We start from the raw sequence: 576,716 nt of genomic DNA, 5'->3' as shown, positions 1-576,716 counted from the left end.
CCACTGTAGCTGATTTTAAACTACAGATTTGAAATCTTCAGAAATAGAATTGGGAAGAGAGGCAAAGGAGCTCAACATTACATAGTATTTCCTTCATATAGAAAGGACAGACACAAATCGTTTTCAGAACATAGATGTAGTAAAGGTAGCAAAATTATTAGGAAATGATGAGTTTTGAATATTTATTAATTACCTTTGTTTTAAGGTAATTAATTTGATTGTAAGTTTATATATTTTCTTTTTTAATAATGGCTGTTTAACAACCAGCTCACAAAATTCCTAAAAATTGAAGTCTCTCTCTCTCTCTCTCTCTCTCTCTCTCTCTCTCTACCACTTTCCTCTAAAGTGTTAGCCCTTTGATGACACTTTTTTTGAGTTCCTCTGTCTCTTCTTTCCTCATCAAGGGTCATTTGAGTCCACTGTTTTTGTTGTTATTGTTGCTCTGGGCTTATTTCTTAATTCTTTCACCCTTTAAATGAAACAGCTGGGATTTTAACCATCTTTTCTCTTGTCCTTTTTATTCTGAGCATTCCCTTAGCCTCCTCCAACAATTACTAAACATGATACGGGTCTGGGGTTTGGAAATTATTATTGGATATGGTTTGGCTGAAATTAAGCCTATCAAGCTCCTAATATTGATGAGGAAATAGTGCCAGAAGAATCAGAGATGTCCCAGGCGATGTGTGTGGTCCCCAGCTTCCCCTCATCTCACAAACCAATTAAATTTAAGCTTTCTGAAGTCACGATCTAAGGCTCACATCCACCTCTTCCCTCCTGCACACCTCTTGGCACAGTGCTTGGCCCATCTTGCGCTTTTAACACGTGTTGTTGGTTAACTTTTGCACCAGGAGAGCAATTTTCAGCCTTTCCTATCTAAACCCCCCTGCTGGTTTTGACTGGCTCTGCTGGATCCTTCCTCACTTCCACAGATGTATTTTGGGACCTATTTGAATTGCTTGTCAGACACTTCCTGCCAGATTTCAGTTGCCTAAGCTTGAGGGGATGGTTCCAGACCTCCTGTTTATGATTCCCAACTGTGCTGACTTTGGCCGCTGAGGGTGGAATCTGCGCTGGGCTTGGAAAGTCGATTGGACAGAGCACGCCTCTCCCGTCCTGTCAACTTTGACCTCGAAGAGTGTGTCCTGGCACCACAAATGAAGTTCCATCTGAAAACTCAAATTCAAGACACCCTGCAGTTTCTTTTTTTTTTTTTTTTTCATAGATCTTTACTGGAGTATAATTGCTTCACAATACTGTATTAGTTTCTGTTGTACAACAAAGTGAATCAGCTATATGCATATATATGTCCCCATATCCCCTCCCTCTTGAGCCTCCCTCCCACCCTCCCTATCCCACCCCTCTAGGTCGTCGCAAAGCACCAAGCTGATCTCCCTGTGCTATGCTGCTTCCCACTAGCTAACTATTTTACGTTTGATAGTGTATATATGTAGATGCTACTCTCAATTCGTCCCAGCTTCCCTCCCCCCGGCCCCGTGGAGAATTTAGGGAGTTTATATGCTAAGATCAGGTATTCCAGAACTGTACCTTATAAATCCAGGAAATACAGAGTAACCCGGAGTGCAGCATATTTAACCACAGTTAAGAGGTGACACAGTTTTCTGTGATCCAGGGAGAGGAGCAGTCAGTCCTTCAGACGTGCCATTGAAATGCCCCTGACAAGCTTCATTAGCACATCCTGTCACCCTCACTGATAACACCAGGACGCAGTTCACAAACTTGAAGAGATTTAGTGTTGCTGTTTAAATATCACTGTGCTACCTTGAGATACATTCAAACTGTAATACTAGACAATAATGTTGAAGACCCTGGGTTCCCTTTGCAAAACAGCAAAGGAGATAAAGAAAGAGTACCAGTGACCAGGGTCATGTAGCATGTGTGATCCTTTATAAAGGATCTAGTTTATTCATCATGTCAGGTATAAAAATGTAACTCCTGCTTGAGGAAAAAAACACTATATAATATATATAGTATATAATATAGTGAAATGTGATATACACACAGACACACAACACACACACCTACATTACATACCAACAAACATACGTACATGCAAACTGTATACACAGATCAAACTATTTAGTATTTCCACCCATATAATACAACCTAGCAATGATTAAAATTTATATAACACCCATCAAACAGAGAGTTTGTTTTGCTAGCAAACACTGCAAAACTTATTTTGTAAATATTAAAATACAAATGCTACTTGATATAACGCATAAACATTTTAACCAGGCCTTGGATATTATCATGCATGGATGTTATAAATGTTAGAATGTACAAAATTCTGGACTTCATTATCAGAGAGCCATGAAAAAACATTGGTTGGAACACAAATTGTTTAAGACCTGGGCCACTATAACTAATTTATAAAAATTTGTAGCCTTCTTTTTTCATGTGGAGGACATTATCCAATACAATAGAAAGATGGAAATGAATGATAAAACACTATCCTTGTGCCTTTGAAGTTTCAGGGTCACAAAGATATTTTTCCGGAGGCCCAATTCCTATCAGGCAACTTGGAACCAAGTACATGAACAGCAGAGCTCTGAATCTCTCTGGGCCTGGCACTACGTGCTGTGCCGGGGACAACAGAGAGCCCTTCCTTTGCTGCCTTGGGGATATGGAGGCTCAGCTGTTCCAGAGAACGGGAATTGGTGCAGATAACCAAAGGGTCACCAGCTTCCTGAGCCTTGAGACTTGGCAAGGTTTTAAGCTTTGATTTGTTGGAGATGAAATGTTTCCTCTTCTCTGTGAGCAAAGAGACAGAGGTCTTTGTGCTTTGGCACAGATGTTTGTCAGGGGGGCTCTCTGCATCTTTGGCACCTCTACTGACAAACCTGACAAAGTGAGGCAAGCTGACCTACTCCCTAAAATTCAGAGCTTCTTCAAGATGTCAATGGTTCTTTTGTAGCTTTTAAATCATATATATATTTTTTAAGTCTTATAAACCACCTCCTAAAACTCTTCCTGGAAGCTGAGTGTCCGTATAGCATAAAACACATTGAGAGTTATTCGAATTAGGACTGTTATAAAGAGAAATATACAACCTTAACTACAGAAATAAGCCAGAAAAGAGAAGCTGATCTTCAGTTTATTCAGATGGAGCTCTCCTAGAAAAATAGATCAGAAAATGAGATGGATGGGAAGGAGGGAAGCTCAGCCCAAAAGAATATGTCAATGATCTAACAGATTTAGATATCTTCTCTATTGTGATTACTGTAAGAAAGCCAAGATTGGGCTCATTGGAGAAACTGAAAATACCTGTCTTCCCAAGAAAAGTTCTGCTTCTCAACTCTTTTTTTCCCAATTAATGTGGCTAATAGTTCCCAATTATGTGGTTAAAATTGCATTTTATGTCAGGAAGAGGACATTGCCACCATCATCACCATTGCTTGATCTTTCCCCAGACTTCAACATTTTAGAAGGAATAATACCATCCATTTTGTTTGACCTTGGTTTCAAGTACTATCTCTTTTTAAGGGATAAACCAGAACCAACCAGAAATCACCACCAACAATCAATAAAATGTTGAAATATGGAAGAAAAGAGAATTATGTAACAAATGATGAATGCTGTGCTTTGAGATGATAAATAAGAGCTTACAAATGAATTCGCAGATAGAATATAAAAAATCATGGTTGGGGCTTCCCTGGTGGCGCAGTGGTTGAGAGTCCGCCTGCCGATGCAGGGCACACGGGTTCGTGCCCCGGTCCGGGAAGATCTCACATGCTGCGGAGCGGCTGGGGCCGTGAGCCATGGCCGCTGAGCCTGTGCGTCCGGAGCCTGTGCTCCGCAACGGGAGAGGCCACAACAGTGAGAGGCCCGCATATTGAAAAAAAAAAAAAAAAAAAAAAAATCATGGTTGAAGCATCATTATAAGTTGATCTAACCCCAAGTGTTTATCTAGCTTGGTGAAAGGTATGTTTTCTGTTTGGGTCATTGTTTTGGGATACTATTGGTTGACCAAAAAAGTTCGTTCGGGTTTTCCATACAAGGTTATGAAAAACCCAAACGAAATTTTTTGGCCAACCAATAATATAACTTACACAATTTGGGCTTTATAATTTGCATAGCTGATTTTACATCCCTTTATAAGTTCAATAAGATTTCCTCAGTCACCCTGTTTATCCCTTTTGAAAACTGAGTGGGCTTGGACTTCTCCTTATCCAAGTCTATACTATAACAAGGTCATACTAATGTCTATACTAATAACAAGGTCATGTCAGAAATACAACTCACTGTGGCCTCCCCAGGTCCTTTCTAGAATAAAGTTGCCAGGAGGAATGCATTCATTCATTCCAATATTTCCAGTTTTTAATAATTATATGTGCTGTGTTTGCCTGTTAATTAATGTATAAAAGTTAATTTTAGGGGACCTTTTAAGTACTGAAAATTACTTTGAGAATTTAAAAATTATTTGTAATCATATATTGATAATCATGTGACCATTGGGTTTTTTTCTGTCATTTTTTTTTTGACAATGATTCAGGATTATCCTACACATACACTTCTGTGTCCTGCCTTTTTATATACCATTTTAGCATGACCTTGTCCAATGTTATCACATGATATTTTAAAGTATGAATTTTAATGTTGATATTATATTTCATTATTTGAACTCATCACAATATATGTGATCATTCTTCATTTTTGAAGTAGTTGCTTTCCTCCCATTTTTATTGATAAAAATTGTGATGAACATTTTAAAACATAGTGCCTTGTGTTTTTTACTTCTTGCAGTGGTTATATTCTTGAAAGGAGAAGTATCAGGTCAAAAATTACAAACTATTTCAAGACTCTTGATATATATTTCTAAATTATTTTTTAGAAAAAAACATACCAGTTTATGTTCTCACTAGCCATGTTTGACACATATTTGCCATTGCACCATTACAAAAATTAAACATTTTTTAATCTCTGCTAATTTATTAGTGAACATGCCATATCCCTGTTACTTTTTAATTTGCATTTCTTTAATAATCACTAAGTTGGGCTTTTGTGTTTATATTTACTATTTGTATTTCCACTTTTGTGAATTAGTCATGAGTTTACTCACATTTACATTTATTTTTGGTATCGTTGGTTTTGATGAGGGTTTTTTGTATTTTTCAATGTTTTTCAATGTGCATTTACCCTTTAATCTTAAGAAGTCAACTGATATATTGAGAAGTTTTCCCTCTTAGATCCTCAAGCCCATTAATCACTGTGTTTGTACCCTTCCTTGGGGTTATGTTTAGAAAGACTCTTTCACCCCCAAATCAGATATACCTTCACCTATATTTTCTTCCACTTCTTGTATGGTTTCCCTTTTTTACATTTAACTATTAAGTCCATCACATGCATATTTTAGTTTGGGCTGTGAGGAAGGACAATATCTTGATACTTTTCCAAGAGTAAATCAGTTGCCCCAACAGAGTTAATGAAATAATCTTCCCTCTTTTCTCAGTCATTTGTGGTAGCAGGTTTCCTGTGTATTCTAGCAATATCCACTTATGTATGCATCGAAAGAGGCTGTTTATATACTATAAATTCAATTTCATTTGCATTTTTCCGCCTGTTTGTTCCTGCATTAGTACTCTTTATTTAACTAGGGCAAATTTGCTAGATATTTATATATCTGACATGAGGGCAAATAAAGTCATATTTATTCTTTTTGCCCTTTTAACATGGTGATTTTTATGATATTAAATCTAAAATTAATTTTGGAGAACAAACATCTGGGTACTACTCCTATCCAGTAACATCTACATTATTTCTCCAGGCCCTCTATGTTTCTTGGTAAAGCTATATTGTGTCTCTATTTTTGTACCCAGTTTTTGCTGAAGTTGTGTCAAAGTATCATTTTGTTATTTTTGCTATAAGGAAAGAGATTGTTTTTCCAGTATGCATAATTTTAATTGTTCTCTTAGTTATATCAAGAGGGTTAGTGAGTTATTTGTAACAATTGATAAATTATTATCATGCTTTCCAATATTCATAACCTCATATCTGCTTATGGCATATTGCATTGGCTGGATCTTCCAGAACAAAATTAATTCATAGTATAGTATTGAGAATGGGCATCCTTGCCATGAGAGAAATGAGTCACAAAGCATGTTAATGGGGAAACGGAGGAGGTTAATTGTTAAACTGTATATTTAAGCTTCTCGGCATATCTAGGAAACAGAAAGAGACTCACAGACATAGAGAACAGACTTTTGGTTGCCAAGGGGGAGAGGGAGTGGGGGAGGGAAGGATTGGGAGTTTGGGGTTAGCAGGTGCAAACTGGTATATATAGGATGGATAAACAACAAGACCAGGTCCTACTGTATAGCACAAGGAACTATATTCAATATCCTGTCATAAATCATAATGGAAAAGAATGTATATATGTATAACTGAATCACTTTGCTGTACAGCAGAAATTAGCACAACATTGTAAATCAACTATACTACAGAACAATTTTTTTAAATGTTTAAATAAAAAAATAGCTTCCTGGAAAGTCACATGCATATTAGCACATAAAAGCTTCTGAGATCTGCAAATAAGAAATCTGGTTGTAGTTGTTGCTGTTTCCGGCTTGTTATTTAATATGTTTTAAACAGTATTCCCAAACCTCATTTTTTCAGACCCCTTCCTTTTTTGGTGCTCTTTAACATCCCAAATACTCTCTTTCCTATCATGTTAAAATACGCATCTATTTCTATTTTAAAATATGCTTTTTAAAAAACAGGAATGGGCTTCCCTGGTGGCGCAGTGGTTGAGAGTCCGCCTGCCGATGCAGGGGACATGGGTTCGTGCCCCAGTCCGGGAGGATCCCACGTGCCGCAGAGCGGCTGGGCCCGTGAGCCATGGCCGCTGAGCCTGCGTGTCCAGAGCCTGTGCTCCGCAATGGGAGAGGCCACAACAGTGAGAGGCCCGCGTACCGCAAAAAACAAACAAATAAATAAATAATTAATTTTTAAAAATAAATAAATAATAAAAAACAGGAATGAGTATGAACTTGTTCAAATGTTTATTCTCACTTGACTTATTAATTTAATATATTATTAGTGATAAGTGTCTTTAAAAATATATGAACTCATGGAATAAATCAGTTACCCATAAGTTATTCTTTAATATTTGATACACTGGACTTTCATTTGATATTTTTGCATTTATATTCACATGTTAAATTAACCTTCATATTTAATTACTGGGACTCTGTCAGGTGCTGGTAGCAGAATTTTGCAATGTTTTTTCATGAACTGGGAAACTTTCTTTTACATAATGGAATGGATTACATGCATCAGAATTAACATGTATGTATATGAATGCATAATGGGAACACACACAGGAAAGAATCATCTGGGCATAGATCCTCACATAGTTCATACATTAAATGTGTTCATAATGTTTTCCCTGGTCTAGCGTGGCACTCTCCCTGTTTAAGATGGAAGGCATTTTAACAGACTTTCTCTTTTACGTTTCAACTGACTAGCAGATATTTATCTCCTATTTTTTTAATGATCTACAGAATAAGAATCACCAAGTACTAAGGCTCAGCCCTCTTCCTATAATAAGGACATTTATTCCTGAATATATTTTTTTAAAAAGCAATGTTATCTTTCTGTGGAAGAGGTATACAAAAAAATGGCAACACCTAAAAGAGATTTTATGCGGCCTGTTCTGCCAGCCCCCAACTTTTTATTACTTTACATACAAGGATTGTCATTTCCAACTTCTTCCTGTTCTAACATTTGCAGAATGGGACTCATAGATTACCTGGTGTGTCTGACTGACCGGGAATGTGTTTTATATATCTGTCAGTGTTTGGAAGAAGAATTGCTAAGAGGCACATAGCAAGCTAAGCAAACAAAAAATTAAAAACTCCAGGAAAACCAAAACTGTGTACAAGAAAGGAAATACAATCATAGCATACTACAGGATTTTGTTTGTGAACATTAGCTAATATACCTTATCATAAAAATATAAACACGGAACTCATATTGGGAGAATGGAAAGGGTGGAGGAGGGGAAGGAAATGTATCTGGTTGCGACTGGGGGTATAAGAATGCTGAAATACTCATCTTTAGTGGAAGACAATAGATGATCTCTAAAAATGAAAACATCAAATGTGTTGGTTATATAACAGTGGTAAAAACTATAGAGTTATATGTGGTTGCTCCTGGGAAACATGAATTTGGGGTCTAGATGGGTGAAATAAATACTACAGTTTTTAGACAGAATTATTTGACATTTTGAAAGATGAATGTGTAGCTTTATTTATTATTTTTTTTAAATCAAATGAATCAAGGCAATTTCTAGAGATTGGAAGCTAGGTAATAGCTTCCCTGATTAGACCATCCTGTTACATCAACTTGGCAGACTTTAGAGAAAATCTTTCAATAGAGTGAGAGCCTTCAGTCAGTATTCTCAGCTTCAGGTGCCATTTCTGCACCTCCTGAGGTGCAATCATGCACATTTGAATAGGGTAATAAGAGAGGGCAAGTCCAAGGCCATTAGAGCATGTCATTCTCAAGGCCTTTCTCCAGAAATCTGCAAGGCCGGCGTGTTCCCTAGCCTCCTCCAGGTCTCGACTCAAATGCCTTCTTATCCAACAGGATTTCCATGATGTCACTTTCCAGAAACTATTTCCTGTGCATAGAAGACTTTCCTTCCCTTTTGTTTCACTGAATTGACTCCCATAATTCTCCAGATCCTTCCAGAAACTCCTTTGATTTCTTTGACACTCCTGAAGATTAAGGTGCCCCTTCCATATACCCCTGTGGTACTCTGTGCTCATCCCTCTGATAGTATTTATCCCATCCCTCCTAACTGCCTGCTTACTTGTCTAAATCGCCCATGAAATTGTAAGTGCTTAGAAAGAACAGGTCAATGTTCTATTCTCAGCACTCAACACACAGAAATCTCTCAGAAATATTTATTAAACAAAGGTGGTAAAATAGAAACGTGTGTTTATTCTTAGGCAATGTATGCCCTTGTATTTATGGATCCCCACATTCCCAAGTCATTGGATATAGCCATGTGGTTCCCAAATGTCACAGTGCCATTCTTAGCTTGGGATGTAGACTCCGCGAGTCGGATGCCGTATGAGATATTCTTAGATCTCATCTGATTTTAAAAAAGACAATAAAACAAAACAGCAGTCCTCATTCCCTTAAGCTCAACCTTCTTACACCCTATGCTTTGCCCTTCTTTGTAAACTCAGATATTTTAAAGAAAGCTCCACACAGACTCCCTGCACTTCCCCACAATCCTCCGCTGAGTCCCCCCAGGGCTCTCGGGAAACTTCCTATCTTGAAGCTATTCAGTGGGCATATTACCAAATTCAATGGTCCTTTTTATTAGTCATTCTCCACACTCACTCTTGGTTATTTCATAAGACATGAAGAAAACTCCTGAGACGCTTACCCAAATCAGGGAGCTGGTGGCTTTAAGACTGCCCCTCCGGTGCTTCTGCAAAATCACACCCACAACACCCTGTGGGTTGTGCAGCTGGCATAGATGTTTTAAAACTAGGCAGACCTTCTACAGTGTTTAGTTTTTGGCAGAATTTATGTTTTTGGCTGGCCGCCACTGTGAAATGTGTTTAGTTTTAACTGACAGGCCTGGTCAACACCACAGGTCATAGGTAGACCTGGCTGATCCAGACTAGGGGAAGCCAAATTAAAAGGTAGTCTCCCTCCCATTCCCAGTTTTCTTTTGTTTTCCTTACTGCTTTGGGACAGGTTAACACTGGCAAAACATTTCTATCCTTCTACCTGATTCTCTTCACCAAAGATTTCCTGCTTCATGATGACACTCTTTTTTAGAAACCAGATATCCAGGGATTGGGTGGGCTATTCAGGGATCAGTAAAAGAAGGGATTAGGTTGAACACTGGGAAATAAGAGGCTGTGACATAGTCTGAGGAAGACGGTTACTGTAAACAAGACTGGGAGATGTAATATGGCATTTTTCCTCCTTAAACCTGGACCTGGGCAGTGTCCAGGAGCAATTCACAGGATGCTGAAGAGCCAGTGACAAGAGCACTGCCAACTGGGCATGAGACTTTGATGTTTGCACACCAGTGTCACTGGGACACAGGGAGTTTTTGTTTTACTTTTCCCCTAAGAGGGATTTGCAGTGATCCATCTTGTGACTGCTGGTTTTATTCAGTTCACTGAAAATGACTGTGCTTTTTCCTACTATCTCAACCAAAATCTGTACATATGCCAGGCTCAGAAAGCATATACTCCCAGCATGAAAAGTGTGATCTAACCTTTATGAGCTCCAAAGAGGCTTTGTGGGTCATTGGATGGGTCAGTGAATTGTAGGATGGCATAGGTGTAAGAGACAATGCTGGTTGCTGGGTGATAGGAGAATGACACCCAGGAAACTGTCAAAGTCCAAGGTAACCCATAGAGTTTAAATATTTATGATCTTAAAGCTAAGAGAAGCCATGATGATATGGCCATGATCTAGCAATAATCATTTCAGAATCTTAAGTATTCAGGGTGCCTTCATTTTCAGAATTTTGAAATAAAATAAGTAGAATGTAAATAATATCATGAAAATGTAAGTTCCATGAGGTAAGGAGTTTTGTCTACATATTTTTTATTGTTCACTGCTAAATGGTAGATTTACCCTGACACATAGTAGACACTCAATAAATGCACCTCGAAAAAAGAATAAATTAATTAAAGGTATGTTTTTAGAAGGTACTTAAAATGGGAAAAATTAGCATCCATTACATGTCTAATAAAATCTGAATTGAACTCTACCAAATATATTCCCTGCTGATATGAGAAATTTTACCACATGAATAATATTATTCTATTTCTGGGAGTATAATTTAAACATTTGTATTGTGTTAAGGTGCAACACAAAGAAACAGACTGGATTTAACTGTATTGATTCAAACTGACATTTTGTATATAAATATATATAGAGAGAGAGAGAAACACATACATATGTATATAACACACCTGTATGTTATATGTTTATATTTTTTTCTTTATGTATTAAGTAGAAAGAAATACTATTAAGGGACAGTACTAGACACAAAAATCTCTAAAGCTATCAAACACAGAAGAGCAGGTGAAACTGAGCATTGGATGTAATAAGCTTGGCTCTGGATTTCAGGGGCAAATGAGGCTGTATTTTGAAAAGGAACCATACCTGCATTAGTTTATTTCGCCTTTCTGCTGGCCTTTGCTCCTGCTAACTTCTGCTAACACGTGCTCAACCGAGGAAGTTATTGATCATGAGATACATGCCCCAGATTATGGGGAGTTTGCATCCCACGCTTTAATCATCCTTTGGTTTCTGGAGAGGCAGAGGCAGAATATGGAATTCAGAGGTCCTTTCATAACTAGCCTGTGGTTCAGACATTGCTTGGAAAGGGCCCAGTGCTGGCAGGCACTCTGGGCGAATTTTCCAGCAGCGGTGTGGCTCCATTTGCCTCCTTCAACAGGTCTTCAGTTGGCTCTATTAGTTCATCGGCTTCAGACTTTGAATTGGCACATGTGCATTGTGCAGATGGGGCAGTCACATTGACTGGTCTGGAACTAATTAAAAACTGGAATATTTGAGATCAGGAGGAGGAAATGTGGCCAGATTTGCAGGGATGGTGCAAGTGGGCCGAAAGAGCAAACTGACCCAGCCCTTTGAGAAAAATCTCTGTTGCCTGACCTGAGGTAGCCCCAACTGGGCTTGGGCATGTCCTAGTAGGAGATAGCCCCTGCTAACCCAACAGGTACTGAACCATTTCAATGGGTTAGGAAATATTCTTATTTAAAAAAATCTGCTTATGACACATAGTTTTGTTAGGAAGAACAGGTTTGCCAAGCTTGTTAGCATCAGGGAAAGACACATCCAAGTGAGTGAAGGCCTGTGAAAAGGATATATAATGAGGGAAAATTACTGCTTACTTGAGCGTCAAGGGCTGTGTTCAGTGGACTGGACTTTAGACTGGCTGGGGGCACACCCAGGGACCTCCCACCACAGTGGGAAACCATCCACAAGACTTCACTCTGACCTTCCTTCCAAGGGCTGTCCTAATTCCTTGTGCTTCCCCTCTTTGTCTCCTCCTGCTGGCTCTACATGGGATTCATCCTTGGGATCTAAGATCAGCCCTCACCTTTGCGCAGGTTGACTGTCTTGTCTTGGTAAGAACCTCATCTTGGCCTGCCTCTAACCGCTGTTTCGCTCCGTGTTTGGGGGAACTACTTTGGTCTGTTTCAGCCTTAACAATCTTAGCTCAGAGCTAACTGTTGTGAATTCACACACATTCCTTTGCTGGTTGTTGTTGGTGTTTTGTTTTTGTAATTTATTTTTTAACTACAGTGTATTTGACTTGTACTTAGATACCCCACACTAGGGTATATCATAAAAGACATTATTCCATTTAATCCACTCAGTGAAAAAAAGTAAAAAAATTGATAGTTATTCAGGGTTTTTTAATATTTTAATTTTTTAAGTTGTGGTAAAATATACATAACAAAAGTTACCATCTTAACCATTTTTATGTGTAAGTTTCAGCAGCAGTAAATATAATCACATTGTTGTACAACTGTCAACAGCATCCATCTCCAGAACACTTTTCATCTTGCAAAACTGAAACTCTGTACCCATTAAACAACTTCCCAATCTTCCCTCCCACCAGCCTACTTTCTGTGAACATTTTTTTTTTTTTTTTTTTTTTTTGGCCATGCTGCGTGGCATGTGGGATCTTATTTCCCAGACTAGGGACTAAACCCATGTCCCCTGCAGTAGAAGCATGGAGTCTTAACCACTGGACCGCTAGGGAAGTCCCCAAACATTCTACTTTCTGCCTCTATGAATCTGGCTACTCTGAGTACCTCATATAGGTAAAATCATACAATATTTGTCTTTTTTGTGACTGGCTTATTTCACTTAGCTTGACATCTTCTAAGTTCATCCATGTTGTAACATGTGACAGGATTTCCTTCTTTTAAGGCTGGCTAATATTCCATTTTATGCATGGACCACACTTTGTTTATCCATTCATCTGTTTTTGGGCACTTGGGTTGCTTTTACCTTTTAGATATTGTGAATAATGATGCTATGAACATAGGAGTACAAATATCTATTTGAGATGTTATTCTGTTTCATAGGTGAGGAATCGAAGGTTCAGCATGGAGAGGTTAAATAATTTGCCTTGGGTGACAGGATGGTTATGTAATGAAACCAGGATTTAGATTCAAGTTTTCTCACTCCAGAACACACCCTGTCCATCTCCATCCTCTCCAGCCTGTCCAAAGAACAGATGTCTATCCCACGGTGATGGCTTCTATATTGTGGAGCTGAAGCATGATCTGAGAGAGCACCAAGAAGTTTTCCAATAATTAAATTTTCACCATCCTAATAATGAATTTTCCAAGCTGCATCTTTGATGGTAAATTATACTACATCATTCCAAAAATATCAGGATTAGATAAAAGCAATAATAATGATAATAATAAAAGGAATCAGTTATTTGATGCTTCTTATGTGTAAATCACTGTGCTAGCCACTTAACTATACTGATTCTGATCAAAAGTAATAAAAAGCTTCAGCTCTGTCATTCCACTGTGGACTAACCCCAGTCACTATGATAATATCCACAAGGCACTAGCACTGTTAGGAGGTCTTTTATATATTTTATCCCACAATATACATATTAATGCCCCATTTTACAAGTGAAGCATTCAAAACACAAAATGGAATGTTAGAGTTTAATCTGCCATGTGTCTGGCCCCAATACCCAAGTTCTTTCTGTTACCTCTTATATCCTAGGCATTGCTTGCATTGAGTGATGCAATTGAACTGCAGTGAATCAGATGTAAACAAAATATTTGTACATAAGCTGCTGTGAACTTTAAATAAATGACTTTGGGGAAAATTTAGAATCCCTAGCATGAACATTTGTGAAGGTCTTAGAAGGACAGAGACTTATATAAATTAATGAATGAGTGAGCTATCAAAAAAGACAATCCATATTTAATATCTAGTAAAATTCCATAAATGCCACTACATCCTGTTTCTAACAGCTCAGCTTTCATAGAAGGATATGGTCTGGGGAGCTTGTTCAGCAATCCCCTGCTCAGGCCACCTGGCTCCTTTTCAAAATGTTTCCAATGTTTCAGCCTCCAACTCAACTCTTCATCTTGGAAAAGTCTGTGTCTCATTCCAGCTCAGTACTGTGATTTATTTTTGGCGGGTAAAGGGAAAAATTAGTCATACCTACTCTTCCATTTGAGTTTAATGGGAGCATTGTGGCTGGTGGTAAAGATGGTAGTTTATCAGGCTAGTGACTTGTAGAGTTTACAGCATGGGCCTCCTCACTTCTCTGAATTTCCTTTCCCTTGAGAGTCACTTTACAATAATAATGAAGAGGTGAGGTCCAATGTCTGACAGTGGATCTCCTTGTACTGGGCTTTCGGCATTGCAATAATGTCCATATTGTAAAAGGAAAGATGATGTCACCCCCTTGGCAGTTGAAAACAAAGGGGGGGACCAAATAAAAATGACGAGGGCCACCCAAAGAACTGCCAATCAATACTATTGACAATGAAGGGGAAAGCATTCTTTCTCTCAATCATAAAGTACGACTGAGCTAAGCAGTATTGACCTTGGGGTAAAGTATTTCCTAGCATTTAATGAATGGCCAGAAAGCTGATGGACTTTTAGTCAAACTGGTTATTAATTGCCTGAAAGTGCCTGACCCTGGAAGCCATAATTGCTGCTACAAATACAGAGCACACAAGAAAGCCCAAGTCTGGTATAGACAATGTGCCGTTGTAAGCAAGTCCCAATGCTGGACCATTGGACTGACCCTACAGAGCAGCTGGAGTGCCCTCTGCCACACAACCATTCTTAATGGACATTATTCCATAAAGACCCCCTGCTAGGTATACGTTCAAAAAATGGATGGCATTTTCTAGTTGTGCAAAACAGAATATTATACACTCTAGATATAACAATGTAATTAAAGCTGATAGGTTGAACTGATATCACTACGACTACTAAGGCCAGCTCTGTCCATCAGAAATATAATGTGAACCATGGTTGTGACTTATAATTTTCCACTAGCCACACTGAAAAAATAGGTGGAATGAATTTTAATAATGTATTTTCTTAACCCAATATATACAAAATATTATTTCCACGTGTACTCAATAAATTATTAATGAGATATATGGTCATTTTGTATACAAATTTTAACAGTCCAGTGTGATGCCCTCAGAGTACCTCTCAGTTTGGACCAGCCACATTTCAAGCATTCAAGAGTTCCATGTGGTTAGTGGATGCCATTTTGGATAGTGCAGGTTTTGGAAATTGGTTTGGTTTAAGTAACGTATTAGAATATTTAAATGGGTGAAATGGTCAAAATGATGGGGTGTGTTTTCCCATAATGATCAGAAAAGATCTAACCTAAGGAGAGAGGCTAAATAGGTTTGAATTATATATTTAAGAAGACAGAGAGAAATTCATTATGGTGTTTAAGTTTGAAAAGAGTTTTCACAGACAGTGACTCATTTTTGCCATGTTCTCAGGTGCTGTGCTGATTTAGCTTTTCTTGCAGGAATGTTTCTAGGTTTTAGGGGCAAGAAGACTCTGGAGTTGAATTGCAACTAATATAACAAGTAGAGATATTTTTTGGAAATAACTCGGGTTTGGGGAACAGACAGACCTACCTGCCACTTTCCCACTTGGTGATGTAGGGCAGACTATTTTACTTTCGAGGAGCTGGGTCTTCTAATCTCTGAAGTGTGGATGATAATGCTCGCCTCCATTTTGTGGTTGTGTGGATTGGATGAGACCACGACATCCATGACAAGTCTGGATGTTGGTATCACCATCACCATCTGCAGCAGCAGCAGAAAGTAGTAGAAAAGTCATCCACTAATGTGGCTCCCCAACCAGGTTCAGGGAACACTGGGCTTGCAGGTACATTTTAGGGATAAACTGGGAGGACTGTATTAAGTAGTATAATGGTTGAGTTGCCAGATGGCAAGCCAGCTTAATTCAGTGGGGTTGGAGCTTCTGGAGGAAAGTGGCTGCAGATGGAGACTGATGAATTGAAGAAAAAGGGAACCTGGTGGAGAAGTGATGGGTACAGGATCAAGCAGATTCCTCATCAGGTATAAGCTGGTTGTCAGCAAAGGGTAGGACAGAATATGAAGAATAGGATCACGGAGGAAAAGGGAGTCACTTGAGCAGCAAGTCCTGAAGGAAAACCAGAGAGACAAGGGTCTCTAAAATGAAGAGTTAGTCCATGATCAGAGATTAAAACTTCAAAAGATAAACTGCATATTCCTGAGGAGGAAGACCAAGTTTTATTCCATTTTTTTTCTTTAGCAGTACCTGGTACACAGCAAATATTTGATAAATATTTATTTGTTTTGTGAATGAATGACTGGCTGTCTGCTTCACACGTGGAGGATGTTTGTGTTTAGACCCTGAGCAGCTCCAAGCTCTTCTTCAAATCACCCAGGTTATTAAGGTACAGAACAACACTGGTGGAGAAACCAGTCCCCATCCTCAGCCCCACAAACCACCTAGCACTTCCTGATTCCTGAAACTTTATCAAATTCATTCCATTCTTTTACCCAGAGTCCTGTCTTACGTTGTAGCCTTCTGGAATATATGTAATGCATAAAATGATGTTTCTGTCTAAGAGTACATAAGCTTGAATAATGCGCAGACACCATTTAAAAGAAAGACAGGACTTCCTTGGTGGTGCATTGGTTAAGAATCCGCCTGCCAATGCAGGGGACATGGGTTTGAGCCCTGGTCTGGGAGGATCCCACATGCCACGGAGCAACTAAGCCGGTGAGCCACAACTAATAAGCCTGTGCTCTAGAGCCCGTGAACCACAACTACTGAAGCCCGCACACCTAGAGCCTGTGCTCTGCAACAAAAGAAGCCCCCACTCGCCCAACTAGAGAAAGCCCGCATGCAGCAACAAAGACCCAATGCAGCCAAAAATAAATAAATAAATTTTAAAAGACAAGCATTGATATGTATTCTCAGAATTGATGTACATTATTTTTAGGATAATATATTGTAATAAGTAAAACAAAACAACAAAAACTGGAGAGATTTACAATTAATACACAAAAATATTTCAGAAACCAAGAATAATGCCTGAATCTTAAAGATGATGATTTGCTAAAACTAACTTGCTGATATTGAGTTAACAGTAGAAAAATGCAACCACAAATCTAGTTCAATTTTTTTTTTATTCACTGATTCATTTAGTCAACATATATTTATGATTGGTCATCTACTATGCATCAGTCACTGTTCTGACTACTGGGGACTCAACTTTAAACAAGATAGGCAGAGCCTTCACTTTCACAGACTTTACATTTTTGTACAAGACATATAATACCCAAGCAAAACTAAATAAACAATAAGGTCATATCAGATAGTGAAATTGCTACAAACAAATTCACACTGGGCAATGAAAGAGTTCAGGTCATGGGATGGGAATGTGGCTGGTTGTGTCATGGAGGTGACATGACTTTAAAGTGCCTGGTTAGGAAATGCTTCCTGTGTTGATGAAAAGGATATGATGGGTCCACCTTGAGCAGATCTGGAGATGTGCATTCCAAGCAGATGGAACAGCATGTACACCAATATTTTGATTTTCGTAACTCAGAACGTTCATGCTCTGATAAGGTTGCTATACAAAATATAAATAACTTCAAGACTTCATTTCCTACTTTGGGATGATCCCATCTCAAATTTAACCATAATTCTGCTAGCAAGCAATTCTTTTTTCTTTTTTTTTTTCTATTCTAATGGCTGATAAAGTCTTTTTTTTAAATATTTATTTATTTTCCTTATATTTTTTGGCCGCATCGGGTCTCAGTTGCGGCACACAGGATCTTTGTTGAGGCATGCGGGATCTTTTTGTTAGGGCACACGGTCGGTTCCAGTTTCGCTCTAGCTGTGGCGCGAGGGCTCCAGAGTGCATGGGCTCTGTAGTTTGCAGCTTATGGGCCCTCTCTTTGAGGCGTGCAAGCTTAATAGTTGTGGCGCACAGACTTACTTGCCCCGCTGCATTCCATTGATCTTGGTGGAATCTTAGTTCGCTGACCAGGGATCGAACCCCCCTCCCCTGCAGTGGAAGGAGGATTCTTTACCACTGCACCACCAGGGAAGTCCCTAGCAAGCAATTTTTTTTTAATTTTTCTTTATTTTTTATTTTTTTTCCTTTATAACAAATTTAATCAGTTATACATATACATATGTTCCCATATCCCCTCCCTTTTGCGTCTCCCTCCCACCCTCCCTATCCCACCCCTCCAGGCGGTCACAAAGCACCGAGCTGATCTCCCTGTGCTATGCGGCTGCTTCCCACTAGCTATCTACCTTACGTTTGGTAGTGTATATATGTCCATGCCGCTCTTTCGCTTTGTCACAGCTTACCCTTCCCCCTCCCCATATCCTCAAGTCCATTCTCTAGTAGGTCTGTGTCTTTATTCCTGTTTTACCCCTATGTTCTTCAGGACACTTTTTTTCTTAAATTCCATATATATGTGTCAGCATACAGTATTTGTCTTTCTCTTTCTGACTTACTTCACTCTGTAAGACAGACTCTAGGTCTATCCACCTCATTACAAATAGCTCAATTTTGTCTCTTTGTATGGCTGAGTAATATTCCATTGTATATATGTGCCACATCTTCTTTATCCATTCATCCGATGATGGACACTTAGGTTGTTTCCATCTCCAGGCTATTGTAAATAGGGCTGCTATGAACATTTTGGTACATGACTCTTTTTGAATTATGGTTTTCTCAGGGTATATGCCCAGGAGTGGGATTGCTGGGTCATATGGTAGTTCTATTTGTAGTTTTTTAAGGAACCTCCATACCGTTCTCCATAGTAGCTGTACCAATTCACATTCCCACCAGCAGTTCAAGAGTGTTCCCTTTTTTCCACACCCTCTCCAGCATTTATTGTTTCTAGATTTTTTGATGATGGCCATTCTGACTGGTGTGAGATGATATCTCATTGTAGTTTTGATTTGCATTTCTCTAATGATTAATGATGTTGAGCATCCTTTCATGTGTTTGTTGGCAGTCTGTATATCTTCTGTGGAGAAATGTCTATTTAGGTCTTCTGCCCATTTTTGGATTGGGTTGTTTGTTTTTTTTTGTTATTGAGCTGCATGAGCTGCTTATAAATTTTGGAGATTAATCCTTTGTCAGTTGCTTCATTTGCAAATATTTTCTCCCATTCTGAGGGTTGTCTTTTGGTCTTGTTTATGGTTTCCTTGCTGTGCAAAAGCTTTTAAGTTTCATTAGGTCCCATTTGTTTATTTTTGCCTTTATTTCCATTTCTCTAGGAGGTGGGTCAAAAAGGATCTTGCTGTGATTTATGTCATAGAGTGTTCTGCCTATGTTTTCCTCTAAGAGTTTGATAGTGTCTGGCCTTACATTTAGGTCTTTAATCCATTTTGAGCTTATTTTTGTGTATGGTGTTAGGGAGTGATCTAATCTCATACTTTTACATGTCCCTGTCCAGTTTTCCCAGCACCACTTATTGAAGAGACTGTCCTTTCTCCACTGTACATTCCTGCCTCCTTTATCAAAGATAAGGTGACCATATGTGCATGGGTTTATCTCTGGGCTTTCTATCCTGTTCCATTGATCTATCTTTCTGTTTTTGTGCCAGTACCATACTGTCTTGATTACTGTAGCTTTGTAGTATAGTCTGAAGTCAGGGAGCCTGATTCCTCCAGCTCCATTTTTCGTTCTCAAGATTGCTTTGGCTATTCGGGGTCTTTTGTGTTTCCATACAAATTGTGAAATTTTTTGTTCTAGTTCTGTGAAAAATGCCAGTGGTAGTTTGATAGGGATTGCATTGAATCTGTAGATTGCTTTGGGTAATAGAGTCATTTTCACAATGTTGATTCTTCCAATCCAAGAACATGGTACATCTCTCCATCTATTTGTATCATCTTTAATTTCTTTCATCAGTGTCTTATAATTTTGTGCATACAGGTCTTTTGTCTCCTTAGGTAGGTTTATTCCTAGATATTTTATTCTTTTTGTTGCAATGGTAAATGGGAGTGTTTTCTTGATTTCACTTTCAGATGTTTCATCACTAGTATATAGGAATGCCAGAGATTTCTGTGCATTAATTTTGTATCCTGCTACTTTACCAAATTCATTGATTAGCTCTAGTAGTTTTCTGGTAGCATCTTTAGGATTCTCTATGTATAGTATCATGTCATCTGCAAACAGTGACAGCTTTACTTCTTCTTTTCCGATTTGGATTCCTTTTATTTCCTTTTCTTCTCTGATTGCTGTGGCTAAAACTTCCAAAACTATGTTGAATAAGAGTGATGAGAGTGGGCAACCTTGTCTTGTTCCTGATCTTAGTGGAAATGGTTTCAGTTTTTCACCATTGAGGACGATGCTGGCTGTGGGTTTGTCATATATGGCCTTTATTATGTTGAGGAAAGTTCCCTCTATGCCTACTTTCTGCAGGGTTTTTATCATAAATGGGTGTTGAATTTTGTCGAAAGCTTTCTCTACATCTATTGAAATGATCATATGGTTTTTCTCCTTCAATTTGTTAATATGGTGTATCACGTTGATTGATTTGCGTCTATTGAAGAATCCTTGCATTCCTGGAATAAACCCCACTTGATCATGGTGTGTGATCCTTTTAATGTGCTGTTGGATTCTGTTTGCTAGTATTTTGTTGAGGATTTTTGCATCTATGTTCATCAGTGATATTGGCCTGTAGTTTTCTTTCTTTGTGACATCCTTGTCTGGTTTTGGTATCAAGGTGATGGTGGCCTCGTAGAATGAGTTTGGGAGTGTTCCTCCCTCTGCTATATTTTGGAAGAGTTTGAGAAGCATAGGTGTTAGCTCTTCTCTAAATGAGCAAGCAATTTTTAAATGCCAGTTTTTAAAACTGTGCTGAGATTTCTGTAATGTTGTTATATACCCATGAAATCAGGTTAGCAACCCTCCTCAGAAGAAAACATCTTTAGGATTTAGCAAGACTTGTGCTAATCACACCAGTGGGTTTCTCTCCTGGGCAGTCTCTAGATAAACCCTAAATTCTGGCTCCCTGACTTCCCTTTTCCCATGTTTCAAGCTGACCATCCTTTTTTAATCTCATAGTCTCTCCAAATAGAATCAAAGGCCATTAATTAAGTTCCTGCTCTCCCTCCTATCATAGTCTAGCCCTGTCTTCCTGATATCACAAGCAAGATACATTAATAAGAGTTTGAGAAGTTCCCAGCTCTTCCTCCCCAGTTTTTTTTTTTTTTTTTTTTTTTTTTTGGCTGTGCCGTGTCTTAGTTGCAGCATACAGGATCTTTTTAGTTGCAGCATGCAGGATCTAGTTCCCTGACCAGGGATCGAACCTGGGCCCCCAGCATTGGGAGCATGGGGTCTTAACCACTGCACCACCAGGGAAGTCCCCTTCCTTCCCACTTTGGTATAAAAGTTTACTCACATGTATGGCCCATATGCTCCAGTGAATTTCATAGTTTAGATCTCAGAGCACAGCTTCATTTTCTTATTGTTTCTGCCTTCACATCGCCCCTATGAACCACCAACTTGAGTAAAATGTTGTACTGTGTGATATTGACTGCACTTTGGGTGGGATTGAAGAGCACAAAATAGGGCCATTAACAATTTCCTCATTGTTTCCTCGTTGGAAGCTTACATACTTTTTACATTGTTGCAGATACAGCAACAAAACCTATTGCTATTTCTAACTTTGAGAGATTCAGTAAAATGTTATTCACATTTGAAGTTCTCATCCAAGGCAGGTCGGCTCTCCATTACCCTTTCCGAATTAAGTCAGAAGTCAAAAGGTTTTTGCTTCGAGGTTTCTTCTAAGAACCATTTCTGCCGGCCAGATTTGTTAAACAAGACGCGTTCAGTCTTGTTTCCATGTGCATTTCTCCACTCACTTAGTTCATTAGCACTCTGGGTCAAAGAGCATGAGTTTAAAGCTGGTAAAACAGATTGATTTCCAAGTTCTCCGTTACCAGGAGATCCTGTCCATACACATGTTGTTAAACTCCTAGATAACATCTAAGGATACAGATGAAAAACACAAATTATGGACAGCACTAAATAATGATGACAGTTACCATGTATCAAAAATATTTCTTATGTGTCAGACCCTATGTTAAACCCTTTCCATCTATTACCTCATTTAGGTTTCACAATAATTTTTTTTTTTTGCGGTTCGCAGGCCTCTCACTGCTGTGGCCTCTCTCATTGCAGAGCACAGGCTCCGGACGAGCAGGCTCAGTGGCCATGGCTCATGGGCCCAGCCACTCCACGGCATGTGGGATCTTCCCGGACCAGGGCATGAACCCATGTCGCCTGCATCGGCAGGCGGACTCTCAACCACTGCGCCACCAGGGAAGCCCAGGTTTCACAATAATTTTTTAAGAGAGATAGTATTAGCCCCATTTCACAGGAGGGGACAGATGGTTCAAATAAGTTAAGGGACATTTCAAATTCATACAGTTTATAAGTGGTGGAGTCAGGATTCAAACCCAGGATGGACAAACTCCAGGGTCTATGTTCATACCAACATACAAGAGCCAGGCTATAAACCAGCATTGGCAGCCTAAATAGTTTCTGGAAGAATGCAGAGTCAGATATAGGTAAATAAAAATGAATCTACACCAGCAGAAATAATAGAAAAGTTATAGAATGTTCTTTGTTCCTTTCCTGTTTAACAAAAAATGTTGAAAATAAGGAGAAAATATTGTGAGGAGCAGTGAGAAACAAAGAGGGAAAGTTGGGGTAGAAAGTGGTATGGAGGACGTTGAGACCATCCAGAGAAAAGAAAAAAAAAATGACTCATTGTTCTTATTCTAAATAAGCATGAGGGGACAAGTCTTGCACTTTATCAAATGGTTCCAGCATGCCACAGCTTATGTTACTATCAAAATGATTTAAAAGCAACCTATGCTTAGAAGTCCTCTTGGTGGTAACTTCATAATCTGCTCAGTGTCCAACACACTCTCTTCAGTTCCCAAATAAACAATTTCAAGCTGTAGCTCATAGGGAATTTATTTTAACCTGCTTTTATTTCACGGGTGCTTTCCAAGTTTTGCACGTGAACTACAAAGGGACAAATGTTTCCCATCAGGCCAGGAGGAGAAAAGATGGGGCATAAACATAATCCAGACTAAAAATACAAAAACCATCTCTGGAGAGAAAATATTTATAATTCATGTATTTGAAAAAAAACACACTCCTTTGCCTGGGGAATCATTTCTGATTATTAAGTATGTAAAAAATAAGAAGTCCCTCTTGGGCCTCCTGTGTCATATTTTGCCCACCTTTTTACAGAAGCCATTCATGTAGCAACAGCTCTGTGCAGGTATAAACTCTGGGCAGCTTGGCCCAGGGTTACTTGGCCACCACTGCATGGAGTGGGTGCAGAGACCTATCCAGCCATTCTGACCTATGAACATGGCTGGAAATATGAGGTGTCAACGGACCATTAGGGAATCCTTGACCAAGGAAGGACAAGGACTGGTGGTTGAATATTCCCCTCTTCCGTCCAACTGGAGAGCAATTTTGTAAATACGTTTATTCTATTTGTCTCATCAAAATGTCCCTGCTGGGATCCAACCCCTGCTGTCCTTAGTCACAATCAGCTGATAGCACCCTCTTGGGGAGGCTTTTCTCTTCCCAATTTCCACCTCCTCCTCTTTGAGTTCACTTACCCAAACAAACCACCTGCACCCAAGTGTTTGCCTCAAGCTTTGCTTAGGAGAACCTAAGCTAAGAACAGGTTATTTCCACATTTTTTCATTGAAGCAAACAATTTGTTTAGGTTCTCTTCAAAGTGTTGGATGGTGCATATTTTAAGCAATGTCTAAAAACTTATTTTTATTGGAAATCTGTTCAAAGTACTTGCTACCCCTTACATAAGTTAATTTTCCTTGGGGCATGATAAAATTAGATTTGGCAACCACTAGTCTAGCAAGAAAGTCATAAAATTTTAGTCTGCAGATTGTTTTATATTTCATATGTTCCTATTTTGTGGATGGTAAAATTCCTTAGAAGTGTGTGAAACATATTTACCCCTGCCTAAGGCTTAGTTTACTTCTGGAAGATACCTAGAATATGACATTTTAAAAATTAACCAAATTCATCTAAAATTCTTGATTTGACAGATGGCGTCTCTTGAAACAGAGTAAATGAAAATCTTTCAGAATCTCTTGATACACACATCATGTCATTTCTCTGCAAAACATTCCCAGGAAGATCAAAGATGGTAGACACTTTGATCTCAAGCTTTATTTTTTTATAAGAATCTCATTGAGAATTGACTGGAATTTCAGATTCTCCAACCACATCAAGATGAGTCCAGGAATATGCCTCTTTAGCCAACTTCTCAGGAAATTCTGACACAGGTGATCCTTGGACCACCCTTTAAAAAATAAATGTCATTTATGGAACCTTAGAATTTCAAAGATGGAAGTTCATCTTACAGCTAAACCATTTGTTTCGCAGATTAGTAAGATGATCCCAACAGCACTCTTTTCTTTCTTTGATGTTGACCATGCATGGACCACAACATGCATCCATGTTGACCATTTAAAGCATGATTAAGAAAATAAAAATGACCCTAAGTATTCAAAGCAGAGGGAATTTAATATAGAACATTGGTTTCAGAGACAATGAAGGAGCTCACAAGCCAAATAGGGAGCAATGAGGCAACTGGGGAATAAGCAACATCAAGTCACTACCATCCTGAGGCAGGAGGGTTGAAGAGAGAATGTGGTGTTCCTGTATCCCTGGCACTGATGTCATCCTAAAGAAACGGGTACCACAGTCTTGTACAGCAGGAAAGGGAGCAATGGAGGGAACATCACTGCTAGTGGAGATGCCACCTAAGACAGTAAAAAAGAGAGAAAAACATCCTGGCATCTCCCACCCTCCTCTTGTCAGTGCCTTCCATTGGCTGAACCCATATGGAAGCCAGATGACAGGGGGACCTGGGAGACAAAGCCTGCAGATTCACATCCCTCCAAACACCTATGGTTCCAGGCAAAACAGGGAAAAGGCAAGGGATGTGTGAATCAGGCAGTCCCAGTAGCATCACAGGTACCTATACATTAATCCATATTAATGGATTAATCCATATTAATCCTATACATTAACCCATGCACACTCATGCTAATATTGTAGGTGTCCACCTCTTTTTTTTTTTCACATTACACTGGGTGCCCTTGGAAACTGAATCTTTACAAAACCCATGCAGACTTACCAGACAGTGCTGCTTACTTGACTTAACCCAAATGAACCACACTGCACTTGCTTTATTTGGGTTGTTATGTCATTGTCTGTGATGGTTTCTTTGTTTTATGAACAATGGGTACCATATAGATATTTTGCAGGATATATAACAACTTAATGCTGTAACAAAAGATTGAGCAGAAACTTCCCTTAGAGAAGGTCCCCCAGAGTCTTTCTAATTCCAATATACTGATTCTAAGAAAAACACTAACTCTAAGAATAAAAGAGTGTGAGGGTAAATGAAATTTGAAAACATTAGGTTAAAAAAGTTAAGCAGCCTTCTTTATTACCATTAATATGCTAACATGGGTCATGAATCACCAAAAGGGAGACCCAGTGTGCAGTGTTTTCAAACTTATGTAACTTTACATGCATACATTCACTCAACAAAGATTTATTTATCAACTATTCTGTGCCTGAAACTCTTCGGGGTGCTAGAAATACAATAGTATACAAGTTGACAAAATCTTCATCCTCATGAAGAATAAATTCCAGTGGAAGAAGATAGTGACAAATCAAAACAACAAATAAGTAAATAACTAGTATTTACTTCTTTTTTCACAGTGATTTTCCCAAATTAACATTCAACAATTATACTTTGAGTTACACTATAATGATTTCAATTCTATTGTTACTGCCAGATCTACCAGATACCAGTATCTTCTCCTTCCACCCCAAGTTATCTTTTTTTCTTTGTAATGTAGAAATTATGATAGTGGTTAAATGTAATGGCTCTGGGGTCAGGCCATCCCTTTTCTAAATCTGGCTCTGCTTTTTCCTGAGTATAACCTATGTGCCTCATTCATTCATTCATTCAACATATGTTCATCTTGCCAGTCCCAGTGCTAGAACCTCAGGATCCATCTGTAAAGAGGTGAATAACCTGTCCTCGAGGAACTTACGTTTCAAAGTCTGTTCCTGCACTGGAAAATAGGATATTAATAACATCTGCCTCATCAGCCTGTCATGAGGTTTACATGACTTAATCCATATGAAGGATTTAGAATATTGCCTGGCACATCCTTATTAAATGTTAGCCTTTATTAATCATGTTATCCTCCTGTTTAAAATCCTTCAGTGAGCCACTGCTGCCTTTGGGGTAAATTCCAAACTGCTTAGCACAATAGACAAAGCCTTTCAGGATCTGCCTCCTGATTTTGCATCCTGCTTCATGCCCTACACACTCCTTCCCTTCCAGCCATATAGAACTATTCATGGATTTCACCTTGTGTTGTATTTTCCTACCTTATGACTTGATACATCCTGTCCTCTCTGTCTTGAATCATCTCCCTTGTGACCTAGCACCTTCTTTCTTTTCAAAAGTTAGCTCAAGTTATCCCCTTTGTTAAGATTATTGGGCTGGCTCCACTGTGAATATCCATGGCTCCAGCTGGTCACATTAACCCACTTTCCCAGAAAGCTTTCATACCTGATTCTATTGACACTTCTCACGTGTATTTCAACTGACTCATTGATATCTCATACTGTGCCACAATGGCAGGATAGCCTTGTGAAACCAATGTCTTGGACCCCAGGGACAGAAAGACACACTGAAGGAGATGGAGCTGAAGGAGGAGAGAAACTTCCAATAGATGGTGGCAGAATTGAGCTCATATATTCATTTCCCGATCTTCCCAAATTCCAAAATAAATAATAGTAAAGGTACTTTAAAATATATAATTAAAATGTGTGCTAAAATTTAAATGGGTACCATTAGTGGATCAGAAATTCTGAGCTGTGTCTTCATGGTAGAAAGTAAAAGAGGTTGAGTGAAAATCCAACCAAGGTAGAGAAATCAGCAGCTTGCATACCCACAGGCAAAAGCTGCTGCAGAAAGAAGAGATACTCTTCCCAACAGGGGTCTGAGGGACACTAAGCTGGGCTTAACAAACACAGAGCAGATGTGGGCAGGAAGCAATCATTCAAGTTCAAGGTTAAAGGCCTCTTTCAAGAACAGCTGAGTAAGACAACTCCTTTCCATCACTGACATATATAGAGCTGCTGGCTGCAGTATTTGCTCACTAGGTAGAATGCTATGAACTCTTTTCTAAACAGCTAGAAATATCATGTTGAGAGGACTCTTAGTATAAGTGCTGAGGTCTGAAAGACAAACAGAGAGGAACTTGAGATAACTCAGGACCTTAAAAGGGGATCCAGATGAAGTTAAAATAAGATCTGGACACCCAGGAGAGATATACATTAAATGTTCCCACCAGAGAGTTAATTCTCTTAGGCAATTTTTTGTTCCTGAGTTACCTGTTTACTCCCTGCCCATGCAAAACATAGGGAAGCTTGCCTCTTTAGCAGGTACAGTTGAACTCTGTAAAGATCACTGTTATTTCTCCTGTTCAGGAGAGAGTCCCATTTTGGAGACAGATCCATATGATTGGGGGAGGGAGGAAGCACTCCTTCTAGTGCACTAATCAAATTAGTTCTGAATATACTGAGATAGCCAAAACTTACAGAGCATTTGAGGAAAACCAAGAGTTTGCAAGAAAAGGTTTTAGGTGAATAAAAAGAATAACAGCCCTAAGAAGAAAAATGGAAAAGAACTAAACGTTAAATATAATATAAATATAAACTAAACAAAAATATAATCAGTATTCAGAGAAAAGTTTGAGTCTTTCATAAAACAAGAACAGAGTGTCAAGAAAGGCAGAATTAAAAAAATAAGGAAACGCTATTAAGAGAACATGAAAAAATATAATTAAAAAAATAACAAAATAGGGAAATAATAGACGAGAAATTTCTGAAAACCAAATCAGTGATCCAAAACATAAAGTCCAGGAAATCTATCAAAACAGATTAAAAATTAAAAAACAAACATCAAACATTAGCATGAAAAATGTTAAAAGATATGGAAGATGGATATAGGAAGTATATATGTCTAATAAAATTTCAGAAACACCAGAAAGGTGAGAAAAAGGAAATAATCACAGAAACAATAGAAGATAGTTTCCCAGCGTGGGAGGATTGAGTTCACAGATGAAAAGAATACATTAGAAGTCAAGCAGGACTTCCCTGGTGGCACAGTGGTTAAGAATCTGCCTGCCAATGCAGGGGACATGGGTTCAAGCTCTGGTCCAGGAAGATTCCACATGTCATGGAGCAACTAAGCCCGCATGCCACAGCTACTGAGCCTGTGCTCTAGAGCCTGCGAGCCACAACTACTGAGCCCGCATGGCACAACTACTGAAGCCTGCGCACTTAGAGCCCGTGCAACAAGAGAAGCCACCACAATGAGAAGCCACCACAATGAGAAGCCCATGCACTGCAACAAAGAGTAGCCCCCGCATGCTGCAACTAGGGAAAAGCCCACGCACAATAACAAAGACCCAATGCAGCCAAAAATAAATAAATAAATTAATTAATTAATTAATTTTAAAAAAGGATATCAATTAATAGTGGGCAGAATAGGGAAGAATGTGGGCATTCTTTAGATGAGTGGTGATAGAGTGTGTTTATAAAGAGGTGATATTCAAGTTAACATATAAAAGACATAATGTGTCAGGGTAAGAATATTTCAAGCATGGGTAGGAGCTTCTGCAAAAGCTCAAGGTTAGGAAAGCATTGGGTTAGCCAGAGGAATTCAAAGAGCAGAATGGGTCAAAAAAAAAGGCTGAAGATAAATTATTCATGGCCTTATAGACCATAGTAAAGAATTTAGATGTTATTCCATAAGAACAGGAATCCACTAGAGTATTCAAGGAGTAGAGTAAGATGATTCAATTCACTTCAGTGAAGATCACTTCTGTTTCATGGAGAATGTGTTAGAAATGGACAGAGTGGAAGCAGAGAGTCAAGTTGTAGAATTCCAAATGGGAGCTGATGAGGCCAGATCATCCTGGTGAATGGGAGACTAAAATAAGTAACAGATGTGCTGTATATTCTGGTGGTAGAATCAATAAGATGTACCTGATAAAGAAAGAATAAGAGGGAGAGAAAGGGAGGGATCAAGAGTAACTATTGCGTTTCCAGTTTGGGTAACAGGGTAAGTGGTGGAGTCATTTGCCAAGACAGGGAAGACAGGATGTTAAAATATTTTTTCTGATAAAGGGGAAATAAAGAGTTCTGCTAAGTCTGGTTATGTTTGAGATATTTGAGAAATATTTCAAGGTGGATATGTGCAAGACAGATAAGTGTCTACAGTTCAGAGACGATTCTGAATTTGCAGACATACCTTCAGATTTTTTTTAAAACCACTAATTATAGTACTTAAATCCATGGGAATAGAGGAGATCACCTAGAAGAAAGTATAGCAATGGAAGAGGCCAAGAACCAAATCCTCAGGAATCAGTATTTGAGCTCATGTAGAGATGCAGACACCAACAGTGGGAAAAAACAAGGGAGGGAAAAGAGGAGAGTGCTATCAGGAAGGCCAAGCATGGAGGGGAGAGAGTGTTTCCAGAAGAAAAGAGCAGGTGATTATGTTGTCTGCTCCCAGAGGTAAAGTAAGATGAAAACAGAACAGGGTGTGATGGTTTGGCATCAAAGAGAAAATTGGTAACCATAGCACAAGTGATTTGTGATTATTTAAATCATGTGTTTCCATTTAGTGGCGAGACTAAAAGCCAGAATGTAGCAGATGGAGGTTTGGCTGGGGGTGAGGACACAGAGACTATTTCTAGATGGCTGGCTCTGAAGACAAGAGAAACAATCAAGTGACTGGAGAGTGATAAGTGATCAAGGGAGGATATTTATTTTTTTCCCAAATGGATATTTGTATGCTTATGGACATGATGCAGTAGTGAAGGGGATAAAATTGTAGCCAAGAGGTAGTAGTCCAAGGTGCAACACCAATCTATCTTTTAATTGATCTAATAACAGTTTTCTAAGATTTTGTCTTTATCACAACCCTCAGTGTCAGCCAGTGCTAGCAGACTAAGCACAAATATTAAGGGGTTGGAGCCGGTGAATAACTACTATGATGGAGTCCACATTCCTCATTCTCTGGCTATCAGGCTCAAATCAAGAATATGTTCTAGAAAACTGTTAGATGTCATAAGCTGTGAGCTTTTTAAACCATGCTCTTAAATGAGACTTTGAGGAATATTGAGTGAGCTCCAGTGATTATTAAATTGTATTCCTGACAGATGTGTGCGTGGCTAGTGCTAATAGCCTTAGAACGCAGTGAGAGATGTCTGGCTAACATTGTTCTGGGGAGGCTGAGCCACTTTAAAAGAACATTCCCGGGCTTCCCTGGTGGCGCAGTGGTTGGGAGTCCGCCTGCCGATGCAGGGGACACGGGTTCGTGCCCCGGTCTGGGAGGATCCCACATGCCGCGGAGCGGCTGGGCCCGTGAGCCATGGCCGCTGAGCCTGCGCGTACGGAGCCTGTGCTCTGCAACGGGAGGGGCCACAACAGTGAGAGGCCCGCGTATAGCAAAAAAAAAAAAAAAAAAAAAAAAAAAAGAACATTCCCTCAAGGATGAGTTGTGTAGTCAATGGGGTCAAGATTCTGCAAGGAAAGATTTTAATAGGTATTAACAAGTTCATTCACTATTGGACTCATATTGAAATTGTTGAATTGTTGACTTCATGGTGGAACCATAAATTTTTTAAAGGCAGGAACTGTGGGCTGTTCTTCTCTGTGGCTCCATCATCTAACTCAAGACCTGACAATAGATGGCTCTCAGTAAATATTGATTGAATGATGGAATATATAAATGGATTCAATGACTAAAATCACTAAAATTATAGATGTTATAAACACACACTCATCATTCATTAGGTGAGTATTGTTCATATTACTGCAACAACCATACACCCTGGAAATTCTGAGGCATTCCCAATTTCAAATCTGACGTATTATCACATCATGTGCCCCATTATATAGTTATAGATAGATAGATAGATAACAATAATAATGATGATGGTGATGATGACAACAATGAAGAAGAAGAAAGAAGAAGGGAGGGAGGGAGGGAGGGGAGAGAGAGAGAAAGAAAAATAGAGTTAGCCTATGACAGGGAGCTCTTTCCATTTAGCATCTCACAGAATAATTATAATTATTATAATCTCCATTTTCTCTCCACGGGTGAGAAAATGAGGCTCATAGATTTGTTATAGTTGCTGCAAGATCACAGAACTAGTAAATGATTGACTGGGGGATTGGGAGCCAGATCGAAAATAAGGTCTTAGGCAGAAGAATGTTAATTACACTATATTGCTAGAAATCTACACTCCTAACGCTGCAGTGAACATCGTACTGGCCCCACAGCAGCCCATGTTTGGGGAGCTGGGGTTGGGGTGGAGAGGAGGAGTAGGACCAGGCCAGCAGTTAAACACAGCAAAGCACAGACTCTGGAACCTAGAGAGGAACGTCAGAGGCTTGACAGAAAACAGAGACTATTCTCCAGAAACAAGCTTAACCTATTTCAAAATGGGTCTGTGGCCAGCCCTTTGTCCTTGACTTGCAATGCATGACTAGGGCCCTTACTGGAAAGATAATTTACGATGCTAGAGGGACACGAGCCCTTGCAGAGCTTGCAAGATGGGAATAATGACCTGTACTTTCCTGAATAGTGCTGAGTGTGTTTCCAAAGCTCCAGCTAGTTTCAAACAGCTTTGGGGTTTCTTTACTCTGAACGCTGACTTCACTTCAGAGAAGAATTTCTGTTTTACTAATTTACTATAGGAAATAAGGATGTTAGAGAAATGGTAGTATTCAGTAGGAGAAAAAAAAAAAGGAAACCTGTATAAGATAAGCTAGTCTGGAAGTTTTCAAAAATGTTTTTCAGTTATTAAGAAATTTACTTATTTATAATGTATTCCCTTGACCTTCCCTGCCAGGTATTTCTTCCCCTACCTTCCTCCAACTTAGAGAATTAGCATATGATTTATTTTCCCTCTTAGAGCTCCTCCCCAGTAAATCGCTATGATTGGCAGCAGACTGTGCTCTGAAAACCTGGTAGAAATATTTGAAAAGGCATCAGGGACCGAATATACTTAACACCATGTATGCCACTTCATTTATTTCCACCACACCTTCACTAGATTGGAGAGAAGGAAATTATGCTAAAGTTGCAACTGCGCAGCTCCCCAAAAAACATGCTTCAACCTGCCCCAGTTGGCATTTACCTGTTTAATTATCCCTTCTCTTTTAACTATAAAATCTACTGGAAATGGGGGAAAGGTTTATGCAATCAAATACAGTCCAGGGTGAGAGACTTTTTGAAAAGCAGTATTTCTTGTGTAGATACCAGTGACTTCTCTTCCAATTGCCTGTGGAGGCAGTTGGCGTGCACATAATTGCCTCTTGCATCATCCGCCTGAAAAGCCTGGTTCTTATTGTGAGAGACAAAGGAGTCATGTGCCTTTCCATGAAACATATTGGAGATGGGATAAACTCGGAGGCTCCCTTGAGGTCTGGTGGGAAGTTGACCTGAAAATAGTGATCAAATTTTTTTCTCCATCATTTTAGAATGGGTTAACAGTGAAGGCTGTGTGTAGAATATCCTTGGCTTGTTTTCTTTACTTGATGCTCAGTAGCATGCAGTGTAGACCTTCTCATGGGTATTAATATCCATTACATACACATGAATGAGGACATTGTCATTGTATTAGTAATACTGGTAAAAATGTTTTCAGATGTGAAATTTTAAAATTAATTTTCTTTTGTTCTTTGGTTAATTCTTTCTTTTTCAGCCCAGTAACATAGTGTGTAGGCAGACAGATTTATCTCTGGAATCCCAATCACCAAGTTTCCTCTTTTGGCCACTCCCTCCAACATTCTCCTTTGAAGCAATGGTATTCTCTAGTCCTCTACCACCTTTCTTATCACCCACTTATCCAACAAATATTTGTAATCCACTAGGATGTGCCAGGTACTATGTTAGAATCTGGACAAAGAGATGGCAGAGCGTGTTCCTATACTTGGGGCACTGCTAACTCTCTCAAGAAAAGGTTTGAAAAACCAAACCATACAAATGATAAATAAGCGTGGGCATGTTTCATCACTAGGATTATCTATAAATAAGAGAAAGATAAACTCTATCAATTATTTCACCTAAAATAATCCCACATCCACCCAACTGGATGTGGAGAAAACTCGTAGCCAAGAAACTAATGTAAAAACTGGTTTAAAAAGAATGAATAATTTAAAAGACTCAACCTTAACAGAATCCAAGAACACATTAAAGGATCATACACCATGATCAAGTGGGATTTATCCCAGGGATGCAAGGATTCTTCAATATACACAAAGCAATCAATGTGATACACCGTATTAACAAATTAAAGAATAAAAACAATACGATCATCTCAATAGATGCAGAAAAAGTTTCTGACAAACTTTAATACCCATTTATGATAAAAACTCTCCAGAAAGTGGGCACAGAGGGAAGCTACCTCAACACAATAAAGGCCATATATGACAAACCCACAGCAAACATCATTCTCAACGGTGAAAAACTGAAAGCATTTCCTCTAACATCAGGAACAAGACAAGGATGAAAACCCTCACTACTATTATTCAACATAGCTTTGGAAGTCCTAGGCATGGCAATCAGAGAAGAACAAGAAATAAAAGGAATACAAATTGGAAAAGAAGAAGTAAAACTGTCACTGTTTGCAGATGACATGATATTATACGTAGATAATCCTAAAGACGCCACAAAAAAACTACTAAAGCTAATCAATGAATTTGGTAAAGTTTCAAGATACAATATTAATGCGCAGAAATCTCTTGCATTCCTATACACTAACAATGAAAGATCAGAAAGAGAAATTAAGGAAACAAACCCTTCACCCATTGCAACAATCCCATTTGTCCCATTGCAAACAAAAGAATAAAATACCTAGGAATAAAACCATCTAAGGAGGTAGAAGACCTGTATTCAGAAAAATATAAGACACTGATGAAAGAAATCAAAGATGACACAAACAGATGGAGAGAGATACATTGTTCTTGGGTTGGAAGAATCAATATTGTGAAAATGACTATACTACCCAAAGCAATCTACAGATTCAATGCAGTCCCTATCAAATTACCAATGGCATTTCTTAGAGAACTAGAACAAAAAATCTTAAAATTTGTATGGAGACATAAAAGACCCTGAATAGCCAAAGCAATCTTGAGGGAAAGAAAACAGAGCTGGAGGAATCAGACTCTCCAACTTCAGGCTATACTACAAAGCTTCAGTAATCAAGACAATATGGTACTGGCACAAAAACAGAAATATAGATAAATGGAACAGGTTAGAAAGCCCAGAGATAAACCCATGCACCTATGGTCAACTAATCTATGACAAAGGAGGCAAGGATATACAATGGAGGAAAGACAGTCTCTTCAATAAGTGGTGCTGGGAAAACTGGACAGCTACATGTAAAAGAATGAAATTAGAACACTTTCTAACACCATACACAAAAATAAACTCAAAATGGATTAAAGACCTAAATGTAAGACCAGACACTATAAACCTCTTAGAAGAAAACATAGGAAGAACACTCTTTGACATAAATCACAGCAAGATCTTTTTTGACCCATCTCCTAGAGTAATGGAAATAAAAACAAAAATAAACAAATGGGACCTAATGAAACTTAAAAGCTTTTGCACAGCATAGGAAACCATAAATAAGATGAAAAGACAACGCTCAGAATGGGAGAAAATATTTGCAAATGAATCAGTGGACAAAGGATTAATCTCTAAAATGTATAAACAACTCATGCAGCTCAATATTAAAAAAACAAACAACCCAATCCAAAAATGGGCAGAAAACCTAAATAGACATTTCTCCAAAGAAAACACACAGATGGCCAAGAGGCACATGAAAAGCTGCTCAGCATCACTAATTATTAGAGAAATACAAATCAAAACTACGATGAGGTATCACCTCACACTGGTCAGAATGGGCATCATCAGAAAATCTGCAAACAACAAATGCTGGAGAGGGTGTTTAGAAAAGGGAACCCTCTTGCACTGTTGGTGGGAATGTAAATTGATACAGCCACTGTGGAGAACAGTATGGAGGTTCCTTAAAAAACTAAAAATAGAATTACCAGATGACCCAGCAATCCCAATACTGGGCATATACCCAGAGAAAACCATAATTCAAAAAGACACATGCACCCCAATGTTCATTGCAGCACTATTTACAGTAGCCAGGTCATGGAAGCAGCATAAATGTCCATCAACAGATGAATAGATGAAGAAGATGTGGCACATATATACAATGGTTGCTTTTCACCATAAACAAGAACGAAATTGGGTCATTTGTAGAGACATGGATGGACCTCGAGACTGTCATACAGAGTGAAGTAAGTCAGAAAGAGAAAAAAAATATCATATATTAACGCCTATATGTGGAATCTAGGAAAATGGTGCAGATGAACCAGTTTGCAAGGCAGAAATAGAAACACAGGTGTAGAGAACAAACGTATGGACAGAAAGGGGGAAAGCGGTGGCGGGGGGCATTGGTAGTGGGATGAACTTGGAGATTGGGATTGATATGTATACACTAATATTTTTTAAATAGATAACTAATAAGAACCTGCTGTATAAAAAATAAATAAAGCTCAAAAAATATTTTTTAAAAGACCCTATTAAATAAGTAGATACTAACATTCCAGTGTTACAGATATTTTTCATATTAATTATTTATATTTTTCAAAGATACAGAAAATATTTGGGGTAACTTAAACATTCTGATACAAATAAAACACAAAATAATTCCTAAAAAAAAAGAAAAACCAAAAATAAAAATTAAAAAAAATAAAAAGACGCAACCTTGAAAATAACCCCACCCCACCCCCCAAAAAAACTCTGCTTATTAAAAAGAAAGACAAATATTGGATTATCTGAGACATCAACAGAGGAAGCAGTAAGCAAAACCCAGAAGCAAACTGTATTATGAGAGAAAGTCGACTGGTCCAAACACAGGGCAGTTCACTTCCTGTGGCAACATGAAAGTCACTTAGAAATAAGTATGTTAAAGATATTCAGAGAGATAGAAATGAAGCATATAAACGACACCTGAGAACACATAAATGGAATAGGGGAATAAAATAAAATGCAGATTTGAAAGTGTATCAAATAGACTCTCAGTTAAATATACTAAATATAGCTAAATCTCTATTCTACCCACAATTCCAACTAAACTGACTTTTTAAAAATATATTAACCCTCAAGTACAAAAAGAATAATGACAAGATGACTATGAATAAAGAACCTAAGTGCTAAACAAGAACAACCAAAAGAAGCAACTAATTCACGTCTCAGAGTTCTGGAAGCTCAGGCATTAGAAATGCCATGTATCTCTGAAAGCAGAGGGAGGAATGGATCTGAAAACAGGATCGATTGTGATGTACTGTAAGAGCATCTAGATCCTAGATCCCCCTCATTCTTCCTCTCATTCCCTCAACCATAAAAAATATAAAGATGATTCTCTGGAAAAGATAAACATTTCTAGGCTCTGGACCCCCAGATGCCAGGTACAGGTGAGAGCAGGGGTGTAGTGCCCTTGAAATCACCAAAAGGCAAGTCAAGTAAACAACTATAGAGATGGTCTGTGACTTATCATTGTGGATTTAGTTTTACAACAGTGCAAAAGCAATACACATTCATTACAAACCATACTTAAAATTTTGAATTCCAGGGCTTCCCTGGTGGCACAGTGGTTGAAAGTCCGCCTGCCGATGCAGGGGACACGGGTTCGTGCCCCGGTCGGGGAGGATCCTACATGCCGCAGAGTAGCTGGGCCCATAAGCCATGGCCGCTGAGCCTGCACGCCCGGAGCCTGTGCTCCGCAACGGGAGAGGCCACAGCAGTGAGAGGCCCACGTACCGCAAAAAAAAAAAAAAAAAAAAATTTGAATTCCAATCTTTTCCCAGGCTAGCAATATGCTCTGGGATACTCTCCTGATGCTGTGCAGGAGCAGCGAGCATGGCTCCCAGTCAGCCGCGCAATCACGAGGGTAAACAACCAGCACCCTTAACAACCATCCTGTATCCATATAATCATGCTGTTTTTCACTTTCAGTACAGTATTCAGTACATTACATGAGATATTCAGCACTTTATTATAAAAAAGGCTTTGCGTTAGATGATTTTGCCCAACTGTAGACTAACGTAAATGTTCTGAGCACATTCAAGGTGGACTAGGCTAAGCTAGGATGTTCTGCAGATTAGGTTATTGAATGCATTTTTTTCAGCTTATGATGGATTTATTGGGATGTAAAGAAGACCTGTATATTGAAAAGTAAGACTCCTTTTCCTCCTCTCCCTCTTTATTCCTAGAGTACCAGACTGTAGCCTCAAAACCCTAAGGGAAGGTGCTTAAGGATTCTAATTTGGCTAAATCAAATCATCCAAGAGAAAAGCCATACAGATATTAATATTCAGGCCTCCCAAAAAGAAACTTCTAGATTCATGTTCAATTTCCCTCTAATGAAGTTTGCCAGTTGACAAATCCTTCCATGCACACAGCTTAAACTCAACATTTCAATATCTCCTTATTTAGGAATGAAGCGTAGATCACTTGTTATTTGTGGAAATCCCTGCAATAAATTAAATGGCCAAAAGAAACAGAAGATGAAAGATTGCAGCTGAAACAAAGAAATGTGTAGTATGGGGGGAAAGAATGCACACACACACACACACACACGTCAAGACACTTCATCTTAAAATTTTAGTACTTCAGAGAAAAATAAAATAATCCTAAAAGCTGCCAGAGAGGAAAAAATCAGATTTCATACAACAGGTGAAGAATCAGAATGGTATGCAATTTCTCAAGAGCAATTCTTAAAGCTAGATGTCAGTGAAAATGTGTAACCCTCCACCTAAATATAGCAATTCTGAATGCTACACTACAAAATAAAGTGTCAAATTGTATAAAGCAAAAAAATGATTTATGTGACAAAATCAACACATACACAATCATAGTGAGAGATTTAACACTCCTCTAAGAAAATGGTAAATAAGACAGGCAAAAATAGGGCAAGAAAGCCAAATATTAAGGTCAACACAATTAACAAGCTTTAGCTAAAACAGATAAAAATATTTGTGAATTTTGGAGAGGCATTACTGCATGGTGGCTGAGAACAGAAGATTCGGAGTAAGACATCTCACTAGGCTCAAATTCTTGCTCACTGATTTACTAGCTATCTTACCACAGGTGTATGTTTGTTTCCTCTACTTCAAAATAGCTATAGTAATAGTGTCTACTCCATAAATTTGTTGTGAAGATAAAATTAAATAATGCATGCCAGGATGCTTAGACAAGTGCCCAGCACTGAGTACCAATGTGTGTGTGTGTGTATGTGCATAATTCTGCACTAAAACAAGGTCTAAATTATTTTAAGAAAATGTGGAATATTTAAAAAATTAACCATAAAATAAATATATATACATATGTATAATAAAATTTTGGAAGCATACTAATTTGAGTCAGATTCAAAGTCGGAATCACTCTACTATTCAAAATTGCATTAGATACCCAAACCAACAAAATAAGTGAAGAAAAAAAGTGTAGTTATAAGGGCCAGAAAGAGACAAAACTGACATTATTCCTAGACAAATTATTGTCCAAAGAGAAGGTATGAGTATCTGTAGTCAAACTGATAGAAATAGTTAGGGAATTCAGCTAGCATGCTGAATAAAAAGACAGCTGTAGGAAAATATAGTAGTATTTCTATACTTAAAAAATAATCAGTTAAAAAAGTATTAGGTAAAACAAATATCTCATTCAAATAAGCAACTGAAGCTACTATTAAGAGTAAACCTAAAAGGAAGATATAAAACCTATATAGAAGAATGTAAAAACAAAAGATTTAAATGAACAAATTAGAAGAAATAACATGCCCATGAGTGGAAAAAAAAAACACTAATATTTTCGAGTGCCAAATAATCTCACATAACTGTATAAAATTAATAAAATTTCAATAGGTATTTTTGGTGAATTTAGACTAATTATAAAATTTATATGGGAGTATATAATTCCAATAATAGTGAGATCAATTCTGAAAAAGAACAAGGTAGGGGTAGGGTAGATTGGAGTGAGGTAGGATAAATTGGTCTACCAGATATTATCTCATTATAAATTTATAATAAAAACAATGTAACATCGGCACAGAAAAAGAAAGAGATCAATAGATCATGGTAGAAAGCTCAAAACAGACCCTGAGATGTACGTGTGATCTTAATATGTGATAAAATTATTGTTATTGCTTGATAATAACATCCAAGCACCAGGAGAATGATGAATTATTGTATACATATTATTGGCTATTTTACCATATTAAAATAATCTTTAGTTAATACCAAAAAAGTAAAAGACATGCTACATATATTAAGACCTAAACATAGAAAAATAAAACTTCAAAACAATTAGAGTAAAACATAAGAGAACATAGACTAGAGAAAGTTTTTTTTAATAAGATTCAAAAACACAAATCATAAAGAAAATTATTGAAAATTTACTGCATCTCAATGTATAATTTCCAGTGAATAAAGAATTTTAAACAAAGTTATAAAAAAAAGAAAGAAGAAAAACACTGAGAGAATATAGTTACAGTAAAGTGTAGCAGAAAAGAATCAATATCTAAAACACATAAAAATTACAAATAAGAAAAAGGAGAAAAAACTATTGAAAAATGGTGAAAAGTTTGAACAGGAAATTGTATGTGGAACTCTGTTTAGTTAATTCACAGGAAAACTGTCCAGACACTTGTAATTTAAAAATCACAATGAGAAGCCACTTTTCATCCATCAGTTTGGCAAAATTTAAAAATAATAGCAACTGCTGGCAAGTGGGTGAGGAAAATGAAGAAACAGGAAATTTTACTCATAGGTTGTGGGAGTGCAAATTTTTTTAAGCTCTCTGCAAAACTTGGAAAAATACACTAAGATAAAAACATTTATATCTACTTTCTGTTTCAGCTCTGACATGTGAAAACCATAGAAGTCATCTCAATAGCTTTTCTTGGACCTATCAGATAACTGAGACCATAGGGCAAAGAACCTTACTGAACTCTGGAGAGAAGTTTCCTTCAGAGAGATACAAGAGGTGAGATTGACTTATCTGGAGCAGAAGCTGGGATGCCAGAAGTCAGTAGTAACACTTAACTAGTAATTTTGACAAATTGCTGAAGGTTAAGTGTGGACTAACGACCAGAGTCATAGATACCCTCACACTTTGGGGAGCTTTTCCTTCAGGATCTCACCAGACACCCACAGGAAAGATCTGAGAACAACCCCTCTTCATACCTCACTCCCACCTTAACAAGTATAGGGGAATAGTAGCCATGCTGAAACCCTCCCAGAACTGTCTCCCTCACAAAGGTTCAATCTTCAAGAAGAAGGACTTTGACAAAGGGCAAATACTGACATCTCATTTTAGCTAAGGGAAGGGAACCACAACTTATTCCAGTCCTTCAGCCTTCCTGTCTCATTTAAGGAGAAGTGGAGGGGGTTGGGTTAGATAAGAAGAAAAAAGGCTCCAAGCAAATAGACTGGGAATGCTGCAGCCAAGGAAAAGAGTGGGCAGCAGAGAGGAATAAGGCTCTACCCTAAGAGGGGACTCAGAAACACTTATGAAGGCCACACTCCCAAGACACAGGCCCACTGTGCTCATCAAAGTCTGAGACTTAATCTGAATATTAGAGAATGACCTTCTCCCCCACATCCTACTACCATACCAGTAAGCCTCCAGAATAACAGTGAAATACAGTTGAAAGATAGAGTAAAAAGAGAAGTATCAAAACCAAGATGGGAGACATAAAGCAAGATTACTAGAGGAATTTGAAGCTTCTGGTGCCTATAGATACAACAAATGTTAAGCACAGCCTAACTCCCAGCTAGAATAATATAAATCTTCACATTAAAGATTCTCAGTATCTGTTATCCTGTAAAACATGCCCAGCTTTCAACAAAAAATTAGAATACATACCAAAAGCCAAGAAGAACCAATCTGAAGAGATAAATCAATCATCAGAACCAGATTTAGATCTAACACAGCTGTTGAAATCATCAGACAGGGAATTTAAAACAACTACAATTAATATTTTAAAGATACAGTGGAAAAAGTAGACAACATGCAAGACCAGATAGGTAATATCAGGAAAGAAGTACAAATTCTAAGGAAGAATCAAAAGGAATGCTACAAATAAAATTTTAAAAACAGTAACAGGTATGAAGAGTACCTTTAAGTGAATCAATAGACAGGACATGCAGAGGAAAGAATCCTTTAACTTGAAGACAGGTTAAAAATATGCATTCTGTTTATGCCAGAAGTCAATTCACATGCTTGGAAGATACCTTGAAGAAGCTCTCACAACGGGCACCTAGTGATATATAAGATGTCGATAATTGTCATGTTGTGATTTTACTCATAGTTTTAAAATGATTATCAGTAGAGGAATGGATAACATCACCTGTAGTGTCTCCGTCTATATTACACAATTGTTACACATATGTTGCTCATGTGCTGCATATCTTGGAGACAAATATATGAAGTGAACATGACAAATTATTATTTCATTTACTTGGTTTTTATTTCATTCTGAGTCATGGGTCTATGAATATTTGCTACATTAAGCTCTTTACTCTTTTGTTTTTTCAGGTTTTTAATTTTTAAAAAAATAAGGAAGTTAGATCATTAGTTGTTGAGAGTCTCTGGTCTTGTCCAGGCCCTGGGCACACACCAGCAATTCTCCATGGCATAGTACATTTCCTGGAGCCCTGTGACCTCAGGTGAGGCTGGTACCTTGATCTGGTGTCTCCTTGCTGTGGGTTCTCCCCTCCTCTCCTCCTGGGCACCACCCAAGATTTCTCCCAAAAGATTCTGCTCTCTTCCTCCAAAACCCAAAAAGTTTCTCTTCTTTTCTCCCCAAATATCCCCAGATGTTTCTTCTGGGAGAAACCAATTGTCCTTTGACCACTGCCTATAACATTATCATGTGAAAACTGTGTGCCCCTAATTTGAAGATTAGAAATGCTAGGTCATAGGAGCACAATGTCCGTTTTCCACTTTCTTGGGTGTAAAAGAGTTATTTTTGTTTTTCCCTGGGAGATTGGCCTTATCTTAAGACTAAGGTACATAACTTCTAAATAAGAAAGAAAGAATAGTTGTTTTCTACCAGAAATAGGTTGAGAATTCATATCAGACTGTATAAAATTTATAGGAGCCTAAAAACACTATATACTTTGGAATTGCTAACATGAGGAGTAAGTAATTTTCCTCTCTCATGAAATCCTCAGAAAGTCTGACTATCTTTTAGGTAATCAGGGGGAAGTGCCAGGAACACCAAGGAGATACCCCTAAGATGCATCTTCCCAGGGACTCATGAAAACCCTTATTAACTCAAGGAGGCAAAGAAGGAAGAGAATAAAACCTATGGTACCTAAAGCTTTGTCCTCAGCTCCTGATAGCACAGTAGTCCTCACACTGCATCACAGTTATCTTTTTGTCTATCTCCCCCACAAAGTCTAAGTTCCCAGAAGGCAAAAGCCCTAATAAATCTCTGCGTTCTCAGAATTAAGCATTGGTGCCTGGTCCATAATAGGTTCTCAGTATACCCTTTATGAATGACTGAATTAATGAATCAATCAATGGAAAATGTTAAAGAAGCAAAAGTTAAACAGGAATGAATAAGGGTTATTTGGTAATTAGCATGTTATCTAAGGGTAATAATTCATTTCAGAACTCTTTCTTTTGATAATTATTGATACAACAAGTGGAATGGAAACATCAATTGAAATAGAAATAGGCCTCCTATATTATTGACAGGAAGTAGACTAATTTATTTGGTTCAATCTTTCTCTTGTGCTTAAAGATTATTTTTTAAATCTAGTGAACTAAAACAATGTCTCGTGTTAAAGTAACTCTCATACATACTGAAATATTTATGAGTAGAATATGTCTTAGATTTGCTTCAAATAATATGTGTGTGAAGGGGAAAGTGAGTAGAGGGAGAGATGAAGCTAAATTGGTCATAGGTTGATAACTGTTGAGCTGTGTGATGATTATATGCACATTTATTTGCTACCTATATCTTCTCTTGTATATGTTTGAAATTTTCCATTTAAAAAATGTTAAAAAAATAAAGCAATTCTTTACATGCAACTATTACTTTACATAGACCCAAGAAATCATTTGTTGCAGAAGATGAGAATCTATATATTTGTTTTATGATTAACAAATATCATGACTCATAAACTTAATTAAGAAACAGCCTCATTTCTTCTCTTTAGAAAAGGTTAGCAAAGAAATGGGCATGTGCTTTCCCTTTTTTCCTATATAAGGCACTTGAGCAAAATTGCATCATTTGCAATTTGAGGAATATAAGTGACACGATTTGAAGACAGGGGATTGTGAAGAAACATGTGAAAAGGCACAGCCAAACTTTTGTTTAAGACTCTGAGTGTGAGTGTCTCGGTGACTTCAGAACTAGGAATTTGGCCTCCCACACCAACCAGACAAAAAATAACACCATCCTTTCTAGACTGTGTCTTGGAGAAATGAGTCTCCCAGAACTTCCAACCACCACCGTAAAAACAGGAGAATCACATGAGACATTAGAATCTGCCTTTATCATGTCCTACAGCTTCAGCAAGACCTTAGTTCTTGTGAAAATGCTGTTAAAGCTTGGTTATTAGTTTTGCCTTGTGCTGTTTTGTTTTGATTTATCATTTTAGTGGTTTGTTTGTTCAACAGTTGCGGTCATTTCTCAAGAGATTGCAATGAAGTTTCTCGTGATTATTTCAACATAACGTGTCTGCTTTTACTCTGAGTTTACTTATATAAAGAGGCTATCAATATTATAATTTGCTAAGAGGGATTTGCACAGTCTCCAAGGAGTTTCAAAGAGGTCAGGGCTCAGAAACAGATAACTACGGTCATTTTTGCCTTTGCTTTCCTTGCTGTTATTAAGGGTCAGATAAAGCCCCACATTCTGGACCCTGGCTTCTATCTGAACTGAAATCAATAATGTAAACATACATTCTCCACTTATGTTTCTTCATGCAGTTCCCAGAAGAGAGAGGGACAATCACTTTCAGCAAGTATCATTGATAATTCCAGGTAATATTTACAGCTATTGTTTTGTTTAAGGTAAACATGAATACCTGTCTTGACTTCCATTCAACAACTATCAAACAGTTACTCATGTCAAATTCTGTACTGGGCATAGGGAATAAAACAATAAGTCAGATTTTATTTTTGAGGAACTCATAATTTAAAGAAGGGGATAAACAAGTAAAAACACACTTAGCCTATAATGGGCTCCGTGATATACAAACACGTGCACAAGACACTATGGAAGGAATGATGAGATCGAGAAGCATTTCCACTGACTCTCAAAGGATAAGAAAGTCCTTATCAGGCAGAGAAAGGGGAAAAAGACATGTGATCAAGAACAGCATAGGCAAATGCACAGAAGTAAACAGTGCATGACACACGGTCCAGGTAGGTTGGATAGAGGGTAGGACAAATATGGACAAATATTGGAAATGAGGTTAGACAAGTGGGCAAGGGTCATAGAGAAGTGGCTGTTAGAAAGAGTCCTTCTACACAGTACTCAAAGTACATATTCCTCAAATATCTCTGTATCAAGAACCCGAGACATGACTAGGCGACTTACACATCTAAGCATCTGACAGCAGTCTGTTGGGTGGATCTGCCAGGAGCGCATCCATTCAAGGACTGGGATAGAGAAACATCAAGGGAAATATTTCAAAGTACAGAAGGGACCAGGCATGAAGGGATTGGCTCTGGAGCTGAGTCTTGGTTGCTGGAGGGTATCAGTGATTCTGAACACAAGATGGTTTCTGACAGTCTCATGTGACTTCAGCCTGGCCTCAAGGATCTGTGTTGGGACTTGGAGTAGGAGGGAATGGTGGTAAAGGGATGGGGCAGTTCAAACAGTACAAGCTGGTAACGCTGCTCCATCAATCCCTTTACAATATGAGACATGAACTGTCCTGCTAGAATGCTCTTTAAACACACGGAGAAGCATTCTCTTGTTGCTCTTCCACTTGGCCGTGGAGCACAGGGCATACTGGCATCCAGACTGCTGCATTAATGGTGCTGCCCATAAGGATAGCAGTGACTGTGTCAGAAAGGGTCCCAGAGTCTATCAAAGCAGCGACAGTGTGGGCAGGAGAACACCATGCCCTTGAAGCCTGGCTGCATGTCAGTTGATAAGCCCAGGTGAACCACCTTTTGAGGTAACCAAGAACTCCTCGTTTCTTGGGGTTGCACTGCAATCACCACTGTATTATTTGAGCTGATCCTAGCACCAGGCACTTAGCAGGTGCTCAATAAACATTTATTATATCCAGTTCAATTTACCTTTATATCCACTGCAAAGAAACATCAATTAAATATAAGTCAGCAAAGCCTCAGCTGTCTATACTTCAGACAAAATAGCAATCTGTAAGCTGCTCTCCTTCCAACAAATTGTCACATAACTTCTCCCTTCAAGGACATTCTATGCAATGCTGGGCTTACCTTCTGGGAGCCTATTTGAATTCAGAACCTAGGGGCATTATTTTAATTTTTTATCCCAGCTATGTCACTGACACTCTGCACTACTCCCCAACAGAAACAGAAGTATCCTCCAGACCTCTGCAGGAGAACAGTCACAATGCCCCATTCCTCACTCTGGTTCACTGATATACTCTATGAATTTCAGTCCCAACTTTCCAATAAGTTGTCTAGCTCACTCCAAAGCCCAGCATAGAACAATGAACACTTTTACAACATATTCCTAGGTTTGACCTAATGAAGGTAGAACCCCCTTGATTCAAACCTGTCACTAAGTGGTGAGGGAGACGGAAGGAAGAAGCAGACAGGCCCAGTAATGGTCTTAGACTAAGCTCTCCATATGTGCTATATTATTATTTTTTTTTTGCTCACTTCAGGCTGTCACCAACATTTCAACATTTAATGTTTGATTTCCTGTTTTCTTCTTTCCTGCCATAGAAGTTGAGCTAAAGTCCCCTCTTTGTAGAAAGTATCGTACATATTTTTTTTCTCTGTGCTCTGATCTGTGAGCATCTTAAGTCGGGTTTCTTTTGCAGGTTGCATGTTAATGTCCTGGAGGGGAACCTGACATGTGAGTGCTGTCACACATCAATCATTTCCTAGTATTCCATGCTGTGCGGCGTGCATTGATTATTCATTGCTGTATCTTCTTTCCCTAAACTTTCCTGGTAAAGAGAAAGAGCATTCTTTAAATATGGAGAGTTTAAAGAGGAGCACTTTGCAAAGGGAATCACAAAATCTCACTTTACAATCACTGGTGATTTCATGCACCATTCTGAGGCTGTTGGGTGTCCCCTGCACAAATTCTGCACCATTCTCCGGTGATGTCTTTATCCACTTCACTGATGTCAAACCTCTTCAGGGATTTTCTTCCCAAAATTTCCATCTATCAACAGCACTTCAGGAGAAGAAGGAGGAAATCATTTGCATATCTTGAGAGCTGAATTATGCCAGAATAGAATTGACAGAGCAGGAGTAATTGAGGGGAAAATGCTTTTTAAGAGAAGTCTCCAATTTGACGTTCACGTTTCCAGGCTCTGAAGTTGCAGGGGGTCATTGCATAGAACGGGTAAGCTAAGGAAGTTTTCACTGGCCAGGCTGGCTTCTATTCCCTATTTCTAGAATAACTGCTGCATCGTTTGTCTCTTGTTATCAGAGCTAGAGCTTTACACCAATAAACCTGTCCCCCTGGCATAAACTGTAGATCTTAAACAGCAGAGCATATCTTTGCAGACAGTAAACTATAAGATACTAGTTATAACTTAAAAGTGGCGATAGCAGCTACCATATATTAAGGACCTTCTATAGGACAAATATGATGCTAGAACCATCCACACACATTTGTGTTGATCCTCCTTACAAGCTGAGAGTGATCATCTTCTGCAGTTTAGAAATGTGCAAACACATGATCAGACAGGTTCAGTGACTTGGCCAAAGCCCCAGATTGGAGGGCAGATTCAACCTCGTGCCCACTGGCTCCTTTGGAGCCTCTGGGACCTTTTCCTACCATCATGATAGAGAGAGACAGGAATACCTCTTAAAGTCAGTGAGTGAATTACATTATTTTCCTATAAAACAACACATAAAACGCATGTTATCAGGTTTAATGCTTTTCTAGACCTATAAAGGTAAAGTGTTGATGGGATATTGGTATGGAAAACCTTGGCCATTTTGCCTGTGAACCAGGGCGTTGCAATATAGTGGGAAAAGTCATCAGAAAGGCTTGGTTATCTATTGCTGGAGAACAAATCACCCCAAACTTAGAGATCTAAACATAGAAAAACAGCATTTATTTGCTGACAATTCAGGGATTTGGTTAGGGCTCCAGCCTTTGCTCTTTGTAGCATCCAATGGGACAGTTTGACTCTGGCCAGCAGATCTACTTTCAATCAAACTTGCTCATGCACATGGCTGGCAAGTTGGTGCTGGCTGTCCCCTGGGAGAATGGCCTGGAATTCAGCTTGGGCCTGGAATTTCCTCCATATGGTCTCTCCACATGGCTAGTTGGACTTCCCTCAGAATGACATCTGGGTTCTGAGAGGGAGTGTCCCAAGAGCTAGCAATTCAAAAGGACAGGACCCACTGCACAAACACATACCAAGCCTCAGCTTACTTTATACTGGCATTACACCAAAGCGAGATTCATGGCCAAGCTCAGTCAATGTGGGAGGAAACTACACAAGAGAGTGAATACCAGAAGATCTGGTTCATTGGGGACCACCCAAGTAGCATTTTTTCATCAGAAACATACTGACTTTGATCTGAATAGGGGCTCTGACCAGTCCTTCCTTTGTAAATTTGAGAAAGTTTTTAGCATCTCTTTTCTTTCCCCATCTGTAAGGTTAGGAAAAAAATATACCTCACACTTTTGATTAATTACTATAATTTCCATACTCACATGGGATTAGAGTGTTCATCTCTTTCAGAATCTGGTAATTCTGAATTAATACTAATAAAAGAAATCAGGGCTTAATGACCATGTAACATGAAAACAGGAGTTGGGTAAGGGTGGCCAACTTCAAACTGTTTCTCATGGATCCCTGTTGCATTTTCTTATGAAGAAAAACTAAGAGATTTCAAAACACTTTATGGGATGTTGACATGAAAGAAGACTGACTATGTGAGATCAACACAATTGATTGCAAGTATTACAGTCTTGGGAGCAAACAAAGACTGAAAATAAATCTCACTCATGCTGCTCAGTGAATATGTTTCCCTGGCAACACAAATGTTGATAGCCTCAATTTCTATATTTTAGAAGTGAGATGTTGGAAAACTAAAAAAGATGTTAATTATAAAGTGTCTTTCACACAGCCTTATACCACTGTATATACTCAATAAATGGTACTGGTCTTGCACTTGTTATCACTATTAAATGACTAGTGACAAAAAAAAAATCAAAACCCTAAAAGACACCAAATTGCCCATATTTTCATTTTCTTCAGTCTTTCGGTCAGGATTTCAATACATCTGTTCTAGACTCTGCTTTGCAATCAGTCTCAAGTTCCATCCAGTTCATGTGGTATTCTACGCACTTCTTTCTCCAAACTTAGCTTTCTTTCATAAAATGTGTAAGAAGATGTTTCAGTGATACAGGGAGTCATTTTACATGCTATTTGGTGTTTCATAATTGAATGAGAATTTTTAATACTGTAATTATTATCCAAATAGTATATAGTTCAACTATTGTATCAAAGATTGGAAAATAACAGTGCCTAAATAATTATTTATTCTTCTAGCACCGTACTGGTTTAGGACATACTAGTCAACAGTCCTAGACCCACGTGATGGATCCACAGTGGAGAGGACCCCACCTTCCTTTCCTGTGCTCTGCCAACCTCAACAAGAAGCTTCCATCTCATTGTCTAAGTTGGTGGCTTCAAATTCCACCGTTGTATCTGCATTCCTGTCAGTGGGAAGTGGAGAGAGAAAAGGGAAGTCAGGGTCCAGGAACTGCCTACATTCCCTCTGCACAAATATCATGGGCCAGAATATAAGGATATGTCCCAAGCTTCAAAAGAGGCTAGAAAAACACAGTTTCAGCAGGATGGCTACCTATCCAGCTAAAATTAAAAGTTCCAATTACTAAAGAGAAAAAATGAAATATAAATATTGGGGACAATCAACAGACTGTTCCCCATGACCTATAATTGGATCTCTAGTTGTCTCAATGTTATTTTTTAAATTTTCTTGTGAAGCATCTTCACGTGTCAGAATCCTCCTAAAAATATGCTTTGCTTTAGATACAATGGTTAAAAGGAAGCATAATTCTGCCTTTGGATAAGGGAGCATGTATTTTTTAAATTTCTCAATGAGAAAGTTCCATATTTTAATAACTTGATATAGATTTGTGGGGTGTGGATAAGGGTTGGGGCAGGGAGGTTGCAGGGACTATAGTTTACTTACAGGGGTGGACAAAAAATGTAAGGGCCAAAAAAGTAAATATTTTAAACTTTGAGGGACATTCTGTCTCTGAAGCAACTACTCAGTTCTGCCTTTGTAATATAAAGCAGCCATAGACAATACATAAATGAATAGGCATTATTTTGTTCCAATAAAGCTTTACTTACAAAAATGCGTGGACCACATTTGGTTCATGGGCTGCAGTGTGCCAACTCCTGATTTACTAGCCATAGAGCTTAATGTTTAACAGCAAAAATGTTCTCTCTCACCTTTATTGAAATCCCCTGAGAGTTACTATGTCATTAGAAAAGTTTATCTTTGACCCCATTGACTAATTAGTTTTAATAGGGAGAAAATCTTGTACACAGTGACAATTGTCACTTGGTCATTGACTCCAAATGGATTATAATATGGTAATTCTTGGTCCCTGAGAATAACTGGTTGGATATTTGGAATAAATCACTTTATATAATCACAGAACGTATAGGTAGAAAAGCCAATGTTTCAAATAGTCTCAATCTTGCAACTTGATTACTCAATTATTTACCTATTAAATTGGACATATTCAATTATCAATAAAGTCTCTCCTAGTTCTAGACTTCTAGGATTCATTGTAAAATTTAGTACTGTCAATTCCTCAAGAATTCATTCATTTATTCAGTAAATATGTATTAGACAATTATGATCGCTCAGGCACTGTTCTTGTCTATGAATATAATAGTCATTGAATAAAACTGAATCAATTTTTGGTCTCAAGTATCTTATATTTTAACAGGGGGCAGGAAGGAAGGAAGGAAGGAAGGAAGGAAGGAAGAAAGGAAGGGAGGAAGAAAGGGAGGAAGGTAGGGCATCATAGGCAAGGGGATCAACTAATACAAAGACAGGAGCTGGACATGTTCATAAAACAGAAAATGGTCCTAAGTAAATGTGGCATAGGGGATAGGACAAGAGGGGTGCCAGAGGAGGCTGAAAACATAGATGACAGCTACATGACACAGAGTTTTGTAATTCATCATAGAGTCTATTTTAAATCCAATAGGAATCTATTGGGGAGTTTGAAGCAGAGAAAGTACTGGGTTGAAGGAAGAAAAAATTATTGAGATGATAGAAAAAAAGCCCAATATTTTCAAAATGTTTCACATTTCATTACTGTGCTTGCTACAGTACAGAAATTATTCCAGGAGGGAGAGTCACCATAAGAAAAAAAAAGGTAAGTGATATTGGCATAATGGGCAGGCACTGAGGAACCTGATAGCAGATAGAAGAAAGATGGAGATTCACACTCTGCATCGTGAAACATCTGGTAAAAAGGCCTTCTGAACTGTAGCTCTGGGACAACTGGTTGGCAAAATTTAGAGCATTAGTATGCATTGGTTACTATTGACTGCCTTTAGTGAAGTATTACAAAGAAGAGATGAGCTCAGGTGAGAACTGGCTGTTCGCAAGCAGAGAACAACATGTAAATAGAAAATTAAGAGATTGCGGATTTTCCAGAGTTAGATGAGCCACGTGACTAGAGAGTGGTTGATAGGTACCCCCCCACACACCCCAGATCTGATCAAGAGGTTTGCACAACAGCTAGAGATCCTTGGTTTTTTTTTTTTGCGGTACGCAGGCCTCTCACTGTTGTGGCCTCTCCCGTTGCGGAGCACAGGCTCTGGACGCACAGGCTCAGCGGCCATGGCTCACGGGCCCAGCCGCTCCGCGGCATGTGGGATCCTCCCTGACCAGGGCACGAACCCGCGTCCCCTGCATCAACAGGCGGACGCTCAACCACTGCGCCACCAGGGAAGTCCAAGATCCTGGATTTTGAACTGTGCTTCGTGTAAGAGGAAAAGGAGGAAATGGGTATTTTCTGGCCAAAAGTGTGAAATATGCCACAAACTAAGTAATTTTCTCTTCATTCCTAGACTCTTTTGCAGTTCCGTTTAAAATTTAGCCAGAAAATGTAGTTAAAATTGACCCGTGTCACCTCTAACACTGTCCATAGACATCTTCCGTGCATGGTCCTCATGCTTCTTTTTTCTTCCATCTCCTTAATAAGGATGGGCATGGTGATCTCAGAAACGAAATGTTCAAGATGGTAGAACCATGAGATTTGGAACTCAGAAACCTGAACCACCACCTAGAAATGAGCCACTGCTGATCAGGAGCACCTGATTTTAACTCTAAATGAATGAGAAACACACTTCTATTGTGTTTGAGCCATCATTGGGTTTTTACAGCACTACCTTAACTAAAATGAGAAGCAGTTTTTGGAAAGAGGGAAGCAAAATTGGGAGAGTTTTTTTATTTTTCTTTTTGTTTTGTCATGTTAGGTTTGAGGTGCCTATTAGAGCAGAAGAAAGCCTTGTTAGCACTTGGAATGTATAATTCTGGGATTCCAGGGAGAGGTCAGGGGTGGAAATTTGGAAGTCATTGAAACCTAGATGATACTTAAAGCCATGGGGCCCAGTTTATAGTTGAGGATGAAGGCTGATTCAGAAGTCAGCATTCATAGTCAGAAGAAAAGAAGGAGTCAAAGTGAAGGCCAGGAAGCACCATCCAGTGAGGAAGAAGGAAAACCAGGAAAGAGTGGTGTCTCTCAAGGTAAATCCTGCCTAAATACAATTTCACGTCTGAGGTTTCTAAAATACACATCACCCCAGGGGTCTCTTTGGGAGGCAAAACTTTGCAACCCCTGGGGTAGAATGTCAAAGTTTATTTCTACAGGGATGAACTGTAAAGGAAACCACCAGCTCAGTAGACGGCACACCTGTGTTTTCTGAAGTCTTTCTCTCAAGGGAATAGTGAGTCAGAACATTTGAATTTAACACTCATGTTGCAATCCTTTGAGTATTAATAAGACTACATAAACAACCATTTCCTGTAACCTCAGACCATACATCCACTTCTCACCTCACTCTTGTCACCCACACACGCTGACAGGTTTGCTTCCACTACAAGGTTTGACCCATCCAAAAAAAAAAGCAAGTGAGCAGGAGAAAATAACAAAAATGCCCACCATGAGAATTTCACAGGCAAAGCACTCAATCACATATCTGCAGAGAGAAGACATCAGGAGTGAAATAATCACTCTTATAGTCTTTTCACATTCAGAGGATGCTGCTGAGAAAAGACTACTTCTACAAGGCCAGGCCAGAGCATGGGAACACAGAGGAGATTTGTGGATTATTCCAACCTGGGTTTTGGGTCTTTTTCCATCAAGTGTCTGGTCAATGAAGAAAAAAATGTTTCCGTGAAGGGTAATGAGGCTTTAACTTGTTATTTTACTATTTGAAGAGTCAGCCTAAAGAGCTGTAACAAAGAAACTTCAAATTTCTATGGGTTAAATAAACCAGAAGGTAGTTTTCTCTCTCCCACTCACAAAACAGTCCAGAGGTGAGAGTTCTAGAGCTGAGAGGGTGGTCCTTTTATCCTCAACGTGTGCTTCCATACCAGAATCCAAGGTGACTCTCCATTCCTTCCCCGAAAGAAGAAAGGAAAAAAGAAAGGAAGTGGAGAACTAGCAAACATTCCTTAAAGGAAATGACATCATGTTACACACATCACTTCTCCTCATGTTCCTTTGGCTAGAACTTAAGCACACACCTATCTGCAAGTGAGCGGTGCAATGTGGTATCTGTAGCCAAAAAGCCAAGTCCTTTGATAAAAGTGGCAGGTAGTTTATAGGGTAAGTCTTCCATTCTAAAAGCAAGATCAGGAGAATGGATTCTAGAGGATAATTAGCAACATGGGCCATAATGTTCAAAACAAGATCTGAGGTTCACAGTCACAAATTGGACTGCCCTTTTGGACTTCCAGTCACTCAGCCTCAAGCTCTAGGCTACCATCTTCCAACTTCTTTTCTCCTTTCAGGCTACCTGTGGTATTCTTTTAAAATTGACCTCAATGGTGTAAACCAATTTATGACATCTAATTATTAATATTAACCCCGAACTCCCCTGCATCTCAGGCTTATGGTAGAAATAAAAATAGAGTTTGCTGTATGTGAGAAATTCTATTCAAGGAGTGAGAATTTTGAGGGAATTGATCTGAATAGCAGCACAAAGCCAAACTTTCAGAAAAGAAACAAATAAACCTTATGATTCAGTTTCTTAGTTCCCCCTTCTAAAGCTCTGGTAGAAACTATAACAATGTGGTCACATGGTCATATAATTGTTTGAATATGTCAACATGAGAAAATTTAATTTTAGTTGTTTACAATTATCACATCTCCTTTGTTGGCCAGCTTCCAAGGTGGTTCCCAAATGTCTTAGTCACCTCCAGCTGCTATAACAAAATTCAAAAGACCAAGTGGCTTAAACAACATTTATCTCTCATAGTTCTGGGGTCTGGAAAGCCTAGGATCAAGGTGTCAGCCAGATTCAGTTCCTAGGGAGATCTGACTTGCAGATAGCCACCTTCTCACATGGTGGAAAGAGAGAGAGCTCTGGTCTCTCTTCCCCTTTTGTAAGGACACTAATCCCATCATGGCCCCATTCTTATGACTTCATCCAAACCGAGTCACCTCCCAAAGGCCCAATCTCCTAATACTGTACCATCCCGTGGAGGTTAGAACTTCAACATAACAATTTGGGGAAACACAAACATTGACTCCATAATATCAATGATCCTTATCTCTTGGTATTTATTCCCATGTGCTCTTTTTTATAATGAATAAGAGTCTACCTTTGCAACCACAAATGAATGGGTGTGACTTCTGAGAGCAAGTCATAAAAGACATTGCTGCTTCTACCTTGTACTCTTGGATTGCTCAGCCACAATATAATGACACTCAGGCAGCCCTGTTTAGAGACCCATGTGTAGAGAAACCAATTTTTTGGCACCAAATTGCCCCCCATGTGAATGAGCCAACATGGAAGTTGATTCTCCAGCCCAATTCTTAAATCTTTCAGCTGAAACCTTGACATCATGGAGCAGAGATAAGCCATCACTTCTGTGCCTTGTTTGAATTCTTGACCCACAGAAACCATGACATAATAAATGATAATGTTGTTTCAAGCCACTAAGTTTTGGGGGTGATATGTTTTGCAGCAACAGATAACATCTTTTCATTCTTATTTCTTATCCAGTACATTTCGTCTAGTGTTGGTGGCATTGGAGTAGCCATGGGCATTTGGAGGACCTGGCTAAGGCATATTTGAGTTGAGAATACTTGTAATTTTGGATTATTGGAAAATATTTATGTGCTTTGCAACCAATATTATGTATAGATTAGTTACTTATAGCTATCTCAGCCTAAGAACAGCTCCCAAGTTTTTTATATTACCCACTATAACAGCTCATATAGTGTCAAGACATAAAGCCAGCAGCTATGTCACAATAATAACATATACTCTGGGATCTGGCAGCATACAGACCATGCAGGAGAAACAAAGTATAAACCACACAAAGCCAGAATAGCCAGAATAGTCTGTGGCAAACCCTCTCATTCAAACATGTAAAATTTTATGTGGTAGATTTTTTTCTCATTAATATCCAGTCAAAATTGTGTGGTTCTCTATTATCAGAAATACATATAATAATAAAGTGTATATAATTATAAACATTCACTATACTTCTCTCTTTTATGGCAGTTACACAAAATATGATTTAACAAAAGTCCCCTACTCTGAGTATAATATCTTGTGGTACTAATACAAACAAAGAATATATCTGTGTGGGAAATCACATGTTTTTTACATTCTAATTCGAAGAAATTTAAAGAAAAAATATCAACCATATAGAAAAAAAATTCTTTCAAATACTTTTATTAAAGTAATATAATAAAACCATTGTAATATGAAGAAGCAGTGAAAGAATATGCAGCGAGAAAATTAAGGCAAAATGTTATAGAGAGGTTTGTTAGTTTTTTGTTTCTCTAAATGGACATATTTATCATGATGACACAGAAACTTTCATATACAAAGCACAGCCCTTTCACACCCTAAAATACATACATGCACACATTGTACATACATTTATATTACCAATATAAAATATTTAATTAACATTTCTAAGGATGACAAATACAAACCCAATAAATATCTCAATTCTAAGAAATCTACTTACATTAAGTTCTGGTGAATAAGATGACAATAAGAAAGTGGCAAATACAGACAAGAAAAACAATTATTTAGCTTTAGGTTACAGACAAGTTTGTTTGTGGGGGTGTATCCTTCAGACAAACAGAAATGGAAATACAACATACCAAAATTTATGGGATGTAGCAAAAACAGTTCTAAGAGGGAAGTTCATAGTGATAAATGCCAAACTCTGGAAACAAACAAATTTTAAAAATCAAATAAACAACGTAACTTTATGCCTCAAAGAACTAGAAACAGAAGAACAAATAAAGCCCTAAGTTAGAAGTAATGAAATAACAAAGATGAGAGCAGAAATAAATGAAATAGGAACTAAAAAGAAAATAGAAAAGATCAATGAAAATAAGAGGTATTTTTTGAAAAACTAAACAAAATTGAAAAGCCTTGAACTAGACTCACCAAGAAAAAAAGAAAGAGGACTCAAATAAAAGAAGAAATGAAAGAGGAAACATTAGAACTGATACCACAGAAATACAAAGTATCATAAGAGACTACTATGAACAACTAACTATATACCAACAAATTTGACAACCTAGAAGAAATGGATAAATTCCTAGAAACATACAACCTATCAAAACTGGATCATGAAGAAATAGAAAATCTTGAGAATTCCCTGGCCATCCAGTGGTTAGGACTCCACATTTCCACTGCAGGTGGCACAGGTTGCATGCCTTGTGGAGTAACTAAGATCCCCCAATCTGTGCGGCATGGCCTAAAAAAAAAGAAATAGAAAAACTTAACAGGCCAATTACAAGTAAGGAGACTGAATCAGTAATCAAAAACCTCCCAAAATATAAATGTCCAGGACCAGATGTCTTCACTAGTGAATTCTACCAAACATTCAAAGAAAAAATAGTATCAACCTTTCTCAAACTCTTCCAAAAAACAGAGGAAGAGGGAATGCTTCTAAACTCATTTTACAAGGCCAGCATTACCCTGATACCCAAAACAGACAAGGATGCCACAAGAAAAGAAAATTACAAGACAATATTCCTGATGAACTTAGATGTAAAAATCCTCAACAAAACATTAGCAACCCAAATTCAATAATATATTAAAATGATCATACACCATGATCAAGTGGAATTTATTCCAAGAATGCAAGGATGGTTCAAATATGCATATCAGTGTGATATACCTCATTAACAAAATGAAGGATAAAAATCCTATGGTCATCTCAATAAATGCAGAAAAAGCATCTGACTTATTGTGGTGATCAATTCTCAATGTATACATATATCGAATCATCATGATGTACACCTGAAATTGATATAATGTTATATGTCAGTTATACCTCATTTTTTAAACGTAATATAGTAAAATCATTGTCATATGAAGTAGTGATAAAAGACATGTAGCCAAAAACAAAGGGAAAATGTATTAGAGAAGTTTAGTTGTTAGTTGGCTAATTAATACTATATTATAATTCCAGATTTTGTGATGCTTATGGTGCTTTCCAATTTTTTCTAACATTTCCTCTTCCTAAATAATATTTACTTTTTGGCTTAATTTTGCATTCATGATTTATATTCTTTGTAAGAAAGGTCCCCAAGATTGTATAAGTTTCAGACCCCACAAAACCTAAATCCTCTCCTGCCTAATAATTTTTGCTCTTAGAATTCCCTCAACATGAATGCCTCTCCATTCATGTCTTTATTCATTCATTCATTGATAAATATTCAGCCCCATTCATGCCCTTACTGTGAGGAGCTTTTCAAATTCCATCACTGGGATGAAGTAGTCCTTGCTTTGGACCACAGTAGTCAGCATCTTTTGCCTTTTATATATTGTTGACATGTTTGTCCCTCCCTCCCATTGGCAAGCTCCCTGAGGGCAGGCAGGGACTTTCCTATTTGTTTTTAAATTACACACAGATTCAACAGTGTCTGGTACTGAGTAGATGCTTGTTCTCAAACAATCAACAGTACAGCTCCCACACTGGGATCTGAGATTTCACAGAGTATGTCAAACACTTATTCTGTTTTAATCCACTTCAAGACCTATTCTTCAGTCTTTGCTGAATTTCACTAAGGATTGATATTTTTCCCCAACTGGTTGACTTGAAACTTCAATGTCTACTAATAGGGATGGTAGGAAGAATATTGGCCCCTGAAAGCTGTCCACATGGCTGGATCCTGTGAACATGTTCCCTTACATGACAAAGAGGATTTAATGTTGCAAATGGATATAAGATTCCTAATTAGCTGACCTTAATATAGAGAGATTATCCTGGATTATCCAGGTAAATCCAATATAATCACAAGGGTCCTTAAAAGTGGAAGAAAGAATCAGAAGTAAGAACCAGAGAGATGGCAGTAGGAAAAAGGACTCCGCCCAACATTGCTGGCTTTGAAGATGGAGGAATGAGGCCAGGAGCCAAGGAATGCAGAAAGTTTCTTAAAGCCAGATAAGGCAAAGGAAGGAATTCTCCTCTAGAGTCTCAAAAAGCAACACAACCCTGCTGACACCTTAATTTTAGTCCAGTGAAACCCATTTGGAACTTCTGACCTCCAGAACTGTAAGGTAATAAATTCCTACATTTTTTTTCATTGGGTCTTTGTTGCTGCGTGCGGGCTTTCTCTAGTTACAGCGAGCAGGGGCTACTCTTTGTTGTGGTGCATGCGCTTCTCATTGCCGTGGCTTCTCTTGTTGTGGAGCACGGGCTCTAGGCGTGGGGACTTCAGTAGTAGTGGCTCATGGGCTCTAGAGCGCAGGCTCAGTAGTTGTGGCGCACGGGCTTAGTTGCTCCGCTACATGTGGGATCTTCCCAGACCAGGGCTCGAACTCGTGTCCCCTGCAGTAGCAGGAGGATTCTTAACCACTGTGCCACCAGGGAAGCCCCTACTTGTTTTTTTAAGCCACTAAAATTGTGGTAATTTGTTACATCAGCAATAGAAAACTCATACACTATAGTAAGTCTATGTAGTTTAAGCCTTTGTTTAGCTATAAATCATACCTAGATAGTACCTCAAAGTATGGCATTTATTGAAATCAATTTTGAAAATGTGTTTAGAAATTCGTATAAGGTAAATAAATCATAGCTTACCAGCAAGCATTCCCTTTGGGAAAAGCCTGGCCCTGTTAAAATTAATCCAGCAGGCTTGGAATCCAGCCAGATATCCCCAGGATTTTAGCTAAGATCAATTAAAGGGAAAAGCTCCAATGGGTTTTAATACTCAGCTAAATAACATAAATAACCCAGTGCATGTGTGACATCTTACACTTTGAAAGCTTTCACTTGCTCTTTGAAAGCTTTGAAAGCTTTCAGTATTCATTTATTAATACTCCCTCGGGTTTGGTTATTGAATATTTACATTCCAAAGAAGGCAAAACACCAAGAAAATAAATAAATTCTTCTAAGTTTGACATATTGGCTATTAATGAATGAAATTAGTTGGTGGAAGGCATGCACACTCACAAAACCTTTTCCAAAAGTCAAAAGTCTTATTTAGCAAAGAGTCATTATATCAATATATTCTTGAAAGTTTTCTACTCTTGAGACAAACATTTTTATCTGTCTGTGTCATTCAATCTACCATTGAATTATCTACCATTTGTAGATAAATTAACACAGCTTTTTTTTTTTTTTAAGGAAGTTGTAGCTATTGAAAGGTGAATTCAGGAAGATTTTTCTTACACTTGAGTGAGTTGCCTTTGCTCTTTCTTCCATCTCCTCTAAGGATGTTAACAAAAATAACAAGAAAATGACCTAATAGGACTTTCATTTAAAGGATATCACTTGGAAGTGAGAGGATGTATCAGAAGGGGTGAGACTAAAAGCAAGAAGTTAAAAGATTATTGTAAAAACAGCTCTGATGTCAATCAAGATGGGATATCCATGCACTGGCATACTTTGCCACCTCAGAGAAAACAGAACTATTTGTGGTCACATGGACACCACGTATACTGAGGATTTCATTTTTCATCTTATTAGACTGAAAGCCCTTTAAATATATAAGCCACATTTACCTACATTTCTATCTTATATGCCAAAATCATTGCTAATGTGAGCAATAATAATAATAATAATCTTGGTTTTCTTCTTGGTTAATGTTTCAGACTTGTATCAACTTACATATTTATGGGGATGGTCATTGCAATGTTTTGATTGCTAGTCTGGGTATCCAAATTAAAGTGGCGGCCAGAAAAAGAAAGAACAGGGGTGGGGTAAAAAAAGAAAAAAATATTTTTAAGGTTTTATTCCATTCTTCAGTCTTCCCAAGCCCTTTGGCTTTCCTACCTCTCACTTGGACAGTTAATAGTATTTGACATTTATAGAGCTGCTTTAAAATAAAGACCCAGAAGTCTTAATGCACCATGGTAAGAGGCAGAAGGGAAATCAGCTCACACGCCAGGTGCATGATGCCACCTTTGATGTGGAATTTAACAGCTGGGCCACAGCTGGTGGGTAATGAGCACCGGACAATGGCTCAGAACAGGAAGTGAAAAGGAATCCTGGGTCCAGTTGAAACTTCAAGGGCAGCAGGAGGCAGCAACATGAGCTGACAAAGCTGGAATGTTGCTGGGATATTTTTCTTACAAAACTTTCAGACTCCCTTGTCAAGGGCAGAGGGAGACATTTTCTGGCTTGGCATGGGGCATCCTCGGTGGTCAGGAACTGGGTCCTCCGAATCAGCCTTGACCAGTCAGAAAAATGGCTTGAAGACATGAAAGCACCAGGCCCAGAAATGGCACACACAGGCAACAGAGATGACTCTGCCATGGGGCTTCTGGTGTGTGGGTGGAAACAGAAAAGAGGGACTTTCTGCCCACTGTACATCAGTGGGCAGTTTTCTATCCAAGGATGAGGACAAGAACCATTGCTATGAGGGTTTAAAACAACATGGTCAATTCCAAATATTTTAAAGATCACTTTCCTGGAGAGTTTGTCCCATGCCTGGAGGACTGAAACACTCATTCCAATCTGTTCATTTTTGACATATTTAGTGCATCTCCTCACATTACATCCAGGCAGTAAAATAAATGGGGATGAAGGCTCCAGGGCTTCCCAGGGGTTTGGTTCTGGTTGGTTTTTTTGTTTTTTGTTTTTTGCCCCCTGTTGCTGTTCTTAGACAAAGTTTTGAAGAAGATAAAGGGGGAAAATATACCTCTGGCTCACTTGGACCTGCTGAGTTGTTTTAGCTGATTTGAAGTTAACAGTGATGTAATAAAATCACTATAGACATGACAAAGGTGAAGCCAACAAAAGCCCAGAGTCAGGGCTCTAAAGACGGGAATCTCAGGGCAAGGTGTGTGATGGATCAAACGAAGCCTAAGTTCAGCTCAGGGATCTCCTCTTGGAGAAAGAGCAAATGGGTTTCAGAGTGCTTGCAAATACTAATTAATCAGTGCTATGTCATGAAGCTCCATGTTAAGAAGGATTCTGCAGCCACAGTCAATAGACTCAGCAAGAAACCATGATCTGGGGTGAGAATCACACATACACCATGCCCTTGCAACCTTGTTAAGAATATGAGTGGATGACAGGCACAGTGGAGGGTCATTTTCCTGAAAGATGTTGTAAGCAGTTTTCTGATTTTTTAAAAATTTTATATTGGAGTATAGTTGATTAAAAATGTTGTGTTAGTTTCAGGTGTCCAGCAAAGTGATTCAGTTTTATATATATATATATTATTTTCCCATTTAGGTTATTACAGAATGTTAAGCAGAGTTCCCTGTACTATACAGTAGGTCCTTGTTGGGTACCTATTTTAAATATAACAGTGTGTACATGTCAATCCCAAACTCCCAATCTATCTCTCCCCCATGAGAAAAGCCTTTGTATTAATTACAGTATGTGCAAAATTTTCCTGGCACCTCCACAGTCAGTGTGGTAGGTGAAAATTTTACACGCCTTCCCTGTGCCCCACCACGTTCTCTCTAGCAGTCAGTCTAGGTACATTGGGCATCTGAGGTTCTAGGAGGCAACAGGCCCTGAGCCTGTCAGCAATGCAGGCTCCTGAACTAACTTTCTGAAGCATTTCCTATGTGCCAGGAAATGATCTGGGAATTTTCTAAACATCAGCATTTGTACTCTCTCCACATCATGCCCTAGGACATAGACAATTTTACATTTATTTTATCGACGAGGAATCTGAGACTTCTGAGGTTAACTTCAAGCACACGGCAGAGGGAGATCTTTAATCCAAGTCTGCCTGGCTTCGAATATAACAGCTAATACTTACCTGTGTTGTCATGTAATGCTTGGAACTGTCCTACCATTATCTGCATTTTATGGGTGACAAAAATGGGACCCCATAAGGCTACGTAATTTATCTAAGTTGCTATGGCTGCTGCATAGTAAAGCTAGGGTTCTCACCCAGGCAGGCTCACTTCACAGCTCTGCTGTTAGCAGCCATCATATGCTTTAAAAGCCCAAGAACTTCAACTATCCCATGCCCCCTCTCACTTAAGGGACAATGATCACTTGATGCATGGGAAGGTCTTTTCAATAAACTGACTGATAATTCTTTAGATGTATTTCAACATATACAGAAAGAGGGCCGTTGCAGTCATCTTAGTAAATGGGGGGCAGGATGCTAGAAAATGACTTTGGGAGGGTGCCAGGGAGCATATCATGTAGGATCATGTAGATCATGGGAAGCACAATTGTGGACAGAAATCCCCTTTCCTGGGAAACAGATATGAGGGTTTGAACTGTCTGGGAGAGAATTCCATTTATCCAAAGGCAAAAAGAAGGGGAGGTTTCCTTTATGTGCTCCCATATCCTGGGGCTGTCTCTGTCTACTTAGCTGCATCCAGTGGGCTGGACTATACATGCAGATTGGAGAAGGGATGTGAGAGGGGGATCAAGGAGATTGGATCTAGTACAGAGCTGAGAAGTTCATGAAAAGGCGTTAGACCCTAGAATTCTAGACTCTAGAATTAACAGATCTATAATTTGATTATGCACCCACAAAAACATCCTCACCAACAAGAATAAGAAAAGTTGAAAAGGAAAAAAGTAGGAACTTATAATATGTCAATGGAAATTTGACTAGATAAGCAGACAAATAGGCCAAGTACTTAGGAGAAATGGCATTTCCTTCTTTCTTTAAAGGAAGTAAAGCAGTTTTTTCAAAATGCAGTCCTCAAATCACTTGCATCAGAATCACCTGGAGTGGGGAAAGGCTTTTAAAGAAGCTGTGGTACATATATACAATGGAATATTACGCAGCCATAAAAAAGAATGAAATCATGCCATTTGCATCAACATGGACAGACCTAGAGATTGTCATACTGAGTGAAGTCAGACAAAGACAAATATCATATGATATTGGTTATAAGTGGAATCTAATAAAAATGGTACAAATGAACCTATTTACCAAACAGAAATAGAGTCACAAATGTAGAAAACAAACTTATGGTTACCAACGGGGAAAGGGGAGGGGGATAAATTAGGAGATTGGGATTGACATATACACACTACTATATACAAAATAGATAACTAATAAGAACCTACTGTAATCCACAGGGAACTCTACTCAATATTCTGTAATGACCTATATGGGAATAAAATCTAAAAGAAGACTGGATATATATATATGTATAACTGATTCACTTTGCTGTATAGCAGAAACTAATACAACATTGTAAATCAACTATACTCCAATAAAAATTAATTTTAAAAAATAAAAATAAAATGTAGATTTCTGGGCCTTTGCTTAGTCCCACTGAATCAAAATAACAGAGGCTGGGGCCCCTCAGCATCCCACAGGATTCCTTTGGAACAGCTGTACGCTTGGAACAGCTTTTGTTGAAGGTAGGGGTAATATTTTCAAGCTCTGAGATCAGGATGAACTGAGTTCCAGTCTGTGGTTTCACTACTTACCAAACAACATTGACTATTCTAGTCATCACCAGTAGTTATCACCCTCAGAGTTTCTCCACTTTTCCATGCACATGGTTTGTCATCTTTTCTTTTCCATCTGTTGGTGATCTTCCAGATAGGTGCTGTTATGTCAGCTGGGGCCCAGGAATGAAAGCAACATGGACTAAAACTTCAGCCAAGCTATAATGAGTGAGAAATAATATATAAGATAAATTTCAGGGTGATAAATAGAACTTAGGATAAATTTCAGGGTCATTTGTTATTGCAGCACAACCTAGCCTATCTTGCCTAACGTAGTGTCCAAGAACAATGCCTTTCAAGTAGAAGCCACACATTGACATGAGCAAGAATGAAAAGACATTGAAGTGGGAGAAGCAACAGAAGTCAGTCTCCCAAGGTAGTGATTATGGCACATCTAAGATCCTCAACCCTGATTATACATTCAAATCCCCGGGGAAATATAGAAAAACATTAATCCTAGATAGGCATATTTTTTGAAACTCCCCAAGGCCTTTTCTGGCACATCCAAGGTTGAGAAGTGTTGGTGTAGTCAAATCCCATTATATTTATACTGAAGGCACTAAGTTGCAGAGAGAAGGAACACCGATGCTGGACAGTGGCAAGGTCTTAGCCCATGTCCTGTGGGATCCAAACTTGGTGTTTTTGCCAGAATAAACACTAATTACAATTAGAATAATTCTATCTTGGCTTTAGAATACTGACATAACCTGGGTTCAAATCTGGGCTAGAAACATATGTGGCAAATCATTTAACTTTTCTGGCCTTGTATTTTTTTACCCATATAATGATGATGCAACTGCCTCATTGCATTGTTGAGAGTATTTAATGAGATAATATATATTTGGAGGGATGCTGGAGTAGAGGTTAGGCATAAGGGTTCTGAAGCCAAGCCTCAGGTTTCAACGCCCACACTGAAACTTACTCTATAATGGATTTGCTTTTAATATCGATGTGGCTTATTTCCTTCAACTGTCAAGTGGGTTTAATATAACCACTTCTCTTTTAAGGTTGTTGTGAAGAGTACACGTAGGGCTGATGTGTTGCAAAACCCAAAAGTCACCATCTATTGTCCTCTATGTACATGGTTCCCCCTGCAGTTGTACATGCAGAAGCCTGTACATTGTTTCCTCTACAGAATTTAGAAGTGTGCCTGGCACACGGTAGGTACCTATTAAGTATATGTTATTATTACAGTGTCTAGCACACTGACTGGGACTTGGAAAGTACTCCATATGTATTTGTTGCATGAAAGAAAGAATAAATACAGTACATTATTAATGCAATTAGTAAACCAGTTTTGATCAAGGAAAAGGTACATAGTAAATAAGGAAGGTAGAAATTAGACTACCATGGATCTTGGATGCAAATTAAATACCTTGGATTTTATTATCTAGGTAATAGGGAGCCACTGAATATCTCTCAACAAGGGAGTAACACATTCAAGGCAATTTTAAGGTTGATGAAGACAATGATGGATAGAGTGAGGTAAAAAAGGAGAACGATCATAACACCATGTAAATAATCTAGCCATGAGCTAGATGGCACATGAAGGGCTGGCAGGGAAGGGATTAGCATGAAAGCAGGACAAGGTGTGAGACGGCAGCATCTCTGAGGAAACCAGGATAAGTCACATTCTGCATGTACACCAAGAACTTGGATCTTGGCCCCAGCTCTGCCCTGGATTCATTCTGTGCCCTCAGAATATAAGGGAAACAAGATCCCTCTCGTGGACTTTATTCTTTTACAGCTAAGATGATGTCATTGGTCCTGCTGCTCCCTGAAATGACTCCAGCTCCCGAATCCCATTCATGAAATTCAGAACAAGCTGGGGCAGTCAGGAATTCATCAGGAACCTGGCTGTGGGCTACTCCATGTGCCTGACTAGCTGTGGAGCCCAGTGTAGGACGCTTACTGGGAAGATTATGTCATTATCTTATTTTCTAGGGAACTGTGTCTGTCTGCCTTCCCTTATTTATTTAAGGGCAGTTGGGTGTGTGAGGGAGATAGGAAGTCATCTCCTTCAAGGTCAATTGTTTGAGCTCCACGCTTTCTCGTCTGTCAGTGCAGGGCAAGGTCAAGCACTCTGACTGTTCCGGTGCTCTCTCTTCCCTGCATGCCTCCCACTAATGCAGCTGGAGAGACTCCAGCAAACACACAGACACATGCTGACACACGCACTCACATCCACGCTCATTCAGAAACTCACTCAAAAACACACTCATACACATATTCACACTCATGCAATTCACAGGCACACATATACAAACACATATGTACGTGCAAGCTCACACACTCATAGATACTGATGACTTAAAAAGAATCCACAGCCTGAGAGTTGCGAGTTAAGTTTTATTTGGGGCAAAATGAAGACTGCAGCCCGGGAGACAGTGTTTCAGATAGCTCTGAGAAACTGCTGCTCTGAGGAGGTGAGGGGGGAGCCAGGATATATAGGAGTTTGCAACAAAGGACAGGTAATTGGGAGCATCAAAAGATTATTGTTAATTAAAGAAAATCAGGTATCTCAAGTTAAGGAATTTAGCGCTTTTCTATGTATGGGAAGATGCAAGAGCCTAGGCTCAACGAAATCATTCCTTTGATATGCACCTCAGCTATCTGGGGGCTATATCCTGTGTTTTCACATGCTGAGTTTCCTCAGGGCTCACCGCAGGGAGTGGCTGCAGTCTGAAGACTGCTAGATGGCAGGTATTCTTTTCAGCCCTGAGTTTCCTCAGGGCTCATCAGCTCTCGATGGAGGGCTGCAATCATTGGTGACTGTGACATCCTTTGTTTATTGATATGGCAGGAAATATTCCATTTATAAATATTCCATTCCATTTATAAATATTCCATTTATCAACATAATCACATGCTCACTCTCTCTCTCTCTCTCACACACACACACACACACACACTGACAGATCCCTCACACACACATTCCTCATCATGCACACGCATATTAACATGTACCCACCTTCATGCACTCACACACACCATCACACACACACATGCTCACTCACACACATGTGCAAACACACTCTCAAACACTCACACACACAGGATTCTTTCCTAGGAGGTGGGTGTGAGGAGTATGGAATTTTCCAGCAGAAGACAGTTGAGCACTCCTGTTTTTCTGGCCCAGGGTAGCCACAGACCAAATAATCAGCTCTGCTGAAGCTCACTGGCTCCAGCAGACTTGAAGCAACATCATATTTACGGAAGGAAGATTAAGAGATCTGAAAATAGCTAAGCAAGCCTTGAATCTGGAATTTAACATGGTAGCCAGTACAAGTGGGAGAGACACCCAGACCCTAAGCCCCTTTTCTAATTCCCCACTCCAGTATTCATTTGCACAAGCGCCTGCCCCCCAAGAGGACATCTGGCAGGAAGGTGATTAAAGCCAGCTTTTCTCTAATTGAAGAATAACTGCTCTACCTTTTTTCCCCAAATGTTTGTTAATTTCTTGTAATTAAATTTTACCTCTCAGGGAAACACTGCTGGGTTGTTCTTGAGAGGGAAAATTGATGGCATGTAGCCAGCAACTGCCAGACCATCCTGCTCTGATAAGGCTTGAGCTCCCTGCTGTCCAGGCAGGTGAAGGCACAGCGGTGCTACCATGGTGTCCCCCGTCCTCTGTCACCCCATCCCTCAGGAACCAAAATGTGCCTAGTCCCTGGGGCATCTTCTAGCAGAATCACACCAGAACTGCCAGAATGAGCAGTATGGTGATGTGGAAAATGTGCTGCTTTTGGAATCAGGAGATCTGCCCAGTCCAGGCTCTGCCATTTACATGGTTCTGTTTCTTTGTTTTTTATTATACGCATGCATTTATTCACAGCTGACCTCCAGTTCCCAAGGACTCTGAGGTCTCTCTATATAAACAGGTTACATAGAGAAAACAGAGCAACTAAAAGAAAGGAGAAAGAAACAATGCTAAGCATGTGGGCTAATTACAATAACTGCCCACTAATTGTTGCGCTGGTCTTCCTGGCAGCCTGGGGGAAAAGGGAAGCATGATGAGCTGCATGACCACTTAATCAGACACAGGGACTCTGACTCCCAAGGAAGGAAAGATGCTTTTTTGTGGATTTTTTTCCTGAGCATAAATTCTTAAAAGATCTGACATGAAATATTTTCTAGGGGATATTGATAAACATACTAGACAAAGCCCTGAACACTGATTATAATGCCATCCATTACTGTGCTAGCCCAAATGCTTGATTTTTTCTTTTTTTTTTTTCTTTTGCTCTTTTGTCACACGAGACTTACATGCACCAGACCCAGGTTAGCTATAAATATTAAATGAGATAGTGATACCAAGCAGGACCCCGTGGGGCTCCTGGGCACAAAAGCCCTTCTGTGTCCCCCATTTCTTTATTACAGGACACAGGCTTCATTCAGCCTCCATGACCTCCCCTGAGTTCCAAGGGGCAGGTTCAAATAGTTGCTAATTAGGGAAGGGAGGGAATGGAGAGACAAGAGAGGAATAGTCAAGAAACGATAGTGCAGCCTTAGGGTAGGGTCCTGGTTCTCCCTCAAGGGATACACATAACAATATCTTTGAGCTGTTTTGCAGAGCCTGAATCCCTCACCATGTGGGAGAAGTTAACTGTATGCTGCCCACCAGCACATAGACCCCAAACCTGTTGGAACCAAAACGTTGAAAATGCTCACTCCCACTTACCTCACCACCAACTAACCAGAAGAATGTCCACGAGCTGATCACACCCTCTCTGAACCATTACTATAAAACTCCTCACTGCATCCTCCAGGTTGGGACACACAGTTTTGAGGGCATTAGCCCACTCTGGCCCCCTTTGCCTGGCAAAGCAATAAAGCTATTCTTTTCTACTTTACCCAAAACTCTGTCTCCAAGATATAACTCTGTGTTGGGGTTGATAAATGGAACATTGCCTGCCATATCAGTAAACAAAGGGTGTCACAGTCATCAGCAATTGCAGCCACAGCCCTTGGTGAGCTGGTGAGCCCTGAGGGAACTCAGGAAGGAAAAGAATACCTGCCATCTAGTAGCCATCAGACTGAAGCCACTATCTACGGTAAGCCCTGAGGAAACTCAGGATGTAAAAACACAGGATAGTGGCCCCAGTTAGCTGAGGTGCATATCAAAGGAATGATTTCAGTGAGCCCAGTCTCTTGCCTCTTCCCATACATAGAAAAGCACTAAATTCCTTAACTTGAGATATCTGGATTTCTTTAATTAACAATAATGTTTTGATGTTCAGACTACCTGCCCTTTGTTGCAAAACTCCTATATATCCTGGCTCCCCCCTCAACTCCTCAGAGCAGCTCTCTCAGAGTTACTTGAGATGCTGCCTCCCAGCCTTGAAGTCCTAAAATTTCCCACAACATAAAACATAACTTTTGGGCTTCCCTGGTGGCGCAGTGGTTGAGAGTCCGCCTGCCGATGCAGGGGACACGGGTTCGTGCCCCGGTCTGGGAAGATCCCACATGCCGCGGAGCGGCTGGGCCCATGAGCCATGGCCGCTGAGCCTACGCGTCCGGAGCCTGTGCTCCCCAATGGGAGAGGCCACAACAGTGAGAGGCCCACATACAGCAAAAAACAAAAACAAAAACAAAACATAACTATCAATTTTTAGATTGTGAATATATTTTTTTAGTCCACAGGGCACAGAGGCCATATTCGGCTTCAATAGTACTTGAGATAGCATTTCATCTCCAGTAACTACACAATTACAAGCTTGAAGTGTGAGCATTAATTCCTATTTTAGGAGTGACTTAAATCCAGGGGAGGATCCAGAGCTCAATTGAGCTGCAGATTCCATTCCTCCATCCCCCCAGGGAAAGAAAGCTGACCCCCTGTGTAAATTTGACCTGTAAGATGGTCTCCTAATCAAACAAGAAGCTTTTGCACTATTTTGCAAGCCAGTCAGCCTGCGCATATCCTAGTTTTATGGAATGAACAGCATTATATTTCTAGGGACTGAAAAAAGAGCTAGAGTGACCCCCGAGCACAGCATCTAGGGGCTGACAGCCTCTCTGGTACAAACTCCATCCCCTTCTGTCTTCCCCAACCTGATCCTCAGCCCAGCCATCCACTGTAAGACTTTTACTCACAGCAAACTGCTGGGCTTCCACACCGCACCCTTCGGGGAAGGCTCCAGCCAGGATCTAAATCAAGTTCAGCTGGTAATTTCACTACAAATTGCTGCAAGTGTTGAACCTCCTGACTGAATAGCTCCACCAGCCCTGCCCCTCCCTTCAGAGAGTCAGAATCCACTTGATAGGTAGGCAGCTGGGAGGCTGAGAAGGAGCTAGCCTTTGCGGTGGGTGTTAAAATAAAAAATAGTTCATGCTTGTTATTTGGAAATCCGTGATTCATGCTCATAAATGGGTGTGTGTGTGAGGGAGAGACCAAGGCAATGAATGGCTCTGATTTTACTTGCAGGGCTGGAGGATCCACCACACCCCAAAGAGACCCATGGTGGCCGCCATTTTGAATGGAGTCCAGTGACTCAGTGTCTTTTCCATTGACAAAGCCCTTTCCTAGACACTGTCTAAAGCTTTGCCTGAGGAGCAAAACTTAACCCTGGGACTTCATCTTGGCCTTGAACTTTAAGTAGGAAAACAGATCCATGTAAATGCTAGCTCAGCAAAGCAGCCTCTGGCTCCGAAATAGCAGATCTGTGAGTCTCATAGGCTCTCTGGCCAGGACCCTTGTGTGGGGATCCATGTGGACTGATGAACTGCCATTTACAAAGCTCAGGGATTGCTTCCCAGAAGGAAACAAGTACTCTCCCCGATTTAGGGAATAGCATATTATTCAAATAGTTCCCATGAAGAAGCAGTAGCTACAGCATGGCTTTGGTGTCAGAGTTGTGTATGGAGGCCCTGACTCTGCCGGACTCTGCTACTTTGCTGTGTGGCTTTTGGCCACTTAGCACCCCTCCTCTGAGCCTTAGTTTCCTTCTCTGTAATGTAAGAATTATAGTAACCTCTTCAAAAGGTTCATGAAAATTTTATGTCACTTTCTGTTGTTGCTTTAGAAAGAGTCTGGCTCACATACGCACTCAAAAAGTGGCAGCTACTTATTAAGCATCCATGATGTTTATGTATTTTCCAGACAGCATCTCAAACACCCTCATTTATTTTTTCCAGCAGTTGCTGTCAACTCTGTTCTTCCACATTCTTTTAAAGCCACAAAGCCATATGGGTCACATCCATTTACCTTCAGTTACTGACACAGTGTCATCAGAGTATGTAAAGTTTCGTCTTGTCCTGTTTGAAGCTGCAGGCTCTCACTCTCCTTGCCTGTCTGGTTTGCCTCTCCTTTGGTGAGGAGGAGACACAGGAGGAGTCTGTGATTTCCCTCTGCTTCCCCTCCTCCTTCAGGGTCTAGAAGCTCTGGGAGGGCAGAGACATTTTCCTGAGAACTTCCTCCAAACCTGCTAGCATCAGGGTGAGCCTGCAATTTTCTGTAGCTCAACAAGCACCGGCCAGGGGATACTTAGTTCCGTTTTTTCAAACACCTGAAATCTTAACTCCTCACTGGACTTGGGGTGGAGAGACCCCGCTGCTCCCCATGAAAAGTACACTAGACTCCCCAGTACACACAGAATTTGGACTCCGGAGGTTTCCTGCCCATGGTCTGCTTATACAGACTGTTGTGGGAGAAGGTGGTAGCTGGGGGTTGCAAGCCCAGTGGGCCCTCATCCAGGACTCTGTGGTCCACTGTTGAGGGTTCTCAGAAGCTCCCTCCAGAGCCCTAAAGCAGAGGCTCCCAAACCACAGCATGCGTCCTCAGGGAGGTCTTGTTAAAACACAGATCAGTGAGCCCCACGCCCCCGCAGCCAGTCTGGGGTGGAGTCTGAGAATTTGCCTTTCTAACAGGTTCTCAGAGGAGGGTGGTACTGAGGCTGCCAGAACTCTCTCTGAAGACCACTGTGCCATAGAACGGGAATTTCTTTCTGGAATAATGCCAGAATTGAATTTCAGAGCAGTTCAATTATTTGTCCAAAGTCAAACAACTAATAAGAGGGAAAACGAGGTCTATACCCAGATTTGCCTGACTCAAACCCCTTGGCCTTTCTACTCTTGTGTGTGTTTTCATGGATGAAGAGGTATTCCAGCCAAAAGCAAAACAGAACTCACATTTTCAGGCTGCAGAGGACTCAACAAGGTGAATCAGAATCTTTCCCCAGACCCCTTTCCCTTCCCACAATTGACCTAACAGGGGTGGCACCTGGCCTGAGCTAGGAAACTATTTCTTCCTTGGGAATTTTGTAGATGGTGCTGGAAAGAGAAATCTCTTTTGTGCCTGGACTGGAACATGGAGAATTCAGGACAGCCTTTTCTGTTCTGTGGCTCTATGTGTAGAGGCCTCATCTATAACTAGAGAAGCATAACCTGTTACCACGCAGGCTCCCCCAAGCTCCAGTCCTGGTTCCAGTCCACAGCCCTGGCAGCCTCTCTGCTTTTGGTTTCTGTGAAATGGCCTCACAACCTTCCAATAAGCTCTTTCCCCCACTGGCACCCCCATTGTGCCTTTGCTCTTTCTCCTAAGCTGCCTCAAAGTCGGTCTCATGTTACTTGCAACCAAGACCTTCTATATGATATGTATGGTGCACATATTCTACAAACCTTTATAGCTTGGCATTCTCTTTCAAGGATCCCTAACCTCATAGCAAAATTATAAGGACCACTTTATTGGGCATTTTGGCAGGGAAAATCATTGTGGGCTAACACCTCCATTTTTGTTTATTTTTGGTATCCCCTCCTTGGAAGAAGCAATGAGCATGTGTAAGTGTGTGTGTCAGGGAGGAGGGGCGGAGCTGGCCAGGATTGTGCACACAGACACAGACCACCCTTAGATCTGTGCCCTTGGCAGTGCCTGGCCCTGCTTGCTGCCAGGCCCCCCGAATCCCCATCCGCCAGATGGTGCTCCCCTAGGTGCATCCTAGATGACTAGGCACGTGATGTCCTGCCCTCCAGAACCATCCCTGGGATTGCAAGCACTGAGCACCATGAGGGAAGTCTGCTTCCGTATCCTCCCAAAGTGAGTTTTTCCCTCAAGAAAGGCCAAAATAACACCATCCATCAACCAGGCTTGCTGTTCTTTTATTTAAAAGCTCCTGTCCACAGAGAGGGGATCAGCCCTGGGTGACTGCCCATGCAGAACCACCCACAGAGTGCTCATTAGGCCCCCTGGCTGTTCAGGCAGTCATGACTCAGCTGGGGAAGCCAGCTGAGCGGTGAGGTCTTTTCAGGGTAATTTAGCTGCATGTAGAACGCTGATTTATTCTTTTTCCTCCCCCAAATAATGGACACTGTGCCTGAGTGTTCCTGGACCGGTGACAGGGCTGTAGGCATCCTGAGATTTCTCCAACCTCCCTCCCAGGCTGTGTACCAGAACACCTTTGCACATAGCCTCTGAACGCAGCTGTCAGATGACCCCGTGACCTTGATTCCCCTTCAGGTCCTGCTTGCACAGCCCATGAGGAGAACTAGGAAAACCAGAGCCCAAACAGAAGCAGGTCAAGTCTAGATTGGAGGAAGGGAGTGGGCTGGCATAGCTGCCTGGCAGCAGAGCAGTAGATATGATGTAATGCTCCAGGAGTTGCTCGGTGTTTGTTTGGGGGTGGGGAGGGGTTAAAGTCAAGTGAATGGAGCTGTAGCAGGGCCACCATATGCACATATGGCTATGCAGGCTCTTTCCTGCACAACTCCAGGGAGCACCCTTCACATAGACTAGGACATGAATGGCACCCCCCCACACCAAGTTATACAATGTGCCACTTCTGATCTATCTACTTCAACCAAATTTATTCCTATGTCCCTGAGTTTCCATTTTATGATAAGCCAACAAGGAAGTAAGGCATAGACAGGCCAGCATTACTCAAAGAGTCAATGTTGTGCTGGAACCCAATGATACCAGCTTGCAAGAGCCAATTCTTGTTATCTCTAACCATCTATGTGTTCAGCAATTTCATGCTGGTAGCTTGAAATCAGCCATGTGGATTATTTACAGAAATTAGCAAGCACTATAAGTCAGATCCTCCCCACTACCCACTTAGAAAGCAAGTTGTTTAGTGTTTAACTACACACCACTGGGCATTAGCCACATCCTGCCCTATGTTCTCAATTTCTATCAGGGACTAGGGTAACTTAAAAAGGAATTTATTTTCATATTTGCTCTCCTAGAAGGAATCTTTGCTTAGTACATGCCATAAAAGCTGCCCTTGCTATACTCCAGCCTCACCTGAGACCCAGCCCTATAGCACCTTTGATCCTTACCTGATGAGTGTCCAAGTCATCCTCTTAAATTTCTGTGCCTACATTAAACACATTATCACCGAGAGACATTTGACAGACAGACTTATTCTAGAAGTGTTTTCAGGGGAGTGTCTCTCATAATCCTTTAAGCTTTTATAATTGTCTGAAACTTTGTAAACCTGAAAAAGTTTATCCATAAAGGTTTCAACTTAGCTTGTCTAAAATTTGCCAAGTCTATAAAGATGAAAATATGTCATTTGTGTTGTGGAATAACTGAAGCGTCACTGATTCCAGTAATACCTGATTCACATTAGCTCTAAGAGTGTACCTTGATTTTTTTTAATCTTAAACTAAGATTTCTTTCTATTTAGTATGTAGTAATTCCCCCAGAGGCATCCATAGACGGAGGCTCTTATCCTTGCTACTGGATTTAGAAGTTACGTTTCAATGTTTAATGTCAATGTAGTAAGCCATAATTACATTGGAAATAAGCATTTACAAAGTAAGGAGTTAATTTACACTACCTGCCTTAAGATACTTTAAAAAAAGAAGGAAACAGTTTAAAACTTTTCCTAATACAATACCAAGGATGGGGGGGAAAATGGCATTTCCAATGACCTGTACCAAGTTCACTCATCAGTTGGTCATTAAAGTGCATAGTTCCCAGAATAAAGATTAAAATGTCCAGAGCAACATATTTTGTCAAATTTTTCTCCCCCTCTTACAAATATTTTTAAGTTAGATTATAAAATATTATTTTAAATGGTTAACATGATTCAGACAATGTAGTTAATAGGATGTTGCTCAATGCCAAAATAATCATTTAATTTGTATTTGCCAGGCACTGCTCTACAAATTCACATACATGCCTTCATTTCCTTCCTACAGGAACGTTGAGAGGGCAGCAATGGCCAAGTTCACAGATGCACAGGTTGTCTTAGGGAGGTCAGTTACCACCCAAACATCCCACAGTTGGTAAGCGGCTGTCTTCAGCATTTGTGCTATTTCCATAATGCATGTTTATGCCATTTATATAAATCATATAACCCCATGCAACTGGAAAATTATACATGGTACTAGATCAATATAATCCCTAGGTAGAAGAGTAACAGCAGAAAAATATTCTTCTTGATTTCCAAAGCCAAATGAATTTTGGTCTTCAGGGAGTATTGCATATTTCACTTAAGAAACTAAAAACAAAAATAAAAACAAAAAAAGCTTCTTTCTTAGTTTGGAAACATCTATTGGCTGTCTTTTCTAGCAGTTTTCTTTAAGAATGAGGAAGAAAAAAAGAAGTTGAGCACACAACATCATTCCAACTCTATAGGAGCTCCTTGGCCTATGAGGGCTTACTGAAGGAAAAAGAAACTTTATGGAACAGTCATCGTTGGGGCTCTTAAAGTATATGGAAATATAACACATACTGCAATCAATGAAAATGTGTTTGGATTCAACTGTCAAACTTGCTGAAGATGAAAAAAAAGTTGTATGTCTTCAACAATAACAATATCTGAATCCTACAATGCACATCTGTCAGACATTCTTTCCCAAATGACCCAGCTAATCCAAGAGCATGTCTGCTTACAAGTACAAAGCACAGCCACAGCCAAGTCAAAAACCTATTAGGAGAAGAGAATAATTTCACAGTCACAAAATTTATACTGCTGCAAATCTCTTAGATTCCAGGCACAGAGTAACGAAAGTGAGATTCCACTTCTACTGCTTTTGAAGGGATTATGAAACATGCAGGAACCCCCAGGATTTGATGCTGCAAAAGTTACTTTCAAATGTTAGTGGGTGTTAGAACTCCTAAGGGGTCTTTCTATGACTGTAGCTGCCCCACAGCGGCAGGGATTTAGCATAAAATAGTTTCAGATTCCTTTTCTGGTTTACTTCAGACACCTCAGGCTTTCGTTTCATGGAAAAATTTTATCTGTGTTTGTAAATGTACAGATTTCAGAAATAACAAGCATGGGGAAGAATAGAAATATATAACATGTTAAAGCAAGTGACTTTTTCAGCCAGTCTAGTGTTAGCTCCTCCATCCAAACCTAAGGAGATTGACAGTAAGGTCCAAATATGGTCCCAGGTCACAGAACTCACTGGTAGTAATAACTAGATTCTAGGTGTAGCCGCCATAGAAATCAGCCCCTGTACCTTGTCTCTAACAAAGCAAACCCTGTGTATCAGAAACTGGCAACAATTATAAAAGTGTGTCAAAAAAGAACTTTTGATAGTGTTAACTGCAGAATCCAGCTGATTAAGCAAAGTTGGCAAAGTTGAGGATTTTTTTTTCTTTTTTTTTTTAAATAAATTTATTTATTTATTTTTGGCTGCATTGGGTCTTCATTGCTGTGCGAGGGCTTTCTCTAGTTGCGGTGAGCGAGGGCTACTCTTTGTTGTGGTGCACAGGCTTCTCACTGCAGCGGCTTTTCTTGTTGTTGAGCATGGGCTCTAGGCACGTGGGCTTCAGTAGTTGTGGCATGTGGGCTCAGTAGTGTGGCTCGCGGGCTCTAGAGCGCAGGCTCAGTAGTTGTGGCGCACGGGCTTAGTTGCTCCGTGGTGTATGGGATCTTCCTGGACTAGGGCTAGAACCTGTGTCCCCTGCATTGACAGGCGGATTCTTCTTTTTTTTTTTTTTTTGCGGTACGCGGGCCTCTCACAGTTGGGGCCTCTCCCATTGCGGAGCACAGGCTCCAGACGCACAGGCTCAGCGGCCATGGTTCACGGGCCTAGCTGCTCTGCAGCATGTGGGATCTTCCCGGACCGCGGCATGAACCAGTGTCCCCTGCATCGGCAGGCGGACTCTCAACCACTGCGCCACCAGGGAAGTCCCAATTTTTTTCTTCTTTTTAAACTTTCTCCCATTACCCATAGGATGTGTTTTGCCCATTAACAATAAAGAGAAAGAGGTTAAAATTCAGGGCAATTTACTGATATTTAAGCTATGACACCTCAGGGTATATTCTACAATTCAGTTTTGATTCTCAGAATATGACTAAAAGTCCAGTTGTAACAAACATGAAATCTATTAAAAAGTAAATTCAACTGGAAAATCTATACTATACTAAACATCTTTCAAAGTTATTATACTTCTACATTTAGTGTACCAAATATGATAATTGAAGCAAATTTCACAACTTTTATGTCCTAACTCACAAACTTAACATTTTTGAACATTTTCATCCTGTTTTCATACTTCCCAAGACTGATAATACAGATTTTCTTTGTCCCAGTGACTTGAATATTTCTGTGTTTCATGTCCTTAGTGGAAAGTGTTGAGGAGTATCTTTATAGTGGAAAACAGAGCAGCATGGGTGGTGCACACCTCTAGAGCTAATTTGTCCTGCTACAAATTTAAAGTGAGAGGTTCTATAAAAATGGTCACAAAAGGGGCTCCTGGGTAAAAAAAAAAAATGCATATATATATATGCATATATATATATATATATATATATATATATATATATATATAACATATATAGTGAAGCCAAGGTAGTTATGTAGCTAAAAGAGAATGTCTCCATCCCATGAGCTCAGAAGTAATAAATATAACAGGGCGTTTTCCTCTCCTGTACCTTTTACCAAATGTTCATTGAAGTTTAAGGCTGAATGAGATGGCCATAAATCTGTTCTGTTCTTGCTGTACAATTAATAATGTGTCTGTTTATTTTCAACAAGCTTCCTCATAAAAGTCCAATACAGAGGGATGGAATTATCTTGAGGGCAAATTCCAACAATTCTATATTCTTATCTTCTGTTGCATTAACACAGGTCTTTGAAACAATGAAGTAAGTGTGTTTTTCCTTAAGGTAAGAATCTGGAGCTTACAACCCAGAGAAAACCCCTGAACTCCACGAGCCTCAAAGACGCTGTGTTCCTTCCATATATTCTGAATTTTATTGCTGTCACATTAACTCTTAGGTGTAAAGTTTGTAACGAGAGGCTAGGCATGAATCATTCGGCTTATATGGACAATAGGTCTGTGTCCACATTAGGGGATAATAGTTGGGTTGTGCCCCACCTGACGTCCCAGTTCTGGCGCAAGATGCTGATTACAAGGTGGTGAGCAATCTTACCAGATGTTGGAGCGCCTCCTAAAAGCTTGGAGGTTGGAAGTGAGCCCAACCTTGCACATCTGGCAACTTTTGCCCATGAGATTTGAGAAAATGTAGAACACTCCAAGACCTGCTTTTTAAAGTTATACCAACTTTGCCAATAGAGGGAAGACTGAAAACATTTCCAAATACCCTCAAAACCTTGTTAGAAATGTTCCCTGATGCTCCAGAGTGCAGAACAAGGCACTGTCAAATTGCTTGCCTTTGTATAGCACTTTGGAGTGTGCAGAGCTTTTTAAAATTAGTGGGATGGTTTGGTGTTCCCTATGAGGACCCACACTGTGGAATCCCTCTGAGGTGCTCCTTCCTGCCCCTGCGCCCCACCCTTCGGACCTTAGCCTTAGCTGATCCTCGGTGCTGAGCCACTCGACTTCCGTTTAGCTTGACCCTCTTCCCTGATCTGATTCTCAGTGTCCAACTCAGCATCCTGCCCAAACCTGATGATTGTTTTGGAATATCTTGAGTTTTTACCCTTCGCTCCTCCCTCAAGTGTGGCTCTCCAGTTGGGCAGTGGGAGCTGTCTTAGTATGTTGAAGATCTGCTCTCTCTGCCAGCTCCCCTCGGGTCATCTCCAAGCAATGAATGCCTACGAGAGGGTCCACCATGGGACAAAAGTGGCCAGTCCCTCACACAACCTCTTGCTCCCTCATTGGCTCAGGGCCACCCAAGAAGGGTCTGCCCTTGGCTACACCTCTGCCTTGCTGGGTTACTGGCCAGGTCACTGGTAGGGGACCCCCCCTTGAGAATAGCAAGATGTCAGCTGTGAGATAACCATTCTCCTCGCAACTGGACAGCTTGATCAAGATCTGGAGAGCACATCTTCCTGTCTGCTTCAGCTCCCAGGTTCTTGATACGGGCTCTTCTTTCTGGAGTGTCACTTTTCATCCAGATTTGACAGAATCTTGCAGGTAAACAGGAATACTGAGGTAGGCAGACAGGATTTAGGTAATTGCGTCTTTCAAATAAAAAATTTAAAGATCAACAAAGTGAAGTGACATGGCCTCAAACCCTGTAACTAGTAAGGGACAGAGGCAGGATAAAATAGACAAAGCAGCAGAATGACTACCCACTTTCCTTTAAGAAAACAATATTTGCTGACTTTGATTAAGGCTGTTGACAATGTACTTGGCTCCAGGCTACTACTAGCACTATCTACAACCTGTCATTCAGTCCTCACAATCACAGCCAGATAATGTTGTATTCTTCATTTTACAGATGAGATACTTGAGTGTTAGGGAATTTAAGAGATGTGTCCCAAAGCACAGAGCCAGTAGTGGCAGAAGTAGGATTTGAACCTAAGTGTGACTTCAGTACTTGCACTCTCTACTGTCACGCTGTCCCTCCTCACCATGGCCATAGTCGCACTAGAATCATGCATTTCAAATGTAAGCACCCAGTTCCTCTGATATTATTGCAAAGAGTGTTCTTTCAGCTTCTCTCATATGTAATGTTTTGAGGGACATCAATTCAGGAAACTGTTTATACACTTCGAACACTAAATGAAGGAAAATGGCCATTTTCCGTTGTAAGAAAAATAGCTCAAGTTAAACAGATCTCAAGATTCCTGTGAAGGAACACTTTCACTTTTTTTTTTTAAGAAACCAAAGGAAAATGATGAAAATAAGAAGAATATAAGTTAGAGATTTTTAAAGCACAGAACACTGCTTGTTATGTAGTTATACCAGTTTCCTAAAATACGTTATACTGAAAAAAATTTTTTTAATTGTTATTCTAAATAAATTGGACTTTCCTCAACTTTTGCAACAAAGATTGACTTCTTAAGCTGAAAGCTTGGCATTTCTGAGACCTTAATCAATATGTATTGATTGAACATTAACAATTCCTCAACAGTGTTATTTTAAATGCCAACCAGATGATTCAACAATCATCAAATCTATTAATATCTTTGAATAATAATCTACATAGGGCATTAAGATGAGATGATTAAATGGGGGAGGTATGGAGCCCTTATCTTCCCTTTCATAGCGAGATTTGCATTTTCTTCAATGTGAGTTTCACAGAAAAACAAACAACAAAAAAAAGGAGCATGTCCCAGGCATTTCCAAGCAATCAACTCAAACTGTGGAAAACAGAGTGAACATATCAGGGATTCATTATGTTAGCCCGATCAGAAAATTAAAGACTGGAAAGAAGTAACTATTGTGAGGAAATGCAAATTAAATTATCAAAAAGGAAATCACTGTTATTTTTAAAATAAAGTCTGAAACACAGTTGGTATTATATTTCATAAGACTTATAAAGGATTAAGTTTGTGTTTTTGAGTACAAGAAATAATTCTGACTTAAAAATTTTTTTAATTCTCTTATTTTCTTTTACTAACTTTATAATAAAAAGTACTTATTTCGAAATATAAGAATTCACAAATTCCCTTCAGGGATCATTTTCATCCACACATTTAATTCTCTTTAATTTGGTGGGGTTAGACTATGATGAAAACCCATATTTGCCCAAAAGAAGGCAAAATTCAACAGGAAGACCACACAACAAAACTACAGTAGTGCCCAATAATTTCAAGATGCCAAAGTTACTAAAACGTTGTCTCTCAGATGGATACCTAGATACTCCGTTATCCCTACTCTGGCCTAGGAGGACCCCAGCATGTGTTCCCTTTTAGTTTAGGCAAAATTCTAATAAAGTTATCTGATTCCTACCTCATGGCACACACCCAGCCCCTTCCCCTGTACCAAAGCCTTCGGCCCACCCCTGAACACTTGGCAAAGCAAGCTGTGTTTACCTATCAGTTTGTGCTGTGACCCCACGGAGGCTTGGGTTTATGTGTAATTTATCTCCATATCACTGGCATATAACTACAACTCTTGCATATATAGGTTAGCTAGTGTTCAGTGAATATTTGCTGAGTGGTGAGAGAGTCAGTAGGAAGGGGCTGCAAAAGACTGAGGGAAGCAGAAGATGATGCCATCTATGTGATGAAAAGGGATGAAAGAGGAAGCCATTAAAAGCACACATGGGAACTCCAAAGCGGCATGAGGGAGAGAGCCTGGGGTTGGCAGCTCCAGCACCCACCATCCACATACCTTGAAACAATTCACAAAGCTTTCCTGGGGCTCTTTTTCTCGCCTATAACGTTAGAATGAGAGTGTCTACCTTGCTGGGTTCTTGTAGGATTAGAAATCCCATGAATGGGAGGGAAGGATTGGGAGTTTGGGATTAACAGATGCAAACTATTATATACGGGATGGATAAACAACAAGATCCTACTGTCTAGCACAGAGAACTATATTCAATATCCTATGATAAACCATAATGGAAAAGAATATATATCTATATATATATCAATATAAAACTGAGTCACATTGCTGTACAGCAGAAATTAACACATTAACAATGTTGTAAATCAACCACAATAAAAATTTTTTTAAAAAGAAAGAAATTGGGACTTCCCTGATGACACAGTGGAGTGGTTAAGAATCCGCCTGCCAATGCAGGGGACACAGGTTCGATCCCTGGTCCGGGAAAATCCCACATGTTGCGGAGCAACTAAGCCCTTGCACTACAACTACTGAGCCTGTGCTCTAGAGCCCGCAAGCCACAACTACTGAAGCCCACACACCCAGCACCCATGCTTTGCAACAAGAAAAGCCCCCACTCACTACAACTAGAGAAAGTCCATGTGCAGCAACAAAGGCCTAACACAGCCAAAAATAAAAAAAAAATTTTTTTAAAAGAAAGAAACCCCATGAATAAAACTACCAGTTTCTTTTATGATGCACATGTAAATGGCGGGCTCTCCTTCTTTTTTCCGTAACTTGTTTCTCTTCTTTAAAATGAAATGTGTCCATCTAGAAATTAATAAAACAGGTAAATATAAGCTGACAAATAAACCGTAACTTACTCATAATCCCAACCCATAGAGGTAATTTAGCATTTTGGTATTTATCCTTCTAGTGTCTTATTCTCTGGCTGTCTCTTATCTTTTTATAATCATCCTGACAGGGATATGACATATCTTAACTCATTTTTACCCAGCAGTATATATTGTGAACATCTTTTCACATTATTGCATGATCTTCTATATCACTATTTTTTAAGGATGCATTGCATTACAGTGTTGTGATATAATTTAGCTAACTAACCTCTTGTTTGGCGACACTGTTGTAAGTCATCTGAAATTCTCAATTATTATAAATAAAGCTGAGATAACTACCCTTATAGGTATTATTGTTATTTATTTATTTATTTTTTTGCGGTACGCGGGCCTCTCACTGTTGTGGTCTCTCCCGCTGCGGAGCACAGGCTCCGGACGCGCAGGCTCAGCGGCCATGGCTCACGGGCCCAGCCGCTCCGCGGCATGTGGGATCTTCCCAGACCGGGGTACGAACCCGTGATCCCTGCATCGGCAGGTGGATTCTCAACCACTGCGCCACCAGGGAAGCCCCTATTGTTATTTTTAATCATCACTGATTGAATTCATTTAATAGTATAAGGTAGATAAGCAAAGCCACTGAAGCTATTACTGTTAGATAGTTAGTAGGAAGGTCATGCACATAATAGAACCTGAAGCCAACAACAAAAAATGATTTTGTTTATTTTACTCATCATGGTATCCATGAAAATCACCATGGTAAGAGGTGGTACTGGTGTTAGAAGAAATAACCATCACCAAATGCTATGGAGAGTTAAGATATCCTGACCAAATTGCATCACTCACTAAAATTTAGTTTATACTTTCATTATATATAGTTAATAGCATTATTCAGCCTTTTCACGCCAGACTTCCCAGGATCAAATTATCCTAACTCCCTTCATGTTAAAGTCTGAATTTTATGTTTCCACCACCACCTCATGATTAACACTCTTCACTTTCATCTTTTAGAAATAATTGTATTTATTTGCACATAAATAAGAGTTGAAAGGAGTCTTTCAGGCACTCTACATGTTTTCTTAAAAAAAAAGGGCCTTTTAAAAGGTTCAGCAGAACAAAGAACCTTTTAAAAGGTTCAACAGAACAAAGAACCAATCTGTACTCATCAGACATGCATGTCTTTATTTAGGAATTTGTATATGGCACAATTTGTCCCTAAGTGGAAGCAAGATTTATGGTACCTAGTGTAGATTGTGAGGGTAAAAACAATGGCAGGCATCACATGATTCACTCACTTTGAAACATCTTTCTCCTTTCATCTAATGCTGTAAGGAGCCAGGATTGTATTCCTTTCCAGATCCTCTTACAAGTTATAGGAGTAGCCATGTCCTTGAAAGGAAACTGTGAGCACGTGCAAATCTGCTTCATGTACATTTCTAGAATATTAATGTTTGATACGAACAATGAATGTTTCTTCAAAATCAGATAAAATGCTATGCAAACAGTGCTTCAGTACAAGTCTGAGACTATTCCCCTACCATAACCCCATCAGATTACCATCCCAGAGACTCTTTTATATAGACTGCTGGAACTCTAACTGAAAACCAAAGATGCTAAGAGAACCAAAAAAAGAAACTGTATCTAAACATTTTAATGAAGTACTGTGGATTTTTAAAGTATCATGGGAAGCTTTGCAGGGAATCAAACATGCAGTGGTATGTTGGGAAATGTTTAAACCTGACTTTCAAGGAAAAGGAAATTGAAGCATTTGTAGAATTTGCCAATTTCCATGGTGTAAATTCTCCCACCCTGGCCAATTTCAAAACTAAATATATTTGGGATAGGTGTATTCATAGTACTTTTTCCTAATATATGAACAAAGTAGTTACTCTTTTCTATCTCATATTCTAGAAACAAGTAGCTGTGTTTTCAATTTTTCTTAACCCCACAGTAGGTAGTACTAAAACACTCAAACTGATAATCTCAAGTATCAGTACATATTTGAATCCTTCTGACTTAGCATTTCTGGAAATGACCTAGACCACTTCTCTCAAACTTTATTGTACATGCAAATCACATGGAACTCTGTTAAAATGTAGTTTCTGATTCTGTAGGTTTGGAAGACAGGACTTCCAGAATGGCAGAGTGAGGGGCTCAACAAATTTTCTCTTCCAAAAAGTGATGATAAAACAGGACAAAGTTGGGGACTTCCCCGGTGGTCTAGTGGTAAAGAATCTGCCTTCCATTGCAGGGGACGGGGTTCGACCCTTGGTGGGGGAACTAGGTTCCCATATGCCGCGGGACAGCTAAGCCCGCCCTCAACAACTACTGAGCCCACATGCCCTGGAGCCTGAGTGCCACGACTAGAGAAGAGAAAACCTGCACACCACCATTAGAGAGAAGCCCGCATGAGGCAACTAAGACCCAACACAGCCCAAAAAATTTTTAATTAATTAATTAATTATTAAAAAAAGGACAAAGTTGTTAAAAATTATTAAAGACTCCAGATATTGACCAATGGACATACACAAATTTGAGAAACATTTATTTAAGAATGTCTACTGTGTAATGGTAAGAACAGTGGAAATTTGTGGAATTTTAGTCAAGTCCCATTTCTGCACTCTCAGCCACCAACACTATGGAGCAGAAGTTCTAACCAGGCAGGTGGGACAGATCATAGTAGATAACGGTAGACTAGAATCTCTCCTCCCATCAGAGGGGGACTGGAAGTATTTGGATCAGAGAGTAGAAAACCCTATAGTTGGGACTTCCCTGGTGGTCCAGTGGTTAAGACCGTGCTTCCACTGCAGGGGGCACAGGTTCAATCCCTGGTCAGGAACTAAGATCCCACATGCCACGTGGCAGGGGTTAAGAAAAATTGTTACACAGCAATAGATAACTAATACACTAAAAAAAAGGACAACCCTATAGTTCAAAACAGTAAAGATATCAGTACTAAACAATCAGGGGAGGATAACATGAGCCTGAGGTCTATACTGGTTAGAACAATCAACAAAACAGCACACCAGCCAGAAATGCAACAGGGAGATTCAGGGAAATGAGATAGCCAAAAAGAGCCTTGCTAAGGTTCTACTTACACCTGATCATCTGGAGATCTTTGCACATGTGCAAGGCTGTGCCTGCTTAAGAGAAGCCAGAGAGGTCCTAGTGAGCTACTCATCCCTGGCTGAACATAAGGTCTTACAAATTCAGAAAGTATAAACCAAAGCACACTTGTAAACTTCCTGAACTTTGAAAACATTCCCCAAGATGACCTCAATTATCCCCACGTCCTGGTACTCACACCCTAGTGTAATCTCTTCTTTTAAGTGTGGGCAGGATGTGTGTATTGCTTCTAAGAAATAGAATATGAAAAAGGTGACAGAATGTCACTTCCTTGTTATGTTACATCACATTGTGATGTCTATTTTGCTAGTAAACTCTTTCCCTTGATGGCTTTGATGAAGCAAGCTGCTGTGGTGTGCACTGCCCAGTGTGACAAGGAACAGAGGGCAGCCTCCAGCTCACAGTCAGCAAGAAACTGAGGCCCTCAGTGCAATAACCCACAAATCAGTGAATTCTGCCAATAAGCACATCAAATTCAAAGTGTGTTTTTCCCCAGTTGAGTCTTGAGATGAGGCCACAGCCCTAGCCAACACTTTGATTACATTCTTGTGAGCCCCTGAAGCAGAAATGCTCAAACTCTTGACCCACAGAATCCAAGATAATAAATGTGTGTTGTTTTAAGCTGATTAACTTTATGTTTTAATTGTTACACAGCAGTAGATGACTAATACACCAAGCTACAATCAAATCTAACAGAAAAGGGTGGAAGACTTACTGGCTCCAGGTATTAGAGTACAGCCTCTGTCCAATCACTGAGGACCACTAAAATATGCTGACACAGGTACAACTCCTAAAAAAGCCAGTATTGAAAATAAAAAGTAGAATAAAAGAAATGTTTATCAGAGACTTCAAAGGCCACACACTGAAGATGAACAGATTCCACAGATTAGTCCAGGCAAGTCCTAAAAGAAATAAACAAACAGCAACCATCCCCAGCAAGTTGCAAGGGGGGTAGGGGGAGGGATAAAAATCCAGAGTTGCTACAATTAATTATATAAAATGCCCAGTTTCCAACAAAAGAAATTACAAGATAGGCAAAGAAACAGGCAGCAACTGTGGCTCATCTGAGAGCACCCAAATGTTAGATTTATCAGACAAATATTTCAAGGCAGCTATTATAAATATGTTTAAAGAACTGAAAGGAAATCACTTATAAAGAATTAAAGGAAAGTGAAATGAAAATTACTCATCAAATAGAGAATATCTATAAAGAGATAGAAATTATTTTTAAAAAACCAAAACAACCAAATAAAAATTCTGGAGTTGAAAAGTAAAATAACTGAAATAAAAATTTACTAAAGGATCTCAATAGCAGTCTTGAGATGACAGAAGAAATAATCATCAAAATTGAAGATAGAGCAATAGAGATTACCAACCTGAAAAAGAGAAAGTAAAAAGAAGAGGAAGAAGAAAGAATAATTCCATAATCTAGTGTGAGACTCAAGTCAACATTTCTGGCAAACTCTCAGGTGAGATCGATGCCACTGGTCTGTGGACCACTCTGCGTAGTCAGGCTCTAAATTCAGTGTACTTCTGGACTTTTTACAAGTAAGTAAATAAATAAATATATGATATCTAATTCTTTAGTTTAAACTATTTTCAAGTATTTTAAGAGCATCTATGTCTTTTCTAACAACAATATTGACTCTAATTTTTAAAATAGTTTATTAATATTTAGTGGAATCTCTTTTTGATTAAAGGGACAAATAGATTCCATTCTTCCATAACAATAAATTCCTCTTTCAATACATTTATAATTGACATATTGACTAACTCTGCCTGACTTTCTCATCTTAATCTGAACACCTGATGTCTTATTGTGCTTCTAATTTGATTCATCTTAACATCTTCCTCTCGTAAGGTGAATTAATCAGTCCCACTGAGATAACAGTGATCAAAATTCAATGATACCTGCAAAGGAGCATGTAGCACCAGCCAGAGGATGTCATAAATATAATGGACCATTACCCATAAACAAGAGCTCATTTAGTCACTTTGACCAATACCATGTGCTGCCTTGGACTTGTCTCATGGAGAGGCAGAAGGCAAGCATGAAGGAGGTCACCTGTAAAAATTACTGTCAGCAGTTTTCCTGCCAAGAAATAAACTCACTGAAAATTAACTAGCTCCCTTTCTTTGAATTATTACCTATTCTTCTACTAATGCACAGTGCATGAGCCCCAAGACTCTTGGATCAGTAGTTCAGTTATATAGATTATAAAATATTTTGTGTACTCTTTTGCTAGTTGACATTTTATTTGTAAGATTGAAGTTAGAGTGACTTCGACTTAGAAGAGATTTGGCCTTTAAATCAGAAACATTTGTCCAAAATTGTTGCGCTTAAGATCTGACATATCAAGTATCTATTCAAATGGCTTCCTTTGGGCAGTAGGAGATTGTAAGAAATATATTAACATGGTTTTCTACCTACCCTGAAAAAGCTTTGATGATGAATCTGTGCACAACCCAGAAGGGCCTTGGCCTTTCCTGCTTTAATAATTCATTATGTTAAAATATTTGCAACCAACATTGTGTAGGACCAGAAGGAAAATAGAACAACATGAAAATAGAGGGTGATTTCTGCCCCTTGTCATTAAATCTGGTTGATAGTAGTAGAATGGAAAGAATTGAAATTTCATGTCTGTAACAGTAAAATAAGAAAATTAACATTCCCTAATACTCTAGGTAGACATTTTAACATATTTTTTCTGTATCATCAAAATAATGAGCTACCCAACTTATTTCAGAATTTTGTGGAGGTCAAATGCAATAATAGATAGAAAGGAACTTTGTAAATTCTAACTGTACACATCAGGAATATTATTAGAGCATCATAGAATATAAATAGAGAAACACAAAGAGAGAAACTTAAATCATTCTTGAAAATTCAAGGTTGGTGTATGCAAACCAACCTTAAAAAGAATGGAAAACAGAGGATTTCTGCCCTCTCTTCATTCAAAGTTGCTATTTTTCAATATTTCAATTGATTATGTTAAATTAATTAAATTGAATAGAATTTAAGGTGTACTTGAAACATACATGCAATATACAAGCTAAAGATAAAATTGGTTATATTTCAATGGAATTAATGTGATAAAAATGTTTAGAAAATTGCAGATAGGTACAACTAAGGTGGGCCAAAACTTAGTTCTATGAATTTTCACTACAATAAAAATAAAAAAAATTGTGTGTAATCATTACTATGACTTAGAGAATCATTACTATCTCATTACTATGTCATTATATGACAAAAATAAAATAGAAGCTCAAGAAAAATCTAGTTCTTCTTAGAAATGAGATAAAGAGGCATTTCTTTCATGGATTATTTAAAGAAGATACTATGAGCAATGTCTTCAATATCTTCATAATATATCCAAACAAAGGTTTTTCATAAGACTATTTCTTATCATGTCCATCAAGTACCAAAACACAATACAGTAAAAGCAATTCTTTTTTATTTTTTATTTTTATTTTTGAAGGAGAAGAAGAAGAGGGGTGATGGGAAAGAAATGAAGGGGAAGGGGAGATATCAAAAATACTGTATCCGTAAATCGATCTCTGTTATGGACAAAATTAATCCAAGTATATATAGAAGGTCGAACTCAATGATTCTTGATTGAAATGTATATCAGAACTCCCCAAGAGAGCCAAACACCTAGAACCCAAACCAGAGACTCTGATTTAACAGGTCCAGAGTGGAGGTTTGGTAAAGCTCACCATGAGATTTCAATTCACATACACGGATAAAGCTAGTGATTGGGAAACATAGATGAAATGTCTACCCTTCAAGCAATCTCAAACAATGTTTAGATTAAGTATTTAGCAACAAAAAGTTCAAGATCAGATACAGAAGGATATTTATGTGATGTTCAAGATAGCTTTGTTTTTATCCTGGATAACCCCAACCTGTGATAAGAGATGGGAGGCTGACCTCTATGGTCTGAATCAACGTTGGCTTACCATTTAATTTGCCAGGGGGGAACACTAGCTGGTGACTCGAGGGGGCAAGGAGAATGAAGACTAGGCATTTAGTCACTTGGCTCTCTGCCTTTCATGGGCTTGCTGCAACTTTAGACTGTACAGCTCATCCCCTGAGCCCACTTTGTCTCTCCCCACATCCCATGACTGTATGCCCCACTTGCCACTTCAGGTGTAGAGGTGTACCTGCCCTAGGATGCTGTCCTATCTTTTGATGTTTTCCTACATCTTGCTTGTATCTTCACAAGGCATCACTTTATTAAGCTCTCTGAAAATCACTCAATTTGAATGTGCAATCTGTTTTCTGTGGGGCCTGAGGGAAACTCTGAAAAAGTCACAGACCCTAACCTTTGCCAAATTAATGATATTTATAGAGTTTAGATATACAAGCGCCACAAAAGAACAGGGTGAAAAAAGTGGGGATTATTTTTGTCATGCAAAGAATAGTCTAGAATATGGTGTATAAAATACAGTAAAAGCTTTATGAGATTTAAAGTATTTGTACCTTTAAAATGTTTATTGAACATAAATAAATTATTTAAGTTAACCAAAGGATATATTAGAGACCTGTTATCATTGTCATTAATTGATTGTTTTGAAAATTGAAAGATAACATATTGCATAAAGTTAAATATTTAGCTACATAAACTAATATAAAACTAGTAATTTTCAATCAGAATTTATAAAGTGAATACATTGTCTTAAATATGACAAATGGATCACTCTGCAATTTAAAAAAAAACTTTGTTCATGTACAATTGATGTGGCAGTTTCATCTACAGAAGCTGAAGGAGTAAATGATAGCTTTTGAAAAGTTTTCTCAGCAACATCTGTTTTCTTTTGCTATATCTTTGTTTTGAAACACAAAATTTATGAAATGTTCACATCATAGCCCTAAATTTCCCAGTTCATATTATAGTTAAGAGATTTGGACATCACAGACTAGGAGGTTGGATTCCACCACCATCATGCTTTCTCTGTATAAATGATCCTAATATTTAGATTCCCAGCTAAGTAATCTTCTGTTCCTACAGTGTAACTCCTTTTATGAGTTAAATTTGCATGCTTGAAGAGTCAACTGAGTAATATTTATATTTTAGCCATTTCTATTAAGCATGCAATAAAGACATTGGCCAGAACGAACCAGAACCAATACTAATATATAGCATCAAATGTCAAATCTATTCATTTCTCAGAAGTACAGCTAAGTTCTTTGGGCTGAATCCAGTGAGGACTGCACCTAAACCAAGACTCCTCCCCTAGGAATCTGTGGGAGACATTTTCAATTCAGTTTAATGAGGTCGATTTAGAAGCTCCTAGTCTTGATCACGGGTCTCCTTTCCCTCCAGCATCTTGGGTATTTCTTACTTCTGATACCCTTAAATAGCAAAAAGAAAGACTGAAAATTTCCATCCCAGTGCTGTTACCACTGAATTAATTGAATAAAATTCTTGTTTCCCATTATTTTTATCCTGGGAACACATCTAGGGTCCTTTCAACTAGCCAGGATTTCTTCCTTGAATTTGTTGCTGCTGAATCTTTTGAGTTTGTTTCTGCTGAGTCTTTTGGGCTCCATGATAGCATCCCATTGAGTGTGTTTCACTATATGCAAGGGTTTTATTTAATATATTTGCATGGAATTTGAGGACTTTCAGCCTGATTGCTGCCACTCAGTGTACAGAGAGCACACTCCCCATTTGGTTTGTAACAGTTGGTGTCATAGGATTAGGAATGGCCATAAATACTCCAATAACCATCTCCAGAAAGGAGACAAGATTTTTTTTTCTCAACTACCCATGACACCTTAAAGAGTCCCTTTCCCAATATGGTACTTAGAATAGAGAATCAGGAGATCTTTTATGGTGCCCTGACAATATAACACTCTGACCAGGACAGAAAGAGCCAATTACAACTTTCCAAGAATGCACATCTACACACTGACCACATATGTATTTCAAATAGGAAAAGTATATATTATGTATACACACATATTCAACTCTTCTGCTACTTACAACATCAACTTGGAAACGTGTGATAGGGTCCTCAGGAATGGTAAGACAAGTCAATTCAGCTAATGAGTTTTGAGGGGAGGGGGAAAGTCAAAGGGAGTGGAGGGATGAAATATTGGGGAACAGAGGGAACTTGCAACCTTGGCAGAGTAAACATGCAGTGTCCTTTTTTAATGAATGAATGAATGAATTAATTAATTAATTTTTTGGCTGCTTGGGTCTTTGCGGCTTTGCGTGGGCTTTCTCCAGTTGCGGCGAGAAGGGGTTACTCTTCGTTGCAGTGTGAGGGCTTCTCATTGCGGTGGCTTCTCTTTTTTGCAGAGCACAGGCTCTAGGCACGCAGCTGCAGTAGTTGTGGCATTCAGGCTCAGTAGTAGTGGCTTGCGGGCTCTAGAGCGCAGGCTCAGTAGTTGTGGCACACGGGCTTAGTTGCCCCGTGGCATGTGGGATCTTCCCGGACCAGGGCTTGAACCCATGTCCCCTGCATTGGCAGGCAGATTCTTTAACCACTGTGCCACCAGGGAAGCCCTGGAGTGTCATTTTTACACCTTGGATTAGGCTGTAAAGTTTAAGTCGCTAGGAGGTATTTCCACTAGAGGTGGAGGAAAAAAGAGTGGATAGGTCATAAAGGTTAAGAGGGATAGAGAACTGTGGAGGAGGGAGGTTCTACCCGATACAGAGACTGCTGGTATTAAAGCAGCACCTTGTGGAGGAGTCACCTTCCACTGATGGGGAAGTAGATGCCAAGGGCATGTGCTGTGGATGGAGGCAACTGCCTCCCAACTTGAACCCAGAATTCTAATAGTTCCTCAAGTGCTTCTACGCTTCATGAGCCTTGTAGGGGCTGAGACACTCTGTTAGGTATGGTTGTGTTTAGCCAGGGAGAGTCACCATGGCCATGCTGGACCAAGGCAAGACTGTAATTTGATATTTCAGATGCTGTGTGTATGTGTTTGCGTGTGTGTGTGTGTGTGTGTGTGAGCGCACATGCATATACACACCATACGGAGTGTGAATGGAAAGGGCTGTCACAAAATCACTGTTGATATCAGATTGCCAGCTTGCTGCCTGATGCTGGTGTTCAAGGATAACACTTCTTCCCTTTATTTTCAATTCATTTGTTTGGAAAATGCTTGAGTATCCAACCGGTTGCAGCAGGCACACTGTGGCATGGCTTTGTGCATAAACCCAGAATCTTCTCCCTGGCCACCTGCACCACGGCCCACAGTTTAGAGCCAGGGTGAGGACTAGCATGAGGCTGTGCGGCTCCTAGGTGCACAATTTCAGGAGGTGCTCAGTCTCAGGTATGCAAAGGCTGATGGCTCCCTTGCCACATCCTAGTCCTGCCCTGGTTGATTAGCACTGTCCAGGGGGACAAGAACCCTTCAAGGTGCTCCTAAGAAAAAATGGGTCCTCTCAGCAAATAAATTTTAAAATCTTGCATAATTAATACATTGTTAAGAAACTTACTTGGCACACGAGCCTATTAAAAACCTTAAGTCCAGCAGTGAAAGAAATCTGCCTCACTTTGCCTAAACCAGCATTTTCCAAACTTTTTGCTGACCTTTTTTTGCAAGGAATTTGTGTTGACATTCTGTAAACATGCTCTGGAAGTGCTAGGTTTGGGTTATGTTATTAATGTGGCTCTGAGAACCTTCAAACAGATGCCTCCCTGGAGTCTAACTGTTGTGCTGTTAACCTTGGATAATTTCCCACTTCAACCTCTTATGAAATAATAGAAAAGGAGTCTTTTCCTCCCATAGTCAGAGGTCAGAAGTCCCAACCTTCTGGATGCTTCCATACCACCATGATTAGCATATTTCTTTAACTCTCATTGTAGGCATCTGTACGTAATTAACATTCATTCCCACCTGGTCCCCACAATGCTGAATAACTCCAAATCTACCCTAAACTCATCCTCAAACTTGTTTTGATCAGCAATTTTTGTTTGTTTGTTTGTTTGTTTGTTTCTTTTTGCTGTACGTGGGCCTCTCACTGTTGTGGCCTCTCCCGTTGCGGAGCACAGGCTCTGGACGCACAGGCTCAGCGGCCATGGCTCATGGGCCCAGCTGCTCCGCGGCATGTGGGATCTTCCCGGACCGGGGCTCGAACCCGTGTCCCCTGCATCAGGCGGACTCCCAACCACTGCGCCACCAGGGAAGCCCTTGATCAGCATTTTTATCCACTACAAAATAAAGACGTTGACTTCATGTTGAGCAAACTTGTGAATGACATGGAGTTGGGAGAAATGTAAAAGCTAATTAATTTGAGAGTGTATTACACTCCTATTAGACACAAGCATTGCTGAATCTGATGGATGAAATTTAACCATAATAAACACAAAGTTGTGCAATTGGCTCCAAAAAAATTCCAATAACCTACAAAGCAAACAGGACAAGGTTAGAAGCAATATGTAAAAGATATAGGGAGGCCTCAGTGTGACTCAACATAAGAGAGTATTTCTACGATTGTAGTGAAAAGACATATTAAGGAGCTTGAGAATCCTCCACACTAGAGACATTTGACAAAATATTGTGATCTGGGAGACATAGCGTAATGCAAGTGGTAATAATTGAACTAGATCTTAAAAGGTAAACTGTAGTAAGAGAAGTAATTCCATATAACACATGACCTAGGAATTGGGGTGGGGCTCTGCTTGGCAGAGGATCAGCTTAGTTAGAGACCCTTAATCATCATTATACATGGACAGGTTTTGAGAAAGGAAAAATCAAGAAGAAAAAGTAGCTAATCAAAAAAGTGCTGCAGACAGTGTTCTAGTGGAGGTGGCTTTCCTCAGCTTAATTGCATTATGGATTTCTGTTAGCAGGCATACATGCAGGGGGAACAGGCACAGAGGGAAAGCAGAGCAGAGGTCCCCAACCCCTGGGCCGCGGACCGGTACCAGGACAGCCTGGTAGGAACCGGGCTGCACAGCAGGAGGTGAGCGGCGGCCAGTGGGCGAGCGAAGCTTCCTCTGCCACTCCCATTCTCTCCCCGTGACTCATATTACCGCCTGAACCATCCCACACCCCATCCGTGGAAAAATTGTCTTCCACAAAACCCGGTCCACGGTGCCAAAAAGGTTGGGGACCGCTGCTGTAGAGGACTAATTGTGTGAATCAACTACCAGAGGGGGCTTTTTCTGGAACTGCTCAGGGACTTCTATTGAAGTCCTATGTCCCTTGACTCTGCATCAAATCCAAAGACCCCAGCAGAGAGCCTTGTTTAGTGGTGAATTCCCCTCCCTGACACCAGAAGTGTTGTCAGCCACTGGTGTTTGCACCCAGATGCTGAATACCAGGTGTGGAGCTCACCCAAGCTGGGAAAAAGAAGAATTGGAATTGCACAAAGAGGGAGAAAATGTTCCACTTCATGAGCTCAGTGACTTCTAAGAAAAAAAGGCAAGCCAGTTGTTCTCTATTGCCAGTAGGTGTAGAACAGGATGAAAAAAAAAAAAACTGGGCTTAGGTCACTACAGAAGAGATTGGGTTAAGGTAAAGGAGGATTTCTTCATTACAAAGTCTGTTTGATACTGTCCCTCTTTTCTGGGTGCCTTGGGCATATCACCATGAGATTGTATGGATGAAATGGCAGGCTCTGCCTTAGGGATTCAATTTCTTGGAGATTGCACATTTCTCCCACATTGTTTTGGACCTTCAAGTACTCTAGCTCATGTGTTCTAATAAAGCAGATAACTCTAACATAACCCAGTCTCTTTCAGGGGACTCCTAGAGATGACACGGTGTTCCCTTAAATCACAGGAGACATAGCGTAAACTATTCCTCATCTGAAAGGAGAAGAAAAAGTTCAATCATAACTGTTTGCATTCCTTTCCAAGCAGATGATTCTATAAAATCATGCATAGGAGGTTTTAACCAGGAGGTATGAGGGAGAGAAGCCATAAATCACAAGCGCAATCTATGCACAAGGGTCCTGAATAACTTCAGCTTCATCCTCAGAAATGCCTGGAATTCAATAGCTCTGTGTGTGTGTGCGCACACGTGTGTGTGTGTGTGTGTGTGGTGGAGGGGAGGAAGAGGGATAGTGAGAACTTTTACAACTACATCCCTCAAAAGTCTAATCCACCATCCCACCCTTCTTGGAGAGCAGCAGGCATGAGGAGGGAAGGAAAAGCCTGGACCTCCTAGGTAAGCATCAGTGCACATATTGAGAGATGGGACAATGTCACGACTGAAAGCAAAAAAGACGTACTCTTGAAACTGTGGTCCTATGGAGCATTGTCAGCTACCTGGGAGTTAAGGGCAGCTGATGCATTTGAGACCTAGTGAGAATCTCAGAGGGTCTTGTTGCAACAGGAGTGTCTGCAGGAGACCTGTGTGGCTGCTGTGTTCAAACCCTGAAGGGTCACAATTCCCTGCTTTCCTCAGGAACATCCCACCTATCAGACACGAAAGAAGTGGGGTGTCATTGAGAAACAAGCAAAATGTCCCTCAATGGACTTTGCCAGGGTTAGCCTGGGAGACCCTAAAGTGTATCCATTTTCCAGGCTAACAACAACATCTATTTAAGCTTCCCTTTTGCAAAAGGAGATAGCAGGATGGTTTTACAAAATATATAATTGTAACACTATTCTTGCCAAAAAGAATGAACAATCCTTTGGGAGAGAAAAGTCACGTGTAGACTGAATTGAATTACTACTATATATGAAAAGTAACTCATTTTTTTTTTCCATGGAACATCTGGCTTATGCAAAAACTGTATTTTGAGGCATCTGTGGCCATGTCCTGCCATCATCTGCAATCCTCAACTTTCTTTCTGTTTATTAAACATTCATGAGTCCTAAGAGAGCTAGGAGAGACAGAAAAATAAAAGTGTTCTCTTGTTCAAAAATGGATTTGAAAGGTTAGAAGAGATTCCAAACCTAATGGTCATCGGTATGATTTTGCTTTTTGGTTCAAGAGCCTGAATTATTGCCTGTTCTCGAAATTGTGGCTGAAGTGTTTATTAGTCTGGGCTGGTGCGGGTGCCCTGACTAAGATGTTCCTTGAATGCCAAAGAGTACAGTCGCCTGTGCACCATCCAATCTTCCCTCATTATTCCTAGAAGATCCTTGCAATCACCTCAAGAGCCCTTATTTTCCTTGGCCCAGCAGCTCTGATTTCCTTGTTCTCTCATGAGTCAGATCTCCTGAGTTAAAGTCCATGCCCATGGATGAAATGATGGGGTGGGTACAAACCATGATTCATGTTGATAAAAGTGCATGTCCCTGTTTGAGCAGAACAGATGAAGGCAGTGAAATAGAAAAGCATTCAGTCTGCTGATCTGAAAACCAAGCAGCATGTCAGGGAGGATAAAAGGCAAATGAAGTCCCCAGGATTAATGGCAGAGGTGCTCAGGAGAATAGGGAAACAGAGGAGCCTTCCCACTCAGAGCAGTTATGGTGGTGGCGGTCCCCTAGGGGTCAGCCACGAAAGCCTGAAAACCCAGAATACTGCTAAGACAGAAAAATGGGGGAGATACATGTCCTTGTGAGCAAAAATGACTTTAAAAGGATTAGATGTGAAGACACATGAGAATGAGTTTTTGGTAAGGTGATGGGGAAAGGAGAAATAAAACATAGACACACACTATAGAAATAAAGTTAAGGGTAGCAGTGCTGTGGATATGACAGATGAGGCATACAGGCTCCTAACATTAAATTCCAAAGACAAAATTCTCCAAAGTTTAACAAGCACTTGGCATGGATCAATTTATAGCTTGGTTCACAACCCCAGGTATTAGAATGAGCTTGAATGTGTCCTAATTTCTACTCAGAATCTTACCATCTGAGGCCTATTTGAGGCTAGAACTTTGCTGTGTGTGTGTGTGTGTGTGTGTGTGTGTGTGTTTCATTCATTTAGAAAACACTCTTTAGGAAAAGCACCATTTTGCAAAACCACTTAGCAAATATTTAACTAAGACCACAGCACCTGATTCTGGATTAGAATTCTTGCTTTAGCCCCTGACTCTCATCAACAATAGTGAAGGGACTGGGATTTTATCCTACTTGCAAGTGAGCACGTTAGCCTGCCACAGTTTCATGGATGAGGGCAGAAAACACGAGACTCTCGGGTCAGAGACAAGAGACTTGATTACTCCCAACACAGCAGGCAGCATGAGGTCAGCATATTCATGTCACTTTCCCTTGTTCCCCAAGTCCCAGCGGGCAATGCAAGATGGAACCAGATGGCTATATGCACACACAGTGTGTCGTGCTACAGGAGAGGGACCCTGAGCTGAGGGAATCTGAATCTTTTATAATGGGCAATAAGGATGTCATATTCCTTATACCAGAAGGAGAGACTATCTCTTTCTTCCCAGGCCATTTGCTGAACAAATATCCTTGAAATAGTACAAAATGAAGGTAGTCAACCTGACTTCTCACAAGATGTGCAGAAATGTGAGAGAGCCTTACTCATCTCCTACCAGCTCTAATCCTCTAACTTTACAGAAGTCTCTTCCCCTTTCTAGACCTAATGTTTTCATATTTTTAAATAAAGGGGTTAAACTGGATCAAATCTAAGGTCATTTCATGGCAATGAAACAAAAATAATTGCTTCTTACTTTTTTTTAAGAACTGTTTTATAAAGATTCTACTCTTCAAAGTTTTATAATCTCAGAAGGTCATGCTTACATCCAAATGGTCACTGCTTGTTGGCATTTTATACACACACACACACACAGAGTATCCATACTTCAGCAAGAGTGATGTTTCATTTCTAATTTTTGTGTGAAAGCCCAGTGAAGTGGAAGCTGATATTAGAATGAAAAACAAGCAGTGATTACAGCATAGATCTTATTTCTTTTCCTACCGTCTCAGATTAATTGGTCGGGCACTTTGCAAATACATGTAAATCCAAATACATGTAAAGTAGTCTATTGGTATTTGGTTGATTCCCTCACTTCTTATCTTTTTAATTCATACTCATTGTGAACTTGTTCTGGGAGTGAAATAATCTGTTGAAATAAGAGCTTTGCAAAAGGAGCCCTGCTGATCCCTACAGGAGAAGCCAGGTCGTTAGGCAAAGACCTAATGCATCTGCTGCAAGTCACCTTGGTAACCTGCCAATGTCAACCACTATGTGCTCATGACACTAGCAACTGTGATACCTCCAAGCTGGGTGGACATTCTAACCCACTGACATTGGGCTTGCAAGAGTCACCTTCTATGTCTGGGTTCCCTCCACAAAGCCAAATAGGCCATTGTCCCAGCTTTCCAATTCCAAAAAAGACTTGTCTACTAGGGTTTAAAATCTCCATAGAAATCATCAGTGTCTGCCAGACATTTCCTCAAAGGAAGATTAGCAGAAGGTTCCCTGAAGGCAGGCTCTGGAGCCTCTCAACAGTTAGGACCACTAACACTACTCCATCCTACCCAATTTTTGAGCTGAGCTCAGATGCACCAGCCAGTGAGGCCTGGATTTCATCATTCTGGTCTAGCTCAATACTGCTGTGGTTGGGTTGTACCCTGGACAGTTTTATACTCCCCAACTCCACCCCAAACTGTTGCAACCTTTTCCCTTTTCCACTGTGTTTATTTCACTCATTAGCAAGGCTTCTGCCTCCTTATCAACACAATGGTTACCGTTACTACCCTCTTATTCTGTGTCTGTCAGAGCTAATATAATGTCATACCAATTTTGAACTTCATAACTCAGCAGGGCACCATCAGATAGACGCTTGACCACAGTTGTACAGTAGCCAATCTACACAACCGTACATGGTGGCCTTCCTGGCATTTTCTGATCACTTTACCTGCTGTTGCTCATGAAATCCTCACAACATCCCTGTAAGTTAGGTGCTATTACCTAAATTCTCACAGGAGCACATGAAGCCAAAAGAGGTTAAATTTCCCAAGGATTCATATCTACTGGATGACCAAATTCAGAGACATACCTCAACAATTAGATGTGAGATTTTCACATTTTTAAAGAGCTAAATAAACCTTTGTTCAAGAGAAGCTTGAGCAGAATGAAGTTAGGCAGCCTCTCCTTGACCAGTCCCTTCTCTCCCAGTCCAAATTCCCTGGGGTTCTTAAAGCATCCTTGGTGACTGGCTTTTTCCTAGGCAGGACTGAGGAATCCATTGGAACCCCAGTGAGGTTATCTGTTACAGTGAACATCTGCATGACTCTTGATAACTTCCTCTCTACACAGTCTAGATCTTTCTGCCTTCTCCCTACAATCAGTCCTTCTCATCTGCAAACTGTTGGCCATACCATGATCACCAGGCTCTTACCACATGTTGAGTTTCACTGAAACCAAGACATATCTACTTCTTGGTCCCCAGCATTTGATCACCAGTCAGCCTGAATGAGATTGAATTTTCCAAGCCCCTTGGGACATGGACAGCTGGAATGAGACCTACTTTTTAGCCCTGGACAGGAGCCTTGTAGGATACAGGTCCCTCTAACCCTAGGCATCTTGGAACTTGCCTACATCACTCCTGTGCCATCTCCTCTCACTGAGGTCCAAACATGCTGGAGGCCTCTTTACTAATTTAGAGAACTTAATGGTGAAGGTGGTGTTTTCCTCTGGAGAAGGAAATAAAGCATGGAAACACTTTGCACTTCACCTGGACACCTCCTAACAGCCCCTAGTCTGAATAATCCTCTAGAGTACCACTTCCCTGACTCCCCAAGTTGGGTTGTATACTCCATTGTCGGTCCTTTCCATCTCTTACCAGAGCACTTAACTCTGTCTAATGGTTCTCTGCTTATTTATGCCTCCCAGCTAGATGCTCAGGCCCATGAGAAAAGGGACTTTGTCTGCCTATTCAGTGCCCTACCCAAATCCCCTGCATTGAACCTGACGTACAGTAGATGTCCATTAAAGACTTGTTGAATAAATGAATTTTCATGAATTTTTGATTAACAGCATACTAACTTATACCTTATATCTCTATTGGAAATATTAATAACCACGTATTTAGATGAGGCTTACTATTAATTTTTAAACTTGCATGGAATTTAGGAAGATCACTAATTCTCTCCTTAAAGATGCGGCTAGTATTTGACTCTTCATTATCAAGAATAACGATAAAAACAGGTTTGAGTTCAGTTAGCTCTGAAAAACAAAGAATTCATCACTTATACCTGGCTGTAATCTTGAATTTGTCAACAGACTTTAATGATCTTTTAATAAGTCTTTTTAAATGTGTTTCAAAGAGTATGTTCTATTGGACTTATCATCCTTTTTTTTAAAGGTTACTTAACATTTGATGTAAATGTAAAGTGTCTGCTTCGTTTCACCCAAACCATCAACAATCAACATTTCATTTACTAAAAAGCAAATCTGAAAGCCAGGATCTGTTTTTATTATCATCAAAGAGTTTATTTTTACTTTAAAAATATTGAGCTTGCAACGCCAACATTGAAAATAGCTTTAAAGTTGGCAATGTGTGCCCTTGCCTTGATGCCACATTTTTATTTATGATTTTTGAAATTCCCTGAACTACAACCCTAAGTTGCCATTCCTCTGCATGTGACTGAGGTGTAGAGTTTGAATCTCAGGTTACATGCTTTGTGGTTGCAGAATCTCCACAGGTGATGGAAGGACTTCCTTTGATCCGTCCGCGTCTCAGACACCCAGAGAAAGAAACATTTGAGTACTGGGTCTTGTCCACTTTGGCTTCCCCTTGACAAACTCATTCTCACATTATTTCCAGAGACAAATATTTTGAAAGTGAAGAACACAAGAGGTTGCTAAATATTAGCTTTCAAAGGCTTGGAGTCACATGATATTTGCTTGGGTTACCTCTTCTTCAAGCCCATATAAAGAATGGTGTTTACGCTTGAACACTCTTCAGGGCTCAGGCGCTGCTGGGTGAAGAAATATGCAGAAAAGAATGTAAACATGTTTAAGACTTGCTGGGTTCTGTGGATGCAGAAATCACTGCTTGGTTTAAGCAAACCAGAAAAACTGAGAAGGAGAGAATGAGAAACACATACAATTTTAGAGTCAAAAATGAAGTCTTACACGAAATTCGAGAGTCTAAAATATAACAAACACCTTCCTGAGCCCAGATTTTCTGCAATGTCTGAGATGATTGCTGATTACAACTTAAGAGCATAACATTCTCTAATGGTGTAAAACAACTGAGAATTACCAAATCTACCTTAGTCTACAAGTATGAAATGATAGGTCTAGAAAATCACAGTTTCAGTCTCATTTAAGTAAACTCAAGTATAATTCGTAAACTGTCAGCATTTTAAGTTGACCATTCAGCCCCTCTCCCTGAAAATGTTACTGGAAAAAAGTTAAGCTTTGAGAGTTTTCAGTATTTGAATTACCCTGAATTATTTCAATTAACACTACAAGAATGCTTATGAATTTTTACCTTAAATCTTTCTAAAATGGTATGTGCATTTTGCTGCCTTCTTCATACATAGCATTTGGAACATAAATTTAAGTTTTTGTGATAATTTAAGTCTAAACTGGCATTGTTTTATTGAAGGCAATATAATAATATAATAAGATATTTAACAAGAGTTCATGCTCAGAGACTTATCACCTGTGACAGTCCACAAATTTTTTAACTTCTCTGATCATCTACTTCCTTCTTAGTAAAATGAGAAATATACCTACTTGTCTGACTACATGTTTGTGAGGACAATGAGGTAAAGAACCTGAAAAGAATTTACAAACAAAGTTCTGTAGGAATCAGGGGATATGGGAGATAGCAGGTTGAAAACTTTATTCAAGATAAAATTTTCACAAAATTTTCAGCTATTTTTCAACTTTTATTGCTCTGTTTAGGTTTCGTTTCCTTGATAATGTTATGTTAATTTTGTTTATATTTTCAGAAACATGCGTTTAAATTGTTTGAAAATATTAGAGTTGACCATTATGTTATCACAGCAGTGGCTCAGCTGCTCTGTGTGTCATTATACTTCTTCTCCTTTGTTTGTTTGTTTTTTAATTTATTTATTTTATTTATTTTTGGCTGCTTGGGTCTTCGTTGCTGCATGCAGGCTTTCTCTAGTTGTGGCAAGTAGGGGCTACTCTTTGTTGTGGTGCACAAGCTTCTCATTGCAGTGGCTTCTCTTGTTGTGGAACATGGGCTCTAGGTGCACAGGCTTCAGTAGTTGTGGCTCACGGGCTCTAAAGCACAGGCTCAGTAGCTGCGATGCATGGGTTTAGTTGCTCTGTGGCATGTGGGATCTTCCCGGCCCAAGCCTCGAACCTGTGTCCCCTGCATTGGTGGGCAGATTCTTAACCACCGCACCACCATGGAAGCCCTTCTCCTTTGTTAATAAATGTATTTGAGTTTTCTTGCTATTATTATAATTTTTTTCAAAGAACCATTATCCTAATAAGAATAATAACTTATTTAATCCTCAAAAGATTTCAGTGAGGTAGGTACTATTTTTATCCCCATATTGAAGTGCTTGGGCTGATTACAGAGTTCATTTAGTTTTATTCTATCACAATAATAACAAAAACATCTAAGAATAGGCTTTCCCTCTTGGTATATCCCATTGCTGTTATTTTCTAAATAACATTAATAAAAATTTATTTCAAGTGAATGTTGTATTGAAATCCAGCATACTTACAGGGAACTGCAGGAAGTAAACACCTTAGTGAACTCCTTATTGGTTAGCTGTGTTCTAAAAATAAGTCCCAAACTTCTTGGCTCCTGGTAGTCACACCCTGAGTAATCCTATCCATATTGAATTATTGCTGGACTGTGTAACAGATACAATACTTTGGAAGGGATACTGTGTGACTTCCAAGGCTAGGTTATAAAAGATATTGCCACTTCTGCCTTGGTCTCTTGGGAGAAATCAGAAAAAATCTAAAAGGACACTCAATTTCAGAGTTTTGAGTAGAGTTCCCTGTGCTATACAGTAGGTACTTATTAGTTACCTATTTTATATACAGTAGTGTGTATATGTCAATCCCAATCTCCCAATTTATCCTAAAAAGAGTGAATATATGTATTATATATGTATAACTGATTCACTTTGCTGTACAACTGAAACTAACACAACATTGTAAATCAACTAAACTTCAATAAAAATTTAAGGAAAAACAAAACAAAAAAAGTTATCTAATAAAAATCAATAAAATCTGTGAATGTGAAAATAAAAAAATAAAAAAAGATGTTATATGTGGATATCATATTTTCAACTACTAATATTCAGGAAACACATAGGACTGAAAAACATATTAAACTATACCACAGGATGCACTCAGTAAAATCTAGGCTGTAGAAAAGACCACAGGACAAATGACCCAGTTTCTTCAACAAATAAATTGCAAGGGGGGAGAAAAAAGAGAGTTGAAGATTAAAATAAAGAGGCATTTCAACAAATCACACTGTCTGGACATTATGTGAATACTAAATGAAATGAACTGCAAAAATTATAATATTATAAAATAGTTGGAAATTTGAGCACACACTGAATATTTGATGATATTAAGGCATTACTATTAATTTTATTTGGGGTGTGATAATGCTATAGTTGTTTTTTTTTTCAAAATCCTTATCTTTTAGAGATACATATTGAAAAATTTAAGGATTAAATTATATGATATCTGATGTTTGCTCCAAAATGATATGGGGGATGGTTGGGTGGGAGGTAGAGGTGAAGCAAGATTGGCCATGAGTTGTTAATTGTTGAAGGTAGATTATGTGTATGGGTATTTCTTATACCCTATGCTTATGCACATGTTTAAAATTTTCCATAATAAAAAGTTAAATGAAATAAAACCTACAAAGTGAAAAAAATTTTTTTATAAAAATAAATAAATAAAAGGACACTCAAGTAGCCCTGTGTAGAGGAAACAACTCACTAGCACCAACCTGCCAGCCCTGTGGGTTTATGCCTTGGAGAGAATCTTCCCGCCCCACTCAAGTCATCAGATGACTCTAAGCCTCAGCTTTTAAGCTTTCTAGTTAAGGCTCCAGACGTTATACAGAAACACAGTCTCCTGCTTTGCCCTCTCTGAATCCCTGATCCACAGAAACTATGAGTTAGTAAATTATTATTGTTGTTTTAAACTACTAAGTTTTGGGAAGACTTATTATACTCAATAATTCCTGTAGGTAGGAACATACCCAAAGCAGTTAATTAGCAGCCTGGCAGGAGAAGCTTGGAGAAAACCAGAGATCTAGTACAGAGAGGAAGGGATATTTACCAATGGTACTTGTCTTTTAAAAGTTTTTTTTTTTTCTTGGCAATAAAGAGCACACACACACACACAAATTCCATGTAGTTGTAATCCAAATCAAGATATAGAACATTATGCCCACCAACATCAATCCCCTCTCACGCTCCCTCTTAATCTTACCCACCCATTGCCTTGATTTCTACTATTAGTTAATATGGCCAGCTTTCGAACTCCATTTTTAAAAATCCTAAAGTACATTTTCTTTGTCCCTGGATTTTGTTTTTTATTGAACATTATATTTGTGAGATTCATTCACATTTTTGCAGTTGGATTTGTTTTCATGAATGTATAGTATGCACATATATGTCAGTGTTTATTCTACTGTTGATGGACATTTGAATTATTTCCAGTTTGGGGCTATTATGAATATCAATGCTATGAACTTCTTGGACATGTCTTTTGGTGCACACATACTCTGAGGGGTTACACAACAGGGAAGGCTTTCATAGTAAGAAAGGCTAGACAAGGAGAGAAAGTCATCAACTAAGAAAAAAATGGACATTCATTAGAGGAAAGTAAGTCTCAGGTGATGATGATTTCTCATTGGCTGAGCTGCGGCATTTTCAATTGGCTGGGCTTGTTGCTGAGCGAGAAGGAAGGCTTCCTTTCTCCTGCTGGGATAGTAAAGTAGCTGCACTTACTTTTGGGGAGTGCAACGTACTTCCTGTTGAGGTCGGGAACTGACTTCTTCCCCTTGGGGTAATTGACATCTTCCTGTTTGGCAGTAATTGATGAGTGGTAGGGCATGAGAGCTCCCTCTACAGGCCTTCCTGACTCCAATTTTAGTTGAGGTTTCCTTCTATTAATTTTCACACTAGCATAACAATAAAAGCAAATCCTGAAGAAAAGAAAACCACAGGCCAATCCCACATCCTACAAAAGATAATTGTGGAGAAACTTATAAGAAAACATGCTACACTGAAGTAAAGTTTGTACCAAGATGCAAGGATAGATCCTTAAAAGGAAATCTATTAAAATAATTAATGATATTATAAAGTAAAAAAAAAATCATTAATGTCTCAATAGATGTTAAGAGGGAATTTTAATAAGAGCTGATGTCCATCCATGATTTAAAATAAAATCAATCATTTTTTAAATAGAAATAAGTGAATACTTCCTCAACATGGTGAAAATATTACACATAGTAAACCAAAGGCAGCCTTATGCTCAATTGTGCAAAACCAGAAATATTTCCATTAAGATCAGGCTGTCACCTGTGACTATCAGTAAATGGTGGGATTACAATTTGGACACAGGTTTTCTCTGTCTGTTGGGGACAATGAACTCCAAGAATCCAATCAACATATCAATCTATTTATCAAATTATATTATCGTGTGAAAAAGTGGGTTACAAACCAGTATTATCCATTTTTGGTATAACAAACTATGAATACTTAGATATGCATATTTATCTCCTTTTGAGATGCACTGAAATGCATAAGAAAGACTGTAAAGCATATTCAACCCTGCTACCATGATGGGGGAGGGGAGCATTGTGAGAGGAAATGGATTTTTTATGGCTTATGAAGTGTTCATATAGTATTTGAGGTCCCCCCACTTCTTGCCCCCAAAGGGCATATATTACTTTCAGAATCAGGAAAAATAACAAATAAATTTCCAATAGAAACAAAAAATTGAGTCACCTAGAAATATTGTGGCAAGTATTATTTATGAAAATATTTCTATGGCACAAGTAGAAGGATTATTTCCCTGCCAATGCAGCCCAAAAAAATAGTCTAAGGGAGCAGTTTGAGTACTATTTAAAAATTCAAATAGTCAATACTTCTTTTGGGGATGCTCTTTGAAGAAAATTATTCTTTCATAGACATCTGCATTCTTTTTTGGTGACAAGTGTTCTGCAGATTATTTAAACATGCTTTCCATGGAGGGAAACCCAGAGGGAAATATTGTGGTGGTCCTGACCCCCACCATCCCTTTCTGACCCCTTCTAGCCTCACTCCTGCCCTTCCAAACGCTTCCAGGAACACAGGAGCTAACAGCTGGCAGGCAAAGGTTGCACTGGGCTCAGAATTGTGATTTGTTTATCCTGCTGTAAATGATTTGAATTAGTTGCCAATACTGGAGAACTGGGAGACTTCACATAAAAATGACCAGATCTTCTTGAAAACCTGGAGGCTCTGTTAGAGCTGATCTCACAGTCCTCCAACTCCTGGGGGGTCTTTGGACCATGCGTGAGGCCTCACCCTGGGGAATGGAGTTTGCCACACCCTGTGCCTTACAAATCATTCAAAACCTTACAAAACCTTTAAAACCTGCTTCTAGCGTTCACCTTACATCACTAATGATTGATGAAGATGTATTGTCCTATCTTATGCGTGGAGATATTTCATTTTATGAGAAAGCCAAGCTATAAAAAGTTTCTGCCTACATACCAGGTACTAACTGTCAAATCTTTTACTTGTTTACTGTTTTATCCGAAACAATGTAAATAACACAGTGGATGCTGCCTCTTAAATAATCATCTTTAGCATCATGAGAAGGTAATGCTTACTATTAAATCAAATAGAGATACCAGGCTTTTCAACTGCTGAAACGGTCTAAGCATGATTTTCAGGCTTTGGTAACTCCGAACACCGTGCAATGCTGCCACCTTGAGGCTACATCCCTGATGCGTCCCAACATCATTTCTTGAGGTAACGTTGCCATCTGCTGAGCTATCCCGAGATTTCAGAACACATATAAAAGAGCTCTGAGGCCCAGAATATAAATGAAATATCCATCAAATTGTGCATATGTGACTTCTAACAGTGGCTAACTACCTGTGGATAGTTGTCACATTGCCAGTTCAATACCTGTGACGTCATGGAATCTTGGTGCTAGGAACAAATGCAAATTTTTACCCAAGGAAGTTGAGCACCAGATCCCTTTGAGAATAAGAGAAGACGTTCATGCATCTGAGATGGTTTGGATTAGTGATTCCCAAACGCCTTCCTCCAGATGCTTTAAAATCAACTGGGGAGCTTGTTAGAAATCTGTGTCTTGGGTCCCAACTCAGAAATACTTGGAATCTGTGTTTATGCGAGCCCCCTGGGTGACTTGCTCTGCACCCTGACTCATGAACGAACCCTGGGTGACAAGCCAGCCAGTGGCGCCAGATTGCACTCATGTATTCGTTCCAATGTTATTGTATGTTTGGGTGCAGTGTGCTGAGTGAGGTTTCTTTTCAAAGAGCCCTCCTTGTTTCAGGATGAGTGCTGTTAAATGGTGAATTACATGCATGCAGTTAGAATAAGTAAAGCAATCTAGTTCCTGCGAGAATGTCCAAAATATAGCAGAAAGAAAAAATAGGGATCCCCGTAAGTCTTCTCCAGTGAGAAGAGAGTAGCTTTCCAGGGAAGTGTATACAGATCCAGGCACTTGCCAGCAAACCTGTGGGAATGGAAGCCAAATACCATTCTAGGTAAAGAACATGAATGCACAGAGGTGCAGAGGTTTGCAGACATACATTATTGCTGAGAATGTATAAGGATTCGTTGATTCCTGAGCTGTAATGTTTTTAGTGCGGGGGTAAGAATTAAAAACTGCCCAAGAATTCAAGATCCTGTAGATCCTGCAAACAATAGGCATTTCATCATGTAGATGAGTTACAGGAAGCATCAGGACATTTGCACAGGGAGGGACAGAATCTGACTCATGGAAAGAGTATGTACGATGAGGGTGAAGGTGGATTTAACAAAGCTACTTGAGAGGAAAGAGCACAGGCAAAAACGTTACTAGGAGAACTCAGCCTATGGGTGATGGGGTCCTGACAGTGGGATTGGAAGGAGGGGAAGAAATGGACATTCCCAAGCTGGACAAGCAGAAGCATGAGTAGTTGGATGTGGAACGTTAGGCAGAGGGAAGAAACCAAGATAATTCCCAGAGTGATTTCTCTGCCTACCTCTACCACCTCCCAGCTGAGCACCTGGGTAAATGAGGGTACCATTCCCCCAAAGAATAAAATAAAGGGAGGTGAGCTGATGCTGAATTCAGATAGAAATATGGTTTTGAGACACTCGCGTGCAATGTTGCAGCACCAGTGTAGGACTATCTAGTAATTAGTCTGGGATTTAAAGAGAGGGCTGAGCTAGAGATTTGAATGTAGAAGTTAACCTGGTGTGAGTGGTAGACCCAGCCATGGATATTACGTACAGTGCAAAGAGAAGGCAGGGGAGGAAGCTCCGGGGGAAGATGGACATTTAAGGAGTCGGACAGAGGAGCAGGCAAAGGGGCTGGAGGATGAGGAGTAAAGAAGTAAGAAGCAAAACAGGGGAGATGGGGAGGGAAGAGGGCTTCAGAGAAGTGGGGGTGGTGGATGGTGTCAAATGCTTCCCAGGGGTCCACTAAGATAGAAAAGTGTTTGTTAGACTGCAACAGGGATCCCAAAAGTTTAGCAAGAGCAGGCGTTAGTGGCAGATGAATAAAATGAAGGGAATTAGGTACTGAATGAAGACTTCCATATTACTGAGCCCAACAGTTGATATTTAGATATTAGGCCCTCACCCCCACTTTTGGCACTATTGTCTGTCTACTCCATCCTTCACGGAAAAGAGAAGAAAAGCTCAGAGGGCATGGGAGACTAAAAGAGAAGAGGTGAAGAGGGCAGCTAATGCAGGATGGGTTACTTAAAGGGCATAAAGTGAAAGCATCCATGGATTAAACAAGTTTTTTCTTTGTAATAATCACCAGAAGCACAATTGTCTGCTCAGGGTGGAGGGGGGTGAGAGGTAAAAGTTTGAAGGTGGCTACTGAAGGGACCTGTAAAAGGCTGTGAGTTTTTAGTTATCAATTTACACAGTCATGCTCTGGAACTCAAGAATTTTTCTAGAAGAGATGGACTGTTAACAAAGTGGGTATTGAGCATTGAAAAGAACACTACTCAACAGGATAGCATTGGTCCTCACCCAGGTATTAAGAATCTCCATGAAAAGATGAAAACTCAATGAATTCATCAAATGATGAAAACAAGAAGATACATGCACCCCAATGTTAATTGCAGCACTATTTACAATAGCCAAGACATGGAAGCAACCTAAATGTCCATCGACAGATGAATGGATAAAGATGTGGTATATATATACAATGGAATACTACTCAGCCTTAAAAAAGCATGAAATAATGTCGTTTGCAGCAACATAGATGGACCTAGAGATTATTATCATACTAAGGTTAGTCAGAAAGAGAAGGACAAATATCATATGATATCACTTATACGTGGAATCTAAAAATTGATACAAATAAATCTATATACAAAACAAAAACAGACTCACAGGCATAGAAAACAAAATTATGTTACCAAAGGGGAAAGTGGGGGAGATAAATTAGGAGTATAGGATTAACAGATACAAACTACTATATATAAAATAGATAAGCAATAAGGACTTACTGTATATCACAGGGAACAATATTCAATACCTTGTAAAAACCTGTAATGGAAGAAAGTTTGAAAAATTATACATATGTGACAATCACTTTGCCGTACACCTAAAACTAACACAATATTGTAAATCAACTATACTTCAATTTAAAAAAGAAGAATCTCTATGACTTTGGCCTTCATTTAATCACCTGCAAAGTATAGGTCTGGAACAAAATGCTTTCTTAGCTCCCGGTCAGCTCCAGCAGAGTCTAGACCTATAATTGCTCAAAGTCTCATGGGCAGTCAGTGCCATCCCTGCTGTCTTCCCTCTCCCTGAGATAATAACAACCTATTCCAGATCACCGTACTTAATTCAATAACTCTTTGAGGTGGGTACTATTATAATCCCATCTATAGATGAGGAAACCAAGGCACAGAAAAGTTAAGAAAATTGCCCAAGTACACATAGCTAATAAACGGTAAAGCAAGGTTTTGAACTCAGATAATCTGTACTTCAGAGTACAGATCTTCATTCCTCGGTCCATGTTATTTCCCTCTAAAGATGATGCAAGAAGCCAAAGGAAATAGTCAGAAGATCCTTTAAGAATTTGAGAGTTTCAGCCAGTTTGGAGTTGTTCTTTCACTAAATCCTACCCCTCAAGTCTTGGTCTCAAAGCAGGTCCAAGCTGAGATCTTCACATCTCTGAAAAATTAAGCCAGAGGAATTCAGTGAATGATTTAGTTCTTTCCCCTAATTGACACCAACCTCCTTGGACCTATCATCATATCTGGTGTCCTATAGTTGGAAATATAACAAGGAGCTCATATCTGCTTCTGTCACTAAGTAAAACCTTTCCTGTTATGCCTCCTTTCTAGGTGTAGCTACAGTTTCCTTAATGGATCCGTTGACTATATGGTTCTTAGTTTCTTAGTAGATTCTCCTTCTCTGCTTCACCCCAAACCACATTGCTTTGAGGAGTGACCAAGGAAAAATACAGGCATTCAGAAAGATCCATGACTTCATTCATGATAAAACCATAGCCCTCAAGCCGACGGCTTCCCAGCTCCTCCAGAACACAGGATGTAATTGACTAAACAACCACTTTACCTAACGGTAATATTTTTCTCTGCAAATGGAATTATCAGAACCCAACTGACCCTTCTGTCTGAAATCTTACCCTCTCCATCTTTGCCTGTAGAAAATTGTTGCATCCTTTTCGGTACATCTCAAATGCCAACTTCTACATTAAGTCTAGAGACACTCAGAACCAGTCGAATCTTCCCTGTTGAGTCCCTGTATCACTTACCTGTAAACATCCATTACAATGCTTATCGCTATTTGTGTCTGTGTCTTCTTTCTATTTATGAGCAGGATTTCATTTTCACAGAAGCATGAGGCAGAGCTGGGACATTATCGGTTTTCAGGCTGACTGCCAAGTGCCTCCCAAGTTCACCTCCCACTCCTGCACACTCAGCTAGATCGACACATTCTAGAATCTGGTCATCAGCCTCACAGGCCTGGGAACCCAATTTTCTAAGTATTCCAGACCATACAGTCTTAGGGAGGCTTTCTCAAACTAACTTCATCAAATTTTAAAAAGTACACAGAGGGGAGACCTTCAAGATGGCGGAGGAGTAAGACGTGGAGATCACCTTCCTCCCCACAAACACATCAGAAATACATCTACACGTGGAACAACTCCTACAGAACACCTATTGAACGCTGGCAGAAGACCTCAGACCTCCCAAAAGGCAAGAAACTCCCCACGTACCTGCGTAGGGCAGAAGAAAAAAGAATAAACAGAGACAAAAGAATAGGGACGGGACCTGCACCAGTGGGAGGGAGCCGTGAAGGAGGAAAGGTTTCCACACACTAGAAGCCCCTTCGCGGGCAGAGACTGCATGTGGTGGAGGGGGAAAGCTTCGGAGTAGCGGAGGAGAGTTCAGCCACAGGGGTGCGGAGGGCAAAGCGGAGAGATTCCTGCATACGGGATCGATGCCGACCAGCACTCACCAGCCCGAGAGGCTTGTCTGCTCACCCGCCTGGATGGGTGGGGGCGGGGAGCTGAGGCTTGGATTTCGGAGGTCAGATCCCAGGGAGAGGACTGGGGTTGGCTGCATGAACACAGCCTGAAGGGGGCTAGTGCGCCACAGCTAGCAGGGAGGGCATCCGGGGAAAAGTCTGTACATGCCCAAGAGGCAAGAGACCATTGTTTCAGGGTGTGCGAGGAGAGGGGATTCATAGCACCGCCTAAATGAGCTTCAGAGACGGGCGCGAGCCTTGGCAAGCAGCAGGGACACCAGAGACAGGCATGAAACACTAAAGCTGCTGATTCAGCCACCAAGAAGCCTGTGTGCAAGCACAGGTCACTATCCACACCTCCCCTCCTGGGAGGCTGTGCAGCCCACCACTGTCAGTGTCCTGTGATCCAGGGACAACTTCCCCGAGAGAACACATGGCGCGCCTCAGGCTGGTGCAACGTCATGCTGGCCTCTGCCGCCGCAGGCTCGCCCCACATCCATACCCCTCTCTCCCCCTGGCCTGAGTGAACCAGAGCCTCCTAATCAGCTGCTGCTTTAACCCCGTCCTGTCTGAACGAAGAACAGACGCCCTCAGGCGACCTACATGCAGTGGCGGAGCCAAATCCAAAGCTGAACCCCAGGAGCTGTGCGAACAAAGAAGAGAAAGGGAAATCTCTCCCAGCAGCCTCAGGAGCAGCGGATTAAATCTCCACAATCAACTTCATGTACCTGCATCTGTGGAATACTTGAATAGAAAACGAATCATCCCAAAACTGAGGCAATAGACTTCGGGAGCAACGATGTATAATTTTTTTCCCATTTTCTCTTTTTGTGAGTGTGTATGTGTATGCTTCTTTGTGTGATTTTTGTCTGTATAGTTTTGCTTTCACCATTTGTCCTAGGATTCTTTCTGCCCGTTTTTTTTTTTTTTTTTAATATAGTTTTTAGCACTTGTTTTCATTGGTGGATTTGTTTTTTGGCTTGGTTGCTCTCTTCTTTCTTTCTTTCTTTTTTTCTTTTTTTTAAATTATTATTTTTTTAATTTTTAATATTATTATTTTTTTTTTTTTTTTTCTTTTTGCGGTATGTGGGCCTCTCACTGTTGTGGCCTCTCCCGTTGCGGAGCACAGGCTCCGGATGCGCAGGCCCAGCGGCCATGGCTCACGGGCCCAGCCGCTCCACGGCATATGGGATCCTCCCAGACCGGGGCACGAACCCGTATCCCCTGCATCGGCAGGCGGACTCTCAACCACTGCGCCACCAGGGAGGCCCATAATTTTTAATATTATTTTTTATTTCAATAACTATTTTATTTTATTATTTTTTTTCTTTCTTTCTTTCTTTTATCTCCCTTTTCTTCTGAGCTGTGTGGCTGACAGGGTCTTTGTGTTCCCACCGGGGGTCAGGCCTGTACCTCTGAGGCAGGAGAGCTGAGTTCAGGACATTGGTCCAACAGAGACCTCCTGGCACCACGTAATATCAAACAATAAAAGCTCTCCCAGAGATCTCCATCTCAACGCTAAGACCCAGCTCCACTCAACGACCAGCAAGCTACAGTGCTGGACACCCTATGCCAAACAAATAGCAAAACAGGAACACAACCCCACCCATTAGCAGACAGGCAGCCTAAACTCATAATAAGGTCACAGACACCCCAAAACACACCACCGGATGTGGTCCTGCCCGCCATAAAGACAAGATCCAGCCTCATCCACCAGAACACAGGCACCAGTCCCCTCCACCAGAAAGCCTACACAACCCACTGAACCAACCTTAGCCACTGGGGGCAGGCACCAAAAACAATGGGAACTATGAACCTGCAGCCTGGGAAAAGGAGACCCCAAACACAGTAAGTTAGGAAAAATGAGAAGACAAAGAAACACACAGCAGATGAAGGAGCAAGGTAAAAACTCACCAGACCAAACAAAGAGAAAACAGGCAGTCTACCGGAAGAATAATTCACAGTAATGATAGTAAAGATGATCGAAAATCTTGGAACTAGAATGGAGAAAGTACAAGAAACGTTTAACAAGGACTTGGAAGAACTAAAGAGCAAACAAACAATGATGAACAAGACAATAAATGAAATTAAAAATTCTCTGGAAAAAGGGAACACTCTTGCACTGTTAGTGGGAATGTAAATTGATACAGCCACTATGGAGAACAATATGGAGGTTCCTTAAAAAACTAAAAATAGAACTACCATATGACCCAGCAATCCCACTACTGGGCATATACCCTGAGAAAACCATAATTCAAAAAGAGTCATGTACCAAAATGTTCATTGAAGTTCTATTTACCATAGCCAGGATACGGAAGCAACCTAAGTGTCCATCAACAGATGAATGGATAAAGAAGATGTGGCACATATATACAATGGAATATTACTCAGCCATAAAAAGAAACGAAATTGAGTTATTTATAGTGAGGTGAATGGACCTGTAATCTGTCATACAGAGTGAAGTAAGTCAGAAATAGAAAAAGAAATACCATATGCTAACACATATATATGAAATCTAAGGAAAAAAAAGGTCATGAAGAACCTAGGGGCAAGATGGGAATAAAGACACAGACCTACTACAGAATGGACTTCAGGATATGGAGAGGGGGAAGTGTAAGCTGTGACAAAGTGAGAGAGTGGCATGGACATATATACACTACCAAATGTAAAATAGCTAGTGGGAAGCAGCCACATAGCACAGGGAGATCAGCTCAGTGCTTTGTGACCACCTAGAGTGGTGGGATAGGGAGGGTGGGAGGGAGACGCAAGAGGGAGGAGATATGGAGATATGTGTATATGTATAGCTGATTCACTTTGTTATAAAGCAGAAATTAACACACCATTGTAAAGCAATTATACTCCAATACAGATGTTAAAAAAAATAGTACACAGAATGGCAAGTTATTAATTTACAATATCTAGTATCTGGCATGGTCAGATATTAGTATAGTGAGAAGTCTATGAAAAGTAAGGGGAGGTATGGAAGGTATAAATTATATGACCAAAAATATTTAGTAGCATCAGCCTATGCTATTTAAATTGACCCACCTCCGGGCTTCCCTGGTGGCGCAGTGGTTGAGAGTCCACCTGCCGATGCAGGGGACGCGGGTTCGTGCCCCAGTCCGGGAGGATCCCACATGCCGTGGAGCGGCTGGGCCCGTGAGCCATGGTCGCTGAGCCTGCGTGTCTGGAGGCTGTGCTCCGCAACGGGAGAGGCCACAGCAGTGAGAGGTCCGCGTACCGCAAAAAAAAAAAAAAAAAAAAAAAATTGATCCACCTCCAACAAAAAGTTTTATCTGTCAAAGGCAGAGAAAACACTTCTAATTGCAGAGTTAGGGAATCAGTGTCATGGTACTTCTGTATCTGTGCTGGCCATCTTCCTCCTGTCCAAGCATTCTTTCTCCAGAGGATAATACCATTGATTAGAGCTTCACTCTCTATATTATAATCTTTCCCCTTTACTACCATATGATACTGAGACAATATCAAATTTTCTCAAAGTCATCAGCCTCATGATAATTAACCATATCTTTGTTTTCTTCCATAGCTCGTGTAAATCCCATCCATTGTGTGAGGATTTTACTAGTGTGACTCTCAGCAGGAGCCCTAATTTATGGTATGCACATTGTATGTTTCCCTAAGAGCACACAATATCTGGCTCCGTTTTAGGTTCATACCACAGTGCCTGGCTCAGACTAAGTTCTCAACAAATATTTTGATTTATTTGAATGTGTTCATTCAACTGTTTATTTCACTCATGAGGTAAGCTTGGCAAAAACTGCATGAGTTTGAGGATTGCTTTTGCCACTACTAAGTTGGTGCCATGTTAAATGATAATGAAAAAGAGCAGGACCTTATGGTCCTTTCCCCCCATGTCCTCAGCCTGCCTTTTGTCTGTAGAAAAATTTTAGTCAAAGGGTAAGTTTAATCAGAGAGGTGAGAAAATGCAGAAGCAAAGGAAAACAAATAGGACCAAATAATAATAGTTTAGTCATTAAACAAAGTCAAGGACCTCTCTTTCCTGTTCAAGGGTTATAGGTAATATTCTGAGCCATAACATTTGAGCTGTTTTGAAGATACTTAATCCCCCACCCGGTGGAAGAAGTTAACTACATTATGACCAGACTGTAGCCATGACGTAAGCTGCCACAATTCTGAGACCTGGCCTCAAAGAAATGGAACAAACTGACCCTGGAACTGAAGACTAACTGTACTTATAACAATCAAGATGACATAGATTGGATCACCGCATGACCAATTTCAAAATGATTGTCAGAACTGACTCTGCTGTTTATGCCTGTAGCCCCCTCCTTCCAGCTATAAAAGCTCTTGCCCACTGATTGTCAGTGGGGGGTGGAAGTGGCCTTTGGACATGAGTCTGTCCCCATCCCCCATGCTGGCCCCAGTTGCTGGCCCCTGAAATAAAGCAAATTTTCTTTTCCACCAACCTTGCTTCTTTACTGGCTTCTGAGTGGTGAGCAGCCAGACCCTACCTTTGGTAGCAATAAGTTTAATTTGTCATTTAGTTTGCTATCTCAAAAAAAGAATGACAACTGCTGACAGTTTCAAATGAGGGAAGAAATCACAGTGATTGTGGTGGATAGGTTGCATCATTATTAAATCAGTAATTTTAAGACAGTGGTTCCCAAAATGAGATCTCTAAAAATGTGCAACAGTATCACCTAGGAAGTTGCTAGAGATGTAAACCCTTAAACCCCTCCTCAGATCTATTGAATCAGGAACTCTGGGGGCAGGGCTCAGCAATTTGCTTTTTAACAAGCCCTCCAAGCAATTCGGATGCACACTCACGTTGGAGGGTCACAGCCCTCGTTTGTTCAGGACCTCGCACATGATTTCAATGGCTTTCACCTGCAGACAAACAAGCACCTTAAGTCTCCTGCACACTGAGCCTGATAGCATATCAGATGATAAGTAACCTTCAACACGACAGTCCCTGTGATATGCCAGTCAGTTGACATGTATCTAGTACCATGCTGAATGCAAGGGTTACAGTAAATTAAAACATTTAATTGATATTGTAAATAAAGATAGCCCTGATAATCCCACACTAGGAAGTATCGCCAGCCAAAATAGCATTTGAATGATTAAGTCATTAAGAGCAAGGCTTTTTGTCAGTCATAAATCTTAGTCATTAAGACATCAGAAAAGAGGAGAAAAGGCAAAATACCACCAAAGCTTCATGATGATGTTAATTATACCAGGGATGGAGAAGAGAATCCATCTGTGGTTGTTCCTGCACAGGACAATTAAGAAAACATACTCTTGGCATCAGACTTTGAGAAGCCTTGCTGGATGGCAGCTCATCCAAGCAGCAAGGGGATGGTGGAGAATCTACAAGATGCACCTACAAGGAATGAGAACGAATTGCTCTGCCTCAAATGTGTGCAATGCAGAAAGGGCTAGAGTTGTATAACCTAGCCATGTCCCTGCCGTGCTTCTCAGATGCCCTCTGCTTCCTCTTTGGATGACATTTTACAGCATCTGTGGTTAGAAGTAACAAAAAGAATAACTTCTGGGTCAAATGCAGCCAAGAGAACTTTGCCCTATTTCTGGGGTGAATGGACAATTCCTGTTTGCCCCAAATAATCTTGTTTTAAATGCTGTCCTTATGTAGTTTTGATAGTATCTCTTTTCCTTTCAGAAGTATCCCAGTTTTGACAATAAACTATGTAGCCACTGGAACTATTACTCAAATCTTTTTTCTCCTCCTCTTTCTTCTTCTCCCTCTCCCCCAAATCCTCCTCCTCTTTCTTCTTCTTCTCCTGCTTCTTTCTTCTTCTCCTCCTCCTCCTCCTCCTCCTCCTCCTCCTCCTCCTCCTTCTTCTTCTTCTTCTTCTTCTTCTTCTTCTTCTTCTTCTTCTTCTTTCTTCTCCTCCTCCTCCTCCGCCTCCTCCTCCTCCTCTTTCTTTTTCTCTCTCTCTTCCTTTCTCTTTTCCTCCACTTCCAACTCTCCTTCTCTCTCTGTATTTCCTGCCATCACTTAAGATGTTTAACACCTGTCTTCCCATGTTCTTGACACCTGGCTACTAAGAGACCCTGGAGTAATCCACATTTGATCACAGCACACCTGAGGTGTCATTCTTGTGAACGATGCCATTGGAATTGTACAGGTAACAATCTATACAGATATATGTGGTGCCCTGCTAAAAGGAGTCCCTGGGATGAGATCTTAAACTCCAGCTGGGTCCATCTGTCCAATTCAGTCCATAAATCTCCAGATGACTCGCTTTCTCCAATCTGATAAAGGCTAGGGCTATGTAAAGACCCAGTCTTAGAGCTGAAATTTTATCTGCAAAATGAATCAGGAGCATGCTCCATATCCATTCCTCCATTGCTTCTCACACTTGGCTGGTTTCATTACTCAATTTAGTTTTTTGACTTCTAGCCCTTTGATTGAAGACCTCATTGACCTTTGACATCTCCATCCTCTGAAAGATACAATCTCTGTTTTTCTCCTCCTCACTCCATGTTCCAATCTGCATGTTGTCTGCCCTATGCATATCCAAGTGGTCTCCTAGAAAAGAAATGGAGTACAGAACATCATGAGTCTAAGGAAATAACTAATCTAGATACCATTCTCTGCTCCCAGGAGATCAGATATGCCCATATTTCATGATCCTGGAAAGGTTGATGTAACTCAATGTCTCTAGAACAATCTATAGCTTAAGATCCTTTAGAAAGCCTTGGAACAGACATAGCTACTGTCCAGATAGCAGAACAGAGATAGTCCAAGAACAATCACAGCCTCTGCAACACTTAGAGCACAGGACACCCAAATATCCAAAAATGACTCTATGGAACAACCCTGAAATAGGGGTTATGGAATGTGGAGAGATCAACTAAGGAGGCACCTCTGAAGAGTACAGCTCATTAACACCCAACCCAATAGCCCTGTCTTAGAGTCCCACACTGGGGCACACACCTAGTATACACATTGCACTGTGGACAGGATGAACTTTCCTAGATGCCTTTACTATAGGGAATGTCCCCATTGATTTACTCAAGTCCCACACTGGAACTGCCCCCTCCTTAGCACAAGAGCATTTACCTGCTCCCGCCTGTGTTCAGCTCTATTAGGAGTGCTGGCTTACATCTCTACTATCCTTTTGTTGTCCCAATAAAGCAAGAGTCTAGGATAGGAGCACTGTGCACTCTTAAAAGGGCATGCCCTTCTACTTTCACTCTTCTTAACTTGAACTTGCTAGTCACCCTACAGAATCGACTCATCCTTGCCACTCTCACTAACCTCACTGGAAACCCTTCTGTCCAGATCACCTTCTGATTAGCAAGTCAAAAGACACTTTTCCATTTACACCACACTTTTTTTTTTTTTTTTTGGCTGTGATTGGTCTTCATTGTTGTGCACTGGTTTTCTCTAGTTGCGGCGAGTGGGGGTTACTCTTTGTTGTGGTCCATGGGCTCCTCATTGTGGTGGCGTCTCTTGTGGAACACGGACTCCAGGTGTGCAGGCTTCAGCAGTTGTGGTGCGCAGGCTTCAGTAGTTGTGGCTTGCGGGCTCTAGAGCACAGGTTCATTGTTGTGGTGCACAGGCTTAATTGCTCTGCAGCATGTGGGATCTCCCCAGACCAGGGCTTGAACCTGTGTCCCCTGCATTAGCAGCCGGATTCTTAACCTCACACCACGAAGGAAGTCTCTATACCACACTTATTTTTGTTTTGTTTGCTTTTATTTCTTCAATTTTTAAAAATTACATATGTACTGTATTTACATACATGGAATTGCATGTATTTTTACACATGCATAGATCAGAATGTTATCGGTCTATACTAGAGAGAAGATACAGAACAATTCTAACATCCCAAAGAATTCCCTTGTTTTGCCTGTTGTATTCAGATTCTCTTTCCCACCCCTCAACTACTGGCAGCCATTGACCCATTCTCTGTTCTTATATTTTTCACTTTTCCAGAATGTCATATAAATGGAATCATAAGTAACCTTTTGAGAGTAGGTTATTTCCCTCAGCACAGATGTTCTCAATTAGGAACATTTAGCAATGTCTGAAGACATTTAGCAATGTCTGAAGACAATTTTAGTTGTTATAACTTTGGGAGTTGTCACTGTCATCTAGTGGATAGAGGCCAGGGATGTTGCTAAATTACTACTGTACATAGGACAGCCCCACAACAAATTATCCAGCCCAGCAAAGTCAAAAACCCCACTGTTGAGAAATCTTGACCTAGCACAGTGTACCTGAGATTAACTCACATTGTTCAGATCTTCTTTATTGCTGAAAGGCCTCCCTCCAAAAAATTCATTGTATGGATGTAGCACAGATTGCTTATACTTCTATCCCTTGAAAGATATTTGGGTTGTTTCCAGGAATCAGAAATTATGAATAATGCTGCTACAAACATTCATGCACAGAATTTGAATGAATGTAAGTTTCATTTCTCTAGGATACATACGAAGAAGTGTGATGTCTGGGTTGCATGGTAATTGTATGTTAACTATTTAGACATTGGCAATGGTTTTTCCAGAGTAGTGACACCATTTTGCATTTCTATCAGCAACACTTGTGAGTTCTTCCTCCTCTGTCTTCTCACCAGCACTTTCACCACATCTCATTTTATGCCAGCATTTGACACTGCAGATTCAGAAATATTATCAGTGCCTCAAGTCCCTGCTAGAGTCCTCTTCCTAATACCACCCAGCCCTCAAAGGTAAACACGATCCTGCCTTCTAACAGCAGAAATTCAATTTAAAATTTTTGAACTTTATATAATTGAAATCCCAAAATACTAGCACTTCTGTGTCTGGCTACTATCTCTCAATATTTTGTTTGTAAGACTCATCCCTATTATGGTGTGTAGTTGTGAGCATTTATACTCATTGTTGCCTCTTTGTACCCTTTGGGGGGGGATATACAGTTTTTAAATTTTACTTTCTACTCTTGATGAATGTTTGTCTTTCTTTATATTGAGGTTTAGTTTACAGTCAATGAAATGCACCCATTTTAAGTGTACAGTCCAATAAGTTATGACAAATCTATATATACTTATGTGAACAAACAACAATATCAAGATATAGGACATCAACACTAAAAATATTTCCCCATTTGCCTTTGCCTTTGTTCCTCTCAGACATCCCAGCCCCAGGTGCCCACTGATCCACTTTCTGTCACAATAACTTAGTTTGGTCTTTTCTAGAATATCATGTAAATAGAAACATACAATATGGACACTTTTATGTCTCACTTCTCTGGCTCAGCATAATGTTTTTAAGGTTCATCTATGTTGTTGTATGTGTCGGTACTCTGTGCTCTTTTATTGTTGAACCACATTCCGACATATGAATACATCACAATTTTTAATCTATTCACTTGTTAGACATCTTTGATATTCCAGTTTGGGTTATTTTGAATAAAGCTGCTATGAAAATCTCACACAAGTTTTTATGAGGACATGCACTTTCATTTCCTTGGGTAAATAAATAGGTACGAGATGGCTGGGTCATATGTTTCTGTCTATATTTAGCTTTATAAAAAAAACTGCCAGGGCTTCCCTGGTGGTGCAGTGGTTGAGAGTTCGCCTGCCGATGCAGGGGACACGGGTTCGTTCCCCGGTCCGGGAGGATCCCGCATGCCGCGGAGCAGCTGGGCCTATGGGCCATGGCTGCTGGGCCTGCGTGTCCGGAGCCTGTGCTCTGCGGCAGGAGAGGCCACAACAGTGAGAGGCCCGTGTACCGCAGACAAATAAACAAACAAACAAAAAATGCCAAAGTGATTTCCAAGTTGGTTATACTATCTTTCATTCCCAGAGGTAATAAATAAGAGTGCTAGTTGCTTCAAGGTCCTCACAAACAACTTTTGGTAAGGTTTTGTTTTGTTTTTAATTTTAGCCATTCTAGTTGTTGTATACTGGTATCTCCTTGTAGTTTTAGTTTGATCGTTAGAGTGTTCTATTTATTGCCAAATACTACTCAGCCATAAAAAAAGAATGAAATTTTGCCATTTGCAGCAAAGAGGATGGACTTGGAGAGTATTATGCTAAATAATGAAATAAAATAAATCAGAGAAAAGGCAAAACTGTATGATATCACTTATATGTGGAATCAAAATTACCACAAATTAGTAAATATAACAAAAAAGAAGTAGACTCACAGATATAGAGAACAAACTAGTGGTTACCAGTGGAAGGGGTGGAGGGAAAATACAGAGGTGGGGGATAGGGAGGTACAAACTACTGGGTGTAAGACTGGCTACAAGGATGTATTGTACAACACAGGGGAAATAGCCAATACTTTATAATAACGTAAGTGGAGAGTAACCTTTAAAAATTGTATAAAAATTAAAAAATTTTTAAAAGAGCAAGAAAAAAATTTTCTATATATGTTGAATTATTCTAGTCTTCTGTATCTTCTGTCTGCTTGTTCTATCAATCACTGAGAGGGGGGTGTTAAAATCTCCAACTATAGTTGAGGCATTTTATAATCGTGACTACTTTTCAGCCTCTTGGTGGACCTGCTTCTCTGGGCTGTGATGTTCACAGTCGTTTGTTCAGAAGTCTAGTTTCCTCCTTCCCATTTCACACACACTTGGTGAGACAAAAAGCCAAGAGGGAGTTGGAATAGGAGAAATGATTTTCTCCAACTGAGGTAAGGCAAGACTCCGTAAAGTTTCTTCCCCTGGGAAGCAGGGCTTTGTTAGGGAGCACTTCCTGCACATATTCACAATGATTACTCTTCTCCTTTCCCTGCTAGAGTCACAAAGGGGACTTGCAAGGCTTTTCGCTGTGAAAATCTGGTGGAGTTCCTGGAGGTAAATCTGAGGATTTCCCCCAATCCTGCAGCCCCAAGGAGTTTTTCCCTCACACTAGTGCACACCCAGCCCCCAGACATTCATCCAAATTACCCTTTAAGTGTTCCTACGGCTCCTGTGGTTTCTGCTCCAGGTATGTATATCTCAGCTGTGACTCTTGGGATTTGCCTTTCTCCCCACTGTTGGGGGTGGCAGTTTGTCTTTCAACCTCAGATCTCTGATTAATCCAAGAAAAGTCACTGATATGGGGTTTGTTCAGCTTTTTCTGTTGTAAGGATGCAAGTGACATCTGCCTAGCTCTTTACATGTCAGAGCTGAAACTAGAATTTGCATTTCTGTTTTCGTTCAAATCAAAATACTTTCTAAATTCCCTTTCATTTTTCTTCTGTTCCATGGTTTATGTAGAAGTATGTAGTTTAGTTTCCAAATATGTGGGGCTTTTTCAGATATTTTGTTTGGTAATTGATTTCTAATTAAATTCTATTGTGATCGAATAATGAATTGATACTTTGTATATCTTACCCCTTTTAAATACATTGAGACTTGTTTTAAGGCACAGAATTTTGGTATGTTTTGGTGAATGGTCTATGTGCACATAAAAAAAGTGAATTCTGCTGTTCTTTCATTGGAATGTTTTATAAATTAGGTCAATTAGGTCAGGTTGGTTAACAAGTCTTTTGTACTCTTGGTGATTTTTCTATCTACCTGTCCTATCATATATAGAGAGAGACAAGGAGCGAGAGAGAGAGAGGAAGACACAGACACACACACAGAGGGATTAGATCTCTCTCTCTCTCTTCCCCTCTCTATGTATTTCTCTTTGCAGTTCTATCAGTTTTTGCTTCGTATATTTTGAAGCTCCATTATTAAGTGCAAAAATACTTAGGATTGTTAAACCTTCTTGATGATTTGACCCTTTTATTACTGTAAAATGGTTTTCTTTATCCCTGGTATCTTTGCTCTGAAATCTAGTTTGTCTTGTATTAATATAGCCATTTCAGCATTACCTTGATTAAGGTTGGCATGGAATATCTTTTCCCATCATTTTAACCCATTTGCTTCTTTTTAATTAAAGTGTGTTCCTTATAGGGCTATGTTAGTTAGACACATGTCCCATACGTTTTATCTTTTTTCTTTTTAAAAAAAATCTTTTCTTTCTTTCTCTCAATCTTGATATTTTGTACTGACTTGTCTTCCAGTTTGCTAATCATCTGTTCTGTTGTGTCTAACTGTCTACTAAGACCATAAATTAATGTCTTGCTGTCAGATATAGTATTTTTCAGTTCTAGAATTTTAAAGACTCATTCTCTGGTGAAATTCTCCATCTTTATCTCCATTTTTTAAAACATTGTAATTATGGTTGTCTTAAGTCAATTAGCTGAACTTCTTTTGAGTTTGCTTCTATGGTTGAAAAAGAATTGTTTTGGTTGGTCCTGGGTTTTAATTCTCCTGGTAATTTTTAATGGATCTCTGACAGTGTAGATGACACAGTACAGAGTCTATATATGATGTCCTCTCCTTCTAACAAGGGTTAGGTTTTCTCCTGGGGAGACCATAGGGACTGCAGATCACTGTAGTTTAGTTGATGTTTGATTTTACTGTTTGGGGTGGTTATATTTCAGTTTTGTGATTATCCCTAAGCCATGGCTCCGTCTCCTAAGTTGTGGTCTTTATTCTGAGTTTGTGGCATTTATTCCTAGTTCATGGCTCTTTGGGAATCGCAACTGAAAGCCTGGACTATATTTTAAAGTCCCTGCAAATGTCAGGAATTGAACTCCAAACATAATCCCTCCAACAACAGGGAGTTGCTGGAATCTCTGCTGCTCCATTTGGCCTCCCAGCTGCTTAGTTTGCTGGACTTTTGGACTCATGCTCTGCCATATTCTTTTTTTTCTTGTGGATGTATTACCCAGATGATTTTCTTCTAAAAGTGAATAATAGCTTCTGTATCTCTAACAATTGAAAGCATTGCTACCACCTTATATTTAGATAAAGAAATTTCCTCATGAAATAAGAATACCTTGAAACATCAGTTTGTTCACTAATTTCAGAGCATTCACTGTACATTATTAATCTGTTTATCTGCAACATCCCAATTACTAATTCCCTTAGACAGTCTCTCACATAACTTTATCCATTTCTTCTGACAGTTTAAAACCACAGTTTAAACTCTTCTTAGATTAATTTGAAAACTTTGATCCTGATTTGAAAAATGAAAACTTTGTTGTCAGGTTAATATCATCTTTGCTGAGACTGATTTTGTGCTTACCTTGGAAGCTTTGTGCCTTTTAAAAATATAAATGTGGGGCTTTTCTGGTGGCGCAGTGGTTGAGAGTCCTCCTGCTGATGCAGGCGACACGGGTTCGTGCCCCGGTCCGGGAAGATCCCACATGCCACAGAGTGGCTGGGCCCGTGAGCCGTGGCCGCTGCTGCGTGTCCGGAGCCTGGGCTCCACGACGGGAGAGGCCACAACAGTGAGAGGCCCGTGTACTAAAAAAAAAAAAAAAAAAAAAAAAATATATATATATATATATATATATATATAAATGTGGGTTAGGGAGGGTGGGAGGGAGACACAAGAGGGAGGAGATATGCGGATATATGTATATATATAACTGATTCACTTTGTTATAAAGCAGAAACTAACACACCATTGTAAAGCAATTATATTCCAAAAAGATGTTTAATAAATAAATAAATAAATAATCAAAAATAAAAGTAAAAATATAAATGAAGTAAGCAATTATTTTCATGTTTCATATTACTTGTTCTTTTCTCTTTATGGCATTTCCTAATAACTTATCTCAATAATCTGCATACTGACTTGATTTGGTATTATAATTTGAAAAATGAATTTTTCAAATTAGTTATAAGAAATCACATTATTTACTATTTTTAACCCACTTCCTTTATTCCTAGATACATAGTACGTACTGTTTTTTTTCTTTTCTAATGTTCAGAAAATAAAGACTTTTGAAGGGAGGGATCAATATATAATTAATGCCTAATCCTAACCATATGGCCTGCCATATTTAGCTGAAGAATCAGCCAATGACTTGATAAGAGTTAGAAGTCTGGGGAGTTTCTCTGTACTTCCCCATTCTCCAGGATTTTGCCTTTGAGATCCCAGCTGGTGTGTCAGCTTGGAATCATGACTTCCTGTCTTTACTTTAGTCAGACAGCCATTTTCTGCTTGGCCTCTGTTTTCCTCCACAGAAAATTGGGAAAATGCCTTCATGGAAAAAGCCAGGATAAATGTGGAGCCTCCTGTGTGCACCTCTCTTCCCAGAGATCAAAGTCGTACTAGTCCTGCTTCTGCTAGTCTCTCTTCCTTGAGCTCCAAGAGTTGTTTTGTATGGAGTTGTCAATGAGAGTTTTAGTCCCATTAGAAATCATCCATCTGTCCCAGAACCAGAAATGTGCAATGCTCAGCATGTTTTACCTGGCAACTGGAAGTATCCTGTATTGGAAACTGTTTCTTTAAAATTCTAGTTTGCCATACTTCCTCCCCCAAACCTAAATTTGTAATAAACCATCGTACTCTAAGAGACCTCCTTATAAAAATAAATGTAAAATCATGTTTTCTCCTTAAATTTCTAAGTTCTATTCAATTGCCAGGTGCTTGACTCTCTTGAAGTCACACATGTTTTCATTTAATAACCTATAATTTTTAAAAAGTCACCACTTCCTTCGTGGCCCAGTGGTAAAGAATTCACCTTGCAATGCAAGGGACGCAGGTTTGATCCCTGACCAGGGACCCCACATGCCGTGGGGCAACTAAGCCCACATGCCACAACTACTGAGCTTGTGCACCTCAGCTAGAGCCCTCATGTCACAAACTACAGAGCCCACGCTCTCTGGACCTCGCACACCACAACTACAGAGCCCACGCACCCTGAAACCTGTGTGCCACAACTAGAGAGAGAAAACTCGCATGCCACAACTAGAGAGAAGTCTGCATTCCACAACAAAGAGTCCGTGCACCACACTGAAGATCCCGCATACCTCAACGAAGATCCCTCCTGCGGCAACTAAGACCTGACATGGACAAAATTAAATAAAATAAATAAATAAATAATAAATAATTTTTTTTTAAAGTCAGAATAAGAACAAAATAGTTTCACATGGTTTAGTGAAACATGAGATTAGAGTCAAACAAGATGGATGATGTGACCATTTGCACTTTTCTTAGCTATAGTTTCATCATTTGTAAAATGGGAAGGATAATTATTCTTTTTGTGTTGTTCTTATGGTACATGCACTAAGATGTTTATAGTAGCACCATCTATAGGAGCAAAATTTTAAAAACAGAGTAAATGTCTTTCAGTTAATAAGGCTATGGCTGAATAAATTATGGTATATCCACATGATGAACTAGTATGCTGCCTTTAAAAAGGGTACTTATGCCTCTTGAGTTTAAGGGCTTGTTTTGAGGCATTAAATGGGGATACAGACATGTGAATACAATTTTTAAAATATGTGGATATGTGTACACATATCTGTATATTACATTGAGGAAAGTCATGGAGGGGCATGTGTTTTGTTAGCATGAGTTCCCTGGATAAGGAGATATGGGAAGGGGAGGGGAAGACAGGCTGACATGGGAGAAAGAGAAGAAGGGGGAAGACAAGAGAAAAAGAGTGCAAAAAAAGATTTCTTTGAAGAAATGCATTATGTGATGATCACTGCTTTACCTTTTTTATAAAGTTTTATTGACAATTATACAATTTTATAGGAATTAATTTTTAAGTGTTGACTTTTCAATCTTAGATTTAAAGTAGACATTTAGTACAAATTTATATAATTTCTTTAATAAAGCACCTGAGTTATGAAAGGAAGTTAGAGATGGAGTAAATCCTAAACTTGAAGACGGATTATCTTGCAAAGCCTAATGCTCATGTTACTTACAAAACAAGTCTTTTTTAAAATTTTATTTTATTGAGTATAGTTGACTTACAATGTTGTGTTAGTTTCTGGTGTACAGCAAAGTGATTCAGTTATATGTACATACAATGGTTTGCATCTGCTAATTCCAAACTCCCAATCCATCCCTCCCCCTTGGCAACCACAAGTCTGTTCTCTATGTCTGTGAGTCTGTTTCTGTTTTGTAAATAAGTTCATTTGTGTCATATTTTAGATTCCACATATAAATGATATCATATGGTATTTGTCCTTCTCTTTTTGACTAACCTCACTTAGTATGATAATCTCTAGGTCCATCCGTGTTGCTGTAAATGGCATTATTTCATTCTTTTTGATGGCTGAGTAATATTCCATTGTGTGTGTGTGTGTGTGTGTGTGTGTGTATACCACATCTTCCTTATCCATTCATCTGTTGATGAACATTTATGCTGTTTCCATGTCTTGACTGTTGTAAATAGTGCTGCTATGAACATTGGGGTGTGTGTATCTTTTCAAATTAGAGTTTTGTCAAGTCTTGATCTTTGTGCCAAGATGTCCTACCAAAGCTAGTAGACTTACTGGTCTGACACAATATGCCCTTTAGCTCTAATATTCTGAGTATTCATTTAAGTTCTAATGTTCTTCATATAAATTTTGACAATGGAAAAGCTGATGATCCAGGACAGTTATCTCTTTGCAATGTATTCCCTCTTTGCAATTTATTCTTTCGTTCCAAATGAGTGGTTGGCTTAAGATTTTCAAAAAGTGAATGCTTAGTGTGTGGACATAGGTATAAATTTAGATCAATTGCTAAATTGCACTTCCATGAATTTGTACTGGTATGCCCTTACTTGCTTAAATCTTTCCAGTTCTTCTCCCACCCCTACAATTTTTTATAAGTTTCAAATAGTTGTTTGGATAAATAATATTCACAAAAGAACATACCTGCCACTGAACTTTAGGAATTTCTAGATTGCCAGGCAGTCAGCAGTTTTATATAAAAGACCAGCTGTGACTATGGAGTGATGCTCATGTCCTGGAGGGCAGGCCAGTGGCACTGTCCTGCCAGTCTTATGTGAAGACACCACACATACTACACATCTTATCCATACTACATTTACTTGTACTCCTTATAAATGTTGTTGGGAACCTAAGTCCATGTTGAGATTTGCTAAATGGCATTTGGCCTTTCAACTTGAAATATTTGGTACACTTTGTGCTAAAAAGGTAAACATGTGTGGCAGAATGATATATGAGTTGGTAATAAAACTGATGAATCACAATTGCTAACAGTTACTGAACACTTATTATGCATCAGTTGCTCTTGGTTAAAAGTCTTGTGTATAAAAATGTGCTTAATCTTCAAAAGCATCCTAGGAAGTAGGAACCATTATCATTTTTATTTTACAGATGGGGACACTGAGGCACTGGCAAATTAGATACATTACAAATTAGATAAAGTACCACTTGTAGATAGCAGAGCTAAGATTTGAACTGAGTTACTTGATATCCACATGTTATCCTATCAACTACTCTCTTATGCCTGTTTAAATCTGGAGCATCCCACAGTACGCATTATTTTTTCCTCTGCCCAGAAATTAGGTCCTCAGTTTCTTAATGCAGTAACCAGTACATGGAGAGTCTCAGTTTCTACAGTAGCAAGTCAGGAATTCAGGGGTGAGATTGAGATTTGAAGGTCCACAGGTTTCATAATGGGCTTGCTTTTATCACTCCCTTATGCAAAAGGATCTTTGGGCTGAGGGTGGACATGCAGTGAAGGGAGACAAAGGAAAGGGAAGAAGAAGTAGCATCAGGAAGGTAGGAGACTTGGCAGTTTGCTCTCACCCCCTGGCAGAGCAGGGACAAGAGAGAATGAAGGATGAGCTCTGGAGACCTTAGATGTGTTGACAGTGAGAGGCATAAATGCACTGTATCCCAGACAAAGTTTGAGAGCAGAAGTCTCTGAGACACTAACAGTGCCACTGGGAATAGGGGGAACAATTGAAACGGTAGGTGGGGAATAACATATAAATACCAGCATGGACCCTAGAAGGTTCAGCCCAACACCCCATAGATCTTGTTTAGATCTTTTGGCTCAGAATGTATTCCAAGAATATCTTTCCTTGAAACCTTAATTGCTGGAGGCAAGGGGCTAGCCTGCTTGTGAGTGATGCCTGTGATAAGAACAAAGGGATTCTCTTGTTTCTGCCTTGCTACTGCAATTCCAATTAGGAGTCAGAAAGAAGACAAGGGAGGGAAAGCCTGAGATGGAATTTTAAGCCAGATTATGATGGAATTAATAATCTTGAGTTAACCCCACATTACTACCTGTAATTGAGAAAATTTGGAATATGACAAAAGAAGCTACACAAATCATCAGAGTAACACTAAGTGGAAAATATTGTTCTTATAACATTAATATCTCTTATTTCTCCCCTACCCCTCCTATTGTAAGGCTCCTTAAGTATAGCTCCTGCCTTCTTCCAACGCTTTAAAATCAACTACTGGTCTCAGATACTTTCTGCTATATTTATTACAGATTCGGAAAGAATTCAGTAAGGTCCCTTTCTAGCACTACATTTTTGAAGTTTGGGAGACTTATAAACAATGCATGTGTGTGTTTGAATGTATGTGGGGATGGAGAAAGGGTCATATAATCTATTGCTTCTAGAAATTTCCTCTGACTATATGAAACACATGATGTATTTTCAACCTCAGAGCTAAGAAAAGCGTATTATCATAGAAACTGATAAACTCCTTAATAGGTAATAGCTTAAATCATGTGAAATATTTGATGTTAAAAAGGGGTCCTCAGGACTTCCCTGGTGGTCCAGTGGGTAAGACTCTGCACTCCCAATGCGGGGGGCCCGGGTTTGATCCCTGGTTGGGGAACTAGATCTCACATGCATGCCACAACTAAGAGTTCACAAGCCTCAACTAAGAAGTCCCATGCTACAACTAAAAGATCCCACATGCCACATGTGGTTTACATGTGGTTTACATATGTAAACCACCCGATTTATTGGCCTGTAGTGCAGTGAGCAGACCAAGCTTGGACTCAGTAACATTTAGATGTGTGTTTCATGTTTCCAGGTAAATAGGTTCTTTTGGTTATTCTGTCATCATTTTCTAATTTATTGTTATCAGACATTGGGGGCTGTATGATATTAAAGCTGTATTAATTGCTGAAATGTGTTTTCTGGCCTAATACATGTGCTTAAAAGAAGCACTGTTTCTTTATATCTTCTGCCATTTTTTTTTCTACTAGTCTGTGTACTCCCTTCTTATCAATTTCAACATCCGTTTGTATAGATGGGACATTAACACTCTCTCTGCTATCTGGGTTGCAAACATATTTTTCCAAATCTATTATTTTTCTATTGACTTTGTTGAAATCATCTTTTACCATATAAATGTTTTTACTTAATATTTATAGAGGGAAATTTGCTTAGCTTTTCTTTTAAGGCTTTTAGGATTCTATATTCCCCAGAAGGATTCTAGCACCTTAAATGTACACAGACTCCTGTATGTTCTTTCTTTTTTTTTTTTTTTAATTTATTTTTGGCTGCGCTGAGTCTCTGTTGCTGCTCACGGGCTTTCTCTAGTTGCAGTGAGCAGGGGCTACTCTTCGTTGTAGTGTGCAGGCTTCTCATTGCAGTGCATTCTCTTGTTGCAGAGCATGGGCTCTAGGCACATGGGCTTCAGTAGTTGTGACACGTGGGCTTAGCTGCTCCACAGTGTGTGGGATCTTCCTGGACCAGGGCTCGAACCCATGTCCCCTGCATTGGCAGGTGGATTCTTAACCACTGTGCCACCAGGGAAGTTCCTCCTATATGTTCTTGAAGGATTTTTATACATTTTTGTCAGGGTAAGATCCAGGTTTGAAGAATAAATTTCATATAATTTTAACTGTTAAAAGACTTTTTAAGAAAAATGCAAGCATAAACATGAAATTAGATACAAAGTAAATATTTGTTCAAAACCCAAAAAGAAATCACAACAGAATTAAAATTTTAATATGTTGACAAATTCCTCAAACATTCCCCAAATCCAGAAAGATGACAATAGTAACTGACTGCTTAACATTGCTCTATAGTGTTTTTATTTTCTTACATATTTTCTTATTTTCTTCATATTTTCTGATCACCTCTCAATATAATTGCCATTGTATAATATTTTTTACAGAGAGAATAAAAAGGAAAGTTAGTCTTCCTGTTAGTAGAGTCAATCAAATATTGTTTTATTACTGATAGTTGAGATATGTAAACCACATGAATTCAGACACAAACATCCTCACTATAGGACCACTGCATGGCTGTGGTTTCAGATTTCAGAAAATCTGAAAAACCTCATTTCATTCAATTCTAGCAATGATAAAATAAATACGGTGCCTTTGTAATCATATACACTGTATTCTCCTGTCAACGCTTGAGAAGAGAGAACTATCATTTTGACTATATTTGATATTTCAATGAAAATCCCGTCTTCCACCATCAATTGTATACTGATATTTGATGATTTGAAGAAGTTTCCATACATTGAGTTCTGGCTGGCAAATGGGCAGGCTGGTTGCTGTAGGGGAGAAGAGACAGTGGACTTACTGTTGATGGATAAAAAAACTTTGCTTTATGACCCTACAGGCACAATGGTGGGGTCTTTCCTAGGGAGTTAGAAGCAGCCCGCAAGTGAGGGGCTTACGTTCAAGTTAGGGGCTGAAGCTCAAGTTCCAGTAGCTTCCCAATATGTAAACATTTAAATTTAAATTTAAATCTTGTATCTATCTTTGATTTCTGTCTTTAAGTTGTGACTTTATCTGATATATAATTTCAACTTGCATTTTTTATTTTTTCTTGTCTTCCTCCCCCTGGCTGCTCCTAAGATGGTTTGCAATGCTTCTGTGTCAGCATTCTGTGACTCAGGTACCCCCTTTCAAGTCCCCATGTGGCAAGGGCTCTAGGATTGATGGAAGATGATGCAGTTTCTCGCCACCCTGCCCCACAGGCTAGTAGAGTGGAAGCAGAAGCATTGTCCACCTCCCATTGAGGTGCCTGGAGTAAGCCCCTGTGCCCCTGAGAAGTCCCAGCCTCAGGGAACCTTAGGGCCCACGGTCTCCCTCAGCATCCCCTTAAGACCTTAGTGTCAGGGAGCCCAGACTCTCACTCAGGCCCCATGTCCATGCTGCTCAGGGGACCCCAATTTCCTAATTTCTGCTTTGCTTATCTATGCTGCAGAAATCTCTGAGGCTTATTTCCAGGAAGTCACACAGTTCATGAAAGAGGAAGGACAATTTTGTTTTGGTTTCTAGTTCTGTTATAAATCAAACAGATAACAAGCCTCATCTGCACCTATGTGTGTGTGTGTGTGTGTCTGTCTCTGTGTGCATACATGTCTATTAGATTATGATACTAGACAATCATATGTAAAATACATATGTGTGCATAACTGGATCAATAGGTGATATGATGCTAGACAATAGAATTCATTACCTAAATATATTTATTTACGTAATATTACACTGCCTTCTGCCACAAAGGATTTGCATAACTTGCCTTAATATTAGCTCATACTTAAGAATATTTATCTAATCTAATGCAAACAAAAGATAAATGTTTCTCAAACCAAATGGAACAGCTATCTCCTGCCATCGTCTGTAACACACTTCTGCTTGTTAAGTGCCAGTGGGATGACTGTGGATGCTTCAAGAGACGGCGTCAGTTCTGTCATGGGAAACATACAGGGAAGAGCTCAGTATGGGTCCCCTAGGACTTGTCTTCAGTTGTTTTGTTCAACCACTAGATATTATAAGCTTTGCCAGAGATGTTGAGGTTGGGGTTGTCATTTACACTTGCCATACTCGGGAGAGGCCGAAACATAAACGCAAATGCCAATGTACTCAGTTGCAATGGGTACTGCATTTGGCCGGGTAACCAGCATGGGTCACCCACCACGTCTCGATGGACAATCTGCTCCGAAGACCTCATTAAGAATCAGAATGTTCCAAGAGAGCAAAGAATATCAAAGGACGGATGGGGCATTTCAACTAGCACGGAGCATGGAAATGGCATGAGCATTAAGCCACCATGTCCAGGTTCTAATTTTGGCTCCAGTACTTAGAGTCATGTGGCCTTTAGCAGGGACTTTATTCTCTCCGAGCCTCTTCTATCCTCTTCTGTATAATGGGGATGATAAGTGGGGTTGTTCTGAAGAATAAATGCTCTAACTTGTCCCAAATATTATCTCATTTCATATTCACAACCGTTCTACAATGTCAAGACCATTGGACTGGCTTTACCAATGAGAAGAGAAAGTACCAGACCTCATGATCCCAGTTAGAGGACACCCTGGAATTCAATGCCAGGTCTCTGACTGCCCATCCTTCTTTCAGCTCTTCCCATGACACTCTTGGTCTCTCTATGAAGAACATGGTAGCAGGAGGCCATTAGGTAATGTCATTTTTTACTGCCCACATTGGTGTTTCAGAGAGTATAAGAACATAGTGATTTGCCCCTGTCATAAACATCTACAAAAAAAGCACCATGATCAATTTCCTCCTCCTGACACCCCAGTAGCCTTGATCAGGGCAGTATATTAAACACATTTTCCTGCTGTTTCTATGATTTCATTATCATAGCAGGTGGGAAAAGAGAGTCCCACAAGACCTCAGAGACCTGTTAGATACCCCCTCAAAATTTCATAGAGTACTTAATTAAAATTTTCATAATTTTTAAGCCAGATGAAGGAAAACATTCAGAGAGGTGTAAATAAATTGCTAAATCGGAACACAAATTGGGTGAAAATGAATTCCAGAGTTTATTAAATAATTATCACCATCTCTCCCCACTCACCAACTCATCCTTGCTTATTATAAACCTTTAAGGAACCTTAAAATATTAGCCTTTTTGGCCATCAAAATATGGTATTCCTAGAAATTATATGTTTGTGTGTTCTTTTTATGCATGAAAATTAGGATGTTGTGCCTTATTAGTGACACGTGGGATTTGTCACTGTAAAATCTGGGCTAGGATATAAGCTTCCCTATGTATGATCTCTCTAACTTTGAACAAGTTTCTTCACTCTTTTGGGGTCATTTATAAATGGGCCCAATAGTTTTATCTCACCAGGGTGTTCCAGAGCATAAATAAATTAGCAGATGTTAACATAATTAATTTAATAGTATAAACATGCCTACCGGGGAGGGTGATATGGATGCAGGTGTGGTTTCTGTTTGGAGTGGGAAAGTGGTAAGACAGGACTGTTCAATTAAGGAAAAACACACACACACACACACATACACACACAGGTGTTGATGTCCCATCAAGCTGGATTAAAACCATGACTTTATTACATACTAGCAAGATTCTTAATCTATCTGAGACTCCAATGTATAAAAACAGCTTAATACCTACGTTAAAAAGTTGTGGATATAAAATTGAATGATGGCCAGGACTAGACACAGGTCGACATAGAGAGGCAGGGCTGGGCAGGGGGAGAATTTGACGATCCCCATCCTTCCCCCTTCCGTTCCTCCTCCCAACACAAGCTGCGGGAATGCAATGATGTACCAGGAAGAGAAAGCGTGGGACAGCCACCATGAAAAGCTTTGATTTCTTCCCCTTTCTATTGCTGATTCTCTCTCCTTGGGACTTGTGCTAAGATCCTGAACTGTACAATTTCATATCATTTAAGAAAGAAGAGATATTAGACAGTTCAAGGGGCAGCCACTTGGCAAACATGAGAGCCTGTTCCAAGACATCTTTATAAGCTCCGTCCCCATCGGGGTGCTCCTCAGAGCTGCCCTCCTGGAGAGCTAACGGAGCCTTCAAGACCAGGCTGCTTGTGTCCCGTGGCAGCAATTAGAGAAGCTGCCTTCCAACGCAGAGCTTTATTTTATCCTGTGATTGCTAGGGAAAGCTACAAACAGCATCCAGCAGGTAGTGATAGCATTACCTGCTATCATTGTCAATTTCTATTTCATTTATGTTCGGCTGCCTTAAATCCTGGAAAGCAGTTTTACTTAAAAGGCTGGGCTCTGCACTTCCAGGTTTATCAGAATAAAGCAGAAATCAAGTGGGTTAGTTTTAAGGGCACAGGGAAAAACACAGTTTGGTGGCAAGAGGTTCTGAATTATAGTGGACAAAGATAGCCGAGTTCAGCTTAAGACTTTAAACATCCAAATCGGTGCATTTAAAATAAATGCCCCCATGGACTCCATCTGCACTCTCATGCCTTTTGTTATCAACATAAAGCAAGCTGCTCAGCAGTAGTTCTCATAAATTCCAAGGATTAAACCGCACAGATTGCATTTGGGATTCAATAACACATTCTGAGAATGAACAGTGTTTTTGTCTGGATACTTTTCAATAGTAGCAGGAGAAGGTATTGGTTTTTGAGAATTTAATTTGGAAATGATAATAGTTATTTATTGAGTACTTTAATGTACTAGGTAGAAACCATTCAAGGACTGTATATACTATTTCATTTAATTCTCACAAAACCATATAAGATACATAATATTAAGGATGAAGAAATCGAGACTCAGAGAGATAATTAACTTGCCTCAAATCCAATAACTAGTAAATAGTAGAGATACAGAACTTAAGAAAGAGGAAATATTAGAGATTCAAGGTGACAGTAGATCTTTCACACTCAAAAAACCACATCTTTTCCACCTGGCCTCACCTCTGATATATGCAAACTAAATATTGCCATATTTCTCCAAGTATAAGATGACATCAATTGTAAGATGCACCTTCATGTATCACAAAGGAAAATAAATCCGCCAATTAAACTGACAATTCCAAGATACATTCTGATTTCAGAAATGTAAAAATGAAGGGGAAAGAAGTACCTTTTAAGATTCATGAAAAATAGTCATTTAAAAGCTAGATGGACATATAAAGAACTAAGAACCAATATGATGGCCCACCTTGAGGGCAAGCAGATGGTATACAAGGCATATTCAGGTTATGTCCAAAGCCAAGGATAAAATTCAGGCGGAGAGTCATTGTCACTGTTTCAGCACTTCTGCCCGAAGGTGGCAGCGCAGGCCACTGGATATGGCCTTTGGCCGTCCTGGGGTACGGGTTTCAGAGGAGGATCAGGAACAGATGGGAAACTTGTTTTCACTGCATTAATTTTTATCAGCCACTTCTGTGCTGGTTCAAACCTCAGTATCATTTACGTCCCATTTCCCTCTCTTTTCCTGTTTTCTGGTGTCTTCTTTCTCCCCATTAACTCTTTTTCTGCCCATATTTTCAAAGTCCAAAACAGGTAGACTTGGAATGGAAACAAAAGCATCCTTCTTTTCCTTCAAAAGTCAAATCAGAAGTTTGGGAGTTAGCTAAAGAGAAGGAAGCGGTGCCTTGATCATTCTATTATTCTAGGATGTTCTGGTGTCTTGATTATGTCTATCTGGAGAATATTCTAGATATAATCTCAAAATAGAGATTATTCTATCTGGAATGTATTTCTCAGGTAGGTCTTCCAACCTCTTGATGTAGCTGGTGATCAAATCTATTTGTATAACTTTCTTCCTAGAATCTTCAGATACCTCTCCAAGGCCCATAGAATGAAGTCTGAGCATGTAAACCTGATTCTAGACCACTTCCCCTACTTCCTTACCTACCACTTATGCCAGGCTCTGGCTACCTGAGTACACCTGTGAACACAGTGTCCATTCTCAAACCAGGAATCTCCTTGAAATGTCCTTACCCCCTATTCTCTGCCCGTAGAACATCCTCATTCTTCAAAACTAAGTTCTGGTCCTTAAGCCTTTTCTCACTTAAACCTCATTGCCTCCCACATACAGTCCTTAGCAACTCTCTGTGCATATGTTCATTGATAGCTGGTCGTTTCATTAGGTATCATGGTGGCAGTATTTCTCCCTGCCTTATTTATGTCTGTATCTCAAGCACCTAGCATAGGGCTGGGGTTATAGCGAATATTCAATTGATATTTATTGTATGAATAATTGAATGCCTCTTTTCTAAAATATACCAGAGCTGATATTCCCTGGGGAAGTTATTTTTAACTTTTGCACATTAAAATCACCTGGGAAACTTTTAAAACTCCTGATATTCAGATCATGAAATCAGAAGCTCTGAGGGTGGGGCCCAGGCATCAGTATCTTTTAAGGCTCCCCAGGTGATCCCAAGGTACAATGAACATTGAGAATCACTGTCATGGCAGTGGTTCCCAAATTGTGGTACTATGATCATCAGTCTCAACATTACTCTCATCTTCTTTGAAATGAAAAATCCTGGCACCAACACCAAACTATAGAATCAGAAAGGTGGTGATGAGGGTGATAAATACCTGTGTTTTAACAATCCCTTCAGGTGATGCATACTAAAGTTTGAAAAGCACTGTCCTAGAAGTTTACTTGAAATAAATCTGTACAGCTGAGTAAATGAATCCTTCCCTCTCTTTTTTTCTGATTTGATTCTGGCCTCTATCTCTTCCATACAGCCATGCTCACAGACAAACGACAAACTCATTTTAGTTGATATTTTCTAACTTAATTTGGTCTTGTGATCAACATCACTTTATAGTAAAATAGCTTGAGAAGATAGTATACATGTTTTTTCAATTCTTAAAACAACCAGGGAAGTATTATTCTCCTGGCTGCTTTTCAACTTAAACAACCTAATCTTATACCTAAAGAAACTAGAAAAAGAAGAACAAACAAAACCCAACGGTAGTACAAGGAAAGAAATCATGAAGATCAGAGCAGAAATAAATGAAATAGAGACCTGAAAAACAATAGAAAATATCAATAAAACTAAAAGCTGCTTCCTTGAAAAGATAAAGAAAATTGATGAACTTCTAGCAGATGCATCAAGAAAAAAAAAGGGAGAGGGCCCAAATCAATAAAATCAAAATTAAAAAGAAGTCCCCACCAATACCACAGAAATACAAAGGAGGATAAGAGACTACTATGAACAACTATATGCCAATAAAATGGACAACCTAGAAGAAACAGGTAAATTCTTAGAAAAGTATAATCTCCCAAAACTGAACTGGGAAGAAACACAAAATGTGAACAGACCAATAATCAGTATTGAAATTGAAGCAGTAATTTAAAAAACTGCCAAAAAACAAAAGTCCAGGACCAGATGGCTTCACAGGTGAATTCTACCAAACATTTAGAGAAGAGTTAACACCTATCCTTCTGAAAATAGTCCAAAAAATTGCAGAGGAAGGAACATTTCTGAACTCATTCTATGAGATAAGCATCACTGGATAACAAAACCAGACAAAGATACCAAAAAGAAAGAAATTACAGGCCAATATCACTGAGGAAAATAGATGCAAAAATCCTCAACTAAATACTAGCAAATTGAATGCAACAATACATTAAAAAGATCATACACCATGATCAAGTAGAATTTATCCCAGGGATGCAAGGATTTTTCAATATCCACAAATAAACCAATTCAATACACCACATCAACAACTTGAAGAGTAAAAACCATATGAGCATCTCAACAGATGTGGAAAAAGGTTTTGATAAAGTTCAATATTCATTTATGATAAAAACTCTCCAGAAAGTGGGCACAGAGGGAACATACCTCAATGTAATAAAGGCCATACATGACAAACCCACAGATAACATCATAATCAATGGTGAAAAGCTGAAAGCATTTTCTCTAAGATCAGGAACAAGACAGGGATGTCCACTCTCACCACTTTTATTCAACAGTTTTGGAAGTCCTAGCTATAGCAATCAGAGAAGAAAAACAAATAAAATAAACCCAAACTGGAAAGGAAGACGTAAAACAGTCACTGTTTGCAGATGACATAATACTATACATAGAGAATCCTAAAGATGCCACCAGAAAACTACTAGAGCTCATCAATGAATTCAGTAAAGTTGCAGGATACAAAATTAATACACAGTATTAATACAACAGTAAAGTTGTATTAATACAATTGTTGTATTAATACAATTAATACAACAGTAAAGTTGCAGGATACAAAATTAATACATAGAAATTAACAACACTAGCAGAAAGAGAAATTAAGGAAACAATCCCGTTTACCATTGCATCAAAAAGAATAAAATGCCTAGGAATAAACCTACCTAAGGAGGTAAAAGACCTGTACTTGGAAAACTATAAGACACTGATGAAAGAAATTGAAGACTACACAAACATGGAAAGATATACCATATTCTTGGATTGGAAAAATCAATTATCAAAATGACTATACTACCCAAGGCAATCTACAGATTAATAGAATCCTTATCAAAATACCAATGACACTTTTCAAAGAACTAGAACAAATAATTTTAACATTTGTATAGAAACCCAAAAGACCCCAAATAGCCAAAACAACCTTGAGAAAGAAGAACAAAGCTGGAAGAATCACTCGCTCCCTGACTTCAGTCTATACTACAAAGCTACAGTAATCAAAACAATATGGTATTGGCAAAAAAAAAAGACACATAGATCAATGGAACAGAATAGAGAGTCCAGAAATAAACCCACATATTTATGCTCAATCAATCTACGACAAAGGAAGCAAGAACATACAATGGAGAAAAGACAATCTTTTCAATAAGTGGCGCCAGGAAAACTGGACAATTACATATAAAATAATGAAACTAGAACATTCTTTAACACCATATACAAAAATAAGCTAAAAATGGATTAAATACCTAAATGTAAGACTAGGTACTATAAAACTAGAGATAAACATAGGCAGAACACTCTTTGACATAAATCACAGCAATATCTCTTTGGATCCATCTCCTAAAGTAAAGGAAATAAAAGCAAAACTAAACAAATGGGACCAAATTAAACTTAAAAGCTTTTGCACAGAAAAGGAAACAACTTACTGAATGGGAGAAAATCTTTTCAAATGATTTGATGGTTAAGGGGTTAATATCCAACATATATAAACGGCTCATACAACTCAACATCAAAAAAACCCCAAACAACCCGACAAAAAATGGGCAGAAGAACTGAATGGACGTTTTTCCAAAAAGGGAATGCAGATGGACAACAGGCATGTGAAAAGATGTTCAATATCGCTACTCATCAGGGAAATGCAAATCAAAACCACAATGAGATATTACCTCACACCAGTCAGAATGGCTATCTTAAAAAAACACACAAATAACAAATGTTGGTAGGATGTGGAGAAAAGAGAACCCTCGTACACTGTTGGTGAGAATGTAAATTGGTACAGTCACTGTGGAAAACAGTATGGAGGTTTCTCAAAAAACTAAAAATAGAGCTACCATATGACCCAGGAATTCCACTCCTGGGTATATATCTGAAAGAAACAAAACCACTAATTCGGGAAGATACATACACCACAATGTTTATAGCAGCATTATTTATAATTGCCAAGGTAAGGAAGCAACCTAAGTGTCCATCAACTGATGAATGGATAAAGAAGATGTGATATATATACATATATATATATATCACATATATGTATCACATATATCTGTATGTACATATCACATATATATGTACATACATATACAATGGAATACTACTCAGCCATAAAAAGAATGAAATTTTGCCATTTTGTGCAACATGGGTGGACTTGGAGGTCATTATACTAAGTGAAATAAGTCAGGTAGAGAAAGACAAATACTGTATGATATCACTTATATGTGGAATCTAAAAAATACAACCAACTAGTGAATAAAACAAAAAAAGCAGACTCACAGACATAGAGAACAAACTAGTGGTTACCAGTGGGGAGAGGGAAGGGGGAAGGGGCAATATAGGGTTAGGGGGAAAAAAGAAGGATTATTATGGGACTATATGAAATCATGTGTGAGTCTTTTGAAAATTGTGAAGCACTATAGAACTTAGAGAATCTTTCATTCAATTAAAAATAAACAAATAGAATCAAAAAATAGAAAAAAGAGAAACAGACAAGAAAATAGTTTTATGTTACGTGTTTTTAAACCACAATTTAAACAATAAAAATAAATAAAGGAATGGGAGGCAAGTGGCGGGGAGTTAAATTTTAGCTCTGCTTTTTTTTTAAACATATTAGTTTTAATTGTCAAGATTATTCCAGGGTGAGAGTTCATTTCCAATCACTTCTCTCCAGCTTGTGTTCCTCTATGGCCCAGCCAAGACCATCATTCCAGTTTATTCTCAAGTCTGCTGTCTTCCGACCTCCCCGATGAGGCCAGCGAGAGGGGCACAGCCCTGCTGGATCTGCAGCAGCAAATCATCGTCAAGTCCAACAAACCAGTCGATCGTGGACGTCAACGCCGAACGCACCCATCTTGCTCCGAGCCCCAAGGTGCAGACTGACGTGTGTTCTGAACGATGCACAGACCTCTTCACTCCAGTGTCAGTGTCCTCCAGCCTGCAGCCAGGGTAGACCTGAGGTCACAAGGCTACGCGGATGCAGTGGCTCTTCAGTCTGCAAGGCAGGACCCCTTTGTTCAGCTGGTAAAAGTCAACAAGCTGGATCAGGTCAGAGAATTTGGTGTTCCCGTCGTCAAGGCTGAAGAAGGTCTGCCCATCATCCTCACAAGGTAAGATCTGGAAATTTTTAATTTTCTGATGATGACACAATGTGAGGACAAATGCCTTTGGATTACTCTGGCTGTCACGGAGGAGAAAAAGCCCATCCACGAGCCCCTGCTGCTTAATGATCTGGTGTGACTCCTCCCTGGAGATCCTGCCGTGAAACCAGTACTGCGTCCTGTGAATCACTGTACTTAGGGTGGAAGGGTGGAGGGGGCTTTGGCTCTCGAGGATATTGATCCGCGTGCTTCGCTTCCTCCAGGCGTGGCCTTCTTCCAGAGCTGCACTCTGAGCCTCAGCCGGATTCTCGATCACTCTTCCCGTTTGCCCAGAAAAATCCATGGCCACAAGGGAGTTCTCAGAGACACTGCGCACTGGAGTTGAGAAGGGGGACAGCACGGCCTTCCTCTGCTGAGGGATTCTGTAGTTCTGGTAAAGGAGCATTCCATACTTGAGGAGTCTGAAGGCCGTCATCCAGCACGTCCGGCTCTGCTCGTCCTCGGCACAGAGCCACCGCAGATCCTTGGCCTCGTTCCTGACTCTGTTTGGCTTTATGCCGAAGCCATAGTCCGTGGGGGCACCGTACTGCTTCCTGCTGGCCATCAGGGAGAAGATGCGGCTGTCCTCCAGGTCAGCCAGCAGCTGCAAGTGTCTGGGCTCCTTTGAAGCTCTCTTTGTGGAGCAATAGAGGCCGGATCGCTGCAAACACACGTACAGCTTCTTCCACGACTTCCTTCCCAGCTCCTTCACGTGCAAAACCCCTTGAATCTCAGGACAACTACTGGAGTTTAAAAAATTCTGCAAAATCTGGGTCTGACTGCCGTTTGACTGCTGGCACCAGGTAACCATCTGTTTTGGGAAGAAATTCGTGGGATTTTTTAAAAACTCGTATTTTGCGTAATTCTTCCTGAATAAAAATTTACTTTCACTTGCCATGGTGCTCTCTACCTGGACCACAAGCTCATGGTCTTCCAAGCACCTTTCTAATCCCAGGTGCGGGTGATGCTCCACCAGAGTCCAGCTGTTGTCGTCCACATAGTGACTTCTGTAAACCAGCAACTGGAACAGGTCCCTGGCTGTCGTGTCCGCCAGAATCTCCACCACTTTGCTCGTCCCGTCTTCGCTAAAGACTTTTAACATCCTGCTTCGCAGCAGCCGGGCCAGGAGGTAAGGAGCCCGGCGTGAGCGCAGGGGGGCCTCCCGGGGCCGCAGAGCTCGGGGAAGGGGTTGGGGATGGCCGGCGGAGACGACGTCCTCCTGCTGCAGGCGCCTTGGTGATTCGCCAGCCGGTCGGGCGGCGCTGGGAAGCCGGGTCCTGCCAGATTTCCAGGACGGCGAGGAGATGTCTTCTCCACCTGGTCCTGGTAGTATGGATGGTGCAGAAAGGAATCTGGGCCGCCCGCTAAAGCCATCGGTTCCTTCCTGCCATCTTCAAATCCCGTGGACTGGGCCGCGGCACCTGTCGGGGGTTTTCTGGGGCTCTGGGTGTCTGGTGGCCGCCTGGCTGGACCGAGAGGACCCAGGTGAGAAGCGGCGGCCGGTCACGGGGCCGTCGCCCCCCGCAGCCCCCTCCTCGGGCTCAGCATGGTGCCCAACTCCAAAGCTGCCGCAGCGCCGCTCCCGGCCGCCTCCGCCTGGCCGCCTGCGACCCTCGGCGCGGCCGGGGCGATGCCGGTCCCGCGGGGCGAGGGCGGCGCGCAGGGCTGTCACGGCCCCCGCGCGCCGCCGCCCGGGGGCCGCGCGCAAACTCTGGGCTCCGCGGCCTCCGAGCGCCCAGCCCTCCGCGGCGCGCCGCTCGCGTCCCTCCCTGCCTCCTCCCCTAGCTCTGCTTTTGACAAATGACTTTACCTTTTTTATGTCAGTTTTCTTACTTATTGAGGCAATTGACCTAAATAATCTTTAAGGTCCTCTCCAGTTCTAAAATCCAGCTGCATAGCTATGGGGGCATGTCTTAGCCATTGACTCTGAATAAGACAAAGTCCTCCATAGAACAAAATTTTGACTTCCAGAAAATCCCTCTACTATGCCCAATAGTATCAGAGAGAGAATCAATTCACACTTGATGCTTAGTGATCAGCTTCTCACAAAGTAATTCATGCTGGAACAACATGGTGATAATTTGAAAAAGGATCATGTTTATCTTGAGGTAAATGAGTACCTAATTATTAAATATTCATATTGTGTTCATTGTATTTTTGATCATTAATCTTTATTGTCTGTGGGCAAGAAAATCTAGAGCAAAGGTCATTAAAAGAAAGATAATTATTTTAGAAATTATCCTAATGTCAAATGAAGATGGTCTGAAAGAAGGAAGTGATAGAGAGATGAAAAGGAAGATATAGAGATGAGAAATGTTGAAGGTGAAGCTTGGTGGGCATTAGGAATGTACCAAAGGTGCTTCTGAGACTTCAGTACAAATGGATTAGGGTAACAATGATACAATCAATATTTGTAGAAAGGATGGTAGCTATGTTGAAATACACAAGAGAGAGGTTGGGTCCAGAGATAAAGAGACATCTTGATGAGACAGAATGGTTTTGGATGGAGTTTTGAGACAGAGGAACAGCCAGTCTTGGGCTGAGCCTTGGAGCAGGGCTACAGTTAGCCAAAGACATCACATCTGGAACAGGTGCTTTAGATGAGATACAAGTTAATAAATAAGGGAGTTTGTGAATAAGGAAGAAGAAGCCCTGAGATGTGTGTAAACAGGAAGGATGAGGAAGTGATGAAGACAGAGGAATGAGGCCAAAGACACAGAGGGTGGGCCAGGAGACTGCCCTATACCAGAGGGCAGAGGAAAGCGCCAACAGGAGGTGTTGGTTAGCATCAACACTTGCTAACGTGTATGGGAAGGAGGACACTCAAAGTGAGAAAATTCCAGAAAAGGTAGAAAAGAAAGATTTCTAGGCGTGGATGGGAGAATTAGCCAATTATTCCTACTTGGTATAATAGGAGGGAAAGATGAGAGAATGAATGTTAAAAGAGAGTTTATTAGTGAAATATATTGCTAGAAACCATAGCAGAAGAATTTAGCTAACTCATGCAAACAGCAATGTATTTGGAAGGATTTGGGGCAACTATCAAAATTCATAGGAAGACCAGATAACCAGGCTCAGAAAAGGGCTAAACCAAGGAAGACTGAGTTCAAAAAATACATACAGGCGCTTCCCGGGTGGTGCAGTGGTTGAGAGTCCGCCTGCCGATGCAGGGCACACAGGTTCGTGCCCCGGTCCGGGAAGATCCCACATGCCGCGGAGCGGCTGGGCCCGTGAGCCATGGCCGCTGAGCCTGCGCGTCCAGAGCCTGTGCTCCGCAACGGGAGAGGCCACAACAGTGAGAGGACCGCGTACCGCAAAAAAAAATAAAATAAAATAAAATACATGCAAGTTCAAACCATAGGATGAACTTAGGTGAGACCACTGCTACTGGCACGGCTGCCACTTGGACACGCAAACTGACAGTACAAGTGTCATCCTTCCACAGGTACTGTCAACTCAAAACTCTGAAACCTGCAACTGTTCTGCCAAGATTCAAAAGCCTGGTGGCATGTATCTTATTTGCTAAACCTCGATCACCTGCCCACTCCCTCACTGCCATGACTTTCAAATGTACTTGACCCTTCTGCTTTGGCAGGCAGAGCTGAGGCATACTTGGTGTCCTACCAGGACACCCAGTGTGAAATTCCCTCAAAATGTAAGGTTCTTACAATCATGAGTAGCCAAAACAAGAGAAACATATCCACCACATCCCACCTTACCAATTCCCAAACCTGCACTTCAAAAACAAAAGCAAAACAAAATTCACAGAGGCAAAAGGCTTCTGCCTAACTTAAAAACAACTCACCCTTTTACAAGGAAAAAGATTCTACTCCCCAAACCATGCCAGTAAAATCTCTCCTTCTTAATCAAGCTCCCAAGACCTGTGGCTAACATCTATTCCTGTTTTTGTTTTTTGGTTTTGTAGCAATTTTATTCTGATATGTTGAAAAACCACAAAATACTGTGAGTGAAAAAATGTTGCCTGCCATATCAGTAAACAAAAATGTTGCAGTCATCAAGCCATCACATTACAGTGGCCTGACGGTGCACCCTGAAGGAACTCAGGATAGAAACAGGATGCCTGCCATCAAGCCATCAGCCACTGTAGCCACTCCTTAATGGTGCACCCTGAAGAGACTCAGGATGGGAAAAACACGGGATACTGGCCCCAGATAGCTGAGGTGCATATCAAAGGAATGATTTCAATGAGCCCAGACTATTGTATCTTCCCATGCACAGAAAAGCGCTAAATTCATTAACTTGAAATGTCTGGTTTTCTTTAATTAACAGTAATCTTTTGCTGTTCTGACTACTTGGTTTTTGTTGCAAAAAGTCCTATATATCCTGGCTCCTCCCTTACCTCTTCAGACTGACACAGACTTAAGTCCTCACTTTTGTCCACCAAATAGAACATAATTCTCAACTTCTAGGTTGTGCGTTTTTTTTCAGTTGACATTACAAATGCATATGCAATGTTGGTGGAAACAGACGAAAAATAAGGAAGTTAGTTAAAACATTTACGTGGAACATTGAGGAAGGAAATTCTGGGTAATGACTCTAGTCACTTTCTTTGCAACAGGTCTGGACTATAGGTAATATTGATGGCTTACCACACCACAGCCCACTACTCCATGTCTTCTTTGCTTTCTGCTGCACTTAGGTAACTGCGGGGTGCTTCATCATTGGGGCGACCCAAAATGTCATACATGAGTATTTTAGTGCCTGGTGGTCCTGCATGTGTAGAGTTACAACAGTCTTTCAACTGTCTCTCACTAACTTTCTTGTTCTTTTTTTAAAAATGCTTCAGTTATATTTTGGATAGAAACAGAGATGATATTACTTGATAGTAAATCAACCCTACTGTATAACTATAAAGTGATGCCCTTTACCACATTGTAAGATTTTATTTATCAGCCAGCCTATTCCTGATTTCTTCATGGAGGTTTATGTAACATAAGATAATAAAAAGATGGCTGTATTCCCACTAGGTAATTTAAATCCCCACTCAAATCCTATACAAGTGGCCCCAACTGTTTATTATCAAAATAAATATTTTTAACAAAATAATGTTTAATAACAAATCAAAATAACTCCATAGCCTTAAGCCAAACTTTGGCTTTACCTATGTAAATAATGAATAATATTTGCCTCTCTCTGATTAAACCATTTTCTATTCAAAGTAGAACAAGAAATATTTCACCCTCGAATTCTTATGCCATAGGCAATGGTTATGGACTAAATTGTGCCTCTCATTCTTAAGTTGAAGTCCTAACCCCCAATAACTCAGAATGCGAATGTATTTGGAGGTATGGCCTTTTAAAGAGTGAGTAAGCTAAAATGAAGCAGTTAGGGTGGGCCTAATACAATATGACTGATGTCCTTAAAGAAGAGGAAATTTGAACACACAAAGAAGCACCAAGGACTTGCTGGCACAGTGAGAAGACAGCTACCTGCAAGCCAAGGAGAGGAGCTTTAGAAAAAGTCAAACCTGTTGATAGCTTGGCCTTGGACTTCCAGCCTCCAGAACTATGAAAAAATAAATTTCTATTGTTTAATCCACCCACTCGGTTGTACTTTGTTATGACAGCCCTAGAAAACTCATACAGCAACCGATTTAAAGAAACCAACAAAATCATTAGTAAATAAAAAAATTTGTGAATTACCATCTGCATTCATTGGTGTTTTAAATATTTTTCACATATCATGATTGTATAAATTTTATAATTCTTAGTAAGAAAGCATACTTGAAAAGCCCAATGGCAAATCAGTTTTAAAATGTTCCTGCAGCTTTGGGGCAGGCTGTAAGGATCATCTTCAAAGTCTCCCAACTTACTTGATTAGAAGGCCAAATATTTGCTGTATGTATTATTCTGAACTTAATTTAAGTGATCTGGGTTGTTTTTCTTTCAGCAAAAGCTTTATTTGATTAAGGGCATTAGGCTTGACTTCCAAATTTAATTGGCCATTTACTGAACATATTGATGTGTCTTAGGTCAACCACCCCAAAATATGACTCTATGTCAGCATAGTACAGGAGATTTATGAATAAAGTAATCCCAAGGGAAAACTTGTGGAAAAGTGATGAAAGCAGGAAAAGGAAGGGGAGGAAGCCAAATAAGGACACAGTTTCAGGCAAAGTGTTACAGAGAATCAGTTCAGTTTATCCCAAAGGAGATCTCTGGGGTGCAATTTGCACCTCAGCACTGGCTTGACCCAAGGCAAGGGGCATAGAGCTTTCCAACTCCCAAATCCATCAGTCATTGGTTTAGAGGCAAGGAAATTCCCAGAACCTACCAAGGACAGTCTGTTGCAAAAAGAGCTACAGGTGCTGGTTATTGAGAGCAAAATCTCCTTAAAGCCCTGGCTCCAAACAGTAGAATCAAAGGAACCAAGGAGATCTGGTGGGAATACCAATATTATACATTATAGTAATCATTGGATTATTTTGTTATTTCAATTTCTCTGTAAGGTTCTGGGCCATATCCTGGAAGGTCTTCCTAACTTCTGGAGCTGGCATAGCTTTAAGAACTTCACCATCACTAAGATTTTTATTAAACCTAGACACTCCTATCATTTCTACCATGCCCCCTTCTACTCCAGGAATTCCTTCAGAAAAATTATCAGGCATTCCCCCAAGAAAGCCACCTGGAATGAGATAACTGAGCTGCAATTATAAATGGGATCATTTTCTTAATTTCTCTTTCTGATAGTTTACTGTTAGTATATAGAAATGCAACAGATTTTTGCATATTGATTTTGTATCCTCCACATTTACTGAATTTGTTTATTAGTTCTAATAGTCTTTTGGTAGAGTCTTTAGAGTTTTCTGTATGTGATGTCATCTGCAAATAATGACAGTTTTACTTCTGCCTTTCTGATTTGGATGCCTCTTATTTCTTTTTCTTGCCTAATTTCTCTGGCTAGGACTTCTAATACTGTGTTCAATACTATATCAAATAAAGGTGGTGAAAGGGGGCATCCCTGTCTTGTTCCTATCTTAGAGGAAAAGATTTCAGTTTTTCATCACTGAGTATGATGTTAGCTGTGGGCTTGTCATATATGGTCTCTATTATGTTGAGGTACATAGAATGTAATTTTTATTTTTTCTCCCATTGGGCCCTCTCACATTCTTCTCAAGCCTTCTTTATCCTTTCCTTCCTCCCTTTGATCTTTTTCTCTCATGACATTCTTATACTCTCTGATGTTCTATATTTTTCTGTGCTCTTGGTTGAATTTTTTTCAGCATTGTGCTGGCACCCTCATTGTAATCCAGTTTACAAGCAAGAACAAAATCATGGGCTCCTTTCTCTGTGTCTCAGGAGAATGTGTGCTTTCTCCTGTCACTTTAGGCTATGTTGAATCAGGATTTGTTTTCATCTCTATGACACAGCTTTGGATGGGAGTGTTTAGCTTCTGCAAATTGAAGAAGTCACTTACTCTTTTGGCCTAAACATTGACCAATTGAGAATTTGGCTTAATATGGTATGGCAGAAGTAGGTATATGAGAGATGTGAGTCATATCCTGATACAACTTAACTGTGCCTTCAGTGCCTGCTGAGACCTAACCTTTGTGTAATTCTACATAACGATGTTTTGCTAAATGGAATAGACACACAGATCATAATGAGTAACTCAGGGCCTATGGTCAGCTGGTTTTGTATAACCAGATAAGTTTTTATCAAGGCTCAACAGCAAAACAAAAGCTCTTTCTGTAAAGGAGAATAACTTCTTGCTGAAGAATAACTCTACTAAAACCCCAGTGGTCTGAGATTCTCCTACTGGAGATTGTCATAGTCTCATATAATACGTTGATCTACTTCCAAAATTTTAAGTATCATCCACTGGATCTGCTTAAACTGCAATCTGGAATGTCTAGGGAAACTTCTTTTGTTCTGGGCCCAATTCAGATTGGGACATTGTATTAGTTTCCTACAGCTGTTGTAACAAGTTACCACAGCATTGGTTGCTTGACAATAGGAATTTATTCCCTCCCAGTTCTGGAGGCCAGAGTCAAAAATCAAAGTGTCAGCAGGGTTGGTTCCTCCCGGAGGCTCTGAGGGAGAATCCATTCCATGCTTTTCTCTAGCTTCTGGTGGTCGCAGCCATCCTGGGCATTCCTTGGTTTGTAGATCTATCACTCCAATATCTGCTTCTGTCTTCATGCTACTTTCCTCTCTGTGTCTGCTTATATCTTTCCCTTTTCTCATAAGGACACTGTCCTTGGACTTAGGGCATGCCCTAAATCCAGGATGATCTCATGTCAAGGTCCTTGACTTAATTACATCTGCAAAGACCCTTTTTCCAAATAAGGTCACATTCACAGGTCCTGGGGTTTAGGACATGGGGTTTCAATCCACTACAGAAATCTTTCTGATTATTCAATTATTAGCTTTAAATATCCATCCAAATAAAGTATATGTTCTTAATAGTACACAGTTCAAGTTGAAATAATGTGTCCTTTACTTTGGAAAAAAAAATATTCCAACCTATCTCTGACCATGAAGAAGAAGGCTGTTATATTTTCACAGAATTGATCTCCCACTCCATGACATACATGAGTTTTATTAAGGCCAAAGAACCTGCTTCTCTTCGGATTCTAGGAGCTCATGTCACCAATATATTTGACCTGTGTGATAGCTTATGAGAAGGTAAGATAGTCATGTCTCTGTATATTAAATTGTGGCAAGTGCCAAACAGTTGAAATAATTCTGAGCTAAGATGGTGATGACACAATGCAAGGTATCTAGCTAGGTAAAATAAACTGTATTCCAGTGGCTCAACAGAAGGACTTTTATTGATTTGCTCCTGGAAAAAGATTACATCCAAATAGTAGATGCAATTGATGTCACCACCTGTTAAGCTTAGGATAATTTTCATTCTCTAAGACTAGTCCAAGACCAACTGACTCTGGCCAAATTTGAGAGTTAAGTAAAAATAAAACAGAAATCACTATCCCTGTATCTTTCAAGAATTTTTATAGTAGGAATTTCTCCACAGAAATTGTAATACATTTTTGTTATTATTTTTGTAGCTAGAGAGAGCTTCAGGGGCCTCAACTTGGCTCTTCCTACCTTAATAGCCCTTATATTAAATATAGAAAGCATGTTTATCCAGGATAGAGGATATATGTAGTAACTCTATGCTCATGAACCAGATAATTGATGACAAAAAGGGTTTGTGACCGACTAGAACCATGAGAGGCATTTGTGGATCAAACCTCCATTGACCCCTGTAAGACGATATTCTGACCAGTGGAAAACCATGGTCTACAGAGTTCCCAAGAATTGGTGTAACATATAGCTAGTGTCCAGTGATCCTCAAAAAGTCTGAGTATCTCACTCTCCTAAGGGAAAAATAACCCTGATAAATAGCTTCAGGAAAGTTGGCTAAAAGATCCAATATGTGTACTTTTTACTTTTTTTTTTTCCAAAACTTGTCCTCAAGGGAAACCCAGTCTGGGAATTAGGCAGTGAGTCATGACATTTTGATTCAAATTAGGCTTCTATTCTCTAGACCAGGAGTTATTTTTCAATTATAAAAACCATGGAAAGGGGTATTTCCACTTTGGGAAGATAGACTAGGTGTATTTTTCCCTGTTCCTCTCACTAAGTACAACTAAAACTCCTGGACATCTCTATTAAAGAAGAAATAGGTACACCCACTAGCATAGCTGGAGAGAGTCCATTAATGCTCTGTGGTTGCTTTTTCTCTGTATTCCCTCAATCACTGAAGGTGCTCTCTTGTTTATCCCCCAAAGTTCAGCAGACTCTCTGGGGCTTGCTCTAACATGGAACAATAATATTATAATTAGTTCAAGAATGACAATTCTATTATAACTTCACTTTTATCTCCTGAGATGTCCAGACACCTTGCCAACACTCAGATTGTAGCTTTGTCTGAAGATGGGACTAACTATGAGAGAAAGTGGGAAATCCCTGTACAGAAGTGGAAGTAAGAAAGGAAAATTGTGATCTAGTGCCTGTCTTTGTATGTACGTAATATGTGGGGGGTTACAGAATGCACTTGTAATTTATAAATTTATGCTGACACATATAAGCTTAGCCAAAATATTTTTAAGGGAAAAAAGAGTGATTCTTATCACATTTGGTATATTCTACGTCTCGACTTAATTGTAAATTACAAATAGAACCCACCTAATAGTCCATGTTAACCAACCTTCCTGCTTTGTCTCAGAATGAGGGGTTTCATAGCAATTTCAGTGCTAAACCTGAAACAGTCCTGAGCAAAATGGGATGAGTTGGTCACCTTACCTAATACAAATGCCCATCATATACCAAGGGTTGGCAAACAGCCTGCTGCTTATCTTTTGTAGATAGAGTTTTATTGGAACAAAGCCATAGCCATTCATTTACATATTGTCTGTGGTTGATTTCACATTGCACTGGAAGAGTTGAGTGGTTGTGAGAGAGACCGCATGGCCTACAAACCTGAACACATTTACTATTTTGCCCTTTACAGAAAAAGTATGCCAACTCCGGCTCTACACATAACCTGGAGGAGATCTTGAAGAGGAGCTGTGTGCAAAGATAGCTAAAGGATTCATTGGGGATGACCGAAACCACATCTGAACTAGGTACCATACATACTTCACTATAGATTGACTAGCATAAAGTGGCTTTACAGGCACACCTCAGAGATACTGCAGGTTCCATTCCAAACCATTGCAATAAAATGAATATTGCAATAAAATGAGTCATAATTTTTTTTGTTTCCCAGTGCATGTAAAAGTGGTCTACTGAGCGTGCAATAGCATTATGTCTAAAAAAAGCATATATACCTTAATTTTATTTCTAAAAAATGCTAACTATCAACTGAGACTTCAGCTAGTTGTGATCTTTTTGCAATAGTAACATCAAAGGTCACTGATCACAGATCATCATAACATATAAAAAAAATACTGAAGCGTTTGAAATATTGTGAGAATTACCAAAATGTGAGACAAGGACAGGAAGTGAGCACAAGCTGTCCAAAAAATGGCACCAATAGACTTGCTTGACCCACGGTGGCTACAAAACTTTAATTTGCCAAAAATGCACTATCTGCAAAGCACAATAAAATGTGCCTGCACAGGATGAAGTTTTTTTTTTTTTAACATCTTTATTGGAATATAATTGCTTTACAGTCGTGTGTTAGTTTCTGCTGTATAATAAAGTGAATCAGCTATACATACACATATATCCCTATATCTCCTCCCTCTTGCATCACCTTCCCAAACTCCCTATCCCACCCCTCTAGCTGGACACAAAGCACCGAGCTAATCTCCCTGTGCTATGCAGCTACTTCCCACTAGCTATCTATTTTACATTTGGTAGTGTACATATATCTATGCCACTCTCTCACTTTGTCCCACCTTACCCTTCCCCCTCCCCATGTCCTCAAGTCCATTCTCTACATCTGTGGCTTTATTACTGTCCTGCCCCTAGGTTCTTCAGAACCCTTTTTCCTTTTAGATCCCATATATATGTGTTAGCATACGGTATTTGTTTTTCTCTTTCTGACTTACTTCATTTTGTATGACAGACTCTAGGTCCAACCACCTCACTACAAATAACTCAATTTCATTTCTTTTTATGGCTGAGTAATATTCCGTTGTATATATGTGCCATGTCTTCTTTATCCATTCATCTGTCAGTGGACATTTAGGTTGCTTCCATGACCTGGCTATTGTAAATAGAGCTGCAGTGAATATTGTGGTACATGACTCTTTTTGAATTATGGTTTTCTCAGGGTATATGCCCAGAAGTGGGATTGCTGGGTCATATAGTAGTTCTATTTTTAGTTTTTTAAGGAACCTCCACACTGTTCTCCATAGTGGCTGTATCAATTTACATTCCCACCAACAATGCAAGAGGGTTCCCTTTTCTCCACATCCTCTCCAGCATTTATTGTTTGTAGACTTTTTGGTGATGGCCATTCTGACTGGTGTGAGGTGATACCTCATTGTACTTTTGATTTGCATTTCTATAATGATTAGTGATGTTGAGCATCCTTTCATGTGTTTGTTGGCAAGCTGTATATCTTCTTCAGAGAAATGTCTATTTAGGTCTTCTGCCCATTTTTGGATTGGGTTGTTTGTTTTTTTGATATTGAGCTGCATGAGCTGCTTGTATATTTTGGAGATTAATCCTTTGTCATTTACTCCGTTTGCAAATATTTTCTGCCATTCTGAGGGTTGTCTTTTTGTCTTATTTATGGTTTCCTTTGCTGTGCAAAAGCTTTTAAGTTTCATTAGGTCTCTTTTGTTTATTTTTGTTTTTATTTCCATTCCTGTAGGAGGTGGGTCAAAAAGGATCTTGCTGTGATTTACGTCATAGAGTGTTCTGCCTATGTTTTCCTCTAAGAGTTTTATAGTGTCTGGCCTTACATTTAGGTCTCTAATCCATTTTGAGTTTATTTTTGTGTATGGTGTTAGGAAGTATTCTAATTTCATTCTTGTACATGTAGTTGTCCAGTTTTCCCAGCACCACTTACTGAAGAGGCTGTCTTTTCTCCATTGTATATTCCTGCATCCTTTATCAAAGATAAGGTGACCATATGTGCATGGGTTTATCTCTGGGATTTCTATTCTGTTCCATTGATCTATATTTCTGGTTTTGTGCCAGTACCATACTGTCCTGATGACTCTACTTTGTAGCATAGTCTGAAGTCAGGGAGTCTGATTCCTCCAGCTCCGTTTTTTCCCTCAAGACTGCTTTGGCTATTCGGGGTCTTTTGTGTTTCCATACAAATTGTGAAATTTTTTGTTCTAGTTCTGTGAAAAATGCCAATGGTAGTTTGATAGGGATTGCATCGAATCTGTAGATTGCTTTGGGCAGTATAGTTATTTTCATAATGTTGATTCTTCCAGTTCAAGAATATGGTATATCTCTCCATCTGTTTGTATCATCTTAATTTCTTTCATCAGTGTCTTATAATTTTCTGCATACAGGTCTTTTGTCTCCTTAGGTAAGTTTATTCCTAGGTATTTTATTCCTTTTGTTGCAATGGTAAATGGGAGTGTTTCCTTAAATTCTCTTTCAGATTTTTCATCATTAGTATATAGGAATGCAAGAGATTTCTGTCCATTAATTTTCTATCCTGCTACTTTACCAAATTCATTGATTAGCTCTAGCAGTTTTCTGGTAGCATCTTTAGGTTTCTCTATGTATAGTATCATGTCATCTGCAAACAGTGACAGTTTTACCTCTTCTTTTCTGATTTGGATTCCTTTTATTTGTTTTTCCTCACTGATTGCTGTGGCTAAAACTTCCAAAACTATGTTGAATAAGACTGGTGAGAGTGGGCAACCGTGTCTTGTTCCTGATCTTAGTGGAAATGTTTCAGTTTTTCCCCACTGAGAACAATGTTGGCTGTGGGTTTGTCATGTACGGCCTTTATTATGTTGAGGTAAGTTTCCTGCATGCCTACTTTCTGGAAGGTTTTTATCATAAATGGGTATTGAATTTGGTTGAAAGCTTTTTCTGCATCAATTGAGATGATCATATGGTTTTTCTCCTTCAATTTCTTAATATGGTTTATCACATTGATTGATTTGCATATATTGAAGAATCCTTGCATTCCTGGGATAAACCCCACTTGATCATGGTGTATGATCCTTTTAATGTGCTGTTGGATTCTGTTTGCTAGTATTTTGCTGAGGATTTTGCATCTATGTTCATCAGTGATATTAGCCTGTAATTTTCCTTTTTCACGACATCTTTGTTGGTTTTGGTATCAGGGTGATGGTGGTGGCCTCATAGAATGAGTTTGGCTGTGTTCCTCCCTCTGCTATATATATATATATTTTTTGCAGTACGCGGGCCTCTCACTGCTGTGGCCTCTCCCGTTGCGGAGCACAGGCTCTGGACGTGCAGGCTCAGCGGCCATGGCTCACGGGTCCAACCACTCCGCGGCATGTGGGATCCTCCCGGACCGGGACAGGAACCCGCGTCCCCTGCATCGGCAGGCAGACCCTCAACCACTGTGCCACCAGAGAAGCCCCTTCTGCTACATTGTGGAAGAGTTTGAGAAGGATAGGTGTTAGCTCTTCTCCAAATATTTGATAGAATTCTACTGTGAAGCCATCTGGTCCTGGGCTTTTGTTTTTTGGAAGATTTTTAATCACAGTCTCAATTTCAGTGCTTGTGATTGGTCTGTTTATATTTTCTATTTCTCCTGGTCAGTCTCAGAAGGTTGTGCTTTTCTAAGAATTTGTTCTTCTAGGTTGTCCACTTTATTGGCATATAGTTGCTTATAGTAATCTCTCATGATCCTTTATATTTCTGCAGTGTCAGTTGTTACTTCTCCTTCTTCATTTCTAATTCTATTGATTTGAGTCTTCTCCCTGTTTTTTCTTGGTGAGTCTGGCTAATGGTTTATCATTTTTGTTTACCTTCTCCAAAAAACATCTTTTAGTTTTATTGATCTTTGCTATCATTTCCTTCATTTCTTTTTCATTTATTTCTGATCTGATCTTTATGATTTCTTTCGTTCTGTTAGCTTTGTTATTTTTGTCCTTCCCTCTCTAATTGCTTTAGGTGTAAGGTTAGGTTGTTTATTTGAGATGTTTCTTGTTTCTTGAGGTAGGATTGTATTGCTATAAACTTCCCTCTTAGAGCTGCTTTGCTGCATTCCATAGATTTTGGGTCATCGTGTTTTCATTGTCATTTGTTTCTAGGTATTTTTTGATCTCCTCTTTGATTTCTTCAGTGATCTCTTGGTTATTTAGTAGTGTACTCTTTAGCCTCCATGTTTTTGTATTTTTTACATATTTTTTCCTGTAATGGATATCTAGTCTCATAGAGTTGTGATCAGAAAAGATACTTCATACAGTTTCAAATTCTTAAATTTACCAAGGCTTGATTTGTGGCCCAATATATGATCTGTCCTGGAGAATGTTCCATGCACACTTGAAAAGAAAGTGTATTCTGTTGTTTTTGGATGGAATGTCCTGTAAATAACAATTAAGTCTATCTTGTTTAATGAATCATTTAAAGTTTGTGTTTCATTATTTATTTTCATTTGGATGATCTGTCCATTGGTGAAAGTGGGGTGTTAAAATCCCCTACTATTATTGTGTTACTGTTGATTTCCCCTTTTATGGCTGTTAGCATTTGTCTCATGTATTGAGGTGCTCCTATGTTGGGTGCATAAATATTTACCCTTGTTATATCTTCTTCTTGGATTGATCCCTTGATCATTATGTAGTGTCCTTCTTTGTCTCTTGTAATAGTCCTTTTTGTAAAGTCTATTTTGTCTGTTATGAGAATTGTTATTCCAGCTTTCTTTTGATTTCCATTTGCATGGAATACATTTTTCCATCCCTCACTTTCAGTCTGTATATGTCTCTAGGTCTGAAGTGGGTCTCTTTAGACAGCATATATATTGGTCTTGTTTTTGTATCCATTCAGCCAGCCTATGTCTTTTGTTTGGAGCATTTAATCCATTTACATTTAAGGTAATTATCAATATGTATGCTCCTATTATCATCTTCTTAATTGTTTGGGGTTTGTTATTGTAGATCTTTTCCTTCTCTTTTGTTTCCTGCCTAGAGAAGTTCCTTTAGCATATGTTGTAAAGTTGGTTTGGTGGTGCTGAATTCTCTTAGCTTTTGCTTGTCTGTGAAGGTTTTAATTTCTCTGTCTAATCTCAGTGAGATCCTTGGTGGGTAGAGTAATCTTGTTTGTAAGTTTTTCCATTTCATCACTTAAAATATGTCCTGCCACTCCCTTCTGGCTTGCAGAGTTTCTGCTGAAAGATGAGCTGTTAAACTTATGGGGATTCCATTGTATGTTTTTTGTTGCTATATCCATGCTGCTTTTAATATTTTTTCTTTGTATTTAATTTTTGATAGTTTGATTAATGTGTGTCTTTTTGTGTTTCTCCTTGGATTTATACTGAATGGGACTCTGCGCTTCCTGGACTTGATTAACTATTTCCTTTCCCATATTAGCTAAATTTTAAAATATAATCTCTTCAAATATTTTCTCAGTCCCTTTCTTTTTCTCTTCTTCTTCTGGGACCCCTATAATTTGAATGTTGGTGCGTTTAATGTTGTCCCAGAGGTCTCTGAGACTGTCCTCAATTCATTTCATTCTTTTTTCTTTATTCTGCTCTGTGGTAGTTATTTCCACTCTTTTATCTTCCAGATCACTTATCCATTCTTCTGCCTTAGTTATTCTGCTATTGTTTCCTTGTAGAGAATTTTTAATTTCATTTATTTTGTGGTTCATCATTGTTTGCTTGCTCGTTAGTTCTTTTAGGTCCTTGTTAAATGTTTCTTGCATTTTCTCCATTCTATTTCCAAGATTTTGGATCATCTTACTATCATTACTCTGAATTCTTTTTCAGGTAGACTGCCTATTTCCTCTTCATTTGTTTGGTCTGGTGGGTTTTTACTTTGCTCCTTCATCTGCTCTGTATTTCTCTGTCTTCTCATTTTGCTTAACTTGCTGCGTTTGAGGTCTCCTTTTCCCAGGCTGCAGGTTCGTAGTTCACATTATTTTGGGTGTCTTCCCCCAGTGGCTAAGGTTGGTTCAGTGGGTTGTGTAGGCTTCCTAGTGGAGGGGACTGGTGCCTGTGTTCTGGTGGATGAGGCTGGATCTTGTCTTTCTGGTGCACAGGACTGCGTCCCGTGGTGTGTTTTGGGGTGTCTGTGGGCTTATTATGATTTTAGGCAGCCTCTCTGCCAATGGGTGGGATTGTGTTCCTGTCTTGCTAGTTGCTTGTCATGGGGTATCCAGCACTGTAGCTTGCTGGTCATTGAGTGGAGCTGGATGTTAATGTTGAGATGGAGATTTCTGGGATACCTTTTGCCATTTGATATTTCACCATTTGGTCTCTGGTGGACCAATGTCCTGAACTCAGCTCTCCCACGTTAGAAGCTCAGGCCTGACAGCTGGCCAGAGCACCAAGACCCTATCAGCCACAAGGCTCAGAAGAAAAAGGAGAGAAAAATAAAGAAAGAATAAAATAAATTAAATAAAATAACGTTATTAAAAGAAAATATATATATTATTAAAATTAAAAAAATAAAGAAGTAATAAAAAAAAAAGAAAGAAGAGAGCAACCAAACAAATAAACAAATCCACCAGTGATAACAAGTGCTAAAAACTATAATGAAAAAAAAAACCAGTTAGACAGAACCCAAGATAAATGGTAAAAGCAAAACTATACAGACAAAATCACACAAAGAAGCATACACACACACACACTCACAAAACGGGAAAAAGGAAATATATATATATATATATATACACATATATGAAAAGAAAGAGAGCAACCAAATCAATAAAAAATCTACCAATGATTATAAGTTCTAAATACTAAACTAAGATAAACATAAAACCAGAAACAAATTAGATGAAGAAACAAACCCCAAGTATACAGTTGCTCCCAAAGTCCACCACCTCAATTTTGGGATGATTCATTGTTCATTCAGTTATTCCACAGATGCAGAGTACATCAAGCTGATTGTGGAGTTGATTGTGTTGATTGTGCTGCTCCTGAGGCTGCTGGGAGAAATGTCCCTTTCTCTTCTTTGTTCACACAGCTCCTGGTGTTCAGCTTTGGATCTCATCCTGCCTCTGCATGTAGGTCGCCTGAGAGTGTCTGTTCCCCACCTTTTGGGAAATCTGAGGTCTTCTGCCAGTGTCAGTGGGTGTTCTGTAGGAGTTGTTCCACATGTAGATGTATTTTTGATGTACCTGTGGGGAGGAAGGTGATCTCCACGTCTTACTCCTCTGCCATCTTGAAGGTCCCCCCCATGGTGAAGTTCTGATACAGATATTCATTTCCTCCTTAACAAGAAGGTAATAACTCTTAACCAGAAAGACCAGGAGAAGGGTTGCTATTTTATTCTCCATACAATTCTCTTTTTTGTCTAAATTCTCTTTGCCCTGGAATTTAGCTTCCTCACATCAGGATAATTTGTAGGACTATAGACTCTCCCAATTCTCAAAGTTTTAAATATCAAGTTTTTACCTACTTATTTCTGAGGATGATTCCTTCCCATACCTGTTCTTGCTATGAGGCTAGCTCCTTGCTTTGTTTGTCAAAATGAACTCTAAAATCAGACCTCAGTTGGAAATGTAGCTCTATCACTTACCGCTGTGAGTTCAACCCCTTTGGACTTCAATATCTTCCTCTGTTCAATGCAGATACTAGCAGAGGTAGTAACCTACCTCCTATGTTACTGTAATAAGTTTAAAAAATTAATGTATCCAGAGGACTAAGAGCCAGGATGCATGTTGTAAGCATTCAATGCATTTAACTTGCTGTTGCTGTTATTAGCATCAGCATTATTAATAATTCCTTGAATCATTACTTGGCTGATTATCGATTATTCTGGACTTTCTTTTCCTGCTTAGTGTCTGTATTAGTCAGGGTTCTCCAGAGAAATAGAACCCATAGAGGAATAGATAGATAGATAGATAGATATAATTTATGTACATAGATATATATATGAGTTATTATAAGGAATTGGCTTATGTGATTATGGAGGCTTAAATCTACAAGCTGGAGATCTAAGAAAGCCAGTGGAATAATTTGAAGGCCTGAGAGCTGATGGTATAGATTCCAGTTTGGGCCTGAAGGCCTTAGAAGCAGGAGCTCTGAGGGCAAGAGAAGATCAACATCCCAGCTCAACAGTCAGGCAATGAATGAATTCAAACTTCCTCTGTCTTTTTGTTCCATTTGGAATCTCAGTGGATTGAATGATGCTCTCCTATGTTGGGGAGGGTGATCTGCTTTACTCAGTTCACCAATTCAAATGCTTATCTTTTCTGGAAACACCCTCACAGACATACCCAGAAATAGTGTGTAATCAGATACCTGGGCATCCCATGGCCGGTCAAGTTGATGCATTGAACTAACCATCACAGTGTCCAAACTGAAACAGGTAACCTTGTAGGCAGAAAAATGAACACAGTGATAATTCCTGTCCTCAAGGTCTTTCCAAGTACCACTTAGACATTAGAATCGAACCTCTTGGGACCCACTCTGTGTGCTGCACCCACACGTAGGTCCCATGGAGCACCCCACTTCATCCATCTCAACAACTCGGCAAGACAGGCAGAGCTGGCCCTTCCACCCTGACTTCACCTGAGCATGGGGTCACTCAGGGTGGTAAGTCACCACCTCATGTCACATAGTTCATAAGCCATGTTGTGAACATCCAAACTCTCTCATTTTCTCCAAGTCTAGTGCTTTCTTAGCTGTAATTTATTGCTTCCTGTGTCTTTGGCGATAATCCCCGGTGCAGCCATTAAACAAAAAGCCTTATGCGGTTTTAAATATTGAAATATTTATCAAAATGTCCTTACTAAGGACAAAATAATTTATTCCCCCAAGAAAATGAAATCAGATTTTTTTCCTGTCTGTTGTTTTATAAGTGATGCAATCAAGACCAAACTTGCTGTCTCCTAGAACATTAAGACTCTGGCACTGTTCTCTCAGACCCTCTGAAACCTCATAAAGACTGGAGGACATTTGAAGAAAACACAAGCCTCAGAGCATGGGGATAGAGAGGCCCTTAGGAATCCTGCCTCAGATACTGACTTCAGTAATAGTCCTTTAAGAAGAATATCCAACTGACAAAATAGCCTTTCTTTCTTCAGGTGCCTCTTATGAGACCTATTTTGACCCAGAAAGTTTATTTTGGATGATCAGAGAGTTTTTGAGTGGGAGGAGACTTGAGAGGTAAATTAGAAGAACCCTATTTTGTTGACAGTGGTAAAGCTAGGTGACATGCCCCATGTCACACCAAAAGGAAGTAGAATTTCACTGACGGGACCTAGATCTCTTGATTCTTAGTTCAGTGTCCCCTCTTCTCTGAGCCTTTCGCCATAAGTCCCTGGTTATGTTTTTCATACCAGCTACAGATGACCTTCCCAAAGAGCTATGAGCCCAGGGCATTAAGTACACAACATGCAGAAGTCAGCTCAATTTTAAACCCATCCCTCTGGCCAGCCAAGTCCTAGCCTTGTTTAAGACCTGATTTCTAGATTCCATTCTAACTCCCTTACTTTTCTCCTCTGTTATGTGACTTGATTTCTTTCCCTCTAAGTGGGCTTGATCAAGTTTGCCTTTATCTGCACTCAGGAAATTATTTAATACAATATAAGGTCACTCGTGTGAAAGGGTATGTTACATATGGTAGTGATTACCTAGTGAAGGAACAAAGCCCAGCGAGGGAACACAAAAGTACATTTTCTGCTGCCAATGAGCAGCACCGAGGAAAGCAAATAATCTGTGTGTAATGCTGTCAGTAAGCTCGAGGCACAGGCTAGTGGAAATCCCAGAAGGGAGTCTGTGAGCAATGGAGACAGAGCTAATGAAAGGAAATAAAGAAATGAACTTTGCAGAGTGCCTTGTCGCTTCCTGTGGCATTGTGATTAGGGCTCAGACACCCAGCCAGACGAACCTGGGTTGAAATCCAGTCTCCAAACCTTGTGAATTTTTGATGTTGGTCACATTTTATAACCTCTTTGACCCTTAGTTTATTTGCAACAGAAAAAACAAGGAATCATAATAATATGTACTTTGCTGAGTTATTGTGGAGGTTGTAAACACTGTCTGACCTTGAGCATGAAAGCTTAAAAAATACTAGCTGTTGTTGTTGTTGTTATTATTATTATTATTATTATTATTACATCACTAGCACTTTTATCATCATCATCCCGGCTTAAGGTATCATGGTTTATCCTACCTGGAAAGGACCAGTAGATTATCTCAACTATATATGCAAACTATTTATATTTTGTTGTATATGTGTTTGTGGACATGGTTATACAATCTTTTTATCCAAAATCACAGGTCACATACACTTTGGAATTCAGAATTTGGAATTTGGGGATTTTAGATAAATTATACACACAGTATAGTATATGCTACATAACAATCCCAGCAAATTCTAGAGAAGCACCCCATAATCAATCAGATTCACTTTCATGTCAGGTGTTCCCAAGAACACCTCTAGGACTGGCGATGTGCTAGTAAGATTCACAGAACTCAGCATATAGTTGTGCTCATGGCTATGATTTATTACAACAAAAGGACACAAAGCACAATCAGCAATGATAAAAGGCTCAAGAGGCAAAGTCCAGAGGAAACCAGGCATAAGCCTCCAAGAGTCTTCTCTCAGAAGAGACACACAGGATGTGCTTAATTTCTCCAGCTACACATTGTGACAACACATGTGAAATGTTGTCTGCCACAGAAGCTCATTAGAGATTCAGTGAGCAGAGTTTTTACTGGGGACTCGACACATCAACACCCTCTGCCTAGTACATACCAAAATTCAAGACTCCTGGAAGAAAAAGACAGGTGTTTGGCATACACCACATGGTTTCTGTGAATGGTTTAGCACAGTGAGTCCCTCATATGTGATGGAATGGAAGCAACCCCCTGAATCCAAGTTCCCAGGAAAGGGGGAACCTTGCATTCAGGCCTTTCTAAAGAAAGCAGTCTCAGGCCTGCCATGTTAACTCTTTCCACACAACTTTCTGTGGCAAAATGTATGAATAATTACACTAACAGTGATAAAGGCCATAATTAGCCTCATGTCACTTCAGGTCAGGCTTGGCCACCAAATCAACTCAGATTAGGTCAGATATTGCTGTAAAAGGTATTGTGAAAATCTTCTGGTTTGAAGAGCTTCTTGGGTTTTGTAATTATAGATAAGTGATTACAGTTCTATTTTTTTCTCTCTCCCCACCCCATTCTTCCTTTTTTCCTTTTTCCTTCCCTCCCTCCCTCTCTCCTTCCTCCCTCCCTTCTTCCTTCCTCCCTCCTTCCCTTGCTCCCTCCCTTCTTCCTTCTTACCTTTACCTTTGTTCAGTTTCATTATTAAGTAAAATGTATAAAAATAGCACAAAAGGCAGGAGGCTAGAAATGGAAGTGTGTTATTATAGGTTTTATACTGCATATAAAGTGGTGTGACATCACTTGAAGGTAGACTGTGATAGGTTCAAGACAAACCCTAAAGCGATGACTGAAATAACAAAACAAATAGTACAGCTAATGACCCAAAAGGAGACAAAATGAATCACAATATATTCAATTAATCCCAAAGAAGGTAGAAAAAGAGAGAAAAGGAACAATGAACAGATGGGACAAATAGAAAACCAATAGCAAGATAATAGATTTAAGTCTAATTATATCTATAATCACAGTAAATGTAAATAGCCCAAACATTCCAATTAAAAAGCAAACTGTTAGATTGGATAAAAAAGCAAGATCCACCTATATGCTGTCTAAGAGAAGTGAACTTTATAAAGGATGCAAATAGTTTAGAAATAAAATCATGGAAAAGATAAACTATGCATGCACTAAAAAAAAGTGGAGTGGGTATATTAATATCCCACAAAGTAAATTTCAAAGAATATTAGTAGCAATAAATAAGGTAACTTTGTAATGATAAAAATGTCAATCAAGAGGACAAAAAATATGAAATGTTTATGTATCTAACTAAGCTTTAAAATTCAGAGAATTCCCTGGCGTTCCAGTGGTTAGGACTTTACCCTTTCACTGCTGAGGGCCCGGGTTCAGGGAACTAAGATCCTGAAAACCGCGCAGTGCAACCAAAAAATAAATACATAAATAAAATAAAATTCACGAGGTAAAATCTACTGAAATTGCAGAGAAAGAGACAAATTAAAAAATATAGTCAGATATTTTTATACGCCTTCCTCAATAATTGATAGAATAAGCAGGCATAAAATCAACAAGGATGTAAAAATGTCTAACAAAATTATCGACAAACTTGACTTATTTTACACATGTAGAACAATCCACTTCAAAACATCAGAATACACATTCTTTTTAACCACACATGGAACATTTATAAAGATATAATTTGGGCCAGAAAACAAGTTTCAATGAATTAAAAAAGATTCAAATCATGCAAAGCATGTTCTCTGATAAATTAAGAATTAAATTAGAATTCAAACACAGAAAAATCTCTTGAAAACCCCTAAAATATGGAAACTAAGTAACACACATCTAAGTAATCCATGTGTCAAAGAAGCAATTAAAATGATAATTAGGAAACATTTTAAATGCAAAAAGAAAATGAAAACATAGCATAGTAGAATTTGTTGAATACCATAAAATAACATTAGGGTGATATTTATAGTACTAAACAATTCTGTTAAACAGAACAACTTTCTTAAGTCAATGACCTATGTTTTTTATTTAAGAATCTAGGGAAAAAGGGGGACCACATTAAACTCAAAGTAAGTAGGAAAAAAATAATAAAGATAAAAATAGAACTCAGTAAAATAGAAAATAGAGAAAATAAATGAAACTGAAATTATTTGAGAAGATCAAGAGCATATAATATTGATAAACCAGTCAGACTTGATGTGAAAAAAAGAGAGAAGAGACAAATGGGTCAGATTTTATCACAACTGATTCTACAGACATTAGTGCATATCAAGGAAAATTTATAAATAACTACCCCAATAAATCCAACAATATAGAATAACTAGACAAATTTCTTGAAAGACACAAACCAATAAACCTCATGCAAGAAGAAATATATCATTTGACTATTTGAAAAATTGAAATTTTAGTTAAAAACCTTTCTTCAAAGGAAACTCCAAGCCCAAGTGGCTTCACTGGTGCATTCTAGCAAATATTTAAGGAAGAAATAATGCACAAATAAACACAAACTGTCTGTAGTAGGCAGAATTTCAAGGTGGCCCTATAAATTTCCAGCCCCTGGTGTACACACACCTTCTCTCAGTCATTCAACCAAAAAATAATCCAGGTTATTACTGTGACAGAATGCAATTAACATCCCAGATTAGTTGACTTTAAAGCGGGGAGATTATCTGGGCAGGTCTTTAGAAGTAGAGCTTTTTCTCAGGCAAGTCACAGAGGAGGAAATGAGAAAGACTTGAAACAGAAATTGGATCTGATGCACTGTTGCTGGCTTGAAGACAAAGGGGGGCGTATGGCAAGGAATATGAGGAGACTCTAGGAGATGAGTGTGGTCTGACAGCTAGCAAGGAAGCAGAGACATCAGTCCTACAACTGCAAGGAACTGAATCCTATGAACAAGAATGAGCTTGGAAGTGGAGGATTCCCCCCAAGCCTCTGGGTAAGATCCCAGTTCAGCCAATATCTTGCTTCCAGCTTCATGATATGCTGAGCAGAGTATGCAGCCAGCCCACAATGGGATGCTGAGCTAATAAATTGTATTGTTTTAAGCGAGGAAGCCTGCACTTATTTTGTATGCAGCAAAAGAAAACTAACACTTCCCAACTCATTCTATGAAGTCAGCATTACCCTGATAGTAGAACCAGACAAAGGCATTACAAAAAAGGAAGGTAATCGATTAATATCCTTCATGCTCAGTGATGCAAAAATTCTAAACAAGGTTTAGCAAATTGAATCTAACAATATATGAAAAGGATAATCTACCATGACCAAGAGCCATGTTAACCAATTTAAAAAGAAAAAACAGAACAATCTCAACAAATGCAGAAAAAGCATCTGACAAAATTCAAAATCCATTCTTGGCTTAAGAAAACTTCAGCAAACCAGGAAAAAAAAGTGAACATCTTCAACCTGATACTCTATAGTTAACAGCACACTTAATGGTGAAATACTAAATGCTGTTCCCCTAAGACTGGAAAAAAGCAAAGATGACTGCTCTCACCACTTATATTCAACAGTGAACAGGGGGCTCTTTCCAGTGCAGCAAAACCAGAAGAGAAATAAAATCTAGCCAATTTGACAGGAAAACAGAAAAACAAACTGTTTTTATTCCTGGATGGTATGATCATCTATGTGGAAAATTTAATTGACTGTATATGTGTATATATATATATATGTATATATATAAATGTATATATACTGACAACAAACAATCAGAAATTGAAATTTATAAAACAATAGCATCTACAATTATTTAAAAATGAACTATTTAGTTATAAATCTAACCAAAGATGTAAAATATCTGTATCATGAAAACCACAAAACCTTGTTGAGAGAAATTAAAGGAGGCCTAAAAAAAAATGGAGATATATTTTCTTATTTATGTGTTGGAAGACTCAATACTTTTAAGCTATTGCTCTCCCCCAATTGATCTATAGATTAACACAATTCCAATCAAAATTTCCACAAACTTCTTTGTGAAACAGGACAAGCTGCTTCTAAAACTCATATGCAAATGCAAAGAACCTAGACATCTAAAACAGCTTTGGAAAAGAAACACTAATTTGCAGTACTAACACCACCGGACTTTAAAACTCATTATAAGCTCCAGAAGTCAAGACTGCCGTATTAGTGTCAAGATAAACAAATAGATTAAGATAAACAAGTTGACCAATAGATAAATGGAACAGAATAGAGTCCAGAAATAGGTATATGGACACATATATGCACCACTAATTTTTTCCTATTTGAATTTATTTTATTTAATTTTTAATTTTTATTGGAGTATAGTTGATCAGCATTGGTTTTTGACAAAGCTGCAAAAGCAATTCAGCGGAGAAAGGAAAGTCTGAAAAAATTGGATATACGTATGTGAAATTAAAAACAAAAAAATAACTTTGGTCCATAACACATACTAAAAAACTGAGACAAAATTAATCATGGATCTAAATGTAAAACCTAAAACTATGAAACTTTGAGAAGAAAACATAGGAGAAAGTCTTTGTGACCTAGGATTAGGCAAATACTTTTTTTTCAGATACAACATCAAAGCATGATTATAAGTAAATGATTTTTTAATTGACTTCATCAAAATTTTGAAATGTCTGCTCTGTTGGATGAATAAAAATACAAGCCACAGACTGGGAGGATATTTGTAAAGCCTAGATCTGATAAAGCTCTTGAATCCAGAATACATGTACATAAAGAATTCTCAAAACCCAACAATAACAAACAACACAATTTTGTAAGCGAGCAAAAAATTTCTCAAACACTTTATCATGGTAGATATATGAATGGCCAATTAGTACATGCAAACATGCTAAACATCACAAATCATTAAGACTATGCAAATTAAAGCCACTGCATACCTACTGGAATGGCTAAAATTTAAAACCATACTAAGTGCTGGAAAGTAGTTGGAGAAATTGGAGTGCTCATATACTGCCATTGGGAATGTAAAATGGTACATCCACTTTGGAAAATAATTGGCAATTACTTTAAAAATTAAACATACAGGTACCATACGAGCCATTCATTCTACTCCTAGTTATTTGCTCAAGAGAAAAGAAAGCCTATGTTCTTTCAAATATTTGTACTCAAATATTCATAGCAGCTTTATTTGTAATTGCTGTAAGTTGGAAAGAACTCAAATGTCCATCACCAAATAATTGGATAAACAAAGTACAGTGTATCCATACCATGGAAACAACTCAGCAATAATAAATTAGCCATTGGTATACACTTCAACCTGGATGAATCTTGCAGTAATAATACTGAGTGAAAGAAGCCAGATAAAAATTCTGTATGACTCCATTTACATAAACTCTAAGAAATGCAAATTAATCTATAGTTATAGAAAGCAAGGAAGGGATTGCAAAGGGGCACATGGAAACTTTTGCCGGTGATTGATATGTTCACTGCCTTGATTGTGGTGATGGTTTTATGGATGTATAAATAAAACAAAACTTATTCAATTGTACACCTTAATAGGTATACTTAATAGTATGTATTACAGGTCAACCATACCTCAATTTTTTCAAGTAAGAGTTACAACAAATACTAGTGTAGTATCCACTTCTAATAATGACACATTTAATACAGTTGAACAAAATTAATTTTAAAGTTTACAATGTCCTGAGAAAGAGTGCTTTGACAATTCCTTCTAAGTTAGTCTCTCTAACTGAAATGGAATTCAACCAGTTAGTAGACTCACTAAACGTGTTTTTTTTTTTTAAGATTTAGTTAAATGGTTCTATCTGTACAAGTCTTCCTACTCTCCAATTAAAACAGCAAACACAACAAAAGCCCACCTATAGATACCACTGGGATTTGTGTTCCATAGTTAAGTTGTAATCCCTGGCAACAAATCCTTGTCATTTCCAAATCCTTGTTCCCCTCCCTCCCCTGAGCTTCAGCCTGTGAGAAGTGGAAGTAGGAGATAGCAGGCTAACGCCAAACTTTATTTATTCAAGTATATTCCTTTAATATGGGGCATTCACTCTCCTTTAGTATTTGTCCTAAGTGGAAGTAGGCATAGCCTATTTTAACCCACCCATAAAATAAGCAAATAAAAATATATGTTTACTTCTCTTTGTTCCTTATCCCCTCTCAAACTCACCTAAAACTAAAAGAGCTCTGTTTTATATGAAAAGACCCATGCATGCAGAGATTTATTTCCTTAAAATCTGGCATCTCTATAAAGAAAACTGCCTATGTATAGCCATATAGGAAAAAAAGATTAGCCTTAAAAAGAAAGAGATTATTTTTAGTCCACTGTACGTATATTTTAGAAAATACCTTTGCCATATGAATTCATGGAGGAGGGTCTGTCTGAGATGTGATCCTTTTATTCTTGAAAAGAGGGCAACAGAAACTTCTATAAAACCTATCAAAAACCACAGGATGAGTCCAGAAGGATTGGGGGAGGCTGAGTCTCTGAGACACAGGTGGGTCTCCTTAATTTTGAAACTTACCTAGGCCTTTTATGTCATTGTGATGGGGCTGTGCCTTTGCCTAACAAATGCCCTCACACTTTACAGGGCTTGCCATAGGAGGGGGGAGGGATGACTTGGCAGAGCTTCTTTGCAGATTACTGGAAGCCTGTGTTCCTCCTGGGCTGTGTAAGGATAAACCCAGCACCACTTAATAGGGCTGGTGATTCTTCTTGTCCTTTACCGTTTGGAGAAGGATATTGACAGTAGAGCATGCCAGGTCATTGACTCATGTACAGTGGAAACTGCCAGAGTGCAGAGCAGAGAACCACACCCACCTCCTAAACTTCACGCTCTTCATACTAGTGATGAAGTACTCAAACAAGATCCAAAATTATTCTTAAAAGTTCTGAGAAATTACAGTATGATAAAGGTTAACACCAGTGATGTCATTTGGATATCATGCACCCTACACTGTACACCTCCTGATAAGATGTGACAATAAAGGTACTTCACCTAGGTGATACTTGTACCAAAAACAAACAAACAACAACAAAAACAAAAAACAAACAAAAACAGCTAGACCCAAGTCTAACCAAAAGAAAAAAAAAAAAAAGACCAACCCAGATTGGAGGATATTCTAAGTACACCTGGCCAGTACTCCTCAAGGCTGTCAAGGTCAAAACCAGGAAACTGTCACAGATCAGAGGAGACTGGGAGAGGTGACAGCTAAATGTAGTGTGGTACCCTGGACTAGATCCTGGAACAGAAACAGCCCATTAATGGAAAAATTGATGAAATTTAAACTCTGGAGTTTAGCTGAGAGTAAATACCAATGTCAGTTCTCTAACTGTGACAAATGTATCATGGTGCCTTATGACATTACCAATGAGGGAACCAGGATGAAGGGCGTTCAGGAACTTTGTACTATCTTCGCAACTTTTCTGTTAATCTAAAATTACCCTAAAACAGAAAGGTTATTAGAAAAGCTCAAAAATTATTCTGAAAAAGGATGTTTGTACCTTGTTGAAACAGTATCTAAAAAGAAAATTTATAGCTGACAAGGATGATGGGTAAATAAATGAAATAGGTAAACTTATCTAAGCATATGATGTTCTTAAATCTTGGCCTTTTTTGCCCTAAGTTTCATTGTTGGCTTCCAAAAAACAAAGTTGGAAAGTCAGGCAAAACTAACAAGTAATTTGAATTAAAAAAAAAGAAAGTCTTTAGAAAAATGTAAGTTCCCAAATCTATGGGACATAAAGAGCTACACAAGGGAAAAGATAACACTGGATTTTTTTTTTTGGTGCCCCCCCCTCCTTGCAAACACATATCCAATGTAACACACAGCATATAATTACTGTTTATGCAACTGTCCCGTCCTTTACACCTTGATTTCCTTGTGAGGCAGTAGTCTATAAATTGAAAAGTAGTCTTTAGAATCATCAGATATAGTATAAATAAATCTCAGCTTTCCAACTTACTAGCAGGGGCTCTCAACATTTCTCTAAGCTGTGCTTTAATCAAATTAGGTACTGCTAACTAATCTTCCAAAGTTCCTGGGAGCATTTCACAGGTACTCAATAAATGTTACTATCTTTTTTCATTAAGGTGCAGAGAAAAAGGTGTGTTTCCATGGAAAATTATGCATTGCCTAGAGCAAATCCTTCCAGATGATCTGATTGTAGCCTCTCATTGCCCTTGAACTACTTTATAACTTGATTATTTTTAGATAATTCATAGCAATGCAAAATAATCCTTCTGTATAGTTATGCAAATTAATTCTGTCTTGCGGAGGGACCACTCTCCTCTCCACCTTTGGAAAAGGTGGTTTTGCATCCATTGGCAAATTCATTTCAAGATTATTTTACTCCATTGTTGGAGGAGGTCATTGAGTGGATGTGACCGCAAGTTGATCCTCGAGCTGGACCTGGGCAAAGAGAGGCTCCTCATACCTTGCCTGTTTTTGTAATGTACGCTCTGTCCACCTTTCCCACAGTGGGAAACATTTTCAAGGATGTAGCCTTGAGAGAATAAGGTGTTGCTGAGACCATCTGAGTCCCATTAAGGCCCCTATATTTAAACTTTTAAAATTCTGGCAGGCAGGTAAGGAGATACTATACTGGTTCTGTAGCCTCCCAAGACAAGTCTCCAGTGTAACTTCTCTTGCTTATTAAAACTGCTAGTGATCTGGTGTAGCCTGCCTCATTCTTCCATTGCTCCCTGCCCTCCGTGTATGGGGTCCAGTTTGCAAACCAACACCCATATAAATTTTTTTGTTTTGTTTTCCTCTTTGAACTGGTTGTAACATTTTAGCAGGTTCCTCTCATTAATAGGTGTTTAAATAAAATCTCTGAACACATGTTCACTTGACATCTGTATAGGAGTCACAATTTTACCATTTGGGGAAAATTATCCTTTAATAAGGATGTGTATATTATTTTACTCATCTTTGCATTCCCAATGCCTATCCTGATTTAAGATGTGTAGTAAAGGTTCATCAAATAGAATTGACACTGCATTTCAAAAATGCAAAGAAGGGGGGCTTCCCTGGTGGCACAATGGTTGAGAGTCTGCCTGCCGATGCAGGGGACACGGGTTCGTGCCCCGGTCTGGGAAGATCCCACATGCCGTGGAGCGGCTGGGCCCGTGAGCCATGGCCGCTGAGCCTGCGCGTCCAGAGCCTGCGTGTCCAGAGCCTGTGCTCCGCAACAGGAGAGGCCACAACAGTGAGAGGCCCGCGTACTGAAAAAAAAAACAAAAAACAAAAATGCAAAGAAGAAATCTTGCAAACTGAGATGAAATTCAACAAAGACATTGGGCTGCCTACTGAAGGTCTTCACAGAGCTGTAAAGAAGGAGGAAAGTTCCAATGTAAGGTCAGCAGTATTTTCCTGTGGGAGGCAGCTGTGGCCTTATCCATTAAGAGCCAGAACCCAGCCAGTCTTTGCTTAGGAGGAAATGTAGCTACTTTGCGGCTACAGAGCCAGAAGCAATCATTGCCATTTAAAGGATGCTGAGAAGGCTGTAGCGGAGGTAGTTTACCATTAGCAATAGTAATCCTCAATGCATACCTGCTAACTATCCAAACAGTCGAGGAGCTCATGCTGTCCCCAAAGACCTATGTGAAGAATTACCCAAAGATAATGCTTAAGACCAAAGATTTTAGGTTCAGACTGGACTAGGTTCAAACTCCTGCATGTATTGCCTACATGATCATGGGACCGGGAGAGCAATTTGCATGGAAACTTGGGTCTAGCACACAGTATCACTCAATAAAAGTAACTCTTACATTACAATTACTGGAGAACTGAGATAAAATTGTAATAAAAAATCCCAAGGAAATTCAAAAGAGAAGACAGGATGGAGTATAGTTATTTCATTTGTGATAACATTCTAAAATTGCCTTCATTAATCACCATCATGATCATTCAGCCCCCTGCCCTCATTTACTACTGGAAATCTGAAGCTGCTGGGAGTTGCTGAGGGGCTTTCCCAAAGTGGCATGTTAAAAGCATGTCAGACTTGCTTTTAGAACTTAGACTCCCACCCTCTAGGCTCAGAACTCTTTCTGAAATCCTGCACCAACTCCATGTCCCAGCTGGATGGCATCAGGGCTTCTTTCTGCTTCAAACAGCCCATCAGAGCACTTTAAAGAAAAATATAAAAAAGCATGATGCAACTTTGAGTTTAGGAGGACCTGGATGTCATTAGCAGTGCACCTGAGACCAGCATTCCCTAAAATTTTGCACAAGGTCTCTGACTTTAATGGCTTCAGCTAGTTGACTTCTTGGCTCCTTGTCAATTAGGTCAACTGTTCTTTTTATAAAATTTATTAACTAAGCAATGATACTGGATCATCATGTTCAATAAAACAGGGGGGTATTCTTACCCATTCATTATAGGATTAAGACTGTAAGTTTTCACAAAACTATAGAAATTAAAAATCTGACATTTATATACTTGTTAGCTCACAAAAGACCCTCCTTGGATAGAGGAGCAAAAGAACTAGTCACCTTTTATTTTCTTCTTTTAGTCCTGCAATTAAGTGTGTGTGTGTGTGTATGTGTGTGCACGCTTCTCTGTTCAGCATTACGGTAGGTATTTGGGGAATAAAACAGAAAGGAACAACATCTAATCCCTATGAACCAAGAACCTAATAAAGAAACATATATGCCCACAGAAAGGCTTATTCAAACAAGTTCATGGAAAGTTTTCTCAGAAAAGCCTCAATCTGGAGACAGTCAGATATCCACTGATAGAATGGATAAACATGTGTGACATATTCGTGCAATAGAATATTACTCAACAACAAAAGGACTAACTACTGATTCACATGGCAGAGTGGATGAAATCTCATAAACTATGAGTGAAAAAAGACCTTTACACAAAAGAGTACAAATATATCATCCCATTTATTTGATGTTCTAGACTGGGGGTCCCCAACCCCCGGGCCGCTGACTGGTACTGGTCCGCAGCCTGTTAGGAACTGGGCCGCACAGCAGGAGGTGAGCGGCAGGTGAGCCAGCGAAGCTTCATCTGCCGCTCCCCATTGCTCGCATTACCACATGAACCATCCCCCCTCACCCCCGTCGGTGGAAAACTTGTCTTCCACGAAACCAGTCCCTGGTGCCAGCAAGGTTGGGGACTGCTGTATCTAGACAATAGGCAAAACTAATTGGTGATGAACAAAATGGTAGCGCCAAGGCAGCCTGTCTGTGCGTGTTTGTGTGTGTGTGTATGTGTAAGCATATGTGTTTGTGTATGCATGTACGTGTGTGGAGAGGGAAGTACTGGCTGGGGAGGGACATGAAGTAATTTTGGAGGGTGAAGGAGATGTCCTATATCTTGGTTGCAGAGATGTACTTATTAATCAAAACTCAGGAAATGTACTCTTAATACTTATACACTTGAATGTATATAAGATTTGTATCAAAAGAAAAAATTCTAGTCAAAGTAAAAAGAACTCTAGTTGAAAGTATACATGGGGGGGAATGTGTAAGGATGTCTGCAGTTTATTTTGAAATGTGTCCAAAATTAAACAGATTGGTCAGAGGGATACAGTTGTATAGATGTGTAACAAAATGTGTAGTGGAATCTAGGTGGTAGATACACAGGTTTTCATGGTAAGTCTTACAGGTATGTTGTATGTTTGAAATTTTTCATAATAAAATGTTAAAAAAAACAATGAATTTGAGGGAAAAAAAGAATTACACAGAATGAGTTTTATCATCATCATCATTATCATCATGATAATATCTGAATATTCAATTTATTGAGAATTTGCTTTGGCTCTGATATATTCAAAATATTTATTACCTTTACACTAGTCTGATGTAGATAGTAATTCCAACACACATAAGGGAAATTAATTTGCTCAAAGTCACTAGCTGATAAGTAGCTGAACTTGAGCTTATATTTTATACCAGTATTTTCTATTTGATATTTGCTTATTATTGTTTTTGTTCTCTATTGCTTATGTATATTGCATAAGTCTATTTTTTATGACCACAATGGGTCAAAAAAACAACTAAGATAGATTACAAGGTTCTAGAGACTCAAATTTGAAATTTTGTCATTCAGATTATAGGAAACATTAGGTAAACAGAAAAAGGAATGATCAACTTGAGCAATAATTCCATGGAAATATACGGATAAATCAGGACAAAGAGCTAATTTGAAATGAAAATGTGCATGACTGATATTAAGTTGCAAATGGCTTTAGAAGTGGTGAAGTCCAATTGTGTAACAGGAGCCACTGCACTGGATTTGGGAAGGAAAGGAACACTGTTAGCCAAAGACAGCTTGAATGTACTGGAGTTACTCATTTGAGTACAGTAATAGAGAACCTCTCACTTCTATAGAAAACTTTTGATGATATATTTCTACCTTTGTTTGGCTTACAAATGAAAGATGCATGAGTGCTTTGGATCATGAGTCACATCTTTGATTATCTGCCAGTTACCTTGAAAGGCAAAGTCGCTCAGTGACTTCACACTTGGTGGTCAAATTACTTTAGGTTACATTAAGCTAGAATGCAATGAGATCTTGTCCAAGTGTCTTGAGAAAAAATCAGCATGTTCTTGGTATATTTCAAAGAGAATAAGAAGCAGGGTCCTGACCTAGAAGTTTTGCTAGGTGTCACTGGGACCTGGAAATTTGCCTGATTGACATTGAAAAGATTGGCCAATATTCAGAGCGGCAAACCTTGAGTGAAGTCTGAAATAAAAGAAAAAAAAAAGAACCCTAGTTAAAAGTAAAGATACTGTTTAGTAACTGAGGCAAAGATTGATAAGATTTGAGCACTAGACTCATAAAGGCTTACATTTAAAGAGAGACTATTTCCCATAATGAGACTGTATAGGCTAAGATGTTGCTTCCTTCCTTTTGGCTGAAATTGGATTAACTCAGTGAATCAACACTGATGTCATGGCTATCTGCTCTCTGACTAGGTGCTGATGGACCCTCAGGTTTAAGAAGCTCAACAAACCCTACACAGATTGTTAATCAGACATTTACAAGAGGGCTGGACCCGCTTATCAGAGCAATCAGTAAGATATTCATTGTAACCAAATTGAAAATAATAATAGTAACACAGTAAAGTTTGGGGTGAAAGTACTAAGAACTTTGGTCCAATTTCTTCAAGCATTTGACTGATCAAAAAAATGACACTATAATTTGATGAAGAGTTATCAACTCAGATATTCTGACTCCTAGTGTCAGATTTTTAAAATTTTAGTCCAGTTTCTGGAATTATTCTCAGAGCTTTCTTGGAGGCTGTTCTCAGGTTATAATCCTCAATTTGTCTTGAATAAAAATTTCCATAAAAAATGTTTAGTCAAGTTTCTTCTCTTATATAGAATAAATATCATACAGGTCACTGAGAGGTTATATGTTTGAGATCAAATCAAGTTTCTATAGGACTGGACTTCAGCTTCTGGCCACGATGGAATAAAGGAAACTAGATTTGCTCTCCTATACCTGGAAAAAAAAGAACAACCAAAATATATGAAACAACGTTTTTCAGGCATTGGACAACAAAAAGCACAGTACCATGATCCCTGAGGAAAAGGATATAAATGAGGTAAGCCCTATTATTGTCCCCACTTACTGTCTGGAGAGTTTCCAGGTCACAGCCCAGGGATGGGAGATCAAGCAGAGCCCTGGAGCTTCTCTGATTTAAGGAGAGATTAGGAAGGCCAAGGTGGCCATCATTTACAGGGGGAATTTACAGAGGAAAGATCTATAGGGAAAGAGAAAAAGAGAGAGACAGGAGAGACACAGGGATCTACAAAGGATTCCCTTCAAGCATTTGGCCAAACACTGATTAGCTCATGTGCAAAAGGAAACTGCCAAGAACAGGAAAGAACCACCAGAAGGTGTAAGTGGAACAACCCTTGCAGCTAATACAGGGCCGGGAATAGTCAAGTTCCCCTAAGACAGTAAGGAAAGTTGTCCTAACACATGGGCTAGAATCCTCAAAGAGAATAACTCTAGACTAGAGACTGTTCTGGATCCATCCAACAAAGCTTGAAAAAAAGCCCTCAAGGGAATAAACGTATTTCTAAGTAACTCACCTTCATTTCAGAAAAAAGTCCCCAGATATTCAAAGGAATAATATTTTAAAAATGCAGCACTCAACAACATAAAATTCATACTGCATGACGTTGAATCAAGATTTATTAGGCATGCAGAGAAGCCAGGGAAAAACCCCCACAACAGATAGGAAAATTAATCAATAGGAGAAAAACCAGAAATGAAACAGAAGATAAGGATTAGTAGATAAGTAGGATAAAACAGTATTATTAATATACACTCTACATTCAACAAAGTAGCAGAAAGCATGAGAATAAGAAAAAAAGGCATACAAAAGATGAAAATACAAATTCTCAAGATGAAAACTAAAATGTCTGTGATAAAAATACATTGGATAGAATTTACAGCAGATAAGATAATTGCAGGAAAAAAAATTAATTAGCCTGACCATATAGAAATGGAAACTATCCAAAATGAAACATACAGAGAATAGAAGCCTAAAGAAGAAAGAAATGAACGTCATTTGTGAGCTGTGGGAGAATATTAAGTGGCCTCACATGAATGGAATGGGTGTTCCAAAAAAAAAAAAATAGGGTCATAAAAATGTTTTAAGAAATAATGACTGAAAAATTTTCATCATATCCAAATTTGATAACGACCATAACTTTCAAGCTGAAGAATCACAACAAACCCTAGACAGATTATTCATCAGACACTTACTGTATATTTGTTGTGCTAATTAGGCGTGATAGGCAGCCTCCGAATTTATAAACTTGGCTTCCTGGTGTTCACGCCCTTGTGTAATCTCCTCCCCCTGCATATGTGATGAACTTTTGTATCTAATGTAGAGAGCATGGCAGAAGTGATAAGATGTTATTTCCAAGACTAGGTTATAAAACGATGATGGTTTCCATCTTGGTCTGTCTCCTTCTCTCTTTGATTACCAGTTGCCATGACGGGGACACACAGCTACCAGGGTGTAGCTCATATGGCGAGGGATTATGGTCTGCCTGCAACCATGTGAGTGAGTTTTGAAGGAAATTCTCCAGCCCCATTTCAGCCTTGAGGGGACTGCATCCCTGGCAGATAGCTTGACTGTAGCCTCATGAGAGATCCTGAACCAGAAACACCTATCTAAGCCACATCAGGATTCCTGTCCTATAGAAACTCTGCAACAATAAATGTCTTTTGCTTTCAGCCACTGAGTTTTGGGGAAATTTGTTACACATCGATAGATAACTAATACATTGGGTATATATAGGAATTGGAAATAAAAACTTATATTCTATAGATCATCCTCACACAAAGTAGATATTCCAGAAATATCTGTGAAACAAATGAATGTTTGAAAGATAAGACAGGTACCCAAAATAACTATTTTATAAAGATAGAGGCAATTGTTGTTTTTCTTTTTTTTAATATAAATTTTATTTATTTATTTATTTATTATTGGCTATTGGGTCTTCGTTGCTGTGCACGGGCTTCCTCTAGTTGTGGTGAGCAGGGGCTACTCATTGTGGTGTGCGGGTTTCTCATTGTAGTGGCTTCTCTTGTTGCGGAACACGGGCTCTAGGTGCGTGGGCTTCAGTAGTTGTGGTGCACGGGCTTAGTTGCTCCGCAGCATGTGGGATCTTCCCGGACCAGGTCTCAAACCCGTGTCCCCTGCATGAGCAGGCGGATTCTTAACCACTGCGCCACCAGGGAAGCCCTGAGGCAATTGTTTCTAACTGAAGCATTATAAGATTGATAAGGATATTTCTATGTGAGTTCTAGGGAGAGAGGGATTGCTTTGGGTTGAGAAATGAGGGGATTCTTTACAGAGGAGATAATATTTTATGTGAGCTTTGAGGGGGATAGAATTTGGCCACAAGGAGTCTAGAGGCTCAGAGGGAAAGAATCAGTCAGGTAATAGGAGAGATGGGGAATCAAGGTGTCTGTATAGGAAACCATGAGCAGAACGTTGTGTAAGAAAATGAGAAAAAGACATCGATGGAACAAAAAGATGTTTTTTGTACACAGATAATTGTAACTTCCATCTTGGGCTCATGTTATAAAGATACTGCATGTTAACAAAAAACATTAATTCTTTTTTTTTTTTATAAAGGTGTCACATTTTATTTATTTATTATCTTTGGCTGTGTTGGGTCTTTGTTTCTGTGCGAGGGCTTTCTCCAGTTGCGGCGAATGGGGTCCACTTTTCATCGCGGTGCGCAGGCCTCTCACTGTTGCGGCCTCTCTTGTTGCAGAGCACAGGCTCCAGATGCGCAGGCTCAGTAGCTGTGGCTCACAGGTCCAGTTGCTCCGTGGCATGTGGGATCTTCCCAGACCATGGCTTGAACCCGTGTCCCCTGCATTGGCAGGCAGACTCTCAACCACTGCACCACCAGGGAAGCCCCAAAAAACATTAATTCTTGCAAAGAACTCTTTTTTTGTGGTACGCGGGCCTCTCACTGTTGTGGCCTCTCCTGTTGCGGAGCACAGGCTCTGGATGTGTAGGCCTAGCGGCCATGGCTCACGGGCCCAGCCGCTCTGCGGCATGTGGGATCCTCCCGGACCGGGGCAGGAACCCACGTCCCCTGCATCGGCAGGCGGACTCCCAACCACTGAGCCACCAGGGAAGCCCCAAAGAACTATTTTTACCATTACACTCTTCTTAGCAACATTGAGCATATGTACCTACCTGTGTTGAATGGATAGGGATGAGTTAATAATGAGTTTTCTTATTCTCAGAGAAGAATAGTCAGATAAGGCACAATGGTAACCTATTAATCTCTTCATGAAGCAGAGTATTGCTGTATTTCAAAAAGCTGCAGTGACAGCTACACCTAGAGAGGTGTGATCGTGAATAAGAAAAATCTATTTTTTTTTCTGACTTACATTACAGCTACACATATTATGAACTTTGATCATATCGGGCCCATTTGACTTATTGTCTATCTTATTTATCCTCACATTTTCTGGTTTTCTTGTCCATGGTTTATAGTAGTTTTTCCTTGCCAATTTAAATTCCAGCTTGCTTCCCCACACTGTTCATTGATCACTTGTTTTTTGTTTTTTTTTTTTGCGGTACGCGGGCCTCTCACTTTTGTGGCCTCTCCCGTTGCGGAGCACAGGCTCTGGACGCGCAGGCTCAGCGGCCATGGCTCACGGGCCCAGCCGCTCTGTGAGATCTTCCCGGACCAGGGCACGAACCCGTGTCCCCTGCATCGGCAGGCGGACTCTCAACCACTGCGCCACCAGGGAAGCCCCAAACTCTCTTCCTTTTAAATGATCTAAAATATGTTTTGTGTTGAACCAGATAGGGTTTTATCCTTCCCGTTCTTCATTTTAAAATCAACCGAATAGTAAGTTCAAACTAAGCAAAGCTATTTTTCAAAAGAATAAGTCCTTTATAGAATGTATAATTTTTTAGTATAGTTAGGTATTTCCCAATAATAAAAAAGAGTTAACACCTGTATACTGGAAACTAAGAAATTAGTTTTGAGATCAAATTTCTTACTGTTTTATTCTCTATTTTGGGCCCAGATTTTTTCAGGAAGTGGCAACAATAGTCATTCTATAGATGTACCTAAAACATCAGTAAAGCAGGTAATTGTATACCAAGCCAGCTTGAAAATATTGTTATTATGCACTTAATAAAGCCCCATGTGTTTCCTAACTACTCTTCAATCCATTCATTAGTGATTCTGTATTTTCTTTGTAGGTCATCATAACAGCCAGTAATTGGAGGCTGAATTAAAACTTAATTCAAATTATATGTCCCAGGAGGTCACAAAGACAGACGGGAGGCTTCAAGTCCAAAACTTGTTAATGTCTTCAACCAAAAGTGTTGTTATTATTTCTCTCTATGTATCTATATTTAAATTTTCTGATTACTTGAGTGAACAATTATGGAAATATTGCTGAGCAGGTCTGGCTTCATTCCCTGAATTGATCTTCTCTTGCCTGTTGAGTATGGGTTCATCCCAGTACTGTGAGCTAGGCTTCACCCATCAGGATCTCCTTTCTCAGCCCTTGGGGCTGTGTGGAGTCACCGCTCCTGCTAATTCTCTTATATATTTTCTACCTGGTCTCCTGCACCTGACGCTGTACTTTACTCCCTGGGCCCTGCAGGTGCTGCTGTCAGAGACTTTTCCCTCTGAAAATCTGTCCTGCTTATTTATTTACATATCTTTTCCCACAGAAAAATGTGAATCCCTGGAGGGCAGAAGCTATCATATTTTATTTATCTTATATCCATAGTGTTTATTTTAGAGGTCGGACATATTGTTGATCAGGGGACACAAATGGCTACCTGGCATCTGGCCACCTGCATGCTTTGGCCAGCAGAGAAGTTAACAAGAATAGAACTTGAATGCCTTTAGGTGGGCATGTGCTCTGCAGGTTTTGACAGTCTCTATTTTCTTGAATGTGGCCACAGTCACACATTGATCTCACCAGCCTGGCCCCTGTAAGCATCCTAGTGTGTGGCCCTGGTTGTCACTGCTCAGTGGATGTTATGCAGACAAATGTGTCGATGGATGTACATCTTATTGAATGGAAAAATCAATTATTATCTTAATACCCTGGCCTTGAAAATTCCTTTCATTTCATCTCAGACTTAGGACAGTAAGTTAGAAAAATATAACTCTATTATACAACATATGAAAAAGCATTTCTGAACATTTGACAGAGGTAGGTCACCCTGAGCATTGTCACAGTCAAATTAGAGAGGAAAACAAATTCACTTGAGTTACTTATGGAACCCAGAGGATGCAAACAGACTGACTGCTGTGGGAAAGTCTAGATTTGCATTCCTGAGATGATGGACAAGTTCTAGCTTGATCACTGTAATTTTAAAAACAATGACCCTGACTAACATTTTCAGTGTAAATTCAACAACCCACTTCTCAGGGCTGATCCTAAGATGCTCTTCACTATCACCAGTGGAAACACAGTAGAGCACATTCTAGAAAAGTGATTCCACAGGGAGCCACAGCAATGATGTACAGTGTGAAATGCACTCCTGATCTGGTTTACTTTGGAAGAAGGGCTAAGCACTTAGCTAGATGGATGGAATTCACATCACCAGATGTGTTGGTGATAAGCAAGAACCCTTGAGCCAGGTCAAGCTTCACCTGAAAGCAGTAAATTTGGGTCTGCTTAACCCATCAGATGAACGGGGTATTAAAGCTCTTAAGATTTACCCTCCATGTCTCTAATAATTTTAACTTTTTAAAAGCAACTATTAGCATATGTTCATCCTAGTCATAGAAATTCTCGCTCGTAGAAAGCATAATATCCACAAAAGTGTAACCTTTAGCAACTTAGTACCTGTGTATATTTCTAGCTAATCAGCTTGTATTAAATATATGCCGAGGTATTTTAAATAATTTGCTACATAGGATTATTATGAGTAAGATAATTAAATACTTGGTTTCCAAAGAAAGGTTTTATAGTAAGTCTTCTTTCTGAGTAATTGGAAAGTAACACTCCTTTTCTGTGGGGGCCACTCCTTTGTTCAGGAAACTGAAACCCTACCAGTCACCTGCAGGAAAACATACATGTAGTTAAGTGGCAGAGCTGGGGTCTGGTGTGAGTCACTAAATTTGGTCTCTCCACAACTGCCACTATAAAAAGGGAATATGCTTTGTATAATCTGCCATGACAATTAAAAGATGGGAAAAATAATCCCTAACCAAGTAAATATAATGACAAAGCCTATTTGCACTGACAATAAAAGAAATGCCGTTTTCTCAATGCCAGGTAACAAAGTACACATGCTTCTTCCTTACAGCACACACTAAACATTTGCCACGTGGCTCATGAACTAAATTTTGCCTTAACCATGGCATTGGTTTCACCTCCTAATAGTTCTAGATTTATATGTTTATATCTCAATTGATTTTCTACTTTAGCTTTTATTGGCCCAGAAATGATAAGAAGCACTAATGAAGATGAGATATGCAAGGTGCCAAGCCCTTAATATCTTCCTTAGCAGAACTCAGAAACCTTTTTCTTGGACATTCAAGGGAGTGGTACTCCCAAGATTAGCCCTGAGTCCTTCAATTCGAGCTGAACTGGTCTGACTGCCTGGCCAGCTCTGCTAGGATGACACAAGGAGGCCTGTCCTGATTTCCTAGGAGCAGAGAGGAGCTGGAGTTCTTGCTCTTCTGCATTTACAGACACGGTTTTCTCTCTTTTACAGAAGACTCCTTTAATCCCCTGAGCAGAGATTTCAGGTGACTACAAACATTGTAACTTGTCCTGTTTAAATTGCTCTGGCTCATTTAAACAGGCACCACAGTTGCTAATATACCTCTATGACAGTGCTTCTGAAGGCATGACAGGTACATTAGCTGTGACCGCAAAAAAGCACATCAGACCCCTAGAAGACACATCTGCCATTTCAAATTGTAAAAATTGAAATTATTAGATTGCCATGCAACCAAGCATATGCTCAATTATCATAGTGACAATAGGGTTGTTTCTTCAGAGGCCAAATATCTCGTTGCTCATGTGAATTAAGAAGGCGAAGGCTTCCCTGGTGGCGCAGTGGTTGAGAGTCCGCCTGCCGATGCAGGGAACGGGTTCGTGCCCCGGTCCGGGAAGATCCCACATGCCGCGGAGCGGCTGGGCCCGTGAGCCATGGCCGCTGAGCCTGCGTGTCCAGAGCCTGTGCTCCGCAACGGGAGAGGCCACAGCAGTGAGAGGCCCGCTTACCGCAAAAAAAAAAAAAAAAAAAAAAAAAAAAAAAAAAAGGCGAGACAGCGAAGACCACCTATTATAAATGCAGGAGATTTTTTTTTTTAATAAAGTAACAATTATGACGTCATTGACAGTGCCCATAAGACTTGGTTCAAACCCTTTTTAAATGTAACAACAGTGTATTGAAAATTTATCAGCCACCTATATGAGTCTAGCTGCTGTTCTAAGTGCTGCTTGTGGTTAGAAAGTGAAGTTAAACTGGTTAAAGCAACAATATTATTCCCTGGGTGGAACATATTACAAAGAAGTAGGTAACATGTCTGGGCAATTAAAAAAAAAAAGGAAGATGGACAGAATAGGGTATAGTCGTGAGAGGGAGGAGAGGAGGTATGAGCTTAGATTTCTGTGATCTTTCGATGTTTCACTTTCTGTAGCATTTAATGACTGAAAAATGCTGTTAGTCATTTTCAACCTGCGGTTAGGCTGCAGGAACCACAGAACAGGAACTCCACTGCGGCAGGAGCTAGAAGCAAAAAGCTTTTTTGTGTGGGTTCATTTACTATTTTAATTCAGTTGTATCCTTAGTCGGCTTTAAAGGTGTGGTTGCTATTTCTCCTACCCAATGCTCCTCCTCTTCTTTTGCTGCTTTATTTTCCCTGTTACCTCTGCTCTCTCAGGTAGGGGATGTAGCAGCAGGGAGAGCACAGTGGGAAAAAAGCCCAGATTTGCCATCTACCTCCGGTTTCTCTGATTCTACTACTAACTTATGTAAATTAATTATTTCTCAGAATCTATGCAACAGCTTATTATTTTAATCCCAGGTTTTTTTGTTTTTGTTTTTGTTTTGTTTTTGTTTTTTTGGGGGAGGGGAGGGTTGAAATTCAGAGACATTAAGTGAAGTAGCTGGTTTAACACAATTAGCTGCCAAGCCCGGATTTGATCTGACTCCAGAGTCAGTGCTTTTTACCACCAATGACATCAATTACACTCCTCACCAGCTCTCAGACCCACAATAACCTACAGAACAGCCAGTCGGTCCAACACTCAATTAGCGGGTTTCGTTAACTCTCTTGTATCTAATTTCAAAGCTGTTTCGTGGGGGTGGTGTCTTGTGAGTTCCTGACCTCCCAGAGGGCAGGGATCTTACCAGAACATCTCCTTTTAAAGCGCCCAACGCCTTGCAGGGCACAGACTCGGTGCCCAGTAGATGCAGGCTCATTAATAGATGAGAAAAGAAAGTGACCGGGCAGAGATCAGCAGTAAATAAAGTGCAAGATTATAGCGGGAAGAGAAGAAAAAGGAAGAAGAAAAAAAAATTCAAGGGAGGGCTTCCCTGGTGGCGCAGTGGTTGGGAGTCGCCTGCCGATGCAGGGGACGCGGGTTCGTGCCCCGGTCCGGAAGGATCCCGCATGCCGCGGAACGGCTGGGCCCGTGGGCCATGGCCGCTGGGCCTGCGCGTCCGGAGCCTGTGCTCCGCGGCGGGAGAGGCCACAGCAGTGAGAGGCCCGCGTACCACACACACACACACACACACACACACACACACACACACAAAATTCAAGGGAAAGGAACAAAAGCAAATGTTTACTGAATGCCTTAGTGCCAGTCATCGCACTCAGTCTCTCTTTAAGAGACTCTTTGAGTGTTCCGGCAGCTCTCTGAGTCTCCGGCAGTCACCTAATCTTTAGAAATGAGGAACTTAGGCTCAGAAACGGAGTTTCACCCACAATCGCGCGCACGTGGCACAGGTTTCATGGGTTGCCTGCCTTTGGTATCTCTTGCCAGGGTCAGGGTGGTAAAAACGGAGGCTGTTCCCTTCCCACTGATCCTTTAGGGAGCGAAGGGAACAAGGTGCGCGCTTCTGCGCAATAGCGAAGACAAGTGATTAATTAAGCAATTACAACTTTGCCAGCCGCACTTGTCCTCTTGAGTGCTAGCCACACTTGTCCACACTTTGTTCTTACTCTGAACTAAATCGTGAAGAAACTCAACTCCTTTAGTCACTGCCAGACTTTTTGGACACATCTTCCTTTTCCTGTGACTCAACCCAGACGAAGGAGTTACGGGTAACCTCTTTCTCTTCACCCAGCCATTACCCGGAATCCAGCGGCGGCCCCTTCTCTCAGCAGCCGCCGGAGCTTCCCGCCGGGGAGTCAGCGCCGGGTCGGGTGGGAGGGGGCCCCCAAGGTGACCCGCGGCCGCCGCCTCCGCCTGGAGGCTGGGCAGGCTCTCGGGGCAGCTGGAGGCGTGGCCGGTAAGAGGCGGGGCCGAGGAAGTCTGGCTGCTTTAGGAGATGCGCCCGCTCTCGCCGCGTCTCGGCGGCTCCCGGTCCGTGCCAGCAGCAACAGCAGCGGCGGCGGCGGGGCCCGCGCAGGTGAGCGGCGTGCGCCGGCCTCTCTGCATCCCCTGGGACGCGGCCTCGGATAGGTGAGGGCGGTGCGGGGCTCACCTGGCCGCGAGCGCGGGCGGAGCACCGGGTCGCCGGTGGCTCTCTCCTTTGGGGGGTGGAGGGGTGTCCGCTGCCAACAGAACCGGGGAGTTGGGGAACCTGAGCGACCGGGAAGGGAATTCAGTGGAGCTGCTAACTCCGGAGCTGCCGGTTCAGAGTCAGAAAGGTATGTCGAGGACCGGCGTGCTGGGGGGCGCACCGGGGGATGGCAGCCTGCCCTAGGATTTCTTTGCATTTTAAAGGACCTACATTAGGTCTCCTTGGGTCGCAGCGGAGTTTGTCACCGCCACCTCCGGGACTCTTTGTGGAGAGGTCAGTCCCTCACTTGGGTGGGATTGGATGCGCTCCCTTCGTGGAGACCCGGAGAGTCCGCTTCGGTTCCTTGCGCGGACATTTGCTCACCCCCCACGAGAGTTGAAAGCCTTCTGATAATTGTGTAGGTTCCAGAGTGTCTTCTCACATTAAAAAAAAAAAAAATAACGTGATGGTGGTGGCGACCTCGAGAGGCAATTGCTTCCGCAATTAGTTCTCCAGTGCACTGTCCATTTGTTAAGCAAATGGTGCGTTGATGGCTTTTAAATATGGTTGGGTTTCCATGAAGTGGATTAGAACGTCTGAATGAACTTATGCGCGCTGTGTGAAGTTTTCACCCGTGTCTAGGTGCTTACCTGAGTCTGTTCTAGAAGTTCCATCGGCATCGGGAACTTAAAGTTACCAAACAGCCTCCCGGTGAACCTGGGGACTCTAGAAAACCTGTTTCATCGACACACCGAATCACAAACAGGTCTATGGATTGCGATTTCCATTAGCATTCAGTTTTTGCTTGGGTCAGCAGCATTTCAATTTAACTGATATTTGTTGCACGCCTGTTAAGGGGGGGGGGGACCTCTCCGAGGGCCAGGCTGGTGTGCTGTGTGGTAGCACAGGTGTGGATACAAAAGGGAATTTTAGGGCAATCGTTTTTCACAAGGGGGTGTTTAGAAAGAGAGCAGTGGCACATGGTGCTTTTGTCTTTAGGGTACCTCTTTGATCTCTGGTAATAAGCATTTTAAATGCAGGGAAAATGAAAATCTTTGGAGAATATTTATCATTAGCCTGGTCTCTCATCCAGAGTGACAAGGATTATCCAAAACCATCCTTAAACTAAAGTTAGTAAGAATCAACTCTGTGCCAAGCACCATGCTGGTCACTTTACTTAAAAACTTGCATAAAATATACAAAGTAGGTGTTACTTCCTCTGTACAGATGAGAAACTGAGGCAGGGAAGAATCCAGGAATTTGTTCACAGTAACTGGTGGACCTGAGAGTTGAGTGTGGATATTTCTGAGTGCAGAACCCATGCTTTTTCACTATTCCAAGTTACTGTGAGACAGATAGTGTAAATCTGCAGATTTAATGGAAATAATAATTCAAATTTATGTTCACAAAACAGTCCACGTCCTGAGAGTTAAAGTAACCATGATGAATAAAACGAGCAGTGTTTGTTTTCATTCTCCTTGTTAAACTGAAACCAATCTGGGACAAGAAGATGAACAGCTATTTTAAAAAATATAAAATTTATTATGTATCTTCCTTAACATATTTTTAAGGACCTAATAGAGCCAAGTTGGGCAAATTAGTAAAACTTTATATGTATTCCTTGTGTATTACACATTGAAGTATCAACTAATATTCATATTATTCATATGCTGAAGTATCAGCTAATTGTCTTATTCATATGCTTTAATGTATTTCATCTTAATTTCCTTTTATAGCTTACAGGTGAATAGAGGCCACCTTTGTCACCTAGAAAAGACTGTGTGTGTGTATAAATCTATAATCATGAATATTTATTTTAAAAGATATATATAGTTTTCCTTAAATCTATCTCTAGAAGTGTAAGTGTGTCAACGTGCTTATTTAGGAAGGAATCCTAAAATTCCAATTTAGTCTTTTGAGTAAATGATCCATAACAGCTCAACTGATGGTTTTTTTAAGTGCATGTAAACCACACAAGTGATTTTCAAATTAAAATTATTATACTGTGTAGGATGAGAATGAAAATAGTACTTAGAATTTTAAATAATATTTCCTGACATGGAGAACACTTGCTTTCTTAAAACCTTCCTTAGCAGCCGCATAGCACAGGGAGATCAGCTCGGTGCTTTGTGACCGCCTGGAGGGGTGGGATAGGGAGGGTGGGAGGGAGACGCAAAAGGGAGGGGATATGGGAACATATGTATATGTGTAACTGATTCAATTTGTTATAAAGCAAAAAAAAAAAAATAAAAAATAAAGATAAAAAAAAACCCTTCCTTATAACTGTTGGTAATTACGCACAAAAATTGAGGGGTTTCATATTGAAATTATCTTCAGGTGTTGAAGAAAGTGTTTTTTGTTGAAGAAAGGCTTTTTGCCTCTGTTGGGAGGATCAGGTAGATATTCTGCCTGGATCATGCTTGGCACATTTGTTTTTCCCTCTATCTTCATTTGACAGAGAAATCGACAAGACACCTTGAACTTCTTTCTAAAAGCATTTGAAATCCTGCCTAGCAGGTGTTTATAAAAGTGCGCTTGACTTGGTTAAGATGCTTTAATGAAGAGGCAGGGTGTGTGATGATTTAGAGAAATTCACAGAAGAGCCGAAGGGCCAAGGAGCAGCATATGCATGAGGTGTGAAATGGGCAGATCCAGATTTTGTGAGACCTGAAGGGTAAACAATATAGGGATCCTTGTTAAGAAAAATAATACAAAATTAGCTATGAAAGTGAATGCCTATTTAGAATGGAAAAAGAAATTGTAGCCATTTGCTGGAGATTGCTATCTCTTTCTGCAGAGATCTTTTTGGGTCATTTACCAGAAATGCTTACATAAAAATGCTTCCTAAAAAAAAAATGCTTCCTGATGGCAACCTTCTCTCTGAGAACACTCAGCATTTCCCAGCAGCTTGTAGCACTCGTGGGGGCCTATGCCAGTGAGAGTCCGGAAAATGAAGCTCCGTTACCTTCAAAGAGTGGGAGTGACAGTTGTGGTTGGAGGCAAAGGACCAATGGTCCACTGAGCAGAAAAGCTGCCGATTGGGGTGGAGGGGATCCTGGGCTCATTGGGGTCTCAGGGCACTTCATGTCCAGTGAACAGTTCTGAGAGGAAGGCCCCTGATGGTGTCTAAGACCTTCCAGTTTGGTTGGTTCTCCAGGGATGCCTTCGACTGTTGGCTGTCCCAGCTTTCATTCTATGTCACCATTTATCGAGGGTTTTCTATGTCCCATGCACTGAGTGAGGCCAGGTTCTGATTGCCAGGGAGCTCCTGGTCTCTTGGAGCTGATTTCATTGATGATGGTACAGTGTTGGTGTCAGCACAGAGGTCTGGATGCTTGAGCTGAGTTTGGAATTGTGGGTGGAGATACTGAGATGGAAGAGTCTGGGAAGGGCAGTCTAGGGATGTGGAGGGCCATAGAAAGCCTTGGAGGTTTGGACCCACACACTGTCCTCCACTGATGCAGGGAGGCCCCTTAGTATTTTTCCACATGTCTTTCCAAACCAAGCAGCACCCATGCACCTGAGATTAACTTGTTAAAGATGTGTGTTCTCAGGCCCCATCCCAGGCCCCCTGAATCAGAAGCTCTGTGTCTCTGACACAGCAATCTGTGTTTTAAGAAGCCTTCCAGATGATTCCGGTGTATGCTGTAAAGTTTGAGAACCATTGCTTGTAGTGTTTAAGAGAACTGGTAGGGCATAGAATCCCTTGGGAAGATGAAAGGAGAGGAGTAAGATTAGTACTAAGGCCAATATATTATTATTGTAATATAACTTACCTTACTATCACTGACATTTATGGAGCACTTAGACGGTGCCAGGCATTGTGATTAAGAAATATTAACTCTTTTAATCATCAGTACAACCCCAGAGAAAGAGCTGTTATCACTCCAATAATTTGTTTATTTATTTATTTTGGCTCTTCCTTTTTTTTTTTGTGGTACGCGGGCCTCTCACTGCTGTGGCCTCTCCCATTGTGGAGCACAGGCTCCAGATGCGCAGGCTCAGCGGCCATGGCTTACGGGCCCAGCTGCTTCGCGGCATGGGGGATCTTCCCGGACCAGGGCACGAACCCGCATCCCCTGCATCGGCAGGCGGACTCTCAACCACTGCGCCACCAGGGAAGCCCCTTTTTTTTTAAATTGATTTACAATGCTGTGTTAGTTTCTGATGTATAGCAGAGTGATTAAGTTGTACATATATATACATATTCTTTTTCATATTCTTTTCCATTACGGTTTATTACAGGATATTGAGTATAGCTCCCTGTGCTATACAGTAGGACCTTGTTGTTTATCTGTTTTTTTTCCCCTTGGGCTATTTCTAATCTGCCTTTCTGTTAATTGTTGCTATTTCCTGAGGTCCTGTCCACTTTTGAGATGGACATGAAGATCACTCCATTTAAATGTGAGAAAACTAAGGCACAGAGAGACAAAGGTGTTGTCCCAGGTCACATGATTGGAAAGCAGTTCAGCCAGGATTCAGGCACAGGCAGTGTGGTTCCAGCGCCCATCTTCCCTCTCTGGGAAGGTCTGGGAGAGTTTCCATCACTGTCGTTGTTTTGTGTTGGCCTTGTGGGAGAGGTCTGGAAGTCAGGCCTGGAACTGCTTGGAATGGCCCTATTTGCTGACCACTTGGGGTTAGCAAGTTTTTCTTTACGGACAAATTGCCAGATGAGAGAGGAAGAATGTTACTGTCATTCACTCCAAGTGCAAATTTTGAGAATTTCATAAGCGAATGAATATGATTGTGTATATATGATTACATAACATGGAGCACCTCTTTTCCCAGCATGATGATGGGCTTACATGGATTTCCCCAGGGGATGATTGTGGAAGGTGGCCTTGTTTCAGAATACTAGGATTTGATCAGGATATTAGCACAGGGACCTCTCTTCTAAAGGCCAACCCCTCCCCAGGCCACAGAGGACTTGAAGATGATGGTGTGTTTGTTCATCATGTCCTGGAAGGTATCTAGAAGAACTGTACTTTGCATTTTCAGTTTTTTTTTTTCTTTCTGAAAAAAATCATTCTCCACAATGCTGTACATTTTATCATGGAATAGCTCCATCTTGCGAGGCAGCATGAAAAGAATATATAGCTGTAGATATGAGTACATGTGTCAGTATGTAGAATGATGGTTTGCCTTTGGGTGTGAGCCTCAGATTACTAATTCTTTATGATCTTGGAGAGACAGCAGTGAGCTGTCCTGAAGAGAGATCTTAGTTTTCTGCCCAGAACCTGGACCTGGGTAGCCTGGATGAAAACCAGGAATCCTAGCCACCAGACCACCTAGAAGCAAAGTGGCCCTGGCTCTTACCCCCATTGAAAGCAAGAATGTTTCAAGGAGGCAAAAACTGTAAAAACAGATGCAAAGTTTATTATTAGAGACACAGCATAATGTATGGGAGAGCACACAGAGAAACAGTTTATTTATTTAAGGTAGAAGCAAGGCAGAAATATACACCCAGAGAGAAAGGGTATGGGCGTCCTCTCTAATGAGGAGGAGAGCAGTAAAGAGGTGATTTAAATCCCTTATATAGGCCAGTTCTTTCAGGTCTTTGTTTACCTTTGGCCAATTATTTTGTTTCCTTTCCCACATCTGACTTGTTCTAGGACCCTCCCCAACGTGTGTGCACATCTTTTTTTAAATTTTGTAATATATAAATTTATTTTATTTTTGGCTGTGTTGGGTCTTCGTTGCTGCGCATGGGCTTTTCTCTAGTTGCGGCGACTGGGGGCTACTCTTCGTTGTGGTACGCGGGCTTCTCATTGCGGTGGCTTCTCTTGTTGTGGAGCACCGGCTCTAGGCGTGCGGGCTTCAGTAGTTGTGGCACTCAGGCTCAGTAGTTGTGACTCGTGGGCTCTAGAGTGCAGGCTCAGTAGTTGTGGCCCACGGGCTTAGTTGCTTCACCGTATGTGGGATCTTCCCGGACCAGGGCTCGAACCCGTGTCCCCTGCATTGGCAGATGGATTCTTAACCACTGAGCCGCCAGGGAAGCCCCAACGTGCACATCTTTTTGCTGAGATGGATTTCACTGCAGAGGCCTGTGGGTGCATGTCCACACTCACTATGGGGTGGTGCTCCTCCGTTTTTGAGCCCCAAGGAGCCTCCCTGCGCGTGTGTAGTCAGGGAAGTTTCCCTTGACCTCAGGAGTGGTCATCTCATCTCTTTACTTCAGCAGAGCTCACCTTCTGCCACTGGCTTTGTCCTTGGAGTGTCTGGGTGAGAACAAAGCTTCAGTTTTTACTCCACTTAACAAACATCAGCTGTCCGGCCCAGGGGCCCATCTATCTCCTACCTCATTTACTTCTTCTCCAGAGACAGATATTTAGACAAACATTAATTTGAGTTATGGCAAGCAGTAGAATGTAATTCTGAGAGTACTGGCTGTCTCACTCATGCGTTCATTCACTCATGTGGTCATTTTTGCCTGCTTGGTTGTGCTAAGCATTCATGTTAGGCCCTGGAAGGAAATGCAGTGGTGATCAGCCAGATGTGATCCCTACGGACTAGGAAGGGGAAACGTGCTCTGCGATTTTACAGGTGAACACAGTTAGATGCCCTGATTCTGGCAGTGAGTTGGCAAGAGAGGAGTTAAGATGTTACCGTAGTTCAGGAATGAGGTTATAGGGCTTAGTGTAAGGCAGTAGGGAAGCAGAGGTGTGGAAGGATCTGAGAGAGATCTGGGAGGTTACAGAGGTGACCAGGTGGATGTGGGTGGTGAGAGAGAGAGATTGCTGGGGCTGAGGTTTGTGTCTTGGGCCCCCAGGTTGGTGCCAGTAACACAAGTCAGGACTAGAGAAGACGGTTTTCTAGAGAATAATCGTGAGTTTCGTGGATGTTGTGAGTTTGAAATGTGTGGATGACTCCAAGGCAGAGATTTGGGTAGACTGATAGAATAATGCAGCTGATCAGAGAACTGAATAATTCAGTGGGGGAATACTATCAGCAGTTGAATAATGCTGTCTCCCAAGCAGTGTGGTAAGTGAGAAGCAGGTCGTGGAGGAAATGTGGGCATTTCTCCTGAGTAGGCAGGATAGCAACACACTCCAATTCCTTTGATGTGAAAGATGAAAAAGGTTTACTTCTACACTTTCTTCAGAGGGTGGGGATGAATCCTCTACCCTGGCCTTTGCGAGTTTGACAGCCTGAGCTCTGGCCCGTGGGAGGAGGCCCTCAGTGTGGAAAGCAGGCCAGGCAGGAGAGTGACAAGGGGCTTGCTGAAAGCTGGTCTTCAGATTTTGAGCCCATCTTATTGTCACAAGTTAAAATGCTTTACCATCTTTCCTCTTAATTTGTTATGTTGTATTATTAAAAACACTCATTTATCATTTATGTGTATCATGTTTATGGCAAATGAATCATATCATGTAGATTGGCCATATGTGTACATATACATACATACACACAGATACACACACATATACACATACATACATGCATGCGTGCATACACCTATGCATACATATAGGTAGATAGTACATACCATGTAGATTGGCCAGGGCTGTTTTGTACCGATACAGATGTTACAAGATTCATTTGTGTAGAAGATACAGGTTTTCTTAGGTGCTCAGAGTTAAGCTGACGGCTTATGTAAAACATGTTTTAGAAAGTACCTGAAATACATAAATATTTGTTCTTTTATCCAAAAGCTATTAATTGTGTATTATGCATGCTGTGTGCTAGAGTTTTCCTTGTGAATAAAGCAGAGAGCTCTGTCTCCTTAGAGCCTAGAGGGGAAGTCAGGCAGCTTGACAGGTGAGTACAATAAAGTGTGCTGTTAGTTAAGGATAAAGGCACAGTGGGTGGTAGGAGTTAAGTAGGGAAGGGCACCTCCAGGGGCAGGGCTGCCAGTGCTGAGCGGGAAGGATGGGCGGGCACGTCAGCCGGGAGGAAGATTTGGAAGGATCAGAGAGGTTGTTTTGAGAAACTGATGGATGGATGCTTTTGAGGAACTGAAAGTTTAGAATAGCCTGTTTTGTCCATTAAAAGTCAGCTAATGAAAGAGAATGTTTATGAGAGCTGTGAACTGATCAGGAAAACCCAAAAGAAAGTATTCAACTTTTTTTTTTTTTTTTACATCTTTATTGCAGTATAATTGCTTTACAATGGTGTGTTAGTTTCTGCTTTATAACAAAGTGAATCAGCTATACATAAACATATGTTCCCATATCTCCTCCCTCTTGCATCTCCCTCCCTCCCACCCTTCCTATCCCACCCCTCTAGGTGGTCACAAACCACCGAGTTGATCTCCCTGTGCTATGCGGCTGCTTCCCACTAGCTATCTATTTCACGTTTGGTAGTGTATATATATGTCCATACCTCTCTCTCGGCTTGTCACAGCTTACCCTTCCCCCTCCCCATATCCTCAAGTCCATTCTCAAGTAGGTCTGTGTCTTTATTCCTGTCTTACCCCTAGGTTCTTCATGACCTTTTTTTTTCTTTCTTAAATTCCATATCAACTTTTATCTGTGGGACTGTGACCATGTTCAGATCCAAGAAGCAAAACCCAAAAAACCCACAAAAAACAAACAAAACAACCACCCCTCCCCCGCAAAACCCAAACCAAACTAAAAACAAACAAAAATAATGATTGTGTAATACTTTTTGGTTGTGGGGAGGACTATTTTTAGCATTATGAAAGATCTTGAGGGTTAAGTCTGAGAACTTAGGTAGTATGTCAGAAAAGAACATTGTATTACCTGAACAATAGCTAATATTATTGCTATGATAGTCTTGCCTAATGTGAAAGATTATATATAAATATATAAAATTAGCTTAGCTTTCTAGGTTTGTAGTTTGGAACAAACAGATTAATATTCAGTTGCTTTATTAACTACTTTCTTTCCAACTTCCAGTCTCGTGTCATTTCTAGCTTTGTCACCATGAGCCTTTAGGGTCAGCCCTTTCACCTCCTGATGGCCCTTCATGAACCACTTGGGGCCCAGAGATGCTGGAGGCTTCTTTACCCTCACATGTTGGTAACAAAATCTGTCCAATCTGTCAGGTAAAATGTCTCTGTTACTCTTCGTCCTATAGTTTCTTGTCTGTTGCTGGACCAGGCCCCGTGATTCACTCTCTCCATCATCTTCTCAGACACTTTACCCCCATTTTCCCTATCTCCTCTTCTATTTGTCATGCACCTTCTTTCTACATAGTTTAGTGTTTTGGATCTTGATAGGAATCCTTGGCAAAAGTTGCCTTCAGCATTTTAGGCCTGTCGAAACAGGTAGAAATTCTCTGACATTTCTTTCACTCTCTTTAATCTCAGGTGAGCTGGCACAGAGATACTTAGCTTTAGCCAAGAATGAGAAAGAAGGCTTTCAGGAAGTTTCCTGTGTTAATATTTGAACAAGAAGACGTAGCAGAGCTGAAGAGGTACATGAGGAATTGTTTTTAAATGTCATGAACTCTTTGTGTGACACACACACACACAAGAGTTTAAACACAGAGGCGTGGCCCTGGTCATAATAACAGATTAATATTCAGTTGCTTTATTAACTACTTTCTTTCCAACTTCCAGTCTTGTGTCATTTCTAGCTTTGTCACCATGAGCTCAAGATCCTAAATCACTCATTTATTGCTTAGTTTTGGGGTTCAATTGCCAATATGTGCCATTTCATTGATAGTGTTTTTTTCCTTTAATGGAAGGAGTTTTGGGCTTTTCCTAGTTTACAGGACATGCAGGCTCAGCTGCGATTTACTTCGTTTAGTGTGCTAGCTGCCTGCCATTGCTGAGCTTCTGTTAGGTGGGAGCATTATCTTATTTACTCTAATCCTGTCAGGGACCCTCCTAGGTAGGAGTCATCCCCTTTTAATAGAAGAAAACAGTGAGACTCAGAGAAGCCCGATAACTTGTTCAGGTTACCCAATTGGATGGAATTTTAGTTTTTTTCCTACTATTCCATTCCAGCCAGTGCTATTTCAACCATTCCACTCTGCCTTGCTTCCCAGTGAAGTTGTTTAACCACAAGACCAGAGAATCTACAAGACCTGTTCCAAATAAGATTCCAGGAATTTCCCTGCAGCCTGGGGTTGGAAGCAGCTGCTCCGCGCCTTCCCAGGGTGAAGGCATAGTTGAAACCTTTCACCTTTCACCTCGGCGACGCCCTGGAATCCTGCTAGACCCTCTTCTGGACATGGATTTGGCATGGTCTTGATAAATATATTGCTTTAGAGCAGTTTCATGCCCAAAGATTGTGAACACATGAAGCTGGATATTCAGGAAAGGTCTCTCTCCTTTATCTGACCCAAGCGATGCATAAAACACGTAATTGTTGTAATAGATTTGCGGAGCAAAGCAGGTGGTCCCTTCCATCTAAACACCATGAGTAATTCCCGAGTGTTCACAGGAGAGCTACCTCACAGTGTTTTTGTGTTTTTAAATTGATGTAAGCTTTTAAGCACATGCAGATGTTGACATTTCAAAATCCAAGTAAGATTCCTGTGGTGGAATTGATCAAATCTAGGTGCTTTTTTGTTACTCATTTATTTCTAAACATTAGGCCCATTTATCAAATGAGACCTTTTAAGGGTCCACAGTATACAGATGAGGTTGATGTTCTGTTTGATGTGGTCTTGGAGAAACTGTAGTTACTTGTGCTGGACATTCTGCTTATGCCATACCTCCTAGGAACCCTCCTTTAGTGGACGTAGAGCCTATGGCCTCGTGGGATGTAACAGCAGATGCTGAAGCTGATGTGGTGGAAGTGGGAATGGAGAGCGTGTAAGGTAAACTCCCTAGCACCCTGCAAATTGATGTCCTGTGCTTTTGAACAGAATGCTTACTAGTGTCATCTGCATTCATTCCGATAAGAAACATTACAGACATTCATATGTAATGAAAGATAAGTTGGTGCTTTGGTTAAACTATTTTTTTAATGCAAATTTTGCTGACCAGTTCTGGATGTCTTGTCAGTGGGATTTTGGTAGTTTTTTTGGTTTGTAATAACATCCCAAATCTAGCCAGTTGGAAAACCAGCCCCTGCCTTGAAATGTTGTTTTTTGGTAGTGGCTATGAGTCAGGGCTAAATGATTTAGAATTTATAAAACATTGGTTTTATTGTTGCTTTTAACATTATGTGATAAAGCATGGTATGAAATAGCATAGAGCAAAAACCCTTTTACATACACACAAATTTATACTGTTACTATGTACTCGTATATGAATGTGTGTGTGTATATATATATATATATCTGTTGTTGTTGTTCTGGAAATGAGCATTAGCAACTTACCAGTGGTTACTTTTTGGAAATGGTCTAGTCTAGGCTGAGTCACTTTTCATTGCGAGCTTCTCTGCACAATTACAATTTCCCAAAGGCATACCTTGAAAAAATATTGCCAGGGTTAATTGGATGGTGAGATAACAGGCCTTTTTTTGTTGTATTTAAGATGTCATTAAAAAAAAAGTCATCCTTGGACATGAGAATATTAAAAATACTTTGAATTTCTTTAACATTTTAAAGCTTTTAAAAAGTCTCCAGTATTTATTATCAGATTTTACCAGCCAAACATCTTCTCTGTTAGAGATCTGGAAACACTACAGTACCACTACAGTGCCTGGTAGTTGATATGATTAAGGAGAGAAAAGTTTCCAAGATTCTGTCTACTCAGTGAGCCTTCCTGGAGGCCACCTCGGATGAGGTAGGCGTGGGGTGGGACCACTTCAGAAACCTCCACCCCAGTAGGCTGGCTATGGAACCCCACTCTGTGGCTCCCTTAACTCACCATGACCCAGTTACTGGGAAGAGCCAGGGTTTGGAATTCAGACAAACCTGGAGATGATGGAACTCAGACAAACCTGGAGATGATTTTAACAATTCTCTATTTATTAAAAGGGTTCTTAACAGCTTTACAAGCACAGTTCAGATATGGCCCTGGAGACGGCAAGGCCAGCCTGGCGGCCCCTCCCCGACATCAACACCGAGCTTGCACGTTTGTCTGTGCCCCTTGCAGGCGGCAGAGGTACGGGCTGGGTGGCACCACTCTCGAGATACACAGACGTTAACAGGCCCACCTGACTGGCAGGGCAGTAAATCGTCCTATACAGCTGTTCTCTTTAAAAACAATTACAATACAGCAGGAGTTCAAGTCCAGGAGTAGACATGTACAGTGACTGAGGACAAAGGTTGGTGGCCTCGCCCAGGGCCTGCCAGGACAGACCCCGTTCGAGCTCTGCCTGGATTCTGTCACCTGGGCAGCAGCCAGCTGGGGAGTCACAGGCCGGAGTCAGGAGTTCCACAACTGAGCACATAGGCCTTTTTTGGTCAACAGGTGGGTGGCAACACTACCCCCAGCCCCGCCTGGGGCCCTGGGAATCCGGCACACATGGCACGTGCGGATGAGAACCCAGGGGGCAGGCAGAGCCCGGGGTGTTGCCAGAGCATCAGAGTTTGTTGGTACCTCCCTAACACTGAGGGGCAGATGATGACTTCATCATCTCCAGAGCTAAGCTTGGGTTCATTATTTGTAAAATGGAGATGAAAATCCTTACCTTGGGGTGCTGTGACTATTAATAATAATCCCTGCGGAGTGCCTTGTATGTAATAAGTACTTTATACATTCCTGTTATTCAAGGAAAAGAGGGAGTCTGGCTACTTGGTAATGAGTAAGCCTGCAGAGGTTTGGGGAAGTGAGTGCCCACAGTGTTAGGGGAGCTTTTCCCCAGAGATCAGGCCCCTCTGCACTGCTGATGTTTTGTTCTATATTTTCTTCCAATCAGAATAAGAGTAAGAAAGGGTAGGACAGGAAGCATGAGTAGGAGCTGGTACTAAATGACAGTATTTCAAAAACTAACTGGAGACACATTTTACGGAGCAATAAAATTGATCAAATTCAGTCCTTTTTACCCACCTTGAGGCTGTTCTTTTTAGAGATGAGACATCATCCTTCCTTTTTTTTTTAATTTTAGATTTTTACTTTCACTTTTAAGGTGTTTTTCCCTTTTGCATTTTTAAGTAAGTCTTGAGAGCAGAAAGTGGATATTGGTCATGTACACATTCTATTGATTGTGCTGGATTTAGCACTTTCTTGGTGATTACAGTATAATTTGATGAAAGCCCAGCCACTCCTGGGGGAAACCTGACAATGTTGCCTAAATATATATGGATGAAAGAATACCTTGGAAGGCTGTCTTTGGAAGGTGACAACTAATCAGTGTCTTTATTGGGTTCACATGCCTACATTTCTGATAGCAAAAAAAAAGAAAGAGAGAAAGAAAAAAGGAACGATTAGCTATGATTTCCTGTTTATACGGGGCAATAGAGAAAATAGGAGTGGCTCCTACTTTCTAAAAGCTTATCTCCTTGGAGAGTCAAGATCCATCTTTGTGAAAAGATTATTAGTGGTACCCTCTTGGAAACAGAGCGGATTTTTTTTTTTTTTAAAGGCAGGTGAGGTCTGTTTTAGGCTGATGCGAGGGAAAATGCGATCTGAGTCTGGAAGGATGGAGAGGAAGTGACCCTCAAAAGCTTGTGGAGGTCACCAGGAGAGATCTGCACTGTATATCTCTGTTCCTTTCATAGCGTGTGGCCTCCTGGAACTTTGCTGAAGGACCCTTTGCAATGCTGCGTGTTTTAGGACTAGATACCGTGAAGCAGGAGATGAAGTGACAGAGACTGGGGGACGAGGTTGCATAAAGATCAAGAACGTGGAGTTGGGCTGTTGGGCCTGAATCTTGGCTCTGCTACATATTGACTGTGTGCTGCTGGGCCAGTTACTTAAACTTTCTGTGCCATAGTTTACCCATCAGTTAATGAGGCTTCTAATGGTACCTACCTTGTAGGGTTATGAGGATTAAACGACAGACGCACTTAAAGTGGTTGGTGCGTGATATCTGTTACACCTAATGCCTCATGTATGGAGTAGCTACAGTAGCTGCCGCTGTTGCTGTTGTTTGTATAACATTGATGGTGGGGAGGCTTATTTTAGCTGAAATGACCTAGAAGTTGTCCTCTTTGCCCATCTTAATAGAACCTCACTATTGCTTCATATTTAAAAACTCATTTGCAGTATTTTAGCTCAGTGGGAAGATTTGTTTGGATATGTCTGATCACTCCAAGCCTTTTCCTAGCTGATGTTCTAGTAAATGAGTTGCAAAGTGCATGGGTTGAGAGAGCATAGAAAATTAGGAAGGTTCATTTGAGAATTAAGAATTTAAGCTGTTACATGATAGCAGCCACCTCATGGATCTGACACTGGCATTGGTGGAATCAGAGTGGTGGGGGAAAAATCGATGTAACCTTTCTAAGAGATAGATGGTTTTAGTATTGATAATAGTGTTCTCTACCTTTTCATTTGAGAGATGCTGCTATAATGGAATGCTTTATAAACACTAATGTGTGCTGCCTACATTCTGAGTGTGAGTAATCCCTTTGGGTATTTTGAGACGAAAAGTTCTGTGATCTGGGCAAATGTCACTTTAATGCACCACTGAGAGTTTTAGAAATATATTCTTCAAATAAAGCATATTTCACATGAGTGTAGGAAATAGCCAATAATCTATATTTTAAAAACCTCTCTTTAAACTTTAAAAAAATTTTTTTAACAGTTCTGTTTTGAACTAAATTTTATTTTATAAATTGAAATATAGTTGATTTACAATGTTGTGTTAGTTTCAGATGTACAGCAAAGTGATTCAATTATACATATACATGTATCAATTCTTTTCCTTAATAGGTTATTACAAAATATTGAGTACAGTTCTCTGTGTTATAGAGTAGGTCCTTGTTGGTTATTTGTTTTATATATAGTAGTGTGTAAATGTTAATCCCAAACTCCTAATTTATCCCTCTTTAAAAACCTTTCTCAGGCAAGGAAAGGCTTGGTGCTTGGTGTATGCATGTGTGTGTGTGTGTATGTGTGTGTATGTGACTGATGAATTTTAATTCATTTATAGCAGTTTTCCTCATTTGATTCAGACATTTGGATCAGTTCAGAGGTGATCAGGTGCACATAAATTAGTTCCTCATGAATGCATCTTAGAAGCCTCACCTGTTGTCTTTACTTGGTCCTGACCTGCTAGGGGACACTGGCTGTCTCCAGGAGCCTCAGGATTGAGGAGTATCTTAGATGACTGAAATCCAAACATTGATGGGAAGAGAGGAAAGGGCCTGGGTTTGTAGGATTCTGCAGTCATGCCCAGTTCTAGGATCTTTCAGTTCTTGGTTGAGGATTTCAGAGATGAATTAGGTGGGTTTCATCGTCAACCTGCAGACTGTGATTTTATAAAGTTGGTAAGAGGAGTGGATCATTCCATTCTGAAATGAATGGGGAAAACCAGAGGGGAAGGGCAGGCAGGTAAAACATGCTCCACCCTCAGCATGGTGACACCCAGGTCTCTAATGAGGCTGTGTCAGGACTGATTTAATGCTCTGTATACGATACATGAAACTGCTCACACATCCTATCACAGAGCAATAAATATATTGCCCAGTGTTATTTAATTAATCATTAAACATGTATTAAGGAGCTTACTCATTGTGAGACTTTTTAGGTTGATGGAATATACTGGTCTCTAGGCAGGCTTGGAGTTCTGGGAAATATTCAGTCATGATAGTAGTAGATGAATTGTTATCTGAGTTCGTTCGTCCCTCCCTCCCTCCCTTTCTTCCTTCCTTCCTTCTGCTGCTAAGGCCAGGTATTGGGCTGAAGTTGCAGATGTGGACTAGGCAAATACAGCCCCATCTCCTCAGAGGACTTAATTATTGTGGGGGGTGGGAGGTGGATTGGGGAGACCAAGTAAACAAACTGATGAGATCATTTTGATCATCAAGGCCACGCTGAATGTCAGGTGTGACCAGAGATTATGGTGCAGAAATGCAGCTTCATACTAGAGGGTCAGGGTCCGGGTTAGGGTTAGGGTCAGGCTTGCTAAGGAAGCGATGCTTGATCTGAGATCTGAAAGAGCCAGTGTTTGATCTGTGGGGAGAACAGATTATATAACAGCCTCGAACCAAAACTCCTTAGACCTTCATCCTAAATATTTGCTACACCCATTTTTCTCCTTGCTCTGGGGCTGCAGCCATCTCCTGCATTCGGGCATGAACATTAGACCTGGTAAAACTGAACATTCTGGAAATGATGGCTTCTCCCAGGCCAGGTATTCACTATGGGTTGGTGAGCCTTCCTCCTGGCATACAACCCATGTCAACTGAACTTTACCCCGAACAAGAGCTCTTCTGTGTTTACTTTCCAATTATCCTGGCTGGTTAGGTGAGCCCAGAGCTTACTTTAACTTTCCGATCATGTCTAATACACGTGTGATTTCACTTGATGCCTTTAGCTTTCTGTAAATGACACACCAGCCTGCCGTCTTCTCACATGGTCAAGATTCTGCCCACTGGTGTCAATACACCTGCTGGAAATTAGAGCTTCCTCTTTTTTCATTCTGACTCTTTTCAACTATGGATTATTTTTAGGCTTTTTCTATCTTTTCTGAAGTTTGAATTGTTTTGTGTATTTATAGAAAACGAATGAAAGCAGCCGATGTGGCTTTGCAAAGGTTCAAGTGTCTGAATCGAGAACGCTTTATGGTCAGGGAACTCGCCCAGCGGAGTCAACGCTGCCACGGTGGCTTGAGCTGGTACTCTGTATTTCTTGTTGATTAACTCTAAGTACAGAACAGTGCCGTTTTCTCCATTACCATAGAAGAGATTGGTTATCAGAATTACAACCTTATAGGGAAGCAGACATTTATTAAATAAAATATTAACCCCAAACTTAGATGCTACTCACACCCTGGGTTTTGTAGATAAATGCTTATTCAGGCTCTTCTCTCTTTGGAGACTTCTGTTCTGCACAGAGGCAATGACATGAAAACATTTTATTGCAAATAAGTAGGAATTACAGCAACCTAATAATAAGATTAAGTAGATGTTTGTCCTGATTCCCTAGCACGTGTCTGTACCATGTCAATGAAGTGACTGCATTCATTTTTAAGAATTTATTTTTAGAATATTAAATTCGAAAACTGTATACATGGACTTTTCTACATTGGCTTTAGATAAGAACTAATTAGCTATGTCATGTTTTGAGTTGCTAAGGCCTCTTGAGTTGATTGTTCTAAGGAAAGCCGTAGAATACCCTTGGTCCTTCCACAGGATCCATGTTTCTGACATTAGTGCTGAGACAGAGATGGCAAATAGCTGGCACAGAGCATTTGTTCGCCTTCTGAAGCCCATGGCAGATATTCATGTTGATGACATCATGTTTCCCACTGAGCCTCAGAATCCTTTGCAATAACAGCTCTTCAGGCAGCTGCCATCAGTTGATCTGAGCTGGTCATCAGAAACCTAGTTGTCATCCAAGATAATTTGGGATTGAACTTTTCCTTTATGTTGGGACACACACACCCACAAAATACCATTGTACACATTGCTTTTATTTTTATGTGTATTTATTATGCAAACAGCATGATGTCAATACTAAAGAGAATACAAACTAAAAATTCAGAAAGAAAGCAGGTATTCTCTGTGTTGAAAAAACTAGCCATTAACAGTTTTTTTGTGTTTTCTTCTAGCCTAGTCCATACTTACATTTTCTAGAGCTGCAAACATAGATTAGGTACAATTTCAGTTTGTGTGTTTTCCATTTAAAATTATATCATAAATCATTTTCCAGGTGGCTACATAGCGTCAGAGAACTAATTTTTAATGGCGGCATTAATGAAGATTAGTGGTTCATATTTCTGTTCATGAGTGTGTGTATCTCTACAAACACATCACTGAAATAATATGCATTCTGTGCTAAGTTACCTAGGCTTATAGTACATTTATATTTTATATTAACCTGATTGTCACCTTGTGCAAACTGTGTGATGCATTCTGTTCTTCACCTGTGATCAAGGGATAATTTAAAATTTCATGTGGTGAGAATGTATAGGGAGTTAATAGAGAAGGCTATGAACCATGTGTTTTTGTATGGATTTGCTTTAATATACTCTAAATATAAAAACACATTAAGGCAAATCACTGGGCTCTCTAAAGAACTAACACAGTGGAATAACCTTGAAAACAAATTTATCTAAGTGAATTTATACCTCATGATGGGGACTGAGAGTTGTGTGTTTTTCCTTTTATTAGCTCAGGGAGGGTCTTTGTATCTCAGCTGTATTAAATGCCATGAGCTCTGCAAGGTGAGATCACTCAGAGAACAATCATAAAATGAAGAAATGTGGCCTGAAACTATACATTTGATTTTTATGCTTATTTATAGAATCCAGCACAAAGGGACTAAGAGAGCAAAATTGACAGCATAGCCCAACAATTTTAGTACAAAAATGATCCTTTCTGGGGAAAAAAGCTATTTTCATTGTGTTATTAAATGTGAATCAGTGCTGAGTATTTATAGAGTGAGAAGCCATAGAAAATGTCCACCTAGTCAAGTTTTAGCAAGTATCCTATCCAAATTAGAAGCAATACATGGATATTTATGTACTGACAGAAGAAACACGACTATAGAAATTGATTTGAAAATTGTGGCTCTTGGGTGGCTTTTGTTTGATTGACAGTGTATGGAAATGTGGAAATTTCACACAGATATTTGGGCTGGGAGCATCTCTTGAAAAATCAGAGTGTTGGGACAGCCCTTGGCCACAGTGAGGAGGACCTTTGCTCCAGGGAGTCCTGTGTGCTCTCTGGCTTGCCTCATCCTCCACCACAACTCATCTGCCTGTGTTCCAGTTTTTCTTCTGTGGCACCCATGATCACCTGAGATTTGGACCCTGCTACAGACACACTTGTCTTATTATTTTACCTAATACATCCTCTTAAATGGTATCACTTTATAGATCCATATATTTGCTCCAACTAGGCTTAAAAATCAATTTTATAACTTATTTAAAAATTTTGAATTGTCAGAAAATAAACGTAACATAAAATTTACCACCCTGCCCATTTCTTTTTTCTTTTTTTTGCGGTACGCGGGCCTCTCACTGTTGTGGCCTCTCCCGTTGTGGAGCACAGGATCTGGACGCGCAGGCTCAGCAGCCATGGCTCACGGGCCCAGCCGCTCCGCGGCATGTGGGATCTTCCCAGACCGGGGCACGAACCCATGTCCCCTGCATCGGCAGGCGGACTCTCAACCACTGCGCCACCAGGGAAGCCCTACCCTACCCATTTCTAAGTGTACTGTTCAGTGGCATTAAGTACATTCACATTTTTATGTAACCATTACCACCATCTGTCTCCAGAATTCTTTTCATCTTGCAAAACGGAAACTCCTACCCATTCAACAACCACTTCCCATCTTTTCCTCTCCACAGACTCTGGAAGCCACCACCATGCTATTATACTTTCTGTCTCTATGAATTTGACTACTCTAGGTGCCTTATATATGTGGAATCATTTCGTATTTGTTCTTTTGTGACTGGCTTATTTCACTTAGCATAATGTCCTCAAGGTTCATCCATGTTGTAGCATCTATCAAAATTTCCTTCCTTTTTAAGGCTGAATAATTTTCCACAATTTGCTTTTGTATTCATCAGTTGATGGACAGTTGGGTTGCTTCCATCTTTTGGCTATTGTGAATGATGCTGCTATGACCCATGGTTGTACATATACCTCTTCAAGTACCTGCTTTCACTTCTTTTGGATATATATTCAAAAGTGGAATTTCTGGAACAGATGGTAATTCTGCGTTTAATTTTTTTGAGGAACCATTATACTGGTTTCTATAGTGGCTGCACCATTTTACATTCCTACCAACAGTGCCCAAAGGATTCCGATTCCCCTAGATCCTCACCAACACTGGTTATTTTCTGTTATTTTTTTAATAGTGGCCATCCTAATGGGTGTGAGGTGATATTTCATTGTAATTTTGATTTGCGTTTCCCTAATGATTAAGGATGTTTTAAAAGTTTACTATAGGTGCAAAACACGACCTTTTGAATTGTCATTGAAAAAAGAATTATCTGGAGAGGCAAAAGATGTGGATTTTAGCCAAGTCTTTATCCTAATTAGCCATCTGACCTTCAGTTCCATTTAACAGATGTGAATTAGACCTCTGCCAAGCGCTGATGGCTGCACTGGGAGCCACAGGGAGGAGAAAAATAAATCACAATTTTTTCATTCATGTCTCTGGTTTATAGTTTTCTTGTCTCTGAAAGTAAAATGGCTGAAATCTTTTCTAATTCTGAAGTTTTTAACCTGTGACCTAAGTATGTAAGTGTAATCCAGGGTCTCTTCAGACTAGGTAGGGTTGCCTACCATCAAAATACAACATGAAAACTTTAATGTTGAGGGGAAAAGGAAATGGTGAGATTTTTGAGGAGTCTACGATTAAAATCTGAACTTTATATATTTACAACTTTCACTTAGTCTTAATTTATAAGTTTGATTTTGAAAATTTAACCTGTTTTAATCAGATAATACTATTTATTACATTGTCACTGGCATAAGACTACGGAGAATTTCTCTCCTCTTCACAGCAAAGCTTCTTGAGAGGGTGTCTCTTGTCCTATCTTGCTTTCCTGCCTTCTCAGTGCTCTGCATTCTGGCTTCTGTGTTCCCGAGGGCTCTACTGCCCTCCCAATAGCCAAAAACAATGGATGCACTTTAGCTTTCTTCAGCCGACTTCTCTGAAATATTTGAAATGGTTGGTCTCTCCCTCTTTGAAACCCTTTCCTGTCTCAGCTTCCTTGTTTGCTCCCTTTTCCTCCCTAGCTCTCCTGGGCCTCTCTGGAGAGTGCTCAGTTTTTATTATAAGTTGTCTTTTCTCTGTGTTGCCACTAAAAGTATGTGATCCCTATGGTTCTGTCCCTAATCTTGTTTTCTTTTTACTTTACACACTGGCTTGGGAAAGGGGGAGGGTTTCCATCCTCCTCATTTCTGTCCAAACCTTGTTTTTAAACTGTAAACTTGGACAGCCAGTTGGGCTATGTAGTCTGTCTCCAATTTGATAACTTATCAGTCCTTCCGACTGAAGATATTCAACGTGGAATTCATCTTGTTTTCTGTAAATGGCTCTTGCTTTTACTTTCCTGTGTTCATTGGTAGTTTCCATGGATTCCCTGCTGCCTGTCTAGAAACCCTTGACATCTGCCTTTACCTTACTCCTACCCGCCCAACACATATAAGCAAATAGATAACATAATTCAGCTTCTCAACTAGTCCCCTCATCTCTATTCTAATTACCATCTCCTTGGTCTGTGCCCTTACCATGATGGGTTGATCCATCTGAAGTGCTCTATTATAGCATCTTATTCTTAATACCTCATAGATCACACTGTACTGAAATTGTTTTGTTCTCTCTCCTACTGAATTGAGTGCCTCAGGAGAATGATAAGTGTATATTTTATTCCTTGAGCTAACTAGGGAAGAAAAATCATACCCGCATTACCACTGCACCCCAGTTTTGTTTTTTTGTTTGTTTGTTTGTTTGTTTTTAGCAGTACGCGGGCCTCCCACTGTTGTGGCCTCTCCCGTTGCGGAGCACAGGCTCCGGACGCGCAGTCCCAGCGGCCATGGCTGACGGGCCCAGCTGCTCCGCGGGATGTGGGATCTTCCCGGACCGGGGCATGAACCCGTGTCCCCTGCATCGGCAGGCGGACTCTCAACCACTGCACCACCAGGGAAGCCCTGCACCCCAGTTTTTTAAAAAACTCATAAAAACATGAACAGTATGATAGTTCCTTTTCATATGAAAGATCTAATTCTGTTTCAGTATTCATGGAGTTGTAACCCTTAAAATCCAAAGATGGAAAAAGAAAGTTTTCTCATTAGTTTAAAAAAAAAATCTGGTATTGTTTTAGCTCACTGGTGGGTTGAAACCAACATCTGCTTTTAACGTGGCTTTTTATGCTCTAGAGCACACTGTTTACTTTCACCTTCAATGACTCAGATTTCAAACTGTATAAATCAGGGTTGCACATGCGTGCACTGAAATGACGGGGCAATGGTGGGTGACGTGATAGAAAGCTTTAAATACTTCGATGGTGGATTGGTGACAGCAGATGCTTTCTTCATAGCATTTGGATATTTTTATAGTTACTTTCCACTTGCTTCTGTTTATCATTGCTGCTTATTTCATAGGGTATTTAAATACCATCACTTTTTAATTAACCTTTGTAATTTTCTGTATTCTTTTTCACTCTAATGCATCAATAATTATGTCATCCGCCATGTCTCTTTGGTTTTTTTAAATTCTTATTTTATAATTTTAACTGATTTACACAGAAGAGAGATTTGGTGATCCCTAGTTAGTGATGGCAGTGTAGCTTAAGGTATAAGCACAGATTTTGTGGTAAGAGAGAAGCTGGTTTAAATCCTGGTACTGTCACTTACTAGCTGATGATTTGTTTAATATTTCTAATCCTTGATTTATTCTCATGTTTAATCAGAGTAATTTTGTGTACCTCTATTATGGTTGTGAGGATTCAGCAAACTCTTAGAGAAAAAGTATTCAGTAGAGGGCTTGCCTATAGTTATCACAAAATAAAGGGTCACTATTTATCATTCTTGAACTAATTACCCACTTGATTTGGAAATTTGACAAATGTGTCCAACGTATGTTTTCTTGAAGCAGTTATTTCATACGTGGATGAAGTTGAGATCAACGAAACTCAACTATACAAATGTTAAGAAAACACAGATTTTATGTTCTGATAAATACTAAGTTGTAGACATATTTGTTGGATAAATGAATGAATTTAAACTGTCATTCTTGTCCTTACGAGAGTAAACATTACTTTATCATTGAGCGCAACCTTAGATGATTGATGACTCTATTTAGAAACTGATGACTCTTTATTTAGAAACTAATGACTTTACCAGAGAGAATTTTCAAACTCTGTTTCATTGCTTGTAATTTCAGCAATGTCACTGTATCATTTTCTAAAGCTTGAAGTTTTCAGATAGGCTTAATCTAGCATTTTTGTAAAAGATGTATTATGCTTGGGAAGGGTCAGTAATATGATGGCAAAGCTGGGGTTGATGGAAACACAACCTTTCTGAATCGCCCATTGGGAGATCAGATATGTTCTTCCTCCCCTTTCTAAAGACAACTTTCAATATATAGCATTGATTAATACTTTAAAAATAGTCCCTAACATTTTGAGCTTATAGCTACACACTGAATTTCCTGGTGAAATGATCAGTCTAGTCAGGACTGTTGACTGAAATGATTTCTAATATATCTTTACAGAAGACTGCTAAGTTCCAAGTTTGGTCAGCCAGGCACTTTGGAGAACTAAGAGAGAAACAGGATTAGAAGATCTTTTTAGATTTGTTACTGTTTCAAGTAGAGAGATTTTCTTCTGTGGGACTGAGATCTTTGGTATTAGCAATCATTTGGATGGAAATGGCTAGAAAGTTGACTGTTAATTTTTTTTTTTAGCAGTTTTGTTTTTGTCATAGCACTTACCATCATCTAACATAATAATATTTTAATAATTATTTATTTTATTTGTACCTGTTTTCCCTGAGTAGTGATAAATTCCATTTAGATAAAGACCTCCAAGCAGCGAGAGTGTACACTGTGAGGAATCTTGGGGTGTTTTAGTAGAAGGGATTGGAGGAGGTCTCTCTGGGTTTATGCTGGATGGTTTTTTTTTTTTTTTTTTTTTAGTTTCTGCTTTAAAACAAAGTGAATCAGTCATACATATACATCTGTTCCCCCATCTCTTCCCTCTTGCGTCTCCCTCCCTCCCACCCTCCCTATCCCACCCCTCCAGGTGGTCACAAAGCACCGAGCTGATCTCCCTGTGCTATGCGGCTGCTTCCCACTATCTATCTACCTTACGTTTGGTACTGTATATATGTCCATGCCTCTCTTTCGCTTTGTCACAGTTTACCCTTACCCCTCCCCATATCCTCAAGTCCATTCTCAAGTCATACAGAGTGAAGTAAGTCAGAAAGAGAAAGACAAATACCGTATGCTAACACATATATATGGAATTTAAGAAAAAAAAATAAGAAAAACAGGAATAAAGACACAGACCTACTTGAGAATGGATGGTTTTAAGGAAGAACCAGGGGAGGCTGGGACCACCTCCATGCTGCGTGCTGTCCTGAAACCAGGGCAGTTTAACAATTGGCTATTCCAGTAATCTTTGCTCAGGAGACGGGAAGAATAAAGTAAAGTTGGGGGAGCTGGTATGAAAGAAATAATCACTCACGACAGTAGGGGGTTAATACAATGTTTGACAGCTATGGCGTGATCTTGGGGAACATGTGTTCTGTCGACTATGCTGCTGGACTTCTCTCTCTGTAAGTATGTCACAGTGTGAATTTTAGCAGGGACAATTTTTCTTAAGTGTCCCATGAAGAGTTTTGTCTTTTCTTCACAGCCACATTCTAGTGTCCAGAACAATTTTTGACGTATGGTAAGAATAAAATACAAGCACCCATCCCCTCCTCCCATGTCTGTTGAAGGAATAACAGCTTTTATTGATGATATACTTTACTTTGTCCTTAAGCTGTTCGCCTACAAAATATGGGGCTCCTTTCAGACAAAAAGGAAAGTCCCAGTAATTACTTGCAAAAATTTGCATGGCATTGTTTAGATTGACAGGCTATTATAATGTCCTTAGTGGATATCAGAAAGGCAGCTGGCTTAGGGATTGGTCTCTCTTCTGTGAGGGTGATTCTCAGTGAAGTAAAGGACCTTTTTGAGAGGAAGTGTAACTTTCTCAGGTTCTTGTTTCCTGCGTGGACCTTTTTGAGAGGAAGTGTAATCTCTCATGTTCTCATTTCCTGTGTGGATGGAATAGGCAGTGGATAATGTAAGATGTGGTGTAGGATTTATGGATACGCTTTATTGAAATCTGAATAATCAGAAAGCTCAAAACAAAAAAGTGAATAGTAAACCAAAGGACCTTTGATCCTTTAAGCTGGTCTCACTCCTCTGACTCTTGTGTGAGACAGTCTCCACAGCACCCAGTATGGTCCTTAAAATATACACCAAATAAGATCCATCCTCTTACCAACCTCCCCCTCCCCTCCCCCTCCCTGCTGCATTGACTTCCCAGCTTACTTAAAATAAAATCTAAGGTCTTTGTCGGGCCAACCTCTTCTCCGATGTCATCTCTTCTTACTGCCCACTGGGTCCTGCAGGTCTGGCTGTGTTGACTTCTTTGCCCTTCCTAGGATACAGGGAGCAAGCTTCTAGATTTGGGCTTTGCGTCGACTCTCCCCTCTGTCTAGAATCCTCTTCCCCAAAGAGCCAGTGTTTCTCCTCCTCCTTGTCACTTAGATGTCTGCTCCTATGTTCCTTCTTCCTCTGTGAAATGGCTCCATCGCCCCCTCCATGCATATATCCCACTTCAAGAGAGCAGATCCCTCTGATTGATTCGGCCACTGAATTGTTGAATATACAAGAGGTCAAGTCAGGCTTGGGAAGCTGTTCCTGGGAGTCCATTTAAAAGAACTTTCAGAGTTTATGATAGATCAGACCGAATTCAACTTTATCTCCTATACATTTTGCATCTGCAACAGTGCTGCATATTCACTACAGTGAACTGAAAGAATTACAGAGAAAACTTGTTTTGTTTTGGAAATGTCACCATTTAAAGAATATTTATGGCCCATTCGGCACATTGACCTTTCATTGTGCTTCAATCTCATGAGGGTTTCTAACTCCTGTCTCTTATTCACGATGCCACTGCTAAATCAAGGCTTCAGTGAACCAGATTTTTGTAACCCCACTTTATGTTAAATGGGTTTATTTTAATGTTGTAAGCTTGAATTTCTGCTCTATTAATGAGTGACTCCTTTCTCAAAGGAGATGCAAATCTTTTTTTTTTTTTTCCCTACCTCTGCCTCATCACCTGGGTCCAGAGAAAGGCAACTGTGTCTACTTTTGAAAATGCAAATTATATGAATGGGCCGGAGGAAGCAACAGGAAGCAGTGTATAGTGTAGTTTGTAAATGTTAGGGTAAACTTGAGACAAATGAGATCATTTGTTGAAATTAAAATTCCCCAAGAGAAACACCCTTTAGCAGAGGTGGCAGCAGTGTTTACTGAAAACCCTGTTTAAATCACACTTGGATTTTTTCTTTCAAAACAAGCAGGTTGCCTATTTAAGCTTGTCTGGTTTGTATTACATTGTTGTTACCTGATACTTTTTTCTGAGAGAAGAGACACAGTTCTGAAAATAGTCATTGCCTAAAGGGGAAAAACAAATTCTTTTCTTAGTATTGCAGGCTTTTTTTTTTTTTGTGGTTTTTTTTTTTTTTTTTTTTTCCCCAGCAGATTAAAGGATTTCACTGTCCAGGTGCTCTAGAAATGTTCTCTGCATGCTCTTTTGATCAGACATCCTATTAGCAGATACTTTTTGAGCAGGCACACCCAATATTTACTTACAAATTATGTACATGTGCTGCGGTATTGATAGTACATGTATTATTAAACATTCACAAAAATAGAAATTAAAAGGACACATTAGATCAGTCTGAATGGAAGTCCCAGTGTTTTCTGTGCACATCCTATGGCTGTTCTGGTCCCTCCGTGGGGCAGGCTCAGTGCATCCTGGGGACTGCCTCCCCTGAGCCTCATGGGTTTGCAGGATCTCTGTGGAAATGCACCATGAAAAGGTGCTCAAACTCTGCACAGGGAGGCTGGAGAGAGAGTAATCTGCCAATGGTCCTGAAAGAAATCTGCTAAACTCATTGCATTCTTCATTCTTCATAACATGTTACAGTGCATATGGTGCCTGGTGTGGGGTGGTGATCAGGATGCAGAAGTTCATGTTCCACGTCTATTTCTGTTTTTGTTTTATTCCTGCAGCTGTTACTGCTGCTTTATGCCTCTTGAAAATGGAAAGATTTTTTTGGAAATGGAAAGTTTTTTAAAAATTTTATTTGGTTCCAAATTCTGACCTGAACTCTTAGGAGGCTATTTGGTCTCTGTGTCATTTAGTGTGAATCTTATGCTTGATTATGGGATGCTGACTCAAATACCATTTAGGTTGTTACATAATACACAACACTTTCTAAAATTTTAAGTTCTATATTCCGAGGCAAACCTGGCCCAAGATTTTCATATAAGGAATGTGGGAACGTGCTGCTCTTGCTTCTTTGAAGCCTAAATCGCCCTGTTGTTCAGGTTCTTGCTGTAAGACCATTCTTTTAAAGGATACTTGCATTTTGAGGGTCTTGATTACTTGAAAAGGCTTTACTCAAATCTCTGCCATGGAAAAGAGTGTACCTGCCCTGATTTGGTCACTTGTGCCAATATGGTCATTTCTGCCTTATGATGATAGGATGGAACAGTAGATGACTCCTAACCTGTAATACCCTCCTCACTGCCAGATCATTGCCCTTTCCAGATCCCATACATTTGGTGAGGAGCCTTTCACCTCATTGTTCTTTATCTTTCTCAACCTCCCGTCCCCCTTTTGCTAGTTACCAGCTGGATCATTTGCCTTATCTCAGGAATATATGAAAAGACTCTACCCCTGCCTCTAGGCTGTTCTACTTATGTCAGCCCTGCTTCTACCCTCATTATCTCTGTTTTCTCTACTCTCAGAACCTTGCTGGACCTTTCCTGGGGATTCTGGTCACTGAGCATCTCAGTGGAGATAAAAAGTCTAAGCAAAATTCCTCTCAACTCAGAATCCAGTGGGGCTTCCTCCAGCATGGTGTATTCAATTTGAGAATGCTGCAGCATCTCTTTGTCATTCCTTCCTGAGGCTGCAGGCTGCCCACTGAGACAAGGTCCACCCAGCGTTCCTGCTGTTCAGCTGTTGGCATCATCTCCTCATCTCTTGATCATAGGGTGGAGCCCCCCTTGACAGGCTGGCATGCTTTTAGACTGACCATTCCAGTCCTTCTTTTCTTACTGGGCCCTCATCTTTGCTCACCCCTCAGCACAGGTGGAATGGCTGGGCATACAGGTTGTAGCCAGATAGGCAATGGGGTTTCAAATGCCACATGAAGGACTGTGAACTTTTTCCTACAGGCAGTGCAGGGGCCATTACAGGGGATTCTGTCTCTACTTTGGTAAGACCATTGCTCTGGGGGTGTAGAAGAGGGTTTGCAGAGGAAAGAGGCTTGGCAAAAGAGGCAGAGGCTCAGAGAAAACCCTGTATTTCATTCCAGTTTCAAACTGTTAATTTAGTTGACACTTTATTATTTGACTGGTAAAACGGCCTGGCAGAGTACAAAGCACATGGATCCTGAGCTAGGCAGCTGTGGGTTTTAGTGACAACTCTGCCACCCAAAGCAAAACTGTTGACTCAGGGTGACTCAGGGCAAGTTAATCTGTAAAGTAGAGATTTGAATGATTATTCATAATCTCTGCAGGCTTTTTATGAGTATTCTATAAATTAAGTTTGTGACATGTTCTGAGTACCAGGAACATTGTACACTCTCAGTAACTGTTGTTACTCCCCTCCATGCCACCGTGAGATATTTGCACTGAGGTCCGACCTTGTGAAATCCCGGCATATGAAGTGGATTCTTCTGATAATCCAAATAGTGTCTCTATTAATGGACATAGATAGTATTAGTTAGGTTATGTTAATAAAAGGAATCATTTTTCTAACCATATACTAGGCTATTAAATAAAGTTCTTGCTTGACTGGTATTTAAGTCTTTTTGGAATGATTTCATGCCATAGTTTAAAACTAGTGATAAATGTGTTTCCCATTATGCATAACTTTGGATGGAACGTCCCATTAAGACTGTCATCTCTATGAGGTTATAAAACTTTGTTAAATAGGAAACAATATTTATTTCATAATTTCTTGTATATGTCAATCTGATTAGACAGATACTTCATTACTTTTGGGAAATTAATAAGTTAATGATTTATATTCTTCCCCTCTAATTACTCTCATTATATATTTTATTCAAGCAATATAATCTATATTCTTTTATTCAGAGTAATTTAGCTTATTTTAAAAGATAAAAAATAAATTATGCTTAAAGAATTTTTGGTTAAAGTCACATAAACTATTTTAGTGTTATTAAGTACCAGCATGTGAAACTTTACAATATTCTTATTATGCAGTTATCATTACGTTATTTCATGGTACCCTTTAATCTATGTAGTGTTTGCTAGCTGAGCTTCCTTTGCAAAGAATTATTTGATGACTGTGGTTTTAATTTGTGCAGTGTGTGTGTGTTTTAGTTATTGTATTCCCTAGTCTGTTTTATAGCAACTTATAATATGAACTGTTTCTTTTGGGAGATGACTAGGACATTGCTGGAAACATATTGGCCTAGCATCATTTGTCAAGATCAATGGTCTATAAACTTGCTCTTAATTTTAACTTTAATTGTGAAAACAAATTCAACAATGGCTACAAGATTTATGTAAGTCATAGCTGCAGTGTTTATATGTTCCATTTAATATGCATTTAACACATTTATTGCTTCTCAAAGTGTATTTTAAAAGATTTGTGTTCGATTACCTTAGTTGCAAAATAAATTGGGCATATAAGTCCTCTGTGGAAAAACAGATTATTATTTCTTCTTTATAGTACAAAACAGACTCTTGACTTAAATCTTTGTGCCATAAACCTGTTTTCTAAGCAGGACAGGACACATTATGCACTTGGGTTTTTGGCTGAATACTGACTGGACAAAATGTCTATCCAAAGAAACCTAGAGTTGATTCTCATTATTCACTATAGTTATCTTTTAGAAAGTCACCATGATCACTAAATTAGTGAGCAATGGGTCATTACTCATAAGGGAAATACAGGAATAGGTTCCTGTAAGCTTCTGGTCACATTTTGTTGACCTATTAATACATAACCTTGTTTTATATGTGTTTCTGTTTAAAGACACCTTATTTAATATATATTATTGACTCATTAACATTGAACTCACAACCAACAGCTCTGTAACTCATGCCTGAACAAAGCTTATCTCCCACAGGTATTTTCTCCACAAGGCACAGCATAGCCTACTTGGGCTTAGGGACATTAGACAGCTCTGGGGCCATTATAAACAGCAGGATGGCCAAGAAAAAGCAAAGCAATGTGAAAAAGTGGCACTCAGTGAACCTCAAAATGGTTATTTGTTTACGGTATGAGATCTGAGACAGGAAGCGAGAACCTCACCTTGTTTGACCGCAACTGGGAACGCGTGCATTGGGCAACTCCAATTTTTTGTCACCCTGTGGCAGGTCCATGAATGGACCTGGGAAGTGCTGCTGGGGTTACAAATACATTTTATTGAGTAGGCGAATTCACAAATACAGAATTCATGAATAATGAGGCTCAACTGTAGTTAGAATAAAGTAATATTGAGGCCACATGTATGCCTTGAATGACAAGTTGAGTAGTTAAACTGTTCCTTCCCAAGAGCTGAATCTGGTAGAAGTGAGTAGAGCTAAGCTTTCCTACTGGGAAGGGCTGGATTCTCTACCTGATGCTAACACTTGAGACCTGTTAGATGTTCTTCGCCTCTCCTGGGTCACAGTCCCTGCCTCCACTTGCACGAGTGAATTGCCTTTGGCCTGCTATGACCCTGCAGTTAGCTTCCCCATCCTGTCCTAGTCTCTGAGTTGGGAGACATTAAGAATGTGGTGATGAAGAAAGCAGGCTGTGCATTCCCATGTCCTGGGTTCAAATTTTGGCTCTATCACTTACTACCTGCCGGCCCTCGGGCAGGGCTCCTCAGCTTTTTTGCACATTCTTTTCTTCTCTATAAAATGGTTATAATAATGTATTATATGATATCTAATATATATATCAGAAATTTAAGACAGGAGTTGGTGCGTAAGCCCTCACATGTAAACTGTCAATCCACTCAGTTATCCATACCCAACTCGCCTTTTCATTTTTCTTAAGGATTTGATGATGCACCACCAACAAAAACAACACCCCCCCAAAAAAACATTAAGGAAGAGAATTAAGGTGAAAAGTTCCAAAGTGTGAAAAGGTGAAGCTGAGGTGATGCTACAACAAACTGTTGGGTTAGGGAGAGAGAAACTCTCATTTTGGCCCTGAGTTGACCAGTTCCCAAAAAGAAAGGCCTGATTCTCATTATTATAAAAGCAATTGTTCAGGAAGCACACAGCTGTTTCTGGAACTGAGTAATTTCTTTCTTGGTTCTTCATAGGACCCCTTGGTATTCAGATGCCAGTTACACTGATTTGTAATACGTTTATGTGTACCTGTGTCTCTCCCTCACCTTGGAATCTTGGAAGCTGGGTGTTATCTCATTGATTTCAGATCTCCAGGTCTAGCGCGGAGATGCTAACTCTGCTGTGGAATTCCTGCTTCTGATGATGTGATTGCCAAAACACCTGTCTCTACAAGAGCCCTGTGTTTGCTCTTCCCCTGATTTTATCATGGATCACAGACATGCAGCTCTAGTGCAGAAAAAGGCACTGGGTGTTCTGTATAGATACTGAAGGCATAAGAGGCAAATAAAGAGGCTGAGTCTAGGGTGGCTTGTGTATGGGGCCACATGGACTTGGAGGACACAGTGGCTGGGGCCCTAAAGCCATATGCTCCATACTTTTGGTTCATGCCCCTTGATTATTAAATATTTAAAAACACATACCCCTGTGTATGCATTTGTTTACCTGTAGATTGCATATATGAAGTTCAAAGCTCATGTAATTTATACATTATAATGTGCATTAAGAAGAGGTTGGAAAAAAAAGACTACTGTTCTCAAAGTAGATTGTAGAGATAGTTGCATAACTCAGAAAATTCACTAAATATTATTCATTCAATTACACACTTTAAATGGGTGACTTTTCTGTTATGTAAATTATGCCTTCATAAAGAAGTTTAAAAAAGGAAGGATGAGGTGGAGATGGGATTAACAGTATATAAACATCTTAAAACATATTATAAATATAAAAACCCCTTTTATTTTCATCCGATGTATTGAGAACTAAATACTATTGTTACTAAGAGCAATGTGATTAAACAGTATCCTTAACATTTTTAATCACTTAATTGTTTTATTAAAAAGCTCATTTTAGGAGTCTAAGTACCACTCTATTACTTTCGCCTGTGCTTAATCATCAGCATTCTCTTTAGCCCATAGTTTCTTTGCAAGGATCTTTTTCAGTAAAACTCAATAACATCTTTAAATGTCTCCAGCCAGTTGTGTGGGTGCACGTGCATGCGTGCGCACTTACACACACACACACACACACACACACACACACACAAACACGAGTTTCTCAGTTTGCAACACAGGGATCCTGAGAACCTGTGGCCTGTGATCTCTGTACTGTGAAATTTCCATTTTCCCCTCAGAGCAGCTCAAAGTCGCTTGTGATTGGCTGATACATGGATTAGGTGTGGGGACCACATTCTCTTCCCTTTCCTGACTTTATTAGCACCTTTCACTAGGGGAATTGCATGTGTATACTTTTTGGTTTGTTTGTGTTTTTATTATTATAATTTCTTATCTGTCTCCTCCTTCAGGATGCACACTTCCTGAGTTCAGGGACTTTGTTTTGTTCATTGTGGCGTTGTCAGCACTTTGATCCATTCTTGGCACAAATTCGTGGCTCAGTAAATGTCGTCAAACGAGTGAATCAACCCGTATATTAAAGTTTAGCAATGGTTAATTCTTCTCAATTTAAAAATAAAGATAACTATACATAGAAGTTCTGTTACTTAATTCCTGCCCACACTGAGATACGTTCACTCAACTTTGGAGACCACTGCCTGTGGGTGTGTGTAATGTGAGGAGCAGAAGAGGAGGTGAGAGGTAGGGAGGGAAGCAGCACAGGCACGGGGCCAGTAAGAAATATCCTGTAGTGAGAGATCAGACTCTCTGTTCTGACATCTGGCATTTGGGTCAGACCCCTCTTACCAGTATTAACTTATAAAGGGAAGGAGTGAAAGAGCTAAATCAGAAAATGAAATAGGTAAATGCAATTCCTCATTTAGAACAATGTAAGGCATGCTTGAAGTACAGTGCAAAAGGGGCTGCTGGTGGTGTCTGAGGGATTTGTAAGATTGGAAGAGTGACATTGTGACATATGACTCTCCACAGTGGCAGGACTGGCAAGGACCAGAAAGTACTCAGGTGAATTGCATCATTTCGGTTTGTTTTAAAGAGCTGCCTTGTAGTGTGGTTAAAATCCAGTTGGTTCAGTTTTTTTTTTTTTTTTTAATGATGAGTTTTATTGAGGTGTAATATACATAGACTAAAATTTGCCCTTTGGAGGTAAATAGTTGTCTGAGTTTGAGAGAAACAGTCATGCAACCACCACCACAAACATGGTATAGACTGTTTCTTATCACCCCTAAAGTTCCCTTGTCCTCTTGCAGTTAATCCCCTCCTTTTCCCCAGCCACCACTGATCTTGTTTCGGTCCACATAGGTTTCCTTTTTCCAGAAGGTCATAAAAGATGGTATCATACAGTATATAGCCTTTTGTGTTTGGCTTCTTTCACTTAACATAATGCTTTTACGTTGATATCTGTGTTGTTTTGTATATTAAAAGTTCCTTTTTATTGCTGAGTAGTGTTCCATTGTATGGATGTACCATATCTTTAAAATCCATTCACTAGTTTATGGAGAGTTGGGTTGTGTTGTTTTTGATAACTCTAAAAACAATTTCCATAAACTCATGTACAGGTCATTGTATGGACATCTGTTTCAGTTTCTGTTGCGTGAATACCTATAAGTGGGATTGTTGGGCCACGTGGTAAGTATATGTTTAATTGTATAGGAAACTATCAAAGTGTTATCCTAAGTGTTTGTACTAGTTTGCTTTCCTATCAGCAACACAGGAAAGCTCCAGTTGCTCAGCATCCTTGCCAGCACTTTGTGTTGTCCATTTTTTGCATGTTTGTTTGTTTGTTTGTTTTTGGTTGTTCTAGAAGATAGTTGGTTTAGTTTTGAGTGTGATGGTATGGGCATGGTCTTACGTTCATTTTTCTCTTTAATTCTTTAATTTGTTGTTATCACTTCTCTTTTTCTTGAGGAAGTCTTCCACCTTGCTTTTCCCCTTCACTGCCTTCGTTTGTATAGACTGTAGGATTAACACCTCATTAAATACTGTCCAGTTCTATTTCTGCATATTCGTAGTATGCATTACACACTACTTTGCTCCCTGCTGAACTCTTACTGTTAGATCATGAACTTCTTGTGGGCAGGTTTCTTGCCACTCGGATAAGAACCAACAGGCACTCAGGTAACATTCTATGTTGATTGAGTTGTAGCGGATAAGAAAGAGTAGAGTCAGTCTTGAAAAAATTATTATTTTAAAAAGACTCTAATTTATAATCTTTTGGTATGTAAGGTGTTCTTGGTAGTTTTTTTAGGACTTAAGAGAAGCATATTTGCCAGCTTTTCAGTTCTGAATTGGGGATCAATTGGCAGAACGCTGTTATTGATATTATTGTTTAAGCTATTAGTATAAGGACTTTTTAATTGCTTATTAAATTAGTTACATCACTATGTGTTCTTCTTTTAGTTCGTCACTTCTGAAGTGCCCATTGAAATGCCTCCTGTCGAAGCAGTTAGGCTTAGTTGGGCTTGGTTTCAAATTCTGCCAAATTTCAGTCTCTCTTCAAATTCAGTTGTAAGCATAATTAATGTTTTAGACAGATAATAATATAGATTTATCCCTACAACTTTGGTTATCTTGGGTCATATCATTTCAGTGATCGCACTATAAAGATTTGGGCTTGGTTTCAAGTTCTGCCCATTTTCAAGCTCTCATTAAATTCCACTGGAAGCACAATTAATATCTCAGACAGATAATAATACAGATTTATCCCTATAACTTTGAGTGTCTTGGGTCAAATCTTTTCAGTGACTGCTTTATAAAGACTTATTGAAAACTGATGTCTCAGTATTAATTTTTGGTGTTTCTTATATAAGTACTCTCAAGTGGATATAGCAACGTTGATAAGGACTGAATTTATCAGGCTCACATGTGTATGATCATGCATTGCTGCGGACAATTTCCTAGTATTTCATGTTAGTTATTTCTCTAAGCACATTTTCATATATATAGTTCCAAAGAAAATCTCACCTGAGTGTTTTCCAAAGAGCCCATTTTATTCCCAAGCCCACAGGCAAATTTTTATTATTCCAAGGACTTGAAGGCTCAGCTCTAAATATTCTGAAGAATATTATGTTATTCTCTGTCCTGGACATTTATATTCCAACTCTGATATTTAACAATGCTGTTTCAGAGTTTTAAATAAGAGGGGGGGGATGCCCAAAACAAATGGTTTCAACAGAGAAGGTAGTTCAACTTTAAAGTGCTTTACTCATGCCTCCCTCTTTCTTACACATTTTGTTCCAATCACCAGCTTTCGGCTAGCAGGGTAAAACAAGGGAAGGTGGGCCGGGACTGTACCAGTGGTTCCAGCTCGTGGGGGTAGTGTGCCTGTTGAGGGCTTTTGAAAATATGTATGATGTTTCTGATTGTCAGAAGGATGAGGGGACATGGCTGGCATTTGAAGGTGAGGTATGGCATTGATAACTGCTATCCTACAATGTGTAGAACAGTCCCATACAATGAAGAATTGTCCTGCTCCAAATGCTAATAATATCCCCCCTGCTACTGAGCAGTGCTGAACTAGATGAGCCTGTGTTTTAGTTCCCAGCACTGTGGACCTGAACAAGTTGCATTTTCCTTACCTGTAAAGTTGGAGTAAAAGTGCATATTGTATAAGATCATTGTGAACATTGCTGATGATGGAAGTAAAGCAGTGAACACAGGACCAGATACATAGCAGGAAGTAGCAAGGCATCATTGGCTCGAGTGGCTTTCCAGCCTACTCAGTGTAAAACCCAGGATCTTGGCAGTGACCTACAAGGACTTGGCCTGATCTGACCTACTTCCCTCTGAACTCATCTCCTGCAGTTCTCCTTCCTGCCTGTGCTCCAGTCACACGCTGGCCTCCTGTCTGTTTCTCCATCTCCCTGAGAGATCAGCCTGTCTCTGGACCTTCTGCACTTGTTCTTTCTTCTGTGTGGAAGGCTCTTCCTCTACATGCATCCACTTGGCGCTCCTCCCTCACTTCCTTCCTTTTGTTCTCTGCTCACTTTATCTGAAGGAGGCTTTCCTGATATAAGATATAAAAAATGGCAGTCTGGCTCTCAGCAGCCACCCCTTCCCTTCAGCTCTTGTTCTTTCCCTTACCATCACCCAACATACCAAATAATTTTTTGCTCATTGTCTGTCTCTTTCAAGTAGAACATTTTTATTCAAGATTTTCTTGATGTGGACCATTTTTTATAAAGTCTTTACTGAATTTGTTACAGTATTGCTTCTGTTTTATGTTTTGGTTTCTTGGCTGCGAGGCATGTGGGAGGGATCTTAGCTCCCTGACCAGGGATCGAACCTGCACCCCCTGCATTGGAAAGTGAAGTCTTAACCACTGGACCACCAGGGAAGTCCCTAGAGCATACATTTCATGAAAGCAAGGACTCTTGTTCACTGATGAATCCCCAATTTAATATCCCCTAGTACATAGATGCTAATAATGTTTACTGAATGAATGACTTATTAAAAATAACAAAGGAGAAGAAGTTATGATTGTCTTGTGTACATATGCTGTGTGTGTGAGAGAGTGACCGTGTGTGTGTGTGTGTGTGTGTGTAATAAAGTTATACTTTCTAGTAAATAGTTTCTAATCCAGATGATGGAATTAATCATTTATGGGAATCTCTCCATCTAAACAATTTTAAGAAACTTTGAAAGAGATAACAGACACCAGGTTGTCTAAGAATCGAATTTCTCTACCCTCTACTCATTCAACTCTGTGATTCTTCCTTCACTTTTAATTGAGGAAAGCATGATCCTTTTATTTTTATAAGAGACTGCTTTAAGGGTATAATGATATGATTATCTTGGAGTATGTGTTTTGAAATTGGTTGCAAAATTTCTAGAGGTCATCAATAATATTATCCATAGCATATTAGAATGATTGAGTTTTCTTATCTGCTTGGAGGAGGTATAATTGTTCTCTGGCTAGATGATAGATATTTGCTGCTTCTGTTGATATAGGCATGGACTTGGGAAATGCTTTTAAGGGTTACGTTATTAAAAAAAAAACACTGGCTTTATGTTTTGGGATTAGGGGAATGATAAACTGTGCAAGATGCCTATTTAAAAGATAGGTATTTGCATGTAAAATTTCCTTCTTGCCATTGATAGGTCCAAATATTTCTCTGATAGGTTTTGTGAAAATATGAATTACCTTCTCTTATACCCAGTGTGTATTGTTAAGACTCATGAAATTATTTGTTGGATAGTGCTTGATTTTCAAAACTGGGGTCTATAGCTGCATGACAGATAATAAATATTCTGATAAGGGAATCAAGGAAGTGTGTGTGTGTGTGTGTGTGTGTGTGTGTGTGTGTGTGTCAAGTGGTGGGGAGCAATTCAGTCAGCAAGTAAATATTCATTGAGTGCCGTAGCCAGAGAAACATGTACCTTTAGCATGAGTATTACATTGATTTACCTCTAGGTATGATCAAGTCACTCAACTTGACCTATACCCCTCTTCTCCTTCAGCCCAATTTTTTGAAAATCAGTTAATCTGTTGCCTCCTTTTCTTCCTTTCCCACTTCCTTGTGAACCTTCCTCCTCATGCCACCAACACATGTCATACCAAGATTACCAGTAATCTCTCTTGCACCACATGGATGCTTTTAGGACTGATCTTAACTAGCCTGCAAGCAGCACTTGATGCTCTTAACCACTTCCTCTATAACATATTCTTCCTTTGTCTTCTGTTTCGGGTTCTGTTTGTCATAAGGTAACGCCACACTATTTGTTTCCTCTCTGGCTATGTCATTTTAGTCTCCTTTGCAAGCTTATCCTGCTCTAACAGATTAAGTGCTGGAGTTGCTTAAGGCTCATCCCATTTTTCCATTTTGTACTCTTCTTGTCAATCTTATCCATTGCTGTGCTCCCAATTGTCATCAGAATGTCAATCTCCAAGGTCTGTCTCTAGACCTGACCTCTCTTAGCTCCACAATCCTGTGCCCAGATGACAACTTGGCTTCTCCAGCTGAACTTCTCAAACACAAAGAAGCCAAGACTGAGCTCTGGATTTCCCTTCAAAATCTGGACTTTTGAGTGAATGGCTCTAGTACACTTTAATTGGGCTGGACTCAATCCCGACATCTCCTCTTTCTTATTCCCTTTATTGAGTCCTGTCAACTCAACATCATTACGGTTTCTCACTACCTGCCCGCTTTTCTCTACTAATAGAACAAGAAGACAAAAAAATGAGAAGACAGCTCTAAACAACACAAACAGCTCCAACTGACTGACATATATAGAACCTGGAACTGCAGAACTGACTGTAAGCTGGGCCATAAAGAAAGCCCTCAATTGTAGAGGAATGAAAACATCAGGATTTTCTTTCTGATTTAATCATTAGGAATTAAGCTTAGAAATTAATAACATAAAGATAACTAGACAATCTCATTTTTTAAAGAAATTAAGCATTGTACCTCTAGAAAAACCTATGTATCATAGAAGAACTTAATATAGAAATTAGGAAGTATTTTGCATTAAATGGTAATGATAATTTGACATAATACTCATGGGATGCAGCAAACTCAGTGCTTAAAGGTGACTTTATAACAAATGCATAAGTATGAGTACAGTCTGAAAATCAGTATCTAATTTTCCATACCAAGAATTTAAATGAAGAAAAGAAACTTAAACCCAAAGGGTGTAGGAAGAAGGAAAGAGTAAAATTAAGAACAGAAATCAATAAATCAATAAAGGAAAAGTTAGTTTTAGAGAGATTAAGAAACTAATAAGCCCCTTGTAAGACTGATCAAGAAAATAAGAGATAAAGCATATTACCAGTAGACTATTACATATTGAATTGGAAACCCTGGTCAGTGCAGGAAGGAAATATAGTTATTTTAGAAAAGATTAATCAAAATTTTCATCATTTGAAACTAATTTAGTGGCTTAAACTGAAAACCAGAATTAATTATAATTTACAGACAAATTATTAGAGTTAATAAATGACCTCAACAAGGTGGTTGGAATTAGAATCCATTTATAACAATATAAAACAATATAAAAACAATTGACTTAATTTTCTATATACAGCAGCTCACAATGAAAATATAATAAAAATGTCAATAACTTCAAAACTCTGAGTTACCTAGCAATTGATTTAGCAAAATATGGGCAAGATGCTTATTATGAAAGTTTAAACAATATAACTGATGATTGCTAAAGACTGTTTAAAGTTGTACAGATACCACATGATTCAGTGATCTTGCTCCCTGGTATTTACCTAAATGAGTTGAATACTTATGCCTGTGCAAAAACCTCGCAGAGATGTTTATAGCCAAAATTGCCAAAAATTGGAAGCAACCAAGATGTTCTTCAATAGTTGAGTGGATAAACAAACTGGTATATCCACACAATGGAATATTATTCAGCAATAAAAATAAATGAGCTGTCTATCAAGCCACAAAAGGCATGGAGGAAAATTAAATGCATAAGTGCAAGAAGCCAGTCTGACAGTATGGTACTGGCACAGAAACAGAAATATAGATCAATGGAACAGGATAGAAAGCCCAGAGATAAACCCATGCACATACCTTATCTTTGATAAAGGAGGCAAGAATATACAGTGGGGAAAAAACAGCCTCTTCAATAAGTGGTGCTGGGAAAACTGGACAGCTACATGTAAAAGAATGAAATTAGAACACTTCCTAACGCCATATACAAAACTAAACTCAAAATGGATTAAAAACCTAAATGTAAGGCCAGACACTATAAAACTCTTAGAGGAAAACATAGGCAGAATACCCTATGACATAAATCACAGCAAGATCTTTTTTGACCCACCTCCTAGAGAAATGGACATAAAAACAAAAATAAACAAATGGGACCTAATGAAACTTAAAAGCTTTTGCAAAGTAAAGGAAAGTTTAAACAAGATGAAAAGACAACCCTTAGAATGGAAGAAGATATTTGCCAGTGAAGCAACTGACAAAGGATCAATTCCAAAAATTTACAAGCAGCTCATGAAGCTCAATATCAGAAAAACAAACAACCCAACCCAAAAATGGGCAGAAGACCTAAATAGACACTTCTTCATAGAAGATATACAGATTGACAACAGACACACGAAAGGATGCTCAACATCTCTAATCGTTAGAGAAATGCAAATCAGAAGTACAATGAGGTGTCACCTTATACCTGTCAGAATGACGATCATCAAAAAAATCTACAATCAGTAAATGCTGGAGAGGGTGTTTGTTTAGAAAAGGGAACTTTCTTGCACTGTTGGTGGGAATGTAAATTGAATACTATGGAGTTTCCTTAAAATAAAAATAGAACTACCATATGACCCAGGAATCCCACTACTGGACATATACCCTGAGAAAACCATAATTTAAAAAGGGTCATGTACCACAGTGTTGATTGCAGCTCTATTTACAATAGCCAGGACATGGAAGCAACCTAAGTGTCCATCGACAGATGAATGGATAAAGAAGATGTGGCACATATATACAATGGAATATTACTCAGCCATAAAAAGAAACTAAATTGGGTGATTTGTAGTGAGGTGGATGGACCTAGAAACTGTCATACAGAGTGAAGTAAGTCAGAAAGAGAAAAACAAATACCGTATGCTAACACACATTTATGGAATCTAAAAATAAAAAAAAATTGTTACGAAGAACCTATGGGCAGGACAGGAATAAAGGCGCAGACATAGAGAATGGACTTGAGGACACGGGGAGGGGGAAGGGTAAGCTGGGATGAAGTTAGAGAGTTGCAGGGACATATATACACTACCAAATGTAAAACAGATAGCTAGTGGGAAGCAGCCGCATAGCACAGGGAAATCAGCTCGGTGCTTCTTGTCCATGTAGAGGGATGGCATATGGAGGGTGGGAGGGAGACGAAAGAAGTAGGAGGTATGGGGATATATGTATATGTACACTTGATTCACTTTGTTATAAAGCAGAAACTAACACACCATTATAAAGCAGTTATACTCCAATAAAGATGTTAAATGAATCTACAATGTTCTTTTTTTTTTTTTTTTATGGCTGCAAATCTTGTGATGGGAAGAATATACTATCCTGGTTCACCCAGTCATGTCACATGAGTCCTTAAAAATGGAAGAGGAAGGCAGAAGACTGCATCAGAGAGCTGCAGTGTTAAGAAGGACTTTCATGGCTGTTTCTGTCTTTAAAGGTGAAGAAGAGGGCCAAGGCACTTAGGCAGCCTGTAGAAGTTGCAAAAGGCCCTCAGCTGATAGCCAGCAAGAAAATGAGAACTTTTTTGTGTGGAATGACCAAGACACAGATTTTCCTCCAGAGCTTCCAGGAAATTATGCAGCTTTGTCAACACCTTGACTTTAGCTTGATGAAATGTGTATTGGACTTCTGACATCCAGAATTGAAAAATAATAAATTTATCTCAATAAACCACTAAGTTTATGGGTTTTAAAAAAAATTATAGCAGCAATAGCAAACAAATGCTTGTGGTTTGGTTTTTTCTAATCCAATTGGAGTGCTGAATTATTGATTCCAAGTAAAGGATAAAAGGTTAACTCTGCATGTTGTAACCCCTAGATCAACCACCAAAAATTTACACAAAGGGATATAGTCAGAAATCACAATTGATACATTAAAATGTCACACTAAGAAAATGTTTAAATCTAAACAGTGCAGAAAGAGGAAACAGAACAAGTAGCAGAGGAAACAAACAGGAAACGATAAAATCCTAGACCTAGGTACAAACATATCAATTATTACATTAAATGCAAATGGTCTAAACAAACCAACTACAAAATAGAGATGTCAAAATGGATTTGAACAGCAAGAAGAGAACTGTTTTAACTGTGACATGTATACAAAAAACAATAGTTTGGTACAGGCACAAAAACAGAAATAAAGATCAATGGAACAGGATAGAAAGCCCAGAAATAAACCCATGCACCTATGGCCAATTAATCTATGACAAACGTGGGAAGACTATAAAATGGAGGAAAGACAGTCTTTCAGTAAATGGTGCTGGGAAAACGGGACAGCTACATGTAAAAAAAATTAAATTAAGGGCTTCCCTGGTGGCGCAGTGGTTGAGAGTCCGCCTGCCGATGCAGGGAACACGGGTTCATGCCCCGGTCCGGGAAGATCCCACATGCTGCGGAGCAGCTGGGCCCATGAGCCATGGCCGCTGAGCCTGCGCGTCCAGAGCCTGTGCTCCGCAATGGGGGAGGCCACAACAGTGAGAGGCCCAAGTAAAGAAAAAAAAAAAAAATGAAATTAGAACATCCTTTAACACCATACACAAAAATACACTCAAAATGGACTAAAGACCTAGATTTAAGACCAGACACTATAAAATTCTAAGAGGAAAATATAGGCAGAACACTCTTTGACATAAATCACAGCAATATCTTTTTCTATCTGTCTCCCAGAGTAATGGAAAAAAACAAAAAACAAAAAACAAATGAGACCTAATTAAACTCAAAAGCTTTTGCACAGCAAAGGAAATCATAAAGAAAACAAAAAGACAATCCACAGAATGGGAGAAAATATTTGCAAACGATACAACTGACAAGGAATTAGTCTCAAAAATTTACAAACAGCTCATGCAGCTCAATATCAAAACAACAAACAACCCAATCAAAAAATGGGCAGAATACCTAAAGAGACATTTCTCCAAATAAGACATACAGATGGCCAAGAGGCACATTAAAAGATGCTCAACATCACTAATTATTAGAGAAATGCAAATCAAAACTACAGTGAGATATCATCTCACACCAGTCAGAATAGCCATCATCAAAAAATCTGCAAACAATAAGTGCTGGAGAGGGTGTGGAGAAAAGGGAACCCTCTTACACTGTTGGTGGGAATGTAAATTGGTACAACCACTATGGAGAACAGCGTGGAGGTTCCTTAAAAAACTAAAAATAGAGCTACCATATGATTCAGCAATCCCACTTTTGCATAAATATCTGGAAAAAAACATGGTTTGAAAGGAGACATGCACCACAGTGTTCAGTGCAGCACTGTTTACGATAGCCAAGACGTGGAAGCAACCTAAATGTCCATCGACACATGAATGGATAAAGAAGATGTGGTACGTATATACAATGGAATATTACTCAGCCATTAAAAAGAAAGAAATAATGCCATTTGCAGCAACATGGATGGACCTGGAGATTATCATACTAAGTGAAGTAAGTCAGACAAATAGCATACAATATTGCTTATATGCAGAATCTAAAAAAATATGATACAAATGAACTTATTTACAAAACAGAAACAGACAGACTTAGAGACACGAACTTATGAACTTATGGTTACGGGGTGGGGAAGTGTTGTGGAGAAGGATAGATTGGGAGTTTGAGATTAACATGTACACATTGTCATATTTAAAATAAAATGCCTTTCCATGAATAAAAATTAAAAAAAAAAACAGACCTTCAAAATACAGAAGCAAAGACTGACATAACTGAAAGGAGAAATAGACAAATTCACAGTTATAGCTAAAAAAACGAACACCTCTTCAATAATAACAAGTAGTAGAGTATAAAAGCACTAAACTGTTAACCAACTAGATCTAATAGATATCTATATAACACTCCATTAAATGCAAATTGACTAAAAATATTTCTAGATGAACAGAGAAACAATTGTTTTGAGCATATTTGCAAGTTAAATTATTAGATGTGAATTAAATAATGTACTTGTGTCTTGCTAATGTGAAATACAAATTTATGTTTAGAGTAGCAGTTTTAAAAGCAGCATAGAGTCGTAAAATACTTAAAAATTTTAAAGCAGGAATGACCCAGTATGAAATAAATTTAAAAGCTTGGTAACATTGTAATATTAAAAATTTACTCTATGTGAAGCATTATTCTAAGTACTTTTTATGGACTAACTCATTCAGTCCTCACAAGATCCATATGAGGTAGTTATATTTAAACTTATGTATAAAAATGGAAATAATAATGAGACAGCTCTTAAGTAACTTGAGTTAAGATATCAAAATATGACATTATGATAGTATTATCAGTAGTAATAAAAAATAGCTTTTCCTGACTGAACACTTTCTCTGTATCAGATACTCAGACACTGGGACTTAACACTTTATCTCATTTTGTCTGTAAACTAGGTGATACAATCCCCAGTGGATAGGTGAAAAAATTGAGACTTAGTGTGATAGTACACCTAAGTAGAACATAAAAAAGTAAAATTCCAACCTGTGGAGTCTGTCTCTAGAATCCATTCATCTCCACATTGCCTACTGAAGATACCAAGTTCATCCTGGGATGCTAATGGTCAACAGGCAAGAGCTGTAGAGTCATACTGTCCTGACCTTCAAAAGGCAGTGACTTCCCAATGACTACATGTCCTGGGCTGGGTACAAATGCATGAAGTCCTTGATGTTTGAAAATGCTTTTTGCCATGGCTCTTGGTCTTTTTTGTCCTCAGCCAAATGTGGCAATGTGAGTACAGACCAAATTAGAGTGACTTGACCACACTGTACTTTTTCATATTGGTAAGATTTATTCTGAGGCACTTGACACAGAGAATAAGGGTTATTGCTCCAAATTTGATTTTAATCTGATTCCTAATGCGTCCGCCTTGTTATATCTTAAATTACTTCCTTTCTTGCATAGCATTCACCATAATGTATCATATTTGTCTGTGAAGCATTCCTATCACTCACACCCAACTGCTTGTGGGAAGCATTTTCTCTAAATCTTTCATTCTCAAGCTGCAGCTCTGGAGGTGGCTTTTCTTAAGATTTCCATTAGAGAACTTTTGCCAGTTCTTCTGATCTGGTACACTGGAATAAGGGCAGACCTCTCACTCTTATTTTAATATAAATTTTAAAGATACTAGATGGAATCCTAGTTGATATGAGCAGTTGTTTGTCCTTCAAAGTGCACACTTAACTCTAGAAAAGAAGATGATAAGCTTAAAGCAGGATTGACAAACTACAGTCTGCTGCCTGTTTTTATAAATAAAGTTTTATTGGAACACAGGTAAATTCTTTCATTTTGGTATTATCTATGTCTCCTTTGGTGTCACAACAACAGAGTTGAGTAGTTTGACCACCATCTCACCCTCAAAGTCTACAATATTTACTAACTGGCCTTGTACAGAAATTGTTTGCTGACTCTGGGTTTAGAGACATAGAAAGGGACTCCCTTGAACATACTGGTTAAAAGATGCTGTTATTTTTCTAGTAAATGTCTTTTGCTCTGCTTTCTCTTGAGAGGAGATAAAAAAAGAAGCCTTCTTATTTAATTTTTATTTTTATTCCTGTTTTTTTTCAAGGTTTATTAAGGTATTACTGACAAATAAAAATTGCATATATTTAAGGTATACAGTGGTCAATTTAATATATATTACAAAATGAGCACCACAATCAAGTTAATTAATATCTCCATCACCTCATATACTTAACATTTTTATGTGCGTGTGTGTGCTGAGAACACCTAAGATCTACTCTCTTAGCAAATTTCAAAAATACATGGTGATTATAAAAATAAAAATGACAAAGAGATGAGTGTCAGCAAGGGTGTGGCAAATAGGGAACACTTACACACTGGTGGAAATATACATTGGTCTAGTTATTATGGAAAACAATATGGAAGTTCCTTAAACAACGAAAAACTAGAATTAAACCAGCTATCCCGTTTCTGGGTATATATTCAAAGGAAATGAAATCAGTGTCTCCAAGAGATATCTGCATCCCTTTTCACTGCAGCATTATTCACAGTAGCCAAGATTTGGAAAAAAACCTAGATGGCCATTGAAGTATGAATAGATAAAGAAAATGTTGTATATACATGCGTATACAGTGGGATATTATTTAGTCATAAAAAGAAGGAAATTCTGTCATTTGTAGCAACAAAGATGAACCTGGAGTGCAATGAGTGAAATAAGCCAAACTCAGAAAACAGTCTTTTAATGTCACATTTTTTGTGTCAACCTTATAGTTTCATGCATTCATTGCTTTAACTTTTCTGTAACTACTCTGATAAAAAGATCTTAAAAATTCAGTTCCATAAGAATGCTTTTCCTGATATTTGTAGATGTTACCAATCAAATGTTTCAATCTTGATCACTTAATGGGAAGGGTAAGATTCTTGAGTCATGTTTTCCACTTTAATGTGCCCTGACAGCACTGAGTAGCTTCATGTTCTTTCTTCTTGTCTTCTGTTTCCTAGGAAGGGCCTGTAGAGACGCACTCTTTCCCAGAGTGACTTCCTGGGTCTTCATGCAGCCATGGATCTGGATAAACCTTCTGTCTGGGGCTCTTTAAAACAGCGGACCAGGCCTTTGTTAATCAACCTGAGCAAGAGGAAGGTGAAAAAGAACTCAGACAAACCCCTGGACTTACGGGCCAGGCATTGTCTGGACCGCCGCCTCAGCCTCTCCGTCCCTGACCTCCTGGAGGCTGAGGCCCTGGCCCCGGAGGGGCGGCCTTACTCCCGGCCCCAGTTGTCCTACACCTCGGTGCCTAGCAGCCTGTCTACAGCAGGGATCGTTCCCATAAGTAGCAGTAGCTCTTTGAAACAGTCCGAAGAAGAATTGGATTGGAGGCAGGAAGAAGCAGGCCACTTTCATGTAGTGGAAACAGACTCCCATGAGACCTACGCCTCTCCTGCCGAGGACAGGCAGGCTTCCAGCAATGGCACCTTTGATATGCTCCAGAAAACTCCCCTTGGAGAGGATGCGCCAGAAGGGCCAGAGGTGAGACCAGGGCTGGGCACTTTCCTGTTTGTCTGTCTTTTTTCTTTTTTTAAAAGTGTATTCAGCGACCTTGAAAAATTTGGTTAGGATTTATTTTTGTGGTTAGCTTGCATGGAGAGGATGTCATTTATAAGAATTTAAACGAAGGTAATATTGATTGCCCCCAGTGTTTCCATTTGTTTGGGAGTTGACCTCTATGTCTGTTAAAAGTATTACAAATAACCTTCCTAGAATACTTCAAGGCATTAAAAGCCCTATTGGATGAGTTTTCCTTTTTCCATCTCCTGGCAAAGAAATCAAGAGCATAACTTTAACTTTTTGCTGAAATGTGTGTCTGTTTCTATCTCTCTGTCTCCACTACCCACAGACAAAAATGCATATTCACATTCCTAAGAAATGTAAGAATATGTGTCTCCTTTTGACTGCCAGAGAGTTGGAACTCTCTTCTCTTTCACAAGTATGTACCTGCGTGAGTGTCTGCTCCTGTGCACATGTGTGCACACTTACCTGTGGGCAACTTCACTTGCCTCCTCTATAAATGAAAAGAAAGCCAAATATTAAAGGAAACAAATTCTTATCAATTCAGTGATTTTTATAAAGCTTTAGTATTTCTATAAGGTAAAAATAACCAAATATAATTATGCGACAAATATTATATTTCTAGGATGAATTTAATTTAAACGTAATCATCAGATGACCAACTATAACTATAAGGATAACCAGTTTAATCTGTTTTTTAAAAAATCTTACATTTATGGCACTAGAAGTAGGTTTCAGTGTTGAGGCAATGGCTTAAATTTTTTATATTCTAGGTTAGTGTTATAATTATGGACAAAACTGGTTATTCCACTAGGATTTTTTATTTTATTTTTAGAAACAAAGCCTCTTAGTTATGCCATACATTTAGATTTCACTGGGGAGTGGGATTGTGGATATTTGAAGACCATATTCTTTTGGAAGCATTACTATATTAAGACACCATTAAGCATTAAAAGACTTAACTATTTGTTTCATAACCATTAACATTAATTAAATCCTTTTTGTAACAATTTTTTATGATGTTTACTGTTATTTGTAAATTTGAAATATCTTTTTCCACTAATCAAAATATAAATTAAGTGAATTTTTAAACATAGTTCCTAATTCATAGTTTAGTATGAAGGAGGTAAGATGTTAAGTTGTATACTAATGTTAATCTTTATCTTCTTGTTGCTTATTAACTGACCAGAAAAAAAATAGGTGGGCTTCTTGGCCTTGATAGGCTAAACAAACTCAAGTTAGAGGAAGTTATTTTAAAAGTTAGTGCTGTTAAACTATTTTGCTGACTATAAATATTTAATGCCTACTCTAACTCGGGCATCATAAAGATTCTATTGGAAATAAGAGATGGATAAGAATGTGACCCTGCCTTCAAGTTGTGATCTATTAGGACATAGCATTAATTGTACCATAAGAGGCAAACAGATATTGGGGCTGGCTGTCTGTGCAAAACATTCAAGCCTTTCTCCTGGCAGCTCAGTGGTTGGAGGAGATCATATGTGGGGACCCAAGGGCTTGTCATGTGTGAGGCAGTGTTCAAGTTGGCACAGACGATAAGTAGGATTTGATAGGTGAGGAAATATGACAAACACAGGCCTGAAGTGTGGATGGGGGGGTGGTCAAGGGTGGTGAGCATTCTGCTCTGCCTTGAATGAAGGCTGGAGGGCTTTCTGACATGACGTGTATCTGCAGTGGCTGTGGGCTGTGCTGAGGGCTGTCAGTGATGTGATGGCGGATGTATGGTTTGCAGATGGGTGGCAGTGGTTATTTTCTCTTCTCCAGCTAAATGCAGAAGAGCCTGAAATGTGCAGTCCTTTAGGTTATTCTGGGTAGTGTGATTTAACTCAGCCATTAAACAGACAAACAACAACAACAACTAAAAACTTCTTTCTTGAAAAAGAATCTTCTGCTTCTCTTCCCCTGCCCTAAAAATAATTGACATAGACTGAGACTGAGTCTGCCTTCCGTGGCCCCTCATGGCCATTTATCTGCTTGGTGAGCTGTTTGCAGAGGATGGAGAGACAGGGCTGCAGCTCCTCAGACCCGTAGGATCACTGTGGTCAGGTGCAGTATCTCACCTACCCACTGCTCCTCCCCCTGTTCCTCCCCCTCCCCCTGTATTGGGTGGGCTGCTCCCACTACCTGAGGATCCGGTTCATCACTTGGCACGGAAGTTAGCCCCTCCCTTGCTTCTCTTTTGCACTAGGCTATGTTAATTTTGGGGTGGTGTGACTGGGGAAGTCTTGTCTAACTTGTCTTTACTCAGGGCCCAGCTCCGTGCCTGCTCCATCAATGTTTTTTAAATAGAGAAATCCATGATGGCAGTGTGTGCATTCGTAGGGCTTTTGTTAGTGTCTTCTCTTTGACTTCTCTTCAGTTTATGATTTAAAGTCAGCATTTTTTTGGTTTTGTTGCAAAAAACTCATCATACCATCAAGGAACTCTTTTTATATAGTATTGACTGAAGATATAGAGAGATTTAGACAGGTGTGGAGCCCAAATTGAATACTCATTTAAAATTTGAATTTATTATTTATGAATTAAAAAAATTTTTAATTGAAGTATAGTTGATTTTCAGTGTTGCGTTAATTTCTGCTGTGCAGCAAAGTGATTCAGTTATACATATATATGTACATATATACACATTCTTTTTTAAAATATTCTTTTCAATTATAGTTTGTCATAGGATATTGAATATAGTTCTCTGTACTACACAGTAGGACCTTGTTTTTTATCCATTCTCTATATAAAAACTTACATCTGCTAACCCCAACCTCCCACCTCTTCCCTCCCCCAAACCCCTCCCCTTTGGCAACCACAAGTCTGTTCTTTATGTATTTTTAAAATGAATGGGAATCCTTCCATGTCTCTGCAAATGGCACAATTTCGTTCCTTTTTATGGCTGAGTAATATTCCATTGTACATAGGTACCACATCTTCTTTATCCATTCCTCTGTTTATGGACATTTAGGTTGCTTCCATGACCTGGCTGTTGTAAATAGTGCTGCAGTGAACATTGGAGTGCATGTATCTTTTTAAATTTTGGTTTTCTCTGGGTATGTACCCAGGAGTGGGATTGCTGGGTCACATGGTAGTTTTTGTGCCACTTGCAGAGACATGGATGGACCTAGAGGTTGTCATACAGAGTAAAGTAAGTCAGAAAGTGAAAAACAAATATCGTATAATATCACATATGTGGAATCTAGAAAAATGGTACAGATGAACTTATTTGCAAAGCAGAAATAGAGGCATAGATGCAGAGAACAAACATATGGATACCAAGGGGGAAAGGGGGGTGGGATGAATTGGGAGATTGGGACTGACATATATACACTACTATGTATAAAATATACACAGGGAACTCTACTCAATGCTCTGTGGTGACTTAAATGGGAAGGAAATCCAAAAAAGGAGGGATATATAGACATACAGCTGATTCACTTTGCGGTATAGGAGAAACTAACACAACATTGTAAAGCAACTATACTCCAATAAAAATTATTTAAAAAAATAAGATGAATGAATGTCCTGCTGAATTCCTGTCATCTGTGAGTTCTGGAGTTGGTTAGTCCTTGTCTCAGATCTGGTTTATCTGTTTCTTTCTAATGAAGAGCAAACAGAGTTCTACAGCTTTCACGAAATGGGGGAGGAAATGAGGAAGAAGGTAGGGATTGACATGTGACAAGCCCAGTGGACAATGAGGTTAATAGGATGTTTGCCAGTATCCTTGGTGTAACTTACTTCGTGCGGAGCTTTCCAGAGGGGGGTGAGAGATGGAACATCTGTGGTCTCAGGCACCCATGGGGATTTGTCTTACATTTTAGTGCCCGATTCCGTCTTGATGCCAGGTTGAGCTTCAGCAGTATTGCCTGAATGTCCTGCAGTCACTTTCTAGTCCTGCCAGTGTCAGCAAAGGAAATGAAGTGTTGACTGACAGTTACGGGGGAAAGAATTTGAGGCAAAGAAGAAATTTAAGTGTGAGAGAAGAGGAATAATGGATGTGAGAATGTAGAGGCCGGGTGGAGACTGGAATAGTCAGTGCAGGTGCTCCAACCAGCCATAAAACCAAAACGGGAGGAGGTAGGTTTAGAATAAAAGGCACACTGGTAGAAGGGGTTCTCTAGACTCTCTCTCTCTCTTTTTTTAAATTTTTTATTATTATTATTATTTTTTTTTTTTGCAGCACGCAGACCTCTCCCATTGCGGAGCACAGGCTCCGGATGCACAGACCCAGCGGCCATGGCTCGGGGCCCAGCCGCTCCGTGGCATGTGGGATCTTCCCAGACTGGGGCACGAACCCGTGTCCCCTGCATTGGCAGGCGGACTCTCAACCACTGCGCCGCCAAGGAAGCCCTCTTTTTTTTTAAAATTAATTTTTATTGGAGTATAGTTGCTTTATAATGTTGTGTTAGTTTCTACTATATAGCAAAATGAATCAGCTGTATGTGTACATATAGCACCTCTTTTATGGATTTCCTTCCCATTTAGGTCACCACAGAGCATTAAGTAGAGTTCCCTGTACTATACAGTAGGTTCTCATTAGTTGTCTATTTTATACTTAGTAGTGTGTATATGTCAGTCCCAAACTCCCAATTTATCACACCACCACTTCCCCCTTGGTATCCATACATTTGATCTCTGTGTCTGTGTCTCTATTTCTGCTTTGCAAGTAAGATTATCTATACCATTTTTATAGATTCCGCATATATGAGTTAATATACAATATTTGTTTTCCTCTTTCTGGCTTACTTCACTCTGTATGACACTCTCTACATCCATCCACGTCTTTACAAATGACCCAATTTCATTCTTTTTTATGGCTGAGTAATATTCCATTGTATATATCTACCAAATCTTCTTTATCTGTTCATCTGTCGATGGACATTTAGGTTGCTTCCATGTCTCCAGACTCTTTCTTGAGCCCTGGATTCATATTGCACTTGATACCCCACAGAACCCTTGTCTCATGACAGAATTCACTGTCTACCTGGAGTTCCCCCCAAATACAGACCATCGTTTCTTGTCAACATTGCCATTATTCACCTATTTGCTCAACAGGAAAAAAAAAAAACTGTGAGTCATGCTGGACTGTTTTACTTCCTTTACTTCTAATGTTCTATTAAATTTTCATTTATCCATGTTACATCTTACATCTTCTCCTCCCTTTTTTTCTTCGTTCCTCTCATCTTTCAAGGCCCAGCTGAAATCTTCCTTCTCTGTGGTACTTTTCCCAACTCTACAATCAATATGACGCTCCTGCCTTCATTTGCAAGCATTGCTACTTTTACTGTTGCTGAGCGCTGACCTCATCCTGCTTTCTGTAGAAGTCTGTAGAGAGAAAGGGATTAGAACAGGTAGAGGAGGTCGAGATGTGAAGGCATATTGGTGCTGGGCAAGAGTGTCATTGGATAAGACCCTAAGAAGGTCGCAAGTTCCAAGACCTGTATTAACTGTCTGGTGACCCCCTGGCTCTGAGGACCAACTCATGATAAACAAATGATCATGAGACTAAGCTGAAAATGACAATCACAACTAATTTTTAGTGAGAATTAAATACTATATAGACTCTAATGCTCATTTTGACATTAATAGCTCATTGTTTCAATGCTGTCAAGTTACTTTGGAAGCCAGATCATAATCAACGCCTACTTCATTAACTTGCTGGGAAAAAGAATTATTTCAGGGCCTGGAAATACTTGAAAAATCCATGTTAGGTGTATTAACTCCCTGAAGTCAGCCTACATGAGAAGTCACATAGAGTCAGGAGATTGTTCTATGAATCACTGCACAGACAACGGGTAGGTTCTACACTGAAATGGCATCTGGTGTGCTGTCCATTTCACAGGAGGGATTGAGCTGTAGATGAGAACTTGACACAATTACGGTTTGTTTGCTAGGACGCACTGCATCCATCTCCACATGCCAACCTGCTTTGCCAATGAAGCCGAGATTCTTAAAGTCCTGTGGGATAGGTTTCCTCTTCCCTCCATAGGGTTCAAATGGGCAGGTCCAAACTTTTACCTAGGCTTCCTTGCAGGACCTTTCCCTTTTTGTGATTGACACGTTATTTTATTAACAACTATTACCATAGTTGTATGTTGTCACTTTTACTCAGGCTGATAGCCTATCATGGTTGCCTGACAACCAGATTGTCTCCAGTAGGTGGCTGTGTATGTCCCACCTCTGATGGGCAAAAGGTAGTCTTACCGTTTCATTTCCATTGGTCTCATCACCAAGACTTGGGGCTTAAGAGGCAGTAGGGTATCTCACCCTACAGACAAACACCACCACCACCTTGTATTTGGTTAGTTGTGTAGAAGTCAGCCTCTCTTGTCAGATTGGAAGCTGTCTTCTTCTTCTCCCAGCCTTTCTGCAAACCTTGCTTATGTAAAATATATTGATTCACTTTGTGTCTGAAGTTGACTGCTAGGTGCTGTGGGGCCATAAGAAATTCAGTTTGGTTGGGGAAGGTGGTGATACATGGAGGCCCTGAGTGGGTAGGTGAGTTCTGAAGGAGTTCTCAAATGCAGATTCAATATGAAGAAACTAAAATTAAGGAGACTCAGAGGGAGAGTAGCTTATTTTTCCTTCTTTTCTTCTTATCTTGCTATTTTTTTGTTACTTCTTTCTCCTGTCAACATTCCCCCCCAGTAATTTTACAAGATACTTTCTCATGCCTTGGAAAATCAGTTAAGTGTTTAGAGAATACAGAGAATCCCCTCTGGTTCTCATCTCCAGTGTTGGTGATGGAATTGAGATTAGATGAGGTACTGGAAACAGTGACCAACACTACGAGGCAGTCTCTAGACAGTGCTAGATAACCAACCAGTTGAGGTGAGAGGGAAGTGGTTGCTCTGAGTATGTGGTCGGAAAGGCCTGAAGAGGATGTGTTTTGAGGTTAAGACTCAAGTGGTTGGGGAGTAAATCCGAGTAGTTACGGTTGCTGTTCATGATGCTAGCAAAATAGAATGCTCTTAGGCCAGTACATGGCAGTCACAAGTGCCTAACAAGGACTCACTGCTATGATTATAGTTGTATTTATTACCATTATTATTTTTATCATTACCTTTTCGGCATGAAATCGAGGGCCAAGGAGGTTGAATGACTTGCCTAATATTATCCAGCTAGTAAATGTCAGAGCCAGGATCTAAATCCAGTACTGTTTGAATCCAAAGCCTGTGCATAAAACTGTGTACATTAGGGCTTTAGAGAAATGCACATCTGCAAGTTGGGAGAACTCAGAGATGGTAATCTAAAAAATGTTGATCATCAAGGGAAGATGTATGTTTTTCTTTGTCCTCTGTGCCCTTTTAAATGCAGGGCTAATTATGGTGATGGAATGGCTTATTATCATGGTCTATAGCCAGTAATCCTGAATGGAAGGATTATTACCATCCCTGCCCCACCATCCATGTAACCCCACAATGGGATACATCCTTCCCTATCACTTTATTTGACAGTTGGAGTATTAAACAACTCGCTGTAGTGCAAGTTTAAGTGGATGAGTTGAGTGGTTTAGAGAAGTACCCTGTTGGGATAGTTCCAGAAACTCTGCTTGGCAACCACAGAGCTTCAGTTTAGTGACCACAGAGAAGCAAAATGACAAACCAGAGAGGAGAGGAAACAACCTACGGCTTTCAGAATTAAAACAAGTGCGTCAATTTCTCTACACTTCAATTACGTGTTCTTTACTATTTTTGTTTTATCTCAGAAATCATTGCTCAACATAAATGGGGTCAGTGAGACAAATATGTAAACCATGTCTCAGGATGCTTCATGGGATTGGCCCCTTTTTTCTTTTTCCATCCCTCCTTCCCATACCTACTACGTGCTGATCCTGCCCTGAGGCACTGGGAACACAGCAGTCAACAAAACAGACAACAGGGTATTTCCTCATGGAGATCCTGTTCTACATGGTGGCGGGCTACAGATATATTCAAAAAGTGATAGATTTAATGGAGAAAAATAAAGCAGAGGAGTGCTCGGGTGGAGGTGTAACCATTTTGAACACAGTGGTCAGGAAATATCTCTTCTGAGAAGATAACATTTACACAAAGTCCTAGAGGAGGCAAGAAAGCAAGTCATGTGCATATCTGGAGACAAAGCATTTCTAAAGGAGAGAACAGCCAGTGTGCAGGTTCCAGGAAGGCAGGAGTGTGCCTGGCATTTGTCAGGAAGAGCAGGAAAGCAGTGTGACTGGAGAGGATGGTAGGAGGTGTCAGTTACTTCTGAGGATATATCACATGGGCTTTCCCATCCTGCCAGGCAACTCTGCTACCATAACAACTACCCAGGGTGCTGGATGAGCAGATGCAAAGGAACCCTATGGACTTGGTGCCGTGTTGCTCACAGGCAGGGCAGGAAGAATCAATAGCATATAGTGGTGCTTGCTGTACCTACTGTGAACACCGGGAATAGCAGTAAGTGGGTTTGCCTGAGATCAGAACTGTGGAGGAAGAGGGCACAGGTTGATAAGCTGTGTGGAGAGGGGAAGACAGCACTGTCCCGAGATATGTTATACCTTGATTGTCTATCTGTCATCATAACAGTGTCAATGAGGAAGGGATGGTCAGAATGAAGGGAGGGACTTGGGTTGCTGACCACCTTCATTGAGTTGTTTTCTCCAGTCTTCCCAAACACATCCTCTGTCCTCATAATAATAAAAATAATAGAGTGGCAACACCAATCCAGTAGCACTCTGAGAGGTTATGTGTAAGAAACTCTGCAAAGTGCAATGTAAATGTCATCTCATTGGACCACATCTATTGGGCTCACCCTTTATACAAAGAGCCTTGTGCAGTGTCCGACCCAAAGAAGGTATGCAGTAGATATCTTTGAATGAATGAATTTTTCTCCTACTAACTTACAAGGATATTTTTTTGCCCCTTTTAGAGATGGTCCCGTGGTCGTGAATTTTAAGTAAGTAAACTTTTCAAGGACACAGAGCCAAGAAGTAGCAGAAGTGGAATTCAAATCTAGGTCTTTGTGACTCCAGAGTTTTGTCTACTACTGTGCAGAGCTGCCTGCCTGTATGTCAGACGAGGTGTTCTGCTTTTGCGTTCTTCTGGTTTTGGGCACAGTTGTGGTTCAGTGAAGAGTGGATACCCAGGACTCAGATGAAGGGCTAACTCTCTTGCTTCTCTTTGGCAACCATCTAGCCTCTTAGCTCTGGCTCCCAATTTGTACATTGTAAATTACTAATGACAGCCCATAGACTCCTTATAAGAAGTTAATAGGAGTGTGTGTTCGTCAGTTATGAACTACTAAGCAAAGTAAAGGGGGTACTGTTAATCTTTTAAAGTATCTACTGCTAATAGTAATGAAAACAATTATGGAAGGTCAGTAAGGAAATATTACTGAATATGGTAAGAAAAGTTCATTATACCAAGGTTGCAAACATTTTCTGTAAAGGACCCAGTAATGAATAGGTCCAGCTTTGTGAGCCATAGATCTCTCTCTGTGGTAACTACTCAACTCTGGTGTTGTAGCATGAAATTAGCCATAGAAATATATATAGATATGTACATAGGCAATGTATAAATGAATAGGTAGGGCTAGGTTTGAAAGTTCAAACTTTGTAAAAACAAGTGTTGGGCTTTACTTTGCTGGTGGATAGGTAGTGAATATATGTATACACACATGTGCACATACACACACCTGACTTATATTTTGTACAGTAGATAATATTCCAGGGTAATCACTTTAAGTGAACAATCTTGGAGGTGGGGAAAAATAAATGTGTATACCTTGATTGTATGATCAATAACCTCCTAAAAAGTTGTATAAAAATTGAATATGGACGGTGGAGTCAACATGGCAGCATGGGAAGATGTGGAGTTCATGTCTCCCCACAACTAGGGTGCCTGCCGGATGCTGGTGGGACACCTTGATGCCCATGGAGATGGGAAGAACCCCCAAGGGAACCGATCGGACATGGGGGTACTGAGGGGGGAGGAGAAGTGGAGGATGAACAGTACTGGCACCCCTGAGGGGTGGCTTAGATGGGGGAGGGTTTCCCATGCTTGGATGGACCCTTGGGGGCTCGGATCAGGGGGGAGTGCACTGAGCATTTCCCTTGCCTAATAGGCCTGGAAAGTCTACCTGGCTCTTAGGCCGAGTCCTATGCCCGCAGAGGCCCCCTCCAGGCCGCGTTGGTCCTGGGGGAATAGGAGGAAGGTTGGGGGAGAACAGGAGAAGCAGGCAGGAGGGGCCTTCCAGGACCAGAGGAGCAGGAGAGGAGTGGAGAGCGTTTCCCTACCCACTCAGACCCCAGAAGCCTGCTGGGCTCCCAGGTGGGGTCCCCCACCCTATGAGACCAGAGGCTGGGGCCCCTTCTGTTCCATTGAGCCTAAGCCCCAGCCCCCACACCCCCCACGGCCTTTTCCAGTCCTATGGGTCCTAAGCATAGGCCCCACTGGCTGCCCAAACCCTGTCTCTGCCTAGGCCTTACCCTCCACAACCAAGGCCTTTTCTGCACCCCCCCCCACTTTTTTTTTCTTCTCCTCTATTTTACTATTGTGGTTCTGTTTTCCCTTCTGGTTGTTGTTTCATCTATATTTTTATTTTTATACTCTTTCTAACATACCTGTTAGTTTCCTAGTCTGATTTTAGTTTTTACTCTTTCTTACTGTTCTCTTTTTTTTTTCTCTTTTTTTTTTTTTTCTTTGCCACCCCACACAGCTTACAGAATCTTGGTTCACAAGGGAGGGGTTGGGCTGAAACTTGTGTGGTGGGAGCTCCAAATCTGAACCACTGGTCTAACAGAGAACCTCAGACCCCAGGGAATATTCATCAGAGTGAGGTCTCCCAGAGGTCATCATCTTGGCACCAAGAACCAGCTCTACCCAGCAACCTCCAAGCTCCAGTGTCGGAAGCCTTAGGCCAAACACCCAGTAAGACAGGAATACAATCCCACCCATCAAAAAACAAACAAAAAAATAAGACAGCAAAAAAATATGTCACAAGTGAAGGAGCAAGGTAAAAACTTACAAGACCAAATAAATGAAGAAGAAATAGACAATCTACCTGAAAAATAATTCAGAGTAATGATAGTAAAGATGATCCAGAATCTTAGAAATAGAATGGAGGCAATGATTGAGAAAATACAAGAAATGTTTAATAAAGATCTAGAAGAACTAGAGAACAAACAAACAGAGATGAACAACACAATAACTGAAATGAAAAATATACTAGAAGGAATCAATAACAGAATAACTGAGGCAGAAGAATGAATAAGTGAGCTGGAAGACAAGATGGTGGAAATAACTGCCAAGGAGCAGAATAAAGAAAAAAGAAGGAAAAGAATTGAAGACAACCTCAGAGACCTCTGGGACAACACTAAATGCACCAACATTCAAATTATAGGGTCCCAGAAGAAGAAGAGAAAAAGAAAGGGACTGAGAAAATATTTGAAGAGATTATAGTGTAAAACTTCCCCAACATGGGAAAGGAAATTGTCACCCAAGTCCAGGAAACGCAGAGAGTCCCGTACAGGATAAACCCTAGGAGAAACACACCAAGACACATATTAATCAAACTAACAAAAATTAAATTCAAAGAAAAAATATTAAAAGCAGCAGGAGAAAAACAAAAAATAACATACAAATTTATCCCCATAAGGTTATCAGCTGAGTTTTCAGCAGAAACTCTGCAGGTCAGAAGGGAGTGGCAGGATATACTTAAACTGAGGAAAGAGAAAAACCTACAACCAAGATTACTGTACCCAGCAAGGATCTCATTCAGATTCGATGGAGAAATCAAAAGCTTTTCAGATAAGCAAAAGCTAAGAGAATTCAGCACCACCAAACTAGCTTTACAACAAATGCTAAAGAAACTTCTCTAGGCGAGAAACACAAGAGAAGAAAACGACCCACAAAAACAAACCCAAAACAAGTAAGAAAATGGTAATAGGAACATACATATCAATAATAACCTTGAATGTAAATGGATTAAACACCCCAACCAAAAGACACAGACTGGCTGAATGGTTACAAAAACAAGACCCATATATATGCTCTCTACAAGAGAGGCACTTCAGACCTAGGGACACATACAGACTGAAAGTGAAGGGATGGGGAAAGATATACCATGTGAATGAAAATCAAAAGAAATCTGGAGTAGCAATACTTGTATCAGATAAAATAGACTTTAAAATAAAGACTGTTACAAGAGATAAGGAAGGCACTACATAATAATCAAGGGATCCATCCAAGAAGAAGATATAACAATTACATACGTTTATGCACCCAACATAGGAGCACCTCAATACATAAGGCAAATGCTAACAACCATGAAAGGGGAAAACGACAGTAACACAATAATAGTAGGGGACTTTAACACTCCACTTACACAAATGGACAGATCATGCAAGCAGAAAATAAATGAGAAAACACAAGCTTTAAATTACACAATAGACGTGACAGATTTAATTGATAATTTATAGAACATTCCACCCAAAAGGGGCAGAATACACTTTCTCCTCAAGTGCACGTGGAACATTCTCCAGGATAGGTCACATCTTGGGTCACAACTCAAGCTTCGGAAAATTTAAGAAAATTGAAATCATATCAAGCATCTTTTTGGACCAGAGTGGAAATCAATTACAGGAAAAAAAAAAAAACTGTAAAAAACACAAATACATGGAGGCTAAAGAGTGTGCTCCTAAATAACCAAGAGATCACTGAAGAAGTTAAAAAATAAATAGAAACAAATGACAATGAAACCATGACAACCCAAAACCTATGGAACGCAGCAAAAGCATTTCTAAAAGGGAAGTTTATAGGAATTCAATCTCATGTCAAGAAACAAGAAAAATCTCAAATAAACAGTCTAACACTACACCTAAAGCAACTAGAGAAAGAAGAACAAAAAAAACCCAAAGTCAGTAGAAGGAAAGAAATCATAAAGATCAGATCAGAAATAAATGAAAAAGAAATGTAGGAAACAATAGCAAAGATCAATAAAACTGAAAGCTGGTTCTATGAGAAGATAAACAAAATTGATAAACTCTTAGCCAGACCCATCAAGGAAAAAAAGGGAGAGGACACAAATCAAAAAAATTTGAAATGAAAAAGGAGAAAACACAACTGACACACAGAAATACAAAGGATTATAAGAGACTACCACAAACAACTATATGCCAATAAAATGGACAACCACAAAGAAATGGACAAATTCTTTGAAAGTTACAATTTTCCAAGATGGACCCAGGAAGAATTAGAAAATATAAACAGATGAATCACAAGTAATGAAATTGAAACTGTAATTAAAAATCTTCCAGCAAAGAAAAGTCCAGGACCAGATGGCTTCACAGGTGAATTCTATCAAATATTTAGAGAAGAGCTAACATCAATCCTTCTCAAACTCTTCCAAAAAATTTCAGAGGGAGAAACATTCCCAAATTCATTATATGAAGCCACCATCACCCTGATACTAAAACCAGGAAAAGGTATCACAAAAAAAGAAAATTATAGACCAATATCACTGATGAGCATAGATGTAGAAATCCTCAACAAAATACTAGCAAACAGAATCCAACAACATATTAAAAGGATCATCCACAATGATCTAGTGGGATTTATCCCAGGGGTGCCAGGATTCTTCAGTATATGCAAAGCAATCAATGTGATACACCATATTAACAAATTAAGTAATAAAACCATATGATCATCTCAATACGTGCAGAAATAGCTTTTGACAAAATTCAACACCCATTTATGATAAAAACTCTCCAGAAAATGGGCATAGAGGGAACCTACTTCGACATAATAAATGCCATATATGACAAACCCACAGCAAACATCATACTCAATGGTGAAAAACTGAAAACATTTCCTCTAAGATCAGGAACAAGACAAGGATATCCACTCTCACCACTCTTATTCAACATAGTTTTGGAAGTCCTAGGCAAGGCAGTCAGAGAAGAAAAAGAAATAAAAGGAATACAAATCAGAGAAGAAGAAGGAAAACTGTCAGTGTTTGCAGATGACATGATACCATGCATAGAAAATCCTAAAGATGCCATCAGAAAACCGCTAGAACTAATCAATGAATTTGGTAAAGTTGCAGGTTACAAAATTAATGCACAGAAATCTCTTGCATTCCTATACACTAACAACAAAAAATCAGAAGGAGAAATTAAGGAAACAATCCCATTTACCATTGCAACAAAAGGAATAAAATATCTAGGAATAAACCTACCTAAGGAGGCAAAAGACTTGTACTCAGAAAACTATAAAACACTGATGAAAAAAATCAAAGATGACAAACAGATGGAGAAATATACCATGCTGTTGGATTGGAAGAATCAATATTGTGAAGATGACTATACTACCCAAAGCAATCTATGGATTCAGTACAATCCCTATCAAACTTCCAATGGCATTCTTCACAGAATTAGAACAAAAAATTTTGCAATTCGTATGGAAACAAAAAAGACCCCGAATAGCCGAAGCAATCTTGAGAAAGAGAAATAGAGCTAGAGGAATCAGGCTCCCTGACTTCAAACTATACTACAAAGCTACAGTAATCAATACAGTATGGTACTGGCACAAAAACAGAAGTATAGATAAATGAGATGGGATAGAATGCCCAGAGATAAACCCACGCACATATGGACACCTAATTTACAACAAAGGAGGCAAGAACATACAATGGAGAAAAGACAGCCTCTTCAATAAGTGGTGCTGGGAAAACTGGATAGCTACATGTAAAAGAATTAAATTAGAACACTCCCTAACACCATACACAAAAATAAACTCAAAATGGATTAAAGACCTAAACGTAAGTCCAAACACAATAAAACTCTTAGAGGAAAACATAGGAAAAACAGTCTTTGACATAAACCACAGCAAGATCTTTTTTGACCCACCTCCTAGAGTAATGAAAATAAGAACAAAAATAAACAAATGGGACCTAATTAAACTTAAAAGCTTTTGCATAGCCAAGGAAACCATAAACAAGACAAAAGGACAACTCTCAGAATGGGAGAAAATACTTGCAAATGAAACAACTGACAAAGGATTACTCTCCAAAATATACAAACAGCTCATGGAGCTCAATGTCAAACAAACAACCCAATTACAAAATGGTCAGAAGACCTAAATAGACATTTCACCAAAGAAGACATACAGGTTGCCAAGAGGCACATGAGAAGATGCTCAACATCACTAATTATTAGAGAAATACAAATCAAAACTATGAGGAATCACCTCACACTGGTCAGAATGACCATTATCAGAAAATCTAGAAACAATAAATGCTGGAAAGGGTGTGGTGAAAAGGGAACCCTTTTGCACTGTTGTGGGAATGTAAATTGGTACAGCCACTATGGAGAACAGTATGGAGGTTCCTTAAGAAACTAAAAATAGAACTACCATATGACCCAGCAATCCCACTACTGGGCATATACCCTGAGAAAACCATAATTCAAAAAGAGACATGTGTCACAATGTTTATTGCAGCAGTATTTACAATAGCCAGGACATGGAAGCAACCTAAGTGTCCATTGACAGATGAATGGATAAAGAAGATGTGGCACATATATACAATGGAATATTACTCAGCCATAAAAAGAAACGAAATTGAGTTATTTGTAGTGAGGTGGATGGACCTAGAGACCCATACAGAGTGAAGTAAGTCAGAGAGAGAATAACAAATACCGTATGCTAATACATATATGTGGAATGCAAAAAAAATGGTTCTGATGAACCTAGGGGCAGGACAGGAATAAGGATGCAGACATAGAGAATGGACTTGAGGACACGGTGGGGGAGGTGGAAGCTGCGGCAAAGTGAGAGTAGCACTGACATATATACACTACCAAATGTAAAATAGATAGCTGGTGGGAAGCAGCCGCATAGCACAGGGAGATCAGCTCCATGCTTTGTGACCACCTAGAGGGGTGGGATAGGGAGGGTGGGAGGGAGGCTCAAGAGGGAGGGGATATGGGGATATATGTATACCTATGGCTGACTCACACTGTTGTATAACAGAAACTAACACAGCATTGTGAAACAATTATACTCCAATAAAGGTGTATTAAAAAAAATTTGAATACGAGTAAACTCAGCCATTTGATAGACCTGAATTTTTCTGAACGGGCATTCTAATTTTGACCTCTGATTATCATGTCAGTTGTTTTACTTCTATCACTGTATCCAAGCATCGCTTAATGGTCTGTCTAGCCATCTGATCCCCTTTGCTCCTTTTGCTGCTTCCTTTCCCCTGTAGATATTTGTGTCTGTGAGTATGCTCTTCCTGAGTATTCACATCCTTAGAAATAGATGAGGGTTAAGTAATTAACTAAATATGTATCGTATCATTTCAATATATATCATTTGGTATACTCATGTTCTTGAATAGAGTATTTCCCAAGGAAAATCTTAAGTGATCTTTTCAGCCAACTTGTTACTCTTATTTAGCTTTCCTGAATGTGGGTCTATGTCTTCTTCCAGTAAAGTTTAAACAGCCAGTGATTGTTTACATCGCTTATTATTTAACTTCCTGTGAATTCTTCGTGCTAAGATCCTTCAGACAGCCACGTGAGAGGTGATATTTGTACAAGATCACATTTAGTGTACACAAAAGAAAATGTTTTTTCACATCAGTGTCTTGTTCTTAAGATCCTTGGTGGTTAGAGGAGGTTTTTTTTTTTTTTTTAATAATTGACCCATCCATTCTAATACCTCCTCATTTTAATACATTTGCAATCTTGTATGTATTACTTTGTATGTATTTACATACCTTCCCATGAATTTCACCTTAGCAAGGTAAAATGGAAATAGCAATGTAAATTTGCTGTCATTAAACACACACACACACACACACACACACACAAATCCCACTTATCTAAAAGGTAACAGTGAGAGATGACTAGCCTCATGCCAACATGTTATTGCTGAGTTTCTGAATGTTTGTATATAATTAGAGAGTTTTGTCATATTAAGACTTCTCAGCATTGATGATATTCAAGATTATTTGTCTTTTCCTGAGTACGTCCTTGGAAACATTTGTTTAAAATGGTTAAAACCAGTGCTTACTGGATAAACAAACTATGGTACACTCATAATGATGGAATACTATTCAGTAATTAAAAAAAAAAGAACTATTTATACAGATGCCAACTTGAATGGATTTCAAAGGCATTGGGCCAAGTGAAAGATGTCAGCCAGTGTCAAGTTTGCATGTATTCCATTTATATGACATTATGGAAAAAGATGAAGCTATAGGATGAGGACAGGTCAATGACTGCCATGGATTAGGGGTGAGGGAACAATGTGATAACAGTAGGATTGCATGCAGGAGTTTTTTGGGGGAACTGTTTTATGTCCCAATAGTGGTGGTAGTTACACAAATATATACATGTGTAAAAAAGTCATCGCATTGTACACACATGTAAAAAGTCAATTTCACTGTGTGTTAACTTTTTTAAAGTAAAATTTAAAAAGAAAAATTAGAGTGCTCGATTTTGCTTGTTGAGAACATCAAAAAAAAAAATCTTCTCATGATGACGGATACCAGGGATTCCTGTAAGAAAAATAGTAATTGGACTTTTTTAATGAAAAATTCAGTGATGTAGTTACTAGGTTAACAAAGAAGCTGAAAATAATGCAACTTCTACTCAGTGAATAATACCTTCAGTTCCATGCAGAGTGTCGGGAATACTCAAAGTTATGTGTCCCCCAGCAGCTGTAACCTGGTACTCCTGTACTTCTGTAGCCTTTCCTGTCTTCTTTATGGTGATCACTTTCCTTCCTTGGTGTGTATATACTGCATGTGACAGTTATGGCGGCTGTGGGAGCCATAACTTTAAGTTCTGTGACTTCTGTGAGTAAAACGAGCCATAATGTTGAATTAATGTCATTCTTCACATTTAATTTCCACATTGTTCTAAGTAGAAGACTTATTGAGTATTTGAATAAAAGCTCCGTGTTCATTTTTGATTGTGTGTAAATGATGGTGGTGATGTGGGCTCATTTTGTCACTGAATGACAGGGAGGCTCCCTTGGGAGAGTGTGTATGGTGTGTTGGTCTGAGGAGTGATGGTTTTTAAGAAACATTCACTCTTTTTGACAGAAGAAGGTGACAGTAGAAGATACGGGGCCACGCACTTTAAACAGGAATTCTGATCCCAGCACTGGCAGTTTTACAGAACTGCCTTCAAACAGGATTGGTTAAGTGGAGCGTTGATACGTTTCATAAAACTGGAGACACTAACGGGGTGATCAGGCTGCAGAGGATCAGACAGCAGATGTTACTTGTTGGTTCTGCACATGAAGACCTGATCGGAGTATTTGGGGTTTTGCAAATCAGGCAGAAGAGGAATCGCTGAGCTTCCAGGAGATAATCATGAGGAGAGTAATAGTATAAAAGGCATGAGGAGAAATCTTTTGAAATTGGGAGAGTTGAGTAAAATTTGATCGTCATCATAGAGTGGTCTTCAGGCCATCCTGTCCCACTCCCCCGGGTGTCATTTTACACATAACACAAGTAGGAGGTACCGACCGGGAAACGGACGGGAAGGTGACCAACAGAGGCCCAGCTGCCTCCTTCCTTGTCTGCTGTCAGGTCGAGCCCACATTGAGGGTGAGGGCTCTTTGCCCAGCTGGGCAGTGGTAATACTTCCAGAGCCAGGGGGGCACCAGTGACTGAAGTGCTGGGGTCCTTAGAGAAAGGTCCAAGTGTCTGAAATCACCCTGGGTCCTGTGTGAATTTGAATTGAATGAAATGTATTCACAGTAAAGGGACATTCGAGCTGGGACTGGGAGAAAGGGGCAGATGTGATGGGAGAAGCACAGATGCAAACAACCGTAGGGCTTCTCTGCTCCCCGGTGAGGGCTTGGGAGGCTCCACGCCGACTTGTGATCAGGGCTTGTTTCTGCCTCGCTGCAGCATTTCTTGGTGTCACTGCATGCAGAGGCGGTAGACCAGAGAGCCCTGTTTGTTTTCAGCCCTTTGTCAGCCCTCTTAGGGCCTGAAGAAATGCCCTATTGTTGTAGAATCCAGGTTCTGTTGCTGCCTGAATTCCACTTGATAGAGAGACAGGGAGAGAGAGAGACAGAGAGAGAATGTCTTGGAAGGCATCCTGCCTTCCATCCAGGCAGGATCTCTGAATTGTGCCAGAATCTCCCTGATCTTTGCTGTGGGTGGGAAGGACCAATGACCATAGTGCATCTGGTCCCCATCTTCACCCCCTCAAAGCTTCATACTCATCTAAGCAATCTCCGCAGGCCTGCTCCCTGTATCTAAGTTTACCCATAACTTCAGTTACTCAGCCTTGTTTGGAGGGAGAAATCTCATGTTTTCCCACAGGAAAGCAGCCCTGGCTAATGTGTCCGACAAACGGGAACATCCCTAAAATGCTGGGAGGCCTTTTGCTCCTTTCCCTTCCACTCTGCCTTTCCATGCAGGTAGCTATCCTCACATCTAACCCAGAACCTTCATAAAATCCCAGAGCTCCTCTGGACCCCACGTGGGTGCATATAAAACCTGATAGAATGCAAATGTTTACTGCGTCCCATACTAACTGCTGAACCGCACTCACTTCATTGCCTGGTGGCATCATTTCCTAGGTTGTCAGAGGCATATTTAAGTAGGAAACATAGACACCTCCCAGTCTGAGATCATTTGTTGAGAATTTGCATTTTCTTACTCTTTGGTTGGTTCTTGTACAGTTGCTAGACCCATGAGGTTATGGTTGGAGGAAGGTCTTTGTGGTCACATTTGAAATGTGTCCTACTAGACTGATAAACTTGGGTCTCTGGTACCTGATAGACCTCTTCTCTTTGATGGCTGGGGGACCAGGCAGGTCCTCGATGGAGGGACCTGGCAGAATGGCCCTGCTGCTCCCACTGCCTCCCCTGGGGCAAAGTTGCTGGCACGCTAATGACTTGGATGAACTACGGCTGCCTCAGCGGCCCTTCAGGAGAGCAGAATCGGCCTCATCCACATGCTGATCAATGACTAAGAGGGCAGAGGCTGCAGCCAGATGGACTCCAGTGAGTCAACCTTTTACTGCCAAGACTTGCCACACACTCCTGCATTTGACTATGCATTTGACTATGCAAATGGCAGCTTCAAAGGGAAACACCCGATACAAGGATATCCTTGTAGGTTGATATTCTTTTGGTTTTTTAAAAGCAGGGTTATTATTATTTTTTCTTCTTGTTTACAGAAGCTCTGTGGAAGTGGTGATCTGAATGCCTCTCTGACATCCCAAGGTTTCGAAGAGCAATCTGTAAGTGGCATTCCTTAAAAACAAACAAACACTAAAGTAAATGCTATAAATATTTCTTATCAAATGTTTGGATCTTTGCCTCTTTTATTTCTAAAGGTTGCTGAACTGTTACCACCCACAAAGACAGGCCTTGCAAATTGTGGCTGGAAAAGATGAATTCAGTGTCTATTGATTTGTCAGAGTGGGATAGATTCTTCTAAAAATACAGAGCCATGAAATTGAGTGAGATGGTACAGGAGACAAAGCCATTTTGAAGTGCTTTGAAATGTGGACCGAGAAACTTTCAAAAGAACGCTGTCGAGAGTGACTTAGCCACAGATCGATTCATTGAAATTCAAATAAGTGAACAATAAATTATTTTATTTGTACTTTTTCTCTCAAAAGACACAAATTTGCTCTTTTCAAAACTTGAATTGGATTCGTTTAAGAAATATTCAGGAACCAAATTTGATGTTGTGGCTTGTAGGAGTTGATGCATTCCTGGAGAGGAAAGTGAACTTGGTGGGAGGTGAGACTGTGTGGGTAAGTGTAGGAAACACTATAATGGGGACCAGGGAGTGAAAGAAAAATATGCCACAGGCAGGAGAGCAGAGAGGAAGTGTCTCCCATATGGACCCAGGGGTGGGGCACATGTTGGCTGATCATGTAGGTGATCAGCTGAGTAGTCGTGAATGGGAATGTTTTTTATTACATGTGCAGGAGGTGTACCTGAACTGATGGGGGTTGGTGGGGTGAGGGGAGAAGAGGAGGGAGAGACATCACACATCTGAGCTGAGAGGTGTGGACCAGGGTCGTGGGAATCCGCTCCATAGCTGGACTTCTGCATGCTATGTCCTCTCTGGGTTCTCCACTGGGAGCTGTAGGATAAGGATCCTGCAAGGCATGGGTGAGTTTAGGGGGATGTCAGATGTCGGCATGCAACTTACCTGCTTCTTCTTGGGAAGTTAATACTGTGAAGCTATTGTCACGAACTCTCATAGAATCCCACTGGGGAGAAGGATAAAGAACAGTGTAACCGGGCTTCCCTGGTGGTGCAGTGGTTGAGAGTCCGCCTGCTGATGCAGGGGACACGGGTTCGTGCCCCAGTCCGGGAAGATCCCACATGCCGCGGAGCGGCTGGGCCCGTGAGCCATGGCCGCTGAGCCTGCGCGTCCGGAGCCTGTGCTCCGCAACGTGAGAGGCCGCAACAGTGAGAGGCCCGCGAATGAAAGAACAGTGTAACCATGTCATCGGCATGGGTGGGTGGGAGTGGAGGATGACGCTCACAGATTTGCCATTACAGTGATCATCTTTTTTCCTTAAATGAAGAGTGTTTCCGACATTCTGTTTCTTGGGCCTAAGACAACTGACTTCAATGGCTTCTCCATCTGTGCAGACTCTCGGGGAAGCCGGCGACGGCTTGAGTAACCTGCCCAGCCCTTTCGCCTACCTCCTCACCATCCACCTGAAGGAGGGCCGGAACCTGGTGGTCCGGGATCGCTGTGGTAAGGCCTGGCTCTGGGTGCCCTTGGTATCCTGCAGACCTCTTCCTCTCAACCCTCTTGTCAACCTTGCTAGTCACCTTTTTCCATCTCAGCATGGCTGGTGCTAGACTGGAACTCAAATCTAAGCTTCTCCAGGTATCAAGGTATTTGCATTGAGTTATTGAAACACATGGAATCTTACTGTCCTTTTTTTATGATTAATAATAATAATGAAATATTGATGATCGCCTAAAGTTATTGTAGAATGAAATAAGATCGCTGTAAGTGCTTTATGGCTGGCATATAACAACTGCTAAAAAAAAGTTTCCTTGATCCTAGTTTAATTAATCCATGAGAAATATGTAAATACATTCTTGATCTGAGTTAGCAAACATACGCATAGATGGAAATGCCCTTTGAACCACTCTCCTTCCTGCCCTGAAATCCCACTGGGCTCCCCTCCCTCTGGATAATATCTGTTATGATGTTATAACATATGTGATTGATTTGTTCACCTTTGCTACCTCTTTCTGTGCATTTACACACACATATATTTCTTAATTAAAGTGATATTTTAATATCGTTATTCTGCAGTATTATTCTGCATATTCCATATTCTGCACTAAGTTTTTTTAAACTTTACAATATGAATTAAAGATTTTCCATGCTTTTCCATGTAACTATATCTCCCTTCTTTTAAATACTAATAGTATTCCATAGTATGTTGTGTTAAATATCTGTTTCTCTGCTGATGATAGTTTTTTCTTACTTTTCAGCCATATAAATGATGCTGTAATAAACATCCTGTGTATGGCTCCATACACAGATAAGAATATATCTTAGATTAAAAATAGTGTATGTTTAAGAGCAGGCAGCGGAGCCAGACTGCCTGGGCTCAAACCTTGTTTTTTCCATTTATTGCTATTTGATTTAAGAAATGCTCCTGGACCCCCCTATGACTTAGGTTCCCCATCTGTAAAACAAGAACATTAGTATTGACCTACCTTATAGGCTTTTAGGAGGATTGAAGGTAGTGACTTAAAACTTTGTTGGGCTTCTAGCACTTAATAAAAGTTAACTGTTATGAGCAGCTCAGGGCAGAACCTAGAAATGCAATTACAGGATCCTGAAGATGCACATTTTCAAATGTAAGAGATACTGGTACACGGGCCCCTAAAAGGTACAGAGTATGTCCTCTCCTACACTATGGTTATGTGTTCCCTACCTTGTCACCATCGAATATTTCCTTTTATCACTCTGCTTAGTTTTTGGCAATCTTCTAGGTCAAGTGTCCACTTGTTTTAAGTTGTGCTTCGTGGATTATGATGGTGATGAACATGGCCCTTTGTAGTTCCTCTCCTGTGAATGGCTCTCTGTATCCTTTGCCCAGTTTTCCATTGAGCTTTTCCTTCTAAATTTTTGTGAGTCTTTAAAATTTTCAGCATTCATTTGTTGGTTGGGTGTTGCAATTTTTCTTCTCCAGTCTATTGTTTACCCCTCATTTTTATGGCCTCTTTTGTCCTTCAGAGGTTTTACATCTCATTACAGGTAAATATATCTGTTTTTCCTTTGTTGTCTCTTTTCATTTATTTCTTTTAGTAGGTGGGACCTTTTTATTCTAAAGAATTTTGTGTCTTTCTCCAGGTCTTTGCCAGTCTGTCCTGGTAGTTCCTTTCTACTTTGTTTTGGAAAAAACTGTGAAACGGAGGATGGGTCTCCCTTCCATTTGTCTTCTGTGTCTCTTACTTTTTCTTCCTCATTCTTGCCATTACTTTTTTTTTTTTTTTTTCAGGAAGAATTCCTCAGCCGGGCCTTCCAGCTCACTGTTTTCTCGTCAGTTGTTATGACCATTGTGATATTCTGTTCATCTTTTGAGTTGGCATTTTTTTTTTTTTTCATTTTTAGAACAGTCTATTTCATGCATGAGATGTTGCTGTCAGCTTTGAGAGCATTAAGTATACATTGAAAATCTCCTGTTTGGTGCTTTCTCCCTCGGATATCCTTGGGTTGTGTTTTTCGCGCCTCTTTTTATTTGTGTGTCCCTGTTGCCATCTATGGATGCTGTTTTTGCTTACTGTGTCCTGACTTCACTGAGCATGAGCAGGGTTGGGACATGCAGCCAGACAGGGAGAGCCAGTCGTTCAGGCCGGCTCCTGGTGATGCCCCGTTATGGAAAACCTTCCTCAATGGCTTCCTGCCCACTCTCACTTTTCCTGCTTGCAAGTGCCTTTGCTAGTCACTGCTTGGCACCAAAGGGACAGGGCAGTGCTGGGCCATCCAGCTGCTCTATGTGTGCTGTGCCAACCAGTCACCATGGTACTTGCTCAGGCCACCTTCTGCTTCCTGTATCCACTGCCTCCAAGCTGGAGCATCCCTGGTTCACCTGCCTTCCTATCCTCTTGGCCCACATCTGCCCCTGAAACTTTTTCTGCTGTGACTTTCTACTGCTCCTGTTTTGGACTGTGGGTTCTTCCATCAGTCTGATCTCACCAGCTTCCATCTTTTAGATCTGCATATACCCACTTTTTAAAAACAAAATTACTATCTTTCTTTTTTCTGTCTCTTTCTCTTTCTCTCTCTCTCTCTCTCTGTCTTTTCGTAATTTCTCAGGATTTCAAAATGGTGAACAAATTTCACTTTCTACTTGTTGGTAAATAGTGTTTTCTGTCAAAGTTATAATTTCTTATCCATTGGTTGTGCGACTTCTTGTGTACTGTCATTGTGTACTATTATTATAAATGTCTGCATCTTAATAGATAGCTCTCTTAAGGTTATTTTGAATGATTTGGGGCAGATAGCATTTTGTACCTGAAATCACATCTGAGGGACACGATCATAAACTAGAGTGAGGTGCCTGCCCACAAATATCCTGACTCTTGCTCAGAACCTGCAGTGTCCAGTGGATGCTTCTGTCAAATGATGATCATTATGGAGCTCGATTTGGGACAGTTTATCTGGAGATTGGAAGTGTGTTCCACAGAGAGCGCATTTAACTTTACTGGAAAGAAAGTGCTCTAAACCTTTAAAATAACTGTCCTGTTGTAAATTTTTGGAAAGCTCCAATATAGTATGTAACTTCGGGGCTGTGCCCAGGCCTTGGACCTCTTCCAGGGCCAGCTGCCCCTTTTCCAGTTTTGCCATCAGTTCTGATTATTTATCCCTAATTGATGTGCGTGATCTGGCCACACCACCCTTGACATATCACACCAGTACACTTAAAACAGATACTCAGGAGACAGTCAGTAAACTTGGCAGATGATGGGAGGAGCCATTGCCTACATCAGAAAATGACCAAAACAATAGGGTTTTTGTGTGCCTACTCCACACCTCACTGCTTCAGGGCCAAAGGAGAGACTGTAATCTGTGCTCTAATCCCATCAATAGCATCTCTATCTTCATAGTTTCATCAGAGTTAAGCATCATATGACAATTTGGCTTTATCTTATCAACCTAATATAATCCAAGGATAAATACCTAGTAAGGAATCTAGATCATAACCTGTTTTAGCACCTATATCTTTTATAACCAGTAACATTGTTCCTGTCTCTTTTATTTATTGGGAAGATTAATCATTATCTACTAAGAAAACATCCCCCTCTCAGCAAGAGCTTCTTCTAGACTTTGCAGTGTGGTGTGCCTTCCTTACTGTGACTGTGTTCATGACTGCTTGATTTTCACAAGTATTAGGGTAGTGATCAGGGCATGTTTGGTGCCCACTGCTGATTTGTGCAGGGATCATAGTCACTGCCTCCTGTGCTTGCCTCCTTTGCCCCGGACTGACATGGCTTATTGCTATGCCAATATTTTCTATGGAGCCCAGCCCAACCTCAGAATTTTATCCAGCACAGTCCTCTTGGCCAGTAGTTCTCAAATTTGAGTGAGCATCAGAACAACCTAGAGGGCTTATGAAAATACACATTGCCTACCCCCAGAGGTTCTGATTCCGTAGGTCTGGGGTGTGGCCCGAGAACTTATATTTCTGACAAGTTCCCAAGTGATCACGATGCAGCTGGTCCAGGAACCACCTCGTGAGGACCACTGCTCTAGACACTGGGTGGTAGCACTTGAGCAGAAACACGTGCTTCTCCTGGTAGGGAGAGTTTCAATTCCCGATTAGACACAGCATTTTCTTTTCTTGGGGCTGGACCTCGTTATGCATTTGCACTCTTACTCAGTTTGTATTCTCTGAACATAATTTAACTTGGTATTCACCTCATTAACACAATTAGGTACAGAGAACGGTGTGATGTGCCAAATATAAAAGGACTTGTGAATTATCTATGAATTTACACTATGCTGTATCACACGTTCTCCGATTCTCTGGATATAGGATCGATAGCCGATTGTTTCAGTACTAAATACCTTCAAGATCTATTCAAATGGCATTTCTATCTAGTCTTTTATGTTTTTCACAGACATAAGCTCCCTGTCATCTCGGTCCTATGAAAATTTTACCTCTATAAGTCATACACCTTTACCCTCAGTTGGATAAATGCCTGGCCCTCCCTGTTCCTATTTAGTGCTATATTAGCTGGGTGACCGTTTTATTCATCTTCGTATGCCATACTGGAGGTTTATACATAGAGTGCTTTTAATACCTTTTAGTTCTTCATTAGGGAAATCCAACTTAAGTGCTGGATTTAAAGACCAGGAGTATTAAAGACTATCGTGAAAGGGAAAACATCTTCCCAGGAGGGAACAGAGTTCCTTCACTCACACCTTGACTCTGCAAGCGTTTATTCAGTCCCTTCAGTGAGATGAGCATCACACTGGTACTCGACTGGTCCCTAGTGATAGAGTCCAGAAAAAAAGACTTACCGACAAGCAACCCATTTAACAGAAGTCCTAATTCAGGTGATTGAAGTACAGAGACAAAGTGACTTGACCGGGGACTTTCAGGGAGGCAGTGACTGAGGCAGGACTCACCAGAATGGGTGGTTCTGGGGGACAAGAAGAGGAATGAGACATTACCATCTACTTCTTGGCTTGTGATTTCTGATGGCGACTCACTCACTCTCAAGTGGAATTTACCGATCTGCAAAATGGGCATGATGTAGCTTGCCTTATAATGTAGTTGTAAGAACTGAAAAAAAGAAAGTGTATATAACATAGTGCCATACATAGAGAAAATAGTCAATAAATGATAGTGTGTCTGTTATGGTAATTAATGAATAATGATAATGAACTTGGCCCATGATCCTGACTCCCGTTGCAGAGCTGGTTCCTGTGATCCGTGTCAGCTTTCCCATCAGTGACCTTGGACACTTGGCTGTTAGTTTGGGTTAATTTGTCAGTACCCTTGTGCTCTCTCTTTATGCCCCGTCTTCAGCATAGGAGTTGATTTATGTTCTATTTTACATATATTCAATCATGTATTTTATATTTGTCTAAAATATAATCAATTTGACCAAATATTGATTTCACTTATGACAGGGATGCCTTCAAAGTGTTGTTGAAATGTGTTGTACCCTTGACTACAGAGGACCTGCTCCAGGATACTTAACCCAATTGTGCCATCACACTTTGTGAATTTTTAGGGAGAAAAAAAATTTTTTGATGAATCATTCTCTGGTGAGGGAAGAGGTCAGCATTTTCTTTGGATTATTACATAATCATTGCTGCGTAGGTAACATTCCATATAGAACATGGATTGGCAAACCTTTTCTGTACAGGGACAGAAATGAATATTTTAGAGTTTATGGGGCATAGGTCCATAAACTTAGTGACAGCTACTCTGCTGGTCTAGTGACCAAACAGCCATAGATAATATGTAAACCAGTGGACATGACCATGCTCCAGTACAACTTTATTTGTAAAAACAGGCACGAGGCTGGATTTTACCCATGTCCAAAATTTGCTGACCTCAGTCTAGAATAGACTAGATCTGATTTTGGATTTTCTCTTGGAGAAGCTGCTTTTTAGAGTAGCCAAGTACATCTTTATTTAAAATAAGGAGGTATAAGCTAATGAGGAAGTGATCAAGTTGTGAAGCTTATGTTTTCAAATGAAGTATCTGGAAAACATCTCAGTAATGTGACATAAAATAATGCAGAAAAATCTAGAGATGTTGGGTAGTAAAAAGTCTTTTTTTTCCCCCTGTATTTTCACTGGGCAGTAAAGTGAAAAGTCATCATATCTCTCTCAGGAAAAGATGTTTCTGACATACCTAAAGAAAGGATGTTCAAAGGCCCTTATAGGGTTTGTGATTGAGGACTGGAAACGTTGTCACTTGGCCCATCCAGAAAGAAGGAGGGGAGCCTCTCAGAAACAGGGATCCCCCCAACTTCTCACAGGGTTATGAATCCATCAGCCAGGGGCTGGACGATGGCCTTCCCTGGTGTAAAGAGTTCTGTGAACATTTTATTTAAATCTCTCACTTCTCTGGCTCAAACACAGGGCTGGTTTGTTAAGTAGACTATCAAGTTGTGATTTTGAGATTTTCTGGGAGATTTGGTGAAGTTTGTTATACTAGAAAGTTGCTAATTCTAAACGATGTACAGGTTTAGCAATGGTGTCAGGAACGTACTGTTATGTAGTCGACACCCAGAGCATCCCAGGGTCTTTAGCTGTCAACTCTGCTATCCCTTGTACAGAATAGATAGATAGGTGTGTGTGTGTGTGTGTGTGTGTGTGTGTGTGTGTGTGTGTGTGTGTGTGTATACACTGAGTAAACCCAGCAAAACCCACAGCTCATGAAAAAGAACTGGAGTTAGTGAGTGACTAAGCAATAACTCACCTCGCTGTCATGAACATGCCTGTCCATCTATGGGTCACTGTGGATGTAAGACCAGCATCGTGCAGCGCTGAGAGGTTTTGATGAGGTCCCTCTGGAAGTGTGGCCACATTGAGAAGATTGCCTCTTACAGGTCATTTTCCAGTTCCTCAGGAATTTCTCTTCGATTCCCTGGCATGTAGTCCTTCAGCTTTGACTAGACTTGACCCACTGTTGGAGAGTTCTGTGCTAATTAAACAGCCTCTTTTTTTTTTTTTTTTTTCCTTTGCTGGGCCACTTGGGTTGCTCCAGTGGTCTTTCTAGGAATGAGCCTTACTTGGATGCTGTAAAATGCCCAGGCATTTCCTGAAGCCCATCTTCCCAAGCCGTATCTAGGAGAAAACCTGAGCCCTCCCTGTCTCTCTGCTCTGTCCCGGTTATTCCCTGTTGCCTGTCTGCTGGTCACACCTTCCCTCCTTTTCTGTCACCTAATTTTCCTTTGCTCTATCTTTCCACTCCTCTCCCTCATCCCAGCTTCTTCCTTTTACTCCTTTATATTTCCCGTTTCCTTCCCACTTTTTTTCTGGGAGGTTCTACAGACTGTATTGTCTTTGACCAAACCAGACACCTGTATTAAGTTCTCCGTCTGAGCCATTGTCCAGTTAACTCTTGGGGGTCCATAATTTTGAGATTGGTAAAGCAGAAAGAACGTGGTAGGACCAATTCATTTTATTTTATTTTATTTTATTTTATTTTATTTATTTACTTATTTATTTATTTACATCTTTATTGGAGTATAATTGCTTTACAGTGGTGTGTTAGTTTCTGCTTTATAACAAAGTGAATCAGTTATACATATACATATGTTCCCATATCTCTTCCCTCTTGCGTCTCCCTCCCTCCCACCCTTCCTATCCCACCCCTCTAGGTGGCCACAAAGCACCGAGCTGATCTCCCTGTGCCATGCGGCTGCTTCCCACTAGCTACCTATTTTATGTTTGGTAGTGTATATATGTCCATGCCACTCTCTCACTTTGTCACAGCTTACCCTTCCCCCTCCCCATGTCCTCAAGTCCATTCTCTAGTAGGTCTGTGTCTTTATTCCCGTCTTACCCCTAGGTTCTTCATGACATTTTTTTTTCTTAGATTCCATATGTATGTGTTAGCATATGGTATTTGTCTTTCTATTTCTGACTTACTTCACTCTGTATGACAGACTCTAGGTCCATCCACCTCACTACAAATAACTCAATGTCGTTTCTTTTTATGGCTGAGTAATATTCCATTGTATACATGTGCCACATCTTCTTTATCCATTCATCCAATGATGGACACTTAGGTTGCTTCCATCTCCTGGCTATTGTAAATAGAGCTGCAATGAACATTTTGGTACATGACTCTTTTTGAATTAAATGGGAGAAAATATTTGCAAATGAAGCAACTGACAAAAGATTAATCTCCAAAATTTACAAGCAGCTCATACAGCTCAATAACAAAAAAAGGACCAATTCATTTTAACTCTAACTGCTTCACAGTTTGGTTGACATATAGAGAGTGTTGAACCCTGGCTCAGTGTCCCATGAAAGGGAATGTGGCCAAGAAAATATTTTGGTGTCCTCGAACTGGTATTGCTAATGCCAGCAGCCCTGTTTTCTAGGCCTGGCATGAGCACCATGTGACATGGGCAGTCCTCTTGTCTTGGAAAAAACGCTCCACTTCAAGCTTAAATCCTGCAGCATTAATTCCTGGAAAACAACGGCCCTTTCATTGAAACCCTGTGTTTTCCCTTGATGTGAAGGGTAGTTGCATAGTGTCCTGCTGTGTGCTAGCATACTAGGTTACGGATGCCCTCTGGTGGCCACATTGCAATACTGCAAAAGGGAAAGAAAAGTCCATTGCAGGAGTTCCCTGCAACATCACTAGGGCGTACACATCACTTCAGCTGTAGGCCTGAGGGCTGAGGGTTCATGGTCGTCTTCTTGATGTGAGTTTTAGGCAATGACAATTCGTGACGCATTCATCCAGCAAACGGTTCTCTAATCCCAGCCCAGGTAGACTGGGACAGCTGTTTTTAGAGCAGGGACAGGTACTTTTGCAGATTATAGGAAGAATGCATTGGATAAGTCATTTTCCTATTTGAAAGGAATGGTTTAGATAAAAAATTTTTAAAGATCTCCCACTAGTGTGAAAAGTTGGCCATGCAATAGGGGTTTAATAAATTACGAAACTGCTACCAAAATGTTCAAATGTCAGGTACCTCTGATTTGGGTCCTGTTTGCCTCTTGCGATTTAGTAGGCTGATTTTAAAGATTGTACCATTTTTATGATTATATATTTCTTCTTTAAAAAGGAAAGGATGCTCTTGTATTAGACCTAGAGAGGAACATTCTCCTCATTGCAGCTGTGATTGGGGGACAGGCTGGATGTTTCTAGAACTCTGTGTTATATGCTGAGGAGCAGCCGTGTAGCTTCCCAGCAGGTGTGCTGTGAATGGGGTACACTGAGGGTTCACCCCTCTGCCTCCAGGCAGCTCTGTGGGCTTGGGCCAGACCCTCAGCAGTCTCTTCTGTATACTCTTTGCTGCCCAACACAGATGACCTTGTTTGTGCTAGGATGGGAAGTGTTGGGGGCACTGGACAGTGGGTCAGTGTCACAGACTCGGGGCACAGACCATCTGAGTTTGAATACCAGCTTAGACATCATCCAGCAGTGATTATGGGGCTTAACCTGGTGCATGTGCTTATGGGGATGTGTGTGTGGGAGGGGTGGCATAGCCATGTACAGTGGCCACGAGCTATTCTTATTGCTGTGTCTGGTTCTAGTTATTCTCCTTTCGGTTTTATTTCTGTGTTTTCCCTCTGGGAAAGGCAATGACTTGTGGCATTTCTGCCAGTTTTATTAGGGCCCTTCTTCCCAGTTTCTTGATAATTTGCCCCACCGTTTGCACACCTCTTGTTTTTCTCTTTAGATTTTGTACTTCTCACCCCCTGCCCACTGCCAGCAGGGCAAAGGGTTGGTTAAGGTTGTTTTCTGAGACCAGTTCCTGCTTTCTTGTCATTGCAACAGCAGAAATGAAAGAGACACTAGTTTTTAAGGGTGCATTATTTGAATAAGAACTCCATTGTGAATTGATGGTTTTATTTTCTTCATGTTAAATTTGACTCAGAAGATGCCCCTCAAGTTTCATAGTGACCAACATGGGAAAGCTTGGTGTGGATGAAGTCGTCCCAGTAGGTCATTACTTATTGGAATTTTTTACTGAATGTACTACACTGATCTGATTTTTTAAAAAATACTGAGTTCTAAAGTAAAATGGGATCTGACTTCAAATTACTTGATGATTTGCTATTTTTGCTTCACATATGTATTTTTTCTGTATTATAAAAGTTTTCTTTTGAGAAGAAATTAAAAACAGTAGTACACCTTTCTTTGTTTAATTAATGTTCCAGTTTAGGTTATCATTCCAGATTTTAATTACTAGTAATAATGCTACAGAACACATTCTTGTGCCTACATCTGTGTGTCAAACTTTATTTCTTTGCAGGTCATTTATTGCAGTGAATTGGATGTTTTCTGTCACATAATCTGACATCTCAAGATTCTACTTAACGGAATTGCCGGTTCACTCTTGAGAAACACCTCTGTTTTGCTCACCCACCAGGAGCCTATGAGTGTTCCACTTCCCGTTTCTCACCTCCACTGTGTGTAGATTATCTATGTCAATTTTGATAGAGAGGAAGTATCGTCTTGGTTTTGTTTTAATTTGTGCTGAGAAATTTGGACCCTGAGATATATTTGGCTAAGAGATAATTTGCTTCTCTTTTGTACACAGCCAACTCCATCCATCTCTGTGGCTTATTCTCCTGGTTCCTGGATATGTTCATGTATATTTTTCTAATTTGTCATTTGCCTTTTAATTTTGTTTATAAAGTTTTTGTTGCAAACCTCTTTTCCAGTCTTACAATTTTATTCTGGAGAGTTTCCTTTCTTCCTTGCTTCCTATGCTTTTGTACCTTGAAAGGCCTTTTCTCTCTTGAGAGAGATGCATTAACCTATATTTATTCTTTTCTGTCTGGTTTTACATTTTTTTCATTAATCTCTTTGATCTGTATCAAGTTTATTTTGATTTCTTGGCCCAGAGTCGGAACTTAGTTTTACTTTTTGCCAAATGGGTATTTAATTAACTAGGACTAAATTTTCCTTTCCCTAATGATTTAATGGCCGCTTTTTAATTGGGTATTAAAATGCAGTCCATATGAGGGTCTGCGTTTTGGATTTCTCTTTGATTCCTATGGATGTGTTGTTTTGTTCCAATGCCAGCACCATATCACAGTTGCACTGTATTGAAGGGTCACAGTCAATACTTTTTATTTTGTAAAAATTGGGGCTTTGCTTCACATTGGAGTACCTACTCTGAGCACCAGATGGCGCTCGATCCTTGGTGTGCTTGTGTGGGAGCAACGAAGACACATCTGGTCAGCTTATTCAGAAAGATGCTCATTCATTAGCAAACTTGAAACTTTAAAGATGCAAACACCCAACCTGAAACCCAGGTAGCAGTTGGATTTCCTCCACTTGGTGGGTTTTGGTAGCCTGCCAAGGTCCCGCAACAGGGATGGGGAACCGAGTTTGGGAATCTGCTTCTCTTTACCCCTTTTCCACTAGGATATAGACGAGCATCCAAACAGCCATTAGTGGATTCTCACAACTGAGCTCTTTCCTCTAGAGATTTTTGTTGATGGGTTTTGTTTTGATACTCTGCATCCTCATAGGTTGGTTAGAAGGTCTTGGTCCTCCCCTGCTTTAGATAGTCAATTACCTGTCCCTTCTGTGGGATCCCATCTCCATTCCTATGAAGTGTTCTGGAGCAAAACAGGCCTGCTTCCTGTGTCCACTGCTTGTAAAAAATCACCTTACACCCACCCGAAGATCATTGACTTGAATTTTGCATGCCTTCCATTTGGTTGAATTGGATTTCTCTGTAGGAGAGGTTTTATCTGTTCATTTCCACACGGACGTATCATAATATGTGCAGCATGGCATGCTATGTTTTGAGTAGTTCTTTTTACTTCCTTTGTTTGATTGTGATGTTGATATGGTGGATTCTGCTAAAGTGCGTGCACGGTTTACCCAGAGGATGAAGTCCACAGAGGATGTATCTGTGTGTTTCCATGTCTGTGATTTTACTTGTGGCTTAATTTGGAGGTCAGCTACAGTATTGGTCAGCTAATTCCATCATGCCATCGCACCTCAGGTGTCCCCAACATGCTGAATTTGAGGCGGGGAGCACTGCACACGATGGTGAAGGGTATTATTCCAGAGACAATCAGCATGTAACAATTTACCTTCAGCCCAGACCTACCGTATGTTCATGAACTCTGGAGTGTGGATTTGGACAAGGCGCAGTGGGGATGGCTTGCTTTGCTACACACTGTCTGGGGCCTCAACCTGGAAGACTTGAGATTTGGGGGATGACTTGCTGTGGGGACTTTATCATCTGAAGACTCAAAGGCCCTTTCACGTGCATGTTGGGTGCCTGGGATGGGATGCTTGGAAGAGGAGGACTATTGCACATGAGGCCTGGCTTCCTCACGGCCTGGTGCTCTCAGAACTGTCACACTTCTTACATCACGGCTCAGGGCGCCAGACGCGAAGGGCCAGTGCCCGAGGCAGGGGCTGTGTCACCTGTTACAGCACAGCCTTGGAAGGAACACAGTGTTATTGTCACCACCCCGCATTGGTTAAAGCAGTTGCCCAGATTACAGGGGACGAGGTAGGCACCCTGCTTCTTGACGGAAGGAGCATCAGTACTTGGAGGTTGTGCTTAGGTATTAAGTGTGGCTGCACTTATGAAAGCTTTAGTGTGCAATGGGTCTGGGACTGAGGCTTGGCTCTAGCAACTCACTAGGCATCCTCATCCTTAAAACTGCAACATACCATTTTAGGAGGAGCGAATGAGATCACATCCATTGTGAGTATTATACTAAACTTCAGGCCTGTTGTCTCTTTTCCAGAAAGGTTGGTATCTATTTCATTAGATGTAGATTTATGCCTAAATGATAGCTTGGGCTGGGGACATTTGAAGTATTTTCATTAATAAAGAGGAGAATGTTAAGGTATTAATAGTTGTGTGTACTTTGGCAAAGTGGATTTCTGGAACACCGAGAGCTGATACACTTATAGATCTGGGAGGTTTGACCCTTTATAGAGACTTCAGGCAGCTACATTCGTTGGCTTTCTGGCTTACTCTTAACCTTATTTCCTTTTATCCCCCCAATGCTTTCTGCTCTGTTTATAGTGCTGCATCCTGGCCACTGCCTCTCCTCTCCTTTTTTCTATGTGGTCATGCTTTCCTCTAACTTTTAACTGGGTTCCTCCTCCTTTGGTGTTACAGGGGCAACCATGCATGCTGTCTCTAAGCAGAAGTTTACACCCCTGTAAACTGATCACCTCATCAAGAATAGGGGTGCAGGCATCTCTTCTTAGTGACCACTTCAACAAAAGCCAATTTGTTCAATAATCTACTCACCAAATGGCCCATTTACTGAATCCATCAGTATGTTGACAATGTTTTTCATCCATCTATTTATCATCTATTCATCTCATCCAACATTATTGGATGAGAACTTTTAAAAACAACTTTGGGGCTTCCCTGGTGGCGCAGTGGTTGAGAGTCCACCTGCCTATGCAGGGGACACGGGTTCGTGCCCCAGTCTGGGAAGATCCCACATGCCGCAGAGCAGCTGGGCCCGTGAGCCATGGCCGCTGAGCCTGCGTGTCCGGAGCCTGTGCTCCGCAACGGGAGAGGCCACAACAGTGAGAGGCCCGCACACCTCCCAAAAAACAAACAAACAAAAAAACCCACCAAAATTAAAACAACTTTGGAAGGTCTCTGGGTCATATTAGTTAATCGGCTCTGAAGACAAAGCCAGAACAGCATCTTAAATAATATTTAATTTGTCTCAGGCCAAAGAAAATGATAGAAAGGAATGGACATGGCCTGGCCTAAGCTGAAGATCCCACAAAGGGATGACTAAAGACAGAGAAAGAATATTAGGGGGAACAGAGGTGGTGAGCAGGCAGAGAGTAGGGCAGGTAGGGAAGTCTTGGGGTGGGGTGGGTGGGGTGAAGGAAGTTTGTGGGGGAGCATGGTACAGGGGGAGAATCTGAAGGCCCCACGAGGACCTCACTCTCCATAGCTCTCTTAATTCCCATTGTTTATTCTATACAAACTTTAAAAATAGTCAAAATGAACAGTTTTGGTAAAACTTTATAAATAGTTAAAATAAGCAAGTTTTGGTAAAATTGGTAAATTCAGATCCTCAATCTCTCTGTAAGTTGGCCACTGGATGGTCTTTCAAAAAAATGGATTTTGGTGAATTTGGTACACTACATCACAGGGTCCAGCCATGGGCAAGCCTTGTCCAAGGTGCCGCTGAGCTGTGGTCCATGGTGGGCTCCCCAAGAGGAGGGGAGTCAATCTCACTGGGAGAAAAGTTCGGGAGTGGTTCAACTGGGATGTGCTAAGTGACAGAACGTGGCCAGCAAGGCCCTTAGATGGTCAGGGAGGAAACTGTTCTTCTGAGGCTGGTACCAAAAAACAGAAGCATGTAGCCACCATGTGCAGGAGAAGGGGAATGTGCATGTTCCCTTCATTTAATTGTAGTGGATAAAGCCTGGCTTGGAATTCTGCTCGACTTGAATCTCCTGCTCTCTTAAGTAAAGTAGACTGTGCTCTATAAAGGGAAAGTTGTTTCTCCTGTCCCATGTGACTGAGGAAAAATGGCCTTAAGTTTCCATAAGGCCCATTATGGTTTCTGAAGGGGTCTGTTAAAAAAGCTGCAACTGGACATGGCTTGCTCTGGAAATCTCAGCGTAACTGCTAGAGGGCAGCAGCAGCCGTTCAAAAATCATCACTCGCTTGTTTTCTGAAATCACGTCTGGCTCTTATTTAGCCACCCTTGGAGAAAGTCAGAACTTATGGATCCCATATGAAAACAACTCAGATTTACTTCTTTTTCTGGCAAGAAGAAACATTCCAAATAGGTATATATATTGCAAAGAGTCTAAAGATATGTGTATAAATATAATGAATCTTATTACTCTTAAGCCAGAGGATAGGAAAAAAGTCAAATTTATGCTTTTCATATGTGTTCAAATACTTTTTATGCAGAATGAATTCATCCATGTGTATCTCAGTTTCCCTAAAGACTTAGTAAATAATTATTGACTTGAAACTGAACTCTTAAAATCCCCTGAGAAAAGTTCTCAGGTATTACAAAATGTGAACTTTGTGTAAAATTATGGAGATCATTTCCTTTCATAAGCAAACAACAACTCTGAGAAATGCATTTAATTAGGAAACTTTTCTAGCTTAAGACCACATTTCTTTTGGAGACCCTATATGGCTGAAGTTCTTAACTTGGAGAATGAGCTTTGCTGGTGACAAATAAGTAGGTTTTGTCTACAAATACAGCTTTTGCATTCAATGCATTGGATTTTTAGTTTAAATTAGGAATGCTAGTTTTAAAAACCTATATGATATAGTACATAAACTATATGATATAGTGCATATGTGTGTATATATATATATACACACACACAAATAGATACATAAATGACCATTAAACTGATTTATAGAAATATACTTACGGGCATGGAAGGGGACAGATGTGTTATTGACTGAAGAAGGCAGGTAAAGAATACAATATGAAGGCTGATTCCTTTTTGTGCAAAGTGTGTGTGTGTAAAGTCTCGGTGCATATCAAGATAATAAGCTTTTCTAGATGGTGGTAATTTTCTTTCTTTCTTTCTTTTTTTAATTAATCTTGACTTTCTGCTTTTTCTACTACCATGGCCATGAGCTGTCATACTAGAAAAAGCAAAGAGAAGGTGTTGGTAATTGGAGTTTCATTACAGATGTATCTTATTTGCATATTGGGCTAGTTCTTGAGCCAGTCCATGTGATCTTGTCTGTTCTATTCAACCACTTCACCTGTTGATACTGCCCATCTTTTCCATAACACACTCAATCCGGTAATAGCCCCTTGGGATGATAAATCGAATGCCAAGAGAACAGAATCTTCAAATATGATGGTTCTTGATGGCTTTCTCCTGATGATAAACTTGAGTTATGTGTCCTTCTTGTTGAGCTGTCTGTTATTTTCATAAGATTATACCTGCAAAGTTCTCTGAAATCCTAATGAATCCCCTTAGGACTGTAGGTGGGGCAGTAGCTTGTACTTATGAATACTTAGTGACTTTCAGATTTTAAATGGCCCATTCCTTCCAAGACAGCTCAGATTGTTTCATGAAATTTTCCCAAACCACATGGGATCCCTGTGAGAAGTATATAACATAAGGAATTTTCTCTTTAACTTTTGAAGACAGAGGGGTTATAAACATCACACCTTTAGAAGGGACATATAGAGACAAATTATCAGTGCATGTTACTTGGACAGCTAAAATAAAGTAAATGAATATTTAATTAGTACCGCATGCATTGTTACACACTCTCTCCTTTTAAATTAATTGAGTAGTAATACTATAAATAGAAGCACATACTGTGTAAATATTTGGAGCCTCTTGTTAACGAAGTACAGTGGTTCATTCAGTTCTCAAGATAATTCTACAAAGTTGACATTTTTCCATCTGCAGGTGAGGATAGTAAGGCATAAGGAAATTACGATGCCTAAGGTTATACAGTTACTGAAAGGAAGGTCTGGGAGTTTAATCCACCATGCCCATCTTACTTCAAAGTTTATTCGTTTATCATATCTTCATATAATTCACCTACCATGCATATTAGGCAACTCTGGGCATGCATCTCACCTTCCAGAGCTTTGATTCGGAGGAGTTTAATATTACGTTCATAGATGCCCCAAGTAAAATGTTTTCTATATTTAAATAATTTTATGAAATACAGAGTAGAAAAGTTTTAAGCTGTTTTTATTATTGCTTCTGTTTGTCATTAATACAGTTCTTAGCAGAGTTTAATATTTTACTCTACATAGGGAAGTTCCAAGTAAGAAAAGAGTAAACAGCTTTTCCCAGTGGTTTTGATGATATAACCCTTTCAGTCCATGCAGCACCTCGAGGTATGAGTATTCCATGGATCACGCTTTGTGAAACCCTGGATCGGTGCTTCTTATAGTTTGAGTATAGCTGTCTCCTCAACTCCCCAGTGCTGTATTATCTCAACTACCAGGTTTCTTCGCTTTAGCCTTTTTCTTCTTCCTTCTAAATTATAAGCTGCTGCCAGATTTATATTTCTGAAGCTTGGCTCTGATCATTTTACTCTCCTACTCATAAGTAAACCTGAATTTCCTTCCCTCTCACACTAAAATAATTCCAGATGGACCAAAGACTTAAGTGTAAAAAGCGAAAAGCTGCAAAATCAGTGGAAAGAAACATGGCTGAACTAACTTAAAATCCTTTAGTGAAAAAAATTCTTCTAAGCAGAATGTTAAACGACAGTGCCATAAATAAAACTGGTAAATTTGCCTAAATAAAAATGGAAATAACTTATTGCAAGAAGTAAGGTAAGTCTAAACAAAGTATGACAAGATTTACAACCAATGGCTGCTTTCCATAATTAAGGGCTCATTCAAATCCATAAGCAAAAGACAAAACCTTGAGCCCATAGAAAAATGGGTAAATGATATCAGTGAGAATTTCCCTGACAAAGAAAGACAAAGGTAGGTCACTAAAATATGAAAGATCCTAAGCTTTACTCTGAATGTTAATGATAGAGAAAAATTGAGATAACTCTTTTTTTTACCTGCTGTTTTTTCAAAGTAAAGGTTTATGACATCAAATATTGGTGAGCATGTAAAGAAAAAAATACAAAACGTATACTCTCGGTGGAAGTGTAAATTTTGATAGACTTTGGAAGAACAATTTGACAATGGCTGCCAGAACCAGAAAAGACACATTCATTTGCCCTGCAGTTTTTTTTTAAAATAAATTTATTTATTTTATTTATTTATTTTTGGCTGTATTGGGTCTCCGCCGCCACGCGGGCCCTCTTCAGCCACGGCGAGAGGGGGCCATCCCCCGCCGCGGTACGTGGGCCTCTCATCGCGGTGGCCTCTCTCGCCGCGGAGCACAGGCACCAGGTGCACGGGCTTCAGCAGCTGTGGCACGTGGGCTCAGTAGTTGTGGCTCGCAGGCTCTAGAGAGCAGTCTCAGCAGCCGTGGCACACGGGTCCAGCCGCTCCGCGGCATGTGGGATCTCCCCCGACCAGGGCCCGAACTCGCGTCCCCCGTACTGGCAGGCGGACCCCCAACCACTGCACCACCAAGGAAGCCCTGCAGTTCTTTTTGAATATAATCACATATGAACTCAGAGATAGTCATACAAGGATGCTTGTTGTAGTATTGTTTGTGCTAGTAAAAAAAAAAATTAGAAGTGATGTAAATGTTTATTATTTGCTAACTAGTTACATAAATTAAGATACAAGAACACAATGAAAATGTATGCAGTTGATAAAAGAAAAAAAAACTGGTGAATCTGTATTGCTGATGTGAACAGAGCTTCAAGGTACTTTAGTTGTGAAAGCACAGAGTCCAGTGCATTTATTATGATTACATTCGAGTTAAAAACAATTCTTGTATTTTTTCCTGTAAAACACTCAAGAAACTGGTGCATATGAGGAATGGGAATGAGGAAAGATTAAGAGGGTGGAGAGCTTTCATTTCATACCTTTCAGAATCATGAGCATGTATTACACTTGTTAAAAAATTTAAAAAAAGAGAACAGGAAAAACAAAACTACCCTATATTTCTTACACAACAAAAACTTAACTCCTTATTTTGTGACTTTTAAGGCACTTCAGTCTGACTCAAAACCGGGTTTTTTTTTTTTTTTCTTTTCTTTTTCTTTTCTTTGCGGTACGCAGGCCTCTCTCACCGCTGTGGCCTCTCCCGCTGCGGAGCACAGGCTCCGGACGCATAGGCTCAGCGGCCATGGCTCACGGGCCCAGCCGCTCCGCGGCATGCGGGCTCTTCCCGGACCGGGGCACGAACCCATGTCCCCTGCATCGGCAGGTGGACTCAACCACTGTGCCAACAGGGAAGCCCAAAACTGGGGTTTTTAACTTTCTCATTATACATTTTTCCCCCTTAATTTCTGGATGAATTGAAATGCTTGCTTGGCACCACACAGATCTAGTCATTTTGGCCTCTTTCCCCTTTCAGTGCCGGTTCTTCCAGCCCAAATGGCCTCAGTCCTTTTCCTCTTGGCCAGATCCACCCATGTTTCAATTCCCATCTCCTTTATTTCAGCCTCCACTGATACCCCAGCTGGAGCTAACCTTTCCCGCCTGTGAACTAGCATAACCCCCAAGTTCTATTCTATTTTGACACTTACCTCTTGGACCTTGGGTTATATATACCATCTGCCTGCTGCCCGCCAGGTACAGAAGAAAAGGCTCTGGGATGGATCCTCCTTTGCCATCTGCCTTAGTACTCAGTAACCCTGAGCCATGCTCTGAGGCAACCTGTGTTTGTGGCATGTGAGTGATGTTAGCAGGGTCAAGGGAGGTGTGACCATCCAGAGCATCATGAGCAGAAATAAGGACTGTCCCGCGTCGTTGTCCGGAGTGTGAATTGGCACAGCATTTCTGGAGGACCATTGAGTGGCTGTCAAGTCTGTCTCAGCACACACAGAACCACAGTACCTTTTGCATGGGAGCAGGAAGCTCTGGCTGTGGATGCGTGATGGCTACATATTCTAAATGTGAGGCTCCGTGACTCTGTTGAGTCCACATGGCAGAACGGGTGGCGACCCCAGGAGGGAGGCACCGTCTCCGGCCTCCTAGTTTCATTCTCCTCCCAAAGTTCCACACTACCTCTTTATTCCAAGGAGCCTCATTGTTTATGAAGCGCCCTGTGAAAAAAAGGTTAAAGTCCACCCATTCAGGTGTCATCTCATCATTTGTATAATCTGGGCGTTGCATTCCTGAGTGGCGACCCCTTTTCAGAACCTGCCTAGTTAAGATGTCACTTGCCTGACAGTGAGGCACTTAGGCTCAGAGAGAAAAAATCACTACGTGCCCCCTGCCCCCCCCTTTCTCAAATTTTCCCTAACAATTAACGCCGTACTCACTTGACACCCTGGTTCCTTGTTTGGCTTTGTAAACCCTGGTCCCTTTTTCTATTAATTCCAGACATTAATATTTTCTTTCACGCAACTGCTGCCATTCACCCGTGAAACAGTTTGAACATTATGTAGCTGTCAAGATGCCTGGGGATTACCCAGTATGCTTTGCCTGTGAGAAAGTGACACCACCGAGGCCTGGTTTTGAGATGTTTATTTTGAGAGCACGCTGACAAGCATGAAGGCCTGATCCTGGAGTGGCAATTTCATTTAATTAAAGGCCTCTTTTTATTAGAGTTTTCCCCCCACTTTTTTTTTTTTATCTATATATTTCAGAATGACTGTTAAAATCTGACTTGCCGCAGGTGTTCTCTCGTACTCTCAAAGAGGGGGTGTGAACAGATTACTGATTCACTAGTGACTATTCCACTGAATGGCTGGGAATGCCTTCATTTTTACTATCCTGCCCAGAATTGCTGCTTAAGTGTGTGCGAGTACGTGTGTGTCCAGGTTTAAAGTAAAGACTGCTGGGTTTCTGCCCCTTTGTTGCCAAACTTAAAACGTGAGTGTTGGATATATATATGTGTATATTTGTCACTGATGTCTTTGTTTTAAAGTTAGCAGCCTTGCCATACTGGAATGGCTGAATTATCCAAATGATGCCTTGGTTAATCTGCTAAGACTTTTAGCCAATGTGTAGTATCTTGCCCCCAAGTGATGTGACTCCCAGTTAGAATAGTTAGGATAGAATTGCATTCATGTTCAGGAGTTTTCCGTCCTGCAGAAACCTCAGAAAGAGCTGAAAAAGAAAAAATGATTGAAATAATTCATGGTGGGTATTAACGAGTTGGAAATGTTTGTGACAGAGTAGCCTAATTAAATTTTGATGTAATAGTCTTAGACTACACTGGCTTGACTTTAATATCAAGAACTCATGTCAGTAAATCTGTGGAGGCCTCAGTTGGGCATCATCCAAGGCACCTGGAGTGTGTCAGTGAACAAAACAGACTGTTGGTCTTTGAGCACTTATTCAGAGTCTGGTTCACGATGAATTATACCAGCATACCTCCCCAAATTAGATTTTTTTCCTTTCTTTGTAGCATTATCGGCTGGCCTTCATTCATGGCCTCGTGGATTATTCATTTATTTGTGCCTCCTTTATTCATTCTTCACTAGGTAGTAAAGTGCAAATATGTCCCAGTCACTGTTCTGTGTCCCGAGTATGATGGCACACTTGCACAACACATGAATCCTGGTCTTATGTTTGTGGGCATTTTTTTTCCCTCAACTGATCTGAAAAATGTGGAGGAGGGTCCATCATCGGCCCTTCTTTCTGCTTTGGACACAGTGGCTATAGCGGGACATTGTTCATTCCTTTTCAAAGCTTCCTGGGAGGAGGCAGCAGGTCAAGGGTGTTGGCCCGAGGCCGGCGGGTCGGAGGGCCTTGTTGAGGGGCGTTCAGCTCGCCAGGGGGAGACAATGTTCTCTGCTTTACCGCAGGTGCGGAGGCGGGGGCGAAGAATGGCAACTTTTGTCAGTTTAATCTCTACGCCCCTGGTTCTGGGGTCTGAGTCCCCAGGCCCCATCTTCTGAGTCGGTGGTTCCAGGGATTGATTGATTGATTATGATTATATTATAAAGTACAGGGTTCTGTTGAGTCAGCCGTCTGGCCAAATGTTTGAAAATGGTTTCTTTCCATTCTCACTGACTCACTGCCATTCTTAGGAGGAGTGGGCTTCTCCCCAGGACTCCTGAGATTCTTGGCTGGTGCTGGTGGATTTTATTTCTTGAATTTTTTGTGGGTAGGAGAGTGATGACATACCCACAGTGAAACCAAACAGAAAAAGCTCAAGGAGCCCATTTATATTCTACCACGAAAGGCAAAGAAGAATCAGTCATTTACCCCAGATTGTTTCACTTCTCTCCCCTCTCCACCTCTGGGGCCCTCAGTCTCTGTGCAGGGAGACATTTGTTCTGGGTGTGCTCAGCGAAGTGCTTTGAGCCTGGAGAGTGTGGAAAGAATCTTTACTTAATGGAGATCCTATAGGCTTTTTACGTATATTTTAAAAACCTGTCTTGCTCTCTTTTTCATTTAAAGGCACGAGTGATCCCTATGTGAAATTTAAGCTGAATGGGAAGACTCTGTACAAAAGTAAAGTCATATATAAGAACTTGAACCCAGTTTGGGACGAAATAGTCTTATTGCCAATACAAAGCCTTGATCAAAAGCTGCGTGTGAAGGTAATCCCAGATGACTTTCAAATCTGCTCTTTTATTAAAAACATTTTTTTCTTAGCCATCTTCGCCCTCTTAAAAGTCAACTTTCCCAAATTCATTCTTGTATCATTCCTAAGCACTGGGTTAAAAATATAAGTATGGAAGGTATTCTTTATACCCTTGGTCAAACTGTATGTTGCTCTCAGATCTAGCAGAGTGAAAATAATATCTCCATTGATTGTATTTAAACTTACTGAATGTGGAAGAATTATTACTGCCAGTGCAGTGGTGACAAGTACTAAAGCCTTTCTCAGAGAGCTTTAAGCTACCGGTTGTAAGCATCAATTGCTCTAACATCTGGGTTAAAACTGCATGAGTTGAGTGCAGGATGGGATTGCTATAGAATATTTAGCAAATTTCTATTTAATTGGCAGATTTGCTCACTGCAGAAAGTACTAAATTTTAATGAGAGACCACTTAAACTACAGAGAGTGGTCCATTGTGCATAATATCTTAATGCATATGAATTCTACCTTAAAAGTATTTTCTGTTATTTTGGCCATAGTAAGCAAAATGCACAGGTTTGAATAATTTTGTTCTCTCCATCAGCTTGGTTAAACTCTTCTTTATACTGTGCAAATTATTTTTAGATCTAGAAGACTGAATTCAAAATTCCCAGCCTATTGCATTTATCCATACTTTGATATACTCAGTTGGTTTGCCATATTAATGTGTGTTACTGGCCCCCTTCTTCTTTGTAGGTGTATGATCGAGATTTAACTACATCTGATTTCATGGGTTCTGCCTTTGTCGTTCTGAGTGATCTTGAGCTTAACAGGTATTGTAATTTTACCATCTAGTTGTTATTAGTGAATTTTAGAGGGAACTCAAGATAATCAAATGACAAAATCGGAATAAATGAGAGTGCTTTAAAATGTGAGTTTTTCTATAATTTTTGCTTTTTAGCTCCCAAATATATATTGGTCAGATATTACATCTTCTATAACATAACCTAAAAGGTGTATTGAATTTTGTACTTTCGTGTTCATTAACCTACTTACCTTAAAATTAAAACAAGTATTTACATTTTCTTTGGGAAGTAGGGTAGAAGAATCAGTTGACCAACTGTTGAATTAGGCAATGCCAAACAGTTTCTCTACCCCTGAAGATGGTTGGTTTATTTTCACTGAATCTGGTGCTTTTTTTAACTTGTGTCTCACCCCTGTTCAGAGGTAGGAGATTTTTATCATAAGCTCCTGATGTATTCTAAGGCTATAAAGTACTACCAATAAGTGCTACCGTCATTTGTTGCTTTTTGCTTATAGAACGACTGAACATATTTTGAAATTGGAAGATCCAAACAGTTTAGAAGATGACATGGGAGTGATTGTATTAAATTTGAACCTAGTAGTAAAACAGTGTGATTTCAAGAGACACGTGAGTGTGACCCTTTTGTTCTTTTTAAAATTCTCCATTGCAACTTTTCTTTGATAATTGGGTTGCCAGATGGCTGACATTTTTGTATTTATTTGGGTAGGGGGAAAAACTCTATAGAGAGTTTAGGTACTTAAAAGTACCTATCTGTGATAACGTACACCCTTTCTTTTGGAAACCTGGAAAGAAATCCAGTAAGGAATGATCTCTATTTTGGCTAGGGATGTATTATTAATATTGTAGCAATAATACTATTGCTGTTATTAAGTGTTTATGCTGCTTATGGTTTGCTTGTCACAGATTATACAAAATATGTTTTTTCTAAATGTTAAGGTTTCCATTTACTGTTTTCTTAGGTACTAGATGACTTAGGCATTATTTTGTTATGAAAAGCTGTTCCCAGGATTTAGTCATTGTGTTGTACATTACTAAGGTGATCAAGTATACATTTGCAGCATTTCCGTTTCATCTTCCCTTTTCTTTTAGCTACCAAATTTTCTATTGAGAGTTCTTCTGGGAAGACACACATTTAATATTCTCTAGTCTGTTACATGGTCATTTCTAGTTAATGCATTACCTATTAAAGGTGTCTGTAACATCAAAAAGCATTGGATTTTGTGACAGTATGATGGGGACTCTGTTTTTAGGAGAAAATATGTGACTACAAACCATAATCTTATTTTATATTCTGGTATTATACCTTAAAATTCCAAGAATGAAAATGAGTATGAAAGCATCTTGGATTGTCATTTATTTGAAAGGTATTTAAAAAGCCAATTAAAAACAGCTACTTGAAAAAGGACTAAGATGTGTTAAAATTTCAGCATGTTTAGAATCTGGTATGAAAATCTGAAGCCTGTTTATAAGGTAGGCCTCCAATAATACCTCTTGAATTGAGTCAGTGGGGTCAGTGTGGAGAATATTCTTCATTTTGACATTACCTTTGCAGTTAGTTGTAATTTATTTTCATGATGAAAATCATGAGTGATTTACTAGTAAACTCACTGAAGATAGTTTAAAGGAGTAAAAAAAACAACAAAAAAACTGCACAGTGATTTTTCAATTGCCAGAGGGTCAACTAAACAGTTGCTATTTTTAATCTGAATTCTTTACTTATGAGCATTTACTTGATGATAACTTTGGTGGGGAGATCTCCATTTATTAATTAAGAAGTGGCACTGTTAAAACCTGAGGCCTCAATAACGTTGATATATATATATATATATATATATATATATATATATATATATATATATTTTTTTTTTTTTTTTTTTTGCGGTACGCGGGCCTCTCACTGTTGTGGCCTCTCCCGTTGCGGAGCACAGGCTCCGGACGCGCAGGCCCAGTAGCCATAGCTCACGGGCCCAGCTGCTCCGTGGCATGTGGGATCCTCCCGGACCGGGGCACGAACCCGTGTCCCCTGCATCGGCAGGCAGACTCTCAACCACTGCGCCACCAGGGGAGCCCAACATTGATATTTTGATGCTAAAATATCTTAAACTGATGTCAAAAATAATTTTTTTTTCTATCCAACATAGCGATGGAGGGACTTCCTTTAACTTCTCTTAGTTTTGATGGCATTGCCATCGGATTCAGTGGCAGGGCATCCAGTAGGTGACCAGTTCCTTGAGCTGGATGCCAGGTTACAATGACATGCCATGGAAATGAGCATATTATTTGCCACGTGGTTGCATAATTGCCAGCTGATACGTTCTGAAATTTTCTTACATATTTAAGTGGGGTTTGTAAACTTGGATAATGACCTCATGAAGATAGCTGCATATTTCAGCTGCATAATAACCGTGTATTTACTCCACATGTGAATTTTTCTGTAGTGTATTGGATCGTATTTAGCAGTACTACTGGCACTTAAAATATGTTGAAATATTGCCAAAATTTGGAGTTTTTAAGTAGAGCCATTTCAGTCAAAATGTATTTCAAGTTGCAGAGCAATTAATACTCAATGCAGCTTGAGTTTGTTTTTGGAAAACATCTCAAAGCCTATCTTTTCAGAGCCCTAAAAGGAGACACACTTGTCATCCTATTTAGTTTGGCCCTTCTTCCCTTGACTCCTCCACACCCTGTTTTTGAGAGTTTGTCAGGTGGTACGCATTATCTACTTGCTGGTACGATTTCTCATTTTCTTTGTTCTTTGCTTGTCTGGCAGGGTCTAGTGCACAATCTATTTACTATATATACGAGTGTACATACATATATATACACATATCCATGTATATGTATGTGAGTGTATATATAGATGTACATATATAAATAAAATGGGGTATTATAGAAATAATAATAATGGTAATGCCTGTTCTATTTGTTCTGACTGGTCGTGTTATTTTTCTGTTTATATACTTGTTCAAAGTATACCTGAGCAAGGAATAATTTATCCTTGGCCGTGTGTGGCTATTCAACTAACAGTGCATATCAGGGGCCCTTTGGATAGAGCAGGTATCAGAAAACGGTTGATCTTTTCATTGAGTTTAAGTTAGTATTTAAAGATGTTCTTCTATTGGGTTTTTTAATGGGGTAACTAACACGGGAGACTGAGATTATTTGGGAATAATTTGTTTATAAATTTCCATTTTAATTTAAAGCCTGATGGAGAGATTTCAGTTTGAATTCTCCGTTTTGTACCCGTATTTCTTCCCGTTGTCATTGAGGCAGTCTTTGTTGCTTTAGAGCCAAGCCAATAAAAATCTTAACATGTGCAAAATGTCTGTAAATTGACCCTCAGGGCCAGGGATTTAAGTGCATACGGGCATGGTACAGTTAGGAGGTAAGGCCCTGGGTGGAGGGCTGATGAACCTGCCCTCTGTCTCTTTTTCTCAGCAAAAATAATATTTTAGTTATCATTATGAGCTCTGTCATCAGACTGCCTGGGTTTGAATCCCGACTCCACTATTTTTAGTTTTGAGAAGATAAGTGATCAGGTCAAATTCACAGAATTACTTAATTCTCAGCTATAATTTGTGAAATGCTGATTTAAAAGAAAGATTATCTATTTTATAGGTTTGTGAGGATCAACATGATCAAATATAGTGCTTAGCATGGAGTAGACACCCGATATATGGTAGCTGTTAGTATTGTAGTAAGCAGACAGTAATACTCATTTTCCATTAATTTCCTTATCTATTTTTTAATCTTTGGTGATATAAAAATCAAATGAATTGTATTTCAAAAGGCTATTTAGGAATAGCCATGTGTACCATGGTGATTAATTTTAGTGGTTGTTCTGGGTGAAAATATTTGTTCATGTGTTGTCGGGAAAATACAAAAAGAACTGATTTTAATACCCAGATTGTAGTTTCTATAACTCTGGGTCACATGCTGAGTGGTTGAGCTTACAGTTTCACCAGGGAAAGTGTTTTTCCTGAAGGATATTTTCAAGACATTTTTGTACCAGCGTTTCTACTTGCTGGTCCCTGGAATATAAGTGGATTTTCCCCAAAGACAATTTGTTTTCTGGTTTCTAATTTACTGGGGAGACTTACTGGCAATGTGGATAGGTCATTTGCCTAAAGGCATTTTTTTCCTTAATCATAATAGTTACTATGGGCTGCTCAATTAGATTCATAATTGAGTTGTAATCTGCCAAATTTTTCCAAGTTTTAACATCCAGTTAGCTGGTTAACCAGCCAGAGTAGAGCTTTGCAGTACTGGACGGTGACAGGAGTAATGAGAGGATTTTGTTAGGAGAGAACTTTAATTGTAGGCTAAATTCAGCAGTCTTAGCTCGACAAATGAGAGATCAAAAGAGAACAGTGGTGAAGTTACTGGCTGTTCAGAACATTTTTTTCTTCCCTCCCTCACTGGTACATTAGCCTATTTTTCTTCATTGTGAAGAAATGACTCAGATTGTTTTTCCTATTATTTCGAATATTGAGATTTTCTCAGCAGAGGGCAATGGAATTATTTTTTTCTAGTGTCTAAAACTACAGAAACCTAAACATGAACTAACTTTGTCCATGGATTTCTTAAACATTTTTATAATGCTATCTGAATATTTCAGGTAGGAAAAACCTGCCTTTCCACTTCGCTTTTCGAGGTAAAATTAGAGTGTTTTCAGGCAAATAAAAACATAAATGTACTTGTAAGGACTGAGCAGTATTCTCTGTCCTTGTTTTTTCATTTTTGAATGCTGTGAGAAAATGATGTAACGCAACCACAGAAATGTGATTTTTCTAGGTTTCTAACGATTTTCTTGCTGAAATGTGTTTTCTCTGAAACCTCAGAATGTGGGTGTCAGTTGTTTGAATGTAGTCTGCACCATCTAACTAGCATGATAACATCATCATGTTGTTAACGACTCTATTTCTCTCTTTTATTTTGCCATTTTTCACGATTCAATGGACATAATCCTTAGCGTTGGTCAAATCGGAAGCAGTTAAGTGCCGGCAAGGTAAATATAACTGTTTTTTTTTTTTTCTTTACATCATGTGGTTACCTTTGTAGCAAAGACAAATGTAGACAAGATTATTATCCAACCTTTACATGGAAAGGCTTTCTTTTCCTCTTACTGCTGTTATGAATGAAAAGGAAACAAACTCCCTTTTAAAATTTCATTTAATAAGGGCATAGCCAGATGTTTGAACTTACACTTGTTTTAGTGTTGACATTTTATATGTACCGACCATGTTAGAATGTTACACTTCATTAAGCTTGAATTATTTGGAGTTGTAGTGCAGTTAGATTTAGTCCTTTAGAAAGCTATTTACCATTAGGTGGAAACTGTTATAAGGGCGGTGAAAAGATTGAGAAGAATACATGGTATATTTTATAAATCTTTTTTATTTTACTTTTATTTTACCTTTTTTTTTTTGTGAGCATTTCTTTAAAGATTTCTCCATGAAATACTGGTGACTTTTTTACGTTGTTAGTATCTTTTTAAACAATTATATACTTCTGTGCAATTTATAAAAAGTATAGGTGTACCAAGGTAGGGATGTGTTATTATCAGGTTATTAAGGTAACACACTGTAACTTAAGTGACTAAATATCAAAATTAATGTAAATATAAATAAAACCAAAAATATTATGTATAACTTACTTTAGCAGGTCTACTGCTTTTAAAAGAGGAATAACCAAGATGGAGGTGGCCATGATGTGTCCGTGTATGAGGGGAGGGTGCGTGGGCAATCTCTGTATATGCATTTATTTATACACACACATGTGTACACAGATATATGCCATCTCTCATTTCTAACCTCACCACACTGCAGTTGTTTACTTCTCTATAAAATAAGGAGATTGAAACAAAGATTTCGTGTGTTTGTAAGAGCGTGTGTATGTGAAAGAGAGAGGAGAGATTTGTAACCTGACTAGTTCCTAGGAAAGAAGGTAAACTTTCTAAACCTTGCTTTTTCAAATCCAGAGGAATCAAAGTTCTGACTCTTCCTAAAATGTATATCCTTTGCATTTTTGAGCACTTTAAAAATAACCAGGCTGAGGTGGTTTTCTTTTTTTTTTTTTTTAATCCTACCTGTTCACTTGGTTTCCAAGACTCTGGTTCTTTTTAGAAATAAACTTAAGAGGCAATAAGTAATCATGTGAAGTCATCTCAAAAATTCCTTCAGCTTTTGTCTTATTCCTTTATAGTCACTAGAGGGTAGAAGAACATCATTTCTCTCCACAGAAGGGCGCTCGGCTCTCCCTCTCATGTATTAAGAGTTGCTGTAACCATTCGCAGCGGTAAAGTTTCCCAGCATGCTCTGGTGAAACCTGACAAAGCAGTATTTTCTCATTTATTGATTCTGCTGCTGCACTAAAACACTGGTACTGTACATCAATAACCATCTTTAGTTAGGGAGCTCCGGCCTGTGGAAGAGTACTGGCAGTTTGCGGAAGAACATAAAGGCTAGAAAGAAAAATTGTGAGCTTGGGGAATATGGGAGTCTAGAGGAGGACAGGAGAGGTTAGGGAGAACAGCCAAAGGAATGAAGAGGGGGAGGAAAAATGTTGACGGCCGGGATAAAGATATCAAAAATATGAAAGGAACAGAGGATCCTGGAACTGTCATCTTCTTTTTTCCCTATCATTGTCGTTTCTAGAATTTTGACTTCAGTGCACTGGGCTCAGAGACTAAATGCCCAAACCTAATACAATGTTTAATAAAACCTTAGATGAATATAGGTCATTGAAAGCTACTCGCAATCTTATATGAGAGATGCCATTTATATATTGGTGAAGAATTTCAGTTGTTAGGTTGACATTTGCTGCTTAGAGTTTGCAGTTGTGGAGGAAAACATGAGATAGCTTCTAATTTAGCTTATGAAAATGAGTCATGTGGAAAATCTATAGACTCTGTGATTAATCTTCTGTGTGTAAGTAGTTAAAATACCCTGATCAACCTATCTTGATATTTTTAAACTATAAGCTTCTTTTATAGGATTTCCTTATTATATTTAAAAATTAGGTAACAGAATTTTAATATAAGGAAGATTACTTACTATGAATATCTAAAATTTTACTAGTCCTAAGTGATGTATTACCTATAAAATGTCATTGACTCTTTCACCTCAATCTTATTCTTATAATAACTTAACTTTATTTAAATAATTGCTCTTAGACCCATAAGTTTGTAAATTTGCATCATCTAGAGGGACCCAGAATGGCAGAGTCTTTGTGGACTGTCTTCTAAAGCATTTCCTGATTGTTTTGTTTTGTTTTGTTTTGGTCTCTCGTGGGCTTAGTTCCCCAACCAGGGATTGAACCTGCACCCTCGGCAGTGAAAGCACGGAGTCCAAACAACTGGACTGCCAGAGAATTCCCCGTTTCCTTGATTTTGATACTGACCTTGATTTTAATACAGTAAATACATAGAGATTGCCTTTAAAAAATAGCTTTAGGTTTCATACAAAAGCCTTTGTTTTCCTTCTAATGAGCCTTTTAAAGAGAGAACTGAAAATCTTATTTAAAAGGACCTGAATCAGATAACTACTTCTTTTTCTTTTTCTTTTCTTTTCTTTTATTTTTTGCGGTACTTGGGCCTCTCACTGTTGTGGCCTCTTCCGTTGCGGAGCACAGGCTCTGGACACGCAGGCTCAACGGCCATGGTTCATGGGCCCAGCCGCTCCACGACATGTGGGATCCTCCCAGACCGGGGCATGAACCCGTGTCCCCTGCATCGGCAGGCGGACTCTCAACCACTGTGCCACCAGGGAAGCCCCTACTTCTTTTTAGATATTTACTATGCACAATCTTTTCTGTGAATAGATCTGTTTCCAAACCTTACTTCTCACTTTCTAATGTATATCATAGTTACAGAGATAGAAAATTAACAGTAGTTACTTCTCTTACATCAAATAGTCTAATGGGATAAAAACACGACGATAAAATATGGAATTGATGGGTCACTGATTGTATTCAGAAAATCTGCATATATACAGACCACACCCTTGCCCTTTCATTTGGGACTGTATTATGAGTGACCACAGTGCCCTTTTAGTTACGGATTTTCTTTATTTAATTTGCACTGAGATAAGTATTTATTCTCACATGGCCCCTCTTCTGATCCATTGTTTTATGCAATTCTGTGTCAGCCATTTAAGGTAGAAGACATCCCTGTACCTAGTGCAACATTTTTTTTCTGTACCCTGATCCTAGCATTTACTCTTTTTCTCTCTCTAGCCCAGGGGTCATTGAACTTCAGCCTGAGTGCAAAATTCAGCCCTGTGTCTGCTTCTGCAAACAAAGTTTGATCGGAACGCAGCTGCACTCATTTGTGTATGCACTGCCTCTGGCTGACGTGGCAGAGTTGAGTACTTGGGGCAGACCCTAATTCTTACTACCTGGAACTTTACAGAAAGTCCGCCCGCCCCGCCCTCACTCCAGCCTAAGAGTGCTGGCTGCCTCCTCCTGTCACTGACCTTAACTTTTCTCCATATACTCTTATTTGGCATCTCAGCTTTTCCATCACCTGTTCTCCTCATTATATTCCCTCTGTTCGTAGTACCTGGAATGGTTCTCTTTTCCCGTTGTATTCCCTGACAAAATATAGGGGCTACGCTTTTGCTTTCGGCTTTTTTGGATACTTTATTTCAGTGTCATGACTTGGTAAGAGTCATGAATTACATGGTGAGGGTTCTGCCTGAATTTAGGTTATGTCTTCCTTGTCTTCTTTCCCCTTTTCCACTTTCTCTTTTTCCCTTGGGCTCTGTCTGCCCCTCTGTTTCTAGCTCTCTGACATCTAGGACTCAGAACAGGTAGGCAGTCTCAGAAAGGTGGAGTTAGTATTAGCAGTGTTTTGCTGAGGTTGGTCTTGAACTGGAGAGCTGTCTGTTGCATGGGCCAGCGCCTCCTTTCTCTGCTGGTTTGTCCACTTGGGCTTTTTGAAGTGTGCCATCCTCAGTCTCATCGCCCAGCAGCCCCCTGTGATGGGATGCTGGTTGGGTCTTGTGACTATACGCTGTCTTGCCAGGGGGATGACGTGGCATCCTTGTCAGTTGTAACCCCTCCCATAGGCTGCTGCCCCGGGGGCGGCTGTGTCTGTGGGTTAGCTGTCTGGCCAAATGAGTGAAGTCTGGGAAGTCTCAGCAAATTATTATGATTGTGCTTTTGCCTTTGATTCAGTTATACAGGTTGACCTTGTCAATTTTGCTTCTAACACGTGGGCCAAGATGGGTTCACTGAAGACCTCATTGCAGGCTGAAGCACTTTGCAGGGCTGGGACTCCGGTAGCTATAGAAGTGTGGTTTTAACATATTTAGCTCCTGTAGGGTATCTTATCACAAGGCTAGTTTAATGTGGAGGAACTTAAATTGAAAGAGGACAGTCAAAGAATTTGGAGGGAAGCTCTTTTTGTCTTGTCTGTCTGCCTATCTTATCTATCTATCTATATCTATCTATCTATCTATCTATCTATTGTCTACCTATCTATCCAGCTACATATCATGACATGCTTTGTGACCAGAGCCCAGGTAAGAGCCAGGAGGAGGTTTGGATGATTGTTTTGTCTGTCCTATAGTTTTGGGTTGAGAAGAAGCTGCTCAAACTGGAAGAGATACGACTCCTCCCACCTTACTGGTAAATGCCCTCTATCACTGTACCTTTCTCTAGGTGAACCCATGTCCCTTATTTCGCTATAAACCCAGGAAGTAGCACAAGCAAAACCCCTTGCAAGAAGTGTGGTCCATTTGTAGAACTTAACTGAGAGTATTGTGTCTGGACTGCTTTCCCAATTAATAGAATGCTTTTTGTTTGTTTGGTTCCTTTTCATTTTGACACATTCTTAACTCAAATGCCCACCCTTAGTAATACCTTTTACTTTTTTGTTTTCTTGGTTAAATTTGAAGGATTGGAGAATGGTATACCCCCAAACAGCCATATACATCCATATACCTATCTATCTCTATCTGCTTATCTTTATATCTACATAATTTATTTGTCTGTCTGTCTATATGCCTGTCTCTCTTTCTACCTACCTACATGCCTGCCTATCTATCTAGAAGTGACACTGCACGGGCACACTTCTAAATATCTTAACCCTGATGCTTCTACTGCCTTGTTTTGAAGTCTAGGTCAGCATTACCCTGAGCAGAATGGTTTCTAGAGGCTTTCCTCATTTCTGTGGGCTTCAGTCATGCTCAGGTAAGACCTTTGATCTGTTAGAACTCTCAAACCTTGTGTGTCTCCAGCCCAGAAGAACAGAGCCAATTCCTTCCTAAACTTTGCATCAAATCTCTCCTCTCAGTGACATTAGGTTGAGTTTTGGCCAAAAAAAAAAAAAAAAAAAAAAAAAAAAAAGCCTCTCACTGAGCACATACTGTATTGTCAGGAACACTGTCCTGAGAATTTGGAGACAAGAGTTGGCCATCATAACTGATGAGGGATTAGGAGAGATGAGAGTAAGGAGTTGGGGGGTATTCAGAGACTAGGCCCTTATCTTGGCTTTACAGGTGGATGGGGTGGATTGAAGGCTGGGGACCCAGAAAGCTGGAGTGAATCTCACCAGATGAGAAGGAGGAGGAAGTGAATTGAGACAGGACATTTATAAAATAATGTGGTGCATGGCAAGTGCTCCGAATTCGTTGTTATCGGTTCCAAAGGGGAGCCCCTGGGCCAACACCATCAACGTCACCTGGACATTTTCTGAAATGTGGATGTTGGGCCTCCATTTCGGGCCTCTCAGATCAGAAACTCTGGAAACGGGGCCCAGCCATCTTTTAGCAAGCCTTCCAGGTGATTCGGAAGCATAGTGATGTTTGAGAGCCACTGGTGAGGACTGGGGTATGGCGTGGGATGCTAGGGAAAGTAGGAGGCAAAGCCAGGGATGTAAGAGGGGCAGGCCTTATAGAGCAGTGGGGAGCACTGCTAAATCTTAGGTTTGGCTGGGATTAGGGTGAGGGAGGTGAGGTGCCTGGGGTGTAAAACATGAGAAGGCACTTGGGCTCAGGGGCCAGACCTGCCTTTGCAGAAGCCTGAGAGTGAGCACCTCCTTAAATGTTTCACCCCGAATGCCTCACTTGCCTCACCCTAGTCCCAGTCTCGTATAGGGGTGCCCTTGACCTATTTTAAGTGAAGGAGAGACATAGAAATACGGAACACAGAAATGAAGGCCCGCAGGATGACACATGTGAATCAAGAAATACTAGTTGACGGGCTTCCCTGGTGGCGCAGTGGTTGAGAGTCCGCCTGCCGATGCAGGGGACACGGGTTCATGCCCCGGTCCGGGAGGATCCCACATGCCGTGGAGCGGCTGGGCCCGTGAGCCATGGCCGCTGAGTCTGCGCGTTCAGAGCCTGTGCTCCACAATGGGAGAGGCCACGACAGTGAGAGGCCCGCATATCGCAAAAACAAACAAACAAAAAGAAATACTAGTTGATGAATATTATCGTATATGAGCCCAGCATTTAATATTGAGCTTTCTAGAGGTCAGGGCAAAAAGGAGAATCTTGTTGAATCACATGGCCTTCATTTTTCTCCCCCCTCAGTCCAGAACCCTGAGAATCATTGGGTATTTATGGACTTTATCAATTTTTAGAAATCTTCTCTTAGTCTAATTTTTATTTTTAAGTTCAAACATGGAGTGAGGATATTCCCTTTTAATTAAAAAAATAATTTAATATAATCCTTTTATAGCTAATGCCTTTGTGCACACAGATTATTCATATCCTTGGGACTGTGAAATAGTTTTCATCTATAAATATAAATCTCATCTTTCATGTCCATTCCCCTGTGGGAAATTTAAAAGGCTTCCTTTATATCCTATGCAAAAATGTTTGTGTAGTTCTAGGAGAATTTATGCCTACAGGGTTCTCTTCAGATGATATAAGGAGCTGTCGAGTAGCAGCTTTCTGGAAGCCTGTTGCATGAATGTATGGATCTTCTCATGTCATGCTGTAAAAGCTGTTGACAATGAGAAGTAGTTTTACATGTTGAAAAAGCTTGGAAGGAATATTTCAGGGAAACCTTTTATAGACTGAATGTTCTCCCTTAGTTTTTCTAAGCATTGCCAACATAGTTGGAATCTTGCTTTACTCCTCATTTTACTTACAAAGTTAGTTCCTTTCTTTTTTTCATGCGTTTGTCTCCTTGACTCCCTACTTTCTCACAGTGATTCAGGAAAAATAATTAATGAGAGTCAAAATAAGTTGGATTGGCATCATCGGAACACATACTTTTAAATCTCCATCACTGAGATGATCCAAAAGGTACCCATGCAGTAATTGGCACAAGTAAGGTAGGCCTAGTACAAAAACCTTGCAAAAACATTTTCTCAATGCTCCTATTTTTTTAAAAATATTTATTTATTAATTTATTTTGCTGCACCAGGTCTTAGTTGCAGCATGCAGACTCTCAGTTGCGGCATGAATGTGGGATCTAGTTCCCTGCCCAGGGATCAAACCCGGGGCCCCTGCATTGGGAGCACGGAGTCTCAACCACAAAACCTCCAGGGAAGTCCCGCCCCTATTTTTAATTTTAATTTTTTTAATGTTTTGGTGTTTTTTTTGTCACCCAAGGGAGTGCTTTGAATTGTTACCCCGTGGTATTGGTCAACATAGTTAGTTATGGACTGTGGCATCGCTGAATATAACATTGCTTTTGATATCTGCAGGCTGTGGCCCCAGCTCCTGGACTCTGTGCCCTCCTATCAGGATCCTTCTTTACTCGTGACCTCTCTGCTATTCTTCCTGGCTTGGGACGGACAGGAGGCATTGAGCTGACATGTCCACTATCCCAGGGTTTCCTTTGTAGCCACGCCGGGAATCGGGGTACTGGCGTCCACATTGCTGTCTTCACAGCATGCCACTTGGCCAAAATCCTCAAATAATGCATTTTGCCAAGCTGCAGTCTGTTTTTTTATGTCCCAGGAAGGAAAATCTATTCACTGTTTTGAGAGTCTATTCCTAGATCAAAAACTCCTGAGAATTCTGCACCTGTTGGAAGTAAGCAGACGCTCCACAGCCTATACTTTCAGTCTTTCTCCCTTTCTTCCCTTCCTTCCTGTGAAATTTTCGTGACCTGGAAGTATATTAATGTTTTGGAATCTGTTTCATTTTTACAAAAGCTAATATGTTTCTAAGTTAAATATCACACCTTGTTTTCACTAGTCATAACTAAGTTGCATGTTTCAAAAGAGAGTCACTTTTTCTGGGTGTGGATTTGGTGGGGTGAGGGCCAAGGAAGAGAGCCTATGAATGAATCCACATAGAAATAGTAAAAGGTTCTGATCCTCTGGGAGGAAGGAGAAAAATAACAAAACCCTGATGTGTACTATATTTTATCCATTATGTCTGCTGAGAAATTAGGGTCGGGACCCAGAAGCTTTGCTCTATCTTCTGGTGTTTGTTTCAGCTCAGGTGGGGTGGGTTTCTCCTTTTGATGGGTCATTTCCTTCTCTCCTTTCACATTCCAAGCTGCATTAAGATGACAAATTTCACATATAGGGCTCGGGCACGGTCATGAAGACCTGAGCTGTTGAGCTAACAGAGTGAGTGCAGAGGGGTCGATTTATGGTGGGGAGAAAGGGAGCTTTTGACGAGCACAAAAGATTTGTATAGCCCAGATCTGCATGAGAGCATACATGGGATGGCCCGGATGCCGCCCACAGCCACAGACCCTGCTCTTAAGCCTCATCACAAGTCTCAAGGGTGGAAGAGAAATGCGAAAGTAGTTAAGAAACGTCTTTAAAGCTCATACTCATATCCTAGACTGCATCGCTTGCAAATGAAACTTTTTTTGGACATAACCTTATAGTGGGCTTTGCAGAAATACTTAGGGTGAAATAAGTAAAATAATGGTTCTGTGTCCTTTTCTATCTGTGAACTGTGCAATAAATACTTCTCTTTTCCTACCCTGCTTTTAGTAAGGAAAAAAAAAAATCTTGGACAGCAAAGAGCAAGTCCATCACATCAAACATGACTGTGTTAAATACTAAAATGTTCAAAGTCCGACTGAGATAGATAAAAGCTTTGATGGAAAGTGGATATTTCCCAGGGACATTGCAAGCAATAATCCAGATGTTAGAGTGTAATGCAACGAGTGTCCGTGGATAGATCAGGAGCTCCAGCCAAGCTGGGCCTGATGTAGGCCTTTGCCTTGCCCTCCCATGCTGTTCCGCCATATGGAACCTATCTCTGGGCCCCCTTAATAACCAGCTTTGGATTCCATTTTCACAGAGCTCATAGAGCTAAGTGGGGCTGTTTTATGGACAAGTTAGAAGCCTTTCCAAGATAAACATCCAATTTGAAATTAGAACATACCAAGCCGCAAAATTATTTTAGGGTATATTTCATGGAAGCACTGCCATTTTTCTTAGGCAATTGCCAGACTGTAGGATGCCCTTTGATCCCTTGTGGACATTACTCCCTTCTTTATAAAAAGGATTTTGAAATAGTTGCAGTGTTTAGGGAGGAATATATCTGTCGGAACTTTGAAGCATAGCCATGGGACAGGTCATGCTTCAGCTTGTTGGTTGGCAAGTCGAACTTTAAGAAGAAAAATCATAAAAAAGGAAAGTGCAGCAGGATATATGAATCAAAATCTCATTTTCTTTTTAAAGATAGAAATTTTCAGCCCGTGTGCTTACTAAGCTAGAGAATGTATTAAGTGTATCTACATCTGTATGCACACATATAGATTATATACATATTTATATATGTATCTGTCGATAAATTGTGATGGTGTGCATTGTTTTTAGCAAATATAAAATTACTTAACTTTATTTCATAAACCTTCATTATTGAATATATTCTGTCCACAACCCAACTGCAAATAGAAGTTAGAGAAAGAATTGTTCATGTTTTCCAGAGGAGGGTTTTTTTTTCTTTTTTTAAAAAATTACTTATTTTCCCATCTCCCTTTCCTGCTCTGTTTCAGCACCTCCAAACCCCTGTGTGTGTTTGCATTTGTGTGTTTGTGTGTGTGAATTCCAATTTCAAGAGAAAAGCAACACAGATATGAAGTTGGGAGTACAGATTTCCTTAAAAATATTTTGTTTAAGGAAATCATAAAGTGATCCAAACACTTGGCATTATTGCATCATTTATTAAGGGTGGTGGAGTGACGTGTGTTGGATGAAGTAAGCTGACGTGTAATTAACATGGCACTGACATACTGTTTGCTGTGATAAATTGTGACTAACTGGTCATCAAACCGAGCAAATTGATGCCTAAATGATCTCGAAGATAGAGTGAGCAGATGACAGGAATGAATATATAGTGTTAGAAATTCATTGCTTTACTATGATACTCGACACCATCTACCTTCTTCAGCCCATTTATTTCTCCCTCAAATCAAGCAGTCCACACTCGTGCCATTTCACTTATTGAACGGAGAACGTGAATGAACTCCACCAACTGAATGCAGCCTGCAGATCGTGTCGGGGATCCTCACTCAAACAAACTAACCATAAAAAGACCCTGTTGAGACCTTCAGGGCATTTAACAGTATCAAAGGAATCATAGTTACTTGTATTGAGTGTGATCATAGCATGGTGCTTATGTAAAAACAAATAAGGATTTTGCTTTCAAATATTTCAGGCAGAAAAAAAAATAGTGAAGGGATAGGTGAAATAAGATTGACAAAATGTCGAATCTGATGAATAAGCACATGGAGGTTTGTTGTTCTATCTTTGTGTGTGTTAGAAAATTTACATAATAGAAATTAAAAATACAGTGCGCTTGGCCTCTTTATAATTTAATAATAGGGGGTATTTGCCTTTTTCTTTATTCTGTTTAAGGTGTGTGTGAGTAATACAGTGTAGAAAAGGAAAAAAAATAAGGTAACAAGTAACTGAACCCCTACTGGGTCCCAGCCTTGGGACTGTGTTCTTTATGCAGCCTTCCCTCTGCAAAGCTCACTTGGCTGGCTAGCCGATTACAGGCTATATCTGGAGTTGTGAATCTCCCAGTGGTGTTAGGCTTTTTAGTCGTAGCCCAAGGAATAAAGGGAAGTGGGGACAGATTCAAGTGTGAAGGATAAATTCAAAACCATAATTTCTAAATGCCCAGAGGTATTTTGTTTCCCTGAAAAGTAATGCCTGGTTCTTATATCTCTGTTTCCCAGAATGCCTTTCTTCCCTTCCTACTATTAAAATAGCCAAAGGCCCAGCTGAAGGATTCCTACCAAAGAGCACATCTAGGTGGGAGTACAGGCCGGTGCCAAATGCAAGTGTTGTTCGAATTCATGCTTTGCTATATGTTTCAAGTCCAGTGCTTGAGAAGGAAGTCACATAACTGTGATTGCAGGTTTGCAAAGCCAGTGAAGAATCTTAACACTTTTACCAGGCAGGGAGTGCTATTTCTAATCAAATATTGAAAGCTGGAATTCCTCTGATCACCAAAGTTACACTCAAGAATTATCAGCAAGTTTATACGTTATCTTTATATTTTGCTTTAGTCCTCTTTGATACGCAACCTCCGGCTCTCTGAGTCCTTGAAAAAGAACCAACTCTGGAACGGGATTATAAGTATAACTTTGTTGGAAGGAAAGAATGTCTCAGGAGGAAGCATGACAGAGATGTTTGTCCAGTTAAAACTGGGAGATCAGAGGTATAAAAGTAAGGTAAGTTCTGTCAGTTCCTTAAGGGGAACAATATCTTTAAGATTAAAACAATGGAAAAAAAAAGTTTTCCCATTCTAAACTTCGCAAGAACAGAATTTATTTTTAACCCTCCTAACTGTATTAGGAGCATCCCAGAAAACAAAATAATTGTATAGGTGCAGTCTGTTAATATGGGTATTTGATGGCTTAGTATAATCTATTTTAATATACTAAACTGAAGCTAGAGAAAGCTTATTAAATAATAGATTTGAATGCATGGCTTATTTTTGTTTTGAAAATAAGCAAACTATGTTTCAGGGAATGAGGGAAAAGGATTACTAAATGCTTTCAAAATCATATAAAAATAAAATGGTATAATATGTTATAGTTGGATTAAAATATTTGAGTTAACTAAACATGTTTTCAAAATTATGTACTCCGGGCTTTCTCTAACTTGTTGGTATGAACACTAAAAATAGACATCTAGTGCTGCTGGGGGTTTTTTTGCGGTGATTTTTAAAACTATCTAAAAAGTATTAAAAGTGATTTGTTTTGACCAAAGGTAATGGCTTTTTTTAGCCGTCTTTAAAAATCAATCATCTTATCCTGCTGATCCAACTTCCATTTAATTTTTAATCTCAGTAATTTGGTGTGGTTTTTATTTCAAAAACACTAGTCTCCAAACCGTGGTAATTAATTAGTTTTACATAACTGTCAGACAGAAATATTTCCTATGTTTTATGGATTGAGGGAACTAGGGTACTTGAAAGTTAAGTCATTTGCCAAAAGCCACATAGGAAGAAAAACATCAGTGGAAGATTTTGAAAATAGGCCTGAGGATATTTGCAGTTTGGGCTTTCTAGTGAAGAGGACTTAACTGAAGCAGACTAGTTAGAAAATGATTTAGGGGGGCAAGAGGTTTTTTCTGCTGCACAATTTTCAGTGCAAAATCAAATATGAAATGTCATTTACTCCACAAGGAGTAGAGAATTGAAGCTCATATTGAAGAATCGTTTATTATAAGAAATGCAAAAAATTGAAGACAAGATACAGCAGAAATATACAGATAATTATTTTAACCAGGCAGTTTTAGGCTGTACCTCACAGTGAGTATATCCAGGATGACCACAGCTCTCCACTAAGATTCCTTTAACGATCCAGGGTCAGGGTAAGGATTTATAGAAAAATTTTTCATCACTAAGCACACGTACCCTTTTAGACTAAGGTGAAGTGTAGAATTAGTCCAGGATCTGCTACGTTTCCCCTTGGGGAATATTGCACTTAATTTGTGGTCTAATAGTTTTTTTTTTTCTCTTCATGGTTTCAAAATGCTGTGATCTGATATATTTAAGCCCAATGATGATGAAAAACGGCATAAATGATGTTACGTGATGTTGGCTGCAGCTGAGGTCTGAGCAGTCCCTGTTTTCTCACACGGGGATACTTGGCCTCAGGATTTAATAGTTGGCCCTGAGGTCCTGATACTTAGTGGCCTGAGTTTTTGCTCACTTTTTATTTACAAATTGAATCTCTGTGTAAATGAAACAAAAATGAAAGTCCTGCCAGTGAATCAAACATACAAGCAACTTGAAATCACTCTCGGAGAACACAGGAACACCTGTGGAGTTTTCAGACCACGCTTGTTAATTTTTAGGTTTGGCTGCAGTGGAATTTCATAGTCTTTCTCTCATTCTAGTGACTGGTTTCAGTAAACTTGGATTTAAAAATAGGCAGCGGCCTACAGGGTACGGGTTTCTCATGTAATGCATCTGACAGATGTTAATTAAGACCCCAGACTGTTAATTCGTAGAGTTCTTAAGCCAGCGCTGAATGGATGTGCCAATAAAAATGTTACTTCCATTTGATTAACCGATTAGTAGTATCTTTCGTAAGAGAGAACAACTGTAAAATGTCTATTGAGATATAATATTATATAGAGAGCCTATCTCAATAGTCATTATTGTATGTGTGTAATAAGTATTATATAATAAATATATATATATCAAAAATATGTATTTTATATATATAAAATTTACGGTTTCTTTCGGGATAACAGTGTTTCTCCAAATTTGGTGGATAAATTAGTGAATCTGGGGAGTCAGCTAAAAGAGTATGATGTTTTGCCAATTCCCAAAACCTTGAAGTCCCTTTCGTTTCCAAAAAGAAAAGTTTAACTTTATAAGAGCAATCATAACCATGATCTCCTGCTGTTTAGAAATGAAATGAATGTGTAGTTGCTATAGCAATGAATGCCATTTTAAGAAAATAAATATTATAACTGCATGTTTTCTAGACACTGTGTAAGAGTGCAAATCCGCAGTGGCGGGAACAGTTTGACTTTCACTACTTCTCTGACAGGATGGGCATTTTGGACATTGAAGTGTGGGGAAAGGACAGCAAAAAGCATGAGGAACGTCTGGGCATGTGAGTCTGCTCTGCTTTCTAAACGGTGGGAGATGTGTCTGCATGAGGCTGGTCTGAGGGAATATCTTTATCTGTTTGAGCTTAGAATAAAAACCTCATATCCCCACCCCAAGGAGCCATAAGTTTAGCTGGACCCTAACCTGGGGAAAGTTTTTTCATTTTTTTCATTTAGTATTGATTACAACAGAAGAAAATTGTATGCGCCAGGAATTCTCTAAAGAAAGATAACGTACCATCTCAGACTCTTTGGGAAATGTTGGTATAAGTGTCCAATGCACCCTGTGATTTGGGTTTTGCTACTTAGTGAAATACCATATAATTTAGTAACACTGTGAAGCTAGGTGTCCCAAATTGATGGCAACTTTTCAGTGTCCTTGATGAACTTTGTGGCAAATCATAATGAAATCTATTGAGGCCAGATTTGTTCTATTTCTTTGCTTTGGACCTTCCCAACTTAACTGAGGGGCTCACTCATACATAACGAAAAATAGTGTAAGTACAATTGCTTCCTTATAGGATGGTAGTAAGAATATAGTTAAATGCAATTGTGCCTGCACTGTGACTGCTCCAGTTTGAGCCTGAAGGAGATGCTGGTGGAAGCATACATCTCTGATCTTTCTGATAGCCCTGCAAGTTCGTGGTATTATTTTTGTTTTATAGATGAGGAAATGGAGTGCAAGAGGTTTGCAGGCATCTTCGCTGTAGACTTCAGAGCAGCGAGTGCGAGGGCCAGGATTCTGTGTTTTCAAAGACCAAGTTTTCCCCACCAAACCACTGCCTTTTGTTCAGCCCATATACATACAATTTGTCCACCAATCCTCAGTGTAAGCATTTAAAGGGCTCTCAACAGCTGTTTGTGGGCTTTTTCAAACCAAGTTCTCTGGAACCCTGGGTTCAGGGAGATGCCTTGGGGTCACCCTTGGAGAACGGGGGTCTGCTGAAACCAGAGCATCTCCACTTTTACCTGTGCTCTACATTGGTAGAGCTCCATTCGAGGGAAGAGTTTACTGCTGAAAATGAAAGATTGAAAACACTCATCCAGTTGAACCCCTTCATTTTATAGATGAGGAAGTCCAGAGGCCCAGAGAAGTCATGTTTTTCCATCAGCAAGGAATTTAGGGGCAGAAATGGGATGAGCCCCAGCTAACCTGATACCCGATGCAGTGCTTTTTCTGTGTAAAACACTTAGCAGAGCCTGGTGCATGGAACGTCAGCTCTTTTTGCTGCCGTTACCCTGTCCCACCTCAGTGGCTCCTCCTGAGATAGAGAGGTGGGAGTTTGGAGGCCATGGAACATTCCTCCCATGCTTCTCAGCAGAGGCACCTTGTCTCATGGGACGGCCGGGCATGTCCCAGGTGCCTAATAAACCTGGCCCTCACCCACCTTATGCCAGCAACATTTCCCGATTATCCTGTGGAAGACACACACACACATAACACTGACAGCTCATCCACACGTGTCCAAACACCTGCTAGGAGAGTAGCACTGCCACCGACTGAGGCATGGGTGCTTTTCCCTCCACGTGCCGTGGCCCTGGTTACATTGCTTTGCACAGCCCTCTCGTCCCCAGCTCTGTGCTGCTCTAGCAGGTAGTAGCCATGCTTCCTTGGAGATCTCCAGGGCCAGGTTTGTGTTTTGGGGTACCAAACTAGGTCATGTCACACTGTCCAGCCCAGGAGAGAGGTCTTCCTGTGGTCAAGCATTTCACAGATTTTGCCTGTCAGATGCCTTACTAGTCTCCCCACAACCCTCTCCCCCATGGGGTAACTGAGACACCTCAGAGTCTTGCCAGTGTCTCCCACCCTGGTCACCACTGTGACACCCCAGTGCCCTGCCAACACCCATGGTAGGAGGATCAGAAACTTTGTGCTAGCCAGCAGAGCAGGAACAAGTCACGTAAATGCACAAATGCAGAGAACTCTGTGTCCCAAAGCGTTATCTGAATGGTGGGAATTTGGGCCCCCAGTGATGGATGGCCAGCGTGTTATTTTAGTAGGTGCAGAAAATAATGGCCTTTCATTCTGCATGTCATTGTGCTGTTATGTTTCCTTCGCATAATAGGAAACGCTTTTCCAAATGAGTGTTAAGTTTCTTTACAGGCACGCAGAATAATTGGAGATGTCCCTCTTATGCCATGTTTTGTCATTTGGGTCTTCATTTATTATTTGAGCTATTTCCTGTTTGTAACTTAGATGTATACCTGCCCCAGTGGTCATTCTGTCCTTCCTTTTCATGGATTTTAAAGGATTTTTTTTTTTTTTTTTTTTGGTATCCTTTTCCTTTTTCCTCTGCTAAGGTACAAAAGATTACAAAAGTATCTCTTGGGAGTTGGCTACACAGCATTACCCTGAGTGAACTTCCAGGTGGGGTGAGACTCACCCTAAAATACATACTTCTTGTCAGAGTTAAAAGAGAGATTGTGCTGGCATATGCGTATCACAGACCTGTTACTTACTGTTCCTTCTTATTTAAAAATGTTCACTTACTGTTTTCCTGTTCTTTGTTGTAATTCTAAGGCTCAGTTATTTTATCTCCCAACTGTTGGGAAATAACTTTTTACATGAGAAGGGTCTTTGACAATGTTGAATGAGTCATAACTGTCCTCAGACCTGTCTCATATTTTGTGTTTGGATAACACCTCGATGCTAGTAATTTAAAGTCCTGCATGGCCTAAGAAAGTCCTCTGCCAGGCAGTTTGATGTGAGGGAAGGAACACCAGCCTCTGAGTTGTACTTCTTGGGCTGGCTTGTAACCACGGTGTTTGCTAGCTGCGTGACCTTGGGCAGTGACTTTCCTTGTGGTTTTCTGTTTGTGTAATGGGGTTTTCCACCAATTTGCAGGTCATCATGGCAGTTGGCAACAATGTCTCTTGTTGGTAGCTATGATTATTCCTATTAATTTTGAGATTTTTTTTCTGGATGGTAACTATAGATCCCCACAACATTTGCAACTAAAATTCTGTCATTTAAGTAACTGAAACACTAGTTAAAATTCAGCATATTTTTGTTTCTTCAAAACAGGAGAGACTTTTTTAAAATATTTTTTGGTAGGAGTGAGCAGTGACTGTCTTCCAGGACATGGTGGGAAGGACATTCGTTGACTGGAGATCTGAGCAGTGTCGATTAGCCTGAACAATACTGGGTTTTGTCGCTGTCGACAGAAAGCTGGAGTAGCGGTCAGTTATGTGAAGAGAAATCACGTTGGCATTGGTGGGTTGCTAGCTTGGTGATGGTTCAGGCATGGCCCACCCCCGCCCGGTAGCCAGCCTCCTCCAGGCTCTCCTGAGTCATGGGGAACTTTCTGAAATCCCTTGTGTCATGGTCCACCTGTGGGCTTCCACTGAGCTACAGGTAACTCCTGAGGAAGTCAGGGCTGGTAAGATGAAGGTGCTTGGGCAAATCCAACACCCCTCCCAGACCAGCGTGCTTACTAATTCAGCTGTTTATTCATGCACCAAAAAAAGCCAGTCTTTTGAGTCCATCAGTGGTCTAGAGACAGAGAATTTTTAGGGAGGAGTAAGAAATAAAGCTAAATATAACCTGCCCCAACTTTTAAACAAAATGGCAAGAGTAGAAATACAGATTAACCCCCTTGTCAACCTGTGCCATTTCAACATGATCGTATCATTTTCTTAAAGTATATTTTACATTTCCCTGTGATTCTGGAGATTAATTTGTCACAGAATATTCTAGAATTAATTTAGCTTGGAAACTTAAGAATGAGAATGCACACGTTCATTTTAACTGGGCTGCCTCAGAGCCAATCCTCAGCCCCACGCGGTGCCTCAGAAAGTGGCTGTGATGTGCTACCAGTTTACTGGTGACTGTGGTGCAGAGGAGAATCAGGGCTAGAGGATTTCTCTGGACAGTCTGCACCCCATGTCACTGATCTCCTCTTACAGCCAGGCATGATGCAGCCACCATTTTCTTCCTGTTCACCGCCTTCCTTAGCCTCTGAGATGTACAGCGTTTAAAACTCTAGCACCCTTTTCTTCCCCTTGCATTTAAGTGAAAAGCTGACCAGTGTATAATATAAAGCATAGAATTATGGTAATGAATAAGAGGTTAAAAGCTATCATGGCAAGTGGAACTTAAGCAGGTTTGGCTGACTGATATGGTAAAATTATGAGTTGAATTAAAACATTAAAATGCGGTGGGATTAATGGAGAAAGACAGGAACAGGAGGTCAGAAACAACGCTAAATCAGCACATTAACTGCCTGTGGGCCAGAGGGGCTGGCTTTAATATATGCAGAGAAAAAAAAAAGCTTGCAGAGGGAAAAAAAAAGTCATTTAGTCCTTGTTTCCTTCACGTGAATAGAACCGCAGACTTTTCAATCTGGGAGGCACCTAGTACATATATTTATTTCCCTTTCTTTTTTTAGATAGGGGAGGAAATAGACACTACAGAATATTTAGTTGGTTAACAAAAAAAACACTGACTTTATAATTTGGAGTTTTTGACTTGGAATTTTATTTTGCCACTGGGATGCATTTGTTCGTTCGTTCATTTTACTCAACAAACATAGAGCACGTTGTGTATCAGACATCCTGCCAAGTGCTGGGGGTTCAGAGGTGGATCCTGTCCTCAGGCACTAGGTTGTGGGCAGCGTCTTGGGGGTGGAAGGGCAGCTTCCTGGAAGAAGAGAGTCTAAGCTGAGACCTGTAACATGAGTGGTGGTTAGCCTGACAAGGAGGAAGAACTTTCCAGGAAGATGGGACCACATGGACAAAGGCTTAGAGAGGAGGGAGAACACATGCTGAGAAACTGGAAAGGAATGAGAAGGGTGGGTGATGTCATGCGATCAAACTAGAGAGGAAGGCAGGAGTGAGGTCACAAAACCATCGGATTCCATGACCTGCAGATGAACCACAGCAGCTCCTGGCTAGACACAGATGCATTAGTGCTCTGCTACTTTATGTTCCTAATGCAAAGCTTGTTATCGTAGTGGAGCTCTTTTGGACTGAATGGTCTAAGTTCTGACTTTGGAATGAGGATTTCCTGGTCACCTAAGGGCCAGCGTGTAGCACCTGCTGAATGATGGTCTGAACACGGTCACTCCCCTTGCCTGTGGAGTCACACATGATGCCACGGGAATAGACCTAATTTGCTAGTGCTCATTACTCATGTGTTTTACATGGATGCCCTGAGCACGTGTTTTCCACATTGTTTCCTCAGATAGAAGAACAGTTTTATAAGTTTTATTGCTTTATCGGTTTTTGTTAACAAACATGTCTTTAGATATGTTGGCCAGAGTCTCGTGGGCTATGGTGAGTTAAAAGTTATTTTTTCTTTTAAATTATTCTTAGGTCAGTATTTCTTGATACCTTTATCAATGTGTTTGTACCGTCAGCTACCAACCTGGGAAAAAATTTTCAAATACTTCCATTGCTATAATTCACCACAGCTGAATGACTGGCATTTCTCTAGGTTAGGGGTCAGCAAACTAGGGCCCGTGGGCCAAATGCAGATGGCTGCTTGTTTCTGAATAAAGTTTTATTGGAAAACAGCCTTGTTCATTTGTGTACATTGTCTATTACTGCTTTCATGCTACAAGAAGAGAGTTGAGTAGTTGCAAGAGACCAGGTGGCCAACAAACTAAAAATATATTTACTGTCTTGCCCTTCACAGAAAAAATGGTCTTAGTGCCTGTCACTTATTAATGTTGGTGTGGTTTTTAATGATAATTGGAACACTCATTATGAGAGCCTTTTAAACCATATATCTAAAAACTGAGTTTATTTTTCAAAGAAAATTTGCATCCATAGTAGTAAGCTCAGTTTTCATCATTGCTCATACAAGGTTGCCATTTGGGTAGAGCTTTGGAAGAAACTTAGAGGATACAAAATGGAAGAGAAAATATAACAATACCTGTAAAATTCTGGAATCAGTGAGTGAGCAAGTGTTGTTTATAAGAATGAGAAGGAAGGGAGGAGGAGGAGGTGTTTTGATTTGCCCAGGAAGCTGGGCTGGATCTCTTCTCCTAGGCATTCTTAGGGGCCAACCCTGCACTTTTCCCGGAACTGGTAACTAAACAGTTAACAGAAAGCCTTGGGAAAGAACAGCAGATTCTGTAGTGCTTCAGTAGCAACGAGAAAGAATGAAGAGACTGACCAAATTATTTAGTACTTTCTCAGGGTAGAATCTGGTACCCTATAGAAAATTAAGGAAGCAGCCCAGAGTCTCCTTTCAAGATTTTTTATATTAAACATGTCTTTGATGAATATATTTCAGAATGATTATATCTTAAAGATTTTAGAGTATTTATCCTTACTTGAGCCTAAAGAAAGCCATTTAGTTCACGATACTTAACCTTTCTTTAGAAGATTCAACGAGTATTGTGGTAAAAGTATTCTGAAATTCTGGAAGAAAAGTCCTTAAAAAAATTTTTTTTTTCTTCTACTGCTTTTGCTGATCATACAAGCTAGTTCCTAGCTTGGGGTTAATGTAAATATTTCTTCAGCCTCTGGCTAACCTCCCGAACATTCTGGTTCTCCTTCAGATGTGAGGGTGAGCTGAAGCCATGGGGACTGAGATTGAAACAGAGAAAAATGGGAGGCCTGGAGGAAAGGGTTTTGTATGAGATTCATTTCTTCTTACTCCCATCTTTCCTTCTGTCTTCCAGAATGTGAAAGTGAATGGGGAAGCCAGGTGGATAGAGCAGTTCAGTTCTAGAAAGTTTATAGAAAGTCATCCTTAGAGCGGGTGGTTAACACTAGGGAGAAGGTAGCTTTTCATTAATTCATAAGACTAAAGACATCAGTGTTTTAAGAATCAATTAATTCATATGATGGGGCCGGGACCCTAAGAAACAGGGTCATAATCTATGTGCAGAAGGATCAAGATTTAATTTTGATTGACCTGATGCCTATGTATCAATTTAATTTGCTCTTTCAAGTCACTAAGAAAGTAAAAATAAGTATTTGATTGAATTCACTCAATAGTTAACTGGGAATGTAGAATCCATTAAGTTTGTCCTGAAATCCCCCATCTGGTGTTTATGGGGCTCTTTTATCTAAAATAGGCAAGGCTATGTTTTGTGTAGGGTTTCTTTCTTCATTATCGAAATAATCTTTAAAACTGAGATAGGTGGAAAAGTTTCACAGTGGGCAGAAATGACTGAAAAGTTTGTGAAAATGTGTAATTTCTGAGACAAAATTCAATATTTAGTTTGCATTTCATCTGGGATGTGATTCACACTTGTTTAAATTAATAAACTGCTCTGTTCAAGTAAGCTGTGCCTTTAGACAGTCAGGAGGAGAGTGTGCAGAGTTACTGTAGATATGCTAATATTGCTTACAATCTTTTTAGATGACTTTTTAGAATTGCTGTCAGGTCCGTTTTGAATTATCCAAGAAAAAAATTATTTTTTCGTCATTATACATCATTTTTGACTCCCAAACATTATTTGCTCTCAGAGATCCTGTAACTTTTCCTTTGTTCAGAAGATAAATAAAACCACCACCACAACAAAAAGGTAAACTTCAAAGGACCAAAATGCCATTATTAATGATATTAAAATGCATGTGTCATAAATAGGTTATTGCTACTTTGGACTAATGAAGGTGACCACCAGAGAGAAAAAGTCTTACAAATTCGGATCATTCATCTTTCCATAAGAAAGAGGTTTATTACATGAAAGTGTATATAACAGTGGAAAATAGTGCTTAGCAAAGTATTCCTAAGCAGATGAACTACGGCTATACTTGTTCAGAATTTGCGGGTGCTTAGTTTTGTAGAAATGGCACAGTTAAAGCACTTGACATTTCTTTCTTTCCAAGCAAAATTAGCTCCCCATTTACATACTTGCTTATGAAATAAAAATATTTACTAACCCCTCTTTTCACAGTAGTGAACTTTAACTTTGAAGTATCCCTTATTGCACAGAAAAAGAAATTGTTTTGATTCAAATCATAGAGGGTTATTTAAAAAATATATATTATATATATATAAATATGTTTCCAGTAGAAATACTTGATGAATTTATTACATGCAAAAGCTCTAATTGCCACCTCTTCTAGTAACTGGAATTGTAATTAGGAAGTAAATACCCACATATGTTTAATTTTATAGGTACATATCACTATTAAAATATTTTCTCTTCTGTGGTAAAAGCTGGTATAGACCTTTAATATTGATATTTTTGGGGGAAGGGATTGCAAGCTTTCTTTTAAATGTATTAAACTGGAACTTTTTCCATATCCATGTGCGTCAAAATTGTCGTTGCTTTATATATAAAGTAAGTTTACCTATTTCCTATTATCTGCAAATTTATAAAGTCCATTGATGATTAAGGGTAAGAATCCATTCCTGTCAGACATTCTGAGGCCATGCTTCCATTTTTTAATAACGTCTTGAATAGTCATCTTATTCAAAAACTAGAGATGGCAAATGAGAATGAAAAACACACACTACCCTCCCTCACTCCGCTCAGCCCTGCCTACCTCACCTACCTGCACATAAACAAAGCAAGTGTGGTCCAGGCAATCCCAGACTTTTCGTGTCAAAGCAAGTAAATGGCTTAGCACCTCAGCCCCCCCTTATGGGTGTTTGCTTCTGTATTTAAATGTGTTTGAGGTTTTCAACATCGCCAGAACAGTTGACTGTTAAGAGGCGGAAAACATGCAATTTATAGCAGATGGGTGCAGCCTTTTCTGGCAGTGCCGCCAAAATGGGATCAATCAGTAGCACTTCACGCTCCATTTGTCTAACAGAAACCCACCTGGGGAAATCCTGTGGAACTATGCCTATTAGGAAAACACCTTAACACATTTCTTTAAATAAAAACTGGCCAGTCGGCATTAATCTAGAGGAAAATGGTTTCTCCATTAACCCTCTCCCGCTTGCAAAGCTCCTATCTTTTCTTCTTTTTTTTGAACCAATGTCTCTTATTCTCTTTGCCGGTAGAAGACCAGCCAAGAGCAGCCCAGAGCAGCCTTCTAGAGCCGGCATCCATAGTGTTGAAACTTTGAAACTGTTTTCTTTCTAGTTCTTGATCTCATTGTTTCTCTGCAGACCTGCTGCTTCTCAGGTTCATTTGCCACTTTCTCCATGTTGCCTTTTCTTTGTTTTTTTTTTGTTGTTGTTGTTGTTTTTTGTTTTTTTTTGATCACTTTCTCTCCTTCATTCAGGGTGTGTTAGGCTGGGATGGAGTGTTACCAGCCAGGGGAGCCCTTGCAACCTTCACTACTCAGCCAGCCCATATATAATTGTGTTTCCAGTAGAAATACTTGATGAATTTATTACATGCAAAAGCTCTAATTGCCACCTCTTCTAATAACTGGAATCGCTGGATTCTAGCAACTGGAATCGCCCATGCCCAGACAGCGTGAGGCTTCATGGGGAGGATGAAATGAAAATCAGGTGCTTTGGAGGTTCAGCAGCTGCCACGCGTTAATCGCTTTTCTGTCCCTGATTCCTGCAACTTTTCCAGGTGTAAAGTGGATATCTCAGCCCTCCCACTGAAGCAAGCCAACTGCCTGGAGCTGCCGCTGGAGAGCTGCCTGGGGACGCTCTTGATGCTGGTCACCCTCACGCCCTGCGCGGGAGTCTCCATCTCAGATCTGTGTGTGTGCCCCTTGGCAGATCCCAGCGAGAGAAAGCAGATCGCCCAGCGATTCGTGAGTGCTTTGCCTTGCTACAACCCCTCCCGACCCCCGCACCCACCCCCACTTGTAAGTTGAAACAGTCTCTGAATTGAAAAACTGCCTCCAAAGAGATCTTTGTCCAAAGTTTAATGGTATGTCTCCTAAAACAAGACATCAGCCCTAGAGGTTAATGCATTAGTGAGAAGGTGACAGTAGATTATAGAGTTTGCCTTCCTAGTTTAAACGCCAAAAAAAAAAAGGTATTTGATTTTTTAGTATCCTGGAACTCTTTGGAGAAAATTGAAATCCTCAAGGGGGCAAAAGGTTGTTTAGCATGTCTGTATGTGTAAATAGGAATTTTATTTTATTTTTTTAATTTTAATTTTGGAATATAGTTGATTTGCAATGTTGTGTTAGTTTTAGGTGTACAGCTAAGTGATTCAGTTATACATACACATATATCCATTCTTTTTCAGATTCTTTTCCCATATAGGTTACTACAGAATATTGAGTATAGTTCCCTGTGCTATATAGTAGGTCCTTGTTGATCTTCTATTTTATATAAAGTAGTGTGTATATGTTAATCCCAAACTCGTAATTTATTCCTCCCCACCACGTTTTCCCTTTGGTAACCATAAGTTTGTTTTCCAAGTCTCTGAGTCTGTTTCTATTTTGTAAGTAAGTTCATTTGTATCATTTTTAGGAATTTTAATAAGTTCACAAAAGTTGCTTTTTTACAAACTAAATATTAATGTTTGCCATGTTGTAGATGCTTTTCCAGAACCTCTTAAGATCAAGTGAGAAAGCACTTGTGTCTCATAAAGCAAAGCCAAGCCGTAGACAGGCATGAAAGACTTATTCCATACTACCCTGGATAAGAGCAGTTTGTGATTTTTGCCTAAGTAGTTGCAATTTGCTTAAAAGTCCACTCAGCATTTTTAAATCAAATGGCTTTGTCCTTGTCATTATTTTTTGTGCTCTGGCTTTCTAGGTGTCTTTATTTGCATTCTCATTTTATTCCATCTTCTTTGTAAATCAATACATTTATTTTATTGCCACACACACGAAAGGCATGTTTTAGGAAAGTGGCATGGAAGTGAAGCAAAGATGAATCCCTATTTAATGGGAGTATTATTCTCAGCATAAACTTTAGTGCCTCCAGACTCCTTCACTGTGCAGGCGTATTGATTAATTGAATAAACCTTTATCTTCAGGAGTACAAAGCCTAGCCACACATCTTAATGACAGCACAAGATTCTGCATGCAAGGTTGATGTACTCTAAAGAAGTTTTGACAAAATCCACTTTTAATATTCTCTTTGATGACTTTAGTTAAGCAAATGAAAATAAAACACTTCCCCAAACTTTCCCATGGATAAATTGCACAATTTACCAAATTCATGAGGAGTGTCATGCATTTATAAGGTGACATTAGGTAAGATCATAATGACTGCTTTGAATAATGTCTCAGGATTCGAGGAGTACTCATTGAAAAGAGATTTGAAAAGCCAGTAATCAAAATAAAAATATCAATTTTTTTTTTTTTTTTTTTGTAGCTAAGGAGCTGACCAGCATGCTAGAGGGAAAGATACTGTGTTACAAGACACAAGTTCCAGACCCCTGGATTTGTTTTTTAGGTTTTAAGAATAGATAATCTTCAAAGGCATTTTGCCTCTAAATTATGAAAGTACTTTATTTCAGATGTTTCCATTTTAGCTTAAACACTAGTTTTTTTTCTGTTGTTTTTAAGATTGAAAATACTGTTTGAAGAAACAACTTCCAAAAGTTCTTAGGAATGGTGCTTCCTAAGGTTTACGTTAGGCAAACCTTAGCTATTATTAAGCTTTTGTTATTCTTTCCTGAAATGCCTAAATAACAAGGATTTTACTACCCTTCTATAAATCCCTGGGGTCCACTTATCACAGGTTTTTACTTATCTAATGATGACAGAAATACTGTATCCAAAGGTTTGAAAGCAGCATCTTTTTCAGCAAATGTGTTTTGGAGGCATGCAAAGAGCATTTATTTGCTTATCTCTTATCTCATGCACAATTTCTAAAGAATGCGATGTGCATAGACATCTAAATATCTCTATACATGCTTAAGAATTATCAGTAGATATATTAGAGCTTTGGCCATGCAAACTAAAAATGAAAGTAAATGTGATTACAGAGCAGTACTAGATGCTCAGTCTCTAATGAGCTGGCTGTAACATGGACTAGAAAACTCATTCCATTTCCATCCCTACTCTCTTTCTGGTAGTAATAAGTTATCTACGAAGGGTCCAAGTTTAGTCCTCTGATATCCATAAAGTTTGTTCTAACTAGGTCAGAATAATGTTGCCTTTTCTGGTGATTTAAAATTTTCATTAAAGAGAAAGGGGGAAAAGAGAATGAATGTAGTTCTACACCCATTTTCCCCGGTGGGATGTCTGTACTATCGCCAGGGGGTGATGTTAAAAGTAGATTGCATGTGCTTTGTAATTTGTTTATTTTGAAAGGGGAGTTAATTAATTCTCAGTCACTTTTAATCTGGTTGCTGCAAATGCCTAAGTTTCCTGTTGACTGATGCAATGCACATTGGAACTTTTCTTAGCATTGCATGAGAAAGATGATGATAAATCTAGAAGGTACTTCCTATAGGGATTTTTTGGCATTAAACAGTATATTAGAAAGCTATGTTCATTTGTGACCTACTTTTCTCCCCCCAGAGCTTACAGAACTCCCTGAAAAATATGAAGGACATCGGCATTTTACAAGTGAAGGTTTTAAAGGCGGTAGATCTCTTAGCAGCAGATTTCTCAGGTATAGAAAATTTTCATCTTTTTATTCATTTTTATTTATTTCCTGCTTTGAAGTGATCCAGTGGCAGAGTGAAATGTTTTACTAAGTAGAAGCATGTACAGAGCAATCATACTTTCAGAATCACAGAAGAAAAAAAGGTGCAGACAACAAGTTCTCTCACTTCACATTTTTCGCAAATTTATCTTTTTCAAGTAATTTTCCTACGATTAGATAATGTGCTAGTCCATTTAGCTTTCAAAGATATTTGTGGGTGATTCATGTCATGACTTCTTTATTTGTTAAATGTTTGATGAAGCTTGTCTATAGGACCTCAGAAGGCAGATTTGACTTCTTGCCTTTTCTCTCACAGCGCTGTGTTCAGACAGTGTTTTATTCTTCACAGGGTACAGTACATGGGTCCTAAATCTGGCTGGCTGGCACTTCTCTGTAACAGTAACCAAAGTCTTGGCCATGGAACCACTTTACCATTGCCATTGTTTTATACAAAATTTCTCTCGGTGCTTCACTACCTGGAACTTATAGACAGTGGCTGGAACTGACATGCTTTGTGCTGAATTATGCTTGACTATGGAGGAGAGTAATCCAAACGTTCCAGTGTCTGATCAGAGGACGCCTCTCCACTCATTGCCTCCTTGCTGAATTACCCCCTTGTACTGACTGACAGTTTAAGCACCTATATGACAGATGCTATTTACCAAGTAAATTGATGAATATGAAGACTATTACACAACATGGATCTATCTATTAATGCATTAGTGCATTTTTGTTGTCATAATTTTAGAATGTGGTCTACTCTCTATATTTGTGTAACCTCTGAACTTCTGAGTTTGAGGTAGCTCAAACTCTGGAAAAGAGAATGTTAATTAGAAGCACTTTATATTACAAAAATGATGGGATATATGAATTTAGTTTAAAAAAAAGAGTTCTCCTCACCCTCCTTCAAAAAATGAACCAATGGAAATCACTACTCTATAAGCCCTCCCAAATAAGGTGATCTCAATTTTAAGGAAAATGCCCAGTGAGAATATCCAAAAATGCTTTTTCAGCCAATATGAATATATAAATTCTCAGGGTTGTGGATGAAATACTTCAGTAATGACTTGTAATATTCATCAGTTTACTTGCAAATGTTTATATAGTCTTAGAGTGATTTAGAAATTTTCCTTTTGAAACTTACAGTTTATGAAAATGCTTAATTCAGACGTTTCATGTGCCTTTGACAGTAGTTTTGTCATCCCTAAAGCACATGTAGAGTTATCGACCAGTTTTCCAGAGCAAATTGTGTTTTACTTCCATCTCAGTGTTTAGATACAACACTGTTTGAATCTGTGATCGTTGAGGTCTCAGTAAACGTTGTCTCAGGCCCCAAGAACTCATTTATGCTTTCAAGCAGTATTTTCAAATATTCTTTCTGTAGTTGTATATTTTGTGTTCGCCAGGAACTAATTGAAATGCATTAAACATTTTTTTAAAAGGCTTGTGTACAACTACATCCATATGTGGAAATACTTTTTAAAAACTTACCTTATTTTATGCTTCCTATCAGGTGACTTCCATAAAGCACCCCCAAAACTAGGATTGATGGAGGTTGTTTCAGGCCAACGTGAATTCTCCAAAGAGTACTTTGACTATTAAAGTGTATAGGAGAGAAACCTAGAAAATGGAAGTTTTTATAAAGATCAGACGATAAGGCAAAACCCACTTTTCAGAAGAATAATTTTGGGGCAAAATGCTACCATTTTGTCATTTTCTTTATATTCAAGATATTCAGTAGATAGTTTTGGAGTGGATGAAGGTGGTGAGTACCTGAGGATTCCATTAACAAAAAGCAGTGGTTAGAAACCAAATAATGCTAAGAGATTTAGCTTAATGCCCTAGTGTTTTACTATTTCTGTATTATTTATGAGAAAATCATCACTCTTCTGAATTGAAGCAAAGATCCTTGTCATTAGCTAAGCATGTCTTTAGACCATATCGATCTTTATTCTTAGAATCAAATTTCACAGTCTAATGTTCTTTATAGGTTGGTAGCCTCATCCAGTCTGTTCCAAACCACGGTGTTGCTTTAGGGCAACAAAGTGGACCTAATCCAGAGAGTTGTAAAGTAACTTTTCTTCGTGAAAAAATAAGTGGATTCAGGTTGCTGTGAGGTAGCAGTAGAGATGTAATCAATGCCTCCGGGATGTTAGCGACCATATCATATAGTGGCGACTCATACATTATTGCTGTTATTATTGTTACCAATTCACTTGACACGCAGAAAAAAAAAATGCCACCTTCACTTGATCATGGATCAGAAGAGGTACTCATCATTGCCAGTGCTGGAAACATTTAAGGAAGAAGTAACTATTTATACCCAGCATTTTCCAGTCAGCCTTGCCTTATTAACTGAGTGTTTCATTGCACTTGCTCAGGGAACGAAGTATTCACTCCTGCAAATTAAAATGAACTGCATTTACTCTGAATACCAGGTGCATTCTCAAAGAATGGTGGTCGTTTTAGACAGTGCAAAAGGGAGCATTCCAACATTCCTACTTTTTTTCATGATAGTTTTTTTTTTTTCTGTGATTGTTTGTTTCTTGAAAACAATACCAAATAACCATAATAACTGATACTTCAAGTTAGATTCAGGGACTCTGATAAAACAAAAGTCCATGGGAGCAGGTCTTGGCAGTGGTCCATTTGGAGGTGAAGGTTATGGTTTGCAGAGTGCAGGGACCTATTGTCCTAGAGGAGAAATGAAAGCACTTGGCAGCCCTGCGATCAGTGGTTTGCCAATTTTAAAGTTATCTATATTTTTGCAAGTAGCAATTAGAAAATATCAGTCACTTATGCTAATTGGATCAAAGTTAGGTGGATATTCCTCATGAGTGGTTATTGATGTTATGGTTATGTAGCCATAAAAATAAATTAAACTTGGGGGAAATTGAATCCTCATTACTTTACTAGTATTTTAGAACATTGGAATAATATATATCATATATATATAGATCATATATATACACGCACTAACGTGAACTTCTTTGCAATTAAAAATTTAACTTTTTTATATAAAGAAAAAAATCAGTGTAGCTTTCCAAATGTTATAAGATATTAATAACCTAAATCTAGATATGTTACCAATATTAAGATATTTATAAAAGATAAAGGCTTCAGTGTTCTAATGTGTAGAAAAGATAATTTATTATTTTTTGAAATAAATTCATTCTTTTCTAAATATGCTATTTTATTGTGTGATTGAACCTACCCTAGAATTAATAAATTTAAATTTATATATAGCTTGGCATTTTTGTGTGTGTATCTGACATTTGTTTGTATATAAGTGAGAAGACTTTTTATTTTAAAGAATCGGAGGTAATTAACTTCTCTTGCAGTCCATCCCTCTAAAATTGGTGAAAGATATTTTAATGTTCTCTACAGCCAATATGAGATATGGATAGCCATACACAGTTATTCTAATAGAAAAGCCTGTCAGATATTTTTATTAAAGCATTTGTCTCACAAACACCTTGTGTCCAATGTAACCTAAAATTTTTAAGTAATAGGTTATCCTGTCTGATGTCAGTTCTTCTGTAGTAAACAAGGCCATAGCCTTGATTCACAAAACAGATGATAAATTGTACTTTGAAACTCAAGGTGAGCATAGCTGTTTGTAATGTTTAATGAGACCAACATACTTCACTCAGCTGCCACTAGTCTTAGAACTCAGCTGTTTTGAGAAGATAGCAATAAACACCAAACAAAAACAATGCAGAGTTTGTTTCATAGGCTATAAAAAGGTAATCAAGTAGATAATAGGTAAACAGAAAAATAATTAGGGAACTGAAATATTTTCTGATCAGAATTGTATTTCAGTACAAATGGCAATGCTTATCTTACCGACTGGGAGATCCACCAGTGAAGAGTAGGAAAGTATTTACTGTGTTCAATGCATACATGGAGAAATGTTCTGGATAGCCTTGTTATAATTGATAGAATATTGTGGGGAAGCTTCCAGAATTGTACGACGGAGGGGCTCCTTCCGTGTATCAGTACTGAAACCATCACGGCCTCTATTTGCATAACGCACCTGCCAAAATTCAGCACTTAGTCAGTGACCCTTCTCTTATATTCTTAGAATCAAAATGTGGGTTTCACACATCTTCCTCCCTACTGATTAAGCTTTCTATATATTAATTTTGTTCTAAAAGAGTTCTTATATATTAACACCCTTCTCCTTAAGGAATCTTCCAGTGGCAGGATGGGTTATTCTTTAGTCTCCCTCTGCTTTATTCCTCCACCCTGTTAACACCACCAAGATGACCCTAGCCATTAAGTATTCTGACATAAAATAGGGGTGATAGAAGCTTAGGAGAGTTTTCTTTACCTCGTCACGCCAGCAGTGGCAAAAGAGCAAGGAGAACAGCATTGCAAGCCCACCTCCATATAGGATGATAGTAAGTGTTGTAACAACATAGCATAATAGGGTGTGGGTCTCAATGGCCCTTCTTTTGGTATAGCACAATCCCATCTTAATTTTTCATGTTCCTGTCATAATACGCTGTATGTCATGATGAGAAGCTGGGGAATTATCAGGAGGCAATGAAGGAGCAAAACTGGAAATAACCATCTTTCCTCACAATTTGGAGTTACTGTTCTCCAGGGGTCTTTTTTATCATTGCGATTTTTTGTTACTTTTTGCCATACAAAACCCACCCATAAAACGCAAACATTTTCCAAATATATCTGGATATTTTTTTACTTCTTGGCTATAAGATTGTCACTTGGACCCTTTCACTGTTTCCAATGTTAGTAAGACAACTACCAAATTAACAGAATCTTGTAATTAGAGAATCTTTATCAGAGGAATGGAAAAGACTATGTTTTCAAACAAAAAATATGAGTTATGGGGAAGTAGTCTTATGTGATAAATAAGCATGTCAGGGGCCATAACAGTGCCTGATCCAGGAGAACAAAGACACATTTAATTCAAGAACTCCATACTTCTTTTCAGGGAGCCCAGTGTAGTTTTCCAAATGCTTTTTGAGTTTGTCTTAATTTAAGAAAAGTCACCTTGGTGGGTAGATCTAGTGATCTTCAAGAAATGTTCATTGAGCATCTACTACAGATCAGACACACCTACCTGTAGGGAGCTTGTGATCACTTCACTCTTCCTTCTCTAGGGGGCAGTGAGTATCATTGATGTGGATGAGGACCTTGCTCAAAATTGGGTGGCGTTTTCAGTTGAATGGTTCCTTGGCAATGCCATTAGGAGGAGCTCTCTGTTCCACATGCAGGGTTGCTCTCCCATGACTGGTAAAGTTCTCCATTCATTCGTTAAGTACACGATCCCTTTCCAAGAGACTGAAACTCATGCTTTGGGTAAATTAATGTTCAGTTCAATAATTTATTCACTGAAGATGAAAATTATTCCCCATTTTATTTGCTCTTTATTTTTATGGTAGCTGCCTTTCATTTTAATCCCCATGTATTATGGTATAGAAGATGTATAGAAACAGATGTGTAAATCTTGGTTCTACCACATTCCAGCCTTGGGTCCTCTTAAGCTTCCAGCTTCTCATGGGTATTTTGAGAGTTAAAACCTAAATGAGCATACCTGACACATATTACATGCTCAATAAATGCTATTCCCATTCTTCGTTAAATTTATTTTTTTTTAGAGTACAGTTGACCTGGGGAATTTCACAGGTTATTGTCTTCTTGGTATTTGTTTATGATTTCTCTAATTTTAAATAATGTTGGAAATATCAGCGTTGCTAATCACTTTTAGCTTTTCAACCACTTTTAGAAATCTATAGTTACCACTCTATGATGTTTGTTTCTTTTTGTTTCTGTTTCTATTGCCTGATAAAAGTGAAGAAAAAACATGCTTCATGGTAGGAAAATTCTCATACTTAAACCAGTTTAGTGCTTGTATTCACATTTTGATAATATGGATAATAGTTTTATCGATATAAAATGCTTTTATGAGCTCATCAATTTTTTGTTGTATATGAAAGTGCTGTTTTGAGAAACTGTTGACCAAAATACTGCAGTTAGATACCATATTATAGCGTAGAAATATTCCAGCCATATGCTGTAATACTGACGTTTGAGTAGTTTCTGTAAATTATAACACTAGCTTTGTTTTCTGTTGTTTTGGGTTTTTTTGAAACATAAGACTGCTTGTATCAAAAGAGAAATAAAATAGTCCTATGGTTGTTGTTCGTTGGGAATTTTAAGTCAAATGTCCATTTTCTAGTTTGTTTTCATTGTCTGCTGTTTGAAGCTATATTCATAGCAATATGTCCCCTCTTAAAGATGCCCCATTTTCAAAGGGTTGGCTGTAATTGAATTTCTAGGAAGCTCAGCCATAGTGATTCAGAGCTCTTAATTTTCATGAGAACCTCATGGCTAGATGAGCCCAAATCAAGACCAACTTTTTAAAAACACGTAAAAAATGATACAAATCTGCCCTGGCAGGCCATCTGCTTTAGCAGTCTGCCAAGGAACATGAACTCTAGTTGATGTAAAGTTTGGGAGTTTATCGAAGATTTAGCAGTTTGTAGCTTACCTGGTACCTTGTGAGTGAATGAGTTCAGTTCATTGATTAACAACTGATCTTACTGGCTGGCTTCTTAGTAAGATCTTCATTTACTCAGCCACTATACCTCCTCTGTGTGTGAGCCTGTGGTGGGTCCTGGTGACATGATGGGGGAGAGGAATTGGTCCCTGCCTTCACATGGAGTGACTGCTAACCCAGTGGCATCTAATGACAATGATATTGTCAAGGTCAAGAACAGGTGTCCAGGTTCATTAAAGGGACACCTGACTCCTGCAGGAAGTGATGTTTTAGCTGAGGTGTCAGGGATAAGGAGGGATTAGCACAGTAGAGCTGAAGGAAAAGCAGTTTTCAAATGAGGGAACAGCATGTTCCAAAGCCTGCAGGGCTTTCCTAAGACATGCAGAAAAGCAAGTGAAACTGGAGAACAGAGCAAGGGGACCCTCAGGGGCAAGGAGGCTATTGTTATTAGACGGGACCAGATTATATAGGAACATGGGGTCCAGGTGAAGAAATTAGAGACCTTTCTAAGTAGGGAACTGATATGATCTGATATGAACTTAAATACGAGTTTATTCTGGTGGCTGCAAAGAGCAAGGGGTTTGGGGGTGCAAGACTGAAAATGGGGAGATGTTAGGCAGATTCAGTGGATGATGGTGCTTTATGGAGCTTGAGCGGTGACAGGGGAATGGAATTAGAAGAAGGAGAAATTCTCATGTCATCAGTTCTTGTTTGTGCTAGAATATTACAACATCAGAAATGCAGTTAAAAAACATTTCAGTAATAGTGTCCTCTTTCTTTGCGGACCTCACAGTCCTAAGTGAGACCTGTCTGTCCCCAGCTCTGGATGTCTGCCGCGGTGAAGCAATCCATCCTCATCTGCAGGATGCCACCGAGGCCGTTGTTTGGATTAGAGATGCTTGCAACCCACTCGGGAAGGCAGGAGATACTTGAAAGTTAGGTCCAGAAGGAATAAAGATCAGTGTTTTCTCTTTCTTTAAAGTCCATCTCACAGCCCAGCACAGTACTTTCCACATTTTAGTAAACCATAAATTATTTGTTGAAGGGAGGAGCAGGCACATCATACGGTGTGGCATTATGATGCCCAAACTAATGATCATAGGAGATTAAGTGGGGAGCTCCCTGGAGTTTAAGGTGGCAGATAAAGTTCCATGCAGATGATGCATTTGAACTAGGCCTCGGAGGTTAGTTGGCCCTTGTTGTGTTCTTTTTTTTTTTTTTGGAGAGGAGTGGCTCTTGGGAGAGCATTGCAGGGGGAAGCCATTCCACACGCAGAGTTAGGAAGCATGACTGAGCCCCGTACCTCTGTGTGCTGGCCACGGGTGGGGCACAGACACGCCGACTTGATAAAGGTTAGGAAATAGAAGCTAGATCAGGATGGATGGTGTGGGATAAGTTGTCAGAGATCACAGATTTTCAGGATGAACACTAGAATTGGCTCCAATATGCAAAAGTAAGGTTTATCAACAGACGGCTGGGGCAAGAATTGAAGGGAGAGATTTTGGAAATGAAGTCTGGAATGGCTGTTGTCCCCACTCCCACATCCGCCCCTAGCCTGAGCTATAACGCTCCACAGTTAGCTTCAGGAATTACCTTCCTCTAGAAGTTCTTGCACCTTGTGTTGACAGTCTTTGGTGGCTCCTGGCTGCTTGATAAGTAAAAAGAAATAAAATTTTTTTAAAAAGCACGCAGTCATGGCCTTCCAGGCTTCCAGCCAGTCTCTTCCTTTATCCACCCATATCTTATATTTCCTGATCACCACTCTTTAGCTGTATGTATGCATATATATGTATCTATATCTGTATCTATCTATCTATTTATCTATCTATCCATCTACTTAATGAATGTTAGGCTCCGATCTGCCCCTATCTCCTCAGCAAGGACCTACCCATTTCTTTTAACCGAATCAGTCTCCTCCTAAACCTTGCTTAGAATTCACCTCCACTGTGAAATCTTTCTGGACTTTAACCAACCAAATTAAATGTCTCTGAACTTTAGTTTCCTCATCTGCAAAATGGCACAGACATACCTTACCTCATAGAATGGACGTGAAGATTAAAGAAGAACCTGCATGAAGCATCGTTTTTTGCACAAAGTGGGAGGAGCCTGGCTCCCTCCAGCCAACACCCATCAGCAGAGCCCGAAGTCCCCTGGTGCCTTCTGTCACTGGGCCAGGACACTCTTCACAGGGCATGAGAGGGGCACGCATACCTTGGTTGTGCCTGCAGTGGGCCCCTTAAATGAAATACAGGGCTAAATACAGAACAGAGGTGTACAGGTGTGCAGTTGAAAAGGGGCAAGGAAGATATACAGTTGGAGATCACAGAGGGCAACAGCTTAGTCCTCTGGCAGAGGGTGTGAGTGAAGTTTTCACTGGAAAGGTGACATTTGCTGAAAAGCATGATTATTATAAGAGTTCCTTGAAGGTAATGACTTGGTGGTCTGTGTACATTGGGGCCGGCCTGGTTCAGTGCCAAGAGCAAAATGGGCGCTCAATAAATATTTGTTGGATGAATGATTTGACCTCTAAAATACTTTCATTGCTTGTCGTTCAACTTCTGTAACTAATATAAAGGTAAAATTATTTAAGCGAGGAACCTCCACTTGCCATTCAAGGAATACAAATGAATTTTAACGTGCTGTTCAAAAATAGCAAAGGCTATTGAGAGCAAGGCGCTAAAACACCACCCCACTGTGAATCTGAATCACCAGTGGTATAGCCGTGTCAAGGTGACATGGCATCTGGATGTAGAAGAGGTCATCTAGATGTTTTACCTGTAAAAACAGGTAGAGCAAAGAGCAAAAGTGCAGACCCAAGTGTATATATGTCACTTTGTCTGGTACTGTTTGCTTGGTACTCTTGGGAAACATTTGTGACGGGAGATCGTTTTATCATGATTGAATAAAAATACTCATTATTTATTTATTTATTTATTTTTGCGGTATGCGGACCTCTCACTGCTGTGGCCTCTCCCGCTGCGGAGCACAGGCTTCGGACTTGCAGTCTCAGCGGCCATGGCTCACGGGCCCAGCCGCTCCGCGGCATGCGGTATCCTCCCGGACCGGGGCACGAACCTGTGTCCCCTGCATCGGCAGGCGGACTCTCAACCACTGTGCCACCAGGGAAGCCCTATTTAAATTTTTTTGAAAGTCCCTGTCTATCTGGAATCTTTGAAGGGCAAGAAATCAATCCTAAAGTGTATATACATTACTCTATAAATGTGTTAATGTCTTCTCTTCTTCTTCCTCCTCTCTGTCTGTTTATACTGTAATATTAATAAATGCAGCAATTTAATGAGCTTTGATGGAATTATCTTCAGAGAGTCGGCGCAGTGTGTTCCTTGGAGACACACAACTGAAGTTCCCGGTTCCTGGAAGGAAGGCTGTTCCTTATTAGCTGGAATAGCGGAAGAGTGTGCTGGAGGGGCGGGGTGGGGGGGGAGGCAGGGCTCAGCCCACCTGTGCAGACACAGGCCCAGACCCTCTCCACGTCTCTGTGGAGGAACCCCCGGGCTTTCATTACAAGTGTCAGATGGTTCCCCCCGAGCCGGTGCTGGTGGGATGGCATGTCAGTGTCTCTGGAGGAGCAGCCCTGACACCTCCCAACAGTCTGACAAATGGTTAAGTAGCGGTTTCAGCTAGGGTTGAGGATGAGAACATGTGTGTTCTTTCATGTTCATGTTCTTTTCATGTTACTCGAGAGATGTCATGACCTTCTGCACTGTCACCCGACCCCTACCCTGTGCCCCGTGAAACACAGTCCCAGACTTAAACTGCCTTTTTAAAGAAATTGAAGTGTAGTGAATTTACAGTGTTGTGTTAGTTTCAAGTGCACAGCAGAGTGATTCAGTTATACACATATGAATCAGATTCTTTTCCATTATAGGTTATTATGAGATATTGAATATAGTTCCTGTGCTATCCAGTAGGTCCTTGTTGTTTATCTGTTTTATATAGTAGTGTGTTAATCCCAAATTCCGAATTTATCTCCCCACCTCCATCCCCTTTGGTAACCGTGTAAGTTACCAAAGTTTTCTATGTAGGTGAGTCTATTTATACGTGGCAAATAAGTTCATTTGTATCAAATTTTTTAACCAGCTTTACAACAAATGCTAAAGGAATTTATCTAGGCAGAAAAGAAAAGGCCACAACTAGAAACAAGAAAATTACAAAATGTACCCTTTTTTTTTTAGATTCCGCAAGTAAGTGGTATTATGTGATATTTGCCTTTCTCTGTCTGACTTAGTTCACTTAGTATGATAATCTCTAGGTCCATCCATGTTGCTGCAAATTGTGTTATTTCACTTTTTGATGGCTGAGTAAAATGTCTTAAAGAAGCAAGACTTTTTACAGATGCAGGTGGATTTGTGTATATGTTTGATTTGGGCTGCCCAACATCTGAAACCCCTTCTAGGTTTGGGGTGCTTCTCATCGAATGTTTTAGGGAAGGGCTCAGAGCCACTTTCATGTGGTGGAAAGCCAGTATGTACTCCCATTCTGAGCCCTGGAAGTTAGGGCATGAGGATTTGCTAGGCAGGGGCAATCCCTTTACATCTACATCAAGTGAGGCAAAGAAGCGGGAGTGGAGAATTCATATTAGAAGCAGCTACATTTAGGTGCCGGGGTCGGAAGTGTCGGTGGGGCCAGTTTTCCTGGGAAGCAGAGGCCACGCCAGACTTTTCCCGGGGTGAGAGTTTGACCGAGATTCTGTGCCTGAGCATCCCTCAGCATTCTTTGGTTTCCAGTGATTTTTCCAGCCTGATTCTCCAATCTGTGGTCTGATCCTGAGAGCTGCTTGCTATTATTTTAATAAATTCCTTTTCTGCTAAATTTAGACAGGGATCATTTCCATTATTTGTAAGTGATGACCCCAATGCATTCATCTGTGTCCGTGGCTTGATCGCTGTCTGCTGGCCACTGAGATAATAGCCTTGACTTAAAAGCTTTGGCCAAGCATCTAAGTATCCAGGCCACTAGTCAGTTGAATGGAATCTCCTGTTTAACACTAACTCTTAGCCATGCAGCTGCTCTTCTTTTCTTCCTTTTTTTGAAATATCATCTTCATGCTGGCTCCTGCACATGTGTCTCTCTAATGACTTACAGTACTTCAGAGCTCCTGGTTATTAAGTGAATTAGATGTAGGTTCAGTGACCTGAATGGTAGGCCAGTAGGTCAAGTGGCCTGAGCACTGTCTGAGTTAGGCCCTGGTCTGGGATTCCTTGGCCATTTGTTAGAGGCATATCTGTCCTTTTGCCCCCAATTAATTTAGTACACACCGCTTTGTAAAGCACCAGTGTGCGCAGAGGTAGGCCATGTGTTCCTGTCCTGCGAACGTTAAAGACCCTGACGGTTTCAACTCTGGATCCCTCTGCCAAGCCCAACAGAAGGGGAGAGACTTCTTATGTGGTAACTTTCTGTGTTCCCCTTTAGATTCAGGATTTTCTAATCTTTTTATTTTTTTTTCTTTTGGAGGCTGTGTGAGGTAGGGTGGAAGAAGAGGTGAGATGGGAGAAGTGAAAGTTAAGCTTCATTATTTTTTAAGATAAAAACTTTTAACTTAACCTTATGAAATTAGACTTCTGCATGTGTCTGAGCACCAAAAATGTCCCATGTGTATTCTCACCATTTACTAAATATATAAGATCATATGTGTGTGTGGCCACTCACTCCAGAGCAGAGTTTTAACTCCTAAATAGCCATGGTTACACTTTTTCTCATTTCTCTTATCACCTTGTAGAAGCATGTAAGTTATCATAGACTTCCAGTTGTAGATGAGTAATTATATTCATTCAGGGACTTCCCTGGTGGTCCAGTGGTAAAGAAGCCACCTTCCAATGCAGGGGATGCGGGTTCGATCCCTGGTTGGGGAACTAGGATCCCACATGCCGCGAGGCAACTAAGCCCGCGCGCCACAACTACTGAGCTCATGTGGCTCAACGAGAGAGCCCGTGTGCTGCAAACTATAGAGCCCATGTGCTCTGGAGCCCGAGTGCCACAACTAGAGGGAGAAAACCCGCACACCGCAACTAGAGAGAAGCCCGCGTGCCACAGCGAAGAGCCTGCGCGCTTCAACTACAGGGAGAAAACCCGCACGCCGCAACTAGAGAGAAGCCCGCGTGCCACAGCGAAGAGCCTGTGTGCTGCAACAGAAGACCCCGCATGCCTCAACAAAGACCCCGCATGCCGCAGCTAAGACACACTGTGGCCAAAAAAAGAAAAAAATTATATTGGCTCAGAGAATTTAGGAAGGAAACAGAGATGTGCATCTGTTTTAAAACAAAACACAAACTTGGACTCTCTCACATGCCACATTGACACCTGCTCTTGTGAAACCAGTGTTGCCATTGCTCTCAAGGCTGCATCTGGGTTGTGTGTCAGTCCCAGTCCAATAAGTGCGCTGACACCTATATGTCTGTCTACCTCCCAAATTCCCACACAGGGCTTACACGGCTTGCTAAAAAGAGAGGCTCACATTCAGTCTTTTAGCAAGCACAATGTCTTTTTAATTGAAGTGTAGTTGATTTAAAGTGCTGTGTTAATTTCTGCTGTACAGCAAAGTGATGGTTATACATATGTATATACACACATTCTTTTACATATTCTTTTTTATTATGGTTTATCACAAGGTATTGAATATACAGTAGGACTTTGTTGTTTATCCATTCTATATCTAATAGTTTGCATCTGCTAACCCCAAACTCCCAATCCATCCCTCCCTCACATCCCCTCCCCCTTGGCAACCACAAGTCTGCTGTCTATCAGCAAGCCCAATTTTATTGTTACAATATGTGGAATCTAAAAAATGATACAAATGAACTTATTTACAAAACAGAAACAGACTCATAGATTTAGAAAACAAATTTACAGTTACCAAAGGGGAAAGGTGGGGTGAGGGATAAATTAGGAGTTCGGGATGAACATATACACACTACTATACATAAAATATACAATCAACAAGGACTTACTGTATAGTACAGGGAACTCTACTCAGTATTCTGTAATAACCTAAATGGGAAAAGAATTGGAAAAAGAATAGACATAGGTATATGTATAACTGAATCACTTTGCTGTACACCTGAAACCAACACAGCATTGTAAATCAACTATACTGAAATATAAAATAAAAAATAATAATAATAATTGGAAAAAAAGTGCATGACTTTTGTTCACTTTGCCTCTGTCACTTTTGAGATTCACTTGCCTCTGACCAAGGAGATTCCTTTGTCTCTGACCCACGTCTGTGTTCTCTTTGCAGGGAAGAGCGATCCCTTTTGCTTGTTGGAGTTGGGAAATGACCGACTTCAGACACATACCATTTACAAAAACCTCAACCCTGAGTGGAACAAAGTTTTTACATTGTAAGTACTTTAGCCCCCGCAGTATCAAAGAGCAGCTTTAACTCAGAGACCAATTATCCCTGATATGTTTGGGGCAGTCTGGGGCCCTTGAGTGGAACTTCCTGTCCATTTTTATGAGCAAAGAGTGAAGTTTATTGTTTTTCTTTTTCTGAAAACCTTTTATGCTTTCATTTTATAGAGTGTAGTGTTAATAATAGAAGAGACCATTTGGAACTGCAAGGGAGTGTTATAGGAGAGGCATTTGTAAAGTAGGTCTTTTAGTCACTAAATTAATCTGTGAGTAGAAGGAAGCTTCCATAAATCCAGACTACTTCATTCCTGGGTTAAAGGAAACTACAAATGTAGACCTGTCTTTAATTCAAGGAGCTTATATGGTACAACATTATTTTAATATCTGAAGGCTTGTATTCTGCCAGAGTCTTTTGGAACATATAGATTATCTGCAATTCCTCAAGGACTCCCAAAGACCCCTTATATTCCAGTTTCTATGAATGACCTGCTCCATAGTGATGCTCACTTTTCAGACTCAGGCATTTAGGAGGCTGGGTATATTCCTAGTTTGCTTTAGATTCCAAGGCGTCTGGCCATCAAGGTGGAGGCCCCTTTTTGAATTTGGGTGAAATGGTGGTACACTGGCCTCACAACAGTGAAGAAATGCTCTGTCTGTGCTTATAACTGAAAGAATATAGTTCGTATTGAATGGAATTGGTGGTTCCCAAGCAGAAACTTCCCAAGGATCTATGAGAAGAGGATTAACTGTGCTAAGCAGGTTTGCAAATTGCCATATGCAAGTCTCTGGTTTGGTCAACACAGTGACCATGGCTCCTTGTTTCATTGTAGCCAATGTCTGGCTTCTGGTCAACATAAAAACTGTTTATAAGTATGTAAATATGCATGAGACTTTTAGTACTCTGTGTTTCAACAATAGGATGCTTTCTAGGGATCTCGGCAAGTAGTGATTTTGACCATCTTTTTTTTTTTTTTTTAAGGGAATTCTTCATTAGTTTAAAGTAAAGTAAATCTGATTTTTGTTCTTCTCATTTGGAAGCTACTTTGAAATCACTGTCCTCCTTATTTTGTCCCCTGTTCTCTTTCTTTATCCTGTTTCTTTAACAGTTCTGCCCTTGAGTACACATATACATGGAAAATGTCATAGTAAAAAAGTTGGCTTTTTTTTTCCATATGGATGTCTGAATCTTCTCTGATGGAAGGTTTGGGAATACAGTCAGTTTGATTTAATTTTTGGAATTTAATTAAATGGTACTTTTATACTCTGAGGACATACAGATTTAATTAGTGAAACTGTGTTTTCAGATCTTCATGGAACAGACTTCACTTTTGTGTTTTTGTATCTAATACATGGTGTGTTTCTTGTTTCAGTCCCATTAAAGATATTCATGATGTTTTGGAAGTGACTGTGTTTGATGAAGATGGAGATAAACCCCCTGATTTTCTTGGGAAAGTTGCCATTCCCTTGCTGTCTGTAAGTTACCTTCGTTAATATACAGTGTGTGAGTCATTTTACAGTTGACAAGTTTCTATGGTCTAGAGTTGCTTTATCTTTGTCAATCTGGGGGGGAAAAATCCTCCCAGCTATAGCAGGAAACAGCTGTTTTATTCCTTATCCTTCTCCAGTATTTTCAGTAGTTTCAGATGTAAAGTCACATAATTTTCTCTGTGTGTCAATTGCGTATTGATTTAACCAGCCAAAACATTTTGACCGGTCTTTCAATCCACACTCAGCCTTTCCATCTTAAAATAGGAGCTTCTCTTTTGTTTCAGGGAATTCATGTCTATGACTGATTTTCCATTGGTGAATGAAAAACATCCATGTTTTTCTTCATTGCCTCCTTACTGCCCATTTCTTCAAAGATTACTTGCTGGTAACTGCATAGTTGTTCTCAATTCCACTAAAGACCATTTTCTTAAAAATTCTGTTTGTCTTTTTAGTAGTCCCGTTTGTGTTCAGTCTCCAAAAGTGCTTTGTGGAAGAAAGCAGAGAGCCTGTCTTGGAAAAATAGGGCTGTTTTGGTAGTCCCCTTAAAAGGTAATGTGTCAGAGTGAGCTAAGAGCGGAATGAAAATAAAATACCCTATAAAATTCAGAGGAGAGAGCATCATATAATGTCTTTACATGGGCAAAGGTAGAAAGCTGGGATCTGAATTCACCTATTAATTGGGCATTTATGTTTATGCCAAATGTACTCTTCTAGAGGAGAGAATTTCAGTTTTCCATCCAACCATTCATACAATGTGTGGTAGAGTTGTAATGGCCTTTAGCAGTGAGGAAGGCTTTATTTCTTTCTTCCCAAAGACTTATTTCCCCAAAGCTCTTAGTGCATTTTTGTGGCTGGAGCAGTCTGTAATTTATCCATGAGATTAGACTAGCTCACATGGTGTTTACAGAGGGGGAAACGCTGCACCTCTCAATATCTCTTCTCTTTTTGATCGCTTGGTTAATTTCTCCCCAAGTTCTCATATCCCTGGTGTTACTTGAAGAGCATGGTGGAGCAGCTGCTCCCTTGCAGAGCTGGCTGCTGCCGAATGTTCTGAGCCACCAGCAGCAAGCCACGCCGGCTCTCAGAGAGGAGATGGTGATGCGGGATTTCCCTCCTTTTTTTTTTTTTTTTTTATTACAACTTTGTCAGTTATTCCTGAAAGAATACATGTAACAAGAACATGGGGCACAATTTTAAAGAGGTCTAAAGGGACAAGGAACCAAGGCTCTCCATTAGAATTTAGTGTCCTTTCTCTCTAACATTTATTTTTTTGGGACATTTCTCCTCTTGTTTTAAAGATAAATCCTTAGTAGCGTATTTGATTCCTTGCTGGGTGAACGCCACTTCGTATCTTTATTACCCTCCCTCTGTTTCTCATGTAAACATTTTGTGTATTTGGTCTTCCTAGAATACCAACAAGTTGACTGACTTTCTTTCCTCCCTCCCAAGTAATGTACAATCGCTATACGCTGTGGAGTTAGATCTAAGAAATTACCTCTGGCTAAATCAGGTTTAGGGTTTCTCAACCTCAGCACTCCTGACATTGTTGGACGGATTGTTCTCTGCTGCGGGGACTGTCCTATGCACTGTATGAAGTTTAGCAGCATCCCTGACCTCTACCCACTAGATGCCAGTAGCACCCATCCACCCATCACTATTATGATAACCAAAGATGTCTTGCAACATCACCCAGTGCTCTGAAGAGGGTAGAGTCACTCCTGGTGGAGTGGAGAACCATTGTCCTAAATTAATAGAGCTTTCAAACTATATCCTTCAAAATACAAGATAGAGTGATTTGTGAAAGACTTTGTTTCAATGCAAGCAAGCCCATGAGCCCCCTTAACTTTTTCAGGTTGCTGATAAGCTGCCCCACAATCTAAGCATTCATTTGATAAATATTTATCAAGTGTTCAGTGTGTGCCAAGAATTGTTTTAGGTGGTAATGTTCTAACAATGATCGCAGTGAAGCTATGTCCTCTCCTGGAACTTATCTTTTGATTACAGGAGGCAATATACAAAACAGAAAAAAAAAAAAAAAAAGCAATGCACAGTAGGTTAGATGGTGAAAAGTGCTATGTAGAAAATGAAGCAGGGGGAGGGGCCTCCAAGAGGATGTGTGTGGGGAAGGGATGCAATTTTCCGTGATTCAGGCAGCGATGACCTCACTGGAAAGGGAACATTTGACTGAGAACTTAAGTAGGTAAGGGAGGGGAGAAAACCAGGAGGATATCTGGGGAAACTCTTCCAGGCAGGAAATCTTCAAGTTCAAAGGTTCCAAGGCCAGGCCTTGACTGTCAAATTCCAAAAATAGCAGAGCGGTGTGGTTGGAATAGAGAATAGCAAATGTGAGATAGGAAAGAATAGGGGATAGGGTGGTGTGGAAGAGGACCTTGTAGGACCCTGACAACCTGAAAGTTAGAAGGACTTTGGCTCTTTCTTAGTGGTGATGGGAAACCACAGGGAGGTTTCCAGGCGGGGAGTGTTTGATTTGGTTTATACTGCTTGTTTCTAATATAAATGTAGCACGTGGAGAAATAAGCCCAGATCTGAAAGTTCTCCACTGTGTAAAGGTATTGTGGCCGGAGCCACGTTTCCCCTTAGGGACTTTGGGGGCCCAGGGATGTTGAGCTGAATAAGACATTTCAGTAGTTGTTGTTCAGCATGGCTGTTTCAGTTCATATTTATTTCCAATGCTTTGACCAGTAGATTGGGAAAGTGATCAGATCTTACATAAGATCTGTGTGGGCTCTTCCCGATACACCCGCAACATACCTTCTCCAAATGAATTGATTCCCTACCTAAAGTGTAGATATAAATGTGATAGAAAAAAGGGCCATAACCCTCAGTATCTGTAACAGGCAAATTTTGTTTGTTATTTCATTGATCATTTGATTTTTTTAAAAGTTTATATTACTTATATCTATAGTATTTATAAATTTTGTTTATATTTATAATTATTGTAAAATAATTCTAACTTGTGATTTAGAGGGTATATTTTAAAATGTATTTAGATCTAGGTTTTTTCTTTTTTTAATATCTATTGAGCAATACTTACCTAGCAAGCCCTGTGCTGTACACTTACCATATGGTACATCATTAATTCTATGACAGCCTAATGAGGCATGCTTTATTATTATGACCATCTACAAATGAGGAAACTGAGGCAAAGAAAGACCTGTAGCTGGTAAGTAGGGGAGACTGGGTTTGAATTAGGCAGTCTCATATCAGAGCCATCCTAAGAGGATGCTGTGCTGCCATAGTGAGTAGCTGTTAAGTAAATATTGTGCCAAAAGCCATAACCAAGATCTGTTTTGTGCAGCCACTGGGCTCAGTGCAGTGGAGGTGGGGGGCAGGGGTGCAGGTGGGATACAGAGTTAAGTAAAGTCTTGCATTTCATGGGTGATGCCTGTGAGATGAGCACACAAGACTGAAAATATTAGGTGCCATATAAAAAGAACAGGAAAATGCAAGGTGGGAGGGCTGAATTTAACTTTGGGAAGACTTTAGAAAGTGGGGAGTCTGAGCTGGCCAGGAAGGAGTATGGTGTTGATAGGGACTGCTGGGTGAGGTGAAGAATGAAGGCCATTCCAAGCAGAGGGGGAGGTAAAGGAGAGGCCACATTCTGGAAGCAAAGGGCGGCCTTGGTGCCTAGCTCTCAGTGTGAACAGGGAGGCTGGAGAGTGCAGCTCAGGAGGGGTGGAGGGAGTTTGGGGCCTATTCTATGAGCGGGGATTATCTGCAGGCTTTGGCATGGATATAGCAGAACAGTTAACTAGGAAGAAACTTTGGCTCCTGTGTGAAGCAAATTATAGGGGAGGAAGACTCTTCCTGGAGGAATTGGTTGCAACTCCAGAAAAAAAAGCGTCAAAGAGAAAACCCTTCAATTCTGTGTTCTATGCCTCTTAGGAAAAGGATTTATTTCCCTGCTTTTTAAATATTTTTAGTCATAAAAATGGATTCGTTGGTGCTTCACTATTACCTCTATAGGATATGGAGCAGTATCCTATAATACCTTGTTTCATATTTAAAAACAAACATTGTATTTCTTAGAGTGTGTGTAATTTTTGTGAGAACACATTTTCTTTAATCAAGTCATAAACTAAAACTTGATTTACACTTTCAGAGAAAATGCAAACTACATTTTAAAACGTCTAAGTGTAAAGTATTGAAAGCAGTTCAACTTTTACTCTCTCGAAATAGTAATGTGCTAAGTGCATTTCAGCCTGTTAAATAAAGAGCCTGTTCTGAATTCACTATATCTTTTAATCAGGGTGAATATATTGGATGACTCTTGGCTCCCTTAAAATTCATATTCTAAAATCAGTATATTTATTAATGGTGGTGAATTGTTCAAAGCATACACATATGCTCAGATATACATCAGAATTTAAAAAATACAGGACAGTGAGCTATCCTTCCATAGATTTCATTTCTGTCCAACTTTTTAAAAAACAGTTTTTTAAAATGATTATATAGATATGCAAAACTTTTTACTCATGATTAAAAGCAGTAGAAAATTGCAGTTGGATTGGATTATAATCTGAAAAAAAATTTTTTTTTGGCCACACCACACAGAACTTCCCCCACCAGGGATCTAACCTGTGCCCCCTGCAGTGGAAGTGTGGAGTCTTAACCACTGTACCACCAGGGAAGTCCTGAAAACTTTTAATATTTGTACATTTCCACATTCTTCCAAAACTCTTCTAATCAATAATATAGTAAATATACATTGGAAAAGAGTAGCAATGTTTTAGTTTTAAAACATTCCCAACATAGACATTGTCTCCTAATAATTATCCAGTTCAGTAGATTTATTTTTCATTTCTATTCTCAGTTAAGTGATCTTGATTTTGTCGTGAAAATCTGGCTGAGTTCTTCTCATCCTTCTTATTTAAACATGTGTTTACCCTCCTAGAATTAATTATCTAATGGGTCAATTTTGGAAGACTTTGAAAATCAGCTTTCTGTAAAATAGGAAAAGCATCTGTTTGTTGTTATTTCCTACTATCTATGGAGAAATCATCTCAATTTGATGAGGTCCTACATTTTGAAACAAATTTGAGTCCTCTTTTGTAAGCTATGCCAACATGCACATGTGAATTTATATCAGAAGCACAGGCCTTCATGCAGCCCTTAGCATTCTCTGTGAAGCCAGTGCATGGTAACTAGGTGCACCAGTAACAGCCTCACTTAATTAGCTTTATGGGATAAATTTTCTATAATTGCTGTACCAAATAAGTGTCCATGCACATCTTCATTTGCATTTCCAATTAAGTATTTGCCCAACTCTCACCTATGATGGATTTTGCACATTGTACTGGACATTCTTAATCATATTTTTTTAAGTTAATGCTGAAATTTTGGCCATTGAAATATATAATATTTATTTTACTTTACATAAAATATTTATGGATGTATAACCAAATACAAAATTTAACAGGGCAATATGGTGATTTTTGGACACAAACATTCAACTCTCTTCCTCATCTAATCCTGGTCCGACATGTTCATTGAAGTAAAGGAAGATAAGGCACATTTTCCTGTTGGCCTTGGAAACCAGCAAAGGGTGCCATAAATATGCTAGAATTATCATGAACCATAACTGGTGTAGAAGGTGGATGATATTTGGTTACGACAGGCCAAGGGAGAAAGAAGAATGACTAATGGGATTCATCTACTGTCCTATAACGGGAAGATAGTATAAATCTGAGCATATCCTGTGTGATGGTAAACGTTGAATGGGTTAAACTTTTCTATTAAGTGGAAAAACCTCTTATAATGAGTGAAAGAGTAAAATCTAAGTGCTTCTTCTAGATGAGACACCTCAAAGGTGGCAATACTAAAATGGATAAACAAAAGTGTAACACATAAATGTAAACAAAAGGTAAGTGAGAAACATATAGAGGAGGCTATTTTATGAGTTACAAAATAATTTAATTATCAATAAAGTTATAAAGACAGGAACTTTTACGTGAATGACTTCCCATGGAAATGTGTGTGTGCATATGTATATACACACATATATATAATATTTGAAACACCAGAAAAATTACAAAATTGGAATCACAGAAAAATAATATATATTATCTATCTAGCTTTTAAAAACCAGAAACAAAAAACAAAGCTTTGAAGTGATGTTTTAAAGTGCCAAGTCTTTGAAATTCCAGGTTCCATGAAGTGTATGCTAATAGCAAAAGTCCTTGCACATGATTCCACAGCTACTAAATTTCTGGTGATGAAACCCTGGAATCTCTTTTGTTTTTGTTTTTATTTTTTTAGCAAGTTCTCAGGTGAATTTTAAACAAACTAAAGTGGTGGTTCTTAGACTAGAGAATCAGCCGTAAGCTTTGTCCAACATATGTATGTGTAGACACACACATAAATACATAAAATATTCTGTTCACATACCCACTTAACTTGTTTAATTGTTGATTATGTTGTGGGTCCAGAATGCTTCAATAGATTTCAAAAAGGCAGAACCTGTACTGTGATCACAGCAAAGAGAAATAAATAACAAAAATGAAACAAGTATCAAAACCCTTGGTAGAAAAAAAATCTCAGGTAGCTAATGTAGATACCAAAACTGCAACTATAAACGTCTTAGAAACTAACAATGGAATACGATATATAAAAACTATGGGGAAGGGCCAAAAGTATTATTCAGAGGAAATTTTTTTTGGCTGCACCACAGGACATGTAGGATCTTAGTTTCCTGACCAGGGATCAAACTTGTGCCCCCTGCAGTGGAAGCACAGTGTCTTAACCATTGGACCACCAAGGAAGTTATGTGAATGGTTTTATAATTGAACAACAAGGTTGAAAATCAATTAAACATCTCAACAAAATGAACTAAAATAAAGAAAACTGAGAAAATTATAAAGAAATTTATGAAGATTAATAAAAGGCAATTACATAGAAAGTACTTAAATAGTGTATTTGATAAATCCAAATCCCCCCAAAACCAGTGATACAGGCAAGCCATTTACAAGGCTAATGAAAGAAAGGGAAAACATGCTATTAAGAATGAGTGAACAACAAGAAATATAGGGGTTGCTATGAAGAACATAACTAAATTTTACTAAGTATGAGAGAAAATGTGAAAAAATATAGAGACATACCTTGGGAAGACAGGTATTGTAAAGGTATAAAAATCTCCCCAAGTTAACTAAAAATATAATGCAGTCCCCCATTTGAAGAAATTAATGTATAAAAATATCAAGGAAATTATCTTTAAAAATATAATTAGAGGAACTTGAATATCAGGTATTAAATGCAGTTTAGTGAAAATCATTAATGATGGAAATATCCGAAATAGTTATCAAATAACTCCACCCTTTTCTCTCTGCATACTCCTCTCCCCCGAATAAGAAAATAACACATTTCAATCATTTAATGAACATGAGTTTTGAAACCTTAACTGCACAGGCAATTCTTAAACGTTGTTGAAGTTTATTCAGAACATAAAGGAAAATGGAAAATGTGTGAATTCATTCCCTGAGACTAAAATAATTCTGATATTAAAAAAAACACATTTAAAAAAAAAGCAAATTATATACCTTTCATGGAACATCAGTAAGACTGAACACATTAGGAAATCTAATTGTGTAATTTATATTATTGAGTTAAGAAAAAAAAAAAACACCTTGACAATCTCAATAGATGTAGAAGGTGTACTTGATAAAATTTAACATCCATTCTTGATTATGAAAAAATAGTCTAATAAATTAGTAAATGATGAGCAGTGCCTTAACATGATGAATGATATCTATCAGAAGTATCACAAACATTAAGACTTATTGCTGAAACACTAGAGATAGTTATTCTGGTTCCTCTTTTTTTTTTTTTTTTTGGCCACACCTCGTGGCATGTGGAACTTCTCTGACCAGGGGTGGAGCCCACGCCCTCTGCAGTGGAAGCCTGGATTCTTAATCACTGGACCTCCAGGGAAGCTGCTCTAGTTCCTCATTTTTAAAATGAAGATAACAGTAGTTTCTACTGCTAGGATTGTTGCAAGAATTTAATGAGCTTATATACTATGAATTAACTATTAAAATTAAACCTTTTAGGTCAGATCCAGTCAATGCAAAAATGTAAGAGAAGTAAATGATATTTGAGTGAAGGAAACACATTACTTGCAAGTACTAGCTATCTGATAGTATCTGTAAATATAAAGAAAATTAATAGACAATGTATTGGAATAAAAAAAAGTCAGTTATGTATAAACAATATCAAAATTAAGAAAATTGAAAACCAGTGCCCATACCCAATAGAAATCTTAAAAACCTAAAAAAAAATCTGATAAACCTAAAAAAAAAATCAAAGAGTATAACAGGAAACAAAAAAACGCTGTAATGCTTAACTATGTGAGGAATTTCTGAACTGTACTGAAGGACATGAAAAAAAGACTAATTGAGAAATTTAATATATGATAAACTTGAAACATGAAGTCATTGAGAGGATAAACTAAGTGATCACTATATAAGTGATTCTGAGGTAAGTTGGTTGCTTATCCATCAGGGAAAAATGTGTCGGCATGTTACACCAAACACAGTAACTATTTCAAGGTGAATTAAAGGTCAAATGCTTGAAACAAAATAAATAAATATTTATTTATTTATAGTTCCATAAATAAAACTATTAAAATAATGGGAAGTGCTACATAAACAAACTGAAAAACAAGAATGTTAAAGGAAGAAAGATTTAAGATGTCATGGTGAAAACAAAAATTTCCATAGAAGATTAAAAGACAAAGGATAGGTTGGTCAAAAATACTTGCAGCATAAAACAAATAGATGACAACACTAATATAAAAGTGTTTTTTTTTTTGATCAGTAAGGAAAAGACAATTCAACCTAACAGAAAATTTAAATCAAGGAGGCAGAAATCTGTATAGCTAATAAGCATATGGGTGGCTCATGCTTTATTCAACCACCATCGTGGTTGTTAAAAGTGCAGAAGAGGGGGCTTCCCTGGTGGTGCAGTGCTTAAGAATACTCCTGCTAATGCAGGGGACACGGGTTCGAGCCCTGGTCCGGGAAGATCCCACATGCCGCAGAGCAACTAAGCCCGTGCGCCACAACTACTGAGCCTGCGTGCTACATTCTGTGTGCCTAGAGCCCAGACACCACATCGAAGAGTAGCCCCCACTCGCCACAACTAGAGAAAGCCCGCAAGCTGCAATGAAGACCCAATGCAGCCAAATAAATAAATTTATTTATTTTTTTAAAGTGCAGAAGAGGGAGCCAGATGACCTGGGTTGGCCCCCAGTCTTCTCCATTAACTGGCTATGTGACTTTTGACACCTTACTTGACATTTCTGTTTCTGTTTCCTCCTCTATGAAATGAAAATTATCACAGTACCTGTGTTGGAGGTCTGTGGTGAGGATTTACATGGTTTGATAAATGTAAAAAGAGTACAGTAGTACACAGTAAGCACTTAAAGTGTAAGCTCTCATCTTCATCACCCTTGTTTTAGTAGCTTAAATTACCAAATTACTTTAAGCAGTCAGATTAAGAAATATAGTCAAGATTTTTTGTGAGCAGTAGTGATTAAGTGTAGTTAAAGGACTCTCTCAAATGCTTCTGGAGGGAGCATGACCTGCTACCAGCCTCCTAGAAGACACCTTAGATTAAAATTTAATAGACACATATCTTTGAGCATTTATATTCTAGATATCTATTTTAGAGAGGCAGCTGGGGCTTGGAGAGATACAGTAATTACCCATGGTCACACAGATGCTAAACGCCAGAAATGGGAATTAAAGTGAAGTCTGGTTTCATGGTCCTACCATGGCCCACTGTTAATAAACATATGACAGAAAATGTTCAGTTTCATTAGTTATTTAAAAAAGCACGTATTAAAACAACGTGAGGCCATTTTATTCCTATGAAATTGCTGTATATTAAATAAAAATGCCTATGGTTGGCAACATTGGAAGGAAACGGACAGGCTCATTCACTGAGGCTAGGAGTATAAATTAATACAACGTTTTAGGAGAGCAAATTGGCAATACTTGCCGAAACCATAAAAATAGGTGTACCGTATGACTCAATAATTCCACCTCTAAGACTTTATTTTTAGGAATGCATCATGGAAGCACAAAGATATCTATGTGTAAAACCATCGCAGTGTTTACAGTTGTTAAAAATTGGAAACAACCTTAGATTACAATGGAAGATTGGTTAAGCTAATTATAGAATATTCATGAGATGAAGAACCATTCTAAATTATGGAGAAAAATCGATTTTTACATTGGAGAATGTTTCCCGTACTTTTTTAAAGTTTAAAACACAAGTGATTAAAAAGTACATAAATGAAAGTAAGACAGAATAAATCATGTTATTTAATAAGCAATTTCTGTATACTTGTCACTGTTCTTACTGCTTTTTGCTGATTATTTCACAACTGCTGAGATATGTATCTTTTTTTTTTTTTTTATTCACACTTTACAGATTAGGAAACTGAAGAAGAGAGGAGTTATGTAACTTATCCAAAGTTACCCAGCCACTCTGAGGCAGAGCCAGAATTTAAACTCACTTCATCTGCCTCTAAGGAGTCCCAAACTTCATCCAATACACTATGATCCTATTTTCATAAGATAAATATTTATAAAAGTACATTAAAAATTAGAGATGTTTGTTAAAAAATGGAATATTGTAAAAATTACATTTTTTTCCTTTTTTTAAGCTATTTTTGTAAATTGTACACCATTCTTCCAATTAGTAAATATTACTTTGTAAAGACAGCTTCTATTTCAGGGAGAGGAGTTGATAAGACATTTTGGGTACAGCAGGGTTTTCTGCCTTTACCAAAGTTCAGTGCTGGGTTTTGGATTCAGGCAATGGGTGGGTTGGATGGCCTTGCACAGAGAAAGGTGTGTTGTATGTGGAGGGCTGGGGTGATGAGTTCAGTGCTGCCTCTACTGGCTGGTGGTTGACTGTGTCAGGGCAAACAGTGACCTTACAGGCTTTTCAATCTCTCGTGCTGTTTGTAACTCCCGCGGTGGGAAACAGGCGTGTTTCCAAGTGGGGTTGTGAATAGAATCACTACCAAGTAAAGGATATTTACTTTTCTTCTTTCCTAGCCACATATCACATGTGAGCATGTGTCTGTTCACATCACATTTTGTTGGAGTCACCTTGCATGTGCATTAGTGGGGACCACCTGGTGTATTGTTATGTCACATTATTTTCCCTTTTGCATGCAATGAAAAGCTTCTGATAGAATAACGCTTGTTTACACCCAAATGTTCTCCATTTATTCACATGAAGGTGGAATTGGGGGCTGGGGAGGATCATTATGACTCTTCAGTTTGGATTTTGATGTTAAATGTGTATCTTTCCTCCTTAAAGCCACTGATGGTTTTATTCCTTCATATCGATTCTGATTAACTTTGCTGTTGAATCAGTTGATATCTTGTCACATCAAAACTTTACAGTAAAGCATAATAATGAGAATTCTCTTTTTTTTCTTTTTCTTTTTTTTAAATAATGAGAATTCTTTAAAAAGAGTTCCAGCTGAGAAAAATATTTTTTCTCTGTCCCACATACTAACCTTTGTTATATGCCAATTTAAAAAGTTTTGTTTTCTAATATAATGAATGCAGTATCTCTTTGACTCAAAAATTAGTTTTATCACCAAACTTTTTAAAAGTTCTTCATATTTACCATGCTTAAAGCTTGTGTAAGCAGATTTAAAATTCTTTTAGATAGAGAAAAATTGCATAGGTTAAAGAAAATTTCAGGTCAGATTAAAATCTAAACCAGACTACCTTCTCTGTAACTTGTCCTCTGGCTCTGAAATCCTGAATCATTACTCAGAAACAGACTTCCTGTGCTCTTTTCGTTCACTGTCTAATGTAACCAAGAATTCACAGTTAACATGGTTAGCTTTCTGATATATCATATTGTTTCTGAAAATAATGTAAAGGGACATGGAAATGCCCATTTCCCTAATTATGGAAGTTTAATTCCTAATTAGGTTAAATCTTTATAACTGTCCTGCAGAGATGCCTTCCCCAAATGATTGCCTGATATCTCTGCTCCTCACCTATGGAAAGGCAAGTATGTAAAGGTGTGTGATAAGTCAATTTGAAGAGTTTTCTTGTAACACTGAAGTTAAGGACATTATCTATTATTTCATCCTTCTATTTGAGTGAAATGAAATCCTCCCCGATGTCAGCCCAGGAAGACTCTCCAGTTGAACTTCGAGATTTCCTTTTGTCGCAATTTGCCTTAGGTGATAGAGATCTCAGAATTAAACTTAAGTCTTAATTGAAGTGACTATCTCATACCTAAAGACAAAAGTATATATAGATTTCTTTGCTCTAAGTTTTCTTTTAGCTGTGCTTTAGTTGTCCTGTTTCATAGAGGTTTTAACATTATAAAATGCTAGAAATAATTTTCAGAGTTAAGTATAAATAATAAGTATAGTTCTTGACTGGAAAAATATATGTTTAGCTTTCATTTATTATATAAATACTGTCATTTAGGAGTTTGGCAAGTTGGGGTGTTACCGAACTTTTTATCCTGTATTCATGTGTTGGAAGTTCAATTATATAAACACCGTGGAAAATGAAAATATTTAACAAATAGTTTCTTTGGTTACTATCTCAGTGTTTAATTATAACGCTAAATATTCAAATGCATTGATCTGTTCTTAACCCAAGCATATCCCAAATACAAAGTAGTGTATTTCCTCTATCTCTCAGTTTATCTTTTCCCAAAAGATATTCCTTATAGAGGACAGACTGAAAAAGTGGAATCAACCAAATATTCATAAATAGAAGGATTCATAAATTGTGGTTTATTCAGAGTTTGAATTTTACATAGCAGTTTAAAGAAATGAGGCTGATCTATATACTAATACAGACACATTACCAAATCCTATTGATACATACAGAATGAAATTACAAAATGTATACAGTTTGAAACACAAAAAATGTAAAATACTTTCTTCAAGGATATATTTATGAATATAAATTCTCAATAAAAATTTAGAAAGGGTACATGCCAAATTCCTATCTAATTTCCTTCTCAGGGAAAGAATTGTGGTATTTATGGACATTCAAAGGGACTTTTTCATTTCCTATAATTTTTCAATCTTTTTACAAATCTTTAAACTTACAATTTATATATTTTAAAATAATATATGAAAGTTCCAAACATGAGTAGCCTTAATTATATCTCTAGCTTTAAAAACTGCTTTAATGTCCTAGGTGGATTCTGTGCTTTGCTGACACAATTCTAGGACATTGAGAAAGAGGAAACGATCATTTACCCGAAAAAACAAAAAAACCTTCTTTGATTATAAAATATTTCTTTTTATACTGATACCTCTTGTTCTTCTGTTGCCCTTCCTAATGCTTAAGAAATCATGGAAATTTTAAGATAACAGTACAATGATTACGGGTTGAGGCAAAACTAAACTTGACCAAAGTCAGCTTGGCAAATTGTCATGCTGTTTTTGTATTTATTTCTTTCAACTTTAACACCCACAATTTATTAAGTGAGACAGTGGATAAAAGAGGAAGCTCAGAATCCTGTTTGGATACCGTTTAGGAAGGAAGCCAGGTCTTTATGGGGTACCCCCTTCCTCTTAGCCACTGGCCAGGAAAACCATCTTTCTGTTTAAAACCTATTCAATTTGAGAGAGGTGGAGTGACTTTGGGAAGGAAGGTGACCTCTCCCTTGTAAAGTGGAATGGCTCTGTTTCCCCCCCGTGACTTATTCAACTCATCTCGACCACTGTTTATAAGAACACTTGTGCTGGATGCTTGTAGTGACAGCAATAGTCATTTAAAATATGGCTCAGATTTCATGCCCTCAAATTTCCTATGTTATTTCAGATGTTTGATCATTACAATCCCAAATGGAGCTTTTGGTCAGCTCAAGTTTTGCTCTGCCCTGTTGGAGTTAACAGATATGCTTCGAATAAGCCAGAAGTTTAAAAATGCATATACTACCACTCTGTATAATCTAAGCATTGCTGCTATCAGATCTGAAAAGAAAATGCCATTATGGGAGCCAAGTCATTTCCAAAATGATACAGGGGATTTTTTCTTAGATGCCTCACACGCTGGGGTCCACAGGTAGATTGGTATGTGGAATTGATGTGAGTTGCTTGGCTGAGAGATGCTATCAGAAGAAGTTGTTTATTTTGTAGGTTTATCAGCACATTGTTCTTTTGAAATGTTTTTGGATTTTGACCTCAACTTTAGCTATGCTGATTTATTTAATTTGTATTGCACCTTGGCTGTGAAACACTGGTCATTTTTAGAAAACTCGTTCCTTTATTCATTTCTTTAAAATATTTCATAGTATTTGTATAAAATAATATTTTTCTAAAATAATATTTTATAAGGCAATAATTTTATAAAATATTGTATAAAATATTGTATAATATTTTTATAAAATAAAATACCATATTATAAATAAATAAAACATCTTATTTTATAACCTTTTTATTTTGGAATGATTCTAGGTTTACAGAAAATTTGCAAAGTGATACAGAGTTTCCATCTATCCTCACCTAGTTTCCTCTAATGTTAACATCTTAACATTGCCATGATGCACTTATCAAAACTAAAAAAAAAACTGACATTGTACATTACTATTAATTAAACTCTGGTCTTTATTTGGATTTCACCAGTTTTTCCACTAATGTCCTTTTTCTGTTCCAGGATCCAACCCAGGGTACCACATTGCATTTTATCATCTAATCTTAGTCTTCTGACTGGCAGTTTCCTAGTTTTTCCTTTTTCCCATGACCTTGGCAATCTTGAGTGGTACTTGCCAGAAACTTTGTAGAATATTCATCATTTTTTAACAAATAAAAATGTTTAACTTCTGGGATTTTTGAATGAAAGCCCTGGTAGGCTCAGTAATCATTTGTACCACTAATTTTCCTCTCGTATATCAGTTTCAGCCTGGTGATTATTACTTTATCTTCTTATCAGTTATAGAAGCACTCTAGAATTAAAAGTTGATTTATGATTTAATATTTACATAGTTTTAATATTTGCTTAATATTGGCTTCATCTGTGTATGCGTTCTGCATTTTCAATTTTGTCAGCTCATTCAGTTTAAATCCCATAGAAAGTCTGTACTTTATCTATTGTTTATGACAGATTCGAGATGGACAGACAAACTGTTACGTGTTGAAGAATAAAGATTTAGAACAAGCTTTTAAAGGAGTTATTTACTTGGAGATGGACCTCATATATAATCCGGTAGGTCTAACTGGATGTATCTCCCAGCTTCTCTCTATGGAAAGTAAAAGGTGACCAGCCTGGAGAGATTCAAATCAATGTAAAATGTTTCAGAATTTTTGCAGCTACAAAGAAAATAGTGTTTTAAAACTGAGCCAAGAAAAATCAGTGCTGGACAGTCTGGTATTAATCCTTTTGGGCCAGTAGAATTGATGGTGTGTAATTCTCAATAAATGTCAAGGGGAAAAAAAGTAAGAGGAAAGTTAGGTTCTTAGCTTTATTACCTTTAATCTTCTTCCAAGGCAACAGTTGGCTGTTGGACAGAGATATCTTCAAGCCTCTGACATGTTATTTAATTATTATAGTAGATGTCCTGCTATCCAACACTATCAAGACAGGTAGTTACTCAATTGAAACCTACAGTTAAAGGAGGATTTTTTTAATGTATCTTAAACTTTTAGTTTAATATGAACAAAATACATAGATATACATTCACTTGCCAATTTTTAGGTACGGGCCTATAACCTTTTTTTAAATAGCATGGACTTATTATTTTTAGTTCTACAGCATATTCCTTGCATTAATACACCCATAACATCTATGATTTCTAATTTCAGTTTCTTGAAAGTAGAGATACTCTTTAAAAACACTCACAGAACAATCTGAATATGGAATTTCTCCAGATTATTTTTCCATAAAATCATCACCTCAATATCAGTATCTTTTTAGTAACTGACCTTTCTCAAGGCTTTCTAGAGCAACATCGATTTCAAGTCTTTTGATCTGTATTTCAATAATTTATATAATTAATTAAATATAGAATTATAGTAACGGGTAAAATGGGCATAAATAGGTTTGCGAATTAGCACAGTTGGTTCTAGATGGGCATACTATTCAAGTGCCAGGAGCAGAAATCCCTAGGCATGCGTGGACATGGCTTACTTAGCTGTGGGCATTCCTTGTCATGGTACCAGCAGTAGGTTCTAGAAAGGGAAGGGAGAGCACAGGTTAATCCAGTTAGTGGGGTAAATGAATGTAGCATAATGGCACTTGTACAGTAATTAGAAGAATGGCTGCCATTTATTGGCCATCTACGATGGGCCAGGCTCTGATATTATTTCATTTCATCCCCACAATAAGTCTGGTCCCTAGCTATCATGAATGCCATCTTATGATGAGCAAGTGGAATTAAACAGGGGAGCTGATTTGCTGATAAATGAGTGAGTTGGGATCCAGATCCAGATCTTTCTGACTCCTCAATTATCCCGATGCTACATTGCTGATTGTTTACTATCTTTAAGAGATTATTCATAAAATCAATGGCAGGGAAGTTTTATATTTTATTCCTGGAAATGTTAGAACTCTGGGCACAGCTTCCAGTATGGGGTCTGCTGTTACTTCCTCTTTTTCCCCATTTCTTAACCTTTCCCTTCAAGGAGATCATATGTGTGTGTTGCACACAGATCACCCTTCATCTCCTCTTTTCTTCTGGCAAGTACTTGTATATAGACCATGCACACAGGTAAAACTTGAGTTTTAGGGGGAAAAACAGCCTTAAATTAAAAACTGTTAAGTAATGTTCTAGTTGTCCATCTGATGTAGAGGAGAAGGACTTGAATTTTGTTCTTTGAGGTTTTCCTCAGTTTAGTGATTTGGATAAACCATGAAATCTCTCTGACCCTCAGTTTATTCCCTAAAAGCTGGGCTAAAATGACTCATTTACTTATTTTTCTGGATCATTGAGAGGAAATGAGGTTCTCTATGGAAAAGATGTTTTTATAAGCCGGAAACTGATTTTCACATGCAAGGTATTACTGGCAAGGGGTAGTTCAAAACTTTGATGTGAAAGGAAGTTTTTACTTTTTAGAGACTTTGGTTTGAGGACTTCATGAGCCCAATCTCTGCAGTGGTTTAAAATATCTCTTTGATTTGCAACGTGGAAACAACACTCTGGAATCTCCAGTCTGACCTACCCGAGTGATGCTCGTGAAATGAGACTCTGGAGACCCATGTAGAGCTCCGGGTACCCACCATGTCTCTGCCCACCCCCCAAACCCCTAATCCCACGCCCTTAGGGTCAGAAGGTATTGGTTTCCAGAACTTCTCAGTCATTAGAAAAAGAAGAGAGTGAAGTCCATCTCAATGCTGCCCCTTTTAACACTGGTGTCTTTCTAGATCAAAGCAAGTATTCGGACCTTTACTCCCAGAGAAAAGCGCTTTGTTGAAGATAGCCGCAAGCTGTCCAAAAAGGTAAGTCAGTGCAGTAAACTGGCTTGTTGGTACAGTCAGCACCCAGCACCCGGAGTACTTACTGGTCATGACTTGGTTGCATCTCACCCTCCTTCTCTGTTTTCCTCTCTCCCTCCTCCCTCTCCCCGCTTGTCTCCCCATCTCTCCACTCCTTCCTCCATCTCTCCTTCTCTCCCTAGACAAGGACTTCAGTTGGGCTCAGTAAGAAGGGAAAGACTCAGAACATATCTGTTGGATGCTGCAGAGGGTGTTAGCCCTCCATTCATCCCCTGAACCATTTTGTAAACAAAAATTCTGAGCGTCAAGCCATAAACCTTCTCTTGAATTTACTTACCCCTCCTACCCTCCTTTAATCGCAGCCATTTTAGTCTCCATCTTTCAACATTTCAGGGAGGCATTCTGCCAGTGGAGTCCATCATGGAATTAACCCAGTTGATCTTTCGAGATGTCCAGCCTCAGATTCACTGATAGGTGTTCCTACCACTTTTTTTTGCCTAAATTTGGATTGTGTTGGCATTTTACCTCCTATTGAATTAACTCTCACTCCCTCTGCCTGTTACCCTTAATTCCTCTCTCATCAGTTCAACAAAAAGTGAAGATCAGGGCCAAGCAGAGGAAGTTTCACATTTTTTTTCTAACATGACCTTTACAGTTCTTTTCAGAGCCCCTCCCTGTCCTATTCAGACACAGTTCAGGATTTCACTCTGTACTTACTGTCCCTCTTCAGTTGTGTAGCAAAGAACAAAGTGTCCCCTTTTTAAAGTGTTTATTACTTCCACCACTTCCTGTGGGGTGAGCAGCTGTGGATTACAGAAAGCAAGTTAAATATAAAGGCATCTTATCATCCTTTGGTTTCCCATGAACTTCTGGACACACTCGGGAAAGGCCTTAAACCTCTTCTGAAGGGAGCATCCAAATGTTTTGTTTTGGTCTGCCGTAACATTGAGTGTAATATTTATTTTGTGTAATCTGAGTAAATGGCTTTATTATTGTTGTTATTATTGCCTTTTGCTCTGTTTACTTGAAAGTTAAAACCCGAGTTGAGGTAGGTGGCATAGCTGCTTTGCAAACAAATTGAAATGAATCTACCTACAACTGGGAGAAAAGACATTTCCTTTGCCAAACAGGACCTCCGTGTTGGGTGGCTTTGGGCTCTGAGAGCACCGGGGGTTTTGGGGCTGAGACCCTGGGGTATGTTAGGTTTCTCCCCAAGTTCCTCTCAGCACTGAGTGTCCCCAGATTTTTATAAAGTTGAAACTTGTGCTCATGACACAAATACTTAAAATCACTTAGTATGTGCCAGGCTCTCTTCTAAGCCCTTTAATTCTCTCCACAACCTTCAAGGTTAGCACTCCTATCAACCCCATTGAATAAAAGAGAGGTTAAGAAACTGGCCCAAGGTCACACAGCAAAGAGGTAGGAGAGCTGGATTTCCTTTCCAGAGCTTTACTTTCCTATAGAATAGACTTTTTCTTCTGGACTAGATGAGCTAGAATACATGTACATTTCTACTGTAAATCTACCCATTTCCTTCCAAACTAAACAACATAGACCCTCATTCCATTCTGTCTGTCTCTCTCAAACACACACATTTCACATGCCTGACTGCTGCTTTTTTTTTTTTTCTTTTGGCTGTGTTGGGTCTTTGTTGCTGTGTGCGGGCTTTCTCTAGCTGAGGCGAGTAGGGGCTACTCTTTGTTGCGGTGGGCGGGCTTCTCACTGGTGGCTTCTCTTGTCGCGGAGCACGGGCTCTAGGTGCGCGGGCTTCAGTAGTTGCAGCACGCAGGCTCAGTAGTTGTGGCGCGTGGGCTCTAGGATGCTCAGGCTTTTGTAGTTGTGGCACGTGGACTCAGTAGTTGTGGCTCGCAGACTCTAGAGCACAGGCTCAGTAGTTGTGGTGCTATGGGCTTAGTTGCTCCACGGCATGGGGGACCTTCCCAGACCAGGGATCGAACCCATGTTCCCTGCATTGGCAGGAGGATTCTTAACCACTGCGTCATCAGGGAAGTCCCCTGACTGCTGTATTTTTTACCAGCTCAGTTTTGTGCTGAACATTATTGAAACAGCCTATTCTCCTTCAAAGGAGCTATAAAATGCATTGGATTTTCTTTTCCTCCCAGGATGATCATAGTTTAAAAATGAACTTTAGAAAAAGTATTTGGACTCTTCATTTTTACTGTTTTGTTCATTGGCAGTTATACAGAATATAATTTAAATGACCAAGCTGTCTGATCTAAAGAGAATATTTGGAGTGTTTAAGCCTAGTTCCCTGTTTTCCATTTTTTTAATCAGATCTTATCAAGAGATGTAGACCGAGTGAAAAGACTCACCATGACAGTCTGGAATACAGTACAGTTCCTTAAAAGCTGCTTCCAGTGGGAATCCACATTGAGAAGTACAGTAGCATTCGTGGTAAGCTTCCTCTTTTATGTTCAACTTATTTGCTTCCGAGTCCCAAGTCCAAATGCAGATGGGTTTTATTTTACTTATGTGAAGCAGAATGAGGCACATTCAACATAGCTGAAGTTTATACTGGTAAGGAAACTTTAAAAAAAAGGATAGCCATTCATCTTTCTAAAATATATTATGACATAGGAGATTATGTAGGAGGTGTCTTCCCAAGACCATACTTGTCAGATTTACCCTTGGAAATCCCTTAAATTATCCAAATCATACTTATATACTATCTCTTGATAAGGTAAAGAGATCCAGTGTTCTATGCATTTTTAAATGTTTTTGTGGTGGTTATTATAAACCATTTGTATAGTCCCCACGATGTGTTTGTCTCCTTCTGTACTCATGAGGGCCAGTGTTTCCTGAAAAATGGCAGTTGAAAAATCACATGACTAAATGAAGACTAAATTGCTCTAATTTATGTTTTAAGTAAATCATTGGCAAACTTTGGCATAAAAAACATTTATTCATCTCCAACCACTTGAGACGTAACTGATTACTACACATTACAAGTTGACTCAACACCACAAAGGAGAACCACTGTCTGTGAAATACATTCTTATAATAATCGTTGGCCTTTCCTTATGAGCATAATAAAATCACGGAATCTCAGAACTGCATGAGATCTTAAAACCACCTAGGTCAACCACGAGAGTCCAAGAATCTTGTAAGGACTTGAAAGTTAGCATAATGTCCTCACTTTACATCTCTGGGCATCCTCCCTCCTCTGTAAAGGCACTTGTCATTGATCAGATTGGTAGCATCAGGCATGGGAGGAGAAACCAAATGGCTCGACTGCTAATCTTGTGCCTTTTGTATTATGCCATTAACTTCTGCACTGTGCAAAGATCACAGTAGGACCTAATACGATGTGTGAGTGGTTGAGTCATGATCACGGCTCTTTTGTCTCCTGGTTTCTATCATCCATGCTCTCTCTTACCCACCAGGATTATCCACATTAAAAAAAAAAAAATCAGTCCCAGAGGTCAGTGGGTTCGAGGTCACTCCCACCTTTCTTATGCAAGCTGTATACTGGCTCCATAAGAGGCTTTTTCTTAGCCATTTTAGCACTTTGTTTTATCTTTAGTTAATGTTAGTTTTTCATTGGTTCAGGAGGTAGAAGGCCTGTGATGGCTGCAGCCTTGGCCTTTAATATACCTTTTCTTTGTTTTAAAGTTGCTAGAACAATTGGGCTTGTTAACAAAATTAAGAAGGATTTTATTAATCCCTATCTGCCTTTGACTTGTCATTGATTCATCCACTTCCCTTTCTCACATTCTCCTCAGTTGGGGGCTTCGTGTGTTGGGTTCCTCTTCAGCCTCCCTGCCTCTGTTTCCCACCTGAATCCTCTCTGCAAACTTTCCAGGGAATGTTCTGTGTGATTCTAGGCAAACGAGGCAAGTCAACGTGATTGGTGGCTTCTTCCAGTCAGCACCCCGGCCAGTCCCTTGGAGGAAGAAGGATTTCCTCTTTCTTGAATTTAGTTTCTGGCACTGAGGTTTTTAGAAAAACAGAGATCTGTTGCACTGGATTATGTAGGGGGATGACAGAAATGATTAATGGGCTGTCAGCCTGATCTGAAGAAAGATTACAACAATGAATAGAAATAAGTTGTTTCATAGAGGGGGCTTCTAAATGGGAAGGGAGACTTGGCATTGGGGCCACTTCTGCATGGCCTGGGACCTGAGTGGACCCTCCTTGCTGACACCACACCGCACAGCCCTCTGCCAGGCCGGCTGCCAGAGGCAGGCTAGCACATCCTCCTTTAAAATCCCTAAGGCCCAAGGAACGAAAGATAGAGGAGTGCTCTTCTTGCTGGTTTGCCAAAATACGATTTTGCAAGGGTACCTGAGTTTATGAGACGGTGGGAGGCCCCACTGCAGGTGTGGATGGGGGACATTTTCCATTGGACATCATTGGAAAATGCAGAATCAATTACGAGTGATATGTGCATCCGTTCTCTCTCTCTCTAGGTTGTCCTGAAGGTACTGAGATAAAGACAGCTTCACTCAGATAGACTTAGTTTTCTGTTTTCATTTGAAACTCTGCTTTTGAATGTTTATCTCACATTTACTTTGACGAGCCATGGTGGATCTCAGAGATACTGCAGATGTAGAGACATAGGTATCTCCCCTCCCTAAGCTGATGATGTGTAATTTCATTAGAGAATGTTTTTGTTGCTACCATCATGATGGTCACTCCAAAACTATTTCTGCTCTTAAAGCGAGAACATATAAAGAAAATAACATTATTAGGATAAAATAAAAAATGCATTGTAGCCTCCCTTGTTTTCTTTAATAAGATCATGGGTAGCCAAGCCTTCATATTTTTCAGAAAACATTTTGCTTTCATGGCTCTTGCTTACAGACTTAACGCTAGCTGCTTGTGGAGTGCTGATGGGTGATTCCAGGCCTGTGGGCTGCCACTGGTTGTGTCCCTGACTCTGTAGGACTCTGTTCAGGGTTGTCTTTCTGCAGAATGTTGGATCCTCGGGTGACCTGGGCCAGAGAGGGAGGAATGGGGAGACTGTGATGCTGAAACCTGGCTTCACTCCCTCACTCCACTACTGAGAACGCCATGTGTGTCTTTGGTGGTACAGTACACACTGATGCTCTCCTATGATCTACTGAGGACAGAATGCTGCTCCGGGTCTTTATTCATCCATGTGGTACTTTGTTCATGCTTCGTCCACTTGCCTTGGCATTTCAGGGGCAGAGCAATTTCGTGCTGGTCTGAAGCAAGGTCTTAAGCCAAGAATGTATTAAACAGTAGGACTGCATGTGAAGGCCTTTCTCTATTAGAAATTAGGATAAGTGCTCTTTGAGGGTTCACTGCACAGGTGTGAAAAGAACCGTTTTGGCTAAACCCATCTCCATTGGGGCTTTTCCTTCCCCTAGAGGTACAGCACCACAAGCTAAGGGCAGAAACATAGGCAGTTTTCACTTCTGTTTTGTCAGGTAACATGAAATTGCCTTACTAACATCATGTTCATGTTTCTATTTTCAAAGCAGGAATGTTATAGGATCATGTTTAGTATATTCTGGTCATTAATCTTAAGACTTTATGAAAGCAAGCCATACATTTTCTAAGGGATCCTGTGGATGTATATATGAATATATCGTATCTTGTTGAAAGCAGGAGTTAAAGGAAAGCAACCTGTTAAGATCTAGGTCCTGTGGTGTCCGGTCAGAAGTGGATGAACAAACATGAGAAAATTTATCTTGTTAGACTGTTTAAGCATTAACCTCCCCCACCAGAGGATTAATCCCTTCTCCACTCAGCGTGGGTGGTTGTTCTCCCAATACTAAGAGAAGAAAGTTATCTTCAATTTCCTGACACCTGCCACGTGACTGTTACTGTATACAGTTTAATTCATTGTTATTGTTTGTTATTGTAAGAAATTAAAAGTGGACTATCTTTCTTTAATTTTTATTGAAGTATAGTTGATTTACAATGTTGTATTAGTTTCAGGTGTACAACAAAGTGATTCAGTTATACATATATATGTCTATTCTTTTTCAGATTTTTTTCTATTATAGGTTATTACAAGGTATTGAATATAGTTCCCTGTGCTATACTGAATGTGGTCACTGAATGTGGACTTTTTTAGAGTAGTCAGATTCCAAATCATACTTCTATAGGCTTAATTTTTTTTAACATCTTTATTGGAGTACAATTGCTTTACATGGTGTGTTAGTTTCTGCTTTATAACAAAGGGAATCAGCTATACATATACATATGTCCCATATCTCCTCCCTCTTTCATCTCCCTCCCACCCTCCCTATCCCACCCCTCTAGGTGGTCACAAAGCACGGAGCTGATCTCCCTGTGCTATGTGGCTGCTTCCCACTAGCAATCTATTTTACGTTTGGTAGTGTATATAATAAGTCCGTGCCACTCTCTCACTTCATCCCAGCTTACCCTTCCCCCTCCCCGTGTCATTACCTCTTTTGAGTCTTTCTCCTTCCTCTAAGTTTTCTAGATGTTTTTTTTTTTTAATGTGTTTTCTGAGCTTTACTTGCTTTAAGCTAAAGATAATTGTTTTTCACTCAAAAGTTCATATTCTCAGTTTTTCCAATTGAAAGATAAATTAATATAAGATGTCAACTTATGGACAGAGGCCTATAACTAAAACATCATGCCTAGAAGAAGCACATCTGTATATTTCCCTATGAATGGACTTGTAAATATACGTGGTATTTTGTATACATGCCCATGGTCATTCCCAGTCACAGGCTTTGAACTCTAGGGATAATTAATGGCTTTTGTTGCTTCAGTGATTACTATGTGTCAGGTACTGTCCTAAAGCATGTTATAAGTGTTAATTCATTTAGTTCTCATAACAAGTTGCTGATGTAGATGCCAGTATCAGTATTTCCTTCTTTTTACAGATAAGAAAAATAAGCCCATAGAAGTTAAATAAAGGTTAAATAAAGTGTCAGAGGTCATATGCTTTTAAGAGACAGAGCTGAGATTTAAACCCAGACCATCAGGATTTAGAGTCCATGCATGTAAACATTGGGCTACACTGCCTGTCATTGACACCCAGGATGCAGTGATCACAATCCTTGTATTTAGATAGATATAATGGCTCTATGAGTCATTTCAGATATGTATAATATCTAGGTGTTATAAATGGAAGTTAAGCCTATTCCAAGATGCTTTGGGAGAAAGAAATCCTTATTATATGGGTAAGAATAATTCTCAGACATAGTCATTATATTCACAAGAGATGAAGTAAAATTAAAGAAGTGAAAGGTAGAAATGTCTCTGGCATCTTTGGGGAACAGCCCAGACCGTGGGAATCACATGCTTATGACATCCGTGGAATTCAGCTTGATGGTCTGGAAAACCTCAGTGCTTGGTTCTAGGCTAAGCCCCAAATTGAGGTCTGAGTTATCTTTTCCCGCTTTTGGAGGAAGCTCTTAGATGATGTAGAAGGGCTTTCAAGGGGAGAGTGAAGAGTGAAAACAACTAAAGGAAAGAGCCATGGAAGGAATCTGTAGTTTTCAGATCATCTTCAAGAATTCCAGGTTGTTCAGAATAAGGGCTAGTAGTGGAGACGTGTAACTATCTACATTAGTAAATTACTACAAAATATCTTAAAACAGTGGCTTTCAGAGAAATTGGCTCATATTTCTACCGTGGGAAGGGTGCTCTGTTGTACAATATATTCCCATATCTAGTGCAGATACGTTATTTGATGATAGTTAAGAGGAATTGAGTTTGTTTTCAGAAGATAATTTTGCATTGTGGTATTTGTATTGTAGAAGCAGTCATCTGTATGAGTTTTTTTGATTTGTTTTTCTCTTGGGTAATTGTACTTTATAAACAAGCCCCAAATATTGTCTATAAAAGACCTAAGGTTATATTATGGCATAAATGCATTAATTTTTTCATATGACAGGAAACATTTACTTGACAGTTGGCATCATCAGAAAATTATTTTAATAGCAAAGGTCTCCCAATGCTGCAAAAAAGGATTGCATTTATGTAGTTTGGTTTTCCACCACTCTTTAAGGCCCTCGCCTCTTGCGTTGAGGGAGAGGAGTCTATGGGGGCATTGATGGATTCCTTATTTATTAAAATTTTACTTGGACCTTTCACGTTAAAAAGCAATTTAAGTCTACCATATATCAATGGGTATTTTCATAAAGCTATGCTTTTAACATCTGTGACTTTTTTCCTGCATTTTTGGATTGTAAGAAAATGAAGAATTAATTCTTCAGAGTTGACAGGGCCTGCAATATGATACATAATTTAAAGCATCAATCAACTGTCCCACTTCCCAATAAGGTTAAAATACAATTCTCCACTTTTTAGTGATAGCCCCTATTTAACATATATAGAATTCTTAGCTTTTAGGGATCCTAGAATTTTGAGAAGTGTGAAATGATTTCACATTGAACTTAAAAACAATAGCAACTGTAACAGAACGAACCCTTCCATCACACACATGTGTGCATACACACACTCACACACAAAACACTGAGAAGCAGAGGGCATTTGGGAAGCAAAAAGTTTCGCTGCTGAAAGTTTTCTGAGAATGATTTGATAAAAATTTCATGAGACCTTGAGGAGTGTCCCTGTTTATAATCCCTTCTGTGGCCCACAGGACATTCAGATTGAAGTTACTTTGGTACAGATGACAATTACACTGGATGTTTTGTTTTCAGATTGGACGATTAAAATAGTGCTGGTCAGTTGTCTTTTTGATGCTTTAGATATTTATGTGTTAACTTGGTCTAAAATTTTTTTTCTTTTTTTTTTAAAAAATTGTATCACCAGTTTATTCACAACTAGATGCACTGCATTTGATTCAACTTTTGGTGGCTGTTTCCACATCCACCAGAAATCACAATCGGATGTGCACAGCAGGCATCACTGCCTGTTTGGTGGGTGTTTGTGCAGTTGCTGCTCAAAGATTAACAGTAAAACTGAAAAAAAAATCCACAGTTAACAATCACCATTTTGTCTGGATAAAATTTTTTAGGCATCTTAAATGTTACGTATATATACTTACATGCAAAAATGTATAAATAGGGCTTCCCTGGTGGCGCAGTGGTTGAGAGTCCGCCTGCTGATGCAGGGGACACGGGTTCGTGCCCCGGTCTGGGAAGATCCCACATGCCGCAGAGCGGCTGGGCCCGTGAGCCATGGCCACTGAGCCTGCGCGTCCGGAGCCTGTGCTCCGCAAGGGGAGAGGCCACAACAGTGAGAGACCTGCCTACTGCAAAAAAAAAAAAAAAAAAAAAAAAAAAAAAAAAAAAATGTATAAATATATTACATTAAATGCTTAAAATCTTTGCCAGTTTATTATTTGTTTTATTTAACATTTGTACGATGATTTCCCAAATCTTCCTTTTCTCAGAGGACTACCTAACATACTTTTAAAAATACTTTAAAGTTCTTTTTCAGTATTTTTTTCCATAAGAACAATCCATTATTGCACATTGTGATTATAATTTTTATAACATAATTGCACCTTCTATTGACAGCTTCTCAGGCATTAACTAATTATGCCATTTAACAAAATTACAGTAATTGCATTAAAAGATTATCTATTGAAAATTTAAAAGCACACTCTTAGCTATTTTAGTATATTTCATGTTTATATTTTCAACTTTATAATTGAATTGCATTTCCAGGCAGAATCCTAGCTATACTGAATGAAATCAGCTGGTATTTTGGAGCATCACAATTTTGAATAGTAAGCATTAGATCTTCACTTTTTAAAATCCCAGAATAGCATATGTTGTCAGTCTTCACACGGCCCTGCTGGGTAATAAGTGAATGGTTCTCATAGGTCCAGGCCCTGTATGAGAACTCTGTCTCTACCTGCTGCCTTTCCTAAGCTTTCTACTGGGATGTACTTGCAAGTACACATTTTTCTGCCTTCTTTGAATTTTCTGGTTAGGAGCCTTTGTCCTTTACAGATTCCAGAGAACTCAGTCTAGTTCACTCTGCTGTTCAGAGATACCCTACTGTTAATTTGAACTTGATCCTGAATTTAGGAACTTAAATCTTAGATGAATAAAAGACTTCAGTGATCATGTCCTTCCTTGACCAAACCAGTGTCCCACTGCCTCCTTCAAGCTTGCCCCTCTTCCTCCCTCCCTCCCTCCCTTTCCACAATCATTGTTTGTCCAGTGTCTCATACACTGCTAGATATTGAGATACAGAGATGAAATGATCATAGTAAGTCATCCAACCATCTGTCTTCCTCCCCTCTTTTCTTCTCTTCCCCCCTTCATCTCTCCTGCTCTCTCCCTTCTCACCCCATCCGCCAGCCTCCCAGCCTCTCCCCAGTATCCCTCTCCACCTCCTTTGCTGCACCCTTTCTTTCTCTCCCCCAGCTTCCCTCCACTGTCCTCCTCTTATATTTGAAACCAAAGCAGTAAACTTTTAATTAATAAAGGACACCATAAGAAAAATTAAGTTTGCCCTTTGGAGAGCAAATTATATAATAAGCATGGAACTATTTTAAACATATGAAGTGAGCTACCAATGTGGGTAGGAATTATTAGCTGATATAACCATTGGGAGGTTAGGGTGTTGCTCTCCTAACTCAGAGAAAAGCTTCGCTGAAATGGGTACAGGTACACACACAAACACAGACACACAGTTGCTGAAAGCTTCACTGAAGTGGGTATAGGTACCCACACAAACACACACACACAGAGTTGCTGTTTCATTGCAAAGGATGTGGAGGACCTGTTCAAGAATGGGGTAGAAATGCAAACAATTGTATTCTGTGTCATGTAATTAATGTACAAGAGTCAACTATATCTAGGGCTGATTAATGTGCATGGAACCACCAAATTCCAAATTATGTGATTCTACCTTTAAGGCTGTGATAGTACTTTTCATGTTTGACCTAATAAATTAAGTTCTTTATATCAAAATAGGAGGGATTTTATTTTAATATTTCAGGTTAATGTCATATGCTAAAAAAATCATTCAGTGTAACGTAGCCATATGATTGAAGGATTATGTTAAGACACTGTGAGCTACAGATTTAATGACAGAGACCCAGTCTTTTATCTGTGTGTACGTCCTTACCGCTCATGATGGTACTGAGTATATTGCAGGCATCTAATCAATGCTTCTTAGAAGAATATGGGACTCATACAGACCATCTATTACCAGATACTGTTTGTTTGTAGTCCAACTACTCCTCTGACCATAGCAATCTATGACCCCACCAGAGGGTAAAATTCAAAGACAACTGAACGACTTAATCATAATCTTTTCTGATGTGCGTTTTCCCACCTTTTTCTCGACCCTGCCCATGGTGGGGGGGTGATGGTGCTAATTTGCAGCAAGATGTCCAAAAGACAGTCAGCAGTAGGCGAACTTGGAGGAGGGGAATTGGCAAATCTCTAACCCGGATCAACAGCCCCTGAATCTAGAGGGATTTTATTTTTGATTCTTACAGAGCTGAGTGCCTTTTTCCCCCCTCCATCTGTTGCTATATATGACACCTGGATGTGCAAACATTTTGTCTGATGCAAAAATGGAAAAGAAGATTTAGAAATAAAAGAGAGAGGGTTGGAAGGGAGGAATAGAGTGCTGGTGGGTCTGAAAACAGTCAGAACCAATTTCCTGCTTCAGTTTTGTTCTGTTGAAGAACCATGATCAGCACTTACATTTTGGGCTAATTTGATATTGCCTTTTTGGTGGTCCGAGCTTTGTCATTTGTTTGGAAGCTGTCATCTTTATTAGTCTCTCTGGCTGATCTTTGGGGCTCCCCATCAGGTGGCGCGTGCTGTCCGTTGTCTGACTGGGCTTGGCAAGCCGCTGGCCCTTTTATTGCTGTGTGATGCGGGCATGCTCGCCCGGCAGCCTGTAATTAGACCCACCACAGATGACAGTTACAAGAGAGCCTGGTAATCATTCTAGCCGCCTGATCTGATGTTTATGGAGAGAAACCTTCTTTGTGGTCTGGTTAGGGTTTACTATACTGTATCTTACTTTGGCCATTTGATTTATAATTCAGGAAGTTGTGTTTTGCTACCTCTCCGCCGAGCTTGGAGTTGTATCATTGGTTTTTGAAATAAGAGCGCTAATTTGGAGGGGGTAGTTTTCATTGGACTGATACTGTAGCTCCCAATTTTATTAAAAAAGATAGGAAGACAATTAAATCAAACAGCCAGTTCATTATGTCATCATTTAAACGATGTTCCTGTACAGTGTTTACAGACTGTTTTAGTCTCCCTGGGATTTTCTTATAACCCAAATCCGTGTTTTTTGGCCCTTTACAATGACTTTTCTATATCTGGCCTAGGTTTAAAATTTTTTTTGTTTCCACTCGTTGCCAGGGATACTTCACTTTGTCAGGGAAAAATACAAAGAAAGAAATATACTTATTAACTCAATTGGTGTTGAGACCTCCATGGCTATGATTTTAAGTCTGGAAAAGCATGGAGCTATAGAGTGTTAAGTCAGAGGGTCTTTATGTTCATTTGTGGGGGAAGAAACTGAAGGCTTCGGGAAAGTGATTTTTCTCCTGGCCTGTTAGAACAGAGTGTTTTCAGTCCTTATACCATTTTTACAGTGTGTGGCTTTTGTGGTCATAAATTTTGTAATTATGGTTTTAGTTCATGAGTATGAGCTGTATCTAAACAGTCTCCACAGATTGGGTTATTAAAAAAATTTTTTTTAAACATACTTTTCTGCAAGTCTTACATTTGGAAAATATTTTATAAGTCTGGAGAGCTGCTACTCAGAGGGGTAATATGCCCTGGAGGAACAAATATCTGTAATATCTGTTACTTCATGTGGGCTTTTCTTACAGCAGATGAATCTTCCTCATTAAGACCTGAGGGGTAGTGCTGCTGCCGCTAAAGATGATGATGTGAGGATGATGATGATAATCTGTTTGCATGTTCTGGGTGTTTTAAGTTTTGACTTCTGCTGTTCAACTTGTTCTTACTTTATTGGGCTACAGTAACACTTTTAGTGAAATATTGTCTCACATTTGTCTTTTGTTTAAAGAGCAACAGAATACTAAGCATGAATTTGCCAATAGCAACATTTCTTCTGCTCTGGTATAAGCCAGGTACATGCAATTATAAACTTTATTGTCAATTATTCCATAGCAAAAGTGGCTTTCCTTGGAAACTGTTGGAGTCCTCACATTTTTGGTAAGGAAATTTCTATAGGCTAATTTGTGCTCCAGATTCTACTTTGCAGAATAGGAAAATGTGATGTGTGTTTAGCTGTTAAAAAATTAGCCACCTGTGGCCTCAGTCACCTATACCTCTTTCCATACATTTTATTTTGCATTTCATGATTTTTAGAATTTTAGTAATGTACACATTCCAAGAGAAAAATAATTGATTTCCAGGAAATTCTGTGCATGTGCATACACACACGCACAAACATATACAAGGGGGAGGGGGGCAGAGGAGGAGGAAGAGGAGAGAAAGGAAAAGGGAAAAGAGAAGGGATAGCAAATAGCCTTTCCATTGCTGGAGTTTACTTAAAGACAGTCCTGCAGGTGGCGATAGAATCTCATAAATGATAAAAATCCCAAAGTAAATTTCTGTGCACTGTTTCTCGGGGATTTTAATTTCAGTAATTTATTTTTAATTTGATACAATCATCTACAAGCAGAAATCGTTACATTAGAAAAAATTCAAATTTCCATGTTGTGTAATCTCTGTTTTTATAAAAATTTTCTCAGATATTTTATGGCGTGTTCATCTTTATGCACAAGAGATGAGATCTAGGTTATTGCCAAGCTGGTACAGATTTTTTATGGCAAATAACCATTTTAAGCCTGTTTTTTTAATTTTTATTTTACTTTTTTTAACATATAGCTAAAATTTGATGCCTGTGCCATTGGTTAGGTTCATAAAGTCTTTTGCTATTGAGTATTAAGTTGTTATAAGGGTAGTGCTGTGTGGGTGTATGTGTGTCAGTGTTTGCTTGTGTATCAGAGTATCAAATCAGTTGCTTCCAGAGGACATTTCCTTCCTTAGCTAATTGTTGAAGGTTAGTTTTAATCTGAGAGGAATCACAAATTCTTTGAAAGCTATTTATTTTACCCAGCAATAAAAAGACAACATAAACAGTTTGTTTGAAAACACTAGAAATTGCATAGTGGATATGATAACACTTTTTCAATTATTTTATTTTAGATATTAGGCTTTCTTCAAGCAAAGTTAAAACATTCAGTAGATCTTTCTTTCCTGCTAGTTGAGGTTCAAAAGTTCTTAAATTGCTTATTGTGAATGTATGTTTTCACTTGCCATTTTTTCTTAAGTTTGTGTTCGAAGATGCAAACTCTAAAGTGATTTGCTTAAACATAAAGCTAATTTTCAGCTCTCGTCTTTTCATGTAGCCTCATTTAAAAAACTTTTGCAGTGTACATTTTCAAGGGGAACTGCCTTGATTCTAGAAAATGTAATTATTTTGGTTTAAATGCTTTAGGCTTTAGATGTTGAGTGTCATCAACAGACAACTGTGATGGTCTTGAGCAAATTACGTGAAATTCAGTCTTTGTCTCCTGAACATTTCACTAAGTCTTATGGTGAAGTTCAAAATGAATAAGGTCTTCTATACTGTACCGTCGAATACAGAATTTCTTATAATAGAAGAGGGGGGAAAAGAGAAAAGAAAAGAAACCTTCTAGCCTTCTAATATTCTGTTTCAATTGCTATTCCAATTACTCATGAGGGGGAAGAGTGGAAAGCAAGTGAGACCCTCGGAAAACCTGTTTTGCTGCCTTCACATAAAGGATATTCAATTCTGTGCTCTGTTAGCAACTGACCAAAATCTAATCCATTAAAAAAATGTATCGTGGTAAGCAGTTCTTGAAAATGTTTATAATGAATGGTAAAAGCCAAGCTTCCACTGTGAGATTAGCAGTTGGAACAGGATGTGTTCATCAGGAAATAGGTTATTGCCTTACCAGTGTGTCCTGCTGCGTAACCTGCAGGATAGATGAAGATTTAAAAGCTTGCAGTGCAAGGAGTTTATTTGATTTCCCCCCTTTGCCTTCTTTTGCATATCACAGTGTTGTTTATCACCCATGGTGCTTTTTCTCAACAAATCTATTCCAAAGTTCATTTTATAGACAAAAAGCATCCAGTGTTTTGGAGGTCGCCACCCCCCTCCACGCCCCACCCCTCTCACACACACCGGATGCTCATCAGTGCCCTATTCCAATTAATGTAACTAATTCACTTTTACAGAGCGAAGTCTGTAGCTTTAAAAAATAATAAGAGAATGGTGAAAGATGACTTTCCAGAAGTCTGGACTCACCCTCACCCCCCCATCTTAAAGATACAGAAAATACTGGATACAGGAAATACTGAATACTGTGGATTATGGTGATTTTCCTACTTTTTGCTTGATTGCCGTCCAGTGTTGGAGCCAGTGGACAGTAGTGCTAATGAATAATGCCTTCTATATGGACGATACCTATAGTCACACACACGCAGTGACTAAGAGATCAAATACACTGGCTAAAAAGCCTTAGGGAAGCATTATGTGTCTGAGGTCTGATCTATTGTCTGGGAGGTCAGATGAGTGTTAATGCACTCTGCAAAGATTACACTCCCTCACTAATTGCTCCGACACTTCCTTAAAGGATTTAAACAGTCAGGAAAGGTGATGCTCCTTGTCAATTTTTGTCTTCTGCCTGCAGTTGAAGTTTATCTGTCTTTCCACTGAGACCACTAGATCAAGTAGCCTCGCCAGTGTCAAAGGCATAAACTCTGAATTAATAGTGAAAGCAAGGAGAGATGTTATTTACAGCTCCATTATGACTTGCTCTTTAAATGCTTTGCATTCCATCTCTGGTGTTTACATTGTGAAAACAACAGCTATCCTCGTTCAAAAAGGGGGGCTGAAAGAAATCCAAGACTTCACGTTGACTTTTGATTAGGTTTGTTTTCATAATCTTTTCTCAATGACATAAGGGCCAGTGTGGCATTTTGCACTGAAGTTATTTCCGTTAAAGAAGTAAAGAATAGTGGACTTCAGCGTTCCTCTGTGCTGCTTCCCCCACCAACACACACACACACACACACACACACACACACACACACACACTCCATTCTGAAATGTTTATCCTGAAGTAGACACGTACAAGACTGACCCACACGTAAGACCTGATAGCTTTGTCCAGACCCTCATTATAAATTCCATATGTTGTGCAAACACATTTTTAAAAACCTCTCCTCTCTGCATTAAAGAATGCTTACTCATTCCTCTGTGGTGTCTGGAAGCTGAGATAGTAATTTTATCAGACTCTGTATCTCTTACATTGCTTTGATTTTAACTTAATATTTTCTAAATGACACTGAAAAGCTTGAAGGAAGCTTTTACCAATTCTTCCATGATGGGAGTTTAGGAAATCCCGGGAATCTGTATGTTACAGATACGATATTGCATTCCTTAAATTCATAGTCTGTCTTGCTGTAGGAGTGGGGAGGGCAAGCTTGCATTTTGCCCTGGGCATATTCTGCCCACCATGCGCAGTTGCATCATTGAGAGGTAAGAATTCCTCTTAGATCGGTTCAAATTGCTAATATACGTGGCCTAGAGCCTGCAATATATTTATGTAGCTTCCAAAAGAGACTTGGGAGGATTCCCTGTAATTCAAGATGGTAGTCTGAATGATGGGTGTAGACGGATTTTTTTTTTTTTTAAGAAATCCTTGTTTGTCCCATGGGATTTTCACACTTTTCAGCTGACGGCACTGTATTTTACTCATATTGTGTAAAGTTGTCAGTGTATGCGTTATGTGTGTCTCCTGAAGACTGAGCAGATGACGAGAACTATTGCTAAAGGGGGAAAAACACATTTGAATCAACATCTTCAGGAGAGAATTTCTCCAGTGTCTCTCATTCCTGCTCCTATAAAGACTGTCCCTCGCACTTCGTCTTATTGTATGTTCCCTTGCACTGTTGGTAGATTACACTGAATGTTTCATCTGTATATAAAAATTAAAAATTCAAACAAAAATCTGGCCCACATGAAGAACAGGCCCTTTGGGCATATGGTTCATTATGCATATTCGTTTAATTACTAAAACACTTGGGATGGCTTTCCTGCCCTTGCTTTCAACTGGCAAAGTTGGATCTCTTCTACTACACAGAAAATGTATCACAGGATTCTGTTCTGAAGAGAAAAAAAGCAAAGGGGGAAAAAAAGAGCCTTTGAAGAAATTATTGGAATTCACCAAAAGGAGGTATGATTCTCAGTATGAAACCAATAGAAGTCAGAATCTCTCTCCTCTTTTTCTCTCCTGTTTTCCTCTCTTTCTCCCTCCGATTTCTACTGCTGCCCCTGAAGGCTAGTTTTACTGTGGTTCGTTTATATGAATGCAAGCAGGGCAGGAATGTGAGACTAAGGGTTTGGGTTTCAAGTACATTCCCTCTGAGCAACTCAAGTCTCACGATGAAGCTGTCTAAGTTTTATTGGTTAGAAAGGCCGTGCTATGAAAGTGTGACTTTAATTGATTTTTCAGGGCAAACAGGTGGTGATGGTTTAGACATGCCCTAGTCTCAGTGCCACTCCTAATTCGGAGCAGCACATATAATAGCTTTATTAAAATAAACAGTCTCCTGGCTTTGCTTTTACCTGAACATCTGCCTCTTGGATTTTAAAGGGCCTTTTAAAATATTTTCGTTCTGTGCTTAAATGAATCTGATCCTAAAAAAGCTGAGGAAGACTTTATTTTCTATTCATGTCATCAAACTTATTATTTTTTGTTTGAAAGGAAAAACATTAAAATTCACACAGCATCTTTAAATAGGATCATTGTTGTTTCAGGAATTTTGGTGGTTGTTTGGGGAACATTTACTTATATGATGCAACAGATTTTAAACATAACAGGCCAAAATTGAATTCGTACTTGCTGGGTTTTGATTTGAACTATTATTTTGGTGAGCAAAAGATTGTCTGAATGTCAGTGGTGTGTGTGTGTGTGTGTGTGTGTGTGTGTGTGAGTGTATGTGTGTATGTATGTGTGCATATACGTGCTTAAAGACCATACTTTGTGTTCCTTCCCGGTTTATAGTGATGTCTCAGCTTTGTCGGAAAGCTGCTTGGATTCCTCATCAAAATAAACTCAGGTCTCCTAAGAGCATTTTTAAAGGAAAGGAAGATCCAAACTTGGCATCAGTTTTGTTTTTAGTGGCAAGGATGTGTGGCTCTGATACAAGCACAATTTTCTTTTTGATTAAGCAAATAGGTAGTCTATCCGAGTAATGGGAGACCATCCAAGACATTCTTGATCCGATTCCTAAGGGAATTGTTCTTTGCTATAAAGAGCATCGCTCACTAACCCCTGTGGGAGAGTTCTTGAATTAAGGCACCTTAGTCTATTTTAAGCACACTGAACATGTAAAGAGCTACTGCAGGCTTAATGTGAACATATTGCAACCCTGCTTCTTTGAGTGCCAGAAATAAAGCTACAAGTGGAGGAACTTAATACAGTGAACTGCTTTATTCCATCACTGCGCTAATGCTAATTAGATACACTTGCTTTATTACCCAGAGCGTTTTTCCTGTATTCATTCTGATCCAATCTTTCTGTGAATATGAAGGAATAAGTCTTAAGTGTTCAGTTGAAGTTTTTAGTCAGAATTGCAGCCTGATGTTCATGTGACCAAAGTCAGAGAACACTTTTAGAGAATGCTTTGTCCACTCTGTCCACTTTGTACAATTAGAGCCCTGTCAGACTTCTCCCACCGAGGGTACCCACGGTGCCAACAATTACACCTCCGGAATAAGTGAGACACTTACTGGTACATTTAATGGAATTTTTCCTTGACCTCCTCGAGATGCCCGGCTTTATGGGGAATGAATAAATATGTGATTCTTCCTCTCTTCCTTTAATCAGAGCAGATAATTTGCTGATGGCTTTGAAAGGTGTATTTACCAAAATCAGACTTTCCACTGCTCAATTACTAGCTTTTGCAAAAACACATAATGAGAAATTTATTGTCTGGTTCTAGACCTGGAATGATGATCATTCTGGGTGAAAAAGCCAATAGTTGCAGCACATTACATGCTTTCTTTGTCTCATTTAGTTTAGTGCTTTTCTACTTTTTAAAGTAGTTGTTCTGCCTTTATGAGTGGTGTGAGGATTTCTATTGGACTACAGGTGATTGACTTGTTCCCATTTATGTAGAATCATCAAGAAATGTAAAGTGTAGAGTGGACGGTAGCATGATACAAACCTTAACATGGTGGGATTTTAATAAATACTTTATATTTAAAAGAGGGAAAAGATGATGATGTATTTAGAAAGGAATGCATGCATAAATACAAGTTAGAATCATTTTATTTTCTGTTTTTAAAAAAATCCCATTATACAGTCAAAAGGGGAAAATAAATGTCAACAAAAACTCTCTGTCTAGAAAAATACAGTCTAAAAGTCTCCAATTTATACTTAATATTAGTATTTTATGGACTTTTTATGTATAGACTTCCTCTAAAATCAGAATGGAATAAGCTACATTCTTCTAGAAATGTTCAGTTTAGTGTTATTGTGACATTGGCAGTTTGAAAATTACATACATTGTTTATTCAAAGTTACAGAGGATAATAAAAGCAGGGAACACATAATCCAGGTATCTTTCTGCAAAAGTATTGGGAATAAACTGCCAGTTGTGATCATTCTCACACAAAACTAGAACTAATTGATGAACTAACTCTAAGAGAGAAGGCAAGACACCTGGTTTGATTTAACTCACAATGAAGTGACCAGATCATTCCATGTCTTGTAGAAATAGTCAAAGACAATGCCAAATAAACACCAAAAGTGATATATTCTGATGCCCAAGAAAATAGGCGGTTAATCAATGTTGATTTGGTAAACTTTCTATGTATGTTACTCGAGCATGATGTAGAGGCACAAAGGTTTTATTAGAGGATGGGAGAAAAGTGAGGGTCAGAGCAGGAAAGGACTCTACAGTTCTGGACCCACTCTGAGTTGAGGTTTGCCAAAGTCATTCTTCCTTGATTGGTGCTGTTTTCCCCTTACCTCCTTCTAGATGGAGTCTGGACTGGGAAGGACTGGGAAAAACAATTTCTTTCCTAGACCCAGTGGTTCCTTCCAAAGGTGTAAAATTGGTTTTCTGGTCAGTCTAGATAGCCTTTCATAATTTCCCTAGATGTGTTCACCTTTTTTTTTTTTTTTTTTTTTAAGATGTTGGGGGTAGGAGTTTATTAATTTATTTTATTTATTTTTGCTGTGTCGGGTCTTCGTTTCTGTGCGAGGGCTTTCTCTAGTTGTGGCAAGCTGGGGCCACTCTTCATCGCGGTGCACAGGCCTCTCACTATCGCGGCCTCTCTTGTTGCGGAGCACGGGCTCCAGATGCGCAGGCTCAGTAGTTGTGGCTCACGGGCCTAGTTGCTCTGCGGCACGTGGGATCTTCCCAGACCAGGGCTCGAACCCGTGTCCCCTGCATTGGCAGGCAGATTCTCAACCACTGCGCCACCAGGGAAGCCCGTGTTCACCTTTTTTACATTATACTACTTTATTAGTTTTCTATTGCTATTGTAACAAGTTACCATACACATGAGTGGCTTAAGACAGCACAAATTTATTATCTTACTGTTCTGGAGATCAGGAGTCTGCCACAGGTGTCACTGCACTAAAATCAAAGTGTTGGAAAGGCTGTGTTCCATTCTGGGGGGAATATGTTCCCTTTCCTTTTCCAGCTTCTAGAGGCTGCCCACATTCCTTGGCTCATGGTCCCTTCCTCCATCATATCCAGCAAGGGCACAAGGTTCAATCCTCACAGGGCATCGCTCTGACCTTGCTTCTGCCCTCACATCTTTTCCGGAATTTCTTTTTCTGCCCCCGTCTTCCACTTTTAAAGACCCTTTGATTACATTAGACTCAACTAGATAATCCATGATGATCTTCCTTTGTTAAAGTCAGATGATCAGCAACCCTAACTCCATCAGTAGTCTTAATTTCTCTTTGCAGTGTAACATATTCACAAGGTCCAGGGAATAGGACGTGGATATCTTTGGGGTACTATTATTCTGCCTACCACAACCATGCCTGTCTTCTATTCATGTTGCTTTCTGATGGATAAGGATTTCTGAAGCAAGAGTTGGTTCCTTGCATAGAAATTAATTTAGCATACATTTGGGGGGAGGGGGGAAGAGTTTCTATATTATGGACATTTAAACCTGAGAATGGCTGAGAGGACTGTAATTACAAATATACAGAAGTCACATGTTATTAGTAACTTGAGAGACTGTTGGTATTTGGCTTGCTCTATCTGCTTCCCTGTGCTCATAGGCTAGAGGGTCAGACATCTAGGAGGAAGCTATGTTCCTCTCCACACAGCAGATCTTGAGTATCAGAACCCCAACAGGGAGAGGAATGGATGGGCTAGTTCTAGAGGGCAACCAAAAGGGGTAAAGGGACAAGGAGTGACTTGAAAATTTGTCCAGGACTCAGATGTAGTTCCTGGTAAGTGGCTGAATGTTACTGGGCATAAGATCCATGGCATTTCCCCACTTGATTCCCTGCGGTTAACCAAAATACAAGCCATGTTTAAAGAACCAACAAAAGCCTATATGCTCTGTAAAATACCCCTCAGCGTCCCAGAGAAAAGTGATTTTGCCCTTTTTCCTGGGCTATTGCTGTTTCTTTCTAAAATTTTTCTCAGTTTCTCATTTCCTTACCCCATTCCCATAATTAAGGGTAATTTGCTATTAGAATTATTTAGTTAAATATCTGATCCTTTTATTTTTATTCTCTTAAAAAATCCATTAAAGACTTATCATTTAGTTTACGATCACATCTTCAACTTACTACCATGACATACAGGTCTTTCCACGAACTGGTCTGTTGTTTTCCTTCTCAATGCCTTATTCCCTGTGTCCCTAGGAAAGTTCTATAATCACAAACAAGCTCATTCTTATTGCCCCTTAATGTTCACACACCCCCAACTCTAGTCCTAGCAACCACTTATCTGTCTTCATCACCATAATTCTGTCACTTCACAAATGTCATATAGAAGGAATCTTATATTATGTAACCTTTTGAAATGCACTTTTTTTTTCACTCAGCGTAATGGCTTTCAGATCCATCCAAGTTGCATGCATCTGTAGTTCACTCCTGTCATGAATTTTTGAAAAATCAGAATACTGGGTAACATCAGACCTAATCTCACATGATGACAGTCAGCTAAAGTTGAGTAGGGGGTGGACCCCTTGGAGAAGGTTTACAATCTGAGCGCACCCTGGTCCCCAGCACTCCCTATGGTCTTACACCCGGGCTTCCTGTACTTTATATTTTACCCTGACCCCTGTGGGCATCTGGGTCTGTAACCCCTGACAGTAGCTACCATTTCTGAAACTGATGTAAAATAAGCAGTGTTTCACACATTAATATATCTGATATGGGAAAACAAATTGTATCCCCCTTCTCAGATAAAATGGGGAAACAAAGTATCAAGTAGTAAGTTCTGACAGAGTTAAAAAAAAAAACCTGCATGTCCTATTATGTTTGTGCAGTGTCTACAAATGCATTAGACAGCAGATATTTTTTTTTTAAACACTGTTGACTACAGAGGAATTTGTACAGGTGTGGGGGAGAGGTGTCAGGGGTCATGGGGGTGGGACTTTTAGGAAGAATGCTGCTACTCGTTTATTCCCAGGGCCGATAGTAGAGAAAGTGAGGAAAGCACACTGACAACTGCTGCTCAGGACCTCGGCATCACCCCCAAATTTTGTACCCATCATAGTTTTGGTGTGTGCGTGTGTGTGTGTGTGTGTGTGTGTGTGTTGTTTCATTGGTGTCTTTCCTCCTTTTCTTCTTTATCACCCATCCTGGCCTTCCTCACTTTCAAAATCAGCTCTTTGTCCTTCATAGCAGTTGTAAAACAATAGAAGTGGCTGCTTGGGAGCGTTTAATTCCAAGCCTTTGGAAGGCATTCCTAGGTCAGTGCAAAATCATAGCCATTATTTCCTCTGGTATGTTACCTGCCATAAAAATTTTATTATAAAATATATTGTATATGCAAGGGAGTTGATAAAACCATGCACATACGTGTACATTTTAAAGAATAAGAATCATTTGTTTACTTCCACTCAACTTAAAAAATGAAAATTCCTATTATTTTATTTTTATTTATTTATTTTTAAACATCTTTATTGGAGTATAGTTGCTTTACAGTGTTGTGTTAGTTTCTGCTGTATAACAAAGTGAATCATCTATATGTATACATATATCCCCATATCCCCTCCCTCTTGTGTCTCCCTCCCACCCTCCCTATCCCACCCCTCTAGGGTGGTCACAAAACACTGAGCTGATCTCCCTGTGCTAGGCGGCTGCTTTCCACTAGCTATCTATTTTACGTTTAGTAGTTTGTATATGTCAATGCTACTCTCTCACTTCGTCCCAGCTTACCCTTCCCCCTCCCATATCCTCAAGTCCACTCTCTACGTCTGCGTCTTTATTCCTGTCCTGCCCCTGGGTTCCTCAGAACCACTTTTTCTGTTTATATTCCATATATATGTGTTAGCATATGGTATTTGTTTTCCTCTTTCTGACTTACTTCACTCTGTATGACAGACTCTAGGTCCATCCACCTCACTACAAATAGCTCATTTCATTTCTTTTTATGGTTGAATAATATTCCATTGCATATATGTGCTGCATCTTCTTTATCCATTCATCTGTTGATGGACATTTAGGTTGGTTTCATGTCCTGGCTATTGTAAATAGAGCTGCAAAGAACGATGTGGTCTATGGCTGTTTTTGAACTATGGTTTTCTTAGGGTATATGCCCCGTAGTGAGATTGCTGTGTCATATGGTAGTTCTATTTTTAGTTTTTAAAGGAACCTCCATACTGTTTTCCATAGTGACAGTATCAATTTATATTCCCACCAACAGCGCAAGAGGGTTCCCTTTTGTCCACACTCTCTCCAGCATTTATCGTTTGTCGATATTTTGATGATGGCCATTCTGACTGGTGTGAGGTGATACCTCATTGTAGTTTTGATTTACATTTCTGTAATCATCAGTGATGTTGAGCATCCTTTCATGTGTTTGTTGGCAATCTGTATATCTTCTTTGGAGAAATGTCTGTTTAGGTCTTCTGCCCATTTTTGGATTGGGTTGTTTGTTTTTTCGATACTGAGCTGCATGAGCTTCTTGTTTATTTTGTAGATTAATCCTTTGTCATTTGCTTCATTTGCAAATATTTTCTCCCATTTGGAGGGTTCTCTTTTTGTCTTGTTTATGGTTTCCTTTGCTGTGCAAAAGCTTTTAAGTTTCATTATGTCCCATTTGTTTATTTTTGTTTTTATTTCCATTTCTGTATATGGTGGGTCAAAAAGGATCTTGCTGAGATTTATGTCATAGAGTGTTCTTCCTATGTTTTCCTCTAAGACTTTTATAATCTCTGGCCTTACATTTAGGTCTTTAATCCATTGAGTTTATTTCTGTGTATGGTGTTAGGAAGTGTTCTAGTTTCATTCTTTTACATGTAGCTGCCCAGTTTTCCCAGCACCACTTATTGAAGAGGCTGTCTTTTCTCCATTGTATATTCTTGCCTCCTTTATCAAAAATAAGGTAACCGTATGTGCATGGGTTTATCTCTGGGCTTTCTATCCTGTTCCATTGATCTATATTTCTGTTTTTGTGCCAGTACCATACTGTCTTGATTACTGTAGCTTTGTAGTATAGTCTGAAGTCCAGGAGCCTGATTCCTCCAGCTCCATTTTTCTTTCTCAAGATTGCTTCGGCTATTCAAGGTCTATTGTGTTTCCATACAAATTGTGAAATTTTTTGTTCTAGTTCTGTGAAAAATGCCAGTGGTAGTTTGATAGGGATTGCATTGAATCTGTAGATTGCTTTGGGTAGTATAGTCATTTTCACAATGTTGATTCTTCCAATGCAAGAGCATGGTATATCTCTCCATCTCTATGTATCATCTTTAATTTCTTTCATCAGTGTCTTATAGTCTTCTGCATACAGGTCTTTTGTCTCCTTATGTAGGTTTATCCCTTGGTACCTTATTCTTTTTGTTGCAATGGTAAATGGGAGTGCTACCTTAATTTCTCATTGAGATTTTTTGTTGATAGTGTATAGGAATGCAAGAGATTTAAGAGCGTTAATTTTGTATCCTGCTACTTTACCAAATTCATTGATTAGCTCTAGTAGTTTTCTGGTAGCATCTTTAGGATTCTCTATGTATAGTATCATGTCATCTGCAAACAGTGACAGATTTACTTCTTCTTTTCCGATTTGGATTCCTTTTCTTCTCTGATTGCTGTGGCAAAAACTTCCAAAACTATGTTGAATAAGAGTGCTGAGAGTGGGCAACCTTGTCTTGTTCCTGATCTTAGTGGGAATGTTTTCAGTTTTTCACAACTGAGGACGATGTTGGCTGGGCTTTGTCATATATGGCCTTTATTATGTTGAGGAAAGTTCCCTCTATGCCTACTTTCTGGAGGGTATTTATCATAAATGGGTGTTGAATTTTGTCAAGAGCTTTCTCTGCATCTATTGAGATGATCATATGGTTTTTCTCCTTCAATTTGTTAATATGGTGTATCTCATTGATTGATTTGCATATATTGAAGAATCCTTGCATTCCTGGAATAAACCCCACTTGATCATGGTGTATGATCCTTTTAATGTGCTGTTGGATTCTGTTTGTAGTATTTTGTTGAGGATTTTTGCATCTATGTTCATCAGTGCTATTGGCCCATAGTTTTCTTTCTTTGTGACATCTTTGTCTGGTTTTGGTATCAGGGTGATGGTGGCCTCGTAGAATGAGTTTGGGAGTGTTCCTCCCTCTGCTATATTTTGAAAGAGTTTGAGAAGGATAGGTGTTATCTCTTCTCTAAATGCTTGATAGAATTCGCCTGTGAAGCCATCTGATCCTGGGCTTTTGTTTATTGGAAGATTTTTAATCACAGTTTCGATTTCAGTGCTTGTGATTGGTCTGTTTATATTTTCTATTTCTTCCTGATTCAGTCTCAGCAGGATGTGCATTTCTAAGAATTTGTCCATTTCTTCCAGGTTTTCCATTTTATTGGCACAGAGTTGCTTGTAGTAAGCTCTCATGATCCTTTGTATTTCTGCAGTGTCAGTTGTTACTTGTCCTTTTTCATTTCTAATTCTATTGATTTGAGTCTTCTCCCTTTTTTTCTTGATGAGTCTGGCTAATGGTTTATCAATTTTGTTTATCTTCTCAAAGAACCAGCTTTTAGTTTTATTGATCTTTGCTATCATTTCCTTCATTTCTTTTTCATTTATTTCTGAGCTGATCTTTATGATTTCTTTCCTTCTGCTAACTTTGGGTTTTTTTTGTTCTCCTTTCTCTAATTGCTTTAGGTGCAAGGTTAGGTTGTTTATTTGAGATGTTTCCTGTTTCTTAAGGTAGGATTGTATTGCTATAAACTTCCCTCTTAGAAATGCTTTTGCTGCATCCCATAGGTTTTGCTTTTGCTGCATCCCATAGGTTTTGGGTCGTCGTGTCTTCATTGTCATTTGTTTCTAGGTATTTTTTGATTTCCTCTTTGATTTCTTCAGTGATCACTTGATTATTAAGTAGTGTATTGTTTAGCCTTCATGTGTTTGTATTTTTTACAGCTCTTTTCCTGTAACTGATACCTAGTCTCATAGCACTGTGGTCGGAAAAGATACTTGATACTATTACAATTTTCTTAAATTTACCAAGGCTTGATTTGTGACCCAAGATATGATCTATCCTGGAGAATGTTCCATGAGCACTTGAGAAAAATGTGTATTCTGTTGTTTTCGGATGGCATGTCCTATAAATATCAATTAAGTCCATCATGTTTAATGTGTTATTTAAAGCTTGTGTTTCCTGATTTATTTTCATTTTGGATGATCTGTCCATTGGTGAAAGTGGGGTGTTAAAGTCCCCTGCTATGATTGTTACCATCGATTGCCCCTTTTATGGCTGTTAGTATTTGCCTTATGTATTGAGGTGCTCCTATGTTGGGTGCATAAATATTTACAATTGTTATATCTTCTTCTTGGATTGATACCTTGATCATTATGTTGTGTCCTTCTTTGTCTCTTGTAATAGTCTTTACTTTAAAGTCTATTTTTTCTGATATGAGAATTGCTACTCCCGCTTTCTTCTGATTTCCATTTGCATGGAATATTTCCATCCCCTCACTTTCAGTCTGTATGTGTCCCTATGTCTGAAATGGGTCTCTTGTAGACAGCATATATTCAGGTCTTGTTTTTGTATCCATTCAGCCAGTCTGTGTCTTTTGGTGGGAGCATTTAATCCATTTACATTTAAGGTAATTATCGATATGTATGTTCCTATTCCCATTTTCTTAATTGTTTTGGGTTTGTTATTGTAGGTCTTTTCCTTATCTTGTGTTTCTTGCCTAGAGAAGTTCCTTTAGCATTTGTTGTAAAGCTGGTTTGGTGGTGCTGAACTCTCTCAGCTTTTGCTTGTCTGTAAAAGTTTTAATTTCTCCATCAAATCTGAATGAGATCCTACTGGGTAGAGTAATCTTGGTAGTAAGTTTTTCTCCTTCATCACTTTAAATATGTCCTGCCACTCCCTTCTGGCTTGCAGAGTTTCTGCTGAGAGATCAGCTGTTAACCTTATGGGGATTCCCTTGTGTGTTATTTGTTGTTTTTCCCTTGCTGCTTTTAGTATGTTTTCTTTGTATTTAATTTTTGATAGTTTGATTAATATGTGTCTTGGCGTGTTTCTCCTTGGATTTATCCTGTATGGGACTCTCTGTGCTTCCTGGACTTGATTAACTATTTCCTTTCCCATATTAGGGAAGTTTTTAACTATAATCTCTTCAAATGTTTTCTCAGTCCCTTTCTTTTTCTCTTCTTTTTCTGGGACCCCTATAATTCAAAGGTTGGTGCGTTTAATGTTGTCCCAGAGGTCTCTGAGACTGTCCTCACTTCTTTTCATCATTTTTTCTTTATTCTGCTCTGCAGTAGTTATTTCCACTATTTTATTGTCCAGGTCACCTATCCATTCTTCTGCCTCAGTTATTCTGCTATTGATCCCTTCTAGAGTATTTTAAACTTCATTTATTGTGTTGTTCATCATTGCTTGTTTCCTCTTTAGTTCTTTTAGGTCCTTGTTAAATGTTTCTTGCATTTTCTGTATTTCCAAGATTTTGGATCATCTTTACTATCATTATTCTGAATTCTTTTTCAGGTAGACTGCCTATGTCCTCTTCATTTGTTAGGTCTGGTGGGTTTTTACCTTGCTCCTTCATCTGCTGTGTGTTTTTTTTGTCTTCTCATTTTTCTTATCTTACTGTGTTTGGGGTCTCCTTTTCACAGGCTGCAGGTTCATAGTTCCCGTTGTTTTTGGTGTCTGTCCCCAGTGGCTAAGGTTGGTTCAGTGGGTTGTGTAGGTTTCCTGGTAGAGGGGACTAGTGCCTGTGTTCTGGTGGATGAGGCTGGATCTTGTCTTTCTGGTGGGCAGGTCCACGTCTGGTGGTGTGTTTTGGGGTGTCTGTGGCCTTATTATGATTTTAGGCAGCCTCTCTGCTAATGGATGGGGCTGTGTTTCTGTCTTGCTAGTTTTTTGGCATTGGGTGTCCAGCACTGTAGCTTGCTTGTCGTTGAGTGAAGCTGGGTGTTGTTGTTGAGATGGAGATTTCTGGAAGATTTTTGCCATTTGATATTACGTGGAGCTGGGAGGTCTCTTGTGGACCAATGTCCTGAACTTGGCTCTCCCACCTCAGAGGCTCTGGCCTGACACCAGGCCGGAGCACCAAGACCCTGTCAACCACACGGCTCACAAGTAAAGGGAGAAAAAAAGAAAAGAAAAAAAATGATTAAAATAAAAAAGTAATAATAAAAGAAAAAGAAGAAGACAGCAACGAAAGTAATAAACAAATCCACCAATGTTATCAAGTGCTAAATCTAAACTAAGATAAACATAAAAATCAGAAACTAGTCAGTCACAGACAGCAAACCCCAATTCTACGGTTGCTCCCAGAGTCCAGCACCTCAATTTTGGGATGATTTGTTTTCTGTTCAGGTATTACACAGATGCAGGGTACATCAAGTTGTTTGTGGGGATATAATCTGCTGCTCCTGAGGCTGCTGGGAGAGATTTCCCTTTCTCTTCTTTGTTCGCACAGCCCCTGGGGTTCAGCTTTGGTTTTGGCCCCACCTCTGCATGTAGGTTGCCCTCATGCATCTGTTCCCCGCCCACACAGGAGGGGGTTAAGGTAGCAGCTGATTAGGGTTCTCTTGCTCACTCAGGCCAGGGGGAAGGAGGGGTACAGTAGTCATAATTGGAATGCGGGGAGATACTGCGGTGGCCTCGAGGCCAGCGTGACATTGCAACAGACTGAAGCGCACCGTGTGTTCTCCCGGGGAAGTTGTCGCTGGATCACAGGACCCTGGCAGTGGCGGGCTGCACAGGCTTCTGGCAGGGGTGTGGGGGCGTGTGGATAGTGACCTGTGCTTGCACACAGGATTCTTGGTGGCAGCAGCAGCAGCGGTAGTGTTTCTTGCCTGTCTCTGGGGTCAGAGCTGATAGCCACAGCTCGCGCCCATCTCTGGAGCTCATTTAGGTGCTGCTCTGTATCCCCTTTCCTCACACACCCTGAAACAATGGTCTCTTGCCTCTTAGGCAGTTCCAGACTTTTTCACGGACTCCCTCCAGGATAGCTGTGGCGCACTAGCCCCCTTCAGGCTGAGTTCACACAGCCAACCCCAGTCCTCTCCCTGGGATCCGACCTCCAAAACCGGATTCTCAGCTCACAGCCCCAACCCGTCGCAGCGGGTGAGCAGACAAGCCTCTCTGGCTGGTGAGTGCTGGTTGGCACTGATTCTCCATCATCTTGAAGGTCCCCCCCCACCATTATTTTAGAGTTCTTCCTCTGCCTCTTTATTACTGAATCCTTCTTCCCCCATCCCCAGAAGTAGTGGTAACACTGAATGTGTGTCATTTACTCATTGTGGTTTTACCACCTTTGTATCTATCTTGAACAGTGTAATTCAGTTTTGTCTGATTTTTTAAGATTTTATAAAGGAATTGTGTAATACTTTTAGGTCTTACTCTGTGACTTACAAATTAATTCACTCAGTATTGTTTTTGACCTTCGTCCATGTGGTCAAAGTGTGACCTTCAGATATCTTCATTCTGTATGATATATAACTTTATGTATAAATTATTTATCCATTCTACTCCAGAAAGGTATTTGAATTGATTGCAGGCTTGATTGGGGTTTTTTGTTTGTTGGTTTGCTTGTTTTTCAGCTATTATGAAAAGTGGTCTTGTCAACATTGTACATTTCATCTGGCGTACATGTGCAAGACTTTAGAGCAATGGCTCTCAATACGTAGTGCCTGGAGAGTAGCATCAGCATCACCTAGAAACTTTGCTGAAATGAATTTCTCGGGCCCCACCCCAATCCTGCTGAACCAGGAACTGTAGGTGGGGCCCAGAGATCTTGTCTACACAAGTCCTCTGGCATTTCCCATGCATGCTAAAGTTTGAAACCCACTGCTCCCAAGTTTATACCTAGGAGTAAAAATTATTATCTGATATACACATTCTGCTTAATAGTTAATGTAACCATTTCCAAGTTACTGAACCGTCAGCATCAAATAAAAGTTATCAGTGTTCTACATCTTAGAAAACTCTTCTCATTATATGACTTCTAAGTTGTGTCAATCTCATGAGTTGTCATACTTTGTTGTGGTTTTAATTTCCATTTTCCTCATTACTACTAATACATTATAGGTTTGGAGACCTTTCCACTCCTTTTTTCTCCTTTTGCCTAATTTTCTTCCCCCCTCTGCCTTTTTATTGATTTGTAGAGGTGTTTTATGTAATCTAGATAGAACTTCTTTGTAATAGAAATATCTTCTCCAAGTTTGTGGCTTATTTTTTCCATTATATATTTTGATAAACAAAATTCTTATACTTAATGTCAAATTTATTCATTATTTTCGCTGTGGTTTGTGCATTTTGTGTCACTGTAGAGGGATCGTTCCCAGTCTCAAAGTCATAAAGACACTCTTTAAATTTTTTATGGTTTTACTTTTTATATTAAATTTTAAAATCTGCTTGTGAATTGATTTCATTTTTGTATTTTGGATTTTGAATATTCTACTTTTCCTCAGAGATTTACAATTTCCACCAGGTCATATTGTAAATCAGGTTTCCTTGTATAGGTGGGCTTGTCCATTCATTGGTCTCTTGTCTACACCAGTACCAATGTTACACAAGCATCATTTGAATTTAACATTGTCCTTCCCAATTTGTTTTTCGTCTTCAAGAATGCCTAGGCTCTTCTTGGCATTTTGCTCTTCTACGTAATAGTTAGAATTGACATGTTGTGTTTCACAAAATATAGAACAAGACAAAGCCAATATGGAAAATAAGTCATAATCAAAATTATTGAGTTAACTGTCAAAATCATGCCATTGATAAAGAACAACAGAATGATGCCAAATTAGAGGTAAAAATAGGAGAAAAAATGGTGAAGTAGAATATGTGTGTAAAATAAAAAGGAATAACAGTTAAAAGCTGTCTCTTTGAAAAACTAACAAAATGGGTTATTCTTTCCTGAGAGTTTTCAATGTACAAAGAGTAAAGACACAAATAAATAACAGCAGGCATTGAACAGGGAGATAATTCAGATGGGCAGAGATTAAACATATGAGGATATTATGAAGTTTTATGCTTAAAATGTTGAAAGATATATGAAAGAGATGAAACTTGTACCAAAGTGTATCCACTTTGAAAAAGTGACTGAAAAAGTGACTGAAAAAGAATGAGAACTTGAATGGTCCTACACCCACTAAATAATTGGATCAGTGGTTTAATGTCTTACCAGAAAACAAAACATAGGCCCAGGCAACTTTAGAGACACGTTTTTACCAAACATTCAAGGAGCAGATAAATCCTATATTATACAGATTATTTTCAATTGTCTTCTGGCTGTTATCTTTTCCATTGAAAAGTCAGTTGTCAGTTTGATTGTTATTCATTGTGGAGGAAATGTGAGTTTTCTTTAAACTTGACTATATCTACTTTTCCCCTTTCTTTTGGTCATGAATTATATGCAGTTTTACTATGAGATGCCTGCCTGTGATTTTTTTCCCCTTCATCCTATTTGAGGTTCTTTAAATCTGTAACTTCACAGCTTTTATATTAGGTTTTTGGAAATTCTCATTCAATATCATTTATAGCTTTTCCCCATTTCTCTCTTACTCTCTTTTTCTGGACTCCAAGTTTTACATCTAAATTAAACCTTTCTAAATGTGCCATGTAGCTGCTTTTTTTTTTTTTTTTTTTTGGTGTATTTTGTCATCATGTTTGTATCTGCTTTAAGTATAGATATTTTCTACTAATACTGCAAATCACAAATGCTCTCTTTTCTGCTCTGCTATTAAATTCATTTAGTGAGCTCTTCATTTCACTTACATTTTTAAAAAAATTTTTCCATTTCCATTGAATTCTATTTCATAGACCCCAGTTCTCTGCTGATATTCTCCATGTTTTTTTAATCCATTTTCATGTATATATTAATATACACATATGTATATTATATATTATGGCATAAATATGTATATATTAATCATGGCTATTTTAAAATTTAAAACTGGTAACTCTTACATCTAAATAAGCTTTTTGTTCTCATTGTCTGTTTTTCTCTTGATTTTTGGTCATTGTTTTTTAATCCTGACTATACCTGGTTATTTTTTATCAAATACCAGATAAGATTTATTAAAACATTTTAGAGGATATGGAATATGTTATTTTCCACAAGAGAGGATGTAGAGGAGGCAGTGAGGGTCTAGAAAGTAAGAATGACCCAGTCAGGGATTGAAATGATCCAAGGTAGGAAGGATTTCAAGCATTTTGAGGATTGATCTATTTCTGGTTTTACCCCTATACTTAGTGCTTCAGGAGTCTTAATAAAATTCTGTAGTGTTTACTAGCGCCCTTATTTTCTAAGAGTCCTTAACCTCCAGTTTTTATTTCCCAACTCAGTGAGATTGCCAAAAACTTTTAGTTCCCACTTTCTGCTTGGCCTCAACTTTTCATCCTAACCTCACATGCTTTAGGAAACAGTAAATTTCTCAAGGAGACATGCATGCAGAATGTCAGGCTTGCATCTCTGCTATTCTGTTCGTCCTTCAAGTCCTGGCTGCCATAGTTCCCCTGCACTCCAATTTTTACCTCCCTAGATAATTAAGATTGAAGCGAGCTCTAAACTGCTCCTGTGTGCTCAGTCACTTGTCTTACACAGTGAATTGGCAAAAATAAAACAAAATATAACAAAAAACTCTGAAGGAGTTAAAGCAATAGCAAACTAAGATGTACCTCGCTGCATTTGTCTCTTATCCTTGATCTTGTCCCCTCAGGTCCTGGATGCCTTGATTCCCCTTTAAGGTCTTCATACAGAGTTTGTATAGATTATTCAGTTTTCACAGCTGTTTTGGGGGTTTCTGTTTGTTTTTTGTGGTTTATTTTGTTTTATGCAGAAAGAATGAGAGAACGCTTCAGCTTCATACTGAAAAGCTGAAATTTACATGTCTACTTAACATACAGGCTTAACAACAAGGGTGTCTTAGAATTTTTCAAATCAACCCATACCTCTCCCAGTTTATGAGCTTTTTCTGTCCCCTGTTTTACTACTAGATTGTCTCATTACACACAAATTAAACCTTTTTTTTTTAATACGTCCATGTTTATTTAGACTGGTATACACATTTACCATTGCTTTTGAACACATACATTCTCATGTTCAGCCTTTTTATACCAGGGACGATTTTCCTTCTCTTTGAAATAAATCTATTATATGTACTTTCATGAGGGTCTTTGGGTGATAAGCACTGCTGGCTCACGCTTTTCTGGAAAAGTCTCAGTTTTACTTCTAAGACAATTTGCTAGGTACAAGTTTCTAAACTGAAAGACTGAAAGCATATGTATTTAAGTTATTCTACTCTCTCCTTGTTTCCCTTGTTGCACTGAGATATAAAGTCACTCAAATTGCTTTTTCTTCGCAGTTGAATTGTCTTTTCTCTCTAGCTGCTTGTGAATGTTTCTACTTTTTTTCCCAAGTATTCTTCAGTTCTACCATGACATTTTTAGGCCTAAATTCTTCTTTATTTATCCTGATATGGGTTTTTTGGATCTTCCTATATGGTATATTTCAACAGTTCTGGAAAATCCTCAGGCATTGTATCTTCATATATTGCTTCCCCGTTCTCTCATTAACCCTTTGCCCCCGCAACACCCATCAGACGTATGTCAGACCTTCTTGTTTCTATCTTCCATGTCTTTTAACCTCTTACATATCTGTATCTTTGTTTCTCTCATCTACATTCTGAAGAACTTCTTTGGAATTATTTCTCAGTTCACTAATTTTCTCTTCAGCTGTTTATAATTTGTTAATTAACATAGCCATTGCATTTAAATTTTATCCTCTCCACTTTATATTGTTCCTCACCAGTAATCCAGCTCAGATTCCATGGTCCATTTTAAAAATAGTTTCCTTTCCTTCTATACCTTCATTATACTTGATTAGCAACCTCAGGTAAGCATGGCTAGAGAAAAACATACAGTGCCTCCTGACAGTTATATTACATTTCTATGAGCCATTCTCTTTTCCTCTCTTCTAGACTATTTTATAACTTCTCTTCTGTCCTCAAACTCTAATACCTTCTCCCTGTCCTCACTCAGATCATGACCATGGTTGACACAAGTACCCATCTACTGCTATCTTGCCCTCACCATACCTACCTATCCCCCTACCAGTATCTGTGCCTGTCTCCTCTGCTTTCCCTCCTCTAACTGTGAATCACTGAATTGTTGCTTCTGAAGACCAACCCTCCGTCTGTGCACTGGCTCCTACTCCTACCCACTGTTTCAAAAATATTGTTCCAATTCTTTCTTCTGTCTCCTACATCATCATTTTTTTCTCCCTCTCTCTCCTGTATTGTTGCTACATCCCCTTCCAGCTTCCACCCTGTTTCTCTGCTCTTCTTTACATCAAACTGTTTCATAGAGTTATCTCTACTCACTGTCTATAGTTTTGCTGTTCTCTCTTAAGCTCACTGTTATCTGATTTTTGTCTTATCACTCCAGTCAGCTGCTCATTTCAAATCACCAATGACCAATTTTCAGTGACCATCTTATTTAGAAATGTATTGTTGCCCTCCTCTTTGTTTATCTTGTTTTCTAGGACAGCACACAATCTCCCAGTGTATCTCTTTTGCTCTGACTGCTCCTCAGTCTCCTTTTCTGGTTCCTTTTAATCTTCTCCAACCCATAAATTTGCACTTTTCTAGGGATCACTACACTTGTAGGCCATTTCTCTACTGTTATTTCCTTGTTAAAATTATCCAGTCTGATACCTTTAAATACCATCTGAATGCTGATAATATGCAAATCTGTGCCTCTAGCCCTAGCCTCTTTTCTGAACTCCAAACCTTCTATCCATTGCCTACTCTGTTTCTCTGCAGGGATGTCTAATAGGTGCCTCAGACTCTCCTTCTCCAAACCTATTCTTTCTACAGACTTTTGTCTCCATTAATGAACCAATCCAGTCTTCCAGTTTTTCAAGCCCCACAGCTTGGTATCATCCTTGATGATTCCATTTTTATCATCTCATTCAAATTGTCTACAAATCCTCTTGGTCTACTTTCTAAATAGAGTTACATGACCACTTTTCACTAATTGCACTGCCATCACCATGGTTCTAAACTACAATTAACTTTAACCTGGATCATTGCAATAGCTTTCTAAATGAAACCTATGCTTTTACCTTGCCTCTTTATGGTATGTTCTTGTGATGTACCAGAGTGATCTCTCTTTAATAGGAGTCAGATCATGTCCGACTTCTGCTCACCATCCTCTGACAACTCAACAACTCCCTTATAATAAATGCCAAAGAACTTAGAGCCATGGTTTAGGCCCTTTAGGACTGGCTCCTGTTCCTTTCTCACTTCTTACCTTTCTAATCTTCTTGCTCACTCTGTATCAGCCAAGGGGGTTCTTACTATTCCTTGAACGTACTAGGCATACTCCCATTTCCGGACCTTTGGATTTGCTGTTCTTCTGACCAGAAACACTATTCACCTAGATTTGCACACTTCTCCAAGGGCTTTGCCCACATATTGCCCTTCTCTAACCACTCTACTTATAATTGCAGTCCGAGCCCCATCGTCTGGTGTTCCCTTTCTTACATTACTGTTTTGTTTTTCATCACCCTCCTCATAGCCATTCTTACCATCTGATGATGTAGAATATATAGTTTACTTATGTATCAATCTCATCCCTAATCCCCAAATATAATGTAAGCTCTATGAAGGCTGTTTTGTTTGTTGGTTGGTTGCTTGGTTTTGTTCACTGTTGTGTCTAAATCAGTGTGGTTCATAGTAGGTGTTCAATAAATGCTAGGACAATCATTTTATGCATGAAGTAAAGCAGCGACAAAAAGATGGGGTTAGTGCATTAGTGCTCAGGGTCGGGGTGAGGGGGGTCACACTACAAAGTGAGGAAATGTTCAAGCAATAGCTTCCTAAATGAGAGAAGGGTGTGTTCAGGAGCAAAATCCTGGACACCATTTCATCTCTTGGGGTCTGCAAATAGTGCAACATGACTAGGAATCTAGGATGTGTGGTGGGTGTTGGCTTATGAAATAGTCAAATGTAAGTCAGTTCAAGGAAGGTCTTAGATGTTAAACTATGAGGTCTAAATGTCATAAGGTAGGCCAGGAAGCAATAGAAAATATTCAGATGAAAGGACATGACATGACCTGTAGGTGGGTTTTTTTTTGGTTTTCTATTATTTTGCTTTATTATGGTGGTACATAAGGCATTTTGTTTTTCTCTTTTAATGACAATAAATCCAGGTATACTTTATTGAGAAGGGGACACTTACTGATTTGTTGTCATAGAAATGAACTTGTATGTGGTCAAATTAAAAACAAATTGTTTCATTGTTTTCTCTTTGTTTAACCCTTGAGTTTTTTGGATCAGAACTAGCATAGTTTGTTTCACAGTACTCAATACCTTTATTCTAAAATAATCATGTGTGTGTGAATCTCCCCCCAATCTGGGCCTGACACATACAGGATGGTTGTTCATAAAGACTGATTATTTCAAGAGACACTGTTTTCAAATGTCTAGATTTAATCTTTAGTGTAACAAAAGAACCGATTTTCACAATATTCTGAAAGGTGTGTGTGTGCTTCTCTTTCTCATTTTGTCATAGGGGCCACACCAGTGGTTTTCACAGAAAGTTAGGCCCCTCTTCAGTATTTTCCAAACGAAACATCTTCCAACCCCTTGAATATTCATTCAAAGTCACTGGGCTTTAAAGCAGCAGTGCCTTAACCAAACTAAATCAACTAGCCCTTCCTTTGTGCTTCTTGAGATGCTGTTTCTCCATACAATTTTAACCCAGGAGTCTAGTAAGGAAGGTAGATGTTTGGTTAATTTTTGTCTGTTTTTCTTCTAAAATAATCAGTTCCACTTTTATAATAATTTTATCTTAAACCTTAATTGACTTTATGAGGTAAATCTTGACTTCTTTATTCTATTCCTTAAAATTCAGCGTTTACTTAGGGATATAGGAATGGGTAACTTAAAACAGAGAGTAGATTTTCCAATAGCTGAAACTTGATATAGAAGTTTCTCAAAGATTTTCTACCACAAGTGAACATTTAATTTTGTTATTACATGCTTAATGTTTATATGCTATCTTAAGTTATATCATTCTACTACAAAGTAGAGTAGCAATTTGAGATCACCTAGTTAATCTGACCAATGTTGGGTCGAAGTTATACTCTGAATAATGATCATATTGAGCGGCTCCCCAAATTTCTGTGGCATCCTTAGCTATTTATGAGAACAAACATAAAATAATCCATGATTTTGTATGAATACCCCTACCATAATATATATATATGTGTGTGTGTGTGTATAAATATATATTTATTTATTTATTTAAATGAGGATCTTGATTCCATTGTTCAATTTCTTTTAAACATTATGAACAATGTGTAGGTCACAAATGGCAAATGCTAATCTATATAATCACACTTTGTATGTTTGTTTCATTTGTTTTAACAAATACAATGCTTCTGAGTTATTCAGAGACTTGATTTCATTTAATTGAGCTATTTCCTAGTCTTAAATCTACTCTCAAGGGACAGAAGGACAAATTTTAAGATAATCTTAAATGAGTAAATCCTGAAGTATTTGGGAAAATAGCCATGCTATTGTATTTGGTATTCCAAATTAACTACTTTATAGTGAGGCATCCTCTTGGATGTATAGAAGATATTTAATAATTGTTTGGTCAGTTTTATCAACCACTTCATAGTGAAACCTGAGAAAAATGTACCCTGATTTGTTCTTTAAAACTCTTTGTGACATAAGATAATATATTTCTCAGCCCTACCTAAAGAAACAATACCTAGAGGATTCATTCAAGAGATATGTTCGTCTATAGCAATGCTGACTAAGTTCCTCAATCACAGCTACCTTGGAACCGCTAACTCCCTAAGACAGTATTTCTGTTTTTAGGTTTTCCCCCAGGAAAATGCAAGTGTCTTTATGAATCATTTTTCCTCATGATTTGGCATGCTTATATTCTTCATATAGACTTGGCATGCTTATATGCTTCATATCTATAGATATGCTTATATTCTTCATATCTAATTTCATAAAAATTATGGCAAACTCATTTTGGGGTAGAAAGTGAAGAAATATTTGTAAGCTGAAGATTTGAGGTAATTTCTTAAAGTTACATTTTTGGGGAAGGTTCAGATGGAGTCACTATTGCGTCTGCATCATGGAACATAGGGAAACCTGCGTGGTGGGGTGAGAAGCTTCCTTGGTGTCAGAGAAATCAGGCTTCACTGATTCTGACATTTTATAGTTGGTTCTGTTTTAATTCTGAGTAGTTGTTCCCTTGAATGGATATATTATATTCACTTGTTGGTGGACATTTGGGCTGTTGCCAGTTTTGTTGTTTTTATTTGGAATGAAGCCGCTATGTTCTGAACATTTGTGCGCAAGTCTCTGGGTCATATGTTAAATATCTAGGAGTAGGAGGGCTTGAATTACAGAAGTGTATGCACAACTTTTTGAAAAACTGCCATGTGGTTTCCCAAATCAGTTATCATTCTGTATTCCTACCAGGAGTGTATAAGACCTCCAGTTGTTCCACATTGTCAACACTTTATATCTTGTCAGTTTTTTTTTTAATTTTAGCCTTTCTAATATGTGCTATTTCATAGGAGTTATTTGCATTTTCCTGATGGTTAATCAAGTTGGATGTCTTTCTACGTGCTTTTAGATATTCATATAGATTTGTGTGTGTGTGAAGAGTCTGATCAAATATTTCACCAATCTTTATTGAGTTGTCTTCTTACTAAGTTGTAAGAATTCTTTATATATTCCAGATACATGTTCTCTTTCAGTATATGTATAGAAAATGTTTTCTCCCATTTTGTGACTTTTCTTTTCATTTCTTAATTGTGTCTTCCAAAGAGCAAAGGAAGAATAATTTCAATGAAGTTTCCTTTTTCTTTTATTTACGTTATTTTGTTGTGCTTTTTTGTCCTAAGAAATCTTTGGCCTACCCTCCCCTATGCCAAAGGTTTTCTCATATGTGTATTCTAGAAGTGTTGAAATTTTAGTATTTACTTTTAGATATTATGATTTATTTAATTTCTATATATGGTAAGTGGTAAGGGTTAGTGACTTTTTTTTTCCCCCACACATATATCCAGTTGTTTCAGAGCCATTTGTTGAAAAGACTCTCATTTCTCCCACTGAATTACCTTGGCAACTTTCTTAGAGATCAGTTAATTACATATATGTGGATTCTATTTTCTGTTCCATTACTATAGCTTTATAGTAAACTAAATTAAGTAGTATAAGCTTTATTTTTTAAAATTGCTTTGACTATTCTATGTTATTTACATTTCAATATAATATTCAGAATCAGCTTGTCAATTTCTACAAAATTGGGATTGCTTTCATCTGTGGATCAATTTGTGAAGAACTGCCATCTTAACAATACTGAGTCTTATAATCCATGAACTAGTGGCATTTCTGTCCACTTCTTTCTGTATTCTGTAACGTTCCTCAGTAATATTTTATAATTTCCAGTGAAGAGATGTTGCTCACGCTTTGTGAATTTTATTCCCATGTATTTTATGGGCTTTGGCTCTACTATAAATGGAAAATCTTAAATTTTATTTTCCAGATTTTTGCTGCTAGTTTTAAAAATATAATTGATTTTTAAAAGTAACTTTATACCCTGTCACTGCTGGATTTGTTATTTCTAGGATTTGCTTTATAGATTCCTTAGGATTTTCTATGTAAAAAGTCAGGTCATCAATAAAAAGAGACAGTTTTGCTTTCCTTCTTTCTGATACTATTTCATTTATTTTCCTTCATTGCAATGATTACGACATTCAGTCCAATACTGAATAGGAGTAGTGAGAGCAGACATCCCTACCTTGTTCCTAATTTTAGAAGGAAATCATGCAGTTTTTTCCATCATAGAATCATTTTGTCTGTTCTAGAACTTCATCTAAATGGCATACAGTATGTGCTCTTTTTTGTATAAGGCTTCTTTCTCTCAGTGTGTTTTTGAGATTTATTCATGTGGTTGCATGCCTAAGTAGTTTCCTTCTTAGCAAGTGTTGATTTTTTTAAAAGCAACTTCTCAAAGCATAATTTACATATAACAAAGTATAGCCAAATATGATCAAATATGATAAATGTAAGATTTTTGTAAGTGTCCTTTATCAGATTGAGGAAATTCCTTCTATTCATTGTTTATTAATAGTGTTGAATTTTTTGTCGATATTTTTTTCCACATCTATTGAAATAATCAAGTGTTTTTTTCTCCTTTCTGTCAGTGTGGTGAATTACATTGTTTTTTAATGTGAAACTAATCTTACATTCTTGGAACTTATTCTACTTGGTCACACTGTAGTATATATTTTTCATATATTTCTTGATTTGGTTCACTATTATTTTCTTAAGGATTTTTGCATCTTTGTTCCTGTTGAATATTTGCCTGTAATTTATTTTGTTGTAATGGCTTTGTCAGGTTTTGGTATCAGGGTAACACTGGCTTCATAAAATTGGTTGTGAAGTGTTCCCTCCAACATGATGTTCTTTTTTCTTTGAATGTTTGATAGAATTCAACAGTAAAAGCATTTGAACCTGAATTTATCTTGGTGGGGACATTTGTTCAATTTTGTTAAGTTGCATTTTTCAATAAATTTTTCCTTTGTTTAAGTGGTCAAAGTTTTTGCCATAGAGTTATTCATTTTATTCTCATCTCTACCTTTTATGCTTGCAATGTTTATTCTATTAACTTTCAATGTAGTTATTGATATGTTGAATTTAGGTTAACATTTTATTAGTTTTATATTTGTCTACTATGTTTCTTATTTCTAGTTCCCTTTTCTTACCTTTTAGAATTCCATTTTAATTCATCTGTTGACTTTTTATCTATTCTTCTCTGCTTGTTCTTTAGTGATTGCTCTAGGGATTAATCCTGTTAGACTCAAATTGCACATTTGGTCACACCTGCTGTGGGTGGCAGCTTTGATCCCAATTCAGACACTGCTTTGAGTCTGCCCCATGTGTGTGGTACAGACCATAGCAGAGTTCACATACAGAATTTGGGATTTTCTTTTGCTTACTCTCTCCTTCCGTGTGTTTGTACACTCTCTGGTGGCCCTAATTTCACTGACCCTTTTGCCTATATCCTTCGTTCAGAAAGATGGCAAATTTTTCTCTTGAGTACCAACTGGTACCATCTCTGTGTCTGCAGCTGCTCTTGAGTCAAAGGTGCAAGAAACGTTAAAGTGACTCCATGCAGATCTGAGTTCTTTTCCCAAGGTTTCAACTCCCCTGCAAAATTAAATAACTTTGTTTCAGACTCTCAGATAATTAGTCTCCCCTCTCTGCCAAGGGTTTCTATTTGTTTTTGCTAGAAGCTGTTGCTAGGAAATTAATCCTTTATTACAGAAGTAGGAATTAGGTATTGATTTTTAAAATGTTTCTGAAGGTACTAGTCTCTCACTCTAAAAGAGTTTCAGGCCCTTTGAATGTGATATTTAAATGTGGCTCTTTTTTTTTTTTTTTTTTTGTAAAACACGCTGGGCTTACTTACCTATACCTGGTGGAGGCAAATATTATGGCAAATGAGGTGTTTGTCTAACACAGCTGTCCCTCTAGTATTGGTTGATGTACAAGTAATTTTGTTGAAGACATTTTATAAATAGTTGATGATGAAAATAAATCAAAAATATGTTGTTTCCTATTTTTTCTCAATAGTTTTAGGTCAGCCTCTTTTTACTTGAAATTATATTTAGAAATTTAAAAGAACAGTAAAACCCCACTTATCCAGTAGATACACATTAAGAAATAGTAATCCTTTAGAACACAGTTAAAACCTCTAATCCTAAAAGAACTTTAAGAACAGGGAAAGGGAAATAAGTAACAATAAGGAAAATCACTAGTTTTACATAGTAGAGAAGTTGCTGTACTGTTTTCTCTACTTTTCTCTATGTTGTTCATAATAAAACAAAACAAGACAAAAAAGTAAAAGAAAAAGAAAGCTTTGAAAAGCTAGGAAATTATAGGAAAATATATATATTATGAAATAATAAATAAAAGAAAGTTGATAAAGCACACCAAATTAATAGACTGGAAGACATCAACAGTGTAATAATTTGCATTGAATCAAAAAGTATTTCAGAAATTCTGTACTTATTAAAAAATGTATAGAGGTTTAGCACTAAAACAAAATATAATGTATATTCTGGGAGGCTAAAGAAAAATGTCATGATTTGCAGTTTATATGATTTTCCAAACCACATCTCCAAAATGATACATTTGCAATCTCATAACAAACAATAAGAGGGCTCAGAAATAATGGGAACAACATATAAATCAATGTTCCTATACCTAGAAGTAACCAACTAAAGTATATGTATTTGAAAATGACCCCATTTGTAATAGTATCAAAAGTGTTAAGTTACTTACAAAAAATAACAAAACATACGCAAAATCATTATGGTGAAAGTAAAAAAGATATTTTGAGATACATAAAAGAAGTCCTGAGTATATGGAGAAATAAGCAGTCCTTATAATTCAGAAGGTCAATGTCAGGATTTCAGCTCCCTCTGAATTGACATATACATGAAAGGCTAGCTCAATAAAAATTTCACCAGTAATTTTATAGAATGTTGCAAATTGATTTTTAAATACATGTGGAAGGATAAAGGGCAAAGGACGATCCGAGATAATTTTGAAAGTGAAGTAATTGGGACTTACCCACTCAGATATCATCTGGTTACTAAACTGCTGTTTAACAACATGGTCTTGGTGAAAGAACAATAATATATCAGTGGAAGGGATGAGAGGGTCCATAAACAACCAACACAGTCATGTGGGAAGCTGATGTGTGACAGAGGTGGGCATGTAGATCAGTGAGCAAAGTATGGATCCCTTCAGTAATCTAATTCTGAAAGTTGACTGTATTCAATATTTTGTAATAACCAATAAGGGAAAAGAATCTGAAAAAAATATATATATGTGTGTATAACTGAATTGCTTTGCTGTACACCTGAAACTAATACAACGTTGTAAATCAACTATACTTCAATTTAAAAAATGAAATAAAAATAAAAGTTGGCTATCTGTGAGGATGGAGTTCAAATTGGATGCTTGTTTCCAACGATAAACCTAAAAGCATTTGAGACAAAATAAGGAACACGCACATGCACACATACACCCACACACACAATTATCTATTGGAAGAAAACACAAGGCAATTGCTTTATCACCTCAGGGTAGCATATGATTTCTTGAGTAGAACATTGAATATTAAATGGCAGAAATGCTAAAGTCAAAGATTAATATGTTTGACTATGTTAAAAAAACAAGCCACTGTTTCAACCTAAGTTTTCATTGGTAAGAGAGTATAATGGAAAAATTGCAGAACATTCATTGGAATGGGGAACTATAGATCAGGTAAAATGAATATACTTGATTTATACATAACACCATCAATAGATCTATAAAACATAGTACTGAACAAAAAAATTCCAGAATGATCTCAACATTTTGATACTGTTTATGTTTTTTCTAATATAAACCTTATGTCTCTTCAAGTGTCAAAGATTCACACTGATAATCATCTTCTTGTGGCCATGGAGCCTCAAAATGGGAAGATTTTAAGATTTTTATGGATAAACAACAAGGTCCTACTGTATAGCACAGGGAACTATATTCAGCATTCTGTGACAAACCATAATGGAAAAGAATATGAAAAAGAATATATACATATATATATAAATATATATAACTGAGTCACTTTGCTGTACAGCAGAAATTAACACAACATTGTAAATCAAGTATACTTCAATAAAATTTTAAAAAATTGTTTTAAAGAGACTTCGGAAAACTGAAGTGGTTTTTTTTTAATTTTTTTTAATTACATTTTTTTTTGCTTTATAACAAATTTAATCAGTTATACATATACATATGTTCCCATATCCCCTCCCTTTTGTGTCTCCCTCCCACCCTCCCTATCCCACCCCTCCAGGCGGTCACAAAGCACCGAGCTGATCTCCCTGTGCTATGCGGCTGCTTCCCACTAGCTATCTACCTTACGTTTGGTAGTGTATATATGTCCATGCCGCTCTTTCACTTTGTCACAGCTTACCCTTCCCCCTCCCCATATCCTCAAGTCCATTCTCTAGTAGGTCTGTGTCTTTATTCCTGTCTTACCCCTATGTTCTTCATGACTTTTTTTTTTCTTAAATTCCATATATATGTGTCAGCATACAGTATTTGTCTCTCTCTTTCTGACTTACTTCACTCTGTATGACAGACTCTAGGTCCATCCACCTCATTACAAATAGCTCAATTTCATTTCTTTTTATGGCTGAGTAATATTCCATTGTATATATGTGCCACATCTTCTTTACCCATTCATCCGATGATGGACACTTAGGTTGTTTCCATCTCCGGGCTATTGTAAATAGGGCTGCTATGAACATTTTGGTACATGTCTCTTTTTGAATTATGGTTTTCTCAGGGTATATGCCCAGTAGTGGGATTGCTGGGTCATATGGTAGTTCTATTTGTAGTTTTTTAAGGAACCTCCATACCGTTCTCCATAGTGGCTGTACCAATTCACATTCCCACCAGCAGTGCAAGAGTGTTCCCTTTTTTCCACACTCTCTCCAGCATTTGTTGTTTCTAGATTTTTTGATGATGGCCATTCTGACTGGTGTGAGATGATATCTCATTGTAGTTTTGATTTGCATTTCTCTAATGAGTAAAGATGTTGAGCATCCTTTCATGTGTTTGTTGGCAGTCTGTATATCTTCTGTGGAGAAATGTCTATTTAGGTCTTCTGCCCATTTTTGGATTGGGTTGTTTGTTTTCTTGTTATTCAGCTGCATGAGCTGCTTATAAATTTTGGAGATTAATCCTTTGTCAGTTGCTTCATTGGCAAATATTTTCTCCCATTCTCAGGGTTGTCTTTTGGTCTTGTTTATGGTTTCCTTTGCTGTGCAAAAGCTTTTAAGTTTCATTAGGTCCCATGTGTTTATTTTTGTCTTTATTTCTATTTCTCTAGGAGGTGGGTCCAAAAGGATCTTGCTGTGATTTATGTCACAGAGTGTTCTGCCTATGTTTTCCTCTAAGAGTTTGATAGTGTCTGGCCTTACATTTAGGTCTTTAATCCATTTTGAGCTTATTTTTGTGTATGGTGTTAGGGAGTGATCTAATCTCATACTTTTACATGTCCCTGTCCAGTTTTCCCAGCACCACTTATTGAAGAGACTGTCCTTTCTCCACTGTACATTCCTGCCTCCTTTATCAAAGATAAGGTGACCATATGTGCGTGGGTTTATCTCTGGGCTTTCTATCCTGTTCCATTGATCTATCTTTCTGTTTTTGTGCCAGTACCATACTGTCTTGATGACTGTAGCTTTGTAGTATAGTCTGAAGTCAGGGAGCCTGATTCCTCCAGCTCCGTTTTTCGTTCTCAAGATTGCTTTGGCTATTCGGGGTCTTTTGTGTTTCCATACAAATTGTGAAATTTTTTGTTCTAGTTCTGTGAAAAATGCCAGTGGTAGTTTGATAGGGATTGCATTGAATCTGTAGATTGCTTTGGGTAGTAGAGTCATTTTCACAATGTTGATTCTTCCAATCCAAGAACATGGTACATCTCTCCATCTATTTGTATCATCTTTAATTTCTTTCATCAGTGTCTTATAATTTTCTGCATACAGGTCTTTTGTCTCCTTAGGTAGGTTTATTCCTAGATATTTTATTCTTTTTGTTGCAATGGTAAATGGGAGTGTTTCCTTGATTCCACTTTCAGATTTTTCATCATTAGTATATAGGAGTGCCAGAGATTTCTGTGCATTAATTTTGTATCCTGCAACTTTACCAAATTCATTGATTAGCTCTAGTAGTTTTCTGGTAGCATCTTTAGGATTCTCTATGTATAGTATCATGTCATCTGCAAACAGTGACAGCTTTACTTCTTCTTTTCCGATTTGGATTCCTTTTATTTCCTTTTCTTCTCTGATTGCTGTGGCTAAAACTTCCAAAACTATGTTGAATAAGAGTGGTGAGAGTGGGCAACCTTGTCTTGTTCCTGATCTTAGTGGAAATGGTTTCAGTTTTTCACCATTGAGGATGATGCTGGCTGTGGGTTTGTCATATATGGCCTTTATTATGTTGAGGAAAGTTCCCTCTATGCCTACTTTCTGCAGGGTTTTTATCATAAATGGATGTTGAATTTTGTTGAAAGCTTTCTCTGCATCTATTGAGATGATCATATGGTTTTTCTCCTTCAATTTGTTAATATGGTGTATCACGTTGATTGATTTGCGTATATTGAAGAATCCTTGCATTCCTGGAATAAACCCCACTTGCTCATGGTGTATGATCCTTTTAATGTGCTGTTGGATTCTGTTTGCTAGTATTTTGTTGAGGATGTTTGCATCTATGTTCATCAGTGATATTGGCCTGTAGTTTTCTTTCTTTGTGACATCCTTGTCTGGTTTTGGTATCAAGGTGATGGTAGCCTTGTAAAATGAGTTTGGGAGTGTTCCTCCTTCTGCTATATTTTGGAAGAGTTTGAGAAGGATAGGTGTTGGCTCTTCTCTAAATGTTTGATAGAATTCGCCTGTGAAGCCATCTGGTCCTGGGCTTTTGTTTGTTGGAAGATTTTTTATCACAGTTTCAATTTCAATGCTTGTGATTGGTCTGTTCATATTTTCTATTTCTTCCTGATTCAGTCTTGGCAGGTTGTGCATTTCTAAGAATTTGTCCATTTCTTCCAGGTTGTCCATTTTATTGGCATAGAGTTGCTTATAGTAATCTCTCATGATCTTTTGTATTTCTGCAGTGTCAGTTGTTACTTGTCCTTTTTCATTTCTAATTCTATTGATTTGAGTCTTCTCCCTTTTTTTCTTGATGAGTCTGGCTAATGGTTTATCAATTTTGTTTATCTTCTCAAAGAACCAGCTTTTAGTTTTATTGATCTTTGCTATCGTTTCCTTCATTTCTTTTTCATTTATTTCTGATCTGATCTTTATGATTTCTTTCCTTCTGCTAACTTTGGGCGTTTCTTGTTCTTCTTTCTCTATTTGCTTTAGGTACAGGGTCAGGTTGTTTACTTGAGATGTTTCCTGTTTCTTAAGGTGGGATTGTATTGCTATAAACTTCCCTCTTAGAACTGCTTTTGCTGCATCCCATAGGTTTTGGGTCGTCGTGTCTCCATTGTCATTTGTTTCTAGGTATTTTTTGATTTCCTCTTTGATTTCTTCAGTGATCACTTCCTTATTAAGTAGTGTATTGTTTAGCCTCCATGTGTTTGTATTTTTTACAGCTCTTTTCCTGTAACTGATACCTAGTCTCATAGCATTGTGGTCGGAAAAGATACTTGATACTATTACAATTTTCTTAAATTTACCAAGGCTTGATTTGTGACCCAAGATATGATCTATCCTGGAGAATGTTCCATGAGCACTTGAGAAAAATGTGTATTCTGTTGTTTTTGGATGGAATGTCCTATAAATATCAATTAAGTCCATCTTGTTTAATGTATCATTTAAAGCTTGTGTTTCCTTATTTATTTTCATTTTGGATGATCTGTCCATTGGTGAAAGTGGGGTGTTAAAGTCCCCTACTATGATTGTGTTACTGTCGATTTCCCCTTTTATGGCTGTTAGTATTTGCCTTATGTATTGAGGTGCTCCTATGTTTGGTGCATAAATATTTACAATTGTTATATCTTCTTCTTGGATCGATCCCTTGATCATTATGTAGTGTCCTTCTTTGTCTCTTCTAGTAGTCTTTATTTTAAAGTCTATTTTGTCTGATATGAGAATTGCTACTCCAGCTTTCTTTTGGTTTCCATTTGCATGGAATATCTTTTTCCATCCCCTTACTTTCAGTCTGTATGTGTCTCTAGGTCTGAAGTGGGTCTCTTGTAGACAGCATATATATGGGTCTTGTTTTTGTATCCATTCAGCCAATCTGTGTCTTTTGGTGGGAGCATTTAGTCCATTTACATTTAAGGTAATTATCGATATGTATGTTCCTATTCCCATTTTCTTAATTGTTTTGGGTTCGTTATTGTAGGTCTTTTCCTTCTGTTGTGTTTCTTGCCTAGAGAAATTCCTTTAGTATTTGTTGTAAAGCTGGTTTGGTGGTGCTGAACTCTCTCAGCTTTTGCTTGTCTGTAAATGTTTTAATTTCTCCATCAAATCTGAATGAGATCCTTGCTGGGTAGAGTAATCTTGGTTGCAGGTTTTTCTCCTTCATCACTTTAATTATGTCCTGCCACTCCCTTCTGGCTTGTAGAGTTTCTGCTGAGAGATCAGCTGTTATCCTGATGGGGATTCCCTTGTGTGTTATTTGTTGTTTTTCCCTTACTGCTTTTAATATGATTTCTTTGTGTTTAATTTTTGACAGTTTGATTAATATGTGTCTTGGCGTATTTCTCCTTGGATTTATTCTGTATGGGACTCTCTGTGCCTCCTGGACTTGATTAACTATTTCCTTTCCCATATTAGGGAAGTTTTCAACTATAATCTCTTCAAATATTTTCTCAGTCCCTTTCTTTTTCTCTTCTTCTTCTGGAACCTCTATAATTCGAATGTTGGTGCATTTAATGTTGTCTCAGAGGTCTCTGAGACTGTCCTCTGTTCTTTTCATTCTTTTTTCTTTATTTTGCTCTGCAGCAGTTATTTCCACTATTTTATCTTCCACCTCACTTATCCGTTCTTCTGCCTCAGTTATTCTGCTATTGATCCCATCTAGAGTATTTTTCATTTCATTTATTGTGTTTTTAATCAATGCTTGATTCATCTTTAGTTCTTCTAGGTCCTTGTTAACTGTTTCTTGCATTTTGTCTATTCTATTTCCAAGATTTTGGATCTGGGAAATAGAATCTTGGATCATCTTTACCATCATTATTCTGAATTCTTTTTCAGGTAGACTGCCTATTACCTCTTCATTTGTTAGGTCTGGTGGGTTTTTATCTTGCTCCTTTTCCTGCTGTGTGTTTTTCTGTCTTCTCATTTTGCTTATGTTACTGTGTTTGGGGTCTCCTTTTTGCAGGCTGCAGGTTCGTAGTTCCCGTTGTTTTTGGTGTCTGTCCCCAGTGGCTAAGGTTGGTTTAGTGGGTTGTGTAGGCTTCCTGGTGGAGGGGACTAGTGCCTGTGTTCTGGTGGATGAGGCTGGATCTTGTCTTTCTGGTGGGCAGGTCCACATCTGGTGGTGTGTTTTGGCGTGTCTGCGGACTTTTTATGATTTTAGGCCACCTCTCTGCTAATGGGTGGCGTTGTGTTCCTGTCTTGCTAGTTGTTTGGCATAGGGTGTCCAGCACTGTAGCTTGCTGGTCGTTGAGTGAAACTGGGTGCTGGTGTTGAGATGGAGATCTCTGGAAGATTTTTGCCTTTTGATATTATGTGGAGCTGGGAGGTCTCTTGTGGACCAGTGTTCTGAAGTTGGCTCTCCCACCTCAGAGGCACAGCACTGACTCCTGGCTCCTCAATTTGGGATGATGTGTTGTCTATTCATGTATTCCACAGATGCAGGGTACATCAAGTTGATTGTGGAGCTTTAATCCGCTGCTTCTGAGGCTGCTGGGAGAGGTTTCCCTTTCTCTTCTTTGTTCTCACAGCTCCTGGGTCTCAGCTTTGGATTTGGCCCCGCCTTTGCGTGTAGGTCGCCGGAGGGCGTCTGTTCTTCGCTCAGTCAGGACAGGGTTAAAGGAGCAGCCTCTTCGGGGACTCTGGCTCACTCAGGCCAGGCGGGAGGGACGGGCACGGAGTGTGGGGCGAGCTTGCAGCGGCAGAGGCCGGCGTGACGTTGCACCAGCCCGAGGCGCGCCGTGCGTTCTCCCAGGGAAGCCGCCTCTGGATCCCGGGACCCTGGCAGTGGCGGGCTGCACAGGCTCCCGGAAGGGCGGTGTGGACAGTGACCTGCGCTCGCACACAGGCTTCTTGGCGGTGGCAGCAGCAGCCCCAGCGTCCCACGCCCGTCTCTGGGCTCCGCGCTTTCAGCCGCGACTCACGCCCGTCTGTGGAGCCCCTTTAAGCAGCGCTCTTAATCCCCTCTCCTCGCGCGCCAGGAAACCAAGAGGGAAGAAAAAGTCTCTTGCCTCTTCGGCAGCTCCAGAGTTTTCCCAGACTCCCTCCCGGCTAGCTGTGGCACATTAGCCCCCTTCAGGCTGAGTTCTCGCCGCCAGCCCCAGTCCTCTCCCTGCGCTCTGACCGAAGCCCGAGCCTCAGCTTCCAGCGCCGCCCGCCCTGGCGGGCGAGCAGACAAGCCTCTCAGGCTGGTGAGTGCCGCTCGGCACTGCTCCTCTGTGCGGGAATCTCTCCGCTTTGCCCTACCCAGGTATGTGGGGAGTTTCTTGCCTTTTGGGAGGTCTGGGGTCTTCTGCCAGCGTTCAGTAGGTGTTCTGTAGGAGTTGTTCCACGTGTAGCTGTATTTCTGGTGTATCCGTGGGGAGGAAGGTGATCTCTGCTGAAAACTGAAGGTTTTATCCAAGATATTTGAATTTTTCAGCATTGGCAGCCTCTTTGAAAAGTAATCATTCTTTCTAGTTCAGATACACCTCACTGTTGGCAAAATTTGGCCTGTGGCCAGCCTCTTCATGACTTTTGGATTTTCCACACTACTTCTCCTAAATTCTGGTACATTGAATCCAGCAGCAAAAAACTCTGAATAAGGTTGATAGGGTAATGAGTTTTCCAAATATGGGAACTCTATTCCAGAGTGTGACAGGCCAACTCATTTCTCTGTCTTCCTTATTCTGCTACCAGTTCTAAAGCTGTGTTAGTCATCATGTGTGTATCTTTGTGTGTGTGTGTGTGTGTGTGTGTGTGTGTGTGTGTTTTAACCTATTTGGAACTATATAGAGAGTCCTGGGTTTAATCTCCTTAAGTCAATGAATAGGAATTGAAGATTGCTCCCATACTGTTGTTTCAAGTAGTCATTTGGTCTGTGTCTTCCAATCAGGTGTTCTTAGTCACTGTCTGGAATTTTGAACTGTACATGATCCCACTGGCATTATCACTCCTCTTTGTCTACAATTTCATCGGACCTACGAGGGGGAAGGTTGGCAGCATCCAGGACAGCCAGGTGAGCAAAGATTCCAATAATTCTGACATTTAACTAAAGAAAAAATGTGTTAGCAGTAAACCACCACCACCAAATCATGACGTGAGTCCACTGCATTTGAGGAGCAACACTGCACATGTATTCATGTTACAGGGAAGATATTTATCATGTGTAATCTGGAGTCTTCTTCCTAGAGCATCTTGTGTTCCTGAGTCTTGGCCTGCCTTCTTAGCCTGAGTGAGCCATCTGGTTCTTGGTCAGCATTTCCATGTGGGTAGCACATGTCTTCATGCCCATCTGGTTCTCCATAAGGTTCCTGGGAATGAGATTCTCAATCACTAGAGAAAAGCCTTTGGTGGCTCCTTGAGCCCCTTCAGGGCACACACAACTGAGAAGCTGCCTCAGGCATCTCCATATAATTATCCTGTGCAATATTCTCCTCTAGTCTGAAGCCTCAGGGGATGCTCTGAGGCTTGCCAACTCCCAGGGAAATCAGAGAGTGCGTGGGCATGGGCCCCTCTGTTCTTGAGTGCCCAAGTTTTTCTTGCAATTCTCAAACTCACCGTGGTGTTAAAGGAAGCACAGGCAAGGCCTCTTCTCAAAGACATCGCCCAGCATTTACTTTTCTTAATTTTTCTCCAGCTCTCCCTCCTCTTCCCCTCTAATCCTAGCCCATAGAATCTTTTTCTGCTCTGGGTTAGAAGGAACTTGTATTATAGACTTGCTTTATGATATAATCTTGGCATCCCGGATTCAAGAACCAAGTTTTTAAAACAAAACTCAAAGGTCTTGAGACTTGATAACATCCTTTAGAAAAATCACCTGCACATTAGGTTTTCTAAGACTCAAAAGCTGACCATCTTCACCTATTTTTCCTTATAAATGTTCTGATTATTTAAAAAAATCATCTCTGAAATAATGGATATTTAAGGAATGTTTCTGGTTTCATTTGGGATGGGGGAAATGAGTGTTATGGCAAGGAGTAAAACCTCAGATGAATTCCAAATTCTATTCTGTTTGGTTTTTGATTGTGTAGTGCAATAAGCATGTGCATATATCAATAAATGAGGGGCCTGAAGATGCTAGAACCAAGTAACAAATAAATAGCTTTAAAGTACAGGTTTATGTAAGGACTAAGTTTCACAGAGGTACAGATGAGGGAAATTTTTACAGAGAAGCATCTGTTGTAAAAGTGCTGGCAACTAACATTTTTACAGTTTTAATCAGATTTTATTTTCCCAGGTATATATATGATGTATACGTTTATAGCATGTGTATATATATGTGTATGTGTACATGTGTATTTGTAGGCAGGTATATATATGTATATATCTGTGTGTATGTAAATATGGGTACATAAGTGTACTTGTGTGTGTATGCATATAAATGTGTATGTGCGTGTATGAAACCTTTTTTAATTTACTAAACATTTTCTAATTTATTACCTAATTTAATCTTGGTAACATAACCATGAAGGAGTCAAGAACTACTGTTTTCATTTCATGCTTCATAAAGCTAACGTTCAGAGTGGCAAAGTGATTTGCTCAAAGTCACACAGCAAAACAGTGCTGGAACAGTGTCTCCAGCTGAAGACTTGGTCTCAAGATGAAGACTTCTGACTCCTAATTACATTACAGAGTTTTTTCCTCCCACAACATGTTTCATTGTATTCATTTTCATCCATGTGCTTTTATGAAACATGCTTGTTGCCATCACTGAATAGGTTAGTTCTCCAGCATCAGTAAGTATCCCACAGACTGCTAGGTGGAGCTCCTAGGAATTCTGGGAGGTAATACAGTACCAGCCCTGAAGAAATTGCTCAATGGTTTATGGAGGATAGCAGAGTACTGTCTGGATACTTCAGAGTTACTCCCTTATACAAGCATGATATTGACCATTCTTTTTTCTATTGGAACAATGGCATCTAATTAGCATGCCTGACCTTTGCAAGGTTAAGCAGAAAGGTAAGTGTTCAAATGGAAAATAGTCCTTGGTTTTCTGATACCCAGCATTTTTTTTTTTTTTTTTTTTTTGCGGTACGCGGGCCTCTCAGTGTTGTGGCCTCTCCCATTGAGGAGCACAGGCTCCGGACGCACAGGCTCAGCGGCCATGGCTCACGAGCCCAGCTGCTCCGCGGCATGCGGGATCCTCCCAGACTGGGGCACGAACCTGTATCCCCTGCATTGGCAGGCGGACTCTCAACCACTGCGCCACCAGGGAAGCTCCCCCCCCAGCATTCTTTTGAAGCTACCAAATCATTGGATTGTGTACCAATACATGTTAGCTTTTAAATGTAGCAGTGATGTGATTCAAGTGTACCTGTTAACTAGCCAAGATCTCTAAATGAATCTGAACAAGGCTCTGTGCAGCACAGCTGTTGCTGGGGCCCCTGAACTAAAGTCAGTCCCCCCTTTAGTCCAGATCTGAGCCTTGAGTTTCCTTCCCTCACCTGTCCTCCACCAACCCCAAAGCCCAAGGAAAACAAGAATGCCATATAGAAACCTGTAGCTTATTCTTGAGATTGATTACATTCAGACTAATGCACTTAATACTGTCTAATGTTTCGGTAATGGCCCCAGAGGAAAAGTGCAGTCATTCTAACAATGAGCCCTGCACAGAAGGAGTATGGTGTTCTCAGCCTTAACACAGCAGCTGCTTCATTTGTCAGACTCAGAACAAAACTGTTTACAGATAGTACAACTCCGCAATGCATTTTTAAAGCTGGCTGCCTTCAAAGGGCACTCCCCTAATAGCTTTATTTATACTTAACAGTTTTATGTAGATTATGCATATTGTTTACAACCTTGGCAAGGCATCCCTTAACTTTAAAAATGTCCTTTTTAAAGAAGTTACAGTGTATTTTAAAAAGACTAGTGTTGCAACGATATAGGAAAACTTTAAGCATGAGTATGCATTTCATTCGTAGTTGGTAATTTCAGTTGATGTTTTATTACAAATTATGGATTTTCCTTACAGGAGAGCACGGATGTAGGTGAGGAGGAGGATGAAGATGACAAGGTGGGTGTGCTCAAGAAAGGACACAAAGGGGGAACATGACTGCTTTCAGTGTTCTAGCCGGTTGAGTCAAACTATATATATATATATATATAGATAGATAGATAGATAGATAGATAGATAGATATATTTTTTTACTACTATAGGGTAACCAGTATAGTGATATTCTCGTAATGTATAAAGGGTATATCCCTTTTTAAGATTTTTAAAATGAGGATGAAAAGGGGCGAAATATAAGGAATAACTGAAATGTTATAGAAGCATCCCTCTAGGAGGCCTGTCATTTGAGGCAAAGATTAGCCTTCCCCTTGGTGGATGAAAGGTAGATGAAAGGTAGCCCAGGAAGTCAAAAGTAAATCAAGTGCAATCGCTCTTCCTTTAGGCTCATGTCTGCACTCTGCAGGGTGGTCACCCGCTTCAGAACCTGTCACTTGCCCAGCTGTTGCTGGCAACGTTTTCAACTCTACGTCTGTGTACATCTGTCCTCTCTCTCCTCCTGGGAGAATCTCTCAAATCTGCTGCTTTTTGTTGTCATTACACTTTCAGACAAACCTTCTGGAATAAAATGGAAAAAAAAAAAAGTGAAATACCAAATGAGATGCTACTAGCTTCACGGCCGCCCAGTCCCCTAGAGCCTATGGGTCTACAGGGCTAGGGTGATAGTGTGTAGAAGGCTGACGGGAGAGGAAAGGGGCGAACGGGGGAAACTTAAGAGTTAAGTATCCAATATAAAATGTCCAGAAAATAGAAACGAATTTAAAAACACTAGCTCCATGACACAGACAGCCTTAAAATTAATTGAGCGAGCCAGATGGTTTTGCCCATTTGAAGGATGCTGGGCAGATTACAACGTAAATCTTATTTGTTGTGCTAAAATGATCATTAATAGCAAAGTAATAAAGTATAATTTTTAAAAGGCAATTGACCCTTTTTAGAATGAAGGTCCCATGATGCAACTTTCTTCTTCTTCTTTTTTTTTTTAAATTAATTAATTTATTTATTTATTGGCTGCTTTGGGTCTTCGTTGCTGCGCGCGGGCTTTCTCTAGTTGCAGCGAGCAGGGGCTACTCTTTGTTGCAGAGCACGGGCTCTAGGCTCACGGGCTTCAGTAGTTTTGGCTCGCGGGCTCTAGAGCACAGGCTCTGTAGTTGTGGTGCACCGGCTTCATTGCTTCATGGCATGTGGGATCTTCCTGGACCAGGGATTGAACCCGTATCCCCTGCACTGGCAGGCGGATTCTTAACCACTGCACCACCAGGGAAGTCCTGCAACTTTCTTCTTGAAGAATTGACGTGAGTGGCTTCTGAGTGATGTAACTCCTTGAACATTAAAAATAGTCATAGCTAAGCTTATGTGCGTGAGGGGGTGTTTAACCAAAGGAAACACAGGTATTAATGAAATTATTTTAAACCTACATTAGGCATAATTATCAATTTTATTAACCAAAGTTTGGAAGTGAGGAAGATTTCTTTCTCTTGGACCAAGTCTGTGTAAATGAGCCACCCCGTGGAAGGAGGATGTCATCCACCCTTGAGAGATAATTGTGACCATGGGGCTTTGCACCATCTGATAAAGGAGACATCTAACAAGAAGGCAATGGATGAAAAAGTGGTGTCGATGAACTGTCAGGCAACAGATTGAGCCATGAAAGTCTAGACCATTGTTTTTCACCATCTAACCTTGCATTGTGGTGCTTCAAAGGCTTTCTGGGGGCCTGGGGAGGTAGAGCCATTTGGGCTGTGCATCAAGTTTTTCTGGGCAAGGATAACTAAGTTGGAACTACAGCATCTACATGCATGAGCCTGGGAGCTCTTGCGTTCATCCAAGCACAGCCCTCCACGCAACAGATGCGGCAGCCCATCCCACACTGAGGACGTTGGCTCTGGGGTTCTCCATGTCTCCTCCAGGGCAATTCCATTCTTGAGATACTTTGATTGTAGTATGTTTGTAGGGACTTTAATAGCCCCACCTGGCCATGTTTGTTTTGCTTCCTCAATTTCATACTTCTGTGGAAACTTCTAGAGGAATAAGTCTGAAATGAAATGTTGACTTCTGTTTGTGCCTCTTCTGCTGAACACAAGCCTTCTATTGTGAGAGGATTTTGGCAAACTTTGCAGTCTTTTTGCACGTCTCTTCACTCTCACTTCTCTAAGAGATGGGTAAACTAGAGCAGTTTTCAACTTTTAAGACTTCGGGAGCATACATCCACCTATATATTATTACACTTCATCATTTCTTCTCCATGTAGAGCAGCCTCCATGCCTAGGATGGGTCCCTCAAGCACACAGGCCCTGGGCCACTGCCCTCCACAGTGTGCTGACTCCAAGGGCTTCCCCACAGCGCCCTTCTGGCTTCTGTTGTGTGTTTGACATGACAGACGGGCTTCTGGGAACTGTAACACACCCAGTGAGAGATGAACTGTTTACAGATTATAAACACGCAGCCGTCTCCTTCCAAACCAGAAGAGGAGAGGAACTCCTTTCTACCCAAACAATCCATCTTGAAAGTGACACTCCTTAATTGCCAGCACCCCTTCCCCCAAAATACCATCATGGACGACTGTGGAAGATGAAAGCATGCTGGGGCCCCTTGGCACAGCTTCCTTGGGAGATGGACGCATTCCCATATTCTGCCTGTCTCTGATGCACAGGCCAGGACATGGTCTGGGGTCTGTCATCTTTTTATTGTCTGGAACGGGGATGGTTGTAAAATGACATCACTATAGCCTCTTGCTTCTTCTCATTGTTGAAAGTCCATGGAAGATGATCTGCATTTTTAGAAACCAAATTAGGCTCCACAGTTTTGCCTTCCTTTCTTTTTGTGGACTTTCAGTTACAATGTAGAACTTTCAGGTCACTAGTTTTTTGGCTTTTAGGAAACTAAATGTACAAACTAAACTTTGAGGAGAGGAGATTTTTCTTTCTTATACCTGATGGCTTCACACAAGAGATTGCTTGTTACAAGTAGAGTTTGCCGGGGACCCCAGAACAGACAGATAACGGCTACCTTCAGCCAACAGCAATCAGCTGACATTTCCTATTTGTATTAGATTCCATATGTGGAATTCTTCTATGTGGACCTTATTTGTACGGATGGATTACAATGGAAATTGCATTAATTTTCTACACAGTAAAGGTCAGTAATTGAAGCGTGAACCAAGAAACTATTGTGTAAAATGCTGTATCTCATATTTAGGAAAGGTCACGCAAGGCAATAATACCTTGTTTTCATTGCAGAAGGTATAAATACTTGCATTAGAGTTTCTTTTCTTTTTTCCAGCCCAACAATCACTTAGGTAGAATATTTCAGCATTTACTAGTAACATCAGGAAGAAAGAATCATAAGGGCATGTAATAAAAAAAAAACTGCCTATTGCTATCATAAAGAGACTGCATTGTGATGCCTGCATTGTGGGTTGGTTTGTTTTTAACTCAGATGTCAGAAATAGGACTTGAATCATCTGTTCTTTTAAGATTATCAATGAGTTCACAATTGCTTTACAGTGTTTGGGGGGGTGGGGATCATCCTTTCATGTCAGTTATGGGTGAAAAACAGATATGGATGTTTTCCTTTAAGAAAATAAGAAATATCTGATACATTTTTGTTGATTGATGGTGGAATGTGGTGGAACATTTTATAATGAAAGGATGCAAATGAATATTATATCTCTATTCTCTTTTCACAAATTAGGATGATATTATTAAAATTTAAGTATATTTTAAACCATCAATCTTAGTTGTAATAATGATTTTCATCCTACATATGGATTAGTTCACTCATCAGTACCCAGGCAGAGCCTTCTTAGAGAGAGAAGGATGTGGCGTATGTATCAATATTTATTATGTATCAGTATTTAGGAGTTCTTCTTGTAAATTAACCTGCATAGTCCTTTGGTTGAGTTGTTCAGGGCCAGCATAGCTCATGCCCTGTGTTTTCTTGTTCCAGAAAGAGAAGATGATCTATAGTATCTCAACCAGGGAAGACTCGTTCTTGGAGGAAGTCTTCTTACAATTTAATAGTGAGAGTAGTTTTGTTTATGATTCCTTTGTGCCTTCTTAAGAATGTCAGAAACAAAGCAAATTAGTTTGATCAGTGATTTTTTTTGTAACTATTGACTAAGCCATGGTACTTTAAGATGGTGTAATATTTTTAAGAAAATGAAAAGTCAGGTAATATCTTTGAAAGGTTAACAATAGTTGAATACACACACATATTTTCAAGGCATATACATTCTATATACAGGGCATGTTGTAGAGGACCTACTTATGGATAATTTTCAGGGGAATAAAGTAAATGGTTGTTCCGATGTAACTCCTTTTAATTTGAATTAATATTATATTCAGTGATGAAGTGATTTAATTGCTAGCATTTCAACCGTACCATCTTACTTCCAAGACTTTAATATTAAAATGGATTCCAGCCAATTCTTAATTATCAGTTTATGCATGTTTTGCATGAAAAGGGATCGGCTTCCCCATTTCCTGCCGTCTTTTCTCTGAACCATTGACTTGCTCAAATCCCTTTTAAAAACTCAAACTTCCATTCTTAAAAATGTTTGGCTTCATTACCTTCAGAAATAATCCAGAAATGTTATTAATCTGACATTTGAAGCATTATTCAGCCTACTGCTACCAGGTTCGCTAACAGCCCCAGTACTTGTGGATTTTCTTTGTGATTTCTACTGTAAGGATTATACTTGGTAGGGTACTCCCAAATACTGTGAAATATGGTGTGCCAGACTATAAATTAGATGGATTAGCCATCCTTTTATTAGCTAATGTGCACTAACTGGTGCTCTGAAGTTATAGACTATAATACTACATCTGGATATTTATCTTGCCGTTGTCTAAAATTTTTACATTATGCTAATATAGAATACATTGGACATTGTATCTCAATTATCCACAAGTCATTATCTTTCTGAGGATAGTAGCCATTCCTACAAGAGGAATTTCCTATCGAAATCCGCTCTGTTTCAGTGTGGTTTGCCTTAAGTCCCAATTATCCAATGTGTTTGCAAGGTAATTGATAGATAATTTGCAAAATAATTGATAGAAAGGTGGGGACATCACTTTTTCCTCAAGGGAATATAGTAATTTAAAGTAAGTAATAAATGACACAAAAATGATAATTTAAAATGAGACCATTTTGAGTAAGAATTATTTAAATGATTAGATTTATAAGATTATTCTTATTTGTAGAGTGTTTACAATTTGCAGGCTGTTTTTATATGCTTTAGCTCATTCAGTACTCAAAGGAAACCATTAAATTTGATATTATTTTCCCCGTATGCGAATGAACTAACCCAGGTGAAGAGAAATGTAATAATGCATCAGAGATTTCCCAGCCAGGATAGTAGCAAGACTCAAATCCAGCCCTTCTGATCTAAATCCTGTTTATGTTGGACTATGTTACATTGTTATGAAGGAAACATGTCGTTAATTTATTGGTCCATTTTTCCGCATTATTATTGACAACCTTTATGGAGTGCTTTCTCTGTATCTGTGATTGCTACTTTCATCAAAATTTGTATACTACGTTGGGTGTTAGCAATGCAGTGCCTGGGTGAGTCAGGACTGCTAAAGGTGATGTTTGAGCTGAGTCTTAGGTGATAAATATTTTATCTTCTACCCTCCTCATTCCCCCACCTCAAAGAAAACTGAAGGACTTGCACAGCTAAATCAGCAACTGCAGCTTATTGTGTGTTTAACTATGGTAGTGACAGTTGTAGAAAACCATTAGCCCTGTTTGCCTTGTAATGGCATGGCATCTGTCAATTGGCTCAGAGACACTTTTAAGGAAATCAATCTTCCCAGGGTCTAATTCCAAATAATCTTTTTTCCAAATTGTTCCCAATTTTTCAAAAGTGTTTTTTCAACATCTTCCTCATGATGATGTTTATTCCTTTTACTTTTTCAGCCCTCTCATTTGATCCCTGATGAGAATCCTGTTGCAGGCCAAAGAAACATGTTGGTAAATACCAGTCAGTGTAGAAGGAAGGGCTCTATGTAATGAACAGATAGTTAGAGCAGTTTATAACTACTTAGAAATGATACTGGTTCAAAATCCAGTCTGTTTCATATTCATTTCCCAAAGCAAAAATACTACTTGAGAAGGAAGTATTCTCCTGAAAGACTGCAGACTTTTCCCCCCATTTTAATAGCATACCATAGAGGGGTGTGTGTGTGTGTGTGTGTCCGTCCATGAACACAGGACGTAGCTCATGGGAAGAAACCTTAAAGACAGTTCCCAGTGCATTAAGCCAGATTCCCAAAGAACAATTTTTAATCTCGTGTATCAGAAATATTACTTTTTGTTCTTTGTTATGACAGATGCTGAGAGGTTTTCTTTTTTCCCCTGCTAAATGCCACTCAGTCTATTTCTGATGTTTATAATTCTTCAGGTTTTCAAATTGCAGGCTTTTAATATTCAGTGGGATGAAACAGACCAAACAGATTCCCATTTAAAATCTAAAGTCGTATTTTTGCATTATCTTTGCCCTGGACGGTTGGCATTACTGGGACGATCCTGAGATAGACATTTTGCATCAATCCCTTGTGGGAATCCTGGGCATCCTGTGACAAATACTACTCAGTTTTTAAGCATGTCCCAAGGATCTTTCCTGACGTGGTCAATTTTCAGGACTAGCTCTTTGGCTTTGCTTAGGTAATTAATAGAGAAATGAGATTTTTTTTTCCTGAACCAGAACATGTGGGAAAGATTTAAAGTAGCATACTGATTATATAATGAATTCTTAGCTGTAAATTCATTTTGATGGTGTTAATTCTCTCCCAGAGGCTCGAAGCTAGTTTATTGCACCTACAGTGCTATGCTCTTTGGAGACACTGGGGAAGCCAACAAAGCCTTGAAGAAGAAAAACTCCACTGCCTCACTGATTCATTTATTTATTTCTTGGCTTTGTTCTTAAAGAGCAACCATGTTACAACACGGGCACGTTATTTGTTCTTCAGTCAACTGTCTCTAAAACCTAGCCACTAAAGACTCAGTGTTGTTTTTCTTTCTTTTTTTTTTTTTTTGACATTTTATAAACAAATGGACAATGAAAAAATGATGATCTTACATACATTTTATATAATAATATACATTTTTAGGTTACAGATTTGGAGTTTGTCATTATTTTTCTTACAATTATTATTACAATTACATTATTATTCTTACAGTCATTCTCTGTAGTATATAACAAAGCAAAGGAACCTTTTGAAATTTGAATTCTGGATCTGAAAACTTCCATGCTTTCATCTCTTCTGTTATATGTTATTACCTATTTGCTCATCAAGTAGGCCCTAAATCATGCGAATTTTACTTATGCCTTGGTGTTTTTATCAAGTAATCAGAAGTAAAATCCATTCTTTCTGAAATGTAGGAATCTAAAAATATGTGTTCAGCCACAGTTTCCCTGTTCATTGGTTTAATCACACCAGTGGCCATCACTATTTTTATTACACATTTCCCTCTATAAATTAGAAGCCTTATATGTTAAGGGAAAATATAAGCACATGTGATAACAGTTTCCTTTTTCTGAATGAATCACTGTTACTCTTCCTTGGCAATTTGGTAGCAGCTGCAGAGGTAATGCTGTGTTTGCTAAACTGTGTTATCACCACATTCCCTGGTTCAATCTGAAACGTGTAAATAAAGCCAGCATGATGCAGATAGAACTGCCAGATGATCTTTCATACAGCGCAGGGCAACATGAGTAGACTTGTCCTGGAAGATCGTTGCTTTTGAAACTTAAATGAACCCCAGGATTCTTTAAACTAGACAAAAGGTTATTTGTTCTTTTGTCTCTTCTCACTCTTGAAGGCCAAGGACTTATGTTTATGAAGCACCTGGAGTGTACCAAATGATTTGCATATGATACAATATTTGATTCTCCAAATACTCCAGTCAGAGTCAGGATTATGATCTCCCTTTTCCAGATAGCAGAATTGTGACTCAGGAACCAGTAGGAACTTGACATGATCACAAACCTTGTAGATGACAAGACCCATGTTGAACTCACTTCCCTCTGACTCCATAGCCTGTGATTAATAAAATATGTAGGCCTGTGGAGCTGGTACATCTTAAGTTTTTTTTGTTTTTTGTTTTTATCCCCCTAACTTTGCATCTGTTGTTGTAAACCCTGGTTACTTCAGCTCCTAGGTAAGAATGAATGCATTTTGTTATAATGTAAATTATGGTATGTATTTTATGCAAATTATACATAATGTTTGCTAAAATGTTTAGCAAGAAAAGTTAAAAAATAAGAATGGAAAGAAATGTTTTTCCCCAAATATTTTTAAAAAGTGTAATTTAACATACATTCTCGTGAAAACTGGGCAAATAATACTGGAAATGAACAGTAGATAGAAATATGTAACTGAATGAAATGTCTACAAATCATGCATTATATAGTGAGTTGAGAGAACAGAGATCCATAGACACTAAAGAAGCAAATGACAAAAAGAACAAGTGTGAGCTGAATGCCTACCTTGTGAAATGTCCACTAGAAAATGTCCACTCTTCCTTTGGACTTAGTAGTCCTGGACTGGAATTCTCTGCCACATATATGTGAACATAGACAAATCTGGACATAGACACATCACTTAACCTCCTTGTACCTTGGTTTCCTATTACTGGAAATGCTAATATCAAAGACCATATAACATGTCCATTGGTATACTGGCAGATATAATTAAAGACCCATGAAATCAATAGTACATGTTTTAAAAGATAAAGCTTGCAGTGTAGAGAGTGAAAAGAACATTTGCTACTAGAATGATGAAAAGAGTAGAGTTGTGATGCAAATTGAAAGAACAAGACTGTAGTTGGTGTGGACTGGCATCCCTAGGGAAGATTTCACGAAGGCCAGGAGTGTAAGTTGGACCTTTAGGTCATTCTGCTGGAGTTAGGAGGCCTGGAATCTTCCTTCTTCCTTCTTACTGTTTGATAATGCTTTTTCAGTGAGTAAATAATAATAAATATAAAGAGTACATGTTTAATGAATAATCAAGTACTGACAATCCATTTCTCAAGATAATTGTTGACAGACTAACTGTTGAATGTCTGTTCACATTTCCTGTCTACCACTGGGACCATGATCACATCACTGATACATGTAAACTTAAGTTACAAACCTGCTGAAGAGCCTTCACTTGTCAATAGTTACTTTTAGAAGACTATTTCTGGAAACATGATGTTAATTTACACAGCCCAGAAGATGTGTTTACAAATCTCTCTGTGCAGCATGACTTTTCTTTCAGATCAAATGACTGTTCTTCCACATTTATCTCATCTTCCACTCCAAGGTTTAATTATGCATATATGAAAAAGGGCAAGGTAGGTATTAATGTGTTGACTTCAATTGCATCAATATATTAAAAACCTTGTGAAGAATCAAATGATACCAGTCTTATTAGCATGCCGTCAAATGATTCAAACAGAATATCAAATAAGTTAATTCTGAAATTGTTGTACTCATACAATGCCTCAATCAATGAGGCATGATTATTGCTAATTGAAAACTTTTCCAATAGCCCGCCATGATGACTTGAAATTATGATTTTTTTTCATCCACTATATGGAATCAAAATAAAGCTTTTGCAAGTTAATTTTACAAACAATGAAAACTCTGACATCAGGAATGCTATTGTAAATTTAGTTTAAACATTTAGCATTGAGGGTTATTTAATTTTGTAGTGATAATGTGAATGCAGATTTTGATGAAGCACAGCATCATGGCTAATAAGGTATTCATATAAATTGAAGGGATCTTTGAAGCAGAAATGTACAATTGATAGATTATGGTGCCCTGATTATCCATGATCGCATACAGACAAGTGATAATGCACCACCAATTGAATTAGAAGCTGTAGTGTCCACATTTATAAATATTTTATGTATACAGAGTTGGGATAGCAACAGCAGTTTTCATGGCAGAGATATGTTCACATATAAAAATATACTTCTTTCAGCATGGCAGTGTGCACTTTGTTTTTGCTGCCAGTCATCCATCCATCAATCTGATTTTAAGAATGTTTGAAACCTTTGAAGAACTCTCAGTCAACTTAAACATTCCCCAAAGCTATTGAACTCTTGTGAAAAAAAATAAATCTTTTAAATGTTTGTTGCATTTTGGTCATATCAGTTGGAACTTTTTTTTTTCCCCCTGGTACGTGGGCCTCTCACTGCTGCGGCCCCTCCCGCTGCGGAGCACATGCTCCGGACGCGCAGGCCCAGCGGCCATGGCTCACAGGCCCAGCCGCTCCACGGCATGTGGAATCCTTCTGGACCAGGGCACGAACCCGCGTCCCCTGCATCGGCAGGCGGACTCTCAACCACTGCGCCACCAGGGAAGCCCAGTTGGAATTTTTTTTTTTTTTTTTTTTTTTTTTTTTGCGGTACGCGGGCCTCTCACTGTTGTGGCCTCTCCCGTTGCGGAGCACAGGCTCCGGACGCGCAGGCTCAGCGGCCATGGCTCACGGGCCCAGCTGCTCTGTGGCATGTGGGATCTTCCCGGACCGGGACACGAACCCGCGTCCCCTGCATCGGCAGGCGGACTCTCAACCACTGCGCCACCAGGGAAGCCCTGGAATATTTTTAATCAAAATTTTTGATGACTGAAAATGCTAAGTAACTTCATCTTTGGAAGCCTTTAGTAAATGGAAGTGAATTTTACAAGAACTGGCATAAAAGATATTGATTTTTTTTTTCTTTACAAAAGAAAGGGATATTCAGCACAAAGCAAACTGTGAGGTCAAATAGTTGACCTATTTGTGCATGATTTAGTGTTTAAGTTCTGAAGTTACACTTTGGATTATCTCAATTTGTGGGATAAAAACATCTTCTGATTTTTAATAGGATAAATATAATTCTACCCAGGAATGGAAGGAAATTGAGAAGCCATTAATTTTTCAGCATAAATTTTGTGGAGAATTATAGAGACAACTTATTTAAAGTTTTATCTTGAAAAAAGATTGACAGATAACGTTCATATGAATGGATACAAGATATCATGCCTTTGAAATTATTTGGGCAGAAATATATACAGATTTCAATATTTAAAATATAGAATTGAGAATATTCTTCATGTATCACATTTTTGTTGTGAGTTTTCAAGGTACCTCAGTGCCTGGAGAGAGTATTTTTGTAATTAAAATTATGGCCTACAGTAGAGTCAATTAAAGGTGTCAATTTAATGACCATTAAGTGCAATTCTGAAGATAAGTAAGAACAATTTTATGAAATATTATAAGTGAAAAGATGACATTAAAGAAGTACATTTTTTGGAAAAGTAATCTTAACATGGGACTATAAACAGATATAACTAGGAAACCAATTAAATATATGAGTATGTAGCATGAATAATCATTCTTCATGTATCATTTTAAAATTCAGATAATATAAGCACATCTCTTTTGTTCTAATGCATGTAAAATATATTTTTTTTATTTTGAAACAATGTCATTATGAAAATAAAATGAAATAACTTTATAGGTCCACTAATAAACCAAGTTGTCAGTTGATAAATATTTCAAAAATTTATAATTCTGATTACTTTCACTCTTAAAAGTGTACAGATATGGTTCATAAATTATGCTGGTACCCTAGATACAGTGGAATTCTTTGGCCTAGTCTTTAAGTATTGAATGTTCAAACTAAAACATCAAATTCATTAAAAAGTAAAAGAACATTGTGAGAATCATTTATTATTTTGGTGTACTCAGGCTTTTCTTCACAACCAGAACCTCCGCATTTGGCTGTTTCATAGGGGAAAAAAAAAAATCAGTCAACTAAAATAGGAAATTTTTATGAAATTGAGCCATATGGAAATTTGACTCATTTTCCAAGAAATTGTTTTGACCTAAACTCTACACTGTTGAGAAGAGGAAGCCACTTTTGCCCTTTGGGTCAAATTCCCTTGTGCTTTCAAATCCTCCTTTATAAACATGAATGCTTCTGTGGCAGACAGAGATGGGTTTTCACCATTGTGCCCATTAATAGATGGTGGATTGCTGAAGATGAATTAAGTCGCTCTGACAGTCTATCCAATTTTTGATGCAAACGACTTGAAGAATTAGAGTCAGTGAGAGAATAAGGGAAAGAAGAAATTTGAAATTAGAGTGAAAAAGTAAAAATGTCTTGTGAGTTTGACTTTGCAAGAGGAAGCAATGAGTATGACCTCTCCTATACAGAATGGTGGCATAAATGGGTACAGAACAGATGGTAAGAAGTTATTCAAACCAGCCCAGCACCCTTACTCAAAAGGGGGTAGCAATGGTACATTCTAATCTCAGCCCCTCTCTTTGCTCTGTTTCTGCCAGTAGCTCCATAAACAAGGGCAGATGCAAGAAGGGAAATTTGTGCTTTTTGACATTCCAGCCATACTGGTGCTTTTACCAGTCACTGCAATCAGTATGGAGTGGTGTGTTTTCCTTCTTCCATCCACGGGTCCAGTTTGATGGGACAGAGAATACAAGATGAGAATGATTTATTTTTCTTTTGCTGCAAATAAGATTATTATAGAAATGGTCTCTTAAATTTAGAAGATATTTGCTCAATAATTTAGTACAATTCTAACCCAAGTAAAATTTTAGGTAGAAAAAAAATATGTTTTGTTAGATTTATTTGAGGTTTTAGGTACTATATGTTAGATGTGACAGCTACAGTGACCCAGCTAGGCCTAAGCTAAGAAGACATTAACTAAATCCCAGTTACAGTAGAGTTCATAAGGGAGCTAGGATATGGTATCAGAATATAAGAAATAGCATGAAAATGCCACTCTTCAGGGAATCATCTTTTCTCCAATATGGGAGTAATTTCTAAATTATTTTTATAAACATTCGCTACCTAACATGGTAAAACACATTTTAGGTTTTCTATAAGCGAAGTAAGGGTAATATTCTTAGAAAGCTGAATTCCATATACAAAATCTGGATATCGAACATGCCTTATTGTTACCTGCTGGAAACCTTTCTGAAGGACTAATGAGAGAAGGGTAAGTAAGCTAACCTTGTGAAGACAGAAGAAATCAGGATCAGCCAATGGAAAGGATTGCAGAATTCTCTGAGAGAAGCAGCAACTCCACAGGGAAATGAAGTTCTTTTGTCTGGGGGGCTCCCCTTCATCAGCTCGTGATATTGAGGTAGCGACATGCTTGCCCACTACAAGTGGTCACACCTCACGAGTAGGCAGGGATCTGGGGGAGTCAATAAATAAGTTGTGAAAAATGTAAGTTTATCTTCTGAAGTCACTCTGTTGATAATAACCATGCTATGATAATATGGCATAATAATTTCTATAGCAGACCAATAAAAATGAAGTAACTGAGTTAAATCTTTTATGTTTCTTAGGAATCTGAGAAAAAGGGCTTAATTGAAAGAATCTATATGGTACAGGATATTGTCTCAACTGTTCAAAACATCTTGGAGGAGATAGCTTCTTTTGGAGAAAGAATTAAAAAGTAAGTTCTACATTTCTGTTGTTGTGAAGTGAAACTGCCATCCACTAGGACAAATGAGGGTTGGGAGTCTTAGGGAGGATAGGATCAGAAAATGCAAAAACAAAGAAAAAACAAAAGCAACAGTCTTGGGCCTTTTAACTTTGGTGTGTTCTTTGGGCTTGTCAATTTCACAGGGTGGCTGTATGGCCCAATTTACACCAGTTATCCCAGCATAATTATTAATAGTGCCTCTATTCATTCTCAAAAATATTCTGGTTTAAGTGATAAGCTATAGATTAAAAAATAGATTGTCCTATACAGAAATAAAAAAGGAAGCAAATATGCTTTAAAGGAGGCTTTTTCATCTGAATCACAGAATACAGTAAATGCCTTGAGTGAAATTTTTTTCTCCGTTCTCCAAAGAATGGTACCTAACTAGTAACATCACAGATGCAAAGATGTAAACTTAATTCATCACATACATAGACAGATTAGGACAGGGGTCAACAAACTTTCTCCATAAAGGACCCAAGAGTAAATGTTTTCAGCTTTGGACTATATAGTTTGTGTCACAGCTACTCAGCTCCCTTGTTTAAGTGTAAAAGCAGATAGTTGATACGTAAATGAATGGATGTGATATGTATTCCAATAAACCTTTATTTACAAAAACAGATGTCAGGCTAGATTTGACTCAGCTCCAACCCATAGCTTGCCATACACCTACATTAGGGCATAAAGGCTAAATTCTCTAATGGAGTCTCAATTGAGAAAAACTCTCTGTGATTCATGTTTTTATTTTTTTATTTATTTTGTTTTATACATTGTGAACTCTGCGTAACTTGGTCTTCATTTGATACCAATGAACAGAGCAGGTTTTTTCTTTCTTTTGAATTGTAGATGTTTGTTCCCCCTTTAAATCCAGAGTTGTGTCAGCCATGTTGTTCTTTCTAAAGATTAATTAATACTGTTTCTTATTTTATTGGCCATTCTAGTTTCTTTAAGTAAAGAACATAATATTTAGAAATTACATGGGTAAAGAAGAGACTAAAATTAGTGCTAAAAGCCAAGTGAAATTTTGTCTATCAAGATGCAGGGAAATCAATAAGTGGTGATTAACATCAGGAAATATAAACAGCTAATATGGAACTTTCTGTGGTTACTGATGTTATTTCTCCATCCCTTATTACATGAAATTGCCCTTGAGTGTCCATTTATTGTTGGCATAGCAAACATGTTTCTTTTGCTTAAAAAAAACAGGTTCAAAGTTATCTTCAAATTTAGTGAGTTTTTACTAAACTTACACATTGTTATTCCCATGAACAATGTCAAGAAAAAGAGCAGTAGGGGGCTTTGGTCATGTATATTGATATTTATCTGCTTTATTTCTCTAGGTTTCATATAAATTGAAAAATGATTCCTGAATGTACCCTCAAAATTACTTAGCAAAAACATAAGTGACAGTAGAAAATAGTGAAATGATGAAGAGAGCATTTATAATGCTTCATTCACGCATTCAACTGTCAGTGTTTGAGTTTCAGGCACTGGCTTGGTTTAAGAATGAGAAATGCAGGCTTCCCTGGTGGCGCAGTGGTTGAGAGTCCGCCTGCCGATGCAGGGGACGCGGGTTCGTGTCCCGGTCCGGGAAGATCCCACATGCCGTGCAGCCGCTGGGCCCGTGAGCCATGGCTGCTGAGCCTGCGCATCCGGAGCCTGTTCTCCACAACAGGAGAGGCCACAACAGTGAGAGGCCCGTGGTATAGAAACATCAACTAATGTCATGTGCCAGCCAGATACTGTTCTAAGCCCTTTACATAGCAACTTCTTTAAGGAGTTACTTAAAGGAATTGGATTAAATGATTCCAACAACCCTACAGAGTAAGGATTGTTAGTATCCCCATTTTACAGATGAAGAAACTGAAGTATAGAATGGTTAAATATGAAGCCCAGATCACAAAATGAGTAAGCCATGGATCTTTGGTTTGAACTTCCCCTCCTCACTTTATACTATAATGTCATTATCCTCTGGGGATCTATTCTCTTTCTTTGTGTGTTTTTTAAAATAAATAATACTTTATTTTTAATTCATTTTTTTGTTGTGGTATAGTTGATTACAATAGTATATTAGTTTCAGGTGTGCAAGATAGTAAATTTTTATAGATTATATTCCATTTAAATTTATTATAAAATATTGGGTATACTCCCTGTGTTGTACAATATATTCCTGTAGCTTATTTATTTTATACAGAGTAGTTTGTACCTTTTAAACCCCCACCCCCATCTTGCCACTCCCCACTTCCCTCTCTCTAGGAATCTATTTTCCAACGAGGGAGAAGAACACTAATAAGACAATTAGAATAGCATTGATGCTAGGTAGATTGATGTTAGGTAGGATGCGGGGGGAGGTCCTACATCCCAGGAAGGTTGTAGGAGAAAGAGAAACAAAGGAAAGTTCTGAAGAAGCAACAACTTATCAGCATCTCTGAGAATGAGAAGAGCTAGCTGGGCACAGAGTTGATGAATGGGGGCTTCAGTAGGTGGGCACCTTTGTGTAGAGGCTCAAAACCCAAGACTGTGCTAGATACAGGGAGATGGAGGGGCATCAGTATGTCTATGCCACTGGGGATGGACGTGGCAGAGCCTGGAGATGCGGCTGGTCATGCAGGGCCTTGAGTGGATGGAAAAGCAAATGAAAAAATTGAGTGAGGGAGGTACTGGCAGCAAAGAAGATAAGAGGATGTGGAACGGGGGCAAGACTGAGGCAAGAAGGCCATGTCCTTTGGTAAAAGTATCTCCATGTTTGAATGCCTGTTAATAGACAAATGTAGCTGTTGTGCAGTTGATAATGGTCAAGGAACTGTTTCTGATGAGAAGAGGGCAGAGTGATTTAAACAGGCCCCCAACTCTACAGTGCTTTTGACAGCGGCTGTGCCCAACACAGCTGTGGTGGCCACATCTGAGACGTATTTTCAGCCATGAACAGAGCACTATTCTACCCAGCTGCAACACAGGAAGGCACATGAGGCTCAACTCCTATTAATTCTTTGGCCATTCATTATTACAGTGACCTTAAAGTTCCCACTGGGCATTCAAGTACAACGTCATGTGTAACTCTGTTGGAATTCCATTGTAATTCAGCGCATAAGGACCAGGAAAAACTTTTACCCCAACTTTTGGCAGCTAACAAATAAATAGACTTACATAAATCTCTCAGAGCAAGGCTTCCCTGCTACTGACAGCAAAGACCCTGATGATTTTGCATTTACATGGAGTGAACGGTATTTTCTTTTCTCTACATTCTCTAATTACCTTCTTTCATTGTATACATATTTCAAATGTATGCATGCATCAGGCTAACATTTGCTTAACATGTGGCATTTATATTATCCCAGGCAGCAGACAGGGTGGGTCAGAATACTGAGGTATCTTGTATGTCCTGTCATAGAGTGGTGGCTCCAACACTTGTGTCCTTGAGTGGTGAGGGAAATCTCCACAGAGGAGGTAATGAAATTAAGGTAGACCTAGGACAGGGGAGTCATCCCTGCAAATGTTCCAGAGTAAGGCTTAGAAGGCACATTCCTAGGAATAAGAACTTCTTTGAAGTAATATTATGAAATACTAAGCAACGAAGATGAGAAAGCAGGATAAGTGAAGTTTGAATGATGGTGAGCATGTGGGGAATGATAGATTGATGGATCTTATATTTTATCTAAAGTAACATGTTTAAGGGACAGAGAATGAAGGCAGAAAGACCAAGGTTAGAACAGGAGGCCAGTTGTGAGGAGAGAGTTCACAAACTGGGGTGAAAACCATGCATGTATGAAGGAAAGCATCATGTGGGTAAATCATGAAAGAATGATCTACAGGATTTTATGACCCTCGTTTCTGTCTCCATGGGTAGAAGAGTCAGAGGACTTCATTTTTCCATGCCTAGGAAATGAGGAAAATAATGACTTCGTTGACACAAAGGTCAACTAGTGGGGCACCCAGTTGGGAGAGGAACTCTAGGATGGAGTTTCACCCACCTTACTGGATGTGGTCACAATAATTTCTGGGTTTTGTTTTGAAATTTTGTCAAAGACATTCTTAGGATGTGTTAGTGAACCTGAAGAGTTGAATGAATGAATGGGGATTCCTTGGATTTTTTCATTCATTGAAAGGTTTGAGTCAGGGATTCCCTATTTAGAATTTAGGGAGCTGCCAAGTCAGGAAGTCTGGGGATTTCTGTGAAAATATTTAACAAATTGTTTAATTTTGAGATGGAAAGCTTTGATTTATCAGAGTTCTTCAATCTTGGGCATTCTATGAAAGACAAGATACTCCATGGTAACTGGAGTGATGGTCTAGTAAGTTTTTGAGTGTTAGTGCCAGTATCTTTGAATTAAGTCCTCAGTCTTACAAGCAGGAATATTCAGTGGATTAAATGAGTAAAATGTGCCATCTTACATTTTCTGAAATGTCTACTATACAGACAGTGAGTGTAGGCCCTTGAGCCAACTCTCTGGATTCAGATCCCAGTTCTGCCACTTACACTGGCGTAAGTGATTGGGGCCAATTATTACCTTTTCTGACTCAAGTTCTCATCTGTAGAATGGGCATAATAATAATTCCTACTTCATAACATTCCTGGATGAATTAGTGCCTAAAAAGAGTTTAAACCAGTGGATGGCCTTTAGTAATCACGTAAAAATATTAACTATTATGAGTATTATTTTTGGTAAATTGCTTTGACCTTCTTCCTCTGTGTCTTAAATTTTTTAAAAACTGAAACATTTCAACATTTTACCACTAAAACTGTGGGTTGCCAAGAGAAAAATACATGACTTAAATGACTTGGCTGTTGGGAGGGCTAATCTGACAGCGTGTGTACGAATGTGTCTGGTACGTATCTCCACTTTTAGCATCCAACACATAAACACACGTGACACACCATGCACTTGCACACAAGCAAACGATCATTGAGATCTTTATAAGGATTGCATTAATTGGGAAAAAATTGACATCTTGTTAAAATTTAAGTTTTCTAGCATATGAATGTAATATATTCCTTCATCTACTTAGATCATCATTAATTTATCTCAGTATTTGACAGTTTTATGTATAAAAATTTGATACATTTTTGTGAGATATAGTCTGAAGTATTTGATTGGTTTCATACTATTTTAAAGGGTATCTTTTTTTTCAGATTTCCTCTCTACCTGTTTGCTACTGGGATATAAAAGTAAAATTAATATTCCTACATTGACTTTGAATCTATCAACCTTGATAAACTTAATTATCTTAATTTTTATGTAAAAATTATTGTTCTGGATGTTGTATTACATAAACATATCATCTAGGAATAATTTTTTTTCTTTCTTACTTTTCAGTCCTTATACATTTTACTTTGTTTTCTTGCTTTATTGTACTGGCTAGTAGCTCCAGTACAGTGTTGAACACAGTTGGTGTTGGTGAACATTCCTTTCTCATACACGATCTCAGAGAGAAAGCTTTCAACATTTTACCCTTAAGAATGTTGTTTTCTGTAGGTTTTTGTAAAGGTGCTTTATTAGCTTAAGGAATTTATTTCCCTTTTATTCCTAGTTTGCTGAGAGTTTTTATCGTGAATGGAGGTTGAGTTTTGTCAAACTTTTTGTCTGCATTCATTGAGATAACCTTATGGTTATTTTTGTTTTCTCCTATTTTTGTTAATGTGGTATATTATTATGATTGATTTTCAAATATTAAACCAATCTTACATTTCTGGAATAAACTCAGCTTCATCATGCTATCCAATCTCTTTATATATGCTCGGATTTTATTTACAATTTTTTTGCCTAGAATTTTTGCAGCTGTGACCATCAGTGAGATATGATATACAGTTTTCTGTTCTTGAAAATTCTTTATGGTGTGAAGGTTGTTCTAGACTCATACAATAGGCGAGCAGTGTTCTCTCTTTACCATTATCTGGAAGAGTCTGTGTAAGCCTGGTGTAATTACTTTCTTTAAGATTTTATATAATTTTCTAGTGAAGTATCTGGGCCTGAGTTTTCTTTCAGGGAAGATTTTAATTAAATATTCAGTTTCTGTAGTATATGTAGAGATCTGTTCAGCTATTCTATTTCTTCTCATATCTGTTTCTGTAAGTTGTCATTTTCTAAGAGTTTTTCCATTTCATTTAAATTTTCTACTTTTTGACATGAAGTTGTTTATAAAATCCTCTTACTATCTTTGATGACAGTAGAATCTGTAGCATTGTTCACTTTTTTATGCTCAAAATTGTGTTTTCCCTTCTTTCTTCTTGACAGTCATTTATCAATTATGTTAGTCTTTAGCAAGAACCATCATTTGCCTTTGTTAATCTTCCCTGTTGCCTGTTTTCTTTTCCATTAATTACTACTTTTATTTTTATTACTTTCTTCCTTCTACTTTCTTTCAGATTAATTTATTATTCTTATTCTAACTCTTTAAGATGGATAACTAGATCATTTATTTTCAATCTTTCTGTTTTCCTAACGTACGCATTTAAAGCGCTACAGTTTCCTAAATGCTTAGCTCCATGCCAAACATTTAGGCACTGATACTCATTATCAATTCACATTTAGTAAAAACTTTTTGCTAATTTCTATTTTTATTTCTTCCATGCCAAGAAGTATATTGCTTAATTTCTAATAAATGGCCAACTTTTATAAATTTTTGGAAAGAAGGTTATTGAGTATATTATTTTATATATATTCATTGATTAAATTTGTTGATGGTGTTCAAATCTTTTATACTCATACTGGTATTTATTTTTGGTTCTTCTTGGATTAATTAAAGATGTGTGTTAAAACCTTCCACTGGGGTCATGGATTTGTCTACTCTTTGAAGTTTGATCAGGTTTTGCTTTCTATATTCTGAAGTTATGTTATTTGGTTTGTACATGTTAAAATTGTTTCATTTTCCTGTTGAATTGGATCATTAATCAATAGAAAGTGACCGATTTTAAAAATTGGCCTTAATGTCTTGTTTAACTAATGATATGGCTATACCGTCTTCCTTTTGGTGCTTTCTTCATAATACAAGTTTTCTATCACTTTCTTTCAACCTGTTTATGTTTTAGATATCTCTCTTGTTTCTGAGAGTCACTGTCTTTTACTTGCAGCATGTAGTGCATGCAAATTTAATGTGGTTACTGATATACTTAGATTTAAATCTGTGGTTTTTATTGTGTCTTTTTTGCCCTTGCTCTGTTTTTTGGATTTTTTTCATTATTTTCTGTAATTTTCTTCTATTTTCCTCTCTATATAAGCACCCTTTTACCATTTTATTGCTGTTGTTGTTGTTCTTACCCTAGAGTTTATAGCATGGCTTATTACCACAGTCTAATATTAATTGTTACTATTATCATCTTCCCAGTCAATTCAGTCAATTAATCTATGTTCCATGTCTCTTCTCTTTGACATCTATCTTTTTGCTCTTTGTGATGCCTTCTAAGTACTTTCTTTGGACTATCTTGCACAACCTTATTTCCTCTGATATTTAAGATCCAGTTTAATCCATGCATGGGGGTCTTAACTTTAATCTCTGTATTTCTTTCTAAAGTTCTCCTTGCTTTGTTTTCAAATCTTCTTGGTAATTTTCATTATCTCTTCCTTGACTATATTTTTAAGGCTGTTTTATGACTTTTAAATTATTAAACATTATTATTTAACATATTGTGTTTGCTTTCTGTATTTGAAGTCTTTTGTTTGGGATTTTGCTGTTACTTCTGCTGACTCTTACTCATGATGCTGTGTGTCCTTTTATATTTTGCAGTTTTAATTATGAACTCATATTCCTTGGATTTGTGTGTGTGTGAGGCATACTTGGATATCTGAGTTGATAGTGCATTTCCTTAGAATTATTGCTCAAGTCACTTTGGGGTGACTCAACCTGGGATCTCTTTTTTTAATTAAATTTTTTGCTGAGGCTTTTCAGAGTATACTGGTAGCATAAACTCAGATGATAAGTCCTGGCACTAGCATCGTGACACACAAGAGAGTTCTTTGCATCCACTTATGTATGGTGGATTTGTCCCTCCCTTCTTTTCCTCCCTTTTTTGTCTCTGTCTTTCTGTCTCTCTCAATTCATCCTTACCCTGAAAATGTAAGCTTTATGCCATGTTCTTCTACTTGAATCTTCCTTTGTGGAGGCCCTAGGCTTTATCTTCTGCCCCCCGTGCAGGTAACAGATGCAGAAGTTCAAAATTTCAATATTTGGCAGAAATTATTTGAGTGAAATTGACTTTGGAGGTTGGTAATCTCCAGAATTCTTGCAATATATTTTAAACTCTGATGTTTTCTTATATTTATGTCAGCCTAATGGTGGCTTTCTCTTTTGTTTCAAGGTATTAAAAATTATTTAGCTATTATTTAACTTTTTTTAAAGGCAGGTTTGCTATTTTTAGAAAAGGAGCCATAATGTATATTTCTTTATAAAAAGTAGTTCCATGCATTTTCCATAGTTTTTATTATCTTCAAAATGCTACCTGATATAATTAGCTTTTTTCATATTTATGTCACTTTTGTGCAATAACAACAAGAAAAATGAGGCTAGGTAACACTTACTGAATAATTACTATGTGCCAGATATTGTTTTTAAGGGGTTTACATTTATTAATTCATTGAATCACCTCAGCATCTCTATAAAGTAGAAAGTCATTATTCCCACTTTACAGATGGGAAAATTAAAACACAGAGAAGTAGAGTACATTGCTTAAGCTCACCTAATGGAAAAGAGATGGGTCCATTGCTACCTACCTGTGGATTGGCATCCAGGATCTGACACTTACTATGTCTCTGCTTTAAAAATCAACAACAGCAACAGTGAAAACAAAAATAGGGCACACAGATTGGTATTTGTTTTTACTTGTTTATTTCAGTTTTAATTTATTGATTTTATATTTTTATTTATTTTGATTATGTGATATACATCCATTATAAAAGTAATCAAACAGAAAGCTTCCCGTTATTCTCTGTAGCTCCATCTTCCCTCTTTCTTTCCCTCTCCCCCCATCATATTGAGCTATCATTCACAGTTTGGAGTATATCCTCCAGAGGTTTTCTCAGTATGTGTGTGTGTGTATATATATATATACATACTTACATATTTCTGAAACTTAGTTTTTCACTGTATCTAGCTTTGAGCCTCTGTGTTGAGGGCAAAGGTATTTGTGTGGGTGTTCTTTTCATATTCTCATTGTTTTTTAAAGCTGTATTGTATTGCAGAGTGTAAATCTATTTAGTTTTTCCTCTTTATTTAGATAAGTTTAGATATTTATTTTATTTAGATATTATCTTATTGATGATACTGAAGCTATTTTCTTTTTTAACTACTGCAAACCATACTGCATCACACATTCATGTAGTATCCCTGCGTCCTTGTGCAAAGATATTTGCAGGTTAAATATCTTGCCCTGGCATAACAGGAGCAATTGTGGCATCCATAACATTTTCTCAAATATTGTGAGGTTGCCTACTAAAAAGTTCTACTACAAATTCTGCTATGGAAGAGAATAGTCAGGAATGGACCTACAAATATGTAGACATTTAAAATAACATAGAAAGCAGTATGATAAAGGAGTGAGGGAAATATTGATTATTCAAATTCTTGATGTCAAGTCACTTGACTAGGGGAAGTCTTTTACAAGAAATACCAAATCTAAAAATCAACAGGGAAAAAAATCGATGAATTTGGTCATGTAAAATACGTAATTTTTATCTTTAAAAAATTATAAACAAGATTTTTTTTAAAGACAAGAAAGCAACAAACTGGGAAAATGTTTGCAACAAATATGACAAAGGACTGCTTTCTTTAGTATCCAATGAGATTTTATTTAAGGAAAACATCAAGGGGGGGGATAGACAAATAGTAACTTCTTTCCTTTTTTTTTTTTTGAGTTTTTACAATGTGCTAGAAGCAGAGTTAACTTTTTTTTTTTTTGGAAACAAAACTTAAGATAAAAATTTAATATGAAAACTAAGCTAACCATCTTTCACGTGTTACCAGAGCTATTGTAAATGCAAGTACCTGTTTAATTCTAGCAAAACTCTATGCTGTAGGTACTATTATTATTCCCATTCTTTAAAGAAGAAATTATTGTTCAGATTGATTGAAACACTTTCCTCTAGTCACTCAACTTTTAGAGGTAGAGCTTGAACTCAAACCCATGTCAGTTTGCTTATAAAATCAATTTTCTTAAGCACTTCGCTAAATAGTTGCCTCTGGCAAGGAAATAAGCTGAATATCACTAAGAAACACATTAAAATGACCAACAGTCATATTAAAATGCATTCACCTTTGCTTATAATTTAAAGAAGTGAGACATTAAATATACACACATGTGTACATAATATTGTATCTCTCCATAGGCAAAGATTTAAAATATTAATAACAATTTTTAACAAGAGGGTGAGGTATAACTGGATTGCTCTTATATTTTTAAAGTTGTTATTGAAGTATAGTTAATTTACAGTGTTGTGTATATGTGTGTGTGTATGTGTGTGTATATATATATATATATATATATATATATATTCTTTTTCAGATTCTTTTCCACTATAGGTTATTATGAGATACTGAGTATAGTTCCCTGTGTTATAGAGTAGGTCCTTGTTGAACTATTTTATATATAGTAGTGTGTATATGTTAACACCAAACTCCTAATTTCAGGCTTGATTTGCTCATCTGTAAAAGGGGGATAATCCTTACTTGTGAGCATTACAATCTAAATGTATAAAAAAAATCTTAGGACAGTGGCACATATTAAATACCCAATAACTATTATAAGCTGCTCTCCCCAAATCCCCTAACTCCCACCCCACCAAAAAAAAAAAGACAACAGAAATAAATCTTTCATCTCAGTGAAGATGAAGGCCCAGAAGGAGAAATGCCCCAGACGCTCATGAGCTCTCATCAGGGCACTGGATTTAACGATCACTTTCTAGGATTGTGCAAGGGTTTCCATAGTACATTCAGTTCTACATGCCATATTCTAGATCTCAAGTCAAAGCAGGCAGTAGATAGAACAAAAGTAACCAAGGGCCTTGTGAAAATAATGTATGGCAACATTCCCTACATTGCCTTGGGTTGGTGGTGTAATGGTTTATAGCCAGATGCTCCCCAGCCCATTTCAGGGCATTATGAACCTTCTGGAGTCAGTGAGTCTGGAAACTCTAAATATATTAGAAAAATGCAAAAGCACTGTACTAATATCCTCCCTTTTCTCAATATTTACTGGCAACCATGTATTAACTGAGAGAGAAATATTGACTTTGAAGTGACCTAACTCACCTTTCATTTTGAAGCTCTGCATGCACAGAGCCACATAACAGTATTGCAGTGTTTAATCACTTCTGAGAGCCAAAGTCTTCTCTTCAGTACTGTCGGTTCCAGGAAGGCAAAGTCACCAAGATTCTGACAAGCCGAATGGCAATTGGTCTTGTGACTTTCTCCTCAAGAATGTTTTTCTACTGCCCAATCAGTTTGGCAGACTTTTATCTCCAAGTTTTGAGAAGAAACATTTCCAATAGACCTTTTTCATGTGTATAAACTAAGAAGTAAACATGGCAAAATGAATCTACAGCTGTTCTTGAGCATCAGAGAAAATGACATGTATGTGGTTTGTCTACAGCACATTTAACTGGACGGTCCCATTCCTTTCCTTCCTGGCCTGTTTGATACTGGCAGTTGCCACCATCACTTTGTATTTCATTCCACTGCGGTACATCATTTTAATCTGGGGTAAGTTTGGCACGGTCCTTTTGCTAGCAATCAATTCCAGGTAAGAACCAATTACTCATTTTTAAAGTGTGGCTATAAGCTTTAAATGTGCTCTTGTTGGCGATTAAACATGAGATTAAGAAAAGTATTTGGGGAACAAAAACTTCCAGGACCTCCCTGAAAAGGCCAGTTACATGAATGATTAGCATAGATATTTATAGGCCTCTTGCATAATTGCAATCAAATAAAAATGTGATTGTGTGTGCTATTTCCCTTTGGGCCTTCAGAGTCATAAATACTCTTGAATAATATACTGCTGTGGCCCAGTAACTTTCAGGAAACACTGTTTTTCGGAGTGAGCAAACACCTGCATCTTGCCCTTTATATTATGTAAAAGTAGATCTAGCCACACTGCTAGCCTGCTCCTGACACTTTATCTCCCCTGGAAGGAAAAAAATAACCTAACCCAATACTTAAATCCAGAAACAGTGAGGTGAAAGGGAGGGACCCTCAGTGCCTGAAAGGAAAGAAAAAGCTATTATTTACCAGGGGAAATGGTGAGCCTATGTAAAGTTTAGGTGCTTTTAAAAAAAGTAGAAACAAAAATAGCAAACTGGAAATAAATTTCAGGACTTGATTTACTACTCAAGCTAGCAATTGGAAAAATTACAAGCAACTTTGTGAATATTTGTGTCTGTTGCTGGGTGGGCGCTGGGTTGATATAAGGAGAGTGCATTGCAGTTAATTAATTGGAGAAGCAATCAACCCTTTTCTGGAAGAATCTATCAATTCTGGTTTTCCATTGCTCAGCTCCTGTGACCACTGCTCAGTTCTTAAGCATAGCTCCTTCTAGGGATCTTCAGATGTTAAGAGAGGTTCAGAGAGGTTCCAAATGTAGGTGACTGTGTTGAGATGCATTCATCTGTAAGCAAAAGCTGAAAGCCTGCAAATGCCAGGGTGAGGGGGAGCTATAATATTTCTAAAACCATTAAATGTAGACTATTTCCAAAGAGAACCCAGGCAGAATCCTGCTGATGAGGAAGGCCAAACCTAGACATTCAGAAATGGGAAAAGTCATGGGAAAAATGGAATAACTCATAACATTTCAGAAATAGAATGATTTTGAGAGAGCATAATCCATTCTCTATTTTATCAGGAGATGAAAGTCCTATTACATAAAGTCTCTCTCCTTTGTAACAAGCCCTAGAAAAGGAAAAGATATTCTAACTCCCTCTTCAGGGGTCCATTTTAATACTTGATGACTCTTACTCTCGGAGAAAGTCGTCTCATATCCATGCTTAGTTTTTGTAAGGTTTTTCTGTTGTGTTTTTCAGTTTCAGCACATTGGCCCATATTTGACCTTTAGGAAGGAGAGCATGGAGCTTTTCAGGGGCCCATTGATCAAGAAGGAATACATATTTTATAAAAGCATTTCCCTGAATACTCATATACTGAATGTTATCTGTATAGATTGAATAATCTCATTCTTTCTTGTTTTTCGTTAAGTGTCAGTTTCTCAATCCATTTGCTGATCACATTTAAAACACAGATCTTAAAACTGTTGTCTGACCCGAACAAGAACTTGATCCAGAATTACAACCATTTGGCCAGTGTTTTGCTCTTTTTTAAGTTGGTGTGAGTTGATGGTCAGCTTGTTAAACACTATTGCACATGATTTCTTCATCCTTCTGGTATATACTTGATTTGCTTTTCTGCATCTCTCCCTCCAGAAAGAAGACTATACTATGTTTCTTCCTTAGCTTGTCAGTATTGGGATTCCAATCCATCTTTCAATTTACCCCACATCCCTTTGACTTCTGGTCTTATCCTCCAAGTTCTTGGCAGCTTTTCAACACCAACTTTTTGCATCTACTTAATGAGACATTGTTCTATTTATTGTTCAGCTTATGGATGAAATTATGAAATAGCATGGAGTTTAAGATGCTCTCCTGGATGAAAATAACCCTTTGATCTTTATGTTCTGTGTCTCATTCTTTAGTTTTATGTTCTAGACAGAGGTTTATAGTTTATTGATGAGCTTACCATAGATAAGCCTTGACTTATCACATGATCTGTTGCCTCTTCTCATCATGTAAAACCTGCCATACCATCATGGAATATATTCTGCCATTCTGTTAGGACTTATTCTTTTCCAAGACAAGTTAGTTATTAGCTAGCACAGATCCAGGACTTTCCTTTGCACATCTCTTACATGATCGTATTCTTGGTAGAGAATTTATCATGTAGAAGAAGACAACTTTATACATCTTAAATTTCTAGTTTTCCTTTTAACCTTATTAAACATCAAAAGACTATTTCTTATCCTAAGTTACTTACTCATTTTCATTGAGTCCTGAAGTGGTAGATAAGATCCTTAAATTTTTGTGTGCAATGTTTTTTAACCTTTTGGAGCAAAATTTTTTAGCTCTGTGTTCTGTATTTCTCTATTCTTTACATCCAAATAACATTTTTGTATAAGTATTTATTAAGTAGCACAATTATTTAACATAAGTCTATGAAAGCAGCCTAATTTCATGATGGCTGTGGGGAATATTCCTTGACTCACCAACTTTATTGTAAGGTTTTAAACAGTGAGATACTTTCTTTCCTCTTTAACTGTATAATTCCTAGTGCAGCTACATATAGGTAGTAGATCTTTAGTGGGTACTTGGCAAATATTTTATGAGTGGATGAGTCTGCAAGTTTAATACCTGTGATCTACATAGATGGCATTTTTTGAGCTCACCACCTCTCTTATTTGGGAGTGTAATTATGAAAATTAAGTTAGAAGTGGTTTAAGAGGGATGTCTGGAATTTTCTCTAGAAAACTGTATCTACTGAATTTCGGTCATTTGTTTGTTGTATGTGTTTCTAGAAGACAAGGCACCTTTGAGGATTAGATCCCATGGAGGTTTTCTGTACCTTTTGAGAGGTTTCCCATATTCTTTCCATTCTGTTCTTCATCATAGATGCTCTAATTATACTTTTTCAGTTCTGATCTTAGCCACTTCTGATTTCCCAGGTAGATTACAAACTCCAAGCCAGATTTTGAGCTGCTTGAAAGAAACTGTGACTTATTTAACTTTGTACCTCCATTTGATAGTGCAATATATATCACATGGAAGACACTTAGTGTTTGATACAGGAGCAAGCAAGGACCCTCTGCCCCACTTCGCCCATCCCCACCAGTATTTTGCAGTTAGGGCTACATGCCAGTCACTCATAAAATGTTCTAATTCAGTTTCAAGTGTCTATTCCCTAGTGACCATATGTGCAAAGCAGCCATGTGATTTTTCCTCTCTCTTTCTCCGACTGATTTATTTTTTTAACCAGAGGGCTCATTCCAATCCACTGATCTATTCCATCTATCATCATTAAATGATACTGTCTTTCCCAAATGTTAATCCCTTGGTATTTAAATCCCACTTTCTTTCTTCGTCTAAAAAAAAAAAAACAGATAAAAATTCACAGCAGATATGCTCTATGTGTATTGTTTAGGTTAAAAAATCTAAAGGTACATCTAGCATGCTACTGGAGAAACCCACAACTTCCAAATTTGTTATATAGTCACATACCTGCCAGTATAAAGACTCTTCCATCACCGCCTGCTTTGTTTTCTTGGCTTATTGACATCTACAGTAATGATGGTAGCTCCCTTCATTGTGGTGGAATTTCAGATTATAGAATCCTCTTGCCTTTGTTGTCCAATGTGATTATCCCTTCAACCCAAGGAACTATATAATATAGGTCTTTATTATTCAAATTTTAATATAAGAAATCTAAGGCTCAGGGAGGTTAAGTAATTTGTCTGAAACTACAGCTAATAATCCATGGTGAGGCCAGAACTGGAACCCAGCTATTCTTGTTCCCAAACCCTTGTTCCTTGCCCAGTTGCCCTTTAAAGATGACCACGGGCTCTATGATCCCCTCTTGACACTTGGTTTTACATGGTAGATAATATGGTGGAATTACTGACATTTGAGCCTGTGACATCTTAAAAAAACAAGGTGTGCTTTTGAAGCACACAATCTGAGTTCCTTATAATTTTTATTCTAACAAAGTTTTTCAAACATAGACTGTCGGAGTGTTTTGTGGACTTCTTCTGCCCTTATTGGTGCATTTGAGCTACTGGGCAGGTTTATAATCTTCTCAGTGACTAAGAATGCAGTGTTTTGATCGGCTGTGATATTATCCCTGCCTGGCTGTTCATTGTAAAGACTCCAGATGTGCACACTATATATAATTAACAATAGAAGATATATCTTTCTTCAATACATCTTTGTCTCCCTTCATCATTTTGCCTTGTCTGTTTTCTCTTGCCAGAAAGCCCATGCTACAATTAAATGTCTTTAGAATAACACAGTGGAGAGTATTTTAAAGGAACACTGGGGGAAATTTTAGCTAGAAACATGAAGCTGACTGTGGAGGTAGAGGGAAGAAAGGCATAAAGTGGCTTTGACTTGAGAAAAAGTGGGCTATTTGCAGGAAGTCTTCCCCAGCCCAGTCAACAAGCAGCCTTGACTTATGAACATGGCCAGCTCCCCTTTGCCAAGCAAATGTGAACCCGACCCTCTCTAAAGAAACTACCAGGAGTTTGGCATTGTGTCAGGTGTAATGGCATGCCGAAAGTCCAGTTCTTAGATGAAGGCAAAATAATATTTAATGAGAGAAGAAAAAACATCAAACCTCTTCTCTGTTGTGGGCTATTGAATGTTAAATGTTACCTTGCCTTCAGAGTAAGAACCAGTCAGGGTACCACCAATGTGAACATTCATTCAGCATCATGGAGATTGACAAGGACTTCAGATACGGTCCTTAATAAACAAGCACTCTGTGGGCAAACTTCAGAAGGCCACCTTCTGCTTCTAAGACTCGGCACAAAGGGTTGACATTTAGTGAAAAGACCACGTTTATAAGCTCTGGCTACAGGCACACACACCTCCAAGAAGCTCCTAGGAGCAGAGTAGGAGACAAAAGCTGGTGGAGGGGCACCTCGCTCTGAAGAGGGAACCGTGGGCAGAGCTTGTCCTGGACGTGCCCACGTGCCCAAGGTGCCTCCACCAGGACAACTTAAACGTCACACCCCCTTCTAATTACCGTTGTCCTAAATCAGTACCGACTTCATGGCCTAGCCAAACCCTCACACCAGTGCCACGGTCCATAAATTAAGCTAGCAACCACAGTAAGATAATTTTCCAATAATAACTTTTCACAGTTTCCTGCAGCATCAAAGTAAAATCAACATGTCAAGTTCTGTTCTGCAGTGAGAGAACAGAAACCTGTGAAAATGAGTTGGACGGGGGGGCGGGAGATAGATTTCTTGTGGGTTCTTTTTAACAACAGAAAAACAACTCCCACCCTCCACCTCCCGCTGCTAGGTTTGGTCCAGAGCTCCCAAGCAGAGACTTGTTTGGGCTAGTGAAGGCCTTTTCCCATCTGGGACATTCATTTTCCTAGCAGAGGAGGCTGTTAATCAGTGTCGTCCAAAAAACCAGTGAGCTCCACAGTTTTAGTGTGTGTTTCTGCCGCCCTGCTGATGGGATTGTAATGGGATTTTCACAGCTGAAGAAGGCAAAACCCCTCTCCAATGATCCCCCTTTCCTTCCTCCAAGAAAAGACATTTGTGAATGACTCCACATGACAGCAACGTGTGCATGACTTAAGGTCCAGTAATTGTTTTCACACTAATTTTTACTTGTGATTGCTTCCCTTCTCCCAGTCAGGTGAGTTTTTAAAGATAGATAGATGGATAGAGAGACATCAACAGACAGACAGAGATCTCCCGATATTTCTGTTTTTCAGGCATAAATAAATTTACTAAGAAGCTTAGAAATCCCTACGCCATCGACAATAATGAGCTACTAGACTTCCTCTCCAGAGTACCGTCTGATGTTCAAAAGGTATGTAATGAACGCTCACCCCCAACAGGGGCCCCGACCCCGAAGTCTGGCCTGCCCCAGAGCCAGAGGAGCACAGGGCTGTGCTTGTGTAAGTTATTGAGATAACGAATCAGAAAATCCTTAAAGAGGCCTGCCTTGCAAGGAGGTGGCAAGAAAACCTTTGTCCAGAAGCATGAGATGATTGGGGAAAATTATCCTGAAAAAGAGCTACTTAAGAATGATCTGGAACTCACACTGTGAGGCTGTAGTGTAGTGAGGTTTGTCCCTTTTCTGATCGTTTGCCTTCCCAAAGAGGATAAGATGGGCTCAGCGAGTAGGAGAGCATGAGATCCAGAGCTGGAGGGGGCTTGCTTATTTTCCTCCTCTTCCGGATGGCAGGCATTCTACGGGAAGTAGGGGGCAAGAGGATTACTCTTTTGATTCTTTTTTGCCCCGATTATCTCCTAGGCTACCCTCCTATCCCTTTCCCTTTGAAGACTTAAAGATGCTGAGGGCAAAGCCCCCACTTACTCTAATACACATAGAGGCAGAGACAGCATGCAATAATTTGAGATCAGTCAGAAGTATTATTCACAGGTAATGGTCACTTAGTCCAGCAGAGTCCCTTTTCTTTGGATACACAGAGGTTAACCAAGGCAACAATACCGCAAAGTCCATAGAACAGCCTAATTCAGGCCCCTGCAGATCAGACTGCTATAAATCCAGAGGCGGGAGGTCAGGCAAAGACCTCTCTAATGGAGAAGAGAAATCATAGAATAGGTAGATGGGGAGACCGTTGCATGAAATGCCATCATGACGATCAAAGACACAATCTTTTATTGTCTGAGAGAATCCCAAATCAAGTATCAATTTCTAGGCCACTGTACCGTAATTCATTTCCCAGCAGCTCCGGGTGGATTGCAGAGACGTAAGGCTGAAAGGCCCCGGAGTGTTTCTTTCCCCTTCATTCCCACTTATAGAGATTAAAAAAGACCTTGTGATGCTTTATCTTTTAACCTTCATTTAATGATATAATTATCTATTAAAATGCATTCTATAAATATGAATTTCCTTGTCAACATTGCATTGCATGATTGTAAAATGGTAACTTGGCCCCTGTTTGTTTGGCCTTGAAGATTGGCAGGCGTGTCATCCCTTAGGGGACCTTCACAAGACACTCTAAAGAAAGCATGCTTTTTTCACGTATCTGCTTTCCACCAAGTGTAGCTCAGTTTATGTGATGGGGTAGGATGTCCTTGGGGAGTTTGGCACAAATACTCAAAATACTGAGCACATGTGGTCTGTAATACAATACTTTAAATAAAGCCATTCCACCATCAGCCTATCAAAGCCCACACACCAAAGCAATACGACTGCAACATACCATCACTTGAGTCACAATGTGAGTTTGTGCCTGCATCCTTGAAGAATGGAAATTCCCATCAAGCCCCCACTAAGGAGTATCTGTGCACAGTTTGGGCACCAGCCCTGAGCGAGGTCATCCAGTTGGATCTGGCGTGAATATAGAGGGGCACAACAAAAGAGCATTTGAGGAAGATGTACAGTAAGCTAGTAAGATCTCCGTGTATCTCCAAGAGCACTTGCTAATAACACAGTAGACAGTTTGCCACTGGGGACTCCCCACGTGCTCATATTTGTCACAGATGTTTTAGCCATTACATTGTAAATGAAATTCATTTATAAGAGAAATCTTTATTAGTCTGGGGCCAGCATTAATTTCAACATTTCTCCCCCCTCTGGCAAAAGAAATGTATGTAATTGGCAGAGATTTTTTCCCCAAGATTTTAGATATTTCTAAATGAATAATTCTTAGTAAGTTGCTGTATCATATACTAAGATAAACATTCCCAGGAGGCTGTTATTAAGCTCTTTTCTGGTTGAACACGGGCATACACAGAACTAAAACCATCTAGCAGTGCCGAGAGCAGGTAGAAACCCAGAAACCCATGCATCTCATTAGAAAAATCTGCTTTTAATATTTTGGTTTCAAGAAATGATGCATGACTCTTCAAATCCTTCCTGCAATTAATCCCTCCATGTTCCTGTGTTTAGAAAATGATTCATTACCTTTGAACCTTCCTTCCTTTGCCTTGGTGTGTCCTCGGGGAGCCATTAGCACACTGTGGTGAGCTAGGGTTACCTAACTGCCAGCGTCACGTCTGTCTGTTTTCACAGGTGCAGTATGCAGAGTTGAAGCCCGGCAGCAGCCAGAGCCCCCTTCGGAAGAAGCGCAGCGCACTCTAGGACACACACCGACTTTGGACGCCAGCACGCGATTCCGTGTTGGGTTGATAAGACCAATATTCTCTCTCGTTCAGTGGTATCCGTTGTGTCAGTCTGAAATGCATGCTGTGTGGAACCCTGTCTGTATCTTCCCCCTTCTTCGTGGCACAGATGCATGCACATGTGTGTGCATCCATGTGCAGGGGTGTCCTGGTTGCATCTTGAGTCAGCCCAGCAAAAGGGAAAAACTCAGAGATGGTAAAAGACTAACATCCCTTCTCAAGTAGGAGATAAAGCAAGGCTTCCATGGGTCTGAGCACCCTCCTTGAGAACAGCCAGGAGGCCACTTGGATTCGAGCATGACTTTGAACTCGTTTTCACACATCTGACAGATTCTCATTAAGATTCAGTTATTTTCACTCCCCACCCCTACACTCCTTTCAGATGATTGTTCATGAGTCCATTTTTTTCTCTGAGTTAACAAGTCCTTGATAGATAGTCACCGTCCACCCAAATAATATATATTATAAATAGATTTTTAAAAATAATTACCAGGATTAGCCCAATTCTTTAGGGATCTTTCAGCCGTAATTACCAAAGACCTATATGTAAAATTTCAGTAAGCTCCTTGGTGCTGGATGCCAGCCTGCATCATGGTCCGTTGCTGGCAATGGATGCCCCAGGAAGGCCCCAAGGGATCATTCACCCAAAACCTGAAGGTTTCATGAAAGTATGTGGTTGCCTCAAATAGCCATTTCTTCTGACTTGACTTTTTGCTTATCTCCCAAATAAAATCTCGATATTACAGCTTGAGAAAGAGGGGGAGGGGAATGAATGAATGAATTCTGAGAAGTGTTTTGAAAGATAAAGGCTGAACAGCAAGGGACCAATGTATGTGGCTGCTTATCTGATTGTCATACTCCCTTCATTTGCCTGCGTTTTTAAGAAAGTAAAAATGCTGTAGCAATCCAAATGGATCTTTTGTTCCTGAGCAAAATAGGCTACACATAATAAAAATACATCTCAGAACCCCATTCCTAGAAAAGTACCACCCCAAAGTCTTTTTGAGTATATCAGTCTTCACCATTTCACCGTAACCCCCTCCAAGTAAAAATCCCAATTTTTATGCAGATATAAAATGTATACAAATACCTTTCTGTTCAAATAATATTTAAGTTGTAAAGACTGTATTTTGTTGACACATACTTTGTGCAGATTTATATATATATATAATATATATATATATATATATATATGTATTGTAAAGAAAAGTTGACGTAAAAAGATCTAATAGTGAGTTTTACTGTTTTTTTTTTTTCTCTCTCTCTCTGGGTTGTAATTTAATAATCTTCAAACAAAATGTTTATGAAAAATGCCAAAGATTCTAAACCTTATCATCCTGTGTCTGTTTTTCTTCATATTCTATCTTCCTGGGTTGCTTTCTGGCTGAGCCAGATTTCTGCATGATTTGATTTACTTCAAGTTAATGAAGCTGGCTGAAAAAGAACCTTGCAGAAATTATAAAAGCTCCAGTAAATCTCTGAGTTGTACATACAATAGATACCCAAGAACCTCTTTTGTTAAACCAGTTAATCTTCTGTGTAAACAATGCCTCATTGTCTCACTCCCAACTACCATCTAGTTTATCATAGTCTGTCATTTTGTAACGACCTAAGTCAGACATTTTTAAACAGACACGTGAGATCTGATCAGTCATTTGAATGAAAACTTACAGCAGCAAAATAACCCCTTATTTGTTTAAAAGTGGAACCAATACTTTGTTGTTGTTCTCTTGCAATAGAATTTCAAAATGAAATAATTCGCCTGAAAAGAAGGCATCATTAGTTAGACTTATCTCTTCTGTAGTCCGACTGGGATTTTCAGCATTAAGTTTAGGACACAAACAGCAGCTGGGATGCAAGAGCAAGGACAGAAACAGCCTTTAATAAACTGTATGGAAAACAATTGTTAATTGATTAAATAGGCATGGGATGTTAAAAATGAATGCTATCTGCAAGTGAAATGCTAAGATTCATACAAGTAGTCAAACTCGTATGAAAGATTCGGGGATGCTTTAGATAAAATTTATGGATTATGGTTTCACAGTGTGATAATTAAAGATAATTTATAGGAATGTTGAAGTCTGGCCAAGCTCTCCTGGTTCTCTTCTCAAACCTCACAACCCGTTTCCAGTCCTGCTTGGTGTCTTACAGGCATCTCTTCCTCAGCAGTTCGGAAATTCAGCATTATCTTTCCCTCCATGTGTTCAGGACCCCTAACCCCACAGTCTCCTTCTAGCTTTGTTATTCCCCTTATTGGCACAGGCATCTTATGGGCTGGGAGGCCCTTGGCATCCCTTTTTTTATCCCTCATGCTTTTATCACCATCTCCCAACCCATAAAATCTGGTAGATCAGTGTTGACACATTATCTTGTCCGTTTATGTTTTGTACATTGCCAATCGCGACCACCCAAGCCACCGCCGAAGCTGAGGGCTCTGTAACCTCTCACAAGTCAAGGTAATGGTGCCAATCACATTATGCCAGGGCAATATTCATTCAGATTATTCTTTTCCCTGTAAATACTTTCTCCCCAGTTTCTATCCAAATTAATTCTACCCTCCTTCAGAACTTTCAGAAGTCTCCTGCCCACATTGGCTTTCTTAGCTCCTTGGCTGGATTAGAGTCCACCTTTCTCTTTTGCACCCCAACATCTTAGATATCTTTCTGGCATCTGCCATATTCTGCCACCGCTCATAATTACCAGAGGCCTTGACTTCCACTTCGCTCCACTGGATAGCCCATCCTATCTGGCATCTAATAGTCACTCAGAAAATATATGATTAACTGACCAGGTCATAGAGAACATTTCTTTCTCTGCCCTTTCATGTGTGATTCTCAGAACAGAGGCCTGAGCTGGATAAATTAGTGTGGTCAATCCCAGGAAATAATTTCTTGCATTAAGTGCACACCTCATATTATGTGATATTACTTATAAGCTCTGGCCATGTTGATTATAAACTTCTAAATTAAACAGTGTCATATTTGGAGAAGTCCTTACCTACATGTCAAAGGAAAATATAATGTTTATTTGTAGGTGGTAAAACAATTTTTGATTCTTATTATTTATCACTGAACAAACATATATTGAATGTTGATGATATACTTGAACAAAACAGAGTACATTCCCTTGGTAGAGCCAGACATTAAACAGATATTTTCAAGCAATGGCATGACATTCTGAGATTCAGCTTTTAAAGAGATCATTCTGACTGCAGTGGGTACACAAGCAATTACGAATGACCAGAGAAGAGCCAGTTGTAGAGCTCCTGATAAGTTGATGTTTGCCTGGACTTTCAAATAAGGGCACTGGAAAAAGAAACACATATAAGTGAAATCAGAGAATGGTTAATAGATTAAAGTGAGCAGGACTTCACAGTTGCTTGACTATGGAGTGAGGGAGAGAGTAGATCAAGGATGGCACTCAGTCCTCTTGTCTCTGGGTCTGGAAAGATCATCTTGCCTTTTACCAAGAGAGGATTGTAAGAGCAGCCAGGGGATGAACTGCAGGAGACCAATTTTAGATGGCGTTGAATTTGGGATGCTTGAGAAGCCTCCAAACGGGGATGTCTATGAGGTGACTGAAATGGAGCTAAAAGAAATACACTGTACTTGAGAGAGATACATTTAAGGGCCAACAGTCATAGAAGATGAATGAAGCTACATGCTTTAAGAGATTGAACTCGGGCTTCCCTGGTGGCGCAGTGGTTGAGAGTCCGCCTGCCGATGCAGGGGACACGGGTTCGTGCCCCGGTCCGGGAGGATCCCACACGCCACGGAGCGGCTGGGCCCGTGAGCCATGGCCGCTGAGCCTGCGCGTCTGGAGCCTGTGCTCCGCAACGGGAGAGGCCACAACAGTGAGAGGCTCGCGTACCGCAAAAAAAAAAAAAAAAAAAAAAAAAAAAGATTGAACTCAACACACACACACACACAAATACACACACACACACACATATATATAAAGATTAGTCAGCTAAGACTGTAAATAGAATTAAATAGGAAAGCAGTAAGCATGTGCTGTCATAGAATTCAAGGATAGAGCATGTTTCCAGAAAGGTGTGGTCAGTAGTGCTAAATGCCACTGTGATCACATAGATTGAGGACAGAATGATGACCTTAATGACATGGCAGTTTGGGAGGACCTTGGCAACGAGTCATTTCAGGGGAGCAGTAGGAGTAGAAAAGATTGGGGTTGAGACGTGAGTGGATGTCAGAACGTGGAGACTGAATGGAGGTAACTTTGCAAATTTCCACTGGAGGGAGATGGGGGAGAGAGGGCAGAGATTGGGAATGAAAGAAGGGCTACAGGATGATTGTAGTAAGAGAAAAAATTAGATGTGTCATGAACTCAGTGTATACCCATCAGCTACAAAAAATTCTTCATGAGTATGAGATGGCTTAACTATATTCATTATTTCAAATTATGTTCTGTCAAAACCCATCTCTCATTTATGTAGTCTTAATCTAACTTTTATGGCAACAGAATGGTTGAAAAATCGAAATAGAATATTCTCTGAAAATATAATGAGTAGTCAATTGAAAATTGAATAAAAGTTGAAGGGTGACTTCTCAAGAATGGCTTAAAGCACATTACCTCTTTATATAGGTCTCTTTGTATAAAACCTGCCATTCTGTTCTGGCATTTTAATGTAATAATTTACACAGGAAAATGGATACTCAAGCACATCAGAACAGTTAACATTTTATAGCACTTATCAAATGCCAGATACTTTCTAGGTGCTTTAGATGTAATAACACACTTAATAATTTTTTGAAAAGCAACTATGATATTCCTTCTAAATAATTATTTTTTAAAAAAACAACACTGATCTTATACAAACTCTCCTAGAAAACAGCAAAAAAGATTACACTCTTCTACACATTTTATGAGGCCAGGATAATCTTCATCCCCAAACCCAACAAGATGATACAAGAATGGAAAATTACCAAAATCCCTTATGAATAAATGTAAAATTATGAAAGATATATAAGCCTCTACACTGAAGAAAATGAATGAAAGGAAGAAGATATACAAGTGATGGGGTTCATGGATTAGAAGTTCAATATATTAGGATGTCAGTAGATTGAATGTAAGCCTGGTAAAAATTAGAGGTTTTTTTTTTTGCAGAAATTAATCAGCTGACTCTAAAATGTATATGGAAATACAAGAGTTCAAGAATAGTCAAAGCAATCTTACAGGTAGTAACTCTAGCAGATGTCCAGATGTATTACAAAGCTATTGTAACTAAGACAATGTGGTATTGGCACAAGCGTGGACAAATATGTCAAAGAAGTAGAAAAGACCAGAAGCAGACCCACACATATTTGGTAACCTGTGACCTAATTTATGTCAAAGGTAACATATTTGCAATGCATAGGGAAAAGACCTTTTTGGAAAATGATGCTGGGTTATTTTAGTATCCATGTGGATAAAATGAATCTTGACCTCTTCCATATATAATTTACAAGAATCAATTCCATATGAGTTTTCAGGTCCAAAAGTGGATGGTAAACTAAAGATTTCAGAAAAAGACATAGGAAAATATTTTCACATCTATGTGATAAGCAAAAAGATTTCTTAAACTGGAGACAAGATGCTAATCATAAAGGGAAAATACTATTAAGTTGTTGATCATTACAATTAATCTTTTCCTCAAAAAATATGACTGAGTGTAAAGATAAGCCACAAAGTGGGAGAAGATATGCAATCTCTATATGTAAACTGACAAAGGATTCTTATCCGGAATACGTAAAGAATTTCTACAATGAAAAGGCTGACAACCCAGTAGAAAAATGGGCAAAAGACTTGAACAGGCATTGTACAAATGAGCCTATCCAAATGGCCAGCAAATATATAAAAAGGTGCTTAACATCATTAGTCATCAGGCAAATGGAAACTGAAATCACAAAATGATACAATTGCACAAAGCCAGAATAACTAAAGTAGGAAAGTCAATATTAAGCATTATCAAGAATATGGGGGGACTTCCGGGTAAGATGGCGGAAGAGTAAGACGCGGAGATCACCTTCCTCCCCACGGATACACCAGAAATACAGCTACACGTGGAACAACTCCTACAGAACACCTACTGAACGCTGGCAGAAGACCCCAGACCTCCCAAAAGGCAAGAAACTCCCCACATACCTGGGTAGGGCAAAGCGGAGAGATCCCCACACAGAGGATCGGTGCCGAGCGGCACTCACCAGCCCGAGAGGCTTGTCTGCTCGCCCGCCGGGGCGCGCAGCGCTGGAAGCTGAGGCTCGGGCTTCGGTCAGAGCGCAGAGAGAGGACTGGGGCTGGCGGCGAGAACTCAGCGTGGAGGGGGCTAATGTGCCACAGCTAGCCGGCAGAGAGTCCGGGAAAACTCTGGAGCTGCCGAAGAGGGAAGAGACTTTTTCTTCCCTCTTGGTTTCCTGGTGCGCGAGGAGAGGGGATTAAGAGCGCTGCTTAAAGGGGCTCCACAGACGGGCGCGAGTCGCGACTGAAAGCGCGGAGTCCAGTGACGGGCGTGGGACGCTGGGGCTGCTGCTGCCGCCGCCGAGAAGCCTGTGTGCGAGCGCAGGTCACTGCCCACACCGCCCTTCCGGGAGCCTGTGCAGCCCGCCACTGCCGGGGTCCCGGGATCCAGGGGCGGCTTCCCTGGGAGAACGCACGGCGCGCCTTGGGCTGGTGCAACGTCACGCCGACCTCTGCCGCTGCAGGCTCGCCCCGCACTCCGTGCCCCTCCCTCCCGCCCGGCCTGAGTGAGCAAGAGTCCCCGAAGCGGCTGCTCCTTTAACCCTGTCCTGTCTGAGCGAAGAACAGACGCCCTCCGGCGACCTACACGCAGAGGCGGGGCCAAATCCAAAGCTGAGACCCAGGAGCTGTGAGAACAAAGAATAGAAAGGGAAACCTCTCCCAGCAGTCTCAGAAGCAGCGGATTAAAGCTCCACAGTCAGCTTGATGTGCCCTGCATCTGTGGAATACATGAATAGACAACACATCATCCCAAATTGAGGAGCCTGGAGTCAGTGCTGTGCCTCTGAGGTGGGAGAGCCAACTTCAGGACACTGGTCCACAAGAGACCTCCCAGCTCCACATAATATCAAACGGCAAAAATCTTCCAGAGATCTCCATCTCAACACCAGCACCCAGCTTCACTCAACGACCAGCAAGCTACAGTGCTGGACACCCTATGCCAAACAACTAGCAAGACAGGAACACAACGCCACCCATTAGCAGAGAGGTGGCCTAAAATCATAAAAAGTCCGCAGACACCCCAAAACACACCACCAGACGTGGACCTGCCCACCAGAAAGACAAGATCCAGCCTCATCCACCAGAACACAGGCACTAGTCCCCTCCACCAGGAAGCCTACACAACCCACTAAACCAACCTTAGCCACTGGGGACAGACACCAAAAACAACGGGAACTACGAACCTGCAGCCTGCAAAAAGGAGACCCCAAACACAGTAAGATAAGCAAAATGAGAAGACAGAAAAACACACAGCAGGAGAAGGAGCAAGATAAAAACCCACCAGATCTAACAAATGAAGAGGTAATAGGCAGTCTACCTGAAAAAGAATTCAGAATAATGATGGTAAAGATGATCCAAGATTCTATTTCCCAGATCCAAAATCTTGGAAATAGAATAGACAAAATGCAAGAAACAGTTAACAAGGACCTAGAAGAACTAAAGATGAATCAAGCATTGATTAAAAACACAATACATGAAATAAAAAATACTCTAGACGGGATCAGTAGCAGAATAACTGAGGCAGAAGAACGGATAAGTGAGGTGGAAGATAAAATAGTGAAAATAACTGCTGCAGAGCAAAATAAAGAAAAAAGAATGAAAAGAACAGAGGACAGTCTCAGAGACCTCTGGGACAACATTAAACGCACCAACATTCGAATTATAGGGGTTCCAGAAGAAGAAGAGAAAAAGAAAGGGACTGAGAAAATATTTGAAGAGATTATAGTTGAAAACTTCCCTAATATGGGAAAGGAAATAGTTAATCAAGTCCAGGAGGCACAGAGAGTCCCATACAGAATAAATCCAAGGAGAAATACGCCAAGACACATATTAATCAAACTGTCAAAAATTAAACACAAAGAAATCATATTAAAAGCAGCAAGGCAAAAACAACAAATAACACACAAGGGAATCCCCATCAGGATAACAGCTGATCTCTCAGCAGAAACTCTACAAGCCAGAAGGGAGTGGCAGGACATAATTAAAGTGATGAAGGAGAAAAACCTTCAATCAAGATTACTCTACCCAGCAAGGATCTCATTCAGATTTGATGGAGAAATTAAAACGTTTACAGACAAGCAAAAGCTGAGAGAGTTCAGCACCACCAAACCAGCTTTACAACAAATGCTAAAGGCACTTCTCTAGGCAAGAAACACAACAGAAGTAAAAGACCTACAATAACGAACCCAAAACAATTAAGAAAATGGGAATAGGAACATACATATCGATAATTACCTTAAATGTAAATGGACTAAATGCTCCCACCAAAAGACACAGATTGGCTGAATGGATACAAAAACAAGACCCATATATATGCTGTCTACAAGAGACCCACTTCAGACCTAGAGACACATACAGACTGAAAGTAAGGGGATGGAAAAAGATATTCCATGCAAATGGAAACCAAAAGAAAGCTGGAGTAGCAATTCTCATATCAGACAAAATAGACTTTAAAATAAAGACTACTAGAAGAGACAAAGAAGGACACTACCTAATGATCAAGGGATCGATCCAAGACGAAGATATAACAATTGTAAATATTTATGCACCCAACATAGGAGCACCTCAATACATAAGGCAAATACTAACAGCCATAAAAGGAGAAATCGACAGTAACACAATCATACTAGGGGACTTTAACACCCCACTTTCACCAATGGACAGATCATGCAAAATGAAAATAAATAAGGAAACACAAGCTTTAAATGATACATTAAACAAGATGGACTTAATTGATATTTATAGGACATTCCATCCAAAAACAACAGAATACACATTTTTCTCAAGTGCTCATGGAACATTCTCCAGGATAGATCATATCTTGGGTCACAAATCAAGCCTTGGTAAATTTAAGAAAATTGAAATTGTATCAAGTATCTTTTCCGACCACAATGCTATGAGACTAGATATCAATTACAGGAAAAGAGCTGTAAAAAATACAAACACATGGAGGCTAAACAATACACTACTGAATAACGAAGTGATCACTGAAGAAATCAAAGAGGAAATTAAAAAATACCTAGAAACAAATGACAATGGAGACACGACGACCCAAAACCTATGGGATGCAGCAAAAGCAGTTCTAAGAGGGAAGTTTATAGCAATACAATCCCACCTTAAGAAACAGGAAACATCTCGAATAAACAACCTAACCTTGCACCTAAAGCAATTAGAGAAAGAAGAACAAAAACATCCCAAAGTTAGTAGAAGGAAAGAAATCATAAAAATCAGATCAGAAATAAATGAAAAAGAAATGAAGGAAACGATAGCAAAGATCAATAAAACTAAAAGCTGGTTCTTTGAGAAGATAAACAAAATTGATAAACCATTAGCCAGACTCATCAAGAAAAAAAGGGAGAAGACTCAAATCAATAGAATTAGAAATGAAAAAGGAGAAGTAACAACTGACACTGCAGAAATACAAAAGATCATGAGAGATTACTATAAGCAACTCTATGCCAATAAAATGGACAACCTGGAAGAAATGGACAAATTCTTAGAAATGCACAACCTGCCGAGACTGAACCAGGAAGAAATAGAAAATATGAACAGACCAATCACAAGCACTGAAATTGAAACTGTGATAAAAAATCTTCCAACAAACAAAAGCCCAGGACCAGATGGCTTCACAGGCGAATTCTATCAAGCATTTAGAGAAGAGCTAACACTTATCCTTCTGAAACTCTTCCAAAATATAGCAGAGGGAGGAACACTCCCAAACTCATTCTACGAGGCCACCATCACCTTGATACCAAAACCAGACAAGGATGTCACAAAGAAAGAAAACTACAGGCCAATATCACTGATGAACATAGATGCAAAAATCCTCAACAAAATACTAGCAAACAGAATCCAACAGCACATTAAAAGGATCATACACCATGATCAAGTGGGGTTTATTCCAGGAATGCAAGGATTCTTCAATATACGCAAATCAATCAACGTGATACACCATATTAACAAATTGAAGGAGAAAAACCATATGATCATCTCAATAGATGCAGAGAAAGCTTTCGACAAAATTCAACACCCATTTATGATAAAAACCCTGCAGAAAGTAGGCATAGAGGGAACTTTCCTCAACATAATAAAGGCCATATATGACAAACCCACAGCCAGCATCGTCCTCAATGGTGAAAAACTGAAACCATTTCCACTAAGATCAGGAACAAGACAAGGTTGCCCACTCTCACCACTCTTATTCAACCTAGTTTTGGAAGTTTTAGCCACAGCAATCAGAGAAGAAAAGGAAATAAAAGGAATCCAAATCGGAAAAGAAGAAGTAAAGCTGTCACTGTTTGCAGATGACATGATACTATACATAGAGAATCCTAAAGATGCTACCAGAAAACTACTAGAGCTAATCAATGAATTTGGTAAAGTTGCAGGATACAAAATTAATGCACAGAAATCTCTGGCATTCCTATATACTAATGATGAAAAATCTGAAAGTGAAATCAAGGAAGCACTCCCATTTACCATTGCAACAAAAAGAATAAAATATCTAGGAATAAACCTACCTAAGGAGACAAAAGACCTGTATGCACAAAATTATAAGACACTGATGAAAGAAATTACAGATGATACAAATAGATGGAGAGATGTACCATGTTCTTGGATTGGAAGAATCAACATTGTGAAAATGACTCTACTACCCAAAGCAATCTACAGATTCAATGCAATCCCTATCAAACTACCACTGGCATTTTTCACAGAAGTAGAGCAAAAAATTTCACAATTTGTATGGAAACACAAAAGACCCCGAATAGCCAAAGCAATCTTGAGAACGAAAAACGGAGCTGGAGGAATCAGGCTCCCTGACTTCAGACTATACTACAAAGCTACAGTAATCAAGACAGTATGGTACTGGCACAAAAACAGAAAGATAGATCAATGGAACAGGATAGAAAGCCCAGAGATAAACCCACGGACATATGGTCACCTTATCTTTGATAAAGGAGGCAGGAATGTACAGTGGAGAAAGGACAGTCTCTTCAATAAGTGGTGCTGGGAAAACTGGATAGGGACATGTAAAAGTATGAGATTCGATCACTCCCTAACACCATACACAAAAATAAGCTCAAAATGGATTAAAGACCTAAATGTAAGGCCAGACACTATCAAACTCTTAGAGGAAAACATAGGCAGAACACTCTATGACATAAATCACAGCAAGATCCTTTTTGACCCACCTCCTAGAGAAATGGAAATAAAGACAAAAATAAACACATGGGACCTAATGAAACTTCAAAGCTTTTGCACAGCAAAGGAAACCATAAACAAGACCAAAAGACAACCCTCAGAATGGGAGAAAATATTTGCAAATGAAGCAACTGACAAAGGATTAATCTCCAAAATTTATAAGCAGCTCATGCAGCTCAATAGCAAAAAAACAAACAACCCAATCCAAAAATGGGCAGAAGACCTAAATAGACATTTCTCCACAGAAGATATACAGACTGCCAACAAACACATGAAAGGATGCTCAACATCTTTACTCATTAGAGAAATGCAAATCAAAACTACAATGAGATATCATCTCACACCAGTCAGAATGGCCATCATCAAAAAATCTAGAAACAATAAATGCTGGAGAGGGTGTGGAGAAAAGGGAACACTCTTGCACTGCTGGTGGGAATGTGAATTGGTACAGCCGCTATGGAGAACGGTATGGAGGTTCCTTAAAAAACTACAAATAGAACTACCATATGACCCAGCAATCCCACTACTAGGCATATACCCTGAGAAAACCATAATTCAAAAAGAGACATGTACCAAAATGTTCATAGCAGCCCTATTTACAATAGCCCGGAGATGGAAACAACCTAAGTGTCCATCATCGGATGAATGGATAAAGAAGATGTGGCACATATATACAATGGAATATTACTCAGCCATAAAAAGAAATGAAATTGAGCTATTTGTAATGAGGTGGATGGACCTAGAGTCTGTCATACAGAGTGAAGTAAGTCAGAAAGAGAAAGACAAATATTGTATGCTAACACATATATATGGAATTTAAGAAAAAAAAATGTCATGAAGAACATAGGGGTGGGACAGGAATGGAGACGCAGACCTACTAGAGAGTGGACTTGGGGATGTGGGGAGGGGGAAGGGTAGGCTGTGACGGAGTGAGAGAGCGGCATGGACATATATACACTACCAAGCGTGGGGTAGATGGCTGGTGGGAGGCGGCCACATAGCACAGGGAGATCAGCTCGGTGCTTTGTGACCGCCTGGAGGGGTGGGATGGGGAGGGTGGGAGGGAGACGCAAAAGGGAGGGGATATGGAAACATATGTATATGTATAACTGATTAAATTTGTTATAAAGCAAAATAATAATAATAATAATAAATACAAAAAATAAAATTAAAAAAAAATAAAAAAAAAAAAGAATATGGGGAAAAAATTCTCATACTTGCTGGTGGGTGGGAACATAAATTGGTACGACCACTTTGGAAAACTGGTTGTCAGTATCTATTAAAGTTGGCTCTATGAATACCCTATCACCCTTCCCCCAGGTTTACTCTTAGGTTTATAACCAATAGATATGTGCATGTCAATAAAAGGCATGCCCGAGAATATTTGTAGCGGCGCTACTTGTATAATTCCAAACTGGAAACAGTATAGATAGATAGATAGATAGATAGATAGATAGATACCCATCAATCGCTGGGTTGATCAGTAAATTGTGACTCTACAAAGGAATACATAGAGAAATGAAATGAAAAACTGTTACATGGAACAACATGGACAAATTTCACAAACAATGTTGAGCAAAAGGAACAAGACAGATGCACAGATAAATGCAATGTATGATTTCATTTATGTCAAGTTCAAAAACAGGGAGAATACAGTCTATGGTGTTATAAGTCAGGAGGCTGTGGGCATAGTGACTAAAAGAATCTATGAGTGGGCTCCTGGGATGATGGTAATGGTCAGTTGTTTTGGTTTGGACTCTAGTTACATGAACTTGTTCACTTTGTGAAATTCCCTGAACTTAAGACTAATGTAATTTCCTGCATGTTTCCTAAAAAAAAAGAAAAACGATGAAGCATGACAATTTTATCCCTAATTTACAATGAAAGAAACCAAGACCAATCACTGTTAAGTATTTTAAACATGAAAAGAGAGAACACCTTCAAATAAACCTTTAAAATTGTGTAAGAGTTGGGAGTCACTTTAAATGATAAACCCAAAGAAGGCAGTTCTTACATAATCTTATTGCCTTTGAGTGTTCGATTTCATGTTAAATCAACCATCAGTTTTAAAAAATCTTTATTATCAGGAGTACTAAAAATGACTTCTAACTGATTACATGATGAAGCATTAAAAAGTTGCTTTGCATGAGCAAACTGACCCATAAAACCTCAGGATCCTAAGTGTTCTAGAAATTTTTAACTTTTTACAGTTTATACTTAGGTTCACTGAGCCTGGCATCCTAGGACAACATCTCTCACATGAGTTATTTTTTTTTCCCTTTTCACATATTAAAGCTTGTAGAGCAAAAAGGTGATGGAATTTTTGTGGTCCTGAGAAAGGTTATGTGTCTTCTCTCCCATGGGAAGAAATAGAGATAGATGATGATAGATGATAGATAGACAGATAGATGATAGGTGATGGATAGATGATAAATGGATGATAGAGATAGACGATAGATATAAATATAGATGATATAGATGAGAGTGTATGTATATACATATATATGCATATATATATATATATATATATATATATATATATATATATATATATAGCTGAAGTGAAAAGTTTACCTTCTTAGGCTCAGTAGTTGGAGGCCTACAAATTAAACTCAACTAACAGATAAACAAGAGAAAGAACAGATTTTAACCAGGTAAGGGAGTTCACAAAGAAATGTGACTCAAAGAGGGCGGTTGAATTTGGGACTTAAACACCATCTTAAGAGACGAAGGGAAGGAGGAGAAGGGCATGTAAAATGGGAAGACAAATAACTTGTTAGAGGGGAGAAGGGAGGAATAGCACGTGGGAAAACAGATGACTTTTAGGAAAATTAGATGGGCCCTTAGGAGACCAGACGGATGGGAGATAGAATAGTTTTTGGCAATCAATGTCTCTATAAGTGTGGTGCCTTTTCATTGTCCCTGGTGATAAGAGTCAACCTTCCTAGGTTGCTCTTTGGCAGGGGATTTAAAACAACTGAGTTCTTTTGGGAGGCTCTGCTTTCAGTCAGATAAAGGAGTTCAGAAAAAAAAAATCATCTGTTGATTCTCAAATGTCTTCAGCTCAAAATAATTTTTATGTCACAATGGTATATTCTGTACTCCTTCAATATGTATATACGTACACATATATAGTCGTACGTTTTTGTGAAATTTCACATATCTCCAAAAATTGATCCAAAGACTCCGATTAAGAACCCAAGAACTGTGTTTTCAGGTAAAACATTAGAAGTTTGTCTCTTGCTGCATTTGAAACCTCAGGGTGCAGGGTGTGTTTTTCTAGGAGCCCAATGTCAGTAGCCTGCTCATTGCCAGAATCTGACTCATTTATTTCTGATCCAGCTTTTCTCTGGGAAATGTTTTATTAAGCTAGTCTTTATAAGCTGAAAAATCCTAAAATTTCAGTTGGTTTTCTATTCCCTTAATTCATTACAATAATACATACAAGCTTCTACCCTCCATGTATTTTCATTATCAGATCAAAACAACTGGTTGGAAAAGTGAAAACACATGAAATCATTTGTTTAACTGCATAATAAATAGCTGCCATAACTGACTCAGTATGCATCTACCCAATAAATGCTTGCTGTGAGTTTGTTTTTGTTTGGGCATTTTTATCCCCAAAAGGCCTGCACAAGCCAGAGCAGTGGTCCAGCCAAGCAAAGTTAACAGGGACAAGTGGAACGCTCCTAGCACAGTGAAGGGAGATGGCAGGTTGGTTTTATTTAGTCGAGGCCTGAATCACCTGTATGTTACGTAGACTCTATGTTGGGCTGCACCCAGGCAGAAACTGGAGGTTGCTGGACGTGAATCTGGTATAAGAAGTGGGAGGCTTTGATTTGCATTTTTCTAATGATTAGTGATGTCGAACATCCTTTCATGTGTTTGTTGGCAAGCTGTATATCTTCTTCAGAGAAATGTCTATTTAGGTCTTCTGCCCATTTTTGGATTGGGTTGTTTGTTTTTTTGATATTGAACTGCATGAGCTACTTGTGTATTTTGGAGATTAATCCTTTGTCAGTTGCTTGGTTTGCAAATATTTTCTCCCATTCTGAGGGTTGTCTTTTCATCTTGTTTATGGTTTCCTTTGCTGTGCAAAAGCTTTTAAGTTTCGTTAGATACCATTTGTTTATTTTTGTTTTTATGTCCATTTCTCTAGGAGGTGGGTCAAAAGGGATCTTGCTGTGATTTATGTCATAGAGTGTTCTGCCTATGTGTTCCTCTAAGAGTTTTATAGTGTCTGGCCTTACATTTAGGTCTTTAATCCATTTTGAGTTTATTTTTGTGTATGGTGTTAGGGAGTGTTCTAATTTCATTCTTTTACATGTAGCTGTCCAGTTTTCCAAGCACCACTTATTGAAGAGCTTGTCTTTTCCCCATTGTATATTCTTGCACCGGTCAGAATGGCCATCATCAAAAAAATCTACAAGCAAGGACTTCCCTGGTGGCGCAGTGGTTAGGAATCCACCTGCTGATGCAGGGGACACGGGATCGAGCTCTGGTCCAGGAAGATCCCACATGCTGCGGAGCAACTAAGCCCGTGCGCCACAACTACTGACACCCACGTGCCTAGAGCCCGTGCTCTGCAACAAGATAAGCCAACACAATGAGAAGCCAGCACATCACAACGAAGAGTAGCCCCCACTCGCTGCAACTAGAGAAGGGCCTTGCACAGCAAGGAAGACCCAATGCAGCCAAAAATAAAAAATAAATTAAAAAATTAAAAAAAAATTCTACAAACAATAAATACTGGAGAGGGTGTGGAGAAAGGGAACCCTCTTGCACTGTTGGTGGGAATGTAAATTGCTACAGCCAATATGGAGAACAGTATGGAGGTTTCTTAAAAAACAAAAACTGGAACTACCATATGACCCAGCAATCGCACTAGTGGGCATATACCCTGAGAAAACCATAATTCAAAAAGAGACATGTACCACAATGTTTATTGCAGCACTATATACAATAGCCAAGACATGGAAGCAACCTAACTGTCCATCGACAGTTGAATGGATAAAGAAGATGTGACACATATATACAATGGAATATTACTCAGCCATAAAAAGCAACGAAATTGAGTTATTTGTGGTGAGGTGGATGGACCTGGAGTCTGTCATACAGAGTGAAGTAAGTCAGAAAGAGAAAAACAAATACCATATGCTAACACATATATATGGAATCTAAAAAAAAAAAAAGAATGGTTCTGAAGAACCAAGGGACAGGGAAGGAATAAAGACACAGACGTAGAGAATGGACTTGAGGACACGGGGAGGGGGAAGGGTAAGCTGGGATGAAGTGATAGAGTGGCATGGACATATATACACTACCAAATGTAAAATAGCTAGTGGGAAGCAGTCACATAGCACAGGGAGATCAGCTCAGTGCTTTGTGACCACCTAGACGGTTGGACTAGGGAAGGTGGGAGGGAGATGCAAGAGGGGGGGGATATGAGAATATATGTGTACGTATAGCTTATTCACTTTGTTATACAGCAGAAACTAACACAACATTGTAAAGAATTATACTCCAACAAAGATGTTAAAAAAATAAAACATTAAAAAAATAAAAGACTGATGTACTAAAATTGGAATGATACAGAGATTAGCACAGCCCCTGTGAAGGATGGCATGCAAATTTGTGAAGCATTCCATAGTTTTTAACAATAACATTTGTGAAATAACAAAAAAAATAAGTTAAATATGACTTCAACTTTTAAAAAATAGTGAAATACTGCACAACAGAAATAAGATTTCAAAGGAATTTTGAAAACGATGAAATACATATTGAGTGCCTACTACATGCATAGGAGATATAATGACTTCATGTTTTCTTGTGTGTATTGCTATAATACCCAGACATTAAAACCAGTGCCAGTATTTCAATTCAATTCTTCTTTTAAAGTATTTCAAATATTCTACCAAAAGCTTTATTTTAATTTTTACCCTAGAGATATTTTCCTATTAATGTGCCTGGCAGCAGTTGACCAGTCAGATAAAAACTCCTTTTGATGTAAGTTTTTAAGTTAGTAGGATATTTCCAAATTGGTAGAAATACTAATTAGGAAATACTCCAGTTTGAGAAATTGTGAAATTAATAAAACTTTCTTGCTTCTGATTAAAAAAGAAGAAGAAGTGGGCTGCACTGCCTCTGACTTTGAGAAAGTGTCAGACATCAATGGCCAGGGACAGGTTCTCTGGTCATGCAGCACCATAACCCTGACAGATCTGTGCTTACTAGGGGAAGGACACAGGTACCTGTTGTCCCAACTCTGAAACTTTTGTCCTTGAGTATGTATACTGATGCCCTCAGGTGCAGCAACTTTTTCCCCAGGGAATTTAGAAGTGCAAGTGCTACCTGGCTTAATGCTCTGAGTAGAAAAAAAGCCTCTATCATATAAAAATAATATTTCTTCTTTTTCATATTGTCTGTACTGTGTGTGTGTGTGTGTGTGTGTGTGTGTGTGTATATATATATATATATATATATATACTATATATATTCCATTTTAAAATTACCTGAAATGTTTGTGCTGAATATTCTTTTCTCTTCCAAAGCATTAATAAAGATGCTACAACAGGTCAGCAGATAACATTGATCCCTTCAGACCACTGATCAGACACTTCTTTTAAACTAGATCCAGGAGCATTTATCACTATTAAGGCCTTAAAAAGTAATTGGATTCAACTAATCAGTCTGTATTTTTTTTCCAGCAAATTAAGCTGAAAATTGGAGCTTTGTGAAATACCACTGAATCTTCTATACTGATTTTAAATAGCAAACAGAACTTAGGACCTTTTTCCAGATAACCCCTCTCACTCAATACTCTTAAGTTTAAGCTTCATAATTTATAGTAGTATATTTGCTTTTAAAACTCTGAGCCGTTACAATCATCGCAGTCGCTACTATTTATTGATGGTCATTTATATTCAAGGCACTTTGAAATCATAGTTTTAGTCAATTACAAAGATGTTTTGCATAATTAGCAGGGTCTGTCTAGGCATAAGGTTTTGATCTGTGCTTCAGTTCTTGATATTACGTGAACCACTTTGAAAGTGTCATGGTTAGGAGGTTGTGGGGAGGTGAATACTCTAAGGTCTGAGACATTTTAGAACTATTGACTTTTGAATGATAAGGTCTCCTGACAGCTCTTTCCCATGTTTCTTATAAATGGTAACTTGGTCAAGCTGTCCATTCCTATCAAGTATTCACATTGACTGTTCCTGTGAAATATTTCCAAATGAATAGTGTCTCATTCATTTAATAATTAATGCCCCCTTTTCTCCTAACCCTTAGACTTCAGCCTAGATTTTGATTATTCATAGTCCTGTGGAACATGAATGCAATGCACATGTGGTCCTAAAAGTTGCCATTATACACTAATATGTATAAAATAGATAATTAATAAGAACCTGCTGTATAAAAAATAAAATAAAATGCAAAACCAAAAAGTTTTAAACCTTATTATATTGCACTTCTCTCTCAATATCCTGATAAGCTATACAATTGTTACCTCATTTAATCTATGTTTCACTCACTTTCTCTCTTTTACAGCTGTCAATTCTCTAACTCAAAGATGGCAAAGATTTTACACGTCCTAAAACAGGCAATTTAAAAGGGGGGATTTAAAAACTCAGAGGGCTGGTTGAGCCCAGATTTGGACTATATCGAAATGAAAACCAGTTCCCTTCCTCCAACTGCATTTCATTAACATTTGATTGTTATTGGCTTGGGTGACCTCAGTGACCTGGAGCTAGAAAGAGAGAGGTTCAAGTCCAAGATTGGGTACTATGGTGGTAACTTACTGTATGTCTGGGCAACACACTAATCTTCCTGGAGCCCCAATTTCTTCTTTTCTAGATTAGAAATAATAGCACCCAAATTAAAAGATTTTGAATAAAGAATATAAATACTCAGCAGTGTCAGGCACACACTCTTTGTTTTTATTAAATTAAGATATATATGTGTGTGTGTGTGTATATATATATATATATATATATATATATATATGCAGAAAAGTGCATATATCAAGTGCACTGTTTGATGAATCTTTACTAATTGAATATCATTATGAAACCAGCACCCAGGTCAGGGAACATGACATTACCAGCGCCCCAGAAGCCTCTCCTGTGCCTCTTTTCATTCTACCCCTCAAGGGTACATGCACGTTTTCTCAAATTTGGCACTATTTGTATTTGGAGCCGGATACTCCTTTGATGCAGAGCAATGGCAGCATAATGTTTAGCAGAATCCCTGGCTTCTGACAATTAGATGCCTGTAGTACCTCCCAATCCTGCCAAAATATGACAATCGAAGATGTCTGTAGGGCTTCCCTGATGATGCAGTGGTTGAGAATCTGCCTGCCAATGCAGGGGACACGGGTTCGAGCCGTGTCTGGGAAGATCCCACATGCCGCGGAGCAGCTAGGCTCGTGTGCCACAACTACTGAGCCTGTGCGTCTGGAGCCTGTGCTCCACAACAGGAGAGGCCGCGATAGATAGAGGCCCGCGCACCGTGATGAAGAGTAGCCCCCACTCGCTGCAACTAGAGAAAGCCCTCACACAGAAACAAAGACCCAACACAGCTAAAAATAAATAAATAAAATACTGAATACATAACTACTTAAAAAAAAAAAAAGATGTCTCTAGTTATTGTCAAATTTTGGGGGGGTGGGTTGGGGTGAGGCAGAATGTCCCCCAGGTGAGAACCTCTGCTATATACTATTCTTTATACCACTAGGAACTAAATCCTGAGGGTCACCTCCTGTGTGAGCTGTCACTTGTTCTCCTCTGTCTTCCCTCCTCTGTGGAGACTCATGCAGTTGAGAGAAACTTCTGAGTACCAAATACTACCAAGTATGTACACTGCTTAGGAGTTCTGAAATCCACATCCTCCTGGGGCCTGGGGCTCCAAATGCCTTCTTTTCCCATTTCTTCCTAGCTCCTACCAATTTTTGCTAGTAGAAGTGTAAATTAGTTCATCCACTCTGAGAAACTGTTGGCAGTATTTATAGGGATTTATTAAGCTGTACATATGTGTACCCTATGACTACCCCATTTTGAGTATTTACTTAATCATTTACATCTGGCCTTTCCCAAAAAGAGATCTGAAGTAATTTACAACAGACAACATTAACATATTAATTAACCTGTATATTTTAGTGGAGTATTACAGCTGAAAATAAGAAAAATTATTTCCTTGATTTGTACTACAAGAAAGCTGGGGAGTTCAAGATGAAGATTAATATTAGTATTAATTGTTTTGTAATAAACATTCTTGTTTATAATTTGAATCAGATTCCAAATAAGTTCACATATTTCATTGTTAATATATCTCTGAAATCACTTTTAAGCTTGTATGTTTCCAATCTGTATTTTTTGTCTCAATTTATTAGTTAAAGAAACTGATTTTTTGTCCTGTAAATCTTCTGATCATCTGAATTTAAATGATTGCATCCCCATGGTGTCATTTAATATGTTCTCTGTCCTCCTGTTCTCTGTAAGTAGTAATTGGAAAGAGGTGTTCTCAGATACAGTTTGTAGTATAAGACCCTGACAATTAGCTTTTTGGATTGTAATGTAAGTGCCTGACATTAAAGGCATCCATTTCAAAGACATTCATCTTGAATGAACACATTGTCAACTAGCCATTATGTAAAGAGCCAGGCCACCCCACCCATGAAGTTCTCCTTCCAGAAAGTCCTGGCTGACCTAGATAACTGACCTTTTTGGTGACCCTGCTTTTCCTTTCTTCTACTTTAATTCCCACTCTTATGGTTTAAATTCACCAATAAATAGTGAACCCACAAAACCCTAAGCACTCCACCCTTGACCCCAGTAAAGGCACAACTTCAAGGTCCATGCTTTCTTTCTTTCTCTCTCTCTCTCTCTCTCCCCCCATGACCTTGTTGTATAGCCCCAGGCATGCTGTGTACCCTCCAGGGCCTGTGAGTAATAAATCTTGTTCATTTCAAAGTTCCCTGATGGTTGTCGCTGAGGTGTCTGCAGGCATCTTGCAATCAGAATAAGAATCACAAGGGCTGCTCCAGCCACTGCATTCAAAATGTCAATGGGGACTCAAGATGGGCCAAGTTGAATGCTCCCAGATATTCCTAGCTGATAGCATTACTATTGATAGGCTGAGACAGAAACAAAATAAGGTTTGATAATTTTTGATTCTATTTCATAGTGCTGCTATACTCTGCCATCAAGAGGCATATAATGTTGGCAATGAATGAAGTCTAGATCCATTACTTCATTAGGACTGCAATATAGGAATATTTTACATTTAGTGTTTCTCCTTATTCATCAGCTTATACTTCAAAAGAAGGAAATTCAAGTTTTTTTCCCTTTATTTACCAGATTTTAAAATAAAGATTTATTCACATTATCCATTCACATCTAATGTTGATTAGATTTTTTGTCTCTATGAACCAATGGATTTAAACATTTTTAAATGTTTCAAATTATTGCCATTATTATCCTTATAGACAAAGTGTCAATGAGGTCTCTTTAAGTTGGCTTCTGATTCCTTTTGACATGATCTTAGTACTTTTTGATAGTTTTCTTGGTATCTGATATGATGAGATGCATGAAACTCATTGTGCACCTACCTTACTGAGGATTTAGAATCAGCCATTTCTCCCAAGAGCACTGGGTTTTTTTAGTGGGAAATGGTATTTCAAGACCACAGTCTGGGTGCCTTGCCAGCATTCTCTAGAGAAAAAGAACTAATAGGATATGTGTGTGTGTGTGTGTGTGTGTGTGTGTGTGTGTGTGTGTGTGTGTGTAGAGATAATGAATTGGCCCACACAGTTATGGAGGCTGGTAAGTCTCAAATCCACAGGGTGAGCCAGCAAACTGGTGACCCGGAGGACCAATAATGGAGTTCTAGTTCAGAGGCTGGCAGGCTTAAATCCCAGAAAGAATTATGTTTCAGTTCCAGTCTGAAGACAGGAAAAAAGCCCATGTACCAGTTCAAAGGCACTGAAGTAGAAAATCCTTTCTTACTCAGGGAAGGAGAACCTTTTTTTTTTTTTTTTTTTTTTTTTCATTCAGGCCTTCAACAGATTAAGTGAGGCCCACCCACATTAGGGAGAGCAATCTGCTTTACACTGTCTACCAGTTTAAAGGTTAATCTTATCCCAAAATATCCTCACAGAAACACCCAAAATAATGTTTGATCAAATATCTGGGTGCCCTGTGGCCCAGTCAGATGACATGTAAAATCAAGCGTCACACGGGGTGCTAAAAGTGCTGAGTACAACTGAGTTTCTCATTGTTTCTAGCTCTTTTCAATACATGATAAATTCATGCTGATACTTCCAGCTACAGGGTTTTGACTTAAATTCTTTAATCTTACTTCTATGTCTTATTTGCCTATATGGAGAATTCCAGTTTTCCATTAAACCCAATGTAAATTAGGATATTACAGAATTAAGCATGTTCTTTATCCCAGAACACAATCACAGCAGTCGCAGAATAACAATACCAGCACTACCACTAATAATATTATTACAGGTAATTATTTATTTATGTAGTTTTTTTGTGGTTCTTCAAATGATTGTCTTTAAGTCACATAGAATGGTTCTTCTCTGGAATTATGCCACCGATTGCATACATATGTAAGTTAATTTGTTTTATTTGTTTTTAGGGATTGCTTTTTAAAATTTAATTTGGTTTTATAATTGGTAAAATAGTTACTCTCCTCCAAAGTCAAATCTATGAAGTATTATCACCTTCCCCCCAAAGTAACTTTTTTTCCCCTTCCATCACATTAGTTGTATTAAAAAATTTTTTAACATAAGCACACACACACACATATGTTAGCATATATGCTGCTTAGAGAATTAGTATCTTACTAAAACACTTTTATCCAACTTACTTTTTACACTGAACAACATGTTCTGGAAAGCACTCCATCGCAGTATATAAATATGATCCTCATTCTGTTTTGCACCTGTGGATGTAGCAAGTAATACTTATTTAGTTCTTTCCATTTATTGCTTTTACCATTGACCTTGCAATGAATTGTTTTGCACATCTTTCTTTATAATTTTACCAGTGTTTCCTCCTAGATGTTGAATTGGTCAAAAGGTAAATATATAGGTAATTTTGCTAACAACTGCTAAATCCTCTTCTGTAGAGCTTTTCAATTTTACATTCTCCCAAATAAGATTTGAGAATGCTTGCTTCCCCCAGGCTCACCAGCCCAGTAGAGTGACAGACTTTTGAATTTTTCTAATCTGATAAGTGAAAAATGATATTTTAATGTAGTTTTAATTTGCATTTCTCTTATTGTGAGAAATGCTTTTCATATGTTGAATATCTATTTGCATTTCTTTTTCTGTGAATTTTCTGATCATTTCTCTAGCCCATTTTCATACAGAGATGTTGGTGTTTTTTATATTTTTAGAAATTAATTATACAGGAATATTAACCCTTCATCTGTGATATAAGTTGCAAATATTTTTCCAAGTTTGTCATTTTTTAAACTCTAATTATAGTGTCTTTCACCAAAAAAAAAATGTTTTAGTGTTTGTATTTTTTTAATAAAATCATTTTATCTATATTTTTCCATATTGTTCCCAGACTTTTAAGGAAGTGTTCCTCTTCCTCATTCACATGTCATAGAAGAACTCACCCATGTTTTTTGTTATTTGCTTTTTGTCTTGTTTTTTTTTATTAGTTTCTGCTTTATAACAAAGTGAATCAGTTATACATATACGTATGTTCCCATATCTCTTCCCTCTTGCATCTCTCTCCCTCCCACCCTCCCTATCCCACCCCTCCAGGTGGTCACAAAGCACTGAGCTGATCTCCCTGTGTTATGTGGCTGCTTCCCACTAGCTCTCTACCTTATGTTTGGTAGTGTATATATGTCCATGCCTCTCTCTCGCTTTGTCACAGCTTACCCTTCCCCCTCCCCATATCCTCAAGTTTTGTCTTGTTTTTTAATACTTGATTGATTTTTACTATTATATTTTAAATATCTGTTTTCTACTGGCATGGTGACTGCTGTTAAAAGTATAATCAGTCTGATTCTCTACTACTTGTAAATGACTTACTATTTTTCCTTGGAAGTCCAGTAGATTTACTAGAAAAATGTCTACATGTTGATTTTTCTAGTTCAGTTATCCCAAGTATATTTCAAAATGTAATATCAAGTCAATGTATAGGTTCTGCTGGGGATATCCTAGTAAAATTGCTGAGTCATAGGGTATGCAAATCAAGCTCTAGAAGATACATCCAATTTCCCCAAGTGGTTGTACCTGTTTACATTTCAAACAGCACTGTAAGAGAGTTCTGGTGGCTCCAGATTCTCTTCAACGCTTGATATCTCCACCCATTTCATTTTAAACATCAGACATGTATGCAGTTGTATCTCATTGCAATTTTAATCTGCATTTCTGTGATAGCTAAAGAAGTTAGGCACATTTTCATATATTTCCTGATCATTTAGATATTCTTTTCTGTCAAGAGTCTATTCAACTCTTTTACCATTTTTTTCAAAATGAATCATCCTGATTTTCTTTGATTGTTTTGTAGAATTTCTTTACACATAATCTGCATATGAATCATTTGTCAGAGATATGTATTGTGAGCACGGTTTCCCCATTTTATGACTTGGCTTTTCTGTGTTTATGACTTGTCAACGGTATCTTTTAACGGAAAGAAGTTCTAAATTTTAATGCAGTATAATTTATTACTTTTTAAATTATCTGTGCTTTTAGTATCTTGCTTAAGAAATTCTTTTCTACTCCAAAGTCATGAAGATTTTCTCCCGTGTTTGCCTCTGAAAAGCTTTACTGAATTACCTTCACTCAATCCAGAACTGAGTTTGGTGTACTGTGTGAAATAAGGCTGGTCATGCTTATTTTTTTCTAAGTTGATATGTATTGACATCTCTTTATTCATTTTTACTTAGAATTATTTTCCCTGAAGTTTTTCTGTGGGCATATGGGTCAGGATAGCTTCACAGCTATTGTCCTTGCAAAGTGATTAAAAAAACATGGCTTTGCAATTTGAGTTCTTCCTCCTCTTCTCCTCTCAACAACTGGTATCTAAACCTTCTCTTTCTTTTCCCCTATTGGTCCCTGTCCCACTCAATTTTGTTTTTTATTCATAGATATTTATGACTCACTAGCAGATTTTATTCTGGAAGGAGCTATTCTATTGGTTTTGAGATTGGAGAGTTCATAGTACCCAGACAGCTCCACCGTCCTCAGAGCTTATCATTCACTCACCTAAAAACTGGAGCGTGCAACAGTCCTTCCTAGTTTCAGCTACTGTTCTCACATTGCTTGCCCTATGTCTCAGTGTATCAATTGGAAATTTGGGTGTTCTTTTGATGTCAGGTCCATCAGATACCCCATGCTTCCTCTGTTGATACCATGTAGGTTTTAAAACTATCAGTAGTTTGTCTTCACCCATTTATATTTTGGGGTTCATGAGGATGTCATGTAATCTAAGTTGGATGACTTATATTTTATGTGAGTTTTGGTTATGCTATTATAGTTTCTCTGTGTGTCTTTATGAAATGTTTTGAGAAGATTATTTATATCTATCTATCTATAGATAAAAATAATATATATAATCTTCCATACATATAGATACATGTACACATCTATATATCTCTCTCTATATATATATCTGTCTTCATCATATTCCCTGAATTTCTCTCAGTATAATTATAATTTTCATCTTACAGAGCAAGAACAAAGCCATTAGAGAATCTTGGTCAAAGCCAGATTGTGGTAATAAGTGGAACAGGACTCGAACCTACATCTATAAAGTCCAACAAGGTTAACACTGTTTTACTTCTACTATTCTGTAGTCTATTTATATTTCTTCTTCTCATTAAAAAATTCACCTCCTGGCATGTTTCATAATGTACATAACACCCTAATAGTCTTGCATATGTATATTATTTATCAATAAATGAGGCTACAATTATTGGAGGACTGTTCAAAATACTTTACCCAGTTTCCACAGTTTTAAAAAAATGTAAAGATCTAGTAACTTAATCACTGTGTGTTAAATTATGTAAAAGCAGGAAGTTTGAGTACTTGTTATAATGAAAGAAAATAAGAACCTTAGAAAACAAAGAATCATTTTCATCTTCTTTATAATAGCCAGTTGTTATAATATGAGGGAAGACGATGAAAATACCCAAGAAATGATAAACAGTTTTCATATCATGTATTCTGATGGTGTAGATATCTAAATCTCATATGTAACAGAAAATACACATTACTGAAGTTTCATATCACATTAGCTGAATTCGAAAAACAATGATTTAGACAGATAAACATTTTGATGAAAATTGCCTAAATAGTACACACCAGACTATTTTTCTCCCTTCCTTTACCATTTGTTAAAAGTATAATAAATTACAGTGAGAAGGCCTGAAAGTAAAAAGTCTCCTAGAATTTTTAAAAAATCAAAGTCTGATTGATAAGCAGAAATATTCAGTGATGTTTAATTTTGATGCAGAGTCTCCTCTTTAGGTTAAAAATTATACATTGCATTAAAGAGAGTCCTATTGTATTGGTTTCTGTGGCTGCTGTAACAAATAACCATAAGTTTAGTGGCTTAAAACAACACAAATTTATCTTACAGTTCTGGAGGTCAGAAGTTTGAAATGATCTCACTTGGGTGAAAATCAAGAGGTCAACAGGGCTGCATTCCTTCTGGAGCCTCTAGGGGAGGACGGTTTCCTTGCCTTTTCCAGCTACTGAAGGCCAATGTACCTTGGCTCCTGCCCCCTTTCCTCCGTCTTTGAAGCCAGCAGTGCTGGGCAGAGTTTTTCCCACTCTGCCATCTTTATTGTTGTCTTTTCCAAGTCTTTTTTCTACTCTTAAGGACTCACTCTTGTGAATTTTTTGGCCTCAACTGGATAATCCAGGATAATCTCCATATTTCAGGCCAGTTGATTAGTGACTTAATGACATCTGCAATCTTAAGTCCCTTTTGCCATGTAGCCTAACATATTTGCAGGTTCTGGAGATGAGGATGTGGACATCCATGGTGGGCCATTAATCTGCCTATCATATCCACTAAGGTTTTCTAATCTAATTTAACCATTTTGGGTACAAGTACATTTCTTTTTTTTTTCTTAGAGATTTTGTCATCCATATTTATTTTCAAAGCAAATTTCCTATACTTGTATGGGTTATACTCACACATTTACACGTGCATGCACACATACACACGTAAACACATTCCTAATTTATTCAGAGCATCACTGAGAAACAATAGTGGGTGAAAAAACACATCCTATTTATAATGAGACAACATCCTTAATAATGGCTCAAATGCAGCATGAGCGATATAAGGAACATCAAACTAGGAATCAGAAAATCCATGTTTTTGACCTGAATCTGCCCTTTAATAAACTTCAATGTAAAACATTATTATTAGTAGTAATTAAGCTGTATAGAGAGTCATGGGCATTTATTTAAATATCTCAGATGTATTCTCCATCATTAAAATTCCATTAAGGAACCTCAGGACCAACTAATGCTCAGCTCCAGAGGTAAAGGATGGAAGGAGGATAAACCTACCCTAAATTTAACAATTTAGCAGAAAAGAGATGCTTTTATATGGTAGGGCCTGAATAGGAGACTCATCTCAGCTGAGTAAGGGCCAAACTCCAAAACTCTAATTCTTGACGTCATCACCAATGTTAATTGTTGAAATATTGAATGCAAAATTGCAATACACCTTAACTCAGTTTCTCCACTAAAGTAACAGGATGAAATATTTAAGAATAGAACATAAACACTGGCATAGGGCATAAAATATTTGCATTGTTTTAAGATCTTGGCATGGGATTAGTCCATTTGGTTCTGTAACAATATACTGCCTCAATGTTCAATGAACGTGAACATTGAAACTGATCATTAGATATAGTTCGGGTTTATAGTTCCCCAATTCTCAGTTTCAATTATCCATGTTATACTTGTCTCCTATCATTTCAGAAAATCACAAGTTGCAATTGTAATTACATAATTCTTTTGGAACAAGCTGTCAAAAATAGAGGCTTAAAACTAAAATTCCCAGTCCTTTAAATTGATTGGTTTGGGGAATTTTTCTCTCTGGATTTGGGCCATGATTGGATTGAAGTAATTGATCATCTTATTAATAGTATATTTAAATTTTAACTGTAAAGTTGCATTCCTTCTAACTCACACTAGGAAATGATTATGTCAGAACTAGAGACTAAAGCCAGAAATTGTATATTAATAGAAATACCAATTAAGCTGTGAGTTGCAGAGGCAGATTTGAATCTTTGCTCAAACCTAAATACAGCAACAACAACTTGCAGAATTTCTTTTCTTTCTGAGTCTGTTTTCTATTAATATCATGAGCTGCAGAGAACTCAGTCTGCTGAAGAGATATTAGGCGTGCACACTTGGGAATACACATATGCTTTTCAGAAAATAGACAACAGGTCAGGCTAATGAGAAGCATTCACCTGAGGAATTCATCATGTTTTAATAGGTTTGTCACGTTGACACGAAGGACTTCGTGAGTCATCATTTGCCACAAAGGTGAGTCTCTGCAGTGGATGGCAGTTTTGCATTTTAGGACTTGATGAATGGAATTTCCACTGTTGGCATCTACCTTGCCATCTACAATCCTTTAGGATGTAAATTTAGCCTGGATTAGTTTTGTAGATAATTTTTTTTTAATGCTGGACCAAGAGAAAAGTTAACTTCCTAGCTGTGTAATCTCACTGTGCCTTGAAGTTCTGATTTGTCAAGTGTGGATTTTTTGTGGATAAAAACTAGCAATCTCATGCAGATAAAGCACGGGGGTGGGAGGTGGGGAGAGGGGGAGAGAGAGAGATGCCAGCTGTTTAAACAATTTGGAAAAGTGCAAGGTATTTTTGTCATTATTGGAAGCGATACAATTTTTTTTTTGCTAATTTAGGATAATCTATGTTTAATATGTAGATTTCTACATTGTGAAGTAATTCCAGGTTATGTATGAATTTTCATTTTTCTTTAATCCTTTTGATCACATGCCTGTATTTCTTGTTCTGTTAACTTCAGGCAGTGTTTCACCTCCTCTGTATTTGCGATCAGAATACCACTGTCCCACCCCCCGCACTGTGCCTCATTGCCCTTGTGCCCACCACTCCCTCATACCCGAGATATCCCTTCCTTACTCTCTTGGGTCATATCTACGGGTTCCTGGGCTACATGTCTTTCTCTTTCTTATGCTGCAGTACATAGATAAATGCCTTTCTAAGAAAGAATATACAGTATTTGAGCCCTTTGCTGTCAGAAAATGTATTTATTTAGCATTCACACTTGTCCAGAGTTCAAAGGTTATATGTCAGTGCTGGTTTCACAATAATTCTCCCTTGGAATTCTGAAGGCATTGGGTCCGGTAACTCATAAGAGCTTGGCTGCCAAGCTAACTCAAGCTTTGTTGGCAACGTTTTTCCCTTTCTCATTAGCTTTTTTTTATTATTATTTTAAGAATTTTTACTCTATCTCTGCTTAGAGATTTCACAAGGTTCACCTAGATGTGTGTCATTTTTCAATTCATTCCAGTTAGCACTCAAGCTGAAGTGAACCCTTTCAAACTAAAGCTTATTATCCAGCTCAAACCTGGGAAATTGTTATCTATTATATATGCAATAGTTTCTGTTCTTCCATTTTCTCTTCTTCCTCACTGAGACCACTGTAGGCAGAAGTAAGATGTCTTTGAATAATCTTTTGTCTCTTTTTTCTTTTCTGTCATATTTTGCTTTTGCTCTACACTCTGGGAAACTTCTTTGCTTTTTTCTTACAATCTTTTGATTAACTGTTTAATTTGACCAATCATATTTTTAGTTTTTAAGTTAATTTTTTCCCTAGTCATCTTTTTTTAATCATCTTGTCAAATCTGAAGATAATAGAATATCTTCTTCCTTTTTCTTTTTTTTAAGTTTAAGTTTTTGTCTGTCTTCCTGAATTATCTATTTCTTCCATGTCAGTTTTCCTTTCCATTGCTTGCTTTCCTCACAGGTCTGTGGATTCATTGTTGATTCTTCTTATTTTGGAATGAAGAATTGGATTGACTGTGCTAGGCAAGAGCTGTGGGTTTCCTCTGCTAATGTGTCAGTAGGTCTCATTCCTGATTAGCCTATATTAGGAAGGAGATCGCTGTGAATCTTGGAAGAGTGTATCCGGTGGCAGTATGTGCTTTAGTTCAAGTAGGCAGAGTCAGTAGGCAGAGTCAGTTCCAGATTGTGAGTCTCCCAAATCCCAGGATCAGGAAAACTTTTTTCTGGGCTTGCCAACGCAACACTATAAACATGAATATCACTAATAGCTAACACTTAACAGGCACTGTTCTAAGTATTTTAAACATAATAATTATTTATTCTTCAAAACAACTGTGAGGTAGTACTATTATTATCCCGCATGGTACAGATTAGCAAACCAAAGCTCAGAGGGTTAAGGAAATTGTTCAAGGTCACACAGCTTGTAAGAAACAGAGCTGAACTTTATATCTGGCCAGTCTGGCTCCGGAGTTACATATTCTACCTTGACTGTTACATATTCTACCTTAACTCTCTTCAGAAAGCTCATGTATTCTCAAAAGAAGAGACCCCCAGTTTTATAAGCTGAGCTCATGCTGGTGTGTGCCTCTGTATAAACTTCTTGTGAATCTCCTTCTTCCCAGACCCTTTCCCATTTATGTACCTTTAGACCCTGTCAACACCAAGCTGAGCTATTTGAAGGCTGCCAAAGACAGCGGAGATCCCTTCTCCACTCCACAGGTGTGGATGACCCCACTGGTGTCACCTCCTGTTCGGCACTCCTCACCCCCCTTGTTATTACTGTGTTCCATTCATCAAGACACTTCTCCATAGCTCTTGTCTGAGATGACTCTTCCTCCACTCTCTTAACTCTTGTTGATTTATTCTCATTTGTACTATGTTCTCATTTTATTAGCCTCTCATGACGCCAGATGAGCCATTCTACCATGTTCAGTTAACCAGATCTTTTTAAATTTAGTCTTTATTTTATATTGGAGTATAGTTGATTTACAATGTGTGTGTGTTAGTTTCAGGTATATAGCAAAGTGAGTCAGTTATACATATACCTATATCCATTTTTTTTCAGATTCTTTTCCCATATAGGTTATTACAAAATATTGAGTAGATTTCCCCATGCTATACAGCAGGGCCTTCCTGACAGAGAAAGACAAATATCATATGATATCACTTATATGTGGAATCTAAAAAATATATTATACAAATGAACTTATTTACAAAACAGAAACAGACTCACAGATTTCAAAAACAAATTTTTGGTTACCAAAGGGGAAAGGTGGAGGGGGGAGGGATAAATCAGGAGTCTGGGATTAACACATACACAGTACTATACATAAAACAGTTAACCAGATTTTATGAAACCAGATTAAACACAAGTTTCAGCCCTTACTTTCATACTTATCTACTCAAATGTCTTAAAACAACCTGCGTCAATTAACATTATGATATAATCTTTCTAAACTACTAATTAGCTTTGATTAATCCAACTTAGTATAGTGATAAAGAGGGGAATGTATTTTATTGTTTTCAATGTCTAGACTTAAATTTGTGCTTTGACATACCTAAAAGCCTATGTATGATAACACATCTGAAGACACTTGAAATTTTATTCTGAATGGGAACTTATTGTGAAAATGTATTCAATTTCCACTAGATACTTCCATAATTTTTGAACATTGAATAGGGACTTAAGCATTGAGTGAGTCTTGAGGATCTAAGACAAGAGAAATTTAATTCCATGTCTATTTCTCAGGTTTTAGAAACAGGTTTTACTAATATAATACAAATTAATATTTAAAAATTTAAACTTCCTTATTGTTACCTAAAAAAGAACCAGTGAAGTCGGTTCTTAGACATTTCAAGTCACTGAATATCTTTCTTTCCTATGAGAGAAGTATCAGGGGAATTTTAGCGAGAAACTTCACTGAAAGTCAGTGCCACCTTTTTGCATTTATCACTGCCAGTTTTGCTCTGCATATCTTTTTTGGTATTTGCCATGCATTGTTAACGGTGATTGTCATGTAATTAAATCACTGCTCATCACAAGAGCCTGTTCTTATGCTGAGATAAGCATCAGAAGCCTGCTGCAGGACCCCCAGATCAATAAAGATGTTCCCAGTAGGATTACAGAGTCTGGGGTTGAGCAGGGCACCAGAATTAATTAAGAATGATTTCTCTTTTTATTCTACTTTCAATATATTTGTAATTGTTTTTCCATTTTCAATGGGCTCTACCTGCCTCTTTTTTAAAAAAAATCTGTGATGATGCTCAGACACTTCTGTCCAGACAGCTGTAGAAACTGAGCTCTTAATCTTTTCCACTTTTTCAGTCATATCCCCAACCTGATTCTTAGTCTGGTCCCAGTGATCACAGGGTTTCATCATCTTTATAGAAACTTTGGAACTAGAGGTGACCATCCAATTTCAGAAGGCTATCTGAACACTCCAACTCAAGCTTTGAACTGTAGGTCAATTTCTTGTTTTAGTTGGCATGAACTTGATAAAATGCAATATCCAGTTTTTAGAAGTATCAGTGTATTCTAAAATAAACAAATCCGAATCAGACATGAATTTTTTTAAAAAAGAAAACTTACTGGTCTTCAGTCCACTGTGTATGACATCTTCCTAGTGAATAATATGTGTAAGAACTAGGAACCCAAGGGCTTGGTTTCTAAACCTCAAACGTATTCTAAGTAAGTGGTGTGTCCCTGTGCAGCTGGGGATGCTGTAACAATAAGTTCCTTTATTCTTAACTTCAAGGATTATTAAAATTCCTGGCTTCAGACACCAGAAATTAATGAGGTAACAGCCGTTGGAAGTTGTGTTGGTGGGGAAAGGGAGGTAATGGTATTCAAAGAGTAAAAGGTGATGGGAATATTTCCAAGAATTGAGAAACAGCTTTCACATAAAAGGAGAAAAGAAGGAAATAATCAAATATTCCAAGACAACAAAGAGAAAGTGATCTATTTATGGTGACCCTAATGACCTCATGGTAAGATTCCCTTATCAAATGCACGTGGTGATCACAGCTGGACCTTGACAGAGCAATAGAGTGATAGGATGGGGACTTTGATGCTTCTTGCATCCACTAGGCTTCAATAATTAAATCATGCATTCATTCTTTCCATCAACACACACTTAGGGTTTGACGGCATTTAAGAGGATTATCAGGGACTTCCCTCGTGGTCCAATGGTGAAGACTTCGCCTTCCAATGCAGGAGATGTGGGTTGGGGAGCTAAGATCCCACATGCCTCGTGGCCAAAAAGCCAAAACATAAAACAGAAGCAATATTGTAACAAATTCAGTAAAGACTTAAAAAGTCTATCATTACCACTTTTCCACCTGAATTCCACCAAGAGATACATGCAGGAGTCAAACAAATGGAGATAAAAATAGATCTTTATTACTGCTGTTGAAGAATGAGGACAAGTGGGCTTCCTAATACTGAACCCCAGAATTAAGTAGACTTATCCAGCCAGACACAGAAAATGTTGGATACCAGAGGCCTCCTGAACACGGCCTAGACTGCTCCTCTAAGACTCAGGGTGTAGAGGGAGCACAACAAAATGCCCATTCACTGCAGACAGGGAGATTCCAAAGAAAAAGAGAGGAAATGGGTCTGAGTGGGCTGGTCTACTTCCTGCTCCCTGGGGAGGGGGTGTTGGTAGAGACACTGAGGAAAGTCAGAACTGGTGCTCTAAATCACTCTCCTCATGGCAGTCTCTTGAGTAGGGGCCCATGGCAAGGACCATGCCTATTACGAGCAACTCTGTGGACTAGGAGAGACACATATAGAGAGATGCTCGCCACGCAGGAACCGGATATACTCCATGCTTTCAAGGAACTTACAGTCCAGTATGGGAAATAGAGGAATAAACAAGCAATAATAACACACATGACCAACTTTCTTTTCCAGTAATTGAAGCATGTTGGAGTAAATAGGAAGTGACGCCCCAACCTAGCTTTCCAGTCCTACATAACGACAGTCTCCCAGAAATATGGTTGATTCCACTCAAACTGCACTACTTTTTAAACCTGATACATACGCCTGCCTTGATCTGGAAGAGCCTTTTCTCCCCTCTCTCTCTCTCTCAGGGGCAGTAAGTCAGTTTTAGTGATTTTTCCCATATCACACTTCTTTAAGAAAAGTGTTTTGTTCCCCACAACCATGCATAAGCTTTCCTGCTTTTAACCTCATACATCACTTTGTTCCTTCTTGATGGCTGTTGTGTTCCTCCACGTTATATTGTAAGAATTCGTATGGTGGTCTCATCTCTTCTTGAATTAGGGTACACTCACTTCTAAATGTCTCCTCGCAGCTAACTCAGAGGCTTTGCAGAGTCTGCTACGTGTCAGGTCTTGGAGCTAGGTGTTATGAAAACAAAAAGCAAGTATGATGTCATTCTGCCTTTCCAATAGGAAAACTGAAAATAATACTCAGAACTTCATAGTACTTATCTGCAGCTGACCTTTAGTAAATTTCTTTTAAGGGAATTATGACACCCTCCATGGAACTCCAAGTTCAGGGCAAACCAGTGGAGAGAAGGGCCCCTTTCCTTTTATGACTGAGCAGGCTCTTACCGGCTTCTCACCTCTCTTTCTGTGAGTTCATATCTCCCCACATCCAGAGAAGGAGGTCTACAACCATACGGGCAGAGCAACTTTCTGAACCTGAGAGAGGCTTCTTCTCTTCAGGCAGAACTGCAGGTGCCATTTCCCATTTGAAGGTCTTTCAATTTAGAAGGTGGCAGATCTGTTGTCAAAGGGAATTCAGGTTTTCTGAAAAGTTCCAAGCGAATGTGGAATTTCATTATTTGCTCTCTGCAGGCTTCACATCGTCCCTTTGTAGGCTCAATTTTCTCTACGTTTCGTACTTTTCATAAAGTAAAACATTTTCACTTCGTAGTAGAGGCTCTGAGTGACCTTCGAGCTGTTGATTGCCTTTCTGGCTGAATTAAACCTCCAAGCTGTGCGGTGGGATTTCTAAAGGACACAGTCCTCAAACCTGCCAACCCATCAATTGAGTGGAGCAAAAAAATAAGAGAGGGGCTTCTCACATGCTCAAAATGGTATTTGTCACTAATCTTCAGCACAGACCACGTGGTTCACTATGAGAAACCTATTCATGCAGAGTGTGGATCCACTGTCCTTCTCCCCTCCTCATCTCAGACCTGTCCAATGCTTGCTTTTGTCCCGCAAAATGGAATTGCTTCTTCTCTTTCTGCAAGCAGTTTTTTTCTCTCCATGGACCGTGATATAATGCCTAAAGCAAGCCACTCCAGCCCAGAGGTCCCCGGTAGTGGTTTGGGAAGTGACTGTCAATGTAACGGGGTCTTGCTGGGAAAGAGAGTATATCCAACTCCATATCTGATGTTCTCCACATTCAATCAGTTTATTGGGTTTTGTTTGTCTGTTTATAATGATCTGTAGTTTTTAGATTTTGAGGAATTGGAAAATACCCTCTCAAGTTCTTTCCTTTGTCTGTAGAAAGTTACTCTCTATTCAGCATAGGTGAGTGAACGAACCAGGACCAGAGTTTTTCCTAGGTTTCATATATAGGCATTCAAGAGAGCTGTTAGATTTTTTTCTCCACTTGCTAGGTTAGAAGGAGCTACCAGCAGCAATCTTTTCTTCCAAGTGGACAACATCAGCCTACAGAATAAAATCCAATAGAGATGACAGCTGTGAAACGTGAGCTTTTGGATCCACCTGGGACTTAAGAGAGAATCATCCCTGTATATCCCAGTGAACTGATCCTATAATTTCTCTTTTTTGCATAATTTACTTTATGTTTGGATTCTGTCACTAGGATATGAATCTTGACGAATGCACATGATAATCAAAAAGAGCTTTCTTCTACTAATTTGCAGGCCTTGATTACATATAAAATTGAACGCTAATTTGATAGCGTATTTGATTTGGATATTTCAGTTTCGTCTTTCAAATTGATTCCTTCATGATCTTTACCCATATTTGACAATATTTTTTGTTTTGCCATAACTTTTTATATATTTAGAGTATTAGTCCCTTTTCTGTCAAATATGTAGCAATTTTATTCCCAAATTGTCATATGATTTTGGCTTCAGTAGATTTTCTTGGCAAACATTTTTCTATGTGTTCTGCTTTGGCATTATGCTTGGTTTGTGGGGGGAGTCCTCCCTACTCCAAGATTATTTTTTAAATTCAGCTTAAAAATAAACTTTAAAAATCAGTAGCATTCTTCTATACTGAGAATAGCCATTTAGAAAAGGAAATAGAAAATAAGATACCTTTTAATATCAACACAAGCTACAAAGTGACTAGAGTTCAAACTAACAAAGAATGAATAAGCACTTACAGAGAAAATCCTGAAAGAAAAAGAGGACATAAAGAAAGGTTTGATTAAATGAACAGATATACTATATTCTTTGATGGGACAACTTAATAATGAACTTATTAGTTAGTATTCATTGATATTAACAGTTGCAACTTTGGTTACAAAGTGGTATGTATTTTCTAAGGGACTTTTCATGTATTAACATTTAAACTATTCATTAACCTTACGTAGAACCTTAGAGTGTGTGCTTGGTGGGGTTGGAGAGTATGAAGCCAGAAAAGAAGGATGGGAATGATGACTGAGAAGGAATAAAAAGACAAGAGAGCATGGTAGTGAGCCATGAACTGAGGGGTATTTTTTTTTTTTTGCGGTACGTGGGCCTCTCACTGTTTTGGCCTCTCCCGTTGCGGAGCACAGGCTCCGGATGAGCGCAGGCTAAGTGGCCATGGCTCACGGGCCCAGCTGCTCCGCAGCATGTGGGATCTTCCCGGACCGGGGCACAAACCCGTGTCCCCTGCATCGGTAGGTGGACTCTCAACCACTGCGCCACCAGGGAAGCCCTGAGGGGTATTTTTGTATCATGTTTGTTCCTGAGGTCCAAAAGCAAAAAAGGAAAAAGCAAAGTAAGATAAAGTAATAAAAATAACTATATTAAAAAAACCCTATAATATCTTCTAGTACTTCTAATGTTTTATTTTTATTTGGTGCAAATTGTGAGCAATGTCTCCATCTTCTTCAGTTCTCTCCTCCTTCCCCTAAAAATTTAGTCAATGGCCTACACTTATTTTTATCCCTTCCTTCCCACTATTTTAAAATACCAACTTTATTTTATAATATTTATCGATCTGTTTCTGCTTTTTTGTTCTGTTCCAACAATCAGTCTGTCTTTTTTATACCAGTGAAAATCTTTAAACTATATCAGCTTTACATAGGTCTTTTGACTTCACATTCTATCAATCACCAGTTCTCATTAACTCTACCTTCAAAATATTTATCAAATCCTTCCACTTTCTATTTCCAGAGCCCTCACCCTGGTTAAATACACTACCAATATTCTCCTGGAGTACTTCATCGTCCACTGTTTAATCTCCCTACGTCCATTCTTAGCCATTCCAAACCATTCTCCACACAATAGAAACAACAAACAAACAAACAACAACAACAACAAAAACCTCCTTAAACCATTAATTACATTATGCACTTCCCTGCTCAGAATCCTTGAGCACACTATCACAGCACTCAACATCTATTCCAGTTTGCGTGGTCTGCACGTGACCCCCACGTACTTCTCTCTCCACACCTACCCCATGTCTCTCTCTGGAGTTTCATTTTTTGGCCACTTTGGACCCTTTTGTTTCTTGACTGTGCCCAGAACTTTTCATTGCAGGACCTTCAGACCTGTTTTCTTTCTACTGGGAACTCTCTTGCCCTTCCTGTCCCTTGACCCAGGTTAAATGTCACTCTCATCATGAAGACTGATATTTCAGGCTGCAGGGAGCTGCACAATAGGCCAGTGACATCATTTGTGTGCCAATCAATGTGAGTAGTGTCCTCTGATTTGGAGCATATCTACAGCACCACCAGGCACTGCTTCTCCACACCTGCAGCTTTCTTTTAAAATATTTATTACAATTTGTAATTAGATATTTATTTGTGTCCTTATTTTTTTTTACCATCTCTTTCTCCCATTAGATTGTAGACTCCTTTAAGTCAGGAACCATGTCCATTCTCTCCCTTTGTCTCCCAAAGAAAACACACACAGTAGATGCTCAATTATTTACTTAATGAATGATTGACACTTGATTGGTCATGTCATCTACTCTCACTCTTCATTTTAAAAAGTCCCAGGCGGGCTTCCCTGGTGACGCAGTGGTTGAGAGTCCGCCTGCCGATGCAGGGGACAGGGGTTCATGCCCCGGTCTGGGAAGATCCCACATGCCATGGAGCAGCTGGGCCCGTGAGCCATGGCCACTGAGCCTGCGCTTCCAGAGCCTGTGCTCCACAACGGGAGAGGCCACAACAGTGAGAGGCCCGCGTACCTCAAAAAAAAGAAAAGTCCCAGGCTAGCTACCCAGCTTAGTCTTCTACATAATTTTTTTGGAAGATATTTTTTCATGCTCTGAGATATCCACTGGAATTTTATTACATTCATAAATTATTTGGGAATGAGTTGTGATCTTTACAATATTAATCTCTCAATATGTGAATATAACATAATATTTTATAGTTTTATTCATATGATTTCCACACATTTCCTATAAGGATTATTCTCACTTTATTTTATATTTATGGTCCCAACTGGGTGCAATCTTTTTGGAGGGGAGGGCTCTTTTTTCTGTTCTTATTCTATTTTCATACTAGATATATTTCTTACACGGGAAATTACTGGTATTTTACATATAGTTTTTAATCAACAAGTGTATTTAAATCAATTGTTTTAATGACTTCAGTTGATCTTACTGAATTTTTTACTTAGGCAATCATATGATCTACAAGTTTTTCATTATCGCTTTCATTATTAGAGCTATTATTCCATATTTGTATTTAATTTATCAGTTATTATTTACACAATAATTCTAAATAACAATAAATGGGGGTAGGTAACTTTGTCATGTTTCTAAACCCAAAGAGAATTTATTCACCATTAAGCCTGATGCAGTTACTACTCTGGCATAGATTTTTTTTCCATTAAAAATTTTTTTATCCTTTTTTATGAACAGTTTTTGTATAAAAAAAATAATGTTCAGTTTGATCAAATGCATTTGAATTCATAATTTGATGAATATTAAGAATATGATTTGGGAAACACAGCTGTGAAAGTTCAGATTTGAATCCACTCATGGGTAGTTTCTCCACCTTTGATGAGCTGTGGTCTTGTGGGCCGCATAAAACACCATTAAATATTGGCCTTTTTGGTTTTTCATGGCCTACAATGCAAGTGTATTGATGCTTTGCCACGCACTGATCTTTTCATTATAATTTTTCTCTGATTCTGCTACGATTTAGGAAGGGGCTATTCCTTAGATGCTCATTTTACAAATAAGATGGTTGCAGAAAAACTAGTGAGATAAGTCCCACATAGAGGGATATCTGAGCTCATTATTATTAACTCTGAGATATAAATGTATCTTCCCATTTGCTTAGTCTTCTAAGCCATTACAAAATTAAATATGAATGTTTTGTTGAAAAGTGATTTTATTGTCTTTATGTTCCTCTTTGTTAATCTGCTGTCATGTAGGTCAAAAACTTATTCAGAAAATTATTTAGAGAGTTACAGCTCCTTGATCATTTTTGTTACAGGGAACTAAATCTCTTTTCTGCCTTATTTTGAAGAGTTTTCTGTGTGTGTGTGTGTGTGTGTGTGTGTGTGTGTACACATTTTGAAGAAAAAATGAAACATAAGAGCCATCCTACAAGGCAGCAATAGTCCATCATCCTTGGGTGCCTAAGTTAAGTCACAAGAGATGTAGGTACCCAACTCCTGTCATTATTTATAATTGTATGGACCCAACCCTCTCTCCTTCCCCTTCCCTGGGAAGCTGGCAATGTTCTCCTCCACATCCCTGGGCATATGTCATCCCAGCAGCCACCATAAAATCATTCCTCACTTTCACAAAACTGATTTCTGTTTATGGAGCTGCTGCCAGGAGCATTCCAAGGCCAGGCACTCCCTGAGAGGCAAGCCTGCTTCTCTCCGCTGTCAGGAGCTTTTAGAAATAACACTCTCTTTATTGGAGTATAATGGCTTTACATTGTTGTGTTAGTTTCTGCTGTACAACAAAGTGAATCAGCTATACATATACATATATCCCCATATCTCCTCCCTCTTGCATCTCCCTCCCACCCTCCCTATCCCACCCCTCTAGGTGGTCACAAAGCACAGAGCTGATCTCCCTGTGCTATGTGGCAGCTTCCCACTAGCTATCTATTTTACATTTGGTAGTGTATATATGTCCATGCCACTCTATCACTTCTTCCCAGTTTACCCTTCCCCCTCCCCGTGTCCTCAAGTCCATTCTCTACATCTGTGTCTTTACTCCGGTCCTGAGATAAAATTGACAACCAGTAAAATGTACATGTTTAAAATGTCCAATTTGGTAAGTTTGACATACTTATACTCCTGTGAAGTCATGATCATAATCAAGATAATGAACATAGCCCTCAGCCCCCAAAGTTTCCTAATACCTCTTTACTCTTTATTCCTGTGCTTCCCTGTTCTCCTCTATACCATGACAAAAAGAATCTGTTTTCTTTCTTATAGACGACTTTGCATTTTTAAAATTTTTATGTGAATGGAATCATATACTATGTACTCTGTTTTGTCTTGTTTCTGTCACTTAGACTGATTATTTTGTAGTTCATCTATATTTTAATCAAAAGTTTATTCCTTCGTATTCCATGTATATGGATATAACACAGGGTGTTTATTGTGTTTATCCATTCACCTATTGATGACAGTTGGGTTGTTCTCAGTTTTTGATTCTTACAAATAAAACTGCTATGAACATGTGTGTAAAAAAAAAAAAAAAAGAAAAAGAAATAACACCCTCCTCGGAGGAAGTCAAAATAGCAACAGGAAAATAAGTAAAACCTATTAGAAAACAGTTGTTCAAAGCTTGGCCACAGTGCGAGGTAGCGATCGATATGCTGTGAAGGTTAGATCTATTTTCACACTGTGTTCTATTTCACACTTTAATAGTGTTTTAATGTGTCTGTCACTGAGCCCCTTCATGGGATGCAGGTAGAGCCTTTATAAAGGAGAAGGAACCCAGCTTTTCAAGCTTCACTGTAACATCTTATTTACCAGCTGTGATCTGACACTTTCTTTTCCCTTACAGAGTGACAGCAGGTCTGGTTCTTCCTCTCAACCCCTCTGGCTCTCCTCTTCCACTCTCTTTCATATTCCTAATTTTTCAGGAGGCAGCGTTGGGCCCCTCTGAGTGACTGTGTGATATCTCCCTGCCAAGCTCTCCGGGATAGATACCTGCATCAAAGAGGAAAATGAGTAAGACGTGTCTGACCCTTCCATCCTATATCCTCAGTTGGCATCCTTCATTTTTCAGATGATTCCTGCTGTTTCTGGTCCATCTCACTGTCTTCCATCTTTTGTCAGGGCTTTTTTGCTGAATCTCTCTCCACACTGCAGGTCACTGTGCATGTCTGAGTCAGGGGTCAGGTTCCTGCTTCCGCATCCTTAGGAGAGGAAATCCTGATGATTTATTTATTTTTACCCCCAAAGAGATTTTTAGTTTTACATGCTTTAAGCTACATAGTAATATAGCAATTGGATTAGTTTCCCAGAGCTGCCATAATAAAGTACCACAAGCCTGGTGGCCTAACACAACAGAATGTATCCCTCATAGATCTGGAGGTCAGAAGTCCGAAGTCTAGGATTGGCAGGGCCATGCTCTCTCTGAAGGCTCTAGAGGAGAACCTGTTCCTTGCCTTTCACTTAACTTCTGGTGTGGCCAGAACTACTTGGTTTTCCTCGGCTTACAGACACCTCACTCCAATCTCTGCCTTTGGCATCCTATAATGTTTTGCCAAAGCATCTCTTGCTCTGTCTTTCCTCTTCTTTTTTTTTTTTTTTTTTTTTTTTTGCGGTATGCGGGCCTCTCACTGTTGTGGCCTCTCCCGTTGCGGAGCACAGGCTCCGGACGCGCAGGCTCGGCGGCCATGGCTCACGGGTCTAGCCGTTCTGCGGCATGTGGGATCTTCCCGGACCGGGGCACGAACCCGTGTCACCTGCATCAGCAGGCGGACTCTCAACCACTGTGCCACCAGGGAAGCCCCTCCTCTTCTTTTGAAGACACCAGTCATATTGTACTAAGGGCCCACCCTACTCCACTATGACCTCATCTCAACTAATTGCATCTGTAATGGCCCTATTTCCAAACCCTAGTCACATTCTGAGGTTCTGGGAAGGAGGTGAATTTGGGGAACACTATCTATGATGGTTAATTTTGTGTGTCAACTTCATTGGGCCACAGTGTCCACCTATGTGGTCAAACATTATTCTGGATGTTTCTGTAAGAGTGTTTTTGGATGAGATTAACATTTTCATCAGTGGACTTTGAGTGAGGCAAACTGCCACCCACAAAAGAGGTGGGCTTTGTCCAATCAGTTGAAGGTCCCAATAGAACAAAAGACTGACCATCCCCCAAGCAAGAAGGAATTCTGCCAGCTGACTGCCTTCAGACTTAAACTGTAGCACTGCCTCTTCCTGAGTCTCCAGTCTGCCAGATCTGCATATTTTGGACTTGATAGCCTTCATGCCTTCAGAATTGCATGAGACAAATCCTTAAATCAATCTCCCCCCGTGCCCTTCCACCACACACACACACACACACACACTGGCTCTGTTTCTCTTGAGAACCCTGACTTAAATACTATCTAACCCAGTACAGCTATGTAGATGAAATATATAGAAGGTGTTCCATGGAAGAACACATGTGATTTATTTATGCTCAATAATAAGGAGACAGCATCTAGGCACTCAGATTTCTGTAGATTAGAGTAATGGAGTCAACATGACATCTTCTTGCTTGTCATGACTTCTGAATGGCTGGGGTTTCAGCGGAATTCAAATTATTGGCAGGGATATGAGGGTGAGGCAGGCAATAGGACTAGATATAGCTAATAACAGAGATTCTCAACATATGGTTTTGGAATCTTTGAGGATCTCTGAGACCCTTCTTTCAGAGGACCTACAAAATCAAAATAATTGTCATAATGATACTAAGATGTTTTTTGCCTAATTCACTGTTTACATTTATACTGATGGAACAAAAGTGATGATGGATAAAACTAATGACCTTTATAGTGAATCAATGCAATGCCATCAAACTCTGTTTCTTTACCACCTTGCAATTTCAGGGAAATAATAACCAGTTTCACTTAAGAATGTCATTGAGAGAGATAGCTTCAAGATGGTGGAGGAGTAAGACATGGAGATCAACTTCCTCTCCACAAATACATCAAAAATACATCTACATGTGGAACAGCTCCTACAGAACACCTACTGAACACTGGAAGAAGACCTCAGACTTTCCAAAAGGAAAGAAACTCCCCACGTACCAGGGTAGAGCAAAAGAAAAAACAGAGACAAAAGAATAAGGATGGGACCTGCACCACTAGGAGGGAGCTGTGAAGGAGGAAAAGTTTCCACACACTAGGAAGCCCCTTCAGTGGTGGAGACGGGGGGTGGGGGCGGGTGGTGGGGTGGAAGTTTTGGAGCCACGGAGGAGAGCGCAGAAACAGGGGTGCAGAGAGCAAAGCAGAGAGATTCCCGCACAGAGGATCACTGGCGACCAGCACTCACCAGCCTGAGAGGCTTGTCTGCTCACCTGCAGGGGCGGGTGGGGGCTAGGAGCTGAGGCTCAGGTGTCAGAGGTTAGATCCCAGGAAGAAGACTGGGGTTGGCTGGATGAACACAGCCTGAAGGGGGCTAATGCGCCACAGCTGGGGAGGCGGGAGTCCAGGAAAAAGTCTGGAACTACATAAAAGGCAACAGACCATTGTTTCAGGGTGTGCGAGGAGAGGGAATTCAGAGTACAGGTTAAACAAGCTTCAGAGATGGGCACGAGCCACAGCTATCAGCGTGGACACCAGAGACGGGTATGAAACATAAGGCTGATGTTGCAGCCACCAAGAAGCCAGAGTGAAAGCACAGGTCACTACCCACACCTTCCCTCCGGGGAGCCTGTGCAGCCCGCCACATTCAGGGTCCCATGATCCAGGGACAACTTCCCTGGGAGAACACACATAGTGCCTCAAGCTGTTGCAATGTCATGCCTGTCTGTGCTGCCAGAGGCTTGCCCTGCATTCTGTACTCCTCCCTCCCCCCGGCCCGAGTGAGCCAGAGCCCCCAAATCAGCTGCTCCTTTAACCCCATCCTGTCTGGGCAAAGAAGAGACGCCCTCAGGTGACCTACACTCAGAGGTGGGACTAAACCCGAAGCTGAACCCCAGGAGCTGTGTGAACATAGAAGAGAAAGGGAAATCTCTCCCAGCAGCCTCAGGAGCAGTGGATTAAATCTCCACAATCAATTTGATGTACGCTGCATCTGTGGAATACCTGAATAGACATGAATCAAAACAAAATTGAGGCAGTGGACTTTGGAAGCAACTGTAGACTTGGGCCGTGTGGTTGACAGGGTCTTGGTGCTCCAGCCTGGTGTCAGGCCTGAGCCTCTGAGGTGGGAGAGCCGAGTTCAGGACATTCATTCACTAGAGACCTCCTGGCCCCACGTAATATCAAATGGTGAAAGCTCACCCAGAGATCTCCATCTCAACACGAACACCCAGTTCCACTCAATGACCAGCAAGCTACAGTGCTGGACACCCTATGCCAAACAACTAACAAGACAGGAACACAACCCCAGCCATTAGCAGAGAGGCTGCCTAAAATCAAAATAAGTTCACAGACACCCCAAAACACACCACTGGACTCTGTCCTGCCCACCAGAAAGACAAGATCCAGCCTCGTCCACCAGAACACATGCACCAGTCCCCTCCACCAGGAAGCCTACACAACCCACTAAAGCAAACGTAGCCTCTGGGGGAAGACACCAAAAACAACAGGAACTATGAACCTGCAGCCCGTGAAAAGGAGACCCCGAACACAGTAAATTAAACAAAATGAGAAGGCAGAGAAATACACAACAGATGAAGGAGCAAGGTAAAAACCAACCAAACAAAAAATGAAGAGGAAATAGGCAGTCTACCTGAAAAAGAATTCAGAGTAATGATAGTAAAGATGATCTAAAAACTCGGAAACAGAATGGAGAAAATACAAGAAAGGTTTAACAAGGACCTAGAAGAACTAAGGGCAAACAAACAATGATGAACAACATAATAATTGAAATTAAAAATTCTCTACAAGGAATCAGTAGCAGAATAACTGAGGCAGAAGAACGAATAAGTAACCTGGAAGATAAAATAGTGGAAATAACTACCATAGAGCAGAATAAAGAAAAAAGAATGCAAAGAATTGAGGACAGTCTCAGAGACCTTTGGGAAAACATTAAACACACAAACATTCAAATTATAGGGGTCCCAGAAGAAGAAGAGAAAAAAGAGGGACTGAGAAAATATTTGAATAGATTATAGTTGAAAACTAACCCTAACATGGGAAAGGAAGTAGTCAATGAAATCCAGGAAGCACAGATAGTCCCATACAGGGTAAAACCAAGGAGAAACATGCCAAGAAACATGTTAATCAAACAATCAAAAATTAAATACAAAGAAAAAATATTAAAAGCAACGAGGGAAAAACAACAAATAACATACAAGGGAATCCCCATAAGGTTAACTGCTGATGTTTCAGCAGAAATTCTGCTAGCCAGAAGGGAGTGTCAGGACATATTTAAAGTGATGAAAGGGAAGAACCTACAACCAAGGTTACTCTATTGAGCAAGGATCTCATTCAGATTAGACGGAGAAATTAAAACCTTTACAGACAAGCAAAAGCTAAGAGAATTCAGCACCACCAAACCAGCTTTACAACAAATTCCAAAGGAACTTCTCTAGGCAGGAAACACAAGAGAAGGAAAAGACCTACAAAACAAACACAAAACAATGAAGAAAATGGTAATAGGAACACACATGTCGATAACTACCTTATATATAAATGGATTAAATGTTCCAACCCAAAGACATAGACTGGCTGAATGGATACAAAAATAAGACCCGTATATATGCTGTCAAGAAGAGACCCACTTCAGACCTAGGGACACATACAGACTGAAAATGAGGGGTGGAAAAAGATACTCCATGCAAATGGAAATCAAAAGAAAGCTGGAGTAACAATTCTCATATCAGACAAAATAGACTTTAAAGACTATTACAAGACAAAGAAGGACACTACATAATGATCAATGGATCAATCCAAGAAGAAGATATAACAATTGTAAATATTTATGCACCTAATATAGGAGCACCTCAATACATAAGGCTAAAGCTAACAGCCATAAAAGGGGAAATCGACAGTAACACAATCATAGTAGGGGACTTTAACACCCCACTTTCACCAATGGACAGATCATCCAAAATGAAAATAAATAAGGAAACACAAGCTTTAAATAACACATTAAACAAGATGGACTTAATTGATATTTATAGGACATTCCATCCAAAAACAACAGAATAAACTTTCTTCTCAAGTGCTCATGGAACATTCTCCAGGATAGATCATATCCTGGGTCACAAATCAAGCTTTGGTAAATTTAAGAAAGTTGAAACCGTATCAAGTATCCTTTCGGACTACAATGCTATGAGACAAGAAATCAATTACAGGTAAAAATCTGTGAAAAATACAAACACATGGAGGTGAAACAATACACTACTAAATAACCAAGATGTCACTGAAGAAATCAAAGAGGAAATCAAAAAATACCTAGACACAAATGACAATAAAAACACGACCACCTCAAACCTCAGAGATGCAGCAAAAGCAGCTCTAACAGGGAATATACAATTATATATTGTATTAAAGCAATACAATCCTACCTCAAGAAACAAGAAGCATCTCAAATAAACAACCTAACCTTACACCTAAAACAATTAGAGAAAGAAGAACAAAGAAACCCCAAAGATAGTAGAAAGAAAGGAATCATAAAGATCAGATCAGAAATAAATGAAAAAGAAATGAAGGAAACAATAGCTAAGATCAATAAAACTAAGAGCTGGTTCTTTGAGAAGATAAACAAAATTGATAAACCACTAGCCAGACTCATCAAGAAAAAAAGGAGAAGACTGAACTCAGTAGAATTAGAAATGAAAAGGCGAATTAACAACTGACTGCAGGAATACAAAGGACCATGAGAGATTACTACAAGCAACTATATGCCAATATAATAGACAACCTGGAAGAAAGGGACAAATTCTTAGAAAAGTCCCACCTCCTGAGACTGAACCAGGAAGAAATAGAAAATATAAACAGACCAATGACAAGCACTGAAATTGAAACTGTGATTAAAAATCTTCCAACAAACAAAAGCCCAGGACCAGATGGATTCACAGGCGAATTCTATCAAACATTTAGAGAAGAGCTAACACCTATCCTTCTCAAACTCTTCCAAAATGTAGCAGAGGGAGGAACACTCCCAAACTCATTCTATGAGGCCACCATCACCCTGATACCAAAACCAGACAAAGATGTCACAAAAAACAAAACCTACAGGACAATATCACTGATGAACATAGATGAAAAATCCTCAACAAATTATTAGCAAACAGAATCCAACAGCACATTAAAAGGATCATACACCATGATCAAGTGGGGTTTATCCCAGGGATGCAAGGATTCTTTAATATATGCAAATCAATCAGTGAAATAAACCATATTAACGAACTGAAGGAGAAAAACCATATGATAATCTCAACAGAAACAGAAAAAGAAAAAGATTTTAACAACATTCAACACCCATTTATGATAAAAACGCTCCAGAAAGTAGGCATAGAGGGAAGCTACCTCAACATAATAAAGGCCATATATGATAAACCCACAGCCAACATCGTTCTCAATGGTGAAAAAATGAAACCATTTCCTCTAAGATCGGGAACTCTACAAGGTTGCGCACTATCAGCACTATTATTCAACATAGTTTTGGAAGTGTTATCCATGGCAATCGGAGACAAAAAAGAAATAAAATGAATCCAAATTGGAAAAGAAGTAAAGCTGTCACTGTTTGCAGATGACATGATACTATACATAGAGAATCCTAAAGATGCTACCAGAAAACTATTAGAGCTAATCAATGAATTTGGTAAAGTAGCAGGATACAAAATTAATGCTCTTAAATCTCTTGCATTCCTATGCACTATCAACAAAAAATCTCAAAGAGAAATTAAGGAAACACTCCTATTTATCATTACAACAAAAAGAATAAAATGCCTAAGGATAAATCTACATAAGGAGACAAAAGACCTATATGCAGAAAACTATAAGACACTGATGAAAGGAATTAAAGATGATACAGACAGATGGAGAGATATACCATGTTCTTGGATTGGTAGACTCAACATTGTGTAAATGACTATACTACCCGAAGCAATCTACTGATTCAGTGCAATCCCTATCAAACTACTACTGGCTTTTTTCACAGAACTAGAACAAAAAATTTCACAATTTATATGGAATCACAATAGACCTTGAATAGCCAAAGCAATCTTGACAAAGAAAAATGGAGCTGCAGGAATCAGGTTCCCAGACTTCAGACTATACTACAAAGGTACAGTAATCAAGACAGTATGGTACTAGCAAAAAAAAAATAGAAATATAGATCAATGGAACAGGATAGAAAGCCCAGAGATAAACCCATGCAAATATGGTCACCTTATCTTTGATAAAGGAGGCAAGAATATACAATAGAGAAAAGACAGTCTCTTTAATAAGTGGTGCTGGGAAGACTGGACAGCTACATGTAAAAGAATGAAACTAGAACACTTCCTAACACCATACAGAGAAATAAGCTCAATGGATTAAAGACCTAAATGTAAGGCCAGACATTATAAAACTCTTAGAGGAAAACATAGGAAGAATACTCTGTGACATAAAGGACAGCAAGATCCTTTTTGACGTACCACATAGAGAAATGGAAATAAAAACAAAAATAAACAAGTGGGACGTAATGAAACTTCAAACTTTTGCACAGCAAAGGAAACCATGAACAAGACAAAAAGAGAACCCTCAGAATGGGAGAAAATATTTGCAAACCAAGTAAATGACAGAGAATTAATCTCCAAAATATAGAAGCAGCTCATGCAGCTCAATATCAAAAAAACAAACAACCCAATCCAAAAATGGTCAGAAGACCTAAACAGACATTTCTCCAAAGAAGATATACAGATTGCCAACAAACACATGAAAGGATGCTCAACATCACTGATGATTACAGAAATGCAAATCAAAACTACAATGAGGTATCACCTCACAACAGTCAGAATGGCTGTCATCAAAAAATTTACAAACAATAAAAGCTGGAGAGGGTGTGGAGAAAAGGGAACCCTCTTGCACTGTTGGTGGGAATATAAATTGATACAGCCACTATGGAGAATAGTAATAGAGGTTCCTTAAAAAACTAAAAATAGAACTACCATACTACCCAGCAATCCTACTACTGGGCATATACCCTGAGAAAACCATAATTCAAAAAGAGTCATGTATCACAATGTTCATTGCAGCACTATTTACAACAGCCAGGACATGGAAGCAACCTAAGTATCTATCGACGGATGAATGGATAAAGATGTGGCACATATATACAATGGAATATTACTCAGCCATAAAAAGCAACAAAATTGAGTTATTTGTAGTGAGGTAGATGGACCTAGAGTCTGTCCTACAGAGTGAAATAAGTTAGAAAGAGGAAAACAAATACCATATGCTAACATATATATATATATATATATATATATATATATATATATATATATATGGAATCTAAAAAAAAAGAAAAATGGTTCTGAAGAACCTAGGGGCAGGACAGGAATAAAGACACAGACGTCGAGAATGGACTTGAGGACATGGGAAACGGGAAGCTTAAGCTGGGGAGAAGTGAGAGACTGGCATGGACATATATGCACTACCAAATATAAAATTGATAGCTAGTGGGAAGCAGCCACATAGCACAGGGAGATCAGCTCGGTGTTTTGTATCCACCTAGAAGGGTGGGATAGGGAGTGTGGGAAGGAGACACAAGAGGGAGGAGATATGGGATATATGTTTATGTATAGCTGGTTCACTTTGTTATACAGCAGAAACTAACACAGCATTGTAAAACAATTATACTCCAATAAAGATGTTAAAAAAACTAGAGAAAAAAAGAATGTCATTGAGAAAGCAATATAGATTATTAATTTTATTAATTCTGATGTTTTTGTTGAGGCAAAATAGGAAGTTTACATGAAGCACTTCTGTTCCATATCAAAGTATGATGGTTATCTTCAGAAAAACACTTCTGTGATTATTTGAGTTATTAGCTGAACTAGCCACTTTTTCATGGAACACTGTTTTTACTTGAAAGAACAACTGACAAAGTATAATTATTCAGACTTGGGTATTTGGCAGACATTTTCTTGAAAGTAAACAAAGTGAGCCTGTCACTTAAAGATAAATGACAGTATTTGTTGCAAATGATAAAATGTAGACTTTCAAGAGAAAATTAGAATTTTTAGAGAACTTGCATCATCCGTTGAGTTTAACAGTTCTCTGCTGAGATTTTTGGTGATATCAACACACACAACTGCTTATTCTCATATATGAGATGTATCAAGATTTGGAATGTTTGTCTAACTTGGTGAATCATTATTTTCCAAGTGATCAAAGCAAGATGTTACAAAATCACACATTGGTAACAGATTCATTCAAACTAAAAGATGAATTAGTGGATTTTAATGTTCATTCACATAGTTTCAGATTCCACATTGCAACTCACCTTTAAAAACTATTACGTGTCAAGTTTTGGTGTAATATGGTAAAAGAATACCTACATTTATCAAGTAGGTTCTTAAATACTCTTCCCTTTTCTAACTATATATCTGATATGACCAGACATTCTTTATATTCTCAAACCAAAACAATATATTGTAATAGACTGAATAAAGATGCAGGTAAGGGACTGAAGCTCTCTTCCAATAAGCCAGACATTGAAGACCTTAGCCAAAAAAAAAAAAAAAAAAGTAAAACAATGCTACCTGTCTTACTAATTGTTTGAAAATATAGTTATTTTCACCAAATATGCCATTTATTTTAACATAGAGTAAGTTTATTATCAATTTAAATGAATTAGTAACTACTTTTAAAAATTCTGAATTTTAATTTCTAATACTGTAAATATTGATAGATATAACCCAAATAAACAAAAGCTGTTTGGAGTTCTCAATAATTTTTAAGCCTGTAAGTTTTGATCCTGAGACTAAAAATTTGGTCTAGAACTACTGTTCTAGACAATGGTAAAGAGTTAGGACTTTACTCCAAGTTCAGTGAGAAGAAATTTAAGAATTTAAAACAGAAGCCTGGCTTGGTTTGGACCAGATTATTATTAGTAGAGATATTGAGAAATAATACAATTCAGTGTATGTTTAGGAGATAGAACCAATGGAACTTGCAGACGGATTGAATGGGGAAGTAAGTCATGGAAAGAGAGGTTTCAAATTGACCCCAGCGTAAGGTTGCCAGATTTAGTGTGTCATTTAGGGTTGAACCAGAATATCAGAATAAGTAGGAAATTTATATTAAGTAATTTATTGCAGGGAATGGGCTTACATAATTATGGGGGCTGGTTAGGAAAGTTTGAAATCCATAGGATAGGTCATCAGTCAGGGCAGGCTGACACTCTTGAGAGCTGAACTCCCAGTTAAATTCTAGAATTCTAGAAAAAGAAGCAGAATTTCTTCTTCTCTCAGAGAATCCTCAACTCTGCTTTCTAAGGCCTTTCAAATAATTGAAGCATGCCACCAAGATTATCTGTGACATCTAGAAGATAGATAATATAAGATAATTTCTCTTACTTCAAGTCAACTGATTTTAGTGACTTTAATCACATCTACAAAATACCTTCATAGCAACACATGATTCCTGTTTGATTGAGTAACTGAGGGCTGTTGCTTAGTCAAATGGGCACATTGAAAAGATGTCACAGTGCACCCCTTGTCAACCTGGCACCCATACACATCTCTTTAAAAGATGTTTAATCTCCAAAAAAGATAACAAAGTTATATTTTCACCTAACATGTTATAACTATCCTCCTTTCAAACCAGCAAACAAAAAAGCTAACACTTTCCCCAGAAGACAATGTAAGTACTTGGCGTATGTTCACTCTTCTCCTCTGATATCCTGTAACTTAAATGTTGTAATATAAAAATGAACAATAATTCATACAACTTATGTTAGATGATAAAAAGGTAAGAGAGGGGAGAAAGCAAAATATATTTAATTAATAAATATGTAAACATATATGCAAACATATTCGTAAAAAATAAGGAAAATAATAGCTATTAAGGTCTTCACTTCTACAACTGGTCACATAGTCATAGCTGTATTGATAACTGTCATCCTTCATTGCCCATTCTATATTCCCTTTGCCTTCAGCGAGAGCCTCATCTGGTCATGGTTCTTTGCCTGGTGGGATAACTTGAACATTCCTTCCTGAAAAGTTCTTGCTACTAGCACTTCTGCTGATTTGGTTGTTGTAGTTTTCCATTGACTTTAATCAGGGAGTGTAGCAGTACTAAGAGATAGCCCTAAGAGATCGCCTGTATTCCAGGCACACCCTTCTTACATCCATTGCGTAGTAGCAGCTCAGTTTACATTTGTTAATCAGGAGCAATCACTGTAGCCAGTATAGCAACCTCCTTACTCACCTGTTGATTCAGATGCATGAATTGCCCGAAGTGGTTTGGTGGCAGGTTTGTTATATCAAACTGTTTCCATCGTGAATGGGACAGTACTTTTTTCTTACTGGAAATAGATACTGACTCTGGATATGAATTTGCCTTCCTTGCAGGCAACACTCCTGCCAAACTACCATCTGTGGGCTTGCAGAATACATGTTGTCCTGTATTTTACTCAGCAACCTCCTCCTAGAATTAAGTCACTTACTGAGATGGCAATGACTAGGAGAGGAATACTTTGCGGTATTGGATACGTATTGGATACCGCTACTATGGTGGATAAATGAGTTGCATACTTCTTGGATAGGTCAGGGCTGAAGATGAAAATTTGAAAATCATTCATATGTAGAGGGTGTTTGAACCACGGAACTGGGCAGGAAAAGAGAAAGAGAAGGTAATAAGGACACGTACCACTGGAGGGAGATGTAAAGAGAGGAAAGGACCAGACAAAGAGAGTAAGGAAGAGGGGTCAATGATGTGGGAGGATAATACAATGTATATATTTGAAGATCACATGACTTTAAGTATTTTGAATTTCATGGTGTTTCACAAAGAGAACTATGTCTTCTGCTGGTCTATCATACAAACAAATGTGGACATAATGGTGGAAATTTTGTGCTACAAAACAAATATTTATTGATCTGCTTCAAAGAATGGAGAGAACAATGAGGGCTTAGGATAACTCCTTCCTTCCTTCTTTCCTCCCTCTCTCCCTCCCTTCCTTCTTTCTTTTTTTCCCCTTCCCTCCTTCTATCCTTCCAAAGTTTATTCAGGAAAAAAATATGTAAATGACATTAATTTAGACACTGAGAATATAAAACTTAATAAGGTTTGCCTCCAAACCACAGATAATTAAGGGAGGCTTGGATAAAAATGTAGGACCTGCACTCCACATTTGATTTTTGCTGGGGATACAGGAGAAATCTGAGAGAAGCCTGAGAGTCACAGGTTTGGATTCAAACATCTTATCCCAGGGTTGAACGATGTCTGGTGAATGTGCATTTGCGAGAATGAAGGGAAAAAAAATCACCAGCTCAGGTAACTTGTGAGATATTCTGAAACATTTTCATTTCTCCTAGAATTGAGCAACTTTTTATCACCATTTTGCAATTTTTCAGTGAGGTTATGAACCAGCTGCCTGTTGAGCAAAAATATTACCATCCAATTAATAATTTGGAAGCAATGACAGGCTTTTGTAACCCCCTGGCTCAGCAGTCTGTTCAGAGCGTCTGATCAGACAGGAAGTGGGATAAACATGGGGCCAGTCAGTTCATTGGGGTCTGTACCGCAAAGGGCAGAGGCCACTTACTGAAGTCTGTGAGTCAGAGAAGGCTACAGCAGGGGATTCTGCATTTGAATTATGAATATTTAAATAGGCTTATTAAAACTGTGTCCACAGAGAGCAAAAATGCATTTGCTTTTAAAACAATTAAAAATATAAGGGGCAGTGTGGAATAGTCAGTAAAGGCATAAAATTTGGGGTCGTAAGACTCAGAATGCCTTCCTAGCTCCAGCACGTCCCAGCTGTATGGCTTGGGGAAATAAATTTGACCCCTTTAAGTTTAATCCAAACCCCCACCACTTCACTTATCCTCATCTGTTTCATCAAGAATCAATGTTAAGGGCTTCCCTGGTGGTGCAGTGATTGAGAGTCCGCCTGCCGATGCAGGGGACACGGGTTCGTGCCCCAGTCCAGGAGGATCCCACATGCCGCGGAGCGACTGGGCCCGTGAGCCGCTGAGCCTGCGCGTCCGGAGCCTGTGGCCTGTGCTCCACAATGGGAGAGGCCACAACAGTGAGAGGCCCGTGTACAGGAAAAAAAAAAAAAAAAGAATCAATGTTAAGAGCATGGTCTCTGGAGCCAGACTGTCTACATTTGAATCCTGGGTCTGTCACTTATTAGCTGTTTGTACATGTCACTTAGCCTCTCTTTGCCTCAGTTTACCCTTCCCTAAATGGGGATAATACTGGTGACTCATCAAAGGCTAGTTGTGTGATTAAAATAGTTAATTTACATAATATATTTAGAAGAGTGTCAACCACATAATAAGTACAAAATAAATGTCAGTTTTGACATTAAATATTGTGTCGTTAGTGTGTACAAGAAACTGTGCTTAGTGATCAGATGAAATAGTGAAAAAGATGGACACAGTCTTTCCTCACATAGAGACAATTAAACACAGAACAAAATAGGTGTTGTGAAACTTAACTATGGAAATTGCAATGTTAAAGAAGTCACTGTTAAGGGGTCAGGGAAGACTTTTAAAGAGAAATGAAGTTTAAGACACTACAGGAGAATAGAAATTAGCCAGAGACAAAAACGGGAAGAATATTACTGGTAGAGATGAAAAATATATGAACATGGGTGGAAACCATGGAGGATGAGGAGAAAGAAAGAAAAAGAGAATGAGAGAAAATTCAAAATGTCTCCTGTCACATTGTAATGGGGGAAGGCTTACAATGAGGCTTGAAAGGTCAGGTCACAACTGAGTGTGGAAATCATATTAAGGAGTCTGGACTCTATCTTCTATGCATTGGACATCCAAAGAGTGGATACTATTTGCATTTCAGAAGCATCACTCTGAACTAATGGGGATTAACCAGAAGCATGATCTGGAGGGAACAAGTAAAGGCATGGATACCAGTAAGGTGGTTGTTAAAGCAAATCAATCTGGATGGTGATGATTCAGAGAGGAAGGTATGTTTGAAACATTTTAAGAAACAGAAGCACAGGATTTGGTGATTGACTGGATACGGAAAATAAGGAAGGGAAGGCTCAAGACTGGCTCCAGTGCAACAGGTGCATAGTGATGACTTTCACTTATACAAGAGACTTCAGAGGTGGGCTAGGGTTGGGGTGGTTGGGATGGGAAATAAAATGAGTTTCATTTTGTATCCATGGATTGAAGGTTGCCAGGACAACAACCAAATAGAACTCTCTGGTGGGAAAGAGTAAGAGCTTGCCTGGAGCCATAGAAGTCCATTCATACAGAGATGAGGTCCCGATGGATAATGCAGACAATGAGATAAGAAGAAGGCCTCCTTGGTGGAGAACCATGGAGAAGACCTTTCTTTCAGGGATGGGCCTAGGAAGAAGATTTTGCAGAGAAAATAAGGTATTAGAGCAGAGAGATAGGAAGAGGTCATCAAAGTCAGAACTTGAAAGTGTTTCTTAAAGGTAGGGTGGGGGCGGTTAGTCAAGAATGAAGGAATTCACAAGAAATCAAGTAGGAGAAGGTGTTCTCTAGCTAGGAGGCCATCAGCAACTATGATGAGAGAAGAAGCTGAGGTGATGAGGGTAGAAGCCAGAGAGTGAGGAGTGGGTAAGATAAGAACATGCCATTAGCAGGTGTGGCCAACTTTTTCCAAGAGCTTTGAGAAAGAGATTTGAGGGATAGAGGGAACCTGCAGGAGGGCTGAGGTCAAGGGTGAATATTTTAAAGATATAGGGTGAGTATAAAGTTTGTTTAAACATCATGGAAGGGGCCAGAAGAGTGGGCAAAGCTGCAGATTCCCAAGACAAGAGAGGGCGATAGAATCCCAAGGGCAGTGGAGAGACCGCTCTTCTTCCTCTGATCATTGAGAAGGGAGAGAGAGTGGGAGGATGCAGGTACTAAGTTGAAAAGGGCAGGCTGTCTCCTTCAGAGGCTCTACCTTGATTGGTACATAAGGGTTTGTCTCATAAAATCAGCTCGTTGCTTATAAATCCATTCTTTTCCCACGTCAACATGCATATGAATCACCTCAAAATCTTGTTAAAATGTAGGCTCTGATTTAATGGGTCTGGAGTGGGGCATGAGATTGTGCATTTCTGATGAGTTCACAGTGGGTGACAAGGCTGCAGCACACAGATACACACATGGAATAGCTCTATAGTAGATTCCAGGGTGTCTCCCTGTGACATGTGGTGGCAGAATTTCCCATCATGGTCCTGCTCCCAGGCTCTCACTGCTTGAGTCCCTCATCTGCTACAGAAGCAGATTTCTGTCAGAGCAGGACTCTTTCTGAGCTGGGATTCCAAAATAGAGTCTTGGTCTATAGTGTTTCCTGTCTCTAGCCTAGACACACTTTAGGAGTGTTCCTCTTCCCCTGCACATTGCAGTCACGGAGGAGCTATGAAAATCCCGGTGCCCAGGTTGCATTATCGACCAATTAAACCCGAATTTGAATAGATGTCCTGACAACTCAGAAGGAGTTTGGAGGGAGGTAGTGGTTAGAGTTATTGATAGGTTGGTATAAGATGTGGTGGCGGTCTTTAGAATAAAACCCAGTGAGAAAAGGTATTCATTCCTGTTAGCGCTAGGCATCCAATGATAAGGGCTGTTGCAGTGAAGGGTAAGGACTTGAATAAGCCTCCTATTTTTCGAATGTCCTGCTCGTTGTTTAGGTTGTGAGTAATGGATCCAGAGCATATGAATAATATGGCTTTAAAGAAAGCGTGTGTGCAAATATGTAAAAATGCCAGATGAGGTTGGTTGACACCGATTGTTACTATCAGAGATAATTTTTTTAATGTCATTTTGGGTAAGAGCGCATATGGCTGTTAACAGCGTGGTAAGGGCTCTTAGGCTAAGCGTTATTGTTTGAATGAGTTTGTCGTTTTCTGTCAAAGGGTAAAATCGGATAAGTAGGAAAATTCTCGCTACAACTATTGTGCTTGAGTGGAGTAGGGCCGAGACGGGGGAAGGACCTTCTATTGCTGAGGGAAGCCCAAGGTGAAGTCCAAATTGGGTTGATTTTCTGGCTGCAGCTAGTACGAGTCCTGTGAGAGGGATGTTTAAAGGGTTTTGGTCAAGTATGAAAATTTGTTGCAGATCTCATGCATTTGTGTTAGATAAGAACCATGCCATTGATATAATGAATCCGACGTCTCCGATGCAGTTATATAAGATTGTTTGAAGAGCAGCTGTGTTTGCATCTGCTGGTCCATATCATCATCTGATGAGCAGGAAAGATATGATTCCTACCCCTTTTCATCCAATAAAAAGTTGGAAGAGGTTGTTGGCTGTAACAAGGATTAGTATGGTGATGAGGAAGAGGAGTAAATACTTGAAGAAGTGGATGATACAAGGATCTGAATGTATATATCATATTGAGAATTCTATAATGGATCATGTGATAAACAACATCACCAGTACGAGTATAATTGAGAAATAATCTATTTTGCAGCTAAGTGTCAATTTAAGGGTTTGGACAGTAATTCAGTGTCAGTTTGAAATGAATATTTCTTGACCTGTGTGAAGGAATATCATTGTTGTGATTAGACTGGTAATGAAAGCACAGGAGATGGTATTTTTTACATATGATGGGTATTTATCATTTTTGTAGAAGTTTGTACTAGTTATCATGATTGGGATAATTAGTACTAGTAATGTGATTAGGGCAAAAGAAGAGAATAGGTTTATTACTTTTATTTGGAGTTGCACCAATTTTTTGGTTCCTCAGACCAATGGATAACTACCATCCTTTAAAAGTTTGAAAAAGCCACACTATTAGGTATGGGGGCATGAATTAGCAGTTCTTGCGATGCTTTCTCAGTAAATAAGAAGTCTTACTCTTCTGTTGCTAGATCCACAATCTAGTGTTTTTTTTAAAACTATATTTGCAGTATAGGGGACCCAAGATGACTTTGGGGTTTAGTGACAGGAGTAGAAGTGGAAGGATATGGAGGGCTATAAGGGTGTGTTCTCACGTGAAGGAGGGCATAATGTTATTGATATAGTGTGTATATTTGCTGCATTGTGTTGTGATTAGTATATACATGGAGTATAGGGCTGCAATTACAATATTGGTTCCTATTAGAATAATAGTGAGCTTTGACCATGAGAAAGTTGATATAACTATGAACAGTTCTCCAATCAGATTAATGGTAAGGGGTAGGACCAGGTTGAAAAATAGTAATACACATAATTTTGACAGTAAAAGCATATTTGTGTTTGATTCTGAAATAATCCTCATCACTTACCAGTGGGATGTGTGTGCCTGTTGGACACTTGCCCAGCTCCACAAACCTTGAGATCAGGTTGACATCACCATCAGTCTCACTGAGTGTTCCACACTGATTCTGCACAGTGCTTGCTTTATATCACAGCTGTTGAAAACCCAGCTTCGCAAAGATATGACACCATTGAAAGAAACATAGCTCCAATTAGTTGGGAACATTGACCCTGACCTTGCACAGTGTCCCACTAGATGTTGAGTATTTTTGTGATTTCCTTGAAATTTTGAAAATCCCATGGTGCCCTGTGGCTGACTCCCCTCCCTGACCCTCCCTGCCCCCCAGGACATAATTTGGAAACTGTGAATTTAGATTCAGTGAATGTAATATCTTCTGTCAAATGTAAAGTTTCTAAGTGCTTACTCATAATTCTGTTTTTTTTTTAATTTATTTATTTGGTTATGCTGGGTCTTAGTTGTGGCAGGCTGGCTCCTTAGTTGCGACTCGCTGCCTCCTTAGTTGTGACATGCAAACTCTTATTTGTGGCATGCAGGTAGGATCTAGTTTCCTGACCAGGGATCAAACCTGGGTCCCTTTCATTGGGAGCACAGAGTCTTAACCACTACACCACCAGGGAAGTCCCCTTACTCATAATTCCTACAGTAATGTTTATAATGGACCAGGAACAAACACTGCTTGGATCAGCACCAAGCTGGGGACCACACTTTTGAGGAGCACTGTTTTTTTCCTTGATCTCATTTATGGATATTCCTCCATTGCTCATCAAGCTTTAGATATAGAGTTCTTCCTCATGGTCATAAAACATCTCAAGGTCAGTGATGCTCTAGTTCTTTTCCACTTGCTCTACCTTCTGCCTTGAAAATGCCTGTCCCCAGGGCTTCACATGGTTGGCTTCTTCTAATCATTCAGTTCTTAGTTCAAACACGGTCACTTCATTTAGGCATTCTCTGATGACTCAATTTAAATGACCAACACCACTAGTCAGTCTATGTAATATTATCCTAATTCATTTTTTCCATAGAAGTGACTATTTAACATCATCTTGCTCATTTACTAGTTTGCATATTTAATGTTTTGCACCACACCAGTAACATAAATACTTCGTAAGAGTAGGAGTCTTATTTATTTTCTTCACCTTTATAGCCCTGTGTCTTAAACAGTGCCTTGCGTGTAGCAAGCACTGTATTAATAATTGTTGGATGAAGGAAAAAATGCTAAGAATCCTTGCTATACTTAAGTCTAGAATGGTCAAGTAGTACTAGGTACCAAATGTACTAGAAAAAAATAGATGAGAACAAAACCTAAAAATAAGAAAATCCTATCCAATAGCATAATACTTTCCATAAATGAGTAAAAATAAGATTATATATGATTTTAACAGTTAGCATTGTTGACCATCTTGGGGAACAAGAGTGGCCTGTGGGAACATAGCTAAGGGCCAGTGAGACAGTCTGTTCCTCACAGCACACTCCTTGTATGCCGTCCATTTAGTTTTTTTTTTTCTTTGCCTCAGATTTCTGGCTCTCTGAAGACAGAGATCATGAATTATACTTCTAATATATCTCATAAAGTTTGTCATTTGTTTTAGTCCATCAAGCTGCTATAAAAATATCATAAATTAGATGGTTTAATAACAACAAACATCTATTTTTTTTAGAGATCTGGAGGCTAAGAAGACCAAGAACAAGACTCTGACAGGTTTGGTGTCTGGTGAGAGCCCACTTCCTGGTTCAAGGACAGTGTCTTTTACTGTGTCCTCTGATATCAGAAAGGATTGGGAAATCTCTCTGGGGGTTCCTTTTTAAGGACAATAATCCTACTCAGGCAGGCTCCACCTTCATGACCTAATCACCTCCCAAAGGGCCCACCTCCTAATACCATCACCTTGGGAGTTAGATTTCAACATATGAATTTGGTGGGGGAGACATAAAACGTTCAGTCTATAGCACCATTTCTATTGACACAAAAGTTATATATTGATTAATCAATGTAGTCAGTTATATATTGACTATATTTTTGTGCTCATGAAGCTTTCTCTATACTTCCTAGCCCCTAATTAACCTCCACTGGAAACAAAACAAAACAAAATGATACAGGAGGAGGGTAAGAGGAAAAATGTGATTGTATGATTCTGTCATCATCATAGAGCTGTTTGAAGTGTTACATCTATGACATCAAAAGCTGGCTAGGAGAGCTGATGGCAGAAGACGTCAACTCTGTTACAAATGATCTTGGGGCTGTGTGGGGTCAAGTTTATTCAGGCCAAGAGCTCACTAAGTAAGGAATCAGGAGTATTATTATGAAAGTGGAGAGGGCAACTTGGTCATTTTCTTTGACTATCTTCACTGTCTCGGGTTCAGTTCTCTCTGAGACAAGGAGCAAGTGGTTTTCCAAGAAGCACCAGTAGAGTAGAGGGGAAGTGGGGTGGAGAATAAGGAGAAAGAAGCCAATGAGGTGCATTCATGAGTAAGTAACTGCTGCCAACAACTGGAACTCCACCTTGCCAGGGAAATTTGGGAGATGGGTGAGGAAACTGGAGTATTCACACACTAATTTCCATTCCTCATTGACATTAAACTACTTCAATCCCCAGAACTCTTCCCAAGAGAAAGCCCTGGGAAGAATACTGGGTGTAGATGCTTGGGTAGCTGCTTGGGTAGAATTCCATTGGCATATCCCATAATGGAGAGGGCTTAATGGGCTGGGTGTGGCATAATGGTATCTGCTCTAGCTCTGCTGACAATAATAGATTCAGACAGAGACCTTCTAAGAAGCATGCACTCAGCTACAGTCAGTCACAGCATCCTCTTCACAACTGGGAAGGAGGACCTGCTTTATGTTTTGTCAGGAATCAACAGTCCTTTTTTGTCAATTTTTTGTTCCCTTGAAACTGCAGTCACACATTTATTAGACTTCTTTTTTTCTCAGTCTTTGGGTTTTCTTTAAACGTGGTTTTTTTTTTTTTTTTTTTAACTTTTCTCTTCGAGGCAGAAAAATATATCTAGCTTTAAAGGAGAACGTTTTAGTGACAACCACCCAGGTCCTAGCTTACTGGGATATTGAAATGCCTATAGGGCTATGTGGGATTTGAAATTCATGGAGTTAGAATTATAAAAATGACGTCTCGTTGGTTATGGGACAAATTCATTATCTTACCTGAAAAGTCCATAACCAAGTTGATTTTAGTATTGCCTCCCTCTTTTTAATGAATTTGATCTTGTCTTATACCCTCTGTCCCATTTCCCTTTCACGACTGGAATGAGCATAAGTAATTGCTGTTTAATAGTAGGTGCTTAAATGGTAAACGGATCCCATCACCTGGTTTCAGGCACAGAACTGAAAGCTTCTTTGTAAGAAATACAGTAGGGACTGAAAATTGAAAATAGTCAAAACTGATAATTATGAATGTTATTTTTAAAACTCTGAGACAACTAGACATAATGAGGTGTGGATGTTCTCTGGTGTGTTATAAGCCTCATGGCATTAGCAAAATATTAGCCTAAGGTTTGAAAATGTTTTTCTAGAAACAATATTTTATCCAGAAATATAAACTACACTGACCAATTATCACAGTCTGAATTCTCTTATCCCTTCTACCCAAAGGCAGCAAAGGCTGTATTAATATGAGTTACAGGAAAATTTGAAAAAAAAAGGGGGGTTTGACACTGACATTCATGGTGCCCCTTTCGCTAAAAGCCCATCAAGCCAATATTGATAAAATCAACTGGGGTGGTTATCAGGAACCGTTCAGTTTAGTTCTCGTGTGTATCCTCGGTCAAGAGAGGCATTAAGCTACCTGGAGAGGCAGACCCACTTTTGTTTTGTTAAATTACTCTCTTCTTTTGGAAGGAATTGGAAGATCAGTGGTAAGTAAACAATTATTTTGCTTAAATGCTAAACTTTGACCAAGGGGTCAACCACTGAAAGCTTGAGACAGGACGAACCTCTTCTCACTCATGTTTTTGGAAAAATTGTTTAGCATGTTACTTCCACAGTGTATGTGCATTCAGTAAGTCCCCTACATATGAGCGAGTTCCGTTCCGAGTGTATGTTCATAAGTCCAATTTGTGCGTTAAGTCCAACAAAGTTAGCTTAGGTACACAACTACCACAACTGGCTATATAGTACCGTACTGTAATAGGCTTATAATACTTTTCACACAAATAATACATAAAAAACAAACACACAAAATAAAGAAAACATTTTTACTGTTACGGTACAGTACCTTGAAGAGTATAGTAGTACAGTACAACAGCTGGTGCTTCTTAGCAGTACCAGCTACATCACCGCTGCTTTTACGCTTGATTCCGACATCCTGGCCCTCAAATAAAAATACTGTACTACTGTATTCTATACAGTACTGTACAGTAAAGTACACAAAAGCACAACCACTTGTAGAGGATGCCCACACGTGACAATGTATGCCAGACACATGAACTAACTTACGTGATTGGATATGCGAACGCACATTCGCACCTTTGAAAGTTTGTAACTTGGAGATTCGTATGTAGGGGACTTACTGTAGTGGTCTGAGTAATAACCTGTCTTTTTTGCACCTTTCCATGTAAGGAAGAAGCCATTGGGAACATGGTTCCTCTTCATCCCTAATGTTGGATGCCTCTCCAACCTAAGGAGCAATCATGCCATTAAGACTAGGACTGGAGAAAACAAGACTAACTTGTTCATACTTTATAGGTTTTAGGAAAGTTTATATACCTGGGGGTGGGTAGCTATTACTAATGAGCTTCTTTGCTTTTAACCTAAGATGGGATGAACTTTGCCCCCGAGATTTAATTTCTCTATCAAATTGAATAGCACCTTGCTTTCTGTGGAATTCACCCACCCACCTAATAGTACTGAGTTCTTTTCTATGTCAGGGTCTGGTGTAGGCGCTAGAGCTACATATAGAATGGCTCCTTCCTTCATGGACTTAATGTCCAGCTTTACATGGAAGCAAGGAAAAATGTAAATGATATGGGTGTGATGAGGTAGAGGGAGAACGGAAAAAGGAGGAAGGAAAGAGGGAAACAAGGAAGGAAAGAGGGAAAGAAGGAAGGAAGGAAGGAAGAAAGGGAGGAGGGGAGGGAGGATGGAGGGAAGGATATGTAAACCCATTAGGGTCAAAGTACTCACCGCTGTTTCTCTGATGAATACCTTTCTCCTCTATTCAGAATCACCTACCATGGACCAAATCAGATTAAGGACCTGAAGAACTCTCTGACATGCAGCCAGCAGACCCTCATCTACGTCCTGGCTCCTTTCTCCCCAAATTGACAGGAAGTCAGTCTAAGTCCCCAGTGTTTTGACTCACCTTTCTTTTGTTTCCCCAAGCCATCACTGACGTTATGAAGCCTAATTAATTCACCTTACTGTTTCCTTTCCAACTCTCACTTCCCTCATTAATAATTCTTACCCAGAGGCAACAACTAATAAATATATCGAGACCTTGGAAACTTTTATTGTTCAACATAAGAGCAAGACAGCCAAAGTACATTGGTAACATGGAAGCAGAACCTAGTGTTTCTATTTCAAAGATAGTTTTCAGAGTAGTCCTAAAACGAGGTGTCAACCACATATTTTGGTTCATCCAAGAAAGTCCCTCAATAGAATATCCTCAGGCTGTGTCCCTCTAAAACACATTTATTCATTTAACCACAAGAGCAGGTTGTTGCTCAGAAAATTATAGTGCATTTTCTTTTATCTCTGTACGATTAGTATCAACAAGTATAAATCATTAGTTAGTAAAGTATAGAGTGCCACCAGGGGGAAGAGAACATGTGTCATCAAAGATGCTGGGAATATAGTAGAGAATAAGAGAGACCTGGTCCTTCTATCATGGAGCATATGTGTTAATAAGGAAGATAGACATGGTAGTAAAACTTTATTAATGACCAGTTATAGTGCTAATGGGAGAAATACCTAGATTTATAGAAAATTCCAAATGACAATCTGAGATACCAACAACTCCAATATTTTGCAACCAGCTGACAAATATTTCCTTCTGTTGCTCTAAATTACTTCCTCTGTAATCATAGGATATTTAAGCTGTCTTCTCAGGTCTTTGAATTTCTTCTTGGGGGAAAAAAAAACCTAGTTATTATTCTTTTCCCTTGAGATATTAAAGAAGGGGGAAATTATTAATAGATTTTGGAAGGAGGAGAAATACACAGGAGAAATTTGTGCTACTTAAAGTCTATTTTCCAGTAAAACCCTCAAGTCTGCCCAGTGTTCTGATGAGTCTAGGCTGTATTTTTGGTTCCCACCAAAAGGCCTGCTGTCCAGTACATTCTGGCCCAGCATAATCCTCAATTCTAATTAAGGTGCTTTCCAAGCCCACTTATCTGATAGGAGAATACAGCAAACAAGAAGCAATGAGGCACCAGCACTTGGAAATGAAATATTTGTTTTAAAATCCAGTCTTTTACCTCCTCTCTGTTTAAATTCCAATTGCCCAGAGTGCAACAGAAGCTGTGACAATCCTATCCTTGCCTCCAGAAGATGCCACAGTGGCAGTGGCTCAAACTTCTTCCTCTCCCCAGTCTCTTCTGCTGAACTCAGAAGGGAAACCACTCCAAGGATTGACATATTCAGTCATTACATTGACACTGCCACATCTGCCCAGATTATTAGCATTTTTATTTTGCTGTCACCCAGCAGTCAATTGACACTTGTTCACTGGACAACAAACAGGCAAACAGTCACATCTTAAACACTGCAATTTGCAAGTATTCTAATGTTACTGCAAGATTTTCTTTTTCCAGAATAGTCATTTCTTTGAGAAGAAAGGACATATGGAATATTTATTTGGCTTCCTTTTTAAAGAAAGATACAAAAGTATGATGACATGAAATTAGTGTGAATGGCTCAACAGCAGAGGGTTTCAGAATGGAAAGAATCTTGGGGATTATATATTTCTACACTGACTTTTCTGAGGAGACGATCAAGGACGGAAATGGGAAGTAACTTATTCAAGGTCATACAGATGATTAAGGGCTTATTTGAGGCAAGAACCTCAGACTTCCATTTTATTCTGACAATGCAATTCTCTCTGCATAAGTACTGACATTTAAAAGCAAAACAAATAAACAAGCCAAAACATAGTATTGAATTGTTAAATAATATTGGGCACACATTCAGTTATCACACCATTTTGACAAGTAATGAAATGTAATACACATGAAACGTAAAGATGTTAAGGAGTTTTAGGGAACAATTAGGAAGTTAGGTGAAGCACAGTGCTTGTAAGCACAGTAAGTTTTATAAAGAATTCAAACTAAAAAGACCACGTGTTGTATTACCACCTGGGGGAAGGAGGTGGCTGGAAGAGGTTAAGTGTGCTGGTTAAGTTCTGTTTCTTTTGTTTTTTTTAATTGAAGTATAGCTGATTTACAATGTTGTGTTAGTTTCTGGTATACAACAGAGTGATTCAGTTGTACATATACATATATACACATTCTTTTTCATATTCTTTTCATTATGGTTTATTACAGGATATTGAGTATAGTTCCCTGTGCTATACAGTAGGACCTTGTTGTTCATCTATATTACATATAGCAGTTTGTATCTGCTAATCCCAAACTCCTAATTTATCCCTCCTCCCCCCTTCCCCTTCGGTAACCATAAGTTTGTTTTCTATGTCTGTGAGTCTGTTTCTGTTTTGTAAATAAGTTCACTTGTGTCATACTTTAGATTCCACATGTAAGTGATATATGGTATTTGTCTTTCTCATTCTGGCACCTAGTATGATAATCTCTAGGTCCAATCATGTTGCTGCAAATGGCATTATTTCATTCTTTTTTATGGCTGAGTAGTATTTCAGTGTGTATATATTCTACATCTTGTTTATCCATTCATCTGTCGATGCACATTTAGGTTGCTTCCATGTCTTGGCTATTGTAAGTAGTGCTGCTACAAACACTGGGGTACATGTATCTCTTCAAATTATAGTTTTCTCCAGATATAGGCCCACGAGTGGGATTGCTGGATCATGTGGCAACTCAGTTCTGTTTCTTGATGTGAGTGTTGGTTACACATCTGTGTTCACTATGTGAAAAAGCATCAAACTGTTCACCAATGATTGGGGCCTTTTGCTCTATCTCAATTAAAAGTCTATATAAATATTTTTTACCCTGAGGTCAGCCTTCCCTGAATTTCAAAATTAATGTGGCTGATTTTTAATTTGTATTTTTCAAAACTTACTCTAGGGGAAAACCTTAGAAATTAGATTAATGGCCTGGATTGAAGGGTGTCTCCAGACTGTATCACATGCCACTTGCTTCTCTCACTGGTTTTTGCCTGTATAAGGAAGATAATAAGACCTTTATGTCCCTGAAGACTAGGGGCTATGTGGGAGGGTTATTGAAGTCCTTTCCATTAAAATGGTTGACAGTGTAGTGGTGAACAAATGCTACCAATTTGGAGCAAGCAGAACCCCTCACTCACCCTCAGTCCTATGTCTCTCTAGAAGCATTAATTTATAGTGTTTCTAGAGAGACATAAATTTATGACATTTATAATGCTTCACCTTCTTTATAATTTGCCCAAAGTTCTCTATATTCTTTCAGAAATCACTCTCCTTGTATCAGAAGCAAATGTAAACAACCTTAACCACCATACACCATACTATCTTGGGTTTAATTATTCCAAAGTTAACCATTAGTCTGGATTTCTCTTTAGCATTTTTGTCAAGGGCATGTATACAAACACGATGAAGTAGATTTTGGTTAGGAGCTGTGGCGGTTTTAAAACATGGCCACAGAATTCCTGGACATTTCCTCTCATTGAGAAGTTCTGTCTTTGTCTCATCCCTTGAACACACCTTAATCCAATAGAACGTAAAGTTCTATGAGTTCTGAGGCTGAGTTATAAATGGCGAGTCTTTGAGTCATTTCAGCCCAAGCCCCAGACAATATAAAAGAAGGAGCCTTCAGATGATTCCAGTCCTTGCCAGTCACCCCAGCCAAAGCCCCAGACAGTGAGGAGCTAGTCATCCCCATGGTCCCCTCACTGAATTCCTTGCTCATAGAACCCATGAGCATAATAAAATTGTTATTTTAAGTCAGTTAGTTTTGGGGTAGTTTGTTTGACAGAAATAGTCATAAGAACAGAAACCTAAAAAAATCTAAAATTTAATTATGTTTAGCCAATGTCATTCTGCTAGAGAGACTGAGCTCTCTTTGTGTGTGCAGGGATGAGCCACACTTGAGGTGTGCAATGGAGAGCTCTTGGGGGGTCAGTATCAGAGAGACATGGGTCCTGATGCCACATGTGGCTGCTGATTCAGCCTTGGTTGTGCTATTCCCCAGGAGAGGAATTCCACTGCCTTCCCTAACGTAGTCACAGGGTTATAAGAATCCTGGTTATGATTACTAAAGGGGAAATGTGGGGGGAAGTGATAAATTAGGAGATTGGGATGAACACACACTACAATATATAAAATAGATAACTAACAAGGACCTACTGTATAGCACAGGGGACTCTACTCAATATTCTGTAATAACCTATATGGGAAAAGAATCTGAAAAAGAAAGATTGACTTTGCTGTACACCTGAAAGTAACACAACTTTGTAGATCAACTATACTCCAATAAAAATTTAAAAAAGAATTTGTTTTGATTATAAGCCACTTGACATTGTTTTTAAAAATCTTCTCATGGGAGAAGATTATATGGGAAAATATATCAATATAAAGATTAATGTATCAAAATTTATTGCACACTTTAAAAAATAAAATCATTTTTAAAAACTTGATGCCACAAATAAAGTTCTATTATAGTATAAAAAAAAATAAGAGAATCCTGGTAATGCATACAGAAGCATTATCTTTCTAAACTATATATCGTTACAGAAGTAATAGCTATTCTTAAGAGTTATGTGTTCTCTGTGGTGAAGATGACTTCATACTGATCCTATTGACAACTGCTTGTCTTCTAGCCCAGTTAACATTGTAAGAGACCACAGGAATAACTAGAATGACTAGACCATTTAGAATATCCATAATATCCATCATATTGGTCATTGAAATATAAGGCATGGCTCATGGTCCATTTTGAATTTGGTTCTTGTGACAGAATATGAGCCAGGAAGGGAGCACAGGTTCTAACTAAAGGAAATAGCAGGCTGAGTGTCAGAAGATCCGAGCAATCTGTATTTGTGGCCAAGGCACATCTCATCTATTTAAGCTTTTCACTCTAAGGGGAATGATATTTGAAGAGTACTAAATAGAGACATCATTTTCCATAAATGTTAGATCCTATATCTTTTGTCACTAATGTTTCAAAACCAGGAACTTTGAGCTATTCAAGATGAAAGAGAATTCTCTTTCACTGGAAACTAAAGGAATCCCTAAATCCCAGAGGACTTCATTCTCAAATCCAGCTCCTAAAGATGAAGTATAAACAATAATCTGGGCATCACTGCCTCATTTAGTTCTACTATAAAATGGGTATAACATTTCTCAGCAGGAAAACTTTTAATTAATATAAATATTTGGGTCACACTGTGCAAGGAAAGATTAAGTGATTAACTCTGCAGAGGATTTGGCAGGGGTTAGGGGGCTTACCTCAATAATGAATAAGGAAACTAATTCTGAGTATCAGATTAAATTTGCTCTTTTACATTCCTGCTTTTTTTCCTCTCTCTAAACAGTATTGTGTTTCATACATCATGTGGAAGTCTCCTCCCTGTGTAGATGCTGGATTACACGCCCCCACCCCTGTATCTCTTAACAAGCTCCTTGGTGCAGCTGGAATTAATGCTTCCTGTCGTTTTAAATAATGTGACATTGAAATACAATTTTTTAATGTGCTGGCATTTAACATGCCACAATATTTCAGTTATTTTACATTCATTTGGGTGCTCTAGTGTTATTACAGCTGCTATGAAATTCTGACAAAGAGGTGCATTTCTTTCTTCTGTTCCACCATAATTGCTTTTTGCCGCATCTCTGAACCGTAACCATGGCGATCTGTAACATTCATCAGAGGACCTCTTGTTATTTCCCTTGTGTGAATGAAAAACAAAGTGGTATAAATACTCAGAGAAATTTTACAAAAGCAGGCTTTTCCTTCCTTCCTTCCTTTCTTCTTTCCTTCCTTCCTTCCCTCCTTCCTTCCTTATTCTGTCTATCCTTCCTTTCTTTTACTTTTCTTCTATCTTTTTTTCCTCCTTTTCCTCCCCCTTTTCTTTCCTTTATTTTTTCTTAAATTGTTTTGTTTTTTTTTTTTTTTTTTTACTTTCCAAATGTAGAGGGTCTATTGAGGGGAAATTAAGTGGCATGGCTTCATTTTTTTTTAAAATGAAAACTTCTTTTGTATAAAGAAACCACAGAGAGAAAATGAGAACTTAAGTCAGTCTTTTCTAAATTTGACTGGTTACAAACAAGTCCTTGTTTGAGCTACTTAATGTGGGATATCATTACCACACTGGAACCATTTTGGTGATGTTTTGACGTGTTCTTCCCTTTTTGGGGGGTGGTTGAAGTTAGCATGTCCCGGCTGCACTTTAAATTGCCATCTTTCTGGCAATTTGGGAGGATGTTGAGAGGTCAACCCTATCTATTTGTACTCTTCTCATTTCTTCTGTTCAGGTGTGACTTGACGTTTCAGGTAAAGTTGGTACAGAATTTCCATTAGATCTCCTCTGTGAAAAGGCAGTACAGGTAAACTGGATGGGCTCTGCTATATCCATATACCAACACCAGCAATAAACCTGAGTCAGCTTCGCCTGAAGCATCAGTTAATTCCCAATGGTGCTGCTATTTCATTGATTTGAAGGTAAGGAGGTGTGGACCCGTCTTAATTTTATTGTAATGGTAATCATAGATATTCCTAGAACTGACTTCAAAAAATTTACCTCACTTTTTTCCATAATTTTTCCAAAATTTCCTTTTGGATGCCTAAAACTGTTAAATACTTGGCATTTTCTATTAAGTAGAATATTTACAAGAAGGTATCTAACTCTTGGCATTACCTAAAGCCAATCGAATTAGTTTGGCCAAGTGTTTTACATCCTACTGTTTTACCATCGTGTCTATTGTGATATATTCTTGATTTCTTGTGGCAAGATATGTCAATAACAGCACATATTTTTGTGGTACAAACATTGCAAAAACAACTTACTATGAGTAAGGAGTATTTGTGGAATGGTTTGGACCAAAACTTCAACCTTTGTGAAAGAAAATTATGTTTATGGAAATTTAGTGTAACTCTGGAATTGCCTGCTAAAAGCATTTTGGGTTTGCATTGTGGTCTCATTATGTTCACCTCTCCCCTGTAACTTTCAGCCATCCCAACAAACTAATTCTGCTGGTCCATAGTGATAAGTTAAAAGCATCAATAGATACTATTAGTAAATTTGATGGCCATGAGAGTGTGCCTTCTGATGTTCAGCTTCATGGAGTTTAAGTGGCCAAGAGTCCCAGCTGTTGTGCTCTGAAAACCATTGTCCTGTTTGCACCCGGGCCACACCTCCCATGAGCTATTCCCAGCCAATGAGTAAGCATATATTAAGTTAATATTCTTCAAACAACTCATCATTATATACCACTAAGTAATTTGCAAAGTATCTCATTTTCTCATATCTTCAACAATAATTTAATAAGTTGGTAGGGAAGACATTATTATACTTATTTTACAGATAAGGACTCTGGAGCTCTGAAGTTATCTACTTAGCACTAAAGTAGGTAATTCCCAGTCTTCTAGAACCAACTTCTTTTCTAGATGAGCAAAAATTATTTATTAATCCATTTATTTATTCAAGAAATAGTTGGTGAATATCCACTAGATTTGACACTTTATGAAGTAGTGAGAGTAAATCACCAAAGATCTGTGAGCCCAGAAACAGATGCTCAGGTGATTCACTCAACCCAAGAGGGTTGGGCAGCTTGGGCTGATTTCATCTGTCCTGTATCTGACAAATCCCCAACCCTAGATGATCCTGTGCATCACCCTCCAGTTAGTTCCATGTGTCTGTGGTAATATGAGCCACCTTGGAGACCAGTCTGTTTTATGATCCCCTGAAATCAGCTGCTAATTGACCCTTCCACCTCACTTATGTTCCTGCCCATCCTCTTCAATATAGTCAGAATGATCTTTCTGAAACCCAAATCGCCTCACCGCCATCTCCACACCTCCTCACATGGCTTCCTTCAGCAGTTTAAAACACATCGCAGAACAAAAAGAAACTCTTAGCAGGATCTATAATCCCTAGTTTGTGTGAACCCCACCTACCTCTCCAGACTTCTCTCTCATCATTTACTCCTAGCCCTTGGGTTTTAGTTATATTCTTTTTACATTTCCTCAAATATACCAAGACCTCCCTTGTCAGTTGGTTTTGCATGAGCTATTCCCTCACTCAGCCTGGAATAGTCTTTCTTTCTTTCTTTCTTTCTTTCTTTCTTTCTTTCTTTCTTTCTTTCTTTCTTTCTCTCTCTCTCTCTCTCTCTCTCTTTCTTTCTCTTTCTTTCTTTCTTTCTTTTTCTTTCTTTCTTTCTTTCTTCCTTTCTTTCTCTTTCTTCCTCCCTCCCTCCCTCCCTCCCTCCCTTCTTTCCTTCCTTCCTTCCTTCCTTCCTTTCTCTCTCTCTTTCTTTCTTTCTTCCCATTTCACTTTGATTGATCCTTCAGATCTCAGTTCAGTAATTTTTTCTCCATTTTCTTACTGCTCTAATCAGGTCAATTCCTCCATCACACACTTTCATATCCCAATGTACATTTACTATATGATATCTCTTAGTTATAAATGTATGTTTATGTGCTTGAGTCATTGATTAACGCATACCTCCTTCATGGCTGTTTAGTGAGGATCTTTAAGTATAAGATACATGTATTCAGACAATACTTCTGCTTTGCAAATTGTTGTATTATTAGGGTCTAGCATACATCTTGGTATGTATAATAGTAGTATTCAATAAATATTTGTTGAGAATGAAGGATTATACTATATCCTTATAAGGAAATATCATGCACCACTAAAATCAAAGAATTTTTGAAAACATAGAAACATTTTAACATTTAAAATACAAAAACATTTTGATACAAAAACATAAAACTGTGTAGAACATATGATCACATATTCATAATTATATAACTATTATGCAAAAAAAATTGATAAAATTTATTGTTTCAGATATACCTCTATATTTTCTAGACAGTTAGCTTTATTTACTTGTTTCTCATTATCTTTTACTTCGAATGTTTCCACAATGAGTGTATAGGACTTTTATTTCCAGGGAAAAAAATCTTTATTTTAGGTCACATGGCTTAGAGCTACCTGAGTTTAGGAGATTTATCATTTTAATAATTGATCACCACCTCTGTCTTGTATTGTGGAGCTTCTGGTAAGTGGACTTCTACTCTTGGCCTACATCAGACCCCCAGAGGGGCACCTGGGGCTAGCCTCCTGATCTGTGGGCTTGGAATTCTGTATGCACCTTCATGTGATGATTAGAGTAACTCAGCATTGAAATGGCCTGATCATTTTCGGTCTTCTGTCCTCATTAGAACTATGAGTTCATGCTGTTCCTTGGAGAGCCTTGGGGTCTTTGGGTTATATAGGTAAGGTAGGTCAACTATTTCTCAAAACCTTGGGTGACCTTTTAGAATGGCTGTTCTTTGAAAACCCAATGACAAACTCTAATCAATAAATTAATATGTATGTAATTTTCCTTGTAGTATCTCAGTACAGTTGTTGGATTATTGGAATTCTCAAGGACAGAATGATGAAAAATAAACATTAGAGAGATATCTGAACTTGTGATGGGATAGTTTTGAAACATTTTCTTGTATAGATTTGCCTCTAGAAATTCACTTGATTCTTATTTATGATCATTGAGGAAAAATACAAAACTCTCTACTACAGGATGCATTTAGTCAAAACAAACTGAAATTCACCTGTTAACTTGATCAGAAAATCAGTAAAGTTAAAATTAATGAATCTTCTTTTCTTTTGAGGAAGTTTGGCCACTATTTTTAACTGTCATCAAAATAAGTATCACATATGTTATTCCATTATGAATTTTTAATGAGTAGCTCAGAATCTATCAATCTGGTAGATTTATGTTCTGCTTATCCAGGTAAGAGAGACAGATAGAGAAAACTAAGGTATTTAATTTTTTGTTATTTTTATACATCTAAGTAGCATTTGACATTCTGTCTTAACTGCTTTCTCACTTAAAATTATTTACAGATAAATTGTCCCACTAACCTTTATAATGGTAAAATAGAGACCCTGACTACTGACATTTTGTTTTATAAATGAAATGAACAAAGTCAAATTAAAAATTTTTGTGTTCCAATTTTTCCCTTAAGGGTGTCTGAGATATGTAATACCTAGAATTTTCTATTAAATAGACAATTTATAGGACATGCTTTAACAAAGTTTCTAAGTTTGAAGACCAAAACAACATTGTCACAATTGGCTCCAGGCTGAGTAAGTACTAACCTGGGTTGAGAGGACCAGCTGACATCACTAGGGTGTGGGTGCCAATGGTTAACATGATGCTCTTACAATAGTCCCTGAGTTGAGGCATCCATTAGCCTTTAGCTCATGATATGGTCCAGTGTTGGAACTTTCCTTTTATCAGCCCTAACTCCCAGTCCTTATGAATCAAGGATGGAAAGTCAGTGGCTTTAGGGTAGGAACCTATTTTCCTTGGACTCAGCCTCTTCACAAATATATACATATAGTTTTAGTGTTGGGGCTCTGACACTAGCCAAAAAGCCAGAGTCTAAGGGTCTGAGATCTGCAACCTAAAATGTAATTTGGGTTCCTCCCCTTTTTGTGATGCACCAGATTTAGAAATAACTCCTTTGGGATAGAGACCATTCTATTCCCCCATGACCATGGTAGACACTGCTAAAAAAAAATCAAAGTACTTTTTTGTCCGGATAATCTCCAATGCCACTTCTCAAGCTATCTCAAATATGTCTCATGTAGCAATGGGTTGTATTCAGGACAATTTGGCATTCTCACTTTAGGGAACAGAAGATATCTCTTCAAAAGTATTAACTTCCTTTCTATTTCATATCCTAAGGGAAGGTAGTTAGATCTCTTCCTCACATTTTAAAATTCTCAGGGTCTCATTTTTTTTCCTCAATAAAACGAACTCTCTAGACAAAGGGTGACAAATGCATTCAATCTAAGTTGCAAATTCTGAGCAGCTATTAGCTGCTATTGGAGTCTTGAGAGTAATAAGGTCATGTCTGGGTTCAGGGAAAAGAGTTTTTTTGGTCAAGGATGAAAGATGCTATGAATTTCCCACACTTCTTCTTGTTCTTTTTCCAAACAACCCCCCTTTGGATGATGTTGACAACACCATGCTTGTTCCCTGGGCTCATGGCTCATTAACTGACTCCTTAATCCTCAGAAACAACAGATGCAGCCTGTGAAACTTCTGACATCTTAAAGAACACAGTCTCACTGGCCCAGGTAACTTTGAAACCCATGCAGGACACCTAATGTTTTATTTTAATTTAATTTCCCCTTTTGTGGTTTCTGGCAGCACAAAACAGAAGATCAGGGGCATGGAGTGAGGCATAAGCCATTGAAAGCTTCCCTGGCTTTTCCCTTCACAGTACACTGGGAGACACCATGTGGTGTGAGGCATTCATCTGCAGATATAGAGACTGTAAAATTGTATTCTAAAATTAAAAATTTTTAATTAGAAGGCAACATCTGTGAACCTTTTGCTGGAAGCCACTGTTTTTTTTCTGATAAATTATCCCAGCTCCGTGGCCCCTTATCCCCCTCCTACCATGTCAGAGATTAGAAAACCAGCCTTTCCTCCCCTTGTAATACTCCTGTAACAGTCAGATGGAGATTTCTCTGCTTAATATTTAACAAGCAACTGATACTAATTTCAAGAAATTGAAAAATATTTAATTTAGAGCCACTTCTTTCTTTATAGATTCTCTTGGCTTCCCTGTTTTCCATTCAATCCCTTATTTCTGAAAACTGCGTGAAATGAAGCTGGATATGGGCTGCTGAGGAGTGCATCAGCTTCTTAATCTCTACCTGAGACCATCCTCTGGTGTCTGAAACAATATAATCTACCCCAGCAGCCAATTTGGGAAGCCACGGGTAGAGAATTTTTTATTTCCAGTGGGAGATATTTTATCAGGTACAAATAATAATAATAATAATCCTGCCTAGCAACGATGGTCTTACATTCTCTTTTTCTGAGTTGAATTGGGCAGGACTTGAACAGGGCAAGCTGTGAGGCAGCACCACAGCCAGTAGTGCCTTAGGGCTAGTGGTATCTATGGATGGTGAGATTCTGAGCAATCAGGGTTCACAGCCAGGAGGTTAGTTGAAGATGGAGGACTAATAAATGCAGGTGGGATATTAGGGTCTATGACCCAGTGGTGTGTTGAAGCAGAAAGAAGCAGATGAGGTGCTGGATATGAAGACCAGCTCAGTCTGAGCCTTTGAAATGAACACAGAGAAATAAAAAGAGGTGGTCAGACACTGAGCTTCTAGTTTTGAAGGCCAGGAATCAAGGATGACATACATATGGAAGTGAATGTCACAGAACCAGAAAAGAAGAAATATATGGAGCAAGGAGTAGAGAGGATAGGTTAGAGAGGTTGGGCCACAGGATTTCGGCTATTAAGTAGATATTATGGGTTGAATTGTGTCTCCCCCAAAGAAATTGAAGTCTTAACACTCAGTACCTGTGGATGTGACCTTATTTGAAAAATAGGGTTTCTGCAGATAACCAAATTAATATGAGGTCATTAGGGTGAGCTGTAATCTAAGATGACTGTGTCCTTATAGAATGGAGAAGTTTGGACATGCAGATAGACACAGAGAGAATGCCATGTGAAAATAAAGGCCGAGATTGGGGGATGCATCTACAAGCCAAGGTACACCAAAAATTCCCAGAAAATCCCCAGAAGCAAGGAAAGAAGCATAGAATAAATTCTTTTTGAGAGACCTCAAAAGGAGCCAAGCACACTGACACCTTGATCTCAGACTTCTTGCCCCAGAATTCTGAGACCATAAAATTTGTTGTTGGGACCATCCAGTCTGTGGGACTTTGTTACAGCAACCATATCAAACTAACACAGTGGTATCGTACCCATGGGGCAAATATGGCTACTTTCCAAATACCCAGTCTCCATTGTTCCTTAGTAAAACAACCTCAACTTTTAACTGGTTACATTGTCACCTGAAATATTGCCTATATTTCCCGGCCTTCTTTGCAGTTGGCTGGGCCAATAAAAGGTACTGTGAAAAGTTGTGGAGAACTTTAAAAGGCTTCTAATAAAGAGGGAACAGTGAGGGTCTTTTTCCCCCTTCCTTTTAAAAAATTTCAGCTTTATTGAGGTATAATTGACAATTTATTTCTTCTTTTTCTCATTTTTAGACTACTCTGCTCCCTAATTCTTCTGGAATTCAATTCACTTATGAGGATTGGAGTTCCAGGAGCCACGGAAGCCAGTGCTATAATAGTAGGACAGAACAGTGGAAGGACCTGGGTTCTCTGCTGCTCATGGAGCTACCATATCAATCCTGTCCTGCTTTTCTCCATTCTTCTTTGCTATGAGAGAAGAACAAAGCTCTATCTAATTTAAAATGGTTGGTTGAAGCTTATTGTGATAAGCCATGTAACCCATCTCTAACCAACACACAGCATTTGTACATATGAGACGACTTGGATTCAGGGATGTGATATGACTCATCCATGACCATACAGCCCCAGTGCTTGTGTTGGAGGGTGGATATTTTTAAAAATTTATTTTATTCAAGTATAGTTATTTACAATGTGTTAATTTCTACTATACAGCAAAGTGATTCAGTTATGCATATATATATACATTCTTTTTCATATTATTTTCCATTATGGTTTATCACAGGATATTGCATATAATTCCTTGTGCTATACATTAGGACCTTATTGTTTATCCATCCTATATATAATAGTTTGCATCTACTAATCCCAAACTCTCAATCCACCCCTCCCCGACCTCCCTTCCCCCTTGGCAATCACAAGTCTGTCCTCTATGTCTGTGAGTCTGTTTCTGTTTCGTAGACTGAGAAGGAACTTTGAGACCAAAAACGAAGAAGGCAGCTCCATGAAATGCCATTATGAAGTTGATTGTGGGTAACTTACGATCAGGCAGGCAATGATTCAGAAACATTTGCAACAGCACTCTACATACAGTACTGCAAGGGGTACAGGGGGTGTAAAAGGGGCCAAAGCTAAAAATAAAATCTGACTACTAGGGAGAAGCATGTCTGCACCCATGGGAACCGAGGTATTTTCCTACCTCTGGGGTTCCCATGACGATTAATCACCTGCGTCAGCAAAATGCATTCTTCCAGCATTTATTATTTCTAGATTTTTTGATAATGGCCATTCTGACCAGTGTGAGGTGATACCACATTATAGTTTTGATTTGCATTTCTCTAATAATTAGTGATGTTTTCATGTGCCTCTTGTCTTGCTTGGTGAAATGTCTATTTAGGTCTTTGCCCGTTTTTTACCTGGACTGATTTTTTGATATTGAGCTCCATGAGCTGTTTGTATATTTTGGAGATTAATCTTTTTTCTGTTGTTTCACTTGCAAATATTTTCTCCCATTCTGAGTGTTGTCTTTTTGTCTTGTTTATGGTTTCCTCTGCTGTGCAAAAGCTTTTAATTTTAATTAAGTTTCATTTGTTTATTTTTGTTTTTATTTCCGTTACTCTTGGAGGTGGGTCAAAAAAGATCTTGTTGTGGTTTATGTCAAAGAGTGTTTTTCCTATGTTTTCCTCCAAGAGTTTTATAGTGTCTGGGCTTACATTTAAATCTTTAATTCATTTGGAGTTTATTTTTGTGTATGGTGTTAGGTAGTATTCTAATTTCATTCTTTTACGTGTAGCTGTTCAGTTTTCCCAGCACCACTTATTGAAGAGGCTGTTTTTTCTCCATTGTATGTTCTTGCCTCCTTTGTTGTAAATTAGTTGTCCATGTGTGCATGGGTTTATCTCTGGGTATTCTATCCTATATCATTTATCTATATTTCTGTTTTTGTGCCAGTACCATACTATCTTGATTACTGTAGATTTGTGGTATAGTTTGAAGTCAGGGAGCCTGATTCCTCCAACTCCATCAGGGCAGGAATAAAGATGTAGACCTAGAGAATGGACTTGAGGACACGGGGTGGGAGGGGGAAGCTGGGGCGAAGTGAGAGTAGCATCGACATATATACACTACCGAATGTAAAATAGTTAGCTAGTGGGAAGCAGCAGCATAGCACAGGGAGATCAGCTCAGTGCTTTGTGATGACCTAGAGGGTGGGATGGGGAGGATGGGAGGGAGGCTCAAGAGGGAGGGGATATAGGGACATGTGTATGCATATGTCTGATTCACTTTGTTTTACAACAGAAACTAGCACAGTATTGTGAAGCAATTATACTCCAATAAAGGTCTATGTTTTAAAAAAAAGCATTCTTCAAGTTTTCATATCAGATGAAAGCAAAGGTAAAAGTTGCTGGGAACCTCTCTGGCTTGGGCTTGTTCCTTGTGAGCAGGCTAAAGCTAAGTCATACAGAAAGAGCAGGGGGGTAGGACTGCAGGTCTAGGATCGAGCTCACAAAATATAGTCAGTGTGATTCAGCCACACAGCTTGGCTGAAACCTGAATTAAAGTTCAGTTTGTATGTTTTCTTCCATACTTCAGTTTTTATCAAAGTGAAGTCCTTGTGCCCCTGTTCAGAATTATTGAGAATGCTGGTTAAAAGCACCAATTCACACCTGTGCTCAGCCCTTCTGAATTTCAGTCTCTGGAATTGGACCTTGGAAACCTACATTTTAATCAGCAACTAGGTTGATTCCCAAGCAGATGAAAGATTGAGAACTTCCCCCAGGTCAAGCACCTCATACTCAGGTACTGTATCTAGGATGCAGATTCGAGGACTGAGAAACAATGGTAACCTATTCCTCAATCACCATCTTATAATTCACCAGCTAGAGGATGCCATTGAAGTGAGCTCTTCAGTAGTTGGTGAACAGGAAGCAGAGCCATCTGGCAAGTTACAGGACTCCTGCAATTTTTTGGGAATCCAGGATGGATCAGAGAAAAATAGTGGTTAAAGCAAAATGACTGGGCATTCTTCCACCCCTCACGGCCATCAGGGTCTGCGGTGGATGTGAGTCATCCTTGCTCCCTATTTCTGCTCTTACATGATTGTTCTCCTTACTTTTCCCCTAAATCTCTAATCCTTTGAGGCTCCATCTGCTTGCCTATACATCCCTCTTTCTTCCCCATGTCAAACATTTACTATCCTCCTTGTCACTCCTCCTTAATCACTGAAAACTTGGGCAACTGGTTAACAGTCTCCCTTTCCATCTCAACTCTTTCCCATTAACCAAATGACAATCTGGTTTCTCACCTTTTCCAATGTTGTTCTCATCTCCCCACCTCAGCCACTCACTTCCATCCTCACACCCTGAACAGAATTAGCAGAAACTGTACCATTTCTGAAATCACCAATAGAAACAACTAATTTTCCCAAGGTAACCCTGTAACCTCCGAGTGCCCCTGCTCAAGTACCTCTGCCACAATACTTTATCACACCTGGAGTTCCAATCTTGACCCCTCCCCATTGTCTCTATAAATCAGTTTCTCTTTTATCCAATTTGCGTTCATTAGCTTAGAGCATCTGCTCCATTGAGGCAGACATTCTTTTGCAATTATGCTTATCTCCCTTGCCTCTTTGTCCATTCAGCAAGAGCAAAATCCCAACCCAGGCAAACCCAATCACTTGCATTCTCCGTCTCATATCCATCCTAAAAATTAAGCCCAATGAGGGAGGAAAATTACACAATTAGGCAGATTATGATCACTATGAATTCATAATCTTTGAATCACCTGCCTCAGCTGGGCTCTCATTAATGTCTAGCAAACATTCTATTTCTCTCATCAGCTTGCACCTCACTGTCCTATCAAAGGAAGATTTTTCCAACTGCTGGCTCCCAGGGATTGCACTACCTTATTATTTTCTTTCTGCCCAATATCTGAATCATCTTCCCATCATCAGCAGATAAGTTTGCTTGATGCTCGCTCCTCAACAAAAACAGGCATGAAAGCTAGAACCTTTCCTTGAAATTCACATCACTCCAGCTACCACCATTTCACTTTACTCACCTTCACAGCCACATTTCTCAAGACTTTTATGGATGCTACCCACACACCAACACCTTCCAGTTATTTTGTCTTCTGCCGAAGTCCACTTCTACCCCTGCCACTGCACCAAAACTGCTCTTACTAAAGTCACTGATGCTCTTCCCATTCTTAGATCCCATCATAGGAAAAGATAATGGTCCTCATTTTAAGTTGACTGTGGGCTGTTACGGCTCTGTTTCATGTCTTATTCCAGGGTGCAGGCTATTGCTGGCCCCTATCTGGATTATACCCTGGGACGTATTATTCGCATGAGAGTGGGAAAAGTGCAAGAGCCAAGTGAGTGAAGGTTCTTATGTCTTCTACTGGGAGATGGCATAGGATAAGTCTGTACACTTCCCACTGGCCACATTAAGTCACATGTTTGGCTGGGCCTGACATCAATGGAGTGGGACTGTACCTGTCTCAAGTTTGGGGGGCAGGTAATGAATTGCTAGACAGTAGCAACAAGCAAGAATACATAATTCTGTTACAGGGAATGGGTAGGCAAATATGTGGGTACAGTATTACAATTTGCTACAATGCTTTGAACCCCTTGATTCTTTCTTGTTCTCTTATTCTATCACATATGTTGCTGTCACTCAGCTCTATATTTTCTTGACCTTCATACCAAGGGAGTAATCTGCTAATTCATACCCACTTGACCGTCTGCCATTTCCATCTTTCAGGTTAACTTCCACTATGCTTATTTTCCTTTTATTCTAGCTCTACTGTGTGTGTGTGTGTGTGTGTGTGTGCTTTGATGAGTAAAGGGGAAGAGAAAAAAATTGTGGATTGAGTCCTCTACGTGGCTATAACTTCATGGGGTCCTTACAGCTATAGTCTTCCTTCAGTGTCCTATTGACATCATAGTGCCTATGTTATTTACGGCTATTAAAGCAACTTCCATGTTTCTTTTTCTCTGTGTGTCTCCCACTGTGAATGTCTTCATTTTGGTGGATAAACAGGTCTTTGGTACATGAAGATGTTTCAAGCCATGTGATTTGAGTTCTATCAATTGTTTTCCTTGCTATCTCCAAATATTAATTCATATCCCCCCTCTTACTCTCCTTCATCCTTCACAGCACAAGAAGAAGTGTTCCTCTCTCTGGAAACATCCAATTCTTCTCCCTTTGTGTTCACTGGTGACAATATTATAACCTTATTGAATTCCATTTAGTGCTATTTACTGAGAATGCATTAATGACTGGTATATGGAAAAAACAAATAAATAATGTGGCTTTATTTTCCCAAAGACAACTGGGGTTACATATATGTCAAATAGAACGTAATAGATAGGGATTTATTCCTCCATTAGCTTTTTAGGTTTGCTTATCGTTCAGAGTAATTTAAACTGAAATGGAAGACAAATCCTTATTTGATTGTTAGGCAATTCGGTGCTATTTATTTTGTGTGAGTTGGTGGGGGATCTAAGTGCACTGTTGTTAAAAGGCTATTTAATGTCACATAGAGGGCCGATTAATTTTTTCAATAAATTGCCAACATGTCCAGTCAATTGAATATATTTAATTGGGAGAGTCCATTCTTCTAAAGTCTGTCTCTATACTTTGTGGTAATGGTGCTATAGTTTACATGCTCTTAGACATACTAAGACAAAGCCTTTTGTTATTAAAATCTGGAGATAAATCTCAAAGAAAATGTGTGGTTCTGTTCAAAGAGGGTCAAAAGGATGATATGAGGTTTGTAGCACAACTTACAGTCAATAGACAGAGCATGGTGGGGATTGTTTATTAATTTTTCTGGATGATTTACTTTGCATTGATAATGAAAAGTATGATCATTGATGTTGAATTTTAACATATTGTTGGTGAGGAAGCATATCTATTTAGGCTTAAAATAAGACCTTATCTTGGGTATCATTTTCTTACTTGGCCTGAAAGACTAGAACTCACAAATTTGTTCTTGTTTTCTTGCCTACAACTGTCGTATAATGGTAACTAATTAATATTTATTCCTAGGATAGATGAATTGTCTGTTGAGAACAGAGAGAATAGGGAAGAAAGGGACAAGATTACCATGATTTTCAAATAAAATCATAAATTTACAAGTGACTCATTTTCTTTCACATATTAATTGTTGATAAACAATGTAAGGTAGCATACAAATAAGGTCCATACAATCAAAAGTCTTATATGGGGCTTCCCTGGTGGCACAGTGGTTGAGAGTCCGCCTGCCGATGCAGGGGACTCGGGTTCGTGACCTGGTCTGAGAAGATCCCACATGCTGTGGAGTGGCTGGGCCCATGAGCCATGGTCGCTGAGCCTGTGCATCCAGAGCCTGTGCTCCACAATGGGAGAGGCCACAACAGTGAGAGACCTGCGTACCGCAAAAAAAAAAAAAAAAAAAAAAAAAGTCTTATATGATTTTGTTTGTTATTATTTCTGCAGAACCTAACACAATGCCTAGCATATAGTGCAGTTAATAAATATTTGTCAAATGAGTGAATGAATGAATGAATGAATGAATGAATGAAAGGTTAAAGGTATGATAAAGAAATACAAATGGCACTTGTGGTTTTAAAATGGTAAAGATGATGTTTTCTCTTTTATCTACCTAAATGTCAGAAGACTTAAGAATGTTGGCACAAATCAGATGAAAATTTCAAAAATATATATTGCTATGAAATAACAACAGTAATAATTAACTTTAATGAAGTTGTGGTCTTCAATAAAAACAAAAAGGCATATCAAGAAGGGATATGGGTATTCAAGGAGATACAGCCAGGCAATAGGAAGAGGTAAAACACTGAGCTGGCAAACCCTGAGGGTGGCATTAAGAAAAGAAAATAAATTATCACAGAAATGAGGGCCACATTGCCAGGAATGTAAAGGAAAAGAGGCACTTTTGAAAATACAAAAAGAAAGTAGGGACGTATTAAAATAAACCAGCAAAATAAAAGAAAAATGAACAAGGCCTAGAGAGAAAATAAGAATAAATGAAGAAGAAAAGAAGATCCAGCCCATGTATTATTGGTACTTCCAAAAAGAAAGCTGAATTAATGGAACAAATAAAAATTGTTTAAAGAAATATTTTTTTAATTCCATGAGTAAAATAACACTTGAAGCTATAGATTTAAGAAGTACTCAGTGGGCTTCCCTCGTGGTGCAGTGGTTGAGAGACCACCTGCCGATGCAGGGGACATGGGTTCGTGCCCCGGTCCGGGAGGATCCCACATGCCACAGAGCGGCTGGGCCCGTGAGCCATGGCCGCTGAGCCTGCGCGTCCGGAGCCTGTGCTCTGCAGCAGGAGGGGCCACAACAGTGAGAGGCCCAGGTACCGCTAAAAAAAAAAAAAAAAAAAGTACTCAGTGTCTAGGGAATAAAAAATTAACACAGAGCAATCCAACAGTAAGACATATACTACTAAACTTACTGCATTTAAAGAATAAAGAAATATCCTTTGGAAATCCAGGTAAAAATATCTAATCCCTAAAAAGTACAAAAAGTCAGACTGGCCTAAGAGTTCTTATTCTCTTTCCGTGTCTGTCTCTCTCCCCACCATCCATCATATAACAATTTAACATATATATAAGAGTTTTTTTTTTTTTTTTTTTTTGTATGCAGGCCTCTCACTGTTGTGGCCTCTCCCATTGTGGAGCACAGGCTCCGGACGCACAGGCTCAGCGGCCATGGCTCAAAGGCCCAGCCGCTCCGCGGCATGTGGGATCTTCCCGAACCGGGGCACGAACCTGTGTCCCCTGCATTGGCAGGCGGACTTTGAACCACTGCGCCACCAGGGAAGCCCTATATAAGAGATTTTATCATGAATATATATACATATGAAACAAAAGATTAGAGTAGTGGTTACAATATCATCAAGGAAAAAAGAGCAGATGACTCCAGAATTTTATATCCCACCAAAGTCCTATTACTGTATAAATGCAACAGAAAAACACTTTCAAACATGCAAGAATTCAAGAAATAGAGTTACCATGAGCCTGTCTTACAAAAAAAAAAAAAAATTCTAGGGTTTCAAGTAGAAAAGATAAACAGAATTTCCAGAAAAAAAATTTCAAAGAAAATAATGGAGAACTAGCTACACTAGACACCACCCGTATTATTTTAAAAAATCATAATGATTAAGACATGTGAAGAAGAGAAAGTTTGGTGATAGTTGGAATGCATATAGGAATTTTATATAATGAAGGCTGTATCAGTGAACAAAATACGACTGATCTATTAGAGGGTGAATGCTAACCTTGATCAAAAGGAAAAGTTGGATACGTATCTCACAATTTATACCAAAATAGATTCTAGATACATAAGATTTTTAAAAGTAAATATTGAAATCATAAGATGCTCAAAACAATATGGGAAGGACTTCCCTGGTGGTGCAGTGGTTAAGAATCTGCCTACCAATGCAGGGGACAAGGGTTCGATCCCTGGTCTGGGAAGATCCCACATGCCGCAGAGCAACTAAGCCCATGAGCCACAACTACTGAGCCCACATGCTACAACTACTGAAGCCCATGAGCCTAGAGCCCGTGCTCCGCAACAAGAGACGCCACCGCAATGAGAAGCTCACGCACTGCAACGAAGAGTAGCCCCAGTTGCCGCAACTAGAGAAAGACCCAGTGCAGCCAAAAATAAATAAATGAATAAATAAATAAATAAATTAGGAAAATTTATTTTTATGAAACAGAGAAGGTTTTTCTAAGAATGACAAAATCCCAGATGTCAGAAAAAGTCTAAATACAATTAGATAAAAGTCAAAAATTGCTACAGGACAAAAAACAATAAAAGGCCATCAAATTAAAATACCAACCACAAAATTGGAAAATAAATATTTGCAATTCATATAACAGACCAAAATCTACTTTCACTAACATATTAAATTCTCTGGGTAATCAACAGTGAAAGACCAAGAACTTAAGGATAAAAGGGCAAGAATTAGACAACTAACAGAAAATGAAGTGCCCAAGACTATTAAACCTATGAAGAGTTGCTCAAACAATAACTCTTACCATAAGAGAAATAAAAATTAAAACTATGGGAAAAAATTTATTATGTATAAGATTGGCAAAGATCAAAAACTTTGAGGTTGAAGAAATTCAAGGAAAATACACACTATTGTGTTTTGCTAATGGGAATAAAAATTGGTATACCTCTGGTGTTTCCCTGGTGGTCCAGTGGCTAAGGCTCCATGCTCCCAATGCAGGGGGCCTGGGTTCGATCCCTGGTCAGAGAACTAGATCTCACATGCTGCAACTAAGAGTTTGCATGCCACAACTAAAATTCCCACATACCTCAACTAAAGATCCCGCATGCTGCAACAAAGTTCCCGCACATGGCAACGAAGAACCAGTGTGCTGCAACTAAGACCTGGTGCAGCCAAATAAAAAATATATATATATTAAAAAGAAAATGGTACACCTCTAAGAGGGAAACTGAGCAAAATCGGTTCAATTTTAAATTTCGGTTTACTCCTTGATCTGGAAATTTGACTTCTAGGAATTTATGCTACTGAGAAAAGCACAAAGGAACTTATATGGGTACAAAGATAGTTATAGAAGCATTGATTTAATAGTACAAGTCTGTAAAAATACAAGATGGCTATAAATAGAGTACTATAAATAAATTATGGCATATTCATACTAGACAAGAATACTAGTCAAGAAGAGAAAAAAAGAAAAGAATAAGGCAATTCTATATAAAGCTATTTGGAAGGAGTTTCAAGAGATATACTTAAACGAAAGAAGAGAGATGTTGGAAAATGTGTAAAGTATATTGTCATTTGTTTTTTTGTTTTTGCTTTTGTTTTTCCTTTCAAGGACCATTCATAATGGGTGTATATTCAGAGATATCTGTAAAGTTTAAATAAGAAACCAGTAACAGCCTCTGGTGAGGAGAATGAGGGAACCAAGAAAGATTATGAGAACAACTTAGGTTTCCTTGATTTGACCTTGTAGTTCTAAAATAATTATTGAGGAAACACACAGAGATGCATTTAGATTCATTTCTAATTCATCTACAAAGATTTTGATAATAATTCTTCCTTTTTATTAATGATTTCAAATAGAAGCATTTAACTTCTACTCTGGTGTCAAATCACAGTGGGTTTGCACATATGTTTGCTACACTTGGTTAGGCTCCTGCTGCTTCCCTGACATTTGAAGATGTTTATTCCATTGGTGTTTCTCCCTTTTGGGCAAGAAAGAACTGACCTTGGTAGGGGGACACAAAGGAATGGGGTTCAGTGTTGCAGATTTTGCCCCTCTCTCAGAGACTGCAGCTTTCCTGATTCCCCAGATGGGGTAACTTCGCCTTGTCTGGCTCCACCCCTACCCTTTCCCTTTTCCTTTGGAACCTTCTCAACCTCAAGACTGAGAACTTATGAATGTAGTGTTTATGTCTGTTGGCTCTGCATCTGTTGGTGTGGAAGCACCAATCATCTTTTACCTTTTGCAAAGTGCATTTCTTAGCTGCCTGATTCATTTCAGCCATCCTCACCACCATCATCTCCTTAGAAAACAATTTGGCTGTGGGAGTTAAGTGGTCATCATTCAGCCCTGCATTCGCCGTGTTGTGTCTTCCTGATAGTGGAGCCTGATTTCTGGAAGTTGTTGCTGGAATATTTGGAATTCAGAGGGATGTTCCAGGAAGTCCCCAGTAAATTGCTCCTTGATCTGTTGCAGGCCAATCCAGTGTGGCTGACACTTGAGGAGAATACTTATATCCTAGTTTACCCAGGAAGATCCTGATGTATCCATGTTATCTTGGCATAATTAATAGCTCTCCTTTGCACTCTGAGAGTGTTCCAGTTTGGACAATAAGCTATGTGGTCACTCTATCCCTACTGATTGGTGACTGTCTAAAGCAGAGACCTTCAAGCAGTTGATATTGGGAGTGGAAGTAAGAGATCCATAGAAATGCCAATAAGCAAAGGCTCTTAGACAGCCTAAGAGTTCATGCAGGTGCTATGAGACTCCCTGTGATAGAACACAAGGACAGTTGGTAGAGATTCTGCTGTGATATCTAAATCTAACTTCTGAGATAAGACTTGTGTTATGTGTGTGGCTGTGGTTTGACACAGAGCAACAAAATGAGGCTTGTCAAATCCAAGTTGAGAGACAGAGGAATTGCAAGGCTGTGGGCTGGTCTGAGGTCAAAGTTTCCTGGAGTTAACGAGGACCTGAGGGGACCTGGACAAAGGATGGGCTTATCAAAATAATTCACAAAGCTAGTGGCTGTTTATATCAGGGCTACTGGGATGCTGGGGTGGGGCTCTCCCTCATTACTGAACCCCATATCTTTTGCCGAAGTGTCACTTCCTAGACACCTTTGACTGTAGATGAACCAATGTGATAATAGCTTTTTTTCTTGTGGGGGTGGGGAGTTGTGGAAAAACAAATGGATAAAAACAAAAGTAAAAAATGGAGAAGAACAAAAACGGCTGGTGTAGTCATCAATGATAAGATGAATTCTGATTTCAGACATGTATCGTAAAAATATATGTCTCAGATTTACAGAAGTCTGTTTTTAGGACTGAGGAGGTGATATGGCTCCAAAACCTCAGGCAGGCCCTTTGGAGGAGGACTCTGGGATGAGGCTTATGGTCTGTGCTTGGGCTGGTGAGATCTGAGGGCTCAGTTACAAGGTCTGGCTCCCAGGACCCAACTGTACCGGCTGGTGTCTATTAATGTACAGTTATTACAATCATCATGTCAATGAGGCATTAGTGGGTCTGCTGGGGCAGACCCAGCAAAGGTGACCCAGATGGTGGTCACCCAGGACATCTGTCACATTCAGCATGACCCTCAGAATCAGGCTGAAGCTCAAGAGGTGGACCCTGTCCTTCAAGGGTAAGGATGATCTTGGAAAAGGTGAGAACCTCCCAGTCCTCTTTTCTTGTGAACTTTGGCAAAGAAGGGGCTGGATTGACATTGATATTTTCCGGTGAATAACAATGTGATATCACATTAAGTTGAAAGAAGTCATGGAAAGACCTGGGATGTGCTGGGAATGACCTTTTAGATTGTTCCATGTAGTTTAATGAAGAGCACACTTTTGGACCAGAACAGAACATGGCCTGCCTCACAAGAGTTACTTTTCTACAGGGTCAAGAAAAGAAGACAGAGAGAAAGAAGAAGAAAAAGAAAGAGAAGTAGAAAGAAGAGGAGGAGGAGGGAAAGGAAGAATGGAGGGGGGGAGGGAGGAAGAAAGAAAGAAAATGATATTGAATTATATAAAAAATTCAGGGGCTTCCCTGGTGGCGCAGTGGTTGAGAGTCCGCCTGCCGATGCAGGGGACATGGGTTCGTGCCCCGGTCAGGGAAGATCCCACATGCTGCGGAGCGGCTGGGCCCGTGAGCCATGGCCACTGAGCCTGCGTGTCCGGAGCCTGTGCTCCGCAACGGGAGAGGCCACAACAGTGAGAGGCCCGCGTACCGCAAAAAAAAAAAAAAAAAAAAAAAAAAAAATTCAGGATCACAATACAACTTTACAATAAAGTTAATTCAATGCATATTGTATCAGACATATCTATAAAGAGGTTTATTGCATGGATTTAGTTTGTGCTATTAATGGAGCTGGCTAGGCTAGTTTGAAATCTGAACAGCTGGCAGTCAGCAAGACCAGGCAGGAAACTCTCCCCCAGAAGCTACCTCCACAGTCCACAGGCTGACTTTCTTCTTCCCCAGGGAGAAAGTTCTGTTCTTAAGGCCTTTTAACTGATAGGATCAGTTCTACCAACATTATCCAGGATAAACGCCTTTATATAAAGTCAATTGAATATAGATACTAATCACGTCTGCGAAATACCTTCACAGCAACACGTAGATAAGAGTTTCATTGCATAACTGGGATTACTGCCTAGTCAAATTGACACATAAAACTATCACATGTATCTAGTGATCTCTAAAATGACATCCATTATATTTAAAAATTAGAAATAAGTGCTTCTCAGGTATGAACTGATCTGTTATTCTTGTGCAGAGTCAAACCAAACTTTTACAGTGTCAATACATTTTGTTGAATGCAGAAGAGTGTTGGACATTTTCCTAGGCCAACATAATCCCCAGTGGTTTCCCATTGTCTCCAAAAAATTCCACCTTGGTCCCAACCTCCCATTCCTAATGCCCCTTTCTTTACTCCATGCCTCCTCATTTCAGCTGCACACAGCTTTTGGTTTTGAGGGTGCCATGTTCTTCCATGGCATGTCCAGTGCATATTTTTGTACCAGCCTAGAATGGAGGAGAAATACCAAATAAATGATTGAGAGAGTGAGAGAGCCGGAGTGGATGAACAGAAGCACAGCCATGCAAGGTACTATGGCAAGAGGCTCATATACCACTGCGAAGAGCATATGAACCCTGAAGTCCTCGGGTACAATCATGCTGTGTCTCCTAGTCATCTACTCCAAATCAGGACCCCGGATCCTCATGGTCTACGCATGCCCCACAGCCTCATAACTCTTGTTTGGGACCCAAGTGCTCCATGCAGTCCATAGACAAGGCCAGTATTAGGGCTCCTGGCTGCAGAAGAGGTTCAGCATCCCAAACTCTGGTTGGTTAAGTAGAGAATGGAAGGCAATGGCAGCCATTAGAGAAACTCCTCTTCTGGGGAAGGTAGGGGAGAGTTCAGTCAATTTTACCACAAGCTTGTAGCTGAGCCCAGAATGTGCTGGGACATCCTCTATCTGAGCTCTATGCCTTCAAGCTGTAGGGAGACCTGCCCCAAGCTTCCTCTTTGGGGGTCAGAGAGTAATTTATGGCAGGAGAGATAGTGTCTCCTCTCTTCTGTAAGATGCCAAGTAGGGCTGAATATTTTTACTCTTGGGGCTAGGTTTTGGACACCATGAGTTAATATGTTTGAAATTGCATTAATAGGATTCAGAATTAAGCAATCTTAATTGGAGGTTAATTATTCAAGTGATTATATGGCATTAAATATCAGTTTTACTGGATGTCTGATACAGGAGAATGGTCTTGAGTGGGGACAAATCTTTTGGCCTTGGCCAAAGATAAAATATTTCCAACTGAACTCAGGTTGAGACCCACCTAACTGACTCTTACACTGGTGATTATTAGAAATTCTCCCAGGGCAGCATTTCTGATAGATCGAGGCCATCCTCAGCTTAGATAAAAACATCACAGACAATGAAATAAGAACACCTTACAATCCTGGGCAGATTTTTGGCAGGAACCCAATGTGACCTAACATGGACAAGGTCAAATGTTTGTTTCTTATGCATTAAGATTAGTGTGTGGCTCCAATAAGTCACTCTCCAGTGGTAGAAAAATATGAGTGTGCTAGACACTGAATTCAAAGGTAAGAATCTTCTAGTTATCTTTTCATCCCTGGTGAACAGCACAGTAGCTGACTGTTTTACTGAAGAGTACACTGAGTCAAGCTTCAAGAGTTCAAATCCCAAGTCAGCCTTGTGCTGTCTGCATGACTAACTCTCCATGCTTCAGCTTCTTTATCCAAAAAAGGGTCTGATAATGGTAGCTCCTTTCTGGGATGTTGTAAGGCATATGTGAGTAAGAATTGCCACATTTTATGTTTGTAAAATGAACTCAATCTCAGTCTAAATGCCCCCACACCTAGATGTGAGATATCTGAATGTATACCAGTTTTGGGGTGTCTCCTTTTTCTAGGATGGCACAAAAAAATGCAAGGGTGGGGGACTGGTTAGCACATGCCTACTAACAGGGAAAGGACCTCTTGATTAGTGGCTGACATGATAACAACAACTGAGATGCTCTTGGTCCTAGTCCATTTTCAGGTCTGGTGCTCCATCCTGCAAAGCCAATTTAGAGTTTATTCCCCAGCCCTAACATTTCAGGTCACCCCACCTGAAATCCTTACACTGGTCTAGCCTCCAGAGCTAGATTTGAGCCCTCTCAGTCAGAAGACAGCAAGAGAAGTAACTGAAGGAACTGTTTTCGATGAAATTTTTCAGAAGATTTCAGACAAGAATCATCACTTGAAGCTGGTAGAATTATTTAGGGGAGATTTGGGGGGCAGAAGCTGGGCTACTCTGAGTCAAAATAGTTGGTGGACAGTCAGAGAGAAGCTGTTCCCCCATCTCTGCTCAGAATGTTACTGACCAGGATTCTTGGCCTCCTCAATCAATAGGAATTGATAAGAGGCCAAACAAGAAATTCAGGCAAGGCTTTCTTGGGGTCCCTGCTGTAGCAGGGAGGAGTGCGAACAAGTAACAAGTTCCCTTGCTCACTCACTCTCCAAGGGGGAGAGAGCTGGTTCCTTATATGGGGTGAGGGTAAGGGTGTGTCCAGGGGTTGGGCCAGAGGTGTGGCTTAAATGGTTTGCCCATCCTTTGTTGGTGGTGTGTGCAGGGGGCATGCTCGGTAACCTTGCTTTTGCTCCGGACACCCTGTTTTCGTTCCTGACTCTTCAGAAGTGGCAGTTGGTCTTTTTGGTCTCTTTGTATCTTGCTGTCCATAATTTGCCCCTACTGTGCATGCATGCAGTTATTTTTAGTCCCTTAAAGTTTCTTTGTATCTTGTTGCTTGTGGAGACTTTTGTCCAGGTGCAAGCACTGCAGCAAAGTGTCCCAGGTCCCAGGTACCAGCTTGTCTCAAGAACACAGTGATGTTTGGCAACCAAGGGCTAGAAGCTTCCAGAGCATCTGGCATCCTGTTTCTAGGTCCCAGGATGAGTAGTAATAATCAGACCAAGGCCTCATGGACAGCTGGGAGAGGAACGGGGAGCAGGCCCAGTGTGGTATGGAGACTGCAGAACACAGAGTGGTTTGAACCAGAAATAACTGGAGGACACTTGAAGGGATATTAATTTTCAACAGTCAGGACTGCAGGGTCTCAGATGCCATAATTAGGTCATTAAAAGTAAATGCAATAGAATTTTATATTGAACCAAATGCTTCCTCAAAAGGGACCATGGAATAAGAATATTTTCAGATATTAAGAGGAGGATATAAAACTTCATTTTATGCACAGACAGGTATGGGCTGGGTATTAGATCCATCTTCACATTTACAAATGAGTCCGGATTTCAGGCTGATAAAATGGTACAGTCTCAATCCTGGGTGCCAGTTACTCCTTATTCTAAAGCTTGGTTCTGAGACAGGCTGGGGCCTGGGACCTGGGACCCTTTGCTGCAATGCTTCCACCTGGACTAACGTCTCCTTGAGCAGCAAAACACAAAGAAACTATAAGGGACTAAAAATAAATGCATGCATGCACAGTTGGGGCAAATTATGGATAGCAAGATACAAAAAGACCAAAAAACCCAACTGCCACTTCTGAAGAGCTGGGAACAAAAACAGGGTGTCAGGAGCAAAAGCAGGGTACTGTGCATGCCCCCTGCACTCAACAGCACCAAAGGGGTGGGTAGACCACCTAAGCCCCCCCTCCAGCCCGACCCCTGGACACACCCCTACCCTCGTTCTGTATAAGGAACCAACTTGACACCACCCATCCCACTCCCGGGGAGGGAGCAAGCAAGGGAATCTGTTGTTTGTTCTCGCTCCCACCTATTGCAGCAGGGGCCCCAATAAAGCCTTGCCTGAATTTCTTGTCTGGCCTCTCGTCAATTTCTATTGATTAAGGAGGCCAAGAACCCTGGTGGGTAACAGTTCCAGAGCTCCTCAGACAGATTTCTAAAGGAGGAAGGTGAGTACTGGTTTGGGGACTATAAGTGTCTACCTACCCCTGTTTATAAAAGAGGTTGGAGAGACCCGGACAGGAGAAGTTTGAGATGGGTGAGCATGGTCTGGCTGTCCTGAGAGGCTCGAACTGGGTGAATGAGTAAAGATCTCTTGGCAAATTTGCCATGCATGCCTGAAGCCTATGTTGCTTGATTCAACTGCAAAAAAAGTCTTGAGGGTGTGAGTCTGGCCTCAGCAGCTAGAGCAGCAAAGTGGAGAGCTATAGGAGGTGACCCTTCTCCAACAGACAGTGGGCACTCTGGGCCAGGTGAAAGCCAGTCAGTGAGGAGTTACCTGCAGGTGGCTGGGGGGACTGGTATCTTATCCGAAGGTGGAGAGAGGAGGAGCTGTCAGAGGGAAGAAACTGATCACACACCACCTTATTAACGTCAAGATGCAGCCCAGGGGAGTGGAGAAACTTTAGGGTTTTTTTTTTTTTATGCTTTTTTAAAAAATTTATTTTTAGCTGTGTTGGGTCTTCGTTTCTGTGCAAGGGCTTTTTCTAGTTGTGGCAAGCGGGGACCACTCTTCATCGTGGTGCGCAGACCTCTCACTATCGTGGCCTCTTTTGTTGCGGAGCACAGGCTCCAGACGTGCAGGCTCAGTAGTTGTGGCTCACGGGCCTAGTTGCTCTGCGGCATGTGGGATCTTCCCAGACCAGGGCTCGAACCAGTGTCCCCTGAATTAGCAGGCAGATTCTCAACCACTGTGCCACCAGGGAAGCCCCGAGAAGCTTTAGTTTTGATGAAGTTCTAATATTGATTATCATATTGGACTGGCTAATTACTAACTGACTGTTTCAGCGAGTAATGTAGCAGAAGAATGCTTTTGAGTGGCTAGAAAAATCATGAGCCCTGCCCTGGATTTCATCTAAGGGATGGGGAGAGCCTGGGACCACGGAGTATTTTTTTTTTTAGAAATGTGAGCTTTCCTTTAAAAAAAAAAAATTTAGTTATTTATTTATTTATTTTTGGCTGCGTTCCGTCTTCGTTGCTGCACGCGGGCTTTCTCTAGTTGTGGTGAGCGGGGGCCACTCTTCCCTGGGGTGCACGGGCTTCTCATTGTAGTGGCCTCTCCTGTTGTGGAGCACGGGCTCCAGGCGCGCAGGCTCTGCATCATTGCAGCACGCAGGCTCTTTAGTTGTGGCTCGTGGGATCCAGAGTGCAGGCTCAGCAGCTGTGGTGCACGGGTCTCATTGCTCCGCAGTATGTGGGATCCTCCTGGACCAGGGCATGAACCTGTGTCCCCTGCATTGGCAGGTGGATTCCCAACCACTGCACCATGAGGGAAGCCCCCATGGAGTATATTTGAAGGTGATGGTTGGTGGAATGTAGAGAGAAAATAACATTTTTTATTACATCATCCAAGTCCTTCACTTAGTGATAACTGATTAGTCCCAGAAGGCCACAGACATGTTCCTTGTGCCCCTGCCTCAGTTTTCTTGTTTCTATGTTGCCCAATTTCCCAAAACTACAATGACACTCTCCTTGGTTACTCTGCCTAACTCTCTGCCACACATACATGCACTCCCATAGCCCTCCTGGCCCAGGGGCACTACCCTAAACCCAAGCTCTCTTGACTGGAGCCCTGAGATGCCACCTGGCAATCAGTAGCCTCCTCCCTAGGAAATGAGATCATGTCCTAACATGCCCTGACTCCCGGCTGAGGTCCCGCTAAGTTGAGGCTTCCCCTCCTCCTCACCTTCCTTCTCCTCCTTTCCTCCTCGTCCCCCTCCCCTTCCCCCTTCTCCTCCTCCTCTTCTTCTTTCGCCTCCTCCCTAGTCCTGTACCACCGCCAGACTTCTCTATGCCTTGTCTGAGCCTCTCCATCATGACTGCTGGAGATCCAAATGGCTTTTGGTTATTCTGGTTCAGGAATTTCTTTTAGAGCCCATGGCTATGGAATTATTTTCTTCTTTTTCCTTTCACTCTCTTTCTTTTGAAAAAAATATCTTGCCCATTATATATACAGCACCTGTTTAGAATGCATCATGTCATTCTGGCATCATAACTAAAGTCTCTTTACTAGTTCCATGTATTCCATTTCACTTAGAAGGATGAACTTAGTGTGAAGCAATAGTTAGTTGACAATATATGCTGCATTGAGTTGGATACGAAGTTAAGATGGGAGAGAAACAGACGACAAACCTTACACTCTAAATTCAGATTTAAAAATACATACATAAAATAATATAAAGGGGGAACTGTAATTATTGTGAGTTCCAGTTGAGTTTCAATGGTATGGGTAGTCAGAATCTTTTCATATAATTGTCTCTTCGGTCACCCTGACAGCTAAATTATTAGGAAGTATCATGAGAACATGCTTTACAGTTAAGCAGCTGAATTTCTTAAGAAATAGACTAATGTTGAGGTTAAATTAATTTACTTAAAATCTGGAATAAACTCTTTCTTAATTTCCTCACAATTAGCCCTGGCCTCTGGGAATAAAAATGGTTGTGTGTGTGTGTGTGTGTGTTTATATTGTTATTTTTATTCTCCCTAAATTGTCTGTTTGGTAGCGGAGATGCTTTTGTTCTTCATAATTATTTTCTTCACTTAAATAAATTTTGAGCTTGTTTTTTGGTTGTTTCCTTGTTTTATCTTCTTGCAAATAGTCAAATTATAGACGCTGTGTTAAAAGACTTTCTATTAGGGTAACAAATGCGAATGCCAATATATGATTCTTTGCTTACAAAAAAAAGCAATTTCATGTGGTTCAACTTAATGTATGGGCCTTGAGGTCAGTTACTGACCCAAAGGTGAGATTAAACCATCTCCACTTGTAGACAGCAACTGTATATTCCTTGATTCCTCCAGATTCCTCCTATGGCTGGCTGCTTTAGTAACAATTTGAAATCAGTGTTATTAATAAGGTGTAAACACTTCCAGCTGTGGTCATAATGGGGAATTGAGAACATGACTGGTGTGGTGGAAAACATTCAAAACAGCCATCTGAGCATCTTCTCTTAAGACAGAATTGGGCTGACTACATATCTGATAAGGCCATTCGTGTTGAAACTGTTTATCCAGAAGATGAAAACCCAACTCATTCAAAAGTGATCGGTTGAGTGGTTAACAATAAATCTACTCAATATGGCTATGAAATTGGTTAGGGTAAGCATTGAAACTCCTCATTGTGGGAACCCTGACAGAAAAAGGACAAATTTGCTGGAATAGGTAGAGATTCTCATTACTCCCCTCTTACTATCACCAGGGGAAATTGAAAAATAAAATACTAGCTGGGAGTTTCCCATTATCCTACTCGACGGGAACAGCCACTTGTACTTTAGTACAAGTACCTAGACATTGTTGCCATTGACATGAACACACAGACTTATGGCTGGGAATAATGGAATTCAAAGAACCAGGCAATCTGGAAGGATGTAGAACTCTGGTTAACAATGGCCACCTTCTCCAGGTGTATGGAAGAATCCCATTGGTCTGTGCTCTGGGAGCAGAGGGCAAGTGGATCCAGAGTTATAAATGAAGCTCATTGTGCTGTGAATAGCAAACGGGACGAATGGGGCTTAGATAATCAGGTACCTTTGGAACTGTAGAAGCTAACATTTCAACCCAGGGTTAAAGGTTATCAAAGACAAGGAATGAGGAAAGCGTTAGAATGGAAAGGTGAATCTGTCAGGGTTCAATCAGAGAAGTAGAACCACTAAGATAGATAGATAGCTATAGATGTGTAACTGCAGATAAACCTACAGTGATTTGACCATCCACAGTTGTGATCTCTGTAAGGCTACAGTCTTCTTGTCTATTGCTGGAACTTGAAGACCATGGGACAGGGAGGGAGAGAAAATGGACAGGTGGATGCAAGATGAGGGGGAGCCAGACTGAGCAGGAACCCACAAGTATGAGCCAAAGCCCACGAGGATGGACTCTCACCTGTGTTAGTCCTGGTTGCTTCTGCCCTTGCTGTGGGTGTAGATGCTGTGTCCTGTGGAAGCTGGGTCTTACATCGTGGAGCTAAACACGACCCAGCCCAGGAATTAGAGAAGCTCCTGGAGGATCCATGAGGAAGCTGAACTTGTTACAGGACAGGCTACTACCTCATGCCAAATGGGGAGGGTCAGTCTCTCAGCAACTACGTGTGTGAGCTACAAAACGGCCCCTGCTTCACATTTAATCTCACACCAGAAACTCTCTTGTGGCCGTCCCCAAAAGGAAACATATAGGTAATGGAATTCTATGAAATATGGTTCAGCCTAGGTGAATTGACACAACATAGAAAGAATTTTGGGAAGCCTGATCTCCATGTATTTCCCTAAATTTATCTGTTGGTATGCACTCCCTGCCTATAGAATGCTGGCCACCAGATCCAGCCAGGAGGAATAAAGAGAACAAAGGGTAGTGCGCTAGCCCTGACTCGTCCCTCTAAAGGTGATGTTTTACATTACCCTGAGACCCAAGCCACAGAGGGAGTCAGTGAAGGCTAGAGGAATGGCCAGAGCATCAGCTATGTCGCTAGGAGACACACATGCAAAAGTGGGCTCGTTATTCAAGAAACACGATTCAGCAAGATTTTTGATATTACTTATTAGAACAGGAAGACTCCAGAAATCAAGCTAAGGCAGCGTGTTGCCAGAAAAAGTCCAAGCTCAGCAACTGGGGACTTGCGATTGCTCCATTTCTAAAGTAATCTCCCAGTCCTGGTAGTTTAACTAAATGAAAGTGGCTGCTGCTAAAGTGATTCAGCCCCCAAAAGGGACTGATCCTTCTTATCCTTCTCAGGTGCAGTCATAGAGGGCGGTGGATAACTGTGATCCTCCCCATGATCTAGGTGGAACTGATTGCATGGCTAAGACCTCATCTCCAGGTTCTGGGAATAAGCCTTTGGAACGGTAGTGTCCTAACGCACCGATGATTACAGGATGCTGTTTCCCTTCTCCAAACAGGGATTTTATTTGTAGTTATCCCAGATTAACAGACTGGAGGCCTCCACATTTGGACCCAACTAAGAAGAATGCATATCACCCAGAGAGTCTGTAGTTTGAGCAAGATGAAGCATGTGGACGTGCCTTTGTGCAGACTCCTTTTGGAAAGGAGGTGAGTGGGTTGCAGTTGTTCGTGTCATCAAGAAAATGATTTTAAATAAATATACAGTAAAATGGCAGGTACATGGATGCTGCATGGCCATGGGTGAGTTGTAGGCGATGTGTATTGTTTTTGTCTGTTCGATATCCCTTCCTCTTGGGGAGAACTGACTCTTCTCTCAATTTATATGACTCAGTGGGACCTTCTAACACAGCACTCTGCCCAGTTCCAGGTCAAAGCAGTGGGCATAGGATTCAAGATATTCTCTCTCTCTCTCTTTGTTTATCTACCTATCCGTTATCTCTCTATTTATCTGTCTATAGGTATATATCTGTAGATGGATGGCCATAGATGAAAGTGCATGTATGTGTGAAAAACAATGCTCTCTTTCTGCTAAGTGGGCTATGTTATATACATGCAAGACTCCTCCCTTTGCAATCTGCCTCTGGCCATAAGGAAGAAAACATCTGGAACACAAAAGAATGAGACCAAGGCACTATGAGGGTCGAAGCTGAGAGATGAAGACTCGATGATAGAGCTTGAGACTGGGGGTGGAGCTGTGTCCAAACTTGGACTTCCAAGTGATTTGAGGCAACAAATTCCCATGGACCAACTTGAATTTGGTTTCTGATACTAATATCTGTATGGTTCTTGACCAATATAAAATGTCTCTATGTCTCAGCTTTCTTTTACATCATCTATAATCTTCCCCAATCAAGCAGTGAGTATCATCTCTTCCTTTCCTTCTGAGATAACAGACACATGGAGAGTTTAAATGGAATAGTCAAGGTCACACAGCTTGTTGGTGGTTGGACTGGGACTGGAACTCAGGCCTGAATGACTCTGAAACACAAGGACATTCCCAAATTCCAATAACTTTTTTTGTGTTCCAATAAATAAGACATTGCCTAAAGTCTCAGGCCAAAACAGACGGTTGCACAAATAAAAAGGACACTTGTGCAGGCATTATACAGAAAAGAAGAGCATTTAGACATGTTATTTTTAAAATAAATTTATTTATTTATTATTTATTTATTTATTTATTTATTTTTGGCTGTGTTGGGTTTTCGTTGCTGCTCACGGGCTTTCTCTAGTTGCTGAGAGGGGGACTACTCTTTCCTGCAGTGCACGGACTTCTCATTGCTGTGGCTTCTCTTGTTGCGGAGCACGGGCTCTAGGCACACAGGCTTCAGCGGTTGTGGCACTTGGGCTCAGAAGTTGTGGCACACGGGCTTAGTTGCTCTGCGGCATGTGGGATCTTCCCAGACCAGGGCTTGAACCTGTGTCCCCTGCATTGGCAGGTGGATTCTTAACCACTGCACCACCAGGGAAGTCCCCAAGACATGCTATTTTTTTATATGTGAAAGAAATAAATTTATCCAGAATTATGTTAATAAATAACATTATATATAAATAGCACCTTATATGTATGGCTTTTTATTTTGCAGAGTACTAAGATATACACTATCCTTCTCAATAAATCATTGAAGTAATTCTGGTGAATTGGCATTATAATCATTACGACTGCACAGAGGCCATTTTCAAGGCTCAGAGAGACTTCGTTCCTTGACTAATGTTTCACAGCTATAAAGTGATAAAACAGACTTGAACCCAAACCTTCTGACTCCAAGCCACAGTTCTCCAATGAACAGGAAAAATAGCATTTCTAAAGATGTGACCATTTTGAGGTTATTTTATATGTGATGTTTCAAACTCTGCTAGGTAATCCAAGTAAGACTAGTCTTTTTCTCCTTTCATGTTTCTATCCTCTACCTCCCTTCTCTGAATCCCTCACATAACCAGTAACCTGAATGTTAAGCCCAATCACAATAAATGGTTTAATATGTTGATTTCTATGTGCCTGACTGCAGTGTGCATTAAATAAAACCACTGCCACGCTGTTGAACTATTTGTTACTCAAATTCCTATTCCTTCTTTCTATTTTTTAAAATAAAACCCTGATGCCATTTTTATCATGTGAGTCCCTGTTTTAAAATTCACGCTCTGCTCTGTGCCATATCCCACCCCCTGATCAGGGTGAATCTGATGCACAGAGGGTATGGGATTCTGGCCCAGGGAGGGCTCAGGTGAGTGACAGGAGTATTCTGGGATTTGTGTTCCTGAGATGCAAGGCCAGGCCAGCTGCAGAGCAAGAGGGAAACAGCACGGGCCCCTGCCAGCAGGCGAAGGACAATGGGTTGAATGTGTAAACATTACTGACAGTCAGACTGGGAGTGGTGGGCAGATAAAGGAAAAGGAAAGAAAAACAGCCAGAAGAATGCATGCCACAAGTTCCTGGACCAGGAGGCTGAGGATTTTGTAGCTTTCCAACTTGGTTTCCACAGACCTGAGTTGGTTTGTGAGATCAAGGTTAAAAAACAGAGGGGAAATGCTCTCATTCAAGTGAATCATATGCCATGAAAGCATGTGATTCTGCTTTAAAAATAGCGAGGAGAAAGAAAACATTTCAAAATGTGCTTTTTCAAGAACCCCCAAATTAAAATGAGAAAAAAAAGGGTCATGTGCAAATAGTCTGGATTTTAGCATTAATACAATTAAATGGAAATTTGATTATGCTGTGTTACAGCTACACATAATGTTCTCAAGCATAACTTCGACAAATCTGTTAATTCCACTAGTGATTAGATATGTGCATTTCAACACATCTTGCTGCCCTTTGAAATCTAGTACAATCAAGATGTTAGATTGTAAGTTATTTTCTGGTTATTAAGATGTGTTTCAACCCTCATCTTTAATCAGCTGAAGATTTGCAAGATGGCTTTGATACTCACACGGGTGTGTGTGTGTGTGTGGTGCACACCCCAAATTGATGAGCTGTCACTCTCATCTCCTGGGTCTCAGGATGTACCCTCAGGTATATGTTGTTAATAAGGAATCTGCGTTGATTTTCATTCATTTAAAACAGGGGATGGGGGTTGGAAAGGCTCTTCGCATCTCTAAATCCTGGCGGGGAGCCCCGAGGCTGGGCCCTTCCTGTCAGTGTCTATACAGGAAGGCGGAACTCAGTGAGGCGGAGGAAGGCAGCCAGTTGGTAGACAACGCCTGGATGCCCTCTGACCCTCGGGTTAAACTGCTGTCTGGGCGGCTCAGTCTGGTAAGTCAAGTTCCAGGGAGGGAGAGCTGCCAGTTATCTGTCAGCGCGCCGAGACGTGGACTGCATCACAGGGAGGCACCAAGACGAAATCTTCCTAATGGCCTTCTCTCTCAGGCCCCCTGCTCGCCTCCTGTTGCAGAGCCCAGGCCACCCCAGTGGACACAGTTTAGGGAGTTTCCAAATGACCCAGGAACCGATGACTTCTCTGGACATTCCAGGGAGAGTCAAGGAGGTAATGTGTTTACAGAACATTGTATTTCAGGCCTTCATGTGGTTATTGAAGCTGAGAGGATGGTGATGCATATTCCCCCAAAGTGCGGCCATCACCATAAAGAACTCTGCAATCCTGTGATTTAAATAAGTGGTGTAGAGAGCCTTGACCAGGGATCTTAGTCTGGGATGAGGGGAGGAATGGGAGACATAGTTGTCTTCCTGGACCAGGGCACGAACCCGTGTCCCCTGCATCGGCAGGCGGACTCTCAACCACTGCATCCCCAGGGAAGCCCCGACATAGTTGTTTTATATTTAAGATGCCACTAGGACATACATAGAGAAAAAACAATTTGGTAGAGAGTAGCAGAGACAACGAGACAGAGAGAGACAAAGAGAGAGAGAGAGAGAGAGAGAGATACAAAAGGAGAGAGAGGGAGAGAGAGAGAGAGAGGCAGAGAGAGAGACAGAGACAGAGAGAGACAGAGACGTACACACTCAGAGGGAAAGGGAAACACAGAGTGAGGCAAAGAAAGAGAGACAAAAAGAGGAGAGCAGAAGAGCACGAGGCAGACAGACCTCCAGACAGAACAGAAGACATGGAAAGACACAGACAAGGCTGCAGAGCTTGTTATGGGAGACCTTTTGGGCTCTGGAGTGGAGAAAGAGCGTGGCCATCTGAAAGCAGGACTTTAGCTATAGGGTTGTTGGTCCAGAGGGAATGGTTGGTCGCCAGCCCTAGGCTTGGGGCTCCCCTAAGAATGGAGATCCAGGGCAGGCTAGGGGAAGGAGTTAAGGGGTGGCCTGGACAGGTAGAGAAACAGAGGTGGAAGGAATGAGAATTCCTTCTGGCCGAGCTGGAGACACATGTACTGGCTTTTTCTTTCCCATCAGCCCTGCCTCTCTTCTCCCCAGAGGCCCACCCTTCTCTTTCCTCTCCTTCCCTCCTCCCCTCCATCGGTCGGTTCCTCTCTTCCTCATCCTTTCTTCTGTGAAGGCTCTCCTTGCTAGTATTTTTATTCATTCTCCGTTCACTCACTCATTCTACAAATATTCACTGAGGACCTACTATGTTCTACAAAATTTTTGCAACACTGGGAATAAATCAGTGAAATGAACCTAGTGGGGGATCTCCTTAATTAAGGGCTTTACTATCTGGATCCCCAAACATCCCACGTGATGGTCACCAGGATCACGATGCATAAAATGTAGGGACAGAAAAGTGGAGCCAGAAACTGAGGTGTTGAAAGAAGGAGGCCAGGTGGTGCTCCCAGTGGATTTGCCCATGTGGTACCTGCAGTGCTTGCCATCAAGGGAGTGATGCCCCTTCCCACTTCCAGGCCGGATGGCTGGCGAGTTTCATTTATCCACGTACCAGGCACTTATTAAGCATCTACTATACACCAGGACCTGGGTGAGATGCTTCATGGGGTTTGGGGTTAGCAAGTCCAACATAACGGGATCTTAAAGTTTGGGTTCTTCCACTCTTCCCCTTAATTAATGATGTGCAGGAAAGTGGGCAGAAGCTGAAGAGATGAGCAGGTAACTAAGCCAAAATCAAATGTTGTTTGTTTGTGACTCATCAAGGACAGACTTCCAGGCAGTGCTGACCTTGTCCCTTTATCCAAGGCCATCGTGATGCGGAATGTTTTGGTTAAATGCCCACTGTCCTCAGAAGAGACTCAGTGACCTCAGTCAGTGTTTGTACAAAGTCACACTTCTTAGTAAAGTGCAGCCAAACTATGCAGAAAACGAGTGTTGAAAAACTCCAGTGTGGTCCCTCACTGATGACTAAGATCAGAGCCACTGGCTGCCTGCCTTCCAGAGTCACTGAAGCTCTTTGACAATAGCCCATCAGAGCATAGAAGTCAGAGCAGGCAAGATAACCCTTTGCTTCCTGGACACATTGTCCTTTTCACAATCATGTAGCTTTCACTTAAGCTCTGTTTAGACTTGGAGTTAAGGGCTGTGGTGTGGCCTTGACGTAGCTCCCATTGTGGTCTTCTGGAATATGGAAAAGTCACAGCTCAGTAGGTGGTGCTGTTTACCTTTGCCTGAACCTCAGATCGACCCCTGGCCTTGAACTAGGGCAGCCTCAGGGTTGGAGAGATCATTTGTTATGTTAGAGGAAACTCTAAATGTCACTGCAACATAAAAGAATGTGTGCTGTTTCATTAATAATGTTTTTAGGTACACATTCAGCCAAATTCACCATTTTCCATGTTCTTCTAGAAATATTTACTTATGTCACACCAGCATTTATTTATGCATTGACTTATTCAGGCCATAAATATATGCTGAGTGGTTCTTCTGTGCAAGGGAATATGTGGGATTCTTTCTGAGATTCAGAGGAACAAAGAAAATATATAAAATGGGATTTTTCTGCTACCTACAGTATTCAAACATATTAACAAAATATATTAGTTAAGTACCTACCATATCGTGGATACCAAGTGTTTGATATATATTACTCCTAATCTTTTAAGAATTTTCACTTTCCAGATTTGCAAATGAAATTTAAATTAGAAAAAAATTGGAATATTAAATGATTTGCCCAAGATCGCACAGTTATCGAGTGGCTAAAATGGAGTTTGAGGCCAAGTCTATGACCTTAAATTTCATTTCATTTCCATTGCAAGAAGATTATAGGGCCAGGACTGCAGTGAGGCAAGTGAGGTGGCTGCTGCAGTCACTCACACCCTGATAAGATGTAAACAAAGATGAAGTACACATACCAGTTCAGAGCAGAGCCCCTGGAGCCTACCTGGCTGGATTCCCATCCCAGTGTCACCTTTAAATACCTGTGTAAGCTTGAGACAAATGACTTGATCTCACTGTATCACATCTGTAAAATGGGGATAGTAATAGTACATGGCTCCCAGAGTTCTGGTGAGGAGTGAATGCAAACAAATGTATATAAAGTGCTTAGAGTCATGATTAACACATTTATAAGCACTAGATATTTTTATTATTGTACTGCAATAATGACATTAAAAAACTCTATGTGAGGGGCTTCCCTGGTGGCGCAGTGGTTGAGAGTCCGCCTGCCGATGCAGGGGACACGGATTCGTGCCCCGGTCCGGGAAGATCCCACATGCCGTGGAGCGGCTGGGCCCGTGAGCCATGGCCGCTGAGCCTGTGCGTCCGGAGCCTGTGCTCCGCAACGGGAGAGGCCACAACAGGGAGAGGCCTGCGTACAGCAGCAAAAAAAAAAAAAAAAACCAAAGAAACCAAAACTCTCTGTGAGATGCCATTTAGGAGTTCAGAGGGGAAAGAGGTTGCTTCTAACTGGAGTAATCTTGGAGGTTGCATTTGGGTCTTGAATGGATTGAATAATTTTGACAACTGCAGGTAATAATATTTGTAGCAACAATAACCTTGCTTTAGTCACTCCTTACTTTATGACAGGTGCTCTGTTAACTTCTTTGTATTTATTTTCTCATTGAATCCTTGCAAGAATTCTATGATGTAAATACTCTTATTATCATTTTGAACTGAGTCAGTGCTTTCTCTGCCCAAGATCACCTCACTGATAAGTAGTGGGACAGAAATTCAATTCCAGGTCTGCCTGATGCCCAAATTCATGCTCTTAACCCTTGGGGCAGCACCATGGGGTAGAGTGATTTAGACAGGGCATGAGGTGAAGGTAGCTCCACCAAGGGCAGACACGCTTGGCCTATTTGGAGACAATGAGGAATCCACATTAGATTCTGTGACTGCCTTGGGGAAAAGACTTGAGAGCTAGGACAGGCTAGAACTTGAACCTGAAAGTTCTTCAAGGACAGGCTGAAAAGTTTGGATATCACTTGGTGCTGACTGGGGAAAAGTAGTGATTTGAAGATTTGGAATAACAAATGTGTTTGCCACATACATTTATATAATAATTGAGAAAGAGCTTGGATGACCTATAGTTTGTTCAGACTTACATTTTAGAAATGGACAATTTAGAATTAAATCCTCCTACAATCTTGTATTGTTGAAATTATAGGGCTATTTGTATCTATCCTAGAAGAGGCTGTTTGGCATTTTAGATGAGTTAAGGAAAAGGTCCTAAGGAAGTAAGGAATTTTTAAAGTGCCAACTGGTTATATTGAATTACCTGCTTTCAGCTCTTCATTTCCACCTCTTTCATTAATTCAAATGCATGGAACCACCTACAGAAGCATTTTGAAAATGCAGCCAGGTATTCTTGAGTGAGAGTATGGAATAGGACTTTTCTATAGATTCCAAAGAAAACTGTGCTCTGAACGTGGAATTTCACTCTCAATTGAGACCTCATTATTATCCAGAAATATCCAACGGCCATGCTTTTTCTTGAATACTTAAATACCTGCACCTCTCTTCACCCTCATCTCATACTATATAACAGAGTGCAAGTGATTTCTGCTTTTCTTGGCTGTTCTAAATTCATCTCGCCTTATACCCGGAGCACTGCTAGTCAGTGGCAGCAGACAGGCATCCAGCCTCTTTCAGCAAACAATGCTGGAAAAGAGAACTCCTAGCTATAGTGATTGTGGTTTATTTATTGTTTTAATGAGTCTTTGCTGTGTAACCACAACACCATAATGACCCCGGCCACACCTCAAGAAAAGGAAGTTCCCGTAATCCTCTCCTCACTCATCTTTTCATGTTTCTGGAAGTCAGCTCCTCTTGGCTGCCTGCTGCATGGGCTTCCGGAGTTTGCTGGGCCTTTGTTCTTATCAGTGATGCCCTCCTGTCTCCCATCCCTCCCTCTCCCCGCTTCCTTCTTCCTCCAGACTGCGAGGCCTCAAGTATCAAGCTGAGAAAGCCAAGGGGAGCATAATGAATACTGTTTCTCGGACCTGAACCATTGTGTCCAGCAATGCTGGTCAGGAAAAGGCGGCAGGCAGGCTACTGGAATGCCAGGGTCCCCCTTTCTCCTCCTGCCTTTGTCAGTCTTAAATAGAAACGGATACATTTCACATGATTTCCCCAGGAGACCACAGTTATTAAGAAAGTGCAGATGGTATATTTAAGAGGAATAGCACTGAGTGAGGAAGTGTGTGTGTGAATTGACATGAAATTGTACAGTGGGATTTCATGCACTTTGTGGGAAATTTGTTCTTTGATCTCAGAGGATAAGGTAGAGTGTCTCCAAATAAAGAACAAGGACTCGAGTCCCAGGTTTTCCATCTCTTTTGCTACACCACCAGGTGACTTTTGATAACTCCTTCTGTGTTGCTTTCTTTGGGGCATCCCATCTTGCACAGCGCCCTGTGGTGTTCAGTTTAGCTCATCCGCTTTGCCTGGGCGGCTCAGGGTAGCGGTGAGAAACACAAGATTCAGAGTTGTTTGAACTTGAATCTCAATCTCACCATTCTCTAGTGTGTGCTCTGGGTGCAAGTCTTGTAACTCCTCTCAGCATCAGTTTCCTCTGCTGTGCAACAGGTAGAAGTATGCCTATGACATAGACATTTCATGGCAATTAAATAACGCAACATATATAAAATATCAGGTAGGTGGTAGTGTGGTAATGGTAACTGTTCTCCTGCTCTTATTTCTTCTCTTTCTGTCCCTTTCCTCCTCCTCTTCTCCTCCTTCTTCTATTTCTTCTTCCTCTTATTTTTCTTATTATTGTGATTCCTTTTTTTGTTGTTGTAATTCTGAGAACCGTGGAGCACAAGGGTTAGTTCTGAGTCCCGTTATGAGGAGGTCTCAGCTGACTGTGACCTTGTTCAGCATGGTCATATGCACAGAGGCTTGGCTTTCCAATTAGACCTTCTCAGATGGATACAGAGGTTCTTTGGTGTCATGAATGCAAAAGGAACTATAAATATAGTGCAAGTCTGATTATTTGACAGTTTTTCAATCTTTAGAGCTTCAACCAGGCTCTGAGTTCCCTTTCCTATACACATACAGTGGCTAAGGGCTCAGAGGATGGAAGGTCAGACATTTCTTTGAAACACTGTGATTTGGAATGCAGAAGTGAAACAGCTACCACTGATCACAATGGTACCATTCTGTCTGTTTACTGAAAGCTAGACTTTTTCAGAAAGAAATGTTATGCTAAGAAGGGTAACTTTATACCAATTTGAGTCAGAAAAACAAAACATTGAACTTTCTTCATTTTCTTTCTTTCAATAAGTATTTATTGTACACCACTGACATATTAGACACTGGTAAAAGAGCAGAAGCAAGATAGCCACAATCTTTGATTCAGTATCTGTGGTGGCTACATGATGGCCAAGGATTTTTTGACACCGAGATTGTATTTGAATCTGGGCTGGCTCTGTGACTATTTTGGCCAATAGAAATGCTCTGTCATTGTATAGGTTCCTGGGGCTGCTTTAATAAAATATCACAAGCTGTTAGCTTAAATAATAGACATGTACTCCCTGGAGATTAGAAGTCCAAGATAAAGTGCTGGCTTGGATTGGTTCCTTCTGAAAACTTTGGGAGAGATCTATTCCTCCATCCTAGTGTCTGCTGGTTTGCTGCCAACCTTTGGCTTGTACCTGCATCCCTCCAATCTCAGCCTTTATCTTCACAAGACATTTTTCCTGTGTGTCTTCATATTGCCTTCTCTTTGTGCATGTCTGAGTCCCTGTCCAATGTCCCCTTTTTATGAGGATGCCAGTAATGTTGCAAGCAAGTTCGCCTGAATAACCTCATCTTAACTTGACTATATTTGCCAAGAGCCTAAATAAGGTCACATTCTGAGGAACTGGTGGTTAAGACTCCAATACATCTTTTGCTATGGAACACAGTTCAACCCATAACAGTCAGTATTTGAGCCCAGGTCATAAAAGACTGACCACTTCTACCTCCTATCTCTTGGAAACCAGCTACCATATTGTGAGGAACCCAATGGCCTCATGGAGAGGCCCATCTGGAAAGGAACTGGGGACTCCTAGCCAACAGCCTTGACTTGGCTCCCCAGTGTCAACTTGCCAGTTGTGAGTGAGCCATCTTGGAAGCTGGCTCTCCAGTGGAGCTAACACAATGGACCCTGCGGGGAGCTGACATGTGCTGTTGCTGATGAGACTGCCCCAAGTTGCATATTTGTGAGCCAAATAAATACCTGTTTTTGTTTTAAGCTACAAGTTACATAAGCATAGCTAACCATAACAATATCCTTGAAAGGAGACATTAAACAAGTAGTTATTTGTGCTAAGTGTTAGAAAGGAGATGTACAAGACCCTAGGGGAGAATAAATAAGAAAGCTAACCTGGTCTTGTCCTGGTCTGTTCTGTTACTAAGTAAATACTCTTGTCTGTGTGGGTCAATTGGAGGTGCTTTCCTTGTATGAAATTCCCAAAAAAAGTCATTTGTTCCGGACACCTGACTTTCTGAAATGCGCCTTTGCTCTCTTTGCATCTGTGTTTCCCTTTTGGGAAGTAGGGATGGTGGGAAAGCACGTCCATGGATGATGGTAGCACCCATCCAAAGTGAAGTCCATTTACTTTCATCTCCTTTCATAATGGCATAGAAAATGGAGCATAAAACTATCCTGTGGAAGGTTAAGTGCTCTATACTAAATGTGGAGTATCTGGAAGAGGTAATGAAGCGACGGTCAGAGTGAACAGGGAGGGGTGAAATTTCTTCCTCTATTATTGTTCAAACAAAGCTATGTGATACAGCATTTAATAAAGGGAGATTGAACAGCAGGTAGGCATGGATGACCTCTTTTGATAGGACTCCCTATAAAATTAGATAATCCGGAGAGGTAGCCTGCAATCAGTGGACCAGAACAAGGTTATCTTGCCTACAGAGAAAACCTGAGGCCAGGCTATTTGTAGTCCAAGTCTGGGGTGAGGGATGAGTGGAGTTGGATAGAGCCAGGTCCAGGAGCCGTTTTTTTTTTTTTTTTTTTTTTTGCGGTACGCGGGCCTCTCACTGTTGTGGCCTCTCCCGTTGCGGAGCACAGGCTCCGGACGCGCAGGCTCAGCGGCCGTGGCTCACGGGCCCAGCCGCTCCGCGGCATGTGGGATCTTCCCGGACTGGGGCACGAACCCGCGTCCCCTGCATCGGCAGGCAGACTCTCAACCACTGCGCTACCAGGGAAGCCCCCAGGAGCCATTTTGATCAGTTTTATGGTAGGAAAGCTGCTTAAGGAGCCTGGGGTATGTTTATTTCAAAGAACTCAGATGATCCAGGCTTGGAGTAGCATTAGAACTCTAAACCTGGGGTCCTTGACTCATTCACTTATTAAATGCCTTACATGTGCCAGACATTGTTAAGGCATTGAGGGTGCATCAGAAAACTAAAACCTATTCATGTGACAAAGGAAGAGACACATGTGCACGTAACAAATGAACATGTATGTGTATAATTTTTGATGGTGATAAACTAGAGGATTAAAGTTGACTGTCAGTTCCTTTATTCAAAGATCTCACATTCAAACCCTGATATTTCCTTGAGACATGAAGAATAAAAGCCAAATGACTTCTGGTGGCATTTAAGATCCTGCACAATCTAGCTCTTGCTATGTTTCCCAAATTATTTTTCTTTCTCCTTCCCTTTTCCCCAGGACACATCTACATGCTTCTAACTTGTGAGGGGGTTCAGAGTACAGCCTCTGGAGTCAGACTGCCTGGGTTCAAATCCCAGCCCCGGCAATCACTAGTTGTGTGACCTTAGGCAAGTTACCCAACCTCTCTGAGCCTTAGCCTTGACTTCTATAAAATGACTAAGATGTGACTGCTATCTCCCAGGGTGATTGTGAGAATCAGATGAGATCATGGTCTTGAGAGAGCAGTGGCCTTGAGATAAGACTTGCTTCTTGCTGTTAATGACTGTATTATATATGTGTTTGTGTGTATACATGTGTGCATATACATACATAATCCAATCATGACCCTATTCTAAGTCAGGATATGTTCATCTTAATGCCGCATCATTAGACTTGGACTGTGCCTGTTTTACTCTTCATGCACCCTCGATAGATGCTGAATAAAATATACTCAACTCACTGGTGTGTTTTGCATCAGATGGTAGCAATCCTTAACTAGGAGGATGCTGTTTCCCAGGGCTCGGAATGGGTAATTAGGAGCCTGTCAGTGTGAAGCCGTGAAGTACTGCACTCTTCAGCTTTCAGAACTGCAGTTGAGGGCTGTATTATGAGATCTGTGTGTGCCACTTGGCAACATTAGAATTCCGAGACAGGGTGATCTTTAAAGATTTCCTCTGCTTGCAGCTGGGTAGAGAGGTGGCCTGGACTGCTCCAGAAACAGTGCTGGGCCTTTTATCATTTATATATCATTCCAGCAGGAGCAGAAAAAAGGGACAAAATACTGAAAATAAAAGTTAATTAAAAAATAAAATCAAGAGAAATGTCTCTCAGAGGCCACCTCTGTTACAGAGACCACCTGTCATTAAGCATTTTCCTGTCTATAAACTCGAGATTGGAAGCCGATCGACTCCTGTGGTGTTTAATTTTTAATACCTCCTGTCTGGTCTCTGAGGTAGTTGTTGTAGTCAGAGGCTGTCGTGCAGATATGTACCTGGCCTGGAGAAAAAGTGAGCGATTCCACTGCCAGAACTGACATCCACTGGGGAAACCTGCTGTGGGTTATTCTCCTCTCACATACCCCCTCCTTGGGAATTTGCTTTTCCAATGATGCTAGTCTATCCCTTCATTGTGGGTGAATTAGTATGATCAGAGAACAAGGGAATGTTCTTGCGAAAAGGAAAGTAAAGGTAGCTCTCCATCAACACAGCATCTTGTAATTCAATTCTCTCCATCTTTCTAGTTCCTCGGGTCCCTCATTCAATACGAATTTATTGAGCATCTACTATGTGTCATGCCTTGTGGTAGGGATGGAGATGGAGGCAATGAAGACGTCTGGTCAGAGAAAAATCTCTATTCTGGTGACCCAGACATTCTACTGAGAGAAAGGTGAGAATAAACACTTTAACAAATGAGGATGCTGGGTCATTTTAGATGGTGATAGTGCAGGGCAAAGAAAAGTTGGTGATGTGGTGCCCTGGGATACAGGCTCCCTGACGAGGTCATGGTCGAGCGGTAAGTTGAATGGAGAAAGAATCAGTGATGTCAGAACTACAGGAAATGGTGTTCCAAGCAGAGGGAACAGCAAAGGCAAAAGCCCTGAGTTGGAGATGAGCTTAGCTTCTTTGAGAAATAGATGGTCACTGTCCTGAGAGAAGGGAAAGCAGGAAATGATGAAAGATCAGGCAATTGAAGCAACCTGGGAACTTTAGGGAACCTGTGAAAAGAGAGAGGATTTGGCCTATGGATTAGGTTTCAAACCTGTGATCAAAACATCCAGGTAGTCTCATTCTGGAAAAAGTGAAACAAATGTGAACGAGGTGGATTTGCTCAGCCGAGCTTCCTAAAAATGAGAAATGACTGCCCTATGGCCCTGCTGCTTGAATCTCTGCTCAGGACCCATCCCTTCTGCCTATAGGAACACAGTGGTCTCCCAGCCAGGAGCTCTTCTTTCACTCGGGGCCCCAGTATTTCATTCTTTGACTGCTTCACTGTCAGCTTCCTAAAATGCGCCCCAGTTTGCCTGTCTCCTGCTCAACAGTGCCCTTCAGATTTCATCATGAAGTTCCAGTCCTTGAAATCCTGCCCAACAGGACACTACGGTCTGTTCCTTGCCCAGCCCAGATTCCACAGGGCTGTGCGTCACTTCCCCTCAAGCACGGGTGCTGGAGGGGCACCTAAATGCCTCGTGGACTTCCAGCATCTGCACCTGGACTCTCCTTTCTGCCTGGACCTCTCACCCTCTCCCTCAACATCTGAGAGATGCTTTCTTATCCCTCTCATGTCACTCCCAGCTGCCATCAACTCCTCTTGGGAAACCATCCCCATCTTCCAGTCTGATATAAAGATCTTTCCTCTTCTGGAAGGAAAACCAGGTTAGGTGAAATGTTGGACTGGAGAAAAGGTAGAGACACAGCAAACTCCGGAAGGCAGCATATTTCAGCAGAGAAAATCGCAATGCAAAGGCCCGAGTTGGAAGTGAACTTGGTCAGGTGATTTCCAGTTTGTCTCCTACGATCTAAGCGTGCTGGGCTCCTGGGGGCGGGGTGGGCCTATAGCTCATTGAATGTTGTGCCTCCCCCAGCCCTTGCCATTCACGATCAGAGTTTACCTTATTTCTGAGCTAGGATTTTGAAGATCTTTGAAATAATTTACAGGGGAAAAGAAAAACCTGCAGTACATTTATTAAGTGACAATATTAAAATGAATTCGACTGTAGTTTCTATCATGGGAGTCATAAATAGCATTTAATGTTTATAATCTCTTTTTTAGAGGGCTTTAATGTTGTTGTTCAGGAATGTTTATAAAGTGAAAAAGAACTCCTGGTTGCATGAGTGTGGGAAGCTATTTCAGAGGGACCCAGAGAGATTTACAGCACTCCCTGTTCCTGCCCTAATTAAGGCGTTCGTTACTGTGTTTTAATAGCTCTGAGGTGTCTTATACTCCAGGTAGCTGGGTTTATAAACAGCTTTTCCTCAAGAGGAGAAGGGGAGCCTTCCAAATTATAAATTGTAACTTCTCCAGGGCAGGATGATGACATAACTTCCTCATTTACTATCCTTAGCGGCTGGGGCCCTGCCCCAGATCTGCTGAACCCAAACTTGGCTGAGGGGACCAGCAAGGTGAGTGGTGACACAACCCGCAGGCCACTGTGATGCCCACTCAAGTGTGAGGACCGCTGAGATAAGGTTTTCATTGCATCTCCACAGGCCTCTCATTCTGCTGGCTCTTTGCTACTCCAAGTATGGTCCAAAGACCAGAAGTATGCAGGTCACTGGAGAAGCTAGTTAACGGACTTTCAGCTGCCACTGAGCCCTGCTGAAACAGGGTATCTCAGACTCATCATCTCACTGCATTCTCAGCACTAACCTTTGTGAGAGGTATGATTCTCACCGCGGAAATCTTTGCAATATGTTTTATTCTTAAATCACTCTTTGGCTTTTAACTACATTTTCTTCTTCAGTGTGGCTATTTCCAGCGTCTCGGCAGCAATTCCCCTTTTCACAGAAAAGCTTCACTTTAACCTCATGCCCTCCATATGCTGAACAAACTTTCATTGACTTGACTTCTTTTTTCCCCCAAATCTCCTCTGTCATTCTCCCTTCCATCACCAAAGGGCTGTGTACCAAATCTCCCGATGGCACCATTTAAGTGCACCATTACTCAACTCCCATAGTTTGGGCATTTAGAGTTGTCTTTTCCATGATCTCTGTGGTAGGAGGCTTCCAAAATAGTTCTCAGTGATCCCCATCTGCTGATACGCATGCCCTTGTGGAGTCCTCTCCCTTGAGTTTGGCTGGACTTTGTGCCTTGCTTTCCATGAACAGATGATGGCAAATGTGATGGGATGTCCTTGTGAGGCTAGGTTATCAATGACTGACTTCTGGCTTGTTCACCTTCTCTCCCAGGCTTTCCTTGGGTGGCTCACACTGATGAGCTGAGCTGCCACGTTATGAGCTACTCTATGGAGAGGTCTGCTCGTCGAGGGTCAGAGGGCTGCCTCCAGCCAACAGCCAGTAAGGAGCTGAGGCTTCAGTGTAAGATCTCACAGGGAACTGAATCGCACCAAGAGCCACTGAATCGGCTTGGAAGTGGATCGACTCCTCCGTTGAGCCCAGAGATGACTTGAGCCCTGGCTGACACCTTGGCTGCAGCCTGGGAGAGATCAGAGCCAGGTGACCCAGTTAAGTCACATTCGGATGCCTGACCCACAGACGCTGTACGATAATAAATGTCCTTGTATAAGGCCACTACATTTGGGGGTGATTTGTTATGCAGTCATTGATAACTCATATAATCTCCCTCAGTTGGGGTTGTCTAGGTCTAGCTTATAGGACTCATGGAAGTTGCTCTGAAACTACACAGAAAAATCTAGTGCAGGAAGGACTGTAAATATTCACCAAATCTGGTTTTCCTCCCCTTTCTATGTACAGTGTAAACCACATTTCCCAGTTCACTTTGAATCCAGATGGAGGAGGACCCTGATAAAAAAGTGGCAGATGCACACAGCCTGGTTTTGGAAACACGACATTTTAGGAGATGCCTTCAGGCTTTTATTCTTGGCTTGTCGGCTGGTTGGATGCAGAAGACCCAGGACAGGACTTTAAGGAAGACTCAAAGGATAGTGAGCTGATGAAAGGAATGTGATCCTAAGTGACCACTTTGAGGAGAGTCTCCTAGGAGGACACTGCCAACAAGGACCATTCTTAGTGGACATTGTGGGAGCAAGAATCAACCTTTGTTGCATTAAGCCCTAGAGATACAGGGCTTTTTAGTTATGCAGCTCACCTAGCCTATCCTGACCAAAACTTACCTATCTTATATTTTTGGTCTATTTCATTTGCTTTGTACTTCTTATATTTTAATGTCAGTTTATTGTGTTTCAATCTCTTAAACACAATTGACCTCTGTTATACTTTAGGAAACATTCATTTATTTGCCTTGCAAACATTTATTGGTTGCCAGGCACCAGGCTTATATTGATAAAAGGGCACAGATTTTGCCCTTAAAAAATTCGTAATGAATTAGGAAAATATACACAAAACGAGGCAATTGAATTGAAATATGATAGGTATATACTCATGGGCATTGTTTAAATACCCTTTACACATTAAGCACTGCCTCCTCACTAATCTTTCAATAGCAAGAGCACTTAAAACCTTCTTCAACACATTTATTAAATATCTATTGTCTGTGGAGGTAGGAAATTGTGGCTGTTTTGGATCACAATAAATTTGGATCAAATAGAAGTATTTTGTATGAAGGAGACAAGAAGTGAAGTCACAGAAGGAAACCATGCCTAGACATTTGAAATTTATTCAGTAGGTGCTAGGGAGCCATTGATGGCTGTAGAGGGAAAACACAGGATCAACTTTTATTTTAGGAAGATTTAGTAGGCAGAGGTATGCAGTGTGTCCTAGAAGAGGGGACACAACATGCTTTCAGGAAGACTAGGTTGGAGGCTCAGTGCATGGGAGATCAGGCGTGAATCAACAGAGTCCTGCCTGAGGGCAGTAGGAGAGGAAATTAATGGATAGAAGTTAGCTTTGAAAGAAAAATCCATAAATCTGGCTGAGAGAAATTACCCCATGATCTGAGAACATGGCTTGACATTTAACTTTATTTCTTCCATTTGTATTTAGGTTGCTGTGTGTGTGTGTGTGTGTATGTGTGTATGTATTATCATTTTCACTATATAAAATTACACTGTATCTAGGAAAGATACTATTTCTAATAATGCCATATTGAACTGTGTTTTGCTTTTATCCTATATTTTATGTTTAAAATAAACAATTCGGACTTCCCTGGTGACACAGTGGCTAAGAATCCACTTGCCAATGCAGGGATGGGTTCAATCCCTGGTCTGGGAGGATCCCACATACTGCAGAGCAACTAAGCCTGTGTGCCACAACTACTGAGCCTGTGCTCTAGAGCCCGTGAGCCGCAACTACTGAGCCCGCATGCCACAACTACTGAAGCCCGTGTGCCTAGAGCCCATGCTTCACAACAAGAGAAGCCTGTGCACCTCAATGAAGAGTAGTCCCTGCTTGCTGCAACTAGAGAAAGCCCGCACGCAGCAACAAAGACTCAACACAACCAAAAATAAATAAATAAATTAATAATAAATAAAAATTTTTAAAAAATAAAATAAAATAAACAATTCAACCATATACAAATTCTCCCATATTGCTTAGGGAGAATTAAAAACATAACCTTTATATAACTTTTTGGTGTGACATTATGGGAACAACTCTAGACTATGTAAGAAAAGGCTAAGAGTCAGTTTAGAAGTTGAAGGATTTCTCTAGAGAGAGAGTGGTGTCTGTTCTCTGTGATTCCCAACCTCACCCTTTTAGATGAGGGTGTGTCTTCCCATTTTTCGTGGGCTAATTGATAGGTACCTTAGGAGAACCACTTGGAAAGTCTGACCTGTGCCCACTGATGAGTAGGTGTGGGTATTGGAAGTGGGGACAGATATTTGATTCTCAGATGGATGCCAGAGATAGTGATGCCCTTACAGAGCATTAGAGCTAAGAGACAAGGCTGTATTGGGAGGTGTCTATGCTCTGAGGTTGGCGATGAACTTGAAATCCTCAGAGTGTGGCAAAGGCCTCTTGGAAAGAAGCAGGACTGTGTCCAGCTGAGAGAGCTCCAACCAAGAAGACTATGGGAGGGGGCTTAGGAGTGGAACCATGGAAACAGGACTACTGTTGACTTTAAGTGTCCATCTGAAGGAGGCTTTGTCCATATCAAGGGAACTGAGGACTAAAGATCATGAACAATAAGGAGGTGTCTAAAGATCCCCCGCCCCAAGTGGTCCTATGAGAAAAAGATTTAGCATCTGGTTTCTGCCACACCCAGAAGCCATCAAAATCAGCTTTCAACAGTGCCCAAGATAGAAGGCTTTTCCTGCACCTCACCTCTCCTCCTCACTGGAAGGTCCTAACAAGAAAGAACAAGTGATAGAGAAAGCGGCTCAAGGAAGAGGAAAATCTGACCCTGACTTATTTTCTTCTGCAAGTTCTTTGCCCAGGGATTGAATTCTGAGCCAGATGAAGAGAGAGTTTTTCAATGCATTGGACATGGAAGTTTGAAGTGGTCCTGGGCTTGATATTTTATTACTCAAAAGTGACCAGATGATTTATTCACTGAGGAGTGATGACTAGAAAAGCTTTGGGTCCTGCTCAAGTTTACAGGCAGGTAGGGAGGCTTGGGATCCCAGAATGGCTGTGCCAGAGCTCTGGGGAGAAAAGATCAGTTACTTCCTGCTTATAACCACTGAGCCCTCAAAAAAAAGCCTGGATAACTGCATTTTCTGCCTTCTCTGGTTGGGTCTGACTCAGGAAGTGACTAGTTAGTCAAGATTTTATAAGCTCTTCAAATTTAAATTTCCTCCCCCAATTTCATCCCTAGCCAGTGCCACAGTGAGCCATTTTGGAGCCCAAGATAAAAGGGAAAATTAGTAGTACTGATCCTGTGTTTAGTTAAAATTTTGACTGTTGGTCATGGATTTTTGTATTAATTCTGACTTTTTAAAATATTGCATTACAATATTACTTATCTTGATTACCTAGTTTTTGGGCATCTCTTGAATTGTATGCCCAAGGCCAGTGCCTCCCTCACCTCACCCTAATCCCAGTCCTGTCTCTGCCCCACCTTCCCCAATTCAACCCCATTATCACAGGCTTCCATCCTGTAGGGAAGGAGGAAATAGGGAAAACCCTTAGGATGAGGAATAGTTTCCTGCAAAAACTTTCCATTCTGTAGTCAGAGGTCTCAAACCCCAAATAGGCAACCTCTGGACTCTTGGTGCCCCAGACCAAACTGCTAAAATCTGAAGGTTATATGTCCGCTAATGGGGAATATACATTGTTCCCATTTCCTGTCTAGACCACTGTTTACCGAGAACTGCAGCTGCCTCCAGGGTCTCCAATGTGCTTGTTTAATGGAAGTATTTATAGACAACCAGGATGCACAAATCCAGTCCTTCAAAGCCATTACGTCTTGAATGTGCTCTCTCCTGGTGTTTGGAAGAGGGAGAAACTTGAAAAGTTTTTTTTTTGGGGGGGGTCCTCTCCTGGTATAATTTAGTAGTTAAGAGTTTAGTTAGAAGCGAGGCTTTGATCTCCATTTCTGTCACATTCCCGTTGTGCAACCTTACTTCCCGCTTCAAACCTCAGTTTACTCCTCTGTAATATAGCACCTCATAGGACAACATGTAAGCATGCAAGAGTCTATTGAGCTCAGTGTGGCTGGAGAATATAGTTCAAGGGAGACAAGGTGAGAGATGAATCCATAGAAGTAGGCCAGATCATAAAGTGTCTTTAATTTCATTGAGGTCCAGTAGGATAATTCATGACCAGCATTCAGCTGAACACAAAGGATGCACGCACTAACTGACAGCTCTTGTCATGGTTAGACTTTCACATGACCAACAATCTTGCTGACATTGAATACCACTGAAATTTATGTATGGCAGAGGCATCTCTTCCTTGCGCTTGTCATTCTTCATTTAGTTATTTTAGCTACTTAGCTTCAATTGGGAAGGTTGACCTGAAAACCATGGTGGGTCATCACCAATGTGGAAGGAGGGTAAAAAGGAAGACTTCAGGATTGGGTGGGCAAGGAGAACCCAGTCTGGCTTGAGAAGACCAGTGAGGAGGGGGTCTATGGAGTAAGGCAAAGCATCTGTGGTTCAAGTAGGCACCAGGGTTAAAGTCAGACACAGTCAGGTATCCAGGCAACAGAGGATGCTTAGGCTTGGGTGGGCAGGCTGTGAGGCTGTGAGAGCAAGGCTGGGGTGAAAGATGGGCTTTGTCATCTTTGTCATTTTACAGATTTTTTTTCTCGTAATGAGAACTTTTAAGGTCTATTCTCTTAGAAATTTCAAATATGCAGTACAGTATTATTATTACAGTTGCCATGCTGCACATTATATCCCCATGACTTATTTATTTTGTAACTGGAACTTTGTACTTTTTGATCCCATTTACCCATTTTACCCTACTTCTGATTCCTTCCCTCTGGCAACTACACCTCTATTCTCTGTATCTATGAGTTTGGTTTTTTGTTTGAACTCTTTATTATGTGTCAGGCACTGGCCTAGACACAGAAAATGTATGGTTTCTTTCAACAGTAGTTTTCAACCTAGCAGATGAGGCAGCAAGGGTCAAATCAATAAGTTCAAAAAAAAAGTTATACATGCTTGATACAAAAGATGCCCTTAGGACTCTTGGGGGCCCCAGAAGTGAGGACTGCAGGGAACACAGCAATGTCCTGAGAGACAGACAGGGGAAGAGGTGAGTCCTGGTAGAGAGAGCGATGCAAGTAAAGACCTGGAGGCATGGAAGAGTCAGAAAGCTCAGCCAGCTACATCCTTCCTGCTCAAAGTCTCATTTGGGACAAGCAGCACCAGCATCACCCGGGAACTTGGTTGGAAGCACAGCGTCGCAGCCTCCACTCTCACAGGGTGAGAGATGGGCTGCAGAGCTGGCAGGGAGCAGATCTTGGAGAGACTTCACATGCAACAGCAATTTGGAAATTGCTGCCATTAGCCCTGCAAAGGCAGTGACCCAGCGCAATTCATCTCAGTACCTTCCTGCAGCAGTTGTACACGGATACCCACCTGCTTGTCCAAAGGATGCTGTGCAAAGTAACAGAAAGCCAAGATCTTTATCAACTGACCATCCCAGTCGCTTCATCTGGCCTCTCAATCTACTTTCTAAAGGCAGAGTCATACTTTCTAAAGGCAGAGAAGGAGGTGGCATTCTATCTTTTAAAATAGCTCAGCACTGTGATGGGTGACACGGGTGTGGGGTGTGGGGTGGGACACTGTGACGGGTGATACAGGGGAAAAATAGACCCTCCTCTTCCTCTGTTGCTCCAGACCAATTGCTGGCCAGTTCTGCCTCTCCCACTTCCCAGTCTCCCAGGATGAAGACTGGCCCTCCCATTTCAATGGCAGGCAGACCAAGCACCAATTACTGTTGGTCATATTTCTAAAGCGCCTGAAGGTCACCTGGGATTAAGACAGGTGCAGCCTGAATGGAAGGTAGCCTGCTGCTGTTTGAATTATCAAAGACACGGTGAATAAAGGAAAGCCCCTGGAAAGAAGAGAAGCAAATACCAGCCACAGCCCAACAGGTGAATAGGCTTTCTCTGGAGCCGGGGGCTCAGGCTCGGGCTGCCCAGGGCCTGTGATCAAAGAGGCCTGGCCTCTTTTTTTTTTTTTTTTTTGCGGTACGCGGGCCTCTCACTGTTGTGGCCTCTCCCGTTGCGGAGCACAGGCTCCAAACGCGCAGGCTCAGCGGCCATGGCTCAAGGGCCTAGCCGCTCCGCGGCATGTGGGATCTTCCCGGACCGGGGCACGAACCCGTGTCCCCCTCATAGGCAGGCGGACTCTCAACCACTGCGCCACCAGGGAAGCCCTGGGGCCTGGCCTCTTGAGGGACAAGCCATGTGGAGCTCATCTCCTTGACAGTGTGATTTTACTAACCCACTTCCCCCTGTTCGGAGCAGAGGCTGTTTTGGAGGACAGCGATCGGAGATAAGTGCGCATGAGCATGGATCTCTTTTACTCTCAACAAAATGTTTATGGCTGTGAAATCATATCCAACTCTTGCTTGGAAGGAAGAAGTGACTTGCTCTATGGAGCCACACGTGTTTGCTCTCACCGATGCTGTTGGTGGCGATCCGTTTTCCTGGTGACAGAGAGGGTTTGTGCCGGCGAATTCACGGAAGTTCCAATGCTGCAGTTCCTCGGGAGGAGATTATGCTGTTAGGCTCTGTAATTTTTTGATTTTGCTGCACACGTGACGTCTCCAAAGAGGGATCTGTCTTTTCTAACAACCATCATTTTTATATAAAATGGGAGGTATTCACACGATATCTTCATCTTCTACATCTCAACCAGTAACGATATCAGAACTACTCCCTCCTGACAACTATATTCATTTCTCATTAAAGATATTTCATGTTTTATTCAGGAATTTAAATGAAGCAATCAGAGCCCGGAATGGCATCCTTTTGGTATAATTGTATCTCACTGATGCCAGCCCCAAGAGTTCTAATTAATATATATTTAGTTCCCTGACTGTCTTTAGACCAAACGGTTGAGCAGAGAAGACATGAAGAAAAAACACGTTGAGATTTGAGCAGGAAAGTCTTTTGTAAAAAGAGAAAATTTGGGGTAATTGTGCATTTCAAGTGCTTTGCTCTTGTATCCATGTCAGAAATTACTTTCAGGCCACCGAGTGCTTTATGAAAAATGGACTGTGTGATGATAATTATTTTTATTGATCACAATTCAAGTTATTATTTTTTTAATCTCCTTTCTTTCTTTCTTTTGGTTGCAAGGATATTCATACCCAGGGAATTATGAGCATTCAGTCCTCCTCAGGATAACTCTCCCCTTTCCTCCCTCTGCCCTTTTCTCCTCCGACCTCACACTATTAAAAAGAGATATTGTTCCTCTTTGCCAACATGAAAATGTCTGGAGCCATCTTGGGATTACTTGGCCTCCCTAAACCCATAATATGAAAAGAAGCTAATTGGGTACCAGCCTCATTCCTTATGGGGTTTGCCGTTCCCCCTAATTCCCTCCAACCACATCCCCATTCTCACTTGCAGGAAATGAGTTTAGGGACATTTCTTGTGCTGGTCTAACATTGGGATTCATAGCACTTGTGTTCACTTAGAAGCCTCAATTCATTCCCGGTCCTGGGATGCTCTGGGATTGTGGTTTATAAATCACTCCTGTGGTGCACTTTATGTGGAGATCAAGACCCCTGAGATCTCCAGTCATATTGAATTGCACTGGGCAATGGAGTGTCCTTAAGAGTTTACAGTAAGGAAAAACAAAGGCCTTATAAATAGGACAATTCAACTGACACTTACAACATTCACAAGACACTATTGAAAAGAGAGAGGATGCTCTTTTCCTTTGTTCCCAATCTTGATCTCATTCACAGAGGAGGATAGCTCTTCAATAGGACCTAAATTGGGGTTTAGAAATAGCCTGTACCCAAACTTGAGCTGTTATTTAAACAACATTAGGGAGCATTTAGTTGTTTGGTAGCCTGCCATAAACCGACCATGAATCTGGTTTACGCTGCAAAGAAGTGTGCTCATTCCTGCTTCTGCACGGCAAGGATGTCATCACCACTTCCCACGGATGTGGGGGAGGTGACAGCTTCTTCCATTTACTGGACGTGTGATGTGGGCGAGGCAAGCCACTTGGTCCCCATGAGCCAGTTTCCTCACATGTGCACCAAGGATATAAACATATGTTTAGTTCCCTGGGGTGTTATTAGACTCACTGTGACTACCATAAAAAGAACAACTTAGTGTGTTGAATGTGTGTCATGTCTAGGCATGGTACCCAGGGCTCAATATCCATGTTCACACTCAGTAACAAGCAAGGATACATCATACAGAGTCCAAAGTTACATTTTTACATCAATGTGAATAATATTTTAAAATCTATATTTAAGCATGTTAATACCCATCCCCCCACACACACCCGAAAATCAGACTTGGTGTTCAGTGGAAATAAGCATTTTGAAAAGATTTCTGTTGGAAGGTGGATTCCAGTGTATTTCTCTCTCAAACCAAGGTAGCATCTATCTAAGTGAACACAATCCTCCTGACATGGGGGCTGGAAGAGCAGAAAAGTGCTCGGGCACTCACGCTGAGTTGATTTCCAGATACATTAGCGCACAGCCTTATTGACTACCACGTCCATTTGACCAGGCTCGGAGGGGTTTATATTATCTGAAACGCCTCACTGCATGGGCACAATGACAGGTGTGTCATGAGGAGAACAATAGCCAGAAACAGATGCAGGGAAGAGTCACTAATATGTCAGCAACTACGATGCATGTCAGGCGGTGTGCATCCCCACCAGGAAAAAAAAAGATCGGAAAAGAAAGAACATTTATTTCCATGAAGCCAATTTCCATGCCAAAGTGAACATCTGTCTGGCTTTTGTGTTTGGAATAAACAGGACTTACACACACTCAAGAATAATGTCAAAAGTTCAAAGGGTGGAGAGTTGAGAATTCTCACGTGGGTGAACACATGAGGTCTGCCGATTGGCTGGCCTTCACTCGGCTTTACATGAAGTGTCTCCTTGGGGCCGGGGTGATGTGTGGCTTTGATTCTCTGCCCTTGTCCTTCCATAACCTGGTTTGGAATGTAGCGCAGTCCTAAGAGATTGGGGGTCACTCCGGCTTGATAGTGTAAGGTCAGAAAATAGAATGAAGCTCAGATATCTCAATTGAGATTTGAGTGTATAAAAGTATAAATCAAAAAAGCAAAATCCTTGAAGGGACACCTTGCAGCTGTCGCAACAAATGAAAGGTTTCAAAATAAGTAGATACAAAAACGCTGAGGCTAGTGCAACTAATAATTCCCCTCTAGTCTGACTTGAAGAATAGGAGAGTGCGACCGAGCACAGAAAAGTAAAGAATACACCTTATTCTGTGCAAGAATGTTGGCCTGAATTCTTTAATAAATTTTGTATCATTTCAGGGACAATATTTACAGGCCTTCGACTTAAAAAATCCCCTTTTATGTGCTTGTTGTTGCAGGATGCAAATTAGAAAATATACCAAGGGACATATATAAATATTAGAATGTATGTGATTATTTGTTCTTTGTTCTGGGAAAATCTAGATAATCTCAAAGTTAAGTCATTCATTCAGGAAGGAAAAAAAAAAAAAAAGTAAAGTTAAGTGGATTTTTGTCTGCCTTTACTCCTAAATGCCACTGTCTCATTTGGCTGTAGGATATTCACGCTTTTATGTTTATTTAAACAGACATATCTCTAGTTTATGGGCATATTCCAGAATAGAACTGCATGTTGCTTGGAGTGCAGTTCTTATGGGCAAACACCTGATCCCCTTTAATAAAAGATAAAAGGGAAACAATCCCCTTGCCATTCAAAGATGTTACTGTGCCTTGCTCATAGACACGACCTTGTTACTTGACCTTTCTAACCAGTACAAGCATCCCAGGTACTGAACTCCAGGTCTAGTGATTATAAATGACTCCTCTAGCTGCCACTTGAAATCAACTGTAGCAGAACTTGTTTGAATCCAGGGGGGCTTTAAGAGGATGATTACAAAGCAAGACTCAGGAGTTGCAGAGTACGGATGTGATGGGTGTTGAGAACTGCCATTAAAATATGTGAAATTCACACCTCTCTAAAATATTTTCAAGGCAAAATTTTCTGGGAACCCTCCTTTAAAGCTGTGATTTCCCCCATGGTCAAAATATTTCGATTTTCGATTTTCAGAACATTCACCCTTGGTGCACTCATTTTCTAATTATTTTTTCTTGTTTGGAGAAAGACAGCGGATGAACATTATACAATTGAATTTTGTGTATATCAGCTAAATCAACATTTTCCAAAGTGCTTTTTGTGCAACATAATCCCCAAAAATATTAGTAAATTTTAGGAAACTAAAGAGTCTCTGGGTCAAAAAAGCGAGAAATGCTGATTTAAACTTTGTCAAAGAGTTGTATTAAATTAGAACTCCCCAGAACCTTTAATATGAAAAGTAGCTTGTAGTTTCTCAGCGGAGGATGTACTTATGCTGTTTCTCTTTTTTTTTTTTTTTTTTTTAACCACAGATCTCTTTTTCTGAGACCATCTTTACTGGTCTAATGCTTCAAGGAATTTACTTTAGGAAATGTGTTGCTAGGTGCAGTGATGCATATTTTAGACTACTTGACAAAGAAAAATGCTACTTTTTAAGATTGCTAATGTCAGGAGCAAGTGACATTGGAGTTTAAATTAGCTTAACTGGCCTATTGTTCTATCTAAACCAAACTGAAAGTGAAGGGACAAAAAAAAGTCCCCCACGTATCACTTGAAATGGAAAAGAATAAAAAAAAAAGACTTTAAAACATGTTAAGTAACCTCTTCAGCAGACACCCACATATAACTTCATAAATCATTTAAAATGTGACAAGGGAAAGAAAACCTGATCAAATGACTGTCCAAATAATTATAGTTTATTCTGCAACTTTTTCTCATTGAAATCACATTGTCATTTGAGTAGTCATCTTGACACAACTAATTATTGCTATCCAAGGAAAAGAAAAAAGCCTCAAAATGTAGTTTAACCAATTCTCACCATCGTAAGTAATCATGGGAAAAAGAGAGCGGGCACAATGGAAATTTAAAGATTTCCCTCCCTAACCTTCCGGCTCTGATTCCCTACACAGGCTTCCCTGCACCCTGCACCCCTAGTGTCTCTCTTATCTCTTCCCTCTAACCTCTCCTGCCCTCCTTCATCTGTCTCCTTGGCCTACGGTTTTAGCCCTTCTGTCTTATCAAAGAGAACCTAAAAGGTTGAAACCCACTGAGAAAGGCAACTTGAGCTGTGCAAAGGCAGGCTCACAGGTCATAGGGGTCCTGCCTGACCCTACCATCCAAGGCTCGGATCTTGCCTGGCACTACATCTTCCCTGGATGCATTTCCTCCTCCATGAAACGCTGCTGTTGGACCACATGGCATCTAGAGTCCCTTAGCGCACTAGGCCCACATGGCTGCCCCACTCCCCTTTTTTTTGTTTTTTATTCCCAGTCTCCTACAGGAAGCAAAGCGATCTACAACCGTGAGGCAACCTGCCTTGTCTTTAAAGAGAAATGTCACTTAAAGAGGAGAAGAGTCAAATTCACCTGTGAGGAGTGAGATGGCTTCTTGAATGTGTGTTCTGGAGTTCTGATCATTGCCTGGAGGCCAATATGAACTTCTATTCTGGGACTCTTTCATGGACAGCTCCAAATCCAGTTTCTTGTATTCATCCTTCTTCTGACTGTAAGTGAGGAATTAAATATCCGCCTGGGTTCCTTGGCAGCAAGGGTAGTGAAAGAATTGTCCTTTTCACCATTTTCTTCGCAGGAAGAAGAAATTTCACACTGTGCATGTACACATCAGGAGCAGGTATTAATTCACTCCTGACTGTTGCTTTTCTCCATGACTATTTATTTTTATTTATTTTATTTAATTTATTTATTAAACATTTTAAACTGAAGTATAGTTGATTTACAATGTCGTGTTAGTTTCTGCTATACAGCAAAGTGATTCAGTTACACATATATATACATTCTTTTTCATATTCTCTTCCTTTATGGTTTATCACAGGATATTAAATATATTTCCCTTCCACGGTTATTTCTTAAACACACCCTCTGTTTACACGTAAGCCCAAATAGAGGAAAATGAAAACATCTCATTGAAAGTAAAATTGCCTAAATATTTTGACACAAGCCCAATTTGCTTTTTGCTTTTGCCTGAATTAAGGATTGCTTCCCCATCCTGGCTGGTTATAAGATTCTTCCGGGGAACATGTTTCAGAGGATGAGAATGAGGCCAGTGGCTGCTGATGTTAAAAGGACATGGCATCTGCACAAGGCCTGAGAGGGGGGCTGGTTGCACAAATTAAAGTCAAACACATCACAGCCCGATTAGCAGACATGGACTTGAGTGTGCTGTCTAGGAAGGTTTTTTTTTTTCCCTCCAAGTAACAAGGAGGCAATTAAAAAAAGAAAAGACAACTGCATTTGTTTCCTATCGTCATTTCTTCTCACTTTCCCTAGTCTTGGTTTCTCATTCTATTTATCTGGGAACACAAATTATGATTGCACCCCAGGAAAAAATAATAAATGTAGGTAGCTATTTAGTTTCTCTCTAACCTGTTCTGGTCAGTGGGAATTTTCCCCTAGAAGAGCTTGGAAATATAAAGCCATTACGGTAAAGAAAAATATATATATATATTGTGTTGGAACAAAATTAGTTCTTTTACTGGCAAAATTCAGAAAAATAACATGTTAATATGTAGTGTTTTTTAAAAACAAATTTAGAATTTGATGGAGCCACCTTTTCATATACTAAAGGATCCCTCTCAATGGGTGAGTTCACCCATGAAGAGCTTTAATTACTTGATATTTTAAGAGGATTCTTTATTCTGTTAAGAGAGAGAAGGAAAGCAGCTGTGACGGAGAGACACTTGTGTGGGAGAAATCTAAAGCTGCACGTGGGAGGTGGAGAGTTTAAAATATAGCGTCTTTACTGAACAAAAATTTCATTCCCACAGTAGGGAGCTGTTTTAAAAATGTTTTATGACCTGCTACCAGGGCGGGGGGACAATTCCATGAGGCAGCAGGGTTGTGAGTTGAGCTTGCAAAAACCAGGAACCATTAGCTTAAATCGAGCCAAAGGACAAACTCAATAAAAAATTTGTTTGCTGGTTTATTTTTTCTTTCCCACATTAATTTGTCTCAGGGAACGTGGAGTGCAGGGCTCACAGGCCTAGTAGGAGGAGTAGTTACAACGGACACTCAGAGGAACTGAAGTGGCTTCCTGCTCTCCTTCCGGCCCGAAACTTCCTTTGTTCCTCTAATCTCAAAACAGCTGTTTCCTCTGGAATCACAACCCCCAGCTGGCAGAGTCCTTACCTCCTGGATCCTGCGCACATAATGTACATCAAATCTGAATGTTGATACGAAATGTTCTTTTTCCCGTCCTCCTCCCCACACCCCTCCCTCCGGTCCTGTGTTCACTTTGCCCTTCGTGGGGGCAGCACTTAGAAAAAAAGTGACAGAAGCATTCAGATTCTGTATGATCTGAAGGTCTGTAGATTTAGACCTTCCAAATGGCAAAGTAAATCCGTGAAAATACTTAGAATGGCAGAGAAGTAGTTTGGAAACATGTCCAGAAACCTCCTTTGGGAGACAGAAATTGATGGTTGCCTCCCTTTTACAGCTTCCTTTGAGAAATCAGTACATTTTAACAAACATTAGTGTCTTAGCTACTCTTTGGCAGAAACTGGGCTATAATTAGACTCAGTGTAGGAGAAGAAATGAACAGTAAGTGGTCGTTCTTTCTTAAGAAATTTACAATTTTTTTTTCTTTTTTTTTTTTGCTGTACGTGGGCCTCTCATTGCCGCGGCCTCTCCCGCTGAGGAGCACAGGCTCCGGACGCCCAGGCCCAGCGGCCGTGGCTCACGGACCCAGCCGCTCCGCGGCATGTGGGATCTTCCAGGACTGGGGCACGAACACGAGTCCCCTGCATCGGCAGGCGGACTCCCAACCACTGCGCCACCAGGGAAGCCCTACAATTTTATTGATTGATACCTTCACTGAGACCTTGGGGTAAAAAATAAGAAAAAAGCTCGGTCCTACTCATGGAACAACTTAGTAATAAGTTTGAAAGAAAAGACATATATAAAAAAAGTAGAGAAAAACGCAGAACATTTTTGAATCATTGCCAAATAAGGGAGCGTTTATCCTATGCCTTTATGCGTTGATGGAATGCGGGGTAAGGGGTCTGAAGTATCTTGTGCTAGGTAACGGAAGGTGGGGGGATGAGTCAGGGAAAGCCCGTGGATGGAAGTGTTCTGTCTGAGTGAGCCAGGAAGGAAGTCTTTAATAAAAACCTAGAAGGGGAAATGTAAGCTTTGGATTTGGAATAGACCTTAGAATTCATATGGGCTGCCGCCTCCTTAACCTCAGGCACCTTGAACCCTGGAGAAGGATGTGCCTTGCTCCAGGTCACAGAGGGCCCAAGAGCCAGCCAAGCTGCCAGCAAGGCTGGTACCTCTGTCCTCCATGACACCACTCAGCCTCTGGCTTTTGCCTGTCTGAAGTCTGTGCGGGTGATTCTCATGGGCTACAACAATGAGAGGCTTGCCCCTCTGAGTCAGAAGAGAAGATGGGTTCAGATCTGAGCTTTGCCACTCATTAGCCATATGATCTTAGGCAAGTCATTCTAAACTCCAAAAGCCTCAGATTTACCACAGGTAAACGTAAAAGAAATTACACCTTACTCCTTGGGCTTTGGTGAGGATTCATCAAGGACTTAACCTAAGAGCAGCACACTACAATGATTAAGGAGCGGGGTATATTAAGTTGGTAGGAAACTGACTGATCTAGAGTCAATATTTTCTCTGAAAAAATGCAAAGAAGTTAAGCTGGGCAGGTAAAGGCATCAAAGAGTTGTTGAAGAGTTATTGAGAACAGATAGTGCTGCACGTGAACAAGAGAATCTTTGTATCTCGTTTTATTTTATAAAATGGTCTCTCCAAGTGTGAATTATCTTGTCAATTTTTTTTTTTTTTTTTTTTTTTTGCGGTACGCGGGCCTCTCACTGCTGTGGCCTCTCCCGGTGCAGAGCACAGGCTCCGGACGCGCAGGCTCAGCGGCCATGGCTCACGGGCCCAGCCGCTCTGCGGCATGTGGGATCTTCCCGGACCGGGGCACGAACCCGTGTCCCCTGCATCGGCAGGTGGACTCTCAACCACTGCGCCACCAGGGAAGCCCTCTTGTCAATTCTTAAACAAAAATTAATACCTAGTAAATAATTGATGCTTAAATGCATTTACTACAATTTATTGAGTTATCATGTCACCATAGAGTATGGTCATTAAAAGCATGAATGGTTCAGCCAGGCTGCCTGGCATTGGAACCCAGTTCTGCCACTTAGGAGCTGTGAGACCTTGGACAAGTCACTTAACCTCTCTTGGCCTCAATTTCCTTATCTGCAAAATGGAGATAAGGTTGTAGAGAGAATTGTTTAAGTTAATATAAACAAAAATCTTCAAACAATGCCAGAAACATGGTGTCAGATAGTATTATTAATACTAATTCCTTGGTTATATAAATAATAAAACAATAGTAGATAATAAATTAATAAATACAAGAATAAACATAAAATTAAGAAAATCTAAATAATAAAAATGACAACTAATAATTACTAAATAAATATATAGTAAGTAGATAAACACTAAATAAATAAATGAATATGATGTTCTGGACTACTCTTTTTACTATTTATACCAGGGAATACTCTAAATAATTTGTCTGCTAATATCTAGATTTTACTATGTACCAGGTGGCAGTAATCATGGTGAGAGGATCAGTGCTTGGGGGGAAATAATCAGCCTTATGGAGGTTGAAATTGAAATTCTAAGCCTGTAAGTACTTCACATTTTACAGGGCCTGTAACTACTTTTGTGTTTGATTTATGTCAGTTATGTCATACCTATGGTATGCATTGTGGCTTGGAAGGGGATTTCATTTAAACTCTCTGGAAGCCAAATGCAGTGGGGCTGCCTCTTTGGGCTTTGCCAAAGCATTGGTGAAACATCCACCTAAGTCAGTGGTCCTCAAAGTGGCATCCCTGGATCAGCAATTCCAAACATCAGCTGGGAGTTTATGAGAAAAGTCAAGTTCTTGGGCACCTGCCAACCCCACGTGCTGTATGGAAAACTCCAGGATGGGGGCTAGAGCTCTGGGCTTTAACAAACCTTTCCAAGGATTCTGATGCCTGCTCAGTCTGAGGATCACTCTGGTAAATCAAAATAAGTATTGGAGTTGGCATAAATCAAGCATTAAACATAGTAATTACAGTTGCTGCTGGACACAGCTGGGGGAGCATGCACACAGCCCCCTCCCAAACACTCTGTTCTCAGTCTGTACCTCCTTCTTCCTTTTAGATGTGTTAATATTACTAAGCAGGCCCTGGTGAAGTGACTTTCCCCTGAGTCTCAAAGTCATTTCTGTCACCTCCTGTTAGGTATTGATTTAATTAGTTTAACCCTTAGAAAGCAACCATATTTTTAACTTCTTAAACTGCATCCCTTGTCCGTAATTTACCTGCCAGATGACTGCCAGTGATTATAATACTCATTGTAAGAGGACCACACTCTTACGGGTGTTTGGGAATGATTAGTTTAGTCCCTGGAGTGCACTAAATGGGGAGGGTGTGTTTCACTAAGATACCGATGCTGTGATCTTGCTGTTTAAAGAGTGTCCACTACCAGAGAAGCCCTGGATGTCCTGGAAAAGACAGTGAACAGGAAACTAGAGGAATAGGCACAAGAAGCAAACCTGGACAAAGTTTTCAAAGTGGGACTGGAATTCTGGAACAGAAATAAAATATAAGGGCCAATGGACATCTGAGGCTATGACAGTGACAATTTATTCTGTACAAATGTTCCTTACTACTTTGGTCTATGTAAGTCAAGGGTAGGTGTAGACAGATATATCCATCCATCCATCCACCCATCCCTTCATCCAGCAAACATCTGTTGAGCATCCACTATATGCCAGATGCTGGTATAACAGTGGACAAATAGAAAAATATCTGCCCTTATGAAGGTTTCTTCCTGTAGGTGACAGAGATTTTTTCAATGTGAAATAATATGAATTTAACTGAGAAAGATCCTCTGCTTAATGATGAAAAATACTTGCAAAAAGAAGGAAAGAAAATGGTCAGTGGCAAAAAGAAGACAATAGTGATTCAGAGAGCAAGAAGGTTAGTCCTCTTTCTGTTCATGAAAGCTTTGGGAGTTGAACGTAGGGTGAGGGTCTTAGTGTGTCCAGCCAGGCTAGCAGTGCCCAGTGGCTACTGAATGTAGGGAGGTGGCCATTTCCCACCATCTTAACCCTGGAGGGTGGGGTGACAGACTCACCCAAGACAGAAAATATAGCAGCAGTGGAGAAGCAAGGCTACACAGCTTCATACATCATCCCCTGAACTGGTGAGAACTAGGTTGACTAGAATGCTGCTAAAAGTGCCTGCTTTCCCGTCCATAGTTTAGATACTCCCAGAGCGTTGGGAGGGGGTAATATGACAGCAAGAGCTGAAGCAGCAACAGTGGTCATATTCTAGGACAACCTTGGATATGAGTGTACTCACAGCGGTACCATATACCCAACTCACTCGACTAGGGGTAATTATTGGAAACACTTAGTGGTACAAAGTATTTCAGGATCACAGAAGACAAACAACTGGCTGGAGAATCTAGGAAGGCTTCCAAGAAGTGGTGACATTGGGCTGGAAGGGCCTTGAAGGAAGTCTAAAATTTTGGCAAGTAGAACAGGTGGAATTGATGTGCTACATTTTCTAAAAAAATCCTGAACTAAACATGCTTCTTTTGGATCAGAAGCCCCAACACATTCCATTTCTATTTGTTTTTATGACTCTGGTCTTTAGTCTAAGCATCCCATCTCAGGAGGCAGCACAGTGTGGCCTGGGTATATAGTAATGCCCTCTCGGCCTGGATGGCAGTGCTGCTGTGGTGAGCATGGTGAAGCTGCATCCTGGCTAGGAGCAAACTCACTGTTAATCAATGCTGTCTGCCAGGGACCGAGGGAATATCTCCATGAAGGAAAGGACACTTGTGTGGGTCTCACAGCTATGTCCTTCTTAGCACAAGGTCCGGCCCACGTTAGGAGTGGTACAGAGTCTGTTGAATGTTGGATGGCTTGTGACATATGTGACAGGTATGTGTCAAACCTGGAGTTGTAGATGGAGCTTGGGTTTAAAATCATCCCTTCCTAGGTTTGAACCTCAGCCCTTCTGTTCAGTGGCTGTGAAATGTACAAACGGTACTTACTCTTTCAGGGCTGCCATTTCTTTGTCTGTAAAAGGATAACATGCAACTCACAGGTATTACCGGAGAAGAGCTGTGTGTTTTATGGAGGTGGGTTTCAATGCAAACAACAAAAGGACAGTTTCTGATAATATACCAACACTTTAGTTCCGTTTTGAAAAGGCTGATAGGATTAATTAAAAAACCTATGGTTAGAGAAAATTCAGTAAAGATTCTGCCATTAATCATGTGAGTTTTTTCAAAAGGAGTTTTTGGGTTTTCTTTTTCCCTAGTAGGTACACAGAGAGGGAATAATGTATACTTTGCCTAGAGAGTTAGGTTAGCAACAATAAGCTCCATGCAATTTCTACAAGTTTCCCTCTGGAATTTTTAATAGTCTATATAATGAAGGAAAAAAACAAAGTTGACAGACTTGATACATCTTTTATTTTTTATGTAATGTAGATTTTTAAAATAAACTGGTATATAGTTTTCTATTTTGTCACACTGGCAGTAATAGAAAGGGAACGTAATTGTAACATTTGTGCAATTATAAATGAATAAAAATACCTGTATTTCTTCCTTTATACTTTTTCTCATGGTTGCCACTATGTACTCAGGGTCGCATTAAGATAATGTTTCTTCTGGAGGCAGCAGCGGGCCAGCCTCACCGTGGCCGGCATGATCATGGCAATTCAGGGCTGCCCGTTCTTTCTTACTCTCGTTCTGTCTTTCTCAATTTTTTTCCCACAGTTTTCAAGATGCTCAAATTCATCACTTAGAAGAAAACAGAGATTAATACGTGTGATTCTGTAACTTGCCCTATGGGAAAAGCAGGCCACTTCAAAGTTTTTTTTATTTTTGTATTCAAACTTCACCACATTTATGTCAGTGGTTGTCTCAAATTAAGTTTAGAGAGAGAGGCATTTTGTAAATTTGTCATTCATAGATTGTATTAAATTGACCCGATTTAGCCATGTTGTTTACAGAAATGATATAATGCATATTTATTCTCAACTATTACATAGTAAATATATAGCAATTACGAGAAGTGTGCAGACTGGCAAGAAATCCCATAAGTGATGTACCTGTTTTATCTAGCAACTCAAATGCTTTCCAATTCACTTACTTATTTAACAAAAATTTACTGAGCACCTATTTTATCACAACATGGTGCTAGACATTGAGACTGTAAAGACCCATAAGCCTGGAGGGGTAGTGAAAAGCCCAAACAAATCTATACAACCCACATGAAGGGACTTGTGCTGTAATGAAGGACCCACAGAAGATGGGAGTAGAGGAGAGAACAGAAACTCCACTTGGAGAATTCTAGAAGATGCCACAGAAAAGGCAGCACTCCCAGGAGACAAGAGATGAGTAGGAATGTTCAGGAGGGTTGGGGAAGAACCTTGTAAAGAGATGGGATATACAAAGCCCACCCATTCTCAGGGAAAGTGGAGCAGTCCAAGAGGTGGGAATGCAGGGAGCGGTGAGAAGCAAGGACAGATTGCAAACGTCACGCCGACATTCCTTTGGAGCCTGATTGCTGGGAAAGTTTTTAAGCCCATGAGAGACTGGTTGCATAAGTGTTTTAGAAAACTTGCTATGAAAGCTCTGTGCAAAGAGGACAAGAAGGTTGGAGGATGAGGCTGAAGGAGAAACAAACAGTCCCCCAGTGTATGCAGGAGTCCAGAAAAGCATGATGAAGCTTCTCGAAGGCAGTGACAGTGAGAATGGTGAAGAGAGGGAGGATTAGAGAATTATTTCAAAGGTTCAGTTAAATACTGAGATCCTTTCCCCCCAATGAGTCCACGTCATGGTCTGAGGGCAGTCTTTTTTAAAATTAATTTAAATTTTATTTTATTTTTTCTGACTTTGTGGACGAAATTTATTTATTTATCTTTACAGAAGAGACTACTTATTTAGAATGAGGACAAATCACAACAAATTATAAATTTTAAAAAATGACAATGCTATAAACACAAAATCCAGAAAAATAACACTACAATCAATTTTAGAACATTTGGTCACCCTGAAAAAACTCTCATACCCATTAGCAATTATTCCCCTCTTTACTTCCCCTTCCCGACAGCCCTAGGCAACCACTAATATACTTTGTCTCTATAGATCTGCCTATTCTGGACATTTAAAGCAAATGGACTCATACACCTTGTGATTCTTTGTAACTGACTTCATTCACTTAGCTTTCATTCTTAATGCTTTAAAGAATCAGCCATATTGTACCATGTAGCAGTACTTCATTCATTTTTTACTGCCAGGTAATATTCCATTGTATGGCTATGCCACATTTTACTTGATGGGTATTTGGGTTGTTTCCACTTTTTGACCATTATGAATAATGCTTGTATGAACATTTGTGTACATGTTTTTGTGTGGACATATATTTTCATTTCTGTTAGGTATAGACTGAGGAGTAGAATTGCTGGGTCATATGGTAACTCTATGTTTAACCTTTTGAGGAACTGCCAGATTGTTTTCCAAAGTGGATACATTATTACATTCCCACCAGCAGTGTGTGAGGTTTCCATTTTCTTCACATCCTTGACAACACTTGCTATCATTTGCCTTTTTGATTGCAGCCCTCATTGTGAGTGTGAAATAATATCTCAGAGTGGTTTTGCTTTGCACTTCTTTGACGGATAATGATGTTGATCATCTTCTCACATGCTTATTGGCCATTTGTATATCTTCATTGGAAAAATGCCTGTAAAGATACCTTGCAAATTTTTTTTTTTTTCTGGCTGTGCCATGCAGCATGTGGGATCTTAGTTCCCCAACCAAGGATCGAATCTGCACCCCTCGCAGTGGTAGCGCGCAGTCTTGACCACTGGACCTCCAGGGAAGTCCCTCCATTGTCAATTTTTAATTGGGTTATTTATCTTTCTATTATTGAGTTGTAATAGTTTTTCATTATATTCTAGATAGAAGTCCTTTATCAGATATATGATTGCACACATTTTCTCCTGTTCTATGGGCTGCCATTTTTTTTAACATCTTTATTGGAGTACAGTTGCTGTACAGTGTTGTGTTAGTTTCTGCTGTATAACAAAGTGAATCAGCTATAGGTATACATATATCCCCATATCCCCTCACTCTTGCATCTCCCTCCCACCCTCCCTATCCCACCCCTCTAGGTGGTCACAAAGCACCGAGCAGATCTCCCTGTGCTTCCTGTGCTGCTAAGGCAGCAGCTTCCCACGAGCTATTGATTTTACATTTGGTAGGGTATATATATCAATGTCACTCTCTCACTTTGTCCTATCTACTCTTCCCCCTCCCTGTGTCCTCAAGTCCATTCTCTATGTCTGCGTCTATATTCCTGTCCTGCCCCTATGTCATCAGAACCATTTTTTGTTTTTAGATGCCTTATATGTGTGTTAGCAAACGATATTTGTTTTTCTCTTTCTGACTTACTTCACTCTGTATGACAGACTCTGAGTCTATCCACCTCACTACAAATAACTCGACTTTGTTTCTTTTTATGGCTGAGTAGTATTCCACTGTATAGATGTGCCACATATTCTTTATCCATTCATCTGTTGATGGACACTAGGGTTGCTTCCATGTCCTGACTATTGTAAATAGTGCTGCAATAAACACTGTGGTACATGACTCTTTTTGAATTATGGTTTTCTCAGGGTATATGCCCAGTAGTGGGATTGCTGGGTCATATGGTAGTTCTAGTTTAGTTTTTTAAGGAACCTCCATACAGTTTTCCATAGTGGCTGTATCAACTTATATTCTTACCAACACTGCAAGAGTGTTCCCTTTTCTACACACCCTCTCCAGCATTTACTGTTTGTAGATTTTTTGATGATGGCCATTCTGACCGATGTGAGGTGATACCTCACTGTAGTTTTGATTTGCATTTCTCTAGTGATTAGAGATGTTGAGCATCCTTTTGTGTGTTTGTTGGCAATCTGTATATCGTCTCTGGAGAAATGTCTATTTAGGTCTTCTGCCCATTTTTGGATTGGCTTGTTTGTTTTTTTGATATTGAGCTGCATGAGCTGCTTGTATATCTTGGAGATTAAATCCTTTGTCAGTTGCTTCGTTTGCAATGATTTTCTACCATTCTGAGGTAGAAATTTGTCTTGTTTATGGTTTCCTTTGCTGTGCAAAAGATTTTAAGTTTCATTAGGTCCCCTTTGTTTATTTCTGTTTTTATTTCCATTACTCTAGGAGGTAGGTCAAAAAAGATCTTGCTGTGATTTATGTCAAAGTGTGTTCTTCCTATGTTTTCCTCAAAGAGTTTTATAGTGTCTGACCTTACACTTAGGTCTTTAATCCATTCTGAGTTTATTTTTGTGTATGGTGTTGTGAAGTGTTCTAATTTCACTCTTTTACATGTAGCTGTCATGTTTTCCCAGCACCACTTATTAAAGAGGCTGTCTTTTCTCCATTGTATATTCTTGCCTCCTTTATCAAAGATAAGGTAACCATATGTGTGTGGGTTTATCTCTGGGTTTTCTATCCTGTTCCCTTGATCTATATTTCTGTTTTTGGTACCAGTACCATACTGTTTTGATAACTGTAGCTTTGTAGTATAGTCTGATGTCAGGGAGCCTGATTCTTCCAGGTCCATTTTTCTTTCTCAAGATTGCTTTGGCTATTCGGGGTCTTTTGTGTTTCCATGCAAATTGTGAATTTTTTTGTTCTAGTTCTGTGAAAAATGCCATTGGTAGTTTGAAAGGGATGCATCAAATCTGTAGATTGCTTTGTGTAGTAGAGTCACTTTCACAATGTTGATTCTTCCAATCCAAGAACATGGTATATCTCTCCATCTGTTTGTATCACCTTTAATTTCTTTCATCGGTGTCTTATAGTTTTGTGCATACAGGTCTTCTGTCTCTTTAGGTAGGGTTTATTCCTAGGTATTTTATTCTTTTTGTTGCAGTGAGAGTACTTCCTTAATTTCTCTTTCAGATTTTTTCATCATTAGTGTGTAGGATTGCAAGAGATTTCTGTGCATTAATTTTGTATCCTGCTACTTTACAAAATGCATTGATTAGCTCTAGTAGTTTTCTGGTAGCCTCTTTAGGATTCTCTGTGTATAGTATTATGTCTTCTGCAAACAGTGACAGTTACTTGTTCTTTTCCAATTTGGTTTCCTTGCATTTCTTTTTCTTCTCTGATTTCTGTGGCTAAAACTTCCAAAATTATGTTGAATAATAGTGGTGAGAGTGGGCAACCTTGACTTATTCCTGATCTTAGAGGAAATGGTTTCAGTTTTTCACCATTGAGAACGATGTTGGCTGTGGGTTTGTCATATATGGCCTTTATTATGTTGAGGTAAGTTCCCTCTATGCCTAATATCTGGAGAGATTTTATCGTAAATTGGTGTTACATTTTGTCGAAAGCTTTTTCTGCATCTATTGAGATGACCACATGTTTCTTATCCTTCAATTTGTTATTATGGTTTATCACATTGATTGATTTGTGTATATTGAAGAATCCTTGATTTCCTGGGATAAATCCCACTTGATCATGGCGTCTGATCATTTTAATGTTTTGTTGAATTCTGTCTGCTAGCATTTTGTTGAGGATTTTTGCATCTATATTCATCAGTGATATTGGCTTGTAGTTTTCTTTATTTGTGAGATCTTTGGTTTTGGTATCAGGGTGATGGTAGCATTGTAAGATGTGTTTGGGAGTGTTCCTCCCTCTGCTGTATTTTGGAAAAGTTTGAGAAGAAGGTTAGGTGTTAACTCTTCTCTAAATGTTTGATAGAATTCACCTTTGAAGCCATCTGGTCCTGGGCTTTTGTTTGTTGGAAGATTTTAAATCACGGGTTCAGTTTCACTGCTTGTGATAGGTCTGTTTGTATATTTTCTATATCTTTCTGGTTCAGTCTCAGAAGGTTTTGTTTTTCTAAGACTTTTTCCATTTCTTCCAGGTTGTCCATTTTATTGGTATAGAGTTGCTTGTAATAATCTCTCATGATCCTTTGTATTTCTGAAGTGTCAGTTGTTACTTCTCCTTTTTCATTTTTAATTCTATTGATTTGAGTCTTTTCCCTTTTTTTCCTTGATGAATCTGGCTAATGGTTTATCTGTTTTGTTTATCTTCTCAAAGAACCAGCTTTTAGTTTTACTGATCTTTTCTATCATTTCCTTCATTTCTTTTCCATTTATTTCTGATCTGATCTTTATGATTTCTTTCCTTCTGCTAACTTTGGGGTTTTTTTTGTGCTTCTTTCTCTAGTTGCTTTAGGTGTAAAGTTAGCTGGTTTATTTGAGATTTGTCTTGTTTCTTGAGGTAGGATTGTATTCCTATAAACTTCCCTCTTAGAAATGCTTTTGCTACATCCCATAGGATTTGGGTCATCGTGTTTTCATTGTCATTTGTTTGTAGGTGTTTTTTGATTTCCTCTTTGATTTCTTTAGAGGTCTCTTGGTTATTTAGTAGCGTATTGTTTAGCTTCCATGTGTTTGTATTTTTTACCATTTTTTTCCCTGTAATTGGTATCTACTCTCATAGCATTGTGGTCAGAAAAGGCACTTGATACAATTTAAATTTCCTTAAATTTTCCACGGCTTTTTTGTGTCCCAAGATATAATCTGTCCTGGAGAATGTTCCATGAGCACTTGAGACGAAATTGTATTTTGTTGTTTCTGTATGGAATGTCCTATAAATATCAATTAAGTCCATCTTGTTTAATGTGTCATTTAAAGCTTGTGTTTCCTTATTTATTTTCATTTTGGATGATCTGTCCATTGGTGAAATTGGGGTGTTAAAGCCCCCTACTATTACTGTGTTACTGTTGATTTCCCCTTTTATTGCTGTTAGCATTTGCCTTATGTATTGAGGTGCTCCTATGTTGGGTGCATAAATATTTACAATCGTTATGTTTTCTTCTTGGATTGATCCCTTGATCATTTTGTTGTGACCTACTTTGTCTCTTGTAATAGTGTTTATTTTAATGTCTGTTTTGTCTGATTTGAGAATTGCTACTCCAGCTTTCTTTTGATTCACATTTGCATGGGATATCTTTCTGCATCCCCTCAGTTTCAGTCTGTACATGTCCCTAGGTCTGAAGTGGGTCTCTTGTAGACAGCATATATAGGGGTCTTGTTTTTGTATCCATTCAGCAAGTCTATGTCTTTTGGTTGGAGCATTTAATCCATTTACATTTAAGGTAATTATTGATATGTATGTTCCTATCGCCATTTTCTTCATTGTTTTGTGTGTGTTTTTGTAGATCTTTTCCTTCTTTGTGTTTCCTGCCTAGAGAAATTCCTTTAGCATTTGTTGTAAAGCTAGTGTGGTTGTGCTGAAATTCTCTTAGCTTTTGCTTGTAAAGGTTTTAATTTCTCTGTCAAATCTAAATGAGATCCTTGCTGGGAAGAGTAATCGTGGTTGTAGGTTTTTCCCTTTCATCACTTTAAATATGTCCTTCCACTCCCTTCTGACTTGTAGAGTTTCTCATGAAAGATCAGCTGTTAACCTTATGGGGATTCCCTTGTTTGTTATTTGTTGCTTTCCCTTGCTGCTTTTAATATTCTTTCTTTGTATTAATTTTTGATAGTTTGATTAATATGTGTTTCTCCTTGGGATTGTCCTGTATGGGACTCTCTGCACTTCTGGACTTGATTGACTATTTCCTTTCCCAGGTTAGGGATGTTTTCAACTATAATCTCTTCAAATATTTTCTCAGAACCTTTCTTTTGGTCTTTTTCTTCTGGGACCCCTATAATTCGAACGTTGGTATGTTTAATATTGTCCCAGAGGTCTCTGAAACTGTCCTCAAATCTTTTCATTCTTTTATCTTTATTCTGCTCTGCAGTAGTTATTTCCACTATTTTATCTTTCAGGTCACTTATCTGTTCTTCTGCCTCATTTATTCTGCTATTGATTCCTTCTAGAGAATTTTTAATTTTATTTTTTGTGTTGTTCATCGTTGTTTGTTTATTCTTTAGTTCTTCTAGGTCCTTGTTAAACATTTCTTGTATTTTCTCCATTCTACTTCCAAGATTTTGAATCATCTTTACTCTCATTACTCTGAATTATTTTTCAGTTATACTGCCTATTCCCTCTTCATTTGTCTGGTCTGGTGGGTCTTGCTCCTTCATCTGCTGCGTATGTCTCTGTCTTCTCATTTTGTTTAATGTATTGTGTTTGGTGTCTCCTTTTCACAGGCTGCTGGTTCATAGTTCCCGTTGTTTTTGCTGTCTGCCCCCAGTGGGTAAGGTTGGTTCAGGGGCTTGTGTAGGCTTCTGGGTAGAGAGGACTGGTTCCTGTGTTCTGGTGGTTGGGGCTGGATCTTGTCCTTCTGGTGGGCAGGGCTGAGTCCGGTGGTCTGTTTTGGGGTGTCTGTGAACTTACTATGATTTTAGGCATCCTCTCTGTTATTGGGTGGGGTTGTGTTCCTGTCTTGCTAGTTGTTTGGCATGGGGTGTCCAGCACTGAAGTTTGCTGGCCTTTGAGTGGAGTTGGGTCTTAGCATTGAGACAGACATCTCTGGGAGAGCTCTCGCCGATTGATATTACATGGGGCCGGGAGGTCTCTGGTGGTCCAATGCCCTGAACTCGGCTTTCCCACTTCAGTGGCTCAGGCCTGACACCAGCCCAGAGAACCAAGACTCTGTCAGCCACATGGCTCAGAAGAAGAGGGAGAAGAAAAGAAAGAAAGAAAAATAAATAAATAAATAAAATATGTAAATTAAAAAAATTATTAAAATAAAATTTGAAAAATAGCAACAAAAAAAGAAGAGTGCAACCAAACCAATAAATAATCCACCAGTGATATCGAGCACTAAAAACTATACTAAGATAAAGCTAAAAATGAGAAACAACTCAGTCTCATACAGCAAACCCTAAGTCTATAGTTGCTCCCAAAGTCCACCTCCTCAATTTTGGGAATATTCGTTGTCTATTCAGGTATCCACTGATGCAGGGTACATGAAGTTGACTGTGGGGATTTAATCCACTGCTCCTGGGGCTGCTGGGAGAAATTTCCCTTTCTCTTCTTTGTTCGCACAGCTCCTGCTGTTCTCCTTTGGTTTTAGCCCCACCTCTGTGTGTATGTCACCTGAGGGCATGTGTTCCCTATCCAGACAGGAGGGGGTTAAAGTAAAGTAACAAGGGGTTAAAGCTGATTAGGGGGCTCTGGCTCTCTCATGCCCGGGGGAAGGAGGGTATGGAATGCGGGGTGTGTTTGCAGCAGCAGAGGCTGACGTGATGTTGCAACAGACTGGGTCATGCCGCGTGTTCTCCCAGGAAGTTGTCCCTGGATCATGGGACCTTGGCAGTGGCAGGATGCACAGGCTCCTGGGTGGGGGGACGTGCGGATAGTGACCTTTGCTTGCACATAGGCTTCCTGGTGGCTGCAGAAGCAGCCTTAGCGTTTCATGCCATCTCTGGTGTCCTCGCTGATAGCTGCAGCTCTCAGCCTTCTCTGAAGCTCGTTTAGGCAGTGCTCTGAATCTCCTCTCCTCACGCACCCCGAAACAATGGTCTCTTGCTTCTTAGACAATTCCAGACTTTTTCCCGGACTTCCTCCTGGCTAGCTGTGGCACAGTAGCTCCCTTCAGGCTGTGTTCACACAGCCAACGCCAGTCCTCTCCGTGGGATCTGACCTCCGACACCCAAGCCTCAGCTCCCAGCCCCCACCCGCCCCAGCGGGTGAGCAGACAAGCCTCTCAGGCTGGGGAGTGTTGGTCATCACCAATCCTCTGTGCAGGAATCTCTCCACTTTGCTCTCTGTACCCCTGTTGCTGTGCTCTCCTCCTTGTCTCCGAAGCTTCCCCCTGCCCACCCCCTGTCTCCACCAGTAAAGGGGCTTCCTAGTGTGTGGAAACCTTTCCTCCTTCACAGCTCCCTCCCAGAGGTTCAGGTCCCATCCCTATTCTTCTGTCTCTGTTTATTCTTTTTTCTTTTGCCCTACCCAGGTACGTGGGGATTTTCTTGCCTTTTGGGAATTCTGAGGTTTTCTGCCAGCATTCAGTAAGTGTTCTGTAGGAGTTGTTCCACATGTAGATGTATCTTTGATGTATTTGTAGGGAGGAAGGAGATCTCCACGTCTTACTCCTCTGCCATCTTGAAGCACCCTCCTGAGAGCAGTCTTAACTGAACCAGAGGTGAGGAAACATATGTTTTCTTTGAGCTGATTCACGTATGCCAGAGGCTCTGTTTCCACCACAAATCAAGGGAGAAGGAGGCAGAACACTGTCCTCTTCTATTCAGGGTGGTACCTGTGGATAAACCACCCCCTGCCTAATTATTCCCTGATAATGATAGGTTATCCCTGCCCCTTCTTCCTTCTCCCTTTGTAGGTGCTGCCTGGATGGTAGATGGTGAACCCTCTCCCTCTCTCAGTGGGCAGGGTCAAAGCGCCTACAGTGCAGAGTCCAGCCTGGGACATCAGTGTCAGCTACACGTCCAGTCATGGCAAAGGAGGGTGACAAAGAGGTGCAGAAGTTTCTGAGTTACAAGTATCTCTCAGGTATCTGCAGATTCCATTAGAGGCTGTTGGGTGGGTTCACAGTGACGCTGCTGCTTTGCTGCTCCGGTTTTACTCTTATAGAGTCATTGTTAACAATAGGATATACAGGAAGTAGCATAGATTTAGGCATCTTACATACCTAGTTTGCAACTTCATATATGTCAGCTCTGTTATCTTAGCTCACTTGGCTTGTGTGAGCCTCATTTATTGACAAATGTGGATCATAACCTAATCTGTTTTTTTTTCTGTGAGGGTTGAATGTTATGAAAAGTACAAAACTCCTGACACAGTTTAATATCCTCATTCTTATTTCACCTTCCATAGAGAAAGGAAACTCCCTGACTGAACCTTCCAGCTGGAGGCATCAGTGGGTGTTTAAAGGATCCCAGTATAACTCAACTTTTTCCTGTATGCATAGTTGCATAACTTTCCCACAAATACATCCTCCTGGTGGATGGTGGATTACAGTTATTTTGAAGACAGGCTATCCGAAGGTGCATTTCCCTTTCCTGTACTTGAGGTGGTCCTAATCCACACAGAAGTGGTCCTCCATCCTACAAGATGGGACCATGCTGCATCTTGTCTTTCCAAATATTTATTACCAAAAATGTTGCAGAAGATTTAATAGTTTGAGAAAGATTGGAATCCATTGTTGTAAGCATAAGTTAAAGATATGGGAGGAAGACAGGGAAGGGAATGGTATTTGTTGAATATGAGTTATGAGTCAGAATGTTTTTCCATACATTTTACATTTTGACCCTCTTACAAAGCCTGTGAGGTAGGTGCAGCCTTAGTATTAGGTATGACATAATAGAGTCCATTTTCCCCAAGTATCAGTGGCTGAAACAAGATCAAAGTTTATTTCTCACTCATGTAAAAGAATTCAGAAGGACAGTAAATATGATGGCTCCATAGGCATCCTTCTATCTTGATGTTCCACAAACCTTAGACTATCTTCCCCTTGGTTCAAAGTAGCTGCTTGAACTCTGGCTATCACGTGCATATTCTAAGCAGGATGAATGGAGAAAATAATAAAAGTTGTATCTTCTCTTTTTTAAGAGTATTGCCCAGCTGTGTGATCTCTGGTTTCCTCTTACATCTCTTTTGCCAGAACTTAGTCTCATAGTCCCCTCTGGCTACAAGGCAGTCTTAAAACTGTAGTCTTTCAGCTGGTCAACCTGTGCTCAGACAGGGAGAAAGGACATTGTGATCATCTATGACTGCCTGCTGTAGTAGGTATCATGCACCGCCCCCACCCCAACTTTTCAAAGGTCTGGTGAGTCTAAGAGTGTTCTGGTTATCTACTGCCAACTGTATTGCGGTTATCTATTACTTAATGACTTAAAACAGCCAACATTTTATCATGCTCAAGATTTTGTAGTCAGGAATTTGGGTGAGACTCAACAGAGATGGCTCCTCTCTGCACCACAAGGATTATGGCCTCATCTGGAGTGGCTTGAAGAGAGAGAAATGGCTGGGAGGACTTGGCTGGGAATAAATATCTAAGGGCCCATTTCTGGCATTAGTTGGATTTCTCAGTTCTTTTCTATGTTGTATCCTAGATGGCTTATTCACTCTCATGTCTGACACCTTGGCTGGGATGGCTAGAGAAGCTGAGGTTGGCCTGGTATCTTTCTTTTCCATGGAGCTTTTCCACATGGTTAGCTTGGCCTTCCTTACAACATGGCAGTATTTGGGAGATGGATTTCTCCCAGTGGCAGCTGGCTTCTTTCAGAAAGAGTGTTCCAAGAGACCAAGGCAGAAAGCTCCTTATAACTAGCCTTGGAAGTCACACTTATTCCACAGTTCACTAAGGACAGTCCAGATTTAAGGGATGGAGAACTGAACTCATATCTCATTGGGAGAAGCAGCAAAAGGTCTTTAGTCATCTGTAATCTACCACAAAGTGATTGCTTAAAAAGTCACAGCTAGGAAGCCAAATGACCAGGCCTAGAACATAGACTTTTCTTTACACTGTGTAAGCCCAAGCAGTAAGTCTTTGTACTTTTAAAGAGTGAACTAAACAAGCTGATTTTTTAAAAAGCATGTTAGATTCTAGCTGGCTATGAAGTAACAGGAGGTGGTAAGAAATTACAGCAATCTTATCTTCATTAAGAGCATAGACTCCAGAACTCAATGGGATGGATGTGCCTCAGGGCTATGTACTCAAGTCTTTAGGCTGAGTCTCCTACTAAGTGTAGCTGATATTATTTTTCATCTTCTTCCCCAAACCCCTCCTCAATACACCTTCCAGCTCAACACCTGGGCTGCTACTCTGCTGTCTCTTTCATATTTGTGAATACTCTCTCAGGTCTAGGAAATCAGATTGTCTCATTTAAATTTAATTTGAATTTCTGTTTGAAGAATCAACCTGAGACATCAAAAGGAATCAAAAAAATGCACTAAAAATAAATGATCAAATGACTTCTGAAAACATTACACTTTTATATCTGGAAATATTGGATCAAAACTCCAATTTCTTTTATTGTTAAAATTAAAGAGAGACTTAAAAGAATCTGCCATGTAAGGCTGACACCACATTTAACCAACAGACAAATTGTTATAACCTGATAGGGTTGTAACCATCAATACATGCATTCTCTCTCTAATTCATAATGAGTCAGAGTCTCTCAGTCACTAAGCTTCAACTTGGTTTCAAGTCATAAGAATATTATTTAAAGTACAGGTCACAGACGTCTCATTTACAGTCTGGGAATAATTAAATTGCCAATTTATCTGCACAACACAGACTGAGTTTTGTGTTGAAATGTGGCCTTTGAGAAACTAACTTTTCAAACAAAAATTTTACCTTAATTATTTATGCATTTAACTTTTGAAGATCTGAAGTCCTTTTCCCTTATTTTAATATATTTGGAGGTGGATATTAGAAGGTTCAAAACTGTAGTGAATTAGCATTTTCTCTGAGTCCTTCAAGTAGTTGGGAAAACACACAAGAGAAAAAGGGCATGCAGTCTGTCCTCAAGGGTGCAAACACACTGCTCCAAGAGAAAGTGGGAAGAGCACCTGGTAAATGAATGTGTGACCATAGCTTGTCCCATCAAGAATGTGGTGGGTGATCAAAAACTTAAGTGATGTCTTGACTTATCAAGAACTCTGAGCTCAAACTAGTGGTACAGACTTCATAGGTCCTAGAGGCAAGAGGTTTCATGGGCCAGAGGAAAGACTACCCTTTTCAGCTGAGGTGAGTTGGAGTGGTTTTCTTGCCCTCTGTTGGCCACATAGGACTGGGTAGGGAGAATCAATAATGAAGAATTAAAATCAATAATTATTTTTTTAAAGAAGGAAATGATGGTGACATTCTATGGAAGGAGGAGCATTCTTCCTAGGCACCTGGGGAATTGGCTCTTTTATGTTTAGGGAAAACAGCTGGTGAACACTTTGCTAGCTCCTTTAACCCACTCCACTCTCTCTCTCTCCTGCTAAAAAAGTTGACAAAGTTCAAACAAAGACAATTGAATTTGTCTTCTTAATAAAATTATTACTATGTGAGATCTGTCCCTTGGTGCTTCTGTGTGCATTTCAGAATGACTGGAGAGTGATAAGAGAAGTGACAGAGGGAAAGAATCCTGGTAGGGAGAGTATCTCTTCCAACAAAGCAGCA

General features: G+C 39.5%; 1 protein-coding gene and 1 pseudogene across 6 annotated transcripts; one reads left to right on the top strand and one right to left on the bottom strand.

The window, feature by feature from the left end:
* Positions 1-141,444: 141,444 nt before the first annotated feature.
* LOC309802687 (growth factor receptor-bound protein 10-like) lies at positions 141,445-143,355 on the bottom strand (annotated as a pseudogene). The gene has a single exon. The product of its transcript is annotated as a growth factor receptor-bound protein 10-like (transcript).
* Positions 143,356-185,884: 42,529 nt separating this feature from the next.
* Positions 185,885-431,515, top strand: MCTP2 (multiple C2 and transmembrane domain containing 2; the record flags this gene model as incomplete). 5 transcript variants are annotated; one of them, XM_082619662.1, is made up of 23 exons in its annotated part: positions 185,885-185,987; positions 232,106-232,631; positions 252,844-252,906; positions 254,282-254,390; positions 276,279-276,421; positions 277,159-277,235; positions 277,723-277,834; positions 282,201-282,236; positions 293,675-293,839; positions 296,112-296,242; positions 305,675-305,861; positions 308,538-308,631; positions 322,449-322,551; positions 323,932-324,034; positions 339,178-339,279; positions 341,434-341,508; positions 343,801-343,920; positions 392,997-393,119; positions 396,075-396,116; positions 409,466-409,575; positions 421,184-421,293; positions 427,075-427,172; positions 429,348-431,515. In XM_082619662.1, exons 2-23 carry the CDS (start codon positions 232,164-232,166, stop codon positions 429,414-429,416), a joined length of 2,640 nt encoding a protein of 879 aa, XP_082475788.1. In that variant the 5' UTR covers positions 185,885-185,987; positions 232,106-232,163. The 5 variants fall into 5 exon arrangements, with proteins under 5 accessions (XP_082475788.1, XP_082475786.1, XP_082475789.1 ...); XM_082619660.1 differs by lacking the exon at positions 429,348-431,515 and having other exon boundaries at positions 427,075-427,277; XM_082619661.1 differs by lacking the exon at positions 429,348-431,515 and having other exon boundaries at positions 185,901-185,934; positions 427,075-427,277.
* Positions 431,516-576,716: the final 145,201 nt, after the last annotated feature.

The sequence above is a fragment of the Mesoplodon mirus genome (genome assembly GCF_964341445.2).
Source record: "Mesoplodon mirus genome assembly, chromosome: 4".
NCBI classification, from domain to species: domain Eukaryota; kingdom Metazoa; phylum Chordata; class Mammalia; order Artiodactyla; family Ziphiidae; genus Mesoplodon; species Mesoplodon mirus.
Note: the sequence above shows the minus strand (reverse complement) of the source record. Positions and strands in the feature narration are given on the sequence as shown.